Here is a 576716-nt window from a genome sequence, read left to right as displayed (position 1 = left end):
AAGACTTTAAATGACACACTGGACCAAATGGACTTCACAGATATATTCAGAACATTCCATCCCAAAGCAACGGAATACACATTCTTCTCGAGTGCCCATGGAACATTCTCCAGAATAGATCACATCTTAGGTCACAAATCAGGCCTCAACTGGTACCAAAAGATTGGGATCATTCCCTGCATATTTTCACACCACAATGCTTTGAAACTAGAACTCAATCACAAGAGGAAAGTCAGAAAGAACTCAAATACATGGAGGCTAAAGAGCGTCCTACTAAAGAATGAATGGGTCAACCAGGAAATTAAAGAAGAATTAAAAAAATTCATGGAAACAAATGAAAATGAAAACACAACTGTTCAAAATCTTTGGGATGCAGCAAAGGCAGTCCTAAGAGGAAAGTATTTAGCAATACAAGCCTTTCTCAAGAAACAAGAAAGGTCTCAAGTACACAACCTAACCCCACACCTAAAGGATCTGAAGAAAGCACAGCAAATAAAGCCTAAACCCAGCAGGAGAAGAGAAAAAGTAAAGATCAGAGCAGAAATCAAAGAAATAGAAACCAAAAAACAGTAGAACAGATCAACGAAACTAGGAGCTGGTTCTTTGAAAGAATGAACAAGATTGATAAACCCCCAGCCAGACTTATCAAAAAGAAAAGAGAAATGACCCAAATAAATAAAATCATGAATGACAGAGGAGAGATCACAATCAACACCAAAGAAATACAAACAATTCTGAGAACATATTTTGAGCAACTATATGCCAGCAAATTAAATAATCTGGAAGAAATGGATGCATTCCTAGAGATGTATCAACTACCAAAACTGAACCAGGAAGAAATAGAAAACATGAACAGACTCATAACCACTAAGGAAATTGAAGTAGTCATCAAAAATCTCCCAACAAACAAGAGCCCAGGGCCAGATGGCATCCCAGGGGAATTCTACCAAACAATTAAAGAAGAATTAATACCTATTTTCTGAAACTGTTCCAAAAAATAGAAATGGAAGGAAAACCTCCAAACTCATTTTTTGAGGCCAGCATTACCTTGGTCCCCAAATCAGACAAAGACCCCATCAAAAAGGGGAATTACAGACCAATATCCTTGATGAACATGGATGCAAAAATTCTCACCAAAATACTAGCCAACAGGATCCAACAGTACATTAAAAGGATTATTCACCACGACCAAGTGGGATTTATCCCTGGGCTGCAAGGTTGGTTCAACATTTGTAAATCAATCAATGTGATACAATACATTAACAAAAGAAAGAACAAGAACCATATGATCCTCTCAGTAGATGCAGAAAAAGCATTTGACAAAATATGGCATCCTTTCTTGATCAAAACTCTTCAGAGTATAGGGATAGAGGGTACATACTTCAATATCATAAAAGCCATCTATGAAAAACCCACAGCGAATATCATTCTCAATGGGGAAAAACTGAGAGCTTTCCCACTAGGTCAGGAACATGGCAGGGATGTCCACTATCACCACTGCCATTCAACAAGTACTCGAAGTCCTAGCCACAGCAATCAGACAACAACAACAAAAAAATAAAAGGCATCCGAATCAACAAAGAGGAAGTCAAACTCTCACTCTTTGCAGATGATATGATACTTTATGTGGAAAGCCCAAAAGACTCCACCCCAAAACTGCTACAACTCATATAGGAATTCAGTAAAGTGGCAGGATATAAAATTGATGCATAGAAATCAGTGGCATTCCTATACACCAACAACAAGACCGAAGAAAGAAATTAAGGAGTCAATCCCATTTGCAAATGCACCCAAAACGATAAGATACCTAGGAATAAATCTAACCAAAAAGACAAAGAATCTCTACTCAGAAAACTACAAAATACTCATGAAAGAAATTGAGGAAGATGCAAAGAAATGGGAAAATGTTCCATGCTCATGGATTGGAAGAATATTGTGAAGATGTCAATGCTACCTAGAGCAATCTACACATTCAGTGCAATCCCTATCAAGAGACCATCAACTTTTTTCAAAGAAATGGAACAAATAATCCTAAAATTTGTATGGGACCAGAAAAGACCCCGAATAGCCAGAGGAATGTTGAAAAAGAAAAGCAAAGCTGGTGGCGTCACAATTCCGGACTTCAAGCTCTATTACAAAGCTGTCATCATCAAGATAGTACGGTACTGGATAAAAACAGACACATAGATCAAAGGAACAGAATAGAGAGCCCAGAAATGGACCCTCAACTCTATGGTCAACTCATCTTCGACAAAGCAGGAAAGAATGTCCAATGGAAAAAAGACAGTCTCTTCAACAAATGGTGTTGGGAAAATTGGACAGCCACATGTAGAAGAGTGAAACTGGACCATTTCCTTACACCACACACAAAAATAGACTCAAAATGAAGAGAGATATCGCATATCAGATTGTTTAATTAGATATTTAAGAACAAAAATAATCAAACCATTGTGTTCTTCAGAAAATTACCATCTTTACTGTCCATCTGTTGAAGGGCATCTTGGTTGCTTTCAGGTTTGGGCAATTATGAATAATGCTGCTACAAACCTGTTTTTATCTTATTTGGGTAAATACCAAGGAACATATAGTGCTATGGACTGAATTGTGTTCCTAAAATTCACATCTTGAAACTATAATACCCAATATAACCGTACTTAACTATAGGTCCTTTAGGGAGGTAAGAAAGGTTTAATGAGATCATAAGGGTGAGGCCCTAATCCGATAGTTCTGGTGTTCTTATAAGAAGAGAAAGAGACTACCAGAGCTCTCCCTCAGTCTACAAGTAGTGCAGAGAAATAAAAACCATAGGAGGACACAGTGAGAAGTCTGTAATCCAAAGAGAGAGATCTCACAAGAAAAACCTGCTGGCACCTTAATCACAGACTTGCCGGCTCTAGAGCTGAGAAAATAAATTTCCGTTGTTTAATCCACCTAGGCTGTGCTATTTTGTTATGAAAGCCTGCAAGTAATACATATGGAACTATCATTTACTTATTTTACTGTACGATTTTGCAATCCTGCCAGCAGTGAATGAAAGTTTTTGCCGTTCTACATCTTCACCAGCATTTGGTATTCTCAGTGTTTTGGATTTTTGCCATTTTAATACATATATAGTGGTATCTTATTGCTGTTTTAATTTGCAACTCCCTAATGACATATGATGTTAAACATCTTTTCACTTGTTTATTTGCCATCTGTATATCTTCTTCAGTGAGGTGTCTATTCCAATCCCTTGCTCATTTTAAAAATCTAGTTGTTATCTTTCAGCATCAGGGAAATACAAATCAAAACCTCACACCAGTCAGAATGGCTAAAATTAACAAGTCAGGAAATGACAGATGTTGGTGAGGATGCGGAGAAAGGGGAGCCCTCCTACACTGTTGGTGGGAATGCAAGCTGGTGCAGCCACACTGGAAAACAGTATGGAGGTTCCTCAAAAAGTTGAAAATAGAGCTACCCTATGACCCAGCAATTGCACTAGTAGGTATTTACCCCAAAGATACAAATGTAGTGATCCGAAGGGGTACGTGCACCCCAATGTTTATAGCAGCAATTTCCACAATAGCCAAACTATGGAAGGAGCCAAGATGTCCATCAACAGATGAATGAATAAAGAAGATGTGGTATATATATGCAATGGAATATTATGCAGCCATAAAAAAAAAAAAACCAAACACACAAAATCTTGCCATTTGCAGCGATGTGGATGGAACTAGAGGGTATTATGCTAAGCGAAATAAATCAATCAGAGAAAGACAAGTATCGTATGATCCCACTGATATGAGGAATTTGAGAAACAAGATAGAGGATCATAGGGGAAGGGAGGGAAAAATGAAACAAGATGAAACCAGAGAGGGAGACAAATTATAAGAGACTCTTAATCTCAGGAAACAAACAGGGTTGCTGGAGTAGTGAGGGGTGGGAGGGATGGGGTGGCTGGGTGATAGACACTGGGGAGGGTATCTGCTATGGTGAGCTCTGTGAATTGTGTAAGACTGATGAATCACACACCTGTACCTCTGAAACAAATAATACATTATATGTTTAAAAAAAAAAAAAAGAAGATAGTAAGAAGGGAAAAATGAAGGGGGGGTAATTGGAGGGGGAGATAAAGCATGAGAGACGATGGACTCTGAGAAACAAACTGAGGGTTTTTGAGGGGACGGGGATGGGGGAAAATTTAGCCCAGTGATGGGTATTAAGGAGGGCATGTATTGCATGGAGCACTGGGTGTTATATGCAAACGATGAACCATGGAGCATTACGTCAAAAACTAATGATGTAATGTATGGTGACTAACATAACATAATAAAATAAAATTTAAAAAAAGAAAAACTAGTTGTTTGTTTTTTTGTTGTTGTTGAGTTTTGTAAAAAAAAAAAAAAAATACCAAATCGGAACAAAACAAAAATCTTTCATCAGATGTCTTTTGCAACTATTTTCTCTGAATCTGTGGCTTAAGGGATTACTTTTACAATTTTTTACTCCCTTCATATATGTTTTTTTAATTGAAATATAATTCACATAGCATAAAAGTCACCCTTATAAAATACACAATTCCAATTGTTTTTAGAATATTCACAAAGTTATGCAACCATCACTACTAATTCCAGAATATTTTCATCACTCCAAAACAAACCCATATGCATTAGCAGTCACTCCTCATTTCCCTCTCCCCTAATCCTCTGACAATTACTCACTTACTTTCTAACTTTATGGATTTGTTTTCTGGACATTCTTATAGGTGGAATCACACAGTATGTGACCTTTTGTGACTGACCTCTTACACTTAGAATATGTATTCAAGGTACATCCATGTTGTAGCATATATTAGTACTTTATCCCTTTCTTATGGCTGAATAATATTTTATTGTATGGATATATCACATTTTATTTATATGTTCATCAGATGATGGACTTTTATGTTGTTTCCACTTTTTAGCTATTATGAATAATGTTCCTATGATCATTCATGTACAAGTGTTTGTGTGGGCCTATGTTTTCAAATCTCATGTATCTATCTACCTAAGTAAGAGTGGAATTGCTATTATTGTTCACCTTTGTAATTATGACCATCCCAGTGGGTGGGAAGTAATTTCTTATTGTGGTTTTGATTTGTATTCCCTAATGGTTAATATGTTGAACATCATTATCTTTTCATGTGCTTATTGATGTTTTTTATATCATTCTTGAAGAACTGTATATACTTTTCCTGATTTAACTGGGTTATCTTGTGAACATTGACCTGAAGAATGTCTTTATATATTTTAGATACATGTCTCTTATCACATATATGATTTGCAAATATTTTGTCCCATTTTGTGGGTTGTCTGTTCACTTTCTTTATGGTGTCCTTTGCAAGCACAAACTTTTAATTTGATGAAGTTTATCTATTTTTTTCTTCTGTCATTTGTGCTTTTTTTTTAAGTGAAATTACTTTTTTTCTTAATTTTCCTAATCTTCAGATCTTTTTCTTTTTTTCTTCTTGTATATCACGGGTGTCATGAGTTGCTTAATGTTTCTGCCATCTTACTCACCAAGTCCATGTGCCATTGGAACTGTAGTTTTTAATCAAACAATTAGTTTCACCTTCAGTGAAAATAAATACTTTAAGGCATTTCTTTCTTTGACAGTAGTCAAAATTCCCAAGCTGTGGAGTAGCTTAGGTCCCTACAGCATGGAAGCTACATCTGTGAGAAACTATGTCCTCCTGTCACTGGCATTTGTAGAAGGGGTATGTTTCCTGTCTAGTGAAGCTCTCGTCAAGTTTCAGTCCAAATAAAGCTGCAAGAGTTTGCAGATTGGGAGGATGAAGGGCAGGGAACTTTTGGTGAGAGTTGCTCCATACATTTGTTTTTACTAGTACTAGGCTTGCCAATCAAAGGAATAAGTAAGCCCATGCTTAACCCGGTATAGACTAAACAGCCAGGGGACTACGAATGGGAATTTGCTTACAAAGGGATTTCCTGCATGGTTTGGAGGTCAAGGGCAGTGAAAAAAGTTAGTTGAGGGGCTTAATCTATGACTCAGCATATGTTCATGAATGTAAAGCCCACCTTTGCATCTAAATATTGCAAGTGGGATGACAAGAGAGGGGAGCTTTCACTCAACTCCACTTGTAAAAGGCAGATCCCCAACAAACTACCACTCTACATGGAATACCTTGCTCCAGTTCTCCTGCAAATCAATTAAACTAGGTCATATTTTTCAAAATTGAACTGTTTTGCAGCAGAACTATTTAACTAGAATCATTCTTATGACTACTTTGTCAGGGAATACTATCAGTGGTCCAAAATTCATTTCTCATAGTGCTAAAATAAACTGCTACAGAAAATAGTCCAAAATTACCAAAGGTATTCTAATTTAAAGCATATAAAACATTGGGAGAACAAACACTGAAAATTGGAGTTCTAGCTTTGAGAGATGTCCAATAAATGGAAAGTTCCAGTTAGTAGTGGTAACTCCCAAGAGTAATTAATTAGAACATATCATTGTACTTTATCAATATTAGAATCAAGGAGAGTGATGTTTAAATAACCCTAGGAATTTTCAAGTATTATGAAACCAATATGCTACCATAAGGTAAACAGAAGTTTCCACAAGGAAAAATGAAAGTTTAGATTATGCAGCTATAATAATGAATCAAAAGAAAGTAGAGTAAAACACATTAACTGGTAGGGGGATAGGCTGCCATACCAACCCTTGGACTTCTGTCTTTCCCATCATCCCAGCCCCTCACCTTCCCTAGGTTCAAACTTTCCAGTTGGGTCATATTGCATGTCTTTAAAACATCTTTCTCTGGAAAGCCTTTCCCAGCCTTTCCAAGCTAAGGTAGTTATTTCCCTCTCTAAGCTGGGGATATTCATAATGGAGGTTTGACACACTATATGACTGTTGGGCATCTGTCTCCCTTATAATAGGCTGAGCTCCTAAAAGGCAAGATCAATGATTTGTTCATCTCTGTATTCCAATGTCTTAGCAAGGAACCTAGTTTAAATACATAAATATAGCTCCACTATTAATATTATAACTACATTTTTCCTTAATTAATCCAGAAAATCCAATGCTGTCTCATATATGACTAAAATATTTAAAGCAACTTCTTCTATCATAGTTTAGTAAAATTTTTCTATGTTGAACTAATCAGAGAGAAATAGTGAATTAAAGTGAATATATCATAGAACGTAATGTAAAATGTTAAAAAATTTCTTTTTTACTATAAACATTTTAATAAATAGTACAGTTTTTACTATAAACATTTTAATAAATAGTACAGTTACTATGTACAGGTTCTACATGGTCTGTGCTGAGTGATTTGTAATTAATTCTATTTCTATAGAAGATCTTGGGGGGAAATGCATTTTTTCACCAAAGCTCTTTGTTACCGATCTGCTGAGAAAATAGTTTTCTAGTAAGTAATTCAGAGGCAAATTTCAATCTGGCTCTAATAAAATTATCACAAATTAGGGTGGGCTAAATTAAGTATTTAGTATTACTTAGCAAATACCAGAAAGAGATGGTTTGTAAGGAATTATTCATGACAGGAACTAATTTGATTGACATAAATAATTCTCTAGTATACCTTTGTGTATTGATTTATTTCACTGATTTATGTTTGGTTTGCTTTACTTTGAAAAAAGACAAACACATTTATGTAACATATCTTTTATCTTTTTAAACAACATATAGCCTTCTTTGGAAAGAACACTTTTAACTGAGTCAGCTGTCTCTGAATTCAAAAAGTCAAATTCCAACAGACTCAGTTTAGCTTGATTTGCTCTCAACACTTTTCAGTCACTACCTTAAAACTAGGGACATCTGAAGTAGTGCAACCTACAAAAAATGAAGTCCAATAAAGAAAAGTTAATTCCAAAAAAAAAGTTAATTCTCAAGTCCTAACATAAATCACAATCAGATCTTATCATTTTAATGTCTGTCATTCAGTCTATAATGTAATGGAACACAGAAACTTTGGATTCAAGGCCAGTCATTCCACTGCTAATGATGTGCTCTTATGTAAGTGATTCTCTGTGAGCTTTAACTTAATCTGTAAAATGTACATAATCATCACCATCTTCTTCTTCATCATCATTATGCTTATCTTGCATGGTATAGATGGAAGTATTTGTTTACTGCCTACTATCCAGTAATATGCTAAGTGCTCTGTGTTTCCCAAATTAGCCTGACCATAAGAAATGCCTGGAGCACTTATTTTTTAAAAAGTACTCATGGCCCTCCTTCAGACAGACTAAATGAATTAGAATCTCCAGGGAAGAACCCTTATAATCTGTTTAATAAACAACACCCTCATTGATTCTTATGGTGGTAGTTTGGGAAACTATGCTAAAGGATCCCAAAGTAACTTCTACATATATAAATATAATTATAATTATAATCTTATAATATATATTATATGGTTATATTAATATATATATTATATGAGCCTATCAAGGAGTGAATACTGACCAAAAAGGGCACATAAAAATGTATAGAATCTCACAGATCAGATTCTAAGTCTATATAAGGAAAAGGTCAATGTCATTCCAATTTGTTGTTACAAATCACATTGCTTTAATTTCCCAACTTCCATATTGACTTAACTACTGCAGTAAAACCAGCAGATCTAATCCCAGTGCAATAGCCAAGGAGCCTGGGTAAAAAATCCCTACAACAGGAAGATACTGTTATTTCTGCCCCAGAAATTCTTATGGACATAGGGCAGTGATAGTACAAGGCAGAACAAAGACTCTGGAAATACTTTCTGTTATCTAAGTGGCATGTGTCACCACATAACAATTGAACCCCAAATCCCAAGTAAGAGTAGGTGAATGCCCATTCAGTCAAGTTGCCACATAGCCCAGGCAGCTCTTGATTACTTGTAATCTCTTGTCATCTTCAGCCTCCTGTTTCACACTCCAGGCTCTTCTCTTGGCCAGAGATGCTGTTTCTTACCCTCATTTTGCAGAACCACTGTGACCTTTAAAATGCAATTCACATGTCACCTCCTCCATTAAATTTTCCTGAACCTTTTTTTTAAAATTTTTATTCAAATTCCATTCAGTTAACATACAGTGTAATATTAGTTTCAGGTGTACAATATAGTGAGTCAACACTTCCATCACAAGTGCACTCCTTAATCCCCATCAACCATTTAACCCTCCCCTCTGGTAGCTATCAGTTTGTTCTCTATAGTTAAGAGTCTGTGTCTTGGTTTGCCGTTCTCTTTTTTTTCTTTTGCTCATTTGTTTTGTTTCTTAAATTTCACATATGAGTGAGATCATATGGTGTTTGTCTTTCTCTGACTGACTTATTTCACTTAACATTATATTCTCTAGCTCTGTCCATGTCATTGCAAATGGTAAGATTTCATTCTTTTTATGGCTAAATAATAGTCCATTGTATATGTATATGCCACACCTTCTTTATCCATTCATCAGTCAATAAACATGGGCTGTTTCTATAGTCTGGCTATTGTAGATAATACTGCTGTAAACATCAGGTTGCATGTGTCCCTTTGAATTGGTGTTTTTGTATTCTCTGGGTAAATACCGAGTAGTGCAATTGCTGGACTGTAGAGTAGTTCTATTTTTAACTTTTTAAAGAACTATCCATGCTGTTATTCAGAGTGGCTGCACAAGTTTGCATTCCCACCAACAGTGCAAAGGGTTCCCCTTTCTCCACATCCTCACCAACACCTGTTGTTTCTTGTGTTGTTGATCCTGAGATAAGGGAAACAAAAGTGAAAATAAACTATTGGGACTTCATCAAAATAAAAAGCTTCTGCACAGTGAAGGAAATAATCAATGAAAGTAAAAGGCAATCTATGGAATGGGAGAAGATATTTACAAATGACATATCTGATAAAGGGTTAGTATCCAAAATACATAAAGAACTTATAAAACCCAACACCCAAAAAATGAATAATCAATTAAAAATGGGCAGAAGATGTGAATAGACATTTTCACAAAGAATACATACAGATGGCCAACAGACACATGAAGTTTTCCTGAACATTTTGCAACCCACTGTAGTTGCTCCTCCTCCCCTGCCTTGCTCCAAAAGCATCCTATGCAGGCTCCACCATAGCCTGTGTTGTGTTATGATGCATATTTCTCTATAACCACTGCTCTTGCTTTTTAAGTCAAGAACAGTTTTTCCTCTTTGTTTCTTCCAAGAGCTTATCAGAGAGCACCTGGCAGAAATAAACAGCCAATATGTGAAGGCAGGGAGGGAAGAAGGGACAGAAAAAGGGGAGGGGAAGAAAGCAAATGTTGGATGAGTTAATATGAATTAGCAATATTATTAACAACCTTGGAAATCCAGGAAAAGTTCACAAAACTTCCTCATGAATATGTTAAAATGGGATATGTCTCCACATAAAAATCTAGCCCTTCCCCACCAAGCCCAACCAACCCATTTTTGGTCAACTCACATTGCCAGAATAAAAATACTTTCCCCTTCATGAAATGTTCATAATGACCATGGGCTTCTCTTGGTATCTCCTGCATGTGTATCTCTCCTCTTTTCTAAAATTGTTTTACCTTCCAAATGGGTACTGTCTACCATTTCACCCATATGAGGAGGTATAGCTAGAAACATAAATCAAAGTTGTAGACTTCTTCCGTGTCATAAAAAGTATCAAGTATTCAGGTCATATATTTTAACAACCAATTTATGAAGGTATATACAAAGAGCTGGTAATGGCATTAGGCATAGATGGGATTCACAACTTAATTTAACGTTTGAAAAGCAAAAACAAATGGGTCATTGGTCAGCATGGTTCAGGTCAGCCTGTGCTAGGATACAAGGCAGAATCTCTCAAACCTGTCTGTATTCATTGCCACACTATGAAAATTAAAGCAAAACCAACATCTGAGTATGAAAGATTGTTCATTAAATCAGCTAGAAATATCTATGCTTTTGTTTTGTTTTGCTTTGTATCATACAACTGCAAGGGATCTTTGAAATGAAGCTACAGTAGTCAAGTAGCCAGATGTTTAAAGGAAAATAAAAATACTGCTATTTTCAGATCTATAAACTGCTCAAATAATAACTGAGCTCAGATTTCTAAATGTAGTCAACAGAAGCTCAGAGATTAGAGCTCTTGAGTTGCTTCTGCTTATGTCTAGCAATTTCTGAGTGATGACCATGGCTCCCCTTGGTATCTCCTTCATGTGTGTCTCTCCTCTCTTCTATAATAATTTGTTTTACCTTCATATTATTTCTCCAGAACCTTCCCATGAAAATTGGACTTGCTTTTTCTGTCTAGTAAATTTTCTAAATACTACTATGAGTCTTAAATTGATGCAAATATTGGGCAGTAATCTACTTTGCTCTATTTTTATCTTTTTATCTGCACTACCCACATATTTTTGTGGATTTTATTTATATTTTAATGTTATTTAATGCAAATTCTTTGCCCTTGCAATTTTCTTTAATGGTGCGAATTTCCTTAAATTTGGAATAAATACAGCTTTAGGGGACGGGGCAGATCCTCAAACATCCAGGCTGTGTGCACACAGAACCAACCGACAAGCTACACATAGATTTCCTCAGTTGGATCTAGACCAAAAAACAAAACAAAAAAAAAGCCTAGTACAACAAATTTTCTTTTGAAGTCTTGATTTAGCAGTAGTCACATTCAAATGTTTACTGGTCTAAAGATTTCCTCTGGGTGAGAATCATCCTGGGATTTTGCAACAGATAAAAGATTTTGTAAATATAGTAACATGCATAACCAAAAGCAGCTATAAAACCCTAGAATAAGGCAAGAAGAGCCACTGGAACATTCATCATGTGTATAATATCCCTGTAAAATCCTTCAAATGAAATCTTATACCTAAAGATCTTAAAGAAATTAATAAATGAAGATTATTTCTGCTTTATGTGGTGATAAGGAATAAAGTTTAGCCCTTTTGATAAGAGTCTTTTTCAGACACCCAGGACCCAAACATTTTCCAATAATGGAGTCTTCGGAGGGATGGGAGATGTGTAATTATAGAATGAATTCCGTGTAAATCCCAATTAAAACATAGTTTTGAAGACAAATACGTGAACATTAAGCTAATTCATTTTAAATTAATGGGAAGTATGGAGACCAGTCTTCCTGGAATTCCATGAGAACCAAAGACCCTCAAATCTGTCTGGTGTTACTGTTTCTTGTACTGAGAAAAATCAGAACAGGGGCATCATAGTTATTGTTACTTTGCTTAAGGCCTCACTTGCAATCTTCCCTGTGGAGAAAGAAAGAAAGAAAGAAAGAAGAAGAAAGAAAGAAAGAAAGAAAGAAAAGAAAGAAAGAAAGAAAGAAAGAAAGAAAGAGAATTTCTTAGGAGGCCAATTTGAATCTAAAATCTCCTGAATATAGATGGTCTTCTCAGGCTGTTAAAATCCTATCTTGTTTTGAGGAAATCTGAACATTTAGAAAAATTGTTTCTAGGTCTAGGGGAGAAGTACTGGCAAATCTCATTTTATTGTGTTTCACTTTATTATACTTTGCCAATATTGCATTTTTTTTTTTACAAATTGCAAGTTTGTGGCAACCCTGGGTCCAGCAAATCTATCTGCAAGATTTTTCTAACAGCGCTTTCTCCCTTTGTGCCTCTGTGTCACATTTTGGTAATTTTCACAATATTTCAAATTTTTTCATTATTGTTATATTTGTAATGATAATCTGTGCATGGTGATCTTGGATGTTACTATTGTAATTATTTGGGGACACCACAAATCATACCTGTATGACAACAAGCTTAATAGATAAATGTTGTATATGTTCTGACTGCTCCACTGAATAGTAGTTGCCCTGTCTCTCTCCTCCTTATTCCTCCCTATTACCTGTGACACAACAGTATTCAAATCAGGTCAATACAATGGCTTCTAAGTATTCAAGTGAAAGGAAGAGTCACATGTCTTTCACTTTAAATCAAAAGCTAGAAATGATTAAGTTTAATGAGGAAGACATGTCAAAAGCTGAAATCAATTGAAAGCTGGGCCTCTTCCACCAAACAGCCAAGTTGTGAATGCAAATAAAATGTTCTTGAAGGAAACTAAAAGTGCTACCCCAGTAATCACATGAATTATAAGAATGTGAAACAGCCTTATTGCTAATGTAGAGAAAGTTTTAGTGGCTTTGATAGAAGATCAAACCAGTCACATTCCCTTAAGCCAAAGCCTACACCAGAGAAAAGCCTTAACCCTCTTCAATTCTATGAAGGCTGAAAGAGGTGAAGAAGCTATAGAAGACAAGGTGGAACTTAGCAGAGTTTGTTCATGAGATTTGTCCATGATATAAGGCAAGAAGCCCTCTCCATAACATCAAAGTGCAAGGAAGCAGCAAGTGCTGACATAGGAGCTTCAGCAAACTATCCAGAAGATCTAACTAAGATAATTCATGAAAGTGACTAAGTTGAACAACAGGTTTTCACTGTAGATGAAACAGCCTTCTATTGGAAAATGATGCTATCTAGGACTTCCATAGCTAGAGAGGAGAAGTCAATGCCTGGCTTCAAAGCTTCAAAGGACAGGTTGGCTCTCTCCTTAGGGGCTAATGCAGCTGGTGACTTGAGGTTGAAGTCAATGCTCATTTGCATTCCTAAAATCCTAAGGCCCTTAAGGATTATGCTAAATCTACTAAGCCTGTGCTCTATAAAAGGAACAACAAAGCCTGGATGACAGGATGTCTATTTATAACATGGTTTACTGAATATTTTAAGCTCACTGTTGAGACCTACCACTCAGAAAAAAGACTTCTTTCAAAATGTTACTGCTCATTGACAAGGCACCTGGTCACCCAAGAGGTCTGATGGAGATGTGCAATGAGATTAACATTGTTTTCATGCCTGCTAATACAACATCCATTCTGTAGCCCATGGATCAAGGAGTCCTTTAAACTTTCAAGTCTTATTATTTAAGAAATACATTCTGTGAGGCTGTAGCTGCCAAAGATAGTGATTGCTCTGATGGATCCGGGAAAGTAAACTGAAAACCTTCTGGAAAGGATTCACCATCAGATACCATTAAGAAATTCATGACTCATGTGAAGAGGTCAAAATGTCAACATTAGCAAGAGTTTGGAACAAGTTGATTCCAGCTCTCATGGATGACTCTGAGAGGGTAAAGACTTTGGTGGGGAAAGTAACTGCAGATGTGGTGGAAATAGCAAGATAACTAGAATTAAAAGTGAAGTCTGAAGATATGAAGGAATTGCTGCAATCTCATGATAAAAAATGGGTGAGGGGTTGCTGCTTATGGATGAGCAAAGATATTTTTTTGAGATGGCACCTATTCCTGGTGAAGATGTGATGAAGATGGATGAAATGACAGCAAAGGACTTGGAATACTACCTAAATTTAGTTGATAAAGCAGTGGCAAGATTTGAGAGGATTAACTCCAATTTTGGAAGTAGTTCTACTGTGGGTAAAATGTTATCAAAGGACATTGCATCTTACAGAGAAATCGTTAATGAAAGGAAGAGTCATCTGATGTGACAAACTTCATTATTGTCTTATTTTAAGAAATTGCCACAGGCACCCTAGCCTTCAGCAACCACCTCCCTGATCATTCAGCAGCCATCAACATGGAGACAGGACCCTGCACCAGCAAAAAGATTATGACTTATTGAAAGCTCAGATGATGGTTAGCATTTTTTTAGCAATGAAGTATTTTTTCATAAGGCATGTACATAGTTTTTTAGACATAATGCTATTTCACAATAGACTACAGTACAGTGTAAATATTTTACATGCACTGGGAAACAAACAAAAAAAATTGACTGACTTTATTGTGATATTCACTCTTTATTACGATGGTTTGGGAACCAAACCAGCAGTATGGTTGAAGTATGCCTGTAATTGTGGTGAATGCATCAAACTAAAACCAGGCATAAATCCCCCATGATTAAATATATTGGAATGATACCACTTACAATATTTTTCAGTAAGTATGTATATAAAGAAGACAGCCCATATTCAAATGACAATAAATTTTCAAATTCTATTCCAACTCTCCATTTATCTTCCAATATGTGTCCATTCAGAAAAATCAGTTCAAAAAATAATATGAACAGGGCACCTGGGTGGCTCAGTCAGTTGGGCGTCTGCTTTAGGGTCCTGGGATCAGCCTGGGTCAAGCTCCCTGCTCGGCAGGGGAGTCTGCTTCTCCCTCTCCTTTTGCCCCTCCCCCTTTTCATGCTCTCTCTCTCAAATAAATAAATAAAATGTTTTAAAAAATAATAATATGAATTATTGAAAATTTACTAAGTTGTTGGTGTTATGCTAATTACTCTGAATATGTTCATTGACATAATCCTCACAACAATTTTATGAAGCAAGTTCTATTATTATCATCCCAATTTTATGAATGCAATAACTGAAACTAAAAGATGTTAAGTAACTTAGCCAAGGCACCAAACTAGCAAGTAAGAAATGAGTTAAACTCATAGAATATGATTCTAGAACCCATATTCTTAAATACTTCACAACTGTTTTTGAGAAATTATCATCACAGTGCTGAAGTAAAATGGTGTATGTATGTGGAAGATCCTTATTGGATTCACCTATAGTGAATTATAAGTTCCCATTCACAGGCAGGTACATGTCACTAGTACCCTTCAAAGAGTTGTGAGTGGAAGTGATATGTGCATTGAATTGTTAGTGTGAAATCCCCCATGAATCTCTTCTTCTACTTCAGTAGTTGAGAAGGAAGTCTTACACTACAATGATGAAGTCACAAGATAAAAGCAGTTTAAGACACTAATATCTGAGAAGAGTGTCCAGTGCCACTTCCCCAGACCTACTTGTCCTAATCTTACCACTTTGTTCTTTCCACATCTCTCACCAACCAGCCAACCTATTATCCACTACACAAAATATTGATCCTTGAGTAAATAGAAAATCAGATGTATCACTCAAAATTTGACCCAGTTAAATTCACAACATATTTTCAGGACCACTTGAGTGGGATTGTGATAAAGTTGCTGTTACTACTTCTGGCTGGCACTGTGCTGGTCCTGAAGGCTTCTGCTATCCATTCTTTATTTCTCAGATCTGCTGTCCACTTTACTCCATGTTCAAGGGGCCAGACCTCCATTAAATGCATTGAATAGACCCCCTAGCTCTCTGGCTTCCAATTAAATTTGGCCAACTTGGGGCTGTTACCTAAATAGTTAAAAATGGCCTCTATTTGCTCCTGGGTTGTTTATTTCTTCACTGCAGGCTGAGATTCATTAGCTCAAAAACCCACAGGTGCCAAATTACAATTTTTGCAAATCCAGTTATTTAAAAAATAACCTAAGCACATTTTTGTCTATTTAGAGTCTGCCTGCTTTGAATCAGTGAGGAAACCTCACCCCACATCTGCTTACCATTGATAAGATAAAACCACCATGCTGCTAGGGCCTGTCAGAGCTCTCGAAACAAACAGACTCCTCATTCTACTGCTGAGCAATATCTCCTAGACATGTGAGCTCCTTCTCCCCAGGAGTTCCCTTGCCCTCCTCTCCTTCTGGATGGTGACCCCATCTCAATGGTCTTCTGGACAGACCCCTGCTGTGAGGGACTTTCCCTCTCATACAACCCTGTCCATGAACCACCCAATAAAGCCTGTTGAGTGTTACAGCCTCTCGTGGTCATATCTTTTCCCTAGATAAGCCTTAAATCCCTTGAACTCCTTATAGAGGCATCAGAAGGGAATTTGAATTTGGATGATGAGAGAGGTCAAGGCATTTATTCTCTGAATCTTCTCTCTCCAGGATTATAGTATAGCGGTGATAGTAACTTCACCCAAATCCACAGATTTTTTGGGAGGCAGCCTTCTCTGTCAACTTCAGATCTCTTCAGATTCACATAGCCATCCCTTTTCTTCTCCTTTCAGGCCTAGAATATTATCAGCTTTCCCTCGTTGTTAGTCCTGGGGTACTAACTTTTTTCCCTTAACTCTGCCTACCCACCTGTAAACACATACTACTTACAGAGAGTGTCTATTTCATGCCAAAACCTTGTTTCATGCTGAAGTCTGTACTTTTTTTACAAGCAGCATCCATTAACCAGGTATCTGGTTTTTCCTACTTGATTAATTTCATATGGGGAACTCCCAATGAAGGCATAGGTTCAGCCTACAGGAGAGATAGTGAGGCAGTAGGAAAAAGTATCATAGGTATTTATACACCTATCCATGTATACCTTTTACAATGCCTTTTACACCTGCTCAAATCCAGTCTCATATACACCAATTCATTTAATAATTGAATTAAATACTGTGCAGCTTAACTTTATGATTCAATTAATAATATAATAGCCACTTCACAATGGGCATCTTGGGTCTATCACATTATCACTTGGTTTCTCATGGTTAGGTGTTTGGTGTCCACAAAAACCACTAGCAAGTCAGTTGATGCTTTTCAAATAGAAAATAACTTTAGCTAGAAGAGGGCAAAGCCTAAGACCGTAAGCATCTACTCCGTGAGTCTCCTATTGTTATTTTCCAGGCCTTCATTCAGCATCCCTATCTGTCACAGGGTAACTTGTATTTGCTGGTTTATAACACGTAAGAAGCAAGACAGCTTGTATAGAAGCTAAAGTCATACACAATTTTTTCTAATTTTTAATTGTTATGTTAATCACCATACATTACGTCATTAGTTTTTGATGTAGTGTTCCATGATTCATTGTTTGTGTATAACACCCAGTGCTCCATGCAGAACGTGCCCTCTTTAATACCCATCACCAGGCTAACCCATCCCCGCACCTCCCTCCCCTCTAGAACCCTCAGTTTGTTTTTCAGAGTCCATCGTCTCTCATGGTTCATCTCCCCCTCTGATTCCCCCCCTTCATTCTTCCCCTCCTGCTATCTTCTTTTTTTTTTTTAACATATATTGTATTATTTGTTTCAGAGGTACAGATCTGTGATTCAACAGTCTTGCACAATTCACAGTGCTCACCATAGCACATACCCTCCCCAATGTCTATCACCCAGCCACCCCATCCCTCCCACCCCCCACCACCCCAGCAACCCTCAGTTTGTTTCCAGAGATTAAGAATTCCTCATATCAGTGAGGTCATATGATACATGTCTTTCTCTGATTGACTTATTTTGCTTAGCATAACACCCTCCAGTTCCATCCACGTCGTTACAAATGGCAAGATCTCATTCCTTTTGATGGCTGCATAATATTCCATTGTGTGTGTGTGTGTGTGTGTGTGTGTGTGTGTGTGTGTGTGTGTGTGTATATATATATATATATATACCAACTCTTCTTTATCCATTCATTTGTCGATGGACATCTTGGCTCTTTCCACAGTTTGCTATTGTGGACATTGCTGCTATAAACATCGGGGTGCATGTACCCCTTCAGGTGACTACATTTGTATCTTTAGGGTAAATACCCAGTACTGCAATCACTGGGTCATAGGGTAGCTCTATTTTCAACTTTTTGAGGAACCTCCATACTGTTTTCCAGAGTGGCTGCACCACCTTGGATTCTCTCCAACAGTGTAGGATGGTTCCCCTTTCTCCACAACGCTGCCAACATCTATCATTTCCTGACTTGTTAATTTTAGCCATTCTGACTGGTGTGAGGTGGTATCTCATTGAGGTTTTGATTTGGATTTCCCTGATGCTGAGCGATGTTGAGCACTTTTTCATGTGTCTGTTGGCCATTTGGATGTCTTCTTTGGAAAAATGTCTATTCATCTCTTCTGCCCATTTCTTGATTGGATCATTTGTTCTTTGGGTGTTGAGTTTGATAAGTTCTTTATAGATTTTCGATACTAGCCCTTTATCTGATATGTCATTTGCAAATATCTTCTCCCATTCTGTCGGTTGTCTTTTGGTTTTGTTGACTGTTTCCTTTGCTGTACAAAAGGTTTTTATCTTGATGAAATCCCAATAGTTCATCTTTGCCCTTGCTTCCCTTACCTTTGGCCATGTTCCTAGGAAGAAGTTGCTGTGGCTGAGGTCAAAGAGGTTGCAGCCTGTGTTCTCCTTTAGGATTTTGATAGACTCCTGTTTCACACTGAGGTCTTTTACCCATTTTGAGTCTATTTTTGTGTGTGGTGTAAGGAAATGGTCCAGTTTCATTCTTCTACATGTGGCTGTCCAATTTTCCCAACACCATTTGTTGAAGAGACTGTCTTTTTTCCATTGGACATTCTTTCCTGCTTTGACGAAGATGAGTTGACCATAGAGTTGAGGGTCCATTTCTGGGCTCTCTATTCTGTTCCATTGATCGATGTGTCTGTTTTTGTGCCACTACCATACTGTCTTGATGATGACAGCTTTGTAATAGAGCTGGAAGTCCGGAATTGTGATGCCACCAGCTTTGCTTTTCTTTTTCAACATTCCTCTGGCTATTTGGGGTCTTTTCTGGTTCCATACAAATTTTAGGATTATTTGTTCCATTTCTTTGAAAAAAGTGGATGGTATTTTGATGGGGATTGCATTGAATATGTAGATTGCTCTAGGTAGCATTGACATCTTCACAATATTTGTTCTTCCAATCCATGAGCATGGAACATTTTTCCATTTCTTTGTGTCTTCCTCAATTTCTTTCATGAGTATTTTATAGTTTTCCGAGTACAGATCCTTTGTCTCTTTGGTTAGATTTATTCCTAGGTATCGTATGGTTTTGGGTGCATTTGTAAATGGGATTTACTCCTTAATTTCTCTTTCTTCTGTCTTATTGTTGGTGTATAGGAATGCCACTGATTTCTGTGCATTGATTTTATATCCTGCCACTTTACTGAATTCCTATATGAGTTGTAGCAGTTTTGGGGTGGAGACTTTTGGGCTTTCCACATAAAGCATAATATCATCTGCAAAGAGTGAGAGTTTGACTTCCTCTTTGCCGATTTGGATGCCTTTGATTTCTTTTTGTTGTCTGATTGCTGTGGCTAGGACTTCTAATACTATGTTGAAGAGCAGTGGTGATAGTGGACATCCCTGCCATGTTCTGGACCTTAGAGGGAAAGCTGTCAGTTTTTCCCCATTGAGAATGATATTCGCTGTGGGTTTTTCATACATGACTTTTATAATATTGAGGTATGTACCCTCTATCCCTATACTCTGAAGAGTTTTGATCAAGAAAGGATGCTGTACTTTGTCAAATGCTTTTTCTGCATCTATTGAGAGGATCATATGATTCTTGTTCTTTCTTTTGTTAATGTATTGTATCATGTTGATTGATTTGCGGATGTTGAACCAACCTTGCAGGCCAGGGATAAATCCCACTTGGTCGTGGTGAATAATCCTTTTAATGTACTGTTGGATCCTGTTGGCTAGTATTTTGATGAGAATTTTTGCATCCATGTTCTTCAGGGATATTGGTCTGTAATTCCCCTTTTTGATGGGGTCTTTGTCTGATTTGGGGATCAAGGTAATGCTGGCCTCAAAAAATGAGTTTGGAGGTTTTCCTTCCATTTCTATTTTTTGGAACAGTTTCAGAAGAATAGGTATTAATTCTTCTTTAAATATTTGGTAGAATTCCCCTGGGATGCCATCTGGCTCTGGGTTCTTGTTTGTTGGGAGATTTTTGAGTACTGCTTCAATTTCCTTAGTGGTTATAGGTCTGTTCAGGTTTTCTATTTCTTCCTGGTTCAGTTTTGGTAGTTGATACATCTCTAGGAATGCATCCATTTCTTCCAGGTTATCTAATTTGCTGGCATAGAGTTGCTCATAATATGTTCTTATAATTGTTTGTATTTCTTTGGTGTTGGTTGTGATCTCTCCTCTGTCATTCATGATTTTGTTGATTTGGGTCATTTCTCTTTTCTTTTTGATAAGTCTGGCCAGGGGTTTACAAATCTTATTAATTCTTTCAAAGAACCAGCTCCTAGTTTCGTTGATCTGTTCTACTGTTCTTTTGGTTTCTCTTTCATTGAATTCTGCTCTGATCTTTATTATTTCTCTTCTCCTGCTGAGTTTAGGCTTTATTTCCTGTTCTTTCTCCAGCTCCTTTAGGTGTAGGGCTAGCTTGTGTATTGGAGACCTTTCTTGTTTCTTGAGAAAGGCTTGTATTGCTATATACTTTCCTCTTAGGACCGCCTTTGCTGCATCCCAAAGATTTTGAACAGTTGTGTTTTCATTTTCATTTGTTTCCATGAATTTTTTTAATTCTTCTTAAATTTCCTGGTTGACCCATTCATTCTTTAGTAGGATGCTCTTTAGCCTCCATGTATTTGAGTTCTTTCTGACTTTCCTCTTGTGATTGAGTTCTAGTTTCAAAGCATTGTGGTGTGAAAATATGCAGGGAATGATCCCAATCTTTTGGTACCAGTTGAGGCCTGATTTGTGACCTAAGATGTGATCTATTCTGGAGAATGTTCCATGGGCACTCGAGAAGAATGTGTATTCCGTTGCTTTGGGATGGAATGTTCTGAATATATCTGTGAAGTCCATTTGGTCCAGTGTGTCATTTAAAGTCTTTATTTCCTTGTTGATCTTTTGCTTAGATGATCTGTCCATTTCAGTGAGGGGGGTGTTAAAGTCCCCCACTATTATGGTATTGTTGTCGATGTGTTTCTTTGCTTTTGTTAGTAATTGGCTTATATAATTGGCTGCTCCCATGTTAGAGGCATAGATATTTACAATTGTTAGATCTTCTTGTGGATAGATCCTTTAAGTAGGATATAGTGTCCTTCCTCATCTCTTATTACAGTCTTTGTTTAAAATCTAATTTGTCTGATATAAGGATTGCCACCCCAGCTTTCTTTTGGTGTCCATTAGCATGGTAAATGGTTTTATACCCCCTCACTTTCAATCTGGGGGTGTCTTTGGGTCTAAAATGAGTCTCTTGCAGACAGCATATCGATGGATCTTGTTTTTTTATCCAATCTGATAGCCTGTGCCTTTGATTGGGGCATTGAGCCCATTTACATTCAGGGTAACTATTGAAAGATAGGAATTTAGTGCCATTGTATTGCTTGTAAGGTGACTGTTACTGTATATTGTCTGTGTTCCTTTCTGGTCTATATTGCTTTTAGGCTCTCTCTTTGCTTAGAGGCCCCCTTTATATCTTGTAGGGCTGGTTTTGTGTTTGCAAATTCCTTTAGTTTTTGTTTGTCCTGGAAGCTTTTTATCTCTCCTTGTATTTTCAATGACAGCCTAGCTGGATATAGTATTCTTGGCTGCATATTTTTCTCATTTAGTGCTCTGAATATATCCTGCCAGTCCTTTCTGGCCTGCCAGGTCTCTGTGGATAGGTCAGTTGCCAATCTAATGTTTCTTCCATTGAAGGTTACAGACCTCTTGTCTTGAACTCTAGGTCTGACATCGTACTAATGTCCGTATTGAGTAGGTCCCTGGCAGTCGGTACTGCCTCTTGTTCTTTTTATTGAGGTGATTTTTTCCATCTTGTCATTTTGTCCAGAGGAGAATAGATGAATGAGAGGACAAAATGTTAACAGGGTAACAACGTCCCCAGAAAATATACTCTAAACAAATCAGAAAAGACCTGAAACTGGGGGAAAAGAAAGGGAAAGAAAGAAAAAAGAAAAAGACAAAAACAAACAAAAACAGAACAAGATAAAAATAAAAACAGAATATGATCAAATATGATGAGGCTGGTGCATAGATCAGTGCCACACACTAGATTTTGGGTGTATTTTGGTCTCTTAGAAGAAAGTGCCCCCCAAAATTTTAAGGAAAGAAAAACTTATATATGTATAAAAATAAGGGTTAATACGATGAAGGGATGGAATATGACTGTAAAGATGAAAATTATAAAAAATTTTATGAAAGGAATTGATAAGTTGTTTGAAAAAAGAAAGAAGAAGATTTAAAAGAAAAAAGACAAAAAAAGGGAGAGAATGTGATCAGGCAGGAGACTAGAACAAAGCCATACACTAGAGATTTAGGATATATTTTGATCTGTTAGAAGAAACTGTATCTCAAAATTTTAAAGAGAGAACAACTTATGTATATATGCCAAAAATAAGGGTAAGTACTATGAAGGGATAGAATATGACTCTAAAAATGAGAAATAAAAGTTTTTTTAAAAAGGGATTGATAAGATGTTAGTTGAAAAAGGGAAAAAGAAAAATTTTTAAAAAAAGACAATTAAAAAATATTAACTTTGAAAGACTAAAGAATCATGGTAAAAAAAAGCCATGAATCCTCTGTGCAGTATTCCCCTAGCGCTGGAGTTCTGCCGTTCTCATTGATCGGTAAACTTGGTCTCGGTTGACTGTTCTTGCTGATCTTCTGGGGGAGGGGCCTGTTGCTGTGGTTCCCAAATGTCTTTGCCGGAGGTGGAATTGCCCTGCCCTTGCCCGTCCGGGCTAAGTAATCTGCTCGGGTTTGCTCTCGGGAGCTTTTGTTCCCTGCAAGCTTTCCCTATAGCTTTGGAGGATGAGAGTGAAAATGGCGGCCTCCTAATCTCCACCCCCGAGGAGCCAAGAACTCGGGGTCCCGCTCTTCAGTGAGCCCCCAGAGAAAAGCAATCACTCCTGTCTCCCCGGTCTCCGGTGGCACTCCGTGCTCACCCGGCCGGTGTCCGAGTGTTTCTATCTCTGGCACACAACCCCGTTTGGAGTCTCCAAACCCAGCAGATCCCTGCAGTGCGCTCCTGCACTGCTCCTCCTTGGGGAGGTAGGGGAGTCTCCCCGGATCTGCCACTTGTTGGGTCCCTGCTGGAAGAGCAGTGGCCCGACTGTGCTGCGGAGCAGTTTATGGCAACCCCGAGCTGAGAGCCTGCACCTCGGCTCCCTCTCTGCAGCCAGCTTCCCTGCTCTGATAGCCGGGTGCTCTGCTGCACTCATGCACCCCCGGTCTTTCTGTGACCCCGAGGGTCCTGAGACCACACAGTCCTGTGAGGGTTCCACCCCCCGCTTAGCCAGTGGAGCGACGTCCCTCAGGGGAGCCGACTTCTATAAGTTCCAATTTTGTGCTCTGGGGCTCTATCACTTACCAGAAGCGGCGGACGGAGGCCCCCTCCCCCACCGTCTATCTTTCCGAATATCGCCTCGGATTCACTTCTCTGCACATCCTACCTTCCAGAAAGTGATCGCTTTTCTGTTCAGAGAGTTGTTGCTATTCTTTTCTTCGATCTCCTGTTCAGTTCCTAGGTGTTCAGAATGGTTTGATCCCTATCCAGCTGAACTCCTGAAACCAGATGAAATCCAGGTCTCCTCCTACTCTGCCACCTTGCTCCGCCCCCCCATACACAATTTTTTCTTAAGATGAGCTCCACTCAGCAGATTTACAGAGAAGCATGCTCAAATGTAATATATGTTGCCTATAAGATTCAGAGGCCCATTCAGCATTGTGCCTCTTTCTTCATGATAAGCAGAACAAGGTTTAGTGATCTTTCATATCTACCATTTTACTATTTGTGTTCTGTTATGTCATGTTTTTTTTGTTCTTCAGTTATTCCATTACTGCTTTTTTTATGTTTAATTAATTTTTGTAGTGCATTATTTTGATTCTTTTCTTATTTCCTTTTTAAATACATTTTTGACGAGTATTTTTCAATTTTACTAAAACTCTTTTGTCCAGAAATAGTTTTCTTCCAACAATACTTTAACAAACACTTTATAATTCTTTACAACTAGGAAAAATGCTTTCACATATGTAAGCATATGCAATTTCATTTAAATAATCTCTAACCTGCATTCCAAATTAGGAGCCACCAGAGTAGAATGAATATGGCTCTCCACACCTAAAAAAGGACAGCTCCATTTTCTTCTATAGTGTTTTAATTTCGTATTACTCATAATATTTTATTTGTAAAAAGTACATTTTTTATCATTTTCTTTTTTTATTAAGTTCAATTAGCCAACATATAGTACATATATGGTTTTTGATGTAGTGTTCAATGATTCATTAGTTGCATATAACACTCAGTGCTCATCACAACATGTGCCCTCCTTAATGCCCATCACCCAGTTACCCCATCCTCCCACGCCCCTCCCTTCTGCAACCCTCAATTTGTTTCCTGGAGTCCAGAATCTCTCATGGTTTGTCTCCCTCTCTGATTTCTTCCCATTCAGTTTTCCCACCCTTCCCCTATGGTCCTCTGCACTATTCCTTACATTCCACATGAGTGAAACCATATGACAATTGCCTTTCTCTGCTTGACTTAATTCACTTAGCATAATCCCCTCCAGTTCCATCCATGTCAATGCAAATGGTAGGGACTTATCCTTTCTGATAGCTGAGTAATACTCCATTGTATATATGAACCACATCTTCCTTTTTGTGGTTACCTTGGGGATTACAATTAGCATCTTAAACTTATAACAACCTAGTTTGAATTAATATCAACCTTGTCTCAAAAGTATACAAAATTCTACTTCTATACAGCTGTCCCTCTTCTTTTACATTGCTATTGTCACAGATTACATCTTTATACATTATATGCCCATTAAAATAGATAAAAAAATTATCATTTCATGCATTTTTCTTTTAAATCCTATATAAAAATAAAGTTAAAAACCAAAAATGCAATAATACTGGCTTGTATATTTACCTATGTAATTATTTTTACCAATGCTTTTTGTTTCTTCCTATGGCTTCAAGCTACTGCCTAGTGTCCTTTCATTTCCACCTAAAGGATTTCCTTTAGCATTTCTTGTAAAGCAAGTATACTAGAAATGATCTCCCTCAGCTTTTGATTACCTAGAGAGGGATTGACTTCTTAAAGCCTAGTTTTGCTGAATATAGAATTCTTTTTTTTTTTTTTTAGATTTTATTTATTTGTCAAAGAGAGAGAGAACGAGAGAGCACAAGCAGGGGGAGTGGCAGGCAGAGGGAGAAGCAGGCTCCCTGCTGAGCAAGAAGTCTGATGAGGGACCCCATCCCAGGATCCTGGGATCATGACCTGAGCCAAAGGCGGATGCTTAACCAACTGAGCCACCCAGACATCCCTGAATATAGAATTCTTGACTGAACTCTTTTTTTTTTTTTTTTTTTTGCCTTTTAGCACATTAAATATGTCATCTCACTACATTCTGATCTTCATGGTTTCTGTTGGGCTTTTAATCTAATTGAGGATCTCTTGTACATAATGAGTCGATACTCTTTTTGCTTTCAAAATTCTCTTTTTATCCTTGGCTTTTGACTGATTATAGTGGTACTCAGTGCAGATGTCTTTAATCAATTTGATACTCTCAAGCTTCTTGGAAGCTTTATGTATTTTATGAAATTGGTAAGTTTTCAACCATCAGTTCTTCAAATATTTTCTCTGCTTCTGTATCTCTCTATCAATTTCTGGAACTCCCATTATGCATATGTTGGTATTTTTTATGTGTCCTATAGACTTCTTAGGCTCTGTTTATTTTTCTTCATTATTTTTCTTTTTTGCTCTTCAGACTAATTTCATTTGACCTGTCCTCAAATTCACCAATTCTTTTGTCTGCTCAATTCTGCTTTTGAACCCCTTTAGTCAATTTTTCATTTCAAAAGGGCAGAATTTTTCAGTCCTATGATTTCAATTTAATTCCTTTCATAATTTTTATTTTTTTAATATTCTCTACTTGTTGAGACATTGTTCTCCTGGTTTCCTTTGTTCTTTGCCCATGGTTTTCTTTAGCTCCTTGAGCATATTTAAGACAGTAAATTTAAAGTTGTCTTAAATCTTTGGCTAAAGGTGCTCACATTTTTAATCATTAGAGAAATGCCAATTAAAATCACAATGAGATATCACTTCACATTTGTTACAGTGGCTATCATTAAAAAGACAAGAGATAACAAATGTTGGAGTGGATGTGGACAAAAGGGAGCTCTGGTGCACTGTTGGGAATATAAATGGTGCAGCCACTACGGAAAACAGAAAGGAAATTGCTCAAAAAAATAAAAATAAAGCTATCATATGACCCACCAGTTCCACTTCGGTTTATCTGAAAGAAACAAAAACACTAACTCAAAAACATATCTGCTTTTCCATGTTTATCACAGCATTATTTATAATAATCAAGACATGAAAGCAACCTAAGTGTCCATTGATAAATGAATAAAGAAAATGTGCTATTTATATGTATATAATGGAATATTATCCAGCCATAGAAAGAAGGAAATCTTGCCATTGTAGCAACATGGATAGACCTTGAGGGTATTACACTAAAAAAATCAGACAGAGAAAGAAATATACCATATGCTCTCACTCAAATGTGGAAACTAATTTTAAAAACTGAACTCAGAAGATGACGGAGGAATAGGGGACCCTAGTTTCATCTTGCCCCTTCAATTCAGCTACATAAGTGATCAAATCATTCTGAACACCTGCGAACTCAACCAGAGATCTAAGAAAAGAATTGATGCAATTCTACAAATAGAAAAGGAACCACTTTTTGCAAGAATGACAAGACGGAGGAACTCACCCACCAAAAAAAGAGCAAGAGACAGTATTGACTCCCAGGAACCCAAGCAGTATGGATATAAGTAAGATGTCAGAACTAGAATTCAGAATAATGACTATAAAAATACTAGCTGGGCTTGAAAAAAGCATAGAAGACCCTAGAGAATCTCTTTCTGAAGAAATAAAAGAACTAAAATCTAATCAGATTGAAATAAAAAAGGCTATTAGTGAGATGCAATAAAAATGGAGGTTGTAACTTTTGGATAAATGAAGCAGAAGAGAAATTAGTGATATAGAAGACAAAATGATGGAGAATAAAGAAACTGAAAAAAAGAGAGGTAAACAATTACTTGATCATGAGGGGAGAATTTGAGAGATAAGTGATACCATTTGGTGAAACAATTTTAGAATCATTGGGGTCCCAGAGGAAGAGGAAAGAAGGGTGGGGGCAGAAGGTATATTTGAGCAAATTATGTCTGAGAACTTCCCTAATATGGGGAAGTAAACAGGCATTCATGTCCAGGAAGCACAGAGAATCCCCCACAAAATCAATAAAAATAGGTCAACACCTCAACCTATAAGAGTGAAGCTTGCAAACTCCAGAGACAAAGAGAAACTCCTGAAGCAGCTCAGGAGAAGAGGTCCTAAACCTACAAAGGTATAAACATATGGCTGGTAGAAGACCTATCCATAGAGACCTGGCAGGCCAGAAAGGACTGACATGGTATATTCAGGGTGCTAAATGAGAAAAATATGCACCCAAGAAGACTTTATACAACAAGACTGTCATTCAGAGTAGTAGGAGAAATAAAGAGCTTCCAGGACAAACAGAAACTAAAGGAATTTGTGATCACTAAACCAGTCTTGCAAGAAATATTAAAGGAGATCCTTTAAGTGAAGATAGAGCCCAAAAGTATCATAGACCAGAAAGTAACCGAGAAAATATACAGAAACAATGACTTTAGAGGCAATACAATGGCACTAAATTCATATCTTTCAGTAGTTACTCTGAATGTAAATGGACTAAATGCTCCAATCAAAAGACACAGAGTATCAGATTGGATAAAAAAGGAACACCCATTGATATTCTGTCAACAAGAGACTCATTTTAGACCCAAAACACCTCCAGATTGAAAGTGAGGGAGTGGAGAAGCATTCATCATGCTAATGGACATCAAAGAAAGCTGGGGTAGCAATCCTTATATCAGACAAATTAGATTTTAAACCAAAGACTGTAATAAGAGATGAGGAAGGACACTATATCATAATTAAAGGCTATATCCAACAAGAAGATCTAACAATTGTAAATATATATGCTCCCCAAATGGGAGCAGCCAATTATATAAACAAATTAATGACAAAATTACAGAAACATATTGATAATAACACAATAATACCAGGGGACTTTAACATCACACTCACAGTAATAGGCAGATCATCTAAGCAGAAGATCAACAAGAAAACAAGGGCTTTGAATGACACACTGGACCAAATGGACTTCACAGTTACATGCAGAGCATTCCATCCTAAAGCAACAGAATACACATTCTTCTCAAGTGCACATGGAACTTTTTCCAGAATAGATCACATACTGGATCACAAATCAGGTCTCAGCTGGTACCAAAAGATTGGGATCATTCCCCACATATTTTCAAACCACAATGGTTTGAAACTTGAACTCAATCACAAGAGGAAATTTGGAAGGACCACAAATATATGGAGGTTAAAGAACATCCTACTAAAGAATGAATGGGTCAAACAGGAAATTAAAGAAGAATTTAAAAAATTCATGGAAACAAATGAAAATGAAAATGCAACTGTTCAAAGCCTTTGGAATGCAGCAACGGCAGTCTTAAGAGGGAAGTATATAGCTACACAATTCTTTCTCAAGAAACAAAAAAAGCCTCAAATACACACGCTAACCTTATCCCTAAAGGAGCTGGAGAAAGAACAGAAATAAAGCCTAAACCCAGCAGCAGGAGATAATTAATGAAGATTAGAACAGAAATCAGTGAAATAGAAACCAAAAGAAGAGTAGAACAGATCCAAGAAAATAGGAACTTGTTCTACAAAAGAATTAATAAGATTGATAAACCCCTAACCAGATTTATCAAAAAGAAAAAAGATACAAATAAATAAAATCATGAATGAAAGAGGGGAGATCACAACCAACAGTGAAGAAATACAAACAATTATAAGAACATATTTTGAACAAAAATTCACCAACAGATTAGGCAATCTGGAAGAAATGGATGCATTCCTAGGAATATATAAACTAACAAAACTGAACCAGGAAGAAATAGAAAACCGAACAGACCCATAACCAGCAAGAAAATTGAAGCAGTAATCAAAAGTCTCCCAACAAACAAGAGTCCAGGGCTGGATGGATTCCCAGGGGAATTCTACCAAACATTTATAGAAGAATTAATACCTATTCTTCTGAAGCTGTTTCAAAAAATCAAAATGGAAGAAAAACTTCCAAACTATTCCTATGAGGCCAGCATTATCTTGATACCAAAACTTGACAAAGACCCCATGAAAAAGGAGAATTACAGACCAATATCCCTGATGAACATGGGTGCAAAATTTCTCACCAAAATACTAGCCAATAGAATCCACCAGTACATGAAAAGGATTATTCACCACGACCAAGTGGGATTTATTCCTGGGCTGCAAGTATCATTCAACATCCACAAATCGATCAATGTGATACACTACATTAATAAAAGAAAGGGCAAGAACGAGATAATCCTCTCAATTGATGTGGAAAACACATTTGACAAAATACAGCATCCTTTCTTAATAAAAACTCTCCACAGTGTAGGCATAGAGGGAACATACCTCAATATCATAAAAGCCATGTAAAAAAGCCCACAGCAAATTTCATTCCCAATTGGGAAAAACAGAGCTTTTTGCCTAAGGTCAAGAACATAACAGGGATATCCACTTTCACCACTATTGTTCAACATAGTACTAGAAGTCCTAGCCTCAGCAATCAGACAACAAAAAGAAATAAAAGGCATCCAAATCAGCAAAGAAGTCAAACTCTCACTCTTTGCAGACGACATGAATATTTATGTGGAAAACCTAAAAGACTCCACCCAAAAATTGCTAGAACTCATACAGGAATTCAGCTAAGTGGCAGGATATGAAACCAATGCACAGAAAACAGTTGCATTTCTATACACTAACAGTAAGACAGAAGAAAGAGAAATTAAGGAGTCGATCCCATTTACAATTGTACCCAAAACCGGGGCACCTGGGTGGCTCAGTCGTTAAGCGTCTGCCTTCGGCTCAGGTCATGATCCCAGGGTCCTGGGATCGAGCCCCACATCAGGCTCCCTGCTCAGCGGGAAGCCTGCTTCTCCCTCTCCCTCTGCTGCTCCCCCTGCTTGTGTTCCCTCTCTCGCTGTGTCTCTCTCTGTCAAATAAATAAATAAAATCTTAAAAAAAAAAAAAGAAACAATGTCATTCATTTAAAATAAAAAATTGTACCCAAAACCATAAGATACCTACTAATAAATCTAACCAAAGGGACAAAGGATCTGTACTTTGAAAACTATAGAACACTTACATAAGAAATTGAGGAAGACATAAAGAAATGGAAAAATACTCCATGCTCATGGATTGGAAGAACAAATAATGTTAAAATGTCTGTGCTACCTAGAGCAATCTATACATTCAACACAATCCCTATCAAAATACGATCAACATTTTTCATAGACCTGGAACAAATAATCGTAAATTTGTATGGAACCAGAAAAGATGCCAAATAGCCAAAGGAATGTTGAAAAAGAAAACCAAAGCTGGCAGCATCACAATTCCCGACTTCAAGCTGTATTTTAAAGCTGTAATCATCAAAACTCAACACCCAAAAAACAAATAATCCAGTCAGGAAATGGGCAGAAGACATGAACAGACATTTCTCCAAAGAAGACATCCAAATGGCCAGTAGACACATGAAAAAATGCTCAACATCACCCAGCATCAGGGAAATACAAATCAAAACCACAATGAGATACCACTTCACATCAGACAGAATGGCTAAAATTAACAAGTCAGGAAACAAGAAATGTTGGCAAGGATGCAGAGAAAGGGGAACCCTCTTACATTGCTGGTGGGAATGCAAGCTGATACAGCCACTCTGAGAAACAGTATGGAGGTTCCTCAAAAAGTTAAAAATAGAGCTACCCTGCAACCCAGCAATTACACTATTAGGTATTTACCCCAAAGACACAAATGTAGCGATCTGAAGGGAGACCTGCACCCCAAAGTTTATAGCAGCAATGTCCACAATAGCCAAACTATGGAAAGAGCCCAGATGTCCATCAACAGATGAATGGATAAGGATTTCTTATTTATATATACAAAGGAGTATTACTCAGCCATAAAAAAAAAATAATGAAATCTTACCATTTGTAACAACGTGGATGGAACTAGAGTGTATTATTTTAAGTGAAATAAGTCAATCAGAGAATGACAATTATATGATTTCACTCATATGTGGAATTTAAGAAACAAAAGAAAGGATCATAGGGGAAGGGAGGGAAAAATAAAACAAGATGAAATCAGAGAGGGAGACAAACCATATGAGACTCTTAATCATAGGAAACAATCTAAAGATTGCTGGAGGGGAGGAGGGTGAGGGGATGGGTAACTCGGTGACAGGCATTAAGGAGGACACATGATGTAATGAGCAGTGGGTGTTATATACAACTGATGAATCACTGAACTCTACCTCTGAAACTAATATTACATTATGTTAATTAATTTAATTTCAAATTTTAAAAAAGAAAAACTAAGGCTGTCTTAGAAACCCCCTAAAAAAGAGAAAAAAACACCTGGTGCTCATCAGGACAAGTGCGCTCCTTAATCCCCATCACCTATTTATCCCATCCTCCCACCCACTTCCCCTCTGGTAACCATCAGTTTATTCTCTGTAGTTAAGAGGCTCTTTCTTGTTTACCTCTCTCTCTTTTCCCCCCCTTTGCTCATTTGTTCTGTTTCTTAAATTCTACATAAGAGTGAAATCATATGGTGTTTGTCTTTCTCTGACTTATTTCACTTATTACACTTATTTCACTTAGCTCCATCCATGTGACTGTTTCCATATTTTGGCTATTGTAAATAATGTTGCTATAAATATTGGGGTGTATGTAATCCTTTGAATTAGTGTTTTTGTACTTTTTGGTAAATACCTAGTAATGCAATTACTGGTTCTTAGAGTAGTTCTATTTTTAACTTTTTGAGGAATCACCATACTGTTTTCCACAGTGGTTGTATCAGTTTGCATTCCTACCAACAGTGCAAGATGGTACCCCTTTCTCCACATTCTCATCAACACCTGTTGTTTCTTGTGTTGTTGATTTTTACCCATTCTGCCAGGTGTGAGGTGATGTCTCATTGTGTTTTTGATTTGTAGTTTCCTGATGATCAGTGATATTGAGCATCTTCTCATGTGTCTGTTAGCCATCTGTATGTCTTCTTTGAAAAAAAAAGTCTATTCATCTCTTCTGTCCATTTTTAATTGGATTATTTGTTTTTTGGGTGTTGAGTTTTATAAGTTCTTTATGTATTTTGGATACAAATCCATTATCATATATGTCATTTGCAAATATCTTCTTCCATTCTGTAGGTTGTCTTTTAGTTTTGTTGATTATTTCTTTCATTGTGCAGAAGCTTTTTATTTTGATAAGTTCCAATAATTTATTTTTGCTTTTGTTTCCCTTGCCTCAAGAGACATATCTAGAAATAAGTTGCTACTGCTGATGTCAAAGAGGTTACTGCCTGTGTTCTCCACTAGTATTTTTATGGTTTCATGTCTCATATTTAGGTCTTTTATCCATTTTGGATTTATTTTTGTGTTTGGTGTAGGAAGGTGCTCCAGTTTCATTCTTTTGCATGTTGTTATCCAGTTTTCCCAACACTGTTTCTTGAAGAGCCTGTCTTTTTCCCATTGGATATTCTTTCCTGCTTTGTTGAAGATTATTTGATCATATAGTTGTGTGTTTATTTCTGGGTTTTCTGCTCTGTTCCATTGATCAATCTGTCTGTTTTTGTCAGTACCATACTGATTTGATCACTACAGCTTTGTAATATAACTTGAAGTCTGGAATTGTGATGCCTCCAGCTTTGTTTTTTTCTTTTTCAAGGTTGCTTTGGCTATTTGGAGTCTTCTGCTATTCTATACAAATTTTAGGATTGCTTATTCTAGCTCTGTGAAAAATCCTGGTGGTATTTTGATAGGGATTGCATTAAATGTGTAGATTGCTTTGGGTAGGATAAACATTTTAACAATATTTGTTTTTCTAATCAATGGGCCATGGAATGTCTTCCATTTCTTTGTGTCATCTTCAATTTCTTTCATAAATATTTTATAGTTTTCAGAGTACTGGTCTTTCACCTCCTTGGTTAGGTTTATTCCTACATATCTTATTGTTTGGATACAATTGTAAATGGGATTGATTCCTTAATTTCTATTTCTGCTGCTTGAAGTGTATAGAAATGCAATAAGGTGCCTGGGTGGCTCAGTCAGTTAAGCATCTGATCATGATGCCAGGGTCATGATCCCAGGGTCCTGGGATGGAGTCCCACTTTGGGCTCCCTGCTCAGCGGGGAGTCTGCTTCTCCCTCCCCCTCTGCCCCTCCCCCTGCTTGTGCTCTCTCTCTCCACTGCTCTCTCTCTCTCTCAAATAATAAATAAAATCTTTTCAAAAAAAGAAAAATGCAATAGATTTCTGTACATTGATTTTTACTGAATTCATTTATCAGTTTAGCAGTTTTTTTGGTGGTGTCTTTTGGGTTTTCTATATAGAGTATCAAGTCATCTGCAAATAGTGAAAGTTTTACTTTCTCTTCATTGCCAATTTGAATGCCTTTTATTTCTTTTTGTTGTCTGATTGCTGTGGCTAGGACTTCCAGTACTATGTCAAATAACAGTAATCAAAGTGTACATCCTTGTCTTGTTCATGACCAGAAAAAGCTCTCAGTTTTTCCCAATTAAGGGAAATACTACCTGTGGGTTTTCCATATATGGGTATTATGTGAAGTATATTCCCTCTAATCCTACTTTGTTGAGTGTTTTTTATCACAAATGGATGTTGTACTTTCAAATTTTTTTTTGCATCTATTGAAATGATCATATGGTTCTTATCTTTTCTTTTATTAACATGGTGTATCATGTTGATTGGTTTATGAATATTGAACCACCCCTGCAACCCCGGGATAAATCCCACTTGATCATGGAAAATGAGTCTTTTAATGTATTGTTGGATTCAGTTTGTTAGTATTGTATTGAGAATTTTTGCATCCCTGTTCATCAGGAATATTGGCCTGTAGTTCTCTTTTTTAGTGGAGTCTTTATCTGGTTTTTGTATCAGTAATACTGGCCTCATAGAATGAATTAGGAAGTTTTTCTTCCTTTTCTATTTTTTGGAATAGTTTGAGAATAGGTATTAACTCTTCTTTAAATGTTTGGTAGAATTTTCCTATGAAATCATTTGGCCATAGACTTTTGTTTGTTTGGAGTTTTTTGATTCCTGACTCAATTTCTTTGATGGTTATCAGTCTGTTCAAGTTTTCTACTTCTTCCTGTTTTAGTTTTGGTAGTTTATATGTTTCTAAGAATTTATCCACTTCTTCCAGGTTATCCAATTTGTTGGCATATATTTTTTCATAATATTCTCTTATAATTGTATGTCTGTGGTGTTGGTTGTTATTTCTCCTTTCTCATTTGTGATTTTTATTTATTTGGGCCCTTCCTCTTTCTGGCTGGAGGTTTGTCAAAGTGGAAAAAAATAATCAAAATCCCTCTCAGGGAGAATTTTATTCTTTCATTTGTTTTGTTTTTGTGTGTGTGTTTTATAAGGACTGTTTTGAGAAGCTAGATCTTGTGGTTGGCTGCCCAATGAGTTTCCACAGGAAGGATGGAGTGCTGAGAATGTCAGAGGAAGAAATAAGGATCTGGAGTTTAGAGGGAGGTGGAAGATTGGTTAGCAATTTGGGTTAGAGTGTATTGAAGGGAGACACAGGAGGAAAAGGAGAGAGAGGGCTCCTAGGAGACAGGGTAGATGGTTCTTCTCCTATGTAGACTTTTATCAGTCATACCAGAACTCATTCATGCCTGGTGTGAGCAGATTTCTGAAGAAACCTGTACAAGGGAAAAGCTATAGTCACAGGACATGTCATTGTTGCTAAAATCTTACAAGCCTCAGAAGATATCTGAGTTACAAAATTAAAGATAAAATACCTCTAGCATTCCAGGGACTCTTAGAGGGAACACAGAAGTACTTCCACAGCTAGTTGATTAGAGCTACTTATCAGCAGTACAAGAAAGCAGAGCATGCATTCTTCCTGGCTTCTGGAAAGAAGACTGTCACATATTTGTAAGCAATAATTCTGTAAATGTGTACAGTTTTCCTAACATAGATAGAGATGGAGCAACAGAAAGAGAGAGAGATTAAAAAAAAAAAACTGTCAACTGGCATTGGGAAGGACATGACTTGTTGGGAGGATCAGCTATTAATGTCCCACAGGACATAGATCTACTGCATCATCCTAAGGGTCCAGCTTCCCACCAGGAAATATTCTAGGAATGGAGGAAAAGAGTTCTGGTAAAAGAATTAAAAGAATGATGTAAATTGAGAAAAACAAAACATTGTATTTCCTGCATGCTGGAGAACTTTACTTCAAAGACAACTATGATACTGTATCACGGTTCGCACGTATCACAGCTATGGAATTTGAAAAGTAAAGCCCAAAACAGTGAGTCAAGAATGATTAGAAAATATTGGTTCTTTAACTGATGAAACATACATGAGCTTGCACTTGTCCAGAGAATATGGTCAGATACTTGGAACAATTAAGTACTTCTTTCTGCCATTGTATGTGTAATGTAATCTGTATTCTTACTAGGTAACTCTATTCTCTCTAAAACAAAATAAATACAAAACAGCACCAGTTTATTGCTGGCAGCCAACCCTATTAATTTACATATTTACTCAGAAATATATATTGAGCATCTAAGAAGTTCAAAACTGGAAATGCAAGTGATACTCACACAAAGTTTGACTGCATTACAAAATAAGCCATTGTGGCTTCATATTGATGGAAAGGTGATTTTCAGAAGTTGCAGAAAATGCAAAGACTTGCACCTAAGTAAGGAAACTTCAAAAGCATATCAAATTAGCAGATTGATAATTATCTATAACAATTTTACTTTTAAATTTATTTGTCCTGAATTTTGAGAAACAAACCAAGGTGTATGGTATATATGCCAAATAATAAATTGATTTTGAAAATACAAAGTCTTACCAATTATCATTACTTCCATTTCAATGTTCATAAAACTTTTCCTTTTTTATAATATTTTCCCTGTTTTTAATTTTCTAGAAATCAGAGCTCTACGAATGTCATTCAAATCTGTAATAATGTTCTATGGCAATTATTGTAAAAGCTTATCCTGATTTTCAACAAAGTGTCTCCCTTATGCTAGGTATCCAAAAGGCAAACAAGCTAGTTACTCAGAATTTTTGTTTTATTTAATGCATAATACTACTCTAAGCTTCAGTACATTCTTTCATATTTGATGCTCTGAGGTATGTACCAGCCTAGTATAGAACATAATATTAGCTCTTCAGAAAACAAGTTTGCAAGATTTTCTGTTCCTTAGTTAAATATACCCTCCCTGCTATGTGCATATTTACATTATCTTTATAGAGAGCACTGGAGAACTGTTGCCACACTTTCTCTGATGAGAGTCAAATGGTTATAGTTGAGGATTATAAAGATAGAGAGGTGACAACTCTCTTTTTTCTTAATCAGTATATGACTTACTACTTTTTAAAAAAAATGTCCTGTGCCTCAGAGTTTCAGAGCATAGCCTCAATGAGAATTTGAGAAAGGATATACATCCCCTCTGACAGTGTTACCAGTGCTTAAGGGGCAGAAACCTTATGATCTTAGTCAGTGTGCTAGATGACATAATAGAGGCATATAGAGGCTGTTTTTTCTTTTCATGAACCCTACCACCAGGCCAGTATGTAGTATTGCAGAGTTTCAGAAACGAACTCATTTATTGATCTATTTATCTATAGTGAAGCCTCTTCCAACAACATAGAAATAACAGAAAGGATTTTTTTTTTTAATTTTTTTATTGTTATGTTAATCCCCATACATTACATCATTAGTTTTAGATATAGTGTTCCATGATTCATTGTTTGTGCATAACACCCAGTGCTCCATGCAGAACGTGCCCTCCTCAATACCCATCACCAGGCTAACCCATCCTCCCAACCCCCTCCCCTCCAGAACCCTCAGTTTGTTTTTCAGAGTCCATCGTCTCTCATGGTTCTTCTCCCCCTCCGATTTCCCCCCCTTCATTCTTCCCCTCCTGCTACATTCTTCTTCTTCTTTTTTTCTTTCTTAACATATATTGCATTATTTGTTTCAGAGGTACAGATCTGAGATTCAACAGTCCTGCACAATTCACAGCGCTTACCAGAACACATACCCTCCCCAGTGTTCATCACCCAGTCACCCCATCCCTCCCACCCCACCCCCCACTCCAGCAACCCTCAGTTTGTTTCCTGAGATTAAGAATTCCTCATATCAGTGAGGTCATATGATACATGTCTTTCTCAAACAGAAAGGATTCTATCTAAGCAAACTTCGTATGCCTCTCCCTGGACTTCAGTTCTAGGTAGAGCCAGGTTAGGATCTTTGAGAGACAGGCTTGGAAAGGGATCACAGTACTGCAGACTTCTCAGGGAAGGAGGACTCCCCTCCTATCTATTCATTAATTCAGCTATACCTTCCTTCACTAACATTTATAAACCATCTGTCATGTATTCAATTATTCTCACATCAGCCTGTGCTTCCCTCTACTCAGTCCCCCAGGGTCCCAGAGTCAGACTGTGCTCTTACTTTGGGTCCTATTGATTTGTACAAGGAAGCTTGTTCCCAAACAGACTACAGATCTAGAAGTGACCTAAGAGAGCATCCATCCTAACCTCCCCCAGAGAGGCTGATGGAGGCTAAGCACTTGCCAAGTTCATGCTTGTTCTGCCTCAGAGCCAGGTGATCTAGCACTGAGTCCATCAGCAGTGTTACCATGCTTCTGTCTGAGACATCCAACTTCAGAAATTTCAAGTTCACCACCAGGCTCCTCTGGTCTCTATGTTGTTTCCTGACCCTGTATGTTTCAAGGAGGAAACAGACTTAGAAGAGGCTTTCCTCAAGAGGCAATGTCAACTAGTACAGGTTCTCCAAAGCTGTCTGATCATCAAAATCACTGGGGAAAATTTATAAATCAGATTCCTTGTACAATGCACACCCCCAGAGTGATCATGCTGCACAACAGAGACTGCAAACCCAGAAGAAGGCCTTCAATTTCCCTCCAACTTATGGCTAGTAGAACCAGGGTGTTCAGATGGTGATATTTCAGCCTGGGGCATTCTGTCCTCATTCAGAGGTAGGCCTGGTTGGAATTCCAGTGAGTCTAAATTTCCAAAATTTCTAGCATGATGGCTCTAAATGCATCAGCATTCTTTTTTGGTACTTGGCTGAATATAAATAAGACATATTAAGCACTGGGTCTACAATAAAGGCAAACTTTTAGCTTGAAGAGAGGATGTGTGTGGCTTCTGCCTCAACTTCATCAAGTCTAATTAATATCTTAATTGAGTTACAAGTCCAATCCTATGCAGGTCCAGCTAATTCTTTCTTGAGTAGTTGATAATGAATAATCTATTATGTCTGCCAACTATAAGTGGTTTGTACCGGAACAGTCTCAGCACCAGATCCCTGGAAAGACAGGATTATGGAAATTAGATATTACCAGGAAAAGGGCCTGGCCCAGAAAAAATGGCAGGCAGCTGAGGGAGCTATATTTGATTCTCTATAACTTCAGCTCTAGTTGGGGGCAGAGCTGACTCACATCTATATGTCTAAATAATTTATATAACCTTTTTATCAGGCTGTTTAAACAAAAGTGATCACATTAATCTTTTCAACACTAGAGATAGAGACATTTAATAGCTTCATATAGGGAAGGGGAAATGAAGCAAAGAGAAAATGAGTAATTATCCCAAGGAATGAAGCACAAAGAAAATAATTATTTTGAGGTTAAAGAAGAATTTGTACTCTGATTTTAGAAAAGGTTTCTTCCTTTAAAGTGACCAAAGACACTTGTAGGAACAGAGGAATGTCACAGCAGACATGGAAGAATAAGAATAAAACTGTTAATAGTGACAAGTTTGAGGAAATAATTGTGGAGTCTTGGTGATTAATATAGATGACAAATGTATGTTTAAAAAAAAAGCTGGAAACAACCCAGATGTCCTTCAATGGTTATATGATTAACCAAACTTTTTTACATCAACACCATGAAATACTACTAAGCAATAAAAAGAAACAAAATATTTATATACACAACAGTTTGGATGGATCTCAAGGGAAATATGTTGAATAAAAAAACTCAAAAGGTCAAATACTGTATTATTCCATTTATACAATATTTTGAAATAGCAAAATTATAGAGACGGAGAATGGGTTAGTAGTTGCCAAGAGTTGATGTAGGAAAGATGATGTTAGGATTTGAAGCTGACAGCCAAGAAAGAATTCTTGAGACGTCTTTGGTGCAAAATTGTGGTTTATTAAAGCACAGGGACAGAACCCATGGGCAGAAAGAGCTGCTGCACCAGGGTTGTGAGGGTTGGCTGATTATATACTATGGGGTTGGGGGAGGTAAGGAAATAGGGAGGTTTCAAAATAACTTTCATATGCTAAAGAGGACTTACAAGATACCTGAGGCCTTGCCATTGTCAAGTTAAGGTTGTTTTTCCCCTCTAGCAAGGCATTAACATGAAGACAGTTGGGAGATTCCTGGAAGAATGTCAAACATGTCCCACCCAGGAGTGGGTGTTGGGGGAGGTTGCAGGATGTCCGCTTATGCTTTGTCTTCAGCCAGCCTTCCGCTCCCTCATCAGAGTTAGGGAAGGGAGTGGGGTAGAAGTCGGTTGGGGCTCCAAAATAGTAACACAAAGGACCCTTATGATAGAACTGTTCTCTGCTCTGTACCCTGATTGTGGTGCTGGTCACAGAAATCTACATGCATGATGGAACTAAAATGCACACACACAAAAGAGTACAGGTAAAACAGTGAAATCTGAGTAAGATCTGTAGATTATACCAGTGTCAATTTCCTGGTTGTGATATTATGCCATAATTTTTCGAAATGTTATCACTGGGGGAATTTGGGTGATGAGTGCATGGAATCCATCTGCATTATTTCTTACAACTCATGTGAATTTACAATTGTCTCAAAATAAAAAAGTAACTGAAAAAAATTGGATATATTTAAGATGTTAAACAGGAAGGTTTATAAAAGAAAGAAAGGTAGGTGATGTATAAATATCAAGTCTATCTAAAATACTTTAGAATACCCCAAACTTCACTTTCAATACAACAGAAATCTTGTTAGTAACAAAAAATACACTTAAACACTAACCCTGACACATACAAACTGTGTTCTAAGGCAGAGGGAGAAGGATGTGTTTTTAAATGTAGGTTTTATTATCATTCAGGTATAGTGAGGCCAAAGTTCAAGAGATGATGGCCACTATTACTCACAGTTCCTAAGAGTAGGGGGCATGCCCTGCCATGCAGGGCCACACAGGTAAGCACCAAGATAGGTCAGCAGACAGAAGGCGCAAAGGGGAAACATGGGCAAGAGACTCTATTGGGTTTCCACAGGGAACGAATGTATGAGGCAGGGTACATAGGCTTCGTATTCTCTAGGGTGAATAATTTCAGTGACCTGTGGGACACAGCTGGCAGAGGTTAGGCTCTGGATTTGTTGTTTTTCATTTGAAAGGCACACTCCCCAGAAGAGTTGTTTACTATCTCTAAGCATTAGCTAACCCTAGGAGGTGCATTCCCTTTTTATTCAGATGTCAAATCATCTGAAAAAAAGACAGATAATACAGAGCATTGTTGACCATCACTTATGAAGAACAGACCTCTTTCACAGCTGTCTTTCAAACTTAATCAAGCAGAAAAAAATGTTTGAGTGAAAAGACCTCCTGAGGTATCTGGTGATCATTTCTTCTACACTACAGAACTTACCTCTTGTTAATTCCTGATTTTTTTCAACAGTAAGATCAGACCCAGACATTTAAATTTTCATGTGTGTGTGTGTGTGTGTGTGTGTGTGTGTGTGTGTGTATGATCTGTCTGAACAGCTACTGTTTCAGGGGCGAGAATGCTTTCTGTTACCTTTGTTATTTGTAGTATATCTGTACTAACCCCACAATCATGACTCACTAATTAATCGCAGGATTATTGATGACCTACTATCATTAGCATAGATTCTTTGAAATACCTTTCCTTTTCCCAGAAGTAGCACCTGATCAACATAGATGCTCTCTGCCCCAGCCCTCACTCACTCCTGCCCTTGAGACAGAAGCTGAATTACCAGATTAGTGAGTTTGGGAGAAAAAATTGAGCCAGCTCAGCTCAGCTGTCCCTTCTGTCTTTCAGATCTCTCTGCCTGCACATGAGGGGAGTTGTAGCCATGTGGTAAGTTGAAGGGAACTGCAGCTGTCTAGCTGTGCCTGGAAGTGAGTAGGTACATTTACAATCGAGCCCATTTGGCCATAGACCTAAAGCCCTGTCTCCAGTTGGCTCCTTCAGCAACATATCTGGCATTCTAATTTCCACCCGGATGTTTCCCATGCCTTATCTCTCTCTTGATTCCAAACACAGAAGGAGGGAAAAAGGTGCTATTTCTGGCCCTCCCCAAAATGCTAATAGTTATAACTAAGTCAAGAAAAACAGTCACCACCTGACTCCCAGCATTTGCCTTTGTAAGACTGAATGGCTACAGTAATAACTACATTATCTTATGATACTTTGAAATAAAAATCCTAGACTGGTCCAATATAAATAAATGCTTTTTTTCCTAAAAAGTTAATTTTAGATCTTGCCAATTCTTCACCATTTGAAGTAAAGACACCTGGAGTAACAAAGTTAACATTAAACCCCCTATTTAAGTTTTTAAATTCCTACAACTATTGCTATTACACAAAATAGGTCAAGATTTTTATGCAAGGTTAGGGCACAACATTGCAGTTTCCAACTTGCCCTCTCTTGGATCCCTCACTCTGGAGGAAGCCTGCCCCAATGTCATGAAGACACTCAAATAGCCCTGTGGAGAAAGGTCCATGTGGGGAAGGACTAAGGCCACCTCCCAACAACTAGCACTAATTTGCAAGGCATGTGGATGAACCACCTTGGGAGTGAATCCTGCAGTCCCACTGAAGCATTCAGAGAACTGTTGCATCAGTCAACATCTTGACTGCAGCCTTATGATAAATCCCAAGACAGAATCATCCAACTAAACCACTCCTAAATTCTTGATCCTCAGAAACTATGTGAGATAATACAAATACATTGTTTTAAACCACGAAGTTTTGGGGCAATTTGTTATGTGGTAGTAGATAATAAAATTGTAAACAACTACATAAAAAATTTTTAAGCTAAGTGAAAAATTAAGTCATTATGCCTAGAAGTCTCCTGCTAAAACCTATCCTATAATCCTTAAGCACTGAGGGCCACCAGCTTCAAGCTAGGTGAATGGCCACAGCACCCTGCAGTTGGTCCAAGTGCAGTCATAGTACACTGGACTCTACCCTTGAGAAAGAGGAAAATATTCATCTGTGAACTCATACACAAAGTCAGTGATGGATATCAAAATACACCTCTTTTTCAGAGTCCCTTTTCAGCTCCTTTATGTGACCCTAGAAAAGTTACTTCACTGTTTCAGCTTTTAGTGTTCTTCTCAATTCATTGGAAATCACAGTCTTCATCACCAATGAGTCAAACACATTTATAGAGTTCTTGAAAAAACTATAGTTGCTTTGTGAAATAAAAGATACTTAGCCTGGTGTGTCAAGTTTAGTGCAAGCAACAGAAACCTACTTAAATGAGTTCAGGTAAATGACGGTTTATTTCATGGATACAAATCCCAAGATATAAGGGGAATAAAAGTGAGGTAACAGATCAAGAAACTCCCAGAAATCTCAGTTTCAAACAATTCATGGAGTTTAGGTGTTGAGGGGCCCAACAAGTACATCTCATCTGCTCTGTAAGTTTTTACTCAATCAAAAATTTTAACACATCTGCAGGTTCAGAACCAACTGAGAGAGAGATGAAAGCATAAAATGACTATGTTCATACTGATAAAAACTGGACCAAAGAATATGGCTTGCAGGGGCACCTGGGTGGCTCCGCTGGTTAAGCATCTGCCTTCAGCTCAGGTCAGGATCCTGGAGTCCTGGGATTGAGCCCCACATCGGGCTTCCTGCTCGGCTGGGAGCCTACTTCTCCCCCTGCCCCTCACCCCACTCGTGCTCTCAATCTCTCTCACTCTCTCTCTTTCTCAAATAAATAAAATCTTTAAAAAAAAAGAATATTGCTTGCATCAGAGGCCGATGGCCTCCATACAATAGTCATTAATTATTAAAGCATTTTACTTGTGCAATTATAAATATGCATTTATACTTTAGCTGACCATTATAATTTCAACCTATAAAGCACATAAGGATATTGTTTTACTCTAACTTACAACTTTGAATATCACTTTATCTAAATGGAAACATTCAGATATTAACAATAAACATGAATGCCTCATTTGTGACATAGACATTATAAAGCCTATTAAGTATGATGACCAATAACAATATCATTGATCACACAAGTCAGGAATGTCAGAAATGACACTAAATAGGCATTTTCTATTTAGTCTTCTAAAAGCCGAGACTCAAGCTAAAACTGAAGACAGATTGTGTTGGAATTTTGATGTCTACTCTGAAGTTCAGTGCCTCCCTAAATAGAGATAAAAAGGTAGAGAATAGATTGATATATAGACCAATAGATAGAAACTTTAGTAATGTAGAGCCTCTGAATTATCAAGGAACCTCCTCCTTCAGACTGCTGAAATTTGGTCATTTCATCATGGGTTATAAATAGAAGGTATGCAAGGTCAAAGAAAAAATATAAAATCCATCAAATTCTGGTTCAGTGATATTCAATAGTTCTTACAAAAGATTGGAAAGTAAGATAATTATATAAAAACTAAAATTAGGGATTTTATGGGCAACTATGAATTTCAGTGGTTCTTATTTCCCTTCATTGTAATAAAAAAAATTGGTTGTATAAATGTACACCTGGGTTTAGTCATAAGATTTTAAATCTTTCCCATTTGGAAGCACTTCACAACAATCTTTTTAAAAATATTACTAATATGTTTTGCTTGAAACTCTTGGCATTAGTTCCTGGAGAAAAAAAAAACTATTCTGGCTCATATACTAAGAAGTAGCAGAGCACTCTTAATGTGTAGCCTAAAGAACTGAAGAAGTATGAACTGAAATAGCTTAATTCTCTACATTTCAGTGCTAGATTTTGTCTAAGTTGCTACACACTCAGAGAAGGGAAAGATTTCAATACAAATGGTTGTTTGATGTAATTTATTTCAAATCACATTAATAGGTGTTTTGAAATTCCTCCCCTAAAATCAAATGTTTTGTGCATTTTTTATGCATCTATTCATGTAGGTATCTCAAACCCTTCTCTATTAGTGGGCTTGACTCTTGACCCTAGCCCCATATATCCTTTATCAACATCTGATCAAACATAGGCTCTCATGCCAACCATAGAGTAAAACAAGTGCTTCTTTTCCCAAAGGTCAACATGAATAAAAGCTACTTTGCAAGTAGTATCCAATAGCCCAGTATACATATTATACACCTTCACATCTTTTCAGATTCAAAATCCATGACAGGCTCCAAGATGGTTTTATATTTAATATTCATATTAACAATTCTAAGCTATTCTGCATGTGTTGTTATCAAAATCACATGATGACTGTTTTCCAAAATAACAATGAGATCACTCCAAACAAAACATTTCTGTGTGGAATAGTGTGAAGTCTTCATGAAGTTTCTCTAATGGACACTTCCTCCATTTTAATTTGGGCTTATTTAGAGCATCAAGAAGTTAATAGTATAATTTGACTGAAGAAGTTGCAGAATAGTTGGGGGACATAACACAATACAATCTGATATCTTCAGATTGTATAGGAAAAGATTTACAAATTAGGCCTGTCTTTACTCTAAACTTTAATGCCACAGAGGTATTGATGAATTTCTTGGCTACCAAAAGAGAGATTTTATCAATTTACACGAAACCTGTTCAGTAGATTTTACTATTACAGATTAATGTTTAAGAATTATATTCAATGGAGATGAATGTTAGATGTTTATATTCTCTAACATGTGCTGACATGACAAATTTTGAAGTCAATGTCCAAGATTTTAAAGAGAGCCATTTAATGCCTGAATTCATTACAATGAATTGTATTTTTCCAGAAAACTCAAAATGACTGACTGTAGGGAGAAAAGTTACACTAGAAATTGAGCAGACCCTGAAAGAATGCAATTATTGCTATGCTTTGGGAATTGGCATAAATAAACTCTAAAGGAATTTAGGCAATAAATAATAACTATTTCTTTGTTTTTTGTGTTTTCTTAGAAATTTGTTGTATTGAAATCATATTGTATTCCCTGACACCTTTTTTGAGAAACATTTGGTTTGTGTTTGTTTTTTATTGAAGTATATATACAATGTTATATTGGTTTCAGCTGTACAGCATATTGATTCGACAATTCTATACATTACTGAATGTTCACCATAAGTATAGTCACCATCTGTCACCATATGAAATTATTACAATATTATTGACTATATTCCTTAATGCTGTACTTTTTATCTCCTTGACTGATTTATTTTATAATTGGAAGTTTGTACCTCTTAACTCTCTTTATCTATTACACCTATCTCCCCTCCCAGCTCCCCTCTGGCAACTATCAGTTTGTCTCTGTATTTAAGAATCTGATATACTAATGAGAATAGCATCAAACTATGACACTATTCATCCATGCATTGCAAATACATATTGCTCCTTGACATGAAGAAGTAGAGGGAGAAATTTTGCCCCTTATTCCAATTCCCATCCCTCTTGTGAAAGGTAATATTGTGCAGAAATTCTGCAATCCTAAAAGGTATGGTAGGTTATACTAATGTACCCAATTATTTGTGTTTTCCTATTAGAGGATAACATATTCCTGCTGATTGCCATGGAACGTTCAGTGTCCCCTATGGGAGAACACATATCCACTCTTCAATGCTCAGATGTGGACACATGAATTGTTTTGGATAATGGAACATGTCATGTGCCATATCCAATGTGAGATTTAAGATCTGGTTCTGGGGCACCTGGGTGGCTCAGTCAGGTTAAGCATCTGCCTTCAGCTCAGGTCATGATCCAAGGATCCTGGGATCAGGTCCTGCATCCAGCTCCTTGCTCAGTGGGGAGTCTGCTTCTCCCTCTGCCCCTCCTCCCACTTGTGCTCTCTCTCTCTCTCTCAAAAATAAATAAGTAAATATTTAAAAAAAGAGAGAGCCTGTTCTATGATTCAATTCTGACTCTTTTTTCTTCTTTCATAAGAATAGTATGTTCTACATGAAGGCTGTTCCTCAAATTTATATCCTGGAATGAAAACACGAAGACAATATAATATGAGTAAGAAATAAACCTCTGTTGTCTTAAGCCACTAAAATTAGGACATTGTTGGTAACTGCAGATAAACTTAAGAAGATGAATACACAAAACAATGAGGCTAAAGATGAGAAGCTCACACAATAAGGATGGCAGTTTAGAAAGAAAGGAGTGTTAAATTCCTTTTTCCAACCTCTGAATGACCTACCCTTAGAACTTTCAATATATGAGACAATTAAATGTCATTAGTGCTTAAACCTTGTTAGTTAAGCTTATCTTAATTGAGCTGAGAGCTTTCCTAACTGATATGATGTTTATCCTTTCCTCCTGCCTCCTACAGTGTAAGTCTTCCTCCTGCTCTATGTGCTGGGCCCTCTCTTCTTCCATTCTCAGGGCTGTTTCTCCATCATTTGTAATTTCTCTCTATAATGGTTCCTTCCATTTGCATTTACGTATGATCAGGTACCTTCTCTTTCTGGAAGTCTATATTTACCTATCACCATTTGCCTCATTATCAATCTGCACTTGGCTCCCTACATATAATCATCTCCAATGTGCTATGCTTAACTCTGTCCTAACACCTAACTTTTAGGTATCCTAACACCCATACTTTATCCTAATCATCTGTTTTCTTCCTGTTTTCACTATTATGTGTAGGTTTTTAACTATTTTCTCATGATTATTAAAGTGACACATGTCCAGAGAAAATTTGGACTATTTAGGAAAGTATACATTTTTTATGTATAACACTTACCAAATTATTAGAAACAAAACAGGAACTCAATAAATGTTTATTGCACAAGTTAATGAAGGAAGAAGGGAAGGAAATATTTAGTACTAGTAAAGAGTGGTTGTAGAATGTGTGAGTACTAGAGATTAGGTTGTAATTATAGGTTGTGGTCTGATCATAGAGAGCTTTGAAATTCACATTAAAGTTAGTTCTTGGGGTGCCTGGGTGGCTCAGTTGGTTAAGTGTCTGACTCTTGATTTCAGCTCAGGTCATGATATCACGGTCCTGAGATGGAGCCCTGCATCAGGCTCTGCGCTGGGTGTTGAGCCTGCTTAAGATTCTCTTTCTCCTCGCTCCCTCTGTCCCTCCCCCCACTCACTTGTGCATGCCCATGCATGTGCACACTCTCTCTCTCTCTAAAATAAATGAATGAGGGAGCTGGCAAGATGGCAGAGGAATAGGGGACCCTGCTTCACCTGGTCCCCTGAATTTAGCTGGATATCTACCAAACCAATTTGAACACCCATGAAATCAGCCTGAGATGTAAAAATATATATCTGGATCTCTACAAGCTAAAAAGTGACTGCTTTTTGCAAGGTAAGATGAGCAGAGCCGTGAATCTGTGGGGAGATATCAAAAGATAAACAGAAGTGGGAGGGAGCCTCCATAAGCTGACTCCTGGAAAGTTATAGAATTCCAGAGCACAAAATCAGAACCCTTAGAAATCTGCTCTAGGGAGAGACATCCCTCTTTGAAAGGGGCTCTGGAAATGAAAAGGCAGAATTCTAGGTAGGGCATTGTGGTCTCAGGATACGAGGAACAACAGGGCAAAAGGGGGTTCCTGAACCAGTACAGTGTCCAAGCAGTGGAGCCAGGAAGCAGGTTATGGTCAGGGATCCTAGGAAGGAGCTCAGATCACCATAAACCAAGAGCTGGGCAGGTCGATAATAACTCTTCTCTTGGGCAGCCAGAAGAAATCTGGAACCTGCGCCTGTGACTAGGCAAAATTTCACAGAGAGGTTGCAGCCTGGAAAGGGGTTTAAAGCGGCACCCAGACGTGATCCAGGAGCTTTGGGTGTGCAAGCAAGCCCGTGGCTGCTTGGGGTTTTAGAATCACAAAGGGCAGTGGCATTCCCAGGCCCCTGGAACTACCTGACAGAGTTGTTGTGGGCACACACAGCAAGAGGCTGTGGTTTTCTGTGGTGACTCTTTGTCCTGGAGAGTTTATTAAAGGGCAAACTGTGCATTTTCTGCTCTGGGCCAGAGGTTTGGATGTGGGCATTTTTGCTCTGATCCTCTGAAAAGGTGAGGAAAGCACCCCAGGGAACAAAACCCCCACAGAAGACTAGTTTCCACTGAGCCCATCCCCCTAACGGGGCAGGAAAACTCCACTCAGGCAGGATTACCTGAGAAACAGCACTGCAGGCCCTTCCCCCAGAAGACAGACTGGAAGAAGAGGTGGATGACAATCCTATGGATTCCATAAGACTGTAAAATCCCAACGCCAGGGGAAAATTATATATTGAGCTCCAGGTGTGGCCTAATGACTGTGGCCACACAACTTTTTTATTTTTCAGATAAAATTCTCCTTTTCTTTTTTCTTTTTTTCTTTTTCTTATGCTTTTTCCCTGCTTTTTTCCTTTTTACCTTCTATTTAAACTAGATGTTTATTATATCAACTTATATTTCATAGTAATTTTTTAAATTGTATTTTTCACACCTATATTTTTATACATATATGCTTTATTACAATAAATATTTCACTCTATTCAGTTTTACCTTTATAAATATACAAGTTTTACTTTCCTTGTAATTTTAGGAAGTAGTATCCTCTAACACAAAGACCAAAATACACCCAGGAACAACTGAAACACCCTGCTATGTCCACAATGAGAGATTATAACCCCCTCCTCCTCCCTACCATTTTAAAAAAATTTTAAATTTTATTCTTGTGTTTCATTCTGGCTTTGTTTTTTTGGTGGTGGCTTCTGACCACTCTGGATTTTGCTAGGGGGCATCTTGCTTGGGTTGTGGTTGATATTTTGGACTCTGCTCATTCACTCACCATCCCTTGACAAGAAGACTAGGAGGAGGAACTCTCAACAAAGAAAAGAAACAGTCGCAATGTCCTCTGCCACAGAACTAATGGATATGGATATAAGCAAGATGTCAGAGATAGAATTGAGGATAGCAATCATAAAGTCAATAGCTAGGCTTGAAAAAAGCATTAGTGACAATATAGAATCTCTAAGAGCAGAAATGAGATCTAATCAGGCTGAACTAAAAAATGCTATGAATGAGATGCAGTCTAAACTGGATACTCTAACAGCCAGGATAAATGAGGCAGAAGAGAGAATTAGTGATCTAGAAGATAAGTTGATGGAAAGCAAGGAAGTTGAAGAAAGCAGAAATAGGCTGCTAGTAGCACATGAGAAAAGGATTGGAGAGATTAATGATACCATGAAATGTTCCAATATCAGAATTATTGGGCTCTCTAAGAGGGTGGGGAGGGTGCTTGAAGGTATATTTCAGCAAATCATAGCTGAGAACTTCCTTAATCTGTGGAAGGAAAACAAGCATTTGAGTCCAAGAGGCAGAGAGGACCCCTCCCAAAATCAATAAAAATAGATCAACACACTGACATATAATGTGAAGCTTGCAAATTTTACAGCCAAAAAAACTATCCTGAGAATAACCAGGGAGAAGAGGTTCCTTACACATGGAGGGAAGAACATTGGAATAACATCAGACCTATCCACAGAGACCTGGCAAGCCAGAAAGGGCTGGCAAGACATATTCAGGGTACTAGAGGAGAAGAACATGCAGCCAAGAATACTTTACCCAGAAAGGCTGTCATTCAGAATGGAAGGAGAGATAAAGAGCTTTCAGGACAGGCAGAAACTGAAAGAATATGTAACCATCAAGCCAGCCCTGCAAGAAATATTAAGGGGGATTCTGTAAGTAAAGAGAGACCCCAACAGTCACATAGACCAGAAAGAAACAGAGAAAATCCAGAGAAACAAGAACTTTACAGGCAATACAAAAGCACTAAATTCATATCTTTCAATAGTTACTTTGAATGTAAATGTGCTGAATGCTCCCATGTGGGCGCCCGGGTGGCTCAGTCGGTTAAGCATCTGAATGCTCCCATGAAAAGACACAGGGTTTTAGATTGGATAAAAAAAAATAAGACCCATCCATATGCTGTCTACAAGAGACTCATTTTGAACCTAAAGACAACTCCAGATTGAAAGTGAGGGGATAGAGAACCATTTACCATGCTAATGGACCTCAAAAGGAAGCTGAGGTAGCAATCCTCATATCAGAGAAATTAGATTTTATTTTATTTTTTTTAAAGATTTTATTTATTTATTTGACAGAGAGAGAGGCAGGGAGAGAGGGAACACAAGCAAGGGGAGTGGGAGAGGGAGAAGCAGGCCTCCCGCGGAGCAGGGAGCCTGATGCGGGGCTCGATCCCAGGACCCTGGGATCATGACCTGAGCTGAAGGCTGACGCTTAACGACTGAGCCACCCAGGCGCCACCAGAGAAATTAGATTTTAAACCCAAGACCATAGTAAGAGATGTATCTCTTATTCATTATATCATACTTAAAGGGTCTATCCAACAAGAAAATCTAACAATTGTAAATATCTATGCCCCCAACATGGAGCAGCCAACTATATAAACCAATTAATAACCACAATAAAGAAACTTATTGATAGTAATACATTAATAGTAGGAGACCTCAACACTCCACTCTCAGCAATGGACAGATCATCTAAGCAGAAAATCAACAAAGAAACAAGAACTTTGAATGACACACTGGACCGGATGGACCTTGTAGATATGTACAGAACATTCCACCCTAAAACAATAGAATACTCATCCTTCTCAAGCGCACATGGAACTTTCTCCAGGATAGACCACATATTGGGTCACAAATCAGGTCTCAACCAATACCAAAGATTGAGATTACTCCCTGCATGTTCTCAGACCATAATGCTTTAAAACTGGAACTCAATCACAAGAAAAAATTTGGAAGAAATTCAAACACTTGGAAGCTAAAGACCACTCTGCTCAAGAATGTTTGGGTCAACCAGGAAATCAAAGAAGAACTTAAACAACTCATGGAAACCAATGAGAATGAAAACACATCAGTCCTAAACCTATGGGATATCACAAAGGCGGTCCTAAGGGGGAACTACATAGCCATCCAAGCCTCACTCAAAAAAATAGAAAAATCCTGAATTCACCAACTAACTCTACACCTTAAAGAACTAGAGAGAAAGCAACAAACGATGCCTTGGCCACGCATTAGAAGAGAAATAATGAATATTAGAGCAGAGATCAATGAATTAGATACCAGAAACACAGTAGATCAGATCAACGAAACTAGAAGCTGGTTCTTTGAAAGAATTAATAAGATTGATAAACCACTGGCCAGACTTATCCAAAAGAAAAGAGAAAGGACCCAAATTAATAAAATTATGAATGAAAGGGGAGAGATCATGACTAACACCAAGGAAATAGGAACAATTACTAGAAATTATTATCAACAACTATATGCCAATAAATTAAGCAACCTGGAAGAAATGGATGCCAATATCTCCGATGAATATGGATGCCAAAATACTCAACAAGACCCTAGCCAATAGGATCCAACAGTACATTAAAAGGATTATCCACCATGACAAGGTGGGATTTATTCCTGGGATACAAGGGTGGCCCAACATTTGGAAATCAATCAACATGATAGAACACATTAATAAAAGAAAAGACAAGAACCATATGATCCTCTCAATTGACGTGGAAAAAGCATTTGACAAAATACAGTTCCTTTCCTGATTAAAACTCTTCAAAGTATGGGGATAGAGGGAACATACCTCAATATCATAAAAGCCATCTATGAAAAGACATGGCAAATATCATTCTCAATGGGGAAAAACTGAGAGCTTTTCCCTTAAGGTCAGGAACACGACAGGGATGCCCACTCTCACCATTATTGTTCAACATAGTACTAGATGTCTTAGCCTCAGCAATCAGACAACAAAAGGAAATAAAAGGCATTCAAATTGACAAAGAAGAAATTAAACTCTCTCTCTTAACAAATGACAGGATACTTTATGTGGAAAACCCAAAAGACTCCACCCGCAAATTACTAGAACGCATACAACAATTCAGCATCCTGGCAAGATACAAAATCAATGCACAGAAATCAGTTGCATTTCTATACACTAACAATGTAACTGAAGAAAGAGAAATCAAGGAATCGATTCCATTTACAATAGCACCAAAAACCATTAGATACCTCGGAATAAACCTAACCAAAGAGGTAAAGGATCTATACTCTAGAAACTACAGAACACTTCTGAAAGAAATTGAGGAAAACACAAAGAGATGGAAAAACATTCCATGCTTATAGATTGGAAGAATAAACATTGTTAAAATGTCTATGTTGTCCAGAGCAATCTACACTTTCAATCCCATCCCTATCAAAATACCATTAACATTTTTCACAGAGCTGGACAAACAATCCGAAAATTTGTATGGAACCAGAAAAGACCCCAAATCACCAATGGAATATTGAAAAAGAAAAACAAAGCTGGAGGCATCACAATGCCTGACTTCAAGCTATATTACAAACCTGTGATCACCAAGACAGCATGGTATTGGCACAAAAAACAAAGACCAATGGAACAGAATAGAGAGCCCAGAAATGAACCCTCAACTCTATGGTCAACTAATCTTTGACAAATCAGGAAAAAATATCCAATGGAAAAAAGACAGTCTCTTTAATAAGTGGTGCTGGGAAAATTAGACAGCCACATGCAGAAAAATGAAACTGGGCCATTCTCTTACACCATACAAAATGATAAAACGGATGAAAGACCTCAATGTAAGACAGGAATCCATCAAAATCTTAGAGGAGAACATAGGCAGTAACCTCTTTGACATTGGCCACAGCAACTTCTTTCAAGACACGTCTCTAAAGGCAAGGGAAACAAAAGCAAAAATGAACTTTGGGGACTTTATCAAAATAAAAAGCTTCTGTACAGCAAAGGAAATAGTCAACAAAACTAAGAGGCAACCCTAGTAATGGAAGAAGATATTTGCAAACGTTTTATCAGATGAAGGACTAGTATTCAAAATCTATAAAGAACTTCTCAAACTCAACACCCAAAAAACAAATAATCAATTCAAAAAATGGAAGAAGACATGAACAGATACTTCTCCAAAGAAGACATACAAATGGCTAACAGGCACACGAAAAAATGTTCAACATCACTTGGCATCAGGGAAATACAAATCAAACCACAATGAGATACCACCTTACACCAGTTAGAATGGCAAAAATTAACAAAGCAGGAAACAACAAATGTTGGTGAGGCTGTGGAGAAAGGGGAACCCTCTTACACTGTGGGTGGGAATGCAAACTGGTACAGCCACTCTGGAAAACAGTATGGAGATTCCTCAAGACATTAAAAATAGAACTACTCTATGATCCAACAATTGCACTACTAGGTATTTACCCCAAAGATACTGATGTAGTGAAAAGAAGAGGCACATGCACCCCAATGTTCATAGCAGCAATGTCCACAATAGCCAAACTGTGGAAGGAGCTGAGATGTCCTTCAACAAATGAATGGATAAAGATGGGGTTCGTATATACAATGGAATATTACTCAGTCATCAGAAAGGATGAATACCCACCATTTGCATAGACATGGATGGAACTGGAGGGGATTATGCTAAGTGAAGTAAATCAAGCAGAGAAAGTCAATTATCATATGGTTTCATTCATATGTGGAATATAAGGAATAGCATGGAGGACCACAGGGGAAGGGAGGGGAAAACTGAATGGAAAGAAATCGGGGGGGGGACAAACCATGAGAGACTCTGGACTCCAGGAAACAAACTGAGAGTTACAGAAGGGAAGGCAGTGTGGGGTGGGGTAGCATGGTCATGGGAATTAAGGAGGGCACATATGGTGATGAGCACTGGGTGTTATACGCAACTAATGAATCCTTGAACACTACATCAAAAACTATTGATATAGCATATATTGGCTAACAGCATAATAAAAAAAGAATTCCTATAAAAAAACAAAATAAATAAATAAAAAATAAATAAATAAATAAATAAATGTAAGTTCTTCCCTTTGTTAGGCAATGGAGTAAAATTAGCCTTTGAACTATGTAGGGATTGAGACATTGAACCCCTTTGCAGTCCAAAATCTATGTATAAGTTTTGACTCCCCAAAAACTTAATTATTAATAGCTGCAACTATAAAGTTGACTAGAAGCCTTCCTGATAACATAAACAGTAAATACATATTTTGTATGTTATGTTTATTATGTATTGTTTTCTTATAATAAGGTAAGCTAGAAAAAAGAAAATGTTATTAAGAAAACCATAATTTTTGTACTGTATGTATCCAAAAAACATCCATGTATAAGTGCACCCACACAGTTCAAACCTGTCATTCAAGGGTCAACTGTACTATTAAAATATTTAAAATATTTAAAAGCATAATTCAACCTGAATTTTAGAAAGAATGTTGGTGACTTAAAGAATATGAATTGGGAAAGGATAGACTAAATACTGTGATTATAGCAAACCTAATAAAGATCAGGCTAAGACATTAATTACCCAAACTAATGAAGCAATAGTATAGGTTAAAAAGATATGATATAAGGTGTGTTTAGGAAGTAGAGTTGATATAAATCAAGCAGTGACTAGTATTACAAAAGAAGAGGGACAAATTGAAGATGATGCAAAGGTTTCTAGCCCTGCTGGTAGTAGCATTAATCAAGACTTGAGGACAGAAGGAAGTTGTCCTGAAGGATGATGAAATCAGTTCTGGAAGTATTGAGATTGAAGTGTTGGCAAGTTTCAATACAGCAGTATTTAGGCTTAGCAAATATTGGGGCTAGACATGAAGATCTGTGAGTTAATGCAGAGAATTAATTAGGAGAAGTTGGGTTACAAAAGAGAATCCAGTTAAAGACACAAGCCTACAAAATGTCTCTATTTCAGAACATCTTTAAAAGAGGCACCAATTGAAACACTTATTAGGAGTGTTCAGAAATGAAGAAGGATCAAGAAAACATGACCCATAGAATTTAAAGTAGAAAAGGCTCAGAAAGGAAAGACGGTGCCTTCAAAAGCTGCAAAGAAAGAATCATTGGCCCTGAACCAAAGAACTCTCTGGCATACATCATTTTTAAAAAGTAATGTCCACTATCCCAGAGTCAGATAAACTGATGATGAGATAAAGGATAAAATGGGAAAAATAAATTAATATAAAGCTATAAGGTTGTTTGTGAACAGAAGAACCTGGTTTCTAGTATGATGTTTTTATTGAATACATAACCTTATAGAAATCATGTAGTCCCTCCAGGGTCTCTGTTTATCCACTGTAAAATGAACTAATTACATTGAATAATCATTTGACAATCATGTCTACCTCTCTGAGTCTGTGTACATTATGTTAAACTAAAGTTGTAAATAAATTTTCTTTCATTAATTTAAAATACAATATTCAATATATATAACTCTCTCCACTATCTCCTTCATAACTTTATTCTGTAGAAATGAAGAGGATTTTTAGGTATTAGTCACTAATTTTCTTTTTTTTTTTTTTTAAATTTTTTTTTATTGTTATGTTAATCCCCATACATTACATCATTAGTTTTAGATATAGTGTTCCATGATTCATTGTTTGTGCATAACACCCAGTGCTCCATGCAGAACGTGCCCTCCTCAATACCCATCACCAGGCTAACCCATCCTCCCAACCCCCTCCCCTCTAGAACCCTCAGTTTGTTTTTCAGAGTCCATCGTCTCTCATGGTTCTTCTCCCCCTCCGATTTCCCCCCCTTCATTCTTCCCCTCCTGCTATATTCTTCTTCTTCTTTTTTTCTTTCTTAACATATATTGCATTATTTGTTTCAGAGGTACAGATCTGAGATTCAACAGTCTTGCACAATTCACAGCGCTTACCAGAACACATACCCTCCCCAGTGTCCATCACCCAGTCACCCCATCCCTCCCACCCCACCCCCCACTCCAGCAACCCTCAGTTTGTTTCCTGAGATTAAGAATTCCTCATATCAGTGAGGTCATATGATACATGTCTTTCTCTGTTTGTTAGTCACTAATTTTCTTATGAACATTCCCAGCTCTCAAGCAATAGACAAATCAAAGCTTTAAAAGCTCAAAAAGTTTCAAATCAATAAATAAAAGCTCAAAAAGTTTAAAAACTATAATAAGATGACTATGTCTTTTAAAAATTGTGAAATGCTTATGAATGTCCTTTTAAAGCCTCACCCCTAACTCACAAAAGTACTTTTGCAAAGAAGGGTGTGGTGTGATATTTATTCACCAAATTTAGGTATCATTTCTTCCAACACTTAGCAGTAATGTATCCAAAAGCCTCGATTATAGTAGGTAAATATTTCCATAAAGAACATCTGGCTTTTTACAAAAACTTAGGTGGTTTCACTGAGAGTTATTCCATTTCTCTGAGATGCTTCATGCTCTGATGGTGCAAATACACTATTCTTGGGATGCTGAATGTTTTTCCCTTTAACCTAGAAAACAATTCTTTTTTATTTGTTTTCTCAATATTATTCTGGTTCTTTTCCAAGCTTAATGGCAGTGCCAGACTTGAGATGTAGCTTTTCACTTTTTCACTCACATGTTTTCATCTATACATTTTCTTTATTCCCTGAGCTTTATTTTATGCATGCATAGTCTAAAACTACAATATATCAATTAATATCTATTATTTCTAGGCCCTGGTTCTGCTCAACCATTGTCTTGTGACTCCAGATAGTTTATGGTTTGTTCTTGGGGTCAAGATGGCAGGTAGAGCACATATGGAAATCCTTCTACTACTCTCTGGGCAGATAAAAATACCTAGTAGAATATAAAATATTTAGACCTAATCTCTAAAGCATTAAATGAAACCTTAATGGAAGCAGGAACACCTAGCAGTAAGTATGATGTGAAGATGTAGTGCTCCAGATCATAGGAGTTAGGGATTTAACACTTGCTCAAATGAACAAGAGCCAAAATACCATGTCCCAAATCTAAACAAATTCAAAATCTGGCTGTCTGCAAGAAGCTAAAATCCCATAATGTTCTGCCTCTCTGTTAACACAAATCTGAATATTTCTGTCTACCAACAGTGGCTACTATATCTCCATCCACAGCACTGGTGGACAGCTTGTTCTTGGCTTCTAATTTAGTGAATGGAAATTACATTGCAAAATCTCCCAAATTTTGTACCTACATAAAAATTCCTCTGCAATCTAATATCCATGTACAAATAAATGGATAAAGAAAATGTGGTACACAAAGGAACTGGCTGGCACCATTTCCCTCCCCTGTCCCTCACCATAAACTCCGAGCCACCTGTGGGAAGCAGGGCAGCACCAAACTGGCTGCCTAACTTCCTTACACCAAGCCCCACCCCCTTGTGCTCTGTCAGGACTGCCTTTCTCAGTCAAACTTGCTTCAGTCCCAGTCCCTCCCCCAGAAGACCAACACAAACCCCTGCCTACACCACATCTCCCAAACAGAGAGATCAGCAGAGCCTCAGGTGGAGTTAGTGTCAGGTCTCATTTCACAAGCAGACCAGAGCATACCTACTCAAAACTCACCACCATCAAGCCAGGAACGAAACACTGCCCATAGCAGGCAAAAAAAACTTTTCCAGATGACTGGCCTCAAGGATAGACCAACCAAAACACAACAGCAAACTGCACACTGCACACACTGGAGACACACTCTGAAGCACCAGACCCTGGGCACTACTTAACATCTTCATAAGGCCATTACTTTCAGGAGCAGGAGACATAACTGGATTTTCTAACACAGAGAAGAAGGTAGAGACTTAAACAAAATGCCAAGATGGAGGAATTCATCCCAAATGAAGGAACAAGATAAGGGTCATGACCAAAGATCTAGGTGAAACAGACAGAACTAACATGCCTGATGGAGACTTCAAAGCAATGATCATTAGGATACTCAGTGGACTTGAGAAAAGTATAGAAGACATCAGTGAGACCTTTACCACAGAGATAAGAGTTTAAAAAGAATCAACCAAAGATAAAGAGTGCAATAAAAAAGACTAGAAACAGGCTTGATACAATGAAAGGCAAGCTGGAAGAAACAGAGGAAAGAATTAGTGACTTAAAAGACAAAATAATGGAATATAATGAATCTGAACAAAAGAAAGAATTATGCAACACAAGAATAGACTTGAGAAACTCAGTGACTTCATCAAATGTAATAACATTAATAATATAGGAGTCCTGGAAGGAGAAAGAAAAGGGGAGAAGAAAATTTATTTCAAGAAATAATAGCAGAAAACTTATCTAATCTTGGGAAGGAAACAGACATCCGGATCCAAAAGGCACAAAGAACTCCCATTAAAATCAACAAAAGCAGGCTAACACCAAGACAAATTGTAGTTAAATTTGCAAAATATAATAATAAAGAAAAAAATCTGAAAAGCAGCAGAACAAAAAAAGTCCTTAGGTTATAAGGGAAAACTGGTAAGGCTAGCTGGAGATTTCTCAAGAAAAACATTCCAAGCCAGAAGGTAGTGGCATGATACATTCAAAGTCCTGAGTGGGAAAAATCTGCAACTAAGAATACTCTATCTGGGGCACCTGAGTGGCTCAGTCAGTTAAGCATCTGCCTTTGGCTCAGGTCATGATCTCAGGGTCCTGGGATTGAGACCCAGGTCAAGCTCCCTGTTCAGCAGGGAGTCTACTTCTCCCTCTGCCCCCACCCATGCTCCTGTGCTCTCTCTCTCTCTCTCTCAAATAAATAAATAAATCTTTAAAAGAAAAGAATACTCTGCGGGGGGAAGAGGGCAGAGGAATAGGGGACCCTATTCCAACCAGTCCCCGGAATTGAGCTGGATATCTACCAAACCACTCTGAATGAAGTGGGGAGCCATGATTCTGAGGGCAGATATCAGAGGATAAATGGAAGGGGGAGGGAGCCTAGCCCTCGGGATCCTACACCACCAGTGAGCTATAGCCTCCCGCACTGGGGACCAGGCACAGACTCACAGACTGGTAACAGTGGGGAAAGGATATAAGGGCAGCCCCCCCGGACTGAAACCCAGAGCGGCAGGGCCGCAAGTGCAAACTGGGGGCGGCTGGTGATTTTAGAAGCACAAAGGGCAGAGACGTGCCTGACCTGGGGGCAAGGACTGGGAATGCTGCTGAGGGACACATGACCCAGGATGCTGCAGTTTATAGCAGCACAGACAGAAACGGAGGTAGTGTGGCCTGGAGAGCTCACTGAAGAACAGACTGTGATCTCTCTGCTCTGAGGCACAGGGTTGGAAACAGTCTCTTCTGCTCTGACTCTTGGAAGAGATGCAGAACACCACCAGGGAAAGCTGCCAGGGAACAAAAGCCCCCAAAAACCGGTTTCCACTGAGTCCATCTCCCGCCACAGGGGGCAGGGCAACTCTGCCCAAAAAGGGTTGCCTGAGTAACAGCACAGCAAGCCCTCCCCCAGAAAACAGGCTGGGAAAACAAGAGACCAGCAACCCTAAGGTCCCTAGAAAACAGGTGCATCTTGCTTGGGTTGTGGTCAATAATTTGGACTCTATACATTCCTTCAACCACCCCTCAACAGAATGACTAGGAGGAGGAACCCCCAAAATAAGAAAGACTCAGAGATTATTACTTGTGCCACAGATTTACAAATGGATTCAGATATAACCAAAAAGTCAGAAACGGAATTCAGGCTGGCAATTGTGAAGACAATAGCTAGAATGGAGAAATCAATTAATGGCAACATAGAGTCTCTAAGGGCAGAAATGAAAGCTGAATTGGAAGACCTTAAAAATGCTATCAATGAGATCCAATCTAATCTAGATAATCTAACAGCTAGGGTAAGCAAGGCAGAAGAACGAATTAGTGACCTGGAAGACCATTTAATAGATAAAAAGGGAAAAGAAGAGGCCAGGGAAAAACAACTCAGAATCCAGGAAAATAGAATCAGAGAAATAAGTGCCACCATGAAATGTTCCAATGTCAAAATAATTGGAATCCCTGAGGGGGTGAAAAGAGAGAGAGGACTAGAAGATATATTTGAGCAAATCGTAGCTCAGAGCTTCCCTAATCTGGGGAATGGAACATTCGTGTCCTAGAAGCAGAGAGGGCCCCTCCCAAGATCAAGGAAAACAGGCCAACACCGTGACTTATAATAGTAAAACTCGCAAACCTTAGAACCAAGGAAACCATCTTAAGGGCAGTTAGGGGAAGAGAATCCTTACCTACAGAGGGAGGAACATCAGGATAATGTCAGACCTATCCACAGAGAACTAGCAGGCCAGAAAGGCCTGGCAAGACATATTCAGGGTACTAAATGAGAAGAACATGCAGCCAAGAATACTTTATCCAGCAAGGCTGTCATTTAGAATGGATGGAGAGATGCAGAGCTTCCGAGACCAGCAGAAACTGAAAGAATATATGACTCCTAAGCCGGCACTGCAAGAAATATTACAGGGGGTTTCCATAAAAGGAGAAAGACCTGAAGAGTGATATAGAAAAGAAATTTATAGGAACAATCTATAAAAACAAGGTCTTCACAGGCAACATGATGACAATAAATTCATAGATTTCAATAATCATTCTCAACATAACAGTCTAAATGCTCCCATAAAACGGCACAGGGTTGCAGATTGGATAAAAAGACAGGACCCATCCATATGCTGCCTACAAGAGACTCATTTTGAACCTAAAGATATATCTAGACTGAAAGTGAAAGAATGGAGATCCATCTTCCATGCCAATGGACCTCAAAAGAAAGATGGGGTAGAGGGGCGCCTGGGTGGCTCAGTTGGTTAAGCAACTGCCTTCGGCTCAGGTCATGATCCTGGAGTCCCTGGATCAAGTCCCGCATCGGGCTCCCTGCTTGGCGAGGAGCCTGCTTCTCCCTCTAACCCTCCCCCCTCTCATGTACTCTTTCTCTCTCTCATTGTCGCTCTCTCAAATAAATAAATAAATCTTTAAAAAAAAAAAAAAAAGAAAGATGGGGTAGCAATTGTTATATCAGACAAATTAGATTTTAAGCTAAAGACTGTAGTTAGAGACACAGAAAGACACTATATCATTCTTGAAGGGTTTATCCAACAAGAAGATCTAACAGTTGTAAATATATGCCCCCAACATGGGAGCAGCCATCTACATAAGCCAATTATTAACCAAACTAAAGAGTTAAATTGATAACAATACCTTAATTGTAGGAGACCTCAATACTCCACTCTCAGCAACAGATCATCTAAGCAGAAAATCAACAAAGAAACAAGAGCTTTGAATGACACACTGGACTGGATGGACCTCATAAATATATACAGAACATTCCACCCTAAAACAATAGAATACTCATTCTTCTCAAGCACACATGGAACTTTCTCCAGAATAGACCACATACTGGGTCACAAATCAGGTCTCAACCAATACCAAAGGTTGAGATTATTCCCTGCATGTTCTCAGACCATAATGCTTTAAAACTGGAACTCAGTCACAAGAAAAAATTTGGAAGAAATTCAAACACTTGGAAGCTAAAGACCACTCTGCTCAAGAATGTTTGGGTTCACCAGGAAATCAAAGAAGAACTTAAAACAATTCATGCAAACCAATGAGAATGAAAACACATTGGTCCTAAATCTAGGGGATACTGCACAGGCGGTTCTAAGGGGGAAATACATAGCCATCCAAGTCTCACTTAAAAAAATAGAAAAATCCTGAATTCACCAACTAACTCTACACCTTAAAGAACTAAAGAAAAAGCAACAAATGATGCCTAAGCCATGCATTAGAAGAGAAATAATGAATATTAGAGCAGAGATCAATGAATTAGAAACCAGAAACACAATAGATCAGATCAACAAAACTAGAAGCTGATTCTTTGAAAGAATTAATAAGATTGATAAACCACTGGCCAGACTTATCCAAAAGAAAAGAGAAAGGACCCAAATTAATAAAATTATGAATGAAAGGGGAGAGATCATGACTAACACCAAGGAAATAGAAACAATTATTAGAAATTGTTATCAACAGCTATATGCCAATAAACTGAACAATCTGGATGAAATGGGTACCTTCCTGGAAGCCTATAAGCTCCCAAGACTGAAATGGGAAGAAATTGATAACCTGAATAAGCCAATAACCAGTAACGAGATTGAAGCAGTGTTTAAAAACCTCCCAAAAAACAAGAGTCCAGGGCCTGATGGATTCCCTGAAGAATTCCACCAGTCATTCAAAGAAGAAGTAATACCTATTCTCCTGAAGCTGTTTCAAAAAATAGAAACAGAAGGAAAGCTTCCAGACTCATTCTATGAGGCCAGAATTACCTTAATCCCCAAACCAAGCAAAGACCCCACCAAAAAGGAGAATTTCAGGCGGAGGACGAACAAGATGGTGGAGGACTAGGAGACCTAAATTTCATCTGGTCCCAGGAATTCAGCTAGATATGGATCAAACCATTCTGAACACCTACGAACTCAACAGGAGATCAAAGAAAAGAAAAGCAGCAACTCTCTGAACAGAAAAGCAATCACTTTCTGGAAGGTAGGATGTATGGAGAAGTGAATCCAAGGTGATATTCGAGAAGATAGACAGCTGGGGAGGGGGCCTCCGTCAGCCACTCCTGGCAAGTGATAGAGCAGCGGAGCACAAAATCAGAAATTTTAGAAGTCTACTCCGCTGAGGGACGACACTCCAGTGGTTAAGCAGGGGGTGGAACACTCGCGGGACAGTGTGGTCTCAGGACCCTCGGGGTCACAGGAAGACCACGGTGCCTGAGTGCGGCAGAGATCCCAGGTATCGGAGCAGGGAAGCTGGGTGCAGAGATGGAGCCGAGGAGTGGGCTCTCAGCTCGAGGTCATCATAAATCGTGATCTGCAGCACAGTCGGGCCACTACTCTTCCAGCAGGGACTCAACAAGCGGCAGATCTGGGGAGACTCCCCTTCCTCCCAGGGGAGGAGCGGCATGGGGGTGCACCAGGGATCTGCTGGGTTTGGAGACTCCACACGGGGTGATGTGCCAGAGATAGAAACACTGGGTTACAGGCCAGGTGAGCATGGAGTGCAGCCAGAGACCAGGGAGAGAGGAGTGATTGTCTGCTTTTCTCTGGGAGCTCACTGAGGAGTTGGGCCCCGAGTTCTTGCCTCCTCCAGGGCCAGAAACTGGGAGGCCACCATTTTCACTCTTGTCCTCCAAAGCTGTATGGAAAGCTTACCAAGAACAAAAGCTACCAAGAGCAAACCCAAGCAGATTACTTAGCCCAGCCCCTGGCAAGGGCAGGGCAATTCCACCTCTGGCAAAGACATTTGAGAACCAATGCAACAGGCCCTTCCTCCAGAAGATCAGCAAGAACAACCAGCCAAGACCAAGTTTACTGATCAATGAGAAGGGCAAAACACCAGTACTAGGGGAATACAGCACATAGAATTCATGGCTTTTTTCCCCTGATTCTTTAGTCTTTCAAAGTTAATTTTTTTATTTTCTTTTTTCTTTTTCCATTTTTTTTTTGAATTTTTCTTTCTCCCTTTTTCAGTCAACATCTTATCAATCGCTTTTTTAAAAATCTTTTTTATTTTTCATTTTTAGAGTCATATTCTCTCCCTTCATAATAATTAACCTTATTTTTGGTATATATATCTAAGTTGTTCTCTCTTTAAAATTTTGTGACACAATTTCTTCTAACAGATCAAAATATACCCTAAATCTCTAGTGTATGGCTTTGTTCTAGTCTCCTACCTGATCACATTCTCTCCCACTTTTTTTTAAAATTTCTCTTCTTTCTTTTTTCAACCAACTTCTATCTTATAAATTCCTTTTATAAAATTTTTTATAATTTTCATCTTTACAGTCATATTCCATCCATTCATTGTATTTTCCCTTCGTTTTGTACATATATAAGTTTTTCTTTCTTTAAAATTTTGGGAGGCAGTTTCTTCTAACAGACCAAAATATGCCAAAATCTAGTGTGTGGCACTGATCTATCCACCAGCCTGATCATATTTGATCATATTCTTTTTTTTTTCTCTCTCTCTCTCTTTTTTCTTTCTTTCTCTTTCTTTTCCTCCGGTTTCAGGTCTCTTCTGATTTGTTTAGTGTATATTTTTCTGGGGTCGTTGTTACCCTGTTAGCATTTCATTCCCATTCATCTAGTCTCCTCTGGACAAAATGACAAGATGGAAAAACTCACCTCAAAAAAAAGAACAAGACTTAGTACTGACTGACAGGGACCTAATCAATATGGACATTACTAAGATGTTAGAACTAGAGTTCAGAATAAAGATTTTAAAGATACTAGCTGGGCTTGATAAAAGCATGGAAGATATTAGAGAAACCCATTCTGGAGAAATAAAAGAACTAAAATCTAACCAAGTCAAAATCAAAAAGGCTATAAATGAGGTGCAATCAAAAATGGAGGCTCTAACTGCTAGGATAAATGAGGCAGAAGAGAGAATTCGTGATATAGAAGACCAAATGATGGAAAATAAAGAAGCTGAGAAAAAGAGAGATAAACAACTACTGGATCATGAAGGCAGAATTTGAGAGATAAATGATACCATAAGATGAAACAATATTAGAATAATTGAGATCCCAGAAGAAGAAGAAAGAGAGAAAGAAACAGAAGGTATATTGAAGCAAATTATAGTGGGGAACTTCCCTAATTTGGGGAAGGAAACAGGCATCAAAATCCAGGAGGCACAGACAACCTCCCTCAAAATCAATAAAAATAGGTCCACACCCCAACATCTAATAGTAAAACTTACAAGTCTCAGAGACAAAGAGAAAATCCTGAAAGCAACTCAGGACAAGAGGTCTGTAACCTACAATGGAAGAAACATTAGATTGGCAACAGACCTAACCACAGAGACCTGGCAGACCAGAAAGGACTGTCATGATATATTCAGAGCACTAAGTGAGAAAAATATGCAGCCAAGAATACTATATCCAGCTAGGCTGTCACTGAAAATAGAAGGAGAGATAAAAAGCTTCCAGGACAAACAAAAACTAAAGGAATTTGCAAACATGAAACCAGCCCTACAAGAAATAAAGGGGGCCTATAAGCAAAGAGAGAGCCTAAAAGCAACATAGAAAGGAAACCAGAAAGGAACACAGACAATATACAGTAACAGTCACCTTACAAGCAATACAATGGCACTAAATTCATATCTTTATGAATTTTCAATAGTTATCCTGAATGTAAATGGTCTAAATGCCCCAATCAAAAGACACAGGCTATCAGATTGGATAAAAAACCTAGAACCATCGATATGCTGTCTGCAAGAGACTCATTTTAGACCCAAAGACACCCCCAGATTAAAAGTGAGGGGGTGGAAAACAATTTACCATGCTAATGGACACCAAAAGAAAGCTGAGGTGGCATTCCTTATATCAGACAAATTAGATTTTAAACCAAAGACTGTAATAAGAGATGAGGAAGGACACTATATCCTACTTAAAGGGTCTATCCAACAAGAAGATCTAGCAATTGTAAATATCTATGCCCCTAACATGGGAGCAGCCACTTATATAAGCCAATTACTAACAAAAGCAAAGAAACACATCGACAACAATACCATAATAGTGGGGGACTTTAACACCCCCCTCACTGAAATGGACAGATCATCTAAGCAAAAGATCAACAAGGAAATAAAGACTTTAAAGGACACACTGGAACAAATGGACTTCACAGATATATTCAGAACATTCCATCCCAAAGCAACAGATTACACATTCTTCTCTAGTGCTCATGGAACAGTCTCCAGAATAGATCATATCCTGGGTCACAAATCAGGTCTCATCTGGTACCAAAAGATTGGGATCATTCCCTGTATATTTTCAGGCCACAGTGCTTTGAAACTAGAACTCAATCACAAGAGGAAAGTCAGAAAGAACTCAAATACATGGAGGCTAAAGAGCATCCTACTAAAGAATGAATGGGTCAACCAGGAAATTAAAGAAGAATTTAAAAAAATTCATGGAAACAAATGAAAATGAAAACACAACTGTTCAAAATCTTTGGGATGCAGGAAAGGCGGTCCTAGGAGGAAAGTATAGAGTAATACAAGCCTTTCTCAAGAAACAAGAAAGGTCTCCAATACACAACCTAACCCTACACCTAAAGGAGCTGGAGAAAGAACAGCAAATAAAGCCTAAACCCAGCAGGAGAAGAGAAATAATAAAGATCAGAGCAGAAATCAATGAAATAGAAACCAAAAGAATAGTAGAACAGATCAACAAAACTAGGAGGTGATTCTTTGAAAGAATTAACAAGATTGATAAACCCCCAGCCAGACTTATCAAAAAGAAAAGAGAAATGACCCAAATAAACAAAATCATGAATGAAAGAGGAGAGATCACAACCAACACCTAAGAAATACAAACAATTCTAAGAACATATTTTGAGCAACTATATGCCAGCAAATTAAATAATCTGGAAGAAATGGATGCATTCCTAGAGATGTATTAACTACCAAAACTGAACCAGGAAGAAATAGAAAACCTGAACAGACCTATACCAACCAAGGAAATTGAAGCAGTAATCATAAATCTCCCAAAAAACAAGAGAAGAGGGCCAGATGGCTTCCCAGGGGAGTACTACCAATCATTAAAGAAGAATTAATACCTATTCTTCTGAAACTCTTCCAAAAAATAGAAATGGAAGGAAAACTTCAAAACTCATTATATGAGGCCACCATTACCTTGATCCCCAAATCAGACAAAGACCCCACCAAAAAGGAGAATTACAGGCCAATATCCCTGAAGAACACAGATGCCAAAATTCTCACCAAAACACTAGCCAATAGGATCCAACAGTACATTAAAAGGATTATTCACCACAACCAAGTGGGATTTACTCCTGGGCTGCAGGGTTGATTCAACATCCGCAAATCAATCAATGTGATACAATACATTAACAAAATAAAGAACAAGAATCATATGATCCTCTCAGTAGATGCAGAAAAAGCATTTGACAAAGTACAGCATCCTTTCTTGATCAAAACTCTTCAGAGTATAGGGATAGAGGGTACATACCTCAATATCATAAAAGCCATCTATGAAAAACCCACATCAAATATCATTCTCAATGGGGAAAAACAGAGAGCTTTCCCCCTAAGGTCAGGAACATGGCAGGGATGTCCACTATCACCACTGCTATTCAACATAGTACTAGAAGTCCTAGCCACAGCAATCAGACAACAACAAAAAAATGAAACAAAAGCATCCGAATCAGCAAAGAGGAAGTCAAACTCTCACTCTTTGCAGATGATATGATACGTTATGTGGAAAACCCAAAAAACTCCACCCCAAAACTGCTAGAACTCATACAGGAATTCAGGAAAGTGGCAGGATATAAAATCAATGCACAGAAATCAATGGCATTCCTATACACCAGCAACAAGACAGAAGAAAGAAATTAAGGAGTCAATGCCATTTACAATTGCACCCAAAACCATAAGATACCTAGGAATAAATCTAACTAAAGAGGCAAAGAATCTGTACCCCGAAAACTATAAAATACTCATGAAAGAAATTGAGGAAGATACAAAGAAATGGAAAAACGTTCCATGCTCATGGATTGGAAGAACAAATATTATGAAGATGTCAATACTACCTACAGCAATCTACACATTTAATGCAATCCCTATCAAAATACTATTAACTTTTTTCAAAGGAATAGAACAAATAATCCTAAAATTTGTATGGAACCAGAAAAGACCCCAAATAGCCAGAGGAATGTTGAAAAAGAAAAGCAAAGCTGGCGGCATCACAATTCCGGACTTCCAGCTCTATTACAAAGCTGTCATCATCAAGACAGTATGGTAGTGGCACAAAAACAGACACATAGATCAATGGAACAGAATAGAGAGCCCAGAAATGGACCCTCAACTCTATGGTCAACTAATCTTCGACAAAGCAGGAAAGAATGTCCAATGGAAAAAAGACAGTCTCTTCAACAAATGGTGTTGGGAAAATTGGACAGCCACATGCAGAAGAATGAAATTGGACCATTTCCTTACACCACACACAAAAATAGACTCCAAATGGTTTCAAAGAACTCAATGTGAGACAGGAGTCCATCAAAATCCTAAAGAAGAACACAGGCAGCAACCTCTTTGACCTCAGCTGCAGCAACTTCTTCCTAGACACATCACCAAAGGCAAGGGAAGCAAGGGCAAAAATGAACTATTGGGACTTTGTCAAGATAAAAAGCTTTTGCACAGCAAAGGAAACAGTCAACAAAACCAAAAGACAACCGACAGAATGGGAGAAGATATTTGCAAATGACATATCAGATAAAGGGCTAGTATCCAAAATCTATAAAGAACTTCTTAAACTCAACACCCAAAGAACAAATGATCCAATCAAGAAATGGGCACAAGACATGAACAGACATTTTTCCAAAGAAGACATCCAAATGGCCAACAGACACATGAAAATGTGCTCTACATAGCTCAGCATCAGAGAAATCCAAATCAAAACTTCAATGAGATACCACCTCACACAAGTCAGGATGGCTAAAATCAACAAGTCAAGAAATGACAGGTGTTGGCAGGGATGCGGAGAAAGGAACCTCCTACACTGTTGGTGAGAATGCAAGCTAGTTCAGCCACTCTGGAAAACAGTATGGAGGTTCCTCAAAAAGTTGAAAATAGAGCTACCATACGATCCAGCAAGTGCACTACTGGGTATTTACCCCAAAGATACAAATGTAGGGATCCAAAGGGGTATGTGCACCCCAATGTTTATAACAGTAATGTCCACAATAGCCAAACCATGGAAAGAGCCAAGATGTCCATTGATAGATGAATGGATAAAGAAGATGTGGTATATATATACAATGGAATATTATGCAGCCATCAAAAAACCCACGAAATCTTGCCATTTGCAACGACGTGGTTGGAACTAGAGGGTATTATGCTAAGCGAAATAAGTCAGTCAGAGAAAGATGTATCATATGGTCTCACTGATATGAGGAATTCTTAATCTCAGGAAACAAACTGAGGGTTGCTGGAATGGTGGGGGTTGGGAGGGATGGGGTGGCTGGGTGATAGACATTGGGGAGGGTATGTGCTATGGTGAGCGCTGTGAATTGTGTAAGACTGTTGAATCACAGACCTGTACCTTTGAAACAAATAATACATTATATGTTAAAAAAAAAAAAAGAAAAAGAAGAAGAAGAAGATAGTAGGAAGGGAAAAATGAAGGGGGGAAATCGGAGGGGGAGACGAACCATGAGAGACTATGGAATCTGAGAAACAAACTGAGGGTTCTAGAGGGGAGGGGTAGTGGGGGATGGGTTAGCCTGGTGGTGGGTATTAAAAAGGGCACGTACTTCACGGAGCACTGGGTGGTTATACACAAACAATGAATCATGGAACACTACATCAAAAACTAATGATGTAATGTATGGTGATTAGCCTAATAACATAAAATTTTTTTTTAAAGTGCAGAAAAAAAAAAGACACCTGAAAGTGTGCATTGAATATCAGCCAACCTATAGGACTAAGGCTGAGTAACTGTATTAATTATAGTTGTGGAAATGAAGCTAAGTGTTACAAAACATTGACATTGTAAAAATAATAATGCTACTAACAAAAATTGGACACTGAAGATAGCAAATGTGAGAAGTGCAGTTGGGCCAGTTTTCTTATATTGCAAAGTGGTTCCCTATTAACCAAATTCCGAAAAAAGCAAAGAAGGAAGGAAGGAGCAGGATGCAAGAAGAGGAGGGGGAAGAAAGCAATCTATATCTGTAGGCACAAAAGAATAACAATTATATATAGTATAATTGTGTGTGTGAGAGTTAGGGTTAGGGTTAGAATGTGTGTGAGAGAGAGAAAAAACAAAGTGTAAAACAGTAGGCATAGCATGACCCTATTTTTGTAAAAACAAGATTAGATTTTGTTTATGCACAGAAATGAGGCTGAAACAAACTGTTTCAAACTGCTAACAATTGCTACCTCTAGAAGTTGGAACTGGACCAGGGTAAACAAAGCATTTTCACATTTAGCTTTATGTACTTAAATCTTTATGAATTGTTGCATTTTTTCAACCTAAGGTTCAGAGCATTAAGGACCCTCCATTTATAGCATATTTTCATTGGTCTCTTCAAAGCTTGTCTCTCATTTTATGGATGTGCATATTTATGAGTTTCTGTCTCCTACCCCTATTCATCCCCCCCATTTACCTTTCCCTATGGGCAGCCATATTCATGACTTTAATATGCATCATTCTTTGTATGTGTTTTGTATTAATATACTTTAATTTATACAAATAATATTGTTTTACATGTTCTGACCCTCATGTTTTAAAATAGCACTATAATTTTACTATTGTCCATATTGCAGCTTGTGTGCAACTTGTCCATTGCTTTTAACTGCTCCGTGGCATGCCTTCCCCGTGCTTAATCAATCCATCCTCCCAAGAATGAACATTCAGGCTGCCCCTACTCCCTGCCTCCTCAAATAATGCCTCATGAAGCTAGGTGTGATTTCTTTGGTGTATAAGCCCAGGAGCAGAATTGCTGTGTAAATGAGTATGTGTATTTAATTTAATTAAGCACTGCCAGACATTTTACTTTTACGAGAAAATACTAAAAGGAACATTAATATTTTTTTAAATTAAAGAAAACACTTTAAACTCTGACAAAAAAGAAAGAAAGATTTGTTGTATGGCAATCAGCATGTTTTTAAAACAAAGCTATCAGGCATTCTTTACCCACAAAACAATATTGCTATATACTAGAAAAATGAAAACTTTCTCTAATGAATCACAATTTTAGAATGAGAACACACTTCTTTTTCATGAGGTTGCCTGTTTCCTGGCAGGGAAGGCAGTGTAAATTTAAATTCAGGTTACACCAGTGTGGCCCAGGTGCTAGGAGGATTTGACTCTGTGTCCTGGGGCCAGTCGCCGAGAACTTCAAGAGAGTGAGCAGATCTAGTTATGTCATGTAATGATGAAGCTGACTTAATTAGAATATATTTTCCATAACTACATGTACAGTTTTCTTAATTTGTTTATAGTATAAAAGCTCAAATACCAGACAGCCTGATTTAAAACTGGACATCTGGCAACTCTAAAAAAATTCAGTTGTCTTTTCCCAGAGGGAAAATTGTGCATATCTCTTGGTGTGAAAAATACAATTTCTGAAATTGGGTTAAATTATAGCAAATTGTGGGATATAGAATTGATAAATAAAATATAACAGATTATACTACATTGGCTGAATGTGGCTGTTGGGTGGGAACATTATGAATGATTAGATATTGTTAAAAGTTATAATTATTTTACAATGTATTACATAAATTACTGTATAGCATATTGAAGAAAATTTACTTCTGTCATTTTATTTCATGGATTTATTTTAGTGTTAACTTTAAAAGCTACTACAAATATTTATGTAAAATTTGTTTACATAGATAGTAACATCACCAAAATGGCATAGGTCATTCCTGACTTTGCTCCCTCATAGGAAGAACAACTAACATCTATTCAAGAACCAGATACCACTGAGAGAATCCTAGAACACAGGGGTGAGGCTGAAGCACCTTCCTGCAACTCAGAGACCAAGACAGACTGCATTAGAAGCATAAGAGAAATGGCTACACATTGACCACATTGCTCGTTCCCCATGACAGTGCAGCAACACACAGAGAGGCTCCACTAAGCCTCCACATCCTCTAGTGAGAAAAAACTTGGAGTGGAAGACAGCCAGTGCCATCTCCTACTCCAGCATTGCGGGTAACTTTATGGGAGGTCCTACTCTGATCTTGCACCATGGGGATCGCAGGGGAATCTGGGTGGCCCAACCACTGGGAATCTGACTGTTACAGAGAAGTAGGGAGGGTTTTGCAACAACCAGCACATGAATCTTGGCAGACCAAGTTAATACCTGCAGCACATAAGTAGTAATTCCAACCATAGGTTTTGCTCATCTGCAGAAACAAGTCAGGGGTGTATTCTGACCATGGAACTCAGTAAAGTGTAGATCTGCCTGGTTGGATCCTCAAGTGAGGAGTTTTACCAGCCCTAGAGCCCAGTTTGCCCACACCCAGGCAAGGTGCTGAGTCACAGCCCAGCCCACTGTAGAGAGTGACTTCCAACCTCATCTGACCAGAAAACCTGGTGACAACTGCTAGTAGCTGTGCAGCCCAGCAGCAATTGAGCTGAGAGTTGGGCAGGCAGAGCTGATCACCCCCAGAGCAAAGCCAGTACCAAGTATGGAGTCTTCCCATGCTATACAGGGGGAGGGGGATTAATTCACAGAGAAGCATGAGAGTAGCTCCTGGCCCCTCCAGCTGGATATCCTGTTTGGGAAATTGAGAGTTGCCTAGAGTGGCCTGTCTCTTTCCCACCTAGGCTGGGACATAGCCCCATCCATGGTAGAGCATGTCTTCTGGCCACATCTGACCAGATGGGCTGGTAAAAACATCAAAAAGCTGTACAGCCCAGTGGAGCTGGAGCCAAGAAAGGGGCAGATAGAGCCAATAGTTTGCAGAACAAAACCAGTGGCCCTATTCAGCCAAGGAACTTGGAGTGCAGATCAGCTTGAGTTAAGACAACAAAGAGTTTTACCAGCCCTAGAGCTGCTTCTCCCACTGCACTGGAGCAGGGAATCTAATTCATAGCCCCACTCATCTCTGAATGTAGTCTTCAGCCTGTCCAGCCAGGGAACCTAACCAGAGCACATGGAAAGCTGCATAGATATTCAACACCCCTATGTACAGTGAAACTTGAAAAGAAAGTACAGATTTTTGGCTTCCCCCATCTGCAGAGAAACACTGGTGATACCATATATTTAAAAGTATATTTAAAGGACTAATGGCTGAAGACTTTTTTAACTGACCAGGGAATTCCATGCATACTCAGGCCTGATTTGGAACCCTAAACAATGAGTTGTATAGGCTCTAGGTCCTGGCATGATGTCCTGCCTGTCAAGAAAGCTAATTCATAGCCCTCAACTATGACTGAATATGGTTCCCAGTCCCAACCCTCCAATAAGCCTGACCAGAGAATTCAGGCAACTGTGGAGCCCATCCTACCAAGCCAGCAGTCCTATGCAACTGCTCTTAGCCAGTGGCACTTCATCTTCCACCCCTGTCCTCAGAGTTTGAACAGTTACCTCATCATAGCAGGCCCCACCTGCTAAACACATTACTAGCAAACACATCCAGAAACCCAAACTGAGCTGACAGGTGACAGACTATCTCTGTCAAAGCAAACCTGTAAACTCTAGAAGAACCCTGTTACTCAAATGTACAGATACTAACATCAGAAATCAAGGATTGCAAAACATCAGGTAAATATGACACCACCAAAGGAGAGTAATAAAGCTCCAATAACTGACCCTAAAGAAATGGAGACCCATGAACTATCAAACAAAAATATGAAAGCAATATATGAACAAAAAGAGAAACTTCACATGGAAATAGCAATCATCAAAAAAAGAAAGAAAAGAAATCTTAGAGTTTAAAAATATAATAATTGAACTGAAGAATTCAATAAAGAGTTTCAAAAGTGGACTTGACCATGCAAGAGAAAGAATCAGTGACCTGGAGGATAGGAAATTGGAAATTACCCAAAGGAGCAAAAAGAGAAAAAAATGAAGAAAAGCTACAGGGATTATAGGACACAATGAAAGGAAAGCATGTTTGTTTTATGGGAATCCCAGAAGGAAAAGAAAAAGAGAAGACAGAAAGTATACTTAAAGTAATATGGCTGATCAGGGAAATACAAATCAAAACCACAATGAGATACCACCTTACAACAGTTACAATGGCTAAAATTAACAAGACAGGAAACAACAAGTGTTGGTGAAGATGTGGAGAAAAGGTACCCTTTTACACTGTTGGTGGGAATACAAGCTGGTACAGCCACTCTGGAAAACAGTAAGGAGGTTCCTCAAGAAGTTAAAAATAGAGTTAGCCTATGACCCAGCAATTGTACTACTGGGTATTTACCCCAAAGATACAGATGTAGTGAAAAGAAGGGGCACATACACCCCAGTGTTCACAGCAGCAATGTCCACAATAGCCAAACTGGAAGGAGCTGAGATGCCCTTCAACAGATGAATGGATAAAGAAGATGTGGTTCATATATACAATGGGATATTACTCAGCCATCAGAAAGGACAAATACCTACCATTTACAATGACATGGATGGAACTGGAGGGGATTATACTAAGTGAAATGAGTCAATCTGAGAAAAACAATTATCATATGGTTTCACTCATATGTGGAATATAAGGAATAGCACAGAGGATCATAGGGGAAGGGAGGGAAAACTGAATGGGAAGAAATCAGAGAGGGAGGCAAGCCATATGAGACTCTTGACTCCAGGAAACAGCCTGAGGGTTGCAGAAAGAGAGGTGGGTGGGGGGATGGTATAACTGAGTGATGGGCATTAAGGAGGGCACATGATATGATGAGCACTGGGTGTTATACACAACTAATGAACATTACATTAAAAAACTAATGATTTACTATATGTTGGCAAATTGAATTTAAATTTTAAAAAATGAAAATAAATAAATAAATAAATAAATAAATAAATAAAGCAAGCAAGCAAGCAAGCAACCAATATGGCTGCAAACCTTCCAAACCTGGAAAGAGAAATGGACATCTAGTTCCATGAGTCCCAAAGAACCCCAAATAGGTTGAACCTGAGTAGGGCTACACTACGAAACATTACAATTAAATTTCAAAATTCAAAGACAGAGAAAGAATTTTAAGAGCAGCAAGAGAAAAAAGAGAAGTTATATACAAGGAAATACCCATTATTGACAGATTTCTCAGCAGAAATTTTCCAGGCCAGGAGAGAATGGGATTATATACTCCAAAGATTGAAAGAAAATAACTGTCAACCAAGAATTCTATACCTGATAAAGCTTTTCTTCAGAAATGAAGGAGGGATAGAGACTTTCCTGAACAAACAAGACTGAGTTCATTACCATTAGACCTGCCTTACAATAAATACTAAAGAGAGATCTAGGAGTAGAAGTAAAGCAACACCTAATTAACATCATAAAAACACAAAAAAGTAGCATAAATATCATTGGTAATGGTGAATATATAGCAATAGTTAGATTTACAATGATAATTTAAAAGTTTAATAAACAAATGTAGCAAAAATAAAAGTACCATAATCTGCCATTAGTTATACAATTAAAAAAAATGTAAACTGTAATAGTAATGACCTAAAATGTGAAGAAGAGATGTAAAAGTATAAAGCAAACAAATTCTATTGAAGTTAAGTTGTTATCAGTTTAAAATAGGGTGTTATAAATTTAAGATATTTTATGTAAGCCTCATGGTAACCATATGGTAAAATCTTGTAGTAATTACACAAAAGAACACAATAAAGAAGGCAAAGCATGCTGATATCAGAACACACCAAAAAAGACAGCAAGTTAGGAAACAAGGAGCAATGGATCTACAAGATAACCAGAAAACAATTAACAAAATGGCAATAGTGAGTCCTTATCTATCAATAATTACTGTAAACATACCCAAATTAATGGGCCAATCAAAAGACATAGGATGGATGGCTGAATGGATAAAAATAAATTAATTAAATTATGAAAAACAAGATCCAACAATACGCTACCTACAAAAGACTCACTTCTGCCTTAAAGACATACATAGACTGAGAGTGAAAAAATGGAAAAACACATTTTGAGAAAATGTTAACAAAAAAAAGGCAAGAGTAGCTATACTTATATCAAGCAAAGTAGACTTTAAAATGATAAAAAGAGACAAAGTTATTATATAATGATAAAGGGGTCAATTCATCAAGAAGATATAACAATTGTAGATATTTATGTGCCCAATATGAGTACCTAAATATATGAATTAAAAATTAATAGAGCTAAGAGGAAGTTAAACAGTCAAACAAAAATTGTTGGTGACTATAACCCCACTTTCAACAAGTGATAGGTCATCCAGATAGAGAATCAATAAGGAAACAGCATATTTGAACAATACTATAGACCAAAAGGAACTAATAGACATATACAAAACATTCTATCCAACCACAGCAGAATACACATCTTCTCAAGTGCACATGGAACATTTTTTAGAATAAACCATATATTAAACCATATAACAAGTCTTAGCAAATTCAAAAAGATTGAAATCATACCAAGCATCTTCTCTGGCCCCAATTGTATAAAACTAGAAATCAATAACAAGAGGAAAACTAGAAAATTCACAAATACATAAAAATTAAACAACACTTTCCTGAACAACCAGTGGATCAAAGAGGAAATTAAAGGGAAAATTAAAAAGTTTCTTGAGAGAAACAAAAACATACCAGAACTTATGGGATGTAGCAAAAGCAGTTCTAAGAGGGAAGTTCATAACACTAAAATGCCTACAGTAAGAAACAAGAAAGATCCCAAATAAACAACCTAACTCAGTGCCTTAAGGAACTAGAAAAAGAAGAACAAACTGAACACAAACTAACAGAAGAAAGGAAATAATTAAGATTAGAGCAAAAATAAATAAAATAAAGAGCTGAAAAACGATAGAAAGGATTAACTAAACTGAGTTGGTTCTTTGAAAAGATAAATAAAATTGACAAACCCTTACCCAAACTAGCCAAGGATAAAAGAGAAAGGACCCAAATCAATAAAATTAAAAATGTAAAAGGAGAAATTGTAACTGATATCACAGAAATTCAAAGAATCATAAGAGGCTATATATGCCATCAAACTAGAAAACCTAGAAAAAAATGGAAAAAATTCTTAAAAACATACAACTCACCAAGACTGAATCAGGAAAAGATTTTTTAAAAATCTGAATAGACAAATTACTAGTAAGGCAATTGAATCAGTAATCAAAAATCTCCCAACACAGAAAAGCCCAGGACCAGATGGCTTCACTGATGAATTTTATCAAACATTTAAAGAATTAACACCAATCCTTCTCAAACTTTTCCAAAAACTTGAAAAGGAGGGAACAGTCCCAAACTCATTTTTTGAGGTGTCTGGATACCAAAACCAGACAAGGACATTACTAGAAAAGAAAACTACAAGCCAATATCTCTTATGAGTACAGATGCAAAAATTCTCAATAAAATACTAGCAAACTGATTTCAGCGTCACATTAAAAGGACCATTCACAATGGTCAATCAAATGGGATTTATCTCTGGGATGCTAAATTTGTTCAACATATGCAAATCAATCAATATGATACATCACATTCATAGAATGAAAAAAAAGAATCATATGATCATCTCAGTAGATACAGAAAAAGCGTTTGACAAAATTCAACGTCCATTCATTATAAAAACACTTAATAAATTAGGCATGGAAAGAACATATCTCAACATAATAAAGACTATGTATGACAAGCTCACAGTGAACATCATACTCAATGGTGAAAGGTTGGAAGATTTTCCTCTAAGATTAAGAACAAAATAAGGGTGCCCACTCTCACCATTCTTATTCAACATAGTACTGGAAGTCCTAGCTGGAGCAAGTAGGCAAGAAAAATAAATAAAAGGTATCAGAATTGGAAACAAAGGAGCACAATTGTCTCTTTTTGCAGATGACATGATTTTATATGTAGAAAATCCTTAAGAGTCAACTAAAAATTATTAATCAGTGAATTCAGTAAAGTCACAGGATACAAAATTAACATACAAAAATCAGTAGTGTTTCTATACACTAATAATGAAATTTCTGAAAAGAAATAAAGAAACAAATTCTATTTACAATAGCATCAAACAATAAAATACTTTAAAATAAGGAAAGAGCTCTATGCTGAAAACTCTAAGACACTGATGAGAGAAATTGAAGAAGACACAAATAAATGGAAAGGTATCCTGTGTTCATGTATTGGAAGAATTCATATTGTTAAAATACTAAAAACCATCTATAGATTCAATGTGGTCCTTATCAAGATTCCATTGCATTTTCTTAAGAAATAGAAAAAACACTCTTAAAATTTATATGGAACCACAAAAGACCCCAAATAGTCAAGGAAATCCTGAGAAAGGAAAACAAAGCAGGAATTGTCAAACTTTCTGATTTCAAGCTATACTATAAAGTGATAGTCATCAAAACAGTATGGTATTAACATGAAAACAGACAACTAGACCAATGGAACAGAATCAAGAGCCCAGAAACAAACCTAAGCATACACAGTCAGCTAATATTTGACAAGGGAGCCAAGAATACTCAATAGAGAAAAGACAGTCTCTTCAATAAATGGTGCTGAAATAATTGGATATTCACATGTATGAATGAAACTGGACCCATATTTTATACCACTCACAAAAATTAACATGAAATGAATTAAAGTCTTAAATTTAATACTTGAAACCATGAAACTCCCAGAAGAAAAAATAGGAAGAAAGCTCTAGGTAATGAGTTTTTGGATATGACACCTACACAAGCAACAACAAAAAATAAACAAGTAGGACTACATCAAACTACAAAGCTTCTGCACAACAAAAGAAACCATCAATAACCATGAAAAGACCACCAATGGAATGAAAAAAAAATATTTGCAAACCATATATCTGATAGAGGGTTAATACCCAAAACATATAAAGAACTCCTACAACTCAATAGCAAAAAGACAAATAACCTAATTAAAAAATGGGCAAAGGACCTGAATAGACATTTCTCCAAAAATATACAAAAGGCCAACAGGTATGTGAAAAGATGATCAACATCACTAATCATTAGGGAAATACAAAATTAAAATCACAGTGAAATATCACCTCATGCTTGTAGAATGGCCATCATCAAAAAGACAAGATATAACAAATGCTGGCCTGGATGTGGAAAAAAGGAAGCCCTTGTGCACCATTGGTGGTATTGTAAACTGGTACATCCACTATGGAAAACAAAATGGAGAATCCTCAAAAATTTAAAATAGAACTACCATATGATTCAGCAACTTCACTTCTGGGAATATATCTAAAGGTAACAAAATCACGAATTCGAGAAGAAATCTGTATCCCCATGTTCACAGCAGCATGATTTACAATAGTCAAGACACGGAAACAACCTAAGTGTTCATTTATGGATGGTAAGAAGTTATAGGGTGTGTGTGTGGCGGGGGGGGACATAATAGAATATTATTCAGCCATTTTTGACAACATGAGTGGATTTTAAAGGCATTATGCTAAGTGAAATAAGTCAGATAAATACTATATGATCTCATATATGGAATCAGAAAAATAAAAAGAAAGAAAACCTGAATTTTCTATGAATATAGAAAAAGAAATTAGACTTGTGGTTCCCAGAGGCAGGGTGTGGGGATGGGGAATTGGAGAAAGGTGGTCAAAAGGTATAAACTTCCAGTTATAAGATAAGTAATTACTAGGGATGTAATGTTCAACATGAGGACTAGAGCTAACACTGCTATGTGATATACAGGAAAGTTAAGAGAATAGATCCTGAAAGTTCTCTTCACAATAAGAAATGTTTTCCTCTTTATTCTTTTCTTCTTTCTTTTCTTTTTATATCTATATGAGATGGATGTTAGCTGAACCTATTGTAGTAATCATTTTACAATATATGTAAATCAAACAATCATGCTGTACACCTTAATCTTACACAGTGATGAATGCCAATTATTTTTCAATTAAACACGGGGGGTGGAGTATGTTTTAAAGCAATATGCAATAAGATCTCATGTTCTTAAAATAGTAAAACAAAATTGTTTACATAATTACACTATTTCTACTTCTCAAAATTTCTCCTAATCCTGATTTTAAAATGTCATGTGCTCATTATTTTTGTTCTCTCTGAGCATAGGTTCTATCTATGTCCTCTAGGACATGTAAATGAATAGTAGTAAAGAAAATGAAGCTCTAACATCCAGATGCTCACATTGAAATCTGAATATATACACTTAAATGTTGAAATACTTAGACTAATGCCTTAATCACTTTGTTTTTCCTGTCACTCTTCAACATTAGGTTCCATGTGTTGAGCTTCTTGGTCTACTTCAGGGTCAAGGAAAAGTGCCCCTGTAGTTCCTATTGCATGGGTATCAGAAAGGCAGGCTGTTTATGTCTGTCTGCCCGTATATAGGCATGTATACAGTGTAACTTTTCATTCATTTATTCTGTCACTAATTCATTCATTCTATGATTTAGCCTCCATTCACTTCAAAAAACCTGGAAGGCAGAATAGAAAGAGAAAAGAATGCAATCACCATCTTTGACTGCTTAAATCGGTAAGATGATTTTTACATAAATACCCAACATGATTTTCACACAAACATTTAACTAATCATACACAACTGTGATGAGCTCTGGGTGTTATACACAACTGATGAATCGTTGAGCACTACATCAAAAACTAATGATGTACTATATGTTGGCTAACTGAACATAATAAAAAAAAGAAAAAAGAAAGAAAATGTTATTTTGCCATCTCTGAATCATTACAATATAATTCCAAATCTCCTTACTGTATAAATTATAAGCAACCAGAGGATAGAACTTAAATCTAAGCAATATTCTTTGAATTTTAACCATAGAGTATCATAGATCCTTTAACTGCAAATGAGTGCTTTTTGATTGTGACAAAGAAACTTCTTAAATCAACTTTTCCTGATAAAAGTATACTGCAATTGCATGCAGCAAGTGCCTAATGCATTTGTGCTCATAATCCTAAAGTAAGAAGATATATTTAACATGCTAGTAGGGTTGGCCTTATTAATAAGTATTATATATTATACTATAAGTACTATATGTAAATAGGAGACCACTGCTCAGATGAGCAGTTTTGTACCTGGACAGGCAACAAGGGTCTTCAGTGGTGACCTTCTCCTCCAGTCTAAGACACCATAGTCTGGCTCTGAAGTAGTGGGATACTCCAGTGGGAGAGTTAAACGCCCTGAGCACTGGATGAGCAGACTGGACAACTAGAGAGTCACCCCTGTGTTATGAGAGAGGTCTAGCTATAATTACACAAAAGCAGTTCATCGCTCTAAAGCAGTGTAGTGGCCACTTGTTCCTAGAAAAAAAAAATGCCATATCCTTAATGCAGAATGAGTTTAATAAAAGCACTTGTCTTATTGGATGGAAGATTGACCAGGTAGCTTCAAAGTACTTTGCCAGTTCTAAGATTCTATATTCTCCCTATAAATGAGAGGTGCTCTACACATTCAAAGAGTTGAAATGTTTAACATCAAAGAAATAAGCCTCAAGAGAGATGAGACAGACATGGCCACTACCATCAGACTGTATGAGCTAAAGAAAAGCAAACTAACACATATGTAATAAACACATGAGCAAGGAAGGCTATTTCCTCAAGGCTTTGTACCTTTTCTACTTTGATGCTTTTGGTGGTTTTCAACCTTCTTTTTGCGTTCTGGATGCTGTTGGTAAGCAATAAAACAAAGAAAGGAAATAATTTGAGGAGCTGAGTTAAAACTGGCAAAGTAAAAATTGTCAGGGCATACTTCACCTACTTTATCATCTTATCTCCAGTTTGCTAGGAGAGCTAGACATTACTGTGAGATTGTACATATTTGGGAGAGCCAGACAAATAACTTTTTGTTCTCATGTCTTTAAAGGATTATCCTTAAGAGAGAGAGAGAAAAAAAAAAGCTAGTATGTTACAATTACTGGCTGTGTAAAGATCCAGTGAAATGAGAGAATTCAAGAGTGAACCACAAGAGATCTTTCTTCAAAAAGAAATACAGAATAAAAAGTTAATCAATTTGGAATTTTTTTCTATGATTCAAAACACATTTCTCTGAAAATGTTCCTATATCAGAAAAATACATATCACCACTTCTCTAAATTTAAAAATGCTGAGTTAAAAAGTCAAAGGGCATAATTAGACTATAATTTATTGAATATATATATGAATATGACTGCCTGCTATATCATTTATTACACATAAAATTCCAGTTTTGGAAATTCTTATAATTTTAATTAAGTATTTTTAATAAAAAGCTAATTTTATTAAAACTTTAAAACATAAGTAATGTTTTATTCAGACGTCCAAATCCAAGTAATTTAGCAAGGTTCAAACATCTGCTTCTAAAGCAGGCTTAGCAAATGTTAGACAATAAAATTGTTTCTCCATCCTCACTCAAATAATGTATAAATGTTATACAGAGTTTACTGGAAATTAACAGACAAGCTTCTAAGTTTCCACTAAGTCGCAAATGAGCAAACGGACTAAGATTCGATGTCATCTGCAGAGCTAAAATGACACCTGAAGGATAAAACTCAACCAGTCATTTTACAAATAAGAAAAATAAATCCAGAAAGGCAAAGCAAATTACCCAAAGCCACCCAGTGAGCTCATGCAAAAGACAGGCTCAAAACCTGAAGCTCTGCTCTCCTCTCTCCAGGGAGTTTCTCCTGGCTGACTTGTTCTCTCCCAGGGCTCCTGATAAACTATTTTGGGTTCACGTGAAATAACATAAATTAATCTACATTTGTTTGAAATGAAATCACTGACAGAAATTTAAATCATTAATTCATATTATAATTGATTATCCAAAAATCCATTAATACTCATTAGAAAATAAATTTGGAGTTTTCCACATTAAGATTTTGAAAGTACCGTATGTTTAAAGCCAAGAGCTTTATTGATACATAGTTTTTATAGCATATAATTCATTCATTTGAAGTGTACAACACAATGGTTTTTTAATAAATTCACAGAGTAGTAAATCCATCACCACAATTTTAGAATGTTCTTTTACCCCGAAGAATCCCTACTCCCCTGAGCCATCACCCTCAAACCTCCATTCCACCACACACCTCAGCAGTAAGCAACCATCTACTTCCCCCTGTCTCTACAGATTGCCTATTTGAGACATTTCATATAAATGTAATCAAACAATATATGGTCCTTTATAACTAAAGTCATTTTCTAAAGACCTAAAAAAAAAAAATCCATATCCAGAAGCATTTCTTCAAATCTCTATTGTTTCTCTTTTTCAATAATCTAGGGGACTTTGTGAATCTAGTTCAAACTTCACTTTTCCCAGTTCTGAAAATGTGGTTTTATTTTTATCATCAAGAGCATGATCAATGTTTGCCATACCGGAGTTCTTAAGAAAAAGAACCTGTTCCAAAATCATTGCGTATTCTTTTGTGACCCCTGCTGGCCAAATGTAATAATGTATTTTCAAAATCAGTCTCTTGGAACTCTTCCTCTCCTTAAATCTTAAAATACTCAACAGAGAACATAATTATTAATTTTTATAAAACGCAATTTGAATCTCTTTGCTGGGTTCAAGTATCCTAATCTTTTCCTAGAAATTATAAATCTTTGAATTAGTCCTAATCAAAAGGTTGTCCAAAATTGTTGCCTTCCTAATACTTTTTATTTTTCCCAAGGAAAATGCTTAATCCTAAAGAATTTCATTTCAATCCCAACAAAAACATAAAATCTGAAAGACGGTTTAAAAGAATAAAACATACAAGTGATAAAGACTTTATTAAAGCAATGTGTGAGGAGGAATAAAAATGAAAAAAATAAATATAAAAATTCAAAACATGTATAAATAACAATAAAGTCCCTCTAAGTCTTAGAAACATGTGAAAATTGATTTTAGTAGAGTTATTTAACATACATATTGCTCTTTGATTATTACTCAATTTTTATGTGGCTTTCAAATTGAAATTTTAACATTTACTGAATATTTCCCCTAACCTAAGTTTCCTTTATTTTCTTTTTAATTTAAAACAGAGAGATGGTGAAAATAAAATTCATAAAAATTTTTCTATGGTCTTCATAATATAATAGTTTAGTGCTCCAACTTCACAAATATTAAAATTATTTTTAAATTGTCAATAAAATGCCATAAACCTGAGACCAGTGCTTCAAAATCTATGTTTAAAAGTCTTCTTAGTAGGCATTTAGTCATTTTTTAAACCATTATCTCTAACCGTACAGAAAGTTTTAGAAATTTTCAGAAGTGAATATTTGATTTAATATACATTACTGCAAATTTCTCTCCTGGTTTAAAAAAAGGAGAAATAACATAAAAATTTCATTTGGGACAGATGAATGAATATATTGTATTAGACTTTCAGTTATTTTGCTATTATTTATATGTCCTGGGTAAGTTTACAGGAAGTACTTTATTCTCTTTTCTGGAGATTTCAAAACATATCCATGTATCACATAGGGCAAAAAATTTTTGTAATTAGTTTATGTGTAAATAAATAAACATTTTGAGTTAAAGAATGCAAATTGGGTTACTGCATTTAACTTTTTAATAAAATATTTTAAAAGGAAATGTATAAAGAAGATATGGAAAATAAATTATGTCTTTTGGGACATTTTATACATACACAAAGTACAATGAAGAAAGGAATGTTGCATTAAATCTGCGTTTAGATAAAGAGCTTTGGTTTCTGAAGGTTAACAAAGCATGATCAGGCTCAGGAAACCCATCACAGGGCTTTGAACATAGGAATCTCATCATCTATTAGGAGTGAGAAGGAAGGGAGAGGACAGTTGGTCTTCATCCATCATTACAAAGGAGAATATATCATTTTCAGGATTATCAGCAGGACTTATGAGTAAAAGAAAAACTGGATGAGGGGAACGTGTTTACATCGATTATTATTGCCATATTTAAAGTATGTTTTTATATTCACTACTGCAGTTGCCTCTTTAGAATGGTAAAGTTTACACAGTTTAATAACAAAAGCAATGCTGGGTAGATTTTCCTCTCCCTCTTTATTATATATCATTGCCTGCAAGATTGATCCAAGCTATTGATTTTTAAATAAAACAGTCTTAATTTCTCATATATTTCAAACCCATACAAAGAATATTAACGTTCCTCATTTCTTGTCGGGTTTCTTCTAACATTTATTTAATTGTAGGTGACCTTTATTTTTGCACTATAGGATCTTTCACCTTTACTTTGTCAAAAAATCAAAGAGAAACTTAAAATGGCAGCAAAGCGTTTTTTAAGTTTGTTTGTTTTACATTTTATAAGAGGCTAGTTCAACCCATCTTTCCTATGCAAAGAAAAGAAAAAAAAATTAGAGAATGATTTATTCTCTTGGTCTTGTTGATGCTAGAAGGTGATCTCTAGTCTTCCTTGAGAATGGAAGACTTTGTCTTAAAGGAGCTCTACCTTTTCTCAGAAAATAGCCAGTTACTGTTTACAGCTCCAGCACTCTTTGATACTGATCGCTGAATTCATCTCCTGGCCCTCAGAGATACTGGTGTTTACTCTATTAAGCAGTGCACATTTCAGTACAGTGAAACACATGTTCAACTGAAATCTGATCCCTCTGCTCTTCAGCTCCCATCATGCAGAGGTTAGAGAAAAAAGACAAAAGACTGTTGGTGACAAAAGCAGACAAATTAAGAGCAGTCTCCAAGTGCCTTTTCTTAAAGCAACGGAGATGTTAGAAATCAGTAGGGTAGAGGCTTTGGGTAAGACAAGTTGACAGGAGACAGACTTCTTGGGCAGGGACACCTGACTAAAACATGCATGCCTGAGCCCTGCCTCGTCCTCTGTGGTGGCCGTGTTCTCCAGTGATAGCCCCATATAATTTCATTACAGCAGGAAACCTGGAGCCGCATCCTGACTCTGACAAGGTAATGAGGACTGCCAGACACAGCGAGAGGCTTTTGTTTCTGTGTTGGGGTTTTATAGTTATTAGGGCTTCCATTTCTTACCAGTCTGGATTTGTTACCTGCTTCTATGTCTTGGACAGGAATCCATCACCAGAAGCATCCAAATGGGGACATTGAAACAGATGGCAGTAACAGGCACATCTCCAGTCTGGGAGGCAGTGTTCCCAGGGGCAACTGGGGAGATTTCTAACATGGTTATTACGATTAAATCTTTTATTTTATACAACAGACATTTTTGCATTTTGTTGTGAACTGATGAAATGTGTGAATGTGATATTTTGTAAAAACCTTCCATGAACATTTTAAATTCATCTTATACTTATATAGATAAAAAGCCCTCTATGCCATTATGCCTATTAAGAAATCTATTTTTCTAATATCCTGACAAAATTATTATTACCCTCAAAGGTTTTTTCACATTTAATTGTAGGTGACCTTTATTTCTGCAGTGTTGGATTCTTTACATTTACTTTGTCAAAAAATCAAAGAGAACTTAAAATGTCGGCTATTATCCAAAGTTTTATTCTGTTACTCTTTACTATCTCTAATACCAGAGGATTGGGGATTGGGGCCAGACAATATCTAAGGTTCATTGGGAAATGCTCAGCTAGAAGAAGAATAGGAAACTTTTCTTCCCTGCCTCCCCCTTAACAGATAAATAATGTGGGAAGGAAGGTAGAAAGGATCTCTAAGAAAGAAAACTCCTCAGAGCTGGTGTGTGTGAGTGTGATGCAGTTGTTCCCATTAAGATGTCCTTCTCCAGCAGATTTAACCACTGTCTCCTAAAATTAGACATGCAGTCATCTAAACTCACTATCAGAGTCATCTCAGCCTCCCTCCTCACAGCCCCACCGCAGTGCTCTCTCTTCCCCTATTCAACAGAGCTGGCCAAGTCAAGGAATAGAAATGAAGTCACTATCACAAAAATCATGCTGCAACTTTCAGCATTAAGTGGGCATCTAACCAAATTCACTACGTATTTGTGAAAAAGTACGGTTATTGGATTTAAACTAGAAACTTATCATAACTTTTCCTACAAATTCCAGATCATAGGTGCACTTACAAACTTACGCTGATTTTGAACACTAAATGCTTTCTACATATATGACAAAGAATTATATGTATGTATGTATTTATATACATGTATGAAAAATAATACAATTAACTCATTTAAACTTTGTTAAAAGTATCAAAATCGTTTATAAATACCATTTTAAAAGAAAATAATCTTTTTCTAAGCAACATAGAGCCAGATGACAGGATCTTAAGATATTCTAAAATAAATTCTGATGAAATATGTTTAATAAATTATTTCTATTAAAAAGTCTATGAATGAAAAATAGAATATGAATAATAAGGAAAATATTTTAGTAAATGTTACCCACAAAAATCTTTCAAACTGCTTGTTAATTCCTAGATTCTATGATCTAAGAAAACCTCATTTTCAGTGGTAAAACTTACAAATAAAATACAAAAAACTGAGTTGGAAAATAAATTGCATTTGTTACATTTAATGCCATTTTAAAAGCTGAGTCAAAATTGAATGTCAGAGCTAACGTTTATTATACACGTGTTGGAGCTCGTTAAAGCTTTCGTGGAGTACTAAAATGCCCCATAGGGATCCTCAAATAGCGATGGAGTGGTCAGAAAATGAAATGTAAGTTTCCAATAGCCAATAGTCCTGTGACACATCTACTACATCTATCACAAAATACCTGGAGCAAATCTTGCTTTTCAGTTTTTAGTCACAGCATCATTCCTGTTTACATTAGCCCTTTGTTTGCATCTCAGTCTGTTTATTCTTCCTCCTTCCCTCTGAAGTGGAGGTGGGATGTTTGAGAGAGAAGAGAGGGAGAACAGGGAGTTCTGCTTGGCTAGCTTCAGTCTGAAAGAAGATGTTGTCTATTTCAGAGTTGGCTGAGGGGCCAGGGAGCATCTGGACCGAGGCTGACAGAGAAGTTGAACAGCTTCTAAGCCTGTCCTGTTCTTCTCCAGCTTTATGGGGGAGAAGAGGGACTTCTTTATTTCATAAAAAGTGAAATTTCAGACAGAACTTCAGGCACATATAAAATGTAAGACCAAAAACAAATCCCAAAGCAAATATAAATACTTTTTGGATTGCCATTATGTTGAATTATTACTGTGATTTTTTTTCCCTTAGTGAAGAAATGAAGAGATAAATTTATTGCAGTGAAGGAAAATGAATAGATTTTCTTATAATTTATTTTCCTATCCAAGAAAATAAGTGGGTCCATTGCTCATTAACATAGCAACCCATTTCCTTCTAAAGATGAAAACAAGCCCTGTCAAGAATTTTAAGGATTTGTCTTATTTCCAAAGAAAGCCTGTTGCTTAAATCAATGTTTCAAATACTGCCATATATCTGGTTGCCTCAAGCAAAGTTGTGATTGATTTCTTCATAACCTCAGTCTTTCTGGTTGTGGCTACCTTGCTGAGAGAAGCTGCAATGATCTGAAACTTCCACGCTAGCCCTCAGTTAACAAAAGTCAGCTCATCCATTCTGAGCCACACAGAATGACAAAACATTACAAGGTAAGTTAAGAACAGCATGACAGTATTTTGGCAATAGTGTAATTCTCAAGGAAACAGTGCAAAACCTGAAGGAAAAATAGATCTCCTCAATAGGTCCAATTTGTAGGAAACAAGCAAACACGGAAAGTGAAGAACAAACAGTACAATTTTGTAGACTTAGGCAAAGACTCAATGGATCTGGGGATTTATAGTCCACCCATGGGTTTCCACCACACAACTGTACATCTTTCCATGCCTGCTTTGTATTACTGTATGCATAATAGCAATAATAGCTCCCATTCTAATTTTCACCATAATAAGCATGTCATTGCGCCCATTTTACAGATAAGCAATTATACAACAAACTCAAGGTCACCCTTGAGTTGTATGTAACTGTGCCAGTTCTTATTCTGAGCTTATGTATTGTAACTATAACACATTATCAAATGGTAAACTTGGAGGAAGTACCCAAATGGATTACTAGCATAAACTATGTTCAAATCTATAGCACAGAAACCAAAATTCCAGATGGTGGAGAATATGCCCTACTGTACAACCTATTAAGTTGAGTAGGAGTCATTTTGAATGTTGAAGGAAGTCTCTCTTTGGGCTGTTGTCTCTAAAATTCTTATGAATCTGCTAAATAATATGCACTTTCAGGCTATTGTGAAGAGTAAATGAGCTAAGTCATGTGACCCTCCTGACAGAGCCGCTCTTCTCTTCTGCCCATGAGGACCAGTCTTTAAGGCTACATTAATGATAAGAAAAGTTGATGAAAAATGCATGAAGACACACATAGTATTCTCCTACAAGACCTACATAAAAGACATCTCCGTGGGCATAGGGACATTCTAGAATTAGCAAGCAGCACGAACTGTTTTTCTATCATTGGGTATTCAGCCAATGCTGTTTTCATCCCCAAGAGTATTTTGAAGGCTGTCCATGACATCTGGGAAGTTTGGCTCTGTTAACCATTTAATCACACAATATTCACTTGGAAAAAGATATTTTATATCCAAGGATTTCTTCCTGCTGTTTTACGCAACTTCTTTTAGAACTTAAGTCCTATTAGGAGTTCCTGGGTGGCTCAGCGATTAAGCGACTGACTCTTAATTTTGGCTCAGGTAGTGATCTCTCCTGGGATCCAGCCCCTCGTCACACTTCACACTCAGCATGGAATCTGCTTGTCCCTCTCCCTCTGCTCCTCCCCCCATGCTCTTTCTCTCTAAAATAAATAAATAAAATATTTTTTAAAAAAAGAACTTAAGTCCTACTAGACAATAGACAAATTAAGGCAGTTCTTCAGTTTTCCCTCCATTCTAAATCTGGTATAAGAAATATGATCTTGAAACTTCCTGAATTTTAAAATTGCTGGCTCTGGTTCAAATTGATTAGAAAACAGCTGAATTAATTGGGAGAAGGAAAAGGGGTCATATGGACTCAGGCTTTACTCATTCACCAATTAGCCATGTGTCCTGAAGACGTTTCTTCTACTGTCTGCGCCTTCGTTTCCTCAACTGTAAAATGAAGATGATTTGCCATCTAATCCCATGCCTTGAATTTGCAAATCCTATGATTCTGATAAATAGCATTTCAAGCCCAGTGCTCTCTGAAATCCACCTGGGACTATGGGAGGCTCTTGAATAAACCTAAAAGGAGAGAGTGAGAGGCAAAAATGGTCTGGATCCAAATTATGTAGACTCCAAAGTTGAAGCATCTCTGGGTTTTAGATCGCCCCAACCCTCATTTATCTCTTTTTGGCTGTTGTGGTTTTTGTGTTTTTTTTCCCCACAAAAGTCTGAAAAATCAACGTGGAGATGACACAAGTGCAGTTTCTAACAACCAAATTCTACAGTGCCTTCAATGCTTCCACTTGGGAGCAGGAGAAGCAAACAGCAGATAGGTTCTCCATCCATCATTTTTCTTCTCCAGTTATAAAGTTAGTCGAGAAGGGATACAAAAGAGACTTTGACCTTACCTATACACTTATTTATTTATTTATTTATTTATTTGAGAGAGAGACAGAGCATGAGCAGGGTGAGGGGCAGAGGGAGAAGCAGACTCCCTGCCAAGCAGGAAGCCTGATGTGGGGCTCAATCCTAGGACTCTGGGATCATGACCTGAGCCCAAGATATATACTTCACCAACTGAGCCACCCAGGTGCCCCTATGCTTTATTTATTTCATATAAAGAATGAACTGAAACAAATAATTTAACATTAGCATTCTTGAAAGGTGAACATCTGAGTTTTTGTTACATTATTTTCAGTATTTGTATTTTTAAAATTTAAAAACATTAAACACAAAATAGCAAGACAAAAAATTTAACATTTCCTGAGAAATTTTGACAAACTTACTTAGAAAATTTGAAATCAGACATGCATTTTATTTTTCTAATCCCTAAATTTGTTAATAAATTGAATATTTCTTTCCTGGAAAAAAGAAAGAAGAATTCATAAATGACAAAGTAATGTTTGCTACTGAATTAATATTTTGGTTTTCTACAATATCTATAATAGATGCAAAATGTCCATAAGTCTTCAAATTCTCTATTACCAATATTTTATTGTCAAACCAACTATATCAAGATTAAAATTACATTACAATAAATACAATTCAATGTGCATATGCTTGTGTTAATTGGACAATTTTAGGTTGCAGGAAAATTGATACTCTTAGATTACCTAGCTATTAATTGCTTGCTATAAACATCATATTTACTTTCATATAAAATGTACAGATATATAAGATGCATCTCAATTTTTTAAGAAAATTTTTTGAAAAAAATTAAAGTGATTTTAAAGTTCTGGATATATAATATAACCTATTAATTCTGAAAGGAAAATATTAAATCACAATGCTAAAGAAAATGTATAGTGATTAAAATGGACATATGCTAGGTGACAATACAGAACATATTTGCTAGAAAATTAATTTTCATACTATACAGGGGCACTGCAAGAGCAAATTAGTGTATTCTAGTGAATTATAGGGACTAAAAAGCAAGCCACATTATAAAATAACTTTGATTGACTTCTAAATAGAAATAAAAGGCAAATATAGCAGTAAAAACTTATATAAACAAGCAGCAAAATAAAACTCTGAATGATAATGTTTTAGTATATATAGACAAATCATTAAAGTTACAAAAATATAGAAAAATAATTTTGAAGACTACTGTGCCAAGATTTTGCCTTTGTGTGAAAATACCCATGTTTGTGAACAGTCATTTTGTTATGAAACTGAATAAAAACTAAATTTTATTCTTAAAAAAAAAGAAAAGAAAAATAATTTTGAAGAAAATAAGTCACACTTCTGTATGACTGAAAACAAATCTAGCCTTAACATTAACACAAATAGGAAAATGGAATAATAAATAATGTATTATAATAGAAACTTATATTTAAATAACTATCATTTGTATATATGTAATAAGCAGATTAAGTGTGAAAAAAAAAAAGTACCAAAAGTTTCAATCTTCATCCTCAAAGACTAGAAAACCCTCATCTTCAAAAGCAGGGAAACCACCCTCCTGGAAATCCATTCTTACTGCTAGAATCTAGATAATTCTCTTTCATCATCATTGGTTTCTCTCTACTGGATACTGAACTATCACTATCTTCAAACAATAATCATTGTCCATAGAGGTGGAGACATTGCTAATTCCATATGTTTAAGGGATTTTACCACTACCTCTTGATATTCAGCATTCCACGATGTCTTAATTCATTCACACGCTTGTCAAAGAGGGCCACTTCCTTCCTCCTGTCAGGGTTACTTCAGAAGCCCTGGCTTGTACCCACCTGTTCCACTCCTTCTTCCTGAATCCTTTAAATCACATAAGGACACTCACATCTGAAGCTTATGACTGGCCTTAGTCTGTTCAGAATTAACAGCTAAATAAGTGTATCCTCCAAACACTTGGCACAGACTAATAAAGCTGAGATTTTAAAAAGCCCAACAGGTTGCCTGGACCTGTCTCTGTTTATTAACAATTTTATTCCATCCTTGTTCATCCACCATTTGCATGGACACACATATAAATTTCATTTGAGAGTTTTTCTTTTGATACAATATTTACTATTATAAATGGCCTTTCATGAAATTGGCACATGCTAACACAACTCTTTGGTGTTCCTTCTCATGTCCAAAAGTTTTAACAAGCACATATTGTACGTTTTAAAAGAGTCCACATCTTTCTTTTTTTCTTTTGGTTTGCACAATAAATATCAAAAGAACTTTGGTCGTATATCTGATCTATGAAAGACAAAACTTAGCTTTTCTCCTAGCATTGTAATGTATTTAAGTTGATGATTTTAATTTACTGTGGACTGGGTATATTTTGTGCTCAATATAACTCAATTCTCCTCATTAGTCTGTAGCAACAAAGGAGTTAATCCCTCTGTATATTGTTACTAATAGTTGGTACATTTTCATTTCAATAGTTACTAAATTCTCTGAGTTTCTTTTATCTAATATTCAAGTTTATAAGATGTTGTGGATGTGGCCACTGTGGAGATTGTTTTGTTTGTTCTTGTTATATTGTTACATCTACCAGCTTCTCCCCTCTCTTCTTGATTTCTGGAATCCTCATGATTTATTCAGGTTTCAGTAACAAATGCCAGTAACCAAATTTTCCCTAATTTATTTTACTAAATCATTAATAGGGAGCATCTACCTAATACTGTAGCAATGTCTCCATTGATTTTGAGCCATGGGTTATGGTACCAGTAAATATAAAACTAAAATGTGAAAGGAATAACCAAAATTCTACCTATGACAAAGTGCTTTGCTACTTTTCTTTAAAAAAAAAAAAAAAGATGTGAAACCCCAGTCTTGACTAAGTTACTTTGTGATATCATCCCACCCACCACTAGGAGGTCACAGCATGGCCACTGTCCTTCGTGCACTCTTTACCAATAGTAGACTTACAGATTAGACTTTCTATCAACATTTCCCTAACCTTTCTAGGTACACTTTTCATTCATAATGTGCATAAGTGTTTATCAGAGTTAACAGAGTAATTAAGTAATTTAAGAAATTATTTTGATGTGAGTTATGTATACTGTTAAGTAGAGACAGTGGGGTGATATGAACTTCCTTCTGCCTTTAGGCCAATCCATTATTTTATATCTTCAATTTTTAACATTCCATTCATAACGTAGGCACTGTTATAATTCTTTGGGGGGTAAATAATGCATCTTTTGTATTATCAAATACAACATATGTAAGAAAATAAAAGAGACAAAAAGAAACCTCAGAAGTCACAGAGACTAAAATGTCATTCAAAATACAGAATTGCTCTGTGGCTTAACATTAGCTTCCCTGACTCCCCAATGTGTCCAGAAGTGTCCCTCCCCAGAGTGCAAATGCTTGTTCCTCCTGTAGTGGGTGGACTATTCAGATGGCACAGCTATTCCCTGTCTGTATTCCTTCTCCTCCTTCTGCCACAACCAACTTTTCTTTCTCTGTCCTTTCTGCTCCCAGTCATGGAATCTGCAGCTTCAGCTAACACAAAGCTTTTTTTGCTTACCCTCTCATTTTTGCTGATCTCTTCCCTTTAGCACAAATCTATCATTTACACAATTATTCAAAAATTATTTTTTGAGTGCCTAATATGTAGCAGGCACTCCTCTAGGCATTGGACATATAGTATTAAACAAAACTATAGCCCACATTCTAGTGGGGGCAATAAACAAAATAAGTACAAAAATAGTGTGTAAGTGATGAAAATTACTACAGGAAAAAGGAAAGTAGGGAGTTCTAGTGCAAGAAGTTTGCAATTTTAGAAAGGGTGATCAGGCAAGTGACATTTGAGCAAAGATTTGATGGAGAGGAGAGAATGAGATATGAGGCTGTCTGGAAGAAGAGAGTTCCAGACAGAGGACACACAAGTGCAAAGGTCCCAAGGCAGTGGTGTGCCTGGAATGTTTGAAGAACAAGGAAGCCAAGGTGGAGCCAAATGAGTGAGTGGTGGAATGGTAAGAGAAGGTCAGAGAGGCAGTAAGATGCCAATTTGTATAGGGCACTGTCAGACACTTAAACTTTCCTTTTGAGAGATAGGAAGCCTTGGAAGGTTTTGAGCCAACAAGAAACATAATCTGATTTACAAATTTAAAGAGTGAGTCTGGCTACTCTATTGAGAAAGCACCATGGTGAGCAGTGGAGGATATAGGAGCAGGGGTTGGAAGAACATAAGCAAGAAAGTAAGTTAGGAAGCTACTTCAAGCCCTCAAATGAAAGAGCATGGTGAGAAGGTGAGAGCTATGATTTAGGATATGTTTTAAAGGTAGAGCCAACATGATTTATTCATGGATTTGATGTGAAGTATAAGATAAAGAGAAAAATTAAAAAAAAAAAAAGACTCTAAGGATGCTGGTATGCAAAACTAGGACAAATTTGCAACTTACTGACATGATCAGAAATTTGCTTTGCTTTTAGAGTTGGTATATTTTAAGTGCTTATTATATATCCAAGTGGAGATGTCAAAGACATGGCAGGATATCTGAATCTGGATTCTAAGAGAAGGATCTGAGCTAGAGACATAAATTTGGAGAGCTTTTAGGCTATCAAATGATATTCAAAGCTACAATACTGAGTGAGAAATTCAAGATGTAAGCATATTTACACAAGAAAAACGATCCAAACATTTAGCTCAGGAGAAACTTGAATTAGAGATCAGAGAGATGATAAAGACTAGCACAGGAGACTGAGAAGGAGAAGCATGTGAAATTAGAGGAAACCAAGGAAATGTCATCTTCTGGAAGCTTAGCAAAGCAAATGTTTCAATGAAGAAGGAATGATTGACTTTGTCAAATGTCGCTCACCATAGAAGTATGATAAAGTCTTAGATTTGACTGCTAGATTAGCAACATTTGTCTCTGGTGACCTTAGTAAGTACAGTATAAAATGCTTGACTAGAGTGGATTTGAAAGATCATAAGAGGAGAAGATTCACAGCAAATATAGACAATTTGGGGGGAGATTTTCTGTAGAGGCAAACTTAAAAATGACAGGCTGGAAGATACAAATCAAAAAGTTTGTACACTGCCAGGAATGATCCAGTGAAGAGAGGAGATCAAAGGTACAGAGACAGAAGAGAGATTGCTGGAGAGATATCTGCTAGTAAATTAAAGAGGATGGATTTCTGTGCATTCAGTCAGTGAAGGGAAAATGTAACCCATGGTCACCAAAAGAAGGTATCCAAGAAAAGAGTAGACACAGGCAAATAGATACATTGCTGGAGGGAGCATATAGAAACTATTTTCTTTGTGAAATGCAAAGTAGCTGAGAGTGAGGATGGAGGAAGAGGTGTTGGATGCTTGAGGAAAGTAGAGAAGCTATGAAAGAGTTGAAGAAAGCAAGTGAGTGAAGGAACAGTTCAGCAGCATAAGGGCCCACTGGACATGAGCAGTCATAAAGTTGAATGAGACTTGCCAATATGGTTGAATGTTCTCCAGCTACTTTGAGCTACATGATGCATGTTAGCCTTGAGCTGACTTTAGCCAAATGATTCTGAATTAAAAAAAGAGAAGGCGAGGGCAGTTTGGGGGTCTATGTGAAGGATGGATTATAATGGTGGAGCACAGACTTCACAGTGGATAAAGAGGAACATGGGTATGTGAGGTGGTGTGAGGTAGTGAAAGTGGTGGGGTCAGTGGGGTCTGGGTAAGGTCCAAGCTTTGTAGGAGCTTGGACAGAAAGCAAATGCATCACAAAGATGAGAGTCAAGTTGGGGGATGTGCTTGAACTGAGACGATGGAGGTGTTGCCCTTACCAATAATGACAAGGTCTGAAGGGGCCATCTAGGGAATGAGTGACTGAGGTTGAGTGAAGGAAACTATCTTTGAAGAAGAGACTAGCAAGGAAGTGAGAGGCCAGGATATTAGAGACATTACACCCATAGGTATTAAAATCAAGTTTAAGATTGGAATAGCGTTGACGTGAATAAGGAGACAGTAGCTGAAAACTTCAAGGAATACTCTGGGATAAATACAGGTTTTGTCAGGACAAAGCTATACAATTTGGAGAACCCTCTTTATATAAAATGAATACAAAATTACAAGTAAACACCATAAAACCCAGAACAAAAAAAATTACTGTTAGTAGCATTAACTGCTTGACACACTTTTATCAATTGCCTGAATCCTCTTTAGTTATCTTTTCATATGACAGTGATTTTGTAATATTTTCTATAGAGGGAATAGCAAAATAATTTTGTCTTTTTTCAAGCATGATTGATGGAAATTTGGGGGTTCTTTATTATTGATAGTTTGTGTTTTCTTAATAATTGATAGTTTTTTCTTTCAATTTCAATAATTTCCTTGTTGGTAATGCTACAACTGAAACTTCTTCCAGTTTCTTATCCAGAGGCTCTTGTTCAGGGAACTGTGCTCTAAAAACTGCAGCCCTTGTAGCTCATTTGGGAAGGGTCCCATCAGCCACATAACATGCATTTTATTCTTGTAGAGTGTGGACATTCAAGATGTCCGCAGGAGCAGATTGTCTCCGTGTATAGGTGGTGAGGGCCCTCTCCAGGGCATAGATAGAGACCCCCAGGCAGGCAGCACTCCAGGCCTTCAACACCAGACTGTCACTGTGGCTTTCTTTCCCTTGCCCTGGTGGAGAAAAAGCCTAGCCTAGGAAGGGACATGTAATGTGAGGGGCCCTGAAACCTAAACTTCATTGGCATCATGGTAAATCCATTTCTAGTTTTAGGAGCTGGAGAGGGAAGGAAAGAGTCAGAAAAAAGGATGTACAAAGCCATGTGGGATGGTGGTGGTGACCTCAGAAGCCTGGGCTTCCAGTGGAGATTATGTGGATGGGATGAAAAGCCTGGTGGTCTAGGCACATGTCAGTGATAGCATTTGGCTATGAGGATGGGAGTGACAGAGGCAGTGAGTGGTAACAACCCAGAGTCCTAGCCACCTCTTCATCCCACAGTGGTGATATAGGGACCAGAAAAAGAGCAGTCTTAGCCATAGGTTCTTAGGGCTCTATTCTAAATTCTGAAATGCTGATTCCTATGGTTCTACCTTGACTCCTGCCAAGTGAGATGTAGAGGCCAAAGAGGAGGATGGTCTTACCCTGCAGTACACAGAACTTTTGATCCTTTCTGTGGAAGCTGAGGAGCAACCTGGAATGCAACATGGAAATGGGGCTGGTTTAGCAGATCTGGTTTCATACAGTGCAGAAATTTATGGCATCAGTGCCTTTAGCAACCACAAGAGCATTCTCCAGGAGAGCCTTGGCTTTGTCCTCTAGTGTTCAGTGTTCAGGCTAAAAACCAAGTGCAGAAAGTAACAGAGAACCCAGAACTTCCAGCTGGTTAGAGCTGAAGGGGGTTGGGCAACATCTCATATTCCTCCTGGTGCTGAGTCTATACTTTGCTCCACGTTTTACATTCCAACTCCACCCAAGAATATCTGATGGTATTAGCCGGGTATCATTTACTAGAGCTAAACTGAAACCAAGAGGTGAAGGTTAGAGCAAACCCCTTTTTAGCTGAGTGTAAGGAAGAACACTGGCACAGAGCTGACATAGAATGAGCTCCACTGTAAGGTAGTGGGTTTTCACCACTGAAAATATTTTAGCAAAGACTTCAGGATCACTAGCAAGAAATAATGTAGAGAGGATTCATTCATAAAATAGGGAGGTTGGAGAGGATAAGTTCTAAGTTTCCTTGTAACTAATAATTTTAGAATCATTTCAGGCTTCTATGAATTTCTACTACTTTCAGTCTCTTCCTATTTAACACAGGCTTCATGTAAGTTAGTATGTCTCTCCACCTACACTATAAGCTTCTTGGGAAGAGGTACCATATTTCATTTTCTTTTCGTATCCTCAGAATCTTGACACAAAGTTGAAACTAAGTATTAATTGTCTGATTGGTGGTTTGGTAGACTCATATTGTTAGTGTGGTTGCCTAGTGAGGAAAATTACTATGACCTCTTCTTTCAATAATGTCACATTGATAACAATAAAACAAATAGGGCAAAATATTAAGAAATGATGAACCTAGTTTTAGGGTTATGGAAGAAGATTGCACTATTTCTGCTTTTTTTTTCAAAATAAAATAGTTTTAAAGACAAAACTCACTTTTTAAAAAAAGACAATGAGAATGTTTGACAGTAGGGGTTTGGTTAAATCAATGTGGTGTAGTCATACTATGGTTGTGATTAAACATGGGGAAATGTCCAAGAAATTTTGCTTTAAAAAAAAAAAATTTTATCACTTTCACTGAACCAAAATCACTGCACCCTCTCTACAGGAAAATGCTCACGTGGCTTCTTTCTGCTCCTTTTCCCCCCTTTTCACCCTCTCTACAGGAAAATGCTCACGTGGCTTCTTTCTGCTCCTTTTCCCCCTTAAATTGAAACAGCATAAAGAAATTTTATGTTCACATGCTCACTCTTTCTTTATCTTGATCTCCTGAGGTCCCAGAATTATTTTCTTCCAATAAGAAAATGCTAGCAACAACATTTCTTCTCCTTTTCTCCAGCCAACTTGCTTCCTAATTGCTCCTCATTGTAAACTTATAATTAAAACCACCCAAACACTACATAGCATGACAAGAGGCAAAGGGTAGAAACTGAAATCTGGGTTGACTCTGACCAGTGTTCAGCACCAGTGATCCTTCCAGAGTTGATGTTGTCTCCATTACATTATTTCACTTGCAAAGTGAACTCCATGAAAATGGTTGCTGCAGACAGATAGAGCTAAGTAATAGAGACAATTCTACTTCCTTGGGAATCTGTTTGACCTTTGTTTACTGTTATCTTAAACAACAACAGACCTCTATTCTGATCTTTTCCCTGCCACTCAAAAATTCCCACTGGTACCTCGCTATAGACTGAGGATACCAGCCCTGACATACATCTAAAATATATGGCATTGAACAGCAGGCAAGGAAACTAATATAGAAGGCAGGAGAGGTAGAGCTTCATGTTACCCAGCAGCAAGGTGTTTGGGAGAGCTATTGTCTGTAATGACACAGGGGACAGGCCAATGCCTACACCTTGAAGCTAGAGGGAAAGATGTGGGAAAACTGAAGGTGGGTGCTATGTGTGGTTGTATTGGCTCCAGTCATCAAGGTGTGTCAAGAAATAAATGGTCTCAGGAATGATTCATCCAGTGTACAACAAGCAGATATAAAAGTGAACACAGGAAGTCCAGAAATTCAGAGCCTTAAAGGACTGGAAAAAACAAATACTTCTGAATCCCAAGCATTAACAGGTGGTACTAAAAGAGACTTTGAGAGCAAAGGTCCATAAAACCTTTCAATTTGGTAAAATGACTAGGGGCAAAGAACACATGGAAGGTATGGCCTCCACAGTTATTGCGGCAAACCCCAGGGATGAAAGAGGGAGAGAAAGCACAAGAGCCACAGTGAGATTGAGAGGGGGTGGGAGGAGCTAGAGAGGCAAGAAAGCAAAGGAATTAAGTAAATTTGAGAATTATTCTTAAAATATCTTTTGAGTGTGGTTAATGGCATATGGAACTGACTGAAAGCATATAGGACAGAAACCTACTAAGTTTTTTTTTAACTCTTTTTTTATTAACATATAATGTATTATTTGTTTCAGGGGTATAGGTCTGTGATTCATCAATCTTACACAATTCACAGCTCTCGAGCTTTTTAAAGATAAAATTTACATAATATAGAAATTGCCCATTTCAATAGCTTTCAGTACATTCATAGAAGTGCACAATCATCACCACAATCAATTTTGAACACTTGACTCACCACAGAAAGAAACCCCATACCCATCCCCCCACCCCAACCCTCTTCCAGGCAACCACGATCTATTTAATGTCTATAGATTTGCTTATTCTGGAAATTTCATATGCATGAAATCATATATGTCCTTTGTGTCTGATTTCATTCATGAAGCATAATATTTTCAAGATTCATCCATGTTGCAGCATTCTTTCTTATGGAGCATTCTTTTTTATCGCTGAATAACATTTCATTGTATGGCTATACCACATCATGTGTATCCAGTCATCAGTTGATAGATATTTGTGTTTTTCCTACTTTTTTCTAATTGTGTATAATGCTGATATAAAGATTCATGTACAAGTTTTGATGTGTACATATGTTTTCAATTTTGTTAAGTATATACCTAGGAGTGGAATTGCTGGGTCATATGGCAACTCTATATTTAATTTTGAGTAACTGCCAGACTGTTTTCAAAAGTGGCTGCACCATTTTGCAACCACACCAGTAATGTTAGGGATTCCAATATCTCTGCATCTTCTGCAACACTTGCTATTTGTCTGTCTTTTTAAATTATAGTGTCTGTGAAATAGTATCTCACTGTGGTTTGGATTTTCATTTGCCTAGTGACTATGTTGAGTATCTTTTCACATATGCCTTTTTTGAAAAAAAAAATGTCTAATCAAATCCTTAAAAGTGTGTTGTCTTTTTATTGTTGAATTTTAAGAGTTCTTTATATATTCTGGATACTAGACCCTTATCATATATATCATTTACAAATATCTCTTCCATTCTATGAGTTGTCTTTCACTTTCATGAAGGTGTCCTTTGAAGCACAGGAATTTTTAACTTTGGTCAAGTTTATCTGTTTTTTCTTTTATTGCTAGTGCTTTTGGTATCGTAACTGAGAAACCAATTCCAGCCTATCATAATATTCCACTCCAAATACCTCTAGCAACTCTTCACAGTTATAGAGGACTAGGACTAGGACTAGCCCATATAATTCAGTTGTGTTTTAAAAAATCAGAGATACAATACAATACAAAAATTATTCTGAAATGAGTGAAGTACTGAATTTGCAGGTGAAAACAGCACACCTTCATTCAGAAAAGAGATTAGTCATCAAGACACATCCTGGTTATTGAATTTCAGTTAAGTTGTAATGATTATGAACATTTTCTCCTAATATCCAAGCAGAGAAAAGAAAGTCACCTACAAAGGGGAAAATTCCTTTTAGGCTCTGAGTTTTCCAACAAGTAATGCTAGAAGAAAATGGAAGAAAGTCTATGAAACTCTGTAGGAAAGAAAGTGTGACTATGAATAGTCATGCAGTCAACTTGTGATTGAAGTTTAAGAACCATATTAAAGTTTTTAAAATAGTCTCTGTAATATCACCCATGTTACCAGAAAACCACTCATAAATGTGTAAACTTAAATGTGTAATTATTTATACATAATTCTATACGGCTTATTGATCTCTAATTTTTCTGTATGTTCCCAGTTAGGACTATAAATTCCTTGAAGGCAGGAATATTTCTCTCTTGCTTTTCATAGAACTGGGCCATAGATCATTCTCCACACTGTATTGATTGGTTGTTAAATATTTATGTCCTAAAAAAAAATTATGTCTCCAGATACTTCTGTACCCAGCCTCTCTTCCTGTAGACTTTGGAAAGTTGATTTCTCTAATATAGCTGTTCTCAAACTTTAGTCCACATCAGGATGACCTGGAGGTTTTGGTAACACAGACTGTTGGGCACCATTCCCAGAATTCCTGATTCCACAAGCCTAGGGTGAGACTGGCAAGTTTGCATCTCCAACAATTCCTAGGTGTTGCTGTTGCTGCTAGCCCAGGGAGCACATGTGGAGAGCCACTGTTCCAATGCATCGGTCCCCAACTTTGGGAGTACATTGAAATCTGAACTCACCTGGGGTGATTGTTACTGATACCTGGGTCTCACACCCAGACATAATGATTCAGTCTATCAGAGAGAGGCCTAAGCACTCAAATGATTATAATGTGCATCCAAGGTTGAAAACTACTACTACAGTGCCTTAAGCAGGACTTCCCTTCTCCTTTAGCATACTGTGTCTTCATTTGCATCAAGATATGGATATACATAGATATCTTTATTTGAATATGATGACTAATTAAGGCAGGGACTTTGGCAGTTTTATGTACTGCTTCACTTCCCACCATCTCTAATGTTGATCACTAATGGGTGGTCCAAAATGTTTTGTTTTTTTTTTTTTTGAAAGGAAAAAAGGAATGACAAAAGGAATTGGGACAGATCAGAAAAGGAATTATAGTATATTGTCTTAGTGGGAATTCCCTCCCATATCCTCCCATAAACCCCAGCCTTGTGTGTAAGACAGAATCTCACCCCCCTGAAAGTAAATTCCTGCTCCAAATTACCTTAATCTATATCACCTCGTCTCCTAAAAACATCTCAGAGTTTTGACCCAGGATTTGGTGATGCTCCTTGATAGCTAAGTCCCACAGGGGCAGGTAGTTGGAAATGGGGGCCAGAGATCCTGTCCCCTGGTATGAAAAGGACTTGGAGGCCACATCAGATTTTTTCCCCTAAATTTCTCATCATCACAAACAAAAATATGCCTATTTTTAGAATAACTCAACTTTTTTATGTTAATTCTGGCACATGGAGTTTTCACTCCACTATTCACAGAAATTACTCTTGTCAAGTTCAGCAATGGCCTCCCTCTTCTCGAACATAGTGGTTACTTTTCTGACTTCATCTTACTCAACTTCTCGACAGTTTTGACAGCAATTACCACCGAAGATGTTTTCGTCTCTTACCTTAGGCCGTATCCCATTCTCCATTTTCCTTCTACCTTATGGCTGCTGCTAAAAGCTTCTTTGCTAGTTCTTCCTCTTGCCTCAACTTCCAAATTTTGGAAGGTCCTTACATTCTTTCCTAAAGTTGCTCTTCATCGTAGTAATCCTCACCAGGGATAGTCTTCAGAACTCTTGAGAGGGAATTGGGGAGAAGAAGGAGGGAAGGGGAAAAGGGTAGTAAATTCTTCCCATTATGCTATATGTATATATATGTAACATATAGTATATAATTCATAGGTAATATTCTCGTTCTGTTTTAGAGACACCTTCTAAATTACCAACAATTTTACTTATTCAAAATACATGGAGACAAGGAAGATTCCTCATTCAGAATCTCCCAGGCCTTCATGATGGATTCAGTCGGAAATAGGACAACTCAATCATTTCTTGGAACTTCCATTTCACTTGGCCTGCTGTATGGGAGGTCCTTCTCTTTGGTCTTACATGTACTGCTAATTAAAATTCTGACTGGGTTTAGGATCAAAGAACCCTGTCCCATTGCATTTCCACATTCTTCCTTCTTCTTTCAATGTCTTCCAAGATCTATTTTAAACTGGAAGTGTTGCATACTTTTCAAAGGCCCTTTGACCTGTTCCCATTAAATCAAAAGGGGGAAATAGGTCTCAGCCATTTACCTAACAGCCAATCAGGATAAGTCTGAGGTCTGAACAAGTTTCTCTTACTCCAATGCTCCCACCAGGAAAGTGGTTATGTCCAAATGCTTCCCGGCCAGTTGGTCTATTGTTAATCTGAATCCATGTTAGTGGGTAATTTTGGAATTTAGTTCTTTGGGGGTAGGAGGGCAAGTGTGCAAAGGATGAAAGTCCTACAGAACTTTTACAAACCTTAGGAGACTGACACAAGAGGTTTGCAATGAGCTGGAAAGGAGTGGAGAGAACTAATATGGCCCTGGATCTTTTCCAAATCCCACCCCAGTGTGCTTGGCAGCTCACATGATACCTTGACTTTTCCAAATATTGGGAAGAAAAAGCAGCCAAGGTTTTATGCAAGAATGAAAAGGCCTGAAGCACTTCAATTTCCGGGTGGTTAAACAAAAGAGGACACACACCAAGAAAAGCCACTTTAAGAGCGTGCAGAAGAGCTGGACAAAAGAGAATAGGCATTTAACTGGAGAAAAAATTAAAATGATCTCATTATTTGGGTATAGAAGAATTGCCATATAGGTGTGTTTTCATAAATTCCTTCAGCTTCTCCCAGTGATGGAGAATGTAATTTAACTAGAACTTAGAGTATACAAAGGATGAAAGTCCCAAAGAAATTTTACAAACCTTAAGTATGGATACAAGAAGTTGGCAATAAGCTGGAAAGGAGTGCAAAGAAGGAGTGTGGCCCTGGATTGAGTTGAAGTGATATTAATCATGAAACACAATTACCACATAGGTAAAGCTATTCTTATCACAAACTCGGCACACCTACTTACTGATGGTACAGTTGCTAATGCCAGGGGGATCCCAATTTCACAGTTAGTACACTTGATACCCAGAGACATTACTTAAGTGATTTCTCCACAGGCACACACTCTCCAGGGAGCAGTGACCTGGAGCAGAGCTTGCCTGACCAGGACAAATCTTCTGTTAGTAGTTACCATAAAACTATCCATCAAAAAAGTAAGCAGAGTGGGAAGGCATGAAAAAGAGTTACAAATTGATTCCAGACTCCTCTTCTTTTAGGCCATTATGAAAATAGTTACCGAATGTATTGAAAAATTCCTACCAGGGTGTGACTCCTCCAATAACTATTCCTTTCCCCGGTCCCCTGAGTAACAAGCTGAAGGAATGCCCGGGCATAGAGCTCTGCGCCTTACCTGTGCCGTGAGGGTTTTCTATAGGGAAGGTAAGCACAGAGAGGTAGAACTTCAAGACCCCTGCTGTGGTCATAGTCCTCTTTCATGTTCTTAGATACCTGAAAATCCTTTACTTGGGGACATTTTATTGAGCTATTGGATATAATCCCCCTCTGGAAATCTTAAACTGACCACTTTGAGTAATATCTGAAGAATCATGCTGAACAAAGAGAGGTACCAGAACACTGGAGATAGACAAGTGGGCTAATTTTATATAAGAAATAACAAGATGAATTTTAGGGTTCTAACCTAGTATATTTGATTCAGATACCTGAAAAACTATTATGGAATAGTCAATTTATTGACAGCTTAATTATGCTTAAAAAGGAATAAAGAATGCATCCAACCAAATGACTTGATATTTTTGATGGGGTCAGTAGGCATGTAAATCAGAAGAGCTTAAGCAGTGTGATTCCTTCGAAGTGTTTGACTTGATGGAGAGGTGAAGGCTGAATAAAGTGTTATTAGACATGTTTGTATTTGATGTAATAACAGTGGTGTTGACACCAAAGGGTGTTGACACATCAATTAATGTTAGCCTGGAAGAAAGTCTCATAAAATCAAGATGGTAGGGATAGCTGATAATGCTAGGTAACAGAATCTACATCCAAGATGATTTCCAGGCCTAGAATGAAGAGCCAAAAACAAATAGAGGAAACGTATTAGAAATAAAAGTAAGAAAAATGTGAAATTCTGATTTCAGATATTCACAAATAATTATACAATTCCAGTGTAGATAACATCTAGCTTGGGAGTGATTTTTGAGAGAAAGGCCTGAGGATGAATTATAATTGCTTTAAAAAGGGGGAGGGGTGATCTGGGTGGCTCAGTCGATTAAGGGTCTGCCTTTGGCTCAGGTCACAATCTCAGGGCCCTGGGATCAAGTCCCACACCGGGCTCCCTGCTCAGTGGGGAGCCTGCTTCTCCCTCTCCCCCTGCAGCTCCCCCTGCCTGTGCTCTCTCTCTCTCTGTCAAATAAATAAATAAAATCTTAAGAAAAAAAAAAAAAAGGCCAGGCTTAAGCTTCACTTATAGAAGCATGGAGTCCACACCAAGGCTGGTGATAGGACACACAGATATTCCCCCAGGACTCCCCCAGCTCTCTTCATACATGTGTCAGAACAGACCATTGGCCACCTGTCCTGCAGTCTCTCCTTCCCACACTCTTCTTCTTTGCTTGCCATGCTTTCCCAGGAGTTTCATTTTTTCTTCCTGTCAATCTGCCCAGATGCTAGTCAATCATTGCTTACCTTTAACATAGTCTTTCTCACATTTCATCTATTGAAAATATAACGACCCTACTCATTTTGAAAACCTAGCTCAAATCCTGCCTACTTTGCATGAGTCTCCTTTCACCAACAGAAATAATCTTGCTAACCTCTGTGTGTTTATGGACTTAGTGGCACTTGGTCCTTATGGCTCTCATAGGTCTTATCAGATAGTGTCTGGTATAAGCCTTGTTTGTTACATATCATGTTTACATCCTAAACAATCTTGTAGGCCACTGAGGATATAGACTACATTTTAAAATATAGTTTGCATTTGTAATATAAGCATATTTGTGTCGTGCACAAGAAAGGAAGAGAAGGAGGGAAAAACAGGAGAGATGAAAGATACTAGTGGCCAGAATGGGTATGGGATCCTAACTACCTAACTACTAGGGAGGAAGAGTTACAATCAGTCATGTTAAATGTTACACTGAATATGATACTGGTTAGCCAATTATAAAGCTCTACATCAATGTGAAGATTTAATCTACACACACCTTGGAATAATCAGGCTTTGTATTTGTAGACTGACATTTCTCAGGCTATATGAATCAGTCCCTTAAAACACACCATTGCTGTCATGGCCAGACCACTCCTACATGTTGGCAGGTGTCTCAGATAACATACACAAAGAGAATTTATTCACAACCCAACATCTCAATACATAAGATAGGATGACTAGGTGCAGAGAAAAATGTGTTTCTAAGGCCCACAATAATTTATTAAAAGGTCAGGAGGATATATAAGCATTTTCCCCCTGAGGCTTATGTAGACAAAACTAGAGGAAAATGCAAGTATAAGATATATTACATTTCAAGCCAGTAAGGCTGGTCCAAAAACCTTTAAAGAGGTGCTGGCTGAACAACGAAAACTTGTAAGCAAGTCTGCCTCAAGAGAAAGAAAAATGGTCCCCAAAAATGGAAAGACCGTGGTTTAGGAGGAGGATTAACCGTGCCAGCAGGTTTTTACATTAACCAACCTATTTTGTTTTGGAAGCAAATTTCTTCTAGAATTTTTTAATAGGTTATTACTCTTTCTATTGATTTTCTCTAATCTCTACTTTTTTCTGAAATCTGAAATTCACCAATCCTGGTCATTTTCAAGAATATGGCTAATGATCACGAACTCTATCAGCATATCCCCACTAAGACTGATACATCTATGATAGGCTTACATATACAAAGGCAAATTTTTATCTAAAGGGGCTCCCAGACAAAGATTCTAACCCTGAACCGTCATCACTATATAGATAGCATAGTAGCCCAAGGCAGAGGCTCTGCCTCATGCCCATTCATAATGGAATGAAGAAGTAAATGTGCAAAGTTTCTCATATAATCCTTGAACTTGGACATAAATACATCAAAGGTTTGGAAGAGATTTTGGTAAGCCATGAGAACAAAACTCAGATTTGTTTATGACACCAACCCAAACTGAAGATCTGAAGGGTGCTTTCATTTCAAATTCAGGGTCATTTGACACAGGCTGATGGTGAAATGTGCCAAAGTATTCAAAACCAAGATGGTTTCACTCAAACAGTGAAGGGCGTCAGCCTGTGAAAACTGCATCAGTTAAAAAAAAAAAAAAATCTCATTTAACTTGCTGCAAATCCAACCCATTAAGTTCCCCTGTAAAGTGGGTTTATAGAGCATATGGAACTTGCTGGCTTCTTGGGATATTGCAAAGACAGATTTGTTGATGGAGAATATTATACATTTTTCCCTATTTCCTACTTCAAATTTATTATTCTCTCCTTTTAAAATATTTTTTGCAGAGAGTAAAGTTTGGATCAAGCCAAAACCTCAATCTTTATATTTTATTTTTGAATATATTGTAGGTAGACACTTGAAAATAAATGCTTTGAAACACTTGTTCTCTTTTAACTAATCTATAACAAAGAACTTAAATGAACTTTCCAAGATGCTTATCAATTATAAGATGTACAAAAATTCTGCAAAATCATGAAAATCTTACTTTTAAACAGCATATATTTGCATTATCAGAAGAAGATATATTCAGTGTTTTTCTTCAACCTTCAGATAACTTTTCAGATGAAGTACCTCTAAATTTAAAGCAATGATTCTATGGTTAATCTGAAACAAAATTACAATAAGTACACTCCAGAGAGCACAAATATTCTGGAAACATGGGGGAAATAGTATATTTATTGTACTTTTTTCAGACTAAGGATCAGACCTATTGCTTTAGAGTTACTTTACCTAAAAAGGTGTCTGGAGGTTGAGGGAAAGTATATTAAGTATGCTATTTGAAAATGTAACTAATAAACTATTTGAAATAAGTTTATCCTCTGTTACCAGACTTTTCAGACAGCCTATATATTATTTTGGCTCAAATAGCAGAGAATTTTACATACTAATGAATTACATATGGGTTGCAAAATTGCTACCCAATGAAAGCTAAAAATATGAATGTACATATTGATCTACAGAAAAAGGCTGATTAGGGCAAGGAACAAGGCATAGAATCTCACAGAGAAAAAACTTGAACAAAAGTAAGGGATTGTCATTCCCCCTGGGGAACCAAGTTTCTAATAAGCACATGATTACTAAGTTGTGGGATGCTCAACAATCTATCACACAGGTATTGATGGTTGGCGCAAAGTCTACGGTCAATTATTTTGTTCATTTATTCCACACACATTTACTTAAGTACCTACCCTGTACCAGGGATCATAATCCCTGGGAAGATTTTTGTTAGTATGCGCGAAATTCCTAAAAGACACAAGACTCAAAATGTAGCTCAATTCACAGCATTGACACCCCTTCTCTGAACACTCCAAGGAAGCTTGCCTAAGGAGTACAATTCATAAGGTGTATGGAGGAGGCTTGGTTCCTCTGTGAAACATAGTTTCTAAGTTTTTGGACCTTCTGCAGCACCCCCCTGCTGTTCATTGGCCTGGGACCATCCTTAGGATAAAGGTAGATGATCTATTTTGTTGCCTCTGGACAAGAATTGAGCCCTAAACACAGCATCACACAGCTACCAAACATAAATACACATGCAATTTTAATCTTTGGCAACATTACACAAATGTGGACTACTTTATTTGATTAGATTGTAAATGAGCAATATACAATTTATTAATGGCCAGATATCAGCTTAATCATGATTCATGATTGTTACTGTAACTCCAAACAAGACATCCCAACTCAATTCATTTCCTCAACCAGATACCTCTACTCTACATTCAAACTGACATTCAAATATAAGCATTCACATATCGAGAAATATGCTAACTTAGAGTCACACTCATTGAAATTTCTCCTTTAATATTTTCCCAAGATGTTATTTCAAGTGTCTTTCCCTTATTCAAGTCACACCTACCCAAGACCTTCCATTCACATTCTCTCCACTTTGTCGGGCTATCAGTCCTTATGCTCCCTCCATTATTATAGGAACTCTTGTCACCATAATATTAGTTTGTAAATATGAAAACTGATGTCTAAAAGAAGTAACAATCTAAGAGTAAGCATCAGACCATGAAAAAGCTCAGCGCAACAGAGAACACCAAACACAGAATCATGATAAATGTGCAACACACGTAGTCCATGTCCCTCCAAATTTTACTCTTAATATTACTGCCAGATTAATTTCCCTAATCTACTAGTTAGAATATAGGTTTAGCCTTGTTGACAAAGACCCAAATAATGTTATGTGCTTCTACTCCATAAAGTTTCTATGAGCTCAGGCTCCATCTGCCTTGATATTCTGCTCTCCCAAAGTGCTGTCTTTATCCATATGACCTTCTCCACCAAGCTCACTTTCAAGCCACTATGAAGGAAAGAAGTGAAAGGGGAGAGCATGTCCAGTCTTTACTGCCTTTGCAAAGCATGGGCATGGCATATGTTATTTCTGCTCACATCCCCACAGTCAGTCTTAGTCATATGGCCACACTCGCCTCCAAGAGAGTCCGGGAATTAAATCTGTATTTTGTTCAGCTTTTAAAAGCTAAAAATTCTATTGCTATGAGTGATGAAAGAATAGACATTGAGGGACAAGTAGGAGACTGCCATACCAAAATACTTCACATGTCTCCGCTCAAAATTTCACATTGAGTATCTACAGTCCTATAACAATAGTAGATTATGGACTATTCAGCTTGCATTGCAGGGTATTCCTGAACAGACTCTTCTCACTCTTTCATTAGCAGCTCAGGCTTTCAGAAGCCCCTAAAATTACTCACTTTACCACCCTGGTTCACTGTGCCCCCTCCCACCTTACAGAACCTGGATCAATTCCCTAATCCCTTTCATAAATTTCTCCCTTCTTGCTATATCCCACAATACCCTCTTTCTCCTCTGAACTCCTTGGGTATTTATTGCCAGACCACTCTTTACCCACTTGATTATTATAGCAGATGTTCTAGATGCCTCATGCCGGTATCCTCCAGTACCCGCTGAGGTCATCTTACTGCAAGAAACTGCAACTCTCCAACTGAAGGCTTTCTCCTGATTGTACAGGAAAAACCAGAAGTGCTGGGGAGTAAGTGCTCTTAGGAGCAGCCCTTAGCTAATGATGGCTGGGAATTAAAGGATAACTACCCATCTCCCTTACTTTTGGGTAGACTAATATCGGGTTGTGTTCTATACCATTTCCCAGCAGAATCCAGTTTCTCACAGTGGTGGCTAGCTTTAGTTGTCTTCCTTGCCTTCCCTGTCTCACTTTTTTCACTTTCCTACCCAGGCTTCCAGGAATCAATTCGGAATAAACTAGTAGTCCTCAAATCCTGGTCTCAGTGTCTGCTTCTGGGGAAACCCAAATGAGATAATCATGACCTATCTTTCCCACATTCTGTGGAGTTCTGGGTAATTCAAGTGCCTCCTTTTCATTATCATTATTTCATACCCCCAAGTACTTGGAACACAGTAGTTGCTTAATAGATGTTGGGGGTTTGTCAGAATTCATTGTGTATTTTTCTTCCTTGTCTGTTCCAAAGCCAGTGTAGTAATTTGTTAGTTCAACACCCAAGTTGCTAAGGAGTAGTTGCTGCAAATTTAGAAACCTTTGGTCCAAGCAGGTACCAGCCTGTCACTGACCACACAGTGATTAAACACAGAAGTATTTTACCTTGTGCTTATAAAGCATAAAGCTGTTTGTCTTGGCTTTATCACCATCACTTCATTAAGCAGTGGAAAAGTGAGGTTATACACTGAATCCATTTTGCACTAAGATTTGTTTACTTTCTGTTAAGCGAACGTGCTAATTCACTGTTATAAAATTTATAGTTTACACGAAGATCCATTGTCTACTATTCTCCCAAACATTAGCAATTCAAAATGTATAGCAAATGGTTCCATTTATAGAGCAGTGCCAGTGACTATTTAGAGAAGCCATGATAATCCCTGTAGTATGGTTCTCTTCCTCCTTCGTTTTCTCCCTGCCTTACGCGCCCATCATTCTCGATTTCCCTTTCACAGAGAAAAGCTTATAGAAGAAATAACTATTTCCATCAGGCACAACCATGCATAAGCTGTATACTGTTTGGATTGGCATCTCTCATCTTTGTTATCTCCCCAGGTCATTTATAAATTTTTTGCAGTTTGAAATTGAACAATGGGCGTGTATGTAGAAATTTTTCAAACATTTTGAATTCTGTAAAATTGAGAAGAAACTTTGCCAAACCTATTCCCTTCTTGCTTTTTAAACCTATATACATTTAAAGGGATATTCAATACTTTTGTTTTTGAACTGGTTATCCATAGCCCATTAAAGTGTTGTCTTTTAAAAGCTATTTGCTATTCAAGGAGACTTAGGAGCCCATTTAAAAAGCCTTTTTAAATCCTTTTCTCCAAAACAGGAAGTTGCATTTTGCCAAGAACAAACACACTGACCAGAGTGAGAAATGACCAGGTTCTATGGGTGGTCAAGTGTGCTACCCCACAGCTCATATATATGAATCCACAAGACTAAAAATGTGATAAAAGCAATTGGAGTTAGAAAATAATAAAATGAAAATTAGAAACCTAAATACCAGCAAAGAACTTGTTTTTCTTCTGGTCTGAAACTATAGATGGTTGGAGAAGACATGCGTTCCTCAAAATCTAGAGAGTTCTCAGGTTTGCAGTGTGCTACTATACCATTCCAAGCTACTTTGTCTGGACAAATTAGCAAATGAGTCACATAGCATGTAGCTACCAATTACCCTATAAATGTTCTCAATATCTCATTTCATTTTTTAGAAATTGCTTCCTTTTTAATTAAAAAATTTTTAATTGAAATATAGTTGACATACAATATTATATTAGTTTTGGTATACAACATAGTGATTCAACAATTATATACATTATAAAATGCTCACCATGATAAGTGTACTCATTTCACTTTTAACTGACACTGCAGTGACTGAAGAAGCTATCCAACATGTAGTGGTTATATATGTGAGAAAATATGCCTTCCAGGCTAGGAAAAGCAACCTGAGCTTCCCTTCTCTTTCTTACTGCTCCCTATCCATTTGCCAAGATATGAACCTAAAATGCATAACCATTCTGGATTAGTTTCCTAGAGATACTATAACAAACTACCACAAACTGGGTAATTTAAAATAATGGCAATTTATTCCCTCACAATTCTGGAAGCTAAAAGTCTGAAATCATGGTGTCAGCGGGGCTCTGATCCTTCTAAAGACTCGAGGGAAGAATCCTTCCTTGCCTCTTCTAGCTTCTGGTATTTGCCAACCATCCTTGCTATTTCTTGGCTTGCAGATCAATCACTCCAATCTCTGCCTCTGTGGTCATATGGCTATCTTCTCTTTGTGTGTCTCTGACACCAGTCATTTTGGATTTATGGCCCACCCTACTCAAGTATGAACAACTAAGGACATCTGCAAAGATCCTATTTCCAAATAAGATCACATTCTGAGATTCCAGGTGGATATGAATTTTGGAAGTGCATGTTTAACTCTCAAGAGTCTACCTGCTAGCCTCCAAAAATGTATGTTCATCCCACGTGCAAAGTACAGTCACTGCCTTGCAACTTCCCCAGAAGTCTCAACTCATTTCAACTCTAAGTCCAAAAATCTCAAATAAATATCATCAACTCAAAAAGTTCCAAATCTCATCATTTAAATCATATATGGATGAGAACCTGGATATAAGCCATCCTGGGACAAAATAACTATCTGTGGACCTATGAACTAGAAAACAAATTAACTGCCTCTAAAATGCAATGGGGGTCCTGCCAACAGTGTAAAAAGTTCTCGTTCCTCCACATCCTCGCCAACACTTGCTATTTCTTGTCTTTTAGATTCTAGTCATTCTGACAAGCGTGAGGTGATATCTCACTGTGGTTTTGATTTGTAGTGCCCTGAGAATAAGTGATGTTGAGCATCTTTTTATGTCTTTTGGACATTTGAATGTCTTCTTTGGAAAAATGTCTATTCAGGTCCTCTGCCCATTTTTTAATCAGATTGTATTTGTGGTGTTGAGTTGTTTAAGTTCTTTACATATTTTGGATATTAACTCCTTATCAAATATATCATTTGCAAATATCTTCTCCCATTCAGTAGTTTCCCTTTTTGTGTTGTTGATGATCTCCTTTGTTGTGCAAATGGTTTTCATTTTGATATAGCCCCAATATTTATTTTGCTTTTGTTTCCCTTGCCTTAGGAGACATATCTAGAAAAATGTTGGTATGGCCGATCTCAAAGAAATTACTGCCTGTGCTCTCTTCTAGGACTTTCATGGTTTCAGGTCTCACATTTAGGTCTTTCATTTTTTGAGTTTATTTTCATGTATGAAGTTAGAAAGTGGACCTAGAGGCTATTGTGCTAGGTGAAATAAGTCAGACTAAAAAAAGATAAATACAATATGATTTCACTCAGGTGGAATCTAAAAAAAACAGATGAGGGCACCTGCCTATGGCTGAGTTGGTAGAACATGTGACTTTTGATCTCAGGGTTGTAAGTTAAAGTCCCACATCGGGTGTAGAGATTACTTAAAAAAAAAAAAAATGAGGGGCACCTGGGTGGCTCAGTCATTAAGCATCTGCCTTTGGCTCAGGCCATGATCCCGCAGTCTTGGGATCGAGTCCCGCATCAGGCTCCCTGTTCAGTGGGGAGACTTTTTCCCTATCCCTGCTGCTCCCCACATTTGTGCTCTCTCTCTCTCTGTCAAATAAATAAATAAAATCTTTAAAAAATGAATAAACAAACAAAAGCAGAACTGGACCTATAAATACAGAGAACAAATTGATGGTTGTGGTGGAGGCGGGGAGTGTGGGCAAAATGGGTGAAAGGAAGTGGGAGATACAGGCTTCTAGTTAAGGAATAAATAAGTAACATGAATAAAAGGCACAGCATACGGAATATAGTCAGTGATACTGTAATAATGTTGTATGGTGACAGATGGTAGCTACACTTGTGGTGAGCATATTAACTTGTCAAATAGCTATATTGGACACTTGAAATTAACATAACATTGTGTGTTAACTATACTCAAATTTAAAAATGTATAAAAAATCAATAAATAAATTTTAAAAATGGTGTGACAGGCATAGATAAGCATTCCCTTTCCAAAATGAGGAAAATGGAAGGAATAAAAGGGTCACTTGTCTCAAGCAAGTTCAAAACCCAGCAGGGCAAATTCCAATAGGTTTCAAGGCCTATGGACACCTTTCAAGGGAATAAGGCTCTGTGTCCATGCTTTGTTCTTCAGGCCTGTGGAGGCCCCAGGCAAAGTCCAGTCAGCTCTGCCATCAGGGCAGTTCGTCTTCTGTTTGTGGTGTCCCAGAAGCCCACCAACTTGCCTTCATTTCATCCTATCTCAGTCCCCTCCAATCCAAACTGGCAGAGTGTCTGCTGGCATAGCTTTCTCAAAAACCTGGTTAGTCTTCCACAGATATAGTGGGTACTCATGCCATTAGACACAGGGTCCTTCATAAACTTTTCCTGGATAACTCCATCCCTATTTCTAGCTTCTGTTGAAGTGGTTAAGTGGATCCATAAGTCATATATCTAATCTCTTCAAAAAGATTGTTCAGTTTCACCCGGGGCCTTTTCTCCAGAGCACACCTTGGCATCTGCAGCAATATGCACAGGCTGAGAATTTTTCAGATCCTCAAATCCTGGTCCTTTTTTGTTTACCAGTTCCATCCTCAATTTCTCTCTTTCCCCCTACATTTTACTATAGACAGCAAGGAGAAACCAGGCCACACCTTCCACACTTTGCTTGGAAATCCCCTCAACTAAATATCCAAGTTCATCACTTTATATGTTCTATTTTCCATCCAATAGTAGAACATAATCTGGGTAAATTTTCTGCCATTTTATAAGTCACAATAACATTTTCCCACTTTCTTCTAAGGTCTTACCAGAAGCACTTTTAATGTTCACATCTCTGGCAACATTTAGATCATGATAATACATGTATTTTCTTAGACAATGGAAACTTTCTCTACCATCATACTCTAGAGAAACAGAATCAATCAATAAAAGAGACAGATAGATGATGGATAGATAAATAGAGATTTAAAGGAGTTAGTTCACATAATTATGGGGTTTGGCAAGTCCAAAATGTGTAAGGCTGGCAGGCATGAGTTGATGCTATAGTCTTTTTTTTTTTTTAAGATTATTTGTTTATTTGTTTATTTGAGAGAGAGAGTACAAGCGGGGTGGGGAGGGGCAGAGGGAGAGGGAGGAGCAGACTCCCCTCTGAGCAGGGAGCTGGACGTGGGGCTCAATCCCAGGACCCTGGGATCATGACCTGAGCCAAAGGCAGACACTTAACCAACTGAGCCACCCAGGCACCCTGATGTTATAGTCTTGATGCATAAATTCTCTGGAAAACCCAAGTTTTGCTCTTAAGACCTTCAACTGATTGGATGAGGCCCACCTATATTATCCAGGGTCATGTCTTTTACTTTTTAAAGTCAACTGATTATAGATGTTAACCAAAATATCTTCATGGAAATACATAGATTAGTGTTTAATTAAATAACTGGGTACTATAGCCTAGCCAAACTGACACATAAAACTAACCATTACACAGTCCTAATCTTACAAAACAAGAATTAAAACAATTTGTCTATATTTTATTGGTCACTATTTTACTTATTTTTAAGACTCAACTGGCCTAAAATGAAATTATCATGTGACTTTCAGGGGCAACATTATCATACTTTCCTATCAAAGTTCAGAAATAAATACAGTGAAAACAAACAGAATAGTAATGGATAACTAACTGACTTATCCTGGTTTATACAGCTTTAATAGATAAATGGGTTCAAGAAATGTAAGACAAAGGCACTTCTGTCCAATATGCAAATGTAGACTGTTTGTCTTGAGTACAAAAAAAGAACATGCACCATATAGCATAGGAAAACATACTTGATTTGTTTTATTTAATTTTTTAAAAGAATCTTTATTTCTCCTGGTTACAAAAATAATACATATTCACTTTAGATAATGTGTAAAATGCAAGGAAGAAAAGAAGAAAAATCATTTATAATTCCACTTCAAAGAGAGCTTCTCTTAACATTTTAGTATATTTCCTTCAAGTATGCCTTGCTCTATATACCTACATATATTTACACATATACATATATAATACAGAAATATATGTATACATAGATACACACATGCACATAGACACTCACATGCATACAGACATATATATAGAAAGAGATATCATTATGACATGTCACATTTCTGGTTCATAAAAACATTTTTCCTTTCCAACAATTATCTCTATTAATTAGATCTTTCAAAAAAATCCAATGTGTATCAAAACACATATTCTAGAACAGATGTCAGGAGACTACTAAATAAAAACCTATTTTCAAAAGAAAAAAACAACTATTTTCCAACCAAAGCAGCAAGATGTTAGTACAATCAGCAGATTTAGACACAAAAAGCCTTCCTAGCTATGTAACCTGAATATGTCTTCATAAGACTCTAGTCTCTCACTTGTGATGTGGGCACATTTCCTGCACTTCTGACATTGCAACTTTGATATAAGAATGAAAATATGTACAGAAATATAGCTCATGAAACTTAAGATTTGGTGAGAAACTCCTTAGTTTTCACCAGTGAGGTAATTTCCTCCTTTAAATATTTCATATTTCTATTCCAGCCATCAAGTTTTGAGATAGTCTTGTTTTGCTTAGTGATTATATAAAGCATTAATATGACTAAACTATAATGATAGATTACAAAATAATCTGATAAAAACTTACTAGTGATTATGAAATAATATGTAAAATAAGATTTCATATTTAATTTTAAGAGATTGCAGCTATGGCAGACCCACTGCAAATTTATCTGGGTTTTGCCATACAGGTATTTACATTTGCATATACCTTCTGGTTTCTTCCCTCATACCCTGTTCTGCCAGAGCCAGAACCTATACTGGCACCCACACCTGGCAAATGAAGCTGCACAAGTGCAAGACTAGTCCTCTAGGCCAGACTAGTCCCCTGTAGCTATCCCACAACAATAAGCACATGAATGGGGCTAGCCCTTCCAGCTGTGCACCTGCAGGGAGCCTAAAATCGTCATAGGTTTTCACTGCCATGGGGAGTGCTATGGGGAGACAGTGTAGCCACAGGAGTGCATACTTAGAGCCAAAGATCCTGCAGTTGCTTGGGGACCTGAATCAGGCCCTGTTTGATGTCACTGGTTGGCACCATAGGGCTCACCTGCAGGTAGCCCCTTCAGTTGTGCAACTGCATGTACCTGGCCTGAGTCCCAACACTTCCAGTAAATGACCTCCAAAGAAAAGGATATCCAGGAATTGCTTGACATAGAATTCAAAATAATTGCCATAAAGATTCTCAGAGAGCAACAGTCTCTTCAACAAATGGTGTTGGGAAAATTGGGCAGCCACATGCAGAAGAATGAAACTAGACCACCATACACAAAAATAAACTCACAATGGATGAGAGACCTAAATGTGAGATAGGAATCCATCAAAATCCTAGAGAAGAACACAGGCAGCAACCTCTTTGACCTTGGCCACAGCAACTTCTTGCTACACATGTCTCCAAAGGCAAGGGAAACAAAAGCAAAAATGAACTATTGGGAGTTCATCAGGATAAAAAGCTTTTGCATAGGAAAGGAAACAATCAACAAAACTAAAAGACAACCTACAGAATGGGAGAAAATATTTGCAAATGTTTTATCAGATAAAGGGCTAGTAGCTAAAACCTATAAAATAAATGTATCAAACTCAACACCCAGAAAACAAAAAATCCCATCAAGAAATGGGAAGAAGACATGAACAGACATTTCTCCAAAGAAGACATACAAATGGCTAACAGACACATGAAAAAAAATGCTCAACATCACTCAGCATTAGGGAAACACAAATCAAAACCACAATGAGATATCACCTCACACCAGTCAGAATGGCTAAAATTAACAACCTAGGAAACAACAGATGTTGGCAAGGATGTGGAGAAAAGGGAACCCTCTTAAACTGTTGGGAATGCAAACTGGTGCAGCCACTCTGGGAAACAGTATGGAAGTTCCTCAAAAAGTTAGAAATAGAAATATCCTACAACCCAGCAATTGCACTACTAGGTATTTATCCAAAGGATACAAACAGTGATTAAAATGGGCACATGCACCCCAAAGTTTATAGCAGCAATGTCCACAATAGCCAAACTATGAAAAGAGCCCAGATGTCCATCGACCGATGAATGGATAAAGAAGATGTGGTGTATATATATAATGGAATATTACTCAGCCATCAAAAAGAATGAAATCTTACGATTTGCAACAACATGGATGGAACTAGAGGGCATTGTGCTACCAAAATAAGTCAGTCAGAAAGACAAATACCATAATATTTCACTCATGTGTGGAATTTAAGAAACAAAACAGATGAACATAGGGGAAAGGAAGGAAAAATAAAATAAGATGAAAACAGAGGGAGGCAAACCATAAGAGACTCTTAACTACAGGGAACAAACTGAAGGTTGCTGGAGGGGAGGTGGGTGGAGGGATGGGGTAATGGGTAATGAACATTAAGGAGGGCATTTGATGTAATGAGCTCTGGGTGTTATATGCAACTGATAAATCACTAAATTCTACCCCTGAAACTAATAATACAGTACATTACCTAAATTGAATTTAAATAAAAAATTTAAAAATAAATGAATCTCAGAGAGCTACAAGAAAACACAGGCAAACAATGTAATAAAATCAGGAAATCAATACAAGAACAAAATGAAAAGTTCAATAAAGAAATGGAAAAGAGAAAAAGAACTGAAAGGAAAGTTTGGAGCTTAACAATACAATAATTGAATTGAAGAATTCAATAGAGAGTTTCAACTGCAGACTTGACCAAGTAGAAAAGAATCAGTGAGCTCAAAGAAAGAGCAATTGAAATTATCCAGTCAGAGGAACAAAAAGAAAAAAAAGAATGAAAAAACTAAAGAAAGCCTTTGAGACTTATGGAACACTATTAACAGAAACAATGTATGCATCACTGAAGTTCGAGAAGGTGGAGAGATGGAAACAGTGGCAGAAAGCTTATTTAAAGAAATAAAGGCTGAGAGCTTCCCAAACCTTAGGAGATATTTGGACATTCAAGGTCATGAAGCCAGTAGATCACCCCAAAATTAAATCCAAAACAATCTTCTCTAAAGCACATTATAATAAAACTGTCTAAAATCAAAGGCAAAAAGGTAATGGGAATAGGCAGAGAAAAATAGCAAGAGAAAAAAATTCTCTCATACAAGAGAAACTTCATAGGGCTGTCAGCAGACTTCTCAGCCCGAATCTTGCAGGTTCAGAGACAATGGGATGACACATTCAAAGTGATGAAAGAAAAAACTGCCAACAAAAATACTTAACCAACAAAGTTGTCCTTCAGAAAAGAAGGTGAGATAAAGACTTTCCCCCCCCCAAAAAAAAAAATGAGAAAATGTATTATCACTAGACCTGCCTTATAACAAATGCTGAAATGATTTCTTAAAGCTGAAACAAGAGAATGATAATTAGTAACATGAAAACATATGACAATATACAACAAACCAGTAAAGGTAAGGATACAATCAGCTTCAAAACCCTCTAATATTGTATTATGTGATGTGTTAACCACTAAACTCTAGTACAAAGGTTAAAAGACAAAAGTATTCAAAATAACTATAACAGGATGCCTGGGTGGCTCAATTGTTTAAATGGCTGCCTTCAGCTCAGGTCATGATCCCAGGGTCCTGGGATCGAGTCCCACATCAGGCTCCTTGCTCAGCGGGGAGTCTGCTTCTCCCTCTGCCTGCCGCTCCCCCTGCTTGTGCTCTCTCTCTGTGTCAAATAAATAAATAAAATCTTAAAAAACATAAAAACTATAGCTACAATGTTAATAAAGAATATAAAAAGTTATAAATTGTTACATGAAAAACAAAATGTAGCAGAGGAGGTAAAAGGGTAAAGTTTTCATAGCAATCAAAGATAAGTTGTTTCAGCCTAAAATAGACTAATTTGTCTATAAGGTGTTTCAAGGAAACCTCCAGATAACCATAAAAACTAATAGTACATACAAACAAGATAAAGATAAGACAATCAAAATATACCACTACAGAAAATCATCAATTCAAAAAGGAAGACAATAAGAGAGGAAAAAAGGAACAAAAGAACCACAAAACAGCCAGAAAATAATTAACAAGATGGCAGTACTGTCTTTACCTCAATAAATACTTTAAATGTAGGATCAAATTCTTAAGTCAAAGGGTGTAGAATGGCTGGAGTGAGTTTTATGTATGTATGTATGTATGTATGTATGTATGTATGTATTTATCTATTTATTTATTTTTGGCTGAACTGATTTTTAAAAAAAATGAGACCCAAATATATGTTACCTATAAAGTTACACATAGGATCCAAGTGGAGATGGAGAAAGATATTCCATTCAAACAGAAACCAAAAGAGAACAGGGCTAGCCATACTTATATCAGACAAAATATGCTTTAAGTAAAAAACTGTGACCAGACACAAAGGCCATTATATAATGACAAAGGAGTCAAGAGGATATAAAATCATAATATATCTATACACACCATCAAAGCACCTAAATATCCTAAACACAAACACAAACAGAGCTGGAGGAGTAATAGAATAATAGCAGGGGACTTAAATACCTCACTTTCAACAACAAATAGACAATTGAGACAGAAAATCAATAAAGAAACATTTGACTTGAAATATATTTTAGACCAAATGAAACTAAGAGACATATACAGAACATTCCATCTGACAGCAGTAGAATACAAATTCATCTCAAGTGCACATGGAATATTTTCCAGAATCCATCAAATGTTAGGTCACAAAACAAGTCTCAGGAAATTTTTAAAAATTGAATTATACCAAGTATATTTTCCAACCACAATGGTATGAAAGTAGAATTCAATAACAGGAAGAAGTCTAGAAAATTTACAAATATGTGGGAACTACACAACACATTCATGAACAACAAATAAGCCAATGATGAAATCAAATATCTTTCAAATAAAATCAAATATCTTGAAACAAATAAAAATGGAAGCACAACATACCAAAATTTATTGTATTTAGCAAAAGCAGTGCTAAGATGGAAGTTTATAGCAAAAAATGCTTACATTAAGTAAGCAGAAAGAGCTCAAATAAACAACCTAACTTTATACCTCAATTAACAAGAAAAACAAGAACAAACAAGCCCCCAAATTAGCAGAAGAAAGGAAAAAAAACAAAGATCAGAACAGAAATAATTGAAATGGAGAACAGAAAAAAATAGAAAAGATAGAACTAAGAGCTGGGTTTTTCAAAAAGATAAGATAGGTAAACATTTATTTTTAAATAAATTTATAAAAACAGTGAGAGAGAGAGAGAAGGAGGGTACTCAAAATAAATTAGAAATAAAAAAGCAGATATTACAATTGTTACCACAGACATTCAAAGGATCATGAGACTGATATGAACCATTATACACCCAAAAATGGACAACCTAGAATAAATGGATAAATTTCTAGAAACATACAATCTGAATCTGAAGAAGTCTGAATCATGAAGAAATAGAAAATCTGAACAGACCAATAAAAAGGACATTGATCAATGGTTAAAAACTCCCAACAAAGAAAACCCCAGGACCAGATGGTTTCACAGATGAATTCTACCAAACAAAGAAAAACTAACATCTGAACACAGTGACAGTTTTCCTTCTTCAAAATAAAAACTTCTGCACAGCAAAGGAAATAGTCAACACAACTAAAAGACAACCTACTGAAAGGGAGAAGATATTTACAAATGACATCTCTAATAAAAGGTTAGTATCCAAAATATATAAAGAACTTATACAACTCAATACCCAAAAGACAAATAGTCCAATTTAAAAGAAGGCAGAAGACACAAGCAAACATTTCTCCAAAGAAGACATTCAGATGGTCAACGGACACATGCAAAGATGCTCAACATCACTCATCATCAGGGAAATGCAAATCAAAACTATAATGAGATATCACTTCACACATGTTGGAATGGCTAAAATCAAGAACACAAGTAACAGGATGTGTTGACAGGGATAAACAAATTCAGTAGAGTGGCAGGATACAAAATCAACATACAAAAATCAGTTGTATTTCTACACAACAATAATGAATTATTGGAAAAAGAAATAAAGAAAACAATCCCACTTACAATTGCATGAAAAACAATAAAATACTTAGGAATAAATTTAACCATGGAAGTAAAAGTCCTATATACCAAAAACTATAAGACATTGATGAAAGAAATTGAAGGCCCAAATAAATGGAGAGATAACCCATGTTTATGGATTATAAGATTAAACATTATTAAAATATCCATGCTACCCAAAGCTGTTTATAAATACAAAGCAATTCTTATCAAAACTCCAACCCAATAGCATTTTTCATAGCAATAGGGAAAAAATTCTAAAATTCATATGGAGCCACAAAAGACCCCAACAGCTGAGGCAAACAAGAAAGAACAAACTGGACAAGCTGGAGCTATCATGGTTCCTGATTTAAAACTATGTAACAGAGATATAATAATCAAAAAAGTATAGTATTGGCATAATAACAGACACATAGACTAATGGAATAGAACTGAGAGCTCAGAAATAAATCCATACATATACAGTGAGCTAATAGTTGACAAGGGAATCAAGAATACTCAGTGGGGAAAGGATAGTATCTTCAACAAACGATTCTGGGAAAACTGGATAGACATATGCAAAAGAATAAAATTGTACCCCTATCTTACAACACTCACAAAAATTAACTCAAAATGGATTAAGAACTTAAACATAAAACTTGAAACTCTAAAACTCCTAGAAGGAGATATAGGGAATAAACTCCTTGACATTGGTCGTGGCAATGATTTTTTTGATATGACACCAAAAGCACAAGCCACAAAAGCAAAAATCAACAAATGGGACTACATCAAACTAATAAGCATCTGCATAGCAAAAGAAATGATCAACAAAATGAAAAGGCAGCCTACACAAAGGGAGAAAACATTTGCAGACCATGTATCTGATAAGAAGTTAATATCCAAAAACATAAAACACTTATACAGCTCAGTTGCAAAGAAAAAAAGGAATCAGATTAAAACGTGAGCAGAGGATTGAATAGATAATTTTTCAAAGAGTACATGAGAAGTATTCTTATGTAATACACACCACTAATCATCACAGAAATGTAAATCAAAACCACAAAGAGATTCCCTGACACCTGTTAGAATGGCTATTATCAAAAAGATAAGAAATAGCAAATGTTGGGCATGTGAAAAAATGGGAACAATGATGCATTGCTTGTAGGAATGTAAATATTAAAGCCACTATCAACAACATTATGAAGATTCCTCAAAAAAAATTTTTTAAACAACCACATGAGGTGCCTGGGTGGCACAGTCAGTTAGGTGTACAACTCTTGGTTTTGGAACAGGTCATGATCTCAGACTCATGAGATCAAGCCCCAAGTCAGGCTCTGCACTCAGTGCAAAGTCTGATTAAAGTTTCTCTCTCCCTCTCCCTCTCCCTCTGTTCCTCCCCCCACTTTCTTTCTCTCAAATAAATAAACAAATCTTTTTTAAAAAATAAAATAAAAACACCATATGATCAGAAATCTCACATCTGGGAGTATATTTGAAGGAAATAAAATCACTATCTTAAAGAGATATCTGCACTCCCATCATTATTGCAGCATTTTTCACAATAGCTAAAACATGGAAACCACCTAAGTGTCTATAAATGGATGGATGGATAAAGAAAAGATTGTGTGCATATATAAAATGTAATGTTATTAGCCATATAAAAGAAGAAAATCATGCCATTGTGACATTGATGGACCTTGAGGGCATTATGTTAAGTGAAAAGAGTTAGAGTAAGACATATACTGCATGGTATCACTTATATGTGAAATCTAAAAATCTCAAATATTTTCTCAGACAAACAAAAATTGAAGGACTTTGTTGCCAGTTGACCTGCCTTGCAGGAAATTTTTTAAATTGTTCTTTAGAGAGAAGGAAAATAATATAGAACAGAAATCCAGGTCTACATAAAGAAAAGAAAATCATCATTGAAGGAATAAGTAAAAGGAAAATTAAAACATTTATTTTTCATATTCTTAATTTATCTAACAGATAACAGTTTGTTCAAAACAATAGCAACAATGTATTTTATTAAATATCCTTATGTAAATATACATGTTTATGTATGCTAATGTAGAAGTGAAATAAATAACAGCAATAATACAAGGGACAGGAGGGAAGAAATGAGATTATTTTGTTATTTTACTTTTGTTATTATACTTGTACTACCGATGAATTGGTATATTATTTAAAAGTGGATTTGGCTCAGTTGTAAATGTATATTGTAAATTCTAGGGCAACCACTAAAAAAAATGTTTTGTTTTGTTTAATTTATTTTTTAAAAGATTTTATTTGTTTATTTGAGAGAAACACAGAGATAGCAACAGAGAGCACAAGCAGAGTGGAGAGGGAGAAGCAGGCTCACCGCCGAGGAGGGAGCCCAATGTGGAGCTTGATCCCAGGACCCTGGGATCATGACCTGAGCCAAAGGCAGACACTTAACTGACTGAGCCACCCAGGCTCCCCAAAAAAAAATTTTTAGAAGTGTAACTGATGTGCTAAGAAAGGAGAGAAAATTTGTGTTAGTTTGGGTTGCTATAGCAAATTATCATAGACTGGGTGGCTTAAACAACAAACATTTATTTCTCCCAGTTCTGGAAGCTAAGAAGTCCAAGATCAATGTGCCAGCAGATCCAGCACCTGGTAAAGGGCCTTCTTCCTTGTGTGCAGATAGCTGTCGTCTTGTATCCTCACATGGTGGAGAGAGATAAATATCTCATCTCTCTTCCTCTTTTATAAGGGCATTAATCCCAGAATGAGGGCTCTATCCTCATGACCTAATTAAAACTCCATTTTCTAATACCATTACTTTGGCAGTTAGGATTTCAACACATGAATTTTGAGGTGAAACAAACTCTAGGTATATAACAAAAGAGAATCATAAAATGCTCATTTAAAACCACACAAGGCATAAAAAAAGACTGGAAGACAAAAATAGGAACAAAGAACAAGATCAGTGAATAGAAAACAATAACAATTGTACATCATATATGTCTAACTATATATATAATACCAATTATATCCAACTACTTTAAAAGACAGATTGTCAGGGTGGATTAAAAAACAAAACCTAAGGGTGCCTGGGTGACTCAGACAGTTACACGTCCAACTCTTGGTTTGGGGTCAGGTCTGGATCTCAGTGTCATGAGTTCAAGCCCTGCATTGTGCTCCATGCTGGGGGTGAAGTCTTTAAAAAAAAAAAAATACTAACTGTAGGTTGTCTATGAGAAATTCACTTCAAATACAAAGACACAACCAGATTAAGAGTAAATGGATGAAGAAAGATAAACCATACTAACATTAATCAAAAGAGTAGTAGCTACATTAATTTCAAATGGAGAAGATTATAAAGAAAGTTATAAGGGATAAAGAGGGGCATTACATAATAATAAAGGGGTAAATATTCCATAAAGACATAACAATCCTCTATGTGTATGTGCCTAACAACAAAGAATCAACCTAAGTGAGGCAAAAAACTGAACAACTGCATGAAGAAATAAATAAATCCAGGTTTTGTATTTTGGCTGCTGCAGGCGCCATTTTCGGTCTCTTCCAATTTGTTTAGTGTATATTTTTTTGGAGATGTTGTTACCCTGTTAGCATTTTGTTCTCTCATTCATCTATTCTCCTCTGGACAAAATGACAAGATGGAAAAAAATCACCTCAAAAAAAAAAAACAAGAGGTAGTACCAACTGCCAGGACCTAATCAATACGGACATTAGTAAGATGTCGGAACTAGAGTTCATAATGATGATTTTAAAGATACTAGCTGGGCTTGAAAAAGGCATGGAAGATATTAGAGAAATCTTTTCTGGAGAAATAAAAGAACTAAAATCTAACCAAGTTGAAATCAAAAAGGCTATTAATGAGGTGCAATCAAAAATGGAGGCTCTAGAGAAAGACATGTATCATATGACCTCACTGATATGAGGAATTCTTAATCTCAGGAAACAAACTGAGGGTTGCTGGAGTGGGGGGTGGGGTGGGAGGGATGGGGTGACTGGGTGATGGACACTGGGGAGGGTATGTGTTCTGGTAAGCGCTGTGAATTGTGCAAGACTGTTGAATCTCAGATCTGTACCTCTGAAACAAATAATGCAATATATGTTAAGAAAGAAAAAAAGAAGAAGAAGAATGTAGCAGGAGGGGAAGAATGAAGGGGGGGAAATCGGAGGGGGAGAAGAACTATGAGAGACGATGGACGCTGAAAAACAAACTGAGGGTTCTAGAGGGGAGGGGGTTGGGAGGATGGGTTAGCCTGGTGATGGGTATTGAGGAGGGCACGTTCTGCATGGAGCACTGGGTGTTATGCACAAACAATGAATCATGGAACACTATATCTAAAACTAATGATGTAATGTATGGGGATTAACATAACAATAAAAAAATTTAAAAAAAAAATGGAGGCTCTAACTGCTAGGATAAATGAGGCAGAAGACAGAATTAGTGATATAGAAGACCAAATGATGGAAAATAAAGAAGCTGAGAAAAAGAGAGATAAACAACTACGGGATCACGAGGGCAGAATTTGAGAGATAAGTAATACCATGAGACGAAACAATATTAGAATAATTGGGATCCCAGAATAAGAAGAAAAAGAGAGGGGGGCAGAAGGTATACTGGAGCAAATTATAGCAGAGAACTTCCCTAATTTGGGGAAAGAAACAGGCATCAAAATCCAGGAGGCACAGAGAACCCCCCTATCAACACCCCAACATATAATAGTAAAACTTATAAATTTCAGAGACAAAGAGAAAATCCTGAGAGCAGCTCGGGAAAAGAGATCTGTAACCTACAATGGTAGAAACATTATATTGGCAACAGACCTATCCACAGAGACTGGCAGGCCAGAAAGGACTGGCAGGATATATTCAGGGCACTAAATGAGAAAAATAGGCAGCCAAGAATACTATATCCAGCTAGGCTGTCATTGAAAATACAAGGAGAGATAAAAAGCTTCCAGGACAAACAAAAACTAAAGGAATTTGCAAACACAAAACCAGCCCTACAAGACATATTGAAAGGGGTCCTCTAAGCAAAGAGAGAGCCTAAAAGCAACATAGACCAGAAAGGAATACAGACAATATACAATAACAGTCACCTTACATGCAATACAATGGCACTAAATTCATGTCTTTCACTAGTTACCCTGAATGTAAATGGGCTAAATGCCCCAATCAAAAGACACAGGCTATCAGATTGGATTAAAAAACAAGACCCATTGATATGCTGTCTGCAAGAGACTCATTTAAACCCAAAGACACCCCCAGATTGAAAGTGAGGGGGTGGAAAACCATTTACCATGCTAATGGACACCAAAAGAAAGCTGGGGTGGCAATCCTTATATCAGACAAATTAGATTTTAAACCACAGACTATAATAAGAGATGAGGAAGGACACTATATCCTACTTAAAGGATCTATCCACAAGAAGATATAACAATTGTAAATATCTATGCCCCTAACATGGGAGCACCAATTATATAAGCCAATTAATAACAAAAGCAAAGAAACACATTGACAACAATACAATAATAGTGGGGGACTTTAACACCCCCCCCCCCAGTGAAATGGACAGATCATCTAAGCAAAAGATCAGCAAGGAAATAAAGACTTTAAAGGACACACTGGACCAAATGGACTTCACAGATATATTCAGAACATTCCATCCCAAAGCAACGGAATACACATTCTTCTCTAGTGCCCATGGAAAATTCTCCAGAATAGATCACATCCTAGGTCACAAATCAGGTCTCAAGCAGTACCAAAAGATTGGGATCATTCCCTGCATATTTTCAGACCACAATGCTTTGAAACTAGAACTCAATCACAAGAGGAAAGTTGGAAAGAACTCAAATATGTGGAGGCTAAAGAGCATCCTACTAAAGAATGAACGGGTCAACCAGGAAATTAAAGAAGAATTAAAAAAATTCATGGAAACAAATGAAAATGAAAACACAACTGTTCAAAATCTTTGGGATGCAACAAAGGCAGTCCTAAGAGGAAACTAAACAGCAATACAAGCCTTTCTCAAGAAAGAAGAAAGGTCTAAATATACAACCTAACCCTACACCTAAAGGAGCTGGAGAAAGAACAGCAAATAAAGCCTAAACCCAGCAGGAGCAGAGATATAATAAAGATCAGAGCAGAAATCAATGAAATAGAAACCAAAACAACAGTAGAACAGATCAACGAAACTAGGAGCTGGTTCTTTCAAAAAATTAACAAGGTTGATAAGCCCCTGGCCAGACTTATCAAAAAGAAAAGAGAAATGACCCAAATCAACAAAATCATGAATGAAAGAGGAGAGACCACAACCAACACCAAAGAAATACAAACAATTCTAAGAACATATTATGAGCAACTATAGCCCAGCAAATTAGATAACCTGGAAGAAATGGATGCATTCCTAGAGATGTATCAACTACCAAAACTGAACCAGGAAGAAATAGAAAACCTGAACAGACCTATAAACACTAAGGAAATTGAAGCAGTCATCAAAAATCTCCCAACAAACAAGAGAAGAGGGCCAGATGGTTTCCCAGGGGAATTCTACCAAACATTTAAAGAAGAACTAATACCTATTCTTCTGAAAGTGTTCCAAAAAATAGAAATGGAAGGAAAACTTCCAAACTCGTTTTATGAGGCCACCATTACCTTGATCCCCAAACCGGACAAAGACCCCATCGAAAAGGAGAATGACAGACCAATATCCCTGATGAACATGGATGCAAAAATTCTCACCAAAATACTAGCCAATAGGATCCAACAGTACATTAAAAGGATTATTCACCACGACCAAGTGGGATTTATCCCTGGGCTGAAAGGTTGGTTCAACATCTGCAAATCAATCAACATGATACCATACATTAATAAAAGAAAGAACAAGAACCATATGATCCTCTCAATAGATGCAGAAAAAGCATATGACAAAGTACACCATCCTTTCTTGATCAAAACTCTTCAGAGTATAGAGATAGAGGGTACATATCTCAATAATAAAAGCCATCTATGAAAAACCTACAGTGAATATCATTCTCAATGGGGAAAACCTGAGAGCCCCCTAAGGTCAGGAACACGGCAGGGATGTCCACTATCACCACTGCTATTCCACATAGTATTAGAAGTCCTAGCCACAGCAATCAGACAATAAAAAGAAATAAAAGGCATCCGAATTGGCAAAGAAGAAGTCAAACTCTCACTCTTTGCAGATGATATGATACTTTATGTGGAAAACCCAAAAGACTCCACCCCAAAACTGCTAGAACTCATACAGGAATTCAGTAAAGTGGCAGGATATAAAATCAATGCACAGAAATCAGTGGCATTCCTATACACCGACAACAAGACAGAAGAAAGAAATTAAGGAGTCGATGCCATTTACAATTGCACCCTAAACCATAAGATACCTAGGCATAAATCTAACCAAAGAGGCAAAGAATCTGTACTCAGAAAACTATAAAATACTCATGAAAGAAATTGAGGAAGACACAAAGAAATGGAAAAACGTTCCATCCAATGCTCATGGATTGGAAGAACAAATATTGTGAAGATGTCAATGCTACCTAGAGCAATCTACACATTCAATGCAATCCCCATCAAAATACCATCCACTTTTTTCAAAGAAATGGAACAAATAATCCTAAAATTTGTATGGAACCAGAAAAGACCCAAATAGCCAGCAAAATGTTAAAAAAGAAAAGCAAAGCTGGTGGCATCACAATTCCGGACTTCCAGCTCTATTACAAAGCTGTCATCATCAAGACAGTGTGGTACTGGCACAAAAACAGACACATCGATCAATGGAACAGAATAGAGAGCCCAGAAATGGACCCTCAACTCTATGGTCAACTCATCTTCGACAAAGCAGGAAAGAATGTCCAATGGAAAAAAGACAGTCTCTTCAACAAATGGTGTTGGGAAAATTGGACAGCCACATGGAGAAGAATGAAACTGGACCATTTCCTTATACCACACACAAAAGCAGACTCAAAATGGTTGAAAGACCTCAATGTGAGACAGAAGTCCATCAAAATCCTAAAGGAGAATACAGGCAGCAACCTCTTCGACCTCAGCTACAGCAACTTCTTCCCAGAAACATCGCCAAAGGCAAGGGAAGCAAGGGCAAAAATGAACTATTGGGACTTCATTAAGATAAAAAGCTTTTGCACAGCAAAAGAAACAGTTAACAAAACCAAAAGACAACCGGCAGAATGGGAGAAGATATTTGCAAATGACATATCAGATAAAGGGCTAGTATCCAAAATCTATAAAGAACTTACCAAACTCAACACCCAAAGAACAAATGATCCAATCAAGAAATGGGCAGAAGACATGAACAGACATTTTTCCAAAGAAGACATCCAAATGGCCAGCAGACACATGAAAAAGTGCTCAACATCACTCGGCATCAGGGAAATCCAAATCAAAACCTCAATGAGATACCACCTCACACCAGTCAGAATGGCGAAAATTAACAAGTCAGGAAATGATAGATGTTGGCAGGGTTGTGGAGAAAGGGGAACCCTCCTACACTGTTGGTGGGAATGCAAGCTGGTGCAGACACTCTGGAAAACAGTATGGAGGTTCCTCAAAAAGTTGAAAATAGAGCTACCCTATGACCCAGCAATTGCACTACTAGGTATTTACCCCAAAGATACAAATGTAGGGATCCGAAAGGGTACGTGCACCCCAATGTTTATAGCAGCAATGACCACAATAGCCAAACTGTGGAAAGAGCCAAGTTGTCCATCGACAGATGAATGGATAAAGAAGAGGTGGTATATATATACAATGGAATATTATGCAGCCATCAAAAGGAATGAGATCTTGCCATTTGCAACAACGTGGTGGAACTGCAGGGCATTATGACAAGCGAAATAAGTCAATCAGAGAAAAACATGTATCATATGACTTCACTGATATGAGGAATTCTTAATCTCAGGAAACAAACTGAGGGTTGCTGGAGTGGTGGGGAGTGGGAGGGATAGGGAGGCTGGGTGACAGACACTGGGGAGGGTATGTGCAATGGTGAGCACTGTGAATTGTGTAAGACCGTTGAATCACAGACTTGTACCTCTGAAACAAATAATACATTATATGTTAAAAAAAAAAAAGAAGAAGAAGAAGAAGAAGAAGATAGCAGGAAGGGAAGAAAGAAGGGGGGGGAAATTGGATGGGGAGATGAACCATGAGAGACTATGGAATCTGAGAAACAAACTGAGGGTTCTAGAGGGGAGCTGGGTGGGGGGATGAGTTAGCCTGGTGATGGGTATTAAAGAGGGCATGTACTGCATGGAGCACTGGGTGTTATATGCAAACAATGAATCATGGAACACTACATCAAGAACTAATGATGTAATATATGGTGATTAACGTAATAAAAAAAAAAAGAAAGAAAAAAATCCACTGTTATATTTGGAGACTTCACCCCCTCTATCAGAAATGGACAACTCTACTAGGGAGAAAACCAGTAATGATATAGTTGAAATCAGCACACCATAAATTAAGTGAATATAATTGATAATTGATATCTATTGACAATGTCATTAAACAGCAGCAGAATGCACATTCTTCTCATGCTCACATAGAATATTCAACAAAATAGATCACATCTGACCATAAAACACACCTTAACAAATTTTGAAAAAATAGAAATCATGCAATGTCTGCTCTCAGACCATAGTGAAATTAAACTAGAAACCAGCAAAGAAAGAGTAAATTAACTCCCAAGTAAGCGGGGGGTGGGGGGGGGGGAGAAATAAAAATTAGAGCAAAAATCAATGAAATTGAAAACAGGAACTTGATAGAGAATGTTAACAAACCTCAAATCTGGTTCTTTGAAAAGATCAGTGAATAGATAAACCTCTATCCCAGCTAAGAAAAAAAAAAAAATAGAAGACACAAATCCTAATATCAGAAATGAAAGAGAAGGCATCACTACAGATCCTATGTACATTAAAAAACTAATAAAGAAATATTATGAATAATTCCATGCCCACAAATTTGATAACCTAGGTAAAATAGAGTAATTCCTTGATAGATACAATCTACCAAAACTCACACAAGAATAGACAATTTAAATAGGCCTATGTACCTTAAAGAAATTGAAACAATAATTAATAACCTCCCAAAAAAGAAAGTTCCAGGCTCAGATGGGTACCTTCCACTCAATATTGCTGTGAATCTAAAAATATTCTATTTATAAATTAATTAGCTAATTAATTAACTCTAAAAACTCTGTATCAGCAGACAGGAAACAGCAAGAAACCAAATACTCACTGGGTAGGGAGGGTTTAATGAAGAGACCATTATAAATGTGTGGGCAGTGTTTAGGAATGTCAACAAGGGGTGATGCACTATCTCTGTGCTAATGACGGCAGGAAGTTCTCACTACTCTTTGACCTGAAGAGAAAGGGGGTGGGAGGAATTACTGGAATTTAGAGAATGATATAGGACAGGAGGTGCAGACAGATAGAGGGACTTCATTCTCCTCATTGTCTCCAATTTCCTGGTTATGCTTCCCATTGGTTCAAAAGAAATAGAAGAAACAAAAAAATATGGGTAAATTATAAGTCAATGAAAGAAAATAAACACAAAAGAAATTCAGTGAAAACAAAAGTCAATTTGAGAGGATCAACAAAATTGATAAACCTCTAGCCAGACTGATCAGAAAAGAAAGAGAAGACACAAATTACTGACAACATAAATGAGAGAGTACTTTTCTATAAATCCTACAGATATTGAAAGGATGATATAGGAATATTTTGAATAACTTTATGCTAATAAATTTTAAATTTTTAGATGAATGTGCAAGGAAATGCCTTTCCTTGAAAGAAAAACTAATAAAACACACTTGAGAGAATATACAGGCCCAGATATCTCCATTAATAAATTCAACCAAACATTTAGGGAATGAGTAACACCAATTCTACACAATCTCTTCCAGAAAATAGAAGAGGGAACACTTCCCAACTTATTTTATAAGACCAATATTACCTAATGCTAAAATCAAAGACATTATGAGAAAAGAAAAATATAGACCTATATATTTTACAAACATAGATGAAAAATCTTTAACAAAATATTAATAAATTTGAATCAAGCAACACTTTTTAAAAATTATACAACATGACTAATTAGTGGTTATCTCAAGAATGCAAGTTTCAACATTCACAAATCAATCAATGTAACTTAACACTTGGCAGATTAAAGAGGAAAATCAGAATTATCTGAATGGATGAAGAAAAGGTATTTAATAAGATTCAACTTTCATTCACAATAAAAACTTAACAAATAAGGAATAGAAGGAAACATCCTGAATGTGATAAAGAGCATCAATGATAAATCTACACCTAACAAAATACTTAATGGACAAAGACTGAATGCTTTCCTTCTAAGAACAGGAACAATGTAAAAATGGCTTCTTTCATTGCTCTTATTCAACATTGTACTGGAAGTCCTAGCCAATGTGTGGTCAAGGAAAAGAAATAAAAGACAATCAGATTGGAAAGGAAGAAATAAACTCTCCCTATTTGCAGCCAACATGATTGTCTACATAGAAAATTCCATGAAATGTTCTAAAATGTTTCTAGACTTATTAAATGAATTAAGCAAAGTCACAGAATATAAGGTCAATATACAAAACTCAATTGTGTTTCTATATACTAATTATAAACAATTGGATATTGAAAATTTAAAATATTTTGTAAGAGCATCAAAATTTATAAAATACTTAAGAATAATTTTAACAAAAATGTGCAAGGTCTATATATTAAAACTATAAAACCAAACATTGCTGACATAATTTGAAGATCACCTGAATGGGGGCACCTGGGCAGCTCAGTCCATTAAGCATCTTCCTTCGGCTCAGGTCATTATCTCATGGTCCTAGGATTGAGTCCCACCTCAGGCTCCCTGCTCAGCAAAGAGTCTGCTTTTCCCTCTCCTTCTGCTCCTTCCCGCAGCCTGTGCTCTCTCTCTCACTTTCAAATAAATAAACAAAATCTTTAAAAAAAATCACCTGAATGAATAGAAAGCTATACCATGCTCATGGATCCAAAGACTCAAAATGGCTATAATGTCAATTCTTCCCAAAATGATATATATATTTGGGGGCATCTGGTTGCCTTAGCCGGTAGAGCATGTGACTCTTGATCTCAAGGTTATGAGTTCAAGCCCCACATTGGGCATGGAGCCTACTTAAAAATAAGTAAATAATATACATATTCAATATAACCCCACTCTAAATCACAGCAGGATTTTTGTAGGTATAGAAAGCTAATCTTAAAGTTTACAGGGAAAGGCAAAGGAACAACGATGACCAAAACAATTTTGAAAAGTAATAACAAATTTCGAGAACTCACACCACCTGATTTCAAGGCTTATTGTAAAGCTACAAGAATCATGCCAGTGTGAAATTGGTGAAAGGGTAAACAAATATGTCAGTGGATCCAAACAACGTCTAAAAATAGTACACAAATATGGTCAATAGGTCATTGATAAAAGTGCAAAAGCCATTCAGTGGAAAATGAATCTTGAACAAATTGTGCTGGAACAAATGGGGCATCTATATACAAAAAACAAAAATGAAACTTGACCTATACCTCACACCTGTATATATAAAAAATTAACTCAAAATATATAATAGACCTAAATGAAAACCTTTCAAAGAAAACAGAGGAACAATATCTTCATGAAAAGGGGTTAGGAAAAGACTTTTTAAACATGACACCAAAAGCACAATCTATAAAAGAAAAAATTCATAAATTAGGCTTCATCAAAATTTTAAACTTCACTGTGCAAAAGACTGTCAAGAGAATGAAAAGACAAGCCATAGACTGGGAGAAAATATTTGCACATCATGTATTTAACAAAGGATGTTTAGCCAGAATATTTAACAAACTCTCAAAATTCAACAATAAGAAAACTTTAACAGATACAAAAATTGAACAGACATTTCACCAAAGAAGGTATAAAGATGGTAAGATATTCAACATCTTTAGTTATTATGGAAATGCAAATAAAAACCAAAATGTGATACTACTGCACATCTTTGAGAATAACTGAAATTTAAAAAAATAATAATAATAAACTAACAATACCATAGTCTAATGGGAAAGTAGAGCACCTAGAACTGCTGCTATACATTGTTAGTGAGAATTTATTGTACTACAGTCATGTTGAAAATCAGCTTGTCAGTTTCTTATAAACTGTACTTATAAACAGTTTCTTAGAAGCATACACTTACTATATGACTCAGCAATTACATTTTTTAAATTTTTATTTAAATTCTAGTTAGTTATGACTCAGCAATTTCAAACACCAGTGTTCACACAAAAGTCTATAGATAATTATTTTTAGCATCTTTATTCATAATCATCCAAAACTGTAAATAATAAAAATATTTATCCACTGAGGAATAGACAAAAACCTCTGGTATATCCATACAATGGAATACTAAGCAATAAAAAGGAATATGCTACAATATTTATGAATCTCAAATTCCTTATGCCAAGAAAAATAAGTCATATTTAAAAGACTAACATTCTGTATGATTTCATTATTTGGAAGTTTAGGAAAAGCAAAACCATAGTGATAGAAAACAAGTGAGGGATTAGTAGGTGGGGTAGGGGGATTGACTGCAATCCCACGGGAACATTTTAGGATGATGGGAAAGTTCTATACCATGATTTTGGTTGTCTGGTGGTTGTTACATAATTGAAAGCATTTATCAAAATTCACCAACTTAATTAATTTTACTTTGTGCAAATTATACTTCAACCAAGCTGAAAAAACAAAAGGTTTATTTATGGACTACCCACTAACTGGGTCACACCCACAACCCTAAATATGATGTACACAGTTTCCAGAGTCCCACTAGCACCATAATTCTTTTTTCATGGTGGGCAGTATAAGATACAGCAATTTATCTCTTATTCTAGTGGTTATATTCCAACATATCCCAGACCACAACTCCTCTAGACACATCACTTCTTTATTAGGTTCCCAAAAGATATTTTGCAGTTTATCTCCTACTCTCTGCCATGCATATGTGTCATCAAGGTATCAAGAATGCTTGATATTTCCTGCCCTCTAGGTCTATTAGCATAGTATCATCAATATAATGGGCCACCTTGATGGTCTATAGGATATCAGAATAATGAGTTTCCCTCCAGTTTACATTATGACAGTGAGCAGAAGCATGAGAGAAAGCATACACTGCCTCATGAAGCACATACTGCCCTTTTGTTTTCAAGAATGGAGAAAATTTTTTTTATCTAGTTCAATGCTGTATATCAGATGGTGGGAAATATAGGTTAATTTTTTCCAGCAAATATACTATATCCAGAAGAGCAGCTGAAATTAGCATCGCCATCTTATGAAATTTGGATATCTTTGACAAAAGTTCTCAAGGAGTGGTTTCAGGACCAGCAAGATTACTATCACCTGAAACCTATAAGAAATGCAAATTCTCAGGTTTTACCCAAGACCTGCTAAATCAGAAATTCTAGGGATAGGACCCAGCAATCTGTGTCTTAATGACCCTGCAGGTGATCCTGATGCTCACTAAAGTTCAAGAACAACTCATCTACAGGTATTCTCCATGAATCTTCTGGATTTTGCAATAGCAGAATTAAGATTAAGAGCTAATTAAATTGGGATGTAGTAGAAATCACTATCCTACATCTTTCATGTCTTTGAAATCTCTGAAATTCACCCAGGGCTCCATTATTGCTTTTGGTTTTTATGTTTATTCTGGGAATTAACAAGAAAAGAGGCACATTTCCAGGGTCTTCCACTTCATCTTTTCATCAGAGAACAAAAATGAGGATTCTGCAAGATAATAATCATATCTATAATTAAGTGTATTTTTCTCTACATACATTCTTGGCCTGGGGGAATAACTGTGGTCCTACTGGCCCCTGGGGATAGACTTGGGCCAGATTTTTCAATCACCTGATTTCCTTAAGCTTCTACTCTAACTGGTGGACCATGGTGGAGTTTCAAATCAGTTTGAAGCCAGTATCAAATAATTCACAAGAGATCTCAGTATCTCCCTTTCCCCAGTATGCAGTCACCCTGATGAATGCACAGGTCTCTTTAGGGAAGTCTAGGGGTAGAATGACAATATATGTCTAGGGCCACTTTGCAGGGTCCTTTCTTTGAGAAAATTTTCTTGCCTTCAGTCTAGGAGCTCTGGGTCTGCAAACTGCCTTAGGTGTAGGCACTGGTATTAGGACATGAATCCCCACCACAATGATTTAGGTTAGATTTCTGCCCACCAAAATTAGAATTTTTCCTGACCTACATCAAGCATCTCCTTGGTATGCTTCCCATCAGTTTCATTTGTAGCAATGATATCAATTAGCCATCATTGTAAATCCATGATTACTATTCTCCCTGTGGCTTATTATGGTAATTCTGCCCACCTTGCCACCAGCACTTAAACACCATCAACTGGCATCTGCCACTTCTAGGTGCAACATCTTCCATCATCATCTCTGGCCTATAGATGTCAGACACATAGAGCTTTTCAAAGATGCTGGTGCTCCTTTGCTGGCAGAATACCTCCTTAAGGAAATGTCCTCTAGGCCCTGCCAGGGAAGGAGAGGGGGAGAAGGAGTAGGAAAGGGACCTGATTAGAAGCTAGCTAGTCAAGTTGTACTTAATAGGTGCATTCCACTTTTCTATTTTCCTGAGCTATTGGGGAAGTATTTGAAGCTCCCAGACTCTAGGTCACCATTGAGTCCAGGCTTCAATTAGTCAACCTAGTAGACTCAAGCCAAAACATTAAATTCCAAATCATGAATGTATACCTCTATTACAATAAATACAGCCCCCAGTCAACCATTATATTTCATCTTGATTGGTCTAACACCCTTAGAATACATTACCACACATGCTCCCCAAGCTCCAGCAGATAAAAACTGGCAAGATCTTGTAACTCTTTTGGTGGATCTCCTACAAAAATAGGTTTTGTGTTCCTCCATCTGGGTTCTATTGGATCTAACTCTCATATGGGCCCGGGGTGGGGGGCAGCGTTGATAGGAATGTACAGCTGAGGAGAATCAGTATCCTTTTATTGGCAAATCCCCTGGGTACATTCATGGAGGGTATGAATGCATGGGAAGGGATTACCTGATGGCAAGGGCTCAGGGGGATTTGGAAGTTTAAACTTCTTGGTCTTTTCTTTGTCTGCTCAAATGGCCCCATTCCCTATCTTGGGGTCCCACTTCTGCCCCACCAGTACCATTACATTAGAGTAAGAGCCACAGGTCTATACATCCACTGGTGCTGCAACTCAGCAACCCATACATCATCAGCCTCCCAGGGTTGGTACCTCAGCCATATCTACTGTGTGACTGCAAAATGTGAACTTCTATAAAGCCTCCAAGCTTTCTGTTTGAGTGTGTTCTGAGTAAACAGTAATAATAATCACAATCTTCAATTTCTCCTTGTCTTTTTTTACATTTTCTAGTGCCAACAGAAACAGCAAGCTGACCTTAGTATCACTATTGCCATAGTGACCAGAGCCATTTGATCTCCCCATTGCTAGTCCTCCACCTGTATTTCATCTCATGCCACTACTGGGAATTTGAATAACTGTGATGTCATAACATGCTACAATTTACCAGTGTCTTATTTCCTCCCAGCAAAGTTACTGTATACCTCTCTAATGTATGAGCAAACCAATGGCAGAATTCCATTTTGAGGGTTTTTTTTTTCCCCCCCAGGGCCATTTCTGATACCAATTACTATGTCAGTTAGATGTTATAGATTTTACACTCAAATGGAGTAATTGAGGATGGTTTAATAAAGGAACTATTTCAAAATCTCTGAATAAAAACAGAGATATATAGGTGATCAATGATTAATAGATAAATAGATGATTAGATAGACAGATGATTGATAGATAATTGATAAATAGATAAATAGACAGATGAATGGCTTGGGAAGGGTTCAGAGAAACCCATTAGGGAAAATGAAGTATCTCATTTCAACATTACAACAGCAGGGAGCCATTACCACTCTTAGACTTGAAGAAGCAAGTTCTATTACAGGAAGGCAGAGAGAATAGCTATATGGAGAGAATCACATGGAGTTGTGGCCTTGACAGAGTGATGCAGCCAAGTCATGTGATCCTGAAAGGAGGCGGAGGATTAACAGCCCAACCTCACTCTTCTGCTATTTTCACGGCAATCCCCTTTACACAGAGCAGATGGGTTGCCCTCTTAAGAGCAGGGCAGCAGGGAGAAGTGTAGACAGAGCACTTGGAGGCCCAACAAAAGATACCCAGAACACTGTGAAAAAAAAAACTTTCCTTGACAGATCACTAGAAAATCACCACCCAGAGCCAGACAACAAGGTGAAGCAGGTCGTGGGGAATGGGGGGCTGCAGCCCCTGCTGCTTCACTTTCACTCCACTTCACTTCTCTCCATCAAGACCCCCAGAATGCTCAAATGCTCTGACAAAGACAAACAAAAGGTGATTCAATATTCTCACACTTTTCATTGCAAACATGTCCTATTAGTGAAGACATGTTGACCTCTTCTATGTTCTGTTTCCCTAGAACCATTATTGCTGTCAGTGACTGGCTAATCTGATCAATTCATGTGTGTTTATGAGCTAACTCATGCTATTGACACCATGCATTTTTTTTATGTTGTACAAGTGCATAAAGGAGATAGTATTCACTGGGTGCTGCTAACCACCATAGAGGGATTTTTTTTCAGTGCCATCTCCTTGGGAATAGAACAATTTTCTGGCCTTGAAATGGCCATATAGTGGTTTTAAAGTTAAAGAGATAAAATAATTCAAAGCATTTTATTTAGAAACGAAGAAACTGACCAAAAATGTCAGTGAAATGAAAACAGTACCCTTCTCTTTTCAGTAAGAAGCTCATCTAAAAAATTCAATATTACATTCCGTTTAAAAAATCTTCTAAATGAAGGTAAAATTTCATTGTGAATTATAATAATTTGGCTTTAAAAAGTCATGTTCTGAGGGGCACCTGGGTGGCTCAGTTGGTTAAGCGCCTGGTTTCAGCTCAGGTCATATCCCAGAGTCCTGGGATCAAGCTCTGTGTCAGGCTCCCTGCTCAGCAGGGAGCCTGCTTCTCCCTCACCCTCTGCCCTTCCCCGGAGCTCATGTGCACTCTCTCTCACTCTGCATTCTCTCTCAAATAAATAAATAAAATCTTTTTTTAAAAAAAGTCATGTTCTGGTAAGTTAAGTAGTCTGCCTAAAATGGAGAAGGAAGGGGAAAATGCTTAGCCAAGAAGAAGTAATGTGGTTTTGGAATATAGGTGAGGTTCGGTGGGGTGAGGTCCAGAGGCGACAACCAAGAAAGAATTCTTAAGACATCTTTGGTGCAAAATGGTGGTTTATTAAAGCATGGGGACAGGACCAATGGGCAGAAAATGCTGCTGCCCTGAGGTTGTGAAGGGTGGCTGATTACATACTATGGGGTTGGGGGAGGTAAGGGAAAAGGGAGGTTTCAAAAGAACTTTCATATGCTAAAGAGGACCTACAAGATACTGGAGGCCTTGCCATTGTTAGGTGAAGGTGGTTTTTCCTTCTAGTAAGGCATTAATAATAGTAAGATAGTTGGGAGCTTCCTGGAGGAACATTACACTTTGCCTGCTTCAAGTATCTGTCAATGGGCTGCAGATTATAAGGACATTTAAATCCTATCTACATTCCCTTCTGGAAGCTAGGCCATTGATAGAAATGCTTTGTTCTTATAAATTGCTAAGACTTTTGTAAACTGAGGGAGACTCATATCTTGCAGGATTGTAATCTCTATAAATTAACTCTTTGTTTTTCCTTTAAAGCAGCCAGGAGTGCCTGAGGAATGTCACATATATTGCATGGTCAGGGGGAGGGTTGTGGGGTGTCAGCTTCTGCCTGTCCTCAGCTTGCCTTCTGTTCCCTCATCAGAAGCACAGAATGAAGGAGATTTTTATAAAGTAGTAACAGAGGCAGGAAGTTTAGAAAAACCAAATGGCTGAAATGGAATATGCCAGGAAAAATATTTGCCTTACCTAATGGAGAAATCCAGTGCCATGTAGCATTAGGATCAATTCTGGGTAAAACTGTGACATAAACAAAGTTGGTATTTTATTTCATTTCTGCGTTCTTTCTCCACTTGTTAGTGAACCTTCCTTGACCCCATACACCCTGTGTTTCCTTCTCTTCCTTTATCCCTCTTCCTCCTTCTCTCCTCTCTTTCTCCCCTACATCTCTTTCCCACCCCCATTTCTTTTAAAATGGCTGCTATAACCTATCCCTTTCACACTCCATTTGAATTCTAACTTCAAAAATTAGGAACGTATCTAAGCAATTCATTCACATTGAAAGTAAAAATGACTAACAAGGCTTAATATGTTATAACTTTATGACTGTTATCATTTCACAGGGGACAATGATTTTTTTTAAAAAATTTAGATCAAAGTGATATAATTGTTGAATTTTAGGCAATAATAAGTGTCAGGAAGGATGTTCCTGTGCCTGAAGGTGGGTCACTACCATCTTAATCAAACAAACACAGTATGTATCTAGTGCCTACTATGAGATAGTTACCCCATTAAGAGTTAGAAATGCATATATGGGTAAGACACAAACTCAATTGAGAAAGCTCTCAAAAAGCAATCTCCTCATAAATGAAGCAGGTCCAAACCATTTTACCACTAAATCATTTCAAATGTTATTCAAAGTACATATACTTCTAATTCTATTTAAACTCTCACAGAACTAGAAAGAAAAGTTACATTACTTTTATCATTCTAATGAATGCTGATATCAAAATCTGACAAAAATAGCACAAATAAGGAAAAAATGTAGGATTTTCCTGTAAAATCACTGTCCACAGAAATCACTCAAAAGCAGTTAAGAAGAAACATAAGTGCAAGTTCCACCTTTGACAAAACAAGGATACATCTCTAACACCTAATCACAATATATGAGAATGGGCTGCCACATTTCCACCTTGAAAGATATTCATGAATTTCACTGATGAATACAGATGAAAAAAATCCTAAATAAATCAAATTGAACAGTATTTATCAAGAACAACCAAGTAGAGTTTATCCCAGGAATAAAAAGAAAACAAATATAAATGTATTTATATTATTTATTTTATATTAATACATTATATTAGCTGTTTAAAGAAAAACTATCTTAATGATGGAGAGAAAAGAAAACACTCACTAAAACTGAATTTTCACATATGATTATAAATAAAAAGTACTATTTGCAACTAGTAATAGAAGAGATATTTTAATTTAATAAAAGATAGTTATCAAAGTAGAGCTAATATCATACATCATGATGAAAATGTAGAAGCATTTCTATTAAAATCAGAAATAAGGCAAAGATTCCCTCTATCACTACTTCTGTTGGACATTAAATTGAATGCCCTAACCATACATTATAGCAAAAAAAAAAAAAAAAAAAGAGTAATAGGTGTAAGAGTTACAAAAGAAGGAGTAAAACATTTTCTTTTGCATGTGATACATTGTCTCATAGAAAACCTAAAAGAAGGACGAGGGGGAAAGATGGTGGAGGAGTAGCGGACCCTATTTCAACTGGTCCCTGGAATTGAGCTGCATATCTACCAAACCACTCTGAGCACCCACGAAACCACCCTGAGATATAAGAAGATCTGGCTCTCTACAAGCAGAATATCGCAGGCGGTTGGTTTTGAGGTATGAAGCAGGGAGCCGTGATTCTGCGGGCAGATATCGGAGGATAAACGGCAGCGGGAGAGTGCCTGGCCGTGGGGATCCTACACCGCTGGTGAGTGACAGCCTCAGGCACTGTGGACGGGGCACAGACTCGCAGACCGGTAACAGCGGGGAAAGGACTTTAGGGCAGCCCCCGGGACGGAAACCCCGATCGTCGGGGTCACGTGCCCAAACTGAGAGCGGCTGGTGGTTTAAGAAGCACAAAGGGCAGAGACTGCCCCGACCTGGAGGCAGGACTGGGAGCACTGAGGAGGGGCACACAACCCAGGACGCTGCAGTTTATACCAGCACGGGCAGAAATGGAGATGGTGTGGCCTGGAGGGCTCACTGAAGAACAGACTGCGATCTCTCTCCTCTGAGGCAGAGGGTTGGAAAGGGTCTCTTCTGCTCTGACTTGTGGAAGAGACAAGGAAAGCCACCAGGGAAAGCTGCCAGAGAACAAAAGCCCCAAAAACTGATTCCCGCTGAGCCCATCCCCTGACACAGGGGAGCAGGACAAATCTGCCCAAACAGGGTTGCCTGAGTAACAGCGCGGCAGGCCCCTCCCCCAGAAGACAGGCTGGGAGAAGAAGAGGCTGGCAACCCTAAGGTCCCAAGAAAACAGGTCCATCTTGCTTGAGTTCTGGTCAATAATTTGGACTCTATACATTCCCTCAAACACCCATCAACAGAATGACTAGGAGGAGGAGTGCCCAAAATAGAAAAGATTCAAAGATTATGACTTATGCTAGAGATTTACAAATGGATGCAGATATAACCAAGATGTCAGAGATGGAATTCAGGCTAGCAATTGTGAAGACAATGGCTAGAATGGAGAAATCAATTAATGGCAACATAGAGTCTCTAAGGGCAGAAATGAAAGGTGAATTGGCAGAACTTAAAAATGCTATCAATGAGATCCAATCCAATCTAGATAATCTAACAGCTAGGGTAACTGAGGCAGAAGAGCGAATAAGCGACCTTGAAGACAATATAATAGATAAAAAGGGAAAAGAGGAGGCCAGGGAAAAACAACTCCGAATCCAGGAAAATAGAATCAGAGAAATAAGTGACACCATGAAGCATTCCAAAGTCAGAATAATTGGAATCCCAGAGGGAGTGGAGAGAGAGAGAGGACTAGAAGATGTATTTGAGAAAATCATAGCTGAGAACTTCCCTAATCTGGGAAATGAAACAAACATTCAAGTCGTAGAGGCAGAGAGGACCCCTCCTAAGATCAAGGAAAACAGGCCAACACCCCAGCATGTAATAGTAAAACTTGCAAATCTTAGAACCAAGGAAACCATCTTAAGGGCAGTTAGGGGGAAGAGATTCCTTACGTACAGAGGGAGGAACATCAGAATAACATCAGACCTATCCACAGAGACCTGGCAAGCCAGAAAGACCTGGCAAGACATATTCAGGGTACTAAATGAGAAGAACATGCAGCCAAGAATACTTTACCCGGCAAGGCTTTCATTTAGAATGGATGGAGAGATGCAGAGCTTCCACGACTGGCAGAAACTGAAACAATATGTGACCACTAAGCTGGCCCTGCAAGAAATATTAAGGGGGGTTCTATAAAAGGAGAAAGACCCCAAGAGTGATATACAACAGAAATTTACAGGGACAATCTATAAAAACAACATCTTCACAGGCAACATGATGACAATTAACTCATATCTTTCAATAATCACTCTCAACGTGAATGGCCTAAACGCTCCCATAAAATGGCACAAGGTTGCAGATTGGATAAAAAGACAGGACCCATCCATATGCTGCCTACAAGAGACTCATTTTGAACCTAAAGATACATCCAGACTGAAAGTGAAGGGATGGAGATCCATCTTCCATGCCAGAGGACCTCAAAAGAAAGCTGGGGTAGCAATTCTTATATCAGACAAATTAGATTTTAAACTAAAGTCTGTAATAAGAGACACAGAAGGACACTATATCATTCTCAAAGGGTCTATCCAACAAGAAGATCTAACAATTGTAAATATCTATGCCACCAACATGGAAGCAGCCATCTACATAAGCCAACTGTTAACCAAAATAAAGAGTCATATTGATAACAATACGTTAATTGTAGGAGACCACAATACTCCACTCTCAGCAATGGACAGATCATCTAAGCAGAAAATCAACAAGGAAACAAGAGCTTTGAATGATACATTGGACCAGATGGACCTCATAGATATTTACAGAACATTTCACCCTAAAACAACAGAATACTCATTCTTCTCGAGCGCACATGGAACTTTCTCCAGAACAGACCACATACTGGGTCACAAATCAGGTCTCAACCGATACCAAAAGACTGAGATTATTCCCTGCATATTCTCAGACCACAATGCTCTAAAACTGGAACTCAGTCACAAGAAAAAATTTGGCAGAAATTCAAACACTTGGAAGCTAAAGACCACTCTGCTCAAGAATGTTTGGGTCCACCAGGAAATCAAAGAAGAACTTAAACAATTCATGGAAATCAATGAGAACGAAAACGCATCGGTCCAAAACCTATGGGATACTGCAAAGGCGGTCCTAAGGGGGAAATACATAGCCATCCAAGCCTCACTCAAAAAAACAGAAAAATCCTGAATTCACCAACTAACTCTACACCTTAAAGAACTAGAGAGAAAGCAACAAATGATGCCTAAGCCATGCATTAGAAGAGAAACAATTAAAATTAAAGCAGAAATCAATGAATTAGAAACCAGAAACACAATAGATCAGATCAATGAAACTAGAAGTTGGTTCTTTGAAAGAATTAATAAGATCGATAAACCACTGGCCAGACTTATCCAAAAGAAAAGAGAAAGGACCCAAAATAATAAAATTATGAATGAAAGGGGAGAGATCACGACTAACACCAAGGAAATAGAAACAATTATTAGAAATTATTATCAACAACTATATGCCAATAAACTGAGCAATCCGGATAAAATGGAGGCCTTCCTGGAAACCTATAAGCTGCCAAGACTGAAACAAGAAGAAATTGACAACCTGAATAGGCCAATACCAGTAACGAGATTGAAGCAGTAATCAAAAACCTCCCAAAAAACAAGAGTCCAGGGCCTGATGGATTCCCTGGGGAATTCTACCAAACATTCAAAGAAGAAATAATACCTATTCTCCTGAAGTTGTTTCAAAAAATAGAAACAGAAGGAAAACTTCCAAACTCATTCTATGAGGCCAGCATTACCTTAATCCCCAAACCAGGCAAAGACCCCATCAAAAAGGGGAATTTCAGACCGATATCCCTGATGAATATGGATTCCAAAATCCTCAACAAAATCCTAGCTAATAGGATCCAACAATACATTAAAAGGATCATCCACCATGACCAAGTGGGATTTTTCCCCGGGATGCAAGGGTGGTTCAACATTTGCAAATCAATCAGTGTGATAGAACACATTAATAAAAGGAGGGAGAAGAACCATATGGTCCTCTCAATTGATGCAGAAAAAGCATTTGACAAAATACAACATCCTTTCCTGATTAAAACTCTTCAGAGTATAGGAATAGAGGGAACATTCCTCAAGTTCATAAAATCCATCTATGAAAAACCCACAGCGAATATCATCCTCAATGGGGAAAAGCTGAGAGCCTTTCCCTTAAGATCAGGAACACGTCAAGGATGCCCACTCTCGCCACTATTGTCCAACATAGTACAAGAAGTCCTAGCAACAGCAATCAGACAACAAAAAGAAATAAAAGGTATTCAAATTGGCAAAGAAGAAGTCAAACTCTCTCTTTTCGCAGACGACATGATACTTAATGTGGAAAACCCAAAAGACTCCACCCCCAAATTACTAGAACTCATCCAGCAATTCAGTAATGTGGCAGGATACAAAATCAATGCACAGAAATCAGTAGCTTTCTTATACACTAACAACGCAACTGTAGAAAGAGAAATTAGACAAACAATTCCATTTACAATAGCACCAAAAACCATAAGATACCTCGGAATAAACCTAACCAAAGAGGTAAAGGATCTATACTCTAGGAACTACAGAACACTCATGAAAGAAATTGAAGAAGACACAAAAAGATGGAAAAATATTCCATGCTCATGGATCGGAAGAATAAACATTGTTAAAATGTCTATGCTATTGCTGGAGTGGGGGGTGGGGTGGGAGGGATGGGGTGACTGGGTGATGGACACTGGGGAGGCTATGTGCTCTGGTAAGCGCTGTGAATTGTGCAAGACTGTTGAATCTCAGATCTGTACCTCTGAAACAAATAATGCAATATATGTTAAGAAAGAAAAAAAGAAGAAGAAGAATGTAGCAGGAGGGGAAGAATGAAGGGGGGGAAATCGGAGGGGGAGAGGAACCACGAGAGACGATGGACTCTGAAAAACAAACTGAGGCAAAATTGAAACTGTAACTCTCGTCCTTTGACTTATAGCCCAACTTTCTTCCCACTAAAGAAAGAGATCTGCTTTTCTAGAGGGGAGGGGGGTGGGAGGATGGGTTAGCCTGGTGATGGGTATTGAGGAGGGCACGTTCTGCATGGAGCACTGGGTGTTATGCACAAACAATGAATCATGGAACACTATATCTAAAACTAATGATGTAATGTATGGGGATTAACATAACAATAAAAAAAATTTTTTTTAAAAATGTCTATGCTACCCAGAGCAATCTATACCTTCAATGCCATCCCGATCAAAATTCCAATGACATTTTTCAAAGTGCTGGAACAAATAATCCTAAAATTTGTATGGAATCAGAAAAGACCCCGAATCACCAAGGAAATGTTGAAAAAGAAAAACAAAGCTGGGGGCATCACGTTGCCCGATTTCAAGCTATATTACAAAGCCGTGATCACCAGGACAGCATGGTACTGGCATAAAAACAGACATATAGACCAATGGAACAGAATAGAGAGCCCAGATATGGACCCTCAACTCTGTGGTCAAATAATCTTCAACAAAGCAGGAAAAAACATGCAATGGAAAAAAGAGAGTCTCTTCAATAAATGGTACTGGGAAAATTGGACAGCTATATATAGAAGAATGAAATTTGACCATTCTCTACCACCATACACAAAGATAAACTCAAAATGGATGAAAGACCTCAATGTGAGACAGGAATCCATCAAAATCCTAGAGGAGAACATAAGCAGTAACCTCTTCGACAACAGCCACAGCAACTTCTTTCAAGATACATCTCCAGGGCGCCTGGGTGTCTCAGTTGGTTAAGCGACTGCCTTCGGCTCAGGTCATGATCCTGGAGTCCCGGGATCGAGTCCCGCATCGGGCTACCTGCTCAGCAGGAAGTCTGCTTTTCCCTCTCCCGCTCCCCCCTCTTGTGCTCTCTCTCTCTCTCACTCTCTCTCTCAAATAAATAAATAAAATCTTAAAAAAAAAAAAAAGATACATCTCCAAAGGCAAGTGAAACAAAAGCAAAAATGAACTTTTGGACTTCATCAAGATAAAATCTTCTGCACAGCAAAGGAAACAGTCAACAAAACAAAGAGGCAACCCACAGAATGGGAGAAGATATTTGCAAATGACACTACAGACAAAGCGCTGATTTCCAAGATCTATAAAGGACTTCTCAAACTCAACACCCAAAAAAACAAATAATCAAGTCAAAAAATGGGCAGAAGATATGAACAGACACTTCTCCAAAGAAGACATACAAATGGCTAACAGACACATGAAAAAATGTTCATCATCATTAGCCATCAGGGAAATTCAAATCAAAGCCACATTGAGATACCACCTTACACCAGTTAGAATGGCAAAAATTGACAAGGCAAGAAGCAACAAATGTTGGAGAGGTTGTGGAGAAAGGTGAACCCTCTTACACTGTTGCTGGGAATGCAAGCTGGTACAGCCACTTTGGAAAACAGTGTGGAGGTGCCTCAAAAAATTAAAAATAGAGCTACCCTATGACCCAGCAATTGCACTACTGGGTATTTACCCCAAAGACACAGATGTAGTGAAAAGAAGGGCCATACGCACCCCAACGTTCATAGCAGCAATGTCCACAATAGCCAAACCGTGGAAAGAGTCGAGATGCCCTTCAACAGAGGAATGGATAAAGAAGATGTGGTCCATATATACAATGGAATATTACTCAGCCATCAGAAAGGATGAATACCTAACTTTTACATCAACATGGATGGGACTGGAGGAGATTATGCTAAGTGAAATAAGTCAAGCAGAGAAAGTCAATTATCATATGGTTTCACTTATTTGTAGAACATAAGGGATAGCATGGAGGACATTAGGAGAAGGAAGGGAAAAATGAAGGGGGGGAAGTCGGAGGGGGACATGAACCATGAGAGACTATGGACTCTGAGAAACAAACTGAGGGTTTTAGAGGGGAGGGGGGTGGGGGGATGGGTTTGCCCAGTGATGGTTATTAAGGAGGGCACGTATTGCATGGAGCACTAGGTGTTATATGCAAACAATGAATCATGGAACACTACATCAAGAACTAATGATGTAATGTATGGTGATTAACATAACATAATAAAAAAAAAGAACTAATGATGTACTGTATGGTGACTAACATTACATAATAAAATAAAATAAAATTTAAAAAAATAGAAAAGAAAGAATAGGTGATTTGTCCAACTTATCATAGCTAATGGCAAAATTGAAACTGTAACTCTCGTCCTTTGACTTATAGCCCAACTTTCTTCCCACTAAAGAAAGAGATCTGCTTTTCTGGTTGAATTAGGTCCTTAATCTTTATTTTTTCACCCATAAACTGAAGCTATACCTTATCTTTGAAAATTCAGGTGGTTTCTATGAGGATGTGTATTGTGAATGTGCACATACTTTGTGTTTCTTAAAAGAAATATATCTAATCAATACAGGGTGTTGCTCCAACAAAGACTCAAGTGTTGACCTCTGATATATGTCAATGACTGATGTCATACATTTCAAAGCAAAATGTAGCCTGATATTGTCTGGGTAAACCAGGCATGTAAATTAACTCAGCCATAAAACCTTTTTTAAAAAATGTAAAAGAGAGGACCTTGGGAAGTAGATGAAAATACAGGATAATATAAGTATTTCAGGCTTTTGTTACTACTCACTGCCATCCTGTACATTATGGTGACATTGATGAGCATGGGAAGGAATAGTGATTCTTCTGGGTCGGTAGATATTTTTAAACCTGTTCCTATGATCATTCATATGAACATCTCAAACTGTCCCAGCACAGGGAAGAAGGGAAAATTGAAACTACCAGCTGAAATAAAGCAGAAAATCCAGTCCCACCTTCTGCTCTCCCTTCCCCCAGTGCACTATAAATTGAAGTGAAATTTGAGCCATTAAATCATTTTTCTTTAAAATGTGGCTGATTTTACTATGCTGAGAGGATGATGACATCTTAAAACATAGATGACAGTTGATAAACTGAATAGCATTAACTTCATGCCCAGAAATCCGAAATTGCTAGTTTTTTGTTTTGTTTTGTTTTTTAATGCAGAAAACACATTTGAAATATATTTGTCTGATAGGGGTATAAGATTGGCATAAAGATAAACAACTGGCAAATTGTTCATAGCAATGAGTTTGCGCAGTGGCTTTTCACTCTAAAACCAGAAATTAGAGACTGTTCACCAGATGTTGTAAAAAAAAAAAAAAAAAAAAGCAAGAGAGTTTCCTAATTTAACTACTAAATTGCTAAAAGGTACACTCTGGTAAGTCCTCTTCTGACTGAAAATGTCTGTGTCTTATTAAATGTTTATTGAATACTGTAATTATATTGCTTTTGCTGTTAAATGATATTGACATTTTTGAATACCGATTTTTATTCGGGCAAGATGAAATGTGAACATCTGGCAGTAACCTAGTGTGTAACATTAGAAACAAACAAACAAAAAGCTTGACCAGTGTGTTCTTTTTTCTTTTTTCTCTAAGTTATCTGGATGTAACTAACATCATAATAATATACTTAGACATGAGGACTTTGTCACTTATCATTGAAATGCTCAAAGTAAATCCCTAGCAAGTTGGTGGCTGCTGAAGTTGGGATCAATTTAGCCATGAAACAACTGTTTCTCAAACAATGAGGCAGCTGCTTGTTTCACTTCAAATTACTGTTGTAGTAAAAAGGGAAAAAATATTTTAAAAATAGACATAATATAAAGGCCATTTGTTATAACATTGCCAGAAGCATAATATTTTGTATAAGTTTATTGGGACTCCAAGACAACACAAATAGACAAAGAAATAAATTTCCATATGGTACTATCAGTTTGCTTTTTTCTCTACACAGAATGTTTTGGTTTAAGAATCTCTTAATTTTATCTATTATATGATTGACCCTCCACAAAGTGGTCATAATTAGGCCACAGGAAGAGGATCAGTAGAGTGGCTGGCTTACTGTGTTCCCAGCACATTGCTTTCTTCTCTTTCCCATTTCCTATTGTGTAATGGAGGATGACAGAAACTTGGCTCTCCTGAACCTTGAGAACTTTTTATTAATTTAAAGGCAAAATTTTGATTTATGTGGAAGAAAGAAGCTGCACATAGCTCTAAGTGCTTCACAAGGAATCTTCAAAGCAGATTTTTTTTCTTTTAGGTATCCCTGTCAAAAAATAGATTTAGACATTGGAGTAAGTCAAATATTATCAAATGCAAATGTCTAACACCAGCTGTATCTACACAGCAAAGCAACAGTTGACAAGCCAATTCCCTAATCCAAGCCCAAGTCTGAAGGCATTCATTCATCTTAAATATGCAGAATGGTTATCAAGAATGTCCCCAGTTGGCCAAATTGCTCAGCATCCTGTTTGCTTTAGTTACTTGAAAACATATACATACAGCCATGGCATAACAAAATGTAGCCAAAAGATCAAGTCCCTGATCTTCTGCTCATCCACGCAACTGCTTTTAGAGTGTGCTAGAATGACCCTAAGTAAATGGAAAGATCAAAATTCTACAGTCCCAGAACAGATTCTCAATCTGAATTATCTCAGCTGGCTATTAAAATAGCTTTAAATATGGCAGACCTGGAAACTTAAAGAGAACTTATAAGGACATTCAAATTGGGGAAAATCATATCAACACAATATAGTTGTTGAAAACCATAGGGCATATTTGGTGAAAAATAAGTGGGTTAACCTAGTCAGAGTAGGAGGTTACTTTCAGTCTTGAAAGATGCATAGATGGATGATGACAGATGGAATGAAAGAACATTAAAAAGAACAACATGTACAACAGATCAAATTAGTCTGGCAGGTAAAGATAATTGCAAGAAGCTTGGCACAACTGGGTATAGCTAGGTAGGCAGGAGTCAGGTAACCAAGTCCCCAGGCATGCTAAGAAGTTTGAATTTAATCTAAGAGGCAATAGTATTTGGGGCAAGGATTAATATGATGAGCTTTATGTTTTAGAAAGATCACCCCTATGACTTTATGGAGGATCAATTGGAGGAACAGTAATGTAGGAATGAAGAGATGAAGTGGATAGGAGACATTCTAAAAGGGTAAGACAGGCATGCCTTCTTGTTTGGTAGAATGTGGAAGGTGATGGAGATGATACCCCAGTTGATAGTTTGGGTCACTGTCTCCATGAAGGTGCTAGTCTTAAACACAGGAAAGAAGATACGGATTTTGATTTGAGATATGATAAACTGGAGACTTGCTTATTAAACCTTATAGCTGAATCTTTAATAGATGGGTATGGAATTCAGGAGGGGTAACTGGAGTAAATAAATATATACATTATTATAATAATATAATATAAATAACATTACATAAATATAAATTATATATAACTATAGTAAATTACATAATATATAATTATTCTTCTGATTAAAAAGTAACACATGTTCATTTTAGAAAATTTAGGAAAATCAGAAAAATAAAACAGATATGCAGCTGGGCTAGCTTATAGATTTAATAGTTAAATATCCTGAATAATAATTATTACCTAGCTTATATGTGAAGCATACATTTTCAAAGACTTATTGAATAATAAAGTGCATTTAAAAGTATAATCAAACTGTGTACATGAGATAGTTTGATTGCCACGTATAAGGAATGACTTTAACAAACTGAATGAACATAAGAAAGAAAACTCCATATTAACTATGCCAAAATCTCAATTACATTCATATCAACCAAATTAATTCTTCTACTTCATGGAAATATCTTTGCAGTGAGCTCATCTTGGCATGCTCATTAAAAAATGGTACTACAGAAAATCAGGCTCCACAAGAGACCTAGCCTCAGGTTTATCTACAGTTGAGACAGGTAACTGTAAACACCTGCTCCTATAGTTTTCCATTTTCTATGTATGTAATTCTAAGATCTCAAATAATAAGTGCCCAAATACATGAGCAAATCCAAAACTTTATTTGAGAAATAGCCTCTGTCTTTGGTAATCTCTATTGCCAATTTCCATTAGGAGGTGGAATGGAACCTCTTTGAGACAAAAATAAAAGTCAGTATCTATCATTTTCATAAGGGATTGTAAACTTTTAGGTTCATATATTCAGTGTCTCTCTCACCCTTGTAGATCATATACCCTCTAGGCACTTACCAAAACAACTAGATCTTTTCTTGTTTAGTGAGGTGTAACTTGCATACAGTGCACAAATCTTAAGTGTACAGCTAGATGAATTCTTACATGTGCTGTGATAGACCTATGTAATCACCACCAAGATCAAGATAGAGAATATTTTCAGCACCTAAGGAAGACCACTTGTGTATCTATCCAGTAACTACTGCCCTGAACCCCCACAGATAAATGCTATTCTGAACCCCAGCATCATAAATTAGCTTTTCCTATTCTTGAAATACAAATGGAATCATTTAGTATCTTTAGCATCTAGTTTCTTTTGTTCAACATATTGTTTTTGAGACTTATCTATGTTACATGTTTCAATATTTTAGTCTCTTTTATTGCTGCATAGTATTCCATTGTATAAATACACCATAGTTTGTTTATTCACTATCCTATGATGGACATTAGGACTGATTCCATTTTGTGTCTATTATGAATAAAACCAGCATAAACACTCAGTACACATGTTTTGGTGGACATAGGCATTCATTTCTCTTGGATATTACCCAAGAGTGTGTATATGTATGTTCAGCTTTAGAATATACTATAAAACAATCTTCCAAAGTTCTTTACAGATTTGTACTTTCAGCAGAAAATTTAATCTTCACTTAGACACAGTTTCTTTCAACACTGTGAGCAGAATTCATATTATATCAGAATAATATGAGAAACAAAAAAACTTCTTATTATACTAGATTATTACACTCAGACCTTGTTTCAAGGTAGATCACCAGAAACACATGCCTTTACTATACTATTTCACATACCCCAAAGAAATGTCTAATTGAATTTTATCAAGAATCTGTATTAGAGGGGTGCCTGGGTGGCTCAGTTGTTAAGCGTCTGCCTTCAGCTCAGGTCATGGTCCCAGGGTCCTAGGATCAAGCCCGCATCAGGCTCCCCCCTCGGTGGGAAACCTGCTTCTCCCTCTCCCACTGCCCCTGCTTGTGTTCCCTCTCTTGCTGTGTCTCTCTTTCAAATAAATAAATAAAATCTTAAAAAAAAAAAAAAAGAATCTGTATTAGAAACAGAAACAGAAAAATTAGAAGTGTTTAGAACTTCTAATCACTATGACAGACAGATGAAGATTTCTCCAACTTACTCAAAGCCAAAGAAATGTTAGATTTGAAATTTTAGAAAATTTTAATACATAGTCAATCTCAAAAGTAAGAAAAGGAAAATTCCCAGGTGCCCTAAATATAAAAAGGAATTACGGTCAGAGTAAAATGTTGGGGTTGACATCAAATGGCCTGCCCAAGTATCAGAATGTGATATGTGCCTAAGGAACAAGAGTTGAAACACTCACACAGGATCAAGAATCAAATATTTTTCTGGATTCACATCAATACCTCAAATTCAACTTCTCCCAAGGTAAACTACTTATCTTGTGGATTTCCAAACTCAGTGCATTTCATTCATCCAGTTAACTAAACCAGATTCAGGGCTTGGCAAAGATCTACAGAGTCATATAGTAAATATTTAGGCTCTGCAGACCAGATGTTCTCTGTCACAGCTACTCAACTCCACTTGCTATAGTGCAAAAGCAGCCATCCATGATACATAAATGAGCAGCCATGGCTCTGTTCCAATAAAACTTTATTTGCAAGAATAGGCAGCAGACCAGATTTGGGCCAAGGGTTATGGTTTTCTTACACCCACTTATTAGGGCAGCAAGTTAGGATCCTCTAACATACTTCACTTCAACATCTAATCAATCATCTAATCCTTTTTTAAATTGCAGGGCAATCTGTTCCCACTTCTCCTTTGTTGACTACCCACATTCATTATATTTCTGTGAGTCTTCCATGTTCTTATGTACACTTCACTCACTTTCAAGTGTTGTAGAATAAATAATTCATTGTGTCAATATTTAAAAAAATATTTTATCCCTTCTCTTGAATATTTGGGCTATTTCTACTTTTGTGCCTCAGTTTCCTCATTTGTATAATATATCTACTTCATATGATTTTTCATGGATTAAATAAGTAAATGCATGTAAATTGCTTGAAAAATGCCTGATGTGATAAAGCCCATAAGAGTTTTCTACTATTACTATATCGTAGTTGTATCTGGATGCCTACCTCCCTACTAGACTGCAAGTGGAGTTCAAAAGTTATGTTCCTTCACTTTTCTTATGTCTAGGACCTACCACAGTCACTCAATGAATGTTTCTTAAATAAATGAATGAATGAAAAACTAAAGAAAGAATTGATTTGATACATAGATTCTAAGCAATTCCAACCAAAAGCCCAGCAGAGCTTCCATGGAATTTGATAAGCTAATTCTTAAATTTATTTTGATGAACAAAGGAGTGAGAAAAGATAAAATACTCCTGAAGAAAAAGAAAACAGTGAAAGAACTTGACACACCAGATATTGAATATAAATACAAATATTTTTTAAATTAGAATAGAGATTCCAAAAATTGACAAAAAAATAACAGAAAAGAAAACCTGAAAGATAGCTGTGCATTTGTGGAATTCTGATAATGGGCAGAGGTGGTATTGTCAGTGGGAAAATTGGGGACTAATCAATAAATGGTGATAGGGCAATTAGTTATCAATATGGGTAAAAAAAAAAAATGGATCCCTACCTCACACCATACACAAAAGTCAATAACAGATAGATCAAAACATAAATATGCAATTGCAATTCTCCAAAAAATTTTGAACTATAACCATAAAAGAAAACATAATGTGTGCTAAAATCAAATACTTCTTTTAATCAAATGGCATCACTTTAATAGGGAAAATGTAGCTCCTAAACTAGAAGAAATTATTTGTAACACATATAACTGAAAAAAGATTCATATCCAAAATATATGAAGAAATTCTAAAAATCAAACAAGATAAGAACAAACAACGCAATGGAAATATAGCTAAAAGACTCAAACAGGGGCGCCTGGGTGGCTCAGTCGTTAAGTGTCTGCCTTCAGCTCAGGTCATGGTCCCAGGGTCCTGGGATCGAGCCCCGCATCGGGCTCCCTGCTCAGCGGGAAGCCTGCTTCTCCCTCTCCCACTCCCCCTGCTTGTGTTCCCTCTCTCGCTGTGTCTCTCTCTGTCAAATAAATAAATTAAAAAAAAAATCTTTAAAAAAAAAAAAAAAAGACTCAAACAGATGTGTCACAGAAGAGGAAACATGTATGGTAATACCCTCAATGTCAGTAATCACAGAAATGTAAATTAAGAGCACATAAGATGCCAAAAATTGGCAAGAATTAAGAAATCTGATAATATAAAATATTGTAGGGAAGTGAACCAAGGGGAATTCTTACAGACTGCCAGTGGAAGTATAAAACGGCACAGACACTTTGGGGAAAAAGTGTGGCATCATCTTATAAAATCTAACATTTACCCAATGACCCCTTATAGCTATCCACCCTAGAAAATTTTAAAACATATGTATCATGAGACGTGTACAAAAATGTTCATAGCAGCACTGTTCCTAGTATCAAAAAAACCAGAAACACCCCAAATGTCCAATGATAGGTAATAGATAAATTGACTTTTTCTACTTACACAATAGACTATATTATGTAACAGTTGAAAATGAATGAATCGTACACAATGACATGAAAGACTCATAGAAACCTCATGTTGAATGTAAAAGGAAAGTCCCACAGCACTTAAAATTAAAAGATACAATTGTCAAGCACAAAAAAGTTAAACAATGTATTGTTTAGAAATGTAGACAAAGGGGCACCTGGGTGGCTCAGTCAGCTAAGCCTCTGCCTTCAGGTCAGATCATGGTCCCAGGGTCCTGGGATGGAGCCCTACAGGCTCCCTGCTCAGTGGGGAGTCTGCTTCTCCCTTTACCTCTGCCTCTCCCCTGCTCGTGCTCTCTCTCTCTCTCTCTCAAATAAATAAATAAAATCTTTTAAAAAAACAAGAAATGTAGACACATATGAAAATATTACTTTTTTTTTTAAGATTTTATTTATTTATTTGACAGAGAGACACAGCGAGAGAGGGAACACAAGCAGGGGGAGTGGGAGAGGGATAAGGAGGCTATCTGCAGAGCAGGGAGCCCTATGTGGGGCTCGATCCCAGAACCCTGGGATCATGACCTGAGCCGAAGGCAGACACTTAACTGACTGAGCCACCCAGGTGCCCCAAAAATATTATTTTTTAAAGTAAGAAAATGATGAAAATAAAAATTGAGATAGTGCTCACTTCTGGCCCATAAGTGGGGCAGTGCCAGTTAGTGGGAATGGCATGTTTCAGAATAGCTTATACTCTACCATCATGCTTCATAGTCTCCATATGTTTCATATATTTTATATCAAATATTATATTAAATTATCATCAAAATACAGAATAAATGAACAAATCTTGTTAATGAAATGCCAGGTAAGACTATTATCTGTATCAAACAACTTGGTTTAAAAATCAAGTGAAATCTTTCAAAAAATGTTTACCAACATTACATCCATTTTAATTTACTGAATGAAAATAATTTTATATTGAAAAGGGTAAGAATCCAATTATGTCTTTGAGAAAAAGGAAACAAGGGGGTTTTTACAGTTCTTACCAAAATTGTCATCTTATCTGTTTTCCTTCAGGGTTAGAAGGAAAAGACAATACGTATATTCTCCAACATAACAGAGTAGATTAATCTCTCTCTACACTTATCTTGGAGTGATCAGATTTCTCCTGGATATTCTCAAGAAGTCACCTTATTAGTTTCATATGCCTAATGCATTTAGAAGTCAGTCCTGGAGTTCTACAGGGCAGCCTAGAAGCATCAAGCAAAGGTCAGTATCTAATTACTTTCTTTGCTCTGCTACTTGCTGCCATTCTCAGGATGAACTAGAACACTAGCTCCATTTCCTCCATAAAGATGATCCTGGAGATAGCATGTTGTTTAACCTCCATGTATTTATTTGTCTCTTCAACTCAAAAGCTTAAATGGGTGGAAATGTTTGACATTTTAAGTGAACTAAAGGATTTTGTTATAAGGAGCCATAGGGACAAAAAAACAGACCCTGAAGAGATTTTGTATAGAACAGATGCATTTGGGGGAGGAGAATGGATTGAAGAAGGAGGTAGATCTGGAAGCATAAGTGGGAGGCCATTCCACTCCTTAAGACAGACCACTGAATTGGGGGAATTTAAGAGTGTAGGTAGCATCTAGATGTTGTGCTCAGGTAAGAAAGTGAAAGGGAAAGGAAAAGGGGTAAGAAGAGGTATAAAGATTAGCAGATATAATATATACAACAAAAAGAAATTTTGCCTATGGCTTATGTAGTCACACCCTCAAAAGAACAAAGAGGCAACTGTAGGGCAATGTGGACACAGATAGCTAAGAATCCATAGTCTCTGACATGGGAGGCTAATATATATTTTAGAAATATTTCAAAATAATATTGCAAGGCTAGACAGTTTTTTTTTATGCACACATGTTCAAAGAAAGTGAAATCTTTCAAAAAATACAAAATGATCTTAATGTATTTTCCTTAATAAATCCCAAATACTCAGGCAGTGCTTCCTGTCCCCAAATATAAGTAATCTGCAGAATATAAAAAATTTTAAGAAAATAAATTAAGTATGTCAATCCTATTTTGGTCTCAGTAGCTTTTGACATTAAGAATATGAACTTACTGATGGTTTGAAGCACTTCATTCATTCATTCATTCAGTCATTCAACTTCTCCTTTCTCTGAATAACCTATTAACTTCAAAGTGATTTAGAAAGTGTCATACATCTGGATAATTATTGGGAAAAAGAACCTAAATGTAACATCTACCTACTAATGGCAATAAATAAATGACATTCCCCTGTGACATATACTAACAGGGTAGAATTCTCTTTTTATACTTCCAGAATATAATAATATAGTCAACTACTCATTGAAAATGAATTTTGTAGATGTGTACTACAAAACATTCATCTTCCTTCATCAATTAGTCTAAAATATTGTCCTAGATTCTATTCATAGTTGGATCTATTAAAATCTTCCTTAATATATATGGTTAATATTTTTGGATATCAATCGTCATCATAATCATAAAGAAAAATACTCTTTATTTGGTTAAAATACCCCATAAATAGTAGTATTAAAATTACCTCATTAACTGGAGAAATTAAACAGTTGGTAACCCAAGCTGAAAGGCTTAAGCTATTAACCTTACGTAAGTAAGCACCAAACTATGGAAGAGAAACACTATTGTATGGCACTGTTAAGGAATGAATTTCAACAACAGAGTCTAAGTAGTAGAAAACACCTTTTTCTACTCATGAATGTACATCTGTATTTTGCCCATGGATAGAACATCAATGCAGAATGAATGTGGCCACAGCACTTGTTTTGAGCTGTCTTCAAATTTCAGCTGTTATCAATAAAGTTCAATTCTCTAACTCTTTTCATGTTATCATTATTTTCTTACATTAATATATACTTAATTTTTTACTTATAACACAGTTCACAAGCCAGTGATTTACCCTCAGGTGATTTTGATTTGGCATAAGTAGTGATGTTTTTAAAGTTTGCATTAGTTGTCAACATATGAAAATTGGGAGAGTTCGTATAAAAATCAGTTTTCCAACTTGAAAATTCAGAAGATTGGCCAGTTTGGGACCTGTCTGTTTGATAATTACTTCCCTTCAATTACCGCAAACACACCCTAGTTTGCCAGAGTCCTTAACCAACTTACTTTTACCTGCACCCGAGAAATGTGAGCTTTCAATTCTTTAGAACGTGTCTACTGACACAAAGACTAAAGATGGCAAATGTTATTATTTAATCGTATAAAGAGCCACCTCAATATAAGAAAAGATAAATTGTGTTTTTTCACGTGTTTTTTTCAAAATTTCCTGCAAGAAGGTATACCTGAATAGTGATAAAAATTCTTAGAAATAAAAATTCTGATTTCTTTATTTTGATCATAGTTGGTTCATAAAGCCCTTTATAAATAGTATCTCATTAGAAAGCAAAGGCAGAGACTGCTTTATTTTACTCAGATGATCTTCATTCTCCTGTTAATGAGGACTAGACAAGTAGGAAATGTTAGAAGGTGCTAGAGGGGAATTCCAAGGTTCACAGGGTCAGGGCGAAAAGTTCAAAGAGAATATAAGGTCGTGTCTATGGAGCAAAGTGCAGCACAGATGAAAACTGTGGCTTAAAAAGTTGAGAAATGGGAAGATGAGTCTACGGCCATACCACCTTGAACGTGCCCGATCTGGTCTGATCTCAGAATCTAAGCAGGGTCAGGCCTGGTTAGTACTTGGATGGGAGAAATGGGAAGATGCCTCACTGTGGATGAATTGTGACAGCAGGAAAGTCAGAGAGGAAAACTAGTTGCCTAAATCATCAAGGAAAGTGTCTAAAATATCAGTTCTGATAGTATGAACTTTGGAGAAGTTGTAAATGATGTATATATGAAAGGACAGATATGTATAGCATTTATTGAAATAAGTTCTACACCAGGTGAATCTAGTAGTGCATCATTTTTTTTAATGAAAGGAAGGAATGAAGGAAGAAAGGAAGGGAAGAAGGGAGGGAGGGAGGGTGGAATGAGAGATGCCGGGTACAGTCACTTGATATGAATGCAAACAGGAGAAATCTAGAGAAAGAATGAGCCTGGAAGAAGAGATGGAATGGCTTCCTTTTGGAAGCATTTATGGGGAGAGAGTGGAGAGAAAATCGAACTTCGTTCAGATGAAGAAGTAGGAAAAACAGCTGAAAAAAATGTTCAGAATATGGAAGAATTTGCTCAAAATTAAACAAAGGATTCACAGGTGTAGTCCAGCTTCTGTTTAGAAAGGAATTAATGAAAGCAAAACCCCAAATGACCCATGTTAGAGAAACAAAGCATTTCTCCATTTCCAAATACTCATGATTAATAGGCTCTTCTCTAATTACAATTTTAAATTGTTAAGAACTTAGCTTGACTGTCCTATAAATTGTCAAATGAATTCTAGTCGAAGCCAGTATTTAATACATTTCTGCCAGAACTTCAAACACAAAGGTAGAATTGTGTGAATTGACTCCCTTTTCTAGATTAAGTCTCCTCAAATGTAAAAAGAATGTTCTTCATCAGCTAAATTTCATACGCTTGTGATACATTTTAAAACTACAAAGGTACTAGAGTTCTAACATGAAGTGGAAAATTGACTTAAAAGTATAGGATTTCTTTTTTCCACCAGAAACTTTCCTGGACTCTTTCTAATTTGGTGCATCAAGAAAACCAAATAATTAAATATCTTGCTTTGATGCTTTCATTAAATTCACCCTACAAAGAAACCTATTAGTTTTAAAATTATTTGGTCTTAGCAGCACTTAAATTCTCCTTACTCTATTCCCCTTGCCACATTCTAACATTTAAAAAAAAAAAAAAAACACTTATTTTTCCTTACTATACAACATTCAGTTGATACTGGTGCTCTAAAGCTTTTTCTTTCCCCTTTGTCATGAAATTATTGGATTCATGTAATACAAAAAAGTGTACACTGAATAAAAAGAAGCCAAAGCTATTACAAAATTTTCTTTTTGGAGCTAGTTATTATTCTTAAAGTGTGTTATTTGAAAGTGTAATATAAGATATAATATACTAGATGTTCACAGAAGCCACTCTTAATAAAACACAAATAAAAATGCAGGAAGTATGGGGGGTATGGAAAAAAATCTATTATGACACATGATTGGACAGGCAGAAAGTAAAGGAATTCCTCAGAAGCCTGAGCAAGAAAGTTCTTATCCACAGGAGTAAGCAGCACTGGAGCCAAGAGGTTACCTTGCAGTCTATGCTCAATCCTGATGGCCTACGTTCTGGATTTTAATGGACCACCCCTTGGGAGGGAGAAGACAAAGCCAGGACCAAAAATTAGCAATTCAAGAAACAACAGATGTTGGCGAGGATGCAGAGAAAAGGGAACCCTCTTACACTGTTGGTGGGAATGCAAACTGGTGCAGCCACTCTGGAAAACAGTATGAAGTTTCCTCAAAAAGTTAAAAATAGAGCTACCCTATGATCCAGCAATTGCACTAAGAGGTATTTACCCAAAGGATACAAAAACACTGATTCTAAGGGATGCATGCACCTGATGTTCATAGCAGCATTATCAACAATAGCCAAACTATGGAGAGAAACCAAATATCCATCGACTGATGAATGGTTAAAGAGGTGGTATATATGCACCATGGAATATTACTCAGCCATCAAAACGAATGAAAACTTGCCATTTGCAAGGATGTGGACGAAGCTAGAGATGCTAAGCAAAATAAGTCAGAGAAAGACAAATACTATATGATTTCACTCATATGTGGAATTTAAGAAACAATACAGATGAACATATGGTAGGGGGAAAAGGAGAGAGAGAGAAGAAAACAAACCATAAGAGACTCTTAGAGAACAAACTGAAGGTTGATGGAGGGATGTGGGTGGGGGATTGGCTAGATGGGTGATGGGTAGTAAGGAGGCACTTGTCATGTTGAGCACTGGGTGTTGTATGTAAGTGATGAATCACTGAATTATACTCCTGAATCCAGTATTGCACTGTATGTTAACTAACTAGAATTTAAATAAAAATTTGAAGAATAAAATTTTTTAAAAAATAAAGTGTACATTGTGGTAATTTGATATACATCGTGAAAAGACTTGCCCCACTTAGTTAATTAACACACCCATCACCTCACTTTTTTTTTCATAAGAACATTTAAGATCTACTCTCTTAGCAAATTTCAATTATACCATACAGTGCTGTCAACTATAGTCACCATGTTTTACATTAGATGCTAAGATCTTATTTATCTTATAGCTGAAAGTTTGTACCCTTTTACCAAACCCCCTATTCCTCCCACCCCTTAGCTACTGGCAACAATTTTTCTACTCTCTGTTTCTGAGATGGATCTTTTTGTTTTTTTAGATTCTACCTCTAAGTGATACCATGCAGTATTTGACTTTCTCTGTCTGGCTTATCTCACATAGCATAATGCCCTTGAGGTCCATCTATGTTGTATCAAATAACAGATTTGCTTTTTTTCTCATGGCTGAACAATATTCCCTTGTATATATACACCACGTCTATATCTATGAATCCATTGATGAACACTTAGTTGTTTCCATATCTTGGCATTTGTAAATAGGTCATGAACATAGGAGTGTAGATATTACTTCAGTATCTTATTTTTTATTTTCTTTAATATATACCCAGAAGTGGGATTACTGGATCATATGGTGATTTGGGTTTTTGTTTTTGTTTCTTTTTTTGAGGAACATTCTATAATGTTTTCCATATTGTCTGCACCGATTTACATTCTGCCAACAGTGCACAAGGATTCTTTTCTCCACATCTTCAACAACACTTGTTATCTCTTGTCCTTTTAATGATAGCCATTCCAACAGGTATGAGGTCATATCTCATTGAGGATTAAATTTGCATTTCTCTAAATATTAGTGATTTTTTAAAAAACATTAGTGATGTTGACAACCTGTTCATATACCTTTTAGCTATCTGTATGTCTTCTTTAGAAAAAGTATCTATCCAGGGGCAGGACGCCAGGGTGGCTCAGTTGGTTAAGCATCTCCCTTTGGCTCAGGTCATGATCTCAGGATCCTGGGATCAAGTCCTGCCTCAGGCTCCTTGCTCAGTGGGGATTCTGCTAGTCCCTCTGCCTGCTGCTTCCCTTGCTTGTGCTCCTGCACTCTCTCTCTCTCTCTCTCTCTGACAAATAAATAAATAAAATCTTTAGAGGAAAAAAAAAAAAGAAAGAAAAATGTCTGTTCAGGGGCACCTGGGTGACTCAGTTAAGTAGCCGGCTCTTGATTTTGGCTCAGGTCACGATCTCAGGGTCCTGGGATTAAGCCCTGAGTTGGGCTCCATACTCAGCAGGGAGTCTGCTTGAGGATTCTCTTTCTCCCTCTGCTTCTGCCCCTCCCTCCACTCACGTGTGCATGTGCACGCTATCTCTCTCTCTCTCTAAAATAAATAAATAAATCTTAAAAAAGAAAAATATCTATTCAGTTCCTCTGCCCATGTTTTAATCATATTGTTTTTGTTTTTGCTATGAGTTCTATGAACTCTTTAAACATTTTGGATAGTAGCCCCTTGTCAGATATACGATTAGTAAATATTTTCTCACATTCTATAGGTTGCCTTTTCATTTTGTTGATGGTTTCCTTTCCTGTACAGAGCCTTATTTTTTAAAAAGATTTTATTATATGTTTTATTTATAATGTAATCTCTACCCCCAATGTGGGACTCAACCTCACAACCCAAGATCAAGAGTTGTATGCTCCACTGACTGAGCTATACAGGTGCCCCCCCCCCCCCCCCCCGCCATACAGAAGCTTTTGGTTTGATGTAGTTCCACTTGTTTATTTTTGCTTTTGTTCCCTTTGCCTTTGGCGTCAAATCCAAAAAATCATTACCAAGACCAGTGTTAAGGAGTTTACCTTCTATGTTTCTATGTTTTCTTCTAGGAGTTTTATGGTTTCAGGTGTTATGTTCAAATCTTTAATCTATTTTGAGTTGATTTTTATGTATGGTGTAAGATAAGGGCCCCAGTCTCATTCTTTTGCATATAGCTGTCCAGTTTTCCCAGCACCATTTATTGAAAACACTATGCTTTTCCTATTTATATTCTTGGCTCCTTTGTCATAAATTAACTGGCCATATATGCATAGATTTATTTCTGGGCTTTTTATTCTGTCCCATTGATCTGTGTACCTGTTTTTATGCCAATACCATACTGCTTTGATTCCTATAGCTTCATGATATAGCTTAAAATCAGGAAGTGTGATGTCTCCAGCTTTGTTCTTCTTTCTCAAGATTGCTTTGGCTATTTGGGGTCTTTTGTAGTTCCATGCAAAGTTTAGGATTGTTTTATTTCTGTGAAAAATGCCATTGGAATTTTGATAGGGATTGCATCAAATCTGTAGTTTGCTTTGAGTAGTGTGGACATTTTAACAATATTGATTCTTCTAATCTATGAGCACAGAATCTTTCCATTTATTTGTGTCTTCTTCAATTTATTTCATTAATGTCCTACAGTTTTTAATGGACAAATCTTTTACCTCATTGGTTAAATTGATTCTTGGTATTTTATTCTTTTGCAATTATAAATAGGAGTATTTTCTTGATTTCTCTTTCTGATAGTTCATTGTTAGTGTATAGAAATGTTATATCCTTCAACTTGTTTATTGCTCTAACAATTTTTTGGTGGAGTCTTTAGAGTTTTTTGTATATAATGCCATTTCATCTACAAATAGACAGTTCTACTTTTTTCTTTCCAATTTGGATGCCATTTATTTCCTTTTCTTACCCAATTGCTCTGGCTTGGACCAGTCTTGGACCTCCAGTCTTATGTTGAATAAAAGTGGTGAGAGTAGATATCCTTGTCTCATTCTGTATCTTAGAGGAAACACTTTCATCTTTTCACCATTGAGTATGATGTTAGCTGTGGGATTGTCATATATGGCCTTTATTATGTTGAGGTACTGTTCCTCTATATCCAGTTTGTTGAGAATTTTTATTGTGAATTGATGTTGAATTTTGTCAAATGCTTTTTCTGCATCTATTGAGGTGATCATATAATTTTTATCCTTCATTTTGTTAGTGTGGTATATCAATTGATTTGCAGATGTTGAACCATCCTTGCATCCATGGAATAAATCTCACTTGATCATAGTGTATGATCCTTCTAATGTATTGAATTCAGCTTGTCAATGTTTTGTTGATGATTTTTGCAACTATATTCATGAGAGATATTGGCCTGTAATTTTCTTTTTTTGTAGTGTCCTAGTTAGTTTGGTATCAGGGTAGTGCTGCCCTCATAAGATGAGCTTGAAAGGGTCGCCTGGGTGGCTCAGTTGGTTAAGCAACTGCCTTCGGCTCAGGTCATGATCCTGGAGTCCCTGGATCGAGTCCCGCATCGGGCTCCCTGCTCAGCGAGGAGCCTGCTTCTCCCTCTAACCCTCCCCCCTCTCATGTACTCTCTCTCTCTCGCTCTCTCAAGTGAATAAATAAATCAAAAAAAAAAAAAAAAAGATGAGCTTGAAAGTGTGTCCTTGTCTTCTACTTTTTGGAGGAGTTTGAGAAATATTGGTATTACTTCTTCTTTAAATGCTTGGTAGAATTCACCAGTGAGGCCATCTGGTCCTGGACTTTTATTTGTTGAAAATTTTTTTTGTTCCTGATTCATTCTCCTTTCTAGTAATTGCTCTGTTCAGATTTTCTATTTCTTTGTAATTCAGTTTTGTTTGATTGTATGTTTGTAGGTATTTACCTATTTATTTTAGGTTGCCCAGTTTTTTGGTCTATAATTGTTCATAGTAGTCTCTTATGTTCCTTTGTACTTATGTGCTATCAGTTGTAATTTCTCCTCTTTTATTTACAATTTAATTTATTTGAGTTCTCTTTTTTTCTTGTTAAGTCTAGCTAGAGTTTTCTCTATTTTCTTTTTTCTTTTCAAAAACAACTCAATTTTATTGATCTCTTCTATTGTCTTTTTAGTCTCTGTCTTGTTTATTTCTGCTCTAATCTTTGTTATTTCCTTCCTTCTACTAAATTTGGGCTTACTTTGTTCTTCTTTTTCTAGTTCCTTGAAGTGTAAAGTCAGGTGGCTTATTTGAGCTCTTTCTTTTTTCCTAATGTAGGCATTTATCATTAACACTTTGTTCTTAGATCTGTTTTTGCTACAGCCTATAAGTTTTGATATGTTATGTTCCCATTTTCATTTGTCTCAAGATATTTTTTTTATTTCCTTTTTGATTTTTTCTTTGACTCATAGGTTGTTCAGTAATATATTAAGTCTCCATGTATTAGTGAATTTTCTAGTTTTCTTCTTGTATTGATTCCTAGTTTCATACCATTATGGTCAGAAAAGATGTTTGATATGACTTTTTTAAATTTACTAAGACTTGTTTTGTGACCTAATATACAATCTATCCTGGAGAATGTTCCATAAGCATTAAGTTCTAGCTTACACTCCCTATTCCTTCTTTATTTCTCCATAGTATTTGTCACAGCTAACATACCATAAATTTTTTAATGTTTTCATTATTTATCTTCCCCACTAGAATGTAAGCTGTGTAGGTGCAAGGATTTTTGTCACTTCATTTCTGCTGTGTCTCTAGCACTTAGAAGAGTGCCCAGGACATAGTAGATATATGCTAAATATTCTTGAATGAATGAATGAATGAATGAATGAAGGCCCTCTATGTTCAACTATTTTGAACAATGATGAGAGGAAAAATATATCGAAGAACCCTTGAGAGTGGGTCAAGACTTTGAGTTACTGTAGTTATTAGAGTCTGCCAATGCAGTCATTTAGGAGCATTGCCAGCAGCCCTCAGTCTTGTGTGCCTCACTGCCAAATCAGAATTATAGAGCACAGTACACTCACTCAAAGATTTTTCTCCCTTTAGCCACTTTTGAATCAAATAAACATTATCGAAACATCCCTTATTTCCAATAGATCTTGCCAAAACCATCCAAACAATGTTTCAGCACACTCCCCAAAGAAACCCAATGCTGGGAATGAGTCAAGCAATCAGTTAGCTGCTGCCATTCTTAGGTTACTTTCCACACCCTGTTTTTTCTCTCCATTTAAAATTCTTAAACCTTCAAGTTCTCTTCATTTCTTCTGGTGAGAGATTTAATTATGGGTATTTTTAATGGTACATGTTCACTACAGGAATGATGAAAGGCAATTAGAATCATGACTGAGAGAGGCAAAAGTATGCTGTGGCGATGATGAAAGTGAGCAGTGAACGAACAGTGAGTGATGGCAACAGACCATACTGGTTTGAAACACCCATCAAGACAGGAGACTTCAACCTTTTACAGCTACTACAGATTTATAACAAACTCCATATTCACAAAGCAGCTCAAAATTCCCAAAAGAGTCAGACAATTTAATTTTCAGCATTATATTTTCTTTATATGTGCAATTATAAAATCTTAGTGCAATCTCAGCATCGAAAAGTAAACTGTAATTTGTATGTTTTTCCTCTATGTGCTACCTTTGTAGAAACAGTTATATGAACTAAAAATTCTCTCCTTGTGTTCTGATCTTGGTTCAGAATAATTTCCTTGGCTGGTTCAACAGTAAAATAATCAATATATTCTCTTTTATCACATCGGTTTCTTACTGGTTTCATCCAGCTATTTATTCAACACAATTTACCTAATTTATAGAAGCTGACAATATACAGGTGTTGGGTGGCATTCACATACAGTGAAATGAAAACAAAAGGATATTACTAACTAGCTACTGCTGTTTCTAAATCAGATAGAAATTTATTTATCTGCAGATCAGGTAATGTCATTTGTCCAAGAGAATTCAGAAGGGGGTATAACAAAATTTCTCAATTTATTTAATAATGCTAGTTACTCAAATTCTAGATGCAATCCTAACCTTCTACAGAGATTTACTAGTCTACACAGGCCGGTACATATTTTAACCAATGGGCTTTTTTTATGCATGTATCTTATTCATTACTTAGAGTTTACAGAAAATGCAATAACCTCACTTTTAACTAATTACATGGAATATAACATAAACAATGTTGTCCAAACTTCAGTATTCTTATTTTACTTTCATGATTTTTGTCATCTCCATTGTACTGTCACTTTTTTTTTTTTTTTTTTAAGTAGGCTCCACACCTAGCGTGGAGCTCAACTCAGCACTTGAACTCAGGACCCTGGGATCATGACAAGCTGAGATCAAGAGTCAGACATTTAACAGACTGAGCCACCCAGGCACCCCTGTATTATCACTTCTTAATAGTACTCTTTAAATTCCCTTAATATTTTCCTTTACAAACCAACCTTTATCTTCATTCCAAGCAATCATAGCTATGAAATCATCAGTTTGATTCATGAATTAATTTAACATATACGTATTGAGCACGTGCTTTGCGACACATTTTGGGGAGCCAAAATTATAGCTGTAACTAAGAGAGACAAAGACCCTCTCTCGTGGGGATTACATTCTAATGAAGAAGATAGTCAATCAATCAATAAATCAATCAATACAGGGCATTCTACAAATACAATGTCAGCTAAGTGCTATGAAGAAAACTAAAGGAAAGTAAAGAGAAGACAAGAAAATGGAGGAGGGTAAGCAATCCTCTGAAGAAGTGATATTTGGGTGGAAGCTTGACTGCAAGCCCAGCCCGTTAGTCCTTAGCAATGGAAAACGGAAGGGTAAATGTCCCAGTGTGAGAATGAGCCCACTATACTCAAGGAATAGCAAGAAGGCTGGTGTGGATGAAACAAAGAAAGGAAGACAGAGAGGCCTGGAGGTGAGACTTCAGAGTCAAGTAAGAACCAGATAGGACCTCATAGGTCCTGGGAAGAAGTTTGGATTTTCTATTGAATATTATGAGAAATCACTGGAGAGTTTTTAGCAGGGGAATGTCATGAAGTGTTATTCACTCATAATCATTACTTGGGCTTTTGTGTTAAGAACTAATCTTAGAGTAGAAATTCTGGAAACCACTTAGAAGTTTTCTGCATTGAAGTGGCCACAGAGACAGTAACAATGGTGGAGGTGGGGAGAGTAGGTGGATGGGCTACTTTTATTTTTTTCTCTGATACATATCAAAAATAAATAAACCTTTTCTGATAGTTCTGTAAGTTTGCTCCATGTATTATCTGAACGTATTTCACAGGGTGCCTGGGTGGCTCAGTCGGTTAAGCATCTACCTTTGGCTCAGGTCATGATCTCAGGGTCCTGGGATCAAGCCTTATGTCAGGCTCCCTGCTCAGTGGGGAGCCTGCTTCTCCCTCTCCCTCTGCTGCTCCCCCTGCTTGTGCTCTCTCTCTGCCAAATAAATAAATAAAATCTTAAAAAAAAAGAAAGTATTTCACATCCAGTGTTCTGGCTCCCATTCTTTGTGAGACTCTGATGAAATAGTTCAACTTGAGGCTCTGAAATCAGACTACTTGAGTTTGAGTACATTATCTGACTTATTGCCTGGCCAACATTTTGCCGGTTACTTTACCTTTTAAAGTTTCTATTTCTTTGTCTAGATAATGAGGATACTGATAGCTCTCTCATAGGGTTATTAGAAGTATTCAGCTGGATAATGCATGTGCAGTCCTTAGCATAGTACCTGGTAGATAAAAATAATGACCATTGTAGGTCTGTAAATAACATAAATCATGAAGACATCCAGTTATTATTTTGTCTTCTCACAATAACCACAATCAGCACTATATTAACCTTACAAATATGATTGCTTATCTTCAGTCATTGCTATTATTACCCTTAAGAAGAACCAATTTTTTTAATTGGGCATTTAATAAACAGAATTAACATATTGCAAATGAGGTGGTAATTTCCAAATAATTTTAGTGCTTCAGATTCAAAGTTCCAGGAGATTTCTGCTCTTGTGCTCCCACAGGTGAAAAAACAGCTGGAACTTACCAGAATTCTACTCGTCAAAGAATCTGCATGCAGTGGCATAAAACTAACACAGGTGCCCCAGCATGCTGACAAAGAATAAATAGAAGCACATGTTCTGAAAGGTACATAATACTTCACTTCTTAAAATGCTACTTATAAAATATGGTCAGCTTTGTTCTGCAAATTGGCTGACACGTAACATATAGAGGAACTGCTTTGGTGCCCACATTGCCATGCCACCTGGATTCCCTTATCTCGTTTATTATTATTAACCGTTTCAAAAACACTTTGGAGATTTTAAAGAAAGGGTTAGATTGTGATCTCTGCTCTGAGTGTGGTCCTGCTAGGAGGCCAAATGACTTTTTAAAGGTCCCTTTAGTGACATGGTATGTCTTAACTGATACTTTCCTTTTAAAAACAACTGTCCTTTTGGGGAGCTCCCAGAAAGGATATTAGGGATTATGTTTGAATAAAAACACTGGAACTTGCTTTCCTATCCCCCCTTTTTTTCCAAGGAAGAAATCCTCCTGGAATGTGGAAAAGAAACGAGTTTGAGCATACTAAATCCAAATAATGCAACACTGATCTCTCTTAGTCACAAGTCAATACAATAGCAAAAGCCCCAATAACGTTCAACTCACTTTTGGGAGACAGGACCCATGACATGCTCTGCCTACGTGAGACAGACGGGTGGTCTGAAGGATGTGATTCTCCTGTAAAAACAAGGGCATACACACACACACACACACACACACACACACACACTTATAAAAACTTCTTGGAGGAGGCCTTCTAAGGAATCTCTGTGCCGCCACCCCCAATCCTTCCAACTTAAATTGAAGAGCCTTCTAAGTTTTCAAGCTTTCCCTAAGTAACACCAAATGTCAGACTTTGCAGTGCTTTCCTGATTTGATTCTTACGTGACTGGCCTAATCAACCATCATCTGAGAATAACCTCCCCAGCTTAATCCTTAATTTTCTACCAACTATGATTGCCAGGGAAGGTTTGCTTATCACTCAATTGCCTCTCCTCACCCATCCTCCAAAATGAATGTGAGGGAGTAAATTTCAAGACAGAGCCAAGCCCAGGCTCGCTGAAACACAGGATTGGGTTTCTAACAAAATCTTTTGATTCAGACCAAATTTACCTAAGAGTTTTTACTAAGTGCTCACTTAGTTTTACAATTCATTGATCCGTAGAGCTGGGCCAAAGTTAACCTAGACTAGTGGTAGAAACAATATGAGACAAATACTAGGGATGGCATGTTCTAACACTGTCTTCCTTATATGTTCCTCTAAGTCTGAATGATACATGGGCATTAGCAATGCTCTTGGGAACTGGTAAAAAGTTAGATTTCTCTACCTGGAGTAAACATTTCTTCTTCTGGACTCTTGTACTAACTGAATCATTCCACATATTAAAAAAATGTAATAAGTGCTCTATTTATGGAGAACTTTACAGCTAAAATGTAGAAATACCATGGTCAGAATATTTTATGAAAGCGCCAAAACACATAGTAAATTAAGATTGATTTGCATGAAATTTTACAGACACCCAGATGATAATATAAAAAAAAGGAAACAAACTTTGTTTGAACTCTATTGCTGCTATATTAGGTTATCCCCTTGTCTGTACTCTACCCCTGTTCCTAATTTAACACCTGTAAATTGCCGTGGAAATTGTATATAAAATGCACATTTCATATTGCAAAGGTAGGGAGGTCAAATTGTATGAGAGTCAGAATTTTATTAGAATTTCTTCAGCTCATGGCTTTCCCCAGCCTTGAATATGTGGGCAATTCATTTTCTATCATTTTTTGTATCTTGTAGCGTTTGGCAATGGTTAGCAAAAGTGGTCAGGAGAGCCGGGAGGCATTGCTAGGACTATAAACCATGGCAAAGAGCTGAAACACATTGGGTCTGAACTTAAAAGTCTTCTAATTCACTTTTAAAATTAATTTCTTGAACAAATGGAAAAATTGGAGAAGGCACTGGTGGTTCCAATGATACCAAACACTTGAGTTAAAGGGCCGGGCAAGTGCAAGTGTGCGGGTCTGGCTGCGTGTCTCTGAAATAATGAGGTAAGTCCTTCTGGAGTTGTGCTTTTACTGCTCATTACGTTAGCTTTCTTCTTTCTACAAATGGAACTTGTTGATTCACTGCTAAAATGGTCTGAAAGCTAAGGCATCAGAGAAATTCTTTCCCAGGTGCACTTATATACTAATCCTTCTGAAATGTTTCATCAGCTCAAGTTTTCTAGCAAGAGTGGTAGGTCATGCTTGTCTTTGGCAAAGTGTCTTTCATCTTTTTTGGTCAATGTACCTTTGATCTTTTCTAATTCCTTGCTTGGCCTCTCTCTCTGCCTCTCCCCCTGCCACCCCCTGCCACCCCCCTCTCTTTTTCATTTTTGAGAGCCAAGAGTATGGTGTCCAATTCCCATAATGTACTGAGATGTGCTCAGGAGGACTGTTCTAGTCTCAAAGAGCTTGCCAGGAGAGCGGCAGAGTGCAAAGCCTTGAAAGGGGCTTCTGTCCAGGTGCTGTCTGCTCCTCCTGTCTCAGACTCAGTGAAGCACGGAGCACCTTCTAAGAGGACTTTCACTGCCAGACTCTAAGATACACTGCCCTTGTTTTTATAAATGCAAGCAATTAACCATGATTTTCAATTAGTACCATAGTGAGAGAGCATTTCCTAAGCATATGTGCCAAGTATGATAGGCCACTTTTCCACAGTGGACAGAGCACTTCAACTTCATTAGCTCCCAAATCCTGGATCTCTCTCCAATTCTGCACTTACTGTTATGTTCTGTGTCTACTATATTAGCTTATAGCAGGGTAATGGGAAGCACAGCTCATAGTTCACATGAATATGCTTTGAAAACTAAGTGCCATAGAAAGTATTGTTATTATTGTCATTGTTGTTATTACCATTATGCAACGTTCTTGTAGTAAAAATTATAGTATCTATTTTCCAAATCTATTGTGGATCTATCTCTGAGCTAGAGCTAGAATCTAGACTTTCTTCTTAAAAAACTCCATTTGCAGTGCTTGAAGTTACTTCATACACGTCCTTTGATAGGAAAGCACTTAAGTTTTCTTTTCTCCTGAGTGCCCCAGGCAGTCAACAGGTGTGCCAAGACCTCAACAGGCAGGTGGGCATCAAAGACTCAGGATAGTGTGACTCCAGATGGCTAAGCCTTGATGATGCTTCCCCCACCCCCATAAGTGTAAATTTCCCATTCTTTCTTTCTTTTTTTTTTTTTTTTTTTTTTAGTATATGTGCTGCTGAAGCTGGCATCCATTCTTTCTTAACTAAAGCAGCAAAACTTAAAGTTTAACCATTATTTTAAAATAATTTTTAAAAAATAACTCAAAGAAATGAAAGAAGAAATTCTAACTAGTTGTTATCTCTCCCCAGTTTTTCTGCCATTTGAATGTATACCTTCAGTTCAAGGCTCTCTTTTGCTGGCAATTTGTTCCAAATGTTTGAGCTTCCTGGTACCACCACGCATTGATCAATTCCACTCTGTCTCAGCAGCTACAGGCTGGTCAGAGGTTATTTGTGGCTTATGCTGTTCACTGGGAAGAAGTTCTTAGGTGAATGAGCATTGATTTACATCTTCACATGCAGGGAGAAAGTGGGAAAGAAGAAACTGACAAAGAGGTCCTGCTGAAGGAGTCCTCATTTTCCCCATTAAAAAGTGACCATTTTCACTCTTTGAGTTTCCACCACCTGCTAGTTACTTAACTTTGTTAGGTAGTCCTTGGTGCAGCCTAATTTGTGTATTAGACTCATTTATTTGTGCCTTTAGTATTGGCAACAACCTGAACTCACAAACTGCTTAAAAAAGAAAAGTCCAAACAAAATGTAAGCAACTCCTTAAGACTGGTTTTTATACTCAGTTAATTATACCATCCATTAACTGATGCTAATTTCCAACTGACAATCACCTGATCTCCCAGGGTAGGTTCCTGTAATACAGTATAGTTTTGGCATAACTACAGGACGAGAAATCCCAGGAGATCATAGCTATCCACTTATAAATTATAATTTTCCTCTATGTGGAAGAAAATATTCAAGACCTATATAATTCACATACTTAGAAATGAAAACAACTTATTTTTTGTCCTACTTTCTCGAATTGCTTTTAGGCAAAAAAATGTTAAACGGATAATATCTTTCAACACTGAATTGATTTCTCTGCTTAATTTAAGCATAGAAATTATGTGCCAGATGGCATAATCAACATGTTCTGTTGAAAGATTGCAATTTTATTCTTATAAGAAAAAATAAAATAAGCATTTTTCCACGTGGTCTACTCAGTGGGAAGGAAAGTTTATGTATGCTCACTCCAACAATGCCATCTTTGACCAGGAAAATGACAATACCGCTGAATGTATTAACTGAGCTCTTTTGAAAGCACCTTTCCTGCTCTTGCTTTGTTTCATCCTGCAATAGGCTTCACATAAGATCCATGGTGAATAACCAGAAAGAGAAATAGTAGAAGGAATAATCATGAACATAGTAAAATTTATCTTAGCGCCGTTGGACATTTAAAGACTTTCCAAAATGCATTTCATTTTTAATCATGTCATAACTGTATTTCATTCAATATCCTGAAGTTTATGCTATAAAATCAGAATATGCCCTTGGCTCTCTCGTCCCAGGGAGGTCATTCAAAGATTTGCCTATGTTGGGAGAGATGGGAACTGCCTGTTTTCACAACTCATTCCATTTTTATGTGACATTTCTATTCCCAATGCTTCCATAAAGCAGTTGGCCAAGGAACTTAGTCATGAGCTAAAGAGAAAAGCACGATGTTTATAAAGATGGAAGAGTACAGTTAACTGATACAAAATTTGAGCACTTGGAATGTCAAGAAGAGAAAGTGAAAGGAGAAAAAGGAAGGAGAGGGAAGTAAAAAAGAAGGGGGAGCAGAGAAGAGGAGATGGGGGTAATCAATTAATATAGAAAAACAAACACATATAAAATAAGTAATTAGTGACTTTGTTTCTGAAAAATGAAGAATGCCCTTCCTATAACAGGTAAATTATTGCTGGAGAAGATGGGACACTTCTGATTACTTTGAACAAAAATTTTAAATGATTATTGGCACACCTGGGTGGCTCAGCCTGTTGAGCATCTGACTCTTGATTTCAGCTCAGGTCATGATCTCAGGGTCCTGAGATGGAGCCCCCAGGTCTGGCTCTGCACCCACCGTGGAGCCTGCTTAAGATTCTCTCTCCCCCTCTGCCCTTCCCCCACTCCTTCTGGGGATGGGGGAAATTTAAATGATTATTAAAATAGATACTTGGAATAAAATAAGTATTCTGATGAAATAATAACCTCTCAATCTACACGTTTTGAAAACAACAAGGGTAATAATCATGTCACTGTGGCAAATGTTTTTTCACCTCCAGGTTAAAATTATTCCCTCTTAATTTTAAACACCTGTATTTGGGGGTGCCTGGGTGGCTCAGTGGGTTAAGCATCTACCTTCATCTCAGGTCATGATCCCAGGGTCCTGGGATCGGGCCCCACGTTGGGCTCCCTGCTCAGTGAGAGCCTTCTTCTCCCTCTCCCACTGTGCTCTCTCTCTCTCAAGTGAATAACTAAAATCTTAAAAAAAAAAAACCAAAACACCAAATTTTGATACCTAGTCAACTCTAGGCATTTCTGCCCTGAAAATGATAGCTTGCTTAGCATTATTATACTAAAATATATTTTTCAAACTTCTCATCTAAAAATAACATTATTGAAGATGCATTTGCTTATAATATTGGATATATTTCAGGAGAACCAATTATAATTTTATTAAGACAACTAAATCTCATTTCTTGAGTGTCAAATATTTTTCCCATCATTATTCTGAGAATTAAATACACTGTACTATAATCTATTACACAGATTATACCTATATACAAATAATCACCTATTAAATTTACTAGGTATCAAGCAGGTCACTGTTTATACATGGTTCAAAAATGACAAATCATACCAGTCAACACGTTAGTCACTTACTCTGCACTTGGAGTCCTGTGAGAAATACTACATGTCTGGGGTCAAGGGTGATTTTTCTACATGTTTCAATCCTATTTCTATTCTGATACAAATGTAAACAATATGAACTAAGGAAATTTATTTTTAAATAGTTTGCCTTTTAATTTTTATTCCAAAATAAGTCAACTGAAAATAAATAGCCCAAATAAGTGCAACATGAAAAAAAAAAGCAGCACTCATAAGATAAAGCAAGCAGAAAAGCTACACATCGGTGGATTTAAGCAAGAAAAGGAAGAATGGTCAAGGATGTAGAGAGAGACCACAAAGTTTACATCCAACAGAACAAGGGCGAGACAAATTTCAAGAAGGAGACAGCAGGCATCGCTGTCAGAAGCAGTACACAGGTCTAGGAAGATAACTCAAAACTGTCCACGGGTTTGGCTGATCAGAAGTTAACAAATTAGGAGTTTCAGTGGAGAAGTGGGGTCTGAAGCCAAGGTGCAGGAGTTTGAGCTGTGAATGTGCAGTAAGAAAAGCAGCAGCAAATAAATAATCTTCTGTAGAATTTAGAGTTATTGTCCATGATTGTTTACCCCATGGACAGAAAAGCAAATGCATAGTACCTCAGTACAGCTCCATCCTCAATTCTTTAAATGCTGTTGTGTATCTTACAATTTTGTGTAAATTTTATAATCTACTTATTTTGCATTTGAGTAATATTGAGTATTGTGTGTCCTAGTTTTGAATTTTCCCCATGCAAATGAGAGAGAAGAGGGAAGGAGACAGAGAAGGAAAGAAGCCATGAAGAGTATATTGTTGAGCTGATTGCTACTGTGGGTAAATGGAGTTGAATTTCATTACAATCCTCTGAGAAATTACACAGAGTGTACCTCAGAGAATTATCCTTTTGAAGAACTGGAAGCTGGGGAATATATGCACTGATTCCTGCCCTTATTGACTCAGAGTTGCTCCCATGGGCATTAGCTCCTTTGGCATTTCCCAGATGTCTAACTGATGGGTGAGGAAGAACTTCTATTTGGTGAAAGCCTATAGAGGAGCTGAGAGATGTAGTGAGTCTGGGGCAGTGGGGAAGCAGGCACAAAGAAAGTGTCCACCACCTGAAGCAGAGGTCAGTGGGATGGTGGTAGGGCACAGAGCAGAGACAGCATCCTCCTGCTTCCACCAAAAGTCTGCAATAGAATTGCCACTCCAGCAAGTGCCATGTTGATCCTATATTTTCTCATATTCCCTAGCACTTGGCAGGGAGCACATATATCTGTTTGAGAAGCATGAACTTAGAAGTTGTGTATATAGGTGTCTTTAAAGAAATGGACAAACATGTGGAAAAAAGTCCAGGCTGTCCATGAAATCTGATTCAGCCAGGGTCAGCTATCAAGAGCAGAGGCTGAGTGAGGGAGTTGTCAGGCAGATTCCACTCAGAGGCAAAGAGCCCAGGTTGCTGCCAAGAGAGAGACACATGAGGATAGGGACCAAAGATGAGTTCTCCTACCAGTCCCTGCTTGCTATTTCAAAGCCAGGATCAAACCCACATCTCACAAAAAATGAATGAGGAAGGGGTGGAGCAAGATGGCCGAGGAGTAAGAGACCTGGATTTCGTCTGGTCCCAGGAATTCAGCTGGATAGGGATCAAACCATTCTGAACACCTACAAACTCAACAGGATATCGAAGAAAGGAATAGCAACAACTCTCTGAACAGAAAAGCGACCACTTTCTGGAAGGTAGGACGTGCGGAGAAGTGAATCCAAGGCGATATTCGGGAGGATAGACGGCGGGAAGGGGGCCTCCGTCAGCCGCTTCTGGCAAGTGATAGAGCCGCGGAGCACAAAATCGGAACTTTTAGAAGTCGGTTCTGCTGTGGGACGTCACTCCGGTGGCTAAGCGGCGGGTGGAACCCTCGCGGGACAGTGTGGTCTCAGGACCCTCGGGGTCACAGAAAGACCGGGGGTGCCTGAGTGCAGCAGAGCTCCCAGGTATCGGAGCGGAGAAGCCAGCTGCAGAGACAGAGCCGAGGAGTGGACTCTCAGCTCGAGGTTGTCATAAACCGTGATCTGCGGCACAGTCGGGCCACTGCTCCTCCAGCAGGGACCCAACAAGCGGCAGATCCGGGGAGACTCCCCTTCCTTCCCAGGAGGAGCAGCGCGGGAGCACACCGCAGGGATCTGCTGGGTTTGGAGACTCCACACCAAGTCGGCTGCCAGACATAGAAACCCTTGGTCACAGGCCGTGTGAGCACGGAGTGCTGCCAGAGACCGGGGAGGGGCTAACTGAGGAGAGGGGCCCCTAGTTCCTGGCTCCTCCCGGGCAGATATTGGGAGGCCGCCATTTTCACTCTCCTCCTCCAAAGCTGTACTAAAAGCTTGCAGGGAACAAAAGCTCCCGAGAGCAAGCCCGAGCAGATTTCTTAGCCCGGACTGGGTAAGGGCGGGGCAATTCCGCCTCCGGCAAAGACATTTGGAAACCACGGCAACAGGCCCCTCCCCCAGAAGATCAGCGAGAACAGCCAGCCAAGACCAAGTTTACCGATCAGTGAGAACGGCAGAACTCCAGCGCTAGGGGAATACTGCGCATAGAATCCATGGCTTTTTTACCATGATTCTTTAGTCTTTCAAAGTTAATTTTTTTTAACTGTCTTTTCTTTTTTTTTTTTTTGAATTTTTCCTTTTCCCTTTTTCAACCAACATCTTATCAATCCCTTTTTTAAAAAACATTTTTATTTTTTCATTTTTAGAGTCATATTCTATCCCTTCATAGTAGTTAACCTTATTTTTGGCATATATATATAAATTGTTCTCTTTTTAAATTTTGAGATACAGTTTCTTCTAACAGATCAAAATATACCCTAAATCTCTAGTGTATGACTTTGTTCTAGTCTCCTGCCTGATCACATTCTCTCCCTTTTTTTTTCTTTTTTTTTAAAACCTCTTCTTTCTTTTTTCAACCAACTTCTTATCTTATCAATTCCTTTTATAAAATCCTTTATACTTTTCATCTTTACAGTCATATTCTATCCCTTCATCATATCAACCCTTATTTTTGTACATATATGTTTTTCTTTTTTTTTAAATTTTGGGAGGCACTTTCTTCTAACAGAACAAAATACACCCAAAATCTAGTGTGTGGCACTGACCTATGCACCACCCTAATCATATTTGATCATATTCTGTTTTTTTTTGTTTTGTTCTGTTTTTGTTTGTTTTTATCTTTTTCTTTTTCTTTTCTCTTCCTTTCCCTTTCTTTTCCCCTGGTTTCAGGTCTTTTCTGATTTGTTTAGAGTATATTTTCTGGGGACATAGTTACACTGTTAGCATTTTGTTCTCTCATTCATCTATTCTCCTCTGGACAAAATGACAAGATGGAAAAAATCACCTCAACAAAAAGAACAAGAGATAGTACCAACTGCCAATACAGACATTAGTAAGATGTCAGACCTAGAGTTCAGAATCATGATTTTAAAGATACTAGCTGGGCTTGAAAAAAGCATGGAAGATACTAGATAAAACCCTTTCTGGAGAAATAAAAGAACTAAAATCTAACCAAGTCGAAATCAAAAAGGCTATTGATGAGGTGCAATCAAAAATGGGTGTGCTAACTGCAAGGATAAATGAGGCAGAAGAGAGAATCAGTGATATAAAGACCAAATGATGGACAATAAAGAAGCTGAGAAAGAGAGAGATAAACAACTACTGGATCATAAGAGCAGAATTCGAGAGATAAGCGATACCATAAGACAAAACAATATTAGAATAATTGGGATCCCAGAAGAAGAGGAAAGAGAGAGAGGGGCAGAAGGTATATTGGAGCAAATTATAGCAGAGAACTTCCCTAATTTGGGGAAGGTAAAAAGCATCAAAATCCAGGAGGCACAGAGAACCCCTCTCAAAATCAATAAAAATAGGTCAACGCCCCAACATCTAATAGTAAAACCTACAACTCTCAGAGACAAAGAGAAAAGCAGCTCGGGAAAAGAGATCTGTAATCTACAATGATAGAAACATTAGATTGGCAACAGACCTATCCACAGAGACCTGGCAGGCCAGAAAGGACTGGCATGAAAAATCAGAGAACTAAACGAGAAAAATATGCAGCCAAGAATATTATATCCAGCTAGGCTGTCATTGAAAATAGAAGGAGAGATAAAAAGCCTCCAGGACAAACAAAAACGAAAGGAATTTGCAAACAGGAAACCAGCCCTACAAGAAATATTAAAAGAGGTGCTCTAAGCAAAGAGAGAGCCGAAAAGCAACATAGACCAGAAAGGAACACAGACAATATACAGTAACGGTCACCTTACAGGTAATACAATGGCATTAAATTCCTATCTTTCAATAGTTACCCTGAATGTAAATGGGCTAAATGCCCCAATCAAAAGACACAGGCTATCAGATTGGATAAAAAAACAAGCCCCATTGATATGCTGTCTGCAAGAGACTCATTTAGACCCAAAGACACCCCCAGATTGAGAGTGAGGGGGTGGAAAACCATTTACCATGCTAATGGACACCAAAAGAAAGCTGGGGTGGCAATCCTTATATCAGGCAAATTAGATTTTAAACCAAAGACTATAATAACAGATGAGGAAGGACACTATATCCTACTTAAAGGGTCTATCCAACAAGAAGATCTAACAATTGTAAATATCTATGCCCCTAACATGGGAGCAGCCAATTATATAAGCCAATTAATAACAAAAGCAAAGAAACACATCAACAACAATACAATAATAGTGGGGGACTTTAACACACCCCCCCCCACTCTGAAATGGACAGATCATCTAAGCAAAAGATCAGCAAGGAAATAAAGACTTTAAAGGACACACTGAACCAAATGGACTTCACAGATATATTCAGAACATTCCATCCCAAAGCAACAGATTACACATTCTTCTCTAGTGCCCATGGAACATTCTCCAGAATAGATCCCATCCTAGGTCACAAATCAGGTCTCAACCGGTACCAAAAGATTGGGATCATTCCCTGAATATTTTCAGACAACAATGCTTTGAAACTAGAACTCAATCACAAGAGGAAAGTCGGAAAGAACTTAAATACATGGAGGCTAAGGAGCATCCTACTAGAGAATGAATGGGTCAACCAGGAAATTAAAGAAGAATTAAAAAAATTCATAGAAACAAATGAAATGAAACCACAACTGTTCAAAATCTTTGGGATGCAGCAAAGGCATTCTTCAGAGGACAGTACATAGCAATACAAGTCTTTCTCAAGAAACAAGAAAGGTCTCCAATACACAACCTAACCCTACACCTAAAGGAGCTGGAGAAAGAACAGCAAATAAAGCCTAAACCCAGCAGAAGCAGAGAAATAATAAAGATCAGAGCAGAAATCAATGAAATAGAAACCAAAAGAACAGTAGAACACATCGACAAAACTAGGAGCTGGTTCTTTGAACGAATTAACAAGATTGATAAACCCCTGGCCATACCTATGAAAAAGAAAAGAAAAATGACCCAAATCAACAAAATCATGAATGAAAGAGGAGAGATCACAACCAACACCAAAGAAATACAAACAATTCTAAGAACATATTATGAAAAACTATATGCCAGCAAATTAGATAACCTGGAAGAAATGGATGCATCCCTAGAGATGTATCAACTACCAAAACTGAACCAGGAAGAAATAGAAAACCTGAACAGACCTATAATCACTAAGGAAATTGAAGCAGTCATCAAAAATCTCCCAACAAACAAGAGAAGAGGGCCAGATGGCTTCCCAGGGGAATTCTACCAAACATTTCAAGAAGAATTAATACCTATTCTTCTGAAACTGTTCCAAAAAATAGAAATGGAAGGAAAACTTCCAAACTCGCTTTATGAGGCCACTATTACCTTGAACCCAAAACCAAAGACCCCATCAAAAAGGAGAATTACAGACCAATATCCTTGATGAACATGGATGCAAAAATTCTCACCAAAATACTAGCCAATAGGATCCAACAGTACATTAAAAGGATTATTCACCACCACCAAGTGGGATTTATCCCTGGGCTCCAAGGTTGGTTCAACATCCGCAAATCAATCAATGTGATACAATACATTAAGAAAAGAAAGAACAAGAATCATATGATCCTCTCAATAGATGCAGAAAAAGCATTTCACAAAGTACAGCATCCTTTCTTGATCAAAACTCTTTATAGAGTAGAGGGAAAGAGGGTACATACCTCAATATCATAAAAGCCATCTATGAAAAACCCACAGCAAATATCATTCTCAATGGGGAAAAATTGAGAGCTTTCCCCCTAAGGTCAGGAACGCGGCAGGGATGTCCACTATCACCACTGCTATTCAACATAGTATTAGAAGTCCTAGCCACAGCAATCAGACAACAAAAAGAAATAAAAGGTATCCAAATCAGCAAAGAAAAAGTCAAACTCTCACTATTTGCAGATGATATGATACTTTATGTGGAAAACCCAAAAGACTCCACCCCAAAACTGCCCGAACTCATACAGGAATTCAGTAAAGTGGCAGGATATAAAATCAATGCACAGTAATCAGTGGCATTCCTATACACCAACAACAAGACAAAAGAAAGAAATTAAGGAGTCGATCCCATTTACAACTACACCCAAAACCATAAGATACCTAGGAATAAATCTAACCAAGAGGCAAAGGATCTGTACTCAGAAAACTATAAAATACTCATGAAAGAAAGAAATTGAGGAAGATACAAAGAAATGGAAAAACGTTCCATGCTCATGGATTGGAAGAACAAATATTGTGAAGATCTCAATGCTACCTAGAGCAATCTACACATTCAAAGCAATCCCTATCAAAAGACCATCCACTTTTTTCAAAGAAATGGAACAAATAATCCTAAAATTTGTATGGAACCAGAAAAGACCCCAAATAACCAGAGGAATGTTGAAAAAGAAAAGCAAAGCTGGTGGCATCACAATTCTGGACTTCACGCTCTATTACAAAGCTGTCATCATCAAGACAGTATGGTACTGGCACAAAAACAGACACATAGATCAATGGAACAGAATAGAGAGCCCAGAAATGGACCCTCAACTCTACGGTCAACTCATCTTCGACAAAGCAGGAAAGAATGTCCAATGGAAAAAAGACAGTCTCTTCAACAAATGGTGTTGGGAAAATTGGACAGCCACATGCAGAAGAATGAAACTGGGCCATTTCCTTACACCACACACAAAAATAGACTCCAAATGGTTGAAAGACGTAAATGTGAGACAGGAGTCCATCAAAATCCTAAAGGAGAACACAGGCAGCAACCTCTTTGACCTCAGCCGCAGCAACTTCTTCCTAGAAACATCGCCAAAGGCAAGGGAAGCAAGGGCAAAAATGAACTATTGGGACTTCATCAAGATAAAAAGCTTTTGCACAGCAAAGGAAACAGTCAACAAAACCAAAAGACAACCGACAGAATGGGAGAAGATATTTGCAAATGACATATCAGATAAAGGGCTAGTATCCAAAATCTATAAAGAACTTATCAAACTCAACACTGAAAGAACAAATGATCCAATCAAGAAATGGGCAGAAGACATGAACAGACATTTTTCCAAAGAAGACATCCAAATGGCCAACAGACACATGAAAAAGTGCTCAACATCGCTCGGCATCAGGGAAACCCAAATCAAAACACCAGTCAGAATGGCTAAAATTAACAAGTCAGGAAATGACAGATGTTGGCAGGGATGTGGAGAAAGGGGAATCCTCCTACCTTGTTGGTGGGAATGCAAGCTGGTGCAGCCACTCTGGAAAACAGTATGGAGGTTCCTCAAAATGTTGAAAATAGAGGTACCATACAATCCAGCAATTGCACTACTGGGTATTTACCCCAAAGATACAAATGTAGGGATCCGAAGGGGCACGTGCACCCCGATGTTTATAGCAGCAATGTCCACAATAGCCAAACTATGGAAAGAGCCAGGATGTCCTTTGATAGATGAATGGATAAAGAAGAAGTGGTATATATATATATATATATATATATATATATATATATACACAATGGAATATTATGCAGCCATCAAAAGGAATGAAATCTGGCCATTTGCAACAACGTGGATGGAATTGGAGGGGGTAATGCTGAGTGAAATAAGTCCATCAGAGAAAGACATGTATCATATGACCTCACTGATTGAGGAATTCTTAATCTCAGGAAATAAACTGAGGGTTGCTGGAGTCGGGGGCGTGGGAGGGATGGGGTGGCTGGGTGACAGACATTGGGGAGGGTATGTGCTATGGTGAGCGCTGTGAATTGTGCAAGACTGTTGAATCTCAGATCTGTACCTCTGAAACAAATAATGCAATATATGTTAAGAAAAAAAAAATAAGATAGCAGGAGGGGAAGAATGAAGGGAGGGAAATCGGAGGGGGAGACGAACCATGAGAGACGATGGACTCTGAAAAACAAACTGAGGGTTCTAGAGGGGAGGGGGGTGAAAGGATGGGTTAGCCTGGTGATGGGTATTAAAGAGGGCACGTTCTGCACGGAGCACTGGGTGTTATGCACAAACAATGAATCATGGAGCACTACATCAAAAACTAATGATGTAATGTATGGTGATTAACATAAGAATAAAAAAATTTTTAAAAATGAATGAGGAAATTAACACTTTCCCTGACCATATTATTCAGACAAACTCATTGTTAAATAAAACAAGCAGTTAATAATACTAATAACACAAGTACTCAGTGAGAAATAACTGTACACGGTCTTCCAAACTAACCATATGACTGTCTCCATGCCCTTCTCTCTCCATGCTCATGTCTCCCATTGTATTCACAGGTATCACATGTCTTACTCAGCTGGAGGCTAAATGATACCTATAACAAAGTCTCTTTCCACAAGTAGATCAGCCAAAAGGTGAAACAGCAATTCCAGCTCTTTCAGCCTGGATTGGACTCTGCAACAACACGTGTGTTTTCTTATTCCTGATGAAATTCATAATGTTCTAAACCTGTGGGTCTCAAAACTTGGTTCCCAGACCAAGAGCATCAGCATCATCTGGAAACATTTTAGGAATACAAATTCTTACCCCCTGACAGCTTCTCTCCTTGACAAACTTGAGTCAGTCCTTCCAAACTTTCTTCTCAGCTAGGCCCCGACTTTTGGGCTTCCGTGTTCTTCTCTGCATTGTCCAGTTTTAGCAAGAATCCTGCTAAGTTGGTTTAGCCAGATTCCCCCTCTTCACCCCTTACTATCTAATTGGGTTCCTCATGTCCCAGCACCGAGCCCCTCCTATATCTCATCACTCTGGCCTGCCTTCAGGAAGGCTCCTGTCAGCTTGGTTAGTCAGAATCCTCCTTCATCCCAGATATTTGCTTTTAGTAATTTTCCTTCCACTGATCAACTCCTGCTCTGCTCCTGGCTGTAAATCCCCACTTTTCCTTGTATTCAGAATTGAGCCCAATCTCTTTCTTTTACTACAAAACCCTGCTAAAGTAGCCCCTTTGAATAAAGTCTTCCCTACCACCTTTAACAAGTGTCATGAACTATTTCTTCTTTAATGCTCCCTCCCAGACCTACTGAATCAGTAACTCTGGGGGTAGGACCCAGCAATCTGTATTTTATTAAGCTCATTAGCAGAGTCTGGTGCTTACTAAAGTTTGAGACTCACTGCTCAAAATGATACCCTAAGGAAAGGTGCATTCATGCCACAGAGACAATGTAGTAAGCGATGGGGACAGGTGAAAGAACACCAAAGACCAGATCCTCATTCTCATAGATCTCACATCTAGTGAGGATATTTGTGAGAGCTCCATTTAGAGATGGGTGCACACTAATGTTCAATAAGATAAAGAAAGCCTCACCTAGGACCCCTGGAGAAACCAGGATTATTTCAGGCATCAGACGGTTTACTTTAAGGATCTGGATGTAAAGTAAGGAGTCAGTTGTGGCTCTGAAAACCCCAGAGGACAGTGGCTAAAATTCTAATTGTCAGGATCAGTTCTGTGGTTCTGTACTGACCTGTGGTTTCACTTGAGAAATACCCACAGCTGTAGAGGAAACCACAAAGGTCTGGAAACTGCAGGAAGAGGTAAGTAGAACCACAGTATATTCTACAAACGATAATAAGGAACCACAGAAAAGCATCAAAAGTGAAAAAAAAATGCATTCCTTGGCTGGAGACTTATTGAATGTTTAAAATCAGGGAACAGACTGGTAAGAAAGGGAAGGGAATATCCTTGGCTTTAATTCCACAAAGAAATAGCAGTGAAATCCTATATTTTTATTTCCCATTAAGGCGAGTTAAGTACAGAATACAACAGAGAGGTTTATTTCAGAATACAGCATTATTTCACTTTGTATTTTTTTAAGTAAGCTCTACACCCAACGTGGGAGTTGAACTCATGACCCTGAGATCATTTTTAATTTCTATAGACATTAGGAACTTATATGCCTCTGCAAAGTTTAAAAATTTTGAAACTTTTTTTAGCAGACATGCTTTCATAAGAGAAATATTCAAATAAGAGGAAAACTTTAATTCTCCCACTTACTATTAAATCTGCTCCCTAGGAAATTCTAGGTAGCAATGAGTGAGCAATAACTGCTAGGATGCAAAAGTTGTTTAAATTTCGTTGAAGTTTCATTCCAGAGGAGCATGTTTCAGAGTCCTTGACCATTCATTCAAAGGCCTTTCATACTCCCTCTAGTGGTGTCACCTTTGGAGCCCGAGAGCAACGGGGCATTTCCAAAGTCCGTGCAACAGAACCTAATGTGAATTTTCAAACCCCAAAATTGCTCTATTACTGTTGCTGTCCCCACTCTCCAAAAAATGTACATTTTTCTTAATCTGCTAGAAATAAACTGACAGGTTTTACTTTGTGGTAAACCCCTAGTGTAATATTTGAATATCATTGCATTCTTTAAATTATTCCTTAAAATTATAACTTTACTGTTAATATTTATAGTATGTCATTTATATAGCACTATCAAAGACAGTATTTAATATTCACAACACAGAACAACAAATTACTCAGCCGTCAAAAAGAATGAAATCTTGTCATTTGCAACAATGTGGATGGAACTAAAGGGTATTATGCTAAGCGAAATAAGTCAGAGAAAGACAAATACCATATGATTTCACTCATATGTGGAATTTAAGAAACAAAACAGATGAGCATAAGGGAAGGGAAGGAAAAATAAAATAAGATGATAACAGAAAAGGAGACAAACCATAAGAGACTCTTAACTATAGAGAACTGAGGATTCAGGGAGGGGAGGTGGGCAGGGGATGGGCTAAAAGGGTGATGGGGATTAAGGAGGATACTCATTGTGATAAGCACTGGGTGTTGTATGTAAGTGATGAATCACTAACTTCTACTCATGAAACCAATATTACCCTGTATGTACACTAACAAGAATTTAAATAAAAACTTAAGGAGAGGGGGAGCTAATGCTTTAATTATGAATTGTCTGTTCTCCAAAAAGTAGTAGATTGTCTACAGACTTAGAAAGGTATACATCTTTGCAAAGGTTTAAGTATATTCTACTTTTTAAACAGTCAAGCTCAGGATGCCTGGGTGGCTCAGTTTGTTAAGTGTCTGCCTTCAGCTCAGGTCATGCCCCAGGGTCCTGGGATGGAGTTCTGTGTGGAGCTCCATGCTCAGTGGGGAGCCTGCTTCTCCCTCTGCCTGCTGCTCCACCCCCTCTTTCTGCTCGCATGCTCTTTCTGACAAATGAATAAATAAAGTCTTTAAGAAAATAAACAGTCAAGCTCTTTAGAATAGCAATATTCAATTCTTAAGAAAACTTCAATTCTCCAATGTTAGCTTTTTCAGCATCAATTTTTAAAATTTTGTTATATTATGTTATCTTAATCACCATACATTACATCATTAGTTTTTGTTGTAGTGTTCCATGATTCATTCTTTGTGCATAACACCCAGTGCTCCATGCAGTACGTGCCCTCTTTAATACCCATCACCAGGCTAACCAATCTCCCCACCCCCCTCCCCTCTAGAACCCTCAGTTCATTTCTCAGAGTCCATAGTCTCTCATGGTTTGTCTCCCCTTCTGATTCCCCCCCCCCTTCATTTTTCTTTTCTTATTATCTTCTTTTTTTTAACATATAATGTATTATTTGTTTCAGAGGTACAGGTCTGTGATTCAACAGTCTTACACAATTCACAGCGCTCACCATAGCACATACCCTCCCCAGTGTCTATCACCCAGCCACCCCATCCCTCCCACCCCCCACGACTCTAGCAACCCTCAGTTTGTTTCCTGAGATTAAGAATTCTTCATATGAGTGAGGTCATATGATACATGTATTTCTCTGATAGACTTATTTTGCTCAGCATAATACCCTCCAGTTCCATCCACGTTGTTGCAAATGGCAAGATTTCATTCCTTTTGATGGCTGCATAATATTTCACTGTGTATATATACATATATATATATACCACATCTTCTTTATCCATTCATATGTCAATGGACATCTTGGCTCTTTCCATAGTTTGGCTATTGTGGACATTGCTGCCACAAACATCGGGGTGCATGTACCCCTTCGGTTCCCTAAATTTGTATCTTTGGGGTAAATACCCAGTAGTGCAATTGCTGGATCATATGGTAGCTCTATTTTCAACTTCTTGAGGAACCTCCATACTGTTTTCTAGAGTGGTTGCACCAGCTTGCATTCCCATCAACAGTGTAGGAGGGTTTCCCTTTCTCTGCATCCCCGCCAACATCTGTTGTTTCCTGACTTGTCAATTTTAGCCATTCTGACTGGTGTGAGGTGGTATCTCATTGAGGTTTTGATTTGGGTTTCCCTGATGCTGAGCGATGTTGAGCACTTTTTCATGTGTCTGCTAGCCATTTGGATGTCTTCTTTGGAAAAATGTCTGTTCATGTCTTCTGCCCATTTCTTGATTGGATTCTTTGTTCTTTGGGTGTTGAGTTTGGTAAGTTCTTTATAGATTTTGGATACTAGCCCTTTATCTGATATGTCATTTGCAAATATCTTCTCCCATTCTGTCGGTTGTCTTTTGGTTTTGTTGACTGTTTCCTTTGCTGTGCAAAAGCTTTTTATCTTGATGAAGTCCCAATAGTTCATTTTTGCCCTTGCTTCCTTTGCCTTTGGCCATGTTTCTAGGAAGAAGTTCCTGTGGCTGAGGTCAAAGAGGTTGCTGCCTGTGTTCTCCTTTAGGATTTTGATGGACTCCTGTCTCACATCTAGGTCTTTCAACCATTTGGAGTCTATTTTTGTGTGTGGTGTAAGAAAATGGCCCAGTTTCATTCTTCTGCATGTGGCTGTCCAATTTTCCCAACACCATTTCTTGAAGAGACTGTCTTTTTTTCCATTGGACATTCTTTCCTGCTTTGTCGAAGATGAGTTGACCATAGACTTGAGGGTCCATTTCTGGGCTCTCTATTCTGTTCCATTGATCTATGTGTCTGTTTTTGTGCCAGTACCATACTGTCTTGATGATGACAGCTTTGTAATAGAGCTTGAAGTCCAGAATTGTGATGCCACCAGCTTTGCTTTTCTTTTTCAACATTCCTCCGGCTATTTGGGGTCTTTTCTGGTTCCATACAAATTTTAGGATTATTTGTTCCATTTCTTTGAAAAAAGTGGGTGGTCTTTTGATAGGGATTGCTTTGAATGTGTAGATTGCTCTAGGTAGCATTGAGATCTTCACAATATTTGTTCTTCCAATCCATGAGCATGGAACGTTTTTCCATTTCTTTGTGTCTTCCTCAATTTCTTTCATGAGTATTTTATAGTTTTCTTAGTACAGATTCTTTGCCTCTTTGGTTAGATTTATTCCTAGGTATCTTATGGTTTTGGGTGCAGTTGTAAATGGGATCGACTCCTTTAATTTCTCTTTCCTCTGTCTTGTTGTTGGTGTATAGGAATGCCACTGATTACTGTGCATTGATTTTATATCCTGCCACTTTACTGAATTCCTGTATGAGTTCGGGCAGTTTTGGGGTGGAGTCTTTTGGGTTTTCCACATAAAGTATCATATCATCTGCAAACAGTGAGAGTTTGACTTTTTCTTTGCCGATTTGGATGCCTTTTATTTTTTTGTTGTCTGACTGCTGTGGCTAGGACTTCTAGTACTAGTACTATGTTGAATAGCAGTGGTGATAGTGGACCTCTCTGCCGCGTTCCTGACCTTAGGGGGAAAGCTCTCAGTTTTTCCCCATTGAGAATGATATTCGCTGTGGGTTTTTCATAGATGGCTTTTATGATATTGAGGTATGTACCCTCTTTCCCTATACTCTATAAAGAGTTTTGATCAAGAAAGGATGCTGTACTTTGTGAAATGCTTTTTCTGCATCTATTGAGAGGATCATATGATTCTTGTTCTTTCTTTTCTTAATATATTGTATCACATTGATTGATTTGTGGATGTTGAACCAACCTTGGAACCCAGGGATAAATCCCACTTTGTCGTGGTGAATAATCTTTTTAATGTACTGTTGGATCCTATTGGCTAGTATTTTGGTGAGAATTTTTGCATTTACATTCATCAGGGATATTGGTCTGTAATTCTTTTTGATGGGGTCTTTGTCTGGTTTGGGGATCAAGGTAATGCTGGCCTCATAAAATGAGTCTGGAAGTTTTCCTTCCATTTCTATTTTTTGGAACACTTTCAGAAGAATAGGTATTAATTCTTCTTTAATTGTTTGGTAGAATTCCCCTGGGAAGCCATCTGGCCCTCTTCTCTTGTTTGTTGGGAGATTTTTGATGACTGGTTCAATTTCCTTAGTGGTTATAGGTCTGTTCATGTTTTCTATTTCTTCCTGGTTCAGTTTTGGTAGTTGATACATCTCTAGGAATGCATCCATTTCTTCCAGATTATCTAATTTGCTGGCATAGAGTTGCTCATAATATGGTCTTAGAATCATTTGTATTTCTTTGGTGTTGGTTGTGATCTCTCCTCTTTCATTCATGATTTTGTTGATTTGGGTCATTTTTCTTTTCTTTTTGATAAGTCTGGCCAGGCGTTTATCAATCTTATTAATTCTTTCAAAGAACCAGCTCCCAGTTTCATTGATCTGTTCTACCATTCTTTTGGTTTCTATTTCATTGATTTCTGCTCTGATCTTTATTATTTCTCTGCTCCTGCTGGGTTTAGGCTTTATTTGCTGTTCTTTCTCCAGCTCCTTTAGGTGTAGGGTTAGGTTGTGTATTTGAGACCCTTCTTGTTTCTTGAGAAAGGCTTGTATTGCTATATACTTTCCTGCTAGGACTGCCTTTGCTGCATCCCAAGGATTTTGAACAGTTATGGTTTCATTTCATTTGTTTCCATGAATTTTTTTAATTCTTCTTTAATTTCCTGGTTGACCCATTCATTCTTTAGTGGTATGTTCCTTAGCCTCCATGTACTTAAGTTCTTTCCAACTTTCCTCTTGTGATTGAGTTCTAGTTTCAAAGCATTGTGGTCTGAAAATATGCAGGGAATGATCCCAATCTTTTGGTACAGGTTGGGACCTGATTTGTGACCTAGGATGTGATGTATTCTGGAGAATGTTCCATGGGCACTAGAGAAGAATGTGTAATCTGTTGCTTTGGGATGGAATGTTCTGAATATATCTGTGAAGTCCATTTGGTCCAGTGTGTCATTTAATTTTTTTATTGTTATGTTAATCACCATACATTACATCATTAGTTTTAGATGTAGTTTTCCATGATTCATTGTTTGTGCATAACACCCAGTGTTCCATGAAGAACGTGCCCTCTTTAATACCCATCACCTGGCTAACCCATCCTCCCACCCCCCTCCCCTCTAGAACCCTCAGTTTGTTTTTCAGAGTCCATCGTCTCTCATGGTTCGTCTCCCCCTCCGATTTCCTCCCCTTCATTCTTCCCCTCCTGCTATCTTCTTCTTTTTTTTTCCTTAACATATATTGCATTATTTGTTTCAGAGGTACAGATCTGAGATTCAACAGTCTTGCACAATTCACAGTGCTAACCAGAGCACATACCCTCCCCAGTGTCTATCACCCAGGGTCCAGTGTGTCATTTAAAGTCTTTATTTCCTTGTTGATCTTTTGCTTAGATGATCTGTCCAATTCAGTGAGGGGGGTGTTAAAGTCCCCTACTATTATTTTATTGTTGTCGATGTGTTTCTTTGCTTTTGTTAGTAATTGGCTTATATAATTGGTGCTCCCATGTTAGGGACATAGATATTTACAATTGTTAGATCTTCTTGTTGGATAGACCCTTTAAGTAGGATATAGTGTCCTTCCTCATCTCTTATTATAGTCTTTGGTTTAAAATCTAATTTGTCCGATATAAGGATTGCCACCCCAGCCTTCTTTTGGTGTCCATTAGCATGGTAAATGGTTTTCCACCCCCTCACTTTCAATCTAGGGCTGTCTTTGTGTTTAAATGAGTCTCTTGCAGACAGCATATCGATGGGTCTTGTTTTTTTATCCAAACTGATAGCCTGTGTCTTTCGATTGGGGCATTTAGCCCATTTACATTCAGGGTAACTATTGAAAGATGAATCTAGTGCCATTGTATTTCCTGTAAGGTGACTGTTACTGTATATTGTCTGTGTTCCTTTCTGGTCTATGTTGCTTTTAGTCTCTCTCTTTGCTTAGAGGACTCCTTTCAATATTTCTTGTAGGGCTGGTTTCGTGTTTGCAAATTCCTTTAGTTTTTGTTTGTCCTGGAAGCTTTTTATCTCTCCTTCAATTTTCAATGACAGCCTAGCTGGATATAGTATTCTTGGCTGCATGTTTTTCTCATTTAGTGCTCTGAATATATCATGCCTGTCCTTTCTGGCCTGCCAGGTCTCTGTGGGTAGGTCTGTTGCCAATCTAATGTTTTTACCATTGTAGGATACAGATCTCTTGTCCCGAGCTGCTTTCAGGATTTTCTCTTTGTCTCTGAGACTCGTAAGTTTTACTATTAGATGTTGGGGTATTGACCTATTTTTATTGATTTTGAGGGAGGTTCTCTGTGCCTTCTGGATTTTGATGCCTGTTTCCTTCCTCAAATTAGGGAAGTTCTCTGCTATAATTTGCTCCAATATACCTTCTGCCCCTCTCTCTCTTTCTTCTTCTTATGGGATCCCAATTATTCTAATATTGTTTCGTCTTATGGTATCACTTATCTCTCGAATTCTGCCCTCATGATCCAATAGTTGTTTATCTCTCTTTTTCTCAGCTTCTTTATTTTCCATCATTTGGTCTTCTATCTCGCTGATTCTTTCTTCTGCCTCATTTATCCTAGCAGTTAGAGCTTCCGTTTTTGATTGCACCTCATTAATAGCCTTTTTGATTTTGACTTGGTTAGGTTTTAGTTCTTTTATTTCTCCAGAAAGGATTCTCTAGTATCTTCCATGCTTTTTTCAAGCCCAGCTAGTATCTTTAAAATTATCATTCTGAACTCTAGTTCCGACATCTTACTAATGTCCGTATTGATTAGGTCCCTGGCAGTCGATACTGCCTCTTGTTCTTTTTTGTTGAGGTGATTTTTTCCATCTTGTCATTTTGTCCAGAGGAGGATAGATGAATGAGAGAAGAAAATGCAAACAGGGTAAAAATGACCCCAGAAAAAATACACTAAATAAATCAGAATAGACCTGAAACCAGGGGAAAAGAAAGGGAAGAAAGAAAAAAGAAAAAAAAATATGATCAAATATGATCAGGCTGGTGAATAGATCAGTGCCACACACTAGATTTTGGGCGTATTTTGGTACGTTAGAAGAAAGTGTCTCCCAAAATTTTAAAGAAAGAAAATCTTATATATGTACAAAAATAAGGATAAATATGATGAAGGGATGGAATATGACTGTAAAGATGAAAATTATAAAAGATTTTATAAAAGGAATTGATAAGATAAGAAGTTGTTTGAAAAAAGAAAGAAGAGGTTTAAAAAAAAAAAGAAAAAAAAAGGGAGAGAATGTGATCAGGCAGGAGACTAGAACAAAGGCATACACTAGAGATTTAGGGTATATTTTGGTCTGTTAGAAGAAACTGTATCCCAAAATTTTAAACAGAGAACAACTTATATATATACCAAAAATAAGGATAGCTACTATGAAGGGATAGAATATGACTCTAAAAATGAAAAATAAAAAAGATTTTTAAAAAGAGACTGATAAGATGTTGGTTGAAAAGGGGAAAAAGAAATATTAAAAAAAATAGAAAAAGAAAATTTTAAAAATTAACTTTGAAAGACTAACGAATCAGGGGGGGGAAAGCCATGAATTCCATGTGCTGTATTCCCCTAATGCTTGAGTTCTGCTGTTCTCATTGATCTGCAAACTTGGTCTTGGCTGACTGTTCTTGCTGATCTTCTGGGGAAGGGGCCTGTTGCAGTGGTTCTCAAATGTCTTTGCCAGAGGCAGAACTGCCCTGCCCTTGCCGGGGGCTGGGCTAAGTAATCTGCTTGGATTTGGTCTCCGTAGCTTTTGTTCCCTGCAAGCTTTCCGTACAGCTTTGGAGGACAAGAGTGAAAATGGCAGCCTCCCAATCTCTGCTCTGGAGGAGCCGAGAACTCGGGGGCCCCACTCCTCAGTGTGCCCCCAGAGAAAAGCAGTCAGTCACTCCCGTTTCCCCGGTCTCCGGCCGCACTCCCTGCTCACCTGGCCTGTAACTGAGTGTTTCTATCTCTGGCACACGACCCCGTTTGGAGTCTCCAAACCCAGCAGATCCCTGCGGTGCACTCCCACACCACTCCTCCTGGGGGTGGAAGGGGAGTCTCCCCGGATCTGCTGCTTGTTGGGTCCCGGCTCAAAGAGTAGTGGCCCAACTGTGCCGCAGATCACAGTTTATGGCAACCCCGAGCTGAGAGCCCACTCCTCGGCTCCGTCTTTGCAGCCGGCTTCCCCACTCCAAATCCTGGGAGCTCGGCTGCACTCAGGCACCCCCGGTCTTTCTGTGACCCGGAGGGTCCTGAGACCACACTGATCCAGCGAGGGTTCCACCCCCGCTTAGCCACTGGAGTGACCTCCCTCAGCGGAGCCAACTTCTAAAAGTTCCGATTTTGTGCTCCGGTGCTCTATCACTTGCCGGTAGTGGCTGATGGAGGCCCTGCCGTCTATCTTCCCGAGTATTGCCTTAGATTCAATTCTCCGTATGTCGTACCTTCCAGAACGTGGTCGCTTTTCTGTTTGGAGAGTTGCTGCTATTCTTTTCTTCGATATCCTGTTGAATTTGTAGGTGTTCAGAATGTTTTTGATCCCTATCTAGCTGAATTCCTGGGACCAGATGAAATTTAGGTCTCCTACTCCTCCGCCATCTTGCTCCTCCTCCCTCAGCATTATTTTTATTTTTATTTTTTTAAAGATCTTTATTTATTTATTTGTCAGAGAGAGAGAGAGCACAAGTGGGGGGAGCAGCAGAGGGAGAGGGAGAAGCAGACTCCCCACTGAGCAGGGAGCCCGATGTGGGACTCGATCCCAGGACCCTGGGATCATGACCTGAGCCGAAGGCAGACGCTTAACGACTGAGCCACCCAGGCGTCCCCTCCCTCAGCATTATTATTTATGCTCCAAGTCCCTTGTCATTGTACTTGGGAACCTAGCCCCTTCAGAGAGTCCCATCCCTCTGAACACACCTTTCCCAACAGCCTGCACACCAGCTTTATTCTTGTTCATCATAAATAGCATCTCTCTTTACCCCACATGTCCTCCAGCTACCCTACCACCATTTCTCTATTCTCCTTCCCAGCTAAACTTTCACATTCTCACCTCACATTCTCTCTTTATTTAACGCACTCTGGTTTAAAGCAATTTCCATCCCCATGACTCAGCTAAACTGACCTTTATCAAAAGCACCAACTATTTTCCTCTAGCCAAATCCAGAGATTCCTCCTGGGTTCTTTTCTTACTTCCCAAGTGATATTTGACATATTTGACCAGCCTCCCTTTCTTTAATATCTAATAAAGTACCTCACACTTAAAGCCAAACCATAGCTTTAGATCTATTTCCCCAATCCTGCTTATACTTCTCAGTTCATAGCACTGCCATCCACAAAATCCTAGAAGTCAGATTCAGCTTCTTCTCTCTTTTCTTCACAGGCCTATCCCATCCAATAGCAAATCCTGGCCACTTTTTTTTAAAAGCTTTTATTATTTATTTGAGAGAGAGACAGAGGGCATGCATGAGCGGGGTGGGGGGGGTGGGTAGAGGGAGAAGCAGACTCCCTGCTGAGCAGGGAGCCCAATCAAGGCTCAGTCCCAGGACCCTGAGATCATGACCTGAGCTGAAGGCAGATGTTTAATTGACTGAGCCACCCAGGCGCCCCAAATCCTGGCCACTTTACCACCAGAATAAATTCTGAAACTTCCATCTCCCCACTCTTCTACTGCCAGCACCCTGGTACATGTCACCATCACCTCCAACCCACACCCCTGCAACACCCAGTAAACCTGCCTCCTCTTGGGTTACCTTCCACAGTTCATCTCCACAGAAGCCAGAATAACCTTCTAAAAATATAGATAGACTCTTATCTCCCAGTTTCCAACCCTCCAGTGGCTGCCCACTCAAATTAGAAGAAAATACAACTCCCTCCACCTCCCTCCCCTCCCCCCTGCCCACGGCCAGCAAGACACTACATCACCTAGCTCTTGCCAAACGTCTACATCTACTTTTCCTCTACTCCTGCCCTTATGTTTCATCCATCTTATCTACTTTTTCAGTAGCTGTTTCCTATGCTTGGCATGCGATTCTCTATTCATTGGTAGCTCCTTCTCATCTTTCATATCCCAAGTGCACTGTCACTTCCTCTGTCTACTTCTCTGACCATTCTGTAAAAAGTAGCCCCTTCCACCATCTCACTACCCTTTTTCATAATCTTCATACCACCTTTCCTTATTTTAAACCATCTCATTGATTTATGTATGTGTTGTGTCTCCATGCACCAGAATGTAAGCTCAACAAAGTCAGGGATCTCTTCTTTCTTTTTCACCACTGGATTCTGGGCATCAAGTGCTCATTACATAGCCCACTTATTGAACAAGTCAACAAATGAATAAATTCCTTGGCCTGTGGCTGGCAACATGCCCAACCCATATGCCATGACTGCTGTGAATTGCCCCTTCCCCAACATGTCTCTGGGTATATGACTTGTTTCTTCCTCCTTGCTATACTTGTGGTGTTTCAGAGCCTGTGCCCCAGTGAGTATCCTCGTCAGCTTTCCTCCAGGTCCCTAAGACCAGCAGTGCCTTAAAGGGAAACTCTGACTCCAATTCTATATTCCTGGTTCTGATCCCTGAGGCTAATGAATAGGACAGAATACGAAGGATGAGTTGATTAGAACAGACACAAGACCAATACAAAGACTATTTTAACTGTCCAGGAAAGAGATAATAAGCACCTGAACTAAGGCCCCAGCAGTGGGCTTGGTGAAGACTGAATACATTTAAGAGATATTGTAACACTAGAATTAGTTGGCTTGATAAATGAAGATGGGAGTGTCTTAGTCTGCCGGTGCTGCCATAACAAAATACCACAGACCAGGCTTCTTAAACAACAGACGTTTATTTTTCATAGTTCTGGAAGCTGGAATTCCAAGACAAAGGTATTGGCAGGGCTGGTTTCTCCTTGACTTGCAGATGGCCGTCTTCTCTGTCCTCTTACTGTGCGTGTGTGTGTTTCTCTCTCTTTTTTAAGGACATTGTTCTTACTGGATTAGGACTCTGCCCTTATGACCTCATTTAATTTGAATTACCTCCTAAAGGCTTTATGTCCAAGTACAGTCATATTGGGGGTTAGGGCTTCAAATATATAAATTTGTGGGGGACACAATTCAGTCCACAACAGGAAAGAAGACTGGTTTAGGTTAAGAAGCAGCTTCCATAATTACATGATTTGTCTAATTCTTCTTCATTGCTATTATAGACGTCTTATTTATTTTACGTATTAAGCTCATGACAATCATTTTAGAGGACAGGAAATTTTCTGTTTACTTGAAGAGCATAATCCATATTGGTTTTAGGGTTTAGGATCTAGATTGGTTTTAGGACACTGTATCCCATAACTTCCAAATCCCTTGACTTCCAAATTATACCCACAAATCTTTTCATGCCAATTTGTGCATCATTTAGTTGAGTATGTCAGTTGGCTTCACTATTTTTAAGCAACAGAACCATCCCTGCTGCTCCTGGATCCTTCTTGAAGAATTGGGAATGAACTGAAAATACCATGGGCCTCACAGAGGTGCCAATCTGGAAGAACTCAAGCTTGCACAGACCCAGACAGTATGGATAGGAAGGGTCTGGAGCCTGTGCTTGGATGCTGTCTTTTACTGAGTTGTCTGTACTTCCTCACTTCCCTGTTTTCCATGGTTCACTCCACGTGGGATTCTCACCTGACATTGAAGCCCTTCCTGTCCAAGTCACCAGTTACCTGCACTTACCACGTTTAATGTCAAGCCTCGAAACCCACTGTACTTGAATTCTCAGTGCGAACTAACACAGCGGAGCACACTTTTTTTCTTGAAGCACTAGCTCCCATAGAAAATGCATTATTATTTCCCTCCAACACCACTGGTTTCTTCTTTTTACTCCTCCTTCTGGCTCTTCCTCCTTTCCCCAACCCCTCCACATTCATGATCTCATTCAGGACCCTTGCTTTAAAGACCAAATCTATTTCTCAGGTTCTGGCCTCTTCCCTGCAACTCCAGATTCTTATGTCTAACTCAACACCTCTGCTTAAAAATCTAATGAACATCTTAAACTTAACACTTCCAAAATAGAATTCCTGATATTTTCCCCAAAATCTGCTCCTCCTCTCGTCTTTTCCGTCACAGTAAATGACACCAAATTCACCTAGTTGCTTAATTCACAAATACAATTATAATAATACTTACTGACTTAGGCCAAATTCTGTTCTAAACAGAAAACCTGCTTATTTTTAAGGTTTCATACTTTCTGTGTTGGGCTTCCTTTTGCCTTAGCTTAGGAAGGTTTCTTTTGTACATTGAAGGAGCACACTCGAGGGACATGTTCACTAGCTCTTCTCTCACTCCAGACTCCCGCCCATTCCGAGGTTAGACTACGGATGCTGTAAGTTTGCCATGTCTTGTTGACTCCTGAGTAAATTTCTCTTCCCAGTCAAATGCCAATCCCTTTTGTGTGGGAAGAATTAGCTAATGATAATAATTACCATGACCATTTTACAACTAGAATAAAGAGATTTCATGCAGAAGATGTTGCCTCTCAAAATTATAATAGGATAAACTATTAAAAAGCACAAGCACAAGAAAATGCTTTGGCCAAAAATTGAATCACAAGGTAACAATAGTACAAATAGTGCTTTACAATACTTTGAACTACTGTTTTATGTCACCTTTTACCCATAAAAAGCATATTATGAAAGAAGCTACGTTCATGAGCCAGTCAAGGCATACAATAATTACTGGGAACATACACCCTTTGCCTCAGATTGTGGTGACCATCTCTCATTGAAGGGCTCAGTGCGTGCGGTTCAGTTTCATAAGCAATCATGGGTATGGGTAAACATGCTTGACTGATTAATGATAACAGCTCTTAAAACACCACAGACATTTCCAGTGCCCAGAAATGTTTATTTTTTATACTAAATTAAATTCATTTTCTCTCTCATTCCCTCTAAGGAAAATGGTGACAAATTTAAATTCAGAGTGGACTGCTACATTGAAGATGGCCATGTGCCCACAACCTCTAAATAGACTATGGTTTAGGTTTGTATTTCAGCTGAAGGATCGTGGCAGGGAGGAGGTTTAAGGGCAGGGAAAGGAAAAGGAAAACCCTCAATGAGCACTGTACCAGTGTACAATAGTACTGAGACAATTGCTTTGCACACAGAAAGACCTTGATAAATATTTTGTATTTACTAAAAACAGTAATAATTTATCATATTATAGTATATGATAAATACTTATGATGGAAAAAGAGAAGGAAACAAATAATTAAGGAACATCTGCTTTGTGCCAGGTACTACAATGCTGGAAATTAGGACTCTGCCCTTATGACTTCATTTAATTTACATTCCCTCCTTAGAGATTCTAAGTCCAAATACAGTCATATTGGGGGTTACATTATCTCCATTAGGCACATTAGAAAACTGAAGGTTAGAGTGGTCCATTTGCCCAAGGCAAAACAGGGAAAAACCAGAATATAAACATGAGTCTTTTGGATTCCAAAGCCCACTTTCCATCTATTTATGTTTATCCACACTGACTCCAATGATGGGAGCAACAATAGACACTTATTTCTATAGTGTCTATTTATTTTGTTTTACTAATAATTCTGGCCATTTTTATGCTAATAAGTTTGTTACCTCTTAAAAATCTATATTACACTAGACATCCTAGTCTTGGTGTCCTAACTGTTGTGGTTTTTTCTTGTTACTATGACTCTGGTAATTCCTACCACCTGTATATTGGCCCGCAGAGAGATGTCCTCAAAGAGCACATCCTTCCAACAGATAGCTTTCCAGGCTTCTAAGGATCATAGCTCTATAACTTAGAAATGTACTAAGACCCTAGCATGAACTGAAGCGGGAGGAGAAATTTAGATTGTTGTAACTATCATTTTAAAATGATAGTCACAGAAATAAAGCTGTGGTCTATAAATCAATTTCAAAGAACAACTAGACATTGTGGTGTTTTTCTAAGTTTTAAAAATTTTAGTCACAAGTGAATTTATAAAGGCACACTTGTTTACATATAATAGGAAGATATGTGGCATAGCTGTGAATTATAATCTTCAAGAAAAGAAGATATTTGACTCACTGTTCAGGAAAAGTCACTGTAAACATTGGGCAAATCATGACAATGATTCTGCTTTTTTTTCTATATGTTAAAAACAGGCATATAGTTACTTCATTTCATAAAGTGTGCATATATTCCACATATAAGTAAGAATGGGGGAGGCCAACAATATTTATTTATTTATTCTTCAATAAATATTTGTTACATGCTCCTTTGTATCAAGAACTGTGCAAGAATTCAGGTTAACAGCTCAGAAAAACATGCCCTTAAGTAGCTCAATGTTTAGGGTAGAGAACACAGAATGAATGCAAAGAAATAAAATTAATACATGATTTAGTGCCAAAATACCAGCAAAATGCTGTAAGAGATCAAATTTCAGAACCTCCTCTCCAATTTAAGCCAAAGACAAAACAAACAAAAAAAACCTCTTGTTCAAACCTACTAAATATTCTTTGAGTTAAAGATTTGTTCTGGAAGAAGCAAGACACTTTCTGAAACATTCAGGCCTTTCTACCATAGTGTTTCTGATCACCTGTGGGGCAAATGGCCATGTCCTGCTATCTCTGAATGTTCTTCAAAATCTACCTGAAAAGCTATCTTCTCCAAGAAGATTTTATTGAGCCCCTCATCTGAATATGCTCTGTGCTTGCTTTCCTACAATCTTCACCTTTTTAACCTATGTCATGGCAATTTTTTCTGATTTTTCCTTCAAGAACACATGGCTCAGGTCAAGGTCATCTGGAGTTTCCAAAGAGAAAAAAGTTCACCTTCCTCCTTTTTCCTGGAGAATTTCTCCCTCTCTTGGCAGCTAAACTGATGTTTCTGAAATTCAGTCAAATAAATGTACCTCAAGGTGTATATGCACCCAGTTACCAACCTAAACAGTGGGATCCATAATTTTCTGGGTGTGCCCTTCTCATCCAGGGCTGGCTTCTAAAGAGATGAGACCCATCTGTGGAATCCTGGAGCAGAGCACTGGGCGTCTGCCCTCCATGAACCCACTTTTTGATCGTAGTACAAAAAACTAGCATTGTGACATATATAATGATCTTGATCAAGGTTAAACTATACAGAATGGAATGGGTAACCACCGGCCAAGCAATCTCTGTTTTGACAGCAACAGAATGTATCAGTTGGCTGAGGCTGTGTTTTGCTGCAATAACAAACATCTCTGAAATCTCAGTCTTACAACAGAGATTTCTCTCTTACTCCTATTACATCTTTCTTGGCTGTGGCTCTGCTCCATCCATTCTCTCTCCCAGGACATAGGCTAAAGAATTAGCCTTTATTCAGAACAAAGCAGATGTCCCAAAAGAAGGGAAAAAAGATGACAGACCATGTGATGATTTTTCTTCCTCTTGGACAGGGCACAGGTCACGTTTGCTTCTGTTGCATTGTCAAAACAAATCCGTGGCCAAGACTGACATTAATGGGTTGAGAGCATATAATTCCCTCAGAGGGAGAAATTTGTAGGAGAAGCAGTGAATATTTTAAACAACAATTTCATCCACCACAACATAAGAGAAAGATTTGGATATTGAAGCAATCCAGAAAGAACACTAGACCAGCAGGTTTCTATTGAGTTTTAGTGGAAAAGTGACTACATCAATTGTCTGACTCTAGGCTTTAACTTCCTCATCTATAAAATCAGAGGTTTGATCAACATGGTATCAAGGTCCCTTCCAAATCTGCCATTAAGCCGAAAGCCTTGCATTATGGTTATTTGTTTGGTTGTCTTAACCAAAGGACAATTGCCAGTATCATTTCTATATTTTTCAGAGACCTCACCGAGTATGGTGCTTGGAAACATTTGTTAAATAAATAAGTTAAACCCTTTGAATAACTTACACATTTGTGTAAATTCACTAGATAATTTTCTGGAGGCAGGTTCCAATGCAGAATGTGGAGAGCACTGAGAGCCTCAGGCAGTGGTGAAGGGAGAGAAAAAAAGAGAAGAAATGAAAAACAAAGCACATGAGAGCAGGGAGGAAGGCAAGCCGGGAAACCAAGGCTGGGAATGCTCCAGTTCTGGGGTAGTTCCTTCCAGAACAGCTCTGTGACCGAAAGCATATATTATGACAGGACACAGTTCTGCATTTCCCTATGGCTGAAAATTGCTTACCTTACTAAATCTAAAGACAAATATACTTTTAAACTATTGCAAAAAGAAAGAAGCTTGGGTTTTTTTCTGTTCCTTATTTTTTCTATAGGAAAACTAGGTAAAGAGCACACTCCCCAACTGTTAGAATTCAATTATAGGAAATGCTGCAGTATTGTATAAAAATGAAATTCCTGATTTTACTGTGAAAAGGAAATGATAGCCTTTCAAAACTAACAAAATAGTTGATTTGCCAAGAAAAGTCCCTCAAGTCAAGGGAATCAGCTAAGAAGAAAAATAGTGCTTTTTTTGTTCCCATTTACTGTTTTTGTGAGGTAATGAATAATCATTTTTTAAAAAGCTATCCTAAATTAAGCACAAATACACAGTGTTTTTATTTAAATAACTACAAAGCATAATTTGAATTTCACATTTAATCTTCAGCTGGAGTGATGGATATTTGTCTTCTACTTACCCATATCATTCTTCCTGCCCACATAATTGTAGCTTGGTGAGATCACTTGTGTTTTATTCCTTCTTTTAATAATTGTAGTCCATAGTAGCTCCTCAATTATTTCACTTCTTGGTTGTAAGAATAAATCAAATGTGTAGATTTACTTTTTACCAATGCGGTGTGCAGGTGATCAAAGAGTTTAGTGTAGCTTGAAATTTACAATCAGATCCACAACACAGATAAAATCCATCCAAAATGATAGGGGCTGTTTTGTAAGCTCAACCAACACCACGCTGCTGAAAAACTAACCCCTTTTTTCTTTTTTCCTTAACTAACTTCAACATGATGAGCTGTAAAACTCCAAATGCTGTAGTGAAGGTCTGAGAAGTGAAACAGAAAGCAAGTAAGAGAATGACAAAGCAGGAGTCTGCATGTACATGATCCCTGAAGAATCCATTGTTTTCTATCATTCCTTTTCAGGCTTTCAAGTATTACCTTCAAACGAGTGACTTGAGAATTTCAGAAAAACACATTCAAGGAAAGGGGCTTCTAAACCATAACTTTTTACCTCTCTTAGAAATCTGTCTTCTTACATGTCTCGCTGACTCAGGAGAGAAAAGACATCTTTGCCTCTTCACCAGTTGTCCCCGCCCCCTCACAGACCCCCACTGGCTCTGGTATGTTAGCAATGCCACCAAGTGGGAAATAATCCATCCTTATGGCTAACACTTTAAATCAAAAAGCATTTTATAATTTTCACCAACTGTCCAAAATATTGCTGCTTCCGGTGGTTAAAACTCTGTTTCTGGGGGATACTGAGATTGTTTAATAAGCCTATGACATAAAATATGTAATGCCACTAGAACTTTCAAGTGTTACTTCACCATTAAAGTTCCAAATATTGAAGCTGAGCAGTACCCTTGGTCAGGATGTAATACCCACTGGTCTGCTTTAGGAAGTCGGTACTGGCCCTATTAGCAGGCAGTTTTCCTTGGAGACGAGCCATTTTCACACTGGGCCTGCCTTCCCCTTTCCAGTCTTCCTGTCACTGCTCCGTGTCCACGACCCGGCCTAGGGCGCCTTGGACGGATCTCTTGCCATTTCCTGCATTCAGCACGAGCACTAATTGAAAATTTGGGTGGCCTTGCTTATTTATTTTCCTGGAATGCAGTGGGTTATATTTTCATGGCATTTTCTCAGCAGTGCAGCGTTTCAATTTCAAACTAGGACAATGAGAAGAAAAGCCAGTCCCCATCAGCACGCAGACCTACAACAAAAGAAGACTGTAGCCCGGGGTTGAATTTGCAGTACTGCCTTTATAAATTGTAACTAAATGGAAGCGATCAGAAATGCCTGTTTTTTCATGCAACTGAAAAGACAAGTTTACTCTCCTTGAAAAGGAGAAAACGTGGTAATGTGCTCAATTACTGGGGAAAATAAAAGCTAAATAGGAGGTAACATTAAAAATCACTTGGTAAAATTCAACAACTGACTGCCCATGCCTAAATCTTCATAAAATGCATTGGCTCAAATTTTCTGTCAGATTAATACATTAAAAAAACAACAACAAAAAAACCTTGCTTCACCATCCTGGAGCACTGCAGTTTCATACCGATTACAGCCCGCATGTGCTGCATGAGCATTTTTCTTTAGGAATATGAAGGCTAACGGTGAAATTTTTAATTTTATCAAGATGTTATACCATGTTGTTCTAATAATCTACCACTGCTGTAAATTTCGTATTGCCTAACATTCAAAGAGGACTGTACTTCAGTGAATTTGTATAAAAACACAATTTTGGCAAAAATTAAATTTATACACATGGCTTATAGAATTTACACCTTAAAATTGACTTTTGATTTCACCGTGGTTGTGGGCAGCTTTCATTTCTGAACTAAGAGTATATAGAGGGGTGAATTTTTAGCATCTGATGCGTTTTGAGTGAGATATATTAAAAGAAAGATTTAGGATGGTTGAAATACACACACACGTTAAATAGAGTTATTTACTAAAGGCAATTACTTTAATTCAACTCTGAAAGTGTGCCAATTGAGGAACAAATACATTTCCAGTTTTGTATCTTTAAAATAGGACTAAGTCTAGGTTATTTTCTTAATCTTGAGAGCTAACTTCCCTTGGTTTATAGCATTTCTGCCATTGGTATAATGGATGGGCACACTAATTGTACATCAATTAACCTCAAAATGGGAAAATGGTAAGACATTTCTGTAGAGCAAAGATTGTCAAGGCTGTGAGCTGAAAGTAAAATCTTAAACGCCATTTGTCCTATTTAGTGTGAGCAACTGATTTGGGAAATAAAAAATGACATCTGTTCATTTTAATCAAGCAATTAACGGTATTAAATCGCTAATCCAAGTCACTTTTTATAAATTGGAAATAGCACTAAAATTGTCAAAAAATCAATGACAATCACACTTAAGTCATGTCTTCACATAAAGAATAAGTACATACAGGTATCTGACTTCTCAGTTGAACAAACTTATTAATGCCTTACTATACTTCATCAATAGGATTTCTTTTCCTTACACATTTTGTCTTAAAAGTAAAGGTAGTATGTATTGTATGGTGATTAATATAACATAATTTTAAAAAAAAAGTAAAGGTAGTAAAAAGGAAACAAATCTGCTTGGACTATGCAAATATTGCTTAGTTGAAGTTCTTATTTTGAATTTATATATGTGAGCTGAAAAACATAATTATGGTTTTCCATGTGATACTGATTAATATATTTGAAACTCATTGTATAAGACATGCTGTGCAATTAATAATGGTCATTTTGCATTTGTATAGCTCTTCATAAGCTGTAAAAGTATTTTTCAACATATATAATTAAGGTTCATAATAATTCTCTGAGGCTCACTTGTTAAAAAAGTACATTAAATTCAATAAGAAAAGATATTAAAGGTAAATAAGTTTATGTATATTAAAAATACAGTCATACTAATAGAATCAAGTATGAAAAATAGGAAAAATATGGCAGTTTAAATAAAGAAGATATTTAACCTTAGATGGCTGTGCTTAAATATTTAATCCCGTGCAGAATAGGACTATTGCAGCTCTTTCACTCTACTGAATGGTTTAGAAAGCAGGATAGCAGACATTAATGTGGGAAATTCAAATATATTTTGCTTAGTAGTTTTTCTTCCCATTTGACTTTCTAAAATAAAATGGTAAAAGCAAATCACATTTTCACAGCCATAACATTTTTCTCGTAGTAGTGGGCCTCTTATTGTGTCTGTCTTGTTATGTTAAATTATACCTTAAGAAAATAAATGCCATCTGGGAAATAGTTCATTTGCAGGCTTGCCTTTTGTAGTTAAATCTGAACAGATATAGGGAAAGACATGTTTTATTATTTGTACAGAAAGTTTCAAAAAATAAAAATGATACATTTCTAAGATTTCCCTCTATCATTTTCACTTTGCTAGAGTTAAATAATTTTAGCATGGCTGATGATTTCTCCCCTAGATGTCAAAGAGCAAAATTAAAGTATTTTTTTTAAAAAAAGAAATGTACTTCATGGAATAAGCAAGAACAAAACCTACTTCTGGTGACTTACCTTTCCTGCATATAGCAAAGAGCTGCCATTTCCTTTCAGTAGAGATGGGTGACTCCAGGGTATATGTTACAACTTGTTCATAGACATAATTCATAATTGAATTTAGGTATTGCCCGAAAGAAATTAATTCCTAAAATTTCAAAACTATTCCTAATAGAAATGTAAAGTCTGGGCTAGAAGATTTATTTAACAGAGGGTGGGACATTATGTGCAGTGCAAGCTGAAGAGGGACAAGGTTACCAAATGGGTGCACACACACAAAAAAAACCCAAAAATGAAAGTGTAAGTAGGAACTATCTTCTCATCTTTGCTTGCTCTTGAAACTTAACTTAGAAAATTGGGGTATATGTACAACGTTGGATAATAGAATTATTGGATCTATGTATCTGTTTTCTACAACTGACATTCAGCTGTAAACAACTGACAGCTCACCTGATTTGGGTTAGTTTATCCAAAGCATAAGACAAAATAAACCAGGTTCCTGATTTCTCTTTCTTGAAAAAATAAGCTGGTTCTTCTGAACACTTTGTGACGGAGGCAAAAAGAGGGCAATATGACTAAGACAACAAGGTAAGACCTCCAGGCCTAAAGATCTGCCAGTGTAGACTGACTACTCACTTCAAGATTGGGGGAGAAGACGTCTTGTGGTCAGGACGCCCAAATTCTCCCAAACACAATTCTCCTGTTACATAGGCCACGAATGATCTTAAGAGCTGTTGAAAGCAAAGTACCAGTTTACAATCTTCCTATGATGAGTAGGTCAGCCACAAAAGAGGAATGTGTTAATCAGAGAAATTTTAAAAAATTAGAATGCTGCTGTCAGCATTCTTTTTACATTGAATTCTGCTGAAAACCTCAATTTACAGAAAAGATGAAAGAGATGTAGGGAAAATAAATATTTAAACTGTGATTGATGAGACAGGCTGATACAAGGTGGGTGAAAACGGGGCTAAGACAAAATGGAATCTAAACATTCAGAAGACCTGGAGTCCCTGCAGCTGCTCCCCACCCCCAGTTCCTTACACCTACCATGGGGAACGTGATTTCCAGAGGGACTGCCCCGACTCACCCCATTCCAATGTTTCTCAGTAGCTGCTACCTCCAAGTTCAGTTTAAGTTTTCAGTCTTTTTTGCATGTATGTGTGTGCGTGTGGTTGGCAGTGGTGGGCTGTGACCTACGACGTTCACTCCTGGCCTGACCCCACTGCAAGCCTTTGGACAACCTGCCAGGCGAGGTTTGCCCAGAGAAACTAGGAGACCCCTTGAGTTTGAGTAAGGGACATTGTTTGGCAGTTTTGGGAGGACTGCCTTAATCTGCCACTGCCTTTAGCTTAAACAAGAGGGAAAGCTAAAATGATGTCACGGAAGTTCCTTGTTTAAAAAAAAGGACTTCTAATTTTCTCAGAACCATTTGTTCTGTTCAAAAATGAAAATGGAAGGAAGGAAGGAGGAAGGGAGGGAGGAAGAGAAAGAAGGAGGAAAGAAGAAACTGTAGTCAGTCTGTCTTGACTTAACTTTCTCCTCTACTTCCACTTAATTTTCTTCTCTTAAATTTTGACTAGTTAGCTAATTATTCTCACTTGCCTGCTGCTGGCCATTTCTGGTTTTGTAACATCTTTTTCTTCTCACTATGAAAGTGTGATTTTTAGGAAATGAAAAGTCATAGGATATAATCCATCCCTATGATCCTAAGATGAATTCTTTATGCAAAGGGAATAAGAAGTTGACATCTGCTGTTACCATTACTCGAAAAGCAACTGCTTGCTTCCATCTTCTGGAATGTTCCTGTGGCCACCATCTACTGACTGCCCTGGAGCATGGGCACTGCCTGGACTGACCATTAGGATCTCTGAGTGTGTTATGTTTACAATGGCCTGAAAAGAACGTGGGATGTGTCAGTAACCAAAACTGGGTGAAGATTTTAACACCTCAGACTCCCATAGATTTTATACATTAAAGAAGGTTTTTGTTTCCAAGTGTTTCTCAGCAGTTGAAGACTATTATTAATTATAAATGTTATTAGCAATATTAATTGTATTAATAATTATTACATATATGCTGAAAAGATAATAAGTCAGCATAAATTCATACATCAGAGTTATTAAATTTTTAAATATTTCATATTTAAATAAAGTGCTTACTTAGACATCTTGGAAGAGTGGTTCATTAAAATACTCCTACAATGAGAAATATTCTAACTTCCACTTTAAAAAATATAAAGTCTCTCAAGTTTATGGAAGTTAATTTGCTGTTGCATAGAACTATAGTCTATAATTATACTTTAGAAAGGTCAATATTCTAAATTAGTTATTTAAGTTCATTAATTGTCATGCAATATATAACATTTCTGGTAATTTAAAACTGTTTAATGTGTAGTTATTCGATTCCTAATCAGGATGTACATATAGTTTTAAAATATATTTGCATGATTTGTCATTATCACTTTTCAAAAATAGCAGTAATGATGTATATTTAATTGTGTACTTATTCTCATATGAAGCTTACAAATGCCTATATTTCTATATTTCCAATAGAGATCACAATAATGTAAATGTATGCACATATTGTGAATTACAATATATATTTCTTCCAGTATGTATAAGTTCACATTAAAAAATTTAAAGATTAATGGTGTCTGGGTCACTCACGTTTTTAAAGTAGTGAGTTTATTCACACTTGTGTTGTAAAAAGATTAGTTGTGTCAATAGCCTTGTGCCTGGGATTATTTCCACCTCCAAATATTGCTTATATAATTGTGTTTACTCATAAGTCTAACCAACAGAACAGTCCTTTATTTGGTTCTACTCAAAATCTGCCAATTTAAATGTGTTAGATTATGCTTGAAAAGCTATCAGGAAAGATGGATTCTTCAGAGTTTTAGCTGCTATTTTCTTATTTGTTAAAGGTTTTTTCCCTCCCAACAGATTTTCTTAGGCAGTCGATTTGTATCAGCCCTAATTGTAAATATTTATCAAATAAGACCTGGGCACAAAACTTAAAAGAAGACAAAATAGGATCTTTCATTTATTCTCATTACTTCTCACCATTCAAATATGATTTTCTTATTTTGTTTTTGTAAAATAAATACTGCAAAAAAAATAATTTTAATGCCTCTATACCTTAATGTTAGATTAGCTAAATTTGCAGAAACCAAGAAAGGACATGTAGAAAAAAACAGCAGTGCCTGGAGCATAAGAAGCATTGTGTCAATATTTGTTGATTTGGAAAAACAAGCCTGCCTTGCTGCGGTGTGCATGTACAGACGATCTCTCTGAATTAGCGGTTAGTGATTAGTTTCATGTAGAAAACAGACCTTTTTTGAGTAGCGTTCTAGAATTGCACTGCCTCTAGGATGCAACAAAGATTTCTGAGACATTTAAAAAAATTAACGCCTCCATCGAGGTATAATTGATGTACAAAAATGCACATGTGCATGATTTGGTGACTTTGGAACTCTGACATCTTTAAAGGAAAAAAATTACTGTGCTATAAACCCAGAAAAGAAAGCAATGTGCAAATTCTATAAATATAGAAGATTAACTAAAAATGCAGAAAGCTCCTCTCTGTGTTTGATTTGGAAAGCTGACTCGTCTTGTTCAGGAAGAACACTCAAAATTTTTTGAGAATTAATTTATCTTTTATTTCTCTTAAAGCATGCCAAAACCCATTGGGGGGTGGGGAGGAAGGACAAGGGCTGGTATAGCAATGCATTTCATTCCCCTTTTCCTTTGAATGATTCTACTTTACATTATAGTTTCTGGCTTGAAATTGTATTTACCAGAAAAAATTGCTGCCAAATTTACAATCAGCAGTCACCAGCATATTTATGCAAAGCATTAGAAAACTAGATGGTGTTTAATATTTTTTCCTGGATATTAATCAACATTGTGCCTTGTCACACCATAGCTGGTCATTTTTCCACTGGACAGTAGAAGAGGACTGCCGCTTCAAAGTGAGCCAGGATAACCAAGGAAAATATGGTCTATAAATTCTGGTTCAAAACTGATTTTCCTAGGGAATGAAAACTTCCTCCTAAATGTGTTTTAACAAATACATGCTTACAAACAGGAGGCCACTTAACAGCAATAGCAATCACGTTTAAACATATCCCAAAACACAAAATGACGTGAAAGGAACAACAATCACTGAAATTTTCTTTCACAATTTGAAAACAGCAGAGTATACAAATTTCTAGGATAAAATTATAGTTACAAATTAGAGAGATACTCGCCATTTGTTCTTAAAACTTTGTTAGGAATCCTCATAAGTCTACAGTCCCAAAAAGCTCTTTTTGTTTGTTTTTTATTTTTAATCAGAGCGAAAGCATATGCATGGCTAAAATCTATCATTCATATGTGGCATTCATTTGACCTTCTAATCTATGTTAGTGGGATGAATATGCATCATGTTAAATATATGTAAAACATACTGATAAAGCAAATCAACACAGACCCACACATCCAGGATCTGAAAAAAAAAATGTGGCCACGTTTAGAAGGAAGTACTTCATGGAAAAGTAGGAATTCAATAAAAACACAAAATTGAAAATTCAACCCACGTATTTAACATTATATTATTTTCCTCTTTATTACTTTACTTCACAGCTAGCCCACTATGGTTTGGCTTTGTACTACAATAACCTAGCCAGGAACAAAGAAGCAAAGCAATTAGTTCACAGGGCAAGGGCTGAGGAGGTGTGGAAGTCATTCAGACCATAGGAGCAAAAAGTTACAGAAACAGAAAAGGACCAACAATCTGCCTCAAGGTCTGAGAAAGCAACCAAGAAGTTCTCAATGTGAAAATGGATTGCCTTATATGTAACAAATTCAAAGAACAAAGTATCTAGGAGGGAAAAAAAAGTTCCTTTAATTGGATAGCAAGAATAATAGTATGATCCACTACCATGGCATATAGAGTTATTTGGAAAAACTCCACTAACACCACCCATATGTCCTGTCCTATGCAGATGGCCAGATAAAGTTGCCAGAGAGAAGGCCCTGCAGTTCAGCCAAAACTCACTGCAGAATAGTTGTTTGTTGAAAAGCGCAGTCATGGGATTTTAGAGCTTAAAGGGACTTTGAAATTTCTCCCACCCAACCACCTTATTTTAAAAATGAGATAACTGGAACTCTCAAGAGGTCAAAGAACACATCTAATCAGGGTCAATATCAGACTTGGCCCAAGAGATAGGATTCTGGACTCTCAGTGTAATTAATCTATATTTACATAATCTATCTATCTATCATCTATCATCAACCAACAGCTCTATAGTCAACTGTTGATTTTTCAGGAACCATGGATATTTTTGTTTCTTTTAGTTTGTTTCTGCTTAAACTCCAGCAGGGGTGGAAAAATAAGTTCACACTCAAATAAACTGGCTATACTCTATGTTATTACTTTTGTTAGAAGAGTTCAGTCAGAAAGAACAAGCATTCTGACTGTTGTCTAAAGTATGAACTGGAAATGGGACGCCTGGGTGGCTCAGTCGGTTAAGTGTCTGCCTTCGGCTCAGGTCATGATCCCAGGGTCCTGGGGTCAAGTCCCTCAGAGGGGAGCCTGCTTCTCCCTCTGCCTGCCGCTCCCCCTGCTTGCTCAGTCTCTCTCTCTCTCTGACAAATAAATAAATATAATCTTAAAAAAAGGTATGAACTGGAAATTATCTTTGGCTTTTAAATTTTTGTGTATTTCTCATCCCTTCATACCATGGAAAGTATAAAGAGAGCTCAGAAAGCCCTGCCCTGTTGGGGAACAGGCCCGGGATACTGGCCAGCAGTAGAATACCAGCAGCTGCTTGGAGATGAGCTCATGCAAGGCAGCTAGGTGCAGGTGGGCAGGAGAAGTCCTCCAGGACACGCAGTTGTGAGCAGCCGGGAGATGGCCACAGTGGGCACGCTGAGTGGGTGTCCTGCACACTGAGTTTGTAATCGCCTTCAGGAACCACATTCAATACCTGTAAGGGGAGTGCAGCTGAGCTAACAGTGTAAACTACTGAAGTAGTTTTCAGTGAAATCTACTGAACACAGAGAAAACTGCCTTTAGGGAATTTAACATCTTTTATTGGGTTTGTGGGAAACCAATGTGTTATCTGAGTAATGAAGGGACTCAGACAAAAATTGTGTCATCTTAGAACAAAAAGAAATGAGATGTGAAGCCAGGCACTCGAATATTATGCAAGGCATTTCTGAAACTCCTGGGAAGAGGGAAGCCTTCATGAAGGAGTGTCGATAGGTTTCCAATCCTATACAAAAGTCCAGAAGCCAGCAACATGGTTCCCTACCTGTAAGTGAAACTGTAACGGGTGCTCCTGCTCCCAATGGGGTGATGTTTCTTGACAGCAAACTGACTGGCCTGCTGCCTTAAGCCCCAGACTAATAGGGGAAATTCCACGTCAGTGGAATAAACTGGGAATATGGTACCATTTTCTGTGTCTTTTCTATGACTGCAGACACTAATGATAAAATGCAAATTGACCTTGCTCCCACTGAAGTATACAGGAACTTCAAGTGGAAAATGTTAAAAGACAAAACACCTCTACAAACACACGCACAAAACCCAAAACAAAAAATGCCAACCATCTAGCAATTTAAAATAAGTGAAAATGTTATGTTGTTATAAATTCTTCATTCAGAACATAAAGAGGTCTAAATTCCTATTCACAGAAAACCATAGAACTTAGATTACCCCTGCCCACTCTGCAGCAGCAGGGTAGTCTGTCAGGGAAGGGAGAACCCCTGGCCACTGAAATGAGTCATTTCACACTCTAACCCAGATCCCTCTCTGTGGGTTCATTATCTCTCATATTTCTCTGGTGGTGAGTGACTTTCCTCAATTTCTGTGTTCTCCTCCAGACCACCTACAGATACCACCTACTGCCAGAGGCACCCAGTATAAACACAGGTGGTAAACACAGCTGAATCATTGTGCTGGGTGGCAGTGATGGCCATATGGTTGGAGTAACACCACTGAAACACCATATCCCTATGTAGATCCAGTTTTATTTATAGTTTTCGTAATAAAATATGCAAATAGCAAGTAAACAGAAAACCACAGAGCTCTACTTTGCTGTAAAATTGAGTGGAGACATTTGACTATTTTGAGGACTTTGCACATATGGAGCTCTGGAGCTGACGACAAACACAGATGCTAAAATCTACCTAAAGGTATTTGCTAGAATTATGCAATAGCAAGGTTAAGGTAAAAACAAAATGATGCAAGGGGCTTCCTTAACCAATAGGCCCAATCCGGGAACTGCTACAACAGAGTTGTAATTACTGGAGAATGTCAAATTGTCCTCGTGATCTTAAACCGTAAAAGACGCCAGCAAAAGATGACAAAGTTCAGTGGTATTGGGTGAAACATCTCCCATGTTCATATATTGTCAAGATTTACACATCAAATTTTGCTCATCTTTTGTGCCTTTAAGTGATCATTAAGACTATTTTAGAATAGATAGCTGGAAACAGGCATCTCTCCAACTCTGCTGCTGTAATAAGGTATTGTTACTTTTAGTTTTAGTTTTCCATTAAACACTCATTCAGCACCTACTATGTGTGAGGCAGGGGTGCACAGTATAAAGTCCCTTCTCTCAAGGAGCTTATATCCTACTGGAAGGAGACAAAAAAGTAAACAAATAGACAACAACATATTTATAGGCTATGGTAAGGCTCTGTCATATCACAATGAATAAGACAGAAATCTGCCAGCAAAGGGCTTAGAATATATGAGATAACAGAGACCAAACAATTATCAGTCTTTGGTAAAAAGCATCACTAAGATGTGGCAAATTACAGTTGTTTTGAGGATTAGATTCTATAAAGTATGGTCCATTAGAAACTGATAGGCCATGCAGTATGAAACACTTCAGGTATTTTTTTAATGTAAAAAAAAAAAAAATCTAAAAAACAGGGACTCTGTCTGTCATAGTTATATGACAATGTTGAATTGCCCCAACAGCTACCACTGCAATTTTAGGTTTACTGATATTATTTGTGGCTTGCTTCTTCATATACTGCCCTAACATTTGTCAGCTGGCTTTAGAACACGGACCAGAAATTGAAGTAAAAAAGAAAGAAGATACCACTGGTAATTTTTATATTAGCAGAAGATTCTCTCCTCTTTTGAGTGTTTGTTTCAGGGATACAGTATTGTTATTCTTTTGATCCAGGAAAGATCTGTGAATCCCCAAGAGCCATTCATACCAGCTGAATGGCGGCATTGCCTCGTTTGAGAAACAGTGTGTCACTGAGACCCAAAAGGGAGACAAGTGAAGGGTTTAGTTTCATTTTAAGCGGGGTATCGCTGCCAGGGATACAGAAGACTTAATTTCCTTTCAACCTCTGCTGCCAGGTCTCTGACTCATGTTTTCTGTGTGTTTTCACATGGATGATCCTGGGACAGCTGAGTTATTGCACACTGGAGGAACACTTTGACATGTCTTCTGTTGTAAAGGGAAGAATAATGAGAGTCATGCTAAATCCCACAACTCAAAGCATCTGTACAGAATATCACCTTTTCTTAGGATATATTTCTCTAATAGGTTTGTAATTCAGCACATATAGATATTTGAGTTGTAATAAGTATAAGTTGTTTTTGGTCTATGATAATGACTATCTTGGCTGGATACCCCCGGAAGCCGACTCTGAGATAAGGTTTCAAGGACTAGTATTTAATTTGGGAGATGATACCAGGAAACACAGAAAAGAAGTGGGGAAGTCAGGAGGGAAAGGGAAGGAAGCCAATAAAAGGTGTGTTGTGAAGGCATTCCTGAGGGCACTGGCGCTCTGTCTCAAGGGAGGTTCTGGAATATGCTGGATAACATGCCTTTGAGCTAACCTAGGATTGAGGCAGCTGGATACACCAACTCCTTGCCTATCTTTGGCTGAAGCCTGCATCTGGGCCAATGAATTTTCCAGTGTTTCCAGGATGCCCTGTGTCCAGGAAGAAAGCCCTGAGGCCAAAAAGGTACGCGTTCCAGGAAAGTAGGCTTCAGAGAGCAAAGGGGACAGCAGAGAGATATGGGTAGAGCCTCTGCTACTGTCTACCCCCTGCACGCTGTGTTGTATTCACTTTGTTCTGTCACCGATTCCTCATGCTGATGTCAAGTCATACCCACACCAGAAGTACTGATAGGCTGAGCTTTGGGCTCCTGTTACAGTTGGTCCTGAGGCCATAGTGATTCCGTTATCTTCCTCCTTTATCACCTATTCTAGAATCCCGTCAGCCTCATCTAGCACTTCTGCTGGCCTATGTTGCTTGCTAGATGAAGTGATCCAGACCTCTGTACCTGCGGGGTCTGAGCCCATTGCCAGGCCCTTGTTAGGCCAGAGTTGCCGCGTTGCCCATTTACTGTTATCACCATGCATGGAAAAGATGCCCAGTGAGCACCCTGAGTTCTAGAAAAATATTCCCTGTTCCTATTTCCTCCTGATCATGAGGATCATTTTTTGTTGCCTAAATGAGGAACCCAAATGAGGAGAGGCCTTTATATTTAATGAAACCATCTATTCCCTGGCAGAGTATCCTCTCCTACCACAGGAGCCAGGACTCTATCAGACACGCAGCACCATATGTTGGTATTAGGTTCAAAATGTGCATTCCATAGCACAGCATCTCAACCCTGAAAAATGTTATCTCCAAGATGGAGCCTTAGCTTGCCTTTAAGAGGCCATTCTAATGTTCTCTCAGGGTGGCAGCTTCTGGGTATGTGATGTATGGTAGAATTAGTAGATCTTGTATTGTCCTCTTTGTCATACCTCTTTCACTCTTAAGGGTGTTCCTGGTCCTAGGTGTTACAATGGGAAATCCCATTATGATAAATAAGACACGGTGAGTAACTGGATAGTGATGCTTGTCAGGGCTCTGCAGGCAGGGAAGACAAACCAAAACCCAGGATATGTATCTGGGTCTGAATACATCAACTTGCCAAGTGATTGCACTGGCCTCTGCAGCTGGAGGGAGTGGATGCACTATCTGGATCTGCCTTGTGTCTGGGTAGCTCTGTGCCTGCTACCACGGCTATACCATTCATAGGCCCACTGTATAAACACTGGGGTGGCCCAGGACAGAGGGTGGTCAAATCATCCTGGATATTCTGAGCCCCTCTGCTGTGGATGTTCTCTGGTGGGCATTCACGAGAGACATACAAATCGGCCAAAGATGAAGTCTGTGTGAGGCACATGTCTGAGTTCTTAGAGGGAGAGATGGCAAAAAGCTTCTCCACGGTTGTGCGTCTGCCTTACAGCTACCCTCTTTTCCATTTAGCTGTAACTGGTTACTTAAACAGGTCTCATACTTTTGAGAATTTCTAGACCAAAAGCAGACAGCATACTCATAATCATGTATAGTTCCAATGGCAGGCCAGCTCTTTCAAGAACTTTGTCCCTATGCTCAGCTCCACTCTGATAGCAAACACAGGCTCCTGTATGCCTCAGGTCAGCAGAGAGCCTGCCTGCTTAGAGCCACTTGGGAGAATCCCTTCTAAGCTTTGAAGAGGTGTCTGATCTCAATTGTTTGGGGGCTCTCTTTATAATGTGGAGTGACTTTAGTGTGACTACATATTGTCCAAACAGGGACATTTGGGCAGGGGCACTCTTGTTAGGTCAGGATAACAGAAAAAAAAAAAAAACAACAACAGAGTTCTCTCATGCAGAGTGGGACATATGATCAGTTACCTGACACCTTTTATAGTCTAAGTGGCCAATTCCAGGACAGCCAGAACAATCCCTCTAAATACCCTGTCACATAAGTTTAAACTCCGTGGTCCTCCATAACAACATTTCTTTGTAGAGACTTTCAACTCCTTTGTTCCCTGCTCCTTCTGCCCTGTAAAACTGAATCCTCAGTTACAACTAATTTTCTACTAATTCTCTACCTACACCAGAGCAGCCCAAACATACCCAAGTATACTGACTGCTTTCATTTTAAATTTAGGACTACACATCCCAAGAGGGCTTTCAGCCCTGCCTGGAAATCTTGCCACATTTTCTTAGTAATTTGCTTCACAATATCCAAGACAAAGATTTCACCATTTCTCCTCAAACCTCCCATGCCTCCCATCCTCCATCTTCACGGATGATCTTTTTTTTTTTTTTTTAAAGATTTTATTTATTTATTTGACAGAGAGAGCGAGAGAGCACAAGCAGAGGGAACAGTAGAGGGAGAGGGAGAAGCAGGCCTCCCGCCAAGCAAGGAGCCCGATGCGGGGCTCGATGCGGGGCTCGATCCGAGGACCCTGAGATCATGACCTGAGCCGAAGGCAGACGCTTTACCATCTGAGCCACCCAGGTGCCCCTTCACGGATGATCTTAATACATCTTTTGCTAATAAAGCAGAAGACACCACTTTCCCTCCATCTCCATCACTGTCTCTTCAGGGCAGGGCAGTCATTTCTCGCCTAGACTGTTGCATTCTCTCCCTAAGTGACGTTGTTTTTCCTCTTACCATGCCACATTTTATCCTTAGCTCAGCGAGATCCTGAAAGGAAGTGACTGCCCTTATTCACCTTTGTATATCTAATGCCCTGCACAGCGCCTAGCCGAGGGAGGTGTTCCCCAAGTAAATCATCAACTCTTCAGTCTCCAGATTGTAGCCCGGCATTCTCCTCCACAATTTCCCAGGTCCTGTGATTTTCATGCGTCACCTGGCCTCCCAGGGTCTAGGTAGGAGCTACATCGACCTGACCCGGTGCAGAGCCCACCAGAAACGGACGAAGTCTCATCCTGCGTCCTTCTTGAGGTGATCCGATGGCACCGCACAGACGCCGCAGGCGGCGCTCCCCTTGGGGTCGCATCCTCCTCGCCCACCGCCACCTTAGCCCCACCCCACAACGCTCCAGCCAGCCCCACCAGCCACCCATCCCCCCGCAGCCCCAGCCCCAGCCCCAGCCCCAGTTCCAGCCCTACAGGAAGCCGGCCCCGCCCCTCCCAGAGCGGCTTGGCCCATCTAGGACTCGGTGCTCGACTACCCGGCGGATCGACGCCCTCGGCGCTCTCAGCGGGCGGAAGTGAAGGCGCTGGCGGTTGGGGCAGCAGCTGCCCGGGAGCTCTTCGCGAGAGTCGCGGGGAGCTTTGTCGTTGCGGGCCGTAGGGGGCGGCAGGCAGGCCTGAGGTATGTTTTGGAGTCTGGAGGTCCTGGCTGAGGGCCAGACTGGGGAGGCACGGACAGGCAGGACGGCGGGCGCCGGCGGCTGGCCTCGCTCCCGGAGAGGCGGGTGGAAGTGGTCCGTCAGCGCCGGTGTCAACCTCCTGCACCGCTCTCCAGTTCCTGGAGGAGGAAGGCGCGGCGCGGTTCCTGTCCCCACCTCCGCGCCCTCCCTGGGCACCTGCTAGAGGCCCAGAGTCCCCCATCCCTGCGCCGGGCGTGGGCCTCCAGAGCACTGGCCCTCGACGGGTTGGTTGTAGTCGGCCTCACACGGCCCCTTGCGCCCTGCGTAGTTGTCACTGTGCCAGGTGTTAAGAATTTATTCGCGAAGAGCGAATGTGAGGCATGTTTTGCTTAGGTTTGCATCAGATTAGAGGTATACTGAGGATTGCCTACCTGCCTTTATTCACTCTTCTAAGCGTTTACATTTACTGACTGGTTTACTCCTCACACGGGGTAGATGCTCTATATTATCACCATTTTACAGATGGGGAAACGGAAGCCCAGAGTGGTTATGTAACTAGCCTGTAGTTACTCAGTTTTTTTCCTCTGAGACCATGCACTGAAGCTCTGCAGCCTGCCCTACCCAAACACGGTGTCATCTCTCATTTAAGCCTGGTGATGCTTAACTTGGTATCACAAGATTTTGTAAATAGACACTTCCTAAATTTCCAAGAAACAGTTCTTGAAAAGCTTGTCTTTAAATGGAAATAAGCTATTCTTAATCGGTAAAGGTCAATCATAATAATAAGTATGAGAAAGTTTCTTTTTTAAAGAATCTGAGTGAACTGACAAGAACTTTTAAAAATACTTAAGAATCAGCCACACCTTAATTAAATCGTTTGGATGCACTATATTGAAAAGCTAGTTCTAACTAAGGTTATGTGGCTCAGTCTCCTAATACATAATAATATTTTATTTATAAAAGTCAGTATATTCTGGCCAGGCTTTGTGTAACTGACTCCACTAACAAAGAAACTGAAAGTCAAAAGTTTCCTGAGGATCATCTGTGTGTTAAAAGATGTTGACTCAAAGGGTGATAATAGAAAGAGGATGATGTGTGCTCACTACTCAAATGTTCTCTTCTGTTTATGTAGGAACTTAATTTAAGCAGAGAAGCAGAGGATCTCCCAGTGTAATTGGAATAACTCTTGGAAGTTTCAGAAATTTCTTTTTTTCATGTCAAACATTTAATTTTCTGACTGAATATAATTGTGAACTATCACCTTTTGAAAAGATAATTATTAACCTGCTTAGTTAAATTTTCATTCATTCCTCTAATATTTGAGAGCCTGTTATGTATGAATCTTATGGGAAATGAAATTGGTACTCAAAAAGTTTTGCAAAGGCAGTCTTCTAATAAAGGACTTGGGATAATTATTCTAGTGGCAGGGAGTGGCAGGATTAGGCCATGGTATAAGAAATGCTGGTTATCTATATAGTTAGTCTTTTAATTACTTTTTCACGCATTATCCAATTTATTCATCTTTATGTAGCCAGGATCCTAGTACAGTACCTACTACATTGCAGGAGCATAAATGTTTATTGAAAAGATGAGTTTTAGGCCAATGTTGAGTAGAGAGGATTTTGAAATTGACTGGTATGGGAAATAACATTGATCACTCTGCTAAGCAGTATGCTAGAATGTTTGATTGTTCTCAGCTGGTGAGGAATATGTTCATGGATCTCCTGGAGTGCCTGGTGAAATTGCATGGTAGTAGTGTTGTTATTATCACATGGTTCAGTGTATGTTTATGTTATTTTAAAATAATTATTCTTGATACACAAAAACTTAAAGTAATTGTAGAGAAATATGACTCTTGAAGCTGTGGACACACCCATAGTCATCTTTGGCTCTCAGTTTGAAAATTAGGTAGTCAAAAGGTTTTTTGGCTTAGGAGTGAAAGCAATCACATACTGGTCTGTGAGCTACCACTCACCTGCTTCATAGCATGGGCTTAGCCTCTTTGGTCTTCAGTTTCCTTTTTCTTGTAGTCAGGGAATATATAAAACTAGATTATCTGTAAGATCTCTTCCTGGTTTGAAATTTTCCAGCTTAGTGAATCCTATAACCTGTTAGCACTGTGTTGTCTTAAGGACTATATGTATTATTGGTATTTACATAATCTGTCAAAAGGCTAAGTTCTGGCTGGACAGAGGTTAGTCTCGGTCATTTTTGTATCTCCCAATTTTAGCATATGACTGACACACACATTAGAAATAAAATATTAGGCTAGATTCAGAAGGGGCATTTTTGCTCTCAATTAAAGAATAGCTAAGAACTAAACTATAATATTGAGTGTAAGTATAGCAGGAATTCAGAGAAGGGAAGGATTTGTTGGGGTTAGACAGAGGTCAGACCTTGATGGGGAGGATGTGGCCCTTCATAGGGAAGGCACAGGAATATCTGGGTGGTACACCAAAAACAAAGGCCCATAGGCTGGTAAGTAAGTGCGTTTTGGATTATAGAGTGCCTTGAAGGTAAGGCAGAGGAGTTTGGAACTGATTTATCATGCATTTTTTTCCCCCAGGAAAATTGTATTAGGCTTGCTCAAAAGCTTCATGAACATTCTTTAACTTAATACTGTTGGTAATATTTAAGACTGGGGTACATCCCAGTCTTAATTTCTGGTTTTGATTTTAATAATTCCTTCTACTTACTGTTTCCTTCTTAAAATAAGTCTTGGTGCCAGTAGTGGAAAGAAGAGTGGACACTGGGATTTGGGAAACCTGGAATTTAGTTAATTAGAATGTAAACTGCATAAGGTGGATCCAAGCGAGCACCTAGAGTGGTGCCTGGCACAAAGTTAGCATTCAATAATCATTGTGCGACGATGAATGAATTCTCCCTTTGCTACTTGCTGGCTGTGCTGTTCTTGGCAAGGTTGGCTCATAGGTTCATCTGTAAGATTTGATGATTTTTAAAGGCCTTTTCCACTTACAAAGTTATGTGATATTGGAGGGTAGATGATTTTAAATTTTACTGTATTACAATTTTACCGAAAGACAAAACAAGACTAAAAGCCAGGAGTATTTGGTTTTAGTTTAATTTTAATGAAAGCCCCATGTGATTGACATGATGCGTATCTGAATAAATGAGGGTCTCAGCAGGAATCAGAATTCATGCCAGATGGTTCAAATGAGGTTTTAATAAAGAGACTACTTGCAGAGGTGTGGGCAGGGTTAGGGAACAAATAAGGGGTAGTGAGGCCCAAAGAGAAACTGACAAGTAAAAGGAACAAAAGGACAAACTACAGCCTGCTGAGAGCTGGAGCCACAGCAGAGAGGTATGGCTATTGCCAGAGATGTGCTTGGGAGTGGGGGAGCAGGACTGAAGTGCCCCCACCTGAAACTAGTCCACTTCTGAAATCCAAAGCTCAGATCTCCCACTCCTTGCTTAGTGTCTTATTCAATTACCTGCATTACACCTACTCTTTTACCTCATCTTTGGTCACTCTCATATCAGAATGCTCAATTGTATCATTATCCTTCTGTAGCATTTGGTGGCAAATTCTCAGCCCTTGACCATTTCAGCTCTTTACCTTCTCTAGTGCTTGAACTGAGCTGCTGAAAGCAGCAGGGGAAAATCTAGCATCTAGATCTGTACTCCTGTAGATCCATGATCACCATTCTCAGCTGGCCATCAAAGAATTTTCTAGAGTTTTCCATGTCAGTTCATGCTTCTGTCCTCTGCAGAATCTATTTTAAGCATTTCCTATTCTCAAAGCTCTCATCCTTTCACATAATCTATACTCTTAGCAGATAATCTTGCCACCTAATTCACAACGAATAAAACTATCAGTGGAGAATCCCATGCTCTTTCTTCCAAAAAACCTTTCCTCTTTCTCCAGTTACAGTGAAAGAGATTGCATTTACCCTAAGACAGATCTCTGTACCCCATCCACTCTTGCCTTGAGAGCACTTGCCAAAGGCTCATTCTTGTCAGCCTTTAAACATGCCTAGAGACAGACAACAATAAAGCAAAATAGAAAAATAATAACAGTACAAAAGTAGCATCCTCCTTTGATTTCACATTCCTCTGTTAAAATTTCTCTTTCTTTCCCAGGCAGATTTCTTAAATAGTTATTTATACTCAATTTCTCACTTATCCCACTGCTTTCTGGTTTCAGTACCCATCACTCTCCTGAAGGTCAGGGTCATCCCTGACCTTCTTGTCACAAAATCTTGTTCCCATCATTTCCCCGGTATAATGCTTGGGACATAGCAAGTCCTTAATAAATATTCGTTTCGACTGAACAATCTGAGGGTTACCTATTCTAAATTCTAATTTATCTATCTCTTTAACGAGGAATCCAGCAGTGTCACCTTTTGAGGTGCTGGGTGACCAATCTCTATATATATCCCAAACCTTCTTGATGGACTAAACAAAGATAGAAATCAATTTTATTTGATAATGACTTCGTCAGTATTGTCCACGTGATCTTTCTGAAAAAACAAACAAAAACACACCAGGATACTTTTTTTTTTTTCTGAAAAAATTATGTTTTATAAAATACCAAGAACTAAAGTTTTGTTCACCCAATGTAGATCTAATAAAGAGGGAATGGTAAGGGACATGGGTACAGTTGGCAATAGATTGATGAATGAATGATGCTATGCTTTTACATGAACTACTGTTCCTTCTTCCATTAAGTGGTGTTTCTTCTTTGAAATTTTTGTTTTTGTTTGTGTTTTTGGAGGGTGGTAGAAGAGGGGGTGGATTTGCACTGGCCTGTTTCATTTTCAGTATGTCATCAATGTCTGGTGGCATGAGTTAGAGAACCAGCCACCTTTAGACCTAAGTAGTGAAGCTTTGGCTTGAATTGTAGTGAAGGTCATTGTCCTCTATGAAGACTTAGCCTGCTAAGGCAGGAGATTTTATAGTTTCTGGGAAATAAAGGAGGAGACTTTTAATTAACTCTTCTAATTAAATCCGGTGCTCGTTTTAGGAGATTAGCTGGGAACTCAAGTATTTATGTAACAGGTCAGTTATGTGGGAGCTCTAGAGTGCCAAATCGTCAGGCTTTTCCCCTATATACTATCCAGCTTCCAGTATTCTTTCCTAGTCACTTCATGTACATCCCCTTCCCTTTAATCCCAAACATTATAGCAGGAGTGAAGGTATTTTTCGTGTGTGTGTGTGTGTGTGTGTGTATACATATATATATATAGTGCCATTTATCTGTTGTATTTTTTAAATTATTCTTTATTCCCAAATGAATTAAAGCATAAAAACTTATGTTTTCACTTAAAAACATAGTGTATTTAAATTATATTTTGTTTGTAGGAGTGATGAAGGAAAGAAGTCTAAAGCGAGAGCTGGGAAAATAGGGATGCTTTATCTGTTCGTTCAGTCCTTCCTTTCTGCAGATGTCCCTTCTGAGACCAGTGATTCTTAGCACAATTTATACCCTATACATCCTTTCAGATTCGTGCATGATTATATTTTTTTGACCATGGTTTTGAGATGCAGGAGAGAGATGATTAATTTAGAAAGCTAGATGGAAGAGTTCATGACCCTGTCTCTGAGACTTGTCCCACCCTGTGCCCTTAGATGGTAAAATGTGTGGCTGTGCTGAGATAACTTGACCTTGACCCTGCACAGGAAAAGTAGAGTCTGAGTTTACAGAAAACTGAAGGAAATAAATTACCATTCTTTAAAATCCTTTTCCAATATCTCTAGGAGATCCCTCTGGGGTTAGCCCAGCCCAGCCCCAAGAGGCAAGTCTATTCTAGGATAGGTTGAAGATGACTCAAGGAGGATGTGGTGAATTCTACATTTGCGTCTGTTGCTGGGTGGCCTGAGAGTCTAGTTGAGTGTAATTTTATTGTTGAAACTCTCTAGGCATCTCTGCAATGAGATTTTTCTGGGATCCTTTGGATCCATGATGGCTCTGGACAGGATAAGTCTATCTAGTGCTTCTCAAATGTTAATGTGCACAGAATTGGCTCAAATGTAGGTGGGGTTGGGTTGGGGTCTTGAGATTCTGTATTTCTGATTTGTTCTCTGGTGATGCTAACTTGAGTAGCATGGGGAGGGGTGGAGTTTGGGAGGTTTTTTTTTTTTTAATTGTTGCTATTATTTTTTTTGCGGAAAATTTTCACTTTTTTGTGGACTGATCTAAGAAAATAGTGCTTTAACATCAGGCTTTCCTTGGCCTATTTGGTGAAGGTTCTCCAAGTCTTCAGTGAATCAGAATTTATGTTATTCCAACTCCTGGTCTTATCCCTTTAGCTGACCTGACAGGGTAAGATTACTTGGTTTCTTCACATTTCTTGTTAGCTATTAAAATCAGCAAAATTCTTCTTTAATAAGTAGTAAAAAAAAATTTGGTTAATCATTCTAAAGCTACTTTTGTGTTTCCATTTTTGTGTTTCTTTTTTCCTAATATCACTGCTACTAGTTATTTCTTAATGTATTTTTAGTCTGAAGCTTTGTAAAAAATAATTTTCCATCTTTTATTCTACCAATAAGTATTTTGGGAAATTAAAGATTGCGTCACAATGAAATATGGGAAAATTATAAAATTAAATTTTTCTGACCTCTGTTGCAGAAACACTGTAAATTCATTTCGTGTGCTTCATTAAAGGAAAAGAGGCAGATGGGTTAAAACTAACATAAATCTAAAAGAAAATGCACTTATTTAAGTATATATTATAAATTATAAGAAAATGTGGCCTTTCCTCTTTATTTTAATGAAATGCTTTTATAATGGTAATTTTCTCTTTTGACCTGTGATGGATAGGAGGTTAATTGATGTTAAATGCGTGCTTTGTTAATCCTTCATCAGCTACTAAATTGATATGGGGGAGTACAGGTCAGGGATACACAAGGCCACGGCCAGCTTGTTTTCTCAGGGAGGTTTTTACCTTTCTCCAAACCACATATCAAGCAGTCCAGCTGTATGTAGAGGAGATTCGCCACTCTCCCCTCCCCCTCTTTCCTTCTCTCTTTTCTCACCCCCTTCAACCTTCCCCCCTCCTTTTCCCCTCTGTGCTGCAGAGTGACAGCTTGTAGATGTTGCGTGCGAGGAGTTCAGCTGGCGCTGTGTGGTCTGAGTGTGTGGTCTCCACTCAGTCGAGAGGCTGCTAACAGGGTGGATGAGAGAGAGCAAGACTGTTTACTTTAATTTATTTCGGATGCCGGAATTGTGCCCAGAGTTTCTCCTAAGCTTGATTCCATAGCTAGCAGCTTCAATCCCTCCCAGCTGTGGTGCAGTCTCAACTCTGCGCCTGTCCTCTCCCAACAGGCACTTTCCATAGCATCTGCCTATTTAATCCCTTGTGGCTCAGAAATGTTAATAGCACTGCTGAGTGCTGTGATTATATTGCTTTCACTATGTCAAGATATATGGCCTTGTAGAAGTTTCTTTTGAGGTCGAGCTAGAGAAGTAAAGCAGAAATTTTAAGATAAGTGACAAAGTTGATGTACTTTTAGAAATTGGGAAAGCTATTATACAAAATTTGGGTCAAATTAGTCCAACTGTGCTCATGTAAAAGAATCTGGGAGTTTTGTGACAGCCTGTCATGTTTAACCATTTTAATAAAATTAACCAATTTAAGCTGACGGTTGATACCTTGACCCTTTTTGAAAATCTGCATTGATTTTGGCATGCCTGTTTACTGTAGTTATTATATTTGTCAGCAGTGATACTGGTTTATTTCATAATAAAGATTTGACAGGTTGAGACAAGTGAAACTTTTTATGCAATAGTATAAATTTAGGACAATTGTTTTTCTTATTCTTTCATTATAAATAAATTAGCAGTAGTGTCTTGATTTTATTCCTCTCTTACTTCTGAACTAACGTTATTGTTGAGATGGTCAAGTATTTTGTCATTTAAGTAAACACTAGACTGTTAATATCACTTGGGATTTTGCATTGTTTAGCTTCTTTATTTCCCCATCTTGCCCACAGTCCTGCTGGAATGGAGCTGGTATTATTGATGTATTGTCCAGGACTGGAAAGTCTAGGCCACTGATGTTTTCCAGAGGGGTTAATATATGTAGCTTATTGTTCAACAACTTTCCTTGTTATTTTTAACCCTGAATTTCAGTAAATGAACTCAGTTTCCATCACTGGGAGGGTAAAGTCTTCCCTGCTCCCTGGCACCCTTTCAGTCCTGGCCCAAGGCCAAGGTCTTCTTTAGTCTCCTTTGGTCTTAAATCAGAAGACTTTAGGAAATTAGGTAGTGTCAAATGCTTTTTTTTCCTCTTTTTAATGCTATCATCCTGTATTTCCTCTTGTGTCCATTTTTGGGGGGTTCTATTCTATGTTTGCAGTAAAAATGATAATCTAATTCTCCCAAGAATTCTGAAGCAAAATTACTGTATTTACAAAGTTGTGCAACCATCACTTCTATCTAATCCTGGAACATTTTCCTCCAAAAGGAAACCTTGAGCCCACTATCAATCCTTTTCCATTACCCCTCCTCTAGCTACCACTTATCTACTTTGTCTTTATGGGTTTACTTATTCTGAATTTTTATATAAATACAATCATATTATGTAACTTTTTATGTTGATTATGGCAAAATATGTGCATAGTGTCAGTCATTACCCTATGTCTTTTACCTGACAAGAGAAAATTCTATATATACAGAAAGAAAACATTGGTAAGTGATGGGTATAGTCAAGTAAACATTATAAAAAGAATTGAACTTATGTTTCAGAAACTCAGAAATATTCAATAGAAGCTATGAAATGCTCTAGGCTTATATTTGATAGAAATGCCATGTGTGTGTATTGTCTGTCAGTCACCCAGCCATTCTTTGTAGCAGTCAGTCATGCAGGGACCTATTCCCAACCTGTCTTGAACTGACCAATGTCATTGCTAACTGGCTTTTGAAATTTGATCTAGAACTCTAAAAGGATAAATCCTGATTGAGCCAAATCCCTCTATTCCTGTCTTTGCTTTTATCGGGCTAAATCCTCCAGGAATGAACACTGAACAGGAAAAGGAGCAGGGTTTTGCTCTATGTAACTGAAGTGGCAATTGGCCTCAACACCAGTTGATTCTCTTTCAAGGGCAGAGAAACAGTGTCTTTCGAGTACAATACTTTGGCAGCATTTTTAAAGTAGCATTTTTAAATGGATCTTTGTTGAATACAAGTTCATCCTTTTTTTTTTTTTTTTTTGAAGATTTTATTTATTTATTTGACAGAGCACAAGCAAAGGGAGCGGCAGGGAGAGGGAGAAGCAGTCTCCCCGTGAGCAGGGGGCTCGATGCCGGCTTTGACCCCAGGACCCTGGGATCATGACCTGAGCCAAAGGCAGACGCTTAATCGACTGAGCCACCCAGGTGCCCCCAAGTTCATCTTTAAATCTAAGACAAAAATTACTCTTCATTTGGATTTTTCATTATTTAGAATCGAAAAGTGGAATCTTTTTATATATTTTCAGTTCTGCCCTTCTTTCTTATGTGTGGATTTTGACAATTGAAAAATCAAACTTAAGTCAGTTTTGGCCTTTATTTTATAGAAATAAAAGATGGTTGAAAAATAAGTATTTTTGGGGGGCGCCTGGGTAGCTCAGTTTGTTAAGCATCTGCCTTCGGCTCAGGTCATGATCCCAGGGTCCTGGGATCGAGTCTCACATCGGGCTCCCTGCTCTCCCTCTCCCACTCCCCCTGCTTGTGTTCCCTCTCTCGCTGTGTCTCTCTCTGTCAAATAAATAAATAACATCTTTAAAAAAAAATAAGTTTTTTTTCTAAAGCAAAGAATTATGAGAGGTCCAACTAATTTTGATTTAGATGGTAAAAATATTTTTCGGAGAAGGACACATATTAAAGATTTCGCCCTACGTATTAGAATTTCTGATTTTCAGGTAATTCTTTATGGAAGAGGTAATAGAATATCAAGCTTTTCACCTCTGGGGCCTTACATTTAGAGGCCATGTTTGAACTTGACCTAGTGTCACCCAGAGGGGACCCATAGAAGACGAGTTGTTCTGCTGAGATCTTTGTGGTTAATTTGGATTACTCTGATTTTTTTCTGTGGCATGAACAAATAACTTGTCTTTATAGTTAGCACTTTCGTATAGAGTATTAAGAGGAGTTGTCACAGGTTGATTGAGTAAACTTTTAGGATGTAGTTAGGAGACGCAATTTCTGTAGTAGTTTTTGGTGATTACCATGGCACAGATTTATTGGTTTATATTTGATCTTAGCCTAAAAAATAGATTTACTGATTTTAAAAAATAGTATATGGGACATGGTACAAAATGAAGGCATGGTGTTTATCTTGCAGTGGGACAGATCAAGCTGACATCCATCTCAAAGACCACATCTCAGTGGTTTCTCATAGCTGGAATTCCACATGGCCTAAGGTTTGCTTCTGTCCTTGAAGAGCCAAAAGAAGAGAGTTGCCAGTGAGCCCATGTGTTCCCAGGTCTGTTCAGCCCAGCCACTGTTTTACTGAGTGTCTGCTTTGTTCTGGCCCTAGGCTAGGTATTAGGAGTAAAGAAAAGAACATGAGGCAGTCCTAGCCAACCCCATTGAGGACAATTCTTTATCAGGGACCTTGGTACAGTAATTCTTTTTTCCTTTTTTTTTTTCTTTTAATGTAGGGAATATTATTTGTTATCCCTTTCCTAAGAAAATCAATGTATAAGAGAAATGAACAGGTCCAGGATTGCGAAGAGGAAACGTTATGTGGTCAGTATTCCTAAGGAAGCGGTATACTGCCTTGTATCCCCATCCGTAAGGGCCACTCCATACCATGCTCTGGAATTGGCCTTTCTGTGTCCAAGGCTTACTGCATTTCTAAAAAACTTGTATACATGCTCACTGCCACAGGGAAAGCAATATAAAAATGTAGAAAACATGTGATTTCCCTGACCCGTCTACCCTCTCCAGTCTCATTCTCCCAAAAATGCTGACCTCTGGTGTCTATTCATCTCAGACTTTCTCCATATTCATACAAGCATATATACTTGTACAAAGGTAGGCTTTGTCTTTCTTTTTTTTTCTAATAGCATTGGTTAGATCAAGATTCTAACACATCAACTCTAACAATTTTTTTAAGGGGGGGGCAGAGGAAGAGAGAGTCTTAAGCAGTCCACACTATGGGTGGACACAAGGCTTGATCCCATGACCCTGAGATTACGACCTGAGCTGAAATTAAGAGTTGGAAGGCTAATTTCCGAGCCACCCAGGTGCCTCTCAACTATAACAATTTTTGAGACAACATAGAAAAAATGAATTCAGGTAGGGTAGAAAGTCCATCGTAGAGATACAAACTAAAATATTTAGGATGATATGATATGTTTAGGGTTTGCTTTAAAATACTGGCTCAAAAACAACATAAAAATGTGTTGGGAACATGGAGGTTCATTATGCTAATCTCTTCTTTTATGTATGTTTAAAATTTTCATAATAATAGGTTAAAAAAATCACATGGAGAGTTAGATTAGCATAGAGCTAAGGCTGGTTTTGAATCTCAACTCTACTACTTACCAGCTGTGACTTTGGACAAACTGTTTAATCTCTGATGATACTACCACTGTTAATAAAACCAGTTAGCATTTTAGAATACTTCCAGAAACTTTTTCTATATATTTTAAAATCATAATTTATATAAAAATTATATAATAATACATATTTATAAGTGTGTAACATATATTTAAAAATAATTACATATTTTTATTTGCAAAAGCTGAAAATGTTCATATAAATATCCAGCTGAGAGTGTGGATTTCCACTGGATACATTACATGAAACAAGAGCCTGTCACTTCTTGCCAGATTGGGGGGCCTTTTCTCAGCCTTGGATGTATTTTCAATGAAGCTGATACTTTCTGAGCAACAGCCAGCTGAGATAGTTGACCTAGTTTCCCTAAATTTTGACCTGTAGGTTGTCCTTGGCCTTCAGGGAAGGAGTGATGGTAGTGTTAGTCTGGCGTTGTGCTGGAGGATGGCAGCCACCAAATATGGGTCCAGACCATAGACCTCCAGGTTTTGGATCACAGTTGCCTTTCTAATAGAAGCTCTCTGTGCTAGAGTGATGTCCCTTGGGTCGATTTTCCCTTTCTTCACAATAAGCTCTTGTCCAGGAAAGGTCACTTGATAAGCAGGTTGAAATTTTTCCAAACATCTGGTCAGGAGACCATCCCAAGGAAGGTTCATAATATATTATATACACATATGTACACAAAATGACTTTAAAATGTACAGAAAAAGTTCCTAGAAGTAAGTATTCTAAAATGCTAAATGGTTCCCTAAATACATACAGATTTATATATTTACATATATACATGTGTATGTCTCTTTTTAAAAACTGATTTGTTATAAGTATTCTCTTGCTCTGGCATGCTTTTCATATTTCACTTGCTGCATAATATTTCCTTGGATGGACCGTCACATTTTAGTTACATCATTTTCTAGTTGTTTGGGATGTTTCTATATTTTTTCCCTTTGTGGTAATAAATCATTGCAATTATGGGAGTCTTCATGCCTAATAATCCCCATGGTTTGGATTACTTTATTCATTGGTCACATTTCAAGAATATGTTTTAAGTTTCAACAAAATATTAGCAAACCACATTCAACAGTACATTAAAAGGATCATTAACCATGATCAAGTGGGATTTATTCCAGGATGTAAGGATAGCTCAGTATTCCCAAATCAATCAATGTGTTACCCCACATTAACAAAATGAAGGATAAAAAAAACATATATTTATCTAAATGGATGCAGAAAAAGCATTTGACAAAATCCAACATCTGTTCATGATAAAAACTCTCAACAAAGTGGGATTAGAGGGAATATACTTCAATATAATAAAGCCCTTATATGACAGTCCCATAGCTCACATTATACTCAATGGTGAAAAATTGAGAGCTTTTCCCCTAAGATCAGGAATTAGACAAGGATGTCCACTTCACCACTTTTATTCAGCACAGTACTGGAAGTCTTAGCTACAGCAGTCAGACAAGAAAAAGAAATAAAAGGCATTCAGATTGGTAAGGAAAAAGTTAATCCATCACTATTCGCAGATGACATGATACTATAAAGAAAATCCCTGAAGACGCCACCAAAAAACTGTTAGAATTAATAAATGAATTCAGTAAAGTTACAGGATACAAAATTAATGTACAGAAATCTGTTGTTTCTATACACTAATAAGAAAGTAGCCAAAAGAAAATTAAGAAAACAATTCCATTTACAATTGTACCAAAAAGAATAAAATATCTAGGAATAAACTTAACAAAGGAAGTGAGAGACTATACTCTTGACACTAGAAAACATTGATGAAAGAAATTGAAGACCGCACAGACATATTTAAAGACATAGCATGCTCACAGATTGGAAGACTTAATGTTGTAAAAATGTCCATACTACCTAAAGCAACCTACAGATTCAATGCAAGCCTATCAAAATACCAACAACATTTTTCACAGAACTGGAAAAAGTAATAATAAAATTTATATGGAACTACAAAAGATCCCAAATAGTCAAAGCAATCTTGAGAAAGAAGAAAGCTGGAGTTATCACATCCCCAGTTTTCAAGACATACTATAAAACTATAATAATCAAAACAGTATAGTTATACTATTGGCACAAAAATAAACACATAAATTAATGGAACAGAATGAAGAGCCCAGAAATAAGCCCACATTTATATGGTCAATTAATCTATGACCAAGGGGCAAGAATATGCAATGGGGAAAAGAGTCTCTTCAATAAATGGTGCTGGGAAAACTGGACAGCTACATGCAAAAGAAAGAATGCTTTCTTACACCATATACAAGGATAAACTCAAAATGGATTAAAGACCTAAATGTGAGACCTAAAGCCATAAAACTCCTAGAATAAAACATAGGCATTAATCTCTTTGACATTGGCCTTAGGAACATTTTTCTAGATGTGTCTCCTCAGGCAAGGGAAACAAAGGGGACAATGAACTACTGGTACTACATCAAATATAAAGCTTGTGCACAGTAAAGGAAACCTTGAACAAAATGAAATGGCAACTTCGTGGGAGAAGATATTTGCAAATAATAAGGTGTTAATATCCAAAATATGTAAAGAACTTCTATAACTCAACACCAAAAACCCAATTAATGCAATTAAAAAATGGGCAGAGGACCTGAACAGACATTTTTCCAAAGAAGACCTACATATGGCTAACAGACTCATGAAAAGATGTTCAGCATCACTAATTGTCAGGTAAATGCAAATCAAAACCACAGAGATAGCACCTTTTACCTGTGAGAATGACTAAAATAAGAAAAGATAAGAAATAAATGTTGGTGAGGATGTGGAGAAAAAGAAACTCTTGTGCACTGTTTGTAGGATTGTAAGTTGGTATAGCAATTGTGGAAAACAGTATGGAGGTTCTTCAAAAAATTTTTAAAAAAATAGAAATACAAAAAGAAAAAAGTAGAAATCCATATGATCCAGGAATTCCACTGCTGAGTATTTACCCAAAGAAAATGAAAACACTAATTTGAGAGGATATTTGCACTGCTAGGTTTATTGCACGATTATTTACAATAGCTAAGATATGCGAGCAACCTAAATGTTCACCATTGGATGAATGGATAAAGAAGTAGTATATTTAGTCAATGGAATATTATTCAGCCATAAGAAGGATGAGATCTTGCCATTTGTGACAACATGGATGGGCCTAGAGGTATTATGCTAAGTGAAATAAGACAGAGAAAAAAATAGAATATGATTTCACTTATGTATGGAATCTAAAAAACAAAACAAATGAACAAAAAGCAGAAACAGACGCATAAATACAGAGAACAAACTGATGGGTGCCAGAGGGGAGGGGGAAGGGAGGGATGGGTAAACCTGGTGAAGGGAAGTGAAAAGTACAGGATTCTAGTTGTAGAATGAGTAAGTCACAGCATGAATGGTACAGTGTAGGGAATATAGTCAATAGTATTGTAATAGCATTGTATGGCAAAAGATGGTAGCTACACCTGTGGTGATCATAGCATAAAGTATAGAGTTGTTGAATTAATATGTTGGGCAGAAAAAGAATATGGGGTGCCTGGGTGGCTCAGTCGTTAAGCGTCTGCCTTCGGCTCAGGTCTTGATCCCAGGGTCCTGGGATCGAGCCCCGCATCGGGCTCCCTGCTCAGCGGCAAGCCTGCTTCTCCCTCTCCCACTCCCCCTGCTTGTGTTCCCTCTTTTGCTGTGTCTCTTTCTGTCAAATAAATAAATAAAATCTAAAAAAAAAAAAAGAGGGGGAGAGAAAGAGAATATGTTCCAAGTCAAAAGAAGCATTTGTAAGACTTTGACACATTTTACCAAATTGTTTTCCAGTGGTTTATATTGGAATGTTTGTATTTATGTTGGAATGGTTTGTATTGCTGCCAGCAGTGCATAGAGCACTACCCAGATTCGGTGGACAGTCATGACTGTCTTAAATACTTTTCATTAATAGTCCAACAGTGGAATCTCTTGTAATTTGCATTTCTGTGAGGTTGAATTTTTTTTCCATATATTTATTGGTTGCATTTCCTCCATTGTGAATTTTCTTTCTTATGCCTTTATTTTTTTGAGTCTTAATGTTTTCTTATTGATTTTGTGAGATGTGTTTATAATAAAGCTATTCATGTTTTATTTTGAGTATTTTCTCTAATTTACTGTTTGGCTTTTAAATTTGGTTGTCTCGTTTATTAACCTATAGAAGGTGTACATTTCTATGTGGTGTGTTCACTGTTGGGATTCTTCCATCAACTCCAAACTTAGTCTTCCTATGCCCAAAGCTGTAATATACATTTACTTTTATGTTATCCTAGGTTTATTGGCTTAATCAAAATTATATTCAACTCTCTAAATAACCAAAATTCTTTAACTCTATAGATGTTTGAAGTAATGTAAGCAAGAAAATTATACTTTGGACTGTATCTATGGGGATTGGAATTAATATGTTAAAAATAAAGAGGCAAGAAAATATAGTAATTGTTTAGAATATTAAGCTTGGTATTTGGCTATCCTGAGTATGTATCATAAACAATATTTGGAATTTTTTCATCAGATTGTGAGGTACAGTGCTGTGGCTTTAAAGAAATAGTTTACCCATTTGCTGTGGAGTTGATACACCCTGGTTCTTGAGACTTAATCTTTGTTTACAGTTGCAGTATTGTATTCAGCCCTCTCCTTCCTGCTTCTTGGGGCTTTCTTACCCAAATTATGTGGCAAGACTCTGTAATTTTCTCTTTTCTCTGTTAATAACATCTTCAGTCTTAAAATAGATTAAGGTCATCCTCCTGTAAAGTTTCACATCCAGTCTTCAACATGGCAACAAATTTAATGACTTACCCAGCCTCCAGATTCAATTAAAGTTGGTTTTTTACCTATGCAGAGGAGCAATACTGTGTTATTTTTATATTGGGCTTTAATGTTTGCAGAGATTTTTGACATACGTGGTTTCATTTAATCCTCTCAGTGTACCTGTGAAGCTAGCTATTATTCCCATTTTATAGGTGAGAAAACTAAGAGTTTAAAGGGACCTGAATAAATGAATATATGTCTTTTGACTCCTAGTTAGGTGGCTTTTCTACTGATTTTGTATCTTTCCCAGATGAACAAATTGGTTTGTCTGGTTAAATTGTTGTCTAATGACACCAGTGTTGTTTACCCCATATAAGTCAATTTGCTTTGTATTGATGAAAATTTTGGTGTCCTTAATGCCAGTCAGCATCTCTTAGTGCATATCCACACTGCAGAGCTGGGCTGAGAGGTCAGCTTGTTAGCACTTGTGAAAAGTATTCTTTTTGGTGCCTTTTTCTTTTTTTTTTTTTAGTAGGCTCCATGCTGGGAGCTTGAACTCACGACCCTGAGATTAAGACCTGAGCTGATAGCAAGAGTCAGACGCTTATTGGACTGCACCACCCAGGTGCCCTGGTGCCATTTTCATATATGAAGGATATCTGTGTGTGTGTGTGTGTGTGTGTGTGTGTGTGTGATGCAGACACAGTCGCTAGAGCCAATTGCCTAGGTGTGAATCCTGCTCTTTCAGTTATTAGTTGTGGGGTGTTGGACAAAGTATTAATGGGGTATCCTCACAGGGGAGTTGTGAGGATTAAAAGCTATTACATGGAAAGAACATAGTAAGCGTTCAATAGATATAACTGTTGTTACTATTATTAATTGATGTTTGCTTCTTATCTAAGACATGTTGTGTTATCTGTTAATTAATGGCTAGCTACATCCTTTACTGATGTTATTTGTGTTGTTTCTTATATTGTAAAATACCTTAAAGGCAAGAGCCATATTTGTTCCTCAATGTACACCTTAAATGCTAACCGTCCATTACACGTGAAAACTTCAACCCACTAATTAAGTAGTCAAGATCCCCGTAAAGTGTAATGTGCGGAATTGCAGAACCCTTCATCCTCAGGGTCACCAGGAGCACCTGTCCTCTCCAAAGAGTCAGTTTGGAAGCAGTGGGTGATAATGGCACCCATCTCTGTTAGAATGAATAAAGCATCTCTTCATGTACTCTGCAAGAGTCAGAGGTCAGTAATGTTGGATTCTCCTGTCACTAATCTGTCTTGGATAAATGACATAAAAGCATTACTATGGCCAGATTCCCTTTAGCACTTAGAGTTAAGGAATTTCTAAATATTCTTTGCTTCCTTTCCTCCTTCCTGCTAGCCTGAGACTCTTGGGTGAAAGGGAGGATTGGCGTTTACTCATAGTAGCCCAGAAAAGATTGAAAATGTAGATTTTATTGTTATTCAGGTATGGTGAGGCCAACATGAGGAGAAAAGGTAGCTCTTGAAAAGACAGGGACACCTGAGTAGCTCAGTTGGTTAAGCATCCTACTCTTGACTTAGCTCAGGTCTTGATCCTCGAGGGTCACGAGTTTGAGCCCTGCATTGGGCTCCACACTGGGCATGGAGCCTACATTAAAAGAAAGGAAAAAAAGACAGTTTGTTATTCACAGTCCCTAAGAGGAGGGGACATACCATGCTGGGCAGGGTAGGGGAAGCCAGGGTTGGGGAATGTACTAGGGTTGGTCAGAAGGCAGAAGGTGTAAGAACGGGCCAGAGCCTTTATTATGGTTTTCTCTGGAAGGAACAGGCAAGCACAATAGGCAAGCTGAGCAAGTTTAGGATTGGATTGATTTTGGCAGGCTCTGCTTTATGCAGTGGTCCTTAGTTGTCTGGTGTCTGGCCTTGGGGTGTTTAGGACAGGGGGGTGTTGTCCTGGACTGTAGGAGCCTGATGAAGGGTGGGTGTGGACTCTGGATTGGTTGGCTTGTGTAGCAGGGGTATGCTCCTGGCAAGTTGTTGGCTATCTCTAGGAATTAGTTAACCCTCAGAGGGGCAGTTCCTTTCCTTGTCTGCAACGCCCCAAAATGCCAAAGCATTATAAAATACAGAAAATTAAAAAAAAAAAACATGATTAATACATGGACTAGGACTTTGTATCACAGCTTCAGGATTTAGTAGCAGAGGAGAGCAGAGATCAGTAGGGCAGTGATCCTTATCACCGATGAGAAGAGGCATAAATCTGACCTAGAAAAGAGTATTAGAGAAAGCATTTGATAGCTAACCCCCTTCTCTTCCCAGTTATTTTTGAAGTTACTATTGTGTTTTGGAGATACTCTTTCTTCTGTTTACCACAGTCCAAATTCATCTTCACTGTTAAGCTTTGAGAAGTGTTCACAGTCCACATTTTGTACAAGATAATTTTTTTACAGAGTGTGTGAACTCTTAAGAGGAAAATGGCCCATAGGCTAGCTAACTGAAAGAATAAATAAATAAATCACTTTTAAGGCAAAACAAATTCCTTATATATATATATATTTTTTTTACCAAATTATATGAAGAAAGGAAGTAATCATGTTAACAGTCTTTGTCGTTTAGTTAGGATCACCTGTTCTGTAATTATTGTGGCAATAAAAAACTCATTTTGATCTTAGAGTTATTGATCTAGGTATAATGACTCAAATTTGGCTGATTGCATATGAATTATGACCAATTTGGCATTTTTGCATAATTTCTAGTTTGGAGTTTGATAGTTCTGTTAGTCTTTGAACCTAGCATAGCAATATAAAATTTGATTAGAAACAAATGACAGTTCGGGGTGTCTGGCTGACGCATTTGAAAGAGCATGTGACTTTTGATCTTGGGGTCTTGAGTTAGGAGCCCCACGTTGGGTGTAGAGATTACTAAAAAAACAAAAACCAAAAAACGATAGTTCTGTTTCCTATTTTTGGATCAAGGAGGTAGCAGATAACCACTCATGAGCTTTTGTATATATACTTTTTGGTCATTATTTGACATCAGCACTTGTCTGGAACCTAGAGGGCTACCACAGATATCAAAGTGAAAACCTGTCACAATTAAGTCTTCCCTCTGAGTTGGTTTGTTAGTATTTTAATAGATAGGGATCCGGAAAGGGAGAGTCAGAATAAATAGGGATTAGAGCCTGGGGATGTGGGGTGATCAGTAGTCAGGGTTTCTTCCTGTGGCTCAGGTAAGTGTAAATAAGACATAATGTTAAGGAAGATCATGGTGGTGAGCTTGGGAGTTTGAGGGGCAGGAGGAGTGGGAATCTTGTCAGGGGTATGCTGAGATCCAGGCCTCACTCTTGCTCTTCCAAGGTGATGCAGAGGCTCTGGAAGAGGGGTCTTATCCTGAGCACCCAGATCTCTGGCCTCCAGTCTAATCCCTGGAGCAGTGGTCCTCAACTGGGGGTGACCCTCTCCCCTTCCCTGGGGACATTTGGCATTGTCTGGAGCTATATTTTAATCATTGCAATTGGGGTTGTGCTGCTGTTAGGTAGTGCAGAGAGCCCAGATATGCTGTTAAGCATCCTGCTCTGTACAGGACCTCCGTCATTACAAAGAATGACCCTGTCCAAACCATGACTAGTGCCACAGTTAAGAAATCTTGCCTGGAGGATCACAAGAAACTCTGGGTTGTTCCTGACCTAGTGGAGATGTGGAGGGCAGCTAGGACACATGGAGCTCCTGGACACCATTCTGACTTCTTTTATGGAGGAATGCTTAAGAACTGAAGTGAACAAAAACTAGGACAGGAGTAGAATTGGAGAGAGTGATTGTCATCCAGGAGCAGTGCAGCAGATTAGAAGCAACAGATTAGAAGGAGAGGAAATAGATTCATCAGAGACTGGCACCCTGCTTTTAATAATCAGTAAGAGTCTGACATCAATTGAGATGACTATAAAAAGCAAGCTCATAAAACACTGCAGCTTGAAATAATAACCCAGGAACATGTACAAAACAGTCTTTAATGATCCTGATAATGGCTGTGAATGATTCCTTAAGTTAAATTATGTTCCATATGCTATTATAAGACAAATTTAGACAAGTTTAGAAAGGTTCCTGCCAAAATAGTTACAAGTTATATATATATTTCCATCTCAGAATTGAGTTACAGCAAACTGTTGCTCCCCAAATTGGAGAGATATAGGCAGGAACAGAGAATCACAGCTTAACCAGAGCAGAAGTCCGGGAGCAGACATCTCTGTGGGAACCAGTACCAGTTGCTGATGGACATCCTGTCCATCTTTCAACAAAAACTTACAAGGACATACTTAAAGACAAAAAACACAGTTCTTTTGCATCAGAACCAAACTAAGATATGGTAGGGATGTTGGAATTATTGAACCAGGAATTTGAAACAACTGTCATTAATATGCTAGGGGCTATAAATGGAAAAAGTGGGTAACATGCAAGAACAGATGAGAAATGTAAGCAGAAAGAAACTTTAAGAAAGTATCAAAAGGAAATAGAACTAAAACACGCTGTAACAGAAATGAAGAATCCCTTTGATGGGCTTATCAGTAAACTGAATATAGCTGAGAAAAGAATCAGTGAGCTTAAAGAAATGTCAATAACTGAATTAACAGAGAGAAAACTGAATAAAATTGAATATCCAAGAAATGTGGGACAGTTACAAAAGGTATAACACATAATGGAAATATCAGAAGGAGAAGGAGAGAAAGGAACAGAAAAAATATTTGAAGTAATAGCTGAGAATTTTCTAAAAGTAATGATAGATCCCAAACCACAGATCAGAAAATTCAGAGAATAGTAAGCAGACAAATAACACAAAATCTACACTTAAATATATATTCAAACTGCAGAAAAATCAAAGAGAAAATAGTGAAGGAAGCCGGGGGTGGGGGAAATTACCTAGAAAGGAACAAAGATAAATATTACATGGTACTTCTCTTCAGAAACCATGCAAGCAAGCAAGGAAAAACTATCAACCTAGAGTTCTGTATGCAGTGAAGTTAACCTTCAGAAATGAAGGAGAAATAAAGACTTTCTCAGACAAACAAAATTGAGGAAATTTTTCACCAGATTATGTTAAATGTTAAAAGAAGTTAAAATGTTAAAGAAGTTTTTTTCAGAGAGAAGGGAAATGATATACATCAGAAACTCAGATGTACATAAACGAAAAATGTTAGAGAAGGAATAAATGAAGGGCCTTCTCGTTTCCTTCTCCTGTGGTACTGTGCTATGTCCAACACCCAGAACCCCTATCCATGCTGAATAATGCAGGTATAGAGCATGGTGGATTGTTGGCTTAATAAAGAAAGAGTAGAAGACTTTGCTTTCTTGTCCCACAGCTGCAGCTTCTGCATTTGAAAATACCAGAGTAGACATAATGGGTTCTCTGACTTATGGAAAGGAAGAATCTATTCCAAAGACTTTAGGCAAAACTGGGTGGCTCAGTCGTTGAGCGTCTGCCTTCGGCTCAGGTCGTGGTCCCAGGGTCCTGGGATCGAGCCCCGCATCGGGCTCCCTGCTCAGCGGCAAGCCTGCTTCTCCCTCTCCCAGTCCCTCTGCTTGTGTTCCCTCTCTTGCTGTGTCTCTCTCTGTCAAATAAATAAAATCTTTAAAAAAAACTATAAATAAGAAATGAAAATATGATGAAAACCATCTTCCTTTCAGCTTTGTAAGTGTTAACATACCATATGTCTTATGCAACAGAACAAATATAGTATTGTAATGCCACTTAAGTTGTGGCTTCTTGAGACCAATCATTCAGAGATTAAAGAAAAAGGAATTATGTGTAGACAGAATGAGCTTTCCAGAAGCCAAAATTATTACAGCTTTTCATACTAGAAATGGAAAAGCCACTGAAACATCCTATAAGTTTTTATTTCTAATAAAGTAAATATTAATGATATTAACCTAAAAAATAAAACTAACAGTTATTTTACCAGCAGAAATAGGTCTATTTGGGAATAGTAAGAGAACTGCAAGCATAGCTGTGCCCAGAGAACATGGACAAGGAAAGGAACTCTCTTTTATAGAGGAAAAGGGAGAGTTGGTAGGCTGTTATAAACAAAAAGTCCATTGGGAGTAAACTGGGAGTGGAAGTATGGTGGCTTTTTATTGGCTGTCTCTCTTTGGGCTGTTGCTGGAAGAGAAGGAAAAATTTTCTTCCTCCTGTTGGGATAGTAAAGTAGGCCCTTTTTTTCCTGTTAGGTCTGCAATTAACAGAAGTGGTAGGGCTTGAGAGCTCCCCCTGTCAGCCTCCTGAGTCCATTCTAAATGAGGAGGTTTTCCTATTCTTAATGTTAATAATGGCTATAACCCACGTAAGTAAAGTCTTTTGGTATCTGTCCCCCTGCTCTCCACCTTTTTTTTTTTAAAGAGTTCTTGAGATCAAAAAGTGAGAAAATCACTGTGGATTATACCCAGCTGTGATTGGTTCATTTCTTGCTAGGATCTCATGAGGAGCCCTTGGTAGGGAATTTGAAGCACTTGTTTAAGTCCCTGAATGGGCCTAGGTTTGGGCTGTGGGGGACAAGGTGGGTGAGTCTCCATTTGTGCTGTGCATGAGGGCCTGTCAATGGAATGACTTGGAGCAATGACTGAGAATTTTCCAAAATTAATAATAGGCAACAAACCACAGACCCAGGAAGCTCAGAGAATACTCAAGCAGGACTTACACTAAAAAATCTATATCTAGTTATATTCAAACTGCAGAAAATTAAAAACAGTCTTGAAGTAGGCCAGAGGAAAAACACCTTACTTATGGGAAATCAAGAGTAAGAATTATATTGGATTTCTTTTCAGACACCATATAAGCAAGAAAAGAATGAATAAGAAGAGTGTAATATTTAAAGTGCTGAAAGAAAAAAAATCAACATAGAATTCTATGTACAAGCAAAATTATCAAATTATCCTTCAAAAGTGAATGAGAAATACTTAAAAATTGGAGGAATTTGTCTCCAGTAAGCCTACTTCTCAAGAAACATTAAAAGAAATTCCTCAGAAAGAAAGATGATAAAGGTCAGAAACTAGGATCTACATAAAGGAAGAAGAAATGAAGATAAAATACAATTTTTCTTATTCTTAATTGATCAAACACTTTGTTTAATAACAGGAACGAAATATTTGGTGATGATAGCTTATAGAGAATAGAAATTAATGACATGTTATAAAGCATAGGAGGGAGAAATTGGGAATACTCTGTTATAAGGTCCTTCCACTAGCCATGAAGTACAGTGTTATTTGAAAGTCAGCTTGGTTTAGTTGTACATGTGTAATGCAAACTGTAGGGCAACCACTGAAAAACATTTAAGAAGTATGATTGATATGCTAAGGGAGGAGAAAAAAAGGATTTTAAGGCATTGAAACTCTTCTCTATGATACTGTAATTGTGAATACATGTAATTATACATTTGTCAAAACTCAAATGTACAACACAAAAAGTGAACCCTAATAGCAAACTATGGCATTTAGTTAATGTATCAATTTTGACTTACCAATTTTAACAAATATACATGCTAATGTAAGATATTAGTTATAGATGAAACTGTATGTGGGGCTTGTGAAGGGGTATGTAACCTTCAAAATAAAATGGCTACTTATTTTACCAGCAAAATAGTTTATTTGGATAGTAGAGGAATTGCAATTCAGGACATGCAGGCTATGGAAAACCATAGGCAAGTCTGGAGAATGAGAGGAACATTACTTTACAGAGAAAAAGAAGAGGAGAGTCAGCTTTGAAGCAAAGTCTGTTGGAGGAAAGCAAGAGTTCAAGGTGGTAATGTTACCGAGAGTTATATGGAAAAGGAACGAAGCCTCAGTTCTTTTCACTGCCATAGTAGAATTACAGGATAGCAAAATGAAAGTAAAGTGAGCAAAGTTTTATTAAAGTATGCTCCAAGGGAGGAGTGGGCCAGTCATGAGAGACAACGCCCTGGAAACTTTGGGCTGTGGGTTTATATCAATAAAAATTGATATTTTGCATGAGTCGTAAGGTGGCAACATATGAATGATAGGCCTAGATTTATACAATAATTAGTCAATTACACATGTCCTTTCCCAAAATGTTTTCAAAATGCTGCTTGGGGTAGCAAACTGCATTATTTCTATTCTAGAGACATAGGTCAAAGAAGGACAAGGGGTTGCTTTCGGCAGGAGCACAACAAACACAATAGACTTCACTCTTCCTCTGTTGTAACCACAAACCAAACCACCTGCTAGATGGGTGGCATGGGGTTGTCCCCAGGTGGTCCTCTGTTGGGCCTCTCCGTCAGGGTGTCTAATGTCCATCCTCCTTGTCACTCATGCCTAGCTTCCTGCCTAACAGTGATGGTTTGTCATCATCTGAATCATGATAGTTTCTTATTGGCTGGGCTGTTGCTCGGCAAGGAGAAAATCTTCTTCCTTGTTCGGGTAGTAAATTGAATTTCTTCCTGTCCAGGAATGTGAAGTAAGCTGTGATGGAAAGTCCCATCAGGGCTTCCTGAATCCATCCTAAATGAAGTTTCCCTCAATTAATATCCACAGCTATATGGGAATTCTCTGTGCTTTCTACTTAATTTTTCTGTAAACCAGAAACTATTAAAAAAAAGTCTATTAAGAAAAAAACCCAACTTGTCAAGTCTTTAAAGAAATAAAGCAAAGCACCGAATTTCTCAGTTCTGTGCAATAACTGGTTCAATAGACCTTAATTTCTAAAAGGGATGCTAAAACAGTTTTTGAAATTCTTTTTGTAAGCATAAGATAATAATATTTGGAGTATGCAGTTTTTTATCAGTAGGACTTACAGGATGAAGATGCTATCACATATACCAGTATTTTTTATTTTTTCTCTTAGTTTCTTTTTTTTTTTTTTTTTTTTTTTTTTTAAAGATTTTATTTATTTGACAGAGAGACACAGCGAGAGAAGGAACAAGGCAGGGGGAGTGGAGAGGGAGAAGCAGGCTTCCCGCTGAGCAGAGAGCCCGATGCGGGGCTCGATCCCAGGACCCCGGGATCATGACCTGAGCCGAAGGCAGACGCTTAACGACTGAGCCACCCAGGCGCCCCATTTTCTCTTAGTTTCTTATATGTTCTAATCACTGAGGAAAATACTGGTGCTAGAAACAGGAAAGGAACCTTAACATATATCTGGGAATTCGAAGAGTTTCAGCTGCAAATGTTTCAGATTAGAATGGTGTTGAGACAGGGGATGCTGACCTGCCATCATCTAATAGGAGTTGGCACACTTTTTCTGAAAGGGTGAGATAGTAAATGCTTTAGGCGTTTTTGGCCTTAAAGTCTCTATTGCAACTACTCAGTTCTGCTGTTGCAGTGAGAAAGCAGTCATAGGCAGCATGGAAATGAATTCGTGTGTTCCAATAAAATTTTATTTACAAAAACAGGTGTATTTCTTGGTTGCTGTAGTTTGCTGACTCCTGATCTAAAACAGGCACCAGGGAAGCTCAGTGAATAAGTAAATGAAGGGATTCCACAAAAGAAACCTCAGTAAATTCCCCAAGTAGGACATTTATGGACTACATTCTCTGACCAAAACAAGTAAACAAACTGGAGTAAGAATAAAGCAAGTAAATGCTGGAATTACAATAATAATAATAATAATAATAAAAAGCTCCACAACAAACTTAACTGTGGAATTCTTTAAAGCTTTCTAAAGTTAATCTTGGGTCAAAGAAGAAATCAAAACTGCAACTACAGATCATTTATAAATGAATAGTGAAATCACTGCATGTCAAAATCAATGGTATGACCAGCATTATAGTAGGAAAAGTAGTGGCTTTAAAGGTTATTATTAAAGGAAGACAAACAAATGAACTAAGTATTCAATATAGATAGATAGGAAAAACAAAGCAAAATAAAACAAAAGCAAGAGGAATTGACAAATGTTGAAGCTGCAGGTTGAAGCTGTAGGTAATAAACACGTCTCCTGAAAAAAGAAGGTAGAATTTATAGCTTATATCAAGGTCTGTTATTATAAAAGATCATTAGAAAGCATTCACAAGGGGCGCCTGGGTGGCTCAGTCGTTAAGCGTCTGCCTTCGGCTCAGGTCATGATCCCAGGGTCCTGGGATCGAGCCCCGCATCGGGCTCCCTGCTCCGCGGGAGGCCTGCTTCTCCCTCTCCCACTCCCCCTGCTTGTGTTCCCTCTCTCGCTGTGTCTCTCTCTGTCAAATAAATAAAATCTTCGAAAAAAAAAAAAAAAAGCATTCACAAGTCTAACCATGAAAAAAGATATTTACAAATACTCAAGACAATGACAAAGGTGATAAAACCACAGCTATGGAAGAAGGTAGTATGATGTTAAATTTGAAAATCAGAATGAAATATCTGACTTTCTGAAACATACTAAAATTATCTAAAGAAGATTTATAGAATATGGTCCTATTACCATGAAGGAAATTCTCAAATAATCATACCTAATGATGTACTAGATATAGATGGTTTTACAAGCGAGCAACAGGAAACATACAAGGAATAGTACATTTCTATACTATTTAAACAACTACAAGATAGCAAATATGGAAAACTAAATTCTTTCGTAAGGCTAGCACAGCACTCCGGATACAGTAAATGCTCAATAATATTTGTGAACTGCTGAATGCTTCTTGTTATTACAAAAATGAGCAAAGAAATACAAGAAAAGATAATTTCAGACTAATTGAAAATTAGATTTAAGATGTAAAACTCTTAAAGTAGTAGTGAATCAAATCCAGGAATATTTAAAGAACTAATAAAATGGAACTAAGTGGGGCGCCTGAGTGGCTCAGTTGGTTAAGCATCTGCCTTCGGCTCAGGTCATGATCCCAGGGTCCTGGGATTGAGTCCCACATCGGGCTCCCTGCTCAGCGGGAGCCTGCTTTTCCCTCTAGCTGCCATTCCCCCTGCTTGTGTTCACTCTCTCTCTTTCACTCTCTCTTTCTCAAATAAATAAATGAATAAATAAATATCTTTAAAAAATGGAACCAGGGGCGCCTGGGTGGCTCAGTTGGTTGAGCAACTGCCTTTGGCTCAGGTTATGATGCTGGAGTCCCAGGATCGAGTCCCGCATCGGGCTCCCTGCTCAGCAGGGAGTCTGCTTCTCCCTCTGACCCTCACCCCTCTCATGCGCTCTTTCTCTATCTCATTCTCTCTCTCAAATAAATCCTGAGATTATCTAAATAGTTAATGTAATCGATACATTTGTTCATTTAACAAATATGTGTTGAGCGCCCGTATATCCAGATGAATGTTCTAAGTGCTGGGTATATAGCTATCCATGGAAATATAAAAACCCCTTCTCTCCTGGAACTTACAGTCTAATCAGTGGAGATAGAGAAAGAAGCAGGAATATAGTATGTCAGGGTGTTGATAATCCCATCAAAATTTTCGTAGGATTATCTTTAGAATCTTAATATTTTTTTTAAGATTTTATTTATTTATTTCTTTAGAGATAACAAGTTGGGGGAGGGGGAGAGGAAGACAGTGACACAGAATCCCAAGCAGACTCCATGCTGAGCATAGAGCCTGACAGAACCCTGAGATCATGCATGACCTGAGTGGAAATCAAGAGGTAGAGTCTTAACCAACTGAGCCACCCAGGTACCCCACACAATAAAGTTCATCTATATCAATACCTGTGACAAGATGGCTAAAATAACTTGTTAAAAATTAATTGTCCTATTGGATATTTAATTAAAATATAGAAATTAAATCATTATGTTATAGTTGCAAAATAGATCAATGGGACAAAATATAGAGGGTCCAGAAACATATATCTATATCTGTATAGCTACATATATGTCCTGGTTGATGAAGACAGTATTTGTTTTTTAATTAAAAATTTTTTTTTATTTATGAGGGAGAAGGAGTGGGGGGGATGGTGCCGGGGGTGTGTGGGGAGGAGCAGAGTGAGAGGGACAAGCAGACTCTGAGCGGAGCGGGGATCGTGACTTGGGGCTTGATCTCATGACCCTGAGATAATGACCTGAGCTGAAACCAAGAGTCGGATGCTTAACCAGCTGAGCCACCCAGGCACCCCCTGATTAAGACAGTATTATTGTATATACCAACAAGGTTGAAAGTGGTTGTAGGAGTGATGATTTCAATTTTCTTCTTACAGTTTAGAAAGAATATTTAGACATTTCTGTGGTGGAGTACCTATCCTTTTAACAATCAGAGTGGTAACAGTGAAGGTCTTTTTAAGGGAGGAGGTGGAGGGAAGAAGATTGGAACAGAGGCCTTGGTTTTAGGGGCCCTAGGTCTGCCATGCCTTGTGGCCCTGCTCGGGGGGCCTGAAAGTAAGTGGAACCTGAGGGTTGGCTCTGTTGGGATCTGCCACACTTGGGGTCCCCTCCTACCAAACTCTGGATGCAGTCTTCATGGCATCATGAAGTTTTGTGCCAACATCACTGGCGAGGACTTTATAGAGCTCTTTATTCATATCAGTGGCACCATATCAAAGCTAGTGAGAGTCTTTGTGCTCCATATGTTCTAAGACAAGCCTGTGCTTTAGGCCTGATGACTCCAGGGTCATCTGCGATGCCAGAGTGTGGTATGAGGTGAGGCAGGGAGACTTCTTCCACCATTTTCACGTGGAAGATGTTTCAGAAGAGTTAAAGATTTATTTAGAGCTGACATCTGAGCATTTGTTCAGAATAGCAAGGAGCACAGGGAATGCCTCTTACCTTGAAGCCCCAGTTGACCAACAAGTGGCGTCCCCACCTCACTGTGTCTGTGGAGCTGCCGTTGCCCACAGGTTGAACTCCTGTGGTGGTACTTGATCCATTTGATGGGCCTGTAAGAGTACTTCCCCCAAGGGCATGGGAAGATTTCCCGGAGCCTGGTATGAAAGCCTGTGATGTTAGTGTTTATCTTCTGGCTTTGAAGACTCAAGAGCAGTGTAGAAAGGATAGCACTTGGGCGATCAAGTGTGGTTGAAACAAATCTAAGTGGCAAAATGAACTTCAGTGTAGAAACTGATGTCTTGTCTATTAAAAGGTTTTGTTTTTTTTTTTTTGGAAATCTTCCAAAGTCTGCTCAGGATATGCCTCAAGACAGAAACCTGGAGAACATGGTGCAAGTGCTAGTAGAGAGTAGGAAGCTTCTGCAGTTTTTCAAGGGACAGCAAATAAATCCTGTAACAGTCTTATGCAATGTTTTGAGCAATACTCTTCTTCATCTTGTTTTGGTTCGTGAAGATGTCTCTCTTCAGTATTTCATTCCTGCCTCAGAAAAATTCAAGCAGCCTGTATATATATATATATATATAAAAATATATGTATTTTTTTTTTGGTAAAGCTTATGGTCTTTTCAAAACTGAAACAGACCCCGAGTTAATTGGCTTGCAAGTCTGCACCCTCACTAGCCTATATGGAATGTACATTTTGCTGAGCTCTTCTTCCTTTGCAAAGATCTTATTAAAAAAAATCATTGGTGAAAGAATTGGATAGTTCATTTGTATGTTTATTGACTTTGTCAGTTTTTTTTTATTTTCCATACTTTTTAAGATGGCAACAAGAAAAAGACTTTCTACTTTAACTTTTTTGGGGAAAAAGGATTGTAACAAAATAAAAACGTTGAATTTCTGAAACAATGGATCAGTTTTTATTATAAAATGCTACTGTGTGAAATGGGAACTTCATTCTTTTAAAACAAGTATAATTTTGTGAGGGACTTTTCTTATTTTAGAGAGCTTAATATGCTATCTGAAAGATATAAGGTATTTAGTATTTGTGCATATCGCATAGTTTTTGTTAAGCTGTGTTTTGTCAAAGTATATATTCATGGTTTTAGATTTATCATCTACAGAGCTTGAATTGGTTATTTATTAGGTTCATTGATAATGCATCTTATTCACAAGGATTCAAGGAAATAGTCAATTTATGTGGACTAAGATTTTTCTTATGGGTAACTTTTATATAAACCAAGTATCCATTTTTTCCCTATAGTATTATGTTATTCTGTTTAGAAAATGATTCTTAATATTTCATTATTTTGAGAAGAGGAAGGAGGGGTTATAAAGGACTGGTACAGTGATTAGAGGGAAGGTTCATATTCTTTCATATTAAATTTTAGTTTTTTTAATGGCTTATGCAATAAGAGGAGCCATTAACCTGGACAGCCTTTATTTTTTGCAGACTCAGTAAATTCTCATGACTACATTTTAATCAGTAATGAATAATTTCCTACTAGATTTGGTGATAGAATGCTTCAATTTGCTAATTTATTTTGTTTTGCTGATTTCCAAATTCCATTCATGGTGTTGTGGAAAGAACACAGAAACATGAGACCTAGGCAAGTCACTTGAACTCTGGCTCTTTAAGATCTCTTTCAGTTTGAATAGATTACATTTCAGTACTCTGAGGGTTTCAATATAGGAAGATTAAGCAGTTGTTTTCAAAAGTATTTCGAACATATTTTAAAATTATTAGTACATAACTATTTCAGAATTATAGCTTAAGTTTTTTTTTCTAACTTCTGAGTTATACACAGTTGCTTTGTGAATATTTTCAAAGCTGTTTGTAAAGATTGTTTTTTTTAAAGTGATTTTTAATGTTTTAAAAATCCCCCACCCTCATCAGCATTTTTGTACACTTTAAATGAAAGATGAAAATGCAAAACAAATACTTAGTGAGAAAATTATAAGATATGCATACTTTTTTTTTCTGTGCATAACACAAAAATGACTTATCATGCTTGTTTATAGTATCCTTTCCAATTTTTTCTTTGGTTTATTAATTAAATGAGAATTTTAAAGCTGTAGTAAAAGTCTGCCTTTTTACCTATTTCATCACCTCTCCTCTCCTTCCTTTCCTCAGTCTCTCTCTTCCTCTGTCTCTGTCTTTGTTTCTGTTTCTATTCCCTATATTAAATAAAACCAGGGAAATGAAGAAAACCTATGGTTTGTTTTGGAAAATAAATAATTGTGCATTTTAATCTATGGTGAGTTATTATAATGGTTAACTTTTAATAATTCATTAACAGAAAGTATCTATAAAAGTTTTGTAGCCTAGTCTTTGAAATGTAACTTTGGAAAATGAGAGGGGTTATTTTCTCCTCTACTTAACCTACAGATACGTTGCTATTAAAAAAAAATTATTAGGCCATCTCATACTGTAACATCTAAATATAAGATCTTAAAAATTCAGATTCTTTTAATGATCTAGTAAAAATTGTTTATAATGAATACAAAAATGTTAAAATAATAACGTGTTCTTATTGTAGTTTAGTTTAATTGTGAAAAGCTATGGACTGCCAGTTTCTAGTCTTACATTAGTAATTGAATTTAAAAGCCTGGTCTTATAAGTAAGATTTTCATAGAATCAAGAATTAAAAGGGCTTTAGGGATGATCTCATCTAAACACCTTATTTATAGATGAGAAAACAGTTTCAGAGAGCATAAAAGTAACTAAGGATTTTTAATTGTTAATGCCAGAACCCATTTTAGAACCCAGATCTCCAAACTATTTATAGACGTTAAATTTTTGAGCTTGGTCTGTCAAGACTTAATTCAGAGACTTACAGCTTGGATATACTTTTGTTTATTAAAATATATCTAGATCACCATGCGAATCTATTCCTTACCTAAAAAGATAAAATTTAAATGAAAAAAGTCCAAAACATGTTATAAGCCATTGTCATATCATCCTTGTGTGAAGATATCCTTTGTTCTTGCAGGTAGGAAGGAATTTGTTTGCCATAAAATAATTCCCTGGAAGACCAAAACCTCACATTTAAAAATCAAAGCATCAAGTTTAGAAATTATTTCAGCTTCTTTTTCTTTTTTTTAGAAAAACACTACTAAGAAGCAAGAAAACATGCCTTTATGTTTCACTGTATCTTCAGAAAATAAATCAGTGATGAAATGTATTTAAAGTGATTCCTTATACCCATAAATGTGTAGTTTTTACTTTCTCCCTAAATATCATTTGCTAAAAACTATACTGGCTTATTTATATGACACACTTATACTATTTCTTTTTATTCCACTACTAAAAATGTCACTCATAAGTATACTATGAATGATATATACTTACTTATGTATAAGTCTGCTGTACCAATATCACAAGAGATCAGGCAAGTATTTATTAGTGGTTAATTTCTATAAAGGTCCTCCTAGTTTTGTTTATCCCCATACAGGTCTAGGTAGTTGAAAAATGCTTCATAAATTAATCTGAGTCTGGAGACACATCAGAATTAAGATTCTTTTTAAGCAAACTTGTAACCCTGTTTGGTAACTGACAGGATATGGTATATACAGTTCTTAGGCTAAGAGTCAGTATATCATAATTTGCAACCCATTTACATATACCTGTGAATATATGTGAAATTCCAAATAGGTACTCCAGTACTGTCAACCTTTATCATTTGCCCATTTGTGTCATTTAATCCTGTATTTATTATTAGTGTACTTGTGCAAGGATATTGCCTAATAAAAATGGCTTATTTTGTATCTGCAATTATTTTCCTTATGTGAGTAATAACAGCTACTTCTTGTTTCTGTCATTTTGCTTTCAAAAGATAAAATTAGCTTGTGGTGTGTGTACTTTTAGGGTAGGTTTATTCACTTTATTCCTTACCTCTTTCATGATCTTAAATGGCTGTGTAATATAAAGATTATATTGTTTTAATTAAATAAGGTTTATGACAGGCAAAGTCAAACTTTTGTTAACCTCTGCTTAGTATATTTACATAAGAAAGACCTTAGGACAAATTTTCATAGACTCTTAGTTTATTGCATTTGGAAAATCTTGGTGAGGCAAATTTGTAGGCACTTAATGACAACTATAGATGAGAATTTTCCTTTAAAAATATCCGTGTTAGCATGGTTGTGAAACTGAAAATGTTCAGAAACAAATTGTTTTCTTAAGGCTTAGACTCTTTCCTGAGAGTCATAAGAGATTATTTATTTGTGATGCTAAACATAACATAAAGTAGGGTATTTCTAATTAGAGGTGGGTTGAAGAGAGACATCTCTTTCCATAATCCACAAATAATTACTGAGTACATACTATGTGGTAGGCACTGTTGTATGTGTTTTGGACATTGTAGTGTAAAAAGTAGATATTCTTATATTTCTAAATTAAATGGCTTAATGGTCTTCCTGAGATAATGGTTTGCCTATGTTTGGGGACATAACACTAATTTTTATATATGAACTGATATAATGAATGCTGGATTTTCAGCTGCCTCTGATTTCTATGTCTGGAACACAGCTGTATTCCTCAATCATAAATAAGAAAATAGATCATACTTTTTGATTCATGACTATCAGTTATGGCCCAGACATTACCTATTGTTACCAGACATTACTTTGTTTTATTTGGACAAACTTTGAGGGTAACATAGTTAAGATTATGATCATGCCCTCAAAATGGATTTGAAATACTGGGAGTAGATTGGAAATGCCTTGTCTTAGGTTTTTTGTTTTTGTTTTTGTTTTTAAATTAGAGGTATTCTAATTTCAATTCTGTTTCACACCAGGATGAGCATACATACCTCAGTCATATAGGAAACAACCAAGGTTTTCAGAATGTGGGCTATCAGATACAAAAATGACCTCATAGTATGTAGGGTGGTGTAAAGGAAAGAGTGATAATTAGACTCCTGTGTGTCAGGAAACCAAGGATCTGGTCTGTTTTATAAATAATTAGGTGTGTGACCTTGAAAAAATCATTTAACATCTCTGGGTTACAGTTTCTTCAGATGAGGAGTCTAGACATTAATTAGATCAAGTCTCTTGGGTTTGACTCTGGAATACTGGCATGTCCCTCTACTGATAATCAGCACCACCATGTGAAGGGTAGCTGACAGTTTAATATTTTATTAATCACCTTTTCAGTAATATTTTTGTTTAAGATTTTATTTATTTATTTGACAGAGAGACAGCGAGAGAGGGAACATAAGCAAGAGGAGTGGGAGAGGGAGAAGCAGGCTTCCTGCTGAGCAGAGAGCCCGATGCGGGGCTCAATCCCAGGACCCTGGGATCATGACCTGAGCCGAAGGCAGACGCTTAACGACTGAGCCACCCAGGCGCCCTCCTTTTCAGTAATATTAATGTCAATGGTAGTTTCTTATGTTTTCACCCTACTCTTTTTCTGGAAATGAGGATTGTAGAATATTTCTGCTTAAAAATTTATTCTTTATGTGAACTAGACCAGATTCTGAAATAAGTTGAAGCCACATGCTTATCTGTTTTATAGTCTAATACTGCGGACAGGGATTAATATATATTATTAAATCACCACTCAGTGGTGGTCTGATTTTCCATGCCAATTGAATGAAGCATTTTCCTTTGTCAAGGACTGTAGACATTAATCAGTGAGGCAGCTTAATTACCCATTCTTTCCCTAGTGTTTGTTTTCCGTGCAGTGTTATGGTATCTTTGGGGCAATATAATTTCTGTTTATTAAAGGAGTTGTCAGAACTTTTTGTTGAAATACGTCTTTGCTCTCTTGAAAGTTTTTATTAATATGTGTTACCTTACCAGATTTCAGGCTTATCAATTGATAATAGTCCTCAAGCACATTCTCAAAACAAGCTTTTTAGTCTTTTGTATGTATTTAGAAACATGTTTAAAGAAATAATAGTATGACCCATTAAAAGAATACTTCTGAAATTTCTATAATTTTAGTGTATTTATTAAATGTAGTTAAATATATGGGACTTGATTTACCATTCTTTTTTTTTTAACCAAACACTAGTTTTAGCACATCTGTCGTTTAATAACTGTTTATTCATTGCTCATTTGTGTATTTTGCTAATGTGAATGTGAAAATAAATATCTTTTGACTAACAGTGGGATTTATATATTGATTAGCAGGAGAATATAATTTGATTTAATTTTGCTTTATTTTAAAATATTACCAAAGCATTATTTTTGATAACGTAGCTTCAAACTTAAAACTTTCAAAAATAGTAAAAGCAACTCACTCCTATAAAGTTTTTTTTTTTAAATTGTGGTAAATGACAACTGTAAACTCTTTTTTTTTTTTTTTTTTTAAAGATTTTATTTATTTATTTGTCAGAGAAAGAGAGACAGAGAGAGAGAGAATGAGCAGGGGGAAGGGCAGAGGCAGAAGCAGACTTCCCGCTGAGCAAGAAGCCGATGTGGGACTTAATCCCAGGACCCTGGGATCATGACCTGAGCCGAAGGCAGACGCTTAACTGACTGAGCCACCCAGGTGCCCCGACAACTGTAAACTCTTAACTAGACTCACCAATTGTTTACTTTTCTTTTTTATGCTTTTTTTCCCAAGTTTTTATTTAAATTCTAGTTAACAATATAGTGTAATACTAATTTCAGGTGAAGAATTTAGTGATTCAACATTTCCATACAACACCTGGTGCTCATTACAAGTGCCCTCCTTAATCCCCATCACCTATTTAACCCACCCCCCAACCCACCTACATTCTCGTATGTTTTTTTTCCTCCATTTATTTTTATTCTGTCAATCTATCAGTGTATATTTGTTTGAATCATCTGAAAATATGGTGCAAACATCATTCTTCTCTTAAATTTTTCAGTATGTAGTTATTAAGAAAAAGGACATTCTCTTATATTACCACAGTATGCTTATCAAAGTCAGAATTTAATATTAATACTGTACCATCTAATCCACAGTTCAAATTCACATGGTGATAATTTGTCCAATTATCTACTTTACAGGAAGTATTTTTTTCTACTTCTAGAATCTATCCAGGATCATGCAGTACATTTAGTTGTAATGCCTCTTTAGTGTCCTTTAATATAGAACAGTTCTTCAGCCTTTCTTTGTTTTTCTTGACCTTGACATTTTCAAAGAATACAGACCAATTATTTTGTAGAATATCTGTGAATTCAAGTAGTCTGATGATGAGTTTTGGGTTATGCATTTTTGGCAGGAACATCACAGAAGTGATGTTCGAATCTTGTCAAGATGGACATGATGTCTGTTTTTTTTAAAGCCAAATCTTACTTTTTTTTTTAAAGATTTTATTTATTTATTTGAGAGAGTATGTGCTCGAGAGAGAGAGAGAGAGAGCACGCACGAGCTTGAGCGAGAGAGCACAAGCAGGGGGAGCAGCAGAGGGAGAAGCAGACTCCCCGCTGAGCAGGGAGCCCGATGTGGGACTCAATCCCATTATCCATTCATCTGTCAATGGACATCTGCACTCTTTCCATAGTTTGGCTGTTGTGGACATTGCTGCTATAAACATTGGGGTGCAGGTTCCTCTTCAAATCACTATGTTTGTATCCTTTGGATAAATACGTAGTAGTATAATTGCTGGGTTGTAGGATAGTTCTATTTCTAACTTTTTGAGGAACCTCCATACTGTTTTCCAGAGTGGCTGCACCAGTTTGCATTCCCACCAACAGTGCAAGAGGGTTTCCCTTTCTCTGACCTGAACCAGTCTTGTGTTCCCAATCAGCTTGATCATCAGGCTTAGCTTCTGAGCCCAGGTAGGGTAGTTCAATTTTTAATGTCCTGAGGAACCTCCATACTGTTTTCCAGAGTGGCTGTACCAGTTTGCATTCCCACCAACAGTGTAAGAGGGTTCCCCTTTCTTTGCATCCTTGCCAACTTGAGAAAGTTTTAATTTTGATGAAGTCTAAATATATCAGGTTTTTCATTGTATGGTTATTGTTGCCATGTTGAAAAAAATCTCCAGGTATGGAGGTATTCTCTTCTTTATTGTTTATAATTTTAACTTTTATGTTTAGATCTGTGATCCATCTTGAATTAATTTTTGTAAGCGGTGTGAAGCTGTATTTAGGTTCCCTTTTCCCCCCTATGTGGATACCTAGTTATTTCAACACCATTTGATTAAAGTACTTTTTATTTGCCTTGAATTTTGTTGTGTTGTCAAAAATCAACTGTTTATATAAGTGTGGCTCCATTTCTGAACTCTGTTCTGTTCTGCTCATTCATTAGGTTATCCTTATGCCAACAACTCACTGCCTTGATTACTGTAGTTTTATAATAAGTCTTTAAATCATATTCTCTAAGAGTTGTAACTTTTTTCCCCTTAAGATTGTTCTGGCTATTGTAGGTTCTTTGAATATCTATAGGAATTTTGTCATCAGCTTGCCAGTTTCTTTACATGGGCTTGCAACTTATACTTCAGTTTGGGGAGAACTGATATTTCAATAACATTGAGTCTTCTGGCCTGTAGAAATTGTATAGATCTTCACTTATTTAGGTCTTTTTTTTCCCTCTCTGCTATATTTTAAGGTTTTCAAGAAATCTTGTACATTGTTTTTATTAAATGTGTTTTTAAGTATTTTGGTTTTTATGATGATATTCTTAAATAGAACTTTAAAAATTTTGTTTCTAATTATTTCCCACTAGAGTTTTATTTTATTTTATTTTATTTATTCATGAGAGACAGAGAGAGAGAAGCAGAGGGAGAAGCAGGCTCCCAAGGAGCAGGGAGCCCGATGTGGGACTCGATCCCAGGACCCCGGGATCATGACCTGAGCCGAAGGCAGACGCTTAACCATCTGGGCCACCCAGGCGCCCTCCCACTAGAATTTTAAAAGAGCTACACGAATACTAAGGTCTTGCTAAATTCAGTTATTAGTACTATTAGTTGCTTAGCAGATTCCTTAAGATTTTCTTTGCAAACAATCATGTCATCTATAAGTGGAAAATACTTTCTTTGCGATCTTTTTTTTTTTAATTTTATTTATTTATTTCAGATAGAGAGAGAGAGCATGAGTGAGCTGGGGGGAGGGGCAGAGAGAGAAGCAGGCTCCCAGCTGATCTGGGAGCCCGATGCGGGGCTCGATCCCAGGACCCTAGGATCATGACCTGAGCCGAAGGCAGACGCTTCACTGACTGAAGGCCCCTTCCTTTGTGGTCTTTATGCCGTTTATTTCTTTAGCCTTATTGTCTTATTGCACTGGCTTGGACTTCTAGAACAGTGTTAAGTAGACAAGATGAGAGAGACATTCTTGCCTTATTACTGGTCTTAGAGGAAGAAAAAGCATTGTATATTTCATCATTTGTGCAATGTTAGATGGTCCCTCCCACCCCATTTTCCTTTCTTCTTCTTTTTTTTTTTAAAGATTTTATTTATTTATTTGAGAGAGAGATAGTGAGAGAGAGCATGAGCCGGGGGCTGGGGAGAGGGAGAAGCAGGCTTCCTGCTGAACAGGGAGCCCTACTTGGGGCTCGATCCCAGGACCCTGGGATCATGACCTAAGCCAAAGGCAGACGCTTAACGGACTGAGCCACCCAGGCGTCCCCCATTTTCCTTTCTTAATTAAGAGATCTTTTCTATTCCTAGTTTGTTGAGGTTTTTAAAATCATGAATAGGTGATGAATTTTGTGAAACATTTCTATATCTATTTAGATATATACATCATTTTTCTTTTTACTTTAATGTGATTTATAGTGAGTGGGTTTTGAAAGTTAAACTATCTTTGCATGGCTGGGATAAACCCCACATGGTCATGATGTCTTTCCACTGCTTATGTTTTCTGAAATAATACATGTAGGCTTGGTATTATTTCTTCCTTAAATGTTTGGTAGATTTTATCAGTGAAACCACTAGGTCTGGAGTTTTCTTTGTAGGAAAGTTTTTGATGATGAATTCAATTTATTTAATAAACATGAAGGTATTGAGAGTTCTTATTTATCTTGTGTTAGTTTGGTAACTTAGCCTTTTAAGGAAATTTTCTACTTCATCCAAGTTATAAAATTCATTGGCCTGAAGTTTTTCATAATATTCCTTCATTACTCTTTAAAAAATATCTTTAGTATCTATAGTTATCCGCTCTTTCATTCCTGAGATTGGTAGTTTGTGTTTCTTTCTTTCTTTTTTTTTTTTTTTGGATTTTATTTATTTATTTGACAGAGAGAGAGACACAGCGAGAGAGGGAACACAAGCGGGGGGAGTGGGAGAGGGAGAAGCAGGCTTCCCGCGGAGCAGGGAGCCCTATGCGGGGCTCGATCCCAGGACCCTTGGATCATGACCTGAGCTGAAGGCAGACGCTTAACGACTGAGCCACCCAGGCACCCCTGTGTTTCTTTTTTTTAAAGAGAATTTTGCTAGGGTTTATTGGTTAATTTTTGCAGAAAGACTTATGGCTTTACAATTTTTTCTTGATTTTTTGTTTGTTTGTTTGTTTTTTTATTACCAGTATGTTATTTTCCTTATTCTACTTCCTTTGTTCTTCCTCCCTACCCCTTTGTGTTTAATTATTAGCTTTGCCTTTTCTAATTTCTTAAGATAGAAACATATATCCTTAATTTTAATCTTTCTTCTCTTATTATAAACTTTTAAAGCACTGCTTTGGCTACATCTCACAAATTTTGATTATATTTTCATTAACATTCAGTTCAAAATTTTTTTTTGTTTGTTTCCCTCTTCATTATTTTTTTTGACTGTTGGATTATTTAAGTTTGTTATTTAATTTCCAAATACTTCGATACTTTTCTCAGCATTGTATTGCTGTAGCTTTCTGATTTAATTCCTTTGTAGCCTTTGGAATTTCAGTCTTTGGAAATCAGTGTGACTTACTTTAGGCCCAGCATATAGTCTATCTTGGTGAACATTCTTTAGACACTTGAAGAGGAGCTTTGGTAAATGTCAGGTCAAGATGATCAGTAGTGTTGTTCATATATTCTATAGCCTTACAAATTTTTGTACTTTTGTTTAACTGTTATTCCTATTTATTTATGTAGAGAGAGCATATGGGCATGTGAGTGGGGGAAGGGGCTGGGGTGGGGCATTGGGAGAGGGAAAGAGAGAATCCTAAGCATGTTCCATACCCAGTGCAGAGTCCGACATGGGGCTTGATCTCATGACCCTGAGCTGAAATCAAGACTCAGACGCTTAACTGACTGAGCTACCCAGGTGCCCCTATGTAAAGAGTATATTAAAATCTCGAACCATGGGACACCTGGGTGGCTCAGTCTTTAAGCGTCTGCCTTTGGCCCAGGTCATGATCCCAGGGTCCTGGGATCGAGCCCCGCATCGGGCTCCCTGCTCAGTGGGAAGCCTGCTTCTCCCTCTCCCACTCCCCCTGCTTGTGTTCCCTCTCTCACTGTGTCTCTCTTTGTCAAATAAATAAAATCTTAAAAAATAAAATAAAATCTCTAACCATGATTGTGGATTTAGCTCTTTCACCCTTTCACTCAGCATTTGCTTCATGTGTTTTGAAACTGTATTACTAGGTGTATACACAGTTTACATGGTTATGTCCTGATGAATTCATCCTTTCTCATTATAAAATCTTCCAAGTTACTGTGTGGTGTCATTTCTCCTTCAGATTGAAGAAATTCCTTCAGCATTTCTTGTCATACAGATTTGTTCCCAATGAGGTTCCTTTATTTGAAAATAACCAATCTTATTCCTTTTTTTGCCGGCTTTATTGAGGTATATAACTGACAAAATTATAATGTACTTAAAGTATATAACCTGATGATTTGGTATTATATACATTGTGATATTATATACATTCCACAATTAGGTTGATCTACACATCTATCACCTTACCTATTTACCCTTTTTTTATTTTTTTGGTGAAAACACTTAAGTTCTATTCTCCCAGCAAATTTCCATTATACAATATAGTGTTATCAACTGTAGTCACCATTAGATCCTTAGGCCTTGCTTGTAACTGAAAGTTTGTATCCTTTTCTGTCGTTTCCCCTGCCCAACAACCCCTAACAACTATCATTTTACTCTGTTTCTATGAGTTAGCCTTTTTTAAAAAGATGTTTTTTTAGGTTCCACATGTGAGTGATACCATGTAATATTTGTCTTTCTCTCTCTGCCTTATTTCACTTAGCATATGTTCTCCAGTTTTATCCATGTTGTCACAAATGGCCAGATTCCCTTCTTTTCTAAATAATCATTGTATGTATGTTACATTTTCTTTATCCATTCATCCATTGATGGACACATAGGTTGTTTCCATATCTTGGCTATTGTGAATAATGAATGCTGCAATGAACATGAGAGTACATATGTCTCTTTGAGATAATTTCGTTTCTTTGGGATATATATCCAGAAGTGGATTGCTGCATCATAAGAAAGTTTCTTTAAAAATTTTTTTCTTCTTTAAACATTGTTTTATTTTTAATTTTTTTATTTTTAAAGATTTTATTTAGAGAGTACATGCATGAGGAGGGAGAAGAGCAGAGGGAGGAGCAAAGGGAGAGGGAGAAGCAGACTCCCTGCTAAGCAGGGAGCCCAATGGAGGAGGATTGGGACCTGAGCCCAAAGCAGATGCTTAACCGACCAAACCACCCAGGCGCCCCCATTAAACATTGTTTTCATGGGTCTCAAAATTCTGTGACAGATTTTTGGTAAAGCTGTTTCCATTAAAAAAAGTACTGAATTTGAAATTAAAAACTTAGAACTGCTGCATGCACGTGCGCGCATGTGCACGCACACACACACACCCAAATAGTTCACAAATTATTCTTCTTTCCTTCTTAAGGTTTTATCTGCATTATTATTGTTAACTAGTCTTTTAAACTTAAATGGCTGATTGAGACAATAGTCCTGAGACTATTCTTCTAGCACTGATTAAGACTTGGGTGGCAGGTATTAGGGATAATATTCGTTTAGATTTCTGAGCTTTCTGAGCAGACTTGGTGACCTTGGCTGCTCCAGCAGCCTTCTTGTCCACTGCTTTGATGATACCCACAGCAACTGTCTGTCTCATGTCATGAACAGCAAAATGACCCCTAAGAGGGTAGTCAAGAGAAGCTCTCAACACGTACGGACTTGCTAGGAACCATATCAACAATGGCAGCATCCCCATTTCAAGAATTTCTTCCAGCTTCTTCTCAAAATTATTAGTCTTTTAGCACAGGAAACTTGTGAGCAGCGTGAAGCTGTGTGACCATCCAGCACAGGCACACAGCCAGCACTGATTTGGCCTGGATGGCTCAGGATATCACATGAGCCATAAAGCCAGTTGCTTCTGTTGGTGGGTCATTTTTGCTGTCACCAGCTGTGTTACCTTAATCAACATCTTTGACAGACATATTCTTGATTGAAGCTCACATTGGCCCTAGGAAGAGCTTCACTCAAGCTTAAGCTGTAATGTTGACTGGAACAAAGGTGACCATCATGCTGGGTTTGACAGTTTTCACTCAGCCTATAAGGATAGAACCAATACCACCAATTTCATAGATGTCTTGATGGGGAGGAACAGATGCAGGGGTTTGTTAGTTGGATGAGTTGATTGTAGGATACAGGTCAGAGCTTCAAGCAGTGTGGTTCCACTGGCATTGCCATATTTAAGGATTGTTTTCCATCCTTTGAACTAAGGCATGTTGTCACCATTCCAACCAGAAGTTGGCACAAATGTTACTGAATGTCAGGGTTGTAGCCAGTTTTCTTAATGTATGTGCTGACTTAATTAATTTCTTCATATCTCTTCTGTCTGTAGGGTGGCTCAATGGAATCCATTTTGTTAATACCAATAATTAGTTTCACACCCAGTGTGTAAGCCAGAAGGGCACACTCATGGATCTTCCTGTTGTGGGATTGTTGAGTGTGATGGTCAAGATGTTTCACGGTGCAACTTAGTAAGTATTCAGGTAGCACAGGGACAGGACCCGTGGACAGAAATGTTTCATGGTACAACTTAGTAAGTATTCAGGTAGCACAGGGACAGGACCCGTGGACAGAAATGTTTCATGGTACAACTTAGTATTCAGGTAGCACAGGGACAGGACCAGTGAACAGAAAGAGCTGCACTTTTGCTGTATGAAGCTGGTGGTTATATGCTTAGTGCTCAAGGGGGAGGGGACGTATATGGAGTATTAGATCATAAATGTTTTCCCAAATTTCTACGTAAAACTACTTTTGCAAGATTTCCTTGGTGCTTGACTATTGGTGAGATTTACAGGCAGTCATGAGACCCTTTAAGAATGTAGCAACCAGCATGTGTTTGATCCCTATGCAGGCTATAGGGCTAAAGGTGAACATTTTTCTGCTTCTGTCCTTTATCATTCCCATTCTTGCTTCAAGTTCATTAACACCAGCAACAACAACCAGGACAGCATGGTTACCCTGACATATGCCTCTAATCATTTTTTTTTTTTTTTTGATAAAATCTCTGTGTGTTAAGGCATCAGTGATGGTCACTAACACTTGCTAGTCTCACAGTTCCACAGAGAGATATCAATGATGATACCATGCTCACATTCAACTTTCAGTTCATCCAAGATCCAGGCATACTTGAAGAAGCTCTTTCTCATCTCAGCAGGCTTCTTCTCAAATATTGTTACGGTTCTTATGTTGATCCTACCGCATTTGTAGATCAGATGGCTAGTGGTAGTAGACTTGCCCAAATCTATGTGTCTAATGACGATGGAAAAGGTTTGAATCTTTTCCTTACCCATTTTGGCTTCGGATTTAGCAGTGGTTTCATGACACCTCTGTTCTGGTGGCAAACCCATTGTGAAAAACTATTTTTAATTTCTTGAGGAACTTCCATGCTGTTTTCCATAGTGGCTATACCAGTTTACACTCCCACCAGCAATGTATAAATACTCCCTTTTCTCTACAACCAGCATTTGTTATCTCTTGTCTTTTTGATAATAGACATCTTAACAGGTGTGGGGTGATCATGTCATTGTGGTTTTGATTTGCATTTCCCTGATGATTAGTCACTTTGAGCACCTTTTCATGTTCTTGTTGGTCATTTCTATGTCTTCTTTGGAAAAGTGTCTATTCAGATCCTCAGCTCACTTATTTGGATTATTTGTTTTTTTTTGCTTTTGAGGTGTACGAGTTCCTTCTAAATTTTGGTTGTTAACCCCTTGTTGGATATATGGTTTACAAATATTTTCTCCCATCCATAATTGCCCTTGATTTTGTTGGTTTCCTTTGGAGTGCAGATGCTTTTTAGTTTGATGTAGTTCTACTTGTTTATTTTTGCTCTTGTTACCTTTATTTTTGGTGTGAAATCCAAAAAAAATCATTGCCAAGACGAGTGTCAAGAATCTTACATCCAGGGGCACCTGGGTGGCTCAGTAGGTTAAGCATCTGCCTTTGGCATGGGTCATGATCCCAGGGTCCTGGGATTGAGCCCCATGTCGGGCTCCCTGCTCAACGGGGAGTCTGCTTCTCCCTCTTACTTTCCCTCTCTGTTCTCCCCCTCTCTCTCTCAAGTAAATAAATAAAATCTTAAAAAAAAAAATCTTACGTCCTGTCTTTCCTTGTATGAGTTTTACAGTTTCAGGTCTTATGTTCAAATCTTTAATCTGCTTTAAGTTGATTTTTATTATAGTGTAAGATAGGGATGCAGTTTTGCTCTTTTGAATGTGGCTATTCAGTTTTCCCAGCAGCATAAAATTCCTTTTTAAAAACCTTCATTTCTGACTTTTTAAAAAATTCCTTTCAGCACTTTAGGATCTTCCATTTGTCTTTTGACCTTTAATTTTTCTCATTAGAAGTTATCATCATACCATCATTCTTACTTATATAATGTGTCACTGTTTTTCCTCTGCCTGCTTTTAAGATTTTTTTCTTTATCATTGATTTTTAGCAGTTTGACTTCAGTGTGTCTAGGTGTGATTTTCTTTGTATTTATCTTGCCTGGTGATTGCTGGACTTCTTGGGTATCTAGAAAATAATAGTTTTGTTTTTTTTTTTTAATTATTTTTTTATTTGACAGAGGGACAGTGAGAGAGGGAACACAAGCAGGGGGAGTGGAAGGAGAAGCAGGTCTCCCGCTGAGCAAGGAGCCTGATGCGGGGCTTGATCCCAGGACTAGGATCATGACCTGAGCTGAAGGCAGACACTTAATGACTGAGCCACCCAGGCACCCCAGAAAATAATAGTTTTCAATAAATTTGGGAAAATTTCACCCTTTTTTTCTTCAAGTATTATATTCTGCTCCGTTCTCTCTATTCTCTCCTTCTGAGATTCCACTCATACCAGAGTGTTTGATATTTTCCATAGGTCAATGAACCTCTGTTCTTTTTCTTTTTCCTGTTCTTTATATTATATAGTTTCTTGATCTGTGTTCATGTTCACTGTTTCTTCAACTATTTTCTGTTTAACTCAGTGTATTTTTCATTTCAGATACTGTACCTTCCTGTTCTAGAATTTCCATTTTATATTTCTATTTTTGTAATCTCAATTCTGCTATTTTGAGTAGCCATATATCCATTCATTATCATTATATATTTAATAGCTTATTTTGTACTCTTTCAGATACTTGTTTACTAATTTGGATTTGGCTCATCTTGTTTCTATTGTCTACTTTGTTACTTGACTAGGGGCTACATATTTTTCACATTTTTTAATGGGTCCCATCATTTTTATTGTGTCCTAGGTATGTGGGTATTACGTTTTAGAGTCTTTGGAATCTGTTCTGTTATTCTGCAGAGTGTTAGCTTTGTTTGTTTGTTTTTTAGCAGGCATTGTTAATTTGACTGGATTCACATTTCAAACTCTTGTCTTCCCTGTGGTGGGCAGCAACTGAAATCACTGCTTACTTCTTTCATTATTTAAGCTATTGCTCTCTACTGTGCTACTTGGAGTCTGTCCTGTGCATCCTATGAATGTGTAGTTCAGGGGTCAGCCAGGGGTTTCAATAATATTTTTTCTGCATCTGTGGCTCCCTCTACTCCAGGACTTTGTTCTCCTTTCTTTCTTTCTTTCTTTCTTTCTTTTTCTTTTTCTTTCTTTCTTTTTCTTTCTTTCTTTTTCTTTCTTTCTTTCTTTCTTTTTCTTTCTTTCTTTCTTTCTTTCTTTCTTTCTTTCTTTCTTTCTTTCTTTCTTTCTTTCTTTCTTTCCTCCTTCCTTCCTTCCTTCCTTCCTTCCTTCCTTCCTTCCTTCCTTCCTTTCTTTCCTTCCTTCCTTCCTTCCTTTCTTCTTTTTTTTGTTTTTTGAAAGATGTATTTATTTTAGAGAGAAAGAGAGAGAGCATGTGTGCACAAGCGGGAAGGGCAGAGGAAGAAGGAGAGAGAATCTCGAGCAGGCTCCGTGCCCAGCTCAGAGCCTGACTGATGCGGGGCTTGATCTCACAACCCTGAGATCATGACCAGAGCCAAAACCAAGAGTTGGACGCTTAACCCACTGTGCCACCCAGGCACCCTTGTTCCTCTCTAGCTACTCTGTTAGCTTAAAATTTCATCCTCCTATTCCTCAGGCCATAAGAATGTGGCTTTATGATTGTGTTTAGCTGTTCTGTGCTAACTAGACTGGAATGTTCTCTCAGATGAAAACTGAGTTTCCAGTATCTGTGTGTATTGAGTGTGTGATTTTGAAATTCTCAGAAATATCCTAACAAAAATAGTAACCATTGTATTCCTGTCTAAACTAACTATCTGAAGAATTTTTTCAGTTGTCTTTTTAAAATAGATTTATTCATATTCTATATAGTTTAACCATTTAAATGAAAAATTCAGTGATTTTCAGCATAGTCATATAGTTGTGCACCATTACCACGATCAGCTTTAGAATTTTCCTCACTACTGAAAAGGCCATATTTACTGGCAAGTCACTCCAGTTCCTTCCAATCTCCCATCTCCAGCCCTAGGCAGTTACTTTGTGTCTCTGTAGATTTGCCTATTTCAGACATTTGTATATAAATGGAGTTATTCAGAGTGTGGTTCTTTGTGACTGGCTTCTTTAACTTACTATAATGTTTTCAAGACTGATCCATTTTGAAGCACATGACAGTACTTCATTTCTTTTTTCTTTCATGCCAAATGATATTCCATTGTATGGATATACCACATTTTACTTTCTTATTCATCCATTTATAGACCATTGAGTTGATTCCACTCTTTGACTTTTATTAATGCTACTGTGAACATTCATGGACATGTTTTTATGTGGACATATATTTTCATTTCTCTTGGGTAGCTACTTAGGAGTGGAATCAATGAATTTTATATTAACTCTGTTTAACCTCCTAAGGAACTGCCAAACTTTTCCAGAGTGGCTGTATCTTTTATATTCCCACCAGCAATGCATGGTGGTTCTAATTTCTCCACATCATTGACAACACATTATTATTATTTTTTTAATTTTATTTTTATTGTTATGTCATCATACAGTACATCTTTAGTTTTTGATGTAGTGTTCCATGATTCATTGTTTTCGTATAACACCCAGTGCTCCATGTAATACGTGCCCTCCTTAATACCCATCACCAGGCTAACCCATCCCCCCACCCCCTCCCCTCTCAAACCTCACTTTGTTTCTCAGAGTCCATAGTCTCTCATGGTTTGTCTCCCCCTCCCATTTCCCCCCCCTGTATTTTTCCCTTCCTTCTCCCAGTGTCCTCCATGCTATTCCTTATGTTCCACAAATAAGTGAAACCGTATGATAATTGACTTTCTTTGCTTGACTTATTTCACTTAGCATAATTTCCTCCAGTCCCATCCATGTTGATGTAAAAGTTGGGTATTCATCCTTTCTGATGGCTGAGTAATATTCCATTGTATATATGGACCACATCTTTATCCATTCTTCTGTTGAAGGGCATCTCGGCTCTTTCCACAGTTTGGCTATTGCGGACATTGCTGGTATGAACATTGGGGTGCATATGGCCCTTCTTTTCACTACATCTGTGTCTTTGGGGTAAATACCCAGTAGTGCAATTGCTGGGTCATAGGGTAGCTCTATTTTTAATTTTTTGAGGAACCTCCACATGAAGACAACACATTAATTTTTTTTGCCTTTTTTTTTTTTTTTTAAAGACCTTATTTATTTATTTGAGAGAGAGAGAATGAGAGAGAGAGAGCATGAGGAGGGGAGGGTCAGAGGGAGAAGCAGACTCCCCGCCAAGCAGGGAGCCCGATGTGGGACTCGATCCCGGGACTCCAGGATCATGACCTGAGCCGAAGGCAGTCGCCTAACCAACTGAGCCACCCAGGCGCCCTTGCCTTTTTGATTATAGCCTTCTAGTGGGTATAAGGTGATATTTCATTGTGGGTTTGATTTGCATTTCCTTGGCTAATGACATTGAGCATCTTTTCATGTCTTTATTGGACTTTTCTTTATCTTTTTTGCAGAAATGTCTATTCAGATCCTTTCCCATTTTTTAATTGTATTATTTGCTCTTACTATGAATTGTAATTGCTCTTTATGTATTCTAGGTAGAAGTCTCTTATCAGATACACTATTTGCAAATATTTTCTCCTATGGGTTGTCTTTTTTGCTTTTTTTAATGGTGTCCTTTGAAGCACAAAGGTTTTTAATTTTGACCAAGTCCAGTTTATCTCTTTTTCTCCTTTTGTTGCTTGTGGTGTTATATCTAAGAAGGGTTTGCCTAACCCAAGATCACAAAGACTTACTCCTGCGTTTTCTTCAGTTTTATAGTTTTGTCTTGTACGTTTAGGTCTATAGTATATTTGGAGTAAATTTTTGTGTGTGTTATAAGGAAGGGATCCAACTGCAGTTTTTTGCATATGGATGTCAAGTTGTCCCAGCACTATTTGTTCAAAAACATATTTTTTTGTATTGTTAAAAATCAATTGACTGTGTATTTAAGGGTTTATTTCTGGATTCGCAAGTCTATTCCATTGATCTATGTCTTTCCTTAGGCCAGTACCACACTGTCTTGATTATTATAGCCTTGTAGTAAGTTTTGAAATCAGGAAATGTGACTCCTCCAACCTTGTTTCTGTTTTTATTTATTTATTTATTTATTTATTTATTTATTTTTATTTTATTTATTTTTTTAAAGATTTTTATTTATTTATTTGACAGAGAGAGACACAGCGAGAGAGGGAACACAAGCAGGGGGAGTGGGAGAGGGAGACGCAGGCTTCCTGCCGAGCAGGGAGCCCGATGCGGGGCTCGATCCCAGGACCCTGGGATCATGACCTGAGCTGAAGGCAGACACTTAACGACTGAGCCACCCAGGCACCCTTGTTCCTGTTTTTAAAGATTGCTCTGGCTATTCTAGGACCTTCCCATTTCCATAGAATTTAATGATCAGTCAATTTCTGCAAAAAAGCCAGCCAAGAATTTGATAGGGATTGAATTTTATTTATAGATGAACTTGAGGAGTATTATCATCTTACGAATATTAAGTCTTCCTATCCATGTCTTTCCATTTATTTAGGTTTTTAATTTTTTTCAACAGTGTCTATGGTTTTCAAAGTACTAGTTTTGCACCTCTTTTGTAAAATTTGTTCCTGAGTATTTTGTTCTTTTTGATGCTGTTGTATACAAATGTCTTTTAAACCTTTAAAAAATTTTTGCATGTATATACCTACTAGCTCCCTCTCTCTATTTGCTGCTCCATGTATTTCTTCTCTTTATCCTATTTTAATTCCAGTGTTGCACTGATATCATGAAACATTCAGAAAACATTTATGTGACTTCTTTCAGCAGTCATATGGCATGTGTATTTTGTGTCAGGTACTGTATTACAGGGAGTATGGAGTTGATTAAACATCTTGTGTTTTCAAAGAGGGGTCATAAACATGATATCTAAGATTTATCACAGTGAATATTAGAATATCAGAAGCATTGTAGAAGGAGGGATCAGGGAGACTCTTTTAGAGAAGGTAACATTTAAGATTGACCTTGAAATATTGATAAGGATTTAACAAACTTTGAAAGACTTGCTATTTAGTCAGAACAAGGTAAATGAAATCATGAAGGCATGAAAGTACTTGATGGTTCATTAAAGGTGAATGGGCTTATATGGTTAGTGTCGGATGAATGAGGGAAATGATTGAGGGCAAAGTAGGAAATACCGAATAGTCAATCTAGTTGTGACAGGTTTTAATAAAATAGTAAGAATTTTGTGGGCACCAGAGACTTCTGAGTAGTGGGGTGTCATGAGATTTTTTTTTTTTTTAAATCTGGGAAGATGTTGATTAGATCTGTATTTTAGAGAATTAACTGGTGTTTGCTGAGAGTGGATTGCGGTGGAGAGAATATAGGGACAGAGTACCAGTTTGAAGTCTGTTTCAATATCCAGGGAGAGAAGATGAGGGTCTGAACTGGGAAAGCAACAATAGAATTGAGAGGAATAGTTGACTTTGCATTCTGACAGAAAGATTTTGGTTGTTTGATTCAAGAGGTGAGATAGGGAAGGAGATAAGTTCATGATAAATTGAGTTGTCTCATTTGGTTTATTGGATGAATGGTAATGTCTGTCTGGTCCTTTGTTTTTTGTTGTCATTTTGCTATTTTAGTTGTATTAAATAAGTAATGTAGGCATGGACTCATTGGCCATGAGATTGAACTCAAGTCTCTCGCCCCATTCCTCTTTTCCAGAAGAGGCCAAACTGATGTCAGTGGCTCAAAACCCCCAACATGGTTGCTCTTTCTGGTTTGGCCAGGTTTGATATTGAGTTGTCATGAATATTATGTACGTATTATATTGAAGGCTCATGAGTAACAAAGATACTTCTTGGATTTTGAATCTCCCAGAAACCAGGGACAAAGGTCAGTAACATTCTTTATTATATAACATACCCCAAACTCCTTTAACTCTCTCTTAGAGCATCCACTTCCACATTTCCAGATTCTATGTCTAATCTGACATTATCTTGATAGTCAATTTTAGATAAAATGTGTAACCCCATTTCCTCTTTATCCCCCTCCCCCACTTCTCAAACATACATCTGCTATTTGCTGCTTTAGTACTACCTTTGGTTAAACCAATGCCAGTTCTCGCATTAATAGGACAATGTAAATCTTGTTTCTTTTGCCTCTTTTGAAAGTTTCAGGAGCTTTTTTTTTTTTTTCCCCAAGAGCTTTTATTCTTGGATTGATTCCTTTTCATGACATCCTATTCTTTGAGAGAAAAATCTTCTCCCTCTGCAGATACTAATTTGGGATCAAAGCTTACGATACTTTTGAAGGTTTTGTTGTTGTTGTTGTTGTTGTTGTTGTTTTTCTTCTGTGTTAGTTTGCTAGGATTGTGATAACAAAGCCTGACAGATTGAGTAGTTAAACAACAGAAATTTATTGTCTCATGATTCTGGAGGCTGGAGTTTCAAGAACATGGGGTAAGCAGGGTTAGTCCTTCTGAGGCCTTTCTCCTTGGCTTGTAGATAGCTGACCTCTCCCTGTGTCCTCACATGGTCTTCCTTGTGTGTGTCTGGGTCCTAATCTCCTCTTCTTATAAAGACACCCATCATATTGGATTAGGTTCCACCTATATGAGCTCATTTTACTTTTTAAAGATTTTATTTATTTATTTGAGAGAGAGAGAGCACATGAGAGGGGGGAGGATCAGAGGGAGAAGCAGCAGGGAGTCCAATGTGGGACTCGATCCTGGGACTCCAGGATCATGACCTGAGCTGAAGGCAGTTGCTTAACCAACTAAGCCACCCAGGCGCCCACTTTAATTACTTCTTTAAAGGCCTGATCTCTAAATACTATCACACTCTGACGTATCTAGGCATAGAACTGCAACATGGTATTTTTTAGGGGACACAATTTAGCCTATTACACCTGCCTTATATCTGTGTCCTCTGGATTTTTTTGTTTATCTGACTTCCATCTCTCTCTTACATATTTTCCTTGACTATCTTATAGTCTTTGGCTGTCCTTGTATATTTTAGAGTCTGGGAATAGCTGATTTGTTTAGTTTGTTTATGGTCAGTTTGTTTGTAAGTGGCTTTTCCATTGGGTGATATGACTGCAAGTAGACCTTTTTTGGGGGGGAAGACCCTTATATGTCAAAATCTTTGGTTCTTTTTTCCCTTTTTCCCCTTTAATTTCTTCAGAGAATAATATTCTACTTATCCAGACAAGGTGAGGTTGGGCAGGGTGGGCTTACAGACCTTGCTGACAGGTGTAAGAGCAGGGGAGGAAGAGGCCCAAGTAGTTCCACAGTTTGCTGTGCAGGTTGACACTTAATCATCCTTACTATGCCTGGCATTCCTGATTCCTGGTCGTCTTCTGTTTGGCTTCCTCAGAGACTGAACTTCTAATCTCCTGCTGACTGCAAGGTGAAGGCAGGGGCCAGGGTGTCTCACTTCTCAGTATGTAAAGATATAGATAGCCAGCAAGTTCTTGCTGTTTTGCTCTGAACCTCGCTGTCATCTTCTGGGGCATCTGAAACCTTGAGCAATTGAGGGGTTCTGTGGCAGTTTATTAGTGAGGTTTTATTATTTATTTGTTGCCTACTATATGCTAGGTACTGTGCTTTCCTTAGGATTATCCTATGTAACCTTAATTGTAACCTTTGGAAGGTTCTACTACTAGGTCCACTTTACCTGTACAAAAACAGCGGGTCTAGAACAGAATTAGTAAATTGGAGCACCAGGCCTTGAATACAGGTGTATTTGATCTCAGAAACTGCACTTTTACCAACTCTGCTATACTCCGAAGAGTTGGCAAATTCATGCTTTTGCCTTAGGTCTACATTCTAGGTTTTGTAAAAATGTCAATATATTGATTTGACCACATTAAAAAAGTTGCTGTACTAAGTATAACACAAAAATAAAGTGAAGTTCAGTATACCTATGGGGATATAAATGTATTTTAATTTTTATGAACATGATTAATCAGAACATCTTCCTTTAACAACTTGGAGAGTAGAACAATTTCTAGCATATTTTTGGGATTCAGCAGGTGTAGGCATGGAGCTAAATGGTGACATTAGGTTCTATCTATCATTATATTGAAAGTTCCAGAACCAAGGGCTTAGTTGCCTGTTATTTTTCTGACATTTCCCTCACAATACCAGGTACAATGTCTTTGGTAAATTTAATGTTCAGTAGATGTTGGCAGATAGGCTAAATGACAGCTACAAAATTCAGAACTTTAAGAATGCTTTTTTGTTTTGGTATTGAATGTCTAGCATTATTGTATTTTTAGTCAGTGCTTATTTCAGTTGTCACTAATACTTTCCTTTCTTTTTTGACAGATTACTTCTGTAACTAGATCTCTGGTTTGCTCAACAAAACATGATGTCCCGATCCCGACAACCCCCTCTTGTGACAGGCATCTCTCCAAATGAAGGAATACCATGGACAAAGGTCACAATTAGAGGAGAAAACCTGGGGACTGGCCCAGTTGACCTCATAGGTAAGAGCAAGAACTGTGTTTCAATGGTAAATGCATTTTTATAGTGGGCAGTTGAGACAAGCTGATAGAACAACAACATTGTGATCAGTATAGAATGATCTGAATAAAGATGAAAGAATTATTTGGTTTTCTGGCTTTTCTGTTTAAAATCATTATTTTATCAAATCTTGTCTAAATTGCTTTTCACTAAGTCCTTCAGAAGGTTTCCTGCAGCTGAGATTTGCCTCCAGTTCCTGAGCCTTGCTCTCTCCTGCTTTGATTGCCCAAATAGCCTCCCTAGCTATTTTTGCTGTCTTTAGTTTTCCCTCCATTATACAACTGTCTGTATTTGTTCTGTAGCGCTCTGTAAATTATACCTCTTCTGTACCTTATTGCCCTTCAAATCAAATCTAAACTCTTATCTCCTGGTGATATCAGTACCACTTGGCTCTTATCCTCACTTCACCTAGAAGAAACTATCCACTCTCACTGGGTGCATATCCTTACTGAGACCTATGAATCTTATTTATTTCCTTTCCTCTGCCACATTGATGCTTAATCGTTGTTGAGAGAGCCACCATGAATCTGAAATACGAATAGTCTCTGTCTGCCAAAACTTGAGACTTCCAAAAAAAAAAAAAAAGTTCTTCAAACTAAATTCCCACCCATGTTAATCCATCTTTTTATTTAGGCTCCCCTAATACTTATATATTTATGGTAAGCTAAATTACAGTTTTTAGGATCTGTTTATGGGTTTTTTTTTTTAATCTTTTTAAGTTCAAGGACATGCATGCTCTGTACCCAGTTGGCACTGTATAAATTTGTTAGTTTGTATAGTGTCTGTCCCCCCAACTCCCACCCTGTAACATAGAGACCTTTTACTGCTGATTATTTAAGCATTCATGTTTGTCAGTGGTTCTCATCCCTGGCTTGTCTTTTCTTTTTTTTTAAGTTTTTTGTTTTGTTTTGTTTTTGTTTTTTTAATTCCACTTAGTTAACATACAGTATAATTGTTTCAGGTGAACAGTTTAGTGATTCAACACTTTCCGTACAATACCTGGTGCTCATCACAAGTGCGCTTCTTAATCCATCACCTATTTAATCCATCCCCCCCACCTGCCTCCCCTCTGGTAACCATCAGTTTGTTCTCTATAGTTAAGAGTCTGTTGCTTGGTTTGCCTCTCTCTCTTTTTTCCCTATGCTTGTTTGTTTTGTTTCTTAAATTCCACATATGAGTGAAATCATATGGTATTTGTCTTTCTCTGACTGACTTATTTCACTTAGCTTGATACTATAGCTCCATTCATGTCATTGCAAATGGCAAGATTTCATTCTTTCTTAATGGCTGAGTAATATTCCATTATATATATATATATAAATTATAATTGGTCAGTTAGGATTATTTTCTTGTGAACTCTGAGATGCATTTAGAATAGAGATGCATTCAGAATGAGGAAGGGAGAGACTTCAGTATATGCTACTGAACATATATGCTGATTACCATATAAACTTATCTGGATTCAGACATTCTCTTGACTCTTCTTAATTTATGAGGGACCCTAGGGGCGCCTGGGTGGCTCAGTCGGTTAAGCGTCTGTCTTCAGCTCAGGTCATGATTCTGGAGTCCTGGGATCAAGCCCTGAGTGAGTTCCCTGCCCAGCGGGGAGTCTGCCTCTCCCTCTCCCTCTGCTCCTCCCCGACTTGTGCTCTCTCTCGAGCGCGCTCACTCTCTCTCAGGTAAATAAATAAAATCTTTTAAAAAAATTTATGAGGGACCCATTGGTAAAGTATTGGAGATTATGAGTTGGAACTTATTTTTCTTGCATAATTGGTGCAGCTTGACAGATTGTTTTTTGGCCATCTGGAAAACCTTTGGAAAAGAGAAAGTGAATTGGAGCTCGGCACTATGTTTAATAAATGAGTTTTGCACTTCCCAGCTAATTCTTTTCACTAGTGTTATTTCAGTATTGTATTGTTTTCTCTAGCCATAGTTTTTGATTCTTCAGTAAACAAAAATTAATTATTCTTATGAAGATAGTTTTATCTAATCCTATGTCTTGCTTTTTTGACATAGCTCATTCTAGATTTTTCTTTATCCAAAATGGAAAAGTCCCTAGAATGCATGGTAATAAACCACACAGATGGAGGTTATGTCCAACCTTTTAGCTGGAGCTCCTAACATGACAGTTACTAGTCTATGTAAATTTTAATCTTGCTTTAGCTTCAGGCAATGCTATTCTTATTTGACTAAGTGTGTATACTTCTATAAACTTTGCTAGTTCAGCTTTCAACCTGCCTATCTATTGCCAAGAAACCATTTTTAAAAAAAGCAAACTCAACCTGCTAAATAATTTGAATGTTTTTAGCTCAGATGATATCTACACTAGCCAAGTGAAACATTATAAAAATAGTTTATTTGAAATTCTACAAGTTACTTTAAAAAAAAAAAAGATGTTGTTATATTTTATGAAGCAGATTTCTTGGTTTGCAGTAACTTAGCAAAAATGTGCTTTAGAAATTAAGAAATCAATCTTATGATCTTATTTAATTTTTATGACATTTAAAATGATCTGTTTGAATCTATGTTTAAAATTAAATGGTGATTATTAGTTTTTTTTTTAGTTAAAATGCAGAGCAGATATTAAATCAGAGAAACCCTGATAGCAGCTACAACTAGATGAATAAACTATTGTTCTGGGTAGTTTTTTCCCAGTTTGTACTGTGATAGATATAACTTATATGTTTGCTCATCTGAGCATGTTATTAAGGCTTGCTGTCTATATATTGAAAATCTCCCATTGCTCAGTTTTAATCATAAGGTTGTTCTCCAGCAGGGAACCTATATTAGGAATGACTTTATACTAAGTCCTGACATTTACTATTGAGTTGTTTTCTTTTCTGAAATGAGATAATATTTAAAATCACAAGAATCTTTTTGATATTATAAAATTTTAAAATATTAAGTTAATGTATTAACCTAGAGTGATATCAAAATACCTACCATCTGTAACACTAAAACTGTTTAGTTTATTAAAGCCTTTTGTATCATTTAAAAAATACATAGACTGATTTATGTATGCATAAACATTATTTGAACAAATATTCATTGAAGTGTTTCACAGTGCTTCTCTTGAAGATGGAGAAGAGTTCCAAGGGTGCCATCAATCTCTTAAATTGTGTACATTTTTCAAAACAAAACTGATTTTCAGGAAAGATATCAAAGACATTCCCATTTTGAAAAAATAATTTTGAATTATGAATGCATTTAAAAATGTATAAATGTCATTATACATTTTTAAAAAATCAAAGAAAACTTAGTCCTGAAGAATCCTTTAAGTGCTGTTATTAGAAAGACAGAATTCCAGGGGTGCCTGGGTGGCTCAGTTGGTTAAGTGTCTACCTTGGGCTCAGGTCATGATCCCCATGCCCTGGGATCGAGCCCCACATCGGGCTCCCTGTTCAATGGAGAACCTGCTTCTCCCTCTCCCTCTGCCCATCCCTCCCCACTCCCTGCTAGTGCTCATGCTCTCTCTCTCTCTCAAATAAATAAATAAAATCTTTAAAAAAAAAAAGGCAGAATTCCATACATGTATAAATAATGGTTGTTTTAGGGAAATCTCTGAAATTCATTATTTCAATAAATGCATCTTTAAAAGGTGGTGGTTTTTATTACTCTATGGTTAATATAACATTCTTACTAAATAGTGCTTTAAGTTGTAACAAAAGATGACTTGAATCCCTTCCTACATTTTTTCAACCAAATTTGGCATTAGTTGAGGTGTTCCTGGTATCTGAAAAAAAAATTATTAATTGCCAAACTTGACTGCTGAGCAGTATAAAAAGTTAAAGAGAAAAGAAAAGCGTGAAGTGTCTGTTCTTTGCCACATACATTTTGGTTTATTTTTTCCAAATTCATTTATGAGGTTGTTCTGTTTTGTGGAAATGGAAAATACAAAGAAAATAAGTTAGTTGAAGAGCTGGCATGGAGATATATTGGTGTTCTATCTGGGGTCACATCTTCCTCACTGTAATCTTTCAGTGCCTCCCTGTTTGGTTACTGCCTAAATTATAATAATTTACTTGATACCAGGGCCTGAGATTCCAGGCGTGGGTTGACAGTTTGGGAGTGCTGGCTTACTCTAAGAGCAGAATGTAGTATAGTGACAGTATCATTAGGGAAACACTAAGGCAACATGAGCTACCATTTAGGATACAGATATAAAAAATGAAATAGTAATCCAGTAAGGCCCAAGAATATTAGCTGGATTTACCAGACTCCAGGCTGTGCTTGAAGTAAAGTATATACTATGTATACCATATATAATTTAAACGCTAGGAAAAGTAATTGCAGATTATTTTCAGGAAAATGGATAAATATGATTTTAGGCAATGGTATATATACTTAGTATACTTTAGGATTTTATATCAATAACTTAGATTTCTAAAAATAGCAATAATTTCCCTTCTAAAACCTATGAAAGCAATTTAAGATTCTCATAGTCCGAGTAATCTGGAATGCCTACACATAATTATTATGGTCATTATTTTTTAATTTCATTGATGTTTGAAGAAACTTAAATATAATCTAAGGGAGTCTTAAATATTAGAGAAAAAAGATTAGACAAAAATCAGTAGAGACAGTATATTTGCAAGTAACATTGGGTATATTCAATAATAGACATAACTATTGAACAGGAAATGTTATTTCTAGATTTATTTTTCACTTCATGGAAAAAGCCTGGTAATACTGACAGAAGAATTGTCTTTTTACGTAATAGACATGTTTAAGACCTTACCTTTGTTCTTTTGAATTTTGTTACATGCATGCTTTTATTTTCAGGTTTGACAATTTGTGGACATAATTGCCTCCTGACGGCAGAATGGAGGTCTGCAAGTAAAATAGTATGTCGAGTGGGACAAGCTAAAAATGACAAAGGAGACATTATTGTCACAACCAAGTCAGGTGGCAAAGGAACCTCAACCGTGTCTTTCAAGCTACTTAAACCTGAAAAAATAGGTATCATCTTACTTTTTATTTTTAAAGAGGAAAATGAAAATGGGTTTTGTCTTTCAAAATCTAAAAATGTTCGATTTGTATAAAACTTACCTACTCTCACATCTCATTAACTTAGATTATGTTTATTTTGACAGGAATGGGATATTGGTTAAAATTTGTATTACTTTTGGAAAGGCAGTTTGCTGAGATAACAGTGAAACCTAAGGATGATGATCATGAGAGAACTATCATCCTAAATTCTTTATAAAATTTATTTCTTTAACAATTTGCTTTGCCAATTTTAGTTCCTTGATCTTGAACATAGTAATTACATTTCTTTCTATTATGCAGTCGAGATTTGAGATAAAATATCCTCCTCATTTGGCCAAATTAGCAATAGTATTATCTAAATAATGTTCTTGTTTCCTTCATTTTCTCCATCCTTTGAGGCCAGGACAAAATGTTGCCTGGCCAAAATGTGCTTTTAGCCCTCCAAACAAGAAATAAGCCCTCTTTTTTGTATACTGTAGCACTTTAAATGTTACTTTTTGTGCACTTAACACTTGTTTCCTCCTATTGGGGTAGTTAAGAACTTGGTCCCAGGAGGCAGACTCTGAATACTAATCTGGGCTCTAGCACTACAAACTGTGGAACTTCAGTGCTAGATTTTTTGTGGGTAAAAGTGGAACAACAATATTAGCTACCTTGTAGGATTAAATAAGTTAGAGCATGCATGTAAAGTACTTAGTATAGACCCTTACACAAAGTTAATGTCAGATTCATCTTTGTGGTCCTGTAATGTCTTGTACATGGTTAGTACTTGATAAATATTTGTATAATGTAGGACTATCACAAACATAATTAAGCCCAGGTCATACTTCTCTCTTATATTGAAAAGTAAATAATTTTGTAAATTGTTTTTGTTTTCTATCTTAGAGTGTAGAGCCTTTCTACAGCATTATCTTCCTTAAATTCCTAGACTTTTTTTTTTTTCCATAAATAAAAATTCAGGTAAGGAATTTAAGGGAGAATACAAAATGGAATTTTATATATAAATATATGCAATATATATGTACATATGCAGACACACATGTCTATGCATACATATGTACATATATAATATCCCTGTTTTTGTTTACTCATTTTTATTTAACATCTTCAAAAACTGAAAATTAAAGCAGGAACTTGTTATCAGTTTTCTGGAGAAACTTGAAACATTTTGGCAGAATCCAGCAATGTCTTATATTTATATAGCAGATAAAGACAACTTATTTGAATGTTTTAATTTTATTCTAAAGCATCCTTTCCAGGACCTAGCACAATATAAACTCAATAAAGGCTTATCGAGCCTAACTTAGGAGTATCTAGACTTGAGTATAACCTCTAACAAAGCCTCTTGTTGCATTCTGGCAGAACTGTGGGTGCTGATAGAATTTGTGGGTTCACAAAGGGTCATATAGCTAGAAGTTGCCTCGGATCAAATACCTTCCTTCATGAAGCCTTCACAGCCCCCAGCTGCTCCTCTGCTCATTGGCCCTTTGCCCATTTTCTCTTTCAACTCAAGTTTAGAGATAGTAAGCCTGTGAGTCCTATGCCAAAGTGATTGACAAAGAACTCAGTCACATAAAAGAGGGTACCATTTTCAGAGATTATATTTTGTTCACAGGGTTTACCCATTTTTCCTGAATATCCCAGTTATTTCCATTACACAAGCCATGCATTTCTTGGAAAGTATTTGACTGTTTTCTTTATATACAGAATTGTTGGATATTTTTTGAGTTAACCAAATTAATTTTACTATTTACTGTTTGTAAAATACATTTGTTTTAGCAGAAATTTTTCTCAGAGGCTTAGTGTGCCTTCTCTATTGAATAATGTACAGTGAAACCATGAACCAGGAGGTGTTATATTTACCTTTTTATAGATTCTTAGTGTTTTTAATCAAGCCACCAGCCATTAAAAAACAAAACAAAACAAAACAAAAAAACAAAATGAAAAAACCAGAGCTTTTGTGCTCTCAAATTTCTCAAAAATTACCTTAGCATGTATTTTGTATTAGGTCTTTAAAAAGTGAAACAATAGGGAAAGGCTTAGTCTGTATCTCATTAAGGATGTGCTCCTCATTTTGGTAGGTCTTTTGGATCAGTCTGCTGTGTGGGTTGATGAAATGAATTATTATGATATGCGTACTGACAGGAATAAAGGAATTCCCCCCTTGTCTCTGCGTCCTGCTAATCCGCTTGGCATTGAGATTGAGTGAGTACCATCTTGCCTTCAGTTTTCTTTATTGCTGAAAAGTTGTATATACTTACGAGTAAAGAGAGTTAAACTCCAGAAACATCCAGGGAAGCACAGTTGAAGATATTTCTATTGTTGGGATACAAGTGTTATTTCTGAAGCCTGCTCAGCTTTGCTGCCTTGTGAATGTTCCAATTAGTTAAAAATTTTGATGAAAACTACTTACCTCTTTAGTTTTTTGAGTTTACATTTTGTGAAGAAGAAAAGTATCTTGAAGTTTGTAATAACTAATACTTTTAATGTTAGGAGAATTAATTCATTATCCGGGGCTGGTGAGTTTAAATATTTAGATTGTACTTGAAATCAAAACAGAGTTTTCCATGTGCTTGATGTTTTTGGGAAATATTTTAGAATGATTAGGCCCACTGTAGTCTTTTATTTTGTTTACAACCCCTGCCTATAATTCGTATTTAATCTAGACTTACTCTCTCAGAATTGTGGCAGGTAAATGAGAGTTTTCAAGATGTAAACAAATCTGTAATTTTCTATTCTTAATTGCTAGGATAGTGTTTTAGCAACTTTTATAATTAGTACCTTTATCCTTGCATCTTACTTAATCAATTCATCTAACACATTAATTGTGTCTAATTTATTTTCTAGCCTTGGTGATTCTGCTCATGGAATTATATACTGAATGTTGCTCTATAAACACTTACTGAAGGTGACAAATTAGTTCTGTTAACACTTTAACCGTAGTTTTAAGTTTTTCTAGGAATGGGGAAAATTCTCTCCTAATCTTTATATATTTAACCTTCAAGCCTACACTTGAAGACCATTAGTAATTCAAATAGCAAGCTTCTTTTTCACCTAGTGGGGTTTTACCTCTGGCTAAGAGGAAGGGACCAAGTGTTTGTCTTGGGAATTTACCATGTGTTGAAAAATCCTGGGGCTTAGCAGCTTTTAGTGAGCTTGGACTGTCCTAGGTCACATCTTTAAAGCTCTTTGGCAGTATGGGTCATTCTGGGGCTGTTTTAAGGATTTCAGTGCTCTATAAATTAGGAGTTTGAGGATCAAGAAAGTCCAGAAAAGAATGGTAATTGCTAGCTATTTAGTTGAGCACAGTTTCAAGCATGAATAGACTTTGCAGTTGATACGAAGCCTTTTAACAGCCTGCTTCAATACTCTTGAAAGCCAGCTTCTTTCCAAGGCCTGCCACAAAAGAAGTATAGAGCAGGAGGTCCTTTTTGATTGTTCTTTCATAAGGAAAATACAGTTTTATATATGGGCACAGGGAGTATAGGAATATTGCATGAATTTTATATGAGCTTTAGACAAAACTATCAAAGTTAGGATTAAATTGAATGTTTACTATCATAAAATGGATTTTCTTAATTTTCAGTTGGCATATAACACACCCCCTATTTGACTTCTTTACCCTCCTTCCACCTTTTAATTGTCTTTATTATTTCTGTTTTTGCTGCTACCCAGAAAAGGGGTAGGCTTGAACTCTCTCTAATAGCACTTTTTCTTAATATGTGTCAGTATTATTCTTAGGGAACATAATAGGCAGTGAGGAATGCTAAAAGATGTTGACTGGTCACATCTACTGCATGGTAATTAGTTGCATCTTCACCTGACAGGTATTTCTGTTGCCAAGGATCTCTGGTCCCTATCAGCCCTCCACAAGTTAACTTCTGTTTCTACAACTGAGTTGCAAGATTGGGACAGAGAAAGGCACAGGTCCCTTTAGAATCAGAAAACACCGGGAAGGCCCTCCAGACCGTGAAAGGACAGCCAATAGTCCTTTTGCACATTTAAAGTCTTGAAATTTTTCCAGTAAAAGAAAGACAGGCTAGAGATACTAGAAAGCAAGAAAATGAAAGGTGGAAGTAGGAAGAGTTATAGAAAACCAGAGAAGAGAATGTTTTTGGCCAGAAAAATGCTTTTCCAGGTTCCTTTTTATTTTTTAAAGATACTTTCGGGAAAATAGCATTTATTTTACTGAATTCTCTGACCTCAGATAGAGAGATCTTATTTTAGAAAAAGAGAAAAGGAAAGGAAAAGCAGATGTTAAAATATTGATGTGGGTTTTATTTCCATGACTCAATTTATTTTATTTTATTTTTATTTTTATTTTTTTAAGTAGGCTCCACACCCAGCTTGGGGCTTGAACTCACAACACTGAGATCAGGAGTCGCATGTTCTACCAACTGAGCCAGCCAGGTGCCCTCCGGACTCAGTATTTTTTAAATAAAAGCTTTGCTCCCCGTAGGGAATGGTGTATGTTCAGGTTAGAATCCCTAAGAGTATTTCCTTATTGGTTTTTATTTCTGTATATTAATGTCATTTGGGGGTTTCTTTTATTTAAAAGGTTGGGAGAGGATCTAATTTTAATTTTTAAAAAAGTCATTAGAGGAGGAATAGTAGGGTTTTAATATTACTTATTTGTTGAAATATATTAATTGAGAAGGTTTGAAGAATTATGATTGCTTGTTATAAAATACCGTGGTCCTGATGAATTATCATTAAAGTTGTGATGTCACTTTGGAAGATGAATCAGCTGCTGGTAATTGCATTGTGAATGTTTATGAAATTCTCTTCAGCTGACAGTCAAATGTACAATGTGGAACAGTGAGAGGTCCTGTAGTGTTGTGGCCAGTTCATCTGAATAAGAAAAAGCAAGTAAGAGTAGCAGACTATACTTTTCTTGTTGCTTTTTGGTGTGCGTCAGAGTTTAATAAACATTTTATTGGTGTGCCCAGCTATGCATACTGTTGTCTTTCAGTTACAGTTTTAACAACTGGCATTTATTAGCCTTCTTTGACTGCTTAAGTTCTTCATATTCCTCAATTTTTCACTGAGGTTGTGTGCACATGGTGCACATGGATACTTATAAAAATGTTACTAATTGCTTGGAAAATACAAACTTCACTTTGAACTGAGACTAGGATTTAGTTATAAAAAGTCTGTATTTCTGATTTATTATACTGATTGTCACAGATGTATGTGTTCTTTGCATAGCTTAAATTGTAATGGAGACAAACCATTTAAATTGAAAGAGAAGATAAAACAGGTTCATGTTAAGTAAAAGCTGTCACTGGGTTATATTCCTTTTTTCTCTTTTAGAGAGAGGGAAAGAGAGAGAAAACACGCACGCACGCATGCACGAGCAGTCGGGGGGAGGCAGGAGAAGAGGGAGAGAGAGAATCTCAAGCAGGCTCCATGCCTAGCATGGAACACAATGGGGGCCCAGTGTCACAACCCTGAGATCATGACCTGAGGCAGAATCAAGAGTCGGATGCTTAACAGACTGACACCCAAGCGCCCTGCTAGGTTATATTTCTTCAAAGAAATATTTGTCTAACTTGAGAATATTAAGTTATGTTTTTGGAGATTGTACATATATGGGAGTGAGGACATAAAAATGGAGCTTTGCCCTTTTTATATTACCTACAACTTTTTTTGGTGAAATAATTACATAGAAATGGCTGCCTAGTCATATGATGCGCCACTAATACCTGTTTTATTTCTACATGAATTTATGGGCAATGCAAATCTGATTTTCTTCTCATCAATTTGGTTTTTCAATAGAAAGGAAAGGCGACCAATTTCCCACTACATTTAGAAACCAGAGACAGGTGGCAAAATCATTCTCAGTGTGAGTGTAGAAGAGTCTTGGATAAATTCGCCTTTTAGAAATTTTATAAAAACAGGTTTGTGGGCTGTGATACAGTGCCTAAGTCCAGAACCTGTCAGACGCCCCCCCCCCCAAAAAAAGAAGGAAAGAAAGAAAACAACATCATGCACAACCAAAAGCAAGCTCATAATATTTGATACAACAGAGTGAAAACAATGATGCTAAAAATCGAAAGCTAAAAGAATTGAGTGTAATATACAAACACTCAAAAGAACTATATAAGCCCACTTTTACTGTGTTAGCCTCCCCATCTTTCATCTTTCCATCTGCCAAATCAAGAAAACATGTTCTCTTTAATGCAGTAACACAACTATAACCCGGCCTTACTTTGTGGGGTGGTTAGAATTTTTCTCAAAATGATTTTTGTTTTGCTCATTCACAGGTCATTACTGTAGATTGTTCTCATACTTGAAAGCAAATTCTGATATGTTAAAAACATTCCTGTTTTATATCTGACCACTCAACCCGTGTACCTGGGTCTTCCCATGGCATGGGCTAAACCTTTCCAGAAGATTTAAATCTGAACTTACACTGCCATCTAATGGAAAGCATATATTTTAGGGTTGGCAAGAGTTGTCAGCTACTGAAATTGTGTTTGATTTCTTAAATAAAACATTTCATGAGCGTACATAGTAGAATATGTGTTGCTTTCACTCTCCAACTCCATGGTAGTATAAAGTGTAGATTTAGTTTAAATTACTCAGAATGTACCTTGCTTTTACTGACTTGTTAAGCCATCACTTTACTTGGTGGGTTACAGCCTAAATTCCAGTTACTGTGAACAAACATTTCAGTTTTAACTCTCAAACTTTGTCAGCACCATTGACACAGTGCTTCTTCCTTTGCTAATACTGTTATTAGGACCATTAGCAGTTCTCTGCATTGTAAATCAATTCTCCCTTCACTCTCCTTAAATTTCTATCTTTCTAGATGTGTAGTTGTGGTTTTATTTTATACCTAAGAGTCACTGGTTCTTTATTTGACAATAGAAGTGCCAGGTTCAAATCTTGATTATTTACATGCAACCTCTCTGAGGCTGTTTCCTCACTGTAATATGGGAATATATAACTCACTATGTTTTTATGACAATCAAATGAAATGATACTTATGAAAATAGTGTGTGAAATATAAAGAACTAAGTATTAAGAATAGAAATGACAGCAAATAACATTTTTGAGCATCTATTGTGTGTTAGAAACTGCTAAGCCTTCTATATGCATTATTTATTTTAATCCTCAGAAAATTCCTGGGAGGAAGATATGATCCTATTATCTAATAACTGGGAACTTAGGTTAAATAACTTCCCAAAGGTTATACAGGCAAATCTAGCAAGCTTCTGAGATTGAACCCAGAGCCTGTGCTCTTAGCCACTATTTACTATTATTGCTTCCCAATTATATAATGCAGTGAGTCAGCTCTGCTTTTGCAGATATGTTCCCTGTAGAGCTTCATTGCTTCTAGACATTGTCATTCATTGTCTGTTTTTTTTTCTATTTCACATTTTGAGGTGTTTGTGTAAAAGATCAGTATATTTAAGCATACATTTTGGGATAGAATACTGACTCAGGATGCCTTCAGCTATAAGCAACAGAGGGTGAAAATTAATTTAAGCTTAAAAAATATATTTATTTTCTCATAATATACAAAGTCCAAAGGTGGTGGACTCCATTATTGGTTGAGTCAGTGACCTAGTAATGTCACCAAGGTGTAAGGAACCTTGGTGCTCTGTTCTGTGCACTTAGCAAAGCACTGATTTTCTTCGTAATTGCAAATTGGCTAAAGCAGTTTCTGGTATTGAAGCAATAATAACACTAAGGAATAATATAAAAATCGAATATTGAAACAATAATAATACATAAGGAATAAAATAAAAATCAAATATTGAAGCAATAATACACAATAATTAATAAAATCCAATAATGTCTAGATGCAAAAAGACACTATCTCTTCTTGATTCTCCCTACAAGTATGGAGACCTTTCCCAGAAATGCTCCAGTAGATCTTTCCTCAGACATTATGGGTCAAAACAAGATCACTCAGTAGATATAGCAAAGCAAATATGATAAGCATGATTTGCTTAGGATAATTGGTATTTACTCAAGGAAGGTACAGTTGTGCTATTGTGTGGGATTGTTTGGTGTGAGGGTGGAGAATGCATGTTGGATTACTAGCCAGAAGTGGACTTAATTGTGTGATTTGAGGCAAATTATTTGACCTCGCTCTTAGAATTTTGTCATTTTTTAAAAAAGATAATTTGAGAGAGATTGTGTACGCATGCGAGTTGTAGGGGAGGGGCAGAGGGAGAGAATCTTCAAGCAGCCTCCTGCTGACCAGGGAGCCCTACCCGGGGGCTTTATTCTATGCCCATGAGATCGTGACCTGAGCCAAAACCAAGAGCTGGGCACTCAACTGACTGAACCACTCAGGAACCCCGAATTTTGTCATCTTTAATATAATTTCTGTCTTATTCTTGTAACTCTGATTCTTAAATTAGGTCTCAATACTCTTCTTCCAATTTAAATTTATATAGTAAGATTGGTAAAAGAGTTTTAATGTCTTCAGTAGGAAATCACTGTAAAGTAAAACTCAGTCTTAGGGGTAAATATGAAGAGATATGAGGAGATAGTATTTTGATCAAGAGATCCAATACTTTTCAAACTCCACTTGAGTCATTTAGGTGCCTGAAGGAGCTATATGTATAAGAAATAATAGTACATGGGAAATGAGATACTGGTAGGTAGATTAATGCTTCACATCTCAGCCTACTAGAGCTCTCTGGTAGAAGGACATGGCCTATCCCAAATGTCTGAAGTGGATCCTCACCACTCACACTAATGCCAAAGCTCAATTTCAAGATCTTCTGCCCTTTCTTCCTCTCACCCTTGCCCTGCCAGTGCATGGTGCGCCCATGATTGAAGAGATGAGGATACAAAGCCTATGGAGGCCTGGCCATGCCCCATGTGCTTCTCTTTATCACCAGGAGACTCCATGACTAGTAATGTGGCCAGGCGCATTTCTGCTCCCTCTTCAGGAGGAGGGAGATGGGGAAGGACTCCTGGGGTAGGAGAGTTTCTTAACAGCTCAGCTCCTAGAGCCTTACCAGACATCAGGTCTTTATCTTGTGATAAGACAGTTCTGCTTACATTTGTAAAAATAACATTTTGGTACATTGTTAATGAGACGTTTCTAAAATGTAAGAATCAGACGAATTTTCAATTTGGGAAGTTCTAGATAGCTGTATATTTGCATTGTTCAGTCTTACCGGTTTAAGCATTTTTACTGTTTAGGATATGACCTTTTTCATATGTGCTGTGTATATCCAGGTTTTCTTGTTTTGTTTTGAGTGTGTGTGTTTTACATATTTTCAGCTTTCTTGAGGCATAATTGACAGAGAAATTTGTAAGATACTTAAAGTGTACATCTTGGTGATTTGATAAATGTATACATTGTGAAAGGGTTCCTACCATCTAGTTAACTAACACATCTAACACCTCCAATACCTCACGTATTCCTTTCCTTTCTTTTCCTTTCCTTTCCTTTCTTCTTTCTTTTTTGTGAGGACATTTAAGTTCTACTCCTTTAGCAAATTTCAGTGATATAATACTGTGTTACCAACTATAGTTATGTTTTATATTTGGTCCTTCAAGACTTTATTCATCTTATGGCTGAAAGTTTGTACCCTTTTACCAACCTCTTCTTATTTCCTCCACCCTCTAGCCCCTTCAACCACTATTCTGCTCTCTGTTTCTAGGAGTTTGACTTTTTTTTTTTATTTCACACATTTATGCAAACCTGATAAAGGGTTTATATTCCTTATATCTGATAAAGGGCTAATGTAAATTTGCAAATTTGACAAGGGGTTAATATCCAAAATACACAAAGAATGCATACAACTCAACAGCAAAAAAAGAAAAACAAAACCAATTGATTAAAAAATGGGCAGAGGAGCTGAATAGACATTTTCCAAAAAGATATGTAAATGGCCAACAGGCATATGAAAAGGTAAAGTCAGTAATCATCAGGAAAATGCAAATCAGAACCATACTGAGATACCATCTCACAACTGTGTTAGAATGACAATTATCAAAAGGTCAAGAGATAATAGATGTTGGCGAGGATGTGGAGAAAAGGGAACCCTGGTGCCCTGTTGAGAGGAGTGTAAACTGGTGCAGTCATTATGGAAAACAGTATGGAGATTCCTCAAAAAGTTAAAAATAGAACTACCATAGGATCCAGCAATTCTATTTCTGGGTGTATATCCAAAGGAAATGAAAACAGGATATTGAGATATTTGCACTCCCATGTTCATTGCAACTTTATTCACAATAGCTAAGGTGTGGAAACAGCTTAACTGTTCATTAATGGATGAATGAAGGTGCATATATGTATAATGGAATATTATTCAACCATGAGAAAGAAGGATATCCTGTCACTTTGCAACAACATGGATGCACCTTGATTTCATTATATCACACAGAGAAAGACAAATACAGTTTTGTTTTGTTTTTTAAATAAATATGTTGAACATGATTTTTTTTTTTTTAAGATTTTATTTATTTATTTGACAGAGAGACACAGCCAGAGAGGGAACACAAGCAGGGGGAGTGGGAGAGGGAGAAGCAGGCTTCCCACGGAGCAGGGAGCCCGACGCGGGGCTCGATCCCAGGACCCTGGGATCATGACCTGAGCCAAAGGCAGACGCTTAGCGACTGAGCCACCCAGACGCCCAATATGTTGAACATGATTTAACGGTTAAACCCATGGAGGCTGTGTAGTCTCAACCGTTTCACCAATACATACAACTGCTGTGTTTTGTTTTGTGTCTGCATTTTGTACTTGTTTCTTTTACTTGCTATTATTGTGTCCTAGATCCTTTCTTGATGCTGTTCATCCCTCTTCACACTTCTGCTCCCATTATGGGCAGGGAACCACCCAACTGTAATAAAACTACAGGGCTTGAGTGAAGGATAAAGAAGCTCAGTTTGGCTTCTCAGAGTCCCTTTTTGCTGCTTTTTTGTCAGCTCTATCTTTAATCTGTGAGACTGATCCCTGTTAGAAGAGGATTTCACATAGTTGAATAAGCTATCAAGACTGTTAATAGTAGGGATTTAGTTGATATCAGATGATTCTATAGTGCTTTTTGATTTTGTTGAGATAATTTAACTTTCTGAACAAGCGAAGTATTAGGACCACATAGAATGCCAGTTTAAGTATCGAATAGAAGTAAGGTTGACAAAAAAAGTGGTAGGTATTTCTCCATGCACTTTTCCCTCACACCATTGACAGACCCCCGCTAATTCATCTTGCTGTTCTTTCCAGTTTAGACACATGATCCTTGACATAGCACTCTAGACAGACATTGCCCACCAATTAAGGTAGAACTGTGGGGTATGGCCTATGCATATCAGAAGGAAGTGTTTCTAGTTACTTATTAGGGCTCAGCCCTTTACACTCAATCATTATATTCCCCAAAAGTTCTAACTTGGAGGCATGATATACAAATAAATAAAATGAGAAAAACTTCCAAAGGTGACAGAATTTTATTACTAAGTAAAGTATTAAACCAGCAAGAAGAATACAAACCAAAATAAACTTCTAAAAATGCAGAGTTCTCCAGCTCCCTCTCAGAGATCCTGTCTGGTAAAAATGACAAGATTATGGAACACACACACACCAAGAATATTCAGACTGTAGTCTTTTAACTTTTGAAGCCAGTGAGGAATGATGTGAGATTGACTTAGTCTTTGAGTTGCTAACACTGAGGTGAGGCCAGCTGGATGTCCATGACTCTCTTAAAATGTCATTTTACCTTGTCTGTTACTGTAGTGCTAAGCAGGGCTTTCTTTCCCTCTAATTAAAAAAAAGAAAACATCATAGTGAGAAAGGTAGGTGATAGGAATTAAAGTGGATCTCTTGCTCTCGACTAGGTACTGGCACAATAGATGTTGGATTCTAGATTAAAGTGCAGGGTTTACAGAGGAAATCATAGCTGGTTTTGTTGTTTGCATCCCTTGCCCTTTTAGGGAGTATGAAGCAATGAAGGGAGCCAGGAGTAAAGGGAGAGGGTTTGTGAGATTCTTTGGTGAAAGCTGTGCTAGGCTGTGAAGGGGAGGTATGGTGAACGTGTACTCTTCTTCACTCATAACTGGTGAGTGTGGCTTCCATGGAGCCACCAGGTAAAAGTGTTCCTTGCATTTATGAAACAGAGACCCTGGCACTGGAGAGCACTGGAATGGTGCACATGGACAGTAAAGGTGTCTGCCCTAGAAAGATGTTTCCTGGGACCAGATGAGTACCTCACTGGAGAGAGCAGGCTCCAGGCTATTTTAAGTTGTATGTCAGGTGACTGGTCACCTGCAAGTCAAAGAGCTCCATTAGAGATCAGAGAGTATTTTTGAAAAAGATGGAGCGTTGATCTTGGACCACACTGCTTAGTTTCTTTTTTATTTTTTTTATTGTTATATTTCTTTCTTTTTTTTTCTTTTTCTTCACTTTTTTTTTAATTTAAATTCAAGTTAGTTAACATATAGTGTAGTATTGGTTTAAGGAGTAAAATTTAGTGATTCATCACTTACATGTAACGCCCAGTGTTGATCACAAGTGCCCTCCTTAGTGCCCATCACCCATTTAGCCCACCCCACCCCCCCAGCAACCCTGTTTGTTCTCTATAGTTAAGAGTCTTTTATGGTTTGCTTCCCTCTCTGTTTTTGTATTATTTTATTTTTCCTTCCCTTCCTCTATGTTCATCTGTTTTGTTTCTTAAATTTCACATATAAGTGAAATCATACGGTATTTGTCTTTCTCTGACTTATTTCGCTTAGCATAACATTCTCTAGCTCCATCCATGTCATTGCAAATGGTAAGATTTCATTCTTTTTGAAGGCTGAGTAATAATCCATTGTGTATATATACCACATCTTCCTTATCCATTCTTCAGTTGATGGATATTTGGGCTCTCTCTGTAGTTTGGCTACTCTTGATAATGGTACTATAAACATTGGGATGCATGTGCCCCTTCTTATCAGCATTTTTGTATCTGTTGGGTAAATACCTAGTAGTGGAGTTGCTGTGTCATAGGTAGTTCTATTTTTAACTTTTTGAGAAACCTCCATACTGTTTTCCAGAGTGGCAGCTCCAGTTTGCATTCCCACCAACCTCACTGCTTAATTTCTGAATTGAGGCTGTGTTTGTAGTAATGTGACATCAACTCTCTCTCAGATGAGAGTGAGTAGAAGTCATTGGATCTGCCCACATTTTCTTTCGGGGTGGTGATAATCCCCACTCCCCCCAACCTTACCCCAAATACACTGGGCTATAAAACAGTGCTGTGTCCTGTCCATACCCCATGAGTTTGGCTTATCCAATGTATGGGACTGGGGAACACATTTCAGTCAGAGGGGACAACAAGATCAGAGGAACGAAGTAAAAATTAACATGATGTGTGCAGGAAGGTATAATCCCTTTGAAGTTGCTGAAGTTTAGTTTTAAGGATTAGAGTAGCAGGAACGAGTCTTGAGAGATAAGCAGGTTCGAATCACGGAGAGACTTGACTACAGAACTTGGACTTCATCCTGCACAGAGGGAGATAGGGATATGGTGAGGGCTGCTAGCTCCCATAACAGGCTTTGCCCATGTTACTTTTGCTCTTAGACACAGCTGTCTTAACTTCCATCATGGAGCTTGAACTGTAGTAGTATTTAATTATTATTTGAACAAAGAAATAAATGAAATGATCCACAAGTTGGTCATAAAAATGTAGGCAAGAAAGTGAGCTGCTGGTAAGGTATTGCCTGTTACAAGCTTTTCTTAAAATTATTCTAGATATAGACAAGTAAATATGAGTATTTTGTAGTTAGCTCTAATTTTTATCAGTAGGTATTAGTATTTTTAAAACAACTCTCACATAAGTCTTTAAGAAAAACCATTTTAACAAACTAATGTTCTTAAATTTCAGTGTATCCAAATTTTGGTTTTTATCCATTGAATAGAGAATGATTGTATATTTGGATAGATATCATAAACTTTAAACTCTATATTGATGTAATTTCTGTATTTTAATTTCTTACATATACAAAGTTTATATGATAAATCAGCTGCAATGTAAGAAATATATTTTGTCTACACATGTAAACATAGACTCTATAACGTATGATGTATAATTGTAATGGTTTGTGGTCATGCTTAATATCCTAGGTACTCCAGGATGTCTGTTGCATTATTGTAGTAACAGCACTTGAAGTATATTTTAAACCTTTTTTCTCCCTTAGAAGTAAGTTTCCCCAGAAGGACTTAGAAACGCTGTTTCCTGGAATGAGTGCTGATTTTACAAGTGAGAATTTTTCAGCTGCCTGGTATCTTATAGAAAACCACTCAACCACCAGGTCAGTGGATGTTGGACTACTGACTATGCATGCTTTCATGTGGATGTACCTAATAGGTTTATATAATAATGTGGGTTTTAGGTCTGCCTCTGCCACTTAGGTAGGAGTCCTTTGACTTTGGGTGAGATCATGAATATCTCAGAGTGTCTTTTCCCTTATTTATGAAATGGTATTAATTAGCAGATTCTTATTTCCTGCTATCTTATTGTTTCTATATAATTCATATTTGTGCAACACATTAAAACTTTGTCGAGTCTCAGCTGGGTACCTAAACCGATGTGTCTAAACATGACCTCTCTCTTTTCAAATAATAGAACTTTCAAGTCCTGGTGTAAATTGGCAACATACCTCCTTCCCTAGAACAAAGGGAGATGAGTTGATTTGTCATTTTACAAAAGCTTGCCTTAAAATTAGCCAAAAAAGAGTCAAGGTCATATATCCAAGTTGAAGTGCTCCCTTTTGTCTGCTAATTACATTATATCACACTCTCTACAAGAGCATGTATGTAACTTTATGCAAGATTGATTTAAACAATTATATTTAGTAACAGCGTTTGAATAAAGGAATGGCTTATTGCTTAAAATTTACATTCTTAAAAAGTCAACTTGTTAAAATATACCTTAGGAGAAATTTTTCCTTCACCAGTTAGAATGAAAACCATTAGAAAACACGAAGAAGAGTCTCCCTCGAGAGAGAGAGAGAGAGAGAGAGAGAGAGAAAGAGAGAAAATCCTGATAAATTTTTAAGATTTATTTATTTTTAGAGAGCGTGCACATGTGTGTGCGCATGCGCGGGGGAGGGGCATGGGGTGGGGGTGGGGCAGAGGGAGAAGAGAGAGAGAATCTTGAGCAGACTCCCCGCTGAGCATGGAGTCCGAGGCAGGGTTCTAACTTACAACCCTGAGCTCTTGACCTTAGCCGAAATCAGGAGTTTGACACTTAAGTGACTGAGCCACCCAGGTGCCCTAATCCTAATAAATTTTTTAAATAAATGTCAAATCTTTCGTTGCAGAAGATGGTTCTAATTTTTACATTATGGATGTGCTTTTTCTATTACTATAAGTCAGAATTGATCTCTGGTTTCTGTGTAGGGCTATCATGGCACTGAAGAAGAGCATATGTGAAGAATATATTCAAAGTTTTATAGCCAGATTTTCTTAGCCTACCTGGAAATAAAACTTCTGAAATATAGAGGCCTACCTGTTTTTCTCTGCTTGAGATGTAGAGATGAAATATTTTGGTCTTTTTAGTTATTTAAATTGTGAGTTGACCCCCAAGTTGTTTGTTTTTTTTAAAGATTTTATTTATTTATTTGAGAGAGAGTGAGTGAGAGAGCAGGAACAAGGGGAGGGGTAGAGGAAGAGGGAGAAGCAGACTCCCTGCTGAGCAGGGAGCCCGACGTGGGGCTGGAGCCTGACGTGGGGCTCGACCCCGGGACTCCAGGATCATGACCTGAGCTGAAGGCAGATGCTTAACCAACTGAGCCACCCAAGCACCCCTTGACCCCAAGTTTTTCTGTAATTTCACTGTTAATGACAGAGGACTGGATATTGATGTGGTGAATAATGGTATGCTTAATTTATATACAGAATACAGAAATGAACTTACAGAGGAGTTCTGCCTTAGATAACTTGATAACCACTGCATTGATCTAGTTGTGCCCATCAGGGAGTTGATATTCAAGACTCCTTACCTGGCATATCAACACATGGTATATATTGCTTATAGAAATACCCACATGTATATTTACTTCTTAGGGGTCTGACATATTTGGAATGACCATATGAGGGCTACAAATCTGTTCTATAGTTGCTGTAATTTTGTAATTGTAATAAATAAAACATTTAGATGTAGGTAAGAATTTGAAAGTTTTTTGTTTTCATCTGGCTACATATTATATCAGTCTGCATCTTTCTTAACTTAGGCTTCAGTATTTTACATTTAATGCATTATCTTAGTTCTTTTTTGCTTTTTAGGAGTCTCAAACTTTTGGTTTCTTAATTTCATTTCAGTTTTGAACAGCTCAAGATGGCAGTTACCAACCTGAAGAGACAGGCTAACAAGGAAAGTGAAGGCAGCCTGGCATATGTGAAAGGAGGTCTGAGTACTTTCTTTGAAGCCCAGGATGCCCTCTCAGGTAAGGTGACCCTCACAGCCATCTGCTGGGGCTTCCCAACGGAAACCTGACACTGTGCTTGCGGAGTGTTTACAGGGTGGGACGTTCAGTCTGTATTTATAAAAGTAGAGATCTAAAATGTGCCATAAATATTTGTTGCAGACCAGGCTGGAATCTCTTTGAAGGCTTGGTACTTTAAATATTTGTCTCTGAGGCTTTTGTTGACCCATTGTACTAAATGTGAAATAGGAGACTACTTTGCCTCTCCATGATGCCCAATCTCCAGGGCTGATAAGAAACTAAATCCCAATAGGTGTAATATTCTAGAATTTTAAAAATCCTTTTATAGCCATCAATATCTTACACATGTGACTAATTCTGTATATGTGACCCATTGTGTGTTCAGTTTGGAAAGGACTGATGATAATGTGTCATTCTTTTTAGGTATCACCCCATGGGCCCCATATACAGTAGTTAAATGTCCACCATCCATGTTGTCATCTTTATATGGGAAAGAAAATATATTAATATATTAAATAGAAATAGCATAGCTTTAGACATTTCAGGGAAAGATGTTGGGTATGTTTTTTTCCCCCTAAAATCACCTTTAATTAATAGAAATCAAATTAATGTTTAGTAAAAAGTAAAATATACTAATAAAAGCCTAATTCTTTTTAAAAACAGAGATACCTATAACTAAGTACCTATATGTAAGTACCTGTAACTTTAAGTATAGACTAAGAGGCCACACTTTCTTCACTTCAATAAGACTTATTATTTTTTTTATTAATTTGTATCCTCAAAGTATAGACATCTTTTTATTGTTTTTAAAACCCCTCTCCTCCTGGGTCAAACAAGCATGGTTGACTTCTGTCAAGTAAAATGTGCACCTGATATAGCTCTTTTCTTGCCAGTAGAACTTAGGTTTTTGAAGGAGTAAAATGTGAATGTCTAGGAGGGAACAGAGAAGTTAGGTAATTTTCTTTGATAAAGACTATGTGCTCTATATTTTTTGAAGGGATACTTTTCTTTCTTTCTTTGTGCTTATTGATGTTCTAAGTTATCAGTGTTACTATGTTAACAATAGAAACCTGAGCATATATGAACAGAGTTTAGCATTATCAAATAGAATTAAGTTATTAATTTCCTAGTAGCTATGCAAATGATAATTGGCCATATGTGATTAGCATTTCTCAGAAATTATTGTAATTAAAATTATTTCACTTAACAGAAATGTATGTTTGACTTTTTTCTCCATTCTTTTTTTAACATATGTATTTGTATACACATGTATATTTATTTATGGTTTTAGTTTTATAAATGGCTTCAATCTTGGCAGATTTTAAGAAGTTTTATTTGGTGCATTAAACTTATATGGTCTCATTTATCTATCACATTTGCCTTAAAAGTATATTGGTAACTTAATGTTTAACAAAGATCATTCTGACCAGCCGCTTAATCACATGAGCAGGTGGCTCTGTGGCATATAGAAAGTGATTTTAATAATAAATTCAAAAAGTTTAGACACACATACTCATTTTTCTATGTTTTGATGTAAATGAAATGTATATTACAAAAAATAGTAAATAGATAAACAATAAGCAAAGACTACTTGTAATCCCATGGTAGAGATAATGACATTAACATTTTGATGTATTTCCTTTTGGTCTTTTTGTTGTTAGCTTATATGAGTACATATTACAAAATTGTAGTTATAGTGTATATACAGTTGTGTATGCTAGAAACCTCCTTTATTCTTTAGAGTGCTCCTCTGGGTGATTATTTTAATATACTATAGCATTTGATTTATTAGTAGTTCTTCAGAAATTTTTCTGCCTATTTTCTTAAGCGAAATTCATCTACAGTTTTTTAAAATGCTTTTTTGGTCAGGTTTTGGTGTTAATGTTCCACAGAAGCACATGGATCTGTATGTGTATATATGTAGGTACCGTGTGATGGGTTTTGTAGATTAGGAATTGCAGTTTGGAAATCTGAAAAAGCTAATATGTTGAAAGAACTAATAAATTATTTGCTCAAGTAATTTGTTTTACTTTTCTGTAATGAAAAATTTCAAATATGTTAAAAGTAGAATAGTATAGTCAGGCCTATATAACTGTCAGCTAGAATTAAGTTATTAATATCTTTTCATACTTGCTTCATTGATACTTTTTGAGATTGGTTGGTTTGTGTTTTACTGATCTCAAGCAGTGAGTCTAAAGCAGCATGACATTTCCCTCCTACGTACTAAAGTGTGATTCCTCCTAAACAAGGACGTTTACCTGTATAGCCACAATGCCATTATCACAACCAAAATGTTTCAGTAATTCTTCAATATCATCTAATTCCCATTTCATAGTCAAATTTCCCCCAGTTACCCTCCAACTTTCTTAATTGTTGGTTTGTCCAAATCAAGATTCAGATAAGGTCCAGGCATTTCTTTTTTTTTTTTTTTTTTTTTAAGTCTCTTAGCCTCTTTTAACCTAGAACAATCCCCTTACCTTTGCTGCCTTGGCTTTTTTTTTCCCCCCATGCAATTGATCTGTTGAAGAAATGAAGCTCTTTGTCCTATAGGATATCCCATACTCTGGATTTGACTGATTACTTCCTCATGGTGTCATTTAATTTATTTTACTCCCCATTGTATTACTTGGACTTAACTATTTGGACATTAGATTTGGTTTTCAACATTTTTGATCATACGTGGTACTGTGTACTTTCTGTTTTATTATATCAGGAGGCCTTTAGTGTCTGTGTGTTCCTCCTTTAGAGACACTATGATGGATCAAGTGGGTTCCAGTGGGATGGGTACTGGTAGTTGCATGTGTATGTGTGTATATATTTTTTGGAAGTACACTTTTTAAACTTCTGAAATTTCTACTCTCTGTGTTCTTCCCCTGAAATTCTCTATTTCATCAAGATTTCCATTTTTAGCATTGCGTTATAATTTTTAAATCATTTAAAATCCATGTTATAGGGGCACCTGGGCGGCTCAGTCTGTTAGGCGTCTGCCTTCGGCTCAGGTCATGATCCGAGGGTCCTGGGATCGAGCCCCGTGTCGGGCTCCCTGCTCTGCAGGAAGCCTGCTTCTCCCTCTCCCACTACCCCTGCTTGTGTTCCCTCTCTGTCAAATAAATAAAATCTTAAAAAAAAGAAAAATCCATGTTATATGCCCTGCTCATTATCAATTCAATTTGTGTTCTACTTCCTTTATTTACATTGATTCTTTAGTGATGCTCTTTCTCGTATTTTTAATATTTGAAAATTTAATTTTCCTCTTAGATCTAGTAGTTTGTAGTGGATTTGTTTTTTAAAGTTAGTGTCTAGTGTAACATTATGAAAAGAAAATGTGTTTCTTAATATGTCAATCTTCTGTAACTGTGCCAAGATAAAAATGGGAATGGAGGGCGTGTTCTCATCATGGCACACTGTTTGATATATTTCAATGCCTGTTTACATTATTTAAATCTAGCGTATTTATAATAAACATGTCAGAAATCTCCCACTTTAATTTTGATTCTACCAGTTTTTATTTGTATATAAAACATGCTTCCTTTGTAACTTTTGGTGGCTTGGATTCTCTTGATATTATTATGGTATTACAACGTAATAATGATAGCTGTGAAATTAGGGGCAATTCCAGAGACCACCTACAAGTTTGATAATTTGCTAGAAGGACTCACAGAACTCAGCAAAGGCTGTTTTTCTCACAGTTATGGTTTACTATAGTGAAAAGATATAGATTAGAATCAGCCAAGGGAAAAGATGCATAGGGCACAGTCCAGGAAAGTTCTGTGCATGGAGTGAAAGTTGCCCTCTCATTGTTGAGTCATGGATGGCATTGATTTTCCTGGTATGATGTGAGATAGTGTACGTGGAGTATTGCCATCCAGGGAATCTCATCTAAGCCTTGGTGTCCATAGTTTTTACTGGAGCTCTGTCACATAGAAATAATTGGCTCTTCCAGTGGCTGACCTCCATTTCTAGTCCCTCTGGAAAGGTCGAGCTGATGCTGAGTGACCCAGAGTCCTCACCATAAATCACATTGTTAGACTATCTGATGTGGCCCAAGGCCCCTAAGTAAACAAAGATACTTTTATCAGGTAAGAATTCAGAGAGCTTAGAGGTAACCTCTCAGGAGCTGAGGTCAAAGGGCAGACCTCTTTTGGGGCAAGATTAAATTCTTTACTACACAATAACAGTATTTCATACCCTTCCTTTTGTATGCATTTACCTAATATATTATACATCATATTCTTTTTAACCTTTAGAAATTTGATTTTGGCATCTATTGTAAGCAGCATGTGGTAGGAGTTTTATATGTTTATGCCATTTTGAGTGTCTTTGCCTTTTAGTAGAAAAATTTAAGTTATGTACATTTATCATAACTGACATTTTTTTCCTTTTGTTTTATTGTATCGTATTTTTTGGTTTTCATTTTTCCCTTTGTGCCATATAGGTTACAAATATTCCAGATTTGGAAGAAACGTTTTTAAATTCTGTCATAGGTTGTCTTTTGACTCCTGTTGTGTATGACAACAGTTTAGGACATCTTTATTTCTTATGCTCTTTCCTTTACCCTGATTTTAATTTAACCTGAAGTTAACTACCTTTTTATTTTACTTTTTCTTTTTCATTTTATTATTATGTTTTTAGATTTATTTTTGTCTTTTGCATTTAATTTTATAGCATTTTTACCATAGTTAATTAAAATTTACCATATATTCATATAAATTTAATTGGCTTTAATTTTTATTGCAAGTCATTTTGTATTTCATCTTTTCTATATTTGAATTTTTTGTTTTGTGCTAGAGCTTTTTAATTCTTGCATGTCTGGAAATGTCTCTTGCTTTCATACATGAACAACCTCTTGGCTATAAGAGAATTGTTTTCTGAATTGATCCCAGTGTCTTTTAGTGTTAGAGAGAAATCCTGAGCCAATATAATTCTTTATTACTCATAAAGGAATTGATTGTTTTTCTCCCTCCCTAAATGCTTAAAAGATATATTTGTTTGGACTTGAATTAAAAAAAAAAAAAAAAAACACCTTTTCAGGATATATTAGAATGTAGATCTTATCTTTATTCATTTTTCCCAATGCTTGATAAGCTTTTAGAATCTGTAGACTCATATCTTCAGTTTTTAACACTTCCTTTGTTATGACAGATATCATTTATGGTTTGTTTCTGAATAACCTTGTATAAAAATATTACTCCTTTATTTCTGCTCTCCTGTATGGTACCCAGCACTTTTTCTGTTTTTCAGTACACTGCTAAGTTGCCCAGTAGTCGTATGCCTCAACTAGTTTCCTTCTGTTTCCTGCTATTCTGGGTGTTGGGAAATGTGGTCTCTAAATGGTGGTAAAGGGAAAGGAGTTGTTAGAGGTAAGAAAAATGGGGGAGCACAGAGTTAGAGTCCTGAAGATAGTTACGAAAAAATTAGATGTTTCTTGTCAGAACTAGGCTCAATAGAGATGACGGAGTATAAATAAACACCTTTCTCTGCTCTTTTTGATATCATCTGTGTTCTCTTTAGAGTGGACTGTTTCATATGCATCCAAGGGTGTTTTTCCATCCCTCCCGGTCAGGTAGACAGTATGGCTTTTATGTATCTTTAAATTTTTATGCTGTTGTCAGTTTGCTTTTTCCCTGTGTATATCCATAAATATTTTAATTAGAACTTGACAGGTATGTCTGGTATAACTTATCTGCCAGTGTTAATCTCAGTGTGTTTATTGTAGTTTTTACTTTACTATATCCTGCAAAAATATTCCCAGCAACTTGTGTTACTTTTCCATGGCAGTCACGCTGCCTTTCTCTTCATTCCTTGAAGTCTTGAGCCATAGTTTCTTACCAACTCTTTTCACATGAGTTCTCGCAGGCCATGGTGATGTTTGTGGAGCTTTTCATATCATTAAAGGCCTTCTTCAGTTCCTCAGTGCCTTCTGATCATCACCTTTGTTTTGGTGACCATTTCCCTGAATGCTCCTTGAGCTTGTCACCTGTCTAATCTCTTGGTTTTTTACTGGCAAGTCCAGCATTATCACTTGCTTCTTTTAAGAACAATTATGGACCAAAACTATATGAATTACTTTTATTTATGTTATATTAAAGAATAGCTGAGCAAAGAGGCCAAAGCAGAGTAAATAACACAGGTTACACAATTGACCTTTCCTCTCATGTTACTTTTATTGTTGCTACTTGAGGCAGCGTAAGCCATAACCGATTTTTTGGCACATTCTGTTGTGTCTATTGTTATATGAAGGTTATAGGCAGTAATGGTTATCAAGGATCCAATTCTCTAAGTGAGAATCCTTTATACCTTTTAGCCATCTATGTAATAGTTGTAATTATTTTATTATTTTTTTCCAGTATAACTGAGGAAAAGATTCATAGATTACCTAACCTATTTAAATGTAATTTATAAAATTTTGTCACTTTCATAAAAATTTGGTAGAGTAAGAAGTAGGAACTAAATGTTTGAAAAGCTCTCTACAAATTTAAATTTTTAAGACACTTCATTCTAACTCATCTTAGTCTTCTATTTTAGTAAGTATTATCCTCAGAGGTTGGCATGTGGGCCAAATTAGGTATGGCCCCTCTTTGTACAGGCCAGGAGCTAATGATGGCTGTATTTTTCAAGGTTTCTTTGGAAAAAAAAAAGGAAGTAGAATATGTGATAGAGGCCCTATGTGGCCCACAAAGCCTAAAATATTTACTATGTGGTTCTTTTTAGAAACAGTTTGCTAGTCTCTGACCTAGTTTGAATAGTCCTGTCTCATAGGCTAGTAGTAATATATAGTGGTTAGAGTATGTGGATCACAGTGTACCTGACATAAATCTTTATAGACACTGCCTATACACACATGTCATTTCTTAGTGCCTCATTTAATAATGGCATTGTATAAATGCGTAGACAAATACTTTGAATTTTTTAATTGAAATCTGCAAATTTGATGTCCACATTTAATTAGAGTTAAAACAATTTCAATGAATCAATAGGCTGTCTTTCTATAACTCTGATTTTTCTTTGAATAGAACTTTTATATACATACTTTTTTGTTTCCCAAATACAGTTTTATGGTGTTCAACTGCTTCACATATTTAAGTTTTAATAGATTAGAAACAATAACAAACCTGTGATAATGTACCAAGTTGCTTATTGAGTTATACTATTTAAAAATGTTTTTAGAGAAAATAAAAGGTCAAGTGAACCAGACATTGGGTTATTTGGTTTAATTTTCTGGAAAATAGGATTGCCTTTATCAGATCCCAGTGTCTCTTGGTCCTCATGCTTGGCTGACAGCTTGACAGTGGCTCTGCTGTGGTGGAGATGGGCGGCAGGAAGCTGCTTTGTCAGCAAAAATGGCTGTAAACTGAGCTGAGGGGAGCCAGGCTTACCTCGTTTTGACCTGCTGATCAGTGATGGGTTTTGTCAGCAACAGAAATGTGACTGCATGATTTCCTTTAATGGTTTTGACTTAGAAAGCAACATTTGAAGCAGGGCTACTATAAGATGCAATGTCATATTGCCATGGAAGAACCTTATGCAATGCCCCCTTAATAAAATAGAATGTGTGCGACGTGTTCTTTTGCAACAAGATTGTCAGAAAATTACACCAGCATTTAAATGAATAGTGTGAGCAGTGTTTTCAGTTTAGCTTTTTTCTATTTGGGCATTTTTATCTCGTATCTTTAAAGATAGGGAAGTTATTTTCCATTTAACTTAACAAGTTCAGGTTAAGTTTAGGTTTTGATTTTATGTCACTATCACCACATAATCCAAATTTGAAACATTAAATAAAGAACTTTCTTTTCACTCGTGAATCAACCAAGACAAGAATATACTGGCTGATTTTTTTTTCCCCCAAATGTATTTCTTTTTCTTTCTTTGAATGTGTTTCTCTGATAGAGAAGCAGTCTGTTTATAAATTTCAAACAAAATTTGAAATTATTCTAAAAAAAGGTATTAAAAAAGGGCAGGACCAAAATTAGAAAGTAATTAAAAGAAGCAGAAAAGTAGATGTTATTATGCATTGAGAATATTTTTATAGTGCATTTGAGCACTGAATTTTACCCAGAATTTCCTAATCAGTGAGTCAAAGGAAACAAATAAAACTGTGATTGATTAAAGCAAAACATTTCTTTTTTTCTTGCCTAAGCAGACCACATCCCCCTCTCCACCCCCCCCACCCCCCCGGAATAAATCTACCACTCATGACTGATGGGTTGATGCAGAACCTGTAAAATCCTTTTAAGAAGAGTTTGACATTCTCTTTGAATGTTGGAGAATAGCTACTATCAGAGTGATGTTAATTTCATTGTACAGGCTGTGAAGCCCATGGAGTTACACATCTTATATTTGAAATTTTGCTGAAGGAAGTTATGTAAAAGAATAAAATCCTGGGTATTTAGCAGTTATTATTTTGGAGAGAGGTCTCATTTATTTGCAACTGAATGCAGTTCCCAACTAACATAATAAGTCTATTATTTTCGTTCTATAGATGTGAGGTTAAGTTGCTTGCCTATGCAATACAGGCAATATGGGGTGAAGTTTTTTGTTCTGGGATTAGACAGCATGAGTTCAAACTTGGGGTTTGGCTTTGTGACGTTGATCAACTTATTTAATTTCCCTGAGCAATGGATTTTTCCTCTGTGAAATAGAAATAATATTAGAACATACATCATTGACTTCTTTCCAGATGAGCAATATGCATTAGAAACTTATCATTGTGATTAATTTATGATCATGGCTCAATTAATGTTTGTTTTGCTAGTTTTATTATTTGTCAGAATTTTGAATTTGAAATTATATTTGGTCATTTCATTTTGAAAATTTTCTTAGTGCTTCACCTAGGTAAGCCTGATTTGCTCTGTTTAAAACCTACCCTACAGTAGGTAAAACAATTTTTAAATGTAAATTTTTAAGTGATTTTTTTTAATAATGTTTATCAGAACCATGCAGACATACGAATAATAGCAAAAATACTCCTATATAATTTGTATATTCACAAATTGATATATTGGTAGATGTTACCGGATAGTTCTTGAGAAATTCCAGGGAAATAATAATAGAAATGAAGAAAACATGAATAATATGTATTTTGCCACGTTGTATCTAAGGCTGAAATGAAATACTTTGAGGTTGGTATACTTCAAATACTAGTATTTCTATTTTGCAGATGGTGAAACAGAAATAAAAATGACTTTCCTATATATTAGTTACTTAAGTCTCACTTTTCTTTTTTAATTTAACTGTTCTTACCACTCAACCTTGATGATCAGATAATTGAGTATATATATTATTGTACTATTTTAATAGTATTAAACTATGAGTAACGTAGACTGGTGTCTGCTGGTTACTTTGCAGAGTTTTTGCATGTTTGTGCTTCTTTCCAGCAGTGAAAATAATATGACCATTTTTTAAAGTTGTTTAAAAATGTCATTTTGATGTAATGTCTTCCCACCCACTGAAATAGCCCACACTTTAACTAGATGTTTTTTCTAGCTATCCATCAAAAACTAGAAGCGGATGGAACGGAAAAAGTAGAAGGATCCATGACGCAAAAACTGGAGAATGTTCTGAACAGTAAGTTTTGTCCTACTACCCAAAACTATTTATGGACTTTATAACAAGCTTTAATATAGTACTTGGACCTGGCTTCACAGAACAGGCGGTGAGTTGCATTTTAATATTTATTTCTAAATAGTAATGATTTAATAAATATAAAGGAATAAAAACATGGAAAATGAACGTTCTGTTTTGTTTGCATTTTATTTATAAGAAATCATAATTTGAAAATAAACCAGTATGCTTCCAAGAAGTGAAACTTGCTACCATAAAAGAGACCAGTATATAAATAACATTATCAAAGAGAGATAAGTGCTGAAACAATAGCCAGGATTGCCATTGACCAGAACCCTGAAACACATCTTCATATATCTAACAGTGTTACAGCAAATAATATCAGCTCCTAGAATGACAAACACTTACATGTCATTGATTTATCTATACCATCACTTTTTCCAAAGTGAATTTAAGGCGGCTTCATATTTAAGAGTGTTTCTAACTCTGAGACATTTTGTAAAAGTTGTATGCCAAAAGAACCTGATATATATACCAAGTTTTGGGTCCCACCCACTTGCCTTATATCTTTTTCCCCTCCCCCTGACATTCTAGTCCCCAGCTACTGATCCTAATGATCTGGAAGAAACTCATCAGATGAATCAATTCCTATTATAATATTAGCAGCTAAAAAGTACATTATCCTCTTTCACTCATATAGTAAACATTTGAGGGAGCAATAGTGCCCAGGGGAATCTCCTTTGTTTTTTAAATATAAGTATAGCAAATGATTTCCCCATGAAATAGGGTTAAGAATAGCTAAAACAGGGGCGCCTGGGTGGCTCAGTCGATAAGCGTCTGCCTTCGGCTCAGGTCATGATCCCGGGGTCCTGGGATCGAGCCCCACATCGGGCTCCCTGCTCAGCGGGAAGCCTGCTTCTCCCTCTCCCACTCCCCCTGCTTGTGTTCCCTCTCTCACTGTGTCTCTCTCTGTCAAATAAATAAATAAAATCTTGAAAAAAAAAAAAAAAAAAAGAATAGCTAAAACATTTAAGAACCCTTACATCAGATCTTTAGTGATTCCGTGAATGCAGGATTGTGATATTGAGTTAGTTTTGGACTTCTAGCTTAATTTATTCCTGTGATAACTTTCTGAACATTTTTTTGATAAATGTCTGTTTTTAAACCCCTGGGATCCCTGATAAAATATTTTCTGGAAAGAAGCTTTAATTTGCTGTAGGCTTTCCTTGGTAGAATTTGAGTATTTTGATTTCATCCTAAATTTATGAGTTTAGCAGCACTTTAAATATTTCCCTCTGGTGATTGTGGTGGTGGGTTGTTGTTATTTTGCCTTGAGATTTTGCCTTGTTTTTGTCTGAGAACCAAGTCACCTGCTTAGTTGAAATTAATATATTCTGAATTCAACTCAAACATTTACAAAAGCTATTACTGTATTAATATAGTCAGACATTTTAAGGTCTTAGAAAGGTATTTCTACTCAGGGATGCTATTTTCACTGGAGAACTTGTCATCAAACCATGATATCTGTAAAAAAAATGATATTATTTCAGTAACTTTAAAAAAGTGATTTATAAGGACAAGCTGATATTGTAATTATATTGTTGTATCAGTAAAAGAAAATAGATACTTATTAAGGTTTGGAGAAAATTAAGATCTGTTTCATGTGGTAGGTTTAGCATAGTGTGTTAACATAATTTTTTTCTTTTAAGGAGTAGTTTAGGAAATCCTCCCTTGGGACTTGTGATATAAAATTTGTAAGGGAAATTATTTTACTTCTATTCCTTTATAACCACAAACTTTATCTAGAAATGTGTCATATTAACTTCATTGAAGTTTACTCTTCTTCGATAAAGTTGGGCTTAACTAGTCATTTCTTTATGAGACTCTCCTTCAGGGCTTTCTGATGTAAAAATTTTTCTTAAAATATATTCCTTTTTATAACACTTTCTTTTTTTCTGGAAACATTTTTAATGAACTTGATGTTGATGTTTGCTATCTTGGATAAGGTTTTGCTAATTCAGGTCAACATGACAAACATTAATATTTAAGACTGGTTGTGTAAAAGTACCATGTTTGGTTCAGTGTGAGATACAAAGATGGAAGACATATGGCCCCTGCCCTGTACACATGTCCTTTGTCCCGGTGGGTCTATCATAGTTTGGAAGCTGGAGAATCAGAAAAAAAAAAAAAAAATTATAGAGGGGCACCTGGTGGCTCAGTTGGTTAAGTGTCAGACTCTTGGTTTCAGCTCAGGTCATGATCTCAGGATCTTGAGATTGAGCCCCACGTCAGGCTCTGTGCTGAGCATGGAGCCTGCTTAAGATTCTCTCTCTTCTTCTCCTTCTGCCCCTCCCCCTCCAGCTCATGCACATGCTGTCTCTCAAAAATAATTATAGAAGTACTATGGAAAATTTAATTTCTTTTCTTTTGGAAAAGAAGGAAAGAATAGATGAGTATGAATGTAGTTTAGTTTGCTTAGTTATTATTAATGCTTTAATCTTATGTATAATTATATACCAATTTGTATATGTTTTTCCTGAGTTATTTTAAATGAAAGTTTTCAAAATTCAAAAGGGCAACCTCTTTCACCTTAAGTTTCTAAAGGGTAATGTTGACTATAAGAAACTTAGTCCATTTTATTCAGAATATATCAATATTGATTCCTTTCATTGAAATTTTTTTAATTTTCCTTGACATGTGTTTTTTATATTTGCCTTTGAACCTAATAATTCCTTCTTGATTTCAAGTCAGGGATGAAGGGATGACTATTAATTTATATCAAATTCACATATCCAACTCTATGTCCTTACCTATTCCAAGAGTATAGAGTACTGCTGTCTAATAGAACTTTTGCAGTTATAGTTATTGAGCACTTAAAATGTAGCTATATGTTGCTGAGGAATTACTTTTTTAATTTTTATTTAATTTTAATAAATTTAACTTTAAATTGAAATAGCCCTATGTGGCTAGTAGCTACATATTAGTGCAGGCATAGACAATATTATATAAGTATTTATAGTAGCAGCTGTGGTGGTTAATAGTTAAAACTTTTACAGTGCTCACTAAGGTTCAGGTATTGCTTTAAACATTCTCTATGTATTTAGTTCTCTATGAGGCTTGTGCTGTTATATCTATTTTTTTTTTTTTAAAGTAGACTCCATACCCAGCGCAGAGCCTAATGGGGGTCCTGAACTCACGAGCCTGAGATCAAGACCCGAGCTGAAATCAATAGGCAGACACTTAACCGACTGAGCCACCCCGGCACCCCTGTTATTTCCATTTTATTGACGAAAAACTGAATCCCAGGAAGATTAAATGAGTTATCTAAAGTCATATAAGCAGTAAGTGGCAGAGCTGGGATTTATATCTAGTTATCTGGCTTCTAATCTGTACTTCTAAACTACCAACAGAGCTTGCTGTGCATGGTTTTGATAGGTATGAATTTCAGTCACCACAGTTTGGTTAAATACACTTGTCCTCCAGCAACATGGTTCAGATTCCCATTATCGCAGTATATTTGTCATAATTGCATAAAGTACAAAAGTGCTTGCTAGTTGTTCAGTCCACAGATCACTCCATAAATAAGAGATGTGAGAGATGATCAGTGAGCAGTTACCTCTTTTTCTTCAGAATCTGTCTGTGACTGGTCACCATACATATATTCATGCACAGACAGCAAAGCATATAGTTGTGTGGACTCCTTGTCCCCCAGACATAAACTCATATGGCTTTTTATAGAAATGGATAATCAAAGAGGGGATTGACCCACAAAGATGAAAGTGCATTAAAAAAAAAGTGGTAACAGTGTAAGTGAAATTCAAATCTACCATGACTGGAGGAGTTACGGAAGCAGCAGCTGCCAGTAGGGATGTAGGCACTGCCGCTGTTCAAGAGACTTGAGCTGTGCCGCCAGAGGAGCTGGGTAAAGGTGAATTTATCAGTGGAAATGAGGAAAGTATGAAGAAAAGGATGAAAGCATCCTAGGGGAAGTGATGCTTCAAGGAGTGCTCAGAGACAATCAGTGACATTCAGAGTCAAAGGATAAATTTAGAAAGGAGTAAGGTAATTTATCAAAGTATAGAAAAGATGCTTGATACGTATTATAAATTTTATGATGAATAAAAGCAAGCAGTCTTGATAATTTTTTACAAAGAAATAGAACACTAGTATTTTCAATGTTTCTAATGTTTTAAATCATCGTAGAGTACTAAGTAAATATTGGTTTTACTTTTTTTTTTCATTTTCTTACTCATTTATGACCAACAGTAAGCACGTTTTTAATGTTGCAACAAAAATTTTTAAAAGTCACAGAACAATCATAATTTTCCCATTAATTATTAAGATTGTTTATGTGGTTTCATCTTGCATAGCCATTTATGCGGTTCTGGACACTGTGCCAAAAGGGGCTTATTCTGTACTGCACCACCTCTCTAAGTAGAAGGAATACTGGATACTGATTCAGAGGCTTATTTTTAGTCCTTGCTCTGTAAGCGTTTATTGAGCACATGTTAGTTCCATCCCAGGGATATGAAGATAGTACTTACGAATTATTCCTAAGAGTTTATAGTCTAATGGAGAACACGGATAAGCAGTTGATTAAATTATGGTATGATAATTGTCTGCTCGTGGTAATCCTGGGGTACATCTGGAGTCTGCACAAGTTGTACCTCATTGAAAAGTGGAGTGAGAGAATCTCAGGAGAGGGTCATGTGAGCCTTCAAAGATGAGTAGTAAGTATCCAGGCAAGCAGAGGTTGGCATGTGGGCAGCCAAGTGGATACAGGTGTCCCAGACAGGGCAAGCCACATGAGGAGGAGGTCCCTGTCTTCAGGGAGCAGACCTCCTGCAGTCCAGGAACCAGGATCCAGTATGGTCATGTGCAGATGTCAGATGTGGGACTGCAAGGTAGATGGGGGTCTGCACAGGATAAGCTTTCTATGTAGTGTAGTAGAATTTGTCTTTATCCTGACGACTGTTGGTAAGCCATTGAAGGATTTTAAATAAAGAAGTGACATTATGAACTTTTTAAAGAATATTCTGCCATCCGCATAGAGAATTGATTAGGAGAGAGCTAGATTAGAGACAAGAAGAGGCATCAGAAAGAAGTGCACAGTTGTCATGTAAGAATGAAGTGCGGAGGACTTTTAACCAACACAGAGGTGATGAAGGTAGAGCAAATGGCAAGATGAGAGATGTTAAGGAGATGAGAAAGGCTACCAGTTTGCTGTGCGAAGGAGGAAGAAAAGTAGTAGTCAGTGATGACTTTCAGATTTCTGGCCTCAACTAGAGCAAGAAGGAACAGGTTTGGGGCATGAGGAGAAGAGTAAAGAGGTAAATATTCAGTTCGACTTATAACTTGTTGGGTTTGAGATTCCTGAGGGTTGTACCCATAAATATCTTTCTACCTCTTACTATATCCTAACTGTGTGTCACATTGAGCAGGTTGAATAACCTCTCTTTGTTTCAGTTGCTTGCACTATAAAATGGGGATAAGAATAGTGCCTGTTTTAGGGACATAAACAAGTTTAAGTGAATTCAGAATTAATACATATTTTTAGAATAATTAAGAAGAATTTAGAAGACTTACTAAGTTTTTAGAATAGCACCTAGCATAGAGTAAGCACTCCATATTGTATGTATGTGTAGTATGTCTTTACGCTACCCACCAAAGCTCCCCAAAACTCTTTTTAGGTTATAAGGGATCCATAGAGGCTAAAATGTTTTTTCTTCCTCCACGGCATCTTCATTCTTTCTCCTGTCTCACACTGAGGAAAATTTTTACAGCTCTTGTTGACCTGACTATGATAGTGGCAGCCCAGTGCCTGTAATATAGCGGCCTTGCTCTTGGTGCTTGCGGTGCATCTGTAACTGAGACTGTGATAGTCACAGTCCAGTGAGCTGGTGTTGTGACATCCCTCGGAGGAGAAACAACCAACTTTCAGGCCTGGAGTTGCCCAAGGCTGGATTGGTTCTGCAACCTGTAAGACCTAAGTCATGTTTTTCACTATCACGTCGCTCCGTTCGATTTGTTCTGTGAGTACACGCTGTTTGTTCCAGCCCCTGCCAGCTGCCTTAAAACCGGGTGTTCTCAATGTGAGAAGGTGGAGTGAAGATGTGGATGGATGGGTACATGGGGGAAATTGTTCCTGGGAGACATGGCAGATGTCTGACTGATGGTTTATCTGCAGTGTCACTTTGTGTGTGAACAACACCACTGAGTTTAGTGGTTTTGTTTTTCTTATTAGTTAGCCCTAGAGAATAAAGACATAAAATGCATTTTATGAGCTGTTGGTGATTTTTATCTGCTTAGTTTCACTGCTTTCATTTATTTTATTACTGATATAATTATCCAGTTATCAAAGAGTTATAAACTCCCAAAATTTTATTGTGAATGTGGCAAAATTCATAACACAATAACAATTTATGGATAGAAATTATTTATAAATTAAAATTATGATTTCATAGCATATTTCTCTATGTGCATATTTAAAAATTCTCCATATATACATTTCTGTATAAATAAGTTATAATTTTATAGTTTATAATTTCTTCCTATAAATTTTTCTCTATAAAATGTTTATTTTATTTAATGATAAGTGAATTTTCTACTCATACTTGTTTTCATACTTTCTAGAGGAGTTAAAATTATTAGTTGGTATTTCTTTCTTACCTTTAAAATACAGTGAGCAAAGTCTAATTTTGAACACTTAGACTTTTGACCCAAATTCTTTCATTGTGCAAAAAAAAAGTACTTGTGAATTTAACATCCACAGGCCACATATAAGTAATCAACCTTTTAGAAATATTTAGTGGCATTTATGTATCTTTTCATTTATGAAGCCTCAAATCACGAAGTTTATATTTTTAAATGATAAACAAATACTTAATTTTCTTTGCAGAAAAATGTTTTAACCCTAATCAGATTTCAGATACTTCATTTAGCTACCATTATGTAGTTTGGTGGGAAGAAGGGAATATATTTTTTCTCATCTTACAGAAATTTAGTATTCTGCATTTGAAAGCATGTGGTGAAAACAGCTATCTTGACAAAGTTTTTCTATTAGGCCTTTAAAATTTCAAGAAAATTTAAACATTATTTAGATAAAACAATTATGTTACAAAGACAACTTTTAACACGATCAGGCCACCCACAGTGTAGACTGGAGAATATGGCATGCAAGCCACCCAGTGAGACTGAGGTAACTTTTTCATCTTTGCTTAAAGTATAGTCAGTAGACCAGATAATGTAGAAACTTTTTATGAGCTTCGATCAAACAGCCAAAAACAGTTACCCTTTTTCTCCCCTTTTCTTGTGGCTAATTAAAAATATTTCACAAGTTGAAAAAGTTAAACTGTACCCAGTAAATTTTGCTTTAGATAAAGCAATTCTTTCATTATAGTGATTTGTATAGTTTGAAGTCTTTTAGGTTAAAAAATATATATATGTATATAAAAAATATCCTGTTTGTGTATAAATTGAATTAGCTGATTTAAGAAGTACTCATTAATGATATGTTAAAATTTGTCATTTAAGTTGCTTATGTAATTATTTGTGCCTGCTGCATAAACAGATAACTTTACCAAGAAATAGAATTAGTTCTGAAATATTTCTTTTGAACAACTTTTCTGAAAGATAAATATTTTTCTTGTTTTATTACCATATAGTACAGATATTAAATCCAGAGAATTTAACTCGTGTAGTTGTGTGTGCCTGTGTGTATATGTGTGTTTTAACCTATTATCTGAACTAATGAAATAATCTAAGGACCCGTAATTGCTATAAAATTTAGAAGAGTAGCTAAAATAAATGTAGGTTCAATTAGTGATTTTATTTGGTCCTGGTAGATATGGTTATTTTTAATCGGATACTATTTTTAACATATGAAAAGACTTAGTGGGCAAGGTGGAAATGTATTTTAGCAAACCCTAAAAGATCTCCAAAATAGCTAACTTTTAAAAAAGTCTGTTGAGTTTTAATGTAAAGCTATAATAGCAGCCTATCATTTTGTTTTATTTAAGCTTCTTTTGGTCTTTTTAAAATAGGAGCAAGTACTACCGCGGACACATTATTTCAAGAAGTATTGGGTCGAAAGGACAAGGCAGATTCCACTAGAAATGCACTCAATGTGCTTCAGCGATTTAAGTTTCTCTTCAACCTTCCTCTAAATATTGAAAGGAATATTCAAAAGGTAGAGTACATATTTATGTACCCATGGTTACGATGTCATAAATTTTAAAGAGTTACTGAGATTTTTTTTGATCTTAACCAAATGTGTTCATGATACTTTACTGACAGTCTCCAAAATGTTTCTTTATTTTAAAGGGTGATTATGATGTGGTTATTAATGATTATGAAAAGGCCAAGTCACTCTTTGGGAAAACGGAGGTGCAAGTTTTCAAAAAATGTAAGATTTGTTTATTACTTTAAGATCTACTACTTCTTTTTACAGGAAGAATGTAGAATGTATTCTGCAAAGAAATCATGTGCATTTTAGTTTTTGTTTATATGGTGCTCTTTTAAAAATGTAAAACAATTACTTCAAAAATAACATGGCTTTTCTTACCAAGATGTAGCGAAAATGAAAAACCATGGCTAGATAGGTTTAGGATAGGTTAGTCTTGGACATTCTTTGCCATTTGTTAACCATGATGCCATTAAAAAATCTTTTTTACTGGAAAGAATCAATTATGGATATTTTCTATAAAATTTGGCTATAGATGGAAACCTACATTTTAATCTTCTCTCTTCAGAAAAGCCATTTTTAGTGAATTCTAACCTTATTTTAAAGTAAACTAAACAACTTTTGAAATTATCTCGAGTGCAGGAGTTATAGAAAATAAGAAAAGCCTAAAATGTCCTGTGGTAATGCCTTATCAACTAGGAGAAATATCACAGGGCTCTAATAAATTCCTAAATGAAATCCATAAGGACTCAGTAAACTTAATTTTTTTGTTGTAGTAAATTTACATGCAATGAAATGCACAGACCTTACATATTATAGGTCAGTGAGTTTGACAAATGCACACACCCATGTAACCCACACCCTGGACAGAATGTTTTCGTCACTCCAGAAAGTTCCCTTGTGCCTCTTCTTAGTCAACCCCTGTCCCCCAAGGCAGTCACTGTTCTGCTTTCCATAATTTGATTTTAAGTTTCCATTCTGTAAATCTTTTATGTTCTTTCCTTTTTAAATAGATTATGCTGAAGTAGAAACACGGATTGAAGCTTTAAGAGAATTACTTCTGGCTAAATTGCTTGAGACACCATCGACTTTACATGACCAAAAACGTTATATAAGGTAAACCTTCTGCAAGAATTTTGATAAATCACATGTATCTGTATAGTACCAGATACATCATATAACCCTTAAAACTAATTTGGGGGAAATTAGGAGATTGATGAAATGGTGAGAGGGAAGACAAATAGCAGAAGTTTACGGGTATATACTATAGGACACCGAAGTTCTTTTGTATACTAATACATTTGGGAGTACTCAGGGCAAGAAAATTCTGCTTATTTGGGGAAAGGGAAAGTAACCTCATTGCTTGGTCATTTCTTCCTCCTGCTCAATAATGGCTTACCTAACCTAGCAGGACAGTGTGGGTGTTGCACTCTGTGGGCACCCACAGGCCACAAGCTGGCAGGGGCTCCCTGTATGGTTTAGAGTACAACACTGTCATTCTGGGTGGGAAATTCTTCAGGCCACAAAAGTGGACCATAGCTCAATGGTGGAGAAAATTTTGAAAGGTTTTGGTATTGAAAAGAAAAAATAAAAAATAAATTTAAAAAATTGCAATAATGTAAAAAGTAATGGATACCACAGGGTATGATGAGAAGGCCTTAGAAGGAAGCAGTATAGCATAATGGAAACTAGGAAACTAGCTGTTCCCTTTGGGTGATTTGCATTCTCTTTTCAGTTTCTTCATCTGTGAAATGATACGATAACACAATCTGCATCTCGGGGTAGTTGCAAACATAATCAAGAATACATTTAAGGATTTAATATAGCTCCTGGCATATAAATAGTCAATAAATTACATATATATGATGTTTACACCAGGATTTGGAGACAAAGCATATAAGTTACAAGCTTTTTATATCTATGATTTAAAAATATTAACATTATTTTCTGCTGGCATATTTTGAATGTGGCTTTTATTCTCAGAATAAGCTGTAATTTTCCAAACTTAATGCCCTCTCTAATTAGTGAAGTTTATTGAATATTCAGTACTTACAAAATAATAGACTGTGTATATTTATGCATTTAGCTGTCATCACCATATGACCATTGAAAATAATTTCCAGGTATGAAAAGAGGGTCTAGCCTGAAAGCTGCAGTGCTTGCCGTGGGGGAGGGGACAATGGTCCACACTCAGACCTGTGTTCTTGTGACTTAGGAGAGCAGTAGCAGCATGAGCCATTGTCATTGTCAGCACATTTGTGTCACCGAAGAGGAAAGGGACAAGAGGCTTTAGAACAGGAGTAGAGAGCACTAACATTGATTGCTGCCACTACTGGGAGTCTGTGGTACAGTCGGGCATCATCTTAGATGCGCTGTGTGTACCACTTCTGATCTTCACAGCTGCCTTGCAGGGACGTATGTCCGATACCTGTGACGTAGGTGAGGAAACTGAACCTCAGACTTCATTCTTGCTCAGTGCACATAGCTGGAAATAGGACTCATGTTTGTCTGCTCTCAAAGCCTATCTTTGCTTTTCTGTAAGCTGTCTCCATAGGAAAGAATGTATTTGGGGGATTTTTCTGACTTAGAATCGTGGAAATTTAAAGCTAGAAATAACCTACATGTTAGTTATCCATCTGCTTTTTCTTTTCTTTCTTTCTTTTTTTTTTTTTTTCAAACATACAAAGAAACAGAGTTCCAGGGAGGTTAATCCTCTTGTCCAAGGATACACAGCTGGTTAGCGTCTTGTTGTCTGTGTTCCACTGTGGTACTTAATTGTGCTTTGTATTTATTTACCTGTTTATATTTATGCTATTAAATTTACCAGTAGTAATAGGCTGATCCTTATTGAATGTATGATTTCTTTATTTAGTGAATTACCATTTATGTAGATAACAAATGTGTAGTTCTTATGACTAGTTAAAATGTTAAAAAAGATTTTTTGAATGACCTATTTAGGTGCCTTTGTCCTGTCATTTTAAGGGAAAAGAACAAGAATGTCAACAAGAATACAAGTAGTTTACTTATTTTGTAATCATTATTTTATTTTTGATGCTTTGAGAAGACACTGAGCAATTAATTTTATTATCCTTTTTAAATTAATTTTTGGTTATTAATAAGAAAAACAACATCACAACCAGGTCAGATATCTGTTGGACTTTGGAATCTATGACAGTAGGTACTATGAGCCCTACTCAAGTAGGGATGGAGACCGCCTCGCCATAAGCAAAGTATATCTTTATTGGTTCTCTTCCATAATTGAAGTTATGCATGGTGTGATTGAAAATCAAATTACTACTGTACTGTTTCACTTTGGTTTACTGTCTTGTCTAATCTCAAACTTTTGATTATTTTCATTCTCCTTATTGTAGCTTTAGTGAGAGGTGAAGTTATGTTATATGCTTCTTTCCATATGAGTGTGATCCTATCCCTAGTAATTGTTAAAAATCATATCAGAATATGGCTTAAGAGTGTATAATGCTTAAATTTTAAAATATTGAGCATGTGCTCATCATAGCCATAATGAGCATTTCTTACATTTCCCCTCTAAAAAAGCTGTCAAATTTCTTTGATACATAGTTTTAGAAGAAATAGTAACATGTACCATATTTTAAACAAAAATCTTTGAAATGAAACTACAGTTGACTGTTGAACAGTGTGGGGGTTGGGGCACCAACCATCTGCCCAGTCACAAATCCACATATAACTCGATTCCCCTGAAACTTAACTACTAATAGCCTAATGCTGACTGGAAGGCTTACCAATAATGTAAATAGCCGATTAACACATTTTGTATGTTGTATGTGTTATATACTCTATTCTTACAATAAAATAAGCCAGAGAAAAGAAAATGTTATTAAGAGAATCATAAAGAAGAGAAAATATATTTACAGTACAGTACTATAAAAAATCTACATATAAGTGGACTGGCACAGTTCAGACCCATGTTGTTCAAGGGTCAATTGTACTTTGTTAAACTACATACTAAAAGAAAAGAAATTTATTGGATTAAGTCATTTAACCAAGGAAAAGCCTACCCACAGGTTGTACTTTTGAACTGCAACACTGTAGAATTTCCAAGAGAACACATCTATCGTTCTTTATAAAACTCTTTTAATGTAATACCCATTAATAAGATGATATAAGGGATTATTGTTAAATTTTACAAGGACCTAGTCACCATACTAAAGAAATGTATGATTTTAAAAGTCATTAAAAGAGTTTATTGATTTCTCTTGCTGTATTGAGTTCTTGTAATGGACCATTTGTATTCCTATTCAGTAGTTCAAAAATTAAAAGGAAGCAGCTTTCCTAAGAGTATTCCTATACTTTACTACTAACACTAAATCTGAGGATGTTATATGAGTGAAAGTGTTAGGAGAAAGTATTGTAGAAGTATTTGGAGGCAATATAAACCTCTCTAAGGAGAATGCTAAGACAAATTATCCCCAACAAGAAAGAATAAAATCACATGTTTTTGAAAACAAGTGACACAATGTACTATTTGTCATATTTATATTCCAGATGAAAAAAGCCTTGTGTGAGAGGAGGAATCATATTGGGTTGCAATATTTATGCCAGGCTAAATGTATTTTGTTAGACTGTAGTTTTATTCTTGGGGTGCTGTTAATGGATTTGTCCCTTTCTCAACACAGATACAGCCTATTTGCAGCCTATAAATAGACAGGGAGGCGTAAAAGGTCCAGCTCTTGGGCCGACTTTGAGGCATCTTTGTACAGTGTGAACCCCCACTGTTTAAGGGGCCCTTTTGCAGGATGATCAAATGCCCAGCTCTGCTTAGAGCCCAGGCTGTCTGCATTAGATTGTAAAGGTCAGGGTGGATAGTTCCTAAATGTGATGTCAGATGTCTCAACAGTTTATTTATTGCTAACTCACTACAAAATGTTTCTCCTCTAATTAGCTGCTACTTGAGATGTCTGTGAGTAAGGAAATACCTAGTACTGGAGGAACGTGGGAGAGAAGCATCTGGTGTATCCCTCAGTGATTAGAATTTGGCTAGAGGTCACAGCTTGTGGCCATTAATTAAAATTTATCATTGAACAAAAATCTTTAACCCCAAGACAACAGATAGCTTATGGTTTAAAAATAATGTCAAGACAATAAATTCAACTTTTGGAGTTGATTTAATTGGATTTAACTTACTGCAGTAGTCCCTCCTTATCTGTGGGTTCATTTGCGTGGTTTCAGTTACCTGTGGTGAACTGCGGTCCAGAAGCAGATGATCCCCCTTCTGAAGTACAGTCAGAAGGTCAGTAGTAGCTTAGTGCTACATATCAGTGCCTCCATCATTCCCCTCACTTCTCGTCACTAGGTATTTTATCATCTCACATCCTCACAAGAAGGGTGAGTACAGTACAGTAAGATATTTTGAGAGGGAAGACCACATTCACATCACATAACTTTTACTACCATGTATTATGTTATAATTGTTCTGTTTTTGTTAGTTATTGTTGTTAATCTCTTATGTGCCAAATTAAAAATTAAACTTTATCATAGGTATGTATGTATAGGAAAAAACAGTATATGTAGGGTACAGTACTATCTGTGGTTTCAGGCATCCACTGAAGATCTTGGATCATATTCCCTGTGGATAAGGGGGGACTACTGTATGTTTATATATTTTGTGATGGCTGAGGGCCAAATCTTGAATCATATTTGTCAAAAATTTTTCAACTGAAATATATTTCAATTTTCAATCCGGGTTTGAATATTTTATATACAAAGAAGACTTTGAATATTTCAACAACTATTTAAAAAACTAAGAAAAATGCCTGTCTATACTATATTTTCTAGAGAAATGTTTTCTTAGTCATGAAAATAGAGTTCAGATGTTAGAGGTGCTTATTGTCACCAGATCTCTTTATGTAATAAAATAGCCTGATTAGGTTGCATAGAAAAATAATGTCACACTGCCATCTAGTGGCCATTTTTCAGACCAGAAAGGAATTAAAAAACAATTGAAATCAAAAAAATATTCACTAGGTGTCCTCTGCTGGCTTCCACTTGTGTTTTCTGTAATGACTGAGAACTAAGTATGGAAATACTCTGTGAACTAAATGTAGATACAAAGATAAATCCACACTAAGTATTTAGGATCATTGCAAGTTGTCTTTGTCTTCTTGGTTGTCTTTTTATAAAGTTCTTGTTTTTTAAAAATATAGTTTTATTATTAATCACGTAAAAAGAAATTTGAATATATTTCATTTAGAATTAAGTATTGAAGACTGATGTTGACAAGTGCTTTACTAATTGATAAAATTTTAGGTTTTCTTAAAAAAAAAGGTAATGACTTAAAAGTATGCTAGCTTTCCTTTTGTCCTTACTCATGGCTCTACAGAAGCCTACTTTGTCATTCTTGGCCTTGCTTTTTCAGGTACCTGTCTGACCTTCACGCGCTGGGTGATCCTGCTTGGCAGTGTATTGGCGCCCAACACAGGTGGATCCTTCAGCTCATGCACAGCTGCAAAGAGGGATATGTACAAGATTTGAAAGGCAAGGCTGCTTCTCTTCTAGTCATTATGCTATTTTTTATTGTCGATTTAATACACTTTGGAAATGCTTAATAATTAAGGGGATGATTAATTAATTTTCTTGTATCTGTACTTGTTTTTTATTTATTTTGTTTTTGTTTTTGCCGCTGGTCAGCATTATACCTGAGTGAATAACAGGTAAGGGAGAAAACTCTCTTGATACCTGTATTTTTATGGTTGACAGCCAGTATTGACGAAGGTTTGATTTAAGGAATAGTTAAATTTTTATGGGAAGTAACATGATGTTGTAGAAATATTAGTCTTTAATCCATGGTAGTAGTCCACTCACTATTCATCAAATATATGTTGAGCCCCACCATGTGCCAGGTATTGTGCCAGGTACAGATGGACAGTGGTGAATAAAACAGACATGGTCCCTGCCCTTATGGTGTTAAACACTTACCTAACTACATACAAAGTTGTTGATAAGTGATATAAAGAAAAATCACAATATTTTGAGGGAGGAGAACTGAGGAGAATGCTTTAGATGGTCCATTTGGGAACGTGTCTCAGAGAAGGCTCCATGTTCTCTAAGAGCTAGAAGAATGAGAAGTAGCCTGCTGGGACAATTTTAGTCTGAAAAAAGAAACAACCTTTGCAAAGGCTGTAAAGTAAGTTTAAAGGAAGAAGTCACAGCTGCATTCACATGCAGGTTTATCAACATTTATTTGTAAAATTCTACCATCCCACAGATACTGAATGTATTCAGTGCCTGCTCTGTGCTGGCCACTATTGGGTGCTAAGGATTCAGTGGTCAGTGTGGCAGATGGGCCTGGCTCACACGAGACATAAAATAGCGGGGGGTAGGGGTGGGGAGGAGATGGACAAGAAAAGTAGAATGGACTAGTAGAATACAGTGTTACTTTCTAAGCCTGGGAAGTTCCTCCTGCTGTGGTAGCACTTAGGAACAGCATCTGATTCAGAGTTTTGAGGTCACAGAAGTGACATTCCAAGATCTGAAGGCTATCTGTATTGGTTGAAATAGAGGAGGGGAAAAGGAAAGAGATAAAGACCATTCCAGGAAGAGAAAATAGAATGTGCACAGGGCTTCAAGCAAGAGATGGCTACTGAATTCTCTGTGGCTGGAGTTCAGTACACAAAGTGGCGAGAGTGGAGGCTAGAGTTAGGTGGTGCCAGGTCTTGCATGGACTTTGTTAGTCCCTTCAAGGGCTTTGGACTTGATCCAGAGGACATTGGGCTGACCATTAAGGGTCTGAAGCGGGGGAAAGACCCATTGAGACTTATTTTTTAATCCATGTAGTGAATGGATGAGTGGGAGCAGGACTGGAACAGTAAAGCTGGTTAGGAGGCTGCTATGGTGATTCAGGCATCTCATCTCCCATGGACATGGTGGATGTGGAGAAAGAGACGGATTCAAGAGCTGTTCGGAAATTGGAGTTGACAGGACTTGGTGATTGAAGGAGGAAGAAGGGGTCAAGGGTGATTCCCAGATACCTGACCTCAGCAACTAGTTAGGATGATGGCACCATTGAGTTCGGGAGCATAGAGGAGAAAAACATTTTTTTTCCTTTTGTTTGGACAGACTGATTTGGCATTGTCTGACATGCAAGGGAAGATACCCAATAGGTAGTTTGGATTTAAAGAGCAAGAGATTTGGATGTGATCTGTATGTAGATGGTCAGATGGTAGATCTGTATGTAGAAGTTGATTCATTCACCCAAGAAGATGAAAAAAGGAGAAAATTTAGGACAGAATCCTGGGGAGCGATATTTACAGGGCTAGTAGAAGGGAAGCCTACAAAAGAGACAAAGAAGGATTGGTCTCCTGGGCTAGGAGGAAAACAGGGGGTATAATGTCACAAGACCACAGAGGAGAAGAGTGATCAGCAAGCGTTTTAAGATGAAGAATAAGATAAAGAGATGTTCTTTAGATTTAGCACTGAGGCTATTGTTGGTGACCTTGTTAACTGCAGTTTCAGTGCAATGAGATGCCAAATAGAGTATATAAAATAAGGCATAGGGATGCTTACAAGACAAAGTTGCCAGGAGGAATAAGTGAGGTAACATAAGAACAGTCCTGGAACAGAAGGAAGTACAATGGAGAGGTTACAATTATTTATTTATCACATAGTTTCGTCGTGAATTACTTGGCCTGGTTTTGAGTACTTTCCAGCTGTGATTTTGTTCTTTCCCATTCTTGATATTTAGGAAAATCCAAATATCTCTTTATTAATGCCACATCAAAATTCCTATTAATGTCATTAATTACTTTATAGTTTTAGCAGGTGAAAGTGACCTCAAATGACCTACAGAGTCTGTAGTCTTTAGGGATATTTAGAGGGCCTTACATATTTGTTTATTGAGTGTATATTATTAGCCAGGACTTCCAATCTTAACCACCATCAGAATCCCCTGGGTGTTTTTAAAGACTGTCAATTCCTGGCCTCCACTGGATTCCTTCCGATTATTTTAGAATCTCTAAGTCCAGGCATCAGTATTTGTTAAAGCTCTCAGGTGATTTAGGAGCAGTCTCTGGGTTCATAATCCATGTACTACATGCCGTGCTAGGAACTGCAAGTACAGTGGTGAGGACAGACGTGGTCTTTGACCTCTTGGAGCTTGTAGTCTAGTGGGAGAAACATTATTTTTAAGAGTCACCTAGGTATAATTATGAAAAGTATCATGAAGTAGAGCATATAGAATTCTACTCCAGTCTATTTAGGGGGAGGTCCAAGGAAGTTTTCTAGAGGAGATGATATTTCCATTGAACCTACATGATAAATATCAGTTATCCAGATAAAGAGGCATGGAGTAGCCCAGATTCCTAGACGGTGTGCTCAGTAAATGTCACCCTATTCCCCACTTCACTAAGTAGGTTAATAAGTACAGTAATGATATTCTCCAGATACAAAGAGTATACGTCGTCTAACAAAGGATCTTCCTCCTTATGCTAAGAAGAGACCATCTGACTATGTAATTTGGTTATGGAAATATTTGAATTTTGAGGATATGTGTAATTTATGAAAACAACATATAGACTACTTGAAATTGGAAAAGTACCATGAAATTTCATATATCCTAAGGGCACCTGGGTGGCTCAGTTGGTTTTAGCGACTGCCTTCGGCTCAGGTCATGATCTCAGGGTCCTGGGATCAAGTCCCACATCGGGCTCCCTGCTCAGCGGGAAGCCTGCTTCTCCCTTTCCCACTCCCCCTGCTTGTGTTCACTCTCTCGCTGTCTCTCTCTCTCTCTCAAATAAATAAATAAAATCTTAAAAAAAAAAAAGAAATTTCATATATCTTAGTATCACATCGATACCTGAAATATAACCAATACTCCATTGCCAAAGGTCTGAATCTTTCTTGAAGATAAATGGATACCTGATGGATTCCTTCCCTGCCATCTTGATGTTATGTATTGCTATATGTATCCATCCAGAACTGTTTAAAATGAGTATGTCTGGAAAAAAAATGATGAAAGCTTATGTGTAACTGCAGCCCTATCTTTTTAATTCACTGACAACGCTTGTTGAAGAACTTGCTCATCACTTATGAAATAATGAAAAGAATGTACATTTGTTAGTGATGAACTTAAAGTTATTTTCATAAGTTTCATAAGTAAAAACAGTTTACAGCTCTTTGAATTTACTCCACAGATTTCATAAACAGTATAATGTAAATTTCCTGAATATATTAGTTACATATTCATAGGTTATATTTTAATTTTTCTTCCAACATTCAGAAGAACATGCTCTCTTTTATTGTCAGCAAATACTATCATAAACAGCATAGATAATCCTAACATAGAGAGCCTTTTAATTGGAAAATTGGTGTGTTCTTTGAGCTCATATCAGAATGCGTTTTTATGATTTTATTTTGGAGAATTCCAAATAAATATGATAAGATAACCTCCCATGTGCCTAACCTAGTTTCAACAGTTATCAGTTCATAGCTCATCTTATTTTATCTGTACCCTTACCTGCTTCTTACCTTCCCTCACCCTGAATTACTTTTGAAGCAGGTCACATTATTTCATTCATAATTATTTCAGTATGTAATTTTCAGAGATAAACATGCTTTTTAAAGACTGTAACCAAAATACCATCATCATTACCTAAAAGTTATTAATAATTTCTTAATATCAAATAGTTAGTTTTCAAAATTCAGGGACTGTTTATCATATCCAAGAATCTTTCTAAGTACATTGATAACCATGGCTTTTTAACTTATACTCAGTGCAAAGGCAAATGACATGAAATGTGGCACGAATATAGACTGAACTGAACATGTGTTTCCTAGAATGGAAGAATTATACACTAGTAAAATATGGCCCAATGTGGCCAGTTCACACTTAGTTACTCTTCTGGTTATTTTCTTTAATGCATGTATATAGGTTATCGGACACATGTTAGCTCTTTAATATATACTTGCTACATTTACACAGGTAACATAATCATATATAGTATAGGTATGTGTATGTGTATGTATTTATGTATTGTAATTGTCTTAATTAGAAGTTTGCTGAGTATAAGCCAGTTGTTCATGATGGACTCTTAGTTGATATTTGAGTGTCTATATATACTATAAGTGTAAAGTAATATGGGGTAGGGCTCCTAAATATTATTTGGATTTTTTATTGGATATCTTCTTATAGTTATGTCATTTTAGAAATGGAAAAAAACCTGGGATATTGTCTAGTTCAATTGATGACTTTAGATCTATTGTGCATGTGAAGAAGGTACCTCAGAGAGTGATAACCAGCTTCCTCTTGACCTAAATAGGGGCAGAAGTAGTGAGTGGCAGGGGCGCCTGGATGGCTCAGCCGTTTAGCGTCTGCCTTCGGCTCGGGTCGTGATCCCAGGGTCCTGGGATCGAGCCCCACATCGGGCTCCTTGCTCAGCAGGGAGGCCTGCTTCTCCCTGTCCCGCTCCCCCCGCATCCCTCTCTCGCTGTCTCTCTCTCTCTGTCAAAAAATAAATAAAAATCTTAAAAAAAAAAAAAAAGAAGTAGTAAGTGGTTCAGATTTCTCCCCATTCCACCAGACTGTACTCCTTCTGGACCAGTGAGGTAAGATAGCAGGTTTTCTGTGTTCTATTGTAGGAGCGAATATTTCATAAAACAGGATTTCTGAATATGATGAACATGATGAAGACAGTGCCTATATTTCATCTGGCCCTTCATTATGAAGTGTCATTGTTTTTATTCAGGTAGTCTCAGGATCCTATTTTCTTTTTTTTTTTAAGTTTTGTTTTTTTTTTTAAATATTTATTTATTTGTCAGAGAGAAAGAGAGAGAGAGCATAAGCAGGGGGAGCAGCAGAGGGAGAGGGAGAAGCGGGCTCCCTGCTGAGCATGGAGCCGGATGCTGGACTCAATCCCAGTTTCCTGGGATCCTGACCTGAACCAAAGGCAGCCGCTTAACCAACTGAGCCACCCAGATGTCCCCAGGATCTTATTTTCAAAATGAAACCTTGTTGCATTCTAAACCTAAAGAATGAATTGTTAAATTCCTCTATTAGATTATCTGCACTTGGACTTTTAACACTGGTTGTAATTGTTTAAGTAACCCCCAGGCAGCAGAACAATGGTTAAGAACTGAGACAGTCCTGTGAAATAAAATACAGTTTTAAATAGATAGACTGTAAATATTTCAGACAGGAAAAGGTTTCTTGATGTCTTTTTAAGTAAAGTTGGTTGGTCTTTATGCATGGAATTTAAGAAATCTAATTAACATATAAATGTTTTTTTAAAGTCTTAAAGCCTTTACACAGTTGTTTGAGGGAAAAAATGTTAATTGTATTTAGTCTTGTGGTCTTCAGAGAAAATTTCATAAGCAAAGATGGTGATAGATTTTCAGAGACAGCAATCCTACATTTAAAAAGCCACCTTTTTTCCAAGAAAGATTCTTTTGTATATAAAGCATTTGTTAGCAGATCTAGGTCATAAGGTTAATATTCTTATGAACATTGCATTAGATCTTCCTCTGGATTCCCATTTTTATAGTAATAACAGATACTGGACCTAGTAGAATGGTGCCTTCCAGATTATAAACACTAGGGCACAGAACAAGAGATTACCATTGTACCTTAAACATGCTTTGACGTTTATCCCTAAGTATTCCTCCCTACTCTTCCGTGACCTACCTCTATAGCCCAAATGTGATCTTTTGGTTTTTCTAAGGGGAGACAAAGATGGGAGAAAAAAACAGGAATAAAGATTAACATTCAAAAAACGCATCCTAGCTTAAATACTAAAGGAAGGCTTTGTTTTTGTTTCCCCCCCACCCCCGACTTGTTAACCATTTTGCTGCTCTTCCCTATATTCACAGCAGCCCTGTGTCCTGAGTTGTTACACACAGAAAACTTTCACCACCTTACAAGAAGTGTCATTCGTCTCTTAAAATTCCTATGAAACTGGTCTAAAATTAGACTGTTTTCAGGTTTCCTGTCAGGAAAAGCCTTTGGTTAGCCCCCTACTGATATTCTCAAACAGGATTTTTAAAGGTAGCCTTCAAAGGTGTTTTTTGTTGTTGTTCTGAAAATGAGTTTAACTCTTAAAATACATACTGGCTGTATCTAATAACTCAAGGGAAAACAGCAGCCTGCTCGTAGAGTAATTATTCCCTTCTTTCAGATATGTACTTAATCAGGACTTCCCTAATGGACATATTACAATAGGGGCACAATAGGAGACATTTAGAATAGGAGCAATAGCTTAAGTAAGCAACAGATTCTTTAGAAGAGTCACACAACAGAAGAAAATACATTTATATGTGGCTCAGGTTCTCTCTGGAAAACTTAGAGATATGTTACACCGGAGAGGTTTATTCTGAATCATCGCAGTATGGACCTATTATGGAAGAAAAAATATTAAGAACAGAGGCACTGTGCTAAATATCTGCTCTTTCAATTTTTTCAGACACTGAGCAGATTATTAATTACATGCTGAAATAAAAATATTTATCTGATGATCTTAAGATATAAAAGGCTATATTTTCAACTCAAGCTTGTAAAATACATGCATAAGATATATTTTATAAGTTATATTCAATTTTCTGAATTTACACAGTATAACTAAACTATTTTTTCTTGATATTTAAAAACTACAGCTGTGATCTTTGTGTACATAACATTTGTGTGTGTGTGTATATGCTATTAATTAGTGTAGTTAATAAATATAATTGTGGTATTTTCATAATGTAGGATTAAGTAAACTTCCTGGACTCTAGATTAAAGTATAGCCTCTGTAGGAAATCGGCAGCAGGTTCATCAAATTTTTTATGGAACTACAAAAATATTTCCGTGGTTAAAAAGACAGTAAAAATGTGTTGTTATACCTATATTAAATATTTTAATAAAATTATAATGTTTAAAGTTGTTAAAATGAGGTTGAAGATGGTTCTTTTATGAAATTTATTTTCCGGAGATTTAAAACATGGTTTCTCTCCTGAATATTGATCATAACAGTATGAATCCAGAATAATAGAAGTTTATTTAAAAAGAAAAAAAGGAAAGGCACAACTGCAGCGACTACAGAGAGGAGATAATTACTTTGATTTCCACCTGCTCTTCCTAAGGCCCTTCCGATGTAGATTACACAACCCCAGCTTTATCTGCACCCTTGTTTTTTTGTTGTGACTAGAGTACTTTTTTAATTGGCTTTGGACGATAAAATGCTTCTAATGGGATTTTATTCACTTGCTTTGAGATTTATAAGCTGTAAGGGATGTATAGAAGAAAGCAGATTCAAGAGAGAGAAATAGAAGTATCAGTTTATGACAGCTATAAAAAAATATCTCTTCAGCAAAGTGGTGGTCTGATTTTCCTTTCCCCTTTGTCCTTTTTTCAGAAAGAGAAAAAACTCAGGTCATGTTCAGAATGCCGTGAATTAGATTTACAATGCGTACCATTAGAAATCATCACTGTTGTTTGTAAATAGTATAGGTTTATATAAGAAGTGTTAATTACCGAATGCAGATCAGCAGGCTTTTATATGATTGTAGATTTGTTTTTTAATCTAATTTGAAAAGACAATTTTAGCTACCAAATTAAAATTATGACTAGTAATTAATACTAGTAATTTAAGTACTGTTTTAAAGTCAGTGACCTAGGACTTATGAATAACATAGCATTCATTTGTAGATCTGTATAGTAAAATAACAGCTGTTAAACATCATAGGAAAGAGTTGATTAAGTTCTTGTTTCTTATGTTTTATACTAGATTCAGTTCACCTTACAATGAATGAATGGTCTATCTTTGTTAAATCAGACAGGCCAACAAGGCTTATGTCAAAAGGACCTTTTTTTTTTTCCCAATTTTTTTTTTTATCCTAGCAGCTGGTTCTTTTCTACTGTCTTGGCTTACTGTACATCTGGAAGAAGACTTCTTACAGCTGGGAGCCATTTCATGTCTAATTCATGTCCCTTGTCCTTAAGAGAGAAAAAATTTTTGACAATGCATGTCAAGCACACATTGAATGCTAGCATTAACTGGTAATTTTAAAATATTCATTTTAAGTATTTTAATTTTGTATTCTATCATTTTGTAATAATTCTATTGCTTACATATTCTAAGCATGTTTTCTCTAAGATCTATATAGAATTACAAAAAAAATACAGTACTTTAATAAAAACATAAATAATTTTATTTTGGTATTCACCTATCCAGCTTATTATAAATATCTGGTTCTTGCTTATATAGCCAATGTTAGCTAATAAATACTTCCTCGTAGTTCACACCTATGGTTTTGCTTTAAAATATATTTCCTCTTTTACTTTGCTTTAAAATATATTTCCTATATTTTCCTCCTCTGTTTTGAATGATATTAAAATACACCAGAATTTCTGCCTGGAACCTGCTTAGGACAGTTCTGACACTCTAAAAAGTGAAGTGAGGTTAACAGGAGTATGTTAAATATGTCTCCCTTAGTTTAATTTAGATTAAGTGACCCTCTTTAAATTGAGGAAATGCCCCTGTAGGAACTTTAAATAGAGAGAGAAGAATAAGATCAAAAAGAACATTTTTATCTGTTGACACAGGTCTGATTTGTGAGGAATTTGTAATTTGGTCTTGATACGTCCGCCCCCACCCCCCAGCTTTGGCATTGAAATTCTTCTGTGTGGTGTGCTTGAAAGGAATCCCATCCTGCCTGTGGGTCTGTGGAGACTCCTGGCCCCGTGTGTTTGGTCAACAAGCAACAGTGGGTGGTCGGGCTGCAGCGCAGGACAAGGGCCCGCTGTGCGCAGGAAAATGTGTTCAAAGGTGTTTAAGGGCAGTAAGGAAGTCGGCCGCCCTTCTGAGAGTCCGGGGGCTATAGATCAGTGTTCTCCACACCATGGTAGACTGTGAGAAAACTTGCTGCAAGAGGCACGAAGGATGAGAAAATATAGTAAACTTATTCACCTGGTTCCACATCTGCAGGCTTCCCTTAAGAAAGGTCTCTTCTGCCCTTTATGTTGTAGAGTCTGTTAAACAAATGTTGACTGCTATTTGCATTTAAAATAGGGAAAACTTGCACAGGTTGAGTTGAAAGGATTTGACTGATACATGATAAGGTTTCCTGGAAGTCTTCCGAGTACTAGGTATAATCAGCATTTTCTATAAAGTCTAAACTTCATTATCAGTTTTTGTAGGAATCATTGTTTAAATGTAAACTGTTAAGTTTTGAGCTTTTGAGATCCATAGGTTAACATAAAGCTGAAGACTTTTTATTTAGTAGAAACCTCACAGTTGGAAAAAATTAGCAAGTGTTTCAATTTGTTAAGAGCAAATTGTGAAAGATTGATGGTTTATTTTCTTTTAGAAAGGTAATACATTTTAAACTTTTGATTATTTCTACACTGCAGCTTTTATTCTCTTAGTGAAGTCACTAGGATTGCTTTATTAATGTTCTGTAGAAGGTAACTTCAGCAACTTTTGAAAGTAAATTTTCTCTTTTTCTCTTAATTAAAACAAATTTTCTGTTCTGTTTATAGAGTGTTCCAGAAATGGTTTTTCTAATTTTATGTTTGTTTACAATCTGTTAAGTTTCTCCTACATCCTCATAATTAGAAGAATTCCTTTTGAGAATGCTGGTAGCATATTACAGAAGCTTTAGCTGGAGAAACAAAACATGGATTCTTATTTGTCAGTAATTGAGAAGCTTAGTCGTTATTTTTTTTTTTTTAATTTTAAGTGTTTGAAGGTTTTTTTTTTCCCCCAAGATACTTCTTCCAGGCATCTGTAGATAAGCTATGTATCTTTTCTTATGATATATTGATAAAATCATAACTCGAACACTAGTTTGTAGAATTTAGAAGACATCGCTACACCCTTTTAGTTCTAGGATTTTATTTGTATCATTTTTCCTGCAAACACCACATAGCATTTTTAGAACTAGAAGTACTATAGTGATGGTTCTCATGCTATGGGATGTGTCCCTATATGGAATTTTCTCTCCCGAGTAATCTTTACCCTGTAATTATTCCCCAGATTTCGCCAGATATCTATGACTGTTTATAGCCAAATACTTTTGATCTCATAAGCGTTTATTCATTTGAGTGTATTTATTGGTTACCCTGCTTAGCGTCATTAAAATAACCAAGCTGTAAGGTCCCATAATAACAAGTATTTTGAAATTCTGATGAAGTTTTCACTGTTACTTTTTTGTTGTCTTTATTATATTCCTTATATAATTTCTATTTAAGGCTTAATTTTCACATTTGCTTCTCTGTGTAGAGGCAGACTTTTTAGATAACACCACTAATCAGTGTTCTAAATTGTAGGAATAGTGAGCAAAATAAACATGTTTTCCATTTTGTTCTCAGTGGTGATTTAAAGTTTCCGATTCCGACTTCATACCATAGAATCACTATTTTACACCCAAAAAAGACTTCAAAAATTTTATTGTGTCAAGTCCTGATTTTTACAGGTCATGAAGCATTGGCCTATTATGATTGCTTAAGCTAGCTGCAGAACCCCCTTCCAGTTGTATAAACCATGAGAATCTTGGGTTAATCCCTGCCCCAATTTCAAATATAGCAAACAATTTGTTAGTATTAACATAAATGAAGCCAAAAAGTTATAACCTTTCATCAAGGCGTAATCTTATTTAATAAAAGGCTTTAAAAAAATTTCATCTAGAAAAAATTATAGGAACTGTTCATTTCTAGAGAAAATTTACTGTCAAGAAAACAAATGACCTCTCAGAACCTAATGCAGTATTGAGAAAGATAAAGACAAACACAATTTTACAAAAACTTTAGTCTCTGTCACCTGCAAAATGTCCCATGACAAGCTAAAATTGTAATGAAAAAACTAAAGTTGTGTGTATACAGTTGAATACCATCCTCAGCTGGATATCAAGGGGCAGATAATTTAGGTTGTTAGGGAAAACACACCAACACTGATTTCAGTTGCACATAAGTTAGAGCATGATAATATGAAACTTCCTAATTATTCTCATTTAATAACCATATGTTTTATATAATGTATATATGTCTCTTAAACACATCAACAGATGTTGCTATCATACTGTGAGGTAAAACAATCGAGAAAATACACTGATTTCTTGTAAGATATTTTAAAGCCTTTTGTTGATTTGATGTTAAAGAAATAGTTTTTCTCATCTTTTTCTGTTTTCTTTTCATAGTAATGCTTATTTATCATCAAAACTGCTTCATATTTGTAATAATTTTATAGAGTAGGAATGCCACGTCATATAATTTAAGATTAAAAGGAGGGTATGAGCCCTCAAGGTTTTTTTTTGACTCTTGATAATAAATAGTTTCTGACAACTGAGATTTAAAATGTTTTCTTTAATTCTCTCTTCAAAGGATAATCTTCCTAATTCCCTATAAAATAACTGATCTTAAGACCTTTTTTTTTTTTTAACAACAACAACAAAAAAAGAGCAACGTGTTAGAGAGAGAGAAGCTCATTTCTGAGTTTAATGCCCACTGTTGAGTTTGTAGGGCTTATGCATGTGTGTGGTGCTGAAGCGCTATCTTCTGGTCACTCCGCAAAAATGCGTCTTGCAGATGTGTTCCAGATGCTGGTCAGCCCTGAGGGTGTGTATATGCTGTTTTAGCTCCCTGGTGCTGTGCTATACTTGATGGTAATTCAACACTACCAATTAGGAAATTAGTTCATGTTAAATTTTCTTTTCCTGATGTTATAGAAAATGATATAGTTTCTAAAAGAAGAAAAGCATATTCCTAATACAGTTTCTGTTATTAAAGGGGAAGATAATCAATCCTTTAACAGTTTCAAAATTCGAGATTTACTTAAACTACATAAATGACTTAAAATCAAACCATTTATATTAAAGTTGTAAACACATCAGTTATAGGGAAAATCTTTGTCTGAGGATCTACTTGAATAATGATAATTATATTTTTTGTAGGAATGGTACATAATGTATTTTTAGGAAACCAGGAAGTGCTTTCCTTCTTAATAAAAATGTAGTTTTGGGGCAGCTGGGTGGCTCAATCAGTTGACTGTCCCAACTCTTGGTTTTGGCTCAGGTCGTAATCTCATGGGTCGTGAAATCAAGCCCTGCTTGGGCTCCATGCTCAGCAGGGAGTCTGCTTGTAAATTTTCTCCCTTTGCCCCTCCCCCCACTCATGCTTGCTCCGGCTCTCTCTCTCAAATAAATAAATAAATCTTTAAAAAAATGTATAGTTCTGAAACCTTCAAGAGTAACATGTAACTTTTTATGGTAGGCGCCACACCCAGTGTGGGGCTTGAACTCAGTGACCCTGAGATCAAGTCAGGTGCTCTACCTGCTGAGCTCTCCAAGTGCCCCACATGTAACATTTTAAATTAAAGCATTCTTTTCTTGCACCTTTTTATATAAAATTTTATATATATTATAATTTTTATGTAAATATTGTGATGGGCTCCTTTATATTTCCTTTTAAAGTATGTCAGAAAGTTGATATTTCGATATTATTTTCCTGAATTCTACAATCAATAGCAGTGGCAACTATATAAACTGCAAAGGAAAATGTCATAAGTCATTAAAAGCTTCCACACACTTGGCCTTTAATATAGAAAAAAAAATCAATTATAAAAATATTATTTCTTCATTGTTTGTATTTTCTTACTCTGTATCCCATATCATTTATTTTGTTGTTTTAACAAATAAATTGTTTGTTGTTTTAAAATATGGAATTACACAAGTCGTATCTTAGTGTTTAGAAATGCATGTAAATGAAACATTTAGCACATAGTATGTCTTCAACAAAATTCTATTCCACTAAAAAATCTGTCCGATTTAATTTCTATTTCTACAAACCCTACCTTAGTAGAATTTGTCAGAATACAGGGAGATAGCTCATACTGGATCATGTTAAGTGGCATGATAGGAGGAGCTCCTGAAAGCAGGTTCTCCATGGCATATTTTTACTGTATTTTATTTATTTATTTATTGCTTTATTTTCTGCCTCTACTACCAGAATGTAAATACTTTGGGAGCAGGGCATTATCTATTATTCATCACCTTATCTTCAGGGCCTATAGTTCCTGGCACATAGGAGGTACTCAATAAATCCTTGTTCAGTGTTATTGAATAACTAATGTTATCAGTGGCACGGATATGTTTTATCTTTTGCGTCTGAAAACAAATCTATATGCTTTTATTATTCTATTAAATTATAAAAGAAGGAATAGAGTTCTTACTGAGTAATTTAATATCAGTCACTCAGTATATATTGAGGGAGTTATTTGCAGAAGGTCCAGTGATTGTGGACAGAGATATAATATTTAACTCTTAAACCTGAGAAGATTGTATTTTGATTTGGAGATAGGAGAAAATTGTTAATGAACAATAGAAGGCAAAATGTCAAATCTACTGCATTAAAAGAGAGTCAGAACTCTGACTTCCAAGTGTGAAGTTGTTTTTCAAAAAAGGATTTCTCATCCTGATTTTTAGGTTTGTAGACCTTCCCCCACCCTTGCCCCTGCCAGTTTTGCTGAACACTCATTCTAAAATGATACATGAGTTTCTCTCACAGTTTGTTACATCTCTGTAGTAAGCCAGAGTAATGGATTGAATCCTATCTGAATCTATCATGTTGGGAATGGCTTTTAAAAGCTATTAAGAGAAAATATTTTTTATTTTGCTTGGCAAATGTTTTACTTAAAAGAATGGAACAATTGAGGAAGAAATAACTCAGAGAAGCAGCCCATAGAGACTATGGACTCTGAGAAACAAACAGGGTTTTAGAGGGGAGGGGGGAGGGGGGGTTGGTTAGCCGGGTGATGGGTATTAAGGAGGGCACGTACTGCATGGAGCTCTGGGTGTTATACGAAAACAATGGATTGTGGATCACCACCTCAAAAACTAATGATGTATTGTATGGTGACTAACTTAACATAATAAAATTAAAAAAAAAAAATTACTACTCAAAAAAAAAATAAATCAATCAACTAAGTAAGAATATATGGAATAAATGGAAATGTCACCTCTCTTCTAGGTACTCCAGGCCTTCACAGTCCCATGTTGGATCTGGATAATGATACCCGTCCCTTGGTGTTGGGTCATCTTAGTCAGTCGGCCTCACTGAAGAGGGGCAGCAGCTTTCAATCTGGTCGAGATGACAGTAAGTATCTCTCACTGTCCCCCACTTTGTCTTTTAACTTTGTACTTGTGCAATTTCAGGCATTTTTCTCTTGGAAATTTTCCTAATTAGTTGTGTTACTGCTGCTAAATATTACCAACCTTCTTCATAGGTGAATGTTTATTCAACATACATAGTTAAAGTCTAGTTTTATTTTTCCTGTGATTGGCTTTTTAAAAATATGCCACAGAAAATATTTTGTGAGAATTTCTTTAAGATGAAATTTGTAACAAAAGTAATCTCTATAGTCAGTACAAAGAAACACCTCTTTTATGCATTTTAAAATTTGCTTTGGAAAGAGGGTTAATAATATATTAATTGCTAATCATTTTTCCTGAGAATAAAGCATCTCATTATAACTATGTTACGTTTCTTAACTTTCTGAAGTTGATATTTACCTACTGTTTATTTACCTGTGTGAGATACAAAATTATTGGTTATAATGCATTTGGGTACCAATTAAATGCTATTAGTCACTGGTTATTTATAACCTCAATAACAGATCTAAGAAATCCAAATAGGGTGGGATGCCTGGATGGCTCAGTTGGTAGAGCATTCAACTCTTGATCTTGGGCTTGTGAGTTCAAGCCCCATATTGGGTGTGGAGATCACTTAAAAATAAAATCTTAAAAAAAAAAAAAAAAGAGGGGCACCTGGGTGGCTCAGTTGGTTAAGCGACTGCCTTCGGCTCAGGTCATGATCCTGGAGTCCAGGGATCGAGTCCCGCATTGGGCTCCCTGCTCAGCAGGGAGTCTGCTTCTCCTTCTGACCGCCCCCCCCCCATGCTCTCTCTGTCTCTCATTCTCTCTGTCTCTCAAATAAATAAATAAAATCTTTAAAAAAAAATCCAAATAGGATAATAGAAATATCTTACTTTATATTAAATACCTCTAAAGTTTATTTTAAAGTATTTTATATTATTACAAGTATTGGAGTAGGGCTTTTTCTAAGGTTTCATTAATAAATATGAGTGAATATCCATCATAAGAACACCTTAAAATTAGATGATTCATTTGTACTAAATGGAGGGCTCAGTGTTCCTTCTTGTCCTGTTCCCATTTCCTACCAAGCCCATCAAACTAATATAAACAGTGAAAGAACAGAATTACTTGCTTCTGTATACTGTGGTGTATTGTAGCCCTCTAAGCAAATATGGCCTCCAGGATCTGACTCTGGAGTGCAGCCCACCTGAGTTTTTAAACAATACTTCCTTCTTTTAATTAGTAGGAAATTATGGCAGGTCTAAAAACCCTCCACCTCACTCCTTAAGTAATTTACTACCATCAGTTGACATGCTAACAGGCTTAAATCAATTAGAAACTATTATTGAGTCTTGACTTTAAATGAGTTATATCATCTTGAACAGTTCAAATTTATCTGTCTGCGTTTTGCCAAACTTCTTGGATCTATTTTATGAGATTCTGGAAATTTTCATCAAATTTAGAAAATTTTGGGCCTTAGTTTTCTCAGGTATTTTTCTGTTCTATTTCCTTTTCTGGGACTTCAATTACATGTATGGTAGGCCAATAGATTATCTTACAGATCACTGAGGCTCTCTCCCTGTTCCTCCTCCCCTCCAGTTTTTCCACTCTGCTTCATTATAGAGTCAGTTGCTATGCCTTCAACTTCTCTGATCTTTTATCTGCAGTGTCTAACCTGGAAATTCCAGATACTGTATTTTTCATCTCTAGAAATTCCACTTGGTTCTTACAAATATCTTACCTTCCTGCCCTCATTATTTTCATGTTTTCCTTTAAATATTTGAACATTGTCCTTATTGGTTAATTCGGGCATTTCTGTAATTTCTGGATTTGTTACTATTGACAATTTTTCTCTTGGTTTCTGGTTATTGTTCATATTTCCCTGCTTATAATGTGAATGTTCAGTGTTGAGTATCTGAGTTCTGTTGTCTTCCTTTAAGGAATGCTAGACTGTTTTATCAGTTCCTTACAGGTAAGTTTGAGCCATTCAAGGCTTTTGCTAGTTTGCTAGAGCAGGTCTTGAGTAGCCTTCATTCTGGGGATACTTCAGCCCGACCACTGAGACATGATCTTTTGGGTCTGTACTGAGTGGCCCAGGTAATTGATGAGGACTGTTCCCTCTGGCTGTTCAGAGCTAGAAGGTCTCCCTGCCCTGTATTATTTCTCGGAACTGTTTACCTTACAATTCCCTGGTTGTTCTTTGCCTGGCTTTGTGAAGTTTGACTCCATATATGCAGACCTAGTTCTCAGCAAAGACTTAGGAGGACTCTTACACAGATTTTTGGAGCTTTTCTTCTATGTAGGTTCCTTCTGGAACTCTTTGCTACATTTTCTAGTCATCTCCACCTCCTTTCCAGCTCAGAAAGGCCATTGAGCTTTGTTTAGGTTATGCTTCCTTTTGTCTGTGTTGTCTAGAAATTGTCTGTAGACAGAGAGCCATGGCAATTGTGGGCTCATCATACATTTCCCTTCCCTTGGGAATCAGTCCTATGCTGCCTATTGTCCGGTGTCTGAAATAGTTTGTATTATCTACCTCCTGCCCCCAATTTTCTAGTTGTTTATAACTGGAGGTTGAATCTAATCTTTATTACTCCAGTATGGCTGGAAGTAGAAGTAAAATACATGTTTAATTTCCTTAAAATTATTACTTGAAACTGAAACATTGAGGAAGATTGCTTATAGTAAATAGTTCTTTTCATCAGTCTTAGGAAATAACTCTTGAAGTTATTCTGTAACTGATAATAGCATATGGGAATTTAACTAAGACATGTTGAATTCAGTAAGAAGATAAAACCCAAAATCATTTTCAAATAATGATCAGAATTTGGATGAAGTAGATGTAGAAGGAATGGGTAAATAGGACTCTGATTACATACATATATACATAGGTATAAAGAATCCATTAGTAATAAAAAGATCAAATAAAACATGAGACTAAAAATTATTCCCTGTCACTGGGCAGGAGGCTGCAGGGACCTGTCTGTTTTCCAAGAACCTTGATGATTGAGTGCCAGCACATTAAGGAATTGCAGAACTCTCAGCTCAGTATGATTATTTGGTACTATTATTTAGCTGCACTATTACCACTCTGTACTATAGTGAACTTAGACAAAGTAATTTTACCAATTACTCTGTCATAAAAAGATTCAGCTGAAGAAATCTTTTTGGAAGCCTTATGGGATTGTTTTGTAATGTTTTTATTTATATTTGTCCAACTGTTTTTCCTATCATAAAATCACTTCAATTAGAATACTTATTAATTAATGGATTTAACAAGAGAGAAGCTGAGTTTAATTTCTGTTTATTTTGTGTTTTTTTAAAATGAAATTTTCCTTTACATTGGTGAAAAAGCAATGTTCCTTATTTTTCTTTGGAGTGGAGGCGATTCCCCATGACAGACTGATCTTTGAGACCTACTGCTCTCTATATATAGAATATCTGTATCTATGTTCAATACATGGATATGCAATAAGCCAGGGCACTCAAAGTGCTTGTCCAGCATCAGATCCAATAGAGACTTGGTTCATCATAGGGTGTTTTCACTTTGATTTCCCAGCAAAAAAGCTTTGCAAAGAATATATAAGATAAGGATATTAGATGAGTTTCTCACAATAGGGTTATATAAATAGTTGTAAATATAGCTGCATGGAGGAGCTCAGACTTTTGAAACACTAATTTAGGGGAAGAGGTCATGTATGAGTCTACTTGCTACCACATGAGGCAGGTCTTCCAGTGCTTCAGTTTTTAGATTTTCTTGTCCTATTTCTTACTTTGTCATTGGCCTATCATACACTGGGCTGTGGCCTATGCTATGTAGGGTACTGCATGCCATTTGGAAAACAGTGCTTACCTGTATGTGGTTTGTCTGCTTTAGCTCTGTCTCCAGATGAAAAATACCTCTAATCTCATTAGACTCTTGTCACATTATCATTAGGACTCCTTTTATTGATTGTTCGATTGTAGGCTCTGTGAAGGCAGAGACCTTCCCTGTTCATTCAGTATTAGTGGTGAGCATATTAGACAGATATTAAGGTATAGCCATAGGATTAGCACACAGTGGACACTTAATAAATATTGGCCAAATAGACAAGTACAGTTTACAGTGTACCCCTAAATAAAGAACCATGCCTTTCACATATGTGACAACTGAATTTAAAGCTTTCTCCCACAACTCATAGACAAAGGGCTAATATACCTAATAGGTAAAGAGGTCTATAGTGCACAGATTGGAAGTCTGAATGCTCTTAAGTATATGAAGGTAGGCACTCAACCTCACTTACAATAAAAATTTAAAAGACCATGTAACACCACAGTGAGATACCAGTTGGCAGAATCCCCAGATTTTTACTGTTTGGAATTTTGTGTGTTTGGTTTGTTCATTGGTGAGATTATAAGGAAGCTTCTGTGTGTTTATGTGTGTTGCTGGTGGGTATGTAAAGAATCTCCATGGAGGTCAATTTAATAATACTTACTAAAAATCACAACTCTGTGTACTCTTGGACCCAGCAGTTCTTTTTCTGAGAATTTATTCTACACTGATACTTGTACATGTGCTAAATGTGGTAGGCACAGAGTTATTGATTAAAGCACTTATTTTATTTTATTTATTTTTTAAATTTATTTTAAAGCACTAATTTTAACTACAAAACATTGAAAACAGTCTTGTCCATTATAAAGGGATTTTTTAAAAATTATGATACATACAAAATATGAACTACAGTTGGCCCTTGAACTGCACTGGTTTGAACTGTGCAGGTCTACTTATGCATGGATTTTGTTCAATAAATATATTGGAAAGTTTTTTGGAGATCTGCGACAATTTGAAAAAACTCTCAGATGAACCATGTAGCCTAGAAATACTGAAAAAATTAGAAAGGTATTGTTGTAAGAGTACAATATATAATACATATATAAAATATGTACTAATCGACTGCATTATATAATTGGTAAGTTTCCTGGTCAACAGTAAGCTATTAGTAGTTCAGTTTTGGGGGAGTCAGAAGTTATTCATGGATTTTTGACTGTGCAGGGGGTCATTGTTCCTAACCTGTATTGTTCAAGGGTCAGTTGTACTGTGTAACTGTGGGGAAAAAAATACTTTATGTACGAATAGGGAAAAACTTCAGGATCCATTATTAAATGAAAAAAGGGCCAAGTGTCAAAACGGTGTGTTTAATATGCTTTCATTTGTGTGAAAGAACATTTGGGTGGGGAGAGAATATGTATTTATATTTGCTTGTGTATATAAAAGACATCTTAGAAAGAATCACAAGTAACTGATAACAGCAGTTTCTTATGGCTGCAGCTGGGAACTAGGCAAATGGGGAATGTAGGTGGGAAGTAGATTTTGTTCTATATACCTTTTAAGTTTTCTAACCATATGTTGTTTTAAAATAAATAAAATCCACCCTTCCCCACTAGAATAACAACAGTAATAATAGCAACAGAACTTTTTGCCTAGGAATATTTTGAAAGGAAGCTGGTAGTTGGTGAAGGAGTTAATGCAAGTTCCCTTATCTGATCTTTCTTTGAAGTTGCTGAGTAGAAGTTGGAAGTTGACCCCAGAGGTTCTCCTGATGATTGCTGTGAATTGGACAGTAGGAATACCTCTGCCCTGCTCCTGCTGGAGGCTGTGAAACAGAACAGCAAAGCTGGGAAGCAGGGCATGGAGGAAGGAGGAAACAGGAAAGAATGTGATAAAGAAGAAGGGAAGAAATTGGAAGTGATTAATGCTCACTGAATTACTAATTTGTTTTTATTCCTATGAACTTATTCCCATAAGAAATCTATAAGACCTTATTTCCCACTTACAGTAATTGCATTAAATGATACGTAATCCAAGAGGCTTCAATATTTTTATTTTTTCTTAAATTTCTTTGTTATGGGAAGAGTTATTCATTATACGATTATACTTGAATATGTTCCTTTATGATAACTTGAGTCATCATTGAACTTTCAAGTGCGTATATAGTGGCATTTCTAACTGGTTGATATTTGCCTCCAATTTAAGGCTGATTGGCCTTGCCCTGTCTTTGCCTTACTTTGCTGTTTGAAGACATGACTTTTGAAGAGAAGTAGAACATCCTGAAGACAAGGTTGAAAACCCAAAATATGCTCCTTCTCCTTCTGTGTCCTCCTGACCAGTCTGCCACTCCCCCATCTGCCACGCCCCTTTGAGAACAGCGGGGTATTTATTCTTTGTGTATTCTTAAAGTGTATTCTCCCTGCCGGCAGTCTTTAGTAATGTGATGTGGAAAAGGAAATACTGGTCTATCAGCAAATTAAAGCTCTACAGCCAAAGTGGGACAAAGTGTGACACATTTTTAGGTGGGGGAGCAGTAATATGTTCAACCGATTTTTATTCTTGATTCAAAGTATATTCATAGTATTTTCCCCCCCTTAGCATGGAGATACAAAACTCCTCACCGGGTGGCATTTGTTGAAAAGTTGACCAAGCTTGTTTTAAGTCAGCTGCCTAACTTCTGGAAACTCTGGATTTCATATGTTAATGGAAGCCTTTTCAGTGAGGTATGTATACAAATTTGACTGTAGATGTAGCTAAGTCATTGTGTATTCTAGTCATAAAAATTTTAGATTTTGAAGTGACTTTTTTAAAACTTCGGAGACCCAAAGCCCAAATTACCCATGTAATTATGGAATTTCCTAGTTGGAAAGGATTTAAAGATCTCGTTTTCTAGTCCCCTGTGATCAGCCTGTAGAAGTTGTTATAAGCAGTTACATTTTCACAAGTAGCACATTCATTTGGTGTTTTAATCATAGAAATTATGAACAGAAAGTAATGACTCTGATTTTTGTAACTCAGACTCATCACTCTAGTGTCTCACTTCAAGTGCCCCACGAAAGGCCCCCAGATCCTGGAGTATAGACTCTAATGCCCTTTGCCTTGAGCTGCGAAGGAGCTTCCCACCTGTAACGTGGAGAAGACCTCTCTGGTCTTGTGTCTCTATGGAGAACTCTTTACAGCTCTGGGAGATGGGAGAGGTAGAAATCTTCCTGATGGTGAAAGCTATTTCCTGCACTTGCCAAAATAGAAAGTGGATATGGAAAAGGGCTAACTGGTTTTGGTTTTTTGCACAAAAGCACACCTTTGTGGTTCAAGACCTTTCTTGCTTCGCAGAAAGTGGTTGGGTGTCCAGGGGTCCATCCAGTCTCTCTTGATCCATGGATGTTTATTCATGCTACTTTTAAAAGAAATATAATTGTCCTCTGGAATTGATATTTTTCCTTTGTGTATTTAATTCTTATTTGCCCACTTTCTCTTTTCTTTTAAACCTAGTAGATTCCTAAATCCTTGTTCATATGAGTGGTTAGTATTCTAAACCATAAAATTTATTTAATGTAAGAAAAATGGAAAAACTATAGCGCATGAAAAAAATGGTTACTACATAAAAATCAATTTCTTATTCATGAGTTATCACTGTATTTTTCTTCCTTTTCAGCAGTGTATCAGTTACTGTACTTTATAAGTAAACACTAAAATATTATAGTAACACATAATATATGTCTTATGTCCTTTTTGTATTACTTGGTTATACAGAAACGCTATTGAGAAGTTAACTATACAGAGAAAGTCAGTCTTCCACAAACTAGATGTAGAGTTTGGCTGGCCTTCATAAATGCAAAGTTGATTGTTGCTGCTGAGAATGAGAATGATTCATTTTTTTTCTCCTACAAATTTTTATTTAAATTCCAGTTACTTAACATACAGTGTAATATTGGTTTCTGGTTTAGAATTTAGTGATTCACCATTACATACAACACCTGGTGCTCAACTCCTTAATCCCCATCACCTATTTAACCCCCGCCCCCGCCTCCAGTAACCATCAATTTGTTCTCTATAATTAAGAGTCTGTTTCTGGATTGACCTTTCTTCCCCCCACCCATGTTCATTTGTTTCAAAAATTCCACGTATGAGTGAAGCCATATGCTATTTGTCTTTCTCTGACTGACTTATTTTACTTTAGCATAATACTCCCTAGATCTATCCACATGCTTGCAAAGGGCAAGATTTAATTGCTTTTTTTGACTAATATTCCACATCTTCTTTTTTGTTTGTTTCAAATTTTTATTTAAATTCTAGTTAGCTAATATATAGTGTAATATAGGTTTTAGGAGTGGAATGTAGTGATTCATCACTTACATACAACACCCAGTGCTCATCACAACAGCAGCCTTCCTTAATACCCATCACCCATTTAGCCCATCCCCGGCCCACCTCCCCTCCAGTTGACCCTCAGTTTGTTCGCTCTACTCGCTTATAGTTCGTCTCCCTCTTTTTTTTTTCTTCCCTTCCTCTATATTCATCTGTTTTCTTTCTTAAATTCCACATATGAGTGAAATCATATGGTATTTGTCTTTGACTGACTTATTTTGCTTACATAATACACCCTAGCTCCATCCACGTTGTTGCAAATGGCAAGATTTCCTTCTTTTTGGTGACTAAGTAATATTCCATTGTCTATAAATACACTACATCTTCTTTATCCATTCATCAGTTGATGGACATAGTTTGCTATTGTTGATAATACTGCTGTAACCATCACAATGCAGGTGCCCCTTCAAATCAGTATGTTTGTATCCATTGGGTAAATACCTAGTAGTGCAACTGGTGGGTCATAGGTAGTTCTGTTTTTAACTTTTTGAGGAAACTTCATATTGTTTTCCAGAGTGGTTGCACCAGTTTGCATTCCCACCAACAGTGCAAGAGGGTTTCCCTTTCTCTGCATCCTCATCAATACCTTTTGTTGCCTGTGTTGTCAATTTTAGCCATTCTGACAGGTGTGAGATGGTATCTCATTGTGTCTTTGATTTGCATTTCCTTGATGATGAGTGATGTTGAGCATCTTTTCATGTGTCTGTGAGCCATCTGTATGTATTCTTTGGAAAAATGTCTATTCATGTCTTCTGCCCATTTTTTAAATGGATTATTAATTTTTTGGGGGGGTGTTGAATTTTATAAGTGCTTTGTATATTTTGGATAGTAACTCTTTATCAGATATGTCATTTGCAAATATCTTCTCCATTTCCATAGGTTGCCTTTTAGTTTTGTTGATTGTTTCCTTCACTGTGCAGAAGCTTGTTTTCTAAGTGTTTTATAGTTTTTAGAGCGTAGTTCCTTTACCTCTTTGGGTAGGTTTATTCCTAAGTATCTTACGGTTTTTAGTACAATTATAAATGGGATTGATTCCTTGATTTCTCTTTTTGCTACTTCATTATTGGTGTATAGGAATGCAACAGACTTCTGTGTATCTATTTTGTATCCTGCAATTTTACTGAGTTAATATATCAGTTCTAGCAAGTTTTTGGTGGAGTCTTTTGGGTTTTCTCTATAGAGTATCCTGTCACCTGCAGATAACGAATGTTTGACTTCTTCCTTACCAATTTAGATGCCTTTTATTTCTTTTTATTGTCTGATTGCTGAGGCTAGGACTTCCAGTACTATGTTAAGTAACAGTAGTGAGGGTGGATATCCCTGTCTTGTTCCTGACCATAGAGGAAAAGCTCTCAGTTTTTCCCCATTGAGGATTATATTAGCAGTGGGTTTTCCATATATGGCCTTTATAATGTTGAGGTATGTTCCTTCTAAACCTATTTTTTTTAGGGCTTTTATCATGAATGGATATTGTACTTTGTCACATGCTTTTTCTGCATCTATTGAAAGGATCATATGGTTCTTATCCTTTTTTTTATTAATGTGGTTTATCACATTGATTGATTTGTGAATATTGAACCAACTTACAGCCTAGGAATAAATCTCACTTGATCGTGGTGAAGGATTCTTTTAATGTATTGTTGGATTCAGTTTGCTAGTATTTTGTTTAGAATTTTTGCATCCATGTTCATCAGGGATTTTGGCCTGTAATTCTCTCTCTCTCTTTTTTTTAAAGATTTTATTTCTTTGACAGAGAGAGAGAGAGAGAGCACACGAGCACAAGCAGGGGGAGCAGCAGGCAGAGGGAGAGCAGGTTCCCGCGAGCAAGGAGCCCGATGCAATACTCGATCCCAGGACCCTGGGATCATGACCTGAGCCAAAGGCAGCCATTTAACTGACTGAGCCACCCAGGCGTCCTGTACTGCTCTTTTTTAGTGGAGTATTTATCTGGCTCTGGAATCAGGGTAATGCTGGCCTCTTAGAATGAGTTTTGAAGTTTTTCTTCCATTTCTATTTTCTGGAATAATTTGAGAAGAATAGGTATTAATTGGTATTAAATGTTTGGTAGAATTCCACTGGGAAGCCATCTGGCCCTGGACTTTTGTTTGTTGGGAGATTTTTCATTACTAATTCAATTTCTTTGCTACTTGAACAGTATTCTCTTTCTTCCTATTTCAGTTTTGGTAGTTTATATGTTTCTAGGAATTTTATCAATTTCTTCTAAGTTGTCCGATTTGTTGACATATAATTTTTCATAATGCTCTCTTACAATTGTTTGTATTTCTTGGTGTTATTTCTCCTCTCTCATTTGTGATTTTATTTATGGGTCCTTTCTCTTTTCTTTTTGATAGGTCTGGCTAGGGGTTTATCAATTTTATTAATTTTTTCAAAGAACCAGCTCCCAGTTTCATTAATCTGTTCTGTTGTTTTTTAGTCTCTATATCATTTATTTCTGCTATAATCTTTATTATTTCCCTTTTTCTGCTGGCTTTCGGCTTCATTTGTTTTCTTTTTCTAGCTCCTTCAGGTGTAAAGTTAAGTTGTTTATTTTAGGCTTTTCTTGCTTCTTGAGGTAGCCCTGTACTGCCATTCACTTCTCTCTTAGGACCACTTTTGCTGCATCCCAGAGGTTATGGACCCTTGTGTTTTCATTTCTGTTGGTTTCCATGTATTTTTTAAATTTCTAATTTGATTTCCTGGTTGACCCATTCATTCTTTAGTAGTATGTTATTTAACCACCATGTATTTGTGGTCTTTCCAAATTTTTTTCTTGTGGTTGACTTCAAGTTATATGGTGGTGTGGTCTGAAAATATGCATGGTATGATCTCACATTTTTTGTACTTGTTGAGGTCTGATTTGTGACCTAGTATGTAATCTGTTCTGGAGAATGCCCCAAGTGCACTTGAGAAGAATGTATATTCTGTTGCTTTAGGATGGAAAGTTCTGAATATATCTGTTAAGTCCATCTGGTCCAGTGTGTCTTTCAAAGCCATTGCTTCCTTTTGATTTTCTGCTTAGATGATCTATCCATTGATATAAGTGGGGTGTTAACATCCCCTACTATTATTGTATTGTAAGTGGGGTGTTAACATCCCCTACTATTATTGTACTATTATTGTATCCCCTACTATTATTGTATTATTGTCTTATTATGGTGTCCATTAGCCCTTTTTATCTTGATGGAAGTCCCGATAGTTCATTTTTGCCTTTGTTTCCCTTGTCTTTGGAGCTGTGTCTAGCAAGAAGTTCCTGCAGCTGAGATAAAAGATGTTGCTGCCTGTGTTCTCCTCTAGGATTTTGACGGATTCCTGTCTCACATTTAGGTCTTTCATCCATTTTGAGTTTATTTTAGTGTATGGTGTAAGAAAGTGGTCCAGTTTCATTCTTCTGCATGTAGCTGTCCAATTTTCCCAATCCCATTTGTTGAAGAGACTGTCCTTTTTTCCCTTGGATATTCTTTCCTGCTTTGTCAAAGATTAGTTGACCATAGAGTTGAGGTTCTGTTTCTGGGTTCTCTGTTGTGTTCCATTGATCTATGTGTCTGTTTTTGTGCCATTAACATACTGTCTTGATAATGACAGCTTTGTAATACAGCTTGACATTGTGATGCCTCTAGCTTTGGTTTTCATTTTCAACATTTTCAACATTCCTCTGGCTACTTGGGGTCTTTTCTGGTTCCATACAAATTTTAGGATTGTTTGTTCCAGCTCTGTGAAAAATGTCAGTGGTATTTTGATAGGGATTGCACTGAATGTGTAGATTGCTCTGGGTAGCATAGACATTTTAACAGTATTTATTCTACCAACCCCTGAGCATGCAATGCTTTTCCATTTCTTTGTGTCTTCCTCAATTTCATAAGTGTTCTGTAGATTTTGAGAACAGATCCTTTACCTCTTTAGTTAAGTTTAGTCCTAGGTATCTTACGGTTTTTGGTGCAATTGTAAATGGGATCAATTCCTTGATTTCTCTTTCTTCTGCTTTATTGTTAGTGTATAGTAATACAACAATATGCAACTGTACAATAATGCAACTGGTTTCTGTGCATTGATTTTATATCCTGCGACTTTGCTGAATTTTTGTATCATTTATAGCAATTTTCAGGTGGAGTCTTTGGGGTTTTCTACATAGAGTATCATGTCGTCTGCAAAGAGTGAGAGTTTGACTTCTTCTTTGCTGATTTGGGTGCCTTTTATTTCTTTTTGTTGTCTGATAGCTGAGGCTAGGACTTCCAGTACTACGGTGAACAACAGTGATGAGAGTGGACATCCCTGTCATGTTCCTGATCTTAGGGCAATAGCTCTCAGTTTTTCCCTGTTGTGGATGGTATTCACTGTGGGTTTTTCTTTTTTTTTTTTTTAAGATTTATTTATTTTTTATTTATTAGAGAGAGAAAGAGATAGTAAGAGAGAGTATGAGCAGAAGGGGGAGAGGGAGAAACAGGCTCCCCGCTGAACAAGGAGCCCAACATGGGGCTTGATCCCAGGACCCTGGGATTATGACATAAGCCGAAGGCAGACACTTAACTGACTGAGCCACCCAGGCGCTCCTCGCTGTGGGTTTTTTGTGTCTTTTATGATATTGAGTTGTGTTCCTTCTATCCCTACACTGCAGAGAGTTTTTGTCAAGAAAGGATGATGTATTTTGTCAAATGCTTTTTCTGCATCTATTGAGAGGATCATATGGTTCTTGTCCTTTCTTTTATTAATGTGGTGTATCGCCTTAGTTGATTTGCGAACATTGAACCACCATTGTAGCTCATGAATAAATCCAACTTGGTCGTGGTGAATAATCCTTTTAATTTACTCTTTGTTCCTATCAGCTAGTATCTTGTTGAGAATTTTGGAATCTATATTCATCAGGGATATTGGTCTGTAATTCTCCTTTGTCTGGTTTTGGGATCAGTGTAATGCTGGCCTCATAGAATAAGTGTGGGAGTTTTCCTTCCGTTTCTATTTTTTGAAACAGTTTCAGAAGAATAGGTATTAATTCTTTTAAAGTTTGATAGAATTCCACTGACCATCCCCTCACTTTCAATCTGCAGGTGTCATTGGGTCTAAATAAGTCTCTTGTAGGCAGCATGTAGATGAGACTTTTTTTTTTTTTTGTATATTCTGACATCCTATGTCTTTTGATTGGAGCGTTTAGTCCATTTATATTCAGAAATATTATTGATAGATACGTATATAGTGCCATTTTATTGCCTGTTTTGTCGTCTTTTCTGGAGATTTTCTCTGTTCCTTTTTAGTCATTGTCACTTTTGGTCCTTCCTTCCCACTCAACAAGTCCCCTTTAATATTTCTTGCAGGGCTGGTTTAGTGGTCATTAAGTCCTTTAGTTTTTGTTTGTCTGGGAAACTCCTTATCTCTCCTTCTTTCTAAATGATAACCCTTCTGGGTAGAGTATTCTTGGCTGCAGATTTTTCCCATTCAGCACATTGAATATATCATGCCACTCTCTTCTGGCTTGCCAAGTTTCTGTGGAGAGATCTGCAGCTACCCTTATGGGTCTTCCCTTGTAAGTTAGGGACTTCTTTTGTCTTGCTGCTTTCAGGAGTTTTTCTCTATCAACTATATTGTACAAATTTAACTACAGTATATCTTGGTGTTGGCCTGCTTTTGTTGATTTTTATGGAGAGTTCTGTCTCCTGAATTTGGATGTCTGTATCCTTCCCTAGATTAGGGAAGTTTTCAGCTATTATTTCCTCATATAAACCTTCTGCCCACTTTTCTCTCTTTTCTTCTGGGATTCCTATGATATGAATGTTTTTATGTTTGATTAATTCACTGAGTTCCCTATATCTATTCTTGTGATCCATAATTCTCTCTTTTGTTTGGCTTCATTATTTTCCATTGTACTATTAGCTATATCACTTATTCGTTCCTCTGCTTCTTCTATCTTTGTGGTCATTATATCCAGTCTGTTTTGAATCTCAGTTATTGCAGTTTTCATTTCTGTTTTTTTTTTTAACTCTTTTATATCTGTGGTAAGAGTCTCCCTGATATCTTCCATGCTTTTCTCAAGCCCAGCGATTATGCTTATGACTGTTGCTTTAAATTCTGCATCAGGCATATACTTATATCTCTTTTGATTTGATCTCTGCCTGTAACCTTTTTTTGTTCTTTCTTTTGGGATGAATTCCTCTGTCTGTGTTTTGTGTAGGTCTCTTTTTCTGTATTAGAAAATCTTGTTGTATTTCCTGATCTTGAGAGCCTTATGAAGAAGAGGTCATACAATGTCCAGGGCATGCTTCAGGGAGTGTCTCTGGTGTATGCTGCATGCATTCGGCTACTGCGTTTGGAAGTGTTTGGACATTGGCCAGAGTGTGGTAAGTTTTAACTAGGTGTGCTCTGGTCTGCTTGTTAAATGAGACCTGATGCTATTTCCACTACAAGTGAAGTTTTCAGAACTCTGGTTAGTAGACGTGATGTGTGCAGGGGGTTGTGCTGGTCTTCTGGGAAGGGGCCCGCTGCCCTGGTCCTTAGGCACATTTGCCTGAGAAAAGCAGTACCAGCAGAATGCAAGGGAATGGGACTTGGTGTAAGCAGGTTCGGCAGCCAGTGTTGGCATTGTGCTGTTGACTGAAGTTGGTTTATGCTGAGGGGTGGGGAGATAAATGGTGCCAGCCAGCTCCTTTGTCCCTAGAGAGGGGTCTCTATGCTTGCTGCTCTCAGGGAAGCACTCCCAGAAGAGTGAATAATTTCCTCTTGTGCATCCCAGGTGTTTTTCAGATCGCTGTTTTCTCTCTGTCTGTCTCCAAGTTGCTTGCCTGCCTGGAGCAGCACAGTGCACTTTGGGTAATATCCCAGCCAAGCCTGCTGACTTTTAAAACTCCAAACTTTAAGGTCATGCTGTAGCGGGACCTGAGCTAGTCTTCTGGGGAAGGGTCTCGCTGCCCTGGGACAGATGCAGATTTCACTGAGAAGGGCAGTCATGCTAGAGTGCAGAGACGTGGGATTTGGAGCAAAGCAGGCTAAACAGCCAGTGTCCAGGTTTTCTGCCCTCAGCAGGTGTCTCTGTGCCTATGCTGAGAGATGGGGGAAAGAAATGGCACTCTCCAGCTCTTTTGTCCCCCAAGAAGTGTCTCTGTGAATGCCACCTCTCACAGATGTGCTCCAAGAAGAGTGAACAGTCTCTACCCCATGTACCTTATGTGATCCTCAGATTGTGCTGTCTGCCCTTGTCTGCTTGCCTGCCTTCTCTCAGGGAGTAGGGTCTCTATCTCAGCCAAGCCCACTGACCTTTGAACTCCAGTCTCTGAGCCCTACTGGTTGCAGAAACTCACAAAAAGCCCCTCTCCAGCCCCTCTCATTTTCCCAGCTAATGGCTTTGGGGAAGTAATCGCCTTGTGCATTTCCCTGGTGCACTCTTTCTCTCTCTCTCTCACTCTCTCTCTCTCTCCTTTCTCTGTGAGTAGGGCTCCTTCCCCTCTGCAGCACCCGTGATCCTTACCCCCAAATCACACCTCCACAATTCTTATCTTCCTTGATTTGGCCTCTTTTCTCCCTCTAATTGAGAAGTTTGTTCTGTCAGTCCTTGGGTTGATTTCTTGGGTATTCAGAATGATCTGATAGGTATCTAGTTGTGTTTGAGGGACCAGGCAAGCCTAGGGTCCCCCTAGTATGCTACCATCTTAGTTCCTCCCAATCCGAGGAAGTGAATGCTTTAATTTCAGTTTTTCTGGTGTCCTGAAAAAAGTTTTCTCAACATTTTGCTTTCAAACATGTCTCCATCCATTTGCATTTTCTTCCTCTCAGCTGCATGAGAGTTGTGTGGCTCTCTATGCTGAGGACAGGTTTGGGTTTCTTGCCCTCTGCCATGGTGTAGAACAGCCACGCAACCAGTAACGTGTCATAACTTCCTCTTCCTATCCGCTCTGTCTCTAATCCTGAGGGCTCATGAGGACTGGAAAGGTTAGATGCTTCCATATCAGTGCCTTGACTGAATGTGTTCACAGCCCTCTTACAGAACACTAATTTTAGTGTTTTAATAGAAATGTCCAATATATATCACTTATTAGCTGCAACCTGAGGCAAATAACTTTACTACTCTATGCCTGGTTGCAAGGTCAGGTTTGGGAATTAAACAAGTTAATGTCAGTGAAGTGCTTATAACAGTGTCCAGCAGATAAATGAAAATTTACTCTTATTATTTGGAATAAATGTTTATTCCAGTATTTAAAACTTCATTGGCCTGGCACATAATAGGTGTTCAGGGAATAAAGTTTAGTAGCATTAAGAAATAGCGGACTGTTGGGACGCCTGGGTAGTGGCTCAGTCGGTTAAGCGTCTGCCTTTGGCTCAGGTCATGATCCCAGGGTCCTGAGATCAAGCCCCACATCGGGCTCCCTGCTCAGTGCAAAACCTACTTCTCGCTCTCCCTCTACGGCTCCCCCTGTTGTGTGCTCTCTCTCTCTCTGTCAAATAAATAAATAAAATCTTAAAAAAAAAAAAAAGAAATAGTGGACTGTTGAACTACTATAGTCATATTGAATAATGTCTAGACGGATATACTCATCAAAGGATTAGTACCTTAGGAAATGGATTTTAAACCTAGTTATTTGTTTCCAGTCAAGTGTTTCTTCCTTCCAGATTGGTTGCTGTAGGTGGCCTATCACATAAGGATAGTAGTTGCCTTATCTTGAGTCTTTTTAGAGTTCATAAAATTCCTAAGTTTTTTATCTGGGATATTTTAGTGAAACATTAGTTGCACTGAGTTGGATATGCGTATGGTATTTCTACCTATCTGTATTTGTAAGCTTTTAAGAGTTTATAGTAATAATTATTAATAGAGTGTAATTCACTATATAGATTTGGACATGTTTTTAAACTAGTTATCCTCTATTGAAAAGCTAGAAAGACACTGAAGGGTAGTAGAAGGGAATGGAGGAGTTAGGAATGTGTGCCCACCATATCAAGCTACTTGTGAAATCCAGAAACTTAATTAAATTAAAACTGAGAAGAGTTCCAAGGCTTTGATATTTGGTATTTAAGCTCATATAAGAGAGCTCTGTAATATTTAAACAAAATTTACTTGTAAGTTTTTTTCTTGTTATAGAATTATTTTGCTTTATTAAGAGCCCATCCGTTAAAGATTTAGATGGAGTTTCCAACAGTTTAAAAAATAGTTCTTCAAACCAGTCATGCCCATGTGAAGTAACATATGTGAATCAAAACAGTGAAATCTAGCCGTTGGTCTTACCACAAAGTAGTTTTGGTCTGTGTGTGCAGGAAAGAGTTAAGGTTTTTAGTTAACGAAATGATTAATAGTAGGTTGAGATCTCACCTTTGGATATATTTTAAATATTGTATAATTTGGAGTAAAAAATGTTAAAGCATCCAAATAATTTTTAAACATTAGTAATCAACATTTTTAAAAGTTGTATGACTCATAGTATGTAAATTAAAATGCACTTTATATTCCAAAATTAGATTTCCTTTTAAAAATAGGGCAACTGATATAGTTCAATATGTTGATAAGTAACTGCTTTTTAATTAACAATTTCAAGAGGTATGCCTTAAAACTAATTCCTGCCCTCTCCAATTTCTATATATTTGGAGACCAGTCTTTGAAGTTTATAAATTATTTTGTCTAGTAGATGTCATCATGCATTCATTAGCACCTGTTTAATGGGCAAAATTTGGTTTTGATTTTGATATGATGTTTTTAAAAAATTGATCTTCACTCTTTGATTTAAAAGTATTTAGAACAAAAAGCTATGAAATAACTAGCCCGTTAAACAAGGCTACTATACACAAAGTTCAGTATTAGGTACTGTGACAGATAGAATTAGAAAAGCACCATCTGATAATTGGTATACTTACAGTTTTATCCTGGCTTGACTCTTTATTGAGACAATTATGCCTTTATTTCAGAGCTCCATCTCTTTGTCCACAGCACACTAAACCAGCACTATGTTAGTCAGGATTCAGAGAAATAGAAACAAGAGGATGTTGATTCTGCTTCCAACTGTGTATATAAAGAGAAAAGATTTACAAAAGGAGTTTGGCTTACATGATTATAGAGGTTGACAAGTCCCAAGATCTGCAGTCATCAAGTTGGAGGCCCAAGAATGCCCATGGTGTAGTTCCAATCTGAAAGCCAAGAGGCTCGAGACCCAGGAAGTACCAGTGTTTCAGTTCAGTGTCCTCATTCAAAGCAGTTAAGCAGGAGGAGTTCCCCCTTACTGGAAGGAGGGTCAGCCTTTTTTCGTTCTATTCAGGCCTTCCACTGATTGGATGGGTTCCACCCTCCTTAATGGGGGCAATCTGCTTCCCTTCGCCTACCAATTCAAATGTTAATCTCATCCAAAAACACTCTCACGGACATACCCAGAATAATGTTAAATGAATATCTGAGCACCCTATGGCCCACTCAAGTTAACATGTAGAATTAACCATCACAACGTCCTTAACTTAGATTTTGCAGTGTAGAATTCCAGTGTCATTCTGTGCCTCTTCACATCACAGTGGGTGCTGGGTTCCTCAGCAACATTTGAATTCTACACCTACAGGAGTCCTCCCAACTCCCAGTATTCACAGGAAATTCTTAAACCTCTGCTTATCCCTTTTGTTATCTTAAATCTCCAGGAGAAGCAGTGAGTCTGTTGGACTTCTCAGGAATATATCATAGGGTTATGCCTGGCAGATCTCCTTCAAAGGGTCAGTTAGCCATGTGGAGACCCAGGACTTCAAGTTTTTTAAAGACCTTGAAATTAACCTAGTAGTATTCAGGGCCATCATGCTTTCTGAAATATATCCCAGGAGGTCCTGAAGAACTCTAACCATGGGTGATCCTTCATTCACCAAATATTTATTGAATATCCTGAACACACTATGTGACAGGTACTGATACATGTATATACACACACACACATACATGTGTGTACATGTAACACATACATATGTAAATTTAAAAATATATAAATATATAAAATAGTGACCAAGATAAATATGACCTCTCCCCTCCTGGAGAGACAGAACCAAAATCAATTTTTAAAAACTTTATCTTAAATTTTGCTAACAGCTATAAAAGAAACAAATAGGGTTCTAAGATGGGATGGAGGTCAGGGAAGATCTCTCTGAGGAGATGACATTGAAACCAAAACTTGAAGCATGAGAAGGAAACAGCCACACAAGGAATCAGGGAGAAGAATGTATTAGGAAGAGACAACAGCACATTGCAAAACCAAGGAAGGGAGCTTGGCATATTTGAAAAACAGAAAGAAGGTCAAAACATTCAGAGTATACTAAGCAGTGGGCTTAGGGTATCAGGAGAAGCAGGAGATGAGGCTAGAGGAGGAAGCAGGGACCAACTGACAGGGCTTCATTACAGACCATGGTAAGGAATGTGTATTCCAAGTATGGTGGGAAGCCACAGATGGACTCTAACTGGTGGAGTAATCTGATCAGAGTTTTGGTGTTAAAAAAGACCACTCTGGTTACCTGTTCAAGAATGAATTGGCAGGGAACAAAAGTCAGAGTAGGTAAACTATTAAAGCCGTCTGGGCAGGAAATGATGGTGTTTGGGTTAAGGTTTTGTTAGTGGAGTTGGAGAGAAAATGATAGATTTTGTTTGTATTTTGGAAGTAGTGTTGACCAGACTTACTGATGGATCGATCAGATGAGTAGGATGAGGACAAGAATTAACATAGAGCTACCAAATGGACTCTCAAGTGAGTAGGTGTGCCATTTACAAAGCCAGATAGACTTTTTGAAGAACATGCTTGGAGGAAAATACCAGTTTTGTACTTTTAATGTATTGAGTTTGAGATTACTGTGAGTTATTCAAGAAGAGACATGAAGTAGACAATCCGAAATTCAAATCTGGGCTTCAAAGGAAAAATTAGGGCTGGAGATATAAATTTGGAAGTGTGACATTGTGATTTATAATAAGAAATATATGTGGTCTTCTGGTTTTGGGCACAGAGCTCCTAAAACCCTGGGAATTTCTTCAAGTGAGGAGTGGGAAAGGTCTTTTGTTACGTTAATGATGTGACTTTTGTCTCCACCTAAGGATGAGGGTGCTAATTGCTTGGATCACCAACCATGTGATTAGAGGGTTGGAATTTACAGTCTAATCCTCAGACCTCTAGGGAGGGGAATGGAGCTGGAGGTTGAATCAGTTGCCAGTGGCCAGTGATTTAATCAATCATGCCTATGTAATGAAGCTTCCATAAAAAGCCAAAGGACAGGGTTCAGAGAACTTCCAGGTTGATGAATGTGTGGAGATACAGGGAGAGTGGCTTGCCTGGAGAGGGCATGGAAGCTCTGCACCCTTTTCTCATACTTTGCCCTATGCATCTCTTCCACCTGGCCATTTCTGAGTTTCATCCTTTTATAATAAACTGGTAATCTAGTGGGTAAACACATTTCCTAGTTCTGTGAGCTGTTGTAACAAATTACTTGAACCCATGCAGGGAATTATAGGAACCTCCAATCTGTAGCCAATAGGTCAGAAGCATAGGTGACAACCTGGTCTTGAGATTGGCATCTACATGTGTGTTGGGGGGCGGGGTGCAAATCTTGTAGGACTGAGCCTTTAGCTTGTGGGATCTGACGTTATCTCCAAGTAGATTGTGTTAGAATTGAGTTGAATTGTTGGACCACCCAACTGGTGTCTGGAGAATTCCTTGTTTTTGAGGGGAAACTCCTCCCCCTACACACACATGTTGGAATTGAGTGCAGAATCCAAAATAGGAAGGCACTAGATAGAAATGATATTTGAAGCCTTGAGAATAAATTAGAGTGTATAGAGAAAAAAAGTGCCTAAGACTAAGACCTGACAAACTGCATTACTTAGAGAATAGCTAATTAATTTATCACCTCAGTAAACCTGGGGCCATTCATTTGCTTTTCTACTCGTAGGCCACTATATTGCCTGAAGTGTTACTTTGAATCAGAACATCACACTTTGACAGAAACAGAAAGTAGGCTAACAGACATTCAGGGCCAGTTAGACTTACCTGAGTGGTCATGACTCAGATGGGAGTCACTCTTGACATCTCTCCTTTCTCACTGAAACACCCAGTAGAATTACCAGGCTCAGTCACCTCTGCCTTGGAAGCCTGTAGCTAAGCCATCTACATGAGTTCATGCTCCACCTCCTTTTGCCTAATACGCTGTGATTGCTCACCTGGGTGAGTGTAGTATCCTTCTAACTGGCTGTGCTCCTAATATCAGCCCCTCCAGTCACTTCTCACTGTTGCTTTAAAACACTTCAGTTACTTCTCATTTGTCTTAAAAATAAAGGGACAAAAACATCAGCTTCTAAGTGAAATCCTCATGTACAAAGAATTTTGAGTGTTGTTGCCTAATGAATTTAGGAATTTGCTTACTGAGTTATTACTGAGGTGAATTTCAGGTTTAGTTTTTTCAACAATTAAACTTCGATTCTGGAAAAGCAAAAGTGCGTTTCTACAAAGAAAAAAATGATAAAAGCAATATAGTTCAATATAAAATTATAAAATAAATGTAAATTAGAGCCTGAAGAGGTATGTATATATGTGTGTGTTGACCACTTTTTATCAGGTATGTCTGATGTTTTTGTTCTTACCCTTCTTTTGCTCATTCATGTTAGAAATGCTCATCATCATAATGAACTCTATACACTGTTTCTCTAGCTTATACCAAAAATATATATAACATTATTTGTATTTCAAAATTAGCTTGAAGTCAATTGTTGTTAACTTGAAAGTTCTCTTGACACGTCTCTATCCAATAATTTCATAAGCATTTTAACTTTAAAGGATAATTTCGTATTATGTTAGTGAACTATCAGAATTTTCTTTTTCATCGTACCATTTTGTTATTATTTTTTTATTTGGAAAGTTTTCTAAGCTTACCCTTCTTAGGCATTTTATATGGTAATATTTAGCTGTTAGAAAATTTGGGAGTAAAAGGTTAACTGAAATCCAGTTGAATAGATTTCTCTTTTAATCAATGTAGTCTTCCACATATTACTTTAAGGAGAAAGAAGTATCAAAGGAAAATATGGCTAGCAGTAAACAGATAAAAATTTAATTCTAGAATATATTCTCTCCTAAATTAGACTATAAAATCCCTGAAAGAATAGTGATTTATAATTTTTTAAAAATAAATGCCAAATACAATGGTTATCTATAAATGTTTAAGGGAAGGGAATGGAGAGCCTAAGATTCCTGGACATTAATCCAGAGTTTACTCTTCCTTTTGTTTCTATACTAGCTAATGAGAAATAGTATTGAGAAGGCTAATCATGGGTATGATTTAGGTTTAACCATATACAGTTATTGATGAACATGGCACATGAAATTCACCTATAAAAAAGGCAATTTCAACTTAATTCTTAGGCTTATTTATGGAATGGAAATTGTACTTAAAGGTTTTAAGAAAATGAATAACTTCCTTTTGGAATAAGAAAGTTTTTCTAATTAAGTCTGTTTTTAAATCAGAAACTTAGATTATGTCTTAAACATTCAGTCAAGTTACAACCATATCTTATGCTCTCTTTATATACAACTGCTAAGGCATTTCTTTTTATCTGAAGACAACTAATATATTTGATTTTGCTTTTTTAATTTTTAAGACTGCGGAGAAATCAGGCCAAATTGAAAGATCAAAGAATGTAAGGCAAAGACAAAATGATTTTAAGGTAAGTTAAGGATAAGTATGTAGACTTTTTCACAGGATAAGGTTTTCTCAACCAAAGTTACTAGAAAACTATCTACATTCAAACTATTCATCACTGTTCAGGCTGATTCCTTTAGTTGATTTAATCAAATTAATGAGTTTTAATGCAGTTTTACTTTCATCATTGTCTAGAAAATGATTCAAGAAGTAATGCAGTGTCTTGTGAAGTTGATCCGTGGAGCCCTCCTCCCACTCAGCATCCCAGAGTGTGGAGTGAGGCAGTATGGAGGCTGGGAGGTGAAGTCTGAGCTCTCAGGACAGTGGCTTGCTCATGTCATCCAGACCATAAGGTAAATATGGACACATTCTTCTGAAAACAGGTAAAAATTTTTTTGTCTTTTTGAAAAAAAAAAAAACCCACAACGCATTCAGTTTGGGATATGATTTTTTAACATAGTCAACAAAGAATTTTACTCTTCTTGCCTCCAGTATTTCCTCTCTATCATATAGCACCTAAACTCCTAAACCTTTCTGGTGCTTATGTTTGATGAGAATGTCATACTGAATGTGCATCTTTTTTATTGTTTAATTCAGTGTTACTGTTGTATTATAATTCCTGTTACGGTTTTACTTTCCCCTTGCTTTCAATATAGTATTGTAACTTACAGCCTCCATAGGCTAGCTAAACTGATGACAGGAATTGCTTCAAGATCCCACTCTGCTCACTTTTGTTTTGTTGTGGCTCTTTCACAGGCTTACTTATGAATCGTTGACTGCCCTTGAAATTCCTAATGACATGTTACAGACTATCCAGGATCTCATTTTGGATCTCCGAGTACGTTGTGTGATGGTCACATTGCAACACACAGCAGAAGGTATGTTAAGAAAAATTGATGACATTTGCTAGACAACAATTATCTGAATATGCCACCTCTTTCTAGCTTCTAGTCCTTGAAAATGAGAAAACTACTTTTATGGAAATTTGAGTATTTAAGATCACAAATAGCTGCTCAATAGAATTTTTTTTCCTTTTTTGAATAGCTTTCCAAATCTATTTACCTGAGATGCCAGACCATGCATAAATTAAAATGGTTATACTTAAAAATATTTCAGGATATAAGAACATCCTTATGGCACATGTTAAGTAGAAAAAGTATAGTATAAAATATAAAATATGAATCCAATTTTGAAAATATGTATATTTTATTTTATTTATTTATTTTTTAAAGATTTTATCTATTTATTGTCAGAGAGGGAGAGAGGGAGAGAGTAGCAGGCAGAGGGAGAAGCAGGCTCCCGCTGAGTAAGGAGCCCGATGTGAGACTCAATCCCAGCACCCTGGGATCATGACCTGAGCCGAAGGCAGACGCTTAACTGACTGAGCCACTCATACGGGCGTCCCTGTATGTATATTTTAAATATTTAGAAATATCAGTGTAAAATCAGAAGAAAGGCTAACAGTGGTTTTCTGTATAGTAGAAATTTTAAGTGATGCTTGTTTTCTTTATACCTTTTAGAATTTTCAGGATTTTGTACATACAATCATAAAAAGCAGGGTTATCTTTACAAAGCAGCCTTTTAGATATTAAATATTTTCAAAGACAATCAAGAACATCATTATAAATGACATAAGCCATAACTATCTGTCACCAGGACTTTTTAAGTAAGAAGGTCACATCTTGGGGCACCTAGGTGGCTCAGTCAGTTAAGCATCCAACTCTTGGTTTTGGCTCAGGTAATGATCTCGCAGTTGTGGGATCGAGTCTAACATTGGCTCTGTGCTCAGTATGGAGTCTGCTTCAGATTCTCTCTCCTCCTCCCTCTCACCTGTGCTCTCTCTCTCTCAAATAAATAAATAAAATCTTAAAAAAGAAAAGGTCACAAAGGTCACATCTCTATAGAATTGGTGACTAAATATACTGTGTCAACAGAAAGGGAATAGAATCCAGGTGAAAAACAGCAGTGTCCTCTGAATTCACCTGCTCCCCCCAGGGACCTGACACAGCCTGAAATGCTAAAGGTTTGGATGGATAGCATTCCTTTGCCAATCATCAGAAGTGTCTACGATTAAAACAGAATTTTTAATCAGATATTTTAGGAAAAAAAATTTTGTAGTTTATTTTGTACATGCTGAATATTTTCAAGAGTGCTTTGAATAAGTAATAAACCATTATCTAAAGTTGTCATTAAGCCTAGCCTAGCAGTCTCCAAATTGAGCTAAATTTATTTACATTAATGTTTTATGAAAACAATCCAGAAAACAATACACATTTAAATCCTTGATCCACCAGAATTATATTTTATACTTATTACCTATTTTTCATTTTTTTACAAACCCAAATAAAACAATGAAAAACCATAACCTTTATAGATTTTTATCTCTATAAAGTTCAATGCGATAATTATAATAAAAAGTACATGTGTGCTTATTTTCTCTGTAGAAATAAAGAGGTTAGCTGAAAAGGAAGACTGGATTGTCGATAATGAAGGACTGACTTCTCTTGTAAGTTTATATTCTTTTCAGTGGTTAATCATTAGTGTATATTATATTCAAAAATAATGATTTGTTTTATTAATAAGCATATATTCTTTGCATTGTAATTCTAAATAATTTCTGAAAATAGAAAAATAAACTTCTTAAAGTTTTCCTTTTCAGAGTCATTTTTGCTTAACACAACAACAAATATTTAAAAATTAATAAAAACTGGATTTCTTTTAGAGTGCTCTTTCTTCATCATGTGTCACTTGTTTGTTTGCATTACGTTTTAAAATAGATTGTGCTTCATTCTAAGTTACCCAGTAACTTGAATTTTTTAGAAAAACAGAATAGAAAGAAATGCTAATGTCGGCCCCTAAGCCAAAACAAAACAAAACAAACAATAACAGCAAACCTCTCCAGATATATACATAGGTCAAGCAGGCAATTATAACATGGCATATTCGTTTTAGAGTCATCATCTGTTCAGGTGGGACTTTTAGATTTTCAAAATACTTTTGAAAATAGTTTTCATGATATACCATGTTGTCACATCTGTTTCATGGATTCCCACAATGATCCTGTAGGTGGGTGTATCAGTTAAATTGACATTCAGATGCTAAAACATCGAGGTCCTGTAGACAAGATGGGCATTTCTTTTTTCTCTAACATTAAAGAAATTAGGACTTGTGTGGCAGCTTAGTCATTCAGTCAGTACGCAGGGCTCCTTCTGACTTTCTTCTTTGTGATCCTTATTGTGGCTTCTGTCTCAGGATGGCCTCATGATTACAAGAAGGCCACTGTAGTTCCAAGCACCATGGCCTTATTCCTGTCATGGGAAAAGTCCAGCACTTTCTCAAGAGCCACAGCTGGCCATTCTTCCTACATCTAATTGGCTAGAATTTATTCACATGCCCATCCCTGTACTGTGGAGGCTCGGAAAATGCAGTTTTTTTAGCAGAGCACATTGTTAATCCCAACCGTTTCTGTTTTACCTTATAAGAAAAATGGAGAAAATAAACTTGTTTGTAGTCAATTTAAAGTTAGGTTTCTGCCTACTTAGTAGATGAGGAAACTAGAAGAAAATGGTTTTTGACTTGCCAAAATTTACAAAATAGTGGTGAATGAGGTTGTTGAAAGGCAGTGATCTCATGTAATGATATTTCTTCATTTCCTCAAATTGCTAAACTTTTTTTTTTTTAATTGCTATACTTCTTATTGATAGTCTTTCTTTGGGAATTTTTGACAAGTTGAATTCTTTTCTCCTATTCCTCTGAAGTACACTAAAATGTACCTTACTTTATATAACAATATGGTTTAGAATAGCAGTGCTTGCTTAGAAATTTTTGTAAATTAAATCATAATTAACATTAGGGAAATTTATTATTTTTAATAAATCTATAATTATATTTTAAAGGATTTTAATAAAAATTAGCTTTAGTTTATTTGACTTATTCTACTTTTCATAATTATTTGTGCTTAAATACAAACTATCCTATAACTAATTCTGTTGTACTAAATACTTAGAGAAAGGAGAGGTGGAGTAGACCTTCATGGTTCAATACAGCAGTCATTTGAGACATGGCTTGTGTAAAATACATACCAGATTTCAAAGACTCACTACACAAAGAATGTAAACTATCTCAACTTTTTATACTGATTACATGTTGAAATAATATTTTGTCATATTGCATTGCATGAATTATATTAAAATTAATTTTTTTCTTTTAATTTTCTTAATGTGTTTACTAGAAACTCTAAAATTATATATGTGACTTATGTTTGTGGCTCACATTATACTTCTTTTCGACAGTGCTGTTGTAGAGGAAAATGTGCTACACTGGGTTTAGAATCATAATCTGGTTTAATCCTTAGTTCTGTCACGTAATAGTCATGCAATCTTTTTTTTTTTTTTTTTTTTAGTTTATTTATTTGATCTCTACACCTAACAGGGGCTTGAACTCGCAACCCTGAGATCAAGAGTTGCATGCTCTTCTGACTGAGCAAGCCAGGCGACCCAATAGCCATGCACTCTTAAAGAAGCCACTTTACCTCTTTGGGTCTCAGTTAGTGCTTTTATGATAGCAGCCGCCTCTGGGTCCCAGTGAGTGTTACATGATAGCTGCCACATCTGGGTCCCAGTGTGTGCTTAAGTGGTAGCTGTCATATCTCAGTTTGGTTGTTTGATTATAGTAGTTAAACCTCTTTGAAAATATTTTGAAATGGTCACTATAAACTTGTTTGTAGTCAATTTAAAGTTTAACTATAATATTAAGAAACTATAACCATAGAATAATTTCATGTTTGTCACACATTCAAGCTAGAATAAACTTTGTAGATGAATGACCCACAGAAAGTTACACTTCTGGTGTCAGCCATTGTATCTTCTAGCCGGATGTTGGTAAAGAAATATGCTAAAATAATAGTGTTGATAAAGCTGAGCATGTTTTAAGCTATTCAGCATGGACCTCACTTCAGAAAAAAAGGTGAAATCAGTGTGTAGAGTAAAAGTTGAAGATCCAGCTTTGAGTATTTTAACCTGACATCTGTAAAATTCTTAAGACTTTGAACAATGACTTAAATTGTCTCAAATTCTATTACATACTACTAATTTATATTTTCTTAACATTTCCATAGTACCAATCCCATTTTTTGGAATAGGAATACATTTTATTCTTTCCCTGAAATTTTTAATTTTTTAAAATTTTCAATTCTGGGAGAACTTTCTTCTTTCATAAGAACTGGAATGATTTGTGATAACTCCTATAGTCAGCTAAATTGGGTGGTTCACTGACAATATGCAGAGATAGTACTGTTTCTTTTTAGAAAAAAGAAATAGATGTTTACACTATCATTTACTCCCAGTTTAACTGAAACTCCTAGAGTTCTCTGGTATTCCCCATCCATTTATTGTATTAATATAGATATGAAAAGAAATTAAGAAAATCTAGTTCAGATATTAATGCAAGAAATCTAAGTAACTACATAGGAACATCAACATTTAATTGCCCACAATTGAATTTTGGATTTAATTATCACTATTACTATTTTAATATCTTAGATTTTCTTAACTTTTGAGGCAGGTAGGTTGGAGGGATAAGGTCAGGTATCTAACAAACATTTTCACTCTTGAAATACTTCCGTGCAGTTGGTATTTCATACTATATGCTTTTATTTTTATTTATTTTTTGGGTACTTAGAAGTTTTTTTTTATGGTGCCCTCTTGTGGCTTCAAAGTGCAGTATTAGAGTGACATTAAGGTTGAAGCAGTATTTTAGCTTTCATTAAGTCTGGGTTCCTTTTTGTAAAAAAAAATAATCTTCTTTGTATACAGGTATCCCTTCTCTTCAGTTTTTCCCCCCAATCTCTTTTAAAAATTGAAGCATGTAATAACGAGAGGTTCTGACTCCAGATTTTTGCACAGACCTTTTTTAGTTGAACTATGAGCCTTACGTAGCCTTATGCCCCTGAGTGAAACCCAGAACCTTAACCTCATCTTGTACTGCCAACCTCTCGCTTAGTGGTTGTGATGCACTGCTGTTCTTGTGCTTCCCCAACCCCTTCGGCCTCTGCCCACCCTGGCCTGTGCACATGTCGTCCTGCCTCCTTGAGCTCACCACCCCCTTCCCTTATCCTTTAAGGGACTGACTCCTCTTGCCCTGCAAGTGTCAGCTTAAATGTTTTCACAGTCTGAGGGGGGTCTTCTTTGTCCTAGTTGGAGCACATTCCCCTCCATCATCATCATTTTTCTCTGAGTTCCCATTTGTTCTTTTCATGGCACTTACTCTAGTTTTTTTTTCTTTTTTTTTTTTTTTCTAGTTTGCAATTGACTTATTTTATTTCTAGTTATTTTTTTTGTTTTTGGTTTTTTGGTTTTTGTTTTGTAAAAAAGTAACAGTTTTGTTGACTGTGACTTTTATGGTTGTGTCTTCTACCCTAGAGTATACACTTAAAGAGAACTCTGTCTGTCTGAATCCTATATCCCCGTCACCTAGAGTATGCCTGGCACAAAGTGAAACCTTAAATACAATAGGAGCTAAGATGTTATGATTCATTCAGATTTATCTTGAATGCCATTTGTTGGATATATCTTCAAGTTTTATTTTCTGACTTAATGTATATAAAAAATAACTGTAATGACTTTTGAATTAAAGATCATGGACCTTCTATGAATAATTATTAGTAACACTAAATTTTGAACAGTACCAGACATGTAGAAGATCTAGGAGATTGAGCTCAGAATATATCCTGGAAGTAGTGTGTAATATGAACTTGTGGGGCACCTGTTTTTTAAAAAATTTTCCTATGGGCCTTATCTTTAAACTGCTTAAAAATAATATTTTCTTGGGCACCTGGGTGGCTCAGTCGGTTAAGCGTCTGACTCCTGATTTTGGCTCAGGTCATGATCTCATGGTATCGAGATGGAGCCTCACATCGGGCTCCCTGCTGAGTGTGGAGTCTGCTTAAGATTCTCTCCCTCTGCCCCTCCCCCCCTCTCATGCTTGAGCGTGCTTTCTCTCTCTCTCTCTCTCAAAATAATAAAATATAAACTTGCTATATCTGTTCTTTATCAGGTCATTTGGTTCTCCGAAGGGTAGAATTTTGAAGAAAAATTTTAGTTATATCTGATTTCTATTCTAGTTGATGTAGATATATTTTAGAATCTCAAGACTGACCCATTTTTAAATATCAAGTGCAAAACATGCCAAATGTAAATCTTGGTGACTAGGAGATTATCTTTCAAATTGTTGGCATCTGGTTTTCCTTTCAATAAATCTGTAAAATTGAGAGTTGGGGGCCATAATTTGCTTCTGTTAAATGTCTTAATAACCCATGCTTATTTTTGAATTTTAAGATAATGCATTTTTTTTTCTGTCAGCCATGTCAGTTTGAACAGTGCATTGTACATTCTCTGCAATCACTTAAAGGAGTTCTAGAGTGCAAGCCTGGAGAAGCCAGTGTAAGTTTTCTGTTCTGTAAATTCAACTTCTATTTCAAACTTTCCCAGGAACCTATGGGAATCACAGTTGTAAATGAGTCATTTCAGCACAAGAGAGCTTTTCCCTCAGCTGCTTGTTTTATTTCGTTTAACTGCATAGGCTGTCAATTTCTTGGTTCCATGATAGGCTGATGGAAGTTAAAATGTGAACGTAAGTGTTGTAGGTAGAGTAATTGGAGTCATCGACATTTGTATACAGAGAGAATGACTGACCTGAATGTTGTCAGGCAGCTCCATGCCAGTGTATTCTCAGGCCCAGAACACTGTCTGGAGGGCAGCTCTTTATTCCTGTCCTTTTAGAGTAACATTACCCACAATAGAAGCAGTTTCCCATGTGTGAATTTTTTTATATCGAGCTTCATAAACACAAAGTTTTGTTTTCTTATCGAAGTCCAAAAACTTATCAAAATTCTTCTTTATAGGTCTTTCAACAACCTAAAACACAGGAGGAGGTTTGTCAACTAAGCATCAATATCATGCAGGTAATATGTAAAAGCACTGATGCCCTGAAACCTGAAATAAAGCAAATTATAGTAAACTCCCTCCTATTAATACTATATGTACAACATTCTTTTTTCATCTTGTCTGAGTCCGTAATAGTTTATGGCTAGTAAGGTAACAGAGTTCCAGGTAAGATTAATTCCAGCTTGTTCTAGCAGTACCCCCTTATATTATACTTCCCTTTTTTTGTGTTTTCTTCCTACGTTACATATATTTCTGTCACAGCACAAATTCAATGACATGATAGTTGTTTACATTGTATCTAGAACATGAAGTTCTTTGGGACTAGTGTTTTGTGAGAACATAACAAAGCTGAGATGTGATTGAGTGGATGAAAGGAAGGAAAAGGTCTTTTTCCTAAAATATATTCAGGAATTTACAGTTGGATCAAAATATAGGTGCTTTTAATCTTTTATCATTTATGTTATATACATTGGCATATAAATTCCCAATGCATACATATAGTATATATATGGGATATATATTCTGTCACTTCTGGGAGATATACATACATACACACATACATACATACATATCACTTATAGTATATATATTTGTATATATTAGTATATATTTGTTTTTTTATTTACATAGGATTATTGGGGCACCTGGGTGGGTCACTTGGTTAAGCATCTGACTCTTGATTTCAGCTCAGGTCATGATCTCAGGGTTGTGAGATCGAGCCCTGCGTCAGGCTCCCGTGCTGGGCATGGAGCCTGCTTAAGATTCTCTCCCTCTGCCCCTCCCCCCTCCACTTGTGAGTGTACATGCACACACTCTCTTTAAAAAAAGGAGTTTATTTACAGAAAAAATATTTACATTATTTTTTTTTTTTTTTTTTTTTTTAAAGATTTTTTATTTATTTATTTGAGAGAGAGAGAATGAGAGAGAGCAAGCACATGAGAGGGGGGAGGGTCAGAGGGAGAAGCAGACTCCCTGCCGAGCAGGGAGCCCGATGCGGGACTCGATCCAGGGACTCCAGGATCATGACCTGAGCCGAAGGCAGTCGCTTAACCAACTGAGCCACCCAGGCGCCCTACATTATTTTTAATGTTCAACTAGATTAGTATCTAAGAATTCATGTTATTGAAACTTCTTATTTTTGACTTAGATTTTTATATACTGTCTGGAACAGTTGAGCACTAAGCCTGATGCAGATGTAGATACTACACAGTAAGTAAACTGAAACTAATCTCACTGATGTATTAAAAATACAGACTAATGTTTTATATGTAGTCTTATATCCTAAGACAATAAGAGAGATAGTGTATATTAAAATTATATTTTTATATATTTGACCTATATTTTTGTATAATTTCTTTATCTTCTGAACTCATCTTACCATTCCTAGAGACATGTTGAGCAAACTGAACACCTGATTAGCTTACTAATTACTGAAAGCAACAAGTTTTATAAATAATAAGAATGAAAATTAAAATATATAATTCCTAGTTGATAATCTTTAGAATTCTGATGTTACAGAGAATTGCCAATACTCTTGTTAAAGACTAATTTTTCTAGTAGAATTAAGTCTGGGTCAGGCTTAGTTATTTGAGCTCCAGAGGATACATGTTGATTCTTAATATTTACAAATTCTGGTAATAATTCTTTTATAATATTGTTCTATAGGATCTTTTAGTAATGTAATTTATCTGAATGATATTGAATGATATTTGGCATGTGTGACTTCTGTGCTAAGGTTAATGCTCTGACACAGAAAATAGTGAAATAAATGCCTCTTAAGTCTATAATTGGTAATTTGAGAGGTTTTACATGTTTGTGATTTTCTTGGTATTGGTTTTTGCCTTTCAGTATATACTACTACTACCTCTTTGAGACTTAGTAAATATTGAACTATAGTTTTCCTGTGATTCGATTTTATACGTTTAACACAATCCACCAGGAATTTGTATTGTTAATCCACTTGCTGATATTGTTGATTAAATGTCTTTCCTTCCATATTGTTTTAATTTCTGTTTCAGACACCATTGAATTCTAATATATAGTGCTATGTGTTTCTGAACTTTTCTTTTTTTAAAATTTAATTTCATTTTATTTCCAACTCCACATACAGTGTTATATTAGTTTCAGGTGTACAATATAGTGATTTGACAGTTGTATACATCACTCATACTCATCACAAGTGCTCTCCTTAATCCCCATTACCTATTTTACCCATCCCCCACTCCCTCCCCTTTGCTAACCATCAGTTCTCTAAAATTAAGAGTCTGTTTCTTGGTTTGTTTCTCTCTCTCTCTTTTTCCCTTTGTCCATTCGTTTTGTTTCTTAAATTCCACATATGAGTGAAATCATATGGTATTTGTCTTTCTCTGACCGACTTATTTCACTTAGCATAATACTCTTTAGCTTTAGTCATGTCATTGCAAATGGCAAGATTTCATTCTTTTTTTGGCTGAGTAATAATCCATTATATATGTTTTATATGTAATCTTATATCTTATACCACATCTTCTTTATCCAGTCATCAGTCGATGGACACTTGGGCTCTTTCCATAATTTGAGTATTGTTGAAAATGTGCTATGAACATCACGATGCATGTATCCCTTTGAATAAGTATTTTTGTATCCTTTGTGGAAAGACCTTAGTAGTGCAGTTGCTGCATCATAGAGTAGTTCTATTTTTAACTTTTTTCTTTTTTTTTTGCATTGTTGGTCTTTATATCTTTTTTTTAAATTTTTTTAAATTTTATTATGTTATGTTAATCACCAAACATTACATTATTAGTTTTTGATGTAGTGTTCCATGATTCATTGTTTGTGTATAACACCCAGTGCTCCATTCAGTACATCCACTCTTTAATACCCATCACCAGGCTAACCCATCCCCCCACCTCCCTCCCCTCTAGAACCCTCAGTTTGTTTTTCAGAGTCCATAGTCTCTCATGGTTTGTCTCCCCTCCGATTTCCCCCCCTTCATTATTCCCTTCCTGCTATCTTATTCTTTTTTTTAAAAAAACATACAATGTGTTATTTGCAGGTCTGTGATTCAACAGTCTTAACACATTTCACAGCGCTCACCATAGCACATACCCTGCCCAATGACTATCACCCAGCCACCCCATCCCTCCCACCCCCCACCACTCCAGCAACCCTCAGTTTGTTTCCTGAGATTAAGAATTCCTCATATGAGTGAGATCATATGATACATGTCTTTCTCTGATTGACTTGTTTCGCTCAGCATAATACCCTCCAGTTCCATCGACGTAGTTGCAAATGGCAAGATTTCATTCCTTTTGATGTCTGCATAATATTCCATTATATATATATATACCACATCTTCTTTATCCATTCATCTGTCGATGGACATCTTGACTCTTTCAGTAGTTTGGCTATTGTGGACATTGCTGCTATAAACATCGGGGTGCACGTACCCCTTCGGATCCCTACATTTGTATCTTTGGGGTAAATACCCAGTAGTGCAATTGCTGGGTCGTAGGGTAGCTCTATTTTCAACTTTTTGAGGAACCTCCATACTGTTTTCCAGAGTGGCTGCGCCAGCTTGCATTCCCACCAACAGTGTAGGAGGGTTCCCCTTTCTCCACATTCCTGCCAACATCTGTCATTTCCTGACTTGTTAATTTTCGCCGTTCTGACTGGTGTGAGGTGGTATCTCACTGAGGTTTTGATTTGGATTTCCCTGATGCCGAGTGATGTTGAGCACATTTTCATGTGTCTGCTGGCCATTTGGATGTCTTCTTTGGAAAAAAATCTCTTCATGTCTTCTGCCATTTCTTGATTGGATCATTTGTTCTTTGGGTGTTGAGTTTGATAAGTTCTTTATGCATTTTGGATACTAGCCCTTTATTTGATATCTCATTTGCAAATATCTTTTCCCATTCTCTCGGTTGTCTTTTGGTTTTGTTGACTGTTTCCTTTGCTGTGCAAAAGCTTTTTATCTTGATAAAGTCCCAGTAGTTCATTTTTGCCCTAGCTTCCCTTGCCTTTGGCGATGTTTCTAGAAAGAAGTTGCTGCGGCTGAGGTCAAAGAGGTTGCTGCCTGTGTTCTCCTTTAGGATTTTGATGGACTCCTGTCTCACATTGAGGTCTTTGAAACCATTTTGAGTCTATTTTTGTGTGTGGTGTAAGGAAATGGTCCAGTTTCATTCTTCTACATGTGGCTGTCCAATTTTCCCAACACCATTTGTTGAAGAGACTGTTTTCCATTGGACATTCTTTCCTGCTTTGTCGAAGATGAGTTGACCATAGAGTTGAGGGTCCATTTCTGGGCTCTCTATTCTGTTCCATTGATCTATGTGTCTGTTTTTGTGCCAGTACCAAACTGTCTTGATGATGACAGCTTTGTAATAGAGCTGGAAGTCCGGAATTGTGATGCCACCAGCTTTAATTTTCTTTTTCAACGTTCCTCTGGCTATTCAGGGTCTTTTCTGTTTCCATTCAAATTTTAGGATTATTTGTTCCATTTCTTCGAAAAAAGTTGATGGTCTTTTGATGGGGATTGCATTGAATGTGTAGATTGCTCTAGGTAGCATTGACATCTTCACAATATTAGTTCTTCCAATCCATGAGCATGGAACGTTTTTCCATTTCTTTGTGTCTTCCTCAATTTCTTTCATGAGTATTTTGTAGTTTTCTGAGTACAGATTCTTTGCCTCTTTGGTTAGATTTATTCCTAGGTATCTTATGGTTTTGGGTGCAGTTGTAAATGGGATCGATTCCTTAATTTCTCTTTCTTCTGTCTTGTTGTTGGTGTATAGGAATGCCACTGATTTCTGTGCATTGATTTTATATCCTGCCACTTTACTGAATTCCTGTATGAGTTCTAGCAGTTTTGGGGTGGAGTCTTTTGGGTTTTCCACATAAAGTATCATATCATCTGCAAAGAGTGAGAGTTTGACTTCTTCTTTGCCTATTTGGATGCCTTTTATTTCTTTTTATTGTCTGATTGCTGTGGCTAGGACTTCTAATACTATGTGGAATAGCAGTGGTGATAGTGGACATCCCTGCCGTGTTCCTGACCTTAGGGGGAAAGCTCTCAATTTTTCCCCATTGAGAATGATATTCGCTGTGGGTTTTTCATAGATGGCTTTTATGATATTGAGGTATGTGCCCTCTCTCCCTATACTCTGAAGAGTTTTGATCAAGAAAGGATGCTGTACTTTGTCAAATGCTTTTTCTGCATCTATTGAGAGGATCATATGGTTCTTGTTCTTTCTTTTATTAATGTATTGTATCACATTGATTGATTTGTGGATGTTGAACCAACCTTGCAGCCCAGGGATAAATCCCACTTGGTCGTGGTGAATAATCCTTTTAATGTACGGTTGGATCCTGTTGGCTAGTATTTTGGTGAGAATTTTTGCATCCATGTTCATCAAGGTTATTGGTCTGTAATTCTTTTTGATGGGGTCTTTGGTTTGGGGATCAAGGTAATGGTGGCCTCATAAAACGAGTTTGGGAGTTTTCCTTCCATGTCTATTTTTTGACAGTTTCAGAAGGGTAGGTGTTAATTCTTCTTGAAATGTTTGGTAGAATTCCCCTGGGAAGCCATCTGGCCCTGGGCTTTTGTTTGTTGGGAGATTTTTGATGACTGCTTCAATTTCCTTAGTGGTTATAGGTCTGTTCAGGTTTTCTATTTCTTCCTGGTTCGGTTTTGGTAGTTGATACATCTCTAGGAATGCATCCATTTTTTCCAGATTATCTAATTTGCTGGCATAGAGTTGCTCATAATATGGTCTTAGAATTGTTTGTATTTCTTTGGTGTTGGTTGTGATCTCTCCTCTTTCATTCATGATTTTATTTATTTGGGTCATTTCTCTTTTCTTTTTGATAAGTCTGGCCAGGGTTTATCAGTCTTGTTAATTCTTTGAAAGAACCAGCTCCTAGTTTCGTTGATCAGTTCTACTGTTCTTTTGGTTTCTGTTTCATTAATTTCTACTCTGATTTTTCTTATTTCTCTTCTCCTGCTGGGTTTAGGCTTTATTTGCTGTTCTTTCTCCAGCTCCTTTAGGTGTAGGGTTAGGTTGTGTATTTGAGACCTTTCTTGTTTCTTGAGAAAGGCTTGTATTGCTATATACTTTCCTCTTAGGACTGCCTTTGCTGCATCCCAAAGATTTTGAATAGTTGTGTTTTCATTTTCATTGGTTTCCATGAATTTTTTTAATTCTTCTTTAATTTCCTGGTTGACCCATTCATTCTTTAGTAGGATGCTCTTTAGCCTCCATGTATTTGAGTTCTTTCCGACTTTCCTCTTGTGATTGAGTTCTAGTTTCAACACATTGTGGTCTGAAAATAGGCAGGGGATGATCCCAGTCTTTTGGTACCGGTTGAGACCTGATTTGTGACTTAGGATGTGATCTATTTTGGAGAATGTTCCATGGGCACTAGAGAAGAATGTGTATTCTGTTGCTTTAGGATGGAATGTTCTGAATATATCTGTGAAGTCCATTTGGTCCAGTGTGTCATTTAAAGTCTTTATTTCCTTGTTGATCTTTTGCTTAGCTGATCTGTCCATTTCAGTGAGGGGGGTGTTAAAGTCCCCTACTATTATTGTATTGTTGTCGATGTGTTTCTTTGCTTTTGTTATTAATTGGCTTATATAATTGGCTGCTCCCATGTTAGGGGCATAGATATTTACAGTTGTTAGATCTTCTTGTTGGATAGACCCTTTAAGTAGGATATAGTGTCCTTTCTCATCTCTTATTATAGTCTTTGGTTTAAAATCTAATTTGTCTGATATAAGGATTGCCACCCCAGCTTTCTTTTGGTGTCCGTTAGCATGGTAAATTGTTTTCCACCCCGTCACTTTCAATCTGGGGGTGCCTTTGGGTGTAAAATGAGTCTCTTGCAGACAGCATATCGATGGGTCTTGTTTTTTAATCCAATCTGATAGCCTGTCCCTTTTGATTGGGGCATTTAGCCCATTTACATTCAGGGTAACTATTGAAAGACATGAATTTAGTGCCATCGTATTGCCTGTAAGGTGACTGTTACTGTATATTGTCTGTGTTCCTTTCCGGTCTATGTTACTTTTAGGCTCTCTCTTTGTTTAGAGGACCCCTTTCAATATTTCCTGTAGGGTTGGTTTCGTGTTTGCAAATTCCTTTAGTTTTTGTTTGTCCTGGAAGCTTTTTATCTCTCCTTCTATTTTCAATGACAGCCTAGCTGGATATAGTATTCTTGGCTGCATATTTTTCTCATTTAGTGCTCTGAATATATCCTGCCAGTCCTTTCTGGCCTGCCAGGTCTCTGTGGATAGGTCTGTTGCCAATCTAATGTTTCTACCATTGTAGGTTACAGACCTCTTGTCCCGAGCTGCTTTCAGGATTTTCTCTTTGTCTCTGAGACTTGTAAGTTTTACTATTAGATGTCAGGGTGTTGAACTATTTTTGATTTTGAGGGGCTTCTCTGTGCCTCCTGGATTTTGATGCCTGTTTCCTTTCCCAAATTAGGGAAGTTCTCTGCTATAATTTGTTCCAGTATAGTTTCTGCCCCTCTCTCTCTTTCTTCTTCTTATGGGATCCCAATTATTCTAATATTGTTTCGTCTCATGGTATCACTTATCTCTCGAATTCTGCCCTTGTGACCCAGTAGTTGTTTATCTCTCTTTTTCTCAGCTTCTTTATTTTCCATCATTTGGTCTTCGATATCACTAATTCTCTCTTCTGCCTCATTTATCCTAGCAGTTAGAGCCTCCATTTTTGATTGCACCTCATTAATGGCCTTTTTGATTTTGACTTGGTTAGGTTTTAGTTCTTTTATTTCTCCAGAACGGGGTTTCTCTAATATCTTCCATGCTTTTTTCAAGCCCAGCTAGTATCTTTAAAATTGTCATTCTGAACTCTAGTTCCGACATCTTACTAATGTCCTTAATGATTAGGTCCCTGGCAGTCGGTACTACCTCTTGTTTTTTTTTGTGGTGATTTTTTCCATCTTGTCATTTTGTCCAGAGGAGAATAGATGAATGAGAGAACAAAATGCTAACAGGGTAACAATGACCCCAGAAAAATATACACTAAACAACTCAGAAGAGACCTTCCAGTAAGTGGTTGCTTTTCTGTTCAGAGAGTTGCCACTATTCTTTTCTTTGATCTCCTGTTGAGTTCGTAGGTGTTCAGAATGGTTTGATCGGTATCTAGCTGAATTCCTGGGACCAGACGAAATTTAGGTCTCCTACTCCTCCGCCGTCTTGTTCCTCCTCTCTATTTTTAACTTTTTGAGGAACCTCTATACTGTTTTTCAGACTGACTGTACCAATTTGCATTCCCAATAACAGTGCATGAGTGTTCCTTTTTCTCCACATTCTTGCCAACGCCTGATGTTTCTTGTATTGTTGATTTTAGCCATTCTAACAAGTGTGAGATGGTATCTCATTGTATCTTTGATTTGCATTTCCCTCATGATGAGTGATGATGAACATCTTTTCATTTGTCTGTTGGCCATCTGGATGTCTTTTTTGGAGAAATGCCTGTTCATGTGTTCTGCTTATTTTTAAATTGGATTATTTGTTCTTTGGGTCTTGTATTTTATAAGTTCTTTATATGTTTTGGATACTAACCCTTTATTGGATATGTCATTTGTAAATATCTTCTCCCATTTCTTAGGTTGCCTTTTAGTTTTGCTGATTGTTTTCTTCGCTGTGCTGAAGCTTTTTATTTTTTTATTTTTTATTTTTTTTTAAAGATTTTATTTATTTATTTGACAGAGAGAGACACAGCGAGAGAGAGAACACAAGCAGGGGGAGTGGGAGAGGGAGAAGCAGGCTTTCCACTGAGCAGGGAGCCCAATGCGGGCCTCGATCCCAGGACCCTGGGATCATGACCTGAGCCGAAGGCAGACACTTAACGACTGAGCCACCCAGGCGCCCCTTAAGCTTTTTATTTTGATGTAGTCCCAGGGGTTGATTTTTGGTTTTGTTTCCCTTGCATCAGGGAAGTTACCTAGAAAAAGTTGTTGTGGCCAGTGTCAAAGAGGTTACTGCCTGTGTTCTGTTCTATTATTATTATGGTTTCAGGTCTCACATTTAGGTCTTTAATCCATTTTGAATTTTTTTTGTGTGTATGGTGTAATAAAGTGATCCAGTTTCTTTCTTTTGAATGTTGCTGTCCAGTTTTCCCAACACCATTTGTTGAAGAGACTGTCCTTTTCAAATTGCATATTTTTCTTGCTTTGTCAAAGATTAAGTGACCAGGGCAGCCTGGGTGGCTCATTCGTTAAGCGTCTGCCTTCGGCTCAGGTCATGATCCTGGGGTCCTGGGATCAAGCCCCACATTGGGCTCCCTGCTCAGTGGGAAGCCTGCTTCTCCCTCTCCCACTGCCCCTGCTTGTGTTCCCTCTCTCTCTCTCTCTGTCAAATAAATAAATAAAATCTTAAAAAAAATTAAGTGACCTTTTGATAATCAGTTTATTCTTGGTTTTCTGTTCTGTTCCGTTGATCCATGTGTCCATTTTTGTGCCAGTACCATACTGTCTTGGATCACTACAGTTTTGTAATATAACTTGAAGTCTAGAATTGTGATATCCCCAGCTTTGCTTTTCAAGATTGCTTTGGCTATTTGTGGTCTTTCGTGCTTCCATACAAATTTTAGGATTGCTTGTTCTAGTTCTGTGAAAAATGCCATTGGTATTTTGATGGGGATTGCATTAAAAGTGTAGATTGCTCTGGTTGATGTAGACATTTTAATTTTTGTTCTTCCAAATCATGAGATGGAATGTCTTTCCATTTTTTGGTTTGTCTTCAATTTCTTTCATCAGTGTTTTATAGTTTTCAATAAATAGATCTTTCACCTGTTTAGTTAGGTTTATTCCTAGGTATTGTATTATTTTTGGTGCAATTGTACATGGGATTTTTTTCTTAATTTCTCTTTCTGCTCTTCATTATTGGCATGTAGAAACACAACAGATTTCTGTACATTGATTTTCTATCCTGCAACTTTACTGAATTCATTTATTCTAGTAGTTTTTTGGTGGAGTCTTTGAGGTTTTCTCTATATTTCTGGACTTTATTATTCTGTTCATTCATACACGTTTTATATCTTTTTGTGTTATTTTAATGTTCATTAGTTTGTTTTTTATTGTTCAGATTGGTATCTTTTTATTGCTTCTATTTTAAAATATTATTTGATATTTCATCTATTTAGTGTTCCATATGAATTCTAAAATCCATTGGTTAGGTTTAAGGAAAAGAATTCCTGCTAAAGTGTTTATTATCATTCTGTTATATCAATTAATCAGTAGATTATAGAATTTCCTCCCCTGCAATTTTGTATCTTTGGTCACTTGTTGGTTATTAGCTAATTTCCTAACTCAGCTCACCTGTAAGTGGTTTATTATGAAAATGAGCTTGAAAAAGCCCTCTGGAGATTCTGATAGTCAAAAACATTTCAATCAATTTGAGTCTGTACCTAAAAATTAAATTATTAGGTATTTTCCCTTTTTGTGATTTTTAAAAATTTTAATTGAGTATTGAGAAGACCCAAAGCAAATGTCATATGACCTGTGTTAATAAATAGCCTATAGTGTCTACTTTGAGCTGTTAATTGTTAAATATAAAAAAACAGAGAATTACACAGTTTTGACCAAAAGATTTTCAAGTCAAGTTTACATAAGGTTCCTTGCATTTTTTATTGAGTTGTAATAGATATACAACATTATAGTAACATTGTTAATTTTAGTGCTTTAATTGTCACTGTTCTCTTACTTGCATCTATATTTAGTCTTTCCGTTGATGTTTCTTCTCCTGATTTGTTTGGAAGTATCCATGAAGACTTCAGTTTGACTTCTGTAAGTAAGATGATAAATAGAAAGCTAAACATATTTTAAAATTATATAGTGACTTATGAATCAGTCTAAATTACTTTGACTGCTATTGTATTCCTGCTGTAGTATACTATCCTATAATTTGGAGCTATGTTTTACTTTGTGAAAATTTTAGTAAAAATACAATTTTATATGTATTCCACAACTTGAAAACTTTTTATAACTTAAGTAGTTCCATCTACTCCCTGCATTGTGCAAGTTGGTGAGCGTGAAATAGGTGCCCTAGTGGTTCCCTGGTGTTTGAAAGTTGGAGAGGAAGCAGAAGAGAGGGGCCCAGCTCCTCATATTTTTCCTCTTTAACTAGAGAAGCTCTGCTTTTCTGTGTTTTATTTCTTTAAGTTCCCTAATAGCATTTCATTTGAACATAAAGTTCTGGCAAAAACAAAGCCATACCATGTTTTATATATATACACTTACATCTTTTTTTAGCATATACATGTATTTAAGGATGATTCACATGCATACTTTATTATACGTATAAATTCAGCTCTTGAAATCCAAACCCATCTGTCTTAAAAAAATAACCCTCTCTGGTTTGTCATTTGCTTGAAGGGTGTATGTGTGTGTGTACATGTGTATATGTATATATGTATGTGTATCTCTCAAGAAAGAAAGCATATGACCAAAATTTCCTGCCTCTATCATTCCCACAGGTATTATAAGTGTGAATTCCTAAATAAGGAATTTGTTATATTAGGAAATACTAAAAATTCAGTTTGGGACCAGATGTATTAAATGAGTGACATTCAAGCAGAGATATTTAGTGGGTGATTAGACATACCTGTCTGGACCCCAAGAGAGAAATCTAGATACAGATTTGTGAATCAGGAATATACAGTTGACCCTCGAGCAATGAGGGAGTTAGGGGCATTGAAGCCCTGTTCAGTCGAAAATCCATGTGTAACTTTTGACTCCTCTAAAACTTTTAACTACCAATAGTCTATGGTTGAGCAAAAGCCTTACCAATAACAGGCAATTAACACATTTTATATGTTATTATTATATGCTGTATTACAATAAAGTAAGTTAGAGAAAAGAAAATGTTACCAAAATCATAAGAAAGAGAAAATACATTTACAATACTGTAGTGTATGTATCAAAAATTTGCATATAAGTGGCACAATGCATTTCAAACTTGTGTTGTTCAGGGGTAAACTGTATAAGCAATATAAGGCCTGGGAGTGGATGAGTATACTAGGAAAAATACTAGTAGAATGAGAGGAGGGCCAAATATATAAAAATAACATTGGGGGTACCCGTATTTAAGGGTTGGCCAGAAGCAGAGAGCCTCAAAGTTCCCAAAAAAGAATAATCAGAGAGAGAGAGAAGAAAATCCAGATGGAACAGTGTTCCAGAGAGATGGAAAAGATCATTTAAACAAAGGAGTATTTAACAGTATCACAGACTGGTAGAAGATCAGGTGGGGTCAGATGAAAACTGGAGCGTTGTGGGCTTGGCAGTTAGGTGGTCATTTGTGACTGTAGGGGAAGCTTATCAGTGGATTGCTAATGGGCTATCTATGTATACACTGGGTCAACATCAGATAGGAGCTGAGGAAGTTGATGTAGTGAGTTTAGACCATTTGCACTGTGAACATAGTAGACTAGAGAAAGACACAGGCTGGAGGAAAGAGCCTTCTAAACTGAGAAGGGCCTTATGTGCTATTGGGCCAACTGTGCTTTTTTTCTCTGTCCTTTAGAACAGGCCTAATTTCTACATGACAGTCTTTTCAGTGTTTGAAAACATTTGTTGCGTGGGCTTGGAATCTTCCTTTCTCTTAGCTAACATCCTAAATCTTTTAGGCATTTCCTAGTCGATATGGCAGTGGTTCTCCTCTTAGTCTACTCTGTCCTTTTTCAAGGGTGGAGTACAGGACTCTGATGTGGCCCTGGCAACTGGGAAGCAGCCAGAACTACACATTAGGTTACATCTCTATTGACTCACATTGAGCTTACTGTCACCCACACCCCAGGTGTTTCATACTTGCTTCTCCCAGTCATAGGACCTTATCTCTCCCATTTTATTCCATAAAATTGTTCGTTTGGTACCAAATTCAGTTCCTGTGTTTCTCTGCATTTGGATGATATCTTGTTAGATTTGACCCAGATTATTGAGATTTTCTTAGGGCCTTGTTCTGTTATTCAGCAGAGAGGCAGTTATGGTAAGATAGAGGCCCAGGTTTGGAGTCAGAAGATAACTACTTTGCTTCCTGGTCTTCTTCTTACTAACTGAATAATCTTGGGCATGTCATCGAGGGTGTCCAGTTTTCTCCTGGACAAAATTGGGGTGGTAATGCCTACATCTCAGAGAGTCTGTGAGAAATAATTGAAATAATACATAATTGGCAAGTACTGCCTTTGATAGGTTGTGCTGTTATTTTCAAACATACATATTCATCTAAGTTGCTAATAAGCTTTTAATTAATCATTTGGGTTTAAGAATTTGATTATTGTAGTGTTCAGTTATTTCCCACTTTCACTTCTTCTGATTGGTTAGATTTGGGAAGAGAAATACAGTTACCAAGAGTAAGACTTCAAATCACTCAAATTATTTTTCCATTTTGGGGGAAGAACAATGCAGATTACAGGGAGAAAAATCAAAGAGAGTTAATTAACAGGGCAAAGAAGATGCGGCAGGCTCAGGGGGTCTGTTAGACCATAAGGTTAATGTTTGGAGGAAAAGGTAATTGCGAATTGATCTTATAACTGAAAAACCACTTGAGATTTTTGCAGAGTGCAGCATGTTTAGAGTGGCTGATGACACCTTATGCTTACTTTATTTCATGTTCTTTATGAAGACCACATAATGGTAATACCAGGTATGGGGCAAGAGGGAATATACCCCATCCCCAGACTGGCCTGTGTGCCTATGCAGTGCTGTTTACTGCTTTCTTTCTGGTTCTCACTTGCCATTTATTCACAAAATGTGGAGGAGTGGTATGCATAACAGAGCCCTGTTTCCCTTGTTTTATAATTTATTTCCCATCCATAGATTAATTCAAGGCCATTCACAACCTTTCATTTGTTTGAAGGTACTTTAATAATTCCTTGCCCTTTAATTGTATTTGTTGATGACCAAAAAGGACATTGAATAGGCCGCACTGTGCCAGCAATAAAGATAATACTATTTTAAATAAAGAAATTTAGAAAGTTTTAAAATTTTTGATGGAGCTAAATGAAATTATTGGGCGATATAAGCTGTACTTGGCAACTGAGTTCAGAGTGTACCTCAAGATAGGGATCTGTTTATTTTCCTTATTTATTATATTGACTTTAACATAAGTTATATACAAAACAGTAAGCAAAATATGGCTGAAAGTTTTTCCTGGAAAGTAGTTTTGCCTTAGTGTTTAGTCAAGGGATCTTGAATCAAAGCTCTGAATTAGTCACTGTTGTTCTAGAGAATGCTCTCACACTGAGGGAGCATGCAAAGGTGTTCTTGGTGAGCCACAACAGCGGTGATAACTGCCATTCCTGGAATTTTGTTTACAAAGATAGTTCTTCTGAACTGTAAAATGATGTTTATTCATCAGCTTTGGGGTCTGGTTTTTTTTTTTTTTTTTTTTTAAGATTTTATTTATTTGACAGAGAGAGACACAGCGAGAGAGGGAACACAAGCAGGGGGAGCAGGAGAGGGAGAAGCAGGCTTCCCGCCGAGCAGGGAGCCCGATGCGGGGCTCGATCCCAGGACCCTGGGATCATCACCTGAGTCGAAGGCAGACGCTTAACGACTGAGCCACCCAGGTGCCCCGGGTCTGATAATTTTAATAAGAAATTACCTTAAAATGGCTAGAACCTGGAGAACGTAGAATATGAGGCCCTAGCCCTCTTCATAACCGATACTATGGGAGAGTTCCCTAGCCTCTGTCCCATCACTCCCCATAAGAGGGGAAAACTATTCTATATAAATGCATCTGTGAAGGCCCAGTTTTGGGGAGGAGCCCATCATATGGATGGCATTATAATTCTCTTTCAAGTTATGAAAAATTTATAAATTATTTTCTATGAATTTTTGCATTTTTTGTAATTATTTTAAAATATCCATTTTTATAGCTTTTTTTGCTGCAAAAAATATTAGATAGAATAACCAGTAAAGTAAACCCCTTTCACAAGAACAACAGCTGTGAACCTACCTTACTCGTTAGCTGTTTTTCCATACAGCTATTAAATTTCGAAGGCAGCATTATTTGATTCTTTAGTGCATTACATAATAACAAGCAGTTATAGAGTATAGAATTATAGAATTATATTGTTTCTCTCTATATTATTACTGGGGAAAAAAGGGACCAAGAGAAACAAAACATTGAATACTGATATTAAACATGAAGAGATTATAATTAAATTTAATAAATGATAACTGTTACCCAGTTTGTTACTATAAATGTAATTTTCTAAACATTTGTTTTGCTTTTAGGAACAGAGACTTTTGATAGTCCTAAGTAACTGCTGCTACCTAGAACGTCACACCTTCCTAAATATAGCGGAACATTTTGAAAAGCACAACTTCCAGGGAATAGAGAAAATAACACAGGTAAATGAATTATGTTAAATGAACAAGTTGGTTGTTTTATCAATTTAGTTTCCAAACTATTTTCTTAGTATCCTCTCTTTTGCTTTTCCTGTACTTTTCTCTCCTTACCCTCCCCACACCCATATACCTTCTCCATCTTCACCCCACCTTGACTTTGAATAATTCCTGCCCTTCTTGTAACTCACCTTGAATCATTAATTTAATATTCTCTTCTTTTCTCTAGATCAAAGCTTTCTCAAGGCAAAAGCTGATTTATTCCCCACCTAAGCTGCCCAAAGTAAGGGAAGGAAATAGGAAAGAAAGGCATCAAACCCAAATCTTTAAGAATCATCTCAAATTTGGCTCCTTTTAGTTTAAACTTTTACTTTAGAGCCAACAGCAAACTCCCTGAGCCTGCAGATAAACCTCTTCCTGCTTATTCACATCTCTTCTTTCTCTCCCCCTTTCCAAATGACCAGTTGGCAGTGTTTCTCCATAAATGCAAGAAAGATATTTTACTTGGTTGACATCATGATATTAATGGATTCACTCATAATAAATAGAATCAGCACAAATGCTATCATCTAAATCTAGTTTACTGATTCATTTACTATACAACTAAATGATTTCAAAATATTTAATGTCAATTATTAAAAAATCCTAATTCTGAGTGTGAAAAATAGTCCACCCTCTGAGAAATAAACTGAGGGTTTTAGAGGGGAGAGGGGTGGGGGGATGGGTTAGCCCAGTGATGGGTATTAAGGAGGACACGTACTGCATGGAACACTGGGTATTATACGAAAACAATGAATCATGGAACACTATATCAAAAACTAATGATGCTTTTGCTTTTTACTACTTAAGCATGGGCACAAGTGCTCAAGCACAGAGACACAGACTCATGCACACGAGAGTGGCTTACAACAGCTATAGGAGGCTTAATACCTCACCTGAAAAATACATGCTCTCTACTCTCTAATCCATGGATGTAGCAAAGTTGGACAAAAATGAGTGATGTGTAAATCAATGGAGTAGGTTTTTCTTGAGATGTTATACTTTGTTTTTATTTTTTCAAGTAAGCAGAAAAGGAAGAAATGAAGCAACCTTCTTATTAAAGGTTGGTTGGTTCTTGGGCAAAGGTTTATCAGATTTCTAAGTAAAACTAAGTAGAACCACTTTTACAGTTTTCTCAGTGCAAAAAATAAGAAAGATAATGATCTTGTTAATCTTATAATCAAAAAGTACTCTTGATGGATTGCATACTTTTTACAAATGATAGTTACGGTTTGTGAACTAGAAATGGATTTTTTTTTTCAAAGAATGAAAATGTCAAAGTGGGTGGCTCTGTCTTGTTTTCCTGCCTTTTCGTAAAGATTAATCATACTGATGAGAAATGTGACTTAAGGCTGTAGGGCCAAATGTTGAGTTTATTTCCAGAAATTTTTGTGTTGAGAATTGCAAAGGGCTCCCTTGCAGTAAAGAATTATTATTTGTAGAAAGTGAGCATTTTGTTTTTGTGCAGTAACAATAGTGACACAAATATATTTATTGAACAGTTTTTTTAGTCATTTAAAAATATATGAAATGATTAGGAATTGCATATAACAGAAGCAGTAAGTTTGGTTCTCTTTAGGTTTTTACAAAGTTATGAGTAGTAACTCTTGCTTCAGTTACATCATAAAGAAATAGAATGAAGTTGAAATACAAGTAGGCTTTGATATCCTTCCTAGTCTTGTTGATACCATTTTTTTTCAAAGATTTATTTATGTATTTGAGGGGGGGGGGAAGGGCAGAGAGAGAAAGTCTCAAGCAGACTCTGTGCTGAGTGGAGCCTGACCTAGGGCTTGATCCCATGACCCGAGATCATGACCTGGGCTGAAGCCAAGAGTTGGACTCCTAACTGATTGTGCCACCCAGGCGCCCCCCCCTTTAAAAAAAGATTTATTTATTTTAGAGACAGATATAGAGAGAGTTGTTGATATCATTTTGAAACCAAGGTAATATATTGGATCTGGAGGTAAAGCTTAGAATAAATGGTGGACTATTTTTTTTTTTTTTTTTGCTAAAGATATCTGCCTTTATTTTATTTTATTTTATTATGTTATGTTAGTCACCATACATTACATCATTAGTTTTTGATATAGTGTTCCATGATTCATTGTTTGTGTATAACACCCAGTGCTCCATGCAGTACGTGCCCTCTTTAATACCCATCACCAGGCTAACCTATCCCGCCATCCCCCTCCCCTCTAGAACCTGTTTATTTCTCAGAGTTCATAGTCTCTCATGGTTCGAATCCCCCTCTGATTTCCCTCCCTTCATTCTTCCCTTCCGGCTTTTTTTTTTTTCTTTTTAACATATAATGTATTATTTGTTTCAGAGGTACAGGTCTGTGATTCAACAGTCTTACACAATTCACAGTGCTCACCATAGCACTACCCTTCCCCATGTCTATCACCCACCCACCCCATCCCTCCCACCCCCTACCACTCCAGCAACCCTCAGTTTGTTTCCTGAGATTAAGAATTCCTCATATCAGTGAGGTCATATGATACATGTCTTTCTCTGATTGACTTATTTCACTCAGCATAATACCCTCCAGTTCTATCCACGTCGTTGCAAATGGCAAGATTTCATTCCTTTTGATGTCTACATAATATTCCATTGTATATATATACCACATCTTCTTTATCCGTTCATCTGTTGATGGACATCTTGGCTCTTTCCATAGTTTGGCTGTTGTGGACATTGCTGCTATAAACATCAGGGTGCACATACCCCTTCGGATCCCTACATTTGTATCTTTGGGGTAAATACCCAGTAGTGCAATTGCTGGGTCGTAGGGTAGCTCTATTTTCAAATTTTTGAGGAACCTCCATACTGTTTTCCAGAGTGGCTGCACCAGCTTGCATTCCCACCAACACTGTAGGAGAGTTCCCCTTTCTCTGCATCCCAGCCAACATCTGTCATTTCCTGACTTCTTAATTTTCGCCATTCTGACTGGTGTGAGGTGATATCTCATTTAGGTTTTGATTTGGATTTCCCTGATGCCGAGCGATGTTGAGCACTTTTCATGTGTCTGCTGGCCATTTGGATGTCTTCTTTGGAAAAATGTCTGTTCATGTCTTCTGCCCATTTCTTGATTGGATCATTTGTTCTTTGGTTAAGTTTCATAAGTTCTTTATAGATTTTGGATACTAGCCCTTTATATGCTATGTCATTTGCAAATATCTTCTCCCATTCTGTCGGTTGTCTTTTGGTTTTGTTGACTGTTTCCTTTGCAGTGCAAAAGCTTTTTATCTTGATAAAGACCCAATAGTTCATTTTTGCCCTTGCTTCCCTTGCCTTTGGCAATGTTTCTAGAAAGAAGTTGCTGCGGCTGAGGTCGAAGACGTTGCGGCCTGTGTTCTCCTTTAGGAATTTGATGGACTCCTGTCTCACATTTACGTCTTTCAACCATTTTGAGTCAATTTTTGTGTGCGGTGTAAGGACATGGTCCAGTTTCATTCTTCTGCATGTGGCTGTCCAAATTTCCCAACACCGTTTGTTGAAGAGACTGTCTTTTTTCCATTGGACATTCTTTCCTGCTTTGACGAAGATGAGTTGACCATAGAGTTGAGGGTCCATTTCTGGGCTCTCTATTCTGTTCCATTGATCTATGTGTCTGTTTTTGAGCCAGTACCATACTGTCTTGATGATGACAGCTTTGTGATAGAACTTGAAGTCCGGAATTGTGATGCCGCCAGCTTTGCTTTTCTTTTTCAACATTCCTCTGGCTATTTGGGGTCTTTTCTGGTTCCATACAAATTTTAGGATTATTTGTTCCATTTCTTCGAAAAAAGTTGATGGTCTTTTGATGGGGATTGCATTGAATGTGTAGATTGCTCTAGGTAGCATTGACATCTTCACAATATTAGTTCTTCCAATCCATGAGCATGGAACGTTTTTCCATTTCTTCGTGTCTTCCTTAATTTCTTTCATGAGTATTTTGTAGTTTTCTGAGTACAGATTCTTTGCCTCTTTGGTTAGATTTATTCCTAGGTATCTTATGGTTTTGGGTGCAATTGTAAATGGGATCGACTCCTTAATTTCTTTCTTCTGTCTTGTTGTCAGTGTATAGGAATGCCACTGATTTCTGTGCATTGATTTTATATCCTGCCACTTTACTGAATTCCTGTATGAGTTCTAGCAGTTTTGGGGTGGAGTCTTTGGGGTTTTCCACATAAAGTATCATATCATCTGCAAAGAGTGAAAGTTTGACTTCTTCTTTGCCAATTTGGATGCCTTTGATTTCTTTTTGTTGTCTGATTGCTGTGGCTAGGACTTCTAATACTATGTGGAATAGCAGTGGTGATAGTGGACATCCCTGCTGTGTTCCTGACCTTAGGGGGCTCTCAGGTTTTCCCCATTGAGAATGATATTCGCTGTAGGTTTTTCATAGATGGCTTTTATTATTGAGATATGTACCCTCTATCTCTATACTCTGAAGAGTTTTGATCAAGAAAGGATGGTGTACTTTGTCAAATGCTTTTTCTGCATCTATTGAGAGGATCATATGGTTCTTGTTCTTTCTTTTATTAATGTATTGTATCACATTGATTGATTTGCAGATGTTGAACCAACCTTGCAGGCCAGGGATAAATCCCACTTGGTCGTGGTGAATAATCCTTTTAATGTACTGTTGGATTCTCTTGGCTAGTATTTTGGTGAGAATTTTTGCATCCATGTTCATCAAGGATATTGGTCTGTAATTCTGCTTTTAGCTGGGGTCTTTGTCTGGTTTGGGGATCAAGGTAATGGTGGCCTCATAAAACGAGTTTGGAAGTTTTCCTTCCATTTCTAGTTTTTGGAACAGTTTCAGAAGAATAGGTATTAATTCTTCTTGAAATGTTTGGTAGAATTCCCCTGGAAAGCCATCTGGCCCTGGGCTTTTGTTTGTTGGGAGATTTTTGATGACTGCTTCAATTTCCTTAGTGGTTATGGGTCTGTTCAGGTTTTCTATTTCTTCTTGGTTCGGTGTTGGTAGTTGATACATCTCTAGGAATGCATCCATTTCTTCCAGATTATCTAATTTGCTGGCATAGAGTTGCTCATAATATGGTCTTAGAATTGTTTATATTTCTTTGGTGTTGGTTGTGATCTCTCCTCTTTCATTCATGATTTTATTTATTTGGGTCATTTTTCTTTTTGATAAGTCTGGCCAGGGGTTTATCAATCTTGTTAATTCTTTCAAAGAACCAGCTCCTAGTTTCGTTGATCTGTTCTACTGTTCTTTTGGTTTCTATTTCATTAATTTCTACTCTGACCTTTATTATTTCTCTTCTTCTGCTGGGTTTAGGCTTTATTTGCTGTGCTTTCTCCAGCTCCTTTAGGTGTAGGGTTAGGTTGTGTATTTGAGACCTTTGTTTCTTGAGAAAGGCTTGTATTGCTATATACTTTCCTCTTAGGACTGCCTTTGCTGCATCCCAAAGATTTTGAATAGTTGTGTTTTCATTTTCATTGGTTTCCATGAATTTTTTTAATTTTTCTTTAATTTCCTGGTTGACCCATTCATTCTTTAGTAGGATGTTCTTTAGCCTCCATGTATTTGAGTTCTTTCCGACTTTCCTCTTGTGATTGAGTTCTAGTTTCAACGCATTGTGGTGTGAAAATAGGCAGGGAATGATCCCAGTCTTTTGGTACCAGTTGAGACCTGATTTGTGACTTAGGATATGATCTATTTTGGAGAATGTTCCATGGGCACTCAAGAAGAATGTGTATTCTGTTGCTTTAGGATGGAATGTTCTGAATATATCTGTGAAGTCCATTTGGTCCGGTGTATCATTTAAAGTCTTTATTTCTTTGTTGATCTTTTGCTTAGCTGATCTGTCCATTTCAGTGAGGGGGGTGTTAAAGTCCCCTACTATTATTGTATTGCTCTCGATGTGTTTCTTTGCTTTTGTTATTAATTGGCTTATATAATTGGCTGCTCCCATGTTAGGGGCATAGATATTTACAGTTGTTAGATCTTCTTGTTGGAGAGACCCTTTAAGTAGGATATAGTGTCCTTTCTCATCTCTTATTATAGTCTTTGTTTTAAAATCTAATTTGTCTGATATAAGGATTACCACCCCAGCTTTCTTTTGGTGTCCATTAGCATGGTAAATTGTTTTCCACCCCCTCACTTCCAATCGGGAGGTGTGTTTGGGTCTAAAATGAGTCTCTTGCAGACAGCATATCAATGGGTCTTGTTTTTTTATCCAATCTGATAGCCTGTGTCTTTTGATTGGGGCATTTAGCCCATTTACATTCCGGGTAACTATTGAAAGATAGGAATTTAGTGCCATTGTATTGCCTATAAGGTGACTGTTACTGTATATTGTCTGTGTTCCTTTCTGGTCTATGTTACTTTTAGGCTCTCTCTTTGTTTAGAGGACCCCTTTCAATATTTCTTGTAGGACTGGTGTCATTTTTGCAAATTCCTTTAGTTTTTGTTTGTCCTGGAAGCTTTTTATCTCTCCTTCTATTTTCAATGACAGCCTAGCTGGATATAGTATTCTTGGCTGCATATTTTTCTCATTTAGTGCTCTGAATATATACTGCCAGTCCTTTCTGGCCTGCCAGGTCTCTGTGGACAGGTCTGTTTCCAATCTAATGTTTTTACCATTGTAGGATACAGATCTCTTGTCCCGAGCTGCTTTCAGGATTTTCTCTTTGTCTCTGAGACTCGTAAGTTTTACTATTACATGTCAGGGTGTTGACCTATTTTTATTGATTTTGAGGGGCTTCTCTGTGCCTCCTGGATTTTGATGCCTGTTTGGAAGTTCTCTGCTATAATTTGCTCCAACATACCTTCTGCCCCTCTCTCTCTTTCTTCTTCTGGGATCCCAGTTATTCTAATATTGTTTCGTCTCATGGTATCACTTATCTCTCGAATTCTGCCCTTGTGATCCAGTAGTTGTTCATCTCTCTTTGTCTCAGCTTCTTTATTTTCCATCATTTGGTCTTCTATATCACTATTTCTCTCTTCTGCCTCATTTATCCTAGCAGTTAGAGCTTCCATTTTTGATTGCACCTCATTAATGGCCTTTTTGATTTTGACTTGGTTAGGTTTTAGTTCTTTTATTTCTCCAGAAGGTGTTTCTCTAATATCGTCCATGCTTTTTTCAAGCCTAGCTAGTATCTTTAAAATTGTCATTCTGAACTCTAGTTCCGACATCTTACTAATGTCCGTATTGATTAGGTCCCTGGCAGTTGGTGCTGCCTCTTGTTCTTTTTTTTGTGGTGATTTTTTCCATCTTGTCATTTTGTCCAGAGAAGAATAGATGAATGAGACAACAAAATGCTAACAGGGTTACAATGACCCCAGAAATATATACACTAAACAAATCAGAAGAGACCTGATACCGGGGGGAAAGAAAGGGAAAGAAAGAAAAAAGAAAAAGAAAGAAAAAAAGATGAAAACAAAAACACAAAAAACAAAATATGATCAAATATGATCAGGCTGGTACATAGATCAGTGCCACACACTAGAATTTGGGCATATTTTGGTCTACTAGAAGAAAGTGCCTCTGAAAATTTTAAAGAAAGTAAAACTTATATATGTTCAAAAATAGGGGTTAATACAATGAAGGGATGGAATATGAGTGTAAAAATGAAAATTATAGAAGATTTTATAAAAGGAATTGATAAGAAGTTGGTTGAAAAAAGAAAGATGAGGATTTAAAAAAAAAAATGGGGAGAGAATGTGATCAGGCAGGAGACTAGAACAAAGCCATACACTAGAGATTCAGGGTATATTTTCGTCTGTTAGAAGAAACTGTATCTCAAAATTTTAAAGAGAGAACAACTTATATATATATATACTAAATATAAGGTTAACTACTATGAAGGCATAGAATATGACTCTAAAAATGAAAAATAAAAAAGATTTTTTAAAAAAGGGATTATGATGTTGGTGGAAAAAGGGAAAAAGAAAAATTCAAAAAAAGAAGTTAAAAAAAATTTAACTTTAAAAGACTAAAGAATCATGGAAAAAAAGCCATGAATTCTATGTGCCATATTCCCCTAGCGCTGGAGTTCTGCCGTTCTCATTGATCGGTAAACTTGGTCTTGGCTGGCTGTTCTTGCTGATCTTCTGGGGGAGGGGCCTGTTGCCGTGGTTCCCAAATGTCTTTGCCAGAGGCGGAATTGCCCCACCCTTGCCAGGTCCAAGCTAAGTAATCTGCTCAGGTTTGCTTTTGGGAGCTTTTGTTCCCTGCAAGCTTTCTGTACAGCGTTGGAGGATGAGAGTGAAAATGGCGGCCTCCCAGTCTCCACCCGGAGGAGCCAAGAACTTGGGGCCCCACTCCTCAGTGAGCCCCCAGAGAAAAGCAGTCAGTCACTCCCATCTCCCTGGTCTCCGCCCACACCCGGCCAGTGACTCAACGTTTCTGTCTTGGCTCACGACCCCGTTTGCAGTCTCCAAGCCCAGCAGATCCCTGCGGTGTGCTCCCGCTCTGCTCCTCCTGGGGGAGGAAGGGGAGTCTCCCCGGATCTGCCAATTTTTGGGTCCCTGCTGGAAGAGCAGTGGCCCAACTGTGCTGCGGATCACAGTTTATGGCAACCCCGAGCTGAGAGCCCACTCCTTGGCTCCTTCCCTGCAGCCGGCTTCCCCGCTCTGATACCTCGCACCTCTGCCACACTCAGGTATCCCCGGTCTTTCTGTGACCCCGAGGGTCCTGAGACCACACTGTCCCAGCAAGGGTTCCACCCCCGACTTAGTCACTGGAACGACATTCCTCAGCAGAGCCAACTTCTAAAAGTTCCGATTTTTTGCTCTGCTGCTGTATCACTTGCCAGTAGCGGCTGATGGAGGCCCCCTCCCCCACTGTCGGTCTTCCTGAATATCGCCTCGGATTCACTTCTCCACACGTCCTACCTTCCAGAAAGTGGTCGCTTTTCTGTTCAGAGAGTTGCTGCTATTCTTTTCTTCATTCTCCTGTTGAGTTCTTATGTGTTTAGAATGGTTTGATCCCTATCTAGCTGAATTCCTGGGACCAGATGAAATTTAGGTCGCCTACTCCTCCGCCATCTTGCTCCTCCTTCTGTATTTTCTAATTTTAATTGTGAGTTTTTCTTTGACACACAGCTATATAGGAGTGTGCTTTTAAATTTCCAAATTATGGGTGGGTGGGTGGGTAGCAATTAGTTTCCATGTTGGGAATTAGTTTTCTCTTTGTTAGAGATTTCTAATTTATTTATGCTGAGGTCAAGGAATGTCATGTTTTTGACTTTGTTGAGACTTGCTTTCCAGGCTGATACATGATGAGTTTCTTAAATGTTCTCCCTTGCTTGAAGATACTACGTCCTTTAGTTTTGAATACCACATTCCATGTATGATAGATGAAGTTTGTGAATTTTGTAGTTCAGTCTTCTATATCCATTACTTTTGTGTGTTTTGGTCTTTAATTTGTCAATTACTGAGAGATATATATTAAAGTCTCTCTTTGGCTGCTTTTTAGATGTTTTTTATTTTGTCTCTAATATTTCATAGTTCCACCATAATGTGTCTCTTGGTGTATTTTGTTGGCCTTTTTTCCCGACTGATTGATATCTTTAATCAGGTCTAGAAAATCTCAGCTCTTACCTCTTTCAATATTTATTCTTTCCTATTCACTCTTTTCTCTCCTTCAAGACCTCCTTTGGGATATATGTTAGACCTTCTCACTCTGTTCTCCACATCTCTTATATTTTTCGTTCATGTTTCCCCTACCCATCTTTAATTCTCTGTAATGATTCAGAATAATTCATTCAGCTCTTTTTCACATTGACTTTTTCTTCATTTGTATCTTATCTTGTTGAAATTTGCTGTCTTTTGCCATTTTATTCCAGTTCTTTTTCATTTCCAGAAACTTTGGTTTTTGTTACTAAGTAAAGGAAAATGATTAACTTACTCTGGAATGGTATAAGTTCAAATATCAGTGTAGGAGGTAGTGGCAGTAAAGTTTTTCCATGCCCCTTAGATCGTTCTATGTAGGTCGCCAAATCACATACAGTCTATAGTCAAATAAAAGACTATCCCTATTAAGAAGAAGATTGGAGCAGTTATGAGAAGCCTCAATAATGAGATGTGAGACAGTTAAGTTGATTATAAAAAATTCACAGAAAAAGAAAAGTTCGGGGAATGATAAAGATTAGTACTGTCACCAGGTTAGAATCACAGTGGAAGGTGAGGGAAGTGAGGAATGATGGCTCTCACTAAGTGCTAGAGACATTGTCTGTCTTTCTATTTCAGGGTGACAGTATATCCTGTTTTATACTGTTTTTGTTTTGTTTTGTTTTAATAGTGCCACCTCTACCAGGGATTAAGAGTTTATTTTTAAAAATTAATTATTTACTTGGCATTTATTTTGTCCACATTTGACAAGTTATGTTTCAATAACACAAAGTAATGTCAGTTTGCCATTTGTCTGGCCATCCATTTGTAAAAAATTTTAAAAAGTATATTAATTTGACTGAATCCATATTCACTTGGATAGATGTTCTAATTATAGTTTGATGATTTTGTTTCCATAGAGGTCACTCAGTTCAATGTACTCTTTCTGTCATCTTTGAAATGAAATTAATATAAAAAATTTTTTTTTCTTTCTCAGAAACATACTTTTTAAGAAGCATTTTCAACAAAAAGTTTTTAAAATAGTAAATTAGAAAATATAAATTTGGAACATTAAAATTAATGATTTTTTCTTTAACTGTTTTGAGTGAGTTGAAGACAACTGTATAGAAATTGAGGAGATGAGACATCTACTTAGGTGTGTGTTTTTCAGCACCTGTCTGGCATGCACACTTGCTGCTATACAGGTCAGGCTGTATGTTGTCAGAATATCTTTTGATATGTATATTGCTGCCTAAGAAGATATAATGATAAATTATCATCAGTATTATTTGCTCCTGCATCTGAAATGCTACCTCCTAATGTATTCTATATTTCTGTAAATTATTACCAACTACTTGAAGTACTTTAAAAGGTGCTCCTCAGTTTTCATATGTAGGAATTTAGTGAGTACATCTATTTCTGATTGCATAATTACTGAATTAGCACCTTTTTTTCCTTAAGAAAGCCTTTCTCAGTGCCCTTAGAAGTACCCCATAAGCACTCCCTCTCTGCCTTAACAGCGATGTTCTTTGAACGTTTTATCAGTGTTTCCTTGCCTTTCTTCCCTACTAGACTGTGATTTCCTTTAAGAATTTTTTTTTTCATTTAACTTTCATTCATCACTATTAGATAGTGCTTTAATGAACAGACCTTATCCTTGCATAGTAGGGGTCAAGCAAACTTAGCTAACATCTGTATTCATTAGCTAGTGTGAGCAAGGCTTTAGTGAAAATTGGGCATGTTGAAATAAATAATAATAATATAATAATGATAGCTGAGGGAATTTATGATGTACTTTAAATGTACTACATAAGTTTCATAAATTATCTTTTTTGAATTCTTAGAACAAAGTTTATGAGGTACTCTTGACCTTCATTCTGCTTTGTCAGACATTAATACTGCCACTCCATTCTCTGTTTCATTTGCCTAGTATCTGTCTGCCCATTCATTTATTTTCAACCATTTTTTTTAAAAATTAGAGAATGAATTACATACAGTAAAACACAAATCTTCAGTGTACAAATAGGTGACTTTTAATGCATATATACATCCCAGTATCCACCACCTTCCTCAAGATATATTTCCCTCATGCCCCATTCCAGTCCGTAGGCACCCTTCTCACCACTCTTTTGATTTCTGTCAGCATACATTAGTCTTGCCTGTTCTTTAACTTCATGGAAAATGGAACCATACAGTTAGTAATCTTTTGTGTCTAGCTGCTTTTTGCTTCACCTTAGTAATTTTGAGATTCATCCAAATTGTTGTGTTTAGAAGTAATTTGTTTTCTTTTATTGCTGAGTTTGGATAACTCAGATTTGTTTAATCAGCCTCATGGTAACAGACACTGGATTTTTTCCAGTTTAAGGTTGTTGTTTTGTTTTAAGATTTTATTTATTTATTTGGCAGAGAAAGAGCACAAGCAGGGAGAGTGTCAGGCAGAGGGAGAGGGAGAAGCAGGCTCACTGCTGAGCAGGGAGCCCAATGCAGGGCTCATTCTCAAGACTCTGAGATCGTGACCTGAGCCAAAGGCAGACGCTCAACCCACTGAGCCACCCAAGCACCCCAGTTTAAGGTTTTTAGGAATAAACTTTTTGTGAACATCGCTGTGAAAGTCTTTTGTGGACATTTGTACTCTCTCATCTTGGAATTGCTGGTCAATGGAATAAGTTAATTAGGAATTCTGAATAGTTTTCCAGAGTGCGTACCTCATTTTATTTCTCATTTTATACCAGTGTATGAGTATTCCAGTTGCTCCATGTTGTCCTTACGAACACTTAATGTTATCATTCTTTTTTATTTTAGCCAATTCTGTTGCTTTCATTGGCTTACTCTGATAAAATGATGTTAAGCCCTTTTTCTTACAGATTTACATACTCATATTCAGATATTTTCTTTTTGGAAGTGCCTCTTCAATTCATTTGCCTATGTTTTACTTGGACTGTTTACCTTTCTATTAGTGATTTTTGGAAATCTGTACATGAGTTCTTTGTCAGATATATATTTTTCCTCCCAGTCTCTGGCTTGCTGTTTTGTTTTTACAATGCTGTCTTTTGAGTAGAAATTTTTAAATCTGACGAGATATAATTTATCATTTTTAAAAATGTTTAATGCCTTTTTTGTCCTGTCAAAATCTTTACTGCTCCAGTATCCTGAATACTTTTTTCCCAGAGGCTTTGTAGTTTTAGCTGTTACATTCAGGTCTGTGATCTGTCTTTTATTAAGTATTGTGTTAATATTGTGCTATTGGTATACATATATTATTATAGCTTTAGAGTATGTCTTGAAAAGACAGTTTTACTAATTTCATGATGTTTTTTGCTTACTATATTGCATGGACTGGGATCTCTAGTACAGTCTTAAGTGGTGGGAGGGGATATTTATCAAGTCCTTTTTTTTGTCATCTATTAAAAGAATTCCACTTCTTTATAACATATTCTTTTTATTTACTTGTAGGTTCAATTTGCCAATAGTTTAAGATTTTTATGTTTTTGTTCATGAGTGCTATTGGTTTATAATTTTCTTTTATTGCAATATTCTTATCAGGTTTTGACATCAGGTTTTGCTTATTTCATTAAAAAAAGTAGGAAATGTTCTCAGGCTCTGTTTCTTTCTTTCTTTCTTTCTTTCTTTCTTTCTTTCTTTCTCTCTCTCTCTCTCTTTCTTTCTTTCTTTCTTTCTTTCTTTCCTTCTTTCTTTCCTTCTTTCTTTCTTTCTTTCTTTCTTTCTTTCTTTCTTTCTTTCCCTTTCCTTTCCTTTCCTTTCCTTTTCTTTTCTTTCTTTTCTTTCTTTCCTTTCTTCTTTCTTTTTCTTCTTTCTTTCTTTCTTTCTTCTTTTTTTCTTTCTTTCTTTTCTTTCTTCTTTCTTCTTTCTTTTCTTTCTTTCTTTCTCTTTCTTTCTTTTCTTTCTTTCTTTCTTTCTTTCTCTCTCTCTCTCTCTCTCTCTTTCTTTCTTTCTTTCTTCTCTTTCTTCTCTTTTCTTTTTTTTCCTCTTTCTTTCTTTCTTTCCTTTTTATTATGTTAGTCACCATACAGTATATCATTAGTTTTTGATGTAGTGTTCCATAATTCATTGTTTACATATAACATCCAGTGGTCCATGCAATACTCGCCCTCCTCAATACCCATCACTGGGCAAACCCATCCCTCCCACCCCCCTCCCCTCTAAAACCCTCAGTTTGTTTCCTGGAGTCCATAGTCTCTCATGGTTCATCTCCCCCTCTGATTTTCCACCCTTCATTTTTCCCTTCCTTCTCCTAATGTCCTCCATGCTATTCCTTATGTTCCACAAATAAGTGAAACCATATGATAATTGACTTTCTCTGCTTGACTTATTTCACTTAGCATATTCTCCTCCAGTCCAATCCATGTTGATGTAAAAGTTGGGTATTCATCCTTTCTGATGGCTGAGTAATATTCCATTGTATATAGGGACCACATCTTCTTTATCCATTCATCTGTTGAAGGGCATCTCGGCTCTTTCCACCGTTTGGCTATTGCGGACATTGCTGCTATGAACATTGGGGTGCATATGGCCTTTCTTTTCACTACATCTGTGTCTTTGGGGTAAATACCCAGGATTGCAATTGCTGGGTCATAGGGTAGCTCTATTTTTAATTTTTTGAGGCACCTCCACACTGTTTTCCAAAGTGTGGTTGTATCAACTTGCATTCCCACCAACAGTGTAAGAGGGTTCCCCTTTCTCCACAACTTCTGCAACATTTGTTGTTTCTTGCCTTGTCAATTTTTGCCATTCTAACTGGTGTAAGGTGGTATCTCAGTGTGGTTTTGATTTGAATTTCCCTGATGGCTAGTGATTTGGAACATTTTTTCATGTGTCTGTTAGCCATTTGTTTCTTTTCTTTGGAGAGGTGTCTGTTCATGTCTTCTGCCCATTTTTTGACTTGATTATTTGTTTTTTGGGTGTTGAGTTTGAGAAGTTTTTTATAGATCCTGGATATCAGCCCTTTATCTGTAGTGTCATTTGCAAATATCTTCTCCCATTCCGTGGGTTGCCTCTTTGTTTTGTTGACTGTTTCTTTTGCTGTGCAGAAACTTTTTATCTTGATGAAGTCCCAAAAGTTCATTTTCACTTTTGTTTCCCTTGCCTTTGGAGATGTGTTCTCAGGCTCTGTTCTGTGAAAAAGTTTGTGTGTGAAATTTCTTCCTTAAATGCTTATGTGAAAGCATTAGAGGATATGTGTAACATTTTTAGAAATTGTGTTTTTCAGTTTCCTCTATATTATCAAACTTACTGACATAAAACTGTAATAACCCCTTAAACAACCCACTTTTGGCATTGGTGCTTTTCTTTGAGTTTAATTTTCTCTTTTTCTAGTATTAGTATTTCATTTTTGGATGCCTCCTCTCTTTCAAGTATTAGTATTTTATTTCACGTGTCTAGAGTATCTCTAATCATCTAAGTTTATGTTTCTCAATATTAAAGAAAGAGTGGGATGAAGGAGAACTCAAAAGTTCACTGCCTGCTACTCTTATCCTCAGTTGTTCATCCTTTTCAGTCTGATGTATTTATTTTTAGGATACAGCCCTTTGTCAAGTACATGAGTGATAAATATTCTTTGAATCCTTGTATAACCAAAAATATGTTTCTTAGACTCTGTTAAGTGAATGACATCTTGGCTCAATATAGGATTCTTGGGTTGAATTCCTTTTATTCCTGTGGATATTATTCCAGTGACTTTAAGTTCCAGTGCTGCATCTGAGAAATCTGATGTCCGACTGATTCTTCTTTGTAATTCATTTTTTTAAGCTGGAAGCTTAAAAATTTTTTCTCTCTCTTTTTTAATTATTTAGAAATTAGGCACTTTAACAGTTTTGCAGTGTCTCATAAATCTAGCCTAGAACCCAGCAAACCTGTTTGTTCAAATTGCAGTCAGTCTTTAGATCCAGAAATTTTATTCCTATTCTGTTGCTTGTTTAATTATTATCTCTTCTGTGGCAGTTCATATTCTTCTACTTGAATTTCTGTTTCCTTTCATATAAGAGTTCCTGGGTCTATCTTCTAAGTCTCTTCCTTCATAATTTCCACCTCTTTACATTGTTACTCTCTGTCTTGAAGTACTTGTTGCACTTAATTTTGGTCTCCGTAGTGACCATTGGTTCCTCCAATTAAACTACTCAGTTGTTAGCTTTGAAAATCATGTGTGTTCTCTCCATGAAGTCTTGTTTTGTATTGTACACTAGTCTCCTTAGAGGTTTTCATTATTTTTCTAAGTTCAAGTTGTTGTTTGTCTTTTCTACAGCTGAATTTCACTGCATGACATATATTCTTGTTTATAGATCCTAGACTATATGGTATAGAAGCAGACACCAGTAGTCCACTGCAGAGGCCCCTGTGCTCACAGACTCTTTATTCCCAAATTTAGGACTCTGCCCACCTACTCTGCAACTTCTTGGCCTCTTGAGCGCCAGTGAGACCAGGCATAGACTTGTAGGACTGAGGCTACCTTCCCCATTCTGTTCTACTTCCACTACCAGCAGGAACTCACAGTTCACGTGGGCTGAACTTTCTATGTGTAGTCCATACATGGGGATTAATTCCTATTAAATAAGCTGTGTTCAGAAAATGGTCTTCGTTACTGAAAAATAAATAAAATAAAAATCATTTTTTTCTGTAGGAAAATTGATAGGTACTTTTAAAATATGCTGAAGTATTTATATTATTTTACTTTTTCCCTCATGCGCAAATAAAAAACTCATAGTTATTCTTTATTATGTGTTTATAGGTTAGCATGGCCTCATTGAAAGAATTAGACCAAAGACTCTTTGAAAATTACATTGAGTTGAAAGCAGATCCTATCGTGGGCTCCTTGGAACCTGGAATTTATGCAGGCTATTTTGATTGGAAAGACTGCCTGCCTCCAACAGGTAAATGGTTTCAAGTTACTGAAGTTCTCTAAAAGTAGTCCAGTGCATCTAGAGTAATAAATACGGATTTTATCAATTAGTGTATTCTTAAAATGCTTTTTTTTAATTCATATTTTTACCATTAGTTTGATTTTAACTTTTTACTAGCTTAAACCCATTTTTTTTTAAAGATTTTATTTATTTGACAGAGAGATAGAGAGAGAGCACAAGTAGGCAGAGTGGCAGGCAGAGGGAGAGGGAGAAGCAGGCTCTCTGCTGAGCAGGGAGCCGGACGTGGGGCTCGATCCCAGGACCCCAGGATCATGACCTGAGCTGAAGGCAGCCGCTTAACCGACTGAGCCACCTAGGCGCCCCACCCGTTTTTGATAGTTTGGAATTTAGTGTACCTTTTATTATTCAAACTTAAGGCTTAAAATTATTCTTAAATTCCAGAAAATAATTAATTATACCTTAAAATATTTGATCATTTTAGTAATGCATATTTGCTTCCCAGGATATGTCTTTATTGCATAGATAGAATAGACTATGAGTGACAGTTTTATACAATGACTTTGTGACTATCATCAAAAAATTTACATAAGAAATTTGGTCACTTCTGTATAAGACCTAATTATTAATGTTGACAAGGTGAAAGATAGAAGAAAAATGTGTAGGAGTATGATTATTACAGTAATTTAGCAAAGAAAATTGAACCACAGAAGGATGACTGACACAGTTCCAGTATTATCTCGTGACATCAAATGAAAGTCACTTAAATCACTTCATAATATGTATTTTAAAAATAACTATTGCTTGCTGAATCAAATAAACTTTTTGATGGATCAGATAGTTATTCCTTTGTATGAAATAGTGTGGAATACATAGAACCAAGCTCCCTAGTAACATTTTTATCTAGAAGTAGTCTTATATAGAAATGGTCATGTTTATATAAGACATAGATTCTTTTTTTTTTTTTTAAGATTTTTATTTATTTGACAGAGAGAAAGACAGCCAGAGAGGGAACACAAGCAGGGGGAGTGGGCAGAGGGAGAAGCAGGCTTCCTGCAGAGCAGGGAGCCCGATGCAGGGCTCGATCCCAGCACCCCGGGATCATGACCTGAGCCGAAGGCAGACGCTTAACGACTGAGCCACCCAGGCCCCCCTAGACATAGATTCTTTTGGGATGTATATGTAGGTGTACAGTGAATTGTTAACAGGCTTGAGTTAATCTTCACTGTTTTACCTAATTGCTTTAAACACTTTTTTTTAGTTGTGTAACGCTTTTATTAGATGGTGATAAAATTGTTTAATCTTTAAACACCTTTGGGTTTTTATTGTGTAGTGTTCACTTTAGGTGAACAATATAGTGATGCCATAAATCAAAACTAAAAACCAAAATTATGAAATTAAAGCTATTTTATGTGACCACAGGTATTTTATTTTCTGAAATCACAGCCATTATAGTCATCTGAGGCTTTCTACGTACATGTGGCCATAATTAATCTTTTTTTCCTTAAATTCTGTTACTTTTCTATATACATACTTACTATGTCCAAACTGGGTTATAGTTCATATCTCAAATATATCCTTTTAAAGTTTAAGTCAGATCCTATTTGTATCTTAAGATCCTTGCAATATCTTCCTATTAAACTTAAGTAAAATGTGCAATGCCGTGCAGGGTAGGCTCCAGTCTGGTGCCCTGGCACTTTGCCCGCCACTCACGAGTACACCCATGGCCTCTCTCCAGCTACACTTTAGCATAGTGAGCCTTTTTCTTGCCCAAACTTTCCAAGTTCTTCCACCTTACCTCTTCAAGCCTGTTTTTTCCTTTGCTTAGGCAGTAATTCTCCTTTATCTTCATAGGACTGACTCCCTTTTGTCATTTAGGTCTTAAACTTAAATATCACCATACCAGCCACCAACCTGAAGAAATGACATGGCCAATGGACAATTGGCATGGTGTTTTAAATTTTAACCTGTGAAAAGTACTCATTTTATTTGTAAAGTAATTACTTAAAAGAGAGAGTGCTATACATGTGGTTCTAGCACTGGCCTTTATACTGGTTGAACTTATTAAAGCTAAATCCATGAGGTCATAGTTAGTGGCTTGATTACCACTTTAAGTGAACAAACATGACTTTTAACAATAAATTATCATTCTCAAGATCACTCAATAGCATCTGGAGCTTTTGATCTACAATCCCTTTTTCAAAACTCTTGGGCCCAGATGACTTTTGGAATTTCAGTATTTTTGGATTTTAGAAGGATATATGGCCATATATGGCATGTGCCATATATTATGTTATATTCCCAGCAAGGATTTCTGCAGGGAAACATGAATTCTTAGACGAGGAGTGATAATCAGTATCCTTAATCAGGTCAGGTGAGAAAATGCCACCAGAAGAGTTCATCATAAATTTGCAAATTCATGAACAGAAAATTTTGCCTCCTGAATTCTGTATCATCAATATCTAAACTACTGCTTGGTACCTAATGCCTGCTCAGTAAATACTTGTTCAGTAACTGCACCAGTGACCCCTTTATAGCTCCCACAGGTGCCTCTGCTAGTGTCTTCGCTGCCCGGTCATCAATTCCCTGGCTGGCCTGTGCATGCTTCAGGGCCCATCTCTGAAACAAGTGGTTTGTCTGGCAAGTCTTCCTCCCATCAACCCTGACAGGATTGTTTTTTTTTTTTTTTCTGAATCCCTATTACACCTTTTAACCTCTCTCACAATTCTTTAGTACATATACATAATATTACATATTTTTTGTTACCTGTCTTTTATTGCCCCATTTTGGGAGCATTTTTAAACAAAGATGTGTGGAGATTTCTTTTCACATTTGTAGACTTCAATTATTTTTTTTTATAGAGCAGTGACTGGAAGTTTCAGAATTCCAAGGGATAGATATCAAAAGGGTTTTTCTTGTTATTTTTTTAAAGATTTTACTTATTTGAGAGAGATACAGAGACAGTGACAGAGATGGAGAGAGCACAGATGGGGAGGAGAGGGAGAAGCAGGAGCCTGACGTGGGGCTCGATTCCAGGACCCTGGGATCATGATCTGATCTGAAAGCAGCCGCTTAACTGAGCCATCCAGGTGCTCCTCAGAAGGGTTTTTCAATAAAATCTCTTTATTTTCTATTCAAGGTATTAATGCACAATACTCCAATATTGCCCCTACTGTTCTTAGACCAGTGCTGGTGAACTAAATGTCACTGCCCTGTCCTTTCTCCCCAGTCTTAGAAGAACTAGACAAAAAGAGCTGAGCTCTCTGGACCAGCCTGATTCCTGCTTCTCCCTTGACTGGCCTGCCTCTACCTTCTGTCTAAAATGGCTGAGAAGGATGGCATCCAGTGACTACTTTTCCTTTCTTATTTGGGGCACTTCCCCTTGTGTATATGTATAAAATTATCTCATGGGAAAAGAAAAGCCTTAGTTTTGCTGTGCCAAGCTTTGTGGAAGTAATTTAGCAATCCCAGATATTCAGAAATAAAGGAGTTGTTACGTGGCAGGCCATGCAGGTGCAAACACATACACACACCTGCACACATATGCACACATTTATGTACATCCTAAGTTTTAAGTGTCTTATAGACAGATGGTTTCAGTTATTTGTGTCCTCATAACATCTGACTCAGTGCCTTGCATATAATTATCACTTACTACTTGTGGTTCTAATTTTCTAGATTTCAACCATCTTAAGATAACTAAATTATTATAACCTCTTGAGAGTCTGTGGGTAAGGCTAGAACATTAGGCACTAAACCAGCAGTGTGGTCACTCTAACTCTAAATCACAATCCCCACAATAACTCCCCATCACTCTTCTCTTTGCAACCCAGCTTTTAAAAAGTTGTCTTCCCTCAAAGATTCCATGCTAGATAGCTCTATGTTATTGTGTCACTTGATCTCTCATCCTGAGAAGTCTGCTCTCACCCCCCCATTGAGACTATTCTCACTGAAGCCACTTCTGATGCCATACATTTGACCCTTGAACAACATGGGTTTGAACTGTGCAGTTCCACTTATATGTGGATTTTGTTAATACAGCACAGCACTGTAAATGTATTTCCTTTTCCTTATTTCCTTAATAACATTTTCTTTTCTCTAGCTTACTTTATTGCAAGAATATAGTATATAAAACATAGAACATACAAAATATGTGTTAATCGACTGTTTATGTTATTGGTAAGGCTTCTGGTCAGCAGTAGGCTATTAGTAGTTAACTTTTGGGGGAGTCAGAGTTACATGTGGATTTACAGTTGTGCAGGGGTCAGCACCCCAATCCCCGCATTGTTCAAGGGTCAGCTGTAGTTGGGAATCTGTGATGCATTCACTCTGTATTATATTCTATGTTTCTGTAGTACTTCCATTGTTGAACCCTCTTCCTGAGACTTTCTGTGGCATCTCTGATCCCACTACTGTTTGGTAGCCCTCAGTTTCCTTTGTGGATTGGCTTCTCTTCCTCTGCAAAACCTTGCACTGCTGATAGCCCCAGGACTCTGTCTTTCTCTATTCTTGCCAGACTGTCTTCAGACTCTCTCTGAGCAATTTCATTAGACTGACTGGTGCCTCCAGCATCTGTCTGCAGCCTAATCTCTCTACTCTGAGCTCAAGGTCTTTTTATCAACCTTCCTAGTAGACATCTCCATTGGAACATTCCAGAGACCTCTTCAGCTTACCAAGTCCGAAAGCAAGCTCATCACTTTCACTTTCTCATCATCTCTAGATCAGCTCTTTCTGCTGCTGGACCTCTTAACAGTGGGAAGAGGTGAAGACATCAACCAAGGCCCTCCTTCCCCTCCAGCAGTTAGTTGCAGGTCCCCTCTTTTCCATTTCTGAGTTCTGCCCCTCATCATTTTTCATTGTTTCTTATCAGAATACTTGAGGGTTCTCTTCTTGGTCCCAGCACCCAGTCTTTCCTGTTTCAAGTTCACCTCTAACTTTTTGAAAAACTCATCTTTCTAAAATATAAATGAGATCTGTCACTCCTCTGCTTAAAACCCTTCTGGATGGCCCATTCTCCCTCTGGCTAAAACCTAAAATTCCTAGGCATTGCTAATGCTTACACTTGGCTTACGGCGGCTGTTACCTGCTTCACACTCCTTCCCTGTACGTCTCAGGCGTCCCTTCTCTAGGCAGCAGGCAGTCAGGGCCACTTCAGTCCTGACAGCCCCATGCCTGTTCCGCTCCTGCTCTTTCCTGATAATTAGGCACTGCCTCCTCTGGGAAGCTTTCCTTTCTGCCTCCTTGCACACCTCCAGGTTGGGTTGATCTTCCCCATCAATCCTGCTCTTGAAGCAGTTTTCTGTTCCTTGTAGCACTCTTATACATAGGAACTATCATCATCTGCTTGAAGCTGTTCTGCTGTGCTGGGACGACTCAGCACAGTGGCTGATTTTTTTCATATCTACACTCTCAGTGTTTAGCACAGTTTCAACATAGCAGAAGATGTTCTGTATATGTTAAGTGAATGAAGACGGGTAGTTTATTACTGTACAGTTTTACTAAATGTGCAGGTCACTCCTTGGTTTGTTATCTTTCAAGTGTTTGCTATATGTTTTCTTTTTTTATGTTATGTTAAACACCATACATTACATCATTAGTTTTTGATATAATGTTCCATGATTCATTGTTTGCGTATAACACCCAGTGCTCCATTCAGTACGTGCACCCTTTAATACCCATCACTAGGCTAGCCCATCCCCCTACCCCCCTCAGTTTGTTTCTCAGAGTCCATAGTCTCTCATGGTTCATCTCCCCCTCCAATTTCCCCCCCTTCATTTTTCCCTTCCTACTATCATCTTCTTTTTTTTAAACATATAATGTATTATTTGTTTCAGAGGTACAGATCTGTAATTCAACAGTATTACACAATTCACAGCACTCATCATAGCACATACCATCCCCAATGTCTATCACGCGGCCACCCCATCCCTCCCACCCCCCGCACTCCAGCAACCCTCAGTTTGTTTCCTGAGATTAAGAATTCCTCATATCAGTGAGGTCATATGATACATGTCTTTCTCTGTTTGACTTATTTTGCTCAGCATAATACCCTCCAGTTCCAGCCACATCGTTGCAAATGGCAAGATTTCATTCCTTTTGATTGCTGCATAATATTCCATTGTGTGTGTGTGTGTGTGTGTGTGTGTGTGTGTGTGTGTGTGTGTGTGTATATACACACACACACACCATATTTTCTTTATCCATTCATCTGTTGATGGACATCCTGGCTCTTTCCATGGTTTGGCTATTGTGAACATTGCTGCTATAAACATCGGGGTGCACGTACCCCTTCGGATCCCTACATTTGTATCTTTGGGGTAAATACCCAGTAGTGCAATTGCTGGATCGTATGGTAGCTCTATTTTCAACTTTTTGAGGAACCTCCATACTGTTTTCCAGAGTGGTTGCACCAGCTTGCATTCCCACCAACAGTGTAGGAGGGTTCCCCTTTCTCCGCATCCCCGCCAACATCTGTCATTTCTGACTTGTTAATTTTAGCCATTCTGACTGGTGTGAGGTGGTATCTCATTGAGGTTTTGATTTGGATTTCCCTGATGCCGAGCGATGTTGAGCACTTTTTCATGTGTTTGTTGGCCATTTGGATGTCTTCCTTGGAAAAATGTCTGTTCATGTCTTCTGCCCATTTCTTGATTGGATCATTTGTTCTTAGGGTGTTGAGTTTGATAAGTTCTTTATAGATTTTGGATACTAGCCCTTTATCTGATATGTCATTTGCAAATATCTTCTCCCATTCTGTTGGTTGTCTTTTGGTTTTGTTGACTGTTTCCTTTGCTGTGCAAAAGCTTTTTATCTTGATGAAGTCCCAATAGTTCATTTTTGCCCTTGCTTCCAAGGGCCTTTTCCGACTTTCCTCTTGTAATTGAGTTCTAGTTTCAAAGCGTTGTGGCCTGAAAATAGGCAGGGAATGATCCCAGTCTTTTGGTACTGGTTGAGACCTGATTTGTGACCTAGGATGGGATCTATTCTGGAGAATGTTCCGTGGGCACTAGAGAAGAATGTGTATTCTGTTGCTTTGGGATGGAATGTTCTGAATATATCTGTGAGGTCCATTTGGTCCAGTGTGTCATTTAAAGTCTTTATTTCCTTGTTGATCTTTTGCTTAGCTGATCTGTCCATTTCAGTGAGGGGGGTGTTAAAGTCCCCTACTATTATTGTATTGTTGTCGATGTGTTTCTTTGCTTTTGTTATTAGTTGGCTTACATAATTGGCTGCTCCCATGTTAGGGGCATAGATATTTACAGTTGTTAGATCTTCTTGTTGGATAGACCCTTTAAGTAGGATATAGTGTCCTTTCTCATCTCTTATTATAGTCTTTGGTTTAAAATCTAATTTGTCTGATATAAGGATTGCCACCTCAGCTTTCTTTTGGTGTCCATTAGCATGGTAAATGGTTTTCCACCCCGTCACTTTCAATCTGGAGGTGTCTTTGGGTCTAAAATGAGTCTCTTGCAGACAGCATATCGATGGGTCTTGTTTTTTTATCCAGTCTGTTAGCCTGCGTCTTTTGATTGGGGCATTTAGCCCATTTACATTCCGGGTAACTATTGAAAGATATGAATTTAGTGCTATTGTATTGTCTGTAAGGTGGCTGTTACTGTATATTGTCTGTGTTCCTTTCTGGTCTATGTTACTTTTAGGCTCTCTCTTTGTTTAGAGGACCCCTTTCAAGATTTCTTTTAGGGCTGGTTTTGTGTTTGCAAATTCCTTTAGTTTTTGTTTGTCCTGGAAGCTTTTTATCTCTCCTTCTATTTTCAATGACCGCCTAGCTGGAAATAGTATTCTTGGCTGCATATTTTTCTCATTTAGTGCTCTGAATATATCCTGCCAGTCCTTTCTGGCCTGCCAGGTCTCTGTGGATAGGTCTGTTGCCAATCTAATGTTTCTACCATTGTAGGTTACATATCTCTTCTCCCGAGCTGCTTTCAGGATTTTCTCTTTGTCTCTGAGACTCGTAAGTTTTACTATTAGTTGTCGGGGTGTTGACCTATTTTTATTGATTTTGAGTGGGGTTCTCTGTGACTCCTGGATTTTGATGCCTGTTTCCTTCCCCAAATTAGGGAAGTTCTCTGCTATAATTTGCTCCAATATACCTTCTGCCCCTCTCTCTCTTTCTTCTTCTGGGATCCCAATTTTTCTAATATTGTTTCATCTTATGGTATCACTTATCTCTTGAATTCTGCCCTCGTGATCCAGTAGTTGTTCATCTCTCTTTTTCTCAGCTTCTTTATTTTCCATCATTTGGTCTTCTATATCACTATTTCTCTCTTCTGCCTCATTTATCCTAGCAGTTAGAGCTTCCATTTTTGATTGCACCTCATTAATAGCCTTTTTGATTTTGACTTGGTTAGATTTTAGTTCTTTTATTTCTCCAGAAAGGGTTTCTCTAATATCTTCCATGCTTTATTCAAGCCCAGCTAGTATCTTTATAATCGTAATTCTGAACTTTAGTTCCGACATCTTACTAATGTCTCCGTATTTTTAGGTCCCTGGCAGTCGATACTGCCTCTTTTTCTTTTTTTTGGGGTGATTTTTTCCATCTTGTCCATTTGTCCAGAGGAGAATAGATGAATGAGAGAACAAAATGCTAACAGGGTAACAACGACCCCAGAAAAATATATGCTAAACAAACCAGAAGAGACCTTCCAGAAAGTGGTCGCTTTTCTTTTCAGAGAGTTGCTGCTATTCTTTTCTTTGATCTCCTGTTGAGTTTGTAGGTGTTCAGAATGGTTTGATTCCTATCTAGCTGAATTCCTTGGACCAGATGAAATTTAGGTCTCCTACTCCTCCACCATCTTGCTCCTCCCCCTGCTATATGGTTTTGTAGTGATTTTTCTCAATTTTCTTTTCATTAGGAGGCTTAATCATATAATCTAGTTTCCATTATTATTCACTTTTTTAAGGTGGTACACGTAGATATTCATATTTGTTGAATTGAATTAAAGTAAGCCTTTTGGCATTCATTTTCTTATCTTCTGTGAAGATAAGATGCTAGCTTTATGCATTCCCTAAATTTTGAACAATTGTATTTGAGTTAAAATGTGAGTATAAAGTATATCCAACATATCAGCAGTTCTGTGTGACATTGCCTTGTTTAAATGAATTTAGCTAAATGTAATATTTTCTCCAGTGATTAGCATGTATTGGACATAATTGTTAGCACTGACATTATTCTTAAATTATTTGGTTTATGTTCAGGGTTATGAAATTACTTGTGGTGTTTCTGTGAGAATAGGAAAAATCATATGTAACCACTCCACGTTTCCTGCATGTTCAGTGATTACTGCAACAAGACATGGTCACTAAGCTTCAGTGTGCAGATACAGTTGCTCATATCTATCTCCATTGAAACTCTAGTTGTTACGTGAGAAACATAACTTATTTGTGAGTGATGCAGAGTAAAGCTGTCTTTCCACCTCCTTCCCCAACCCCAGACTTGGAGCTTCTCCTAATAAGCAGGTGCCTTTAGCATGCTGAAGACCAGAAATAGCAATCACAGAATTCCTGATGAGGTAGGACACAGGTCTTTCTCTTCAGCTCACCCCTTTAAAGGGTGTCTTTGGAAAAGAGTAATTCAGGGAGTTTTCTCATCTCTAAAGGGGCATGGTCATGTCACTACTTCAGAGGCTGTGTTTGCTGGTCATTGTTATTCCATGGTGGATCCTTGGACATGGCCTCAGTGAGGAGTCACAAGAGGGCAAGGAGTGTGGGAATGCTAGTGCCAGGTATTAGGGATTTTTGGTTTCTGCTTCATCTAATTAGGTGATTCAATGATTCAGAGTTTCCAGGTCCTCCCTTTGTAATATTTATTTAAGGTACTCAAAGTTTCTTCTCTATTATCTTCATATTTTCTCAGCCATGAAATTGAACTAGTACAAGCCATTGATGTGAATAATAATGGTTTGTGGCCTCTGGATAATTTTTTAATCGAAAATTAAGATTCTGCTGGCCGTGTGACATTAAGTGATAAGGCTTTTTACCTCTTATTATTATTTTTTTTAAAGATAAACATCCTTTCAAGAACAGAGGGCACATGGCACTGCAATGTCAGCAATTTATTTACTCTTTCTCAGATTCCAAAAACACTTAGAAATCGTCAGTGTTCGTTTCACTTTTATGAACTGTTTTTAGTTCTGTTCTTTGTGTAGTTTTGACTTCATGATCACTAACCGAACCTCAGTCTTGCATAGTCATATAGTGATTTTTAGTTTGTTTAAAGTTGACTTAAGTTGAGACCTCATGTAAAGTGAACAACCAAAATAGTTTGACTATAAATCTTCCAAAATAATTTCAATTAACAACTTTAGTATTATCTTTAGAGTTTCTCGAAAAACTGAATTTTGCAAATCATATAGGTAACTGATTACTTATTACTGTAGTTAGCAATAAATTTAGTTTCCGATACTGTATGTAGTAATTTAAAAAAAAATCCAGTTGATTAATTTCATGATTCAAGAGGAGATATCCGTTAGAGCCATAGCTATGCTTTTTGTAACCTGACAGTTGGGTATTTAAATTGCTGTCACCTCTTTATTTGTGTATATGTCAGGAAAGATTATTCTGGTTAGTTCTGAGTCACCTAACTGATTGTTTAATTGTTCTATTATCCATAGTTATTAAGAGCTCTGAGTATTTGCATTTGATAAATTTTAGCTGAATTAGGAATATTATTGTTCTCCATTTGCAAAAATACACATGGAAATTCACATCTTCAAAATAGATTAAATAAGAAAAATAATTTTTTTAAAATTTTACTTAAATTTTATTTTAATGGTTTTTTCTAAAAGGCATATTTATATATATTCCTTATACATATTTAACAAATGAATTTAAACTTAACCATTTTTATATACATAAAGTAATTGACCAATTTTTAATTATTAATTTTTTATTGAAGTATAGTTGTCATACAATATTATATTAGTTTCAGGTGTACAACATAGTTACTCAGCAATTCTATACATTATGAAATGTTCACATAGTAAGTTTAGTTACCATCTACCACCAAAGTTATTAAAATATTATTGACTATATTCCCTATCCTGCACTTTTCATCACTATGACATATTTATTTTATAACTGGAAGTTTGTACCTCTTAATCCCCTTCATCTATTTCAGCCATCCCCCCCACCCATATCCCCTTTGATAACCACCAGTTTGTTCTGGGTATTTATGAGTCTGTTTTTGTTTGTTTTGTTTCTTAGATTGCACATATAAATGAAATAATATGATACTTGTTTTTTTCTGTCTGACCTGTTTCACTTAGCATAATACTCTTTAGGTTCATCCATGTTGTTGAAAATGGCAAGATCTTGTTCTTTTTATGTCTGAGTAATATTCCATTGTATCTGTGTACCATATCTTCTTTATCCATTCATCTCTTGATGGGCACTTGGGATACTTCCATATCTTGGCTATTGTAAATAATGCTGCAGTAAACATAGGGGTGCATATATCTTTTCATGTTTTTGTTTCATGTTCAGTATTTTTGTTTTCTTCAGGTGAATACCCAGAAATGGAATTACTGGGTCATGGTGTATTTCTATGTTTAATTTTTTGAGGAACCTTCAATATGGTTTTTTGTAGTGACTGTACCAATTTATGTTCCTGCTAACAGTGCACAAATGTTCCCTTTCTCCACATCCTCACCAGCACTTATTTCTTTTATTTTTGAACTAGCCATTCTGACAGGTGTGAGGTGATACCTCATTGTGATTTTGATTTGCATTTCCCTGATGATAAGTGATGAACATCTTTTCGTATGTGTGTCTTGGCCATCTCTATGGCTTCTTTGGAGAAATGTCTGTTAAGGTTCTCTGCCCTTTTAATTGGATTATTTGTGGGTTTGTTTTTGTTTGTTTTTTGGTGTTGAGTGGTACGAGTTCTTTATATAGCTTGGATATAACCCTTTAATGGATGTTAACATTTGCAAGTATTTTCTCACATTCGGTAAGTTAGTTGCCTTTTCCTTTTGTTGATGTTTCCTTTGTTGTAAAAAACCTTTTTGGTTTGATGTAGTCCCAATTGTTTATTTTTGCTTTTGTTACCCTTCCCTGAGGAGACAGATGCAGAAGAATTCTGCTAAGGCTAATGTCCAAGAGGTTACTGCCTATGCTTTCTTTTAAAGATTTTATTTATTTATTTATTTGAGAGAGAGAGCATGAGCAGGGGGCCAGAGGGAGAAGCAGGCTCCCCACAGCTCCCCACTCATGAGCAGGGAGCCCGACATGGGGCTCAATCCCAGATCCTGGGATCATGACCTGAGCCGAAGGCAGACGCTTAACCAACTGAGCCGCCCAGGTGCCCTCTGCCTATGTTTTCTTTTAGGAGTTTTATGGTTTCAGGTGTCACATTTAGGTCTTTAATCCTTTTTTTTTTTAAGATTTACTTATTTGAGAGAGAGGAAGAGAGAGAGAGAAAGCATGCACAAGTGGAGGGGGAGGGGCAGAAGGAGAGGAAGAGAATCTCAAGTAGACTCCCTGCTGAGTGCAGAACCTGACACGGGGCTCAGTCCCATGACCCTGAGATCATGACCTGAGCCAAAATCAAGAGGTGGACACTTAACTGACTGAGCCACCTAGATGCCCTGGCCTTTAATCCATTTTGAGTTTATTTTGTGTATAGTAGAAGAAAGTGATCCAGTTTCATTCTTGTGCATGCAATTGTCCAGTTTTCCCAAGACCATTTGTTGAAGAGACTGATATTTCTTTTTTGCATTGTATATTTTTGCCTCCTTTGTCATAGATTAAGAGACCATATAAGGATGGGTTTATTTCTGGGCTCTCTAAATTCTGTTCCCTTGTTCTATGTGGCTATTTCTGTGGCAGGACCATATTGTTTTGATTATTATAGCTTTATAATATATCTTAAAATCTGGGGCTGTGATATCTATAGCTTGTTCTTCTTTCTCAAGATTGCTTTGGCTATTTGGGGTCTTTTGTATGGAACATACAAATTTTAGGATTACATGTTCTAGTTCTGTGAAAAATGCTATTGATATTTTGTTAGGGATTACGTTGAGTCTGTGGCTTGCTTTGAATAGTATGGACGTTTTAACTCTTCTAATCCATGAGCGTTTCCATTTGTTTGTGTCATCTTCAATTTCTTTCATCAGTGTTTTATAGTTTTCAGAGTACAGGTCTTTCACCTCCTTGTTAAGTTTATTCCTATGTATTTTATTATTTTTGGTGCAGTTATAAATGGGATTTTTAAAAAAATTTCTGCCACTTTATTATTTGTGTGTAGAAGTACAACAGATTTCTGTATATTCATTTTGTATTCTGCAACTTCACTGAATTCATTTCTAATTTTTTTTTTTTTTTTTGGTGGAGTCTTGAGGGTTTTCTATGTTTAGTATCATGTCGTCTGCAAATAGTGACAGTTTTACTTTTTCCTTAACAAAAGTTGGATGTCTTTTTTTTTTCTTGTGATTGCTATGGCTAGGACTTCCAGTTCTATGTTGAGTAAAGGTGGTGAGAGTAGATATCCTTCTGTAATTCCTTATCTTAGAGGAAAAGTTTTCAGCTTTTTATCATGAGTGAGATATTAGTTATGGGTTTTTTTATATGAGGCCTTTTGATGTTGAGATATGTTCCCTCTAAACCCATTTTGCTGATTTTTCGTCATGAATGGATGTAGTTTTTGTTTGATAGTCTCTTACAGGCCTCATAGAATGAATCTGGAAGAATTCTTCCTTCATCATTTTTTGGGGAGAATAGTTTGAGTAGATTAGTAATTCTTCCAAAATTTGGTAGAATTTACCTATGAAACCATCTAGTCCTAGACTTTTGCTTGCTGGGAGTTTTTGGATTACTGGTTCAGTTGCATTACAAGTAATCATTCTGTTCAAGTTATTTATTTCTTCCTGATTCTGTCTTGGAAGATTTATGTTTCTAGGAAGTTATCTCTTTCTTGTAGATTGTTCAGTTATTTCACTTGGAATTTTTTGTAGTAGTTTCTTATAATCCTTTGTATTTCTGTATGTCAGTTTTAACTTCTCATCTTTTATTTCTGATTTCATTTATTTGAGTCCTCTCTGTTTTCTTGATGAGACCCTGATAAAGGGTTCTGCATTTTGTTTATCTTTTTAAAGAACCTGCTCTTAGTTTCATTGATCTTTTCTATTGTTGTTTTTTTTTTAGTCTTCATTTCGTATTTTCCACTCTGATCTTTATTATCACTCTTGTTCTACTAAAATTAGGCTCCATTTGTTCGTTTTGTAATTCCTGTAGTTGTAAGGTTAGATTGTTTATTTTGAAGTTTTTCTTGCTGTAAACTTCCTTCTTAGAACTACTTTTGCTGTGTCCCAAAAATTTTGAACCATTATGTTTTCATTTATCTTTAGATATTTTTTTATTTTCTCTTTGATTTATTCACTGACCCATGGTCTTTTAGTAGCATGTTGTGTTTGTGTTTTTACCAGTTTTTTTTTTTAATTGATTTCTAGTTTTATAGCATTATGGTCAGAAAAGATGCTTACTATGATTTCAATCTTCTTAAAATTATTGAGACTTGTTTTGTGGTCGAAACATGTGATTTATGCAGAAGAATGTCCCATGTGCATTTGAAGGGAATGTATATTCTGCTGTTTTTGGATGAAATGTTCTGTATAAATCTAAGTCTGTCTGGTCTTACGTGTCGTTCAAAGCTGTTTCCTTATTGATTTTCTGTCTGGTTGAGCTATCCATTGATGTAAATGGGGTATTAAAGTCCCCTACTATTATTGTGTTACTGTCAGTTTCTCTCCTTATGTCTGTTAATACTTGCTTTATACATTTAGGTACTCCTATGTTGAGTGCATAGATGTTTACAATTGTTATATCCCCTTGTTGGATTGATAACCTATATCATTATATGATACCCTTCTTTATCTACTGTTCTCCTTTCTGTCCTGTCTTTTTTGTCTGATGTAAATATTGCTATCTCAGCTTTTTTTTTTTTTTTAATTGGCCACCATTTGCATGGAATATATTTTTTTCATCCCTTTACTTCCAGTCTGTATGTGTTTTTAGGTCTGAACGGAGTTTCTTGTAGGCTGCATATAGATAGTTCTTAGATTTTTTTATCCATTCATTCACCCTTTGTCTTTTGATAGGAGCATTTAGACCATTTACATTTATTTATTTATGTATTTATGTATTTTTAAAAATTACATTTAAAAAATTTTAAATCTAGTATAATTAACATACAGTGTTAAATTAGTTTCAGGTGTACGATATAGTGATTCTGCAATTCTGTACATAACTCAGGGCTCATCATGATAATTGTTCTCTTAATCATCCCCTTCATGTATTTCACCCATCCCCCACCAACCCCCCCACCCCGCCCTGGTAACCATCAGTTTATTCTCTATAGTTAAGAGTCTGTTTTTCATTTTTCTCTTTTTTCCTTTGCTCATTTGTTTTGTTTCATAAATTCCACATATGAGTTAAATCATGTGGTATTTGTCTTTCTCTGACTTATTTCACTTGCTCTTATATACTCTAGATCCATCCATATTGTTGCAAATGGCAAGATTTCATTCCTTTTTATGTTGAGTAATATTCCATTGTGTATGTGTGTATATGTATACACCACATCTTCTTTATCCATTCATCTATTGGTGGACACCTGGGTTGCTTCCATAATTTGGCTATTGTAGATAATGCTGTTAGAAACATAGGGGTGCATATATCTTTTCAAATTAGTGTTTTTGTATTCATTGGGTAAATACCCAGTAGTGGGATTACTGGATCATATGGTAATTCTATTTTCAGTTTTTTGAGGAACTTCCATACTGTCTTCCACATTGGCTGCACCAGTTTGCATTCCCACCAACAGTGCGTGAGGGGTTCCTTTTCTCCACATTCTCACCAACATTTATTGTTTCTTATGTTTTTGATATAGCCATTCTGATGTATGAGATGATATCTCATTGTGGTTTTGATTTCATTTTCCTGATGATTTAGTGATATTGAGCATCTTTTCATGTGTCTGTTGGCCATCTGTGTGTTTTCTCCAGAGAAATGTCTGTTTGTGTCTTCTGCCCTTTTCTTGACTGGATTATTTGTTTTTTGGGTGTTGAGTTTGATAAGTTTTTTATAAATTTTGGATACTAACCCTTTATGAGAAATGTCTGAATTCCTTTCTCAGTTCTAGTAGTTTTTTGGTAGAGTCCTTAGGGTTTTCTGTATATAGTATCACATCATCTGCAGATAGTGAAAGTCTTACTTCATTCTAACCAATTTGGATGCCTTTTACTTCCTTTTGATTTCTGATTGCTTTGGCTAGGACTTAGAATACTATGATGAATAAAAGAGGTGAGAGTAGATACCCTTGTCTTATTCCCGACCTTAAGGGAAAGGCTCTCAATTTTCACCATTGAGTATGACGTTAGCTGTGGGTTTGTCATACATAGTCTTTATTATATTGAGGTATGTTCACTCTAAACCTACTCTGTTGAGGGTTTTTATCACAAAGGGATATTATACATTGTCAAATGTTTTTTCTGCATCTACTGAAATGATCACATGACTTTTATACTTTCTCTTGTTGATGTGATGTCACACTGATTGATTTCAGAACATTGAACCCCCTTGCATCCCAAGAATAAATCCCACTTGATTGTGGTGAATGATTTTTTCAATGTATTGTTGTATTGATTTTGCTAGCATTTTGTTGAGGATTTTTGCATCCTAAAACAGTTAGAATATAAATATTTTAAGATCTCTACCTTTTAGAGTCTTTCAGACATTTTCACTGCCTGAACTCTATAAGAGCCACTGCATAGTTATGTTATTTTTTGCATTTTTAACTTTAAATAATTCAAAGGTGAGGCCAGTTAAGCATTTTTAAAGAATAGATGTTAGAAGGATGGAGATAGGGGCTCCTGGGTGGCTCAGTCTCATGGGTTGTGAGATCAAGCCCCCTGTCGGGCTAAATACTCAGTGAGGACTCTGCTTGCGGATCCTGTCCTTCTGCCAATCCCCCCACACAATCTCTTTCTCTCTCTCTTTCAAAATGGGTAAAAGATACTATTTTCTTTAACTCCATCCTTTTTTTTCTTCGAAGATTTATTTATCTATTTTGAATGGGTATGAAACTTAAATTCAGTTATTTAATATATAGTATATTACTGTTTTCAGAGGAAGAGTTCAGTGGTTCATCAGTCTTATACCCAATGCTCATTACATCACATGCCCTCCTTAATGCCCAGCACCCAGTTACCCTATCTCCCCACCCCCCACTGCTCCAGCAACCCTCAGTTTGTTTCCTATGATTAAGATTCTCTTCTGCTTTGTCCCCCTCTCTGATTTTGTCTTATTTTATTTTCCCTCTTCAAATTGATTGATTGATTGATTGATTGATTTTTTTAATTTAATTTTATTTTATTATGTTAGTCACCATACAGTACATCATTAGTTTTTGATGTAGTGTTCCATGATTGATTGTGAATAACATCCAGTGCTTCATGCAATATGTGCCCTCCTTAATACCCATCACCGGGCAAACCCATCCCCCTCAACCCCCTCCCCTCTCAAACCCTCAGTTTGTTTCCCGGAGTCCATAGGCTCTCATGGTTCATCTCCCCCTCTGATTTCCCCCCCTTCATTTTTCCATTCCTTCTCCATTTAATGTCCTCCATGCTATTCCTTATTTCCACAAATAAGTGAAACCATATGATAATTGACTTTCTCTGCTTATTTCACTTAGCATATTCTCCTCCAGTCCCATCCATGTTGATGTAAAAGTTGGGTATTCATCCTTTCTGATGGCTGAGTAATATTCTATTGTATATATGGACCACATCTTCTTTATCCATTCATCTGTTGAGGGGCATCTCAGCTCTTTCCACAGTCTGGCTATTGTGGACATTGCTGCTGTGAACATTGGGATGCATATAGCCCTCCTTTTCACTACATCTGTGTCTTTGGGGTAAATACCCAGAGTGCAATTGCTGAGTCATAGGGTAGCTCTATTTTTAATTTTCTGAGGCACCTCCACACTGTTTTCCAAAGTGGCTGTACACCAACTTGCATTCCCACCAACAGTATAAGAGAGTTCCCCTTTCTCCACAACCTCTCCAACATTTGTTGTTTCTTGCCTTGTCAATTTTTGCCATTCTAACTGGTGTAAGGTGGTATCTCAATGTGGTTTTGATTTGAATTTCCCTGATGGCTAGTGATGTGGAACATTTTTTCATGTGTCTGTTGGCCATTTGTATGTCTTCTTTGGAGAAGTGTCTGTTCAGGTCTTCTGCCCATTTTTTGACTTGATTATTTGTTTTTTTGGGTGTTGAGTTTGAGAAGTTTTTTATAGATCCTGGATATCAGCCCTTTGTCTGTAGTGTCATTTGCAAATATCTTCTGCCATTCCGTGGGTTGCCTCTTTGTTTTGTTGACTGTATCCTTTGCTGTGCAGAAACTTTTTATCTTGATGAAGTCCCAAAAGTTCTTTTTTGCTTTTGTTTCACTTGCCTTTGGAGATGTGTCTTGAAAGAAGTTGCTGTGGCCTATGTCAAAGAGGTTACTGCCTATGCTCTCCTCAAAGATTTTGATGGATTCCTGTCTCACATGGAGGTCTTTCATCCATTTTGAGTTTATCTTTGTGTATGGTGTTAGAGAATGGTCAAATTTCATTCTTCTGTATATAGTTGCCCAATTTTCCCAGCACCATTTATTGAAGAGACTGTCTTTTTTCATTGCATATTTTTCCTGCTTTGTCGAAGATTATTTGACCATAGAGTTGAGGGTCCATATCTGGGCTCTCTATTCTGTTCCATTGATCTATGTGTCTGTCTTTGTGCCAGTACCATGCTGTCTTAGTGATCGCTGCTTTGTAATATAGCTTGAAATCCAGCAACGTGATGCCCCAGCTTTGTTTTTCTTTTTCAACATTTCCTTGGCAATTCGGGGTCTTTTCTGATTCCATACAAATTTTAGGATTGTTTGTTCCAGCACTTTGAAAAATGTCATTGGAATTTTGATCAGGATGGTGTTGAAGATACAGATTGCTGTGGACAGCATAGCCATTTTAACAATGTTTATTCTTCCAGTCCATGAGCATGGAATGTTTTTCCATCTTTTTGTATCTTCTTCAATTTCTTTCATGAGTGTTCTGTAGTTCCTAGAGTATAGATCCTTTACCTCTTTGGTTAGGTTTATTCTGAGGTATCTTATGGTTTTTGGTGCTATTGTAAATGGAATTAACTCTGTAATTTCTCTTTCTATAGTTTCGTGGTTAGTGTTTAAGAAAGCAACTGATTTCTGTGCATTGATTTTGTATCCTGCCACATTACTGAATTGCTGTATGAGTTCTAGTAATTTGGAGATGGAAGCTTTTGGGTTTTCCACATAAAGTATCATGTCATCTGCAAAGAGAGAGAGTTTGACTTCTTCTTTGCCAATTTGAATAACTTTTATTTCGTTTTGTTGTCTGATTGCTGTTGCTAGGACTTCTCTATTGAACAATAGTGGTGAGAGTGGGCATCCTTGTCATGTTCCTGATCTCAAGGGAAAGGCTCTCAGGTTTTCCGCATTGAGGATGATATTCGCGGGTTTTTCATAGATGGATTTTATGAACTTGAGTTATATTCCCTCTATCCCCATACTCTGAAGAGTTTTAATCAGGAAAGGATGTTGTTTTTTGTCAGATGCTTTTTCTACATCAATTGAGAGGACCCTATGGTTCTTCTCGCTCCTCTAATTAATGTGTTCTATCACATTGATTGATTTGTGAGTGTTGAACCTCCCTTGCATCCCAGGGATAAATAGCACTTGGTCGTGGTGGGTGATCGTTTTAATGTACTGTTGGATCCTATTAGGATTTTGTTGAGAATTTTGGAATCCATATTCATCAGGGATATCGGTCTGAAATTCTCCTTTTGATGGGGTCTTTGCCTGGTTTGGGGATCAAGGTAATGCTGGCCTCATAAAATGAGTCTAGAAGCTTTCCTTCTGTTTCTATTTTCTGAAACAGCTTCAGGAGAATAGGTATTATTTCTTCTTTGAATGTTTGGTAGAATTCCCCAGGGAATCCATCAGGCCCTGGACTCTTGTTTTTTGGGAGGTTTTTGATAACTGCTTCAATTTTGTTACTGGTTATTGGCCTATTCAGGTTGTCATTGTCTTCCTGTTTCAGTTTTGGTAGTTTATAGGTTTTGAGGAAGACATCCATTTCTTCCAGGTTGCTTAATTTATTGGCATGTAGTTATTGATAATAATTTCTAATAATTATTTCTATTTCCTTGGTGTGTTAGTCGTGATCTCTCCCCTTTCATTCATAATTTTATTAATTTGGGTCCTTTCTCTCTTCTTTTGCATAAGTCTGGCCAGTGGGTTATCGATCTTATTAATTCTTTCAGAGAACCAGCTTTTAGTTTCGTTGATCTGATCTACTGTATTTCTGGTTTCTAATTCATTGATTTCAGCTCTAATCTTAATTATTTCTCTTCTAATGCATGGCCTACGCATCGTTTGTTGCTTTTTCTCCAGTTCTTTAAGGTGTAGAGTTAGTTGGTGAATTCCAGATTTTTCTGTTTTTTTGAGTGAGGCTTGGATGGCTATGTATTTCCCCCTTAGGACTGCCTTTGCAGTATCCCATAGGTTTTGGACCAATGTCTTTTTGTTCTCATTGGTTTCCATGAATTCTTTAAGTTCTTTGATTTCCTGGTGGACCCAAATATTCGTAAGCAGAGTGGTCTTTAGCTTCCAAGTGTTTGAATTTTTTCCAAATTTTTTCTTGTGATTGAGTTCCAGTTTTAAAGCATTATGGTCTGAGAATATGCAGGGAATAATTTCAATCTTTTGGTATCGGTTGAGACCTGATTTGTGACCCAGTATGTGGTCTATTCTGGAGAAAGTTCCATGTGCACTCGAGAAGAATGTGTATTCTCTTGGTTTAAGGTGGAATGTTCTGTGTATATCTCTGAGGTCCATCTGGTCCAGTGTGTCATTCAACGCTCTTGTTTCTTTGTTGATTTTCTGCTTAGCTGATCTGTCTATTGCTGAGAGTGGAGTATTCAGGTGTCCTACAATTAACATATTATTATCAGTATGACTCTTTATTTTGGTTAACAGTTGGTTTATGTAGATCGCTTCTCCCATGTTGGGGGTGTAGATATTTACAATTTTTAGATCTTCTTGTTGGATAGATCCTTTAAGAACGATACAGTGTCCTTCTATGTCTCTAACTACAGTCTTTAGCTTAAAATATAATTTGTCTGATATGAGAATTGCTACCCCAGCTTTCTTTTGAGGTCCATTGGCATGGAAGATGGATCTCCATTCCTTCACTTTCAGTCTGGATGTATCTTTAGGTTCAAAATGAGTCTCTTGTAGACAGCATATGCATGGGTTCTGTCTTTTTATCCAATCTGCAACCCTGTGCCATTTTATGGGAGCATTTAGGCCGTTCACGTTGAGAGTGATTATTGAAAGATACGAATTTATTGTCATCATGTCGCCTGTGACATCCTTGTTTCTATAGATTGTCTCTGTAAATTTCTGTTGTATATCACTCTTGGGGTCTTTCTCCTTTTATAGAACCCCCCTTAATATTTCTTGCAGGGCTGGCTTAGTGATCACATATTCTTTCAGATTCTGCCGGTCTTGGAAGCTCTGCATCTCTCCATCCATTCTAAATGACAGCCTTGTTGTATAAAGTATTCTTGGTTGCATGTTCTTCTCATTTAGTACCCTTTCTGGGTGCCAGGTCTCTCTGGATAGGTCTGACATTATTCTGACGTTCGTCCCTCTGTACGTAAGGAATCTCTTCCCCCTAACTGCCCTTAAGATGGTTTCCTTGGGTCTAAAATTTGCGAGTTTTACTATTACACGCTTGGGCGTTGGTCTCTTTTCCTTGATCTTAGGAGGGTCCTCTCTGCCTCTAGGATATGAATGTTTGTTTCATTCCCCAGATTAAGGAAGTTCTCAGCTACAATTTGCTCAAATATATCTTCTAGTCCTCCCTCTCTCTTCACCCCCTCAGGGATCCCAGTAATTCTGACATTGGAACATTTCATGCCATCACTTATTTCTCTAATTCTGTTTTCATGGATTTTGAGCTGTTTCTCCCAGGCCTCCTCTTTTTCCTTTTCTATCAATTGGTCTTCTAGATCTCTCATTCGTTCTTCTGCCTCGCTTACCCTAGCTGTTAGAGATCTAGATTAGATTGGATCTCATTGATAGCATTTTTAACTTCTGCCAAATCAGCTCTCATTTCTGCCCTTAAAGACTCTATGTTGCCACTAATTGATTTCTCCATTCTAGCTGTCATCCTCATAACTTTTACCCTGAAGTCTATTTCCAACATCTCGCTTATATCTGTATCCATTTGTAAATCTGTGGCAGATGTCACAGTCTCTAAGTCTTTCCTATTTTGGGGGTTCCTCCTTTTAGTCATTCTGTTGAGGGGTGGTTGAAGGAATGTACAGAGTTCAAATTATTGACTGCAACCCAAGCAAGATGCACCTGTTTTATAGGGAACTTAGGGTTGTTGGCCTCTTGTTCTCACAGCCTGTCTTCTGGGGGGAGGGGCCTGCTGTGCTGTTACCCAGGAAACCCTGTTTGGGTGAGTTGCCCTGCCCGCCGTGTGTGTAGGGGTGATGGGCTCAGTGCAGACCGGTTTTGGGGGGCTTTTGTTCTCTGGCGGCTTTCCCTGGCAGCTTTCCACATCTCTTCCAAGTGTCAGAGCAGAAGAGACTGTTTCCAACCCTCTGCCTCTGAACAGAGATCGCAGTCTGTTCTTCAGTTAGCTCTCCAGGTCACACTGTCTTTGTTTCTGTCTGTGCTGCTGCAGCGTCCTCGGTTTTGCACCCCACAGCAGCACTCCCACCCCTCACTTCCAGGTCCAGCCTCGTCTCTGCCCTTTGTGCTTCTAAAACTGCCAGCCACCCCCAGTTCGCACACGCAGCCCCACCGCTCCAGGTTTCAGTCCGGGGGACTGCCCTAAAGTACTTTTCCCACCGCTACCAGTCTGCAATTCTGTGCCTGGTCCCCAGCGCGGGAGGCTATTGTGTTTGGGCAGTGAGTGATCCCAAAGGCTCCCTCCCCCTTATGGTTAACTTCCGATACCTGCGCACAGAATCACGACTCCCCGCTTCATACCTCGAAACCAACCACCTGTGATATTCTATTTCTAGATATCCAGATATATCTTTTTACATCTCAGTCTGATTTCGTGGGTATTCAGATTGGTCTGGTAGATATCCACCTCAATTCAGGGGACCAGTTGGAATAGGGTCCCCTACTCCTCCACCATCTTTGCCCCCTCCCTTCCAATTGATTAAAAAAAAAAAAAAATCAGTTCTGTATAGCCGAGGAATTAGAATTAAAATCAAATAGGTAGCAGTTGTAGTTAGACTTTTCTAAACGTGATTGGCCTTGTAAGAAATACATTTTCTATAAATGCCAGTGTTCACATCAATGATGAGTAGACAACATCTAGATATACTGTTTATTAGGGATTCTTGGTTGGTCTGAATGACCTCAAAGACTTTCAGACTGAGACCCTGCTACTTTTAGCTGGGATGATCAGATTTGGCATATAGTAGGTGTCTTGAGGAACAAATAGGATTTGGAAAATTAAAAAATTAAGATGGCTGGAAATTCCAAACCCCTGAAAGTTTCTCAAGAAGTAAATAAGGTGTTTGAAGTGATGTTTTAAGGGAAACTATTAATGTGGTGATAGCAAGATGGCATAGTTGTGGTTTAAGAGATGAAACAGAGAGGCTATTTTGGAAGTCTTGGAGTGAAATGAGTGGATGTGAGCTTGGGTGGGGTCAGATGGATAAACTAGATTTCATTTATAATGAGCTGTGGGTAGATTAGTTAGCATTATTAAATATAGTAAATATATTTACAACTCGGGGTGAACTGTCAGACAAGCATTTTTACATTAAACAGCACAGTATCTTTTTCTGCAACAAAAAAATAATTAAATTTAAAAGTAAGTATGTGCGGTCCTTCGAAGTTAGCTGGATATCTATCAAACCATTCTGAACACACATGAACTCAACCTGAGATGTAGGAAGATTTGTCTGGATCTCTACAAGCAGAAAAACGACTACTTTTTGCAAGGTAGGAGGTGCGGAACCTTGAATCTTTGGGGGAAATATTGGAAGATAAACAGAGGAGGGAACCTCCATAAGCCAGCCACCAGAAAGTGATATAACACCGGAGCAAAAAAATCAGAACCCTTAGAAATCTGTTCCACACACCTTTCTGAAAAGGGCACAGGGGATGAATGGGGCAGAATTCTAGGTGGATCATTGTGATCTCAGGATTCCAGGAGACTCAGAAGGAACAGGGGAGCCTGAACTGATACGGTGCCCAAGCAGTGGAGCGGGGATACTGGTTATGGTCAGTGAGCCCAGAAGGGACTCTCAGCTCTGGTCACCATAAACCATGATCCAGGTCAGTAGGGGACCCCTCTCTGCCTGACCACCCTGAGAAGCACTAGAAAGTGCAGGCTGTTTAACATCCCAGGGGAGATATAAAATGGCTTGTGCCCACGACAGGCAGCAGCTCTCAGGGCAGTGTGACCCCCAAAAGGACACTGGAGCAGCACCAGCGTGACCTCGTTGCCGCGGAAGAGGGTGCATGCGTGAGCCCATGGCTGCTAGCAATTGCAAAGTAACAAAACGCAGAGATGCTCGAGGGTCTCTGGAATTCCTCCAGGAGAGTTGCAGCAGGCACCAATAGCACAAGTCTGTGGAGTTTGGTACCCACAGAAGTGGAGATGGTTTGATCTGGAGGGTTTATTAAAGAAAGGGGACTGCGACCTTGCAGTTCTGGGCCAGAAATTCCCACACAGCCATATTTGCTCTGACCCTCCATAGAGAAGCGGAAAGTCGCCAGGGAAGAAAAGCCACACAGAGGACCAGCTCACATTAAGCCCATCCCCCTGACATGGGGTGGGGCAGCTCCACCCCAGGCAAAGATACCTGAGAAGCCGAGCAGCAGCCCCCTCCCCAAGAAGACAGACTGAAGAACAGGTGAATGATAAGCTCGTTTCCCACAGGACTGTAAAACTCCATCGCCAGGGGAAAATAATATAGGGAGCTCCAGGTGTTCCCTCATGACTTGTTTATACTTCAGGCTAAAATTTTGCATTTCTTTTTTCTTTCTTTCTTTGGTTTTTTTTTTTTTTTTTTTTTTTACCCTGTTCTCTTTTCAAATAGATTCTTGTTTCCCAACTTATGTGGGGTTTTTTTGTTGTTTTGATTTTAGATTTTATTTATTTATTTGAGAGACAGAGCACAAGAGCATGAGCTGGGGGAGGAACAGAGGGAGAGGGAGAAGCAGACTCCCTGCTGAGCAGGGAGCCCGATGTGGGGATCAATCCCAGGTCTCCAGAAGCCGAAGGCAGACACTTAAGTGACTGAGCCACCCAGGCGCCCCCCAACTTTTTTATTTTTTTCACATCTATGTTTTATAAATTTATGCAGTATACTAGCCCATTTTTCATTCTACTCAATTATATTTTGATATTATATATATAAGTTCTGATTTCTTTGAAATTTGGGGATACAGAGTCATCTAACACACAGACCAAAAATCAGTCAAGAACAGACAGATCATCCTGCTTTGTCCACCCTGAGAGATTATAATCTCTTCCCCCCCCCTTATTGTTTTGGATCATCTTGGCTTTGCTTGTGTATGGTAGCTTCCACCCACTTTGGATATTTTCTAGGGTGCATTTTCCTTAGGTCGTGGTTGATATTTTGGACTATGTTCATTCACTCAACCATCCCTTGACAGAATGACTAGGAGGAGGAATTCTCAAAAACACAAAAGAACCTGAGATAACGTCCTCTGCCACAGAATTAATGGATATGGATATAAGTAAGATGTCAGAGATAGAATTCAGGATAGCAATCATAAAGTCAACAGCTAGTCTTGAAAAAAGCATTAGTGACAATATAGAATCTCTAAGGACAGAAATGAGATCTAATTAGGCCGAACTTAAAAATGCTATGAATGAGATGCAGTCTAAACTGGATACTCTAACAGCCAGGGTAAATGAGGCAGAAGAGCAAACCACTGATCTGCAAGATAAGCTGATGAAAAGGAAGTTGAAGAAAACAAAGATAGGCAGCTAGTAGCCCATGGAAATAGACTTAGATTAGTGATGCCATGAAACATTCCAAAGTCAGAATTATTGGGATCCCTGAGGGGGTGGAGAGAGAGAGAGGACCAGAAGGCATATTTGAGCAAATCATAGCTAAGAACGTCCCTAATCTGGGGAAGGAAGCAAGCATTGGTGTCCAAGAGGCAGAGAGGACCCCCTCCTAAAATTCAGTAACAACACCCTGACATAATAGTGAAGCTTGCAAATCTTACAGACAAAGAATCTATCCTGAGAATAGCTGGGGAGAGGAGATTCCTTACATATGGAGGGAAGAACATTAGAATAACATCAGACCTATCCACAGAGCCCTGGCAAGCCAGAAAGTGCTGGCAAGACATATTCATGGTACTAAATGAGAAGAACATGCAGCCAAGAATACTTTATCCAGCAAAGCTGTCATTCAAAACGGTTGGAGAGATAAAGAGCTTCCAGAACAGGCAGAAACTGAAAGAATATGTGACCACCAAACCAGCCCTGCAAGAAATATTAAGGGGGATTCTGTAAGCAATGAGAGACCCCGAGAATAATATAGACCAGAAATTAACAGAGACAATCTACAGAACCAGGGACTTTACAGGCAATACAATGGCACTAAATTCATATCCTTCAATAGTTACTCTCAATGTAAATGGGCTGAATACTCCCATCAAAAGACATGGGTTTCAGATTGGATTAAAAAGCAGGACCCATCCATATGCTGTCTACAAGAAACTCATTTGGAACCTAAACACACCTCCAGATTTTAAGTGAGGGGATGGGGAACCATCTACCATGCTAATGGACCTCAAAAGAAAGCTGGGGTAGCAATCTTCATATCAGACAAATTAGATTTTAAACCAAAGACTAGTAAAGAATGTAGAGGGACACTATATCATACTTAAAGGGTCTATCCAACAAGAAAATATAACGGTTGTAAATATCTATGCCTCCAAATAGGAACAGTCAATTATATCAACCAATAAATAACCAAAATAAAGAAACAATAATATGTTAATAGTATATGCAACACAATAGTATATAAAAGCAATGGTATACAATAGTATATAAACACAATAATACATTAATAGTAGGAGACTTCAACACTCACAGCAATGGACAGATCATATAAAAAGTTCAACAAAGAAACAAGAACTTTGAAAGACACATTGGATCAGATGGACTTCGTAGATATTTACAGAACATTTCATCCTAAAACAGAAGAATACTCATTCTTCTCAAGTGCATATGGAGCTTTCTCCAGAATAGATCACATACTGGGTCACAAATCAGATCCCAACCAATACCAAAACACTGAGATTATTCCATGCGTATTTTCAGGTCACAATGCTTTGAAACTGGAACTCACCCACAAAAGGAAATTTGGAAGGAACTCAAACACTTGGAAGTTAAAGAGCATCCTGATAAAGAATGAATAGGTCAACCAGGAAATTAAAGAAGAATTAAAAAAATTCATGGAAACCAATGAAAATGAAAACACAACTGTTCAAAATCTTTGGGATATAGCAAAGGCAGTCCTAAGAGGAAAGTATATAGTAATACAAGCCTTTCTCAAGAAACAAGAAAGGTCTCCAATACACAGCCTAGCCCTCCACCTAAAGGAGCTGGAGAAAGAACAGCAAATAAAGCCTAAACCCAGCAGGAGAAGAGAAATAATAAAGATCAGAGCAGAAATTAATGAAATAGAAACCAAAAAACAGTAGAACAGATCAATGAAACTAGGAGCTGGTTCTTTGAAAGAATTAATAAGATCGATAAACCTCTGGCCAGACTTGTCCAAAAGAAAAGAGAAAGGACCCAAATTAATAAAATCATGAATGAAAGGGGAGAGATCATGATTAATACCAAGGAAATAGAGACCAATTATTAGAACGTATTACCAGCAGCTGTATGCCAACAGACTGGGCAATCTGGAAGAAATGGATGCATTCCTGGAAACTTATAAACTACCAAGACTGAAACAGGAAGAAATAGACAATCTGAATAGACAATAACCAGTAAGGAAATTGAATCTATAATCAAAAACCTCCCAAAAAACAAGAGTCGAGGGCTAGATGGCTTTCCACTTGAATTCTACCATTTAAAGAAGAAATAATACCTATTCTACCAAAGCTGTTCCAAAAAAATAGAAATGGAAGGAAAACTCAAAACTCATTTTATGAGGTCAACATTACCTTGATCTCAAAACCAAAGACCCCATCAGAAACGACAATTACAGACCAATATCCCTGATAAACATGGATGTCAAAATACTCACCAGGATACTCTCCAGTGGGATCCAACAGTACATTAAAAGGATTATTCACCACGACCAGGTGGGATTTATTCCTTGGATGCAAGGGTGGTTCAACATTCATCAGTCAACGTGATAGATCTCATTAATAAAAGAAAGGACAAGAACCATATGATTCTCTCAATTGATGCATAAAAAGCATTTGGCAAAATACAGCATCCTTTTCTGATTAAAACTCTGAAAAGTATGGGGTTAGAGGGAACATACTTCAATATCATAAAAGGCATCTATGAAAAGCCCACAGTAAATATCATTCTCAATGGGGAAAAACTGAGAGCTTTTCCCTTAAGGTCAGGAACACGACAGGGATGCTCACTCTCTCCACTTTTGTTCAATATACTACTAGAATTCGTAGCCTCAGCAAGCAGACAACAAAAGGAAATACAAGGCATTCAAATTGGCAAAGAAAAAGTCAAACTCTCTCTCTTCCCAGATGACATGATACTTTATGTGGAAAACCCAAAAGACTCCATTCGCAAATTAGTAGAACACATACAGTAGTTCAGCAGTGTAGCAGGATACAAAATCAATGCACAGAAATCAGTTGCATTTCTATACACTAAAAATGTAACTGAAGAAAGAGAAGTTAAGGAAGCAATTCCTTTTACAATTGTACCAAAAACCATTGCTGGGGTAGCAATCTTCATATCAGTGTTCTTTGATACCTAAGAATAAACCTAACCAAAGAGGAGAATGATCTATACTCTAGAAACTACAGAATACTTATAAAAGAAATTGAAGAAGACACAAAAAGATGGAAAAACATTCCATGCTCATGGATTGGACAAATAAACATAGTTAAAATGTCTATGCGGCGGGGGGGCGGAGCAAGATGGTGGAGGAGTACCAGACTTGGATTTCGTCTCCTCTCTGGAATTCGGCTGGATAGGGATCAAACCAATCTGAACACCTACGAACTCAACAGGAGATCGAAGAAAAGAAGAGCAACAACTCTCTGAACAGAAAAGCGACCACTTTCTGGAAGGTAGGACGTGCAGAGAAGTGAATCCAAGGCGATATTCGGGAGGATAGACGGCGGGGGAGGGGCCTCTGTCGGCCGCTTCTGGCAAGTGATAGAACCACGGAGCACAAAATCGGAACTTTTAGAAGTCGGCTCCGCTGACGGATGTCACCCCGGTGGCTAAGCGGGGGGTGGAACCCTCGTGGGACAGTGTGGTCTCAGGACCCTCGGGGTCACAGAAAGACCGGGGGTGCATGAGTGCGGCAGAGCTCCCAGGTATCGGAGCAGGGAAGCCAGCTGGAGAGACAGAGCCCAGACGCGGGCTCTCAGCTCGGGGTTGCCATAAACTGTGATCCACGGCACACTCGGACCCCTGCTCCTCCAGCAGGGACCCAACAAGCAGCAGATCCGGGGAGACTCACCTTCTTCCCCCGGGAGGAGAGGTGCGGGAGCGCACCGCAGGAATCTGCTGGGTTTGGAGACTCCACACGGGGTCAGGTGCCAGAGATAGAAACGCGCAGTCACAGGCCGGGTGAGCATGGAGTGTGGCCGGAGACCGGGGAGACGGGAGTGACTGGCGGCTTTTCTCTGGGGGCTCACTGAGGAGCAGGGACCGAGTTCTCGGCTCCTCCGAGGCAGAGATTGGGAGGCCGCCATTTTCACTCTCCGCCTCCAAAGCTGTACGGAAAGCTTGAAGGGAACATAAGCTCCCGAGAGGAAACCCGAGGAGATTACTTAGTCCGGACCGGGCAAGGGTGGGGCAATTCGGCCTCCGGCAAAGACTTTTGGAAACCACGGCAACAGGCCCCTCCCCCAGAAGATCAGCGAGAACAGCCAGCCAAGACCAAGTTTACCGATCAATGAGAACGGCAGAACTCCAGCGCTAGGGGAATAATGCACATAGAATTCATGGCTTTTTTACCATGATTCTTTAGTCTTTCAAAGTTAATTTTTTTTTTAACTGTCTTTTTTTTTTTTTTTTGAATTTTTCTTTTTCCTTTTTTCAACCAACATCTTATCAATCCCTTTTTTAAAAAAAAACATTTTTATTTTTCATTTTTATTTTTCATTCTTAGAGTCATATTCTATCCCTTCATAGTAGTTACCCGTATTTTTGGCATATATATATAAGTTGTTCTCTCTTTAAAATTTTGAGATAGTTTCTTCAAAATATACCCTAAATCTCTATTGTATGGTTTTTTTCTCCTCCCCTGCCTGATCACATTCTCTCCCTTTTTTCTCTTTTTTTTATATCCTCTTCTTTCTTTTTTCAAACAACTTATCAATTCCTTTTATAAAATATTGTATAATTTCCATCTTTACAGTCATATTCCATCCCTTCATCATATCAACCCTTGTTTTTGTACATATATAAGTTTTTCTTTCTTTAACATTTTGGGAGGCACTTTCTTCTAACAGACCAAAATACACCCAAAATCTAGTGTGTGGCACTGATCTATATACCACCCTGATCATATTTGATCACATTCTGGTTTTTTTTGTTTTGTTCTGTTTTTGTTTGTTTTTGTCTTTATCTTTTTCTTTTCCTTTTTTTTTTCTTTTTTTTTTTTCTCTTTCCCTTTCTTTTCCCACTGCTTCAGGTCTTTTCTGATTTGTTTAGAGTATATTTTCTGGGAACGTTGTTACCCTGTTAGCATTTTGTTCTCTCATTAATCTATTCTCCTCTGGACAAAATGACAAGATGGAAAAAATCACCTCAACAAAAAGAACAAGAGGTAGTACCGACTGCCACAGACCTACTCAATATGGACATTAGTACGATGTTAGATCTAGAGTTCAGAATCATCACTTTAAAGATACTAGCTGGGCTTGAAAAAAGAATGGAAGTTATTAGAGAAACCCTTTCTGGAGAAGTAAAAGAACTAAAATCTACCAAGTGGAAATCAAAAAGGCTATTAATGAGGTGCAATCAAATATGGGGGCACTAACTGCTAGGAAAAATGAGGCAGAAGAGAGAATCAGTGATATAGAAGACCAAATGATGGAAAATAAAGAAGCTGAAAAAAAGAGATAAACAACTACTGGATCACGAGGGCAGAATTCGAGAGATAAGCAATACCATAAGACGAAACAATATTAGAATAATTGAGATCCCAGAGGAAGAAGAAAGAGAGACGGGGGCAGAAGGTATAATGGAGCAAATTATAGCAGAGAACTTCCCTAATTTGGGGAAGGAAACAGGCATCAAAATCCAGGAAGCACAGAGAACCCCTCTCAAAATCAAAAAAAATAGGTCAACACCCCGACATCTAATAGTAAAACTTACGAGTCTCAGAGACAAAGAGAAAATCCTGAAAGCAGCTCGGGAGAAGAGATATGTAACCTACAATGGTAGAAACATCAGATTGGCAACAGACCTATCCACAGAGACCTGGCAGGCCAGAAAGGACTGGCAGGATATATTCAGGGCACTAAATGAGAAAAATATGCAGCCAAGAATACTATGTCCAGCTAGGCTGTCATTGAAAATAGAAGGAGAGATAAAAAGCTTCCAGGACAAACAAAAACTAAAGCAATTTGCGAAAATGAAACCAGCCCTACAAGAAATCTTGAAAGGGGTCCTCTAAGCAAAGAGAGAGCCTGAAAGCAACATAGACCAGTAAGGAACACAGACAATATACAGTAACAGTCACCTTACAGGCAATACAATGGCACTAAATTCCTATCTTTCAATAGTTACCCTGAATGTAAATGGGCTAAATGCCCCAATCAAAAGACACAGGCTATCAGACTGGATAAAAAAACAAGACCCATCGATATGCTGTCTGCAAGAGACTCATTTTAGACCCAAAGACACCCCCAGGTTGAAAGTGAGGGGGTGAAAAACTATTTACCATGCTAATGGACACCAAAAGAAAGCTGGGGTGGCAATCCTTATATCAGACAAATTAGATTTTAAACCAAAGACTATAATAAGAGATGAGAAAGGACACTATATCCTACTTAAAGGATCTCTCCAACAAGAAGATCTCACAATTGTAAATATCTATGCCCCTAACATGGGAGCAGCCAATTATATAAGTCAATTAATAACAAAAGCAAAGAAACACATCGACAACAATACAATAATAGTAGGGGACTTTAACACCCCCCTCACTGAAATGGACAGATCGTCTAAGCAAAAGATCAACAAGGAAATAAACACTTTAAATGACACACTGGACCAAATGGACTTCACAGACATATTCAGAACATTCCATCCCAAAGCAACAGAATACACATTCTTCTCTAGTGCCCATGGAACATTCTTCAGAATCGATCACATCCTAGGTCACAAATCAGGTCTCAACCCGTACCAAAAGATTGGGATCATTCCCTGCCTATTTTCAGACCACAATGCTTTGAAACTAGAACTCAATCACAAGAGGAAAGTCGGAAAGAACTCAAATACATGGAGGCTAAAGAGCATCCTACTAAAGAGTGAATGGGTCAACCAGGAAATTAAAGAAGAATTTTAAAAATTCATGGAAACCAATGAAAATGAAAACACAACTATTCAAAATCTTTGGGATGCAGCAAAGGCAGTCCTAAGAGGAAAGTATATAGCAATACAAGCCTTTCTCAAGAAACAAGAAAGGTCTCCAATGCACAACCTAACCCTACACCTAAAGGAGCTGGAGAAAGAACAGCAAATAAAGTGTAAACCCAGCAGGAGAAGAGAAATCATAAAGATCAGAGCAGAAATCAATGAAATAGAAACTAAAAGAAGAGTAGAACAGATCAACAAAACTAGAAGCTGGTTCTTTGAAAGAATTAACAAGATTGATGAATCCCTGGCCAGACTTATCAAAAAGAAAAGAGAAATGACCCAAATAAACAAAATCATGAATGAAAGAGGAGAGATCACAAGCAACACCAAAGAAATACAAACAATTCTAAGACCATATTATGAACAACTCTATGCCAGCAAATTAGATAGCCTGGAAGAAATGGATGCATTCCTAGAGATGTATCAACTACCAAAACTGAACCAGGAAGAAATAGAAAACCTGAACAGACCTATAACCACTAAGGAAACTGAAGCAGTCATCAAAAATCTCCCAAAAAACAAAAGCCCAGGGCCAGATGGCTTCCCAGGGGAATTCTACCGAACATTTAAAGAAGAATTAATACCCATTCTTCTTGAACTGTTCCAAAAAATAGAAATGGAAGGAAAACTTCCAAACTCGTTTTATGAGGCCACCATTACCTTGATCCCAAAACCAGACAACGACCCCATAAAAAAAGGAGAACTACAGACCAATATCTCTGATGAACATGGATGCAAAAATTCTCACCAAAATACTAGCCAAGAGGATCCAACAGTACATTAAAAGGATTATTCACCATGACCAAGTGGGATTTATCCCTGGGCTGCAAGGTTGGTTCAACATCCGCAAATCGATCAACATGATACAATGCATTAACAAAAGAAAGAACAAGAATCATATGATCCTCTCAATAGATGCAGGAAAAGCATTTGACAAAGTACAGCATCCTTTCTTGATCAAAACTCTTCAGAGTATAGGCATAGAGGGTACATACCTCAATATCATAAAAGCCATCTATGAGAAACCTACAGCGAATATCATTCTCAATGGGGAAAAACTGAGAGCTTTCCCCCTAAGGTCAGGAACACGGCAGGGATGTCCACTATCACCACTGCTATTCAACATAGTATTAGAAGTCCTAGCCACAGCAATCAGACAACAAAAAGAAATCAAAGGCATCCAAATTGGCAAAGAAGAAGTCAAACTCTCACTCTTGGCAGATGATATGATACTTTATGTGGAAAACCCAAAAGACTCCACCCCAAAACTGCTAGAACTCATACAGGAATTCAGTAAAGTGGCAGGATATAAAATCAATGCACAGAAGTCAGTGGCATTCTTATACACCAACAACAAAACAGAAGAAAGAGAAATTAAGGAGTCGATCCCATTTACAATTGCACCCAAAACCATAAGATACCTAGGCATAAATCTAACCAAAGAGGCAAAGAATCTGTACTCAGAAAACTATAAAATACTCATGAAAGAAATTGAGGAAGACAGAAAGAAATGGAAAAACGTTCCATGCTCATGGATTGGAAGAACAAATATTGTGAAGATGTCAATGCTACCTAGAGCAATCTACACATTCAGTGCAATCCCCATCAAAATACCATCCACTTTTTTCAAAGAAATGGAACAAATAATCCTAAAATTTGTATGGAACCAGAAAAGACCCAAATAGCCAGAGGAATGTTGAAAAAGAAAAGCAAAGCTGGCGGCATCCCAATTCCGGACTTCCAGCTCTATTACAAAGCTATCATCATCAAGACAGTATGGTACTGGCACAAAAACAGACACATCGATCAATGGAACAGAATAGAGAGCCCAGAAATGGACCCTCAACTCTATGGTGAACTAATCTTTGACAAAGGAGGAAAGAATGTCCAATGGAAAAAAGACAGTCTCTTCAACAAATGGTTTTGGGAAAATTGGACAGCCACATGCAGAAGAATGAAACTGGACCATTTCCTTACACCACACACAAAAATAGACTCCAAATGGTTGAAAGACCTCAATGTGAGACAGGAGTCCATCAAAATCCTAAAGGAGAACACAGGCAGCAACCTCTTCGACCTCAGCCAGAGCAACTTCTTCCTAGAAACATCACCAAAAGCAAGAGAAGCAAGGGAAAAAATGAACTATTGGGACTTCATCAAGATAAAAAGCTTTTGCACAGCAAAGGAAACAGTCCACAAAACCAAAAGACAACCGACAGAATGGGAGAAGATATTTGCAAATGACATATCAGATAAAGGGCTAGTATCCAAAATCTATAAAGACCTTATCAAACTCAACACCCAAAGAACAAAAGACATGAACAGCCATTTTTCCAAAGAAGACATCCAAATGGCCAATAGATACATGAAAGAGAGCTCAATATCGCTCGGCATCAGGGAAATCCAAATCAAAACCTCAATGAGATACCACCTCACACCAGTCAGAATGGCTAAAATTAACAAGTCAGGAAACGACAGATGTTGGCGGGGATGCGGAGAACGGGGAACCCTCCTACACTGTTGGTGGGAATGCAAGCTGGTGCAGCCACTCTGGAAAACAGTATGGAGGTTCCTCAAAAAGTTGAAAATAGAGCTACCATATGATCCAGCAATTGCACTACTGGGTATTTACCCCAAAGATACAAAAGTAGGCATCCGGAAGGGTACGTGCACCCCAATGTTTATAGCAGCAATGTCCACAATAGCCAAACTGTGGAAAGAGCCAAGATGTCCATCGACAGATGAATGGATAAAGAAGGTGTGGTATATATATATATACAATGGAATATTATGCAGCCATCAAAAGGAATGAGATCTTGCCATTTGCAACGGCATGGATGGAACTGGAGGGTATTATGCTGAGCGAAATAAGTCAAACAGAGAAAGACCTGTATCATATGACCTCACTGATATGAGGAATTCTTAATCTCAGGAAACAAACTGAGGGTTGCTGGAGTGTGGGGTGGGGTGGGAGGGATGGGGTGACTGGGTGATAGACACTGGGGAGGGTATGTGCTCTGGTAAGCGCTGTGAATTGTGCAAGAATGTTGAATCTCAGATCTGTACCTCTGAAACAAATAATGCAATATATGTTAAGGAAAAAAAAGAAGAAGAAGATAGCAGGAGGGGAAGAATGAAGGGGGGGAAATCGGAGGGGTAGACGAACCATGAGAGATAATGGACTCTGAAAAACAAACTGAGGGTTCTAGAGGGGAGGGGGTGGGAGGATGGGTTAGCCTGGTGATGGGTATTGAGGAGGGCACGTTCTGCATGGAGCACTGGGTGTTATACACAAACAATGAATCATGGAACACTACATCTAAAACTAATGATGTAATGTATGGGGATTAACATAACAATAAAAAAATAAAAATAAAAAAAATTTAAAAAAATGTCTATGCTGCCCAGAGCAATCTATACTTTCAGTGCAATCCCTATCAAAACACCATCGACGTTTTTCACAGAGCTGGAACAAACAAACCTAAAATTTGTGTGGAACCAGAAAAGACTCCAAATTGCCAGGGGAATGTTGAAAAAGAAAACCAAAGCTGGGGGCATCACAATGCCTGACTTCGAGCTCTATTACAAAGCTGTGATCACTAAGACAGCATGGTAATGGCACAAAAACAGACACATAGATCAATTGGACAGAATAGAGACCCCAGAAATGGACCCTCAACTCCATGGTCAACTAATCTTCAACAAATCAGGAAAGAATATTAAATGGAAAAAAGACAGTCTCTTCAATAAATGGTGCTGGGAAAACTGGACAGCCACATGCAGAAGAATGAAACTGGACCATTCTCTTACACCATACACAAAGATAAAATGGATGAAAGACTTCAATGTGAGACAGGAACCCATCAAAATCCTTGAGGAGAACATAGGCAGCAACCTTTTTGACATTGGCCACAGCAACTTCTTTCAAGACATGTCTCTAAAGGCATAGGAAACAAAAGCAAAAATGAACTTTTGGGATTTCATCAAGATGAAAGCTTCTGCACAGCAAAGGAAACCATCAACAAAATTAAGAGACAACATCAGAATAGGGAAGACATTTGCAAATGACATTACAGATAAAGGGCTGACATGCCAGATCTATAAAGAACATCTCAAAATCAATACCCAAAAAGCAAATAATCCAGTCAAGAAATGGGCAGAAGACATGAACAGACACTTCTCCAAAGAAGACATACAGATGGCTAACAGACACATGAAAAAATGTTCCACATCACTAGCCATCAGGGAAATACAAATCAAAAGCACAATGAGATACGACCTCACACCAGTTAGAATGGCAAAAATTAACAAGAGAGGAAACAGCAAATGTTGGTGAGGTTGTGGAGAAAGGGGAACCCAGTTACACTGTTGGTGGGAATGGAAGCTGGTACAGCCACTCTGGAAAATAGTATGGAGGTTCCTCAAGACATTAAAAGACCTGCCCTCACAAACACACTACCAGCCAACCAACCAATAACAAACAAACAAAAAGAGAAGCATGTACCACAGTTAAAGATACTAAGATTAAGAAAGTTTCAGGAGTCTCCTTAAGCAAATGTTTTTATTTTAAGGATATTCGAAGCTATGAAGACCATTAGGTGGGCACACTCAAGTTTACTATCGTGGTTCCCCATATATTTTTTTTTATTTTCAAAGCTGAACACAGGATATTGAAGGAGTATATGAGTCCTTCTAACTTACTTAAGAATCACAATGATTTCATCTCGTATAGGGTATCATCAGCTTCTCTATTTGAATTTTAAACTTGGAAATCAGGAACTTCTATCTTGAACAACCTGGAAAACTAATATTTGCTGAATTTGTGAATGAAAAGCAAATGTATTTTCCATCTGTACATGAGGGAAATATTTTACAGGCTTTGAGTAGAGAGATTTACAGGCTGATGTCACATTTTTATTCTAGCTTCAGTGTTCCAAATGCATATATTTCTGTATCTGTAAATTCAACTTAGACTAACTTTAAACAGGGCAACAAATGTATAGTTTTCTTTGGCCAGTGTGTAAAGTATAATTAGGTCCTTTAAAATCTTGGAAACAGATGCGAGCTTGTATGACTGAAATGCAGCATTCTAAATTCCCATAGAATAATGTACTATTTAGAATGGAAAAACACCTAGGGACATCTGGGTGGCTCAGTTGGTTAAGTGTCTGCCTTCGGCTCACGTCATGATCCCGGCGTCCTGGGATCGAGCCCCGCATCGGGCACCCTGCTCAGCAGGGAGCCTGCTTCTCCCTCTCACACTCCCCCTGCTTGTGTTCCCTCTCTCCCTGTGTGTCTCTCTCTGTCAAATAAATAAATAAAATATTTTTTAAAAAAAAGAATGGAAAAACACCTATATTTTCCACTGAATTGATATCTTTAATAAAGTACTATTATATGAAGGTAATGTTTGGTGGCAGTATGGGGTGGGCATGCAGAGCTGGTCAGAAATGACATTGCAGTAAAAGTGCATTTAAATACTTTAACAAAAACTTCAAAATGAAGCTAAGGGAAGAGAACTTGAAGTTTAAGTTAAACAGAGGGGATACCTTTGCTTATGGATTTATTTTTTTATAGATAGAAAAGCAGTATATGCTCAGTGAAAAGAAAAACTTCTTGTAATACTGATTCAGATGTTTGTTAGGACACTGCAGTACAGGGAGAGAACTTTCAGACTTACTGCAGTCTGTAATGATGTGGAGTGTCATCTTGTAAAATATTAGTTTGGCTCCTTCCTCCTTCCTCACAGACAGCCGGCAGAATCATGCAACAACTGATTGTCAATGCAGGAGCAACTAGGCAACTTACAGTCGTTAGAGTGCCAGGAAAATCTGTTTCTAAAGTGATAATTTGCTTCTTTAGTTTAAAATCCCAGCAATGTCTCTCACACACATAATTGAGCGGTGATGTACACCAAAGTACTTGAACTGAAATAACTGTTTTTCCGTTATTTTTTAAACATATATAAGAGACTCAATTCCTACTCTGGAAAGCAGTTTTACATTTTTTATGTTATTTTGTTTTTTATTTTTTAAATTATTATTATTATGTTCAATTAGCTATATAGTACATTATTAGTTTTTGGTGTAGTGTTCAGTGATCTTTTAAATGCAATTTTACCTTTTTAAAATCATTCTGAAGATTCTTTGAGCCTTGTAGAATTTTAAGGGCACCATTATGAACATCACATTCCTTTTGCTATTTGTTGGACATTTTAAAAAATCTGTCCCCTTCTCAGAATTTGGAACATTAGTGGTTCTCTTATCTTTCTCTTATGACCCATCTTCCACAACTTTCCTGCTTTCTAGTCATGGAGTGGTTTGACACTTTATTATACTTCTGCTTTTGATCAAAGCAAATGCTAATTGAGTGAACTTCCTCTTTAAAGAGACAAGTCTAAGTCAATAATCTTTTCCTTTACTGAACTCTGAAAGACTAGTTTTACTCATTTCTTGGACTGTTTTTCTTAATTTCATTTAAAAATATTATGAAGTAGATTTAATAAACTTGTATTTGATCTACTTGTGAGAAAAGCAATTTTACATTTCCTAAGAAGGATAGTCCTAGTCAGTCATTTTTTTTAATCACAGTTTCATTATTTCACCATACCTTTTTTTTCAGACACTTTTCTCCTTTTTTATATGCAGTTTAGTGTATTAGAGTCAGTTCCGTAAAACCATTTGTACAATGCTTTGAACATTTGGTTATAATTTTTTTGTCTGCCAAGCATTTTTCAATGTGAAATTTATTAACCTTGAGATGACCTGTGGCCTACATATTTTCTTCATTACATGCAGCATTTATTGTATTATGTATTAAATTGATAGCTGCAAACTATGCTGTTTGGCATCAGGGTAAACTAAAGTACTTTTGTGCAAATAAATAGTGTAAGTCATTTTTTAAACTTCATTTTGGACATTTCAGGCATCTATCAAGACAGAATAGTAAAATAAATCTTGATTGACCTGTTGGCCAGCTTCAACAATTATGAGCTCATGGCCAATTTTCTTTTATCTGTACCCCTCAATTCCCTACTACCCTGGGATATATTATTTTGAAATGAATCCCAGACATTAGATCATTTCATCCATTACACAGATCAGATAAGGACTGATCTAAACAAAACAAAACAAAAACAAACAAACAAACCCTAAAACAAAACCACAATAACCTCATCAGATCTGGAAAAAAATTAACAATAATTTCTCAATTTCATCAAATATCTAGTCAATGTTCAGAAATCATAAAAGCCTTTTAGGCAGTTTGTTCCAATCAGGATTCAGCCAACTCTATCTGTTGCATTTGGTTGATATGTCTCTTAATTTTTTCTTTTCTTCCTCTAGGAATCCTTCTTCAGTTTATTTGTTGAATAAATGAGATTGTTTGTTCTATACGTATTCTCACTTTCTGGATTTTTCAGATTGCTTCCTTATGGTGTCATTTACCATGTTACTCTGTTCCTTGTGCTTCCTATAAACTTGTGATTAATAAAATAGCTCTATCAGTTTCAGGCTTCATTTTGTTTTAATTTTGTTTGCTGCCACCAGGAGGTACATAGGGTTTGGTTGTCTCTCTTTTTATGATCTTAAGATTGAAAATTGGATTCAAGTGTTATCAGATTGATCCACTCATTAAAAGCTTATTCATAACTTTTATCGTAACAAAAGTTTATCATAAACTTTTCATCTGATGGTTTTAGCATCTTTGAGAATTCTTGCAGTGACCTGTTATTTCCTTAAGGATTACAAATTCATGATTGTTAGCTGAAACACTAAATAAAAAATAAAAAAATTCATCAGCTATTCGGTTACTCTGAGAGTATAGTTCCTACAGGAAAGGCAGGATAAATTCTTGATTCTTTCTGTTTTTTATGTTTTCAGAATGAGTTGGTTCCCTCACATTTTGAAAAAGTGATCAAGGGGCGCCTGGGTGGCTTAGGCGTTAAATGTCTGCCTTCGGCTCAGGTCATGATCCTGGGGTCCTGGGATCGAGCCCCGTGTTGGGCTCCCTGCTCAGCGGGGAGACTGCTTCTCCCTCTCCCACTCCCCCTGCTTGTGTTCCCTCTCTCGCTGTGTCTCTGTCTGTCATAATAAAATCTTTAAAACAAAGTGATCAATAAAATTTAAAATTTTTTTAAATTTTTATTGGTTTGAGCATATTTTATGAGTTTCAACTCAGTATAGTAGTTATTATTTTTTAATAATCAATTTGTGCCCTGTTTGGCTGGGGAGTCTCTTCAGATGGTCTCCTGGTTACTGAAAGTACTGCTTCATGATTCTCCCTTGCTCTCTGGTATGTTGAGGTGTTGCATGCTTACCCTGTGCTTTCTTGTCCCAGATGTGGAGTCAGCCACTGGAAGGGAATGAGATAATTCAAATATTGAAATAATGTAAAATTTGAAGAAACTTGTTTTTTACTCTTTCCATACTTTGTTCCTGTCCTCCCTATGTGCCCCTGGCTTTTTTGGTGCTCTCTCTGTCTCATTAACTCTCATCCAGAAGTTCATTCTATAATTGGATAAGCAGTGTTAGCAGGAGTCACATTACCTGGTGGTTTCTTATGTTCCAACAATACTATTGCTTCTGTTCAAGTTAGCACCAGGTAAGCCAATTCCCTAACATCACAAATCTTACCAGTCAGGTAGTGAAAGGTGTTTTTAGACACTCCACTAAAGAGGTGTCTCCTAGTCAGGAAGACATTAGAAGGACTATGTATGTATGTTCTGTAATTATGAATCTGTGAAACTTCTGTTTCTTTTTGTTTTGGTTTGGTTTTTTATTTTATTATGTTATGTTAATCACCATACATTATATCATTAGTTTTTGATGTAGTGTTCCATGATTCATTGTTTGCGTATAACACCCAGTACTCCGTTCAGTACGTGCCCTCTTTAAACCTACCACCAGGCTAACACATCCCCCCACCCCCCTCCCCTCTAGAACCCTCAGTTTGTTTCTCAGAGTCCATAGTCTCTTATGGTTCGTCTCCCCCTCCGATTTCCCCCCTTCATTTTTCCCTTCCTACTATCTTCTTTTTTTTAACATATAATGTATTATTTGTTTTAGAGGTACAGATCTGTGATTCAACAGTCTTACACAATTGACAGCGCTCACCATAGCACATACCCTCCCCAATATCTATCACCCAGCCACCCCATCCCTCCCACCCCCCACCACTCCAGCAACCCTGTTTGTTTCCTGAGATTAAGAATTCCTCATATCAGTGAGGTCATATGATGCATGTCTTTCTCTGATTGACTTATTTCGCTCAGCATAACCCCTCCAGTTCCAGCCACATCGTTGCAAATGGCAAGATCTCGTTGCTTTTGATGGCTGCATAATATTCCATTGTATATATTTACCACATCTTCTTTATCCATTCATCTGTCGATGGACATCTTGGCTCTTTCCACAGTTTGGCTATTGTGGACATTGCTGCTATAAACATCAGGGTGCACGTACCCCTTCGGATCCCTACATTTGTATCTTTGGGGTAGATATGCAGTAGTGCAAATTGCTGGATCGTATGGTAGCTCTATTTTCAACTTTTTGAGGAACCTCCATACTGTTTTCCAGAGTGGTTGCACCAGCTTACATTCCCACCAACAGTGTAAGAGGGTTCCCCTTTCTCTGCATCCCCGCCAACATCTGTCATTTCCTGACTTGTTAATTTTAGCCATTCTAACTGGTGTGAGGTGGTATCTCATTGAGGCTTTGATTTGGATTTCCCTGATGCCGAGCGATGTTGAGCACATTTTCATGTGTCTGTTGGCTATTTAGATGTCTTCTTTGGAAAAAAATCTGTTCATGTGTTCTACCCATTTCTTGATTGGATCATTTGTTCTTTGGGTGTTGAGTTTGATAAGGTCTTTATAGATTTTGGATACTAGCCCTTTGTCTGATATATCATTTGCAAATATCTTCTCCCATTCTGTCGGTTCTCTTTTGGTTTTGTTGACTGTTTCCTTTGCTGTGCAAAAGCTTTTTATCTTGATAAAGTCCCAATAGTTCATTTTTTCCCTTGCTTCTCTTGCCTTTGGTGATGTTTCTAGGAAGAAGTTGCTGTGGCTGAAGTCAAAGAGGTTGCTGCCTGTGTTCTCCTTTAGGATTTTGATGGACTCCTGTCTCACATTGAGGTCTTTCAACCATTTGGAGTCTATTTTTGTGTGTGGTGTAAGGAAATGGTCCAGTTTCATTCTTCTGCATGTGGCTGTCCAATTTTCCCAACACCATTTGTTGAAGAGACTGTCTTTTTTCCATTGGACATTCTTTCCTGCTTTGTCAAAGATGAGTTGACCATAGAGTTGAGGGTCCATTTCTGGGCTCTCTATTCTGTTCCATTGATCTATGTGTCTGTTTTTGTGCCATTACCATACTGTCTTGATGATGACAGCTTTGTAATAGAGCTTGAAGTCTGGCATTGTGATGCCGCCAGCTTTGCTTTTCTTTTTCAACATTCCTCTGGCTATGCGGGGTCTTTTCTGGTTCCATACAAATTTTAGGATTATTTGTTCCATTTCTTTGAAAAAAGTGGATGGTATTTTGATAGGGATTGCATTGAATGTGTAGATTGCTCTAGGTAGCATTGACATCTTCACAATATTTGTTCTTCCAATCCATGAGCATGGAACGTTTTTCCTTTCTTTATGTCTTCCTCAATTTCCTTCATGAGTATTCTATAGTTTTCTGAGTACAGATCCTTTGCCTCTTTGGTTAGATTTATTCCTAGGTATCTTATGGTTTTGGGTGCAATTGTAAATGGGCTTGACTCCTTAATTTCTCTTTCTTCTGTCTTGTTGGTGTATAGGAATGCCACTGACTTCTGTGCATTGATTTTATATCCTGCCACTTTACTGAATTCCTGTATGAGTTCTAGCAGTTTTGGGGTGGAGTCTTTGGGGTTGTCCACATAAAGTATCATATCATCTGCCAAGAGTGAGAGTTTGACTTCTTCTTTGCCAATTTGGATGCCTTTGATTTCTTTTTGTTGTCTGATTGCTGTGGCTAGGACTTCTAGTACTTTGTTGAATAGCAGTGGTGATAGTGGACATCCCTGCCGTGTTCCTGACCTTAGGGGGAAAGCTCTCAGTTTTTCCCCATTGAGAATGATATTTGCTGTGGGTTTTTCATAGATGGCTTTTATGATATTGAGGTATGTCCCCTCTATGCCTATACTCTGAAGAGTTTTGATCAAGAAAGGATGCTGTACTTTGTCAAATGCTTTTTCTGCATCTTTTGAGAGGATCATATGGTTCTTGTTCTTTCCTTTATTAATGTATTGTATCACATTGATTGATTTGCAGATGTTGAACCAACCTTGCAGGCCAGGGATAAATCCCACTTGGTCGTGGTGAATAATCCTTTTAATGTACTGTTGGATCCTATTGGCTAGTATTTTGGTGAGAATTTTTGCATCCATGTTCGTCAAGGATATTGGTCTGTAATTCTCCTTTTTGATGGGGTCTTTGTCTGGTTTGGGGATCAAGGTAATGGTGGCCTCATAAAATGAGTTTGGAAGTTTTCCTTCCATTTCTATTTTTTGGAACAGTTTCAGAAGATTAGGTATTAATTTTTCTTTAAGTGTTTGGTAGAATTCCCCTGGGAAGCCATCTGGCCCTGGACTTTTGTTTGTTGGGAGATTTTTGATGACTGCTTCAATTTCCTTAGTGGTTATGGGTCTGTTCAAGTTTTCTGTTTCTTCCTGGTTCAGTTTTGGTAGTTGATACATCTCTAGGAATGCATCCATTTCTTCCAGGTTATCTAATTTGCTTGCATATGAGCATTGCTCATAATATGGTCTTAGAATTGTTTGTATTTCTTTGGTGTTGCTTGTGATCTCTCCTCTTTCATTCATGACTTTATTTATTTGGGTCATTTCTCTTTTCTTTTTGATAAGTCTGGCCAGGGGTTTATCAGTCTTGTTCATTCTTTCAAAGAACCAGCTCCTAGTTTCGTTGATCTGTTCTACTGCTCTTTTGGTTTCTACTTCAATGATTTCTGCTCTGATATTATTTCTCTTCTCCTGCTGGGTTTAGGCTTTATTTGCTGTTCTTTCTCCAGCTCCTTTAGGTGGAGGGTTAGGTTGTGTATTGGAGACCTTTCTTGTTTCTTGAGAAAGGCTTGTATTGCTAAATACTTTCCTCTTAGGACTGCCTTTGCTGCATCCCAAAGATTTTGAACAGTTGTGTTTTCATTTTCATTGGTTTCCATGAATTTTTTTAATTCTTCTTTAATTTCCTGGTTGACCCATTCACTCTTTAGTAGGATGCTCTTTAGCCTCCATGTATTTGAATTCTTTCCAACTTTCCTCTTGTGACTGAGTTCTAGTTTCAAAGCATTGTGGTCTGAAAGTATGCAGGGAATGATCCCAGTCTTTTGGTACGGGTTGAGACCTGATTTGTGACCTAGGATGGGATCTATTCTGGAGAATGTTCCATGGGCACTAGAGAAGAATGTGTATTCTGTTGCTTTGGGATGGAATGTTCTGAATATGTCTGTGAAGTCCATTTGGTCCAGTGTGTCATTTAAAGTGTTTATTTCCTTGTTGATCTTTTGCTTAGCTGATCTGTCCATTTCAGTGAGGGGGGTGTTAAAGTCCCCTACTATTATTGTATTGTTGTCGATGTGTTTCTTTGCTTTTTTTATTAATTGGTTTATATAATTGGCTGCTCCAATGTTAGGGGCATAGATATTTACAATTGTTAGATCTTCTTGTTGGAGAGACCCTTTAAGTAGGATATAGTGTCCTTTCTCATCTCTTATTATAGTCTTTGGTTTAAAATCTAATTTGTCTGATATAAGGATTGCCACCCCAGCTTTCTTTTGGTGTCCATTAGCATGGTAAATGGTTTTTCACCCCCTCACTTCCAATCTGGAGGTGTCTTTGGGTCTAAAATGAGTCTCTTGCAGACAGCATATCGATGGGTCTTGTTTTTTTATCCAGTCTGTTAGCCTGTGTCTTTTTTTTTTTTTTTAATTTTTTTTTTTTAATTTTTTTTTTTTTTTTTAAGAATTTATTTATTTGCGAGAGAGAGAATGAGAGACAGAGAGCATGAGAGGGAGGAGGGTCAGAGGGAGAAGCAGACTCCCTGCCGAGCAGGGAGCCCGATGTGGGACTCGATCCCGGGACTCCAGGATCATGACCTGAGCCGAAGGCAGTCGCTTAACCAACTGAGCCACCCAGGCGCCCTACCCTGTGTCTTTTGATTGGGGCATTTAGCCCATTTACATTCAGGATAACTATTGAAAGATATGAATTTAGTGCCATTGTATTACCTGTAAGGTGACTGTTACTGTATATTGTCTGTGTTCCTTTCTGGTCTATGTTACTTTTAGGCTCTCTCTTTGCTTAGAGGACCCCTTTCAATATTTCTTTTAGGGCTGGTTTTGTGTTCGCAAATTCCTTTAGTTTTTGTTTGTCCTGGAAGCTTTTTATCTCTCCTTCTATTTTCAATGACAGCCTAGCTGGATATAGTATTCTTGGCTGCATATTTTTCTCATTTAGTGCTCTGAATATATCCTGCCAGTCCTTTCTGGCCTGCCAGGTCTCTGTGGATAGGTCTGTTGCCAATCTAATGTTTCTACCATTGTAGGTTACAGACCTCTTGTCCCGAGCTGCTTTCAGGATTTTCTCTTTGTCTCTCAGCCTCGTAAGTTTTACTATTAGATGTCGGGGTGTTGACCTATTTTTATTGATTTTGAGTGGGGTTCTCTGTGACTCCTGGATTTTGATGCCTGTTCCCTTCCCCAAATTAGGAAGTTATCTGGTATAATTTGCTCCAATATACCTTCTGCCCCTCTCTTCTTCTTCTGGGATCCCAATTATTCTAATATTGTTTCATCTTATGGTATTACTTATCTCTCGAATTCTGCCCTCATGATCCAGTAGTTGTTTATCTCTCTTTACTCAGCTTCTTTATTTTCCATCATTTGGTCTTCTATATCACTATTTCTCTCTTCTGCCTCATTTATCCTAGCAGTTAGAGCCTCCATTTTTTATTGCACTTCACTAATAGCCTTTTTGATTTTTACTTGGTTAGAATTTTAGTTCTTTTATTTCTCCAGAACGGGTTTCTCTAATATCGTCCATGCTTTTTTCAAGCTCAGCTAGTATCTTTAAAATCGTCATTCTGAACTCTAGTTCCGACATCTTACTAATGTCTGTATTGATTAGGTCCCTGGCAGTCGGTACTGCCTCTTGTTCTTTTTTTTGTGGTGATTTTTTCCATCTTGTCTTTTTGTCCAGAGAAGAACAGATGAATGAGAGAACAAAATGCTAATAGGGTAACAACGACCCCAGAAAAATACACACTAAAAAAATCAAAAGAGACCTGAAACCGGAGGAAAAGAAAGGGAATGAAATGCCATCTCTGTGTCTCTCCCCCAGTTCTAGGAGAAAACCTCAGAGATAAACAGTTTAGCAAATATTTATTGGATTAATTACATGCAACTTCCTTAACCATTTTGTCTTAAACAGCAAAAGCCCACCCCAAAATACTTTAGTACAGCTTAATAATAAGCCATTTTGATAACTGTTGAGTATCACAGTGGAATACTTTTGAGTATGGGTTTTTAAAACAACATCATCTTGAACATTTCCTGGGAGTCTCCATTAGAAGGGAGACTGACAGGCCTGAGAGGGGCTCAGACACCTGACACATCCTCCCCTCCAGAGCTGAGGAAACCCAGCCCAGGTGAAGGATTATTGAAGGCCCTGGAGCACCATGTGATTGACATAACTGGGACTTTTCTCTTTCTACCTCAGTTTATCATTTATCAGCAAGCTAATTAATGTGGTAAACTCTGTATTGTATAGACAATCCAACAGTGATACTGTTTGAATCCAAAACTCAGTTTGCGCCTACATTTTAAGTGATTGGAACAATAGACATCAACAAAGTTTGTGTCTATAGGAGTGAGTTAAACATAGTGTTAATAAAATCTTTATATCATGTGAGATATTTACTTGGGATATGGATTTTCTTTTGTATCAATTTACTTCAATTTTGTGATAATGTATAATACTGATAAAAATGTTTGAGTGACAACCAAAGTAAATTCATAAATATGATATATTTGAAAATCCATTTTTCATTTTTGAAATTGCTGTCTTTTCTGATTGCAAATGGTGTGACAACCTATGATTATAGTAACAAGAACTTTAAGAATTATATGTAGAATGCATATCACTTTTAGCAAGTTTGTGTATTGAAGGAGCTTAATAATAGGTTTTATGAAATCACAAAAAGCCACCTTCAGGGAGTTTAATATGGTGGATATGAAAAAGATTAACATTCTTGTACTCTACAGTACAAGTTGGATTATATTAATGAAAAGAAAAATTGGTGTATATTCTTGGACTTTTTTCTCTTCTTTTTTGATTTGTGCAGTGGCTTTTTTTTTTTTTTTTTTTTTTTGCTAAGGAAAACTTATAACAAATCCCCCCTTTTTTTTTAATTAGAGCAAGTGCTACTTTTAGACATGTATGCCCATATCCAACAGGACTATACTTAAATTAATGTTGACAGTGAAGTGCTTTTGGTGGTCCACACAGTCTTTCACCATTGGAAAACTGGCAGTGCCCACTAAAGATAAATTTGCATTTCTGCAATGACCCAATTCTATTACCTAAGAAAAATGAGTGTTTATGCCTACCAAAGACAACAATATTCATAGCAGCTCTATTTAAAATAGCTAAAAATTGAGACGCCTCAGTCAGTTAAGCGTCTGCCTTCGGCTCAGGTCATGATCCCCAGGATCCTGTGATCGAGCCCCGCATTGGGCTCCTTGTTCAGCAGGAAGCTTGCTTCCCCTCTGCCTGCTGCTCCCCCTGGTTGTGCTTTCTCTCTCTCTCTCTGACAAATAAATAAATAAATAAATAAAATCTTTTAAAAAATAAAAAAAATAGCTAAAAATTGGAAACAATTCAGATGTCTATCAGCAGTTAGAGTGGATACATAAATCATGGTGTGGTCATTCAGTGAGATATGTATAGCAATGAGAATGACCATACTCTCCTATATGCAACAACATTAATGGTTCTCACAGATACACTATTGAGGGAAGGAAGCCAGATTCAAAAGAGTACTATCTGTTTCTGTATGAGTCTATTATTTCATTTATATGAAAGCCAACACATGGATCAATGGAGAGAGAGAGATCTGAATAATGATTACCTTTTAGACAGGGATATTGTCTGGGAAGGACTACCAAGAGAGCCTGCTGGGATGCTGGATGTGGATGGTGGTTATATGTGTGTATACAAATGTAAAAACTCATCAGGTTATAAGATTTATGTATTTACTATAAATTATACTTATTTTTTTCACTTCATTTTGTTTTTATTATAGCATGTTTGCTTAATTTACAACAAGCAGAAAATAAGCTGGGTCTTGTTTTGATCCAAAGATTGATGTTTTAAAGGTTGTACACAATATTTGTTTTTTTTTCTTTTTTCTTAAATTTTATTTTATTATGTTGTGTTAGTCACCATACAATACATCATTAGTTTTTGATTTAGTGATCCACAATTTGTTTAAAAGAACATATTAAAAATTCCTTTTTAGAGGCTTCTGAAATAAAATACAAAGTTTAACCCCACAACTTTCCTCTTTGGTAGAACTGCAAACTACTGCTACAGTTTTAAATAGACTTTTTGTCTATTTAACTGTCTACAGTTTAAACTGTACATCTAGGAAAATCTAAAAAATTTAGACATTTAGTTTGCCTCCATATCTTGACTATTGTATATAATGTTACAATAAATATAGGGATGCATATTATCTTTTTGAATGAGTGTTTTTGTTTTCTTTGGGTAAATACCCAGTAGTGGAATTACTAGATTGTATGTTGTTGCTATTTTTAATTTTTTGAGGAACCTCCATACTAATTTGCACAGTGACTGTACCAATTTACATTCCCACCAACAGTGCACAAGGGTTCCCTTTTCTTCAAATCCTCACCAACACTTTTTATTTCTTGTCCTTTTGATACTAATTGTTCTGACTGGTGTGAGGTGATAACACAGATGGACCTAAAGGATATTATGCTAAGTAAAATAAGTTAGGCACAAAAAGACAAATACCATAACGATTTCACCTATATGTGGAATCTAAAAACAAACAACGAGAAACAGACCCTATGTAAATAAAAAGAACAAATTGTTGTTTGCCAGAAGGGAGAGGGATGGAAGGATAGACAAAATGAGTGAAGGGGAGTGGGAGGCTCAGGCTTCCAGTTATGGAATGAATAAGTCACAGGGATGAAAGGTATAGCATGGGGAATGTAGTCAATGGTATTCTGAGAGTGTTGTAAGTTAATAGATGGTAAGTACACTTATGAGCATAGCATAATACTTAGAGTTGTTAAATCACTGTGTTGTACACCTGAAACTAATGTGACATTTTTTATCAACTGTACATCAATTAAAGAAAATTTCTTAAATTGGACTTTAAAATCCAAGTTAGCTATTGGCTTTTCATATTTTTCTCTGCCTTCAATTTTATTACAGCTTCATTGTTTTTAATTTCAACATTTTTTTTAGTTTAATGGCTGAAACAGATTTTATTTCTTAAGTTGTATATGGAGCCATATGTTGAGAATAGGGAGTTTACCGTATTATTTCTTTGCTGTGCTCCATAGTGGTGATTCCAGTTCTAAGGAAGCAACAGCTGCTCCATAACATTGACAGTACCATCTCTCCTGGGTCAGACAGTGGTAGAGCACTTTCCGCGTGTTTGTTCAGTGAATTACAGAGGCCCACACAGCCAACTAGGGGAGCCAGGATTCTAATTCAGTCAGGCTCTTGTGCCATGTTCTTCAGCCTGGCTTCTCTCATAAACATTTATTAATTTTGATTTAATCAATGTCATTTTATTAAAAAAAAACTTGAGATTTTGAAATTGAACAGTTACTACAGACCTGTTTTGAAATGTTATATGCAAATGTAATAAAACATTGCAAGTGTAAAACAAAATGCATCCATTTGCATAGATAGAATGAATTTTATTTTCTTGTCTCTTTCACTTTGCTAATTGAAGTTGCCTTCTAATGAAACAAATTTTTTCTGCCAAAAGACTAAATTGAAACAAATGAGTTCAATTTATTAGCTGATGTTAAATTGATTAAATGGCTACCTTTAGGTCTGAAATTCAGTGTATCATGTTTCAAATGATGAAACTGATATTCTATGCTAAATATATAAAGTGTTCTGTAATATTCTATGTTAGTGTAATTCATAAACTGTTTTACCAGTCAGACTTTAACTTTGAAATGGGAGATGTTGTGATATCCTTGCTCATTTTTGAGACTTGAAAGCTATTTATCTGTGATGTATATGAATGCTAAACTGTTATGAATATAAATCCTTTCTTACAAATGGAAAACATAAGCCATGAAATAATTTTACCGTTATTTTCACTACTGGCCATATTTTCTCTTTTCATAGGACAGAGTTTTCCTATTCATATTTAAAAACTAGGAGATCATATTAATTAAAGCCAGAAAAAAAAATCTCGAGAAAGAAAATAGAGAACTGTAAAGGTTGAGATTATTCATTCATATACTACATATGAAGGGTATCCTCTCCTCAAGTGTTCATTTTAAAAATCTCTGATATGGCAAAAGACATTTATCTGTTTAGGAAAAGAGATCAATTTAGGAATGAAGAAACTAAAACATGAAGGCCTGGAACTTAAAACCCTTTCTCTATTCCAACAAAAGCTAATTTTGTTGCAAAATATTTAGGCCTTTCTGTCTGTCTGCCAATATTGATAGTTTCTGGTTGCCTTTTTTTAATAGGCAGTCATTTCAATAATGTGTCTTCAGAGTGTAATTGAATAGATAATTTATTTAGAAAAAAATACCCCAAAGTTCTTTCATGTAGTGTTTCAGTTTGACCCAAAAAAAGTACATTGTGGGATATTTATAGTATTTTTCAATCTATTTTTATCTGTAGACTAGGACTGATAACTGATTTAGGGCATGGGGGTTAAAAACAGGAAATGTGGTTTATAAAGTAGGTAGTATCTCCAGAGTTTCCAAAGTGTGATTTCTTATAGTATTGACTGAAGAGTATCATGTTTCAAAACAACATTAGGCAGTATACCTTGAAATCAGTCTGTGTTTAAAGGAGTTGTCTGTCCAATTATGACAGGAAATGCTTCACGGAAAAGTTTGTGTTCTTGGTATAGGTTCAAATAGTACAGCACTTGTTTTCTGTAATTGCACAGTGCTCTTTCTCCCTAGCTCTTTTTCAGCTGGTCTTTTTACAGTTAGATTGAGTATAAGTCTTATGTAAATTTTAGTAAATTTTCTTTGATCTTTGTGTTTTGGTTAAAATTTTATTTTAGTGCTTGGTTTTGTCATTATCATATTTGAGGAGGAGCACATATTATAGTTATTAACTATAGTAATTAGAGAATCCAAGTTAAGAAAATAAAAAGGCATGAAGAAGAGTTATAATTTTGTATGGCTTTGAATGACAGCTTGGCAGAACTGATCAAAACTAAATCTTTTGACTCAGCAATCCCACTTCTAGGAAGATATCTTACATAAATTATTCTATGAGAACACAAGGATTGATATTCATTGCAGCATTATTTATAGTAGTATGTACTGAAAGGCAATATAATTGTCTAATAGTAGGAGAATAAATTATGAATAGAATAAAATTAATAAATTAGAATAAATAACAGAATAAATAAATTGTGGTACATCCATAACATAGAATACCAGGCAGCCGTTGATAAGGTAGATATGTATACACTGGCATGGAAAAATGTTTGTGATATATGACAAAATGAAGTAAGCAAGTTTCAAGAAGGAATGTGTAGTGTAATCTCATTTTTGAGGGGGAAAAATTTATATTCATAGGAAGAGATTTGGAAGAATACATACCAAACTAGGGAGAAGGATGAAGGAGTTTATTGGACTTTTATTTGTTATTATGAAAACATATACTTCTGTGTTGTTTTAATTATTTTTGATGAGCATTTAATTTTTTTTCAAAAAAAAAAATGAAGAAAGATTGATAAATCCAAAATGTTCACTATTCTATTTTTTAATATGGACATTCTTTAGAGAAGTTCTACCTAGCAGTTTGTCCAAATTTTTAATTATAAGAAGAATCAAATCTGCTTATATAACTTTTTAATGTATAAAACATTTTCCCATATTTCAAAGAAAACCTGAAGCTCCACGAATTAGCTGATTTTCCAGCTACGATGTAAATCCAGTTCATTCCATACACACCTGTATATTATCTACTGTAGCTTATTGCTAGGCATTATTCCATGACATTGGCACAAAAACAACACTAAGATCCTTTCAACATGTCAGGGGACCGTTTTTCTCATAAATGGTGCTGAGGATTTCATCAAACAGAAGCCCTCTGTTTACCAATATGGGTTTTAGTGTTTGCCGGACTATTTTCCTTCATGCAATTTCTTGTGCTGTTTTAGAGACAATGTAAGGCTCTCTCCCATGTGCAAAATGGTCATGTTTTCTTAAATCTGGTAGTGTCCCCATTAGAATGTATGCCCTGTGAGGAGAGGGGCTCTATTTCTTATGAGTGTGTTCTTTTTTTTTTTTTTGGTCTCTACTATATCCCCAGCACCTGGAAAAGAGTCTGGCATGTAATAGTAATAGGCACTTGATAAATATTTTTAGTAGTATGCCTATTCCAAAACCAAGGCCCCCCTTATTTGATTAAAAGAAGAAACTGACAAATATAGCAAGAAAAAAGATTTCTTTTCCACTTTCATGTATGAAAATCAAGACCTTCATTATTGGAGAAGATGATACATGGTCCAGACCCAATTACAGGAAGCCCACCCTGCGAGAAGAAGCCTACAGGTTCTTGCTCAGAGCAGAGATGAGCTTTGTTTTCTCCATGGGGAATTTCCACACTGGGCTACTAAATTAATTGCTAAGTGATAGTCTAGATTGATACTGTGTGGGTGGGGACACTTTTTTGGTCAAATATCATGACACATTCTAATTTTATATTCAGAGAGTAGAGGAGATACATATTGTAAATACTTAGAAGTTGTTCTCATTCCCTTGGAAAGTTGTGGGGGTTTATCTAAGGTTAACCTTTTTAAAAACAATACTTATTACTACATCATAATAATGTAACATTTGTAACTCCAAGAAACAAGTCAGTTTGCTTTATTTTTTCTGTGTGCACTGTTCACATAGACAGCTCATTTCCTAGTAATACTGTAAATGTGGCATTTATGGCCCACTTAATGTTGGAGCTAAAGCTAAAACCCTGGTTTCCTAACACATTTACTAAGTGTTCATTATGTTCTAAGATACCTGAGCTTCTTCCTGAGTATCTAGCATATAGTGAGCATTCAGTAAATGTAAAGGTTTATTATTTGAAATAAGCTATTTGCTAAGTATATAACCAGAAAAACAAAGCATATTTGGAAAACATGTATTTAGACTCAGCAGTATCCCATTCTGCTATACTTAGTTTATTCAAATTATATTTTTCAAATGGATCCTGTAAAATTATTTCAACAGGACTGTTTTGTTTTCTTAAATCCTATGAGAAGTAAGAGATGCATGCTTTAGCAGAGAGCATCTCCTTTACACATAAACTGAGGCATTTACATTTTTAGTGGATGATGGCTCAAGTACACAATTATATATTATAGAATCCTACATACATTAAAAATTTTCTCTGGTATATTTGTTCACTTATTCATTCCCTTATCACTTTATTTAAGAGGGTTAAGGGAACTTACTAGTGATCAAGACATGCATGGTGTTTGCCTTCTTTCTTCATTCATAAATATTTTTGAACTTGTGCCTCAGACCAGCCACTGTGATAGGTAGTGAGGATACAAAGATGTGGTAAGTGAAGGGTGATGCTTATGCCTGTGGAGTTAACAATCTAGCAGGGTAGATAGTTATTAATTAAGTAGTCATATAAATCAATGGAAAGCTGCTACAGTGGGAGGAGAGGGAGTTGGCGCTGAGAGGACAGGAGAGGTGATCTAGGGGTCCACCTCTGAAATACAAGGGAGAGTCAGCGGGTTGTAACTGGTAATACTGCCTCCCATTTGCTGACTCCCTGCTCTCTGACAGATGTACTATTAGCCTCTTAGAAATATTATTTCACTTAATAAATGGTATCTCTGTTTTATAAATGAGAAAGCTACACGTTAGAGCTGAAACTTGCCCCAAGGTGACTGGTTAGTAAGTAACATGAGTATTTGAAGTCAGCACCTGCATCTGCCTTCTGTTCACATGTATAATTCTGATTTACTCAGGCCATTTCTCAGGTGTCCCCATAGAAGCCAGGTCTTCCCTAACCATTGCTGTATGTTATGTTCAGCCATCCTTTCCAAACCAATGCAAAGTGTGACAAAAACGGTTCCACTAAAATTCTAACTTTTAGAGAATTTTGTGTAAACCAGCAAAATAAGTGTATGATCAAAGACAAATCTCCAGTTATTGCACATCCCAGTAACATTTGATATTGTGCCTGGGCTGTCATGCTCTAATGTGCACATTCAGCTGTTCAGAGATTGTTGGTGCCACTCCAAAGAACTTTACCTACAGTTGGGGTATGCTGCAGCCAGGGGACAGTCATGATGGGTTACAGTATCCAAACTTCTAAACTGTGTGTTTCAGAGAGAGAAATTGGTGCCCTTCTTCTAGTTATCATACCTTTTACCCAACTATTTATGTCTTTCTTTAAAAAGTACCTAAAATATGTGTACTGCTTTGTAATCTACAAAATGCCCTCTACCACCAAGATAAGCTCTCTTAGAGTGGGGCCATGTCTGTTTTGCTCACTTTTGTACACCACCACCTGGCAGTGCCTAGCACATAATTGATGCACAACAAATATTTAAAGAAAAAGGGAATAAATAAATATATATGACATTTTTGTAACAGCTTTGATAGCAAAACAGACGTTGTAATCTCTACATTTTGTAAACTAGGCTGTTGTCTAAAAGGTGAACTGATTTTTGTCTAGGGCCATATCATTAGTATATAAATAAGCCAGAACCTCGATCCCAAGTCTTCTGGCTTTACATTGAGTGTTCTTTCTGTCACCTCAATGAACTTAGAAGTCATCATCAGCCATTAATGTTAATAACATTAAAACTAGAATAAAACGTAGTGGGAAGAAAACATAAACTACCAAAATTAACTACAAAATCGTCCCTTTGTCATAGTCATCATAGACCTTTTGAAAATAGTACCATAACCAAAAATCAAATCCTGGTCCTGCCCCCATGGACCATGGTCCCTTTAAACTCTGCCATCCACTTCAAGGCCTCAGGCACTTTAATAACAAAATTTATGTACAGCTCTTCTCTGACAGCTATAGGATCTTTCTTGGCATTCTTACTACCTCTTTCTTGCTTTCCAAATCTAACCCATTCCATTCAAGGAAGTTAGCCAGCTGTCAGTGAAATCACAGGGAAGACCAAAACTTTACATTTTACAAAACCCAAATCTGTTTCTTTCAACTCTGAGTAATTGAATTTCTGTCCTTTCGGCATGATTTCCACATACTTTCCTCTTCCAGGTCAGTAAAGAGCAAATTTGTCACTCTAGCCACTAAAAAGAAGATTGCTACCTTCTGTCAGCTGTGTTTTGAAGGGGTCCTTTGACACCAGTGCCACATGAGCAAGCAAGGCAAGCCCTGGCATCCTACCATTGTTATAGGCTTTTTGGGGTACACATTTTTAAAAGAATTGACATTTGAATTTGGAGCAACATTTTAAAACAGAAGACTCACCAGGCACTTAAACCCAAGGGGTTAATCTGTGTTTAGTTTTTTAGAAACACATCTGAAGGTCTCAGTGTGGACCCCTGAGTGGAGTACGGTAGGTGCTAGGGAGGGTAGACTAGTGAGTAGGGTGTGATATTGGTTTTGTTTCTCCTTCGGCTGATAACAGGCTGTAGAGTGGAGTAAAGAGAAAGGAATTGAAATTCTTAACTAGGAAGACCACAAAGATCTTATCTGTTTGATGTTTATGAACCTTCAGACCTCAGTCCCTAGACATGGACGCTGTCTAGTCTCTAGGTCCAGGGCCCTTTCTCCACCCCTCCCCAGTACTATTCTTTAACTTTTCAAGAACTTAAAAAAAATAGAAATTGTAAGTAAATGTTTCACAAATTAGTATAAATTGCAAAGTTTTTTGTTTTCTTTTTTTTACAATATAAAACCCTTTCATACCACATATTTGCTACATGCAACTTAGACACATATGTGAATACCAGTACCTTAGGATAAAATTCAATAACTGTAAAATGTAATATGTGTTAAGACCCCAAAAACTTTGGGGTCTTAACACATATTGAGGATATACACATACTCTTCTTGAAGGACCTAATGTCTCACTACCTCTGATGTGTGCCTTTCAGGGTCCACCATGGAGTAGAATCTCAACACATTGATGTTAAATGAATTAATGAGAACTTCAGCCATTCCCTTAGAACTAATCAGCCCAATATGCAATAAAAAATAATTATCTCTGTATTTAACACAGTGGGTAACTTTTTGGAGAGAGGCAACCAGTGCTTTATTTTTTATTTAAAAATTTTTATTGTTATTAACACCAGCATATGCATTGCTTTGGAAGGTTATAATAATATTTCATAAATCCCTGTCTCAAACTAAGCATGCATTTTTCAGACGTGTTCAGTTTAATGCTGTCTTTTTGAACCCTTACTGGCCTGACATGTGGTTTGACCAGGAGCTCTCTTTCTGTTCATCCCTAGGGCCACAGATTTTTTTCCTTCTTTTTTTCCAACATTACCACTTATCTCTTGAAGTGGTGGTGGTTGTTTTTTTGGAGGGGGGTACAATTATTTCATTTTGTCCTGTTCATAAAAATTAAGTCTCCAAGAGATAGAAATTTTTTTTCCTCAGTTTGTTCAGGTTGAAGCTATGTGTTCCTTCTAACATATTATCCTTGTGAAACCTGTGGTCAACCTAAAACAGGAAGTTTGATTTTGTTTTCATATTTTTTATCAACAGCAATATAGTTCTAATGGCTGAAAGTATCTTGTGCTTTTATTCTTACTATTCACAGCTTTGTTTTTAGAATTATATTGAGTAATTTAGATTTATCTCTTTTACAGGGTGTTTTTATTAGTAATGCTCAGTCTGATGGGTTCTTGCCAGGAAATGTTTTTCCTATCAGGGTCAGAGTGGGAGTTGAGTTGATAGCATGTGACACTGGCTTGCTTTATTCTAAGTTTAATTTTCTGCTTTTTAGTCAGCACTCTGGCCCCACTCCTCTTTTACATTGAAGAATTTTAGAAGTTAAAACTGCCCTCACATTTCAAGTCATCATTGCTAGAACATTGCTAGCACCCAAACTCCTGACATTTGACATGTTCAAATAGTAGCATTGACAGAACCCTGGTTTTCACGAACAGCTGAGACTATTGAATTTCTTACTCTTAAGTTCCTTACATCATCACTGGCCTAAGATTGTGCTTATATTTTTAGTAACTATATACATGGTATGTATGTATGTATATATGTATGTATGTATGGGCTAGTCTTTCACAGTATTGCAGTTTAAAAATTCTTGACCTGAGTACAGTGGTTATGAACTCTTGAACTGGAGAGCCCTTCCCTGCTTTCCTCCACTCACCCTGGGAGAACTGCCCAGAGAACAAGGGACAAGAGGAGACTTTTGACTGGGGTGATCATAGTCATCAGAAACAGATGTTACAGCCAGGTCTCCCTGTTGCCCTGACTATACATAGCAGGTGAACAATCCAAGGGAACAACTCTGTGGTATGACTTTCCTCTTAGAGGAAGAAAGCTTTTCTGGTCTTGAGTGCAAGGTAGTCTATTTCACTTTCACTTACAATAGGTTCCTGATATTTTTCTCTCCTACCTCCCAGTTAAGACTTGTTGTACCTTGCAATTAGTTGATTTCAACTAATTTCTGAATTATATTTGTTTGCTCTTCAACAGTTTTCTCAATTTTTCCACCAGAAAAAGAGAATTAATAACACATGAACCTCCATATCCCAAAGTATATATAAATTAGCTCCTCAAAAGAAAAATAGTGTACCTATTTATATACCATAGCATATGACAGAACCAAAAGCTAGTTATATATTTAGAATCTGAAAATGTCAGTTCAGAAAGTTGATTATAGTTCTTGGCCTTTAATCTCAACTTTTCTAAATAATCAGCTTAGATGACATTATAGAAAAAGATTCTCCTTAATATTGTTACTATGAACATCCATGATTTTACAATACAGTTAAATTTTCTGTTCTGTAGAAAAGGAATTCTCAGTATTTGCAATTAATTCTAGAAGGCATTCTGAAGTAATATTCCACTCCAAGTAAAAGTAATTTCTTTAGAGTTACAGTAAAGCATTTTGTTTTAACATTTTTTTCCTACAAAATAATGGTAATAAAAGTTCTTACTGAGCCCTGTGGATATTAGGGCTAATCACATGCATTATCTCCTATAATCCTCACTATAAGCCTGCAAGATAGGTGCTGCTCTTATACTCTGATAGAAAACTGGGCTCTCAGTCTTATTGCCAGAAGTCATAGCTTGTAGGTGATGAAACTGGGATTTGATCCAAGATAATCTGACTTCAGACTCCTGTACTGTTAAATCTCCTATACTGTCCTGAAATCTTGTATTTTGTCCAATCTTTAACTTGCTTTACAGAATCAGATTTGATTTTGTCAGAAGTTTCTCCTAGAAGTAATTTTTTAAGGTCAAAATGGTCATTCTGCATAACTTAACTTTTACCTTTGGAAATAAAATGTTATAATAGATATTTAGCTTTTATAAGCTTTGGTAAATATCTTCCTTCTTTTTCTTTTTTTTGGTCTGCTAATGTGAGTGTATGTACACACACACACACACACACACACACACGAAGAAATTGAAGGAGAGTTTTAAATTTCAATTTTGAGGGGCTCCTGGGTGGCTCAGTCGTTAAGCGTCTGCCTTTGGCTCAGGTCGTGATCCCAGAGTCCTGGGATCGAGCCCCACATCAGGCTCCCTGCTCCACGGGAAGCCTGCTTCTCCCTCTCCCACTCCCCCTGCTTGTGTTCCCTCTCTGGCTGTCTTTCTCTCTGTCAAATAAATAAAAAAAAAAACCTTTAAAAAAAAATAAATAAATTTCAATTTTGAAAGACTGACCATCAGTTTCAGAGAAATAATGACAGAAATGGAAAAACAAAGAAAATGCCTAATTTAACTTTTTTTTTTTTTTAACCTGTACGAAAATAGTCCTTTTACCATTTGGCCTTCAAAAGGAAATAGACAGTGGTAGTGTTACTTTCTGTTTCTCCTTAGAAAACTCTAAGGCGATAGTACAGTGCACAGTAATGCCGTCAAGGGAGATGGGTAGCTTCTTTCCATTAAATGCCTTTTTTTCCCTCCCTCATCTTGATTTCAGGTGTCAGAAACTATTTAAAAGAAGCATTGGTGAATATAATTGCTGTGCATGCAGAGGTAAGCTATCATTAGATGTTACTGAGAAATATGGGTAACTGGAAAAAAGAAAAAGAGGCAAATTTGATGGTTTTTATGGTAGTCTTTTTTTCCCTTCAGAATATATCTTGAGTATAAATAAAACACAACTCTATCTTCATGCATGCACACACACACTTGTGCTTTTTAACTATGAGAGTTTTTTTTCTGAAATTGTGTGTGTTTAAAACTAAATTCATTAATGTTCAAAAGGTAAGGAGAAGAGAGATTGAAAAGATGTTTTTTCCTTATCTTGAATTGAAAGGTATGTTAAATCCCTTATCTTGGAAAATTCATTAACCTCTTTTTAACCAGGATACAAATAAGCATTGGTGTCTTATTCATGTAGCAGTGTGTTCTTACATAGAGCCTGGGATTCCAGAAAACTAGACTTGTTAGAAAGATAGGCTGAAAGGGCAGCCTAAGGTTAGGAAGCAGGTGCATGGTTTCCTATCAGCAGCTGACTAGGTACATGTAGATGTTGATACCTCTGGTTCTTGCTAAAACTTGCCCTCACTTGAAGCATTATCATCTTAAGCTTTACATTAACCTCCTTTGTTAACATCCTTCTTAGAAGGACTCTTCTAAGGAACATCAAAAGAAGCACAGCTATCACCATTATCACCACTATGACTACCTATTCTATAATTTCACAATCCGTTACTCACTGCTTTGCCAGTACTTTCAGAGTTGTTATAGCTCATAGACTGATGGGTGACCAGATAAAATGGGGCCAAGCAAGGAGGTTATCATTAGATAATTTCCACTGTTGCTTGAGTGCCTTTTAAGCTGTATGTAGCTGATGTAGGTGTATTTAGTTTATACCACTGTCTTCATCCAAAATTATCAGAGGTTGTCAAGGTAAACTGGAAAAACATGGATAATCCAGGCTAAAACAAAAGAGTAACCAAAGGAAGCAGAGAATGCTATCTTGTTCCTAAATTTGGCTCTAAATTTGAAGTAACTAGAGCAGGAGAAATACAGCATGTTATAGTTTTCATTTCTTAATAAAGGAAAACACATACATTCCTTTATAAATATAAAGTTTACATATGATTTAACTCTAGCAAGAATTTATCACATATATTTTAAAATTATTTTTATCATGATTTTATCAAAGATATACAAATGCTTTCTTATTATGTTAGCTTCCAGTAAAATTAGAGGATAAAATTAAATCATCAGTCAGTGAAAGCATTTCTGTGGTAGATGGACAGGTGGTAGTCAGAGGAATTGCAAAATATGTAGGCATTTTTAGTGATGATTGTGATTCTTAAAGAGGCAGCTTTTATTAATGTTCACTATCAATAACCATGATTTGTATTTAATTTTTCTCAATGACTGAAAGTAGAATTTCATTCATAATGTTTATTATTTAGTATTTCCTACATGATCTTAACTTGACAAATTTATAAATCAGCATAGTAAAATGTTTCACCACATTATCAAATATAATAGCTCTTAGCCTGAAAATATCAAGATTCAAAGTTTGAAAATAATGTTTTATGTCAAATGAAAGGAAATACATATTAAATTCAGCAAATAGTAAAACTGGGGACTTTGTTGTCCAATACACAGTAAAGTGCCCAGTATGATATGGTGTTTGTTTTGATCTAAGAAGAGTCTGACCCAGTATGTTTTTCTTTTAATTGTGGTAAAAAATTGACACAGTATATTTTTATTTCTATAATTTCCTCTTTAAATATTTCTTTTTGTGAAAAGGGCAAGAGGAAGAAGAAATCTTTGAAACTATTTTTAGTTTGTCAATATCAACAATACCTTTCAGAATTATATTTGCCAATATATTTTAAGAGGATTAGTTTTGGCATGAATCACTTAATACAACTTAAGTATAAGTCTATATCTTCCTTTCATTCATAATTATGATCCTTTAAAAATATGACCTAGTGAGTTACTTCGTTTTGTGCATTTCTTTGTTTTTAACAAATTCAAGTCAGGAAATGTTCCCATAATGCATCATTTCTTCTTACTTTAAACCCTTCCATCAGGTGTTCACTATTTCCAAAGAATTGGTACCTCGAGTTCTATCCAAGGTGGTGGAAGCAGTTTCTGAAGAGCTAAGTCGACTGATGCAGTGTGTTTCATCCTTCAGTAAAAATGGAGCATTACAGGTACCAAAATAATTCAGTTCCATGTTGAACTTTTATTTCATTTAAAACATATAAATGTATTTTTAATCATCAATCTTATGATATACAGACAGGTTTTGGGGTGTTTTTTGTTTTTTTTTTTTTTTGATGTATCTGCTGATTTATCATCTACTATCATATCTTTTTTATAAGCCATACCCATGCATTGTCTACAAGTTTTAGAGTTTCTGTTTCTTTGGAGTAGAGCAAGACCTTAATGACTCTTGTGAAATTATCTGAATGCAGATTCCTTCTAAAGTTGTGTGATTTTTTTTTTTTTTTAGTTTACAACTGTCTTCACTAAATTCAGTTTCACAGGAAGTTTTTAGTGACTTTTAATAAATCTTTTCAAACCATTCAGGCAGTTTTCATAGAAATGACAACAGTCCCTTTGTTCTCATAATCCATTGGTTTATGTTGTAGTTTTTTAAATTACATAATTATAACTAATAGAACTTCTATAAACCAGATACTTCTTGGTATGTATATAATCAAACGGATAGCAGCCAGGGTATGCACGCATATGGGAGAGTTACTTGCTACCTGTGAACTGCAGTGATCTAGAGCATTGCAAATGTGTTTTTTTAAAAGTACTGGCAGTTTTGCTTCCAGTAGTGGCTGAGGAAGTTTCTGTCAGGCCAACTCCCTACAGATAACAACTATAATCTTGAGTAATGTAGAAAAATAAAAAGTATAAAAACCAAAACCTGAAGATACTGGAGAATGACCATCACTGAATGATTCTGGAAGAAATGGCACTTGAGGAATTTTTCACTTTTTACAGATTTTAGCCTCAAGGCAGGCCAAGGGATGCCTACAACTTCACAAAACCTGCTATCATTTTGGCTTGAAGAATAGGCTTCAGGGCATCCACAATTACAGGAAAGTGAGGTATCCTAGAGAGCAGAAAGAAAAAGCCATAAATTTTGTGTATACACTGCCTAAGTCACTAGTTGACCCCTGAGCTACACGTGTGTGGTCAATCTCTACTTCAGCCAGCCCAGTTAGGCTAGAAGAACTGAAGTAAGAATTGAAGTGCTGCCCAAGAGCCAAGAGTTTTCAGTTTGAGTCCAAATAAGTTAATTCCTTGCTAAAACAAACAAAACAAAGATCAGTCCTCTTCAGGGGCATATTCTAGAATCCAGAGTCTCCACACATAATATTGACAGTGTCCAGGAAACAATCCAAATTTACATGAAATGCACAAACAGAATAAAACAGGAAAATATGACCCATTCTCAATAAAAAAGCAATCTGAGACCAATCTTGAGATAACACAGATGTTGGATTTTGAAGACAAGGACTTTAAAGCAGCTGTGTACAGTGATGTAAAGGAGACTATTCATGCTCATAATGAATGAAATAGTTAGGCAATCTCAGCAGAAAAATAGAAACCCCAAAAAAGGAACTAAATGGAAATTCTGGAATGGAAAAATACAATATATGAATTTTTTTAAGTCTACTGGATGTGAATAACAGCAGATTAGACAGGACAAAAGAGAAAGTCAGTGAATTTGTAAATCAACAGAAATTACCCAATATGAAGAACAGAGAAAAGAATCATTGGGAAAAAAATAAAAACTTCAGAGACCTCTGGGACAACATCAAAAAGTCTAGCATACATGTAATTTTATTTCTAGAAGAGTCAGAATGGCTAATCAGTTAATTTATAAAATAAAATAAAAGGATGGTCAACATCATTAGTTATCAGAGAAATGAAAATTAGCACTACAATAATATACCATTACACATCCACCAGAATGAAGAAAATTAAAGACTTAAATACCAAGTGTTGGCAAGACTGAAGAGAAACTAGAGGTCTTGCGCATTGTTGGGAGTGTAAAATAGTACAGTGACAAGAAAAGCTCTTGCTTTAAAAAAAAAAAAAAGAAAGAAAGAAAGAAAGAAACTAAACATACCCTATGACCCAGCCGTTCCAATCCTATGTATTTAACCAAGAGGACTGAAAACATAATGGCCAAAAGCTGGAAACAGCCCAGGTACCGATCAGTAGAATAAACAAACTGTGATATGTTCATATAACCAAATACAATTCGGCACTAAAGAGGACAGATTACGGTACCACCTGGATAAATCTCAGGAGCATTCATCTGAGTGAAGGAAGGCTTACACAAAAGCTCACATACTGTATGGGTTTCACTCACATGAAATTCTCAAACAGATAAAACTATCTATGGTGGAAAAAGTCTCAGGATAGTGCTTTCCTCTGGGTGGTTGAGATTACTAGGGAGGGGCCTGATGGCTAAATTCTCTCAAAGCTAGCAGGGAAGGGTTAGGAAGAGAGATCAGATTTAGCTGGAGGGCTTCTTTGATACATGCATGTCCATGAGACTACTGGCCTCCTAGGAACTGGGCAGTTATTTCTATATTGGAAAGTTCAAATATATCTAACCCCTGCCCCATTTCACCCTCTCCCATTGGGAATCACTGTGTTAGGCTATTTTCTTTTGGGCGGATAACTCAGAGGGATTACACGTTAACCTGTAATAATCACTTACATAAGGGCCAATGCATCGGGACACCTGGGTGGTTCAGTGGGTTAAGCATCTGTCTTTGGCTCAGGTCATCATCCCAGGGTCCTGGGATCGAGGCCCATATCCGGCTCCTTGCTCAGTGGGGAGCCTGCTTCTCCCTCTGTCTGCCGCGCCCCCTGCTTGTGCTCTCTCTCTCTCTCTAACAAATAAAATATATAAAATCTTAAAAAAAAATAAGGGCCAATGGATCAGTCTTCTCAGAACCTTCCTGAGAGCCAGTTTAGAGAGGAGTGCAATGATAGTTTGGTGATTTTAGCTCATCTTTTAACATGACAGTTTCTGGTGTACAGTTCTATGTGTATTTTATAAATAACCACAGCTTTTATAGTTGGCATAATTCATAGGTTAATTAAAACACCTATCACTTTGAATAAAATTTGGGCACAAAGATTAATTTTACAGTGATTTAATCCTTCTACAATATTCAGTTAAAAGTTCTATCTTATTCTTTGTGTTTGATACTCTCTTTGTAGATCTGTTTCTATATATACTACAGTATAAATAATAGAGACAAACCGCCATATATTTGCTTTCTAGTTACAAACTATTTTCTAGGCTTCTAAGGCACTGAAAAATGAAACCAACCTACTGCTTTCCAAACAGAAAAAGTTTCACTAGATTGGTTACAGAATTTCTAATTAACTCTTATTTAAAAGACTAGCCATGTCTCTTATCATTGTTTTATGTTTTATGCATTGCTGGAGAAGAAAGGCTGTCTCTTTTAAATAGTCTCCTGAGCATCACACGTATGGTAGGTACCTGAGTCAAAGGTAGAGAGTGTAAGCTGTGGGCTTCCTCATTCAGAGCCTCTTCAGAAGCTCTGAAGACAATTGATCTGTATGTAAAGTCACTTTTTCAAGCTTGCAAAGAAGTTTAAGCTTTAGGTTACCTTTTTTTATTCTTAAAAGTTTTATGCAGCTATAGCTTACCTGCCATACAGTGTTGGCTACAGGGTAAAAAGTATACACAATTCAGTGATTTTTTTTTTCTATGTTGACAGAGGTGTGCAGCCATCAACACAATCACCTTTAGAATATTGCACCTTAGAAAGAAACCTTGGACCCATTAGCAGCCACTCTCTATTGTCCTTCCAACCTCCCTTCCCAGCCACAGACAAGCAGTATTCTGCGTTCTGTCTCCATGATTTTTTTTCTTTTTCTTTTCCCTTCCCTCCCTCCCTCCCCTCCCCTTCCCTTCCCTTCCTTTTTAAAAGATTTATTTATTAGAGAGAGAGCATGAGCAGAGGGAGAGGGGCAAGCAGACTCCCTGTTGAGCAGAGAGTCCAATGTGGGGCTCGATCCCAGGACCCTGAGATCATGACCTGAACCGAAGTCAGATGCTTAACTGACTGAGCCACCCACATGCCCCTCCATGATTTTCTATCCCTCTGATTTGCCTATTCTGAAACTTTCATATAAATGGAACCATATGAATATGGCTTTTTGTGACTGGCTGCTTTTACTTATTAGCATAATGTTTGCAAGATTCATATAGGTTGTAGCATGTACCAGTACTTCATTTCTTTTGATAATATTTCATTGTATAAATATACCACATTTTCTTTATCTGCTCTTCATTTGATGGACATTCATGTTGTTTCTGCTTTTTACCTAATAAGAAGATCATTCACATACACATTTTTATATATTTTAATTTCTCTTGGGTATATACTTAGAAGGGGAATCGCTAAATCAAATGGTTACCTTATGTTTAATCTTTTGATGAACTGCCAGACTGTTTTTAAACTGACTGTCCCGTTTTACTTTCCTAACAGCAATGTATAAAGATCCCAATTTCTCCACATCCTCGCCAATACCTGTACTATCTATCTTACTGATTCTAGCCATCTTAGTGTGTGTGAAGTGGTACCTCATTCTGTGGGTTTTTACTTTCTTTCTTTTTCTTTTTTTTTTTAAGATTTTATTCATCTGACAGAGAGAGAGACAGCGAAAGAGAGAACACAAGCAGGGGGAGTGGGAGAGGGAGAAGCAGGCTTCCCGTGGAGCAGGGAGCCCAATGCGGGGCTCAATCCCAGGACTCTGGGATCATGACCTGAGCCGAAGGCAGATGCTTAATGACTGAGCCACCCAGGCGCACCTGTTTTTTACTTTCTTGAAGCTATAGGTTGCAGCACATAAGTTTTTAATTTTGATGAAGTCTAATTTATCAGTTTTTTCTTTTGTTGCTTTTACTTTTTTTTTTAAGTTTTTATTTTAATTCCAGTATAGTAACATGCAGTGTTGTATTAGTTTCAGGTGTACAATGTAGTGATTCAACACTTCCATACAATACCCAGTGCTCATGATGACAAGTGCACTCTTTAATCCCCATCACCTATTTAACCTTCCCTCACCTCCTCCCCTCTGGTAACCAGCAATCTGTTCTCTATATGTAAGAGTCTATTTCTTGGTTTTTCTCTCTCTCTTTTTTAACCTTTTGCTCCTTTGTTTTCTTAAATTCCACATATGAGTGAAATCGTATGGTATTTCTCTTTCTCGTATTTCACTTTGCATAATTCTCTCTAGCTCTATCCATGTCATTGCAAATGGCAAGATATCATTCATTTTTGTGGCTGAATAATATTCCACTGTGTGTGTGTGTGTGTGTGTGTGTGTGTGTGTGTGTGTGTGTGTACCACATCCTTTTTACCCATTCATCAATTGATGGACACTCGGGCTACTTCTATAATTTGTCTATTTTAAATAATGCCACAGTAAACATAGGGTTGCACCTATCCCTTTATTAGTGCTTTTGTATTCTTTGAGTAAATACCCAGTAGTGCAATTGCTGGATCGTAGGGTAGTTCTATTTTTAACTTTTTGAAGAACCTCCATACTGTTTTCATATTGGCTGCACCAGTTAACATTCTTACCAGCTGTGCAAGAGAGTTCCTTTTTCTCTATCTGTTGTTTCTTGTGTTATTTTAGCCATTCTCACAGGTGTGAGGTGATACCTCATTGTGAGGTTTTAATTTCCACTTCCCTGATGATGAGTGATGTTAAGCATCTTTTCATGTGCCTATTAGCCATATCTGTGTCTTCTTTGGAAAAATGTTCATGTCTTCTGCCCATTTTTTAATTAGATTATTTGGTATTTGGGTGTTGAGTTGTATGAGTTCTTTATAGATTTTGGATACTAACCCTTTATCAAATATGTCATTGCAAATATCTTCTCCCATCCTGTAGGTTGCATTTTAATTTTCTTGATTGTTTCCCTTGCTGTGTAGAAGCTTTTTATTTTGGTGTAGTTTATTTTGCTCTTGTTTCCCTTGCCTCAGGAGACCTATGTAGACAAAGTGTACTACCGCTGATGTCAATGAAGTTACTAACTGTGTTCTCTTCTAGGATTTTTATGGTTTCAGGTCTCACATTTAGGTTTTTAATTCATTTTTAATTTATTTTTGGGTATGGTATAAGAAAGAGGTCCAGTTTCATTCTTTTGCATGTTGCTGTCCAGTTTCCCCAACAACCATTTGTTGAAGGGACTTTTTCCTACTCGATATTCTTTTTTGCTTTGTTGAAGATTAATTGACCATGTAGATGTGGGTTTTTTCCTGGGTTTTCTATTCTGTTCTGTGATCTGTATGTCTGTTTTTATGCCAGTATCATACTGTTTTGATCACTACAGCTTTGTAATATAACTTGAAGTCTGGAATTGTGATGCCTCTAGCTTTGCTTTTCTTTTTCAAGATTGCTTTGACTATTTGAGGTGTTTTGTGATTCCATACAAATCTTAGGATTGTTTGTTCTAGCTCTGCAAAAAATGCTATTGGTATTTTGATAGGGATTGCATTAAATGTGTAGATTGCTTTGGATAGTATAAATGTTTTAACAGTATTTGTTCTTTCAATCCATGAGCATGGAATGTATTTCCATTTCTTTGTGTCATCTTCAATCTCTTGTATCATTGTTTTATAGTTTTAAGAGTACAGGTCTTTCACTTCTTTGGTTAGGTTTATTCCTAGATATCTTATTATTTTGGGTGCAGTTGTAAATGGTATCAATTCCTTAATTTCTCTTTCTGCTGCTTCATTATCAGTATATAGAACTGCAACAGATTTCTGTACCTTGATTTTGTACCCTGCCACTTTACTGAATTTGTGTATCAGTTCTAGCAGTTTTGTGGTGAAGTCTTTCAGGTTTTCTATCTGTAGTATCATCTGCAAATAGTAAAATTTTTACTTCTTCCTTATGGATTTAGGTGACTTTTATTTCTTTTTGTTTTCTGATTACTGTGGCTTGGACTTCCAGTAATATGTTGAATGAAAGTGGTGAGAATCGACATCCTTGTCTTGTTCCTGACCTTAGAGGAAAAGTTCTCAGTTTTTCCCCCTTGATGATGATCTTAGCTGTGGGTTTTTCATATATGGCCTTTATTATGTTGAGATATGTTCCTTCTAAACCTACTTTGTTGAGGGTTTTTATCATGAATGGAAATTGCACTTTGTCACGGTTCTTATCCTTTCTCTTATTGATGTTATGTATCATGTTAATTGATTTGCAAATATTGAACTACCCTGGCAACCCAAGAATAAATCTCACTTGATCATCATGAATGACTTTTTTAATGTATTGTTGGATTCTGTTTGCCAGTATTTTGTTGTGGATTTTTGCATGTATGTTCATCAGAGATATTGGCCTGTAGTTCTCTTTAGTCCTGTCTTTATCTGGTGTTGGTTTAAAGGAAGTGCTGGCCTCGTAAATGAATTTGGAAGCTTTCCTTCCTTTTCTATTCTTTGGAATAGTCTGAGAAGAATAGGTATTAACTCTTCTTTAAATGTTTGGTAGAATTCATCTGCGAAGCCATCTGGTACTGGGCTTTTGCTTTGTGGGAGTTGTTTCGGTTTTGGTAGCTTATATGTTTCTAGGAATTTATCCATTTCTTCCAGGTTGTCCAATTTGTTGGCATATATAGGTTTTTCATAATATTCTCTTATAATTGTATTTCTGTGCTGTTGGTTATTTCTCCTCTCATTTGTGATTTTATTTGAGTCCTTTTTCTTTTTTTGTTGATAAGTCTGTTTTACTGAGTTTTTCAAAGAACCAGCTCCTGGTGTCATTGATCTGTTCTGTTGTTTTTTTAGTTTCTATATCATTCATTTCTGCTCTGGTCTTTATTATTTCCTTTCTTCTGCTGGTTTTAGATTTTGTTTGTTGTTCTTTTTCTAGCTCCTTTAGGGTAGGTAGGTTGTTTGTTTTGAGATTTTTCTTGCTTCTTGAGGTGGGCCTGTATTGCTGTATACTTCCCTCTTAGGACCATTTTTGCTGCATTCCAGATATTTTGTCTCATTGTGTTTTCATTTTCATTTGTTTCTGTGTACTTTCTTAGTTCTTTGATTTCCTGGTTGACCCATTCATTGTTTAGTCACATATTATTTAACCCCATATATTTGTGTTATTTCCAGATTTTTTTCTTGTGGTTGATTTCTAGTTTCATTGTATTGTGGTCAGAAAAGATGCATCGTATGACTTTAGTCTTTTTGAATTTGTTGAGGCTTGTTTTATGGGCTAATATGTGATCTATTCTGGAGAATGTTCGTGTGCACTTGAAAAGAATGTCTACTCTGCTGTAAATCCATCTGGTCCAGTGTGTCATTCAAAGCCATTGTTTCCTTGTTGATTTTCTATTTAGATGATCTGTCCATTGATGTAATTGGGGGGTGTTAAAGTCTCCTACTATTACTGTATCATTATCAATTAGTTCTTTATGTTTGTTATTAACTGTTTTATGTATTTGGGTGCTCCCATGTTGAGTGCATAGATATATAGAATTATTATATCTTCTTGTTGGATTATCTCCTCTATTATTATACAGTGTCCTTCTTTGTCTCTTGTTACAGTCTTTGTCTTAAAGTCTGTTTTTGTCTGAAATAAGTATTGCTATACTGGCTTTTTTTTTTTTTTTTTTTTGAGAGAGAGAGTGAGAGAGAGAGAGAGCACAAGAGGGGGGAAGCGGGAGAGGGAGAAGCAGACTCCCCGCCGAGCAGGGAGCCCGACGGTGGGACTCAATCCTGGGACTCCAGAATCATGACCTGAGCCAAAGGCAGTCGCTTAACCAACTGAGCCACCCAGGCGCCCTGGCTTTTTTTTGACATCCATATGCATGACAGATATTTCTCTGTCCCCTCACTTTCAATGTGCAGGTGTCTTTAGGTCTAAAATTAGTTTCTTTTAGGCAGCATATAGGTGGGTCTTGCTTTTTTTATCCATTTTGTCACCCTGTGTCTTTTGATTGGAGCATTTAGTCCATTTATACTCAAAGTAATTATTGATAGATATGTATTTATTGACATTTTATTGTTTTGTGGTTGTTTCTGAAGATTTTGTCTGACCCTTTCTTGTCTTTCTTTCATGGTTTGCTGGTTGTCTTTAGTGATATAATTGGATTTCTTTCTCTTTATTCTTTGCATATTTATTAGTGCTTTTTGATTTGTGGTTACCATTAGGTTTTATATAACATCTTGTGCATATAGCAATTTATATTGAGTTGATGGTCATTTAAGTTTGAACCCATTCTTTACTCCTCCCCTCCCCACATTTTAGGTATATGGTGTCATATGTCACATCATCCTTTTTTTTTTTTTTAATGAGTTCATTGACTGATTTTTTACAGAATTATTCATTTTTACTGCTTTTGTGTTTCCTACCTTCGTACTGTCACTTTTGGTCTCTCCACTCAGAATCTCCTTAACTATTTCTTGCATGGCTGGTTTAGTGGTCATGAACTCCTTCAGTTTTTCTTTGTCTGGGAAACTGCTTATCTCTCCTTCTATTCTGAATGATAGCCTTGCTGGATAGAATATTGTTGGCTGCAGATTTTTCCCATTTTGCATTTTGGATATATAATGCCACTGCCTTCTGGCCTGCTACATTTCTTTTCTTTTTGTTTTTTTAAAAGATTTTATTTATTTATTTGAGAGAGAAAAAGAGAGCATGAGTGTAGGCAGAGAGCAGAAGGAGAAGCAGATTCCCTACAGAGCAGGGAGCCCGACATGGGCCTCGATCCCAGGACCCTGAGATCATGACCTGGACAGAAGGCAGACACTTAACTGACTGAGCCATCCAGGTGCCCCTGGCCTGCCACATTTCTGCTGAAAAATCCCCTGCTGGCCTTATGGGGTTTCCCTTGTATGTTACTGTCTTCTTTTGTCTTGATGCTTTTAATTTTTTTTTTCTTTGTCACTATATTTTGCCAATTTAATTACAACATATCTTGGCATGGGTGTGCTTTTGTTGATTTTGTTTTGGGTTTTCTGTGCCTCCTGGATCCAGATATCTGTTTCCTTCCCCAGATTAAGGAAGTTTTCAGCTACTATTTCTTCAAATAAATTTTCTGCTCCCTTTTCTGTTTTCTTGGTCTCCTATAATACAAATGTTACTTTGTTTGATGGAGTCACTGAGTTCCCTAAGTCTGTTCTCATTTTGCATAATTCCCTTTCTCTTTCAGCTTGATTACTTTCCATTACTCTGTCTTCTAGGTCATTATTCATTCCTCTGCTTCTTCCAGCCTACTGTTCATTCCATCAAACATGTTTCTAATCTCATCTCTTGCAGGATTTGTTTTCCTCATATGTGCTAGTCTCTCACCCTTCTCCATAACTGCAGCTCCTTCCCCACCCCAGCAGCATGATGTGTTTCCAAAACCACATCTGATTAGTTCTTTTTTATCTTTGTGTTAAGGGTCTCTCTGATACCTTCCACTCTCTTCTCAAGTCCAGTGAGTACCCTTACGATCATTGCTTTAAATACTCAATCAGGCATTTTACTTATGTCTGTTTTGCTTAGACCTCCAGCCGTGGCCTTGTCCTATTCTTTCATTTGTGACAAATTTCTTGGTGTTGTAATTTTTTCTAAGTCTCTGTGCCTGTTTCTTGATTTTAGGAAAGTCAGCTATGTCTCCTTTTCTTGAGGGTAATGGCCTAATGTAGAAGAGGACCTATAGTGCCCTGCTTTGTAGTGTCTACTGTTCCAGGGCCTGGCACTTCCAGGAGTATCTCCTGGATATGCTGCATGTGATCTGCTGTTTTGTCTTGGCTGCTTTATCCTTCAGGCCAGTTGTCTGCAGTGACTCCTTTTTGGGCAGGGTGTGGTCCCTGGCCTTAACGTGGCACATTTTAACTAGGTATGCTCTTGTCTGCTTATGAACTGAGACCTGTTGCCACCACTGCCAGAACTGAGGCTGTGCAAAACTCCCAGGTGGGAAGACATGGTGTTGGCAGGGATTTGAGCCAGTGTTCTTAGGGAGGAGACCCACCACATTGGGACTAAGGCAAGCATGATTGGGAAGAGTGGTTCCACAGGAACTTGGGGGAGAGGGCTTGGTGTAAGCAAGTTAGGTAGTGAGTGTGGTGCTATGCTTGTTCCCACAGGCAGCCCTGTGTTTATGGTGATGGGCAGGGGAGGGAAATGGCACATGCCATTTCCTTTGTTTCCTTGAGGGGTGTCTTTTGAACACCCTCTCTCTGGGATGTACTCCAAGTGAGCAAATAGCCTCCCCACTGTGTGCCCCAGGTGCTCTTCAGATCACTGTTCGCAGTCTGTATCCAGGTTGTTTGCCAGCCTTCTCTCCAAGAGCAGCATAATGCCCTGCAGAGTCTATCTCAGCCAAGTCCGCTGAGCTTTGAAACTCTAGGCTTCCCACCTGCTGGTTGCAAAAACTTACAAAATTTGGCCCCTCTTGCTTTCCAAGCCAGTTGCTATGGGGATTTGTGTTCCTCATATGTACTAGTCTGTCTCTCGTTCTTCCTATTCTACTGATCTGTATTTCTGTCCATATAGGAGTGCCACACTATCTTATTATAGATTTATAGAAAGTTTTGATATCAGAAAGTGTTTCTCTATCTGTGTTACTCTTTCTCAAGATGGTTTTGTCTGTTTGGATCAACTTGTCAATTTTTATAAAAAACAATCACCAAACAAACAAAGCCAGCTGTGATTTTAATAGACATTGCATTAAATCTGCAGAGCTTTATTTTAGCTTTTGAGATTAAAGTCAGTATGCCCAAAAGGGCATAGGTATAAGGAAGTAAGCCAATCCATTTTTTCTTAAATCTGTTGTGTGGGGCAATAATCTAGGGACAGTGTTTCAAATTTTGCTTCTTCTCACAAACAGACTAAAGGAAAAATTACTGGTTAGGTAGTAAATACAGCTTTCTGGAAAATCCTTGCATAGGTTGAACCTTTTTATAACAAGATATCTGACTGCCTGCCTTCACACAGTCATACTTGACTCTAAGTTAATTTTCAATAAAAGAATATTTTGTCATAACTGATTTCTTTGGAGTGTTTTAGAAAGTCTGTTCATAATTAATAGTCACCATGGTAGGTGGGGGATAACTACATGCCAGTGGTCTTCTGTCAACCTTGTCCCTGCAGTAAGCAGGCTGGAGACTGTCCGCTTGTTTCAATTTAATAATTGATGCAGTTCCCTATGGTCACTTTGTCCTTTTCTCATGTTTAGGCACGGCTTGAAATCTGTGCTTTGAGGGATACTGTGGCTGTTCACCTGACGCCTGAAAGCAAGTGAGATGCTAAATGTTTTTGTTCTGAGTGCTTCATTAAAAATAAAGTAATACGCAACTAATGAATCATTGAACATTACATCAAAAACTTATGATATGCTGGTTAACTGAACATAATAAAAAGATAAAATAAAATAAAATAAAATAAAATAAAGCTTATTAGTATATAAAATCCTTTGTAAAGATAACTGATCAGACTGAGTGCTCATGATTGTAAAGTGATAAAGTTTATATTTGATTAATTTTTAAAAGCTAAAAAGCATAAAAAGCTAAAGCCCCCTAATACTGGTTCTTTGTAGCATAATATAAAGGAAAAAAGACTTAATATGATTTTATGTTTTCATTCAGTAAGATAAATCTTAATCTCATAATGATAAATCGGAGCATTATATACTTCTTGCAAAAAGGAGAAAATAAGAATTGAATCTTAATCTATTCATAGCAGACTCTGAGGGACAGTTTAAGCATTGTAAGTATCAGCATAAGAGGAAGGCTTGTGGTTTCTCTACAAAATTTTGTAGTGGAAATTTGATGATAATTTTTAGCTGTTTTGAATGAAAGTCAGGATTTCCTATCATTGAAATATCAGTAGGTGAACTGAAACATCACTAACTACTTGCCTATACAAAATTGTTTACTCCATTGTCAATAGTACCTAGGAAATATACTGGGTTATACTGGTAATGTCCAAGTAGTATACAAGTGAAATGTTTCAGGACACTTTGTCTGATATACTTATTCATTTCCAAGCTTTTGATGACATGGCTTATACCATCAATTTTACTGTGTTTATTACAACTGAAAAGACTTTTAAAAGTTTTTCCTAACGAATGAAGTTAGCTTCTTATTCCTGTTCATGATGGCTGACCAGAAGCCATTTCTAGATGGTTCCCATGTTAGTTTTTTAGCCACACCTTTTCCCAGCCATCATTTTTCTACATAAAGTATTAAATAATAAATGATGGAGGGCACTCCACTCAGTCCCTATCTGATGTGGGTGCCTGCTTTGTGTAAGTACCTAGGTATTTATTGCTATTAATTTAAACTTTCAGAGCCTAAGTTCCTCATCTATGAAAGAAAAATAATAAATACTTTCTAGGCAAAGTTTTGGGGGAATTAAATTAAAAATATGCCAAGTTACCTTCTAGACTCTTGGTCTACAAATAATCAGTGGTATCATCTTCATGATCATCATTATTGTCAAAATGTAAAAATAAAGAATAATAGCATTACATTTCTTTTGATTAATTGAGAAGAGGTTTAAGATGATGGTAGAGATAACAGTGGAGACTCCTCTCTACATCAGGAAAGAGGAAAGTCAATTTCGTATTGGAAAGGGAGCTAAGTGTGCCCACAAGCTATAACCTATCCCTTGCCCTAACGAGGAACAACTGAAGCTTTCCACTACCAGTTTTTATAATCCTCTTGGGACTTTGTAGTCTGTTTGTTGCTGTGATATTTGCCACTAGTTTGAGAAACATTGCCCAAAATATGTTTGCTAGTACACTGATGAGGATCTGTTTTTCTAATACAAAATCAAAGACTACCTTACAGTCAAGAATAATTACATTTATTTCTTTACCCTTAGACAACAAGTTATAAAAGAAGAGAAGTTAAAAATTATTCCTTAGTGACCAGTATAAGTTATTACCAAATAATTTCCCCTAAAAGGCTTTTTATTTGATTCAGTAGCTTTTCTGGTACTTTCTACTTTAAAAAGTTAAGCATACCAAATTGGTGGGCTTTTTTAATTCACACCTTTTTAGGTTTTCATGAAAAGAGAGGATGTTGAATTAAAATCAATCAGTCAATCTCCATTTATCCTACAAATTTTAGATATAATAATAACTAAATCCTATAGACTATATTTAATTAATGTAAGATATTGGCTGTAAATCAGGCCCTGTACATGTCAATACTATAAATGTCCTCATTTGTATAATCTGTCACAAGATCATCCCTATTTCTACTTCATTTCCTTCCTTTCTTACCAGTTGCTTTAATAGTTCAGTTTTGTTTTGAAAAGACTTTTTAAAAATTGAACATGTCCACATTAAGCTTTCATGTATCATGAGTAGCATCCTTTTGTCAAAATCAGTCTCTCTTTTAGCTTTTCAAGTTCTGTTTCATTTCCTAGTTGAGTTTTTTCTGACCCTACTCCTACAAGGCCTCTGCCTGGGAACTATACACTATACCCTCACTTTTACTTTTACTTTTTCTATTGTTTTTTCACTTTTACTTTTTCTCATATTTCTACATGCTTCATTGGCTTTTACTGGTTTCTTTATATTTAAAATATGCTTAAGAATTTTTAATGATGCTCTTAATTCCCCTTAGAAATATGAAATGTTTCAACTTAAATGTTGCTTGTCTGTGTTCCAGGTCTAGTTTTAAACAGGCTTTAGAAGCCCTGCCTCAGCTTTCAAGCGGAGCAGATAAAAAGTAAGTTCTGTATGCTGTTTTCGAGGACCAGTTAAGATGTGTTGAACAACGTTTTGTTACCTAAAAGTACTTTTTGAATAGATAATGATTTGGATTTAAGGAAAAGCACTACTTAATAGCCCTTGAATAGTATGCATTATGTTGGCTGTACCTGGCTTGTCTTCAAAGTGACAGAATAAGGTAAAACCTTTCCTCTGGGTTTATGGCAGTTTAGAAATCAGTTCTTTTCTTGTTTTAAGTGACTAATATAGAAAACATTTTAAGAAAGTTTATTTTGACTCAGTAAACTATATTATTGTCCTACATTTTTAAGAAGATAATACTAAGAGAAATATAAAAAGACCAGTAAAAGGCAGGACTTGATGATTTTTTCCTTTGAGTGACCCAGCAATGTATGCTTTTTGCTTTATATAACATAAAGTAATAAAAAAAGTAAATTTATACACATGACATAATGAAATTGTATATGTTTCACTAACACTATGTTAATGGTCTTGGCCAGAGTTTAAACTTTGCTACTCATAAAACAGGAAATTCTGACCTGAGACAAAATGTAGGCCAGGCAAATTTCATAAATGCTCAACCTACCCTGAACTGAGGTAGCGGAAACATTGTAGGTCTTTGCTCCTTTACTAACCATAACTGAAGTCCACCTGCCTTTGCATTTGGCTGCTCAGTCTATAGACATGAAAACCGTTGTGTAGGCTCTGGGATTTTGCATAGATGAGTGTTATGGAAACTCAGAGGGCAGAGAGAACACGTGAGGCTGGGAAAATGTCACATGGAGATGGTGTTCTAATTTTGGGCATTGTTAAACCCATGAAATAATCTTTTGACCCCAGTATCATTAAGCCCACTTCTTGGTTGCTTCATCTGAACCAAATGAACTCTAAGATCCTTTCTGGCCCTAAAATTATACATCAAACCAGTTAAAGAAAGCAGTTGAGTTATCAAATACTAGTATAATTTGCCCACTGAGTTAGGACTGACCTTGAGTCTTCTGGTGCTTAATTCACCACTTCAGTTTACCACTCTCCAATACGTGTTCAAAACAAAAATGCAAAATAGGAGGAGCCAGACAGTAGACCAGTAGTTGCCGAGGGGTGAGGGTAAGGAGAAAGGTGGCTACAAAGGGACAACACAAGAGGATTTGGAGGGTGATGGAACTATTCTGTGTCCTGATTATGGGGGTTATTAGGTTGCTAATATGTGTTTATCAGTGTTCATAGAACTGTATGCCAAAAAGAGTACATTTTAGTATTTTTGAAATTTTTAAAAAGTGAATTAAAAAAAGTACAGGCCCAAGCATTAATGTGTTTAGGAAGAAATCTAATTAATCTAGGGAAAGGAGACAGGAGGGAGATTTTTATATATAAATATAAATATGTATATAAATATATATTCCTTTTGACTAGCTTCTTTGACTAATTTACTTGTTATTGAGTTAAGAATCAATAAGTAAATAACTTCAATAAGCAGAAGCTAAAGCTGGGCAGTTGGCTCCCCTGCATGTTTTCTTATGTTGCTAGGCAATCTTCACTCTGCCAGGTTGTAAAATAGCTTCTCCTCCCTTCAGGTTACTGGAAGAGCTGCTGAACAAGTTCAAGAGTAGCATGCACTTGCAGCTCACCTGTTTCCAAGCTGCTTCTTCAACTATGATGAAGACATAAATACCACCAAAAAAAGGGGCATTCTAAAGATAACAAGTAATAAATTGTTATCACTTTATTAAGTGCCCTAAAGGTATTGGCATATAAAGCATTAGGTTTGCACTCTCTCTCTTTTCCCCAAATTGGTAGCTTAGAAAGATGTTTGTATATGTTTTATTTCAACCAAAATGACCTTGCTTGAAATGCCCAAGCAATAACTTTTGTCATTTTTATTACATTAGGTCCTATATGTCTTTAAGATACCTTTAAATATATATGTTCTTAGCTAGATGTTGCATGATGAATGCTGCAGGAAGAGCTGCTTTTACAGGGAGTGCTTTGAGATGGCATGTGATGTAACTAAGACGTTCTTCAGTGTCTCCTATATTAGACTTTTAGTGTCTGGAGCTTCCAAGACACATGGAGAGATTGTTAAGAAGATTTGGGAAGTTATATTTAGACATCTTTGGAACTTTAACTGTCCTAAATTGTACATCTGTACTTAAAAACTTTATTTCATACAAATACCTCTAACTCTCCTAATTCAAGTGGAGTTTTAGAAAATTTGCAGTTTGCCTAAGAAAATGTTATATTTGGGTACATTATTTGTGGTCCAGATGTCCATGAGTTAACTTTGTGTCTTGCTGCCTACTTTTTATTTCTCACCAAGCTAATAAACATTAAGCACCTTTCGGTGTAGCTTTTCTTTGTCCCACTCACTCTTAATTTAATGTGTCTTTTCATGTCAATGCATTGCCTGTCCCTGAGGATCCATTTGTTACTGTGGTGGAGCTTGGATACCCCAATAGATGCTGGTGGGAATAGCTACAGTCTTCACTGCCTCCCAAAGAACAAGGCAGGCCCCCTGGTGACAGCTGGCCCTCCTGCCCACCCCTGTTCACTCCTGCCCCTCTGACAATGTCGTTTCTCTCCACCACTCCTTACCCTTTGAAGTGTCTTGCTCGGTAGCTAAAAGAACATTGCTCTGGCAGAGTCTGTGTTTTCTGAAGATTCAAAGACACTCCTCTGTTACCAAGCAGTAGGAACTGCTGATGAACCTCATGCTATTTGTCCTATATTCGCTGCTAACTTTGTTTACCAGAATAGGTGCAGGGCACCGTGATCTCTTTCAAAGGCAGCTTCCCCTACCTAACTTTATCATACCATTCACTCAGAAAACTGAGTAATTCTCTTATCCGCTGGCTGTGTGTCAGGATTCGCAAACGTTTCCATGGATCTCACAGAATCCCCCTTTTTAAGGCTGAAATTAATATCTTTACTAATATAAGTAATTTTAGAGTACAGTATAGCCAAATACAGTATCCATTATTTAAAATTGACTTGTGTTGTTATGTTTGTTCATTTGGTGTATGGGGGAAATCATAATAACTAAAAGTGAAAGTTTAATTTTTACAAATGTGCTTGATAAAGCTTATTAAGGAACATACAGAATATTGTCTCTCCTAAGCATGTTAACTATTGTATCTAACATGATGATGAACTAAATTACAAATCTACAGTCCTGAATGTTTGTGTTATTTTAAATATCCACTACAGAGCATTTGTCCAATAAAGAATGTGTCTTTAATACAAGATATAATTGTCATTTTTTTCCCTAAGGGTCTTTATTTCTACATTTTCATTAGCTATATAACTTTTTATGTCTAGTTTTAATGGGCAAAATAAATAAAGTCTAGTTTACCTTATATTTGTCTAATCATTGTCAGAAAGCATTTATCAGCTGTTCTGCTAATTCTCTACTTGTTGGGGGCTTACCGTATGCTAGGCATTACACCAAATTACCTCATTTAGCCTCCCAGTGGCCTTTTGACAACCTTATGAGCTAGAAGGTATTATGTCCATTTCACAGATGAGGAAATCAGGGCTTAAGAGAGAGGTTAGTGACTTTAAGACCACCAGGGCAGGATGTGTCACTGAGTTGTCTGGCTTCATCACTCCTTAAATTAACCATGGCCAATTCTTCCTCCCAGCTAAACATGCTTTCTGCTGTCCCTCCATCAGTGACACAGCTCAGAGAAGCACATAAGTGCCAGAGGATAATAAAACTTAAGCAAAATAGGGACAAGTAAGTGCTTTTATGGCTCAGAGAATGAAGGGTAGGCACATAAAAACCCCATACCCAAATGAGGTGGTTCAAGGACTACTATTCCAACAAGTCAAGGGGGACTTCTTGGAAGAAAGGGGGATTTGAAAACCTTCTTGAGGTACAGAAGAAGAATTCAGTGGTTAGGAGGAGAAAGCTGAATATAATGTAAGTTAAAGTTGAGAGATAAACCAGGACTTGGAGCAAATTTACAAAAACATAGCCAAGAAAAAGAATTAAGATACTCAAAGGTGCTTTCACACACAGGTAGCATTGGGTTTAGCACATTCACATTACTGTGGTCAGCCTGGCTTCACATCAGTGAGCAAAGTCGGCCTCACCTTCAGTGCTAAAAATGTATTAGAATAATTTGGTTTTACTAAGACTTTCTATATCAGTATGCCATGAAAGTGGCAGGCTCTAGAAATGATTCTGGCATTGCAAGACAAACATTGTTGCTGTAGGCCAGCTTTCCGAGGCACTCTTCTGTCTCTGCAATCCTTGCATGTGGCTTTCTTGGGATAAATAGAAAAGGTTACACTTAATTCTGGATTTGGTACAAGATGGTGATGTATTTCTGTTTTGATCGTGTGCTGTAGGATATTCTATTAGTTGTGTAAGAGTGTTATGTGTTTTCTGAAAAGTTATAAATTTCAACAAGCTTTTAAACCAAGATTAGGTTTCTAAAGTAAAGTTAGCTGTATTTTACTTTTTCTTTTTTTACTCTTTTTTAAAATTTTTTTACTTATTTGAGAGCAAGAAAAAGCACGAGCGGGGTTGGGGGGGAGGGGTAGAGGCAGAGGGAGAAGCATGTTCCCTGCTGAGCAGGGAGCCTGATGTGGGGCTCCATCCCAGGACTCTGGGATCATGACCTGAGCCGAAGGCAGATGCTTAACCGACTGAGCCGCCCAGGCACCCCATAGCTGTATTTTACTTAATATATGATTAAAATAATTGTGCTTAACTATAAACTGAAACTAGCATACATTTTTGTCATTAAACATTTTTTAGCAGTACTCTCATAAACGTTTTCATATGGGTATATAAAATGCTCTGAAAATATAAAAGATATTGAATATTTGATATACATACCTCAATTGTAATAGCTATTTTAATGATTTAAGCTTTGCATTGAATGCATATTCTTATATATTAGAGTCGTATTTTTGGTGTGTTGATGTCATCTTATATTCTGTTCACTCATATTTTAAATTCAGTTTTATCATATGTATCACTGGAAAGCCTTTTTGTACCTGGCCAGGTTATAAGTATGTAACAATAAATATTTTATAAACAGGATCTGGGTCTTTGGGTTACCTGTTGGTAAATTGGCTAATAAAAGCCAGCAGGATGTCAAAATACCATTTTCCTGTCTCTAGCCCATAAACTCTTAAGACACAGTTAACATTGCAGCTGGCCACATTGTCTTCATCAGCATCATAACCATGACTGGTGTCCCACTGGCTGTGTTGCTGTAGTCATTGTTCGTAGTGGTGTGGTTGTTCTCGTTATTTCTGTCACATTTTTTCTTGAATATTCTGTCCCATCTGCCTACAAACTCTTCAGCTAGGCACACATCCTTGAGAAGACAACTACCTGACCACTACCTGCCAAAGAAGGCCCACAGAAGGACTCATCACAGAGGGAGGAGGAGAACCAGGGAAGAACAGAGTCATGAGGTGGGGGGGGCATGTCACAAAAATCAAGGGAAGAACAAGAATCATGTCGGAATTAAAGGGATTGTTGGCAAGGTCAAATGTTGCAAATGTGTCCAATGGGTAAATACTGAGAAATGGTTGCTACACTTGACATTTAGAAAATCATAAGTGACCAGAGAATGATAAGGAAGGAATCAGAGAAACTTCCTCTTAACTCACCCACAAGGGCTATCAAGAAAGCCATCTCTTTCTTGAAGATCACAAAGTATCCTGGCCAGAGCACAAAAGTGAAATTCCTTTAAAACTTCTTTTTAGCTTCCTTTTCTTTTTAAATTCTCTTCCTGGATGTCTGATCAATTCCTGTTGCCCCTGCTTCTTTTCCTGTTAGAATGACTTACAAATATTTATCCCTATCCCTTTCTTTTTTCCAAAGTTTTCCCTTTCAAAATGCTTATTAAATTTCTCTAGCTAAATGGTAGGGGCTCCTGGAATCAGGCCTCACCTGAGTATGCACCGAATATCAGATGGCCATGGAGTTGTCTTCCATTCTACTCTATGTCTGTGCCCTGCCCTCAGCTGACCCCCCAAAGCCCTTGGATGGCAGCTCCATGTGCCGCAGCCAGTAGCCATTGGGCTGCCTCCAGGTGGTGACTGCAGGTTCTAGCCCAGCAGTTGGTACCAAATAGGCCCTTGGGAAATATTTATTCAATGTTATTGATGAAGTTATAGTAGCAAATGTGTCAGATTACCTTTTTATATTTTTAAGCTATATACATAAAGAGTCAAGTGGTTCCACAGAGGTGGTTGTGAAAATGAACAGTCCTCTATACCCTCCCTCCCCCTTTCCCTGCTTCCTAAAACCATTCACTTTCAACTCTTTTACCTGATCTGATTCTTTTGGTATTTACCTCAATGTCTCTAACTTAATAGGTTTATATTGTTACTTTTTATTCTGCTTAGTCTCTATTGTCTTCCTTAAAGCAGAAGATGAGAATTTAGCTCTCTTTCATCGCCTCTACCATATAAGCACACTGCCCTAGCCTTTCCTCCCAGTATGTTTGCTTTGGTTACATCATTATTCATTGTTCAAGTTATTATACTTATGTAAATGCCTTCAGTGGTAAGCCAGTAACATACTAACATCCTTTTCCTTTTTTCCTTTTTGTATTTTTTATGTATTCTATGTAGTTTTCTCTCATCCCAAAACTTCCTCCATCCAAGTTATGCAAAATGTCCTTGTATTATATTCAAACACATAGATATTTCATCAAGTTTATCTTCTTGAACAATCTCACCCACAGCTTCTCAGCCTTCTCTCATCTAGAGTGGGTGCCCTCTGCGTCAGCCTCACACCTGTCATCTTAGGGTCTCCCATCATCATCGTCATCCTAGAATTTTTCTCTGCCCTTCTTTAGTATTGGATCAACTGCTTTTGTATCCCATAACATCCTCTTTCTTGATTTGCTCCCTCACTTGATAGAACTCAACCTCCAGTAACTTCCTGGGAAGAGAGTATATGGGGAGGTAACTTTTTTGAGACCTTGAATATATGATGAAAATCTTCATGATAGTTTGGCTGGATATAGAATTCTAGGTTGGAAATCCTATTTCCCCAGAATTCTGAAGCCTTTTCCCTGTTGTCTTCCAGTGTCTGTCGATATCTGCTTATAGAATCTTTTGTAGAATCTCCTCCTTTTCCCAGTTTTTTGAAAGTTCATGATGTTGTTTTGGATATGATGCTCTTTTATTCATCGTGGTAAGTCTAATGTCTTTAGATTTTGGGAATGTTTCTTAAATTATTTATTGGAATCCCTTTTGTCCCCATTTTTAACCTTTAGTATTTGGATCTCCTTTCCTGATACTTTTAAAAAATTTTTAAATCTTTTAACCTTTTTCTACTTTCTGAGAAACTTCCTCACATTTATCATCAAACCTCCCCCCCGCCCTTCTTTTAATTCCAGTGTAGCTAACATACAGTGTTATATTAGTTTTGGGTTGTCCAACCTTTTTATTGGTTTTTCATTTCTGCTATGTTGTTTTTCATATATAAAAAGTTTTTTTCTCTGAATATTCTTTTTTATACCTCTGTTGATTTCCTATTTCTCTCGAGATAATTATACTATTTTAGAAGTTGTTTTTTTTTCTTTTTGCATAGTCTCCAAATTTCTTTATTCTTCTCATATATTAGAATAAATGTCATAAGCTTTTCTCAAATTTCTAGCAAGCTTTGGATATTTATTCATATTTAGCAGTAGAGCACTAAAAAGCTGAATTGGATTATAAGTTCCATGGACTGGATGGGACTTTTCAGCCATTAGCTTCATAGGGTAGTATGGATGGATGGGCCTTTTCATTGGGGAATTCCTAATATTATTATATTTAGGTCATTTTTCTGGGACTGGTCAGATTTCCTAGAGAGAATTGTTCTTGTCTCCTGCCAAGAGCATATAAGCTGCTTTCAGTATCCTGAAAATCAAGAGAAAGAAGGCTTGGAGGTCAGGACAGTGCCTGCTCTCAACTGGATGTACAGCCTTCTGCATTTACCCTCCAGAGAAAACAGCTCTAATCTGCTGGAGTGAGAAGGTAGAGGGCATGTTCCCAGCTATGTGGGGAGGAAGAGAAGACCTGGGAACATGTAGCTGTTTCTTAAACAGCCTTTAAACTGATCATTTGGTTTTAACCCCAACTTGATCCCCACTTCCAGAAGTTTTCATACCACAAATTCTTGAGCTTTTGGGGAATTTTGCAGTGTAAAGTAGGTTGCATCTTTTTGTCTTTCATACTGCCAATTTAGGATCTGACTTGTTTAGATGTGCTAAATCAGTTTCCACTTACCCATATACTTGGCAGCTTTCAAACTCTTCTAGCTATTATTTCCTCTCCTTTTTTACTTTGTGGATTTATGCTTTGTATGTATATTTATATTATTAGCTATCATAACATATGGTTGTATGCAGTATACATATGGTGTATATCTACCTATATACAGCATATACTATATGCGTATACACACATGCATGCACACACACACAAATATATAAAATGACAATAAAGTTCTTTATATGAACTTTATAAGAGAGAGAGGGTTTTGGTTAGAGCTGAAGTTAATGATGTGTGGTTTCAATCTCCCATCTATAGCTGAAACTTCAGATTAACTTTTTATTTGTTTTATTTGACCTTTAACACCAAACTGTTCATATCTGCATGGGGTTCGGATTTGTTGCTCATAAGATATGGTTGACTACAACTTTTAAACATTGAAAAGAGCTTTCTATTCTGATGACCCCATTCCCCATCCCTGGGTGCTAAAGGTACCAAATCAAGCTTATCATGCAGAAGCTATCTTTTATTCCATACTTAGAAACAAGTCTTACAGTACACCAATGATGTATTCTTGCCAAAAAGTCAAACTTAAATGTCTAGATCTACTTAACAATTTATAGGAAATACAGGGGAAAGAAGAACATAATCAATGAATAATCAGCAAAATCAATATTGCTGGAAATTAAAGCAAACAACTCCATTTCTTCAGTAACAAAATTTCAGAGAAAAAGAGAGGGAGAATCCAGAGGGCATTCTACATAATAAAAGATACTTCAGAGATGCATCTAATTGCATTGTAAGGATGTTATTTGTATCCCGATTTGAACCAACAAATTATTTTTAGAAAATCAGACATTTGGAAAATTTTTAAACACTATTGTTCTAACAATATTTAAACAATATTGATTATATTAAGGAATTATTGTTGCTATTTTATGTGTTGTAATGATATATGGTTATAATTTTCAAAAGTCATTTACCCTTTAACTCTTTATAAATGACATGATAATATGTCATATGTCACTGTAAAGCTACAGTAACCAAAATTGGTATTGCCAAAAGAATATACAAATAGATAATGGAACAGAATACATAGCCCAGAACTAGACCCAGACAAATACAGTCAACTGACCTTGGACAGAGGAGCAAAGGTAATACAATGGAGAGAAGATAGACTTTTCAACAAATGGTACTGGAACAACTGGGCACATGGAGAATAATGACTCTAGACTTAACTAATAATTTTACGAAAATTAACTCAAAATGGATCACGGACCTAAATATAAAATGCAAAACTATAAAACTCCTAGTAATATACGAGAAAAATCTGGATGACCTTGGGTTTGGCAATGACTTCAGATACAACAATTATTTCTAATTGCCAACACTTGGAAGCACCAAGATGTCTTTCAGTTGGTATATGGATAAATAAGCTATGGTATATTCATTCAGGAAAACATTATTCAGTGCTAAAAAAAAGTACACATCAAGCTATGAAAAGACATGGAGGAAGCTTAAATGCGTATTACTAATAGAAGTCAATGTGAAAAGGCTACATTCTGTACAATTTCAACTATGTGACATTGTGGAAAAGGGAAAACCATAGAGACAGTAAAAATATCGGGTTGGAGAGAGGAGTGGGGGGATGAATAGGCAGAGCACAGAGGGTTTTTAAGGCAGTGAAACTATTCTGTGTGATACTATACTGGGGGAAACATATCTTTATATATTTGTTCAAAACCATATAACACCAAGAGTAAACCCTAGTATGAACTCTGGACTTTGAGTAATAATATGGCAATGCAGTTTCATGGGTTGTGACAGATGCACCACAGGGTGGGGATGTTGACCATGCAGGGGGTTATGCGTGTGTGGGGGCAGGGAATATATGGGAAATCTGTACTTTCTGCTTAGTTTTGCTGTGAACCAAAACTGCTCTAAAATATAGTCTATTGATGTGTGTGATTATCCACTCTTTACAAATAATATGATAAAATGTCTGGAATTTGCTACAGAAAGATCCGGGGTGAGGTGTCAATGGAGAACAGAGGTAGAGAGTAAGCTATAGATTAAATAAGACTGGCCATAAGTTGGTAATTGTTGATTCTGGGTTATAGTAAATGATGCTTTATTATACTGTTCTCTCCACTTTTGATATATTTGAAATTTTCCATAATAAAAACTTTGAATATTGAATAGCTCAGCTAGGTTATACTGAAGTGTAATCAGTTGAACAAGTACAGGTAACTAATAGCAAACCCTTTCATAACTAGAAAGAGATGACTGAGAATGAATAAGCATTAGACACCTGCTAGAGGCCGGGCACAGTAAGTACCATCTGTTTGTCTTCATGTCCTGCTGGAGCAAGAAAAATGTAGGCTGGGGCATCTCTGTGAAGGATGAGTGCTCACAGATCACGTTATGAGAAATCATAGCTGCAGTTTTGTCCTGACATAAATAATGGTGAGTGATGGTTGCTACTATGACAGCAGGTATGTATTCCAGCCGAACATTTATTCCCTTCCATATTATTATTAATAAATTGTAGAAGTAAATCTCAGAAAAAAAGATTATCTCCATAAAAGATAAATTTTTATATAGAAAAAGTTATTTCCCTTTAATGATGCAGACTGGGAATATTAGTATTTTAAGAGATAATTTTTATAGTCAGAGTAAAGTTTAATGTTTCAAAAGGTACTGTGTTCTAATTCTTATCCTTACTGGGTAAAATCCTATCAGACTGACAGTCCTGCAGATAACAACCATAAGCTCTGGCCATAATTCGTAAAGCAACAACCTTAGGGCACTGAGGAATGGACAGAAGCAGGCAGAATCCACATTTATATGATTATCAGAGGTACATAAAGTGATTTCCTATTATTTTTGCAGGTTTTTGTCAGGAACCAGGTACAATGGGTAGTGGGGAAATGTCAGGGGCATAAGTGGAAAAACTGATGTCTTTCTGCTCTCAGAAATCAGAAGATTGGGGCGCCTGGGTGGCTCAGTCATTAAGCGTCTGCCTTCGGCTCAGGTCATGATCCCGGAGTCCTGGGATCGAACCCCACATCGGGCTCCATGCTCCGCAGGAAGCCTGCTTCTCCCTCTCTCACTCCCACTGCTTGTGTTCCCTCTCTCGCTGTGTCTGTCTCTGTCAAATAAATAAATAAAATCTTTAAAAAAAAAAAAAAAGAAATCAGAAGATTGCATTCAGAAAATTGCACCTACTGGAAAGAGAAGGAGAATTTTAGAAAAGAAGAACCAAAGAGGTCCCCAAGTTCTGTCAGTCTAAATCTCTGGCTGATACCCTTGGGCAACACATGAATAAAGCAAACTCAGTTCAGCCTAAAGACAAAGATTTGAATCAAGATTAAAGCTACCACTCAAGGAACACTAAAGAAACTGAGTTTGCAGTTCAACTACAAGATTGCTAAACCAAAAGAAACAGGATCAAGATTATTCACAATTTATTATTCAGAATGTCTAGAATAAAATCCAAAATTGCCCAACATATGAAGAACAAGGAAAGTGGAACACAGTTAAGATCTATAAAGAACTTCTCAAACTCAACACCCAAAAAACAAATAATCAAGTCAAAAAATGGGCAGAAGACATGAACAGACACTTCTCCAAGAAGACATACAAATGGCTAACAGACACATGAAAAAATGTTCAACATCTTTAGCCATCAGGGAAATTCAAAGCAAAACCACACTGAGATACCACCTTACACCAGTTGGAATGGCAAGAATTGACAAGACAAGAAAGAACAAATGTTGGAGAGGTTGTGGAGAAAGGGGAACCCTCTTACCCTGTTGGGAATGCAAGTTGGTAGAGCCACTTCGGAAAACAGTGTGGAGGTTCCTCAAAAAGTTAAAAATAGAGCTACCCTATGACCCAGCAATTGCAATCCTGGGTATTTACCCCAAAGACACAGATGTAGTGAAAAGAAGGGCCACATGCACTCCAATGTTCATAGCAACAATATCCACAATAGCCAAACTGTGGAAAGAGCCGAGATGCCCTTCAACAGACAATTGAATAAAGAAGATGTGGTCCATATATACAATGGAATATTAGAAAGGATGAATACCCACCATTTGCATTGACATGGATGGAACTGAAGGAGATTATGCTAAGTGAAATAAGTTAAGCAGAGGAAGTCAATTATCATATGGTTTCACTTATTTGTGGAACATAAGGAATAGCATGGAGGACATTAGAAGAAGGAAGCAAAAAATGAAGGGCGGGAAATCGGAGGGGAAGACGAACCATGAGAGACTATGGACTCTGGGAAACAAACTGAGGGTTTTAGAGGGGAGGGGGTTGGGGAGATGGGTTAGCCGGGTATTGGGTATTAAGGAGGGCATGTGCTGCATGGAGCACTTGGGTGTTATTCGAAAACAATGAATCATGGAACACTACATCAAAAACTAATGATGTACTGTATAGGGACTAACATAACATAATAAAATTAAATTTAAAAAAATAAAAATAAAAGCACAGAAAAGATGTACTTTATTTTTAAAGGCATAAGTAAGTTGAAAGTAACTGTATGGAAGAGAACATACCAGGCAAACAGCAAGCATAAAGAAGGCTGGAGTGGCTGTATTAATGTGAGATAAAGTAGATTTTAAGACAAAAAATTGTAAGAGATAAGAAAGAACTTTTCATAACCATAAAATGGTGAGTCAGGAAGACATGATCATACATGGCCTATGATTACAATGGCCACAACCAGCAAGGTATAGCATTAAAATATAAGGAAGCAGTAGCTACAATGGGTGAAATAGGTGAAGGGGACTAGAAGTACAAACTTCTAGAAAAAAAACAATGAAACAAATTGATACGATTAAAAGGAAGGGTAGATAATTCCATCATTCTTATATTTGGAGAGTTTTAAACTCCACAGCAATTGCTAGAACAATTAGACAAATCAGCAGAGACATGGGTTCTGAGCAACACTACCTTGACCTAGTTGATATTTATAAAACACTACACCCAACAAATGCAGTGTTTTTTTAAGTTGCATAGCACATTCATCAACATAGACCATATGCTGGGCCATAAAATAAATCTCAAAAAAAGTATTCAAATCACACAATTTACTCCCTGATCACAGTGGAATCAAATTAGGAATCAATAACAATAAAATATCTCAAAAACCCCTAAATATTTGGAAGTTAACACACTTCTAGATAACACATGAGTCAAGTAAATCACCAGAGAATTTAGAAATAGTTTGAACTGAATGAAAAGTAAATTAGCTGAATGAAACATACATCATCAAAATTTGAGGAGTGCACCTAAAGGAGTGCTTAGAGGGGAATTTATAAACTTTAAATGCTTATGTTAGATAAGAAAACAGATATAAATTTAAGAAGAGCAAATTAAACCCCAAGCAAGTAGAATGAAGGAAATAATGAAGGGCACAAATCAATGAAATAGAAAATTCATAAGCAATAGAGAAAATGAAATCAAAAGGTTCTGAGCTGGTTTCTCCTTCAGCTCTGTCATCAGCTCTGCACAACACTGGGAAATGCATCACCTTTCAATTCATCTGTTTACTCATCTATATAATAAGGGAGGTTGGACTTAGATGACACACAAAGTGCTCTAAATTTTTAGGTGCTCACAGAGGCGGAAGAGCAATAATAATGGAATTCTAAAAATAAGCATGTGCTAACAGTTGCTCAGTAAATATGCTGAATAAATGAACCCTCAGGATATGACCACTTTTCCAAGGATCTATTTTTACAATCTATAAAATTGATTAATTTGTATTTTAATACTCAAAGGAATATATACCACGGACAATAGACATGGCACACAAATACAATGTTGTTTTGTATCAAGCATTAGACTCTCAGCTAAAAGTGAACATGTGCAAGTAGTTGGACTGCAAACCAGAGATTAGATATCCCAGGCTTGATTTCTGTTTGACTTGCTCCTGAGGCCCTTGGAAGATCATTGTCTTTGTTCTGTGGGTCTATTTCCCCGTATGAGTTGTCTGCATTATTTGTAAGATTTAATCAGACATTCAGCAAAGCCAAATGTTTTCTGCCTCAAAATAAATTCTGGTAAGACTGCTACAAAGGATCATCCCTGATTTTCCCCTTAGCTCTCATTAAGTGAGATTTCTTTCCTTAAAATTACTAGATTCTTAAAATAATTTAGAATATGACTTTAATAATGTCCAGAAGGAAACATACCACTGAAATCTTACGACTTTAAAGGGAACAAACTACTGTACCTCCTAAGTAGTATTGGACACAGTCTCAAGTTACATGTTCTTCAGACCAGTTCCCAAGAGTCCTCACATGCAGCTATACCAGCAACTGTTAAAGGGGTCTTCCTTTTGGCTTGTTGCCAGTTACGGCCCAGGACTATGTTTTGAAGTTTAGTGGGCTGCGTGGATCTGAGTATTTTCCTGTCTGTGAAGTAGGGGCTTTGAGATAGAAAAATAGGATGTAATGAGCATAATAACTGGAGGAAAAACCACATTGGCACTGGACACCTCCAATTTGCCAAGAGGGAGCATTAATAATACATTTCTAGCAAAAGTAGCAGAGAAGTAATGCTTGTAACTTAAATTTAATCATAAGGACACATTAAACAAGCACAACTAAGGGACATTGTACAAAATACCTAATACTCTTCAGAAGTATCAAGTCATGGAAGACAAAGACTGAGGCCCTGTCCCAGATTGGAGATGTTAATGCAATGTGTGATCCTGGATTGGATCCTGAACCAGAAAAAAAGGACATCAGTGAGACAATTGGTGAAGTTTGAATAAGATCTGTAGATCAGTTAATAATAAGTTGTATTAATGTTAACTTGCTGGTTGTGGCCATTGTACTATGTCTATGTAAGATACTGATATTTGGAGAACCTAGGTGAAGAGAAAGAATACAGAATGCTGTATACTATTTTTTAAACTGTTTTTGTAAGTCTTAAATTATTTTGCAACAAAAAGTTGTGTTTTGATTTTTTTAAAAGTAAAGATATAGAATAGAAACCTTCAAATCAGTGTATGTTGGTAAGGAATTTTTAAGAAAACTAAACCAATAGAAGTAACTAAATATGGGGGATTGAAGCACAAAGAGAGTGAATAGAAAATGCAAATGACTAAGGTAAAAATATTTTTAAATTAACACAATGTCAAGAACTAATTTTTTGATAAAATAGATTTTCAGATTAGAACAAAAAATCCATTATATGGTACTTTAAAATATATGTTATTTCTGGGTCCTGAAATATAAAGACTCATAAAGATTAAAAGCAAAAGAACAGCGGCTAAAAAAAAGTATGTCAGGAAAATATTCATGAAAAGAAAGTTAGTAGTGCTGATTTGATATCAAATAAAGCATATTTTAAAGCAAAATGTATTTAAGAATAAAAATGACTCCTATATAGTGATAAAAGTAATAATTTTCCAGGAAGTTTAGGTACCCAAGTTTAGGTACACTTAATGATATAACCTCAATATGTAATTTTAAAATTGCTGAAATTCACAACTCACAACTTGGGGTTTTAAACACATTTTTTTCTCAGTATTAATGGATTAAGCCTACAAAATAATTATCAAATTTGAAGAAAATATAAAAAGCATAAAAAGAAAACAATCTGTCAGAAATATATAGAACCCTACAGTCATTAGAGGACTGACTACGTACTAGTCACAAAGCAAGGATCAAGAAATAATAAAGAATCACTATCAAGTTCTCTGACCACAATAAAATTCTGTTAGAAATCAGTAACAAGAAGATAACTTTTAAACCCCCATACATGTTTGGAAATTTTAGAACAGATTTCTGAAGAACATGTTGGTCAAGAAAGAAACCATCACAAAAATGAGAAAAATTGAGAGCTGAACAGTAATGAAAAATTTCACATCAAAATGTGGGCTGCAGCTAAAGAAATACTTCAAGAGCAAGGGAAATTGAACATGAGGTAAGCCTCAAACTCAAAAGTTTTTTTAAAAAAAGGAAGGAAATAATAAAAAAACAGAAATGAAAGAAGTACTAAACAAAGATACACTTAGAGACGATCGAACCAACAAAGCTGAAAGTTGGTTCTCTGAGAAAATGTAAAAGGAACCAGAGACAAAACCTGGCAAGATTGATTAAAAAAAGAAGAGGTAGCATAAATATTAGGAGGAAATAACAAAATATTATATAAAATAAAATACTACTTTTAAAAAGTAAGATAATTCTGCAATCAAACTGAATTCCTGAACATAGCAAGCTGAGGGCCTGGCCCTCAGTTTGGTGATCAGTGGGGAGTGCAAGGATCCAATAAGACAGCCTTTTCTCACCACCTCCTAAGAACAATGCTTGGGATCCTAACCAGACAGGAAAAGCTTCTCAAGTCTGAGTGAGCCCTTCCCTCATCCTATCTCAGTCTTGTCAATCACTTGATACAGAACTTAAAACATATCCTCATCAGAAGAGATTCTTTTGAGAAGGAGAAAACTAACATATACAATTTTTAAAGGTTTATTATCCTATGTTTGACAGTACCAAGTCACAACATGAAATCCTATTATGTATAAGCTGATGGGTGATATATTATCCACAGTGACATTTTCGATGACAAATGGGTTTTGAAGCTACAGATTCCCAATCAGAACCTTTGAAAACTGCCCCTGTTTTTAAGAATACAACTGTTACTCCCTCCGATTTCCCCCCAGACGAGCAAACTGAGGGTTTTAGAAGGCGGGGGGTAGGGGGATGGGTTAGCCCGGTGATGGGTATTAAGGAGGGCACGTACTGCCTGGAGCACTGGGTGTTATATGAAAACAATGAATCATGGAACACTACATCAAAAACTAATGATGTACTGTACGGTGATTAACATAATAAAACAAATTAAAAAAAAAGAATACAACTGTTCCGTTGCCACCTGTTAATGACATACAAATGATGATGTTCACAGCTGTACTGCAGTCCCTGCCTGCATTTACTTCCTACACTGCTCTTGTAGGAAGTCAGTCCTCATCGTTGAACACTCCTCCACTAGCTTACACTGATTAAAATAATTTAGGGGCAAAGAAGTGCCTTGGTTACCTACTTTTGCTTTGCTTTTCAAAGTTCTTCTTTTGTGAAAGGGAATAATCCAGTTTTGCCTACAGAGTGGTTCTTTTTTTTTTTTTTTCAAATTTTTAAATTCTGGTTAGTCAACATACAATGCAATGTTGGTTTCTGGAGTAGAATTCAGTGATTCATCACTTACATACAAAACCCAGTGCTCATTACAAAGTGCCCTCCTTAATCCCCATTGCTCATCTGCCCATCCCCCACCCATCTCCCTCCATCAACGCTCAGTTCATTCTCTATCTTCAAGAGTCTCTTATGGTTTATTTCCCTCTCTCCTTTTTTTCTTTTCACCCTTCCCAAGTTCATGTTTTCTTTCTTAAATTCCATGTGAGTGAGATCATATGGTATTTGTCTTTCTCTGCCTGACTTACTTCGCTTACCATAATACACTCTAGCTCCATCCACATCATTGCAGATGATAAGATTCCATTCTTTTTGATGGCTGAGTAATATTCTATTGTATATATACACCATATCTTCTTTATCCATTCATCAGTCGTTGGACATTTGGGCTTTCTCCATAGTTTGGCTATTATTGATAATGCTGCTATAAACATCAGGGTGCACGTACCCCTTGAATCAGTATTTTTGTATCCTTTGGTTAAATACCTAGTAGTGCAATTGCAGAATCATAGGGTAGTTATGGTAGTTCTATTTTTAACTCTTTGGGGAAACTCCATACTGTTCTCCAGAGTAGCTGTACCAGTTTGCATCCCCAGCAGCGCAAGAGGGTTCCCCTTTCTCCACATCCTCGCCAACACCTGTTGTTTCTTATGTTAATTTTAGCCATTCTGACAGGTGTGAGGTGATATCTCATCATGGTTTTGAACATTTTTTTCATATGTCTGTTAGCCATCTGGATGTTTTCTTTGGAAAAATACCTATTCATGTCTTCTGCCCATTTCTTGACTGGATTATTTGGTTTTTTTGGGTGTTGAGTTTGATAAGTCCTTTAGAGATTTTTTATATTAACCCTTTATCTTTGCAAATATCTCCTCCCATTCCATAGGCTGCCTTTTAGTTTTGTTGACTGTTTCCTACAAAGTGGTCTCAAACTTTGGTTGCATTGGGATCAATCAGGGTGGGGGGTGGGTTGGGGCAGGGGACCCAGGCATCTGTATTTTTACCTAACTCCCTGGTGATTCTGAGGTACATCAATGTTTGAACAACACAGTTTAGGGTTTTAGCATCTGCACATTCTAGATTCTGTACATGACCTCTATAGCATGTCACATCCCTAGGCACTTGATAATATTGAGCACTTACTATTTGTTAGGCATTGTTCTAATATGTAGAACTTGTATTAGCATTTATTTACATGTATAGCATTTATTTTCACAACAGCCTTTTCAGATCTATACTATTATCCCCATTATACACAAGAGGAAACTGAAATACAAAGAGGTCAAATAATGCCCAAAGCCACGTAACTAATTAGGAACAGTCTAGGATTTGAACTCAAAGAGTCTGGCTCTAGAGCTTGTGCACTTAACCACCATCTGTACTGCCTGATAAACACTGGCCTTGTGACAGCAAATATTGCTGAATGAGGGTCCTCTTTAAAGTAACAAAGTCACAGAGCAAAAATACAAACTCATCTGTCAGATGTCACAACTCAAGAGTTGTTACCCTGGATAGGTTAGTAATTCTCAGGATCCATGAGGTTTCAGAGATGAATCACATTTAGCTCTGCTCTCAAGGCATGCAGAACTAGTTGGAGAAATGAAAAGACAGGTGACCCCAATCTCTCTTCCACATAAGGAGAGGTATAAGCACAAAATAACAAAAAGTTCTGTTTTTGGTCTTCTTATTGCTTGCCTTTGGCAAATCTATGATCACAAAAAAAAAAAAAAAAAAGGAGGGAAACAGTTAACCCATGAAAAGTAGGCTGACAGAAGTTCTAGATGAGTTTGATTATTTTCCCCAACTCCTTGATATTTCTGTTTTGAAGAAATTAGGATGTACCATTCCAGACTCCCACGGCCATGAGCACGAGAAGAAGTCACTGTCAGCTCATAGATGTTAACTGAAGCCATGGAATAAATTAGAAGATAGATATGTCCAGGTCAAAGCTCCAAAGTATACCATGTCTGAGAGGCAAATCTCTAAAGACATGTTTGCAGAAGACACCAGAATGGCCTAAGATGAAGGAAGGGAGTTAGAAGTGCACAGAGGCTCAGGGCTGAAAGCAAAGAAACCAATTACATAAAAGTTTACTTTTTAGAAAATTGTGTTCAAACTTAGTCGTTTAATTGATGAGTGTCCTAATATTTTTAGGGGAAATTCCATAAGCCAACTTCATCTCCTGATGCCACTTTATTTTATACTATATCTCCTAAGGTTTATGGAAGAAATACTATTACACTTAATGAACGCCAATGACGTGAAGTCTATTTGCCATTATATAACAAGCTAATTATTCATCTGTGCAAATAACAAAATATAGATATCATCATGCACACTCATATGCTAAGAGACCTGCTCATGAGCCACATGTCTATACAGGCATGCCTATATTTAACCATCATTTCTGTTCACAGCATTGCCTTTCATGGGTATAGCACACTGCTTTTCCAAAAACCTTTATGCACAAGATGTTTTACTCCTGTCAAGTAAGCAGAAACAATATTTACATGTGGATTTTACCAAGTAGAAAACTGAGGCTAAAAGAAATTAGTGCCTTCCTATGATCACAAAACTAGCTTGAGAAAGAGATGAGCCTATAACCAAGACCCGCTGAGTCTCACTTTGTGCAAATCCCTTTGCATTAAAGCTCCCTGGTCAGGGGATGAAGCCATCAGTGTGTAATGTCAAAAAATGAAGGATAGTTCCTTATATCCTTCTCTAGAAATATCTCTTCTGATCAACTTCTTGCTCCAGAGCACTAAATGATTGTCCTGGAAATTTGAGGTCCTTCCCTAAGAAAAGGGACTGTTTTTGTTTGTTTGTTTGTTTTGTTTTTTGGGGGGTTTTTTTAGAGAGACTGGTACTTACAGGAAATGGTTTCAAACCCACATCAGAACTTAAACATCCAAACAAATTCTGCCTGCCTTCAATGTAATTTGTAATATATTATTTCAATATAATAGTTGGTAAACCAAGTATACAAAAACATGTTAGGGATAATCAGAGAAATTAAGCATGGTTTGGTTTGGATGATATTTAGAAGTTAGTTTTGGTAGGTGTGATGATGAATTACACCTGTATGAGAAAATGGCCTTTTAAGCCTCGTGCTGATATTCATGGATGGAAAATGGCCTGGGGTTTAGGCTCTGCTTCAACAACAATATGGCAGCGTTAAGTTTATGCAGATAAATTATACAGCCTGGATACAGGATAGACAACAGCTCTGCTCCCTGAACGTTTTGTTTTTGCTTTTGTTTTTTAATTTTCAGAAATGCCCTCAGAATCAATTTATGAACCACAAAGAAACTGAGTCACACTACTTTAGAGTTTTACCTCACTTGGATTTAAAATGAAATTACCTGGCTGGGTCACTGAACCCATTCTCCAGTGTTGGCTCTGAACAACTATACTATTTCCACATATTTGTTACCTTAAAGAGCTTCCTTCTAGTTCATATCTCTCTGTGAAAGAACCTTAAATTGTTTTATTAAATTCCATGGCGAAACCTTAGGCTCAAATGTTGATGAAACCAAATGACTCCAACCAGCCTTCTGGCATAAATTTTACGGAGAATGGAGGTGATTCGAAATCTTCCCTCCAACAACCACACTGCGTAGAGTTTGCTGTGTGGGAAAACCATGGGTGGGTATAAGAACAGCGGAACTTCTCATGGAAGATAAGATCTACCATAGGTAGGGAGCCAGCCCTTGCCTCTGACATGAAGGCTTATCTTATTAGGCACACATGGCAGTGAACAAGATGTTAGTGGAGGGTACCTGGAAAGAGGTAGGAAAATGAGATGTCTTAAAGGGCACCACCACAGCATCTAACAATCCAGAAATTAAAGAGTCTCATCCTATGCTGACAAGAAGCATGAATGGAGACAACTGTCCTTCTCCCTATCTTCACCTCATCCCCTGTGTTTGTTTGTTTGTTTGTTTTTTAAAGAGGGGGGAATTTGCTAAGATATAGATTTTCTTTTTACACTTTTCAAGGAGTTACTGTCTACTAAAAAGTTTCTTTTGTGCAAGTACTGTCTGCTCAATTAGCAGTTCAAATCAGCCCTATTGACAGAAGATGGAAGCGGCTACAAGCAAGTGTGAGAGACCAGCCTGGGAGCCTCAAGCCAACCCAGATGGACTCTCTCCTACTAGGGTGAGAGTCTGCTTAAAAACATTATGGTTCAATAAAAACCTCCTAATCTGCCTTTGTATGCAGTACTTTCTCCAATTAAACCCTCTAGAGTGAAGGGTCATCCACTGGCCAAACATCAGTCACTGAGGTTGTTGATATCTAATCACCCCAGTGGCCTCATGCATAGAGGGCCCTACACCTGTTTCCCTTCTTTCCTATGAGCACAGGTATGTATCTCTTTCCCAGTCTGTGTTCCCTGATGGGGGGCAGAGAGGGTTGGGAGATGTGTTGTTAGGGACCCACAGAAACTAGTCAAAACTCTTCTAAAGGCCCCAAACTTACCCATGTATCACAGGCAGATGCTGTGAGAGAAGTCTCTACAAAGGCCATATTGTCACTTTTGAGAGAGAGAAAGAGGCTCCCATGCATGCTTCATGAAGGCCAGAGTGAGACCTTGTTCCACTTCATTTCAGGAAACCTCAGTGCTGTTTCATTTATAAGAAAATCCCATAAATACTTTCATTCAGTAAAACAACAACAACAAATGTTTCTTTACAAAAATAGAAAATACGTTTGATAACTCACCTCACAAATGAAACTCAAGTACTTTGGGATATTTTTAAAACATAAAGGTACTCATTTAAAGAACATGAAAAAAACAATGAGTGACCTGAAAGTCGTTAAGCATGAAAATTTCCCATGGAAGTTCAGGGTTTTAGAAAACACTCTACGTCAGCTTCTCTGAGCACATGGCCTTAGAATAATGTAAAAGAGTTAAAATTCCACATTTCCAAGCCAGCAATTTCCTAACTCTTCCTCACCTACTCAAGAAAGAATTTCCTCTTCTCTTTGGCATCTGCTTTGAATGATCTCCTTGATGTAAAGTCTCTGACTTTCTGAACCTAACTGAAGAGACTATCAAGAATAAGTCATGTCATTTCTGTTTTCTTAGTTGTGAGTTTTACTACCCAAGTTGTGTATTCTGGAGATTTAAGTGAAAACATCTAGTAAAACAAAAAGGGGATGGGAAATCAGAAGCTGGGCTGTCCTTCCTCAGTTGTGACACAGCAGAAGTAGCTCATATTAGCTCTGGGCCCGAGTGCCTTTTCTCTGACTATTGGGTTGGGCTAGATTCTTTCTGAGGCTCCTCACAGCTCTAAGACTAACCTGTGGTTAGTCAAACTCAGATTCTGGACATTCATTAGTCATTTTGTGAAAAAGTTTGTAAACTGTAAAGAGTTCCACAACCATTATCTCTCTCTCATCAGGTAGCTTGACTCTTCCCACAATAACCCACCACAGAATTGGCCTGCTAGTACTTTCACCCTTTCAGATAGGGAGATGAGTGAGGCAAGGGAGCCAAGATGTCTAGTGCTAGAAAACCATCTTCACCACCTCCCTGAGCCTGCCTCCTTCAGGGTCCCAGCTTTCCAGCTGCCTCTTTCAACCAGTTACCACCCTTTCTCAGAACTCCATTAAAGCGTTGTTCCCTGTGGTAAACACAAGACCTCCCATCTTCTCTCTCCATCCTGCTTATCTGCAAACAGAACTTTTAAGAGTTGAAAACTGCATTGTCACTTGGAAATAGTTGTGTGTTAGATGAGCTCTTGCTATTGGCTGTGATAGAAATTGACTCCCTGCAAATGGTGCATAATTGCATTCATTGAAAAAGTCAAATCTGAATAAAAATCTGTCTTTTTACAGTAATAATGTCTTAGTTCTCATAATTGTACTATATTTAGGTATATTTAGGTAATATAACTGTACTATATTTAGGCCTGAAATGTCCTTCCTCCCTCTGTATACCTAATTCCTACTTCCCTATAAGTATCATAATTGTACTATATTTATATAACTTACTATATTAGAGGAAACTAGGTGAATATGTATATGGACACTGTACTATCTTTGCAACTCTTCCCTAATTCTAAAATTGTTTCAAAATAACTTCCCTCAGTTGGGAAAAAAAACTGAGGACTACTTTCTAAACCTACTAAATGTTTAAGTGAATAATGGCCAGCAGCTCTTCCCCTTGCCACCTGAAGAGATTAGAGGGAGTGGGTCTATTGTCTAAAACAAGCCTTATGAGCAAGGGAAGTGGTTTGGAAAAGTAATCAGAACAAAACATTTGCTCATACTGCTCCCAATCAGCTCTAGGAACTTCACAAAAAGAATGCACCCCTGTTCAAGTTCTCCACTATCCGCTCTCTGACTTCACAAACCCTCACTTTCCTCTTGTTTTCACTGCTTTGATGGTCTGCAAATGGAACTGGGGTCAGGACATTCCCAACTCCATGACAGGTTATAAACAGGCTCTTCCCATGTACACCCATACTGTGCCCTGAGTCATAATTTTACCAGAAGGAATACCTCCAAAACTTTTAGAGGATTCATTTTTATTCCTTCTTTTATTCATTTTCTCCAATGACTATTTTCAGTACCCATTCTATGTAAAGTGTCATGCTAGTCAGAAGTAAAAGCCTAATCCAGAACTAATCAAAGTGGACCAACCGATTTCTCATAGATTTCTAACTGCTTGGGGAGATTTCAGTGCTCATTCTGATGTCTTTCCCACCACCCGCTGACCACAGGCACTTCCCTGTGACTCAGAATTTTGGTCCTTCAGTGAACTCATTGTCCTCAACAAGCAAGTGAATGAATGCTAGATTAAGTTCTCCTCTTACCTTCTTTTCTTCAGGTGCTTCCTGGCATCTTCAGTGCCAACCAGAACTTAACATTTTGAATTTCAAAGCCAGGCTCTTCAAACCCAGATCTGTTTTGCTCCTCTCCTCTTCTTTCTCCTTTTGCTGTCAATGTCATCATTTTTCAAAGATTTACCAGTCTTATCTTGAAATTTTCTTTAATTTCCTCTCACTCTCTCACCCTCCTCATTCTCTTCCTCCTTCCTTCGTTAGTACTTTTCTACCCATCTTTGCTACACAGTGTTTCTTGTATTTTACTCACTCATCACCATCACGTTAGCCTGACCCAGGAGGAATGACATTCTTTTTTTTTTTTTTTATGTTATGTTAGTCACCATACAGTACATCATTAGTTTTTGATATAGTGATCCACAATTCATTGTTTTCGTATAACACCCAGTGCTCCATGCAGTACATGCCCTCCTTAATACCCATCACCAGGCTAGCCCATCCCCCCACCCCCTTCCCTTCTAAAAACCTCAGTTTGTTTCCCAGAGTCCATAGTCTCTCATGGTTTGTCTCTCCTTCCGATTTTCCCCCCTTCATTTTTCCCTTCTTTCTGCTAATGTCCTCCGTGCTAGAGGAATGACATTCTAAAGGAAAGTCTATTCTACCAGCATGAAAATTTTGGTGACTCAACACAATAAAAGATTTTTTTGTGCTCACAGAGAAGTCCAATGTGGTTTTCTGGTCAGGTGACTTCTCTGGGAGGCTCTCTTCCAAGTGAAGACTGCTTCCATCTTGTACTGTTCCTTCCCCTTGCTCTTTGAAGTGCTTCCCATGCAGGCATCTTATGGAAGTGGGAAATGTGGAGACTTGCACAGGAGGGCTTATGAGGGCCAGGCCAAGCATATGACTCCTGCTCACATGCCATCGGTCAGTACTTAACCCTTATAGCCCCTCCTAACGGAACCTAGGCAAATGGAGTCAGGCCATGTGTCCTGAACAGAAAAGAAAGCAGGTTTGGTGAATATGCATTCATTTCTACCACACACTTGATATGCTATGAACCCAACAAACAAATAAACAAACTCTGTTCTCTCTTCTTAAATTGCCATGCTTTACTTCCTTTCCTGAAAGAATACCAGACAGGAAGATTTCCGTAGATTACCATCACCTTTTCTACTCAATTTCTGCCATTGAATGTCCTTAAAAATCCAATAAACACCAATCTCTGAATTCCTGGATCTCATCAACACCAAGTTGTCTACCCCCTTTGTCTGCCACTCAACCTTAAACCATACTCTGAGAGTTAGACATTTTCTATTTGTGCCTTCTGAGTATCCATCCTTCTCTACCCTGCTTTCTGACTTGGATAATGGACCTTATAAACAGGTTGTCATGCACTCTGGTTTCTGGTTAAGTATGAACAATGGGAAGGCCTGGTAGGAAATAGGAGAAAGATGGGACAATGTGGGGAGATTAACCATGCCCTTGACCCACAGGCACTCCTCTTTTCACAGTAGCCCTCTCTACAGGTATCTTTCAGGCTCACAGGTGGCAGGGGATTTGCTGTCACTAACCCCAGGATGCTGCATATCCTGTTTCTATACAACCTTCTCACACCTTTGTAAGTAGTCCTTTTATTAAACCATCACTAAATTATCCTAGTTTGTGAGCACCGTCTGATTCCTGGTAGGATGCTGCCTGATACTCCTTGGATCTTGGCAGTACCCAGCTGGGTGCTCGGGTCTCCCACAAATCCTGTCCTGCCTACTTCCTCTTCCACACCCATGATGACTGGCATCACCCTTCACCTCTGTCTTTAGTCCACCTTCTCAACCACCCTCTTTTCTTCTTATTATTCTTTTGTTGTTGTTGTTAAGATTTTATTTATTTACTTGAGAGAGAGAGCGCGTGCACAAGTAGGGGGAGAGGGAGAGAGTCTCAAGCAGACTCCATGCTTAGCAGAGCCCAAGCCAGGGCTCAATCTCATCACCCTGAGATCATGACCTGAGCAGAAACCAAGAGTCAGACGTTTAACCGACTGAGCCACTGAGGCACCCCTTTATTTTCAAACTCATCTTCTCTTTATTAGTTCTTAGGCACGATTCCCCCTCAACCTCTAACATTTAGCTAAAAATAACCTTCACTCTTTTGTTACTTCCTGATTACTAGTCTCTGAAAATGTACTATCTCCCTTTCTGTCTTAGGTCTACCCTTGGACCTGTGCGCTTGATTCCAACCTCTCTTGCCACCTTCCAGATTTTGCTCTATGGGCTTCCCAAGGAGGTGCTGTTCACACTTTTGGCTTGACAGTCCTTTGTCTTATAGCACTATCCTGTGCATTACAGGATGCTACAGGAAATTTAGCATTCCCAGTTCCATCCCGCTAAATGCCAGCAATAACCTCTAGTCACTGTGACAACCAAAAATATGCCTATACATTTCCAAATGTTCCAAATGTTACTTCCATGAATTAGTGCATTCATCATACTGTTCTGCACGTAAAACACTGTTTAGACACATATGTATAAAATATGTTTCTGAGAGTGCTTACTTTCATGCAGAACAGCATAATGAACACATTCCCTGATACACTGCTGTTCTCCACTCTATGCACAAGTAGAACTCTTAGAAACATGATTTACACATGTCTGTTTATACTATACACTATGCTAGTCTTCTACAAAGACTTTTTAATGGCTCTTTCTGCCTATGGGATAAAACATATAGTGCCCTCTGTGATGGCCTTCCCAGGCCTACCTTCCTTACATGTCATATCTATACCTGAATTTCTAGTTATTTCCAGGATATACACCTCCAAGCCTTTGGTAATATTGCCTGAAATGTCCTTCTTCCCTCTGTATACCTAATTCCTACTTCCCTATAAGTCGCAGCTTTTCCAGGAAGCCATTCCTAGCACTTTGTGTCCATCCAACTAGATATTCTTTCTCTGTGTTCCCAAAACATTCTGGTCAAATTTATGTCAGTTAATTCTCTTACCATATTGTATTACAGTTTCTATCTTTACCACTAGACTTTCAGATCTTGGAAAGCAAGAATTATACCTTTTCATATGACTCCCTAGTAACCAATATAATATCTGGCACATTGGCATTCAAAACATTTTTGAATTAAAATATAGATGAATAATACTTGTCTTCAAATATTTGAAAAGCTATGATATAGAAGATGTATTGAACTTATATTGAGCCTAAACAGGTATGTTTAATGAGTGGAAATTATAGGAATACCAATCACAGCTCAATGTAGGAGGGCTCTAGCAATCAGAGCTGTCCAGAAATAGAACAGTCTGCAATGAATGTTAGAGTACTATTAATTCTAGGTTATATGAATACAGGACCTGGGCAATTAGGTGGCTAGGGAATTTGGATGAATAGCTGAACCAGATGGACTTAAAAGTCTCCATTAAGTCTCAGAATTTATAATTTTAAGGGTTAAATAAATCTTTAATAAAGATGGTTTCTGAAATGTTAATAGAGATAGAGCAGTGAGAAAGAAAACCATACTGGGAAGGACTGAGTCTGATGGCCCAGGTTCATTAGTCCTGCCTGAGACTACAGCTGGACCTGGAAGAACTAAGAATCCCTCCAACATCAAGTAACACATCATTCTACCTCTGGGAGAGGAACATGAACATGAAGATAAATACCTTTTACAGCACAGGCATGCAGGAACGCCTGGAGACTGAAGGTGGGGGATCTCTGCACTCAGGCTCCCACTAAGCACAGAGTAACAGAAGCCCATTACTAGAGAATTTGGAAGCTTACAGGCACTAAAGATAATGAAAGCAAACACAAGACCCAAATCCAGTTCAACTACTGACCAGATTAACTCCACCTCCACATTAATGGTATGACTAAAGAAGGGACTGTATATATACTATTTATCTCAGTCCCTACTTTTCTACACATGATGTTTTTCCTTTAGTCAAAAATTGAGATAAAAAAATATTTTTAAAAAATTATCAAGAATTCAGCAAGAGCATACACAGAGATGACCCATATGTTGGAAATACCACATAGGACTTTTTAAAACTATGATTAATCTTCAAGAACCTAGTAGGAAAGATGAATAACATGCAGGCACAGATGGGAAATTTCAGCAGGGAAACAAATAATAAAAAAAAAAGTCAAGTGGAAATGTTAGAAATAAAAACACAGTATCAGAAATGAAGAATCTTTCAGTGGGCTTTTAGCAGATGAACATAACTGAGGAAAAAAGTCAATAGAAATGACCTAAATGTAAGTAAGAGAAATGGGAGAGAAAACTGAACAGTGCATCCAAAAGATATGGGTCAATATCAAATGGTCTAACACATCCTTTTTGGGCCTGTAGAAGAGAGACAAAATGGAACAAAGATATTTAAAAAGATAATAGCTGAAAATTTTCCAAAATTAATGAAAATGAAAAATCCAACAAGCTCTAAAAACCTCAAACATGATAAATACATACACACACACACACACACACACACACACACACACCGAGATATATAAAGTAGTATATTCCAAAATTTAGAGAAAATCTTCAAGGTGGCCAGAGAAAAAGAAATACTATATATGCTTTAAGGACCTTGGGAAGATGGCAGACTAGGAGGACCCTGAGCTCTCCTCATTCCATGTTTACAACTAGATATCCTCTACATCCAAGTCAGTACACCAGAGAGCAATCCAAAGACTGGCAGAACAAACTCCACTACTAAATATAGAGAGGAATCTGCATCTGAAAGGTTAAGGTCAGAAAGGTGGAGGGAAGCTGCTGGCATGGGGGAGCGATTGGGGTGCACGGAGAGGGCAGAGAAATGGGCCCTCTCACCAGGGAGCTCACATGAGAAAGACTAACCCCCATAATGTTTGGCTTTGAAAACCAGAGGAGCTGAATTCTATGAATATTTAAAACCAGTGGAACTTGGAGCCTGGAGATTTAATAGTCAGCAGACTCAGCACTAGGCAAGCTGGGAAAGCAGGTGATAGCTGGGTCACTGCCCTTAAAAAGACAGCAAACTGTGTGGAGAGGCGACATAAAAATAGCAGTTTACACACCTCTGGGGGCAAACAGGAGACAGATTTGTTTATAGTGATTGCAGAGCATGTTGAGGGACTTCAAAAATGAGGGAGCTGGCAGGTGCCATTTTCCTCCCCTGCCCACCCCCCAGCATAAACACAGAGCTACCTGCAGGAGGCGGCACTGTGCAGACACTTGCGACCTAACTGGCTAGTGGTGTGCAAACCCATGAGTTCTCCTGAGAACTCAGCCACTTCAAACGTTGGCCCTGGGCTCAGGACAAAGTTTGTTAGAGTGCATGACCTGCTGGGTGCACAGATGACCCTGCATGCCATACACAGCTGTCACACCATGCCCAGCTGCCATAGACAACTGCTGGGTGCACAGCTGCCACTCTGTGCCATACCCAGTTATGGCCCCACACCCCATGTACCACCAGCCACCTTTGCATGCTGGTTCCAGTTGTGCCTGTGAACGTTGCATTTCATGCCCAGCCTTGTGGCCCCAGCCACCACAGCTCACAGTCCCCAGCCACTGCAGTGCTTGAGGGGATCTCGCATAGGACTAGAAGCCGTAGTGCAAATTTTGCTAACACCCACCCCCTCTGGCTCCCAAGTTCCCTGGTGGGCACATCCTCTCAGACCTGGCCTGCCTGGGTCCCGCTAACACAACAGAGAGCAATTACAGCCCACAGCAGGCAGAGAGTCAGTGCAGACAACTGCACTAAAAGGAAAATTGACTCTGACACCACAGCACAGCATAAGCAACACACAGGATACTCTCATGAAGGGCCCAGTTCTGATGGACAGGGCACACTGCCCTGCAAGGCACTCCAGAACCTCTTCTTCATACAGTCACTATTTCAAACAGAAAACATAGCTGACTTTCTTAACACAGAGACACAGATAGAGAGAGGCAGACAAATGAGGAGACAGAGAAATTTATCCCAAAGGGAAGAACAGGAAGATGCCATGGTCAGAGATCTAAGATATAAGTCACATGCCTAATAGAGAATTTAAAGCAATGATCATAAAGATACTCACTGGACTTGAGAAAAGAGAGGAAGGTATCAGTGAGACCCTTAACACAGAGATAAGGAATAACATACCAGATATAAAGAGCTCAAAATGAAATGAGAAACATGTATGATGGAAAGAATAACAGGGTGGAAAAAGCAGAGGAACAAATTAGTGACCTATAATACAGAGTAATGGATAGTAATCAAGCTGAACAAAAGGGAGAAAGGAATTATGAAAATGAGAATAGACTTAGGGAATGCAGTGACTCCACCAAACATAATAACACTTGTATCATAGGAGTCCAGGAAGAACAAGAGAGAGAAAAGGGGGCAAAAATTTACTTGAAGAAATAATAGGTGAAAACTTCTGTAATCTGAAGAAGGAAACAGATACCCAGGTCCAGGAGACTCAGAGAACTCCTATCAAAATCAACAAAAACAGACCCGCACCAAGACATATTGTAATTAAATTGGCAAAATATACACTGTTGGTGGGAATGCAAGCTGGTACAGCCACTCTGGAAAACAGTATGGAAGTTCCTCAAGACATTAAAAATAGAGCTACCCTACAACCCAGCAACTGCACTACTAAGTATTTACCCCCAAAGATACAAATGTAATGATCCAAAGGGGCACATGCACCCCAATGTTTATAGCAGCAATGTCCACAATAGCCAAATTATGGAAGGAGCTGAGATGTCCATCAACAGATGAATGGATAAAGATGTGGTTCATATATACAATGGAATATTATTCAGCCATCAGAAAGGATGAATACCCACCATTTGCATCGACATGGATGGAACTGGGGGGGATTATGCTAAGTGAAGTAAGTCAAGCAGAGAAAGGCAATTATCATATGGTTTCACTCATTTGTGGAACATAAGCAATAGCACGGAGGACCATAGGGGAAGGGAGGGAAATCTGAAGGGGGAGAAGTCAGACAGGGAGATGAACCATGAGAGACTATGGACCCTGGGAAACAAACTGAGGGTTTCAGAGGGGAGGGGTGGGGCGTGGGGGTAACAGGGTGATGGGTATTAAGGAGGGCACATGTTGTGATGAGCACTGGGTGTTATACGTAACTAGTGAACCACTGAACACTACATCAAAAACTAATGATGTACTTATACAGTGGCTAACTGAACATAATTTTAAAAAGCCAGTAAAAAATATATATATATATATATACACACATATATATAAATATATATATAAATATATATATAATGATAAAAAAAAAGTAAAGCAGCAAGACAAAAGAGGTAAATTATAAGGGAAACCCCATAAGGCTAGAAGAATATTTTTCAACAGAAACTTTGACAGCCCGAAGGGCATGATATATTCAAAGTGCTGAATAGGAAAAATCTGCAGCCACAAATACTCTATATAGTAAAGCTTTCATTCAGAATAAAAGAAGAGATAAAAAGTTTCCCAGACAAAGAAAAACCAAAGACGTTCATGACCACTAAACCAGCCATGCAAGAAATATTAAAAGGGATACTTTAAGTGGAAAGGAGAGACCAAAAGTGAATGTATGAAGGTAGGAAACACAAAATCAATAAAAATGAATATTTCTGTAAAAAATTACTCAAGGAACTCACACAAAAAAGGTATAAATATAATAACATATACCTAAAATGTGAAGAGGAGAGGAGAAAAGAATAGGTTCAAACTTAAATGACCATCAACTTAATATAAACTGCTACATGCATAAGATGTTATACATAAACCTAATGGTAACAATATATCAGAGTCCACTTAGAAATATGCAAAAAACAAAGAGAAAGAAATCCAAATAAGTCACTAAAGAAAATCAACAAAACATGAAGGAGAGAAAAAGAGAAAAGATCAGAGAAAATCTTTAGAAGCAACCACAAAACAAGTAGTAAAATGTCAATAAAATGCATACCTATCAATAATTACTTTCAATGTAAATGGACTAAAGCTCCAATAAAAAGACATAAGGTGACATTATGGAATAAAAAACAATACCCATCTATATGCTGCCTACAAGAGACACATTTTAGACCTAAAGACACTTGCAGATTGAAAGTGAGGGGATGGAGAGGGAGGAGCAAGATGGCAGAGTAGGAGACCTGGATTTCGTCTGGTCCCAGGAATTCAGCTGGATAGGGATCAAACCATTCTGAACACCTACGAACTCAACAGGAGATCAAAGAAAAGAATAGCAACAACTCTCTGAACAGAAAAGCGACCACTTTCTGGAAGGTAGGACGTGCAGAGAAGTGAATCCAAGGCGATATTCGGGAGGATAGACGGCGGGGGAGGGGGCCTCCGTAGGCCGCTTCTGGCAAGTGATAGAGCAGTGGAGCACAAAATCAGAACTTTTTTTTTTTTTTTTAAAGATTTTATTTATTTATTCATGAGAGACAGAGAGAGACAGAGGCAGAGGGAGAAGCAGGCTCCCCGCGGAGCAGGGAGCCCGATGCAGGACTCGATCCCAGGACCCTGGGATCATGACCTGAGCCGAAGGCAGACGCTTAACTGACTGAGCCACCCAGGCGTCCCGACAAAATCGGAACTTTTAGAAGTCGGCTCCGCTGAGGGACGTCGCTCCAGTGGCTAAGCGGGGGGTGGAACCCTCGTGGGACAGTGTGGTCTCAAGACCCTCGGGGGCACAGAAAGACCGGGGGTGCCTGAGTGCGGCAGAGCTCCCAGGTATGGGAGCAGGGAAGCCAGCTGCAGAGACGGAGCCGAGGCGCGGGCTCTCAGCTTGGGGTTGCCATAAACCGTGATCCGCAGCACAGTCGGGCCACTGCTCCTCCAGCAGGGACCCAACAAGTGGCAGATCCGGGGAGATTCCCCTTCCTCCCCCGGGAGGAGCGGCGCGGGAGCGCACCGCAGGGATCTGCTGGGTTTGGAGACTCCACGCGGGGTCGTGCGCCAGAGATAGAAAGGCGCGGTCACAGGCCGGGTGAGCACTGAGTGCGGGGCGGAGACTGGGAAGACGGGAGTGATTGATTGCTTTTCTCTGGGGGCTCAATGAGAAGCGGGGCCCTGAGTTCTCGGCTCCACCAGGGCGGAGATTGGGAGGCCGCCATTTTCACTCTCGTCCTCCAAAGCTATATGGAAAACTTGCAGGGAACAAAAGCTCCAGAGAGCAAACCTGAGCAGATTACTTAGCCCGGACCAGCAAGGGCGGGGCAATTCCCCATCCGGCAAAGACATATGGGAACTACGGCAACAGACCCCTCCCCCAGAAGATCAGCAAGAACAGCCAGCCAAGACCAAGTTTGCAGATCAATGAGAACGGCAAAACTCCAGCGCTAGGGGAATACTGCACATAGAATTCATGGCTTTTTTCCCACGATTCTTTAGTCTTTCAAAGTTAATTTTTTTAATTGTCTTTTATTTTTAATTTTTCTTTTTCCCTTTTTCAACCAAAATCTTATCAATCCCTTTTTTAAAAATCTTTTTTATTTTTCATTTTTAGAGTCATATTCTATCCCTTCATAGTAGTTACCCTTATTTTTGATATATATATATAAGTTATTCTCTCTATAAAATTTTGGGATACAGTTTCTTCTAACAGATCAAAATATACCCTAAATCTCTAGTGTATGGCTTTGTTCTAGTCTCCTGCCTGATCACATTCTCTCCCCCCCACCCCCGGTTTCTTTTAAATCCTCTTCTTTTTTCAACCAATGTCTTATCAATTCCTTTTATAAAATATTTAATAATTTTCATCTTTACAGTCATATTGCATCCCTTCATCATATTAACCCTTATTTTTGTACAAATATAAGTTTTTTCTTTTTTAAAATTTTGGGTGGCACTTTCTTCTAACAGACCAAAATACGCCCCAAATCTAGTATGTGGCACGGATCTATGCACCAGCCTGATCATATTTGATCATATTCTGTTTTCTTTGGTTTGTTTTGTTTTTGTTTGTTTGTTTTTATCTTTTTCTTTTTCTTTCTTTCCTTTTCTTTTCCCCATTTCAGGTCTTTTCTAATTTGTTTAGTGGATATTTTCTGGGGACGTTGGTACCTTGTTAGCATTTTGTTCTCTCATTCATCTCTTCTCCTCTGGACAAAATGACAAGATGGAAAAATTCAGGTCAACAAAAAGAACAAGAGGCAGTACCAAATGCCAGGGACCTAATCAATACGGACATTAGTAAGATGTCGGAACTAGAGTTCAGAATGATGATTTTAAAGATACTAGCTAAGCTTGAAAAAAGCATGGAAGTTTTTAGAGAAACCCTTTCTGGAGAAATAAAAGAACTAAAATCTAACCAAGTCAAAATCAAAAAGGCTATTAGTGAAGTGCAATCAAAAATGGAGGCTCTAATTGCTAGGATAAATGAGGCAGAAGAGAGAAATAATGATATAGAAGACCAAATGATGGGAAAAAAAAGAAGCTGAGACAAAGAGAGATAAACAACTACTGGATCACGAAGCCAGAATTCGAGATATAAGTGATACCATGAGACAAAACAACATTAGAATAATTGGGATCCCAGAAGAAGAAGAAAGAGAGAGAGAGAGGCAGAAGATATATTGGAGCAAATTATAGCGGAGAACTTCCCTAATTTGGGGAAGGAAACAGGCATCAAAATCCAGGAGGCACAGAGAACCCCTCTCAAAATCAATAAAAATAGGTCAACACCCCAACATCTAATAGTAAAACCTAGGAGTCTCAGAGACAAAGAGAAAATCCTGAAAGTAGCTCGGGAGAAGAGATATGTAACCTACAATGGTAGAAACATTAGATTGGCAACAGACCTATCCACAGAGACCTGGCAGGCCACAAAGGACTGGCATGATATATTCAGAGCACTAAATGACAAAAATATGCAGCCAACAATACTATAACCAGCTAGGCTATCACTGAAAATAGAAGAAGAGATAAAAAGCTTCCAGGACAAACAAAAACTAAAGGAATTTGCAAACACAAAACCAGCCTTAAAAGAAATCTTGAAAGGGGTCCTCTAAGCAAAGAGAGAGCCTAAAAGTAACATAGACCAGAAAGGAACACAAACAATATACAGTAACAGTCACCTTACAGGCAATACAATGGCACCAAATTCATATCCTTCAATAGTTACCCTGAATGTAAATGGGCTAAATGCCCCAATCAAAAGACATAGGCTATCAGATTGGATAAAAAAACAAGACCCATCAATATGCTGTCTGCAAGAGACTCATTTTAGACCCAAAGACACCCCCAGGTTGAAAGTGAGGGGGGTGAAAACCACTGACCATGCTAATGGACACCAAAAGAAAGCTGGGGTGGCAATCCTTATATCAGACAAATTAGATTTTAAACCAAAGACTATAATACGAGATGAGGAAGGACACTGTATCCTACTTAAAGGGTCTATCCAACAAGAAGATCTAACAATTGTAAATATCTATGCCCCCAACATGGGAGCAGCCGATTATATAAGCCAATTAATAACAAAAGCAAAGAAACACATCGACAACAATACAATAATAGTGGGGGACTTTAACACCACCCGCACTGAAATGGACAGATCATCTAAGCAAAAGATCAACAAGGAAATAAACACTTTAAATGACACACTGGACTAAATGGACTTCACAGATATATTCAGAACATTCCATCCCAAAGCAACAGAATACACATTCTTCTCTAGTGCCCTTGGAACATTCTCCAGAATAGATTACATCCTAGTTCACAAATCAGGTCTCAAACGGTACCAAAATATTGGGATCATTCCCTGCATATTTTCAGATCACAATGCTTTGAAACTAGAGCTCAATCACAAGAGGAAAGTCTGAAAGAACTCAAATGCATGGAAGCTAAAGAGCATCCTACTAAAGAATGAATGGGTCAACCAGGAAATTAGGGAGAATTAAAAAAATTCATGGAAACCAATGAAAATGAAAACACAACTATTCAAAATCTTTGGGATGCAGCAAAGGCAGTCCTAAGAGGAAAGTATAGAGCAATACAAGCCTTTCTCAAGAAACAAGAAAGGTCTCAAATACACAACGTAACCCTACACCTAAAGGAGCTGATGAAAGAACAGCAAATAAAGCCTAAACCCAGCAGAAGAGGAGAAATAATAAAGATCAGATCAGAAATCAATGAAATAGAAACCAAAAGAACATAGAACAGATCAACGAAACTAGGAGCTGGTTCTTTGAAAGAATGAACAAGATTGATAAGCCCCTGGCCAGACTTATCAAAAAGAAAAGAGAAATGACCCAAATAAATAAAATCATGAATGAAAGAGGAGAGATCACAACCAACACCAAAGAAATAGAAATAATTATAAGAACATATTATGAGCAACTATATGCCAGCAAATTAGATAATCTGGAAGAAAAGGATACATTCCTAGAGATGTATAAACTACCAAAACTGAACCAGGAAGAAATAGAAAACCTGAACAGACCTATAACCACTAAGGAAATTGAAGCAGTCATCAAAAATCTCCCAAAAACAAGAGCCCAGGGCCAGATGGCTTCCCAGGGGAATTCTACCAAACACTTAAAGAATTAATACCTATTCTTCTGAAACTGTTCCAAAAACTAGAAATGGAAGGAAAACTTCCAAATTCGTTTTATGAGGCCACCATTACCTTGATCCCCAAACCAGACAAAGACCCCATCAAAAAGGAGAATTACAGACCAATATCCTTGACGAACATGGATGCAAAAATTCTCACCAAAATACTAGCCAATAGGATTCAACAGTACATTAAAAAGAATATTCACCATGACCAAGTGGGATTTTTCCCTGAGCTGCAAGGTTGGTTCAACATCCACAAATCAATCAATGTGATACAATACATTAATAAAAGAAAGAACAAGAACCATATGATCCTCTCAAAAGAAAGCAGAAAAAGCTCTGACAAAGTACAGCATCCTTTCTTGATCAAAACTCTTCAGAGTATAGGGATAGACGGTACATACCTCAATATCATAAAAGCCATCTATGAAAAAAAGCACAGCGAATATCATTCTCAATGTGCAAAAACTGAGAGCTTTCCCCCTAAGGTCAGGAATGTAGCAGGGATGTCCAATATCACCACTGCTATTCCACATAGTATTAGAAGTCCTAGCCACAGCAATCAGACAACAAAAAGAAATAAAAGACATCCAAAGACAGTCTCTTCAACAAATGGTGTTGGGAAAATTGGACAGCCACAGGCTGAATAATGAAACTGGACCATTTCCTTACACCACACACAAAAATAGACTCAAAATGGTTGAAAGACCTAAATATGAGACAGGAGTCCATCAAAATCCTAAAGGAGAACACAGGCAGCAACCTCTTCGACTTCAGCTGTAGCAACTTCTTCCTAAAAACGTCACCAAAGGCAAGGGAAGGAAGGGCAAAAATGAACTACTGGGACTTCATCAAGATGTCACAAGCATCAAGATATAAAGCATAAGAAATAGTCAACAAAACCAAAAGACAACTGACAGAATGGGAGAAGATATTTGCAAATGACATATCAGATAAAAGCTAGTATCCAAAATCTATAAAGAACTTCTTAGAGTCAACACCCAAAGAACAAATAATCCAATCAAGAAATGGGCAGAAGACGGGGCGCCTGGGTGGCTCAGTTGTTAAGCGTCTGCCTTTGGCTCAGGTCATGAACCCAGGGACCTGGGATCGAGCCCTGCATTGGGCTCCCTGCTCCGCAGGAAGCCTGCTTCTCCCTCTCCCATTCCCCCTGCTTGTGTTCCCTCTCTCGTTGTGTCTCTCGTTGTGTCAAATAAATAAATAAAATCTTTTTTAAAAAGGGCAGAAGACATGAACAGACATTTTTCCAAAGAAGACATCCAAATGGCCAACAGACACATGGAAAGGTGCTCAACATGGCTCAGCATCAGGGAAATCCAAATCAAAACCTCAGTGAGATATCATCTCACACCAGTCAGAATGGCTAAAATTAACAAGTCAGGAAATGACAGATGTTGGTGGGGATGCGGAGAAAGGGGAACTCTCCTACAGTGCTGGTGGGAATGCAAGCTGGTGCAGCCACTCTGGAAAACAGTATGGAGGTTCCTCAAAAAGTTGAAAATAGAGCTACCATACAATCCAGCAATTGCACTACTGGGTATTTACCCGAAAGATACAAATGTAGGGATCCGAAGGGGTATGTGCACCCCAATGTTTATAGCAGCAATGTCCACAATAGCCAAACTGTGGAAAGAGCCAAGATGTGCATCAACAGATGAATGGATAAAGAAGATGTGGTATATATATATACAATGGAATATTATGCAGCCATCAAAAGGAATGAGATCTTGCCATTTGCAATGACGTGGATGGAACTGGAGGGTATTATGCTGAGTGCAATAAGTCAATCAGAGAAAGACATGTATCATATGACCTCACTGATATGAGGAATTCTTAATCTCAGGAAACAAACTGAGGGTTGCTGGAGTGGTGGGGGTGGGAAGGATGGGGTGCCTGGGTGATAGACATTGGGGAGGGTATGTGCTATGGTGAGCACTGTGAATTGTGTAAGACTGTTGAATCACAGACCTGTACCTCTGAAACAAAAAATACATTATATGTTAAAAAAAAAAAAAGAAGAAGAAGAAGAAGAAGAAGATAGCAGGAGGGGAAGGATTAAGGGGGAGAAATCGGAGGGGGAGACAAACCATAAGAAACTATGGACTCTGAGAAACAAACTGAGGGTTCTAGAGGGGAGGGGGGTGGGGGGACGGGTTAGCCTGGTGATGGGTATTAAGGAGGGCATGTTCTGCATGGAGCACTGGGTGTTATACGCAAACAATGAATCATGGAACACTACATCAAAAACTAATGATGTAATGTATGGTGATTAACATAATAAAAAATAATAATAGAGACTCAAAAAAAAAAAAAAAGAAAATGACAGGATGGAGAAATATCTGTCATGCATATGGATATCAAAAGAAAGCCGGAATAGTAATACTTATATTGGATAAAATAGACTTTAAAACAAAGACTGTAACAACAGACAAAGAAGGATATTATATAATAATAGAAAGATAAACTCAAAATGGATGAAAGACCTTAATGTGAGACAGGAATCCATCAAAATTCTATAGGAGAACATAGGCAGTAACCTCTTTGACATCGCCCACAGCAACTTCTTTCAAGATACATCTCCAAAGGCTAGTGAAACAAAAGCAAAGATGAACTTTTGGGACTTCATCAAGATAAAAAGCTTCTGCACAGCAAAGGAAACAGTCAACAAAACAAAGAGGCAACCCACAGAATGGGAGAAGATATTTGCAAATGACACTACAGATAAAGGGCTGGTATCCAAGAACTATAAAGAACTTCTCAAACTCAACACCCAAAAAACAAATAATCAATTCCAAAAATGGGCAGAAGACATGAACAGACACTTCTCCAAAGAAGACATACAAATGGCTAACAGACACATGAAAAAATGTTCCACATCACTAGCCATCAGGGAAATTCATATTAAAACCACATTGAGATACCACCTTACACCAGTTAGAATGGCAAAAATTGACAAGGCAAGAAGCAACAAATGTTGGAGAGGTTGTGGAGAAAGGGAAACCCTCTTACACTGTTGGTGGGAATGCAAGTTGGTACAGCCACTTTGGAAAACAGTGTGGAGGTGCCTCAAAAAGTTAAAAATAGAGCTACCCTATGACCCAGCAATTGCACTGCTGGGTATTTACCCCAAAGACACAGATGTAGTGAAAAGAAGGGCCACATGAACCCCAATGTTCATAGCAGCAATGTCCTCAATAGCCAAACTGTGGAAAGAGCCGAGATGCCCTTCAACAGATGAATGGATAAAGAAGATGTGGTCCCTATATACAATGGAATATTACTCAGCCATCAGAAAGGATGAATACCCAACTTTTACATCAACATGGATGGGACTGGAGGAGATTATGCTAAGTGAAATAAGTCAAGCAGAGGAAGTCAATTATCATACGGTTTCACTTATTTGTGGAACATAAGGAATAGCATGGAGGACATTAGGAGAAGGAAGGGAAAAATGAAGGGGGGGGAATCAGAGGGGGAGATGATCTGTGAGAGACTATGGACTCCAGGAAACAAGCTGAGGGTTTTAGAGGGGAGGGGGTTGGGGGATTGGTTAGCCCAGTGATGGGTATTGAGGAAGGCATGTATTGTATGGAGCACTGGATGTTATACACAAACAATGAATCATGGAACACTACATCAAAAACTAAAGATGTACTATATGGTGACTAACATAACATAATAAAATTAAATTTAAAAAATAATAGCGGAGACAATCCAACAAAAGGATATAATAATTCTATATATTTATGCACCCAACATGGGAGCACCCAAATACATAAAATGATTAATAACAAACATAAAGCAATTAATTGATAATAATACAATAACAGTAGGGGACTTTAACATCCCACTTACATCAATGTACAAATCATCCAAATAGAAAATCAAAAAGGAAACAATGGCTTTGAATGACACACTGGACCAGATAGATTTAATAGATATATTCAGAAGATTCCATCCTGAAGCTGAAGAATACGTATTATATTTTAGAGCACATGAATAATTCTCCAGAATAAATCACATATTACCCCATAAAACAAGTCTCAACAAATTCAAGAAGATTAAAGTCATACCATACATCTTTTCTAACCACACTGTAAAACTAGAAGTCAACAAAAAGAAAAAATCTGGAAGGATGACAAATACATGGAGGGTAGATAATATATTACTAAACAATGACTAGGTCAACGAGGAAATAAAAGAAGAAATAAAAAAGTACATGGAAACAAATGAAAATGACAACAAATGAGCCAAAATCTTTGGGATGCAGCAAAAGTGGTTCTAAGAGGGAAGCTTATAGCAATACAGGCCTACCTCAAGAAGCAAGAAAAGTCTCAAATAAACAACCAAAGCTTACACCTAAAGGAGCTAGAAAAAAAACAACAAACAAACCCAAAACCAGCAGAAGGAAGGAAATAATAAAGTTTAAAGCAGAAATAAATGATAAATGAAAAAAAGAAAACAATAGAACAGATCATGAAACCAGAATCTGGGTTCATTGAAAAAAAAATTAAGGAAGTTGATCAACTTCTAGCCAGACTTATCAACCACAAAAAAAGAAATTACTTAAATGAATAAAATCACAAACAAGAGAGGGGAAATAACAACCAACAGCACAGTAATACAAATGATTATAAGAGAATATTATGGAAAAGTATATGCCAACAAATTGGACAATCTGGGAGAAATGGATAAATTCCTAGAAACATATAAACTACCAAAACTGAAACAGGAAGAAATAGAAAATTTGAACACACTGAAAACCAGCAAATAAATTTTATCAATAATCAAAAAACTCCCAACAAACAAAAGCCCAGGACAGATTGCTTCACAGCTGAATTCTACCAAACATTTAAAGAAGAGTTAATACTTATTATTCTGAAACTATTCAATGAAATAGAAAAGGGAAGAAAGCTTCCAAATTCATTCTATGAAGCTGGCATTATACTGATACCAAAACCAGATAAAGACTCCACAAGAAAGAGACCTACAGGCCAATATCCTGACGAATATAGATGCAAAAATCCTCAGTAAAATACTAGCAAACAGAATCCAACAATATATTTAAAAAATCATTCACCACAATCAAATGGAATTTATTCCTCTGTTGCAAGTATGGCTCAATATTCACAAATCAATCAATGTAATACATCATATTAATAAGAGAAAGGTTAAGAATGATATGATCATTTCAAAAGATGCAGAAAAAAAAAAACATTTGACAATGTATAACATCCATTCATGATAAAAGCCCTCAACTAAGTAGGTCTAGAAGGAACATGTCTCAACATAATAAAGGCCATATATGAAAAACTCACAGTTAACATGATCCTCAAGGGGGAAAAACTGAGAGGTTTCCCCCTAACAACACAAGGATGTGCACTCTCACCACTTTTATTCAACATAGTACTGGAAGTCCTAGCAACAGCAATCAGAAAAGAAAAAGAAAGAAAAGGCATCTAAATGAGTAAAGAAGAAGTCAAACTTTCACTATTTGCAGATGACAAGATACTATATACAGAAAACTCCATTTAAAAAAAAAACTGCTAGGAATAGTAAACACATTTAGTTAAATCACAGGATATGAAATCAATGTACAGAAATCTGTTGCATTTCTATACACCAATAATGCAGCAGCAGAAAGAGAAATTAAGAAAAATTCCCACTTACAATTGCACCAAAAAGAATAAAATACCTTGGAATAAACCTAACCAAAGAGGTGAAAGACCTATACTCTGAATACTATAAAACAGTGATAAAAGAAATTGAAAATGACAGAGAGGAATGAAAAGACATCCCATGCTCATGGATTGGAAGAACAAATATTGTGAAAATGTCTGTACTACCCAAAGCAATCTACACATTTAATGCAATCCCTATCAAAATACCAACAGCATTTTTCACAGAGCTAGAACAAACAATCCTAAAATTTGTATGGAACCATAAAAGACCTTGAATAGCCAAAGCAATGTTGAAAGAGGCAAGCAAAGCTGGAGGCATCATAATTCTGGACTTCAAGTTATATTTCAAAGCTGTAATGATCAAAACAGTATGGTACTGGCACAAAATAGACACATAGATCAATGGAACAGAATAAAAGCCAGAAATAAACCCATATTATATGGTCAATTAATCTTTGACAAAGCAGGAAATAATATCCAATGGTAAAAGGACAGTCTCTTCAAGAAATGGTGTTGGGAAAACTGGGCAGCAGCATGCAAAAGAATGAAACAGGAGAGTTTCATACATTATACACAAAAACAAACTCAAAATGTATGAAAGACCTAAATGTGAGAGAGGAATCCATCAAAATCCTAAAGGGGAACACAGGCAGTAACCTCTTTGACATCAGCCTTAGCAACTTCTTACTAGATATGTCTCCTGAGGCAAGGGAAACAAAAGCAAAAATAAACTACTAGAACTTCATCAAAATAAAAAGCTTCTGCACAGTGAAGGAAACAATCAACAAAACTAAAAGGCAACCTATGGAATGGGAGAAGATATTTGCAAATGACATATCCAATAAAGGGTTAGTATCTAAAATATATAAAAATAGAACTACCTTATGATCCAGCAGTCACACTACTGGGTATTTACCCAAAAAACACAAATCACTAATTCAAAGGGATACATGAACCCCTATGCTTATAGCATTATTTACAATAACCAAGATTTGGAAACAACCCAAATGTCCATCCATTGATGCCATTGATGAATGGAAAAAGAAGTGGAATATATATGCATATATATATATATTCCATTATATATATTGCATATGTATGTGTATATACATATACACAGACATATATTGCATATGAAAGTGTATATATATCATGTATATATACATACATATATCATAAAAAAGAATGAACTCTTTTCCATTTACAACAACATAGATGGAGCTAGAGAGTATAACGTTAAGTGAAATAAGTCAGAGAAAGACAAATACCATATGATTTCACGCCTACATGAAATTTAAGAAACAAAACAAAGGAGCAAAGGGAAAGAGAGAGAAAGGGAGAGAAATCAAGCCAATAGACTCTTAATTATAAAGTAATGATTACCAGAGGGGAGGGAAATGGGGGGAATGGGTGAAATAAGTGATGAGGATTAAGAAGTGCACTTGTCATGATGAGCACTGGATGATATATGGAATTGTTGAATCAGTATATTGTACACCTGAAACTAATATAACACTGTATGTTAAGTAACTGGAATCAAACTAAAAACTTCATTAAAAGTTCAAAAAAAGAAAAAAATACTATATATACAATTACAAAGACTTCTTATCCAAAACTATGCACAACAAAGACAATGGATAAACATCTTTAGCACTGAAAGAAAACATTGCCTATCCAGAATTCTATACCATTCTTTGTGATGGCTGAGTAATATTCTTCATCTTCTTTATCCATTCATCAGTCAATTGACATTTGGGTTCTCTCCATAGTTTAGCTATTGTTGATAATGCTGCTATAAACATCAGGGTGCATGTACCCCTTCAAATCTTTATTTTTGTATCCTTTGGGTAAATACTTAGTGCAATTGCTGGATTGTAGGGTAGTTCTATTTTTAACTTTTTGAGGACCCTCCATACCGTTCTCCAGAGTGGCCGCACCAGTTTGCATCCCAACAAACAGTGCAAAACCATTCCCCTCTCTCTTCATCCTCGCGGATACCTGTTGTTTCTTATGTTGTTAAATTTAGCTATTCTGACAGGTGTGAGGTGATATCTCATCCTGGTTTTGGTTTGTATTTCCCTGATGATGAGTGATGTTGATTATCTTTTCATGTGTCTGTTGGCCATCTGGATGTCTTCTTTGGAAAAATGTCTATTCATGTCTTCTGTCCATTTCTTAACTGGATTATTTGTTTTTTTGGGTATTGAGTTTGATAAGTTCTTTATGGATTTTGGATATTCACCATCTATAAGAAATGTCCCTTTTAAAAAATCTGTCTTTTTAAATGGCATATGTGTAGACCACAGTGGAACTCCTTGACCAGTGGCAGATGCTGCAGCCAATTTTAAAATGAACCCACCCAGAATCTTATTTTTCCATTAAAGAAATATATATTTGTTTAAAAATAAATAAATAAATAAATAAATAAATAAATAAATATAGAGGATTTCCTTCAAAAAAAAAAAATCTGTCTTTTTAGAGAGTGAGAGAGAGAGAAAGAGAGAAAGAGAGAGAAGGAGAAAGGTAGGGGGAGAGGGAGAGAATCTTAAGCAGGCTCTGTGCACAGCGTGGAGCCCCATGGGGAACTTGATCTTAAAACCCTGATATCATGACCTGAACTGAAGCCAAGAGTCAGATGCTTAACTAACTGAGCCACCCACACACCTCTCTCTCTCTCTCTCTCTCTTTTTAAGCAGGCTTCATGCCCAATGTGGGGCTCAAACTCACAACCCTGAGATCAAGAGTTGCATGCTTTACTGGTTAAGCCAGCCAGTCTCCCATAAAGGAAGCTTTTCAATCAAAAGGAATGTGATACTACATGGAAATTCATATCTACACACACACAGACAGAGAGAGAGAACACTGAATATTGAAAAAATGAGAATATATATCAGACACTTTTCTTATTTTTTAATATTTTAAATTTCTTTTTATTTTAAAGTTTTTTAAATTTTAATTCCAGCATAGTTAACATACAGTGTTACATTAGTTTCAGATATACACTATAGTGATTCAACAGTTCTACACACTACTCACTCACTGCTCATCATAATAAGTGTACTCTTTTTTTTTTTAATTTTATTTTATTATGTTATGTTAGTCACCATACAATACATCATTAGTTTTTGATGTGGTGATCCATGATTCATTGTTTTCGTATAACACCCAGTGCTCCATGTAGTACGTGCCCTCCTTAACACCCATCACCGGCCAACCCATCCCCCTCGGCCCTCCCCTCTAAAACCCTCAGTTTGTTTCTCAGAGTCCATGGTCTCTCATGGTTCATCTCTCCCTCCAATTTCACCCCCTTCATTTTTCCCTTCCTTCTCCTAATGCCCTCCACGCTATTCATTATGTTCCACAAATAAGTGAAACCATATGATGATTGGCTTTCTCTGCCTGACTTATTTCACTTAGCATAATCTCCTCCAGTCCCATCCATGTTGATGTAAAAGTTGGGTATTCATCCTTTCTGATGGCTGAGTAATATTCCATTGTATATATGGACCACATCTTCTTTATCCATTCATCTGTTGAAGGGCATCTCGGCTCTTTCCATAGTTTGGCTATTGCGGACATTGCTGCTATGAACATTGGGGTGCATATGGCCCTTCCTTTCACTACATCTGTGTCTTTGGGGTAATTACCCAGGAGCGTAATTGCTGGGTCATAGGGTAGCTCTACTTTTAAATTTTTGAGGCACCTCCACACTGTTTTCCAAAGTGGCTGTACCAATTTGCATTTCCACCAACAGTGTAAGAGGGTTCCCCTTTCTCCACAACCTCTCCAACATTTGTTGTTTCTTGCCCTGTCCATTTTTGCCATTCTAATTGGTGTAAGGTAGTATCTCAATGTGGTTTTGATTTAAATTTCCCTGATGGCTAATGATGATGAACATTTTTTCATGTGTCTGTTAGCCATTTGTATGTCTTCTTCAGAGAAGTGTCTGTTCATGTCTTCTGCCCATTTTTTGACTTGATTATTTGTTTCTGGGTGTTGAGTTTGAGAAGTTCTTTATAGATTTTGGATACCAGTCCTTTGTCTGTAGTGTCATTTGCAAATATCTTCTCCCATTCTGTGGGTTGCCTCTTTGTTTTGTTGACTGTTTCCTTTGCTGTGCAGAAGCTTTTTACCTTGATGAAGTCCCAAAAGTTCATTTTTGCTTTTGTTTCACTAGCTTTTGGAGATGTATCTTGAAAGAAGTTGCTGTGGGTGATGTCAAAGAGGTTACTGCCTATGTTTTCCTCTAGGATTTTGATGGATTCCTGTCTCACATTGAGGTCTTTCATCCACTCTGAGTTTATCTTTGTGTATGGTGTTAGAGAATAGTCGAGTGGCTGTCCAATTTTCCTAGCACCATTTATTGAAGAGACTGTCTTTTTTCCATTGCATGTTTTTTCCTGCTTTGGCAAAGATTATTTGACCATAGAGTTGAGAGTCCATATCTGGGTTCTCTATTCTGTTCCATCGGTCTATATGTCTGTTTTGTGCCAGTACCATGCTGTCTTGGTGATCACTGCTTTGTAATATAGCTTGAAATTGGGCAACATGATGCCCCCAACTTTGTTTTTCTTTTTCAACATTTCCTTGGCGATTCAGGGTCTCTTCTGATTCCATACAAATTTTAGGATTGTTTGTTCCAGCACTTTGAAAAATGTCACTGGAATTTTGATCAGGATGGCATTGAAGGTATCGATTGCTCTGGGTAACAGACATTTTAACAATGTTTATTCTTCCAATCCATGAGCATGGAATGTTTTTCCATCTTTTTGTGTCTTCTCCAATTTCTTTCATGAGTGTTCTGTAGTTCCTAGAGTATAGATCCTTTACCTCCTTGGTTAGGTTTATGCCGAGGTATCTTATGGTTTTTAGTGCTATAGTAAATGGCATCGTATCTCTAATTTCTCTTTCTACAGTTGCATTGTTAGTGTATAAGAAAGCAACTGATTTCTGTGCATTGATTTTGTATCCTGCCACATTACTGAATTGCTGTATGAGTTCTAGTAATTTGGGAGTGGAGTCTTTTGGGTTTTCCATGATAAGTGTACTCTTAATCTCCTTCACCTATTTCACCCATCCCCCCACCAGAATCCCCTCTGATAACCATCAGTTGTTCTCCATAGTTAAGAGTCAAGTTTTTGGTTTGTTTGTTTGTTTTTTTAATTTGTTCATTTGTTTTGTATCTTAAATCCCATATATGAATGAAATCATATGGTACTTGTCTTTCTCTGACTGATTTATTTTACTTATATTATACACTCTAGATCCATCCATGTTGTTGGAAATTGCAAGATTTAATGATTTAATTCCTTTTTATGGTTGAGTAATATTTCTCTCTCTCTCTCTCTCTCTCTCTCTCACACACACACACACACACACACACACACACACCCTACTTCTTTTTTATCCATTCATCTATTGATGGACACTGGACACTTGGGTTGCTTCCATAATTTAGCTATTGTAGATAATGCTGCAATAAAATAGGGTACATGTATCTTTTTGAATTAGTGTGTTCATATTCTTGGGGTGAATACTCAATAGTGGAATTACTGGATCATATGGTAATTCTATTTTTACTTTTTTAACCTCCATACTGTTTTCTACAGTGGCTGCTCCAGTTTGCATTCTGACCAACAGTACAAGAGGGTTCTTTTTTCTTCACATCCTCCTGTTGTTTTTTTTTTTTTTTAAAGATTTTATTTATTTATTTGAGACAGAGAGAATGAGAGAGAGCGAGCACATGAGAGGGGAGAGGGTCAGAGGGAGAAGCAGGCTCCTTGCTGAGCAGGGAGCCCGATGCGGGACTCGATCCAGGGACTCCAGGATCATGACCTGAGCCGAAGGCAGTCGCTTAACCAACTGAGCCACCCAGGCGCCCCACATCCTCCTGTTGTTTCTTGTGTTTTGATTTTTGCCATTCTGACAGGTGTGAGGTGATATCTCATTGTGGTTTTCATTTGCATTTCCCTGATGATGAGTGATGTTGAGCATCTTTTCATGTGTTTGTTTGCTATCTGTGTGTCTGCTTTGGAAAAATGTTTATGTCTTTCACCAATTTTATTTTATTTTTTTTTTAATTTTTTTATTGTTATGTTAATCCCCATACATTACATCATTAGTTTTAGATATAGTGTTCCATGATTCATTGTTTGTGCATAACACCCAGTGCTCCATGCAGAACGTGCCTTCCTCAATACCCATCACCAGGCTAACCCATCCTCCCACCCCCCTCCCCTCTAGAACCCCCAGTTTGTTTTTCAGAGTCCATCGTCTCTCATGGTTCTTCTCCCCCTCCGATTTCCCCCCCTTCATTCTTCCCCTCCTGCTACATTCTTCTTCTTTTTTTCTTTCTTAACATATATTGCATTATTTGTTTCAGAGGTACAGATCTGAGACTCAACAGTCTTGCACAATTCACAGCGCTTACCAGAACACATAACCTCCCCAGTGTCCATCACCCAGTCACCCCATCCCTCCCACCCCACCCCCCACTCCAGCAACCCTCAGTTTGTTTCCTGAGATTAAGAATTCCTCATATCAGTGAGGTCATATGATACATGTCTTTCTCTGTTTGACTTATTTCGCTCAGCATAATACCCTCCAGTTCCATCCACATCGTTGCAAATGGCAAGATCTCATTCCTTTTGATGGCTGCATAATATTCCATTGTATATATATACCACATCTTCTTTATCCATTCATCTGTTGATGGACATCTTGGCTCTTTCCACAGTTTGGCTATTGTGGACATTGCTGCTATAAACATCGGGGTGCACGTACCCTTTCGGGTCCCTACTTTTGTATCTTTGGGGTAAATACCCAGGAGTGCAATTGGTGGATCATATGGTAGCTCTATTTTCAACTTTTTGAGGAACCTCCATACTGTTTTCCAGAGTGGCTGCACCAGCTTGCATTCCCACCAACAGTGTAGGAGGGTTCTCCTTTCTCCGCATCCCCGCCAACATCTGTCATTTCCTGACTTGTTAATTTTGGCCATTCTGACTGGTGTGAGGTGGTATCTCATTGAGGTTTTGATCTGGATTTTCCTGATGCTGAGCGATATTGAACACTTTTTCATGTGTCTGTTGGCCGTTTGGATGTCTTCTTTGGAAAAATGTCTGTTCATGTCTTCTGCCCATTTCTTGATTGGATTCTTTGTTCTTTGGGTGTTGAGTTTGATGAGTTCTTTATAGATTTTGGATACTAGCCCTTTATCTGATATGTCATTTGCAAATATCTTCTCCCATTCTGTCGGTTGTCTTTTGGTTTTGTTGACTGTTTCCTTTGCTTTGCAAAAGCTTTTTATCTTGATGAAGTCCCAATAGTTCATTTTTGCCCTTGCTTCCCTTGCCTTTGGCGATGTTTCTAGGAAGAAGTTGCTGTGGCTGAGGTCAAAGACCTTGCTGCCTGTGTTCTCCTTTAGGATTTTGATGGACTCCTGTCTCACATTCAGGTCTTTCAACCATTTGGAGTCTATTTTTGTGTGTAGTGTAAGGAAATGGTCCAGTTTCATTCTTCTGCATGTGGCTGTCCAATTTTCCCAACACCATTTGTTGAAGAGACTGTCTTTTTTCCATTGGACATTCTTTCCTGCTTTGTCAAAGATTAGTTCACCATAGAGTTGAGGGTCCATTTCTGGGCTCTCTATTCTGTTCCATTGATCTATGTGTCTGTTTTTGTGCCAGTACCATACTGTCTTGATGATGACAGCTTTGTAGTAGAGCTGGAAGTCCGGAATTGTGATGCCGCCAGCTTTAATTTTCTTTTTCAACATTCCTCTGGCTATGCGGGGTCTTTTCTGGTTCCATACAAATTTTAGGATTATTTGTTCCATTTCTTTGAAGAAAGTGGATGGTATTTTGATGGGGATTGCATTGAATGTGTAGATTGCTCTAGGTAGCATTGACATCTTCACAATATTTGTTCTTCCAATCCATGAGCATGGAACGTTTTTCCATTTCTTTGTGTCTTCCTCAATTTCTTTCATGAGTATTTTATAGTTTTCTGAGTACAGATCCTTTGCCTCTTTGGTTAGATTTATTCCTAGGTATCTTATGGTTTTGGGTGCAATTGTAAATGGGATCGACTCTTTAATTTCTCTTTCTTCTGACTTGTTGTTGGTGTATAGGAATGCCACTGACTTCTGTGCATTGATTTTATATCCTGCCACTTGACTGAATTCCTGTATGAGTTCTAGCAGTTTTGGGGTGGAGTCTTTGGGATTTTCCACATAAAGTATCATATCATCTGCAAAGAGTGAGAGTTTGACTTCTTCTTTGCCAATTTGGATGCCTTTTATATCTTTTTGTTGTCTGATTGCTGTGGCTAGGACTTCCAATACTATGTTGAATAGCAGTGGTGATAGTGGACATCCCTGCCGCGTTCCTGACCTTAAGGGGAAAGCTCTCAGTTTTTCCCCATTGAGAATGATATTCGCTGTAGGTTGTTCATAGATGGCTTTTATGATATTGAGGTATGTACCCTCTATCCCTATACTCTGAAGAGTTTTGATCAAGAAAGGATGCTGTCAATAAAAAAATTTAAAAAATTAAAAAAAAAATTTAAAAATAAAAAAAATAAATAAAAAAATAAAAAAAATAAAAACCCTCAAAAAAAAAAAAAAGAAAGGATGCTGTACTTTGTCAAATGCTTTTTCTGCATCTATTGAGAGGATCATATGATTCTTGTTCTTTCTTTTGTTAATGTATTGTATCACGTTGATTGATTTGCAGATGTTGAACCAACCTTGCAGCCCAGGGATAAATCCGACTTGGTCATGGTGAATAATCCTTTTAATGTACTGTTGGATCCTATTGGCTAGTATTTTGGTGAGAATTTTTGCATCCATGTTCATCAGGGATATTGGTCTGTAATTCTCCTTTTTGATGGGGTCTTTGTCTGGTTTGGGGATCAAGGTAATGCTGGCCTCATAAAATGAGTTTGGAAGTTTTCCTTCCATTTCTATTTTTTGGAACAGTTTCAGAAGGATAGGTATTAATTCTTCTTGAAATGTTTGGTAGAATTCCCCTGGGAAGCCATCTGGCCCTGGGCTTTTGTGTTTTGGGAGATTTTTGATGACTGCTTCTATTTCTTTAGTGGTTATAGGTCTGTTCAGGTTTTCCATTTCTTCCTGGTTCAGTTTTGGTAGTTGATACATCTCTAGGAATGCATCCATTACTTCCAGGTTATCTAATTTGCTGGCATAGAGTTGCTCATAATATGTTCTTATAATTGTTTGTATTTCTTTGGTGTTGGTTGTGATCTCTCCTCTTTCATTCATGATTTTGTTGATTTGGGTCATTTCTCTTTTCTTTTTGATAAGTCTGGCCAGGGATTCATCAATCTTGTTAATTCTTTCAAAGAACCAGCTCCTAGTTTCGTTGATCTGTTCTACTGTTCTTTTGGTTTCTATTTCATTGATTTCTGCTCTGATCTTTATTATTTCTCTTCTCCTGCTGGGTTTAGGCTTTATTTGCTGTTCTTTCTCCAGCTCCTTTAGGTGTAGGGTTAGGTTGTGTACTTGAGACCTTTCTTGTTTCTTGAGAAAGGCTTGTATTGCTATATACTTTCCTCTTAGGACTGCCTTTGCTGTATCCCAAAGATTTTGAATAGTTGTGTTTTCATTTTCATTGGTTTCCATGAATTTTTTTTAATTCTTCTTTAATTTCCTGGTTGACCCATTCATTGTTTAGTAGGATGCTCTTTAGCCTCCATGTATTTGAGTTCTTTCTGACTTTCCTCTTGTGATTGAGTTCTAGTTTCAAAGCGTTGTGGCCTGAAAATATGCAGGGGATGATCCCAATCTTCTGGTACCGGTTGAGACCTGATTTATGACCTAGGATGTGATCTATTCTGGAGAATGTTCCATGGGCACTAAAGAAGAATGTGTATTCCGTTGCTTTGGGATGGAATGTTCTGAATATGTCTGTGAAGTCCATTTGGTCCAGTGTGTCATTTAAAGTCTTTATTTCCTTGTTGATCTTTTGCTTAGACGATCTGTCCATTTCAGTGAGGGGGGTGTTAAAGTCCGCCACTATTATTGTATTGTTGTCAATGTGTTTCTTTGCTTTTGTTATTAATTGCCTTATATAATTGGCTGCTCCCATGTTAGGGGCATAGATATTTACAATTGTTAGATCTTCTTGTTGGAGAGACCCTTTAAGTAGGATATAGTGTCCTTCCTCATCTCTTATTACAGTCTTTGGTTTAAAATCTAATTTGCCTGATATAAGGATTGCCACCCCAGCTTTCTTTTGGTGTCCATTAGCATGGTAAATGGTTTTCCACCCCCTCACTTTCAATCTGGGGGTGTCTTTGGGTCTAAAATGAGTCTCTTGCAGACAGCATATCGATGGGTCTTGTTTTTTAATCCAATCTGATAGCCTGTGTCTTTTGATTGGGGCATTTAGCCCATTTACATTCAGGGTAACTATTGAAAGATAGGAATTTAGTGCCATTGTATTGCCTGTAAAGTGACTGTTACTGTATATTGTTTGTGTTCCTTTCTGGTCTATGTTGCTTTTAGGCTCTCTCTTTGCTTAGAGGACCCCTTTCAATATTTCTTGTAGGGCTGGTTTCGTGTTTGCAAATTCCTTTAGTTTTTGTTTGTCCTGGAAGCTTTTGATCTCTCCTTCAATTTTCAATGACAGCCTAGCTGGTTATAGTATTCTTGGCTGCATATTTTTCTCATTTAGTGCTCTGAATATGTCCTGCCAGTCCTTTCTGGCCTGCCAGGTCTCTGTGGATAAGTCTGTTGCTAATCTAATGTTTCTACCATTGTAGGTTACATATCTCTTCTCCCGAGCTGCTTTCAGGATTTTCTCTTTGTCTCTGAGACTCGTAAGTTTTACTATTAGATGTTGGGGTGTTGACCTATTTTTATTGATTTTGAGAGGGGTTCTCTGTGCTTCCTGGATTTTGATGCCTGTTTCCTTCCCCAAATTAGGGAAGTTCTCTGTTATAATTTGCTCCATTATACCTTCTGCCCCTCTCTCTCTTTCTTCTTCTTCTGGGATCCCAATTATTCTAATGTTGTTTCGTCTTATGGTATCGTTTATCTCTCGAATTCTGCCCTCGTGATCCAGTAGTTGTTTATCTCTCTTTTTCTCAGCTTCTTTATTTTCCATCATTTGGTCTTCTATCTCACTGATTCTTTCTTCTGCCTCATTTATCCTAGCAGTTAGCGCCCCCATATTTGATTGCACCTCACTAATAGCCTTTTTGATTTCTACTTGGTTAGATTTTAGTTCTTTTACTTCTCCAGAAAGGGTTTCTCTAATAACTTCCATGCTTTTTTCAAGCCCAGCTAGTATCTTTAAAGTGATGATTCTGAACTCTAGATCTGACATCGTACTAATGTCCGTATTGAGTAGGTCCCTGGCAGTCGGTACTACCTCTTGTTCTTTTTGTTGAGGTGATTTTTTCCGTCTTGTCATTTTGTGCAGAGGAGAATAGATTAATGAGAGAACAAAATGCTAGCAGGGTAACAACATCCCCAGAAAATATACTCTAAACAAATCAGAAAAGACCTGAAGCAGTGGGAAAAGAAAGGGAAAGAGAGAAAAAAGAAAAAGAAAGAAAAAAAGAAAAAAGAAAAAGATAAAGATAAAGATAAAAACAAACAAAAGCAGAACAAAACAAAACAAAACAAAAACAGAATGTGATCAAATATGATCAGGCTGGTTTATAGATCAGTGCCACACACTAGATTTTGGGTGTATTTTGGGTCTGTTAAAAGAAAGTCCCTCCCAAAATTTTAAAGAAAGAAAAACTTATATATGTACAAAAATAAGGGTTGATATGATGAAGGGATGGAATATGACTGTAAAGATGGAAATTATAAAAAATTTTTAAAAAGGATTTGATAAGTTGTTTGAAAAAAGAAAGAAGAGGATTAAAAAAAAAATAAAAGAAAGAAAAAAGGGAGAGAATGTGATCAGGCAGGGGAGTAGAAAAAAACCATACACTAGAGATTTAGAGTATATTTTGATCTGTTAGAAGAAACCATCTCAAGATTTTAAAGAGAGAACAATTTATATATATATGCCAAAAATACGGGTAACTACTATGAAGGGATAGAATATGACTTTAAAAATGAAAAATAAAAATGTTTTTTTTTAAACAAGGGATTGATAAGATGTCGGTTGAAAAAGGGAAAAAGAAAAATTCAAAAAAAAAGAAAAAAAGAAAAAAGAAAAAAAGACAGTTAAAAAAAATAATTAACTTTGAAAGACTAAAGAATCATGGTAAAAAAGCCATGAATTCTATGTGTAGTATTCCCCTAGCGCTGGAGTTCTGCCGTTCTCATTGATCGGTAAACTTGGTCTTGGCTGGCTGTTCTCGCTGATCTTCTGGGGGAGGGGCCTGTTGCCGTGGTTCCCAAATGTCTTTGCCGGAGGCGGAATTGCCCCGCCCTTGCCGGTCCGGGCTAAGAAATCTGCTCGGGTTTGCTCTCCGGAGCTTTTGTTCCCTGCAAGCTTTCCATACAGCTTTGGAGGCGGAGAGTGAAAATGGCGGCCTCCCAGTCTCCGCCCCGGAGGAGCCGAGAACTCGGGGTCCCGCTCCTCAGTGAGCCCCCAGAGAAAAACAGTCAGTCACTCCCGTCTCCCCGGTCTCCGGCCACACTCCGCGCTCACCCGGCCTGTGACCGCGCCTTTCTATCTGGCACCCGACCCCGGGTGGAGTCTCCAAACCCAGCAGATCCCCGCGGTGCACTCCCGCACCTCTCCTCCCGGGGGAAGAAGGTGAGTCTCCCCGGATCTGCCGCTTGTTGGGTCCCTGCTGGAGGAGCAGTGGCCCGACTGTGCCGCGGATCACGGTTTATGACAACCCCGAGCTGAGAGCCCGCGCCTGGGCTCCGTCTCTGCAGCCGGCTTCCCTGCTCCGATACCTGGGAGCTCTGCCGCACTCAGGCACCCCCGGTCTTTCTGTGACCCCGAGGGTCCTGAGACCACACTGTCCCGCGAGGGTTCCACCCCCCACTTCGCCACCAGAGTGACGTCCCTCAGTGGAGCAGACTTCTAAAAGTTCCGATTTTGTGCTCCGCGGCTCTATCACTTGCCAGAAGCGGCTGACGGAGGCCCCTCCCCCGCCGTCTATCCTCCCGAATATCGCCTTGGATTCACTTCTCCGCACGTCCTACCTTCCAGAAAGTGGTCGCTTTTCTGTTCAGAGAGTTGTTGCTATTCTTTTCTTCGATCTCCTGTTGAGTTTGTAGGTGTTCAGAATGGTTCGATCCCTATCCAGCTGAATTCCTGAGAGGAGACGAAATCCAGGTCTCCTACTCCTCCGCCATCTTGCTCCTCTCCCTCTTTCACCAATTTTAAATTGGATTGTTTGTTTTTGTTTATATTGAGTTTTTAAGTTCTTCATATGTTTTGAATACTAACTTTTTATCAGATATATCGTTACCAAATATCTTCTACCATTTAGTAAGTTGTCTTTCAGTTTTGTTGATTGTTTCCTTTGCTGTGGAGAAGGTTTTTATTTTGGTTTAGTCTCAATAATTTATTTTTATTTCCTTTGCCTCAGGAGACATATCTAAAAAAATGTTACTTTAGTTGATGTCAGAGAAATTACTGCCTGCACTCTTTTCCAGGATTTTTATGGTTTTGGTCTCACATTTCAGTCTTTAATCTACTTTGAATTTATTTTAGTGTAGGGTGTAAGAGAATGGCCCAGTTTTATTCTTTTGCATGCAGCTGTCATTTTTCTCAACACCATTTGTTGAAGAGACTACCTTTTTCCCATTGCATATTCTTTCCTGCTCTGTGGCCAATTAAGTGACCATATATTCATGGGTTCATTTCTGGGTTTTTCTGTTCCATTGATCTATCTTTCAATATTTATGCCAGTACCATACTGTTTTGATTACTACAACTTTGTAGTATATATTGGTTTATGGGATTGTGATACCTCCAGTTTTGTTCTTTTTAAGACTGCCTTGACTATTCAAGGTATTTTGTGGTTCCATATAAATTTTAAGGTTATTTATTCTAGTTCTGAGAAAATGCTGTTCATGTTTTTCTTTTTGCTTTACTTGTTTTATTATTTAATTTTATTATAGTACATCATTATATTTTGGTGTTTTTTTAATTTAATTTTATTTTATTATGTTATGTTAGTCACCATCATTAGTTTTTGATGTAGTGATCCATGCTTCATTGTTTTGGTATAACACCCAGTGCTCCATGCAGTACGTGCCCTCCTTAATACCCATCACTGGGCTAACCCATCCCCCCTCCCCTCTCCCCTCTCAAACCCTCAGTTTGTTTCTCAGACTCCATAGTCTCTCATAGTTCGAATCCCCTCTGATTCCCCCCTCCCCATTCATTTTTCCCTTCCTTCTCCATTTAACGTTCTCCATCCTATTCCTTATGTTCCACAAATAAGTGAAACCATATGATAATTGACTTCCTCTGCTTGACTTATTTCACTTAGCGTAATCTCTTCCAGTCCCATCCATGTTGATGTAAAAGTTGGGTATTCAACCTTTCTGATGGCTGAATAATATTCCATTGTATATATGGACCACATCTTCTTTATCCATTCATCTGTTGAAGGGCATCTCGGCTCTTTCCACAGTTTGGCTATTGCGGACATTGCTGCTATGAACATTGGGGTGCATATGGCCTTTCTTTTCACTACATCTGTGTCTTTGGGGTAAATACCCAGTAGTGCAATTGCTGGGTCATAGTGTAGCTCTATTTTTAAATTTTTGAGGCACCTCCACACTGTTTTCCGAAGTGGCTGTACCAACTTGCATTCCCACCAACAGTGTAAGAGGGTTCCCTTTTCTCCACAACCTCTCCAACATTTGTTGTTTCTTTCCCTATCCATTTTTGCCATTCTAACTGGTGTAAGGTAGTATCTCAATGTGGTTTTGATTTGAATTTCCCTGATGGCTAATGATGATGAACATTTTTTCATGTGTCTGTTAGCCATTTGTATGTCTTCTTCAGAGAAGTGTCTGTTCATATCTTCTGCCCACTTTTTGACTTGATTATTTGTTTTTTGGATGTTGAGTTTGAGAAGTTCTTTATAGTTCTTGGATACCAGCCCTTTATCTGTAGTGTCATTTGCAAATATCTTCTCCCATTCTGTGGGTTGCCTCTTTGTTTTGTTGACTGTTTCCTTTGCTGTGCAGAAGCTTTTTATCTTGATGAAGTCCCAAAAGTTCATTTTTGCTTTTGTTTCACTAGCCTTTGGAGATGAATCTTGAAAGAAGTTGCTGTGGGTGATGTCAAAGAGGTTACTGCCTATGTTTTCCTCTAGGATTTTGATGGATTCCTGTCTCACATTGAGGTCTTTCATCCACTCTGAGTTTATCTTTGTGTATGGTGTTAGAGATTGGTTGAGTTTCATTCTTCTGCATGTGGCTGTCCAATTTTCCCAGCACCATTTATTGAAAAGACTGTCTTTTTTCCATTGCATGTTTTTTCCTGCTTTGGCAAAGATTATTTGACCATAGATTTGAGAGTCCATATCTGGGTTCTCTATTCTGTTCCATTGGTCTATATGTCTGTTTTTGTGCCAGTACCATGCTGTCTTGGTGATCACTGCTTTGTAATATAGCTTGAATTGGGCAACGTGATGCCCCCAGCTTTGTTTTTCTTTTTCAACATTTCCTTGGCGATTCAGGGTCTTTTCTGATTCCATACAAATTTTAGGATTGTTTGTTCCAGCACTTTGAAAAATGTCATTGGAATTTTGATCAGGATGGCATTGAAGGTATAGATTGCTCTGGGTAGCATAGACATTTTAACAATGTTTATTCTTCCGATCCATGAGCATGGAATATTTTTCCATCTTTTTGTGTCTTCTTCAATTTCCTTCATGAGTGTTCTGTAGTTCCTAGAGTATAGATCCTTTACCTCCTTGGTTAGGTTTATTCTGAGGTATCTTATGATTTTTGGTGCTATTGTAAATGGAATCGTTTCTCTAATTTCTCTTTCTACAGTTGCGTTGTTAGTGTATAAGAAAGCAACTGATTTCTGTGCATTGATTTTGTATCCTGCCACATTACTGAATTGCTGTATGAGTTCTAGTAATTTGGGGGTGGAGTCTTTTGGGTTTTCCACATAAAGTATCATGTCGTCTGCGAAAAGAGAGAGTTTGACTTCTTCTATGCCAGTTTGAATACCTTTTATTTCTTTCTGTTGTCTGATTGCTGTTGCTAGGACTTCTAGTACTATGTTGAATAATAGTGGCAAGAGTGGGCATCCTCGACATGTTCCTGATCTTAAGGGAAAGGCTCTCAGCTTTTCCCCATTGAGTATGATATTCACTGTGGGTTTTTCATAGATGGATTTTATGAACTTGAGGAATGTTCCCTATATCCCTATACTCTGAAGAGTTTTAATCAGGAAAGGATGTTGTATTTTGTCAAATGCTTTTTCTGCATCAATTGAGAGGACCATATGGTTCTTCTCCCTCCTCTTATTAATGTGTTCTATCACATTGATTGATTTGCAAATGTTGAACCACCCTTGCATCCCGGGGATAAATCCCACTTGGTCGTGGTGGCTGATCCTTTTAATGCATTGTTGGATCCTATTAGCTAGGATTTTGTTGAGGTTTGGAATCCATATTCATCAGGGATATCAGTCTGAAATTCTCCTTTTTGATGGGGTCTTTGCCTGGTTTGGGGATTAAGGTAATGCTGGCCTCATAGAATGAGTTTGGAAGTTTTCCTTCTGTTTCTATTTTTTGAAACAGCTTCAGTAGAACAGGTGTTATTTCTTCTTTGAATGTTTGGTAGAATTCCCCAGGGAATCCATCAGGCCCTGGACTCTTGTTTTTTTGGGAGGTTTTTGATCACTGCTTCAATCTCGTTACTGGTTATTGGCCTATTCAGGTTGTCAGTTTCTCCCTGTTTCAGTCTTGGCAGCTTATAGGTTTCCAGGAAGGCCTCCATTTCATCCAGATTGCGCAGTTTATTGGCATATAGTTGTTGATACTAATTTCTAATAATTGTTTCTATTTCCTTGGTGTTAGTCCTGATCTCTCCCCCTTTCATTCATAATTTTATTAATTTGGGTCCTTTCTCTTTTCTTTTGGGTAAGTCTGGCCAGTGGTTTATCGATCTTATTAATTCTTTCAAAGAACCAACTTCTAGTTTCGTTGATCTGATCTACTGTGTTTCTGGTTTCTAATTCATTGATTTCTGCTTTAATTTTAATTATTTCTCTTCTAATGCGGGGCTTAGGCATCGTTTGTTGCTTTTTCTCTAGTTCTTTAAAGTGTAGAGTTAGTTGGTGAATTCGGGATTTTTCTATTTTTTTGAGTGAGGCTTGGATGGCTATATATTTCCCCCTTAGGACTGCCTTTGCAGTATCCCATAGGTTTTGGACCAATGTGTTTTCATTCTAAGTGATTTCCATGAATTGTTTAAGTTCTTCTTTGATTTCCTGGTTGATCCAAACATTCTTGAGCAGAGTGGTCTTTAGCTTCCAAGTGTTTGAATTTCTGCCAAATTTTTTCTTGTGATTGAGTTCCAGTTTTAGAGCATTGTGGTCTGAGAATATGCAAGGAATAATCTCAGTCTTTTGGTATTGGTTGAGACCTGATTTGTGACCCAGTATATGGTCTGTTCTGGAGAAAGTTCCATGTGCGCTCGAGAAGAATGAGTATTCTGTTGTTTTAGGGTGGAATGTTCTGTAAATATCTATGAGGTCCATCTGGTCCAATGTATCATTCAAAGCTCTTGTTTCCTTGTTGATTTTCTGCTTAGATGATCTGTCCATTGCTGAGAGTGGAGTATTGAGGTCTCCTACAATTAAGTATTGTTGTCAATATGACTCTTTATTTTGGTTAACAGTAGGCTTGTGTAGATGGTTGCTCCCATGTTGGGGGCATAGATATTTACAATTGTTAGATCTTCTTGTTGGATAGACCCTTTAAGAATGATATAGTGTCCTTCTGTGTCTCTTATTACAGACTTTAGTTTAAAATCTCATTTGTCTGATATAAGAATTGCTACCCCAGCTTTCTTTTGAGGTCCTCTGGCATGGAAGATGGATCTCCATCCCTTCACTTTCAGTCTGGATGTATCTTTAGGTTCAAAATGAGTCTCTTGTAGACAGCATATGGATGGGTCCTGTCTTTTTATCCAATCTGCAACCTTGTGCCATTTTATGGGAGCGTTTAGGCCATTCACGTTGAGAGTGATTATTGAAAGATATGAATTAATTATCATCATGTTGCCTGTGAAGATGTTGTTTTTATAGATTGTCCCTGTAAATTTCTGTTGTATATCACTCTTGGGGTCTTTCTCCTTTTATAGAACCCCCCTTAATATTTCTTGCAGGGCTGGCTTAGTGGTCACATATTCTTTCAGCTTCTGCCGGTCGTGGAAGCTCTGCATCTCTCCATCCATTCTAAATGAAAGCCTTGCCAGATAAAGTATTCTTGGCTGCATGTTCTTCTCATTTAGTATCCTGAATATGTCTTGCCAGCCCTTTCTGGCTTGCCAGGTCTCTGTGGATAGGTCTGACGTTATTCTGATGTTCCTCCCTCTGTACGTAAGGAATCTCTACCCCCTAACTGCCCTTAAGATGGTTTCCTTGGTTCTAAGATTTGCAAGTTTTACTATTACATGCCAGAATGTTGGCCTGTTTTCCTTGATCTTAGGAGGGGTCCTCTCTGCCTCTAGGACACGAATGTTTGTGTCATTCCCCAGATTAGGGAAGTTCTCAGCTACGATTTGCTCAAATACATCTTCTAGTCCTCTCTCTCTCTCCACTCCCTCTGGGATTCCAATTATTCTGACATTGGAACGCTTCATGGTGTCACTTATTTCTCTGATTCTATTTTCATGGATTCTGAGTTATTTTTCCCTGGCCTCCTCTTTTCCCTTTTTATCTATTACATTGTCTTCTAGGTTGCTTATTCGCTCTTCTGCCTCAGTTACCCTAGCTGTTAGATTATCTAGATTGGATTGGATCTCATTGATAGCATTTTTAAGTTCTGCCAATTCACCTTTCATTTCTGCCCTTAGAGACTCTATGTTGCCATTAATTGATTTCTCCATTCTAGCCATTGTCTTCACAATTGCTAGCTTGAATTCCATCTCCGACATCTTGGTTATATCTGCATCCATTTGTAAATCTGCAGCATAAGTCATAATCTCTGAGTCTTTTCTATTTTGGGGGCTCCTCCTCCTAGTCATTCTGTTGATGGGTGTTTGAGGGAATGTATAGAGTCCAAATTATTGACCAGAACCCAAGCAAGATGCACCTGTTTTCTTGGGACCTTAGGGTTTCCCTTGCTTTAGTCTTGCAAGAAGTTGATATGGCCAAGGTCAAAGACGTTACTGCCTGTGTTGTCCTCTAGGATTTTGATGGATTCCTGTCTCACGTTGAGGTCTTTCATCCATTTTGAGTTTATCTTTGTGTATGATGTAAGAGAATGGTACAGTTTCATTCTTCTGCATGTGGCTGTCCAATTTTTCCAGCACCATTTATTGAAGAGACTGTCTTTTTTCCATTGGATATTCTTTCCTGCTTTGTCAAAGATTAGTTGACCATAGAGTTGAAGGTCCATTTCTGGGCTCTCTATTCTGTTCCATTGATCTATGTGTCCTTTTTTGTGCCAGTACCATGCTGTCTTGATGATCACAACTTTGTAATATAGCTTGAGGTTTTCTTTTTCAACATTCTCCTGGCTATTTGGGATCTTTTCTGGTTCCATAGAAATTTTAGGATTGTTTGTTCCAGTTCTGTGAAAAATGTTGATGGTATATTGATAGGGATTGGATTGAATATGTAGATTGCCATGGATAGCATAGACATTTTAACAATGTTTATTATTCCAATCCATGAACATGGAATGTTTCTCCATTTCTTTGTGTCTTCCTCAATTTCTTTCATAAGTGTTCTGTAGTTTCTAGAGTACAGATCCTTTACTTCTTTGGTTAGATTTATTCCTAGGTATCTTATGGTTTTTGGTGCACTTGTAAATGGCATTGATTCCTTAATTTCTCTTTCTTCAGCCACATTGTTAGTGTTTAGAAATGCAACTGATTTCTGTGCATTGATTTTGTATCCTGCAAACTTTCATTCTTCAGAGATAACATGATACTTTATGTAGAAAACCCAAAAGACTCCACCCCAAAATTGCTAGAACTCATACAGCAATTCAGCAACATGGCAGGATACAAAATCAATGCACAGAAATCGGGGTATAGCTCAGTGGTAGAGCATTTGACTGCAATGCACAGAAATCAGTTGCATTTCTATACCCTGTTCATGTTTTGGTAAGGATTGCATTAAATGTGTAGATCACTTTGGGTAGTATAGACATTTTAACAATATTCTATCCATGAGCATGGACTATCTTTCCATTTCATTGTGTCATATTCCATTTGTTTCATCAGTGTTTTATAGTTTTGAGTACATGTCTTTTACCTCTTTGGTTAAGTTCATTTCTAGGTATGTCCATGTTTTTGGTGCAATTGTAAAGGGGATTGATTCCTTAATTTCTCTTTCTGCTACTTCATTATTACTGTATAGAAATACAGTGGATTTCATATGGGAGTACACTGATTTTGTAACCTGCGACTTTACTGAATTCATTTATCAGTTCTAGTAGGCTTTTTGGTGGAGTCTTTACTGTTTTCTCTATATAGTATCTTGTCATATGCAAATGGTGAACATTTTGCTTCTTCCTTACCAGTTTGAATACCTTTTATATCTTTTCTTTTCTGATTGCTGTGCCTAGCAATGTTGAATAAAAGTGGTGAGAATGGACATCCTTGTCTTGTTCCTGACATTAGGGGAAAAGCGCTCAGATTTCCCTATTGAGTATGATGTTAGCTGTGGGTTTGCCATATATTGTCTTTATTATGTTGAGGTATGTTCCCTCTAAACCTACTTTGTTGAGGGTTTTTTAACATGAATTGTACTTTATCACTTTTTCTGCATCTATTGAAATGATCACATGGTTTCTATCCTTTCTCTTGTTGATGTGATGTATCATATTGATTGACTGGCAAATACTGAACCACACTTGCATCCCAGGAAGAAATCCCACTTGATTATGATGAATGATTTTTTTTAAATACATTGTTGGATTTTGTTTGCTAATATTTTGTGGAGGATTTTTGCATCTATGTTCGCCAGGGATATTAGCCCATAGCTCTCTTATTTGTAGTGTTTTTATCTGGTTTTGATATTGGGCTAATGCTGGCTGCATTCTATGACTTCAATCTTTTTTTCAACTTTCAAGATTTTATTTACATTCAAGTTAGTTAACATATAGTGTAGTATTACTTTCAGGGATAGAATTTATATCTGAATTTACTTCCATATAACACCCAGTACTCATTATAACCAGTGACTTCCTTAATGCCCATCACTCATTTACCCCATCCCCCCACCCATTCCTCTCCAGCAACTCTTAGGTTGTTCCCTATAGTCAAGATTCCCTTATTGTTTGCCTCCCTGTTTTTATCTTATTTTATTTTTGTTTCCCTTCCCTTATGTTCATCTGCTTTGTTTCTTCAATTCCACATAAGAGTGAAATCATATGGTATTTGTCTTTCTCTGACTGACTTATTTCACTCAGCATAATATGCTCTAGCTCCATCCACGTTGTTGCAAATGGCAAGATTTCATTCCTTTTGGTGGCTGAATAATATTCTAATATATATATATAATATGTATATATATATATACACATCTATATACATACATGTATATATATATATATATATATATACATCTTCTTTATCCATTCATCTGTCAATGGGCATTTCGCCCTTTCCATTTTTTTGGCTATTGTGGACATTGCTGCTATAAACATTGGGGTGCATCTGCCCCTTCAAATCACTATGTTTGTATCCTTTGGATAAATACCTAGTAGTGCAATTTCTGAATCCTAGGGTAGTTCTATTTTGAACTTTTTAAGGGACATCCATAATGTTTTCCAGAGTGCCTGCACCAGTTTGCATTCCCACCAACAGTGCAAGAGGGTTCCCCTTTCTCCACCTCCTCACCAACATCTGTTGTTTCCTGAGTTGTTAATTTTAGCCATTCTGACAGGTGTGAGGTGGTATCTCATCGTGGTTTTGATTTGTATTTCCCTGATGATGAGTGATGCTGAGCATCTTTTCATGTATCTATTAGCTACTTGTATGTCTTCTTTTAAGAAATATCTGTTCATGTCTTCTGCCCATTTCTTAACTGGATTTTTTATTTTGGGGATGTTGAGTTTGATAAGTTCTTTAGAGATTTTGGATACTAAGCCTTTATCAGAAATGTCATTTGCAAATATCTTCTTCCATTGTGTTGGTTGCCTTTTAATTTTGTTGATTATTTCCTTTGCTGTGCAGAAGCTTTTTTCTTGATGAAGTCCCAATAGTTCATTTTTGCTTTTGCTTCCCTTGCCTCTGGAGTCATGTCTTATAAGGATTTGATGTGGCCAAGATCAAAGAGGTTGCTGCTTGTGTTCTCCTCCAGGATTTTGATCCATTCTTCTCTTACATTTAGGTCTTTCATCCATTTTGAATTTATTCTTGTGAATGGTGTAAGAAAGTGGTCCAGTTTCATTTTTCTGCATGTGGTTGCCCAATTTTCCCAACAACATTTGTTGAAGAAATGGTCTTTTCTTGGTGATCACTGCTTTGTAATATAGCTTGAAATCACAAAAACAGACATATAGACCAACGGAACAGAATAGAGAGCCCAGATATGGACCCTCAACTCTATGGTCAAATATCTTCAATAAAGCAGGAAAAATATGCAATGGAAAAAAGACAGACTCTTAAATAAATGGTGCTGGGAAAATTGGACAGCTATATACTGAAGAATGAAACTCAACCATTCTCTAACACCATACACAAAGATAAACTCAAAATGGATGAAAGACCTCAATGTGAGACAGGAATCCATCAAAATCCTAGAGGAGATCATAGGCAGTAACTTCTTTGACATCAGCCACAGCAACTTCTTTCAAGATTCATCTCCAAAGGCTAGTGAAACAAAAGCAAAAATGAACTTTTGGGACTTCATCAAGATAAAAAGCTTCTGCATAGCAAAAGAAACAGTCAATAAAACAAAGAGGCAACCCACAGAATGGGAGAAGATATTTGCAAATGACACTACAGACAAAGGACTGGTATCCAAAATCTATAAAGAACTTCTCAAACTCAATAGAAAAAACAAATAATCAATTCAAAAAATGGGCAGAAGATATGAAAAGACACTTCTCCAAAGAAGACATACAAATGGCTAACAGACACATGAAAAAATGTTCATCATCATTAGCCATCAGGGAAATTCAAATCAAAACCACATTGAGATACTACCTTACACCAGTTAGAATGGCAAAATTGACAGGGCAAGAAACGACAAATGTTGGAGAGGTTGTGGAGAAAGGGGAACCCTCTTACACTGTTGGTGGGAATGCAAGTTGGTACAGCCACTTCGGAAAACAGTGTGGAGGTGCCTCAAAAAGTTAAAAATAGTGCTACCCTATGACCCAGCAATTGCGCTCCTGGGTATTTACCCCAAAGACACAGATGTAGTGAAAAGAAAGGCCATATGCATCCCAATGTTCATAGCAGCAATATCTACAATAGCCAAACTGCGGAAAGAGCCGAGATGCCCTTCAACAGATGGATGGATAAAGAAGATGTGGTCCATATATACAATGGAATATTACTCAGCCATCAGAAAGGATGAATACCCAACTTTTACATCAACATGGATGGGACTGGAGGAGATTATGCCAAGTGAAATAAGTCAAGCAGAGAAAGCCAATGATCATATGGTTTCACTTATTTGTGGAACATAAGGAATAGGATGGAGAACGTTAAATGGAGAAGGAAGGGAAAAATGAACGGGGAAGGGAATCAGAGGGGGAGACGAACCATGAGAGACTATGGACTCTGAGAAACAAACTGAGGGTTTGAGAGGGGAGAGGGTTGGGGGGATGGGTTAGCCCGGTGATGGGTATTAAGGGAGGGCACGTACTGCATGGAGCAGTGGGTGTTATGCGAAAACAATGAAGCGTGGATCACTACATCAAAAACTAATGATGTATTGTATGGTGACTAACATAATAAAATAAAATTAAAAAAATAAAAATAAATTAACTTCTCTTTTGATAAAAAAAAAAACCTGTCTTTTCCATTGGATATTATTTTTTGCCTTGTCAAAGATTAGTTGACAATATACTTGTGGGTCCATTCCTGAGTTCTCTATTCTGTACAATTCTAAAATTTGTATGGAACCATAAAAGATCCCAAATAGCCAAAGTAATGTTGAAAAAGAAAACCAAAGCTGGAGGCATCACAGTTCTGGACTTCAAGCTGTATCACAAAGCTATAATCATTAAGATAATATGGTACTGGCACAAAAACAGACACATAGATCTATGACTTCAGTCTTTTTAAACTTTTTTGAGACTTGTGTTGTGGCCTAACACATGATCTACTCTAGAGAATGTTCCATGTGCACTTGAAAAGAACGTGTATTCTGTTGTTTTAGGATGGAATGTTCTGAATATATCTGCTAGATCCATCTTGTCCAGTGTGTCATTCAAAGCCACTATTTCATTATTGATTTTCTGTTTGGACCATCTATCCATCGATGTAAGTAGGATGTTAAAGTCCCCTACTATTATTGTATTACTACTGATTATTTCCTTTATGTTTGTTATTAGCTACTTTATGTATTTGGGTGCTCCCATGTCGGGTACATAAATATTTACAATTGTTACATCCTTTTGTTGGATTGTTCCCTTTATGATTATGTAGTGTTCTTCTTTGTCTTCTATTGTATTCTTTGTTTTAAAGTCTATTTTGTTCAATATAAGCATCACTACCCCAGCTTTCTTTTCACTTCCATTTACATAGTAAGTGCTTTTCCATCCCCTCACTTCCAATATGCATATGTCTTTAGGTCTGAAATGAGTCTCTTGTAGGCAGCATAAAGATGGGTCTTGCTTTTCTAGCCTTCTTCACCTTGTTTTTTGTTTTTTGTTTTTTGTTAAAGCATTTAGTCTATTTCTGTTCCAAGTAATTATTGATAGGTGTGTTCTTTTTTTTAAATTTTAATTCAATTAGCCAACATATAGTACATCATTAGTTTCAAATGTAGAGTTCAATAATTCATCTGTTGCATATAACACCCAGTGTTCATCACATCACATGTCCTCCTTAATGCCAATCACCCAATTACCCCATCCCACCACCCACCTCCCCTCCAGCACCCCTCAGTTTGTTTCCTTTAGTTAAGAGTCTCTTATGGTTTTTGTCCCTCTCTGATGACTTCCCATTCAGTTTTCCCTCCCTTCCCCTATGATCCTCTGTGCTATTTCTTATACTCCACATATGAGTGAAACCATATGATAATTGTCTTTCTTTGATTGACTTATTTAGCTCAGTATAATACACTTCACCTCCATCTATGTCAATGTAAATGGTAAGTCTTCATCTTTTCTGATGGCTGAGTAATATTCCATTGTATATATATACACCCCATCTTTTTTATCCATTCATCTGCTGATGAACATCTTGGCTCTTTCCACAGTTTGGCTATTGTGGACATTGCTGCTATGAACATTGGGGTGTAAGTGCCCCTTCAGATCACTACATTTGTATCTTTGGGGTAAATACCTAGGTAAATACCTAGGAGTGAAGTTGCTGGGTCATAGACTCAATTTTTAACTTCTTGAGGAACCTCCATACCATTTTCCAGAGCAGCTGTACCAGCTTGCATTCCCACCAACAGTGTGAGAGGGTTCCCCTTTCTCTGCATCCTTGCCAACATTTGTTGTTTTCTGTCTTGTTAATTTTAGCAATTCTGACTTGTGCAAGGTGGTATCTCATTGTGGTTTTGATGATAGGTGTGTTTTTATTGCCATTTTGTTACTTGTTTTATAGTTATTTTTGTAGTTCTTTGTTCCTTACTTCTCTTGTTGTTACCTCTCATGGTTTACTAGCTCTCTTTAGTGATATACTTGTTTTCCTTTCTCTTTGTTTTGCATATGTATTGCCGGTTCTTGATGTGTGGTTACCACTGGTTTGTGTATAACATCGTCTGCATTTAGTAGTCTATATTAAGTTGTTGGTTCCTTAAGTTTGAACCCAATCTTTACTCCCCCACCAAGTTTTAGGTTATAGTGTCATACTTTACATCCTTTTATTTTGTAAATCCCTCAAGTGGTTTTTATAGATATATTTAATTTTATAGCTTTCCTGCTTCCTACTTTTCTTACTCCTATTTATGGTCTTATCTTTCACTTGAAGAGTCTCCTTTAACATTTCTTATAGGCCTGATTTAGTGTTCATGATAAATTTTGTTTGGAAACTTTTTATCTCTCCTTCTATTCTGAATGATATCCTTGATGAACAGAGTATCTTGGCTGCAAATTTTTCTTTTTTGAGTATATCATGCCATTCCCTTCTGGCCTGTAACATTTCTGCTAAAGAATCAGCTGGTAGACTTATGGGTTTCCCTTGTCTTCTTTTGTGCTCTTAAAATTCTTTATCACTACTTTCTGACATTTTTATTAATATGACATTTTGATTAATATGTGTCTTGGTTTGGACCTCCTTTGGTTGATTTTGTTGGGGGAATCTCTGTGCCTCTCTGTGCCTTGATATGAATTTCTGTATCCTTCCCAGATTCAGGAAGCTTTTGGCTATTATTTCTTCAAATAATTTTTCTGTCCCCTTTTTTCTTCTCTTTCTGGGACCCTTATAAAGTGAATGTTAGTATGCTTAATGGTGTTGCTGAGTTCCCTTAATCTATTTTCATTTGTTATTATAATTTTTTTCTGTCTCCTGTGCAGCTTGATTGCTTTCCAATACTTTGTCTTCCAGGTATCTGCTCTGTTCTTCTGCTTCCTCTAGTCTACTATTTAATCCCTCTAGTGTATTTTTAATTTCAGTTATTGAATTCTTCATCTTTGATTGTTCTTTTTGTTTTCTATTTCTTTGTTGAGGGTTGTACTGAGGTCCTCCACTCTCTTCTCAAGTCTAGTGTTTATCTTTATGATCATAACTTTAAATTCTTTATCAGACATAATATTTATCTCCATTTCATTTAGGTCTTTTGCTGTGATTTTGTCCTGTACTTTCATCTGAGCATATTCTTCTCTCCTCATTTTGTCTCTCTCTATTTCTATGTATTAAAAAAGTCATCTTACCTTGAAAATGGTGGCCTTATGAAGAAGAGGTTCTGTAATGCCCCGCAGTGTAATGTCCCCTTTTCACTAGAACCTAGCTCTTCAGGGGTGTCTCCTATGTGTGTTGACTGCACTGTACTATTGTAGTTGAGTCGTGTTTGCCTTCATTCCAGTTCTCCGCAATGGTTGTCTTTGCCTGTTGTGGGCAGGGTTTGGTCCCTGTGTTGTTAGTGGGCTAGCCTGGGACTGCCTTGGGATTGAGTTGAGTCAGACTGGACATTTGCCAGGGATGCAGTAGCACAAAACTGCAGGGTGCTTTAGTGTTGTCCCCTAGAAGATTTCATTGGTGGGGCACCTGGGTGACTCAGTTGGTTAAGCGGCTGCCTTCGGCTCAGGTCATGATCCCAGGGTCCTGGGATCGAGCCCCGCATCGGGTTCCCTGCTCAGCAGGGAGCCTGCTTCTCCCTCTCCCTCTGCCTGCCTCTCTGCCTACTTGTGCTCTCTCTCTATCTGTCAAATAAATAAATAAAATCTTAAAAAAAAAAAAAAAGATTTCATTGGTGGTCAGAGCCTACAGTCAGACCAGATATCTACCCTCAGCCCACTACTGGGGCTGTAGTTGGACTGGTGTGTATGATTATTTTCCTCTCTCCCCAGGGCAGATGTTATTTTGACATGGTCCTGGCCCCTGTCAGGGTTGGTTGCACACTGCTAGGCTTGTGGCACTGCTTTGGATGGGTTCCAGCCAAGAGTGTACTCGAGTGGGCAGGTCTGTAGGAGAACATGGGTTGTGCTATGCCAGCGAGGTCCACACCAGACTACTGTAAGAGGGAATGTGTAGCAGCCCAAAACTCCTCCTGAGGCCTATCAGGTTGGAGGGGTGGATCTGCAGAAGTCCATCAAGGTAGGCATGTTGTTAGCACACTAGGTGGAGAGTGTTGGTGCACTGGTTCCTACAAGTGTCTGTGTATCTAGGAAGCAGGAGAAGGAAATGGCACGTGCCAGCTCCTTTTTTCTTGGAGAAATCTCCCCATGATCCCTGTCCCCCCAACCCCCGCACAGGCTCTGAGGTGAGTAAATCACGGTCTCTCCTGTACACCCAGGTATTTTTCTAACTGCTGCTTCTATGCTGTATCTCTGTGGGGCTGTTTGTTATGCTGTCTTTTTAAGGGTAGAGACTCTACTCTCCTGGTTCTTCCAGAGCTGAACCCACCGATTTTTAAAGTTCCAGGTATTAAGCCCCACTGATTGTTAGGCCCTTCTAGTTTTCAAAGCCAAATGTTACATGGATTCATCTTCTCCATGCCTGGGGTGCTCAGTGTGAGGATCTATTTCTTTCTCCTCCATGCACCTGTAGCATTCCTCCCTCCCATGGACAGTCCCATGTAACTGTTTAGCTCTTGACCCTGTCTTTACCCTTCCTGCCCTCTTTGATGTGGCCTCTTCTCTACATTTAGCTGTGGAGAGTTTGTTCTGCCAGTCTTTGGGTCACTGTCTGGGTTATTTACACTGCTATGGGTGTTATCTATTTGTATCTGAGATTAGGATCCTCCTACTCTGCCATTGTCCCCCAAAGTCCCACTTTTCTTATTTTTAATTGCTTTAAAAGACTGTCTAAACCCAAAACAGGAACAATATATTATGAGATTTATAACATGTAGAAGTAAAATATATGATAAAAGAACAAAAGATAGAAAGGAGAAAACCATAATATAAGTCCTACTCTATATGGAAGTGGTAAATTATTTGAAGGTAGACCATGAGAAATTGAATATGTTAATATACCAAACCCTAGAGTACCCACTAACAAAGAACTTTTTAAAGATACTAATAAGCCAACAGTGGAGATTGTTTTAGTAGAATAATAAATATTCAATCCAAAAGAAGGCAGAGAAAAAAGGGGGAAAAAATGAACAAAGAGCAAATGAAACAAATAGTAACAATTAACAAGATGATAGATTTAAATCTAACCACAGCAATAATTATAATAAATGCAAAAGCCCTGATTAAAAAACAGATTGCAGATGGAGGAGCAAGAGAGAGAGAGAGAGAAGGAAAGAAAGAAAGGCCCAATTATATTCTGTGTATAAAAAACTCACTTTAAAATATAAAGATATTGATAGTTAAAAGTATAAGAATGGAAAAAGGCACACTTGCAAACACTAATCAAAAGACAGCTAGAATGATGATATTAATATCAGACAAAGTAAACTTTGGAACAAGAACTCTACCAATTTTGAGAGGGAGCATTATTAAATGACCAAAGGATCAATTCATCAAGAAGACAAAGTAATCTTATATGTGTATGTACCCAATAAACATTTTGATTCATATAGAACAGAAATGTTAAAACTGAGAGGAGAAATAAACAAATCTATAGTCGTAATTGGATATTCCAACATTTGTCTCTCAGTAAGTGGCAGAATAGACAGAAAATCAATAAAGATATAGAGGACCTGAATAATATTATCAACGAACTTCACATAATTGACATTTTTAGAACACTTTGCCAAACAACAGCATAATACACATTATTTTCAAGTGCACATGGAACATTCACCAAGATAGAATATAAAACATTAAACAACGCACTTCTAAATATCCCATATGTTCAAAGAGAAATAACAAAGTAACTTAGAAAATATTTTTAACTAAGAAAATATGTTATAACAAAATTTGTGGGACACGTTTAAAGCAGAGCTTAAAAGGAAATGAATAGAATTAAGTGCTTATATAAGAAAACAGGAAAGGTCTCAAATTGATACTCTAAGCTTTCACCTTAAGAAAACAGAAAAGAAGAGCAAATGAAATCCAGAGCAAACACAAGGAAGGAAATCATCAATATGAGAGCCAAAATGAATAAAATTGGAAACAAAACTAATAGAAAAAATTAATGAAACCAAAATGTAGTTGTTTGAAAAAAATCAGTAAAATTAATACATCTATAGCCAGAATGGTATAGGAAAGAGAGAGAAGACACAAATTACCAATGTCAGGGATGAAAGTGGAGATATTACCCTGATTCTACAGACATTAAAAGGATAATAAGGAATGTTACGAACAATTTTATGCCAATACATTTGATATCATGAATAAAATGAGCAAATTTGTTGCAAAACAAGCTATCAAAGTTTACTCAAGAAGAATTAGATAACTTAAGTAGATCTAATCTACCAAAGAATTTGAATTCACAGTTTAAAATCCTCCCACCTAAAGACACCTCCAAGAGAGAAGTGAATTCACTGGTGAATTCTATAAAACACTTAAAGAATAATTAAATTCTTTTAGAATATAAAACTCATTCAACATATAGAAGAGAATGTTTCCCAATTTATTTTATAATACTCATATTACCCTGATACCAAAACCAGATAAAGACATTATAAGAGAAGAAAACTGCTAACCAATATCCTTCATGAACATTGACCCTAAAATCTTTAATACAATATTGGCAAATTGAATCCAGCAATACAGTTGACCCTTGAATAATATGGGGTTGGGCACCTTGTGCGGTTGAAAATCTGCATATAGGGCGCCTGGGTGGCTCAGTTGGTTAAGCGACTGCCTTCGGCTCAGGTCATGATCCTGGAGTCCCTGGATCGAATCCCGCATCGGGCTCCCTGCTCGGCAGGGAGTCTGCTTCTCCCTCTGACCCTCCCCCCTCTCATGTGCTCTCTCTGTCTCATTCTCTCTCTCTCAAATAAATAAATAAAATCTTTAAAAAAAAAAAAAAAAAAAAAAAGAAAATCTGCATATAATGTTGACTCCCCAAAAACCTAAACACTAATGGCCTACTGTTGATCAGAAACCCTACTAATAACATACACAGTCGATTGCACATATTTTGTATGTTCTATGTATTATATACTGTATTCTTACAATAAAGTAAGATTGAGAAAAGAAAATCTTATTAAGAAAATCATAAGGAAGAGAAAATACATTTACAGCATACTGTATTTATTGAAAAATTCACATGTAAGTGGATCCACACAATGAAAACCTATGTTGTTCAAGGGTCAAATGTATGTAAAAAGGATAAAATATGACCAAGAGGAGTTTATACCAGAAATGAGAGCTTGGTTCAATATCTAAAAAGTAATCAATGTTATTCATCTTCTCAAAAGACAGAAAAGGAAAACTATTTCAATAGATGCAGAAAAAGTACACTAGCTTTGGAGTCAAACCTCAGCTCAAATTCCATTTCTACTGCTCACATGGCCTTTGTCAAATAACATTATTGAGTAGCCCTGGTCTAATCACTGCATAGAGTAATTCCACCCTCATACTGCTGGAGTGATGATTAGTGAAGACATCTATGAAGTGCTCACAGTGCATTCTGCCCCCAATGCCTTCTTCCTGAATAGCCTTGGTTTGAGGACTGGTGGTGGGATTACTACATGAGGGCCTTAGAAGCAAGAAGGGTCAGCACTTATTAGTGTTCTCCACTCACTGAGCCAGTGGGGCTGCTCTCCTGATAGAAGCAGCAGCAGCTTTCTCAGCTGGCCCTGAGGGGAACTGCCTTGCTCTGAGGCCATACAGAGCAGGCATTACAGGGTGAGGTCTCTGCCTGTGGGCTCTGTGTACAGAGGGCAGCCCACAGTATGTCTGACCCCTTGCCAGAAATGCTGCCTCATCCATTTCGAAATCCTGTGGGAGTTTGGACTTAATTCACTGAGCCACAGGGAGCACTTGGAGGTTTCTGAGCAAAGCAGTGACATGACCACAGAAGTGTTTGGAGTTGTTATTGGAAATCTGAATTGTACAAATGTCAGATGTAACTCTGTCGAGAGCCTGAGGTGATGAAATCCTAGAATTTGCGAAGGAATGCTACACCAGAAAATGTACCCTTGTAGTAAGGAACGTTCCCAGGTTTCCTTGGATTTGGCTGGGACCATGTATGGCCTTTAACATTTGCAGGCTAAGGCATCCTGCTGTGTTTCCTTGCACAGCTTATTTGACTGTCCAAGGGAAGGGGCTCCCCTTTAGTCAAACAAGGGAAAGCCCCTCGGGGTCATTCTCTCTGGCCACATGGAAGAATGAGGAGAGATGTGGATGGACTCAAAGAGTATACCCACAGGGGGCACTCCCCAACCAATCTGATGGATAATATTGCTGCCCCACCCCTGGCCCCCTTTTTGGTTTAGACTCCTTTGCCCTACTCCCTCCATTTCAGGGTGAGGTGTAGAGTCAGGGGAGAAGGCTTGGATTATCCCCATGAGGTGTCCAAATGTCCAGAAGTAGGAGTCTCTGGGATGTTGTCTGGAGCATTGGCACATTTGTCAAAGCTAAGAAAAACTTCCATTTTTCTTTCTGAGACATGCTGGGAGTCTCTGGGGAAACTGACCCAAAGACAAAGACTCTTGGGTAGTTCAAGGTTAATGGCAGGCCTCAGAGAATAACGACCAGGTTGAGTTAATGAGATAACAATTTATAGAGCACATTGTGTGGTGCCTGGCACATAATAGGTGTTCAGTAAATTTTAGCTATATTTATCTTTAATTATTTCTTACAATAGAAAAAAAATGGCAAACAGCAAAGGACCAATTAATAGCCAACATAATAGCACTTAGTATATACTAGGTACTATTTAAATTGCTTAACACATGTGAGTTCATTTAATCCTCACACAAACTCTATAAGGCAGGTACTATCAGAACCTCTATTTTGCATTTGAGGAAACCAAGGCACAGAGAATTTAAGTGATTTTCCCAAAGTCCTACTGAAGGGACCAAGAAGATGTCATGTAAACCTCTGCACCAATGACACACTCTGGTCACATAATCCAGGGCCACCTTATGGCTGCAGCTCATGTCACCGGAGTGTATGTCTGAGGTTTTGGTCTCATTCACACTCCTGTGGGGCTGATTACTCCAGAACTACCAATAGCTGACTATGGAACCAGCACAGATTTGTCTCAGCTGAGTTTAAGACAGCTATGCTTGTTTGCCAAAAGCAAATAAAAAACCCAGATGCTATATGATGTGTTGGAAAGAGCAGTGGCATTTATTATTTCACTTAATGAGAAGCCTGTAGGTGGCAACTCTAGGGTTGATTATAAGTAACCCAGTGACAATATTAAGGACCTGGGCTACTGCCATTCTCAACATGTAGTTTTCCTCTTAAAATGGTCTCTCAAGGTCCCAAAACACCTGTTATAAACAAAGGGAAAATGTAGGGGCAAGAAAAAGAAGAGAACATTTGTGTCTCATATGTCTTCTTTTTTTTTAATTTAAATTCAATTAAGCCAAACGTATAGTACATCATTAGTTTTTGGTATAATGCGATGTGATGAGCACTGGGCGTTATGTGCAGCTAATGAATCATTGAACATTATATCTCGTATGTCTTTATTCGAGTGAGGCGATTCTTCTCAGAAGAAGGGAAGACTACATTTAGGCCATGTCTAGGCAAGAAGACAAATCTCTGCAACTGGCTTAGAACAGTGTTCATCTCCTGGGCCTGGGGGACACTCAACCTCCCCTGCATGATATAGCCTCTCACAGGTGGCGAACAAAATCTGGGTTCTATGAGTAATGAAGAAGTGGGGAGTGGCTCGTGGAAAGAGCCATGTCTCCCCCGTTATGGTGCAGGAGTGTCTATGCCCATCACCAGCCCCTCCAGCTGTGTACTGGTTTCCATCCCCCACTGTCTCTTCAGGGACATCAGTGCAGAATTTGTCCCCTCTCTGTCTTCCATGAATGAACAAACTGCATCGTTCTCAGCAGCACTCAAACAGGCTACAGTGTCTCCCACCTCGAAAATCCCTCTCCTGATCCCACATGTCCCTCCAGCTACTGCCCCATTTCTTTTCTTCCTTGGTAGCCAGAATTCTTGAATTGCCTATGCTTACCATCCTTTCTACTTATACTCTGTTTAACTGAGAGTTTTGTCTCCCCATCTCCGCCAAAACAGCTGTCAAGGCTACCAAAACTTCCACTTGCCAAAGCCAGTGGCCACTTGCCAGTCCCTAGTCAATCAGCAGCAAGAACACAGTCAACACTCACTCCCTCCTGAAATGCTGCCTCTGCTGGATTCCTGGCAGCCTTGTCCTGGCTCTCCTCTTTCCAGCTTTGTAGCTCCCTCTCCCTGTGGCCTCTCCCCTTCTCCCTGACCCCCGCCCTGGGCCCCAGGACCTGGCCTGGGATCTCTGTTATCTTTCTCACACAGTAATCTTGTCAAAGCTGAGGACCTGAAATATCACCTCTGTGTGCCCCATTCCTGAGTTTTTACACCTCTAGCCTTGATTTCTCTCAGCTCCAGGCTGGTGAGGCCAGCAGCCACCCACTTGCCAGGTCTAGTTGAGGATGTGACCAGCACTGTCAGCTTCTTTTTCTGTCTTGCACCCAAGTCTAATCTATTAGCAAATATTGTCAACTCTCCTTACAAATAGATCCAGAGTTTACCCACCACTAGCACCTGCACTTCTCACCCGGGCTCTGCAGTGGCCTCGTAGCTGCTCTGTTTCCAGTCTTTGCTTCCTGGGTCAGCCAGTCCTCCATGTGCAGCCGAGGTGATCCCTTCTCAGTGAAGGCAGGATCTGTCAGGCCTTACTCAAAACCCTCCCAGACTCCTCATTCCACCTACAGCAAAGCCCCAGTGCTTACTATGTATTACCAGAGCTGGCTCCCCCTTCCACTCTGACTTTACCTCCTGGCATTCTCTCCTTACTCTTTCCATTCCAGTCACACTCTCCTCCCTGCTCTTCTAGGACTCACTAAGCATGGCCACACTTACCCTGCTTTATTTCTCCTCCATAACACTTGTCACTATCTGACAGCACATATGTATATGTTTATGGTCTGATTCCTGCAGAATATAAGCTGTTGTGAAGGCAGGGACTCCGTCAGTCTTGCTTAGTGCTAAAACAGTGCCTGGCACTTACTGGATGCTCAGTAAATGTTGGTTGACTGCTATTTAACTGTGTGACCTCAGATGAGTCACTTTGGATTTGGGATCCTCGGGTTCCTCATTAATAAAGTGAGGGGTCTTACTGATTTCCACATGATTTTTTTTTAAAGAGTCTCTAGAAAGACAATGTATTAGTTTGCTAGAGTTGCCATAATAAAGGACTACAGACTGAGTGCCTTATACAACAGAAATTTATTTTCTCACGGTTCTTTGGCTGGAAGTATAAGATGAAGGTGTTGGCAGGTTTGGTTTCTCTTGAGAGCCCCTCTCCTTGGCTTGTAGCTGGCCATCTTCTCTATACATCTTCACACTGTCTTCCCCTGTGTGTGTCTGTGTCCCAAATTTCCTATTATAAGGACATCAGTCCTATTGGGCTAGGGCCCACTCATGTGACCTCATTTTAACCTAATCACCTCTATAAAAACCCTACCTTCAAACACAGTCACATTCTGAGGTACTGGGGATTAGGGTATCAATGTATGAATTTGGTGGGGGGTACACAATTCAGCCCATAACACTTGAGGCAAATTGTGTGGTTTCTGGAGGTGACTTTGTGCCCAAACCTCGATGGTAAGGCCTCCAAGGCAGTGGCCAAGGAGAGAGACGATTTTGAAAACAACATTTGAATGATGAGAAGGTGGTTTCAAGATTGCTGTGCTTATACATCTGACTCTATTTGTTAGAAGATTTTCCAGTAAACCTTCTTGTGAAAATGTGGGGATTTTTTTCTCCCATTGTTTTGCTGCCTGATCACAACCCAAACAGGTGAGTGGAACATCAGGGCTTGGCCACAGACGCATGACTAGCAGGCACCGTCGCTTCCTCTGTGTTTGTTGTTTTCAGGCACACTGTCATCTGGCTCATTGTCTTTCACTCTGGTTTAAATATAGAAATGAACCCCTGATATGGTACTTCAAAGGTAGCTTAGTTTCTGGGGCTGCTTGGACTAGGAGATTCTGGTGAAGGTTGCAATCTAGGGAGAGAAGGACCGCCCCACAGCCCTGGGCACCTAGGCTTTTTTGTGTGTAGGCTCTTTGTCATCTCTTCATTTTGGGAATGCCACCCTGCTTTCCCACTGGTATGGAAACCATCCAGACCATCACTGGGTCAATCCTTCTCCTTGCTGGATGCCTGAAAGCTCTTTTCAATGCAGTTCTCTCCCCATGTATTAGAAATTGTGAACTGACCTCTGGAATATGGAACTGGTTTCTGGTGAAATTACTCTTACTTCAGTAAGAGTCCTGTCATGACACCAATGCAGACAGAATGGCGTGCTCCAGGTGGTCAGTATGTTCCAAGAAACACCAGCATCGCCCACATTTGATGTATGCAGATCCATCTTCTAAGATGCCTCCCTGGGGCCCCAATGCCTCTCCCTGGCCTGGACACTCAGTGCCATCCACACAGTTCATGCTGTTTGTACCCACACTGTCCATCTAGAGAAGGAAAAAATGAGACAATGAGGCTCCCCTGTTTTCATCCCTAAAATAGGGCTTCAGATTGCTGGGCATTGTGGTGCCCCACTCCCTCCTTGGCCAGGCACCTTTGGGTTTCCCCAGTACCTCCCGGGGCTGCCACAGCCCCCTGCCAGTGTTCCACTGGGGGCTTCTTGGTTTCTTGTAAAAGACAAGATTAGAGTAACCCCGAAGCTTTATTCCCACCTTATTTCATAAACACAACAGGGAAATGCCAGTGACACGCAAGCCTTTCCTCAAACCACCTTGTTTTTGAGCTCTGCAATGGAAACACACCACTTCCTTCCACTGAGTCAGGCTCAGCCACAGTCCCCTTCGCTCCAGGCACCCAGTTTGCAGCAGCTGCTTAATGCCAGTGAAACATGAGTGCTATATCATTATTTCCACTAAAAATTTTTACTCTCCCAGTGGAACTCAACTATTCAAAAGACTGAGGGTTGGTGCATGTGTGTGTGTATGTGTGTACGTGTGTTTTTTCTTTAAAGGTTGTATAAGTCACTAGTATAAATAGGTGAAAAGAGGTGATCGGTGTGCTCACCCACTGTCCACATGCCAAACACAGTAAAGGCTTCCCCGCTGGTGCTCAGTGCTCAGGAGATGCCTGCATGTGGATGTCTCAACCCAAGTTAGCAAGTTTAGCATGAGCCAAAAATGGTCAAGGACACAGAGACAGGGAGTGGCTGGAGCTTGGGGACAGAATAATGTGCCCTGAGGCGATGACGAAAGTGGAGTCCATGGCCAGGTTGAGCCTTCTTATTATTGTCATTCATATCTGCATGCCCTCCTTATTGCTAAATTCTATCTGTTCTATAACATTCTAGGTACTGCAGCCACAAGAATTTCTCCCATGTTTGCTCCCCAGTCAGAGCCTTTCAGAGTCCTCCCATTGCCTGTACATAGATGATACCTGCCAAGAGTATCCTCCATCTTTATCTCCCCTCTCCTATCCCCAGCAGAAGGTATCTACACTCTCCATCCTTCCAAATGGCATCTGCCTTGCAGGGACTTGGGTGGCAGTGAGCCAGGGCAGACTGGGCTGGGGGAAGGATGAGGAGCTCATTCAGACAAGCAGAGGTCCCACCTAGAAGGCTATAGCACTGGCCAGGCAGGCAGGTGGCCAGGTCTTGGAAATGAGATGGAGAAGTTTTCAGAAGCCCAGAGTCTGGGAAAACAAGAATTGGAATCCAGGGTAAGAATCTAAGTAACAGGTTCCAAATATTTCCATAAAAATTGCCACCTGACATTGAGCTAGGTCCCCTGGCAGATGCGCTTCCTGTACGGAGCCAGCTGGAGCCCACAGGTAGAAAGGTTGGCCCTTCTGGCCTGGGTGGGAAGCTCCCTTGCAAGGGCAGCAGCTAAGTGGCCCTGCCTGGGCCCCTGCCTTCACTCCCTCTCCCAGCTGCACAGCTTCGCACCTCGTTCCTTGCATCCAGGCCAGTCTTCTTCCAACCATAGCCTCTGTCCACACTCTAGCTTCTGAAAACCCATGGTGACCCCAGTACTTTCACACCACCAACATGTACAATGAACATCCCCCCCATCCCTCAGTACCCCAAATCCCTTTGTTCTCATTGCTCCATCTAGAAATTCCTACTATCCCCTCCTGGAGGGTTGGATGTGCCAAAACCCATATCTAGCTGTTAGTCTGAGTCCCAAGGTCTGACTACTGCCCCAGGCTTCCCTAAATGCTTGGTGACCCCAAGCCAGGGGGCTGCAGAGCTGGAGGGGACTTTCCTGACTGCCAGAGTCAAAGCAGGATCCAGATCATGTTCACTGCTCCCTGAAGGACTGACTGCCCATGCAGTTTTTCTATCTGAATCTCCAATTTTAATACAATGCTAGACTGTGTTAAGTATAAGATATGCTTGTCATCGTCAATCCATTTTTTGCCATTTTTCCTTTAAACCGTTTCTTGGAACAGTTCCTGTGGTGGCTTCTGGAAAGGCCTGAACCTGAGCTCCTGAGCAAGGCTTTTTAACCCTCACACCTGTTTTGTTCCAGAGACTCTATTTCATAATACCAAAGTTAAAAACCACAGAAACCAAAGTTACCCGCCAGCAGGCATGAAGATGTGCTCCATTTTGTTTATTTACAGTGATTCTTATGAATCCCCTAACTTATCGCTTGAAACTCTGAAAAATCAGAAAAAGGAAAAAAAAAGTCACTACTGTCATCTGAAAGGGAAAAACAAAAACAACTCTAAGCACACTTCACTCAGTCTGGGGTTTCTGAGCCCTGCCCGGAGCGCTGGCTGCTTTTCCATTGTTTCTCTGCGATGTAACCCTCACTCTCTCTAGAACCATCCTCTCATTTCCTCTTCACGGGTGTTGTGGTTTGGTCTTTGATTTCAAATTCATTCAACATTCATTCAGCAAAATTCTAATGAGCATGTTATCACATCAATTCACCAAACACCTACTGAAAGTCTGCTGTGCCGTGTCCATCTGAGTTCCTGGGGCCCTCTGTGCCTCACCACACTGCCCTGCAGGTTCCAGTCTTCCCCCAAGACAGGGGACTGAGAGGGCAGGAACTTGGGCCCTGTTTGTTCAGTGGATGAAATCATGTAGTGCTGTGGTTCATGAAACTCACCATTTGTAAGCACTTGTTATAATCTGGGATAACTCACAGCTGCCCTATGAGCCATGAGCTATCATCACCTCCATTTACTGGATGATGGAAACTGAGGCACAGCAAGCTAACTTGCTCATTCCAGGCACTCAGCTAGTCAATGGCAGAATACAATAGACAATACAAAGATAGACCTTACCTTGGAGTGGGGGACATGAGAGCCATACAAGAAAAGCCAAATGCCACAGAGGCTAAATAAAAGCTACCAATCCTGGCAGGGGTTCCAAGGACCAAGAAGAGCATTTGGTTTTGGTTTCTAAAGTATTATTATGGGCCGAGTAATCAGGGAGTACTTCATGGCAGAGGGAGGAAATGACTCTAGTCCAGTGGATTGAAAGTGTAGGTAAGAGATAGTTTCAGTTCAAGAAAAGGAAACGCTCTGACAGTCCGAATCCTTGAATGAAAAGAGGGTTGTCCCAGGTGATGTGTTTGCCCTTCCTGAAGAGGGTGAATGGTCCCTGGACAGGGATGCTCCAAGGAAGGCCTAGATCAGACAAATTGCTTCCCACCCTGTGATCCATATGTCCATCCCCCTGCTTTGTATGATGTCGCTGGTATTTTAAGGGTCACTGGACTTCACAGCTCCTACCTGTTTCCCCATCCCCTCTCACCCCACATCATTACTGCCCCCACAGGGTTCTCCTGAGGCTGATGCTGCTGGGCAAGTCCTGGGTAGTGCCGGCCACCTCCTGGCTCCTGCCCTCCTGTCTCACTTCTGCTTTAGGGGATTAATGATGGCTGTGTGAGTGCCAGTGTTCCTGCTCTGGGACACTGAGGTTCTCACTTGATGTCTCGGGCTCTACTTTGCCTCACTGCTCCCCACATGGCCATTCTCTCCAGGTAGGGATTCAGGTTTGTTAAAAGGGGGTGGTTATATGGACCTTGGCAGTGCTGGGGCCCTGAGCACCTTCATCTCCTCACTGTTCCTCCCTGCCATTCTTTCCTCTATTTTCTGCTTTTTTGTTTTCTTCCATTGCATTCCTATTCAAGTTGGTCATTTGAAAAAAAGAGGCACAATTATTTTCCCCTCCTGGTCTCTCTAGCACTGATTTTCATGTATCTACACTTGTCATTAGCTTCCGCTTTCCATAATTCCGGCCAAAACATTTCCGTCAAGACCCATTTCACTTCCTGGCTTTTCTTCTGGGGTAGAGTTGGCACCTCCCTCACTACTTCCATAAATGAGGGATGGCGGGTTCTGTGCTGATAGTTTGTGTTAGACAGTCTTCCCCACCCTTGAACTGAAAGCACTTTCCTGGATGTTCATAGCCTGCTGCTTTCCCGGACCTCTGTCTGGGGCAGTGGTTGACATACCCATTTTACAGATGGGCACCGAGACATCCAGTGACCTCAGCCTCACTCTTTCCAAAAGCATCACTGGAAAAGCATTCTTTCTTTTTCTTCACAGTACATCTTTTCTTGACAAATTCAAACACATCCAAATCTTAAAAATTCTGAATTTTTGTATTATGGAAAAATTTCAAACATACTTGAAAGCAGCTAGAAATAATACAATGAACTTCCATGTACCCATTGCCTTGCCTTAATAATGATCAAAGTGTTGTCATTCCTATCTCATCCTTACTCCCCTTTAAAATATATTTTTAAATATGCATTGATTTATGAAATACAAAATAAGGAGCTAAAATTAATTCAGTAGCATTTATAAATAAATTTGCATTTGTTCTATCACAACAGAATCACATATATTTAAAAATAGTGAAATATAGGATACTATGTAGTCAACTACTATGTGCTTGATATTCATATATATTCATAAACCTCTAGTAATAGCTATGTAGCCATGGATCCAATTCTTTTTGTGTTGTTGCTCTTTAACATTTTATTTTGAAATCATGTAGATTTGCAAAAAAGTTGCTAAAATAATATAAAGAATTCCCATATACCCTTCACCCAGTTTCCCAAATGTTATTACTTTATTACTTGTTTTAGCACTCTTTCTCTCTATATAATTTTTTTTCCGAACCAAGTGAGAGTAAGTTGCATGCATTGCACTCCTTCCCCACTAAATTGTTCAGTGTGTGTTTACTACAATTAAAACAAAGGCATTCTCTACATAACCACAGCATAATTACCCACATCAAGAACTAATATCCTATAATCTTAACTCCAGACAATATTCCAATTTCACCAATGATCTCACTAATGCTTTTTATAGAAAAGAAGAAAATTGTTTTTTCTGGTCCAGAGTACAATCGAGGATCTCATAGGCATTAAGTTGTCACCTGTCTTAAGCCTTTTCTAAACTGGGACAGTTCTGTACGGTCTTTTGTCTTCATGACTTTGAAATTTTTGTAGAATGTCCCTATTCCCATCATTATTATTACTAACTGAAGTCCAAAAAGCCATGTCATTTCACTTGTAAATGTTTCTCTCAGTGATACGTACTCTTCCTCTGATCCCTCAGCATTAGAGGAAAGCTGCTTCCCATCTGTGGATTTCTTGCATTCTCTGGATGCAGGAGTATGGGTTTGAGATGTGGCTTTGCCCACTTCTCAGGGCTTGGGTCCCAGTGGGTGCCCAGGGCCGGGCCTGACCTCCTTACATAGCAACAACTGGCCCCTCACTTGCTCTGTTCTCAATAGCATACTCCATTATTGCTCATCTCTAATGATCCCCACGGAGATGAAATACAAGACCGGTGCCTTAAAGGTCTTTTTCCCTTCCCTTCTCTCATTTCCTCCACTTGTCTGCTTCAGTTTGGGCTCCCAGTTAGTCAATTAGAAATTCTAAGGAAACCAAAAACTGAACAAGAAAGTACCTCACTTGGCTGTGAAGAGTGGTCCTCACCATTGCTCTGTCAACTGAGGGGCCAGGAGTTACTTATGGTGACTGAACAGAGTTGGTGTTATCAGTTGTAATTTGGTCACAGAGGGAATGTAAAGTATTTGATTTAACCACATAAAGTAATAATGCAACTTACAGAAGAGCTGGAGGGGATCTCTGTATGCTGCAAATGAGCGGATAAAGGCTTCCTTCCTAAGCTCAGTGAGAGAGAAATACAAGTGTATTTTTTAAGTTACAGAGATAACCAGTAAGAGAACTAGAAATAAGGATGCAACAATAGGAGAGAGTGAGTGAGCACAGACAGGTTTAAGAAAAGAAATCCTCAGGTCCAGTCCACTGGGGAAGTCAGTAGAACACTCATTAAAATTAATAATCCAGAAAACAGTGCTGCTCGAATGTTACAGAGGGACATGGAGGTATTTGCCAGGAGGATAGGTGAAAGAATGCCAAATAGGGCTTTTGGAAAGCAGGCCTGGGGAAAGGAGATGTACCAGGACTGTTTCTTTCCATTGTAGGCCTCTTTTTCTTTGATAATTTACCACATATAAATTATCTTGATAATTAAAAAAAAAAAAAGACCAGTGAACTAAGAATCAGAGAAACTGAATTTTCTTGTCTTGGTTTTACCAGTTACTAGCAATTAGCTATTATCTTGGCAATAGTTTTGTGCCTTGTGGATAATGACTACTTGCCTTGCCCACCCTCTCAAAGTCCATTGCAAGGGTCAGGAAGATAAGGTGCATTTAGGTATTTTGTCAGCCGTGTGTTGCAGGTAGTAGCAATAGTATTAGTAGTATTGCAATAATGTCATTATTACAAGAGGGAGAACAAACATGTGAAAAACAGTCCCAAAATAAAAATAAATAAATTAAGACACTAATGAGAACCATGCAATACCATTGAAACAGAGGGAGAAGGTTTATAAGGGAAAATCTGAAGCACCGCAAGATAAGGTGAAGGTGCTGGTCTCAGAGAAGACTGTCCCACCCTTGGGGAAAGCAAAGCTCCAATATGTATACATAATCACTCAACAGGCATGCCTTTGACCCATTCATTCCACTTGTGAAAATGTATTCTTTTGGAAATAAATATTGATATACATGAATATATCTAACAGAGCCAACCTAAATGTTAAATAGAGAACTAAGTAATGAAATATGGTACTTAATCTCACTATAACATGTTATGAATACTGTAGCAAAATGGAAAATGTTTATTATATTACAAACAGACAATAAAATTACACTTATGATTTATACTACAATTCTAGCTATGCAAAAATACATGAATATGGACAATAACTGGAAAGGTATAAAGAAAGGAAAATATTTGTTGTGTTAGGAAGTGTATAATGGGAGGTTGTGCTCTAAATTTTCATTCATTTCTCCATTCAAAAACTTTTAAGCCCCCATGCTGTCCCAAGCACTACGTGAGCCAGGAGAAACAGCTCTGCACTCCTGGGGCTTAGGGTTTAGTGACACAGGTTTAATGCCATTGTAACTGTGCTAAGAACTGCAAGAGAAAGGATGAGGATGCCATGGCATTTTCTTCACAAAAACTTTTTTAAAAGAGGAATAGTCTTTGTTATGGGGTGAATTTGTCCCACAAAAATTTATATGGTGAAGCCTAACCCCCCAATGTGATGGTATGTAGGGCCTTTGGGAGGTGATCAGGTCATTGGGGCCTTCATGAGTGGGATTAGTGCCCTTATAAGAAATTTTTTTGAGGATACATTTGAGGACACTGAGAGAAGTGAGCTGTCTACAGAACCGGGAGAAGGACCAGATACCAGGTCAACCGGCACCTTGGTCTTCAACTACCAGCATCTGGAAATGTGAGAAATAAATATTTCTTTTTTAAACCCTCCAGTCTGTGGTAATTTGTTATAGTGGCTCAAATGGACTAAGACAGTTTCTGTTGAATGACAGATCTGTACCTCTGAAGCAAATAATACATTATATGTTAAAAAAGAAGAAGAAGAAGAAAGAAGAAGAAGAAGAAGAAGAAGAAGAAGAAGAAGAAGAAGAAAAGAAGAAGAAGAAAGAAGAAGAAGAAGAAGAAGGAGAAGAAGAAGAAGAAGAAGAAGAAGAAGAAGAAAGAAGAAGAAGAAAGAAGAAGAAGAAGATGATAGCAGGAGGGGAAGAATGAAGGGGGGTAATCGGAGGGGGAGACGAACCATGAGAGACGATGGACTCTGAAAAACAAACTGAGGGTTGTAGAGGGGAGGGGTGTGGGGGGATGGGTTAGCCTGGTGATGGGTATTAAAGAAGGCACGTTCTGCATGGAGCACTGGGTGTTATATGCAAACAAGGAATCATGGAACACTACATCAAAAACTAATGATGTAATGTATGGTGATTAACATAGCATAATAAAAAAAAAAAAGACAGTTTCTGATGAGGAAACATGAAGACTAAGAATGGCTATCCTTGCAGTTAGGAGGTGACTGTGGGGTTGAAGGCTGGAAGAGACAGATTTAGAAAGGAGTATTTCACAAATTATGTAGTGAAATTGTGAACCTTATTTGCCCAGAGAGTTCTAAAATATGAATATACAAATAGGTTTTCAGGGCACCTGGGTGGCTCAGTAAGTTAAGCATCTGCCTTTGGCTCAGGTCATGATCTCAGGGTCCTGGGATCGAGCCCCATGTTGGGCTCTCTGCTCAGTGGGGAGCCTACTTCTCCTTCTGCCTGTGCGCTCTCTCTCTCTCTCTCTCTCTCTCTCTCTCAAATAAACGAATACAATTTTTAAAAACAAAAAACAAAATGGGTTCTCAAAACTTTAGATACACTGACCCAATAATAGACTCATCCATGATGACTGAGGGAGGGACTGTTGTCTTCAGATGGTGACACTGAGACAAGAATTGTGAGCAAGTGTCTGGGAGGTGATGCAGGATGGGAAGTGGAGAGCGAGGCAGGGGACGGAGGGAGAAGGTCAGTTGTGGAGGTGCCTAGGACACTGGAAGTAGTTGGAGGTCTCTGAATCCACCCTACCACTGAATGCAAGGAAGCTAGGGCATTTGTTCTCCATTCCCACATGCTGCTGCCTGGGGGTTCCCTCTCTGCCATCCTGCATACAGGGGGATCTTGGATCAGAAGCCAATGGGGAGCACATAGAGGATATGGGCAGGACCCTACAGCTAAGAGGAGAGTCTCTGAGTTTGAATGGGGACAGCACAGAGGGTGCTCCTACATCTTTGGGAATTACTCCAGACCTTTGCCTAGTGGACTCCTAAGCTGGGAGGTTGCCTGCTTGGGGCAGCACACTAGGTCCACAGGCAGGATTACTTCTCACTGATGTTTTTCAGCTGGTAGTAGTGGTAGGGGATAGAGTTTCCCTGAAGTAAGTTCCATCCTGTTCCATGCATTGACCTCATCATGCACTGTTTGGAGATGGATACATCTGGAAAGAGCTGCAATAACCTGCCCCAAGGGAGTCACTAAGGGGAAAATCAGAAACACCTGCTTCTGCCTGCTAAACTCACTGCCTGTCCTCAGGCCTGGGCCTCTCCCAGAAGGCAGCCAGGCACACATGGCCCATACCTCCTTAGTCTACTCTGAACCTGCCTCCCACTTACACTTTAAACATCTGCAAACAGGATGTGACTAATGGGCCACACCATTTGGAGAGGCTGGTTCTGCCCCCAGAACAATGGATGCTGGACAATGAAGAGGTCATTCCTTGAGAGTAGAGGATTGAAGGAGATTGGAGGAAAGGATTTATGGCAGGCCAGAGTAAGTCTCAGGAAGTCCCTCAGTCTTGGGCAAAGTGGGATAGTTGGTCATCCTGCACATTTGAGAAATCCTAGTGGTAGCATATTCTAGTATGGACATGGTACTGTCAGAGAATGAGAGCCTACCCAGGGCCCTTCAGTGTAATTCAGGGGCTTTGAGAAATCTTTCCTCCCCAAAGTAGCACTCCTACCAACCTTTTACCTATTAGAAAGCTTGAGGACATGGCTAATCTTGCCCCCAATTTCTCTGATTACTTGAATATAAGCTACCTGGGAAGGTCACTTAGCATTTATTCTTCCCATTTTTCCAACTGTATAACCACAACCTGGGAGCAGATGGAAGGTGGGAGGGAGACATTTATTTGCGTTGCCTGCTTTGCTTAGTTTCACTATCTTTGTGACCTATTGGACTCCCAGGGACAAGGGACATTTTCTATCCCCTGCTTGTGGCAGGCAAGTATAATTGGTTCTCACAGTACCACGAGCATCCATGGGCCCCAGGAGGAATGGTTTGAGTCTGGTTCTTCATGGCCCTTTGTGGTCACAGTGTGCCCCACAGTTTTCTGAAGCAGAGGGACAGTGCTTCTTACCATATATATTGTTTTTTATTCTGAGGAAAAAAGCAAAGGAAAAGGCATATTATAGGGGGAAGAAAAGAAATATGAAAACTGGAATAGTTAACGATGCCTATGACAAATGCAGCGATGGGGGCCACAGACACATGAGGAGAGTGATTGACTTGTCCTGATTGGCCTGGGACCTTCCCATTTTTAAAACAGAAATTCCTGGATTACCTGGGTGGCACAGTCGGTTAAGCATCTGACTCTTGGTTTTGGTTCAGGTCGTAATCTCAGGATCTTGAGATCACGCAGAGTCTGCTTGAGATCCCCTCTCCCTCTGCCCCTCCTGCTTGTGCTCTCTCTCTCTCTCTCTAAAATAAACAAATAAATCTTAAAACAAAACAAAACAAACAAACAAAACAGAAATTCCTGAATCTCAGAACCTCTTCAGTCAGTCCTGGGCAATCTAGGATGTTGGTCGCTCTACATCTATGAGAGATCCTAGTGGTGGCGTGTCTTGGTGTGGAGGAAGTACCAACAAAAAATGTAAACCAAACTAACAGACTCATGTCAAACATCACAGGGGAGGACAGCAACTGCATCCCCAGCCTGGTGCACAAAGGGCAGGTCTGGAGCTAACTATCACTCAGCCCTATCTGCCCTCCTCAAACCACCCTGTTTGATGGACTCATTTAATCTTCCCCCTAAGCGTATAAGAGATAGAAAAGCACATTTGGAGCTAAACCAGGGAGCTCTCTGCAGCTTGAGGACAGGAGCAGGACACGGGTTACTTGGCTGGAGAGGCAGTAGGATCAGAGGAAGGAATCCCAAGGCAGCTGGCAGCAGAACTCGGCTATCATGGTCACTGGGGGACCAGGTGGAAGAAGCTCTCGTCCACACACAAGCTTCCGGGATCCCCTTGGCTAGGGAAAAGAGAACGTGGCAAACTTCATACTAGCTCTTAAAATGTCCACCTGGAGTTGACATGTGTCATTTGTTCTCACACCTCATCCATCCAAGTAAGGAGTGTAGTTTTGCTAGTGTACAAAGATGGCAAGGGAGTACAGTCTTACCTGGTGCTTGCGAGGTGAAGAACCAGAGCATTTGTCAACAGCATGAATGATTTTCATAAGAGGAAATTAATTTTGTCTTCAGTGATGGGAAGGGCTTGCCTAAGAGGAAAGACAATGCCTCCAAACCATAAGTGGCAGGGTGTCCATAGCCTGACCGACAACCCAGCTTCTCAAGGCACCTGCAGAATGGAAGCCTGCTCCCCAAGGGCTGGGGTCAGCCCCACAGAGCTCTTAGCCCAGGAGTGACACAGTTAGGCCATCTGTTCCTCTCCGAGTCCCTGGTGACTGCCTTAGCCAGCCTTATCTCCCTGAGGACAAAGGCCTCTCTCGGGCTGGCCAGGATGTTTAGGATAAATGTAGTTCACCGGAAAGATGTGATAAGAAAAGACATTCTCAGGAGAGGGAATAGGATGTACCCAGACTGGGTAGTTTGGACGAATGTGCTGTGATCTGAACTGCACCTACGTTTTGATACAAGATTCCTCTTGTGAACCCCAAGGGATAGAAATAAAGGCAAGCAGTGAGATAATGTAAGTAAAAGTGCTTTGCTGGGTGAAATGTGTGGGACAAATGTTAGATATGCCATTATTACCCAAGTCAGAGTTTACAGGTTGCAAAGTGCTAATTATTATATTAGATTTTGATCTCAGCTACATTGCATGGTGGCTATATTGAGTCCGTCTTGTTGGAACTGTCTTTTCAGAAGAGCTGTGGCAAAAACTCTTTACTTGGGTTTCCTTCAGTTTCCACAAGCAACTTTGGCAGGGAGTGGTTTTGTTACACCCCTATCAGCAGATCAATAGAGCTCTCCTGGGAAATTAAAATTTCCTATGTTTTCTAGTATTGCGTGATGCTCTTTTTGGCCATATTTTTGGAAAATGAATATGCACTAGAATCTAATTTTCAATGCAACTAGATCAGCAGAATGTATTTGGTGCTTTTATATGAGGAAATATTAAGGTTTTGTTTTTTCTGGTAAACCCAGATGAATCTAAACAACGCAAACTGATAGATATTTAATACAATCTTCAATTGATTTTCATGATATATTTATGTTAAATAAAAAGTGTTTTTTCAGGTATGTGTTTTTTTTAAGATTTTATTTCTTTGAGAAAGAGAGTGAGTGAGTGAGAGCGAGCATGAGCAGGGGGAAGGCAGAGGGAGAAGCAGACTCCTCGCTGAGCAGGGAGCCCAATGCGGAACTCGATCACAGGACCCTGGGATCATGACCTGAGCCGAAGGCAGATGCTTAACCGACTGAGCCACCCAAGCGCCCCAAGGTATGCGTGCTTTTAAAATTAATTTATTTCTCAGTGTGATGACACGGATTTATTTCAAAATAATCCTGGGGCTGGGGGGTGTTGGGATGCTCACAAAAGGAACAAAACTGGCCATGAGTAGAGAATTACTGGAGCTGGCAATGAGAGCATAGGGTCACTGAGCTATCCTCTCTATGGTAGTATATGCTTGAAATATAATAAATGATTTAAAAGTCATTGTATTTACACTTTGAGCAGATAAGTTCATTTAAGGCAATTCCTGGTGCCACTGTCGGTAATGAAAAGTGTTTAATGAGGTCCAATACCAAGGGGCTAAGAATAGTTTTCATGTTTTTTTAATGGTATAAAAAAATCATCAAATCCAGTGGCCTGGGTTTGACCCATGAGCTGAAGTTTGCAGACTTTTGATAAAATATCACGTAGAGACGAGTCTAAGACAAAAATGAAGGCATGAGTCACCCCCAGTCAGCATAGCAGCCCCATTCTTGTGCCCAGTCTCATAAAACAGAAAATTTAACATCCACTAATAAAGTTCAGTTGGAGCCACGCTCATTCAATTACATGTTGTCCATGGTTGCTTTCACGCTCTGATAGTGCCCTCGAGTAGCTGCAACAGAGACTTACATAGTATCCTCAGTTTTTTGTCTTGGCCTGCAAAACCTAAAATATTTACTATCTGGAACGTTATAGAAAACATTTGCCACCCCTTGTGCTATATACATATTATGATATATATATATGTATATATATATATACATATATCTATATCATAGCTACTTATTTATTTGTTTCTTTATTATCTTATTCCCCAACTACATTGCAAGTACCTTGAGGGCAGGTGTCTGGTTGTTTAACACTCTTTATTCTGCAGAGAGGACGAAAAAGTGCAAGAAGACCATGGACTTTGGAGCCAGGCTGCCTGGAGTTGAATCTGAGTTCCTCCTTATAAACTGTTTGACCTTGGGTAATTTATCTGACCTCTCTGTGGCACATCTGTAAAATGGGATGATGATAGTACTTCCATCATCAAGTTGTTTTCATGAATTGATAAGTTAATACCTGTAAATAATTGCTTTTCATATGTTGCTATGATTATTATCCTCAAAGCAGTCTGAACTCATGTCAGCAGAGCGCTGACAGCACTAACAGCAGAGTGCAATCAACATCCCTTTAGTTGATTTTCCTAGATCTACCTTCCTTGACCTCCCCACCCCCCCAAATCTAATCTGTCCAAAAGGAATATTGAACTCTGTGACTCTTGCCAGGTTCAAGCTGCCGCAGCTTTCATATAACAGGATTTCCCTGACATCGCCAAGGAACAGCAACCATTGGATGCTGGGGCTCCCTGGGACACAAATGCAGGGGTCCCTCTCTGGGCACACCTCTGGGGAGGTCCATGCAGAGTGTGTTTGTTTTCACCATTGTCTCCTGTCAATGTGCCCTCCTTCAAAATGTGACTAAGGACACATCTCCTTGAAGAAGCCTGCTCTGAAAATGCCTGCAGACTGGTGCACTTACTCTGGGCTCCTGCTGTCACTGCACACACCCCTCCTTTCCAAGAACTCTATTTGGTTAAAATCGCATCTTACATCTGTCTGTATCTAACTTAAAGAAAATAAAGTCCTGGTGTGCTATAGGAAGAATGCCTATGTCCCCCTCAAATTCACATGCTGAAACCCTAACCCCCAAGGTGATGGTGTGAGGAGGTGGGGCCTTTGGGTCATGAGGTCTCCACACTCATGGGATTGGTGTCCCTATAAAAGAGTCCCCAGAGAGCACCCTCTACCCTTCCACCATGTGAGGACACAGCAAGAAGACAGCTGTCTATGAAGCAGGGAACTCCCACTAGACAATGTCACCAAGAAAAGAAGCAGAGCTAAAATAAAAATAAAGCAATGATTTGGGGTCTCAGAATTGTAATTTGACAAGCACAGATTTGAATAGCAACCTACATAGTGACCCCTTGGGGAATAAAAGCTAAGGATTTTTAAAGACAAAAGGGAGTACGGTATATATTATTTACAAAGAATTTGTTGGGTTTTGTTTTGTTTTGTTTTGTTTTCTTCAATTTTTTACTTAAATTCCAGTTAACATACAGTGCAATATTGGTTTCAGGAGTAGAATTCACTGATTCATCCCTTTCATACAACACCCAGTGCTCATCATAACAAGTACCCTCCTTAAAGATTTTTTTTTTTTTTTTTTTTTTTTTTTGACAGAGAGAGACACAGCGAGAGAGGGGACACAAGCAGGGGGAGTGGGAGAGGGAGAAGCAGGCTCCCTGCGGAGCAGGAAGCTCAATGCAGGGCTCGATCCCAGGACCCCGGGGTCATGACCTGAGCCGAAGGCAGATGCTCAACTGGCTGAGCCACCCAGGCGCCCCAGTACCCTCTTCAATACCCATTACCCGTCAAGCCCATCTCCCTGCCCACCTCCCCTCCAGCAACCCTCAATTTGTTCTCTACCTTTAAGAGTCTGTTATGGTTTGTTTCCTCTCTCTTTCTTCCCCTTGCCTTATGTTCATCTGTATTGTTTCTTAAATTCCACATAAGAGGGAAATCATACAGTATTTGTATTTCTCTGAATGACTTATTTTGCTTAGCATAATACACTCTAGCTCCATCCATGTCATTGCAAATTACAAGATTTCATTCTTTTTAATGGCTGAGTAGTATTTCATTGTGTATATATATAATTTATCTGTTCATCTTTATCTATTCATCAGCCAATGGACATTTGGGCTCTTTCCATAGTTTGGCTACTGTTGATAATACTGCTATAAACATCAGGGTGCATGTGCCCCTTCAAATCTGTATTTTTGTATCCTTTGGGTAAATACCTAGTAGTGCAATTGCTGGATTGTAGGGTAATTCTACTTCTAACTTTTTGAGGAAGTGGCTGCACCAGTTTGCATTCCCACCAACAGTGCAAGAGGGTTCCCCTTGCTCCACATCCTCGCCAATACCTGTTGTTTCTTGTGTTGTTAATTTTAGCCATTCTGACAGCTGTGAGATGGTATCTCATTGTGGCTTTAATTTGTATTTCCCTGATGATGAGTGATGTTGAACATTTTTTCATGTGTCTGTTAGCCATCTGTTTGTCTTCTTTGGAAAAATATCTATTCATGTCTTATGCCCATTTCTTAACTGGATTATTTGTTTTTTGGGTGTTGAGTTTGTTAAGTTCTTTATAGATTTTGGATACTAACTCTTTATCTGATATGTCATTTGTAAATATCTTCTCCCATTCCATAGGCTACCTTTCAGTTTTGTTGATTGTTTCCTTCGTTGTGCAGAAGCTTTTTATCTTGATGAAGTCCCAATAAATCATTTTTGTTTTTGTTTCCCTTGCCTCTGGTGACGTGTCTAGTAAGAAGCTGCTATGGCCGAGGTTATTTACAAAGAATTTGGATTGGAGTTGGCAGCAAAAAACTAATCTTGACTGAATATAATTGGTTGCTAAGGCTGTCACTAAGCAAAGTCTCCTACTGTAGAAAGTTACAGGTATAACTTTTGGTCCGAGTCAGTGGAATATTTGCAGTTTGGCCCAGTTCAAAAGTTCATGGTTCCTCCTGGGAGGATGTACATAAGGCCCATCTCCTTCATGGCTTCCCAGCTCCATTTTAAAACCCCTTGACATAAATGTAGGGGGTTTCCATTTTATTTCATCTTACACAACACCAAATCTGCCAGCATCATGATCTTGGACTTTCCAGCCTCCAGAACTGTGAGAAAATAAATGTTTGTTGTTTGTAAGCTACCTAGTCTGTAGTACTTTATTATACTAGCCCAAATGGACTAAGACAGAGTGGGAGTGTAGAACAGCACAACCACTGTGGAAAACAATATGGTGGTCCCTCAAAAAATTACACATAGAATTAACATACGATCGAGGAATTCCACTTCTGGACATAAACCCAAAAGACATGAAAGCAGGACCTTGAAGAGATGTTTGTGTCCTCATCTTCATAGCAGCAATACTCATAATGGTTAAAAGGTGAAACAGCCCAAGTGTCTATCCACTGTAGGATAATGTGGTACATGCATATAATGGAATAGTACTCCATCTTAACAGGGAAGGAAATTCTGACACATGCCAGAACAAACGAACTTTGAAGATATTATGCTCAGTGAAATAAGCCAAACGCAAAAGGACAAAAACTATATGATTCCACTCATATGAGGTACCCAGAGTGGTCAAATTCATAGACACAGGAAGTAGAATAGTGGTTGCCAGGGGCTGGGGGTGGGGCGAGGAATGAAGAGTTAGTGGATACAGAGTTTCAGTTCTGCAGGATGAAAAGAGTCTGTGGTGTCGGTTGCACAACAGTGTGAATGTACTTAATACCACTGAACTGTACACTTGAAAATGGTTAATGGTAAATTTTATGTTATGTGTGTTAAAGAAAAAGATTAAAGTCCAAGTTTCCTTCATCTCCCTCTCCTCTGCTCCTGGCTCAGAGCCTGGTATCCTCCTTTGGAACGCTTTCCAGAGCAGAATGTAACATGTTCTTTTGAATATTCACAGTAGTTGCCAATGAAATTGATTTGAAAAAACAGCCAAATATTACTCAGGGTCAAATCAACAGAGAGTGTTTAGTTCAGAAGTCATGCGTGGCAAGGAAGTGATGCAACTGTGGAACCCAGAAGCAGACGCTCACATGTGTGACCACCACACAGTGTTTGCAGCTTCATTCATGGAGCAAGTGTCTCCTGGGCCAGGAGCCCAGGACCAGGCCCTGATGGGGGCCCAGAGGTCAAAGGGCACAGGCGCTTTCCTAGAGGGCTTCCCAATCCTATATGCAGGGTTTAGTTCTCTGACTCTCAAGATGGCATCCGACGCCTGCTGGCTTTACTCCATCTGAGCCTCTGGAGTCAGAAGTCCTGCGTCTGCAGCTTTGCAAACCTGAACAGTGGGCCATAATACCTTGTATTCATAAAAATTTGTTTCTTTCTCTTTCTAACCCAAAGTAAGTGTTAATCAAAAACAAATGAAGCCAGCATGTGGGCAAATCGCCTCTTGCGTTTCAGCTTATGCCAATGAATAAGGCCAAGGATTTTGGGGAAACCACACAGCATTTCTAATAACTAAAGAACTGTGTTTGACCTGGGCGTTTTCCCTGTGAAAGCGGACAGTTGATCAAGTCTGCATGAAAAATGAACATTGGTGGAGGAATGAGTCACTGCTCTCTGACCACTCATCTTGGCTGTGGGACAGCTACCTCTCTATTGGTCTGTCTTTGTTGCCTTGCACAACTAGGAGGGTCTCATAGACAACCTCACTGGCATAAGGAACAGATAGAGCACAGCAAAGAAAGGGTCCCTGTGTATTCTTGCTGGGCCAAAGTGAATTGAACTTATTCCCTTTAGAAATCATTTAACTATAAAATATTCTGAGTGCATGTGACCTGAGGTGCTGTGCAAATAATCCATCTAAGATTAGTTACCTCTCCCCAAAAAGATGTCATCTTTTAATGTCTCTGGAGTTTCCCCTCCTTCATTTGTGGGGCAGAGCCAAGGACAGCAGTGCAAGCCCAGTTACTCCGCCCATCTTTATTAATTATCAGTGATATCTCACACCGTTTGTTGGTGGCTGGGGATATAGAATGAGTAAGACGAAGCCCATACCAGTAGCAGCTCCAAGCATAAAAGTGGAAAGCCTGGTGATGGGTATAAAAGAGGGCACGTACTGAATGGAGCACTGGGTGTTATACACAAACAATGAATCATGGAACACTACATCAAAAACTAATGATGTAATGTATGGTGATTAACATAACATAATAAAAAAAAGTGGAAAGAAAATACCGAATGGCTAGGGTCCCCACTGCATCTTCAAACCAAAGCTCTGTTTCTACACCTCTTGGGGAAGCCAGCAGGAGGGTGGGCCAAGGAAAGTGACTGTGGGATTTTGACTTTTCTTGAGAATACCTGGCTGGGGCTGCTGAAGATTTCCTGGGTCCTGGCATTTTGAAACTTTGTTCAGCAAGATAGAAATGCCAAGGAAGGAGAAAGGACCATGAGGGTTGATGACAGATGCAAAAACAGCACTAGGTGTACTAGGTACCTGTCCCCTGCCATACACCTTCCTCCCTCCTTCCTCTGCCCCACCCCACCCCACAGCACACTACTTGGCAGTCTTGGCCCCTAAGAGCTGATGTCCAGGCCCAACGTTATGCTGTTCAAATGTGGCCTCGGCTTCCACATCTATGAAGAACAAACAAATTAGCATTTGATCTTTGAGGTACCTTCCAATGCAAACTTCTGCATTTTAAGGTACTCTGCCATGGCCTGCTTAGAGGTTTGCTTTTGTTTTCTGATTATTTCTTGACCCTGAAATGTATAAGCTCTGCAAAACTTGTTAGTGACATCAGCTTCTGTCTTTTCCGTTGTTTTTCTTTTTTAAATTTACGTTTGGTTCTTCTAAGAATATTATATACTAGAAGAATAGAATTCTATGACATTCTTCAGAAGGGAAAATAATTTTTCTGAGATCTGAAGCCACCAGAATTAACTACTTTTGATGTAGATTAATAAAAAAATTACATGCAGTAAAATTCACTCTTTCTGGTGTACAAATGTGTAGAATTGAGTAACTGCCACCAGTTAGGAGTCTGGACGGTCCCATCATTCTCCAAAACTTCCCCTCTGTTCTCACCCCAGCATCCACTGATTTCTTCTCTGTCTTGATAATTTGTTGCCTTTTCCAGAATGTCATGTAAGTGGAATCATCCAGTAGGTAGCTTTTGAGTCTTGCTTCTTTTACTTAAAAAAAAATCATTTAAGGTTAATTCATGTGTATGTGAAGATAAGTTTTCTGTTTTCTTGGTTAAATGCCTAGGAGTAGGTTATTTTGGTCATATATTAAGTGCATGTTTAACTTTATAAAAAAACCAGCAAACTGTTTTTCAAAGTGGTTGTAGCATTTTTGTCTTCTTACCAACAACATATGGGGGTTTTTGTTTCTCTATATCCTTGTCAACATTATTTTTGTCAGGTTTTTTATTTCTTATTTTAGCCATTCTAATAGATATATAGAACTCTTTGTAGTTTGAATCTGAGTTTCTCTGATGACTAATTTTATAGAACATCTTTGTATGTGCTTATTTGCCATCCATGTATCTTCTTTGGTGGAAGTTTGTTAATGAAATACCTCAAACACACAGATACTAATAGAAGAGATGTCCATCTGCCTATCCAACACTAACATCTGTGAGATTTAGCTACTGCCCTGAAGTTGATGTGTATAATTCCCATGAATATTTTTGTTCACTTACTACTTTTGTAGACACCCACAAACAATATAGCTGGAGGGGTAGGATGAAAATGGATTATTTCTGGAAAAATACAATGGAAATGGAGATTGCCACCCAGTCTAAAGACTTACCTCTTCAAGCCCATGTCTTCTGACAGCCTCTATGAGATTGGCAAGGCTATGTCTTCTGTTGTTTAGCAGCTCTGATTTTCTCCTGTAGTTTGTCTGTTTGCATGGTGGCTAGGATGTGAGTGTAACCTCTGGTGGATGTGGTCTCACCAAACTGTCTCTTCTCAGTTCTTTGCAAGGCCATGACTGTTCCTATGAGGGTGTGGTTTGAGGTAGCTACTGGATTTGACCCTGACTGCATGAATGCTAGAGGCAAAGTTCTCTGGAACTCCCCTTCTCCTACTGCACTGCAACAGGATGTAGACTTCAGGGCTCCACACTCCGCTTTCACCTTTACTGTGGCTTTGAGTCCTGTGCCTCAAGCTTGAACTTCTGTAACTCATTGGGAAAGACTCATATGAAAATGGATTGTGGTGGCAATTCTCCATGGAGCTGAGGCTGGGTTAGTGGATTTGTCTGGTGAATAAAGGTAATGCCATGTCATTGAAACCAATGGGTACCAACCAGGAGTTAGCTATCTGCAAAATATATGTTTCCATGGGCATCTGGGCAGAAGGGCATGTATGAAAGAGCCCAAAGTCACCCATCAATGGGAAAACAACTTTGCTCAAGCCCTAGTGCTAGTAGGTCAAGGTTTTAGCTTTTGTGGGAGTCCAGCATGTTTCAAGGCCTGTTTTAGGTGGTGGTGACACCCAGAGGAGAGAAGAATCATTTCCTGGTATAAATGTTGTCCTAGGAGAGTTATAAGGCTTAACTAGGTGTCTCACATTCACATGGATTTGTGGTGCAAGTGAGACATCCTCAGTCCTCAGAGACAGGCTCAGGAACCCAGCAACAGATGCTCAACTTGCACAAAACAGTGATAACAGAATCATGGATGAGTCACAGTGGGCCAGAGCATCTAGCTGAAATCTGGTACAGATGACTATGTCATTCATCTACTTCCCCCATTTCTTTCCTGACCTCTTCCACTTGTCTCCCCAAGCTTGTACCTTCTTTATCCTCTGCCCTCCCATGGTTTTATCTTCTCCCTGTAATTGGACTTGTTTTATCGTTTTAGTCTAGTAACTAATTTGTATGTCTACCTCCCCCAGTGGACCAATGGTAAAGCAGGGCCACTGTGCACTGCTGTGAAGGTTTTACACTACACAATTCTAAGGGCACATTCATCTCATAGTTAATGGAGTTGTATTTATAAATATACACATATATAATATTTATATATTTGTTAGTACAACTTTCTGTTTGTTGATGATAAAATACTTTAAGAAAGTGGTGTCTTTGTCTAACTCGCACAGAGGTCCAGTCAGGCTAACAGTGGTGCTGATTGTGAACGATCTTGAATGACACTGTCTTCTTTTTAATATATAGGCTTTATTTTTTAAAGCAAGTTTAGGTTTACAGAAATATTACACAGAGAGTACAGAAAGTTCCTAAATGCTGCCTTCCCCCCACTCCATCCCCTATAGCGGAACTGTGTCTTTATAAACATCAAGCTCCCTTATCTAAGCCCAAGGTTTGGAACACAGGTTTTCAATACAAATTTTTTTTAAATAATTGAATGAAGTTACTCACCACCAGTGATCTCTACCAGAGTGTGGCCTTGAATTACCTGAATGGTAGGAACTTTACCTAATGAGAACACTAGCCTTAGTGATAGTAATAGATTTAGACATGCTACTAGGGGCCAGCAAACAAGAAGGCTGCTTCCTGGACATCTTGGATTTGGTTGGATCATTTCCTCATTTTACACTTGAGGAGACCTGAGTTCAAGGAGATTAGGAAATTGTCTAAAATTATATATGTAGGAAAGTGGCAGTACCGGAATGGGAAACCAGGGCTCACAACGCCTGAGCCAAGTCTCTGTCTATATGTTCACAGCCTAATACAATAGCCACTGGCCACATGTCACCATGGAGTACCTGAAATGTGGTTAGCCTGCATTGAGATATGCATGCATAGAAAAATATATAAAATATCTCATTAACAATTGTTTCATATTGAGTACATTAGAAAGATAATGTTGGATAGACTGGATTTTATATAGAATATATTATTAAAACTAATTCTATCTGTTTCTTTTTATTCTTTTTTTAAATGTGGCTACTAGGAAATCTAAAATTACATAAGTGATTCACTTTTGTGGGTTCTATTATATTTTAATGGATAGCACAATGGACCTTGCACTGTGCTTCTCCTGGACAGCCCTGATTGCTAGGAGAAGCTGAGAGAGTTCATTTTCCTTGATGGGAAGAATGGGACAGGGAGCCTGAAGACTTGGTGTAGTCCCAGCTCAGTCAGAAATCTGGTCCTAGGAAGGCCCCTATCCCATTCTCTGCCTCAGTTTCCTTATTTAGAAAAGTGAAAAGATGGCCAGGATAGGTGGCAATAAATTCTCTCTCAACTCTAAGTTTTATGGAAGCCAAAGGGACATTTGTGCCATGCTTCTTATCCTCCCTTGAAATACATCCAATTACCCTGTGGTTTTGCGGTTTAGATACATAACCATCCAATAGAGAAAATCATTTTCTTAATATGTAGAAGAAATAGTTATTAACACTGTTGCTGTTCTTTTAACCTCCCTCCCACCCCCACCAAGGGCACAAAGGCCATGCTGCTCATTCACTTGGAGGATACTTGTGGGCAAAGGAATCTTCAGATGCAAGAAAGTCAAGCCCCTTTGGTTCTTAGTGACTTTTAGGATGTTGTTCCTCTCATACACTTATTTCTTTCTTGTGGTTTATTTCATCAGTAGAGGACCTTGATGTAATCATTTCCCTGTAATTTATAGATAACATCTCTTTCACTAAATATAGAACACTGTCTCTGTCAATATATTTTACAGGCAAGCCCTATCTTGCATGGAAATTAAACAAGAAATTGGAATTACTAATAATGACATAACAGTGGTGTGGACATGAAGTTGAATGTAAGATGTCTAAATTAAGAGAATAACATCATTGGAATAAAGGTGTAGAAAAACATTATACCCATTGCAATACTTTCCATTTGATTCCAGACACATACCTTCTGAAATAGGCACTCTCCATTTACATAGTAGCTTGCATATATTTTAGCTGCCTTATTAGAAATATGGTATCTAGAAACAGCAAAGTGATAGTCCTTCTTTGTTCTGTGGTGCTCAGTTAACACCTGAAGAATCAGGCTTGACATTGAATATTTTGGGAACAGGATATGAGAGAGGGGACAGAAATTAGTTCATCCATGTAGTCTACACAATTCACTCGAAGGTGATGATGCTTCTCTTGGGGTCAAGGACTGCCCCCCACCCACATCTTTACTCCAGAATATCAAACCACTCAACTGGGGTATCTCATTTCCATGTGCCTTCTATGATATTAAAGGGGTTTTTCTCAAGCCTGAGTGACATGCATAAGAAAGAGAATTAATAGATAACATACTCAAACCAGATGAAAGAGAATTAGTGGATGGTATAATGGCAATGAGCAAAGGGAAGTGGGATGGAGGCTACCATTTTGGCTACCTTTCCCTTGAATTTTTTTTTAATTCATACCCTCTTCCCTACCTTGTTAGATTTGGAGAAAAGAAGGCTCATCCAGGACAGGAGAGTAGGGGCCAAGTGTTTGAAGGCTGTTGTGATGAGAAGGGCTCTGCTGGGCCCGGATGACTCACCTTTAACTAGGTGAGCAGGTAACTCAGCACATGGAACTTGTGAGTCCAAGTCATCATAGCAAGTTTCTCCTGCGTCTGACCTCACCCAGGGCCCTAGAGCCCATCAGAGATATTCCATGGGTAGAGGTCAGCTTGCATCACCTCCTCCCAGGGGCTTCTGGCCCTGTGAGAATGTGCTCACAACGTCCATTTCTCCAAGGGAAGTATGAGGTGCAGTGTCCGGTGTCCTGTGGGCCCTTCTCTCACTGCTATCTGCTATCCTTCCTCTCAGCCCCAATACCCTCCAAAGCTACTAAAACCAAAAGGGGGGGAAGCAGAGAGTGAAAGAGCAAGCCAAACTCCACCCAGTGGTGTGCTGGTAAATGGTTTACATGGTTTACAACACGCTGGAAGGGAGCATAGAGGGGAAGCCCTGATTTGCAGTTTTTACTGATTCCTGTGGTATAAACTTCCACCATGGTCAGTTTCAAGCTACAACGTGATGCCACAGAAGTGGAGTTGAGAAAATGTGTTCAGTAGCACCATACAAATACAAAATATGAAATAATGCCCAAAGCAGACATAATAGTAAATTTAGTCAAAGAATTTGGAAGTAATGACTATTTTGAGGATTTGTTACCTTTGTGTTTAATGTAACGTATTATACATTTATACAGTTTAGTTTCCAATCATGGCTTTGTTTGATGACCACTGAAAAGTGGACACTTGGCTATCGAAAGCCAGCTTGAGCCAGCTCCAGTATATCATGGCCCCAGCCATGGGACAAGAAAAGAGGCTAAAGGTGTGTCCGTGATGCTCAACATGTCAATGTAGGGCATCCCATT

The 576716-nt window shown here is 37.6% G+C and overlaps 2 protein-coding genes and 1 pseudogene across 6 annotated transcripts; 2 read left to right on the top strand and 1 right to left on the bottom strand.

Moving 5' to 3' along the window:
* The first annotated feature begins 220505 nt into the window (after window positions 1–220505).
* Window positions 220506–477005, top strand: EXOC2 (exocyst complex component 2). 5 transcript variants are annotated; one of them, XM_036072476.2, is made up of 29 exons: window positions 220528–220658; window positions 271100–271270; window positions 273705–273865; window positions 278685–278861; window positions 280973–281096; window positions 293043–293156; window positions 295168–295292; window positions 304776–304856; window positions 312896–313041; window positions 313176–313257; window positions 314049–314151; window positions 319430–319548; window positions 334001–334126; window positions 340529–340653; window positions 356862–356927; window positions 357098–357255; window positions 357659–357780; window positions 359347–359408; window positions 364261–364341; window positions 364803–364862; window positions 365993–366054; window positions 375576–375642; window positions 380092–380208; window positions 396546–396687; window positions 457023–457078; window positions 459106–459228; window positions 471261–471322; window positions 473704–473763; window positions 475340–477005. In XM_036072476.2, the coding sequence occupies exons 3-29, from the start codon at window positions 273745–273747 to the stop codon at window positions 475431–475433; spliced, it is 2775 nt and encodes a 924-aa protein (XP_035928369.1). In that variant the 5' UTR covers window positions 220528–220658; window positions 271100–271270; window positions 273705–273744; the 3' UTR covers window positions 475434–477005. The 5 variants fall into 5 exon arrangements, with proteins under 5 accessions (XP_035928371.1, XP_035928368.1, XP_035928372.1 ...); XM_036072477.2 differs by lacking the exon at window positions 271100–271270 and adding an exon at window positions 230939–231079 and having other exon boundaries at window positions 220533–220658; XM_036072478.2 differs by lacking the exon at window positions 271100–271270 and having other exon boundaries at window positions 220506–220658; window positions 293046–293156.
* On the top strand, window positions 249151–252199 carry HUS1B (HUS1 checkpoint clamp component B). Its single transcript, XM_078054369.1, is given in 5 exon segments — window positions 249151–249392; window positions 249394–249576; window positions 249578–249783; window positions 249785–250142; window positions 252119–252199. Coding segments are annotated over 5 exon segments (939 nt in total). The 5' UTR covers window positions 249151–249281.
* Window positions 262368–264246, bottom strand: LOC144378935 (elongation factor 1-alpha 1 pseudogene; annotated as a pseudogene).
* Window positions 477006–576716: the final 99711 nt, after the last annotated feature.

This window comes from Halichoerus grypus, chromosome 9 (assembly GCF_964656455.1).
Source record: "Halichoerus grypus chromosome 9, mHalGry1.hap1.1, whole genome shotgun sequence".
Taxonomy (NCBI): Eukaryota; Metazoa; Chordata; class Mammalia; order Carnivora; family Phocidae; genus Halichoerus; species Halichoerus grypus.
This window is presented reverse-complemented; position numbering and strand designations above follow the sequence as displayed.

Excerpts from the sequence above, each read along its gene's own strand:
- EXOC2 (XM_036072475.2), top strand. The coding sequence starts at position 273,745 with ATGATGTCCCGATCCCGACAACCCCCTCTTGTGACAGGCATCTCTCCA. Across the intron at positions 357,256-357,658 it reads CATGTCATCCAGACCATAAG|GCTTACTTATGAATCGTTGA; the intron begins GTAAATATGGAC and ends GCTCTTTCACAG. Across the intron at positions 364,342-364,802 it reads GCAAGCCTGGAGAAGCCAGT|GTCTTTCAACAACCTAAAAC; the intron begins GTAAGTTTTCTG and ends TCTTCTTTATAG.